Source organism: Schistocerca serialis, chromosome 1 (genome assembly GCF_023864345.2).
Source record: "Schistocerca serialis cubense isolate TAMUIC-IGC-003099 chromosome 1, iqSchSeri2.2, whole genome shotgun sequence".
In the NCBI taxonomy this organism is placed as follows: Eukaryota; Metazoa; Arthropoda; class Insecta; order Orthoptera; family Acrididae; genus Schistocerca; species Schistocerca serialis.
The window spans coordinates 433,362,487-433,843,772 of record NC_064638.1 but is presented as its reverse complement, the minus strand read 5'-3'; the positions used below and the strand labels follow the sequence as shown (position 1 = coordinate 433,843,772).

Sequence of the window (481,286 nt, the reverse complement as noted above, 5' to 3'; positions counted from 1 at the left end):
CCTTGCAGCCCACATAAATACTCAGCGGGCGGAATGACTCCACGAATTCCACCCACGTGACAGGGGATGCAAAGTAAGGAGGCAAAGGTGTCACTCTTTGTTGTACATGCTGGAATTATGCCTTAACCATACGTCGTTTCTCGACTGTGCAGGCAACCCAAATGACACTGCCGTGCTGCGTGGAGGCAGTGTGCCCGTGGGGTACAGCGCCTCTCCCACCGACACCCGCACGCGCACCCGACTTCCCAAGGATCGAGATGGAGTAGCCAGTTCAGTATCGCGAAGATCACCCTCCAAAGGTGCACAGGTGCAATGAGGACCTAATCCACTACCATGTCCTCGTCATTAGTGGCGAGGTCCAGAGCTATAGCAGTTCAAATGGTTCAAATGGCTCTGGGCACTATGGGACTTAACTTCTGAGGTCATCAGTCCCCTAGAACTTAGAACTACTTAAACCTAACTAACCTAAGGGCATCACACACAACCATGCCCGAAGCAGGATTCGAACCTGCGACCGTAGCGGTCACGTGGTTCCAGACTGTAGCGTCTAGAGCCGCACGGCCATTCCGGCTGGCAGCTATAGTAGTATCCAACTCTATATTCTGTAGATATCCACGATCTAATCTACAACTTTTGTTGTCTGAAAAAGAAAACAGGGTAGTATACTTGTTGCAAGAGGCATTTGTTTTCCGTGATTTTAAATGATTCAATTGTGTCTTTTCGCATGTCTAATCTGCAGTTTATATCTCAAACATGGCGTTTTCAAACAACTTGATGGTGACATCCACACTTGTTTTCCCTTTGTAAATATTGAGGTAAACACAATGTCATTTAGCTTAAACATCTGCTTTTGCTCTTTGTATAGTAGTCATCTACATCGACAGGTGTTACAATAGATGGAATTGTTCTCTGAGGTCGACCAGGTAATTTCGAAACTGGGCATTCAGGTTCTTGAGATGTCTTTCAGTACGTAGATAAGAACACAATTAGAAGATCACCGTTATTGTAATTATGGATTTACTTGATTATTTACATCTCGGCGGATCTCATGACTCTTTCAGCCAGACCATTTTATTCGGAGTGCTACAGTGCTGATCTAAAGTGTTTGATGCCATTTTCATTGCAAAGTTTCCCAAATTAATGAGAGGTAGACTGCGTGCTATTCTCTGTAATCAACGTCGTAGGTAACCCTTTGATTTTAAAAATTCTTGATTTTGCTTGAACTGTTTTCAAGGAAGTCGTCAACTGTATCCTTGTGATTTATGGAAACTTATTACATGCACCCACAATAATGAACCACTGAGGACATAAAAGTGGTCTCAGAAAGTCTGATTGTATCCTGCTGCAAGATCTAGTGGATTGTGATCACAGAAAGTACTTTTTAAGGTAGTTTTCCTAGTTAGGGTTGATACAGTGTACAATTTGTAGGGTAGCTCAATATCTTTGTCTAATCCTTTGCAAAAAAAAAAAAAAAAAAAAAAAAAAAAAAAAAAAAAAAAAAAAAAAAAAAAAAAACATGTTCTCGTGTAATCCTTTTAGTGAAAACGATGCCACAGTGACCCTGGTGCAGCAAACTAAGTAATTTTGCATTATTGAACGTTAGGCGTCATGACTGAAGTTTTTCCACTCTCACAACAGCATGAAAGAGCCTTGAGACACGGATATGTCTATAGTTATTTTCTGTGAAGAACCATTACTCATATGGAAAGAGAACATGGTGCTACTTCCGTGTCCATTGTCTTCGAGTGTGTCTGCTTTCGCTGCAGCAGAAGGGGAAACGCACGTTTCCTCCATTGTCCATATCATAGTCACGTTGTTCTACATGTAATATACACCAAAACTTCAATATCGATGAACATGTTTTAAGACAAAAAATGGTTCAAATGGCTCTGAGCACTATGGGACTTAACTTCTGAGGTCATCAGTCCCCTAGAACTTAGAACTACTTAAAACTAACCTAAGGACATCACACACATCCATGCCCGAGGCAGGATTCAAACCCGCGACGTAGCGGTCGCGCGGTTCCAGACTGTAGCGCCAAGAACCGCTCGGTTAGCCCGGCCGTTTTAAGACAAAAAGTAAAGTACCATGCCAATTAATAAGGACACAGGCTTACAAAAGTTCCATTAGAAACAGTGCGATATAAATTTGCAATAGTTCTCCACAGAAGATAAATGTTATTTTATCTTTTTCACATTTTGGTAAAACCCTAAGGTCATTCTTACTTGATGACTGTTCCGACCCAGTAGCAGAATCTTTACAACACGTGAATTACGAAATTCAAAAGAAAAGGGAACACAATATCTTTATACAAATAGCGCAAGCTGTCCTGTAGATTAAGACAAGCAAACAAACTCACTCCTCAAAACAAGGTGAACTTATATTTACGTAACATCAAATATTGTAGTATGTACTTACATTAAACTAATAATAAAGCATCAGGACTTATTAAATACGCGAATGTTATGAGAAAAGTGTGTAGACGTGGCGAGACATGAACCATCGTTTTACCACAAATCTGGTCGTGGATCATTAACGCTAGTCACTACGCTAAAGTGACAACAATTGATTTATGGCCAATTCTAACATGTTACCACATGCTAAATGCTTCAATAGTGGCTATGTTACCAACTGAAATTTAACTATAACAAATTGTACCAAGAACAATGGATTTTTGGTGGATTGTCAGTGTGTTGCTATCTTCAAATGACATACTTTAATAATACCCTAGTTACAATATTTCTTTTGCCACGAATATGACGTTTTTCATTATTTTATTGCAACGAATCACACAGTTAACAACGGGTTTTCGAGTGATTCTCAATTTGCTGGTGCTCAGAAACGCCATATATACGTATAGGCTTGAACTGAATGCCAATATGGCGCCTCACAGCTCTGTGCTGAAGGGAGATGGCGTCTGTGTGACATAGATGGCGTTGTGCCATCTGATTAGTCAACGCTCAGACGCACGCTCAAAATATCCGACATGCTAGATATTCGATCTGAAGTTTTCCCGGCGTATTTCCAATTTGAACAGTTCTCAGGTATCTGACCGGGTAGCGTCGCAATTTCTCCACAATATTTCACAGACGTACACACTGCATTCTTCAGGTGGTTCATGACGAATGCTCTGCTGTTCCTCTCGGCGCCATATACAGTATATACTACTTCTGGTGTCTTCGGTGCGGCCATCGCGGCGGCTACTGGAGGTGGTGGGGGAAGCGGCGCCTGTGTCTGAACTGGGGTCTGCAGTCTCCCTTCTGCCACCGTCGGGGGCGGTCCTCGATCTCTGGGACCGCATCTTTCTTTCCAGGCTGAGTGCAGGGTTCCAAGCCTAAGCTGAAGGCCGCTGTCTTTATTAATTAGATCGTCCTATAGTCGGATTTCGATGGCCTCTTTAATAGCACAGTCCCAGAAGTTGTGGGATTGACAGTTTTTTTTTGTTTTTTCATAGTCCATAGTATGGCCAGTCTTTATACAATGGTCAGTCACGGCTGATTTAGTGGCCTAGCGTAATTCGGTATGGCGCTTGTGTTTGCGGCACCTCTCTTCTACGGTGCGGACTGTCTCCCCAATGTATGATTTTCCACACTGACAGGGAACTTGATAAACGCCTGGTTTTCGAAGGCCTAGGTCATCTTTCACTGAACCCAGTAGAGTCAAGGTTTTCGCAGAGAGTCGGAATAAACATTTCACATAGTGTTTCCCCAGGATCCTACCGATTTTTCTTGAGGTGTTTCCGACAAACGGAATGCACGCCAATGACTTGTGTTCTTCTGTTTCTTCTTCTTGTTCTCTTGGCGCAATCTGTCTGAGTGCGTGTCTAATTTGCTTCTGGTTGTACCCATTTTTCCGAAATGTTGTCTCGAGGTGCTGCAGTTCTGTTGGAAGGCTCTCCTGATCACAGATCGATCGTGCCCTGTGAACAAGTGTGTGCAAAATGCCTTCACGCTGGGAGTTGTGGTGGCAACTGAAGGCATTTAGGTACAAATCGGTGTGTGTAGGTTTTCTGTATACACTGTGTCCCAGCTTGCCGTCAGGTTTCTGTTTCACCAGGACGTCAAGTAACGGTAGGGCACCATCCTGCTCGACCTCCATCGTTAACTGTATGTTGGGGTGCAGCGAGTTGAGGTGTTCGAGAAATTCATTTAAGCTGTCCCGTCCATGTGGCCAAACAACGAACGTGTCATCCACGTAGTGGAAGAAACTAGTTGGTTTTTGTTTGGCTTGTTCTAGTGCCTTCTCCATAAAAAAGTTGGCTACAACCGGTGAAAGCGGGCATCCCAGGGCGACGCCACCTGTCTGTTCATAATAATTTCCGGCTGATTAGTGTCGAGGTCTGGTGTGCCGGCCAGTCTGTGGATGGTTTGTAAGGCAGTTTTCCATCAGCCTTGGCGAATGCGGACTGATTCCCTTTATTCTGTCTCAGTTACATTATGACTGCTATTTCTGCGCAAACACTTTCTCCACGTACGCATACACCATTACCCCATAATTACTTTACCATGCAAACATTGGGGTTACACTCTTCTGGTGTGAGACGTTCCCGGTGAGGGAAGGGGGGGGCGGGGGGGGGGGTGTCCACTGAGGGCCGAACTGCACAATAACCCTGGTTTCGGTGTGGGGCGGTGGTGGGGTGAGTGGACTGCTGTAGCCTGTTGTGGGGTTGTCAACCACTGAGGGCTACGGCGGGGACGACGCCTCCCCGTCGTTTCTAGGTCCCCAGTTCCACACAATAGAGTACAAGCACAACACAGCAACGAACTTTTTTTCCCATGGTGACGATAATATGGGAAACAATTGATATAAATTCAGATCAGTTTTTTGCTGTATATAGTGAAGTAAATGTTGCTAAAAGTACGAAGTGAAACAATTTGTGTCTGCATATGCACTAACAGAAAACAATCACAACAACAAGAAGGAGTTATCCTAAATAAACAGAAGTTGGTATGCCTCCTTTAAGGTTATGTCTGTTTAGATTTCACACCAGTCGCATAAGACTGGCGCTAGTAGCGCCACTATGAGGATGCAAATCAAGTTTGCCTTAATGCCTTAAATACACACTGTAATTGCCTTGAACGCTATTTACCTTTGACAAGCGGTGTGGTGAGTTAATTTTAGTCATGAATGGCTCTAAGGTGACAAAGACGCCTTTATCGAAGCCTCACTGAGTTTGTACGGGTTTGTGTAATAGGTCTACGAGAAGCTGGATGTCCCTTCAGTGATACTGCAGAAAGACTTGGCAGGAATGTAGGCACTGTACATGATTGCTAGCAGCGGTGGTCACGAGAATGAATGTACGGTCACAAGAAGGCTGGGCTCCGGTTGGCCTAAGTGCCGCTACCGAGGTGAAAGACCATCGCATTCGGCATATGGCTCTGGTGCTACATTCTGCATCTGCAGCAGCAATTTGAGCAGCAGTTGGCATCACAGAAACACAAAAAAACTGTCACAAATCGATTACTTCAAAGACTGCTCCAAGCCAGAAGTCATTTAGGGTGCATTCCACTTACCCCAAACCACTGCCATTTGCGACTTCAATAGTGTCAAACGAGAGTTCATTGGAGGGCGAGGTGGAGATCTGTTGTATTTCCTGATGAAAGTTGGTTCTGCATTGGCACCAGTGACGGCCAGTTGAGGGCCTGCAACCTACCTGTCTGCTAGCTAGATATACTGGACCTACGTCTGGGGTTGTGGTCTGCGGTGTGGTTTCATACGATAACAGGAGCACTCTCGTGGTTATCCCGCACACCCTGACTGCAAATCAGTACGTCAGTGTGGTGATTCGACCTGTTATGCTGCCAATCATGAACAGCATTCCAGGGGAATTTTTCAACAGGATAACGCCCGCCCACCCGATATTGTAACCCAATGTGCTCTACAGAGTGTAGGCGTATTGCCTGGGCTTCTCGATCACCAGATCTGTTTCCAATCGGGCACATGTGGGACATCACTGGACAAAAACTCCAGTATGACTCACAAACAGCATTAATCGTTCCTGTATTAACCAACCAGGTGCAACAGGTATGGAACTCCATCCCAGAAACTGATATCTGGCACCTGTGAAACACAACGAATGCACAATTGCTTGCTGACATTCAACATTCTGGCCGCTACACCGGTTATTAATGTACCAGCATTTCACATTTGCAATGGTTTATCTTGTGTTTACATTAGCCTGCAATCTTACAATGTTAACGGCTTAAACATGTTACCTAGGCGAATGTACTCCCAGAATTTAATTACTCTATGTTAATAATATTTTGGTGTTGTGATTTTTTTCCTCAGCGCATTTTTATTAACTGTCATAATAGTGAAAACTGTCCTGCTTTATCAGTCTGTCCAGCCTATGATGTCCAACATCTGTAATGAGGGATGGCTGCCCAGTCCCATGACATGTGGATGTGATTTCACCCTGGTTTCACTACATGTTGAAGATACTCACCATGGCACTCCTCAAATGCTTGAAAAATCATGCAGTTTCTGGCATGCTCACACCAAGACTCTGGGCCATTACAATTTGTACTTGGTTAAACCCAGATAGATTACGTGACTTTCCCATCCTATACACGGACAGCATGCTCACTGATTCTGCATGTACCATGCATGTGTCTGGATTGCAGTCATTCCTTGCCAGGTGACATTGCTATTGCCTTGATGTGTTTATATTGATAGTAGATCACTGGTCATAATGTTCTGGCTGGTCAGTGTAGGAATCAGTTATTGGTGTCTGATATGATAGTAAAATGATATCATTATAATTCCTTTATTTTCGAATACACTAAAGATTTATTTGCTACTGAGACAGCAGGACTGGGATTGAATTTTTGAAACCACCTATACAGTAGTGTAGGATTTCAGTGCCATGTTTAAGACAACACAACCATCTGTCTTGGTGTACCCTTGTTTGTGAAAATGTGACAAAAATGATTTCTCATGAGACAGTAAACTATTAAAAAAATAAATAAAACATGAGTTTACGCACTAGCTCCATAGGACAATTGCTAAGGTTCTAAGCTCATAAGCTAAAGATTGCATATTCAGTACTTACAGAATGATAATTTTTTAAAACCTTCATAAAAATGAGTGTAGTCTTTATTTTTATTCATTTAATTTGGTTTTATATACAGTTCTTTTCTTAAATTTAATTTCTAATACTTAGATGCCTCATTTAAGTCACTGTATTAACTTTATTATTTTGCAAAAATTAATTAAGTGAATCTGTATTATAAAAACTGACTGCAGTAAGGTAGCATATTTATTTTTGCATGGTGCAAAAATAATTTATGTTTTAGATGTTAGTATGATAGTAGCCATCCAAGAAAATATACATTACATTTTAGGACCAATGCATGGCAAATATGGTCTATAAAACTTTTAGTGAGCCTAGCAGCCCTAGTTCCGTTCCGTAGATATAAGAAAAATTACTTACTGCTGGCAGTCTTTGCTTAACTGAAGTGTGGAGTGTTCAATTTAATTTCATGTCATTACCGTAAATAAGTACCACAGATGAATGTGAGTATCTTCCACAGAGATCTTTCACCAATATCTGTAACTTCTGTGTGCCATTTCTACCATAGCAGATGATTGTCACAAGACATATGTTATTACACCAGATGCAATTGCTTTTGCCCTGCAGCACCAATCACCCAATGGAAGTTTATACATTCCTTCATCCCTACCTGCATACCACTCTGGGGAAGGCTTACAAAAATCTATATGGATTGTAAATAGAATGTTTCATCTACTATGTTGAACTGAGAGATCAGTAATTTTTAAAAATGTAAATATTATGATAAGATTCATAAAAGTACCAGATTATAATGACATAAGTAAAGATTCTAAACAAAAAAAAAGAATGACTATGAAGTCTTTTGCGATGGAGTCCTTGCACAAAAAGTTCTCAGTTTACTTGCCGCGTCAAATTTGTATAACATCCCAAGCTTTCGATGACTACCTTCGTCAGGCATAAAACTGACTGTTGTGGACCGGTGAGGCTTCCGTCTTTATAAGCAGTGGACAGCTTCTCATTGGCTGGATGACGTCACGGTGTAAACGGCGCATACTGAGGTGGCGGTCTCTATATCCATAGATTTTGTTTGCACACTTTACCCAACATTGCTTGCAGTGCCATCCATCGCAACAGGTGGAGAACTGCGAGGAATGTAAGAAGTCTCCCTCTGTGCTCTTTCTTTATCAGTTGTGTGTTTCCATGCATTGCTCATTGCATAAATGGAGTCTATGTTGAAATTATTTTCACAGAGTCTAATTTCAACTGCTTCCCTGATGACAGAGTCCCAATAGTTTGAAGCATGAGCAAGTAGTCTTGTTTCATCAAATAAAATCTTATACTTATTTAACAAACTGTGCTCAGCCACCGCTGATTTTTATAGATACCTGTATTTCAGGTGATGCTGATGTTCCACACAGCGATCGGCAACAGTTCTTATAGACTGGCCCACATAATTTTTGCCTCACTCGAGAGGGACGCTGTAAATTCCCGGTACCCTCAGGCCAAGATTATCTTTCATGGGTCGCAACATTTCCTTAATCTTCCTGGGTGACCAGAAGATTGGTCTGATTCCCTGCTGGCTCAGGACTCTGCCGATCTTGCTGGTCATTGCACCATAGAACGGTAGCTGTGCTATGTGTTGGTCCTCTTGACCTGTTCGAACAGCGTCCTTCCTAGGTTTCTTCGCCAGAGTAAATCTGATATCACGATCGGAATATCAATTTTTTCTGAATACCATCATTAGATGGTTAATCTTGGAGCCAAAATGATCCTTGTCCAAAATAGTCCTTTCTCAGTGTACCAAGGTATTCAGCACAGCTCTCTTCTGAGCTGGGTGGTGAAAATTACGCGTGTTTAGATATAAATCTGTATGCGTGGGTTTTCTGTACACAGAATGTCTGAGACGTCCATCTGATTTTCGCTCCACCAGCATGGTGGAGTCCTTGCATAAAAAGTTCTCGGTTTACTTGCCGTGTCAAATTTGATCTATAGATATAGAGGCAGCCACCTCAGTATACGCCGTTTTCACCATGACATCATCCAGCCAATGATAAACCGTCCACTGCCTATAAAAGCCTGCAGTATTCTCACCTTGGGACTGGGAATTGGTAGACATTACCTTGGCTGCACATCAGTGAGCTAATTTAAGCAAGACTACAGCAAAACAGGCTGATAAATTTGTGCGCCTAGAGCGGGGAAAAGGAATTTCTGGATCCAGCGATGCACAACACACTGTTATCAACTTCTCCAATAAGGAAATTGATGATGCCACCATCTAAGTTCTCAGTAAGGAATTGAACTTTTCTCCAGCTCCACAAAAGCTACCAGTGGCTGCGATTATCAGTGGAGTGGAACAAGCGGTTCGGTACCTTCCGAAAGAGGCTGGAGATGAGGTAAGGCTTGCAACTAGTTGGATTTTAGCAACAGCCAAGCCTCCTAAGTCCAATTGAAGCAGATTGGAGAAACTGGCATTGAAATCGTTGGGGAAGGATGAAGAGTTAGTTGTACTACCAGCCGACAAAGGGAATGCCACAGTTATCCTCAATGCTACTGATTATCATAAGAAAGTGGCCCTATTATTAGAAGGTGCCACATACCGGATTCTTAAATGGGGTCCCACAGCAGCACTTAGTAGGAAGACAGGGGAGCTACTGAAGAACTCTGGCCTCCCAGAAGAAGTAGTCAAGAATCTATGACCAAGAGCACCAAGGCCACCCAGGTTATATGGTCTACCCAAAATCCATAAGGATGGGGTCCCATTGAGACCTATTGTTTGTGCTATTGGGTCTCTTACATATCAGTTGGCAAAATACTTAGCCAAATTATTAGCACCTATAGTTGGCCACTGTAGCCATCATATTAATAACTCAAAAATGTTTGTTGACATCATAAAGCAGATGAGGATAGGTCCAAATGACATCATGATCAGCCTAGATGTGGTCTCTTTGTTTACAAAGGTACTGGTGGAAGATATGTTAAAACTGTTGGCTGCTCATTTCTCTCCTGAAATACTGAAGTTATTTCGACACACTTTGATGACCACCTATTTTTTGCATGGTGGAAAATATTAAGAAATGACTGACGGAACAGCCATGGCTTCGCCACTGTCACCAGCCATAGCTAACTTCTTCATGGAGGATTTCGAAGAATGACCATTGAACCATGCTCCCTTACGTCCATCCTGCTTCTTCAGGTATGTTGATGATACATTTTAAATCTGGCCACATGGCAATGAGGCACTGCAGCAGTTTGTTGATCATTTGAATGGTATACATCAGAACATAAGATTTACAGAGGGGGTGGAGAAGGATGGAAAGTTACCCTTCTTAGATGTGCTGGTGGAGCGAAAATCAGATGGACGTCTTGGACGTTCTGTGTACAGAAAACCGACGCATACAGATTTATATCTAAACGCACATAGTTTTCACCACCCAGCTCAGAAGAGAGCTATGCTGAATATCTAGGTAGACAGAGCAAGGACTATTTTGGACAAAGATCATCTCAGCTCTGAGGTTAACCATCTAACGACAGTATTCCGAAAAAATGGATATTCCAATCATGATATCAGGTTTACTCTGGTGAAGAAACCTAGGAAGGACACTGTTCAAACAGGTCAAGAGGACCAACACATCATGCAGCTACCATTCTATGGTGCAATGACCAGCAAGATCGGCAGAGTCCTGAGCCAGCAGGGAATCAGACCAGTCTTCCGGTCACCCAGGAAGATTAAGGAAATGTTGCGACCCATAAAAGATAATCTTGGCCTGAGGGTACCGGGAATTTACAGCATTCCTTGCGAGTGTCGCAAAAATTATGTGGGCCGGTCTATAAGAATTGTTGCCGATCGCTGTGTGGAACATCAGCATCACCTGAAATACAGGTATGTAGAAAAATCAGCGGTGGCTGAGCACAGTTTGTTAAATAAGTATAAGATTTTATTTGATGAAACAAGACTACTTGCTCATGCTTCAAACTATTGGGACTCTGTCATCAGGGAAGCAGTTGAAATTAGACTCTGTGAAAATAATTTCAACATAGACTCCGTTTATGCACTGAGCAATGCATGGAAGTGCACAATTGATAAAGAAAGAGCACAGAGGGAGACTTCTTACATTGCTTGCAGTTCTCCGCCTGTTGCAATGGATGGCGCTGCAAGCAATGCTGGATAAAGCATGCAAACAAAATCTATGGATATAGTGGCCGCCACCTCAATACGCGCCGTTTACACCGTGATGCCATCCAGCCAATGAGAAGCCGTCCACTGCTTATAAAAGCAGAAGCCTCACCAGTCCATGACAGTCAGTTTTACGTCTGACGAAGATGATGGAGGTAGTCATCAAAACCTTGGGATGTTATCCAAATTTGACGCGGCAAGTAAAGCGAGAACTTTTTAAGCAAAAAAAAAAAAAAAAAAAAAAAAGAATAAAAGGCAGAAAAAGTTAGACCAAAATAAACTCCATACAATGATTGAAATGAGGTGGGCAACGATTCAAAATGAAATAAAAAAATAAATATATTTAAAACCAAATTATACAGATAAAAATAAAAACCATAGTCATATACTGTGAAGATTATTAAAAAAGTTAGCACACAACTGGAACTGAAACCATGACCTGCAGTTTATGATCCTACAGCTTTGGTCAAGGTTGTGACATTTGCAACACACACATTGCAGTTCTGGTGGGTCACTTAACTGCCAAAGAGACATTGAAAATAAATGTATGTTTTTATGGACAGTTGTGTAGACCTCTTTGAGATCTACAATGAAGTGTGTAATTTAGTATCTTAGGAGACACAATGAACAAGGTCTTTAGATATAAATATATGAATCCAGAAAATTGTGTGGCCTCTACACTATTTTACAATATGCTGACTAAACCCTATCAGTTACATCAAAATGACACAAAAATGACATAATACTAAAATGTAGTCCTCAAAAATATGTACACAAAATACATGATAACACATGTTTGTCTTACATGGTTCACCCACAAGCATGAGTTTAGTGTTTTGTATTCACTGTGTACAGCAACTACAAATCATGAAAATGGCAACTGAGGGTAAACCATGAAACACAAACAGATGTCATTGCAGTGTTTTACATTCAGTACCTTCTTTGGGTACATGTCATTGCAGAATTCACTCTACTAGAACATTCCAAATATTGAGTTACTATTATTTTCAAGATATGAAGATGGTGTCTGTTCTTTCAGACATGTCCAAAAGAACAGATGCCATTGGTGACCTTGCAGCTCTCTAGAATGAAATTACAATTAAATCAATACCATTAGCTGCTGACGGGCATTTATATACATCAATGGGGACAGTTGAAAACGTATGCCCCAACCAGGACTCAAACCCAGGATCTCCTGCTTACATGGCAGATGCTCTATCCATCTGAGCCACTGAGGGCACAGAGGATAGTGTGACTGCAGGGATTTATCACCGGCCCGCTCCCCATGAGACCCACATTCTCAACTTATAATCCACACACTACATTCATAGTGCCCCTGTCATAATACCCATTACTCACAGCAGATAATCCACCAAGTTCTGTCTTCATATCATTTTAGGCTAATCTTCTTCAGTGTGGATGCACATGATTTGCCTGAACTCTTACGGGACTCAGTGGACTGTCTGTCGCGAGTAATGGGTATAATGGAAGGGGCACTATGAATGTAGTGTGTGGACTATAAGTTGAGAATGTGGGTCTCATGGGGAGCATGCTGGTAATAAATCTCTGCAGTCGCACTATGCTCTGTGCCCTCGGTGGCTCAGATGGATAGAGCGTCTGCCATGTAAGCAGGAGATCCCGGGTTCGAGTCCCGGTCGGGGAACACTTTTCAACTGTCCCTGTTGATGTATATCAAACGCCCATCAGCAGCTAATGGTATTGATTTAATTGTAATTTTATTTTCATGTGTTAATTAAATAAATAAATAAACAAATTTTTAACACTCTGGTGACGAAGACCAAGCCCGGGTGTAGCTCGAGCCATGGCACTGAGCTCAATGGACTACGCCCAAGTGTAGCTCGGGCCACAATGTTCCACATCGTGCAAGCCTCCTGTCACTCAAAAGTGACTTGTTTCATGTGATAACATTGCATAGACATCTGGCTAGCTGTTGCTTGACAGGTGCTGCCCTCTGTTATCAGGTTCTAGAATTACTTCGAATGAAGCAGTAGCGATCTTTAGTGCTGTCGTCGTCCCTGACTGAGCCTTTGTGTGCTTGCATTGTCATCGTATTCGCTAGCGATTTCATTCAGTTTTATCACTGTCTGTGATCCCACTACAAACAAGTCATGTTTATTGAGTGCTCTAGAAATTTTAGAGGCACTGGAAGAAGAATTGATTGATTATGGATTGGAGGGAGAAATACCTGAGTGGGAACAGTCTGAAGAAGATTCAAATTCAGGTAAGCTACAGACTGATATAACATGTCATCTCTAGTACTGTTGCCTCAGTTACTGGGACTGCAATTACAAATAAGTTACATTTTACTTGTCTTCATCTCATCTTTTTTTTTTTTTACAGATGAATCTGATGATGAATATGCTGCTGTGCAAACAACTTCCAAGCGACAAAGTTCTTCTGCTGTAACACAGTCTTCTGCACCATCATGAAAGAGGCAGCAGTCTTCACAAACAAAATCAACACACAATGATTTAAAGGAAGAATGGTATGACAGATTATGCTCAAATAGTAAACAAAAGTGGACAAGATGTAGAGTATATGGAGGAACTCAAGAATATGTGGAAGGAGTATTTTGAAGAACTCCTGAACCTGAATAGGGACCTGGATGAGGAGGAACAAGCTGAGGAGAAAAAAGGGGAGGAACAGTAAATAGAAAAAGACCTTAGGTGGGAAGAAGTGGAAGAGGCATTGGTCAAGATGAAGGGAGGGAAGTCACCAGGTCTGGATGAGCTAAGTGTAGAGATGGTGAGCGCAGCAGGAGAGGTGGGGATACAATGGCTATATCGAGTAATGAAAATTGTGTGGAGACAGAAGATGATCCCAGAAGACTGGAAGAAGGGAATAATTGTCCTGATCTTTAAGAAGGGAAATAGAAAAGAGTGCAAGAACTATCAGGGGATAGCATTGATGAGTCATTGTGCAAAGATTTTTGAGAAAATTTTGGAAACATGAATTCGGGCAAAATTAGAAGGAAGAATGAGGGATTTATTTATTTATTTATTTATTTATTTATTTATATACTTGTTCCATAGATCTGTAGATGTGAGCAAGTCACTCAGATGTGGAACGTGTCAATATACATAATAAAATACATAGAAGAAAGACATTGTTATAGAATTAATAACAGTGCACAAAAGTCATACTTATTAGCTTAAAAACTAGTCAACATAAATGTGAAGATAGCAGTTTCATATTTAGGGCATTATTGCATTTATTTTAACCTTGAACAGTAATCAAAACTTCCCACTTTGGGTTTAAAAGTGACCCAAAAATGGAAATGAGAAAAACAGGAATTTTTACATTAGGGCATTATTACATTAGTTTAACAGTGTCAACAAATTTAAAAACATCTTTCCAATCTGGGTTTTACTTATTTCTCTGAAAGAATTCCTCTAGTGAATAAAGTGAGGTCTAAAGTAAATCATTTTTCAAGCTACGTTTAAATACTGATGTACTACTCCTTATACTTTTGATGCTGTTGGGTAGGGAATTGAAAATTTTCGTTCCAGCGTACTTTACCCCTTTCTGAATAAGTGTCAAGTCCTTTAACTCACAGTGGAAATCCTCTTTTCTTCTGGTGTTATGTTCATGATGCAGGCAATTCGTTTCATACAGAGTGGGGTTATTTATTATGAAGCACATCAGTGAATATATGTACTGAGATGTTGCTGTCAGTATTTCAAGTCGTTTAAAAAGATTTCGACATGAGGTTTGTGGGGGTACACCACAAATGATTCTTATTGCTCTTTTTTGTGCTGTGAGGATTTTCTTTGCGGCAGGCATATTGCTCCAGAAGATAATGCCATAACACATGACTGAATGAAAATAGCCAAAGTAAGCTGACTTTGAGATGGTAATGTCATTGAAGCATGACAAAATTCGTAAAGCAAATGTTGCCGACGTCAGCCGTTTTAGTGTTTGTAGAACGTGATGTTCCCAGTTCAGCCTACTGTCCATGTATACGCCTAGGAATTTTGATAAGTACACTTGCTTTATCATCTGATCATTCTGTGTGATAACTATTTCTTTTGGGTTTTTGTGGGTTGTCTGGAACTGGATAAAATTGGTTTTTTTCAGGTTTATTGAAAGGGAGTTAATACTAAATCAACCCAGAATTTCTTTAAGGATATCATTGACCTTGGATTCTAAGTCAGTAGTTGACACATTATCCACCACAATGCTCGTATCATCAGCGAACATTGTAAATTTACACTGCTTATTGATGGATAAAGGCAGGTCATTAACATATATGAGGAACAGCAAGGGCCCAAGCACTGATCCCTGTGGCACTCCATGCTGCACAATTCGCCTCTCAGAGTCCACTATATATTGTGATACACTATCTGAAACATCTAGAATAATCTTCTGCTTCCTATTTTCGAGGTAAGATTTTAACCAGTTCCCTACAGGTCCCATAATTCCATAATGACAGGCCTTCTTGATGAGTATCTGGTGATCTACACAGTCGAACGCCTTTGATAGGTTGCATAAGACACCAATTGGCAGCCTCTTGCTGTTTATAGACTCTAGAACATCATTTGTGAACAAGAAAATTGCGTTATCTATTGAAACTCCCTTTTGAAAACCAAACTGCTGACTGTTAATGATGTTCAGGTCACCAAGGTGTGCCACTATCCTGTTGTACAGAGCTTTTTCTAGGACTTTTGAAAATGTTGTTAATAGAGAGATAGGGCGATAGTTTGACACATTTGTAGCATCCCCTGCTTTGTACAGGGGCCTGACAACAGAGTATTTCATTCTGTCTGGAAACACTCCTTGTTGCGTGGATGTGTTGCAGATGTGAGACAAAACTTCGGCCACTTCACTACAGCAAGCCTTCAACAGCTTGCTTGAAATATCGTCGATACCAGCAGAATGTTTATTTTTCAAAGACTGTATGATTTTTTTTTATTTCATTGGCAGTAATGGGAAGCAAACTTATTTGACTAAAAGGTTCTGGAAAATTATTTTTCATTATACAGACAGCTTTATCTACAGAACCATGGCAACCTATCTGTGTTGGGACAGTTAAAAATGTTGGTTAAAGATTTCAGCAATTTCCTCACTATTAGTTATCTCTGAGTTATCAACAGTTAAAACAATATTTTTGTCTTTGGTGTAGTTTACAGTCCCTGTTTCTCTCTTTATCACATTCCAGATTGTTTTAATTTTATTTTCAGAATTAGTAATTTCAGATGCTATACACATACTTTTAGAGTTTTTAATTACTTTGGCAAGAATTTTACAGTAGAGTTTATAATGTTTTAGCTGAGCAGGGTTGTTAGAAGTCCTTGATGCTATGTAGAGTTGTATTTTTCTCTGACAGGAAGCTATGATGCCCTTAGTGAGCCATGGTTTTTTTGCAGACCTAGCAGGTTGGACTCTGTGTGACTTTTTTGGAAATACACTTTCAAAGGTACCTGCTATCTCATTTGTGAATAAATTGTATTTTGAATTAGCAGTTTCTGCTAGATAAACAGGTGTCCAGTCAGTATGCTGAAGACATGATCTGAACGTTTGAATAGCTTCCTCACTTATTTTCCTTACTGTTTTCCATCTAAGTGAGGTGTCACTCAGAGGAATTCCCAAGCTGTTGAAAGTAACTTGTTGTCCGTCATGGTCAGACAGACCATTTATAACCATTTCAATATTAATATGGTTGACTTTACTCTGATCAACAAAAATGTTATCAATGAGAGTACTGGAAGAGGTTGTGGTTCTGGTGGGTGAGCTAACCACGGGAACAAGGTTGTACGTGCCCATGAGATTTTCAAACTCCACCTTGCAGGGAGAATTAACCAAGAAATCTATGTTAAAATCCCCAACAACTACCATGCCCCTATTTTTTCTACTTAAGTGCAACAAAAGAGTATCTAATTGTTTAACAAACACTTTAAAATTACCAGATGGTGCCCTGTAAACTGTCACAACTGTTAATCTGGAGACAGTGTCTGGCACCTCTATAGCACATACTTCAAAATGTAGCCCAAAGCAGAATCTTTGTACATCTATTGCCATGAACAAGACATTGTTTTTTACATATACAGCTACTCCTCCTTTGTCCATGTAGTTCCTGCAATAAGACGTTGCCAAAACATAGTTGGTAATAGGGACCACTTCAGTACCAGCAGTGAGGTGGTGTTCTGTTAGACACAGAATGTGGGCACTGTTTATACCTTTTGTGTCTTCTATATTTGCTGTGAACTGATCCAGCTTGCAGTATAGGCCTCTTATGTTCTGATGAAACACTGTTAACTTTTGTTTGTCTTTAATTGTATTGCTGTTTGAGTGAACTTTTATTTGTGTATTAATTACTTGTTGCAGATTTTTGTTACTGGACCAAATCCTGCTAGAGTTGGCCCAGCTCACTAGTTTCCCTCATTAGTTAGGGCTATGACTGGTCTGCTTTCATGATCGTTATTGTTTAGGCCTATTATTTCATGAAAAGCTTTTCCAATGTCTGCTGCTAGTTTATTTTTGACAAACTGATTTAGATGTAATTTTTTCTGTAAGATAACTGCAGGAACAGCATTACGAATATGGAATGTATCTACTAATGACCTTCCTGGACATCGAAAAAGCGTATAATAGTGTACGTAGAAGCAAAGTTTGGAAAGTCCTGGAGAAGAGAGGAGTAGCAAAACAAGTTATTTGGAGGATAAGGGAAATGTACCATGGAAGTGTGAGCAGTGTGAAAGTGGGAGGAGAGAGATCAGCTTGGATTGAACAGAAGAATGGCTCGAGGCAGGGGAGTGCACTTTCACCATTACTCTTCATTGTAGTGATGGATGACATAATGATTACAGTAGCACAAGTAATTGGTGAAAGGAAGATGAAAGCTATGGTGTTTGCAGATGATCTGATGATTTGGGGGGATAAGGAGGAGGAAGTACAAGAGCAGTTGGACATATGGGAAGGAACAGTACAAGAATATGGGATGCAATTTAGTATAAGTAAGAGTGAGACGATTATCACAACAAGAAAGAAGAAGAGAGGAACAACTGGAATAACATTTGGTGAGGAATGAGTGAGGAGAGTGAAGAGTTTCAAGTACCTAGGAAGTCTGATACAAGAAGATGAAAAAAAAAGGTAGAGAAATAACAAGTGGGGGAGAAAAGCAGAAGCATTTCGGAAGAGTGTCAGAAGCCTGATATGGAGCAAGGGTGTACCCCAAATCAGTAAAAAGGTTGTATACTGGTCATGCTATGTCCCAATCCTGACATATGCATCAGAAACCTGGGTTATGAAAGGAAGATAGAAAAGCAAAGTACAACCTAGTGAGATGAAATTCTTGAGAAACAGTATTGGAGTGACAAAGATAGACAGGTTAAGAAATGAGAGGATCAGAGAGTTAATGAAGGTGGAACCATTACAGGAGGAGATAGAGAAATTAAGGCTGAGATGGTATGGACACGTTAAGAGAATGGAGGAGAAGAGGATACCCAGGAGTATACACGAGACAAAGCTGGAAGGAGGAAGACCAAGAGACAGATGGCTGTAAGGAGTAGAGGAATGCTCCAGAAGAAAGGAGAAGACTGGACCAAGGTGAAGATGGAGAGATGGTGGCAAGACAGAAGACTATGGAGAGGCCTATGTTCCACACAGGCCCAACCAGAGACTGGAAACTGTCCAAGATGATGATGATGCCTGATTTAGGTTGGAGATTCGAGGACCTACAGCGTCCTTTATCATAGTTCCCTGACACAACTGGAGTAAAAGGTGCAATTGATGAAAAATGCACACCACTTGACATGTTTTCTATTTTCTTTCCACATTCTATGATGAAACACATAAAATCAGAAATGAACAGGTATGCAAAGTGTGTTTATGATAAACTGATGGCAAGTTCCAAACTAAAGCCACACTGTGTTTGGCATTCATGCGTTGGAGAGAAGCTTCATGAAATGTATTTGATTTTCGCAACAATTATTCATATGTGCCTCATGAAGAAACCAAAATTGGCAGGCTACTGATCTGTCAATAGTTTTATTTCAACCCCTTTCCCAGGATCTATAATGAGCAGAAATAGGTTCAAGGCCATACTTTCAAATTTACATTTGAATGACAATACAACCTACATTGAAAGAGGTCAACTGTAACATTATGCCATACATAAAATCAGACCTTTACTCAATTAACTAGTGAGAACGTAAGAAATCATTTAATCCCTTCAAAAACCTCACCACTGATGAAGGCATGTGTGGATTTTGTGGGTGTGTGGTCTTTCGTGTCTACATAAAAAATAAACCACACAAGTATGGAATAAAAATGTTTAGTGTTTGTGATTCAAAGACTGGTTACGTTCTGGGATTCGAAGTATACACTGGTAAGGGACTGAAAGATGATTCAATAATACCACTCTTTCAGATCTTACTTGCTGATTATCTGGGTAAAGGTCACACTGTTTATATGGACAGATTTTACAGTTCACAAACGGTTTTTGATTTCATACGGCAAAATAAAATGAAAGCTGTAGGCACATGTGTGGCTAAACGAAAGGAACTGCCAAACGAAAATGTTGTTTTGAAGAAACTCAAAAGGAATCAATCAGTGTCAATGAGGAGAAACCACCTGCTTTGTTTGAAGTGGAAGGACATGAGGGATGTATTATGCCTTTCCTCTAAACACAAAATGACAACCTCTAACATTTCTGCTCGTATGAAGAATGATGTCAAGATCAAGTCAAAACTGGATGCAATTCTTGATTATAATAGGAACAAAACAGGGGTTGATAGAAGTGATCAGATGATCTCCTATTATCCTTTCAAGGGGAAACAAATGAAGTGGTGGAAAAAACTATTTTTTCACTTGTTCATAATGACTGCAATGAATGCTTTGGTTCTGTATTGTGAGACTACAAACCCCAATGAGAAGAAAAACTGTCATTTTTCCACCTTTTTGTGCCACACTGGAGAAGGACTCTTCCAGAAAGGCTCAACTGTGGCTCAAGAAACTGTCCCTAGTGCAAACATCAGCAAGAGGCTTGTAGAACGACACTTCCCTGAGAAAATTTCTGTAACTGAGAAGAAGCAACAACCAACAAGGGTGTGCAAGGTTTGTTCGGAGCAGACAAAACAATCAACTGGTAAAGCAAGCAGGAAGAAAACAAGACGGTATTGCCCTAACTGTAACACACCTCTCTGCATGCCAGAATGCTTCAGACTTCACCACACAAAATCCAGTTATGTGTGAATGTGCTGAAATCCACACCTCACACTTTTCTTTTCTGAGTGAAAATTATACTTTCTGTAACCATCATTGCATAGCTTAGAATGTGTCAGAGAACTGCAATAAATGTCAAAATTAAACCTTGAAGCATGGGCTTCTTTATTATGTATTGCCCTATAAGATACATCAAGGACAGATGCGCCAGTAATAATTTAAAGAATGGCATAAACAGCTGGTTTTCTGTGCCCAAAATTTTCCTAAGTGGCTGGACCTCAAGGTGTTAAAAAGATATTCTTTTTAATTTTTAAAAAATTACTGACACTTTTTTCTCACAACTTCAAGTGCTTTGTTCTCCCGTTGAGAAATTTGATATTCGTACTTGGTAGTTGACTGGGCATATTTGCTTTCTTTGCAAGGATTTTGTTCAACAAATGTAATTTTTGGGTAGTTTCACTGCAGTGCCTACATTGTCAGCTCAGACTGAGTAGGTGGAGGTGTCTGTGCACATGTTGCTGTGTTCATATTTGACTGATTATGCCATTTTCGCTCTTCTGCTGGCAGTGCATTCAAATATTGTTCTGTAATAGCACTGCCTGCGTATAGTGAGACTACTGCAGTACCAATGCAATTAACAATATTTTTGAGGATATACTGTACCACAAGAAATAATTTTTTGCAAATTTTTCGCAAACGGTGGTCAACTAGGGTGAACAGCTGAAGATGGTGACAACTGGGATCCATCTTTACACCACCGTATAGGTGGTTTCAAAAAGTCAGTTCCATTCCATCAATCCTCCCCTGTAAGAACTTATTCAGTCTTACACCTGACATATCCAAATGGCACTGGTTTCAATACAATATGGATGTAAATTATAATACCGATGTGAAACACGATCTGATTAAACAGCAAAATTACATTTTATTTCGTAATTTATTTTCATTTCTATGCAAATCAAGGTAGCCATGAGCAGCAGGCCTACTCATATGGCAGACACTAAGCATCTGGAAGCACAATGGATAAAGCAAAAGAGGAAAAGGAAGTAAACAAACTGTTATATCAAAAACACAAAGCTGTCAGAATTTTTTAATTTCCAGCATGATGGTACTGAATCTAAAGAAACTAAAGAAGAAAATATATGGATTGAACCTGATTGTATAAATGATGGCAACAGGCTCACTATAAAATATTTATTAGGGTCTGCAACTATTTCCTACGTAGCTTCATTTTCTACAGATGATACTGTAGTCATAATTTTTGAAAGAGGGACTAGATGAGTGGAAGAATACAAACTGTTGTTAAAAAGTCATGAAGGAAGCACTTCACACAAACAAGCAGCAATTTTGTTGTTAGTTCAAAAAAACAAGAATGTGTGGTTTGATCCTCAACTTGTGAGTCAAACTGAGACTGAACAAAAATATTGCAGAAGCTCTTGGAATGAATTATTGCAGATATAACTTTTTTAGCAGAACAAAGTCTTGCATTTCAGGGTAGTCATGAAATAGTTGGATCACCTCACAATGGAAATTATTTAGGTTTATTAGAATTAATAGCTAAAATTGACATTTTTCTTGGCCAAGATATATATTTTCAAGCAAATATATTAAAGGAAAGGGGCTTATGTCATAGTTGTCCAGGTTGTAAGGTTAAGGTTCTTGAATAGGGAAGGCCATACTACTGAGCAACTCACCCACAGCTTACTAGATTTTTTAAATGAGAATGACATTTATATCAGAGATTTTCATGGGCAAAGCTACAACAATGCCAGCAACAAGAATGGGAAGTACAGTGGCTTAAAGGCAAAAATTAAGTGGACAGATAAACATGCAAAATAGTCCCGGCTTTGCACATTCATTAAATTTGGTTGCCAAAAGTGCTGCAGAAAGCAGTGCAGCAATATCCTATTTCATCAATTAATTTTAAGTTGAAAACCTCTATAGCTACATTTTTTCCAATTTTGCCTAATGATGGGGTTTTATTTTGAAAGAACTCAAAGAAATTAATTCAAAATTTCTGATTTTTAAAAGTGGTTGGCCCAAGCCGATGCTACATGGGCACTTGTATGTGGTTTTACCACCATCAAGTTTGGAATGACATATCTAATAATACAGATCAAAAGACAGACAGTCATAATCAAGCTAATGGACTAGTTTTGAAGATGGATAAAGTGGAAATGGGAATAATGACTTTTGCTTGGATCGAAATCCTAGAATGCTTGAAAGTAACTAGCACTTTGCTGCAGTCATCTCATCAAGACCTTAACAAAGGATACACCCTTTCTAAACTCTTACATGAGTATGTCCAACCAACACAATCCACGGATACAGAAGCAAAAGCGAAACTGTTTAGTGGCAGTGAAGTATGTAAGCGACAGGCTTCAAGGCAATGCTTGTGAAATGTGAAGTATGATCATTTCAGCAGCTCTACTATGCTCAATGAAGTTGCAGAAAATCAAACACCTGGACAAAAACTGTGTGCTAGACCAAGACTCAAACTTGGGACCTTTGCCTTTTGTGGGCAAGTGCTCCACTGTCTGAGCTACACAAGCATGACTCATGACCTGTCCTTGTAGCTTTATTTCTGCCAGAACCTTGTCTCCCATCTTCCAAACTTTACAGAAGTTCTCGTGAAAAACTTGTCGGACTAGCTCTCCTGGAAGAAAGGATATTGTGGAGATATTGAGTATGAGTTATGGTCGGCCCACATTTTTAATCTGCCAGAAAATTTCATATCAGTCCACACTCTGCTGCAGAGTGAAAAATTCATTCTGGAAGCGACTAATGTATTTGGAATGTTTCAGCAATTTAAGTCTTAAACAGCAGAAGAGATCTTGAAAAGAACTCTAGCTGTCATCAATATTTACCCAGATGATTTGGAAGAAAGCCTAGGTGACAAACTGATGCAGTTAGCTGAGCATCTCAGAACAATATGGCTGCTGCTAGTGACAGTAAAAAGAACAAGCCTCTAGAACTGTAGTTTTATGAACTTTTAATGGAAAATTCATTAGAATTACGTTTCCCAAGTTTAGAAATTGTCTTATGCATTTACTTGTCTTTGACGATCACCAGCTGCAGTGGAGAACATTCTTTTCCAACATTAAAGCACATTAAAAATAAGTTAAGGAACACCATGGGACAAGAACATCTAAACAACCTCACCTTCATGAACACAGAATGTGATTTGCTTAAAGACATTGGTTTGACAAGTGTCATCTATAAATTTACCCAAATTAAATAGAGAAAAATTGTTTTGTTAAGTGCTGTTTTGTTTTATATCCTAGACTTTGAGGTCAAACAAACCAAGGTCTTCTTCTTAGCATTTGCTAAGGGCCCCATGCTGGCTTAATCCGGCACTGGTTGCAAGGGTCATTTCACAACACAGAAGAGTTCCTAAACCATACGGTATAGTATCCTTCTATCTGTAATGCTTGGATACATTCTTAGATCCTTATTTGTGTGCATGTTTATTTATTATTGTAATATATGGACTGTCCACAATTAAGGTAGTTCAAGATGATGTGTTGTGTGCCTTACATGGCACTGAAAAAAGACAACACACTCACGCCATTCTACCTGATCTTAATGAACAGTGGAATAATAATAATAATAATAATAATAATAATAAAGATTTTATTGTCTTTAGGCCATTACAGCAATTGACAACGTCAAATGAAGTTACAATTTATAATACAGTGTGATAAGGTATTGACTACTGAAATATTTTAGCTTATATTACAATAAATGTACAGTGGGTCATCTGTTGGATTACTGCATTTTACAGTTGAAGAATTCATTGATATCATAGAATGGGTGGGCAATAAACCATTCATGCAGTCTTTCTTTGAATGTATGTTCAGGAAGATCCTGTATGGCATGTGGCAGATTATTAAATAGCTTGTGCCCTGTGACTTCATAGCTATTTATTGATTTTGATAGTCTGTGGTAAGGCGTGTATATGTGTTTGATGCTTCTTGTGTTGTAACAATGTACATTTTCTCTACGTTTCACATCTTGTAGGTTCTTCTTCGTAAAGATTAAGACATTGTATATATAGAGGTTTATTACAGTCATAATTTTTTGTTTAGTAAATAAGGGTTTGCAGTGAGCCTTATGTGAAGAATTTGTAATTATCCTAATGGCTTTCTTCTGCAATAATAGGATGTCATGTATATGACTACAGTTACCCCACAAGATAATGCCATAGGATATTATACTCTGGAAAAATGCAAAATAAGATGATCTGATGTATGTTTCAGGTACACAATTTCTGAGTTGTCTTAATAAATAAATTACTCTAGATAGTTTACTACTAATATAGTTTACATGTTGGCCCCAGGATAACTTTTCGTCTAAATAAACTCCCAGGAATTTAACAGAACTAGGGTCATCAGATAGTGGCTTGTCTCTTAGAGTGAAGATTATCTGCTGAGTTTTATTGTCATTTAGCAGGAAACTATTTGCTCTGAACCAATATGCTGCATGAGTGAGTGTATTTTCAGCACAGGTTTTAAGATCATTAAGACTGTTACTGCTATGGAGAAAAGTCGTATCATCTGCATACAATACAGTGGTGGATCTAATAAACGAGGGGAGGTCATTGATCATTATCAGAAACAGGAAGGGCCCCAGTACAGATCCCTGAGGCACACCTACTTTAACATTTTCTATGTTTGACATTTCCTTACCAACACAAACTACCTGTTTACAGTTGTTGAGATAAGCTTTTAATAGTCTGAGACTGTTTTCTTTGATGCCGTAGAATTCTAGTTTCTCTAGTAGTGGCATGTGCTCAACACAGTCAAAGGCCTTGCTTAGGTCACAGAATGAGACCTGAGCAAAGCCTTTGTTCTCAAAAACTTTGAGGATGTAACTGACTACCGTGTTGATTGCATCAATGGTTGACAGATTCTTTCTAAACCCGTATTGTGTAGCATTAATTATTCCTAGATTCTCAAAGTGAGATGATAATTGTTGGTACATGATGCATTCTATTACCTTGGAGAATGTGGGTACTATTGAAACAGGCCTGTAGCTAGATGGAGAGTCTTTATCTCCCTTTTTGTATACTGGGACGATCCTAGACAGTTTTAACCTCATCAGGAAAATATCCCTCAAGTAAGCACTTGTTTATGCAATGGGTTAAGGGGTAGAGAATGCAGTCACACACTTTTTTTAGCAGGTTGGATGATATGCCATATATATCTAAGCTATCAGATGATTTCAGTTGTTTTATGACCCCTTGTACATATCTAGGCGATACTTCGGAGAAGGTTACCATGCTTGTATTTAGTGGCTGTCTACCCCAATTTTGGGAGAGTAACTCTGATGGACTAATGTCTGGTTTGATAATTGCGTCTCCTATTTCTTTCACTGAATTAATAAAAAACTCATTGAGTGTTTGTGGTGGGATATTAATTTTGTCTTTTTTAGTATCTCTGGCAGCACTGTTAAGTACTTTCCAAGCGGTTTTGCATTTATTGGTGGAATTATGTATGCTGTTGGCATTGTAGGTTTTTTTGGCTTGCAGGATGGCTTTTTTGTATTCATTCCTGCATTCCACATAGGCTGATTTGGCACAGTCAGACTTCATACTATTGTATATGTTGTACAGTAACAAAACTTGTTTCTTTAGATCTGTCAGCTGTTTAGTGTACCATATATTTTGTCTGTTTTGAGATCTGGATTTGTGGCTGCTGTCCATTATTTTGATTTTCTTTATGGGAATACTATGGTTAAATAGGGTCAAGAATGCATTAAAAAATCTATCAAATATTATTTTGGCTGGCAGATCATTACTTGATGTGTAATGTCCATCGACACTACAATGGCCAAATCAGTCTCTGTCAGCAAGGGAATTACGAAATGTGTTAATTTTATCCTCAGTTATGGGTCTGGTAATCACAACTGTTGGGACAGGTCTGTTTGCATTGCTCCTATTGAGGGGAATTTTACTTGCATAATTTAGAGATACGGAGTCATGGTCAGAGAATGGGAACACTACAACTTTGCATGTGTTTTCAGTGGTCTTGAAGTTTACAAAGATGTTATCTAAACATGCTTTGTTTCTTGTGGGCCTGTTATTAACATGATGTAAATTGTATTGTCTTAGCAAGTTTTCCAGATCTGCAACACTACCCTTACATTTAGTAACATCAAAATCAGCATTCAAATCACCTCCTATTGCAATATCATAATGTAGCCATTTAATATTACTTAATTCACTCAATAGCATGTCCATTTTTTCTAAAAATATGTTAATGCTTCCCTTTGGTGATCTGTACATGGATACTACTATTAGCTTATGACTATTAATGATTATACCTGTAACTTCAAAGTGCTGTTCATCACTCAAGGAATTTAGGTCTAGTTTGGTTATTGTACAATTGAGTGACTGGTTGGAATAAATTGCCACACCACCTCTAATGTGCTTTTTCCTACAGTAGCTATTTACTATACTAAAATTGTCAAATTTGGCAACTGCAAGTTCATTCTCATTAGCCCAGTGTTCACTCAGACAAAAAATATCAAACTGGTTATCAAGTCCAAACTCATTTATGATATGTTCTTTATCTTTCAGTCCTTGAACGTTAAGGTAACATATTTTAAGATCCATGCTCTTATTGCTTACACACTGAACACTATGGTGAATGGTTTTCAAACTTTTTCAGGGCTTATCTTTTGGATTTCTGCCTCTTGTTGCCTTTTACTAAAAAATTGTTCACTTGGAGTGGTAGCACATCTACTGTTGTATACCGCTTCTGAGATCGTACTTGGCCAGCAGGAAGCAAATTATGTTCATATATCCAAGCAAAAAATCTGATTTTATGAATGTAAGATATAGAGTTTCACAAGGTTCTGCACTGGGATCTTTGCTGTTTGTTATATAATGTAAATGACTTGCCTTGTCTTGTGCCACGTAAAGCAGTGATGTATGCAGATGCATGACTTTCATCACAGTTCAAACAGATGAAAAGTTTGTAGCACAAATGAAAGACCTCTTGATGAAAGAGACAACTCAGTTGTTCAACAATAATAAATTAAAGCTACATGATAATAAAACAGAACACATGATTTTCTCCCTCATGATTCTAGATACTGACCTGTACAGCCTCAAGGAAAAAGTCAGTGAGACTGTTAGATATCCATCTAGAAGACAAGTTATGCTGGAAAACCTTGACAGAAAAGTTTGCGATAAGCTACATAGAGTAATGTACCTGATAAGAAAATTAAAATCTTTTGTGAATCAAGACATTCTCCTCATATATTTCCATATACGCTATGGGCTACTACTCTGGGGAAACTCTGCTGGAGCTACAAATGTCACCCTCTGGCAGAAGACAGAAATTAGATGCATTTTTGGTCTACAAAATATACTTCACCCAGCTTGTACACACTAAAAGTTATTGTCTATGCCAAAGATAATTCACACACACACACACACACACACACACACACACACACACACACAAACACACACACACACACACACACACACACACACAGATAATATATACACTAGGCTTATTGTTCATATCTATGAAACCACGAAAAGAAACCCGATAAATGTCCACTGGACTAAGCTATCCAACACTAAAGATGATTTTGCACACATTAGTGTGGTATTTCTGAAGAAGATAGTACCAAGAGTTAAGAAACTGCCACACAATAAATTTAAAATGGTGATGGAATCATGGTTAAAAAGAAAGGCCTTCTATATTGTTGAACAATTCATATGTAATAGAGTAAATTATTTAATTATAATGCAAACTAAATGCTGTACAATATAAGCTGTGTAATATACAAGTTTAAATGGACATTTATGTAAATTAAATATGCAATACTCTGTCCTGTTATAACATTACATTCTGTAAAAAAGTAACTTGTACCAGATGATGTCTCACTCAATAGCAGTGTTTTCTTCAAAGAAATGGATTTGATGTAATGTTTATATACTTTTCTTTTTCTGTAATGGTTTCTAAGTTGTAGATACCTAGAATGAAATTGATAAGTACTGTTTACGTAATACCATAGGATGTAACCACGACAAACTCGTAAAACTGACACTTTCCACATCATATGGTATATTCACAACATGGATACCAGGAACATGAGATAAATAATAAATAAATAAATTTGTTTTGAGTAATCTATGGTATTCTTGAACTTAAATCTAATTAATGCTAACTTTGAGTAAAACAGTTTTCATGTCACATGAAAGAGTAATAAATGCTCTGTATTTACATTCATGTCAAAGGCATTGTTATGTCTCTGGTTCATGTCTTTTAGCAGATTTGTAAAATGATAAAATTTTTGCTTATTAACTTTCCTCCTGAACTCAGAGTTAATATATATTTGTATCTTAATTTACATTAATATTTAAATAATGAACTGCTTGTCAAATGGAAAATGTAACTCTTTCTTAAACAGCACATTCATAATTGTTCTCCCTCAACACAAACAAGGGTAAAAGCAAACAGTAACAAGGATAAGGGATGGACAATGCCAGAGATCAAAATATCTTGTACTAGGAACAGAGAATGCTCTATTTAATTCAGAGGGCAAACTGAAATCAAAGACTGAAACTTCATTACCACTCATATTGTAAAATCCTTCAATCTCATATTAGAGAATTGAAACACATGGACTGTACTAGAAATAAAAAAACTCCAAGAATAAGACAAAAAATATTCTTAACATTATTAAGTTAGAGATAAATAAAGGTAGTGACCTAAGTGAAATGGAGCCTCCATAAAATAGCTCCGGCAGAAGTGGTGACACTTTCAAATTACTGGCCACCAAATCCAATGGTTACTTCCTTACAGTGACAGCAAACATTGCACCCACTAATAAATGACCAAATACAGATGCATTAGACTTACTTGGTACAAACACTGCATGTGCCTGCAACCTCTAAGGAAATTTATAAACTTCATCGCTTTACCAAAAAATATATATGAAGAAATGAACACAGTTTACTCAGATATGACCTTACTATAGTTAGTGACAAGACATTTTGAAACATCAGCTATTGAACTACCAGGTTTAGGAATTTACAAAATAATCATTCTTTGAGTGTTATGATCACATAAAGGTAATATAGAAACCTCTTTTTAAGGTAAATATTCTGATCTGGAAAACGTTTCTGTGCCCAAGAACAAGATAATCCCAGGTACATACATAAACCCGCCCCCATGAACCATTGGACCTTGCCGTTGATGGGGAGGCTTGCGTGCCTCAGCGATACAGATAGCCATACCATAGGTGCAACTACAATGGATGGGTATCTGTTGAGAGGCCAGACAAACGTATGGTTCCTGAAGAGGGGCAGCAGCCTTTTCAGTAGTTGCAGGGGCAACAGTCTGGATGATTGATTGATCTGGCCTTGTAACACTAACCAAAACAGCCTTGCTGTACTGGTACTGCAAACGGCTGAAAGCAAGGGGAAACTACAGCTGTAATTTTTCCCAAGGGCATACAGCTTTACTGTATGGTTAAATAATGATGGCATCCTCTTGGGTAAAATATTTCAGAGGTAAAATAGTCCCCCATTCGGATCTCCGGGTGGGGATTACTCAAGAGGATGTCATTATCAGGACAAATAAAACTGGCATTCTACGGATTGGAGCATGGAATGTCAGATCCCTTAATTGGGCAGTTAGGTTAGAAAATTTAAAAATTGAAATGGATAGGTTAAAATTGGACGTAGTGGGAATTAGTGAAATTCGGTGGCAGGAGGAACAAAACTTTTGGTCAGGTGAATACAGGGATATAAATACAAAATCAAATAGGGGTAATGCAGGAGTAGGTTTAATAATGAGTAAAAAAATAGGAGTGTGGGTAAGCTACTACAAACAGCATAGTGAATGCATTATTGTGGCCAAGATAGATACAAAGCCCACGCCTACCACAGCAGTACAAGTTTGTATGCCAACTAGCTCTGCAGATGACGAAGAAATTGTAGAAATGTATGATGAAATAAAAGAAATTATTCAGATAGTGAAGGGAGACGAAAATTTAATAGTAATGGGTGACTGGAATTCGTCAGTAAGAAAAGGGAGAAAAGGAAACGTAGTAGGTGAATATGGATTTGGGGTAAGAAACGAAAGAGGAAACCGCCTGGTAGAATTTTGCACAGAGCACAACTTAATCATAGCTAACACTAGGTTCAAGAATCAAAAAAGAAGATTGTATACATGGAAGAAGCCTGGAAATACTGACAGGTTTCAGATCGATTATATAATGGTAAGACAGAGATTTAGGAACCAGATTTTAAACTGTAAGACATTTCCAGGGGCAGATGTGGACTCTGACTACAATCTATTGGTTATGAACTGTAGATCAAAAGTGAAGAAACTGCAAAAAGGTGGGAATTTAAGGAGATGGGACCTGGATAAACTGACTAAACCAGAGGATGTACAGAGTTTCAGGGAGAGCATACGGGAACAATTGACAAGAATGGGGGAAAAAATACAGTAGAAGAAGAATGGGTAGCTTTGAGGCATGAAGTAGTGAAGGCAGCAGAGGATCAAGTAGGTAAAAAGACGAGGGCTAGTAGAAATCCTTCGGTAACAGAAGAAATATTGAATTTAATTGATGAAAGGAGAAAATATAAAAATGCAGTAAATGAAGCAGGCAAAAAGGAATACAAACATCTCAAAAATGAGATCGACAGGAAGTGCAAAATGGCTAAGCAGGGATGGCTAGCGGACAAATGTAAGGATGTAGAGGCTTATCTCACTAGGGGTAAGATAGATACTGCCTACAGGAAAATTAAAGAGACCTCTGGAGAAAAGAGAACCACTTGTATGAATATCAAGAGCTCAGATGGAAACCCAGTTTTAAGCAAAGAAGGGAAAGCAGAAAGGTGGAAGGAGTATATAGAGGGTCTATACAAGGGTGATGTACTTGAGGATAATATTATGAAAATGGAACAGGATGTAGATGAAGATGAAATGGGAGATATGATACTGCGTGAAGAGTTTGACAGAGCACTGAAAGACCTGAGTCGAAACAAAGCCCCTGGAGTAGACAACATTCCATTAGAACTACTGACAACCTTGGGAGGGCCAGTCCTGACAAAATTCTACCACCTGGTGAGCAAGATGTATGAGACAGGCGAAATACCCTCAGACTTCAAGAAGAATATAATAATTCCAATCCCAAAGAAATAAGGTGTTGACAGATGTGAAAATTACTGAACTATCAGTTTAATAAGTCACGGCTGCAAAATATTAACATGAATTCTTCACAGATGAATGGAAAAACTAGTAGAAGCCAACATCAGGGAAGATCAGTTTGGATCCCATAGAAATATCGGAACATGTGAGGCAATACTGACCCTACGAACTATCTTAGAAGCTAGATTAAGGAAAGGCAAACCTACGTTTCTAGCATTTGTAGACTTAGAGAAAGCTTTTGACAACGTTGACTGGAATACTCTCTTTCAAATTCTGAAGGTGGCAGGGGTAAAATACAGGGAGCGAATGGCTATTTACAATTTGTACAGAAACCAGATGGCAGTTATAAGAGTCGAGGGACATCAAAGGGAAGCAGTGGTTGGGAAGGGAGTGAGACAGGGTTGTAGCCTCTCCCCGATGTTATTCAATCTCTATATTGAGCAAACAGTCAAGGAAACAAAAGAAAAATTTGAAGTAGGTATTAAAATCCATGGAGAAGAAATAAAAACTTTGAGGTTCGCCGATGACATTGTAATTCTGTCAGAGACAGCAAAGGACTTGGAATAGTAGCTGAATGGAATGGATAGTGTCTTGAAAGGAGGATATAAGATTAACATTAACAAAAGCAAAATGAGGATCATGGAATGTAGTCGAATTAAGTCGGGTGATGCTAAGGGAATTTGATTAGGAAATGAGCCACTTAAAGTGGTAAAGGAGTTTTGCTATTTGGGGAGCAAAATAACTGATGATGGTTGAAGTAGAGAGGATATAAAATGTAGACTGGTAATGGCAAGGAAAGCATTTCTGAAGAAGAGAAATTTGTTAACATCGAGTATAGATTTAACTGTCAGGAAGTCATTTCTGAAAGTATTTGTATGGAGTGTAGCCATGTATGGAAGTGAAACATGGACGATAAATAGTTTGGACAAGAAGAGAATAGAAGCTTTCGAAATGTGGTGCTACAGAAGAATACTCAAGATTAGATGGGTAGATCACATAACTAATGAGGGAGTATTGAATAGAATTGGGGAGAGGAGAAGTTTGTGGCACAACTTGACTAGAAGAAGGGATCGGTTGGTAGGACATGTCCTAAGGCATAAAGGGATCACCAGTTTAGCATTGGAGGGCAGTGTGGAGGGTAAAAATCATAGAGGGAGACCAAGAGATGAATACACTAAGCAGATTCAGAAGGATGTAGGTTGCAGTAGGTACTGGGAGATGAAGAAGCTTGCACAGGATAGAGTAGCATGGAGAGCTGCATCAAACCAGTCTCAGGACTGAAGACAACAACAACAACAACAACATAGAAATAAAAATAAAGACAAACACAGAGTGGTTATAATTAAATTTTTGCTACTTGAGATCATAGGACAATGAAACTTGTGGAAACATTCATAGAGACGTGCAGAAGAGAAATAACAAATAAACCAATGAAAGAAACACATTTTAAACTCCACATGAGAGGGTAACATTTGTTAATTGCATACCATGTTTATGTTGCAGATTACATACATTGCTCAATGTGACAACCATCTACATCCATGAGGGCGTAGAACCATAGAAGAGATTGGTCTATTGCTGTCTGAAACAACAGTGGATCATGGAATGTTCAACTGTCATGACACAGGTTGTGTTCAGCTTGAATATCGCACATTGCATCCAGCATTCTCAGCCATGGCAACTAACTACTTCCATAATTTGTGGTGCAATTGGCCATTGGCTTCTCCCAGGAGGAAGTCCCAAATCACCAATTAATTGAAACTTCTGAATCATGTTCTTCAAACCCAGTAAAGAAGGAGGACCTCTCCATATTCCTTCAATGTATCATCAATACTTGCAAAGAGTAGCAGTACTTTTGCTGTTGTTTTGATAAAACTGCTTTAAGAGTACAGCTCTACTCACTTTGTCCAGATCCATGTTGGCTGTTCACAAATGTAATGCACAATGATGCTTGTGTTTGAACCCTACATCACCATATCAGTGCCAGTGCCTTTTGGCATATCTTGACACTAACACTATTAACAACACAAATCCCACAGTGCACAGTCTGAACATCATTCCTATAAAGTTGAATACCCCTACGGTAAATAGTTTTCCACCTACACTGGCTCAAGTAGTGAAAGTTTAATACATAACCAGCTTGTATAATGGATGAAACCAGTAGCATTCTCATAAATATTCTTCACAGTTCTGAGATGTCACAGCTGGCCAAAGTGCAACAAGGTGAACAAAAATCTCAGCATCAGTTATCAGTCATGTTGGCACAAATATAGACAGGGAAAACTGCATTGTACATGTAGAGACCTTGCACACTTTGATTATTTTTTAAAAGTAATAGCTGTGCTGAGTAAGCCCACTGGACTCAGGTCTACAAAAGACTTATTTAAAATCAGAAATTTTGAGGGTATTGTTAAACCAAAGCCAGAATGAAGTGTATACATAAAGGCATGGAGATGCAAATTTCTCTTAGTTCTGTACAATATTTAACTGAAACCTTGAGCAATCAGTTCCAAAAGCTACCACACCAGTAGCAATGCCCAACAAAAACAAGTGGATAACAGCAGATATAATAGAATTCTCCCAGACTACAAAATATCTCAGTTCCCTATGAAAAACCTACAGTAAATCAGAGTTTCTCAATTATTATCGAAGATTTACAGCAATATGTTGTTTGTCAGAAAAAAGTCAACAGATGATAAAACAGTACTCAATGTTCAAAACAAAAGCAAAGAAGCCTCAAAGGTATGGTGTTACACGCCATTTAGAAAGGAAAATGGCATTTTACACCTTTTAGGGTCTATGAGAAATGGAAAATATCCACATGAAGAATGAGAAAGATTGTAAGTGAAGGGAGAACAATCAGGACCAGTTGACTGCTGCTAGGCTTTCTGTTTGTACAGAGTTCCCCATCTAGTGAAAGTGGACATTCAGCACACATCTATCTCCACCTACTGCAGTGGGCATGCATTATTCCATGTAGATGTGAGTGGAAAATGTCATGAAAAGTGTTCATGGAGAAGAGAAAAAACTTTAATTAACAATTAACAATGTATCTCTGACATATTCTTCAATTGTTCTTGTTGTTTGTCTTGTTATTGATCTTGGTATGGAAGAGTATGTGCAGTGGAGGCAAATATTTGAGTTGAGTTCCACAAGTCTGGACACTTGTATAATTAATTGTATTATTAACTGAAGAAAGAATGTAAGTTTTAAATGCAAAGAGGTGTCAGATGTTTTTGTAGCTAGGTCAAGAATTAAACCCTCTTTCAGGGTATTCCTTAAATCTTCTGAGAAGAGGATCTAGTCATGGCACAAAGAAGAACAGAGGCTGGAAATGAATGGTGGGGCCAGCTCTGGGATCTGTAGCAAATAATACATGCAACCAGAACTTCAACGAAGTTCTGTGATGCAAGTATATGTGGACTTCAAGAAGTAAAGAAATGCCTATAGCCCAATGTGCAAACATAATACACACATATCCAGTCTGTAGACAGGTTAAGACTCAAACTGAGCAAAATCAGTGCAAAGTTTGTAAAATTAGAAACAGAAAAAGAGAAACAGTAATTTACAGAGAAGACAGGGGAGGTCAAAGAACTAGTAGATCTTGTGTATAAAAACTTTCAGGTATAGTAGAGAAAATACAACAAAAATTCCCAAAATCAAATTTCATTCCAGCAAAAAAGAAACAATGTGGCAAGGACAATGATTTTGCTAGTCACCAAAGGGAATGATGTCAAGAAAACAGTACAAAAATTAGCATATAATAAATTAGTAGCCATAGATGAAGTGTTAATATGTGTACTTAAAGGATGCATAGGCAGTGTACATGCCTCTTTAAGTAACATAATAAATGAATCTTTCAGTTCAGAAAACTTTCCAATATGAAACAGACAAGAGTAGTTCCTCTGCTAAAGGGAGATAATGCAGAAGATACACAGAATATAGATTAATTTCACTGTTGTCATCACTCTCAATAATAATAGAATCCATTATAAAAGACAGACTTATGAGTTACTGCAAAGAAAATTCTGGTAGACCATGGGAAGAGTTAGTGAAAACTAAAGACAAGTTTAAAAGAAAGAAACTTAATGTGAACTGTGAGTTCCCAGTAAAGTTACTGGAATACCTTTGTCTGGAACATGGGGCACATTTCAATAATCAATTTCTGAAATTCATACCAGAAGGGGAGGTTCATCCCATGCATTTTTGAGAGTATTTGATAGGTCAATAACTAAACATTGAAATGCCACAAAATTTTGTCATTAGTTACTTACAAGGGAAGGCTGCAGAATGGGCTACAGTAAATTCTGAGGAGTTCACTTCCTGACATGATTTCCAAGACAAGATTAAAAAGTGGTCACCAAGAACTTTGAAAAGTTAGCACTTGGAGTTGTAAGGCCTTCATTGTTATAACAGCAGTTGGGGTAGTTATAATGAACGTATTGAGTAGCATTTCACTATCACAAAATATGTAGATGATCCCACAGGGGAAAGTTATTTAATGAATGTATTAATTCATAAACTACCACACCAAGTGTGAAGGAAATATGGTATCACATGTCAAAAAATGTTAATGAATTACTAACATTTGTAGAGGAACTAGATATATCAAATAGCAATAAAGGAGACTATATCCATGAGGAAATTTCTCAGTTACATCTTAATAATAATGGAAAGCAAGATTTCAATGGAAAAAACACTGTGAAGTTGGGAAGCAAAACAGTAACACTAGAATGAACAACCAACATCATAACAGCAATCAAACATTTAACCTTATCAATGGTAACAATGCATGATCAAATATACTAACAGATAGTCATTTTCCATACCAGTGATTGGAAAACCAACAATGTTCTGGTGTAGGGGCATGCACCAGGATGTCACAATGGAACAATAGGCCCCCATATGTAAAAGGCAATAGGCCTCAGCCAGTAAACATGAGCGCTTACTAGAGAAGAGAGAATAAAATTTGAGAAGCAGCCAGTAAATTCTATTGTAGTTGGTGATATCTTTGGACAAAAATAAACGCTCATTTAATTATTAGCGTGCTTCCAAGTGCTCTAATGAAGTTTTGTTTCCATATTATGCACAATACTTTGATGACTGACTCAGTTTTTCTGTTATGTTTATCCACTGCCTGGACTCCAGCAGCTAGTCTGGTCCAGGCAGCAACAAATCTGCTAGTCTGGTCCAGGCAGCAACAAATCTCGCAGCACCTGAAGAATATGGTTGAGTTGGTCATAAAAATATTGAGCATAATGTGGAAACAACAACATGGCAAAACACCTGGAAGCACATTATAAATCAATCATGCTGAGAAAACATGAGAAATCATGACATTCATTTAAATTCTGGTAGCACAAAATCATTATCATCATAGGAATGTCTGTCAGTAATTTGATAAAGATATTTGTGCCCTATTAAATCAAGTATGCTGTAGTGGACATTAAGACTGAATACTTGTGATGTTAAGGACATTTTTGTGGAAAGATAGTGGCACACTCCTTTAATTACAAAATGGCACACTCTTTTTAATTACAACTGAGTCTTAATTACTATTGTATTGTTAATCATAGTGGAAAACACAATAAAATGAAAAGCCTAGGACTAAGGTAGCCATAAATGGAGAGATTTATCTAAAGAATTATATTAATGCATAGAAATTGTGGCGCCGATGAGGTTGACACCAGTATTGATCTGAGTATCATCTTTGAACTAAGCTAAACATTATCTTTGTGCAGTTCCGCCATCCAGTTCTTTGTAAGCCTTGCTTGTGTAAAGAGGTGAATAAATGAACTCCTGATAATAAGGTTGATGTTTGGTGTAACTGCCCCGAACATCTACGCCAAAAGTATTGCTAGCCTGTAGAAGTTTGACATGTGAAGGAAGCAAAGTAGTCTTATTTACTGTGAGATCATTTGCCTACGTGTTTGACGGGGGGGGGGGGGGGGGGGGGGGGGGGGGGGTTACATGGTGTCACATACCGCATACTACTCTGGAACAGTGACTTGCATCCCTAAGTATTCTTACTGACTAATGATACTCATGAATGAAATACTATACAGGAAGTTACCTTTACTTTACGTCTATTGTCACAAATTTTTTGTCATCAGACTACCAGTTTTGGTCTATAATAACCATCTTCAGATCTGTTTTATAAAAACATTATAGAGTGAAACCGGTAGTCTGATAACAAAAAATTTGTTACCATAGACATAAAGTAAATTTGTGACTATGTTGCAGCTTGTGAAAATAAAGGAAGTTGATATATAAGAGAGCACAATTATTATGTGGATTGACTGTATTTTTTGTATAGAACCATGTCAAGAGATATGATGTGCTTCAATATGGGAGGGAAATTGCAGTAGTGTTGTGAGAGGAAAGACCTGTGCAGGCACGGATATTTGAAGTCCTTGCGTCACTGCCCAACACTGAAGAAGTGTGGTTCCCTTGGACTAAATACATGATTGGACTTGGTTCTGGGGAGCATATGGAACTAACAAACCTGTGTGTGAAAGATGTTCATAAAATTATTCAAGAGACATTGAAGTTGCTGTATTATAGTTCCTTCCACCAAGTAGAGAACATAGAGGAGATAATGTCTATTACTGTTGTACCCAAGGTAATGGTCAAATAAAATAAGAAGGAAAGCAGAAAAATATTAAATTTCTATTGGATCAAGTACATCCAACACAACCAATACACTACAGGCTACAAAGGGTGGATGCAGCACAGGCTTCAAATAAAGCAAAAATTTTTGTCTAACATTTATTAGATTCCAAGTTATTGAAATAGGATTCCCTCAGGGCAGCATCGTAAAACCAATATTGTTTTTGATGTACATCAGTACCTTCCCAGACAACATTAACATGAGGAAAAATTATGCTCTCAAATGACAATAACAATGTAATCACAGATAAAACATGAGAGACAGACAGAGAGAGAGAGAGAGAATTATTGTGCCAGTAGATGTATGCAGTAGAGCCACTACAGGAAAATGAGGAATAAGATAATGCATGGTGGTTTCTATGCATAAGTGTACTACAAGTACAGGAGATAGATGATGAGCAGATACTACTCATCAGGTTAGAAAATTTTTGGATGGTGGGAACTGAACTGCCCATGGCACTGATAGTCACCAATTTGGAATTCTTACAAAGAAGATTTACGTAGAGCAAGCTAGCAGTTCAGTTCATTATGCAGAAAGTAGCGCATTTTGAAGGCATAGAGAGGATGGCGATGGGGCAGTTATCATTGGAGTATGAGGATCTGTTTAATCTTCCTATTGCAAATGGGTCTAACTGACCTAGTTTGTTTACAAAAAATAACATAAAACCACGATTAACACTTGTGTTTATACTTTAACAAGATCTTAGGCAATCCTGAGATATGTAATAATTTATGTTGTCATCAATTTTTATTTCAAAATTTAAATTAATTTGGGAGACACACAGCTTTGACGCGCTAATTGTCAGTGGGTCATATAGACCCAGTCAGAAATTGTCATTTGAATTCTAACAAAATTTTATTTGAAACAAATGTGATTGTAGCCATATGGTCTACAATAGTTCAGAGGCATTTCACATTGTTATAAGAATAGGTACAAGTATGACAACTACTACACTAGCATGATTTTGTGTGTCAATATGGCTAAACGTTTTCTAAGTTATGATCAATTAGAAAAGCTTTTGAATGAGTCAGATGATGAAGTAGTAGACAATCCTGTCAATGATCCTGATTTTCAAGATTTTCTTGATGGCTCAACCTGTGATGACAAAGTATCGGCTGTAAATGAGGAGAATGATGTGAATGAAGGAGATGGGAAGATGGAGTATTGTTGTATAAGGAAACTAAAGTCATTGGAGATGTAAATACATCGCATAATGGTACAGAGTTGTCTACAAATCCTCCAGCAGAGCAAGGTGAGCATAATAAATATATTATACGTACTTGTATTTTATGGGTATACTATTATTATTACTGCACCACATCATAGTCTAGTAACTAGCATGCTGGGTTGTCACTGCTGTGATCCCAGGTTCAAAACTCAGTCCAGCCATAGGTAATTCTCTTGGTTGGGAACATGGCACTGGGATAGACTTTCTCATGGTTATCCCTTTATCACCTCATAGTATCAATTGACCAGAAAGATGAAAATCTCTATCATTCACCACTCCTTGAGGCTTGTATGCAGTATATTTTTACTTTTTACTAATTGTCAGGTTTAGGTTTTATTTTATTCCTTTGTAATTTATTTTATTGCATTCTATTTAATTCTATTTTCGTTTACTCTTCTTTATTTTACATTTTCATTTTAGCACTACAAACTGTATCCGTTCTCTTCCAGGACTTATATCTGTGCTCCCCAATGAATTGAAGAACCACAGTATCATCATTTTCATTGTTCATAACTAACGAGATGTTTCTAGTGATTTTGAATGAAACCAACAGAGAAATGACACAGGTATCACAAGTGAAAGTAGCGATTTCTACTAATATTACAAGTTAGGAACTGAAGGATTATTTAGGACTTTTTATATTAGCTGCTGGGGAATCTCTTGAAGAGCTGTGGGACAACAAGAAGGGTCAGCCAGTTTTTCGTGCAACAATGTCACTTTAGCGTTTCCATACAATCAGCAGATTTCTCAGATTTGACAACAAATAAGATCGGACAGCTAGGCATTGTCATGATAAACTGGGTGCTATCAGGACTCTCTTTGAGGATTGTTGAAAGTACTGAGAAAACTGGGCCAAACATTACCACTGTAATTTCTTTAGGGACTAGACGTAAGCGAAAGAATTTCTCAAGAAAAATCTAACATTAGTAGGAGTTCTCAGAAAGAACAAAGCTGAGATTCCGAAAGAAATACTGCCCAACAATAGCAGACCAATACTTTCAACCATCTTTCTGTTCCAGGGGGACATAGCGTTGGTTCCAAACGTGGGGAAAAAAAAAAAAAAAAAAAAAAAAAAAAAAAAAAAAAAAAAAAAGGGTCTTTTATATTACTCTCTACAAAGCACCATGACTGTAGCCTGTTTTTGGAAGAGCATAAGAAGCCTGAAGTAGATAAACTTGCCAGCACTTATTCCTGCGAAAGGTGTACCAAATGATGGCCTGCTTGTTCTATAACATGCTAGACATTGCTGCAGTTAACACCTATGTGTTGTATCCACACATTAATCCAGAGTACAATCAAAATAAATTGTACAGAAGATGGCTATTTCTAAGACAACTTGGATATGAGCTAACAAAAACAATGCAAGAGGAAAGAATGACCAAAAATCTTTATAACAAGATTGAAGTTAGTCTGGAGAATATTGCAGGAACGAGATCAGGAGCAGAAGAACAGAAGATGGGCTTCTGCAAAGAGTGTGGACCGAAAGATGAACGAAAGAAAAAACAAAAATGTAACAGATGTCAGTCATTCCTCTGCCAAGAGCATGCAAACATTTACTGCAGAAATGCGTAAGTTAATACAATAGGCATATAAATTAAGTTCAATATGGTTCATCAAAGTCAAATTCTGTAATTTAATTTAAATTTTATAGTAATTATTGTCTGGCATAAATGTTGAAATTTAAACTCTAATGTGTGTGTTTCCACAAAAAAGTTTTTTGAAGTACCATGTAAGAATAAATTATTTTCCAATTAAAATTTTGTAAATATTTTTGTATTTTGTAATAATCATTTTCAATAAGTGTTGATACATTGCAGTTTCTGTTTTTCTACATAAAAAACCATCTGAAAAAAATCTGAAGTGCCACCTAAGAACAAAACCATTTTTTTCTTAATAGTAGGTCTAATTGGCCCATTCACAATATGTGTGCATCTGTCTGAAACACAATAGGAAGGTTAAACTTATGGGTCTTTATCAGGAACCCCAGTGACATAGCACAGAATACCAGCTGGGAATGAACTGCCTTTGCACCATAAACTGAACTGTATATCAAATCACCTGCAACTGATGATGGAAGAATTCATCAACCACCAGTTATCAAATGATATCATTGAGGAAAGTATTAGCCCCTTGGGTATGGCAGTGGTAATAATCCTGAAAACAATGACAGATGGGACAAGGGCTTATCCCTTTTGTTGTCACTATCGATACCTTACAAACATATAGTTAAAAATGCATATTCCATCCTGAATATAATAGAACATTAAATAACCTGGTGCAATGCAGTTATTTTTCTACAATGAATTTTCAGAGTGGTTATCAGCGGTCACAGATAGCATCAAAGAATGACCAAAAAGAATAACATTTATGGCCCCATCAAGATATTATACATATCATTCTATGCCATTTTGATTGAAAAATGCACCAGCCACATTTCAGTAACTTTTAAATTGGTTATTGTGGGGGCTTAAAACTTTGAAAATGCATGGCATATTTAGGCACAGTAATTGTCTTTGTGAAGAACACGTAAGAGCATATATTATTGCTAAGGCTGTAGGATTAAACAAACGGTGTCTGTCCTTTTGGACATGTCCTAAAGAAAAGACTCCATATCTATGCATATACATATACATAAATAGGGCTAGAAGGCTCCAATAATTCCTTCTTTACAGATGCACACATACGCTCAAACTCATATGAGAATCAGTGAATGCTATGGGTATACAGGTTTAATGGGCAGGGACACTATGTCAGTAGTGTGAGTATAGTTAGAACTTTGTGTCAGTCAGGGACTGTGTTTGTGTGGTTGAAGTGGTTAAGACAACTGCTCATGAAAGTGGTAAATCTGGGATAGAATCTCAGTCCAGTAGAAATTTTCAGCTTTCTCCATTGATTTATTTCAGTGCCCACTGACAGCCATTGCTGTGTTTTCTTCAATTCATATTCATACTAGGCAAGAGGATTAAACAAAGGTGTCTGTTCTTTTGGACATGTCTGAAAGGACATCATATCTATATACTGTATAGTTGTGGGGGAGTCTGAATGGACCCAGGATAATAAAAGCCATTCCGGATTTTCTGGAACTGTACACAGAGGAAGAGTTGCAGTTCTTCTGCTTTGTGAATTATTACTGACTGTTTGTACCAAAATTTCCATAAATAGCATGACTACTCGCCCTAGATGGAATTTTGTAGCAACAGAAGTTATTTCATATTCTGTCAAAGACCACTGTCTCAAATGATTTTGAACACACTGGGAGGAGTGAAATGAGTTTGTAATTAGTGGTAACAGCTTACCATCAGTTTTATACTCATCTGGACATTAAAATTGTAGTACCATGAAGCATAAAACATTTCTTATTATGGACATGCAGTACACTAGGAAAAATATATGATGAAATCAGTAAGTGATTTGGGGGCATACAACACAGTGCTGCCACCTCTGGCAGCAACAATGGCTCTAACCCATCTGAGTGATGACTCTAACTGAAGCAGATGACAGTTACATCATTTTATGACAGAGGTAATCAATTCTAATGGCTGGTGATTGGTGACAAGCCAATCTGTCCAGTGCTTAATTTCTAAACTTTTAGGTGCCGGAACGCGCCCCCTTGTACCACTTCATATTGGCACAAGTCGGTAGGCTTCATGACTATGACATCATGTTTTCAAATGCCCCAAGCCGCAACGTTTGAACAGTTGCTTTGTAGCTGCTCTATGAAAGTGTGTTCAGTATTAATCAACAAGGCATTTAGATATTCCTACTCCATCTGGGTCCCTTGTAGGAAATGCAGTCAACGCATTTGGCATGGGGAGAGAATTATTAAAAAAATAAACATTCACTTAAATTAAAATCAGCTTCAAAGCGAAGTCAACCATATCAATTAACATCGCACACTTATAACAATCATTGACCTTTGGTGAATATTTTACAAAAATATCAAAGCTTCTTGAGTTCCATTATAACTCTGTTAAAATTACTTTTTATTTCCAATGACATATTGTGTATATAAAACAATGGTCTGTACATTAAACCATTATTTAAACAATTTTACTTCAGTGGTCTGCATGAAGAATTACACTGTTTCAAGCACCAGTTCAGAACTTTAAGAATCCTGCATCTCAGTAGATTTTTGGCTCAATTTGCCATTCAACAATTAAAACACTAATGACCAATAAACTGAATCGATCAGATTGAGTATCGACCTGTTAACTCATTTATGATAAAATTACAAATGATACCAAATCAAGAATATCACATTAATAATAAATAGTATTCAGCGCTAATTTTAAGATAACAATTTTTTAGTCTGAAATTTGAATTTAATTTCCCTTCACTCATAAAACAACAAGTCCTGTCAACATGCAGTATACAGGGTGGTCCATTGGTTGTGACTGGGCCAAATATCTCATGAAATAAGCATAAACCAAAAAAACTACAAAGAACAAAACTTGTCTAGCTTGAAGGGGGAAACCAAATGGTGCTATGGTTGGCGCTGCCATAGGTCAAACAGATGTCAACTGCGTTCTTTTAAATAGGAACCCCCATTTTTTTATTACATATTCATGTAGTACATAAAGAAATATGAAAGTTTTAGTTGGACCACTTTTTTCGCTTTGTGATAGATGACGCTGTAATAGTCACAAACTTATGGCTCATAATTTTAGATGAACAGTTGGTAACAGGTAGGTTTTTTAAATTAAAATACAGAATGTAGGTACGCTTGAACATTTTATTTTGGTTGTTCCAATGTGATACATTTATCGTTGTGAACTTCTCATTTCTGAGAACACATGCTGTTACAGCGTGATTACCTGTAAATACTACATTAATGCAATAAATGCTCAAAATGATGTCTGTCAACCTCAATGCATTTGGCAATACTTGTAATGACATTCCTCTCAACAGCGAGTAGTTCGCCTTCCATAATGTTCGCATATGCATTGACAATGCGCTGACGCATGTTGTCAGGCGTTGTCGGTGGATCACAATAGCAAATTCCTTCAACTTTCCCCACAGAAAGAAATCCGGGGACATCAGATTCGGTGAACGTGCAGGCCATGGTTTGGTGCTTCAACAACCAATCCACCTGTCATGAAATATGCTATTCAATACCACTTCAACTGCATGCGTGCTATATGCCCAACATCCATCATGTTGGAAGTACATCACCATTCTGTCATGCAATGAAACAACTTGTAGTAACATCGGTAGAACATTACATAGGAAATCAGCATACATTGCACTGTTTAGATTGCCATCGATAAAATGGGGGTCAATTATCCTTCCTCCAATACTGCCGCACCATACATTAACCTGCCAAGGTCGCTAATGTTCCACTTGTCACAGCCATCATGGATTTTCCGTTGCCCAATAGTGCATATTACGCCAGTTTACGTTACCGCTGTTGGTGAATGACGCTTCGTCACTAAATAGAACGCGTGTAAAAAATTTGTCATTGTCCCGTAATTTCTCTTGTGCCTAGTTGCAGAACTGTACACAACATTCAAAGTCATCATCATGCAATTCCTGGTGCATAGAAATATGTTACGGGTGCAATCGATGTTGATGTAGCATTGTTAACACCGACGTTTCTGAGATTCCCGATTCTCGTGCAATTTGTCTGCTACTGATGTGCGGATTAGCCGTGACAGCAGCTAAAACACCTACTTGGGCATGATCATTTGTTGCAGGTCACGGTTGACGTTTCACATGTGGCTGAACACTTCCTGTTTCCTTAAGTTATGTAACGAACGGTCCGGACACTTGGATGATGTCATCCAGGATACCGAGCAGCATATATAGCACACTCCCGTTGGGCATTTTGATCACAACAGCCATACATCAACATGATATCAACCTTTTACGCAATTGGTAAATGGTCCATTTTAACACGGGTAATCTATCATGAAGCAAATACCATCTGCACTGGCAGAATGTTACGTGATACCATGTACTTATACGTTTGTGACTATTACAGCACCATCTATCACAAAGCGAAAAAAGTGGTCCAACTAAAACATTCATATTTCTTTATGTACTACACGAATATGTAATAAAAAATTTGAATTCCTATCTAAAAAAATGCAGTTAGTATCCGTTTGACCTATGGCAGCGCCATCTAGCGGGCCAACCATAGCGCCATCTGGTTTCCCCCTTCAAGCTAGATGAGTTTCGTTCTTTGTAGTTTTTTGTTTGATGCTTGTTTCATGAGATATTTAGCCCAGTCACTATCAACGGACCACCCTGTATATCTTTGACCTAAGGGCATACTACTTTGTTTAAATACTTCCCTTTAAATTTTATTACACTTTCAACATAGCATATTAACTTAAAATGACAAACATCTGTTATTCTGACAAGAGTCAGTGGCATATGACCAGCCAATTTATACAGAATATACGTTGTACGTTTATTGTTAAAAAGTATCTTTTTAGGACGTATTGAATTTTAACTGAGCTAATAGTTTTAACTAAGTTCATACTCAGTGGCTCAAACAAAGGAAGAAAAAGTGAGAATTGCGAAATTATTTCAAACACAATTGATCACAAACAGTTTGAGATGGATTAAGAAAAACATTTCCATAATACAATATTGTCTTCATTATACACTTTATCACTTCGTGCTTTCGACTGTGTAGCAAGTGCAGAACGCCAGCCAGCGAAGACTTTACATGATGCCCAGGTTCATATCTAGCTACAGGTGGTCCCAGAAGTCTGATGCGTAATAAACTACAAACAGTGCTGATGTAGAGTGAAGATCTCAGTGGTGTCATAATTAAGTTCATGCAGAAAAGCCACGTAGACACTCCACACTCGACACTGCAATGCTGTTTATTACTGACAAGAATTATTTGAACATTGGTGGCTGTACAAGAATAGTTGGTGTTTCTCCGCTTAGTACTGGTTTCAGACACTGTTTTTACTCCCTGAAGGCCTTTATTATTTCACAAGTGAGATTAATCTTAAATCTTTCACACATGAGAAAAATCTCATTTTCTCCGTAAGTGATTGATATGTTTTTAGGCCAGAATTTGGGGAGAATGACCTTCATGTCATTCATAACAACATCGTAGCTTTCAGACGTATTCACTGTTGATAACAGCCTGGAAGAAAAATTATTTGCCAAGCTGCAATGAAACTGTTAATCAGAAATCTTACAAATATTTGTTCTTTCAGAAAGTTTGATACATTGAAAGTTCATACACTACTGGCCATTAAAATTGCTACACCGAGAAGAAATGCAGATGATAAATGGGTATTCATTGGACAAATATATTATACTAGAACTGACATGTGATTATATTTTCACACAATTTGGGTGCATAGATCCTGAGAAATCAGTACCCAGAACAACCACCTCTGGGCGTAATAACGGCCTTGATACGCCTGGGCCTTGAGTCAAACAGAGCTTGGATGGCATGTACAGGTACAGCTGCCCATGTAGCTTCAACACGATACCACAGTTCATCAAGAGTAGTGACTGGCGTATTGTGATGAGCCAGTTGCTCGGCCACCATTGTCCAGACTTTTTCAATTGGTGAGAGATCTGGAGAATGTGCTGGCCAGGGCAGCAGTCGAACATTTTCTGTGTCCAGAATGGCCCGTACAGGACCTGCAACATGCGGTCGTGCATTATCCTGCTGAAATGTAGGGTTGTGCAGGGATCGAATGAAGGGTAGAGCCACGGGTCGCAACACATCTGAAATGTGACATCCACTGTTCAAAGTGCCATCAATGCGAACAAGAGGTGACCGAGACGTATAACCAATGGCACCCCATACCATCACGCTGGGTGATACACCAGTATGGCGATGACAAATACATGCTTCCAACGTACATTCACCACGATGTCGCCAAACATGGATGCAACCATCATGATGCTGTAAACGGAACCTGGATTCATCCAAAAAAATGACGTTTTGCCATTCGTGCACCCAGGTTCGTCGTTGAGTACACCAACGCAGGTGCTCCTGTCTGTGATGCAGCATCAAAGGTAACCGCAGTCATGGTCTCCAAGCTGATAGTCCATGCTGCTGCAAACATCGTCAAACTGTTCGTGCAGATGGTTGTTGTCTTGCAAACATCCCCATCTGTTGACTCAGTGATTGAGACGTGGCTGCACAATCCGTTACAGCCATGCGGATAAGAAGCCTGTCATCTTGATTGCTAGTGATATGAGGCCGTTGGGATCCAGCACAGTGTTCCGTATTACCCTCCAGAACCCACCAATTCCATATTCTGCTAACAGTCATTGGATCTCGACCAACGCCAGCAGCAATGTCGCGATATGATAAATCGTAATCATGATAGGCTACAATCCAACCTTTATCAGACTCGGAAACATGATGGTACGCATTCCTTCTCCTTACATGAGGCATCACAACAACGTGTCACCAGGCAACACCAGTCAACTGCTGTTTGTGTATGAGAAATCGGTTGGAAACTTTCCTCATGTCAGAACTTTGTAGGTGTCGCCACCGGCGCCAACCTTGCATAAATGCTCTGAAAAGCTAATCATTTGCATATCACAGCATCTTCTTCCTGTCGGTTAAATTTCGCGTCTGTAGCACGCCATCTTCATGGTGTAGCAATTTTAATGGCCAGTAGTGTATTTTCCAGTGCAATGTTAGCTACATTTGCATTTTGTCCCATTGCATCAACCCGACTTTCAAATACTTTTATCAAAAGTGTAATGTCGTTGTAAGTTTGAACAAGGTTTACACTTGGTCTTTGAAGCTGTAGGGATAGATTGACCAACTCTTCTAAGGCATCATACATTACAGCTAGGTTGGAGACAAAAGATGTAGATGACAATGTATTACAAAGCCCTTTGTAAGTGGACCGTTGTTTTGAGTTCCGTTTCGTGTCCCCTGATGCTTCTAAAAAATGATTGTACAGAGCCCTGTAATCTTTCCATACAGCTTTTACTGCCAATAAACTGGAGGCCACCCAATGAGTGTCAAGCACACGACTGATTTTTAAAATTTCTTGCTCCAAACCTTTAGCAACAACTGCCATCATACATTACAGCTAGGTTGGAGACAAAAGATGTAGATGACAATGTATTACAAAGCCCTTTGTAAGTAGACCGTTGTTTTGAGTTCCGTTTCGTGTCCTCTGATGCTTCTAAAAAATGATTGTACAGAGCCCTGTAATCTTTTTATACAGCTTTTACTGCCAATAAACTGGAGGCCACCCAATGAGTGTCAAGCACACGACTGATTTTTAAAATTTCTTGCTCCAAACCTTTAGCAACAACTGCCAGCTCCCTGCTGTTTTTTGGAGAGCAGATGAAGATATTTCTAAATTTATCCATGAATATATTAAAGAGATTAATTCCTGCCACTTCTTCTATCGTGTCATGCACGGTGAGTTCTAAATGATGATTCAAACAATGCCAGATGAATAAGTTTGGATGGCTCCTGCTTTGCAAGGTCAGCCTTTTTTCCTAACATGACAGAAGCACCATCACAAGTCAAAGCAATTAAATGGTCTTACAAAAAGTCATAGCCTAGACCTAGTGATTCTAACTGCTTTGAAAGCTCTTTCAAGATACCAGATGCTGTTGTGTCATTTAGCTCCAAAAGGGTAAAAAAATTGTCATGGGGTTTTCCATCCCTTTTAACAAGGTTCTAAAGCACACAATCAAAGCGTTTTTGTTTGAAAGAGAAGTAGCTTCATCCAAAAGAAGTGAAAATTTGGAGTCACTCTTTATTAAATTATTTATTAGATCTGATGTCATCTCGCCAGAAATATGAAGCACTATATTAGAGCAAGCAACATTTGAATGCAGTATTTGGCCCATATCCAAACCATTTTTAATTTGGAGATCAATTTCTGTCTGAAACTCATAAAACGGTCTATTTAACTTTGCTTGTTTATGAGCTGTGTGAAATACATGCTCAGCAACAACTTGTTGTTCCTTTACCATGGAAGCAACTTAGTTTTGAAAGTGATGTTTTTCTGCGTTAGTCTGGTTTTTGTTCGCTAAACGGTGAGCTTGAGATGTACGGTGATCAAACAGTTTTTTCCTAATAGACATTAGTTGACCTTTTTTATTTGTCCCATATGAGCTTACAGTTCCTAAAACCCATTGCTCACTCAGTTTTAATTAACCCTTTCATTTTTTCAGCACCTAGTGTAGATACACTTCTACAAACTTGGCAACCTAGCTTTTTTAATAATTAACAATGGGTTTTTAATTTTTTAATCTGTACATTGTTCGATAGATCAACAATCTCGCTTTTCATCATTATTACAATGATCATTACTGTCTATAGATTTTTGTCCGTATCCATGTCCACCAACTTCCGGAAATTTTCATTTAGCGACGACGACATAGGAGAAGAATTGTCTGCTTTGTTGTTTGCATCTTCTTCTCCAGAAACAGTTGCATTCATGGATTCTACATCTAAACTGCGGTTTTCATTGCTCTCAAAAACTTTTTGTCTTTAAGGTTTAAAGAAGTCACTAATTTTTGTAGGGGTATACATAACTATTAAACTCTCATGTCCACTCACAGTCACAATGTGTAAATAAACACTAAGAACAAACCGAAACAATGCTATCGATTCTGAGCAGAACAACAACTGAACTGCAAGCGACTGACATACATAGAGTGAGTGAGTAATATTGTTGAATGTGAATTCCAAAAGTACTTGTTGGATTGTTTGTTGGCTTCTCTGTGAGGCAGCGATGACTAACAAGGTAAATTGATTCAAATTGAGAAAGCTATAGACACAACCTGTCTGAATCGTGGACTACAAAGACCGAATTCACAAACAGACATGCAGATAGGCAATTATAACTCAAGAACCACTTATGCGATTTACATGTTTCTTTCTTTAACTCACAGATTTATTCATTTACTGTCTATTAGTATATATTTAGCTACTTTAGGTAGCACAAGAAATAAGCTGTGGCTATAATTGTAAGTCAAGTCACAAGAAAGTGGGCTGCCATCGCGCTCTCTTGCAATATGCTGCTTAAACAATCAGAGCAAAATCATTTGATTTAGTAATGAATTGTAGACCTCAAAAAGAACCAAAAAAAGTTGGCAAGAGCATATGTTTGTCTTTCACAGTTGAGTTACAATCACACTTTTCCTGCTTTGTAGGTGCTGAAACACACGACATCAGAGGACAAAAATCATCATTATCATTCAACTGTTATCTTTTATATAGGTACATCTTTTTGAGCTCTACAACCTGGTACTACATAATGTGATGTAGCTCTTATGGACTATGTAATGTATTTCAAGAGAGCACGCTGGCTGAAAACATTTTTACTTCATATAGCTGATGAAATTTAAATGGCTGATCAGAGCTTCAGAAATATAGCTAAGAACCACCCCGATTAAACCAGCTCTCAAATAAAAAAAACGGCTTTAAAATTGGAACTCTCATTTGAGAACAATGTTGGGGCAGACAGACAGACTTACTGGTCAAACATACACACCTCCGTTCTGCATTGAGAGCTCAAATTTGCCCCCTGTGGGAGCTCCCCACTACTGTATAGCATCAACCATGTTCTAACAAGGGTGCGAGCAGATAAATATTGATAGGTGAAGAGTGCCATGGACAAAAGGACGTGTCAGCTCAAAAGGCTGCCAACTTTTAGTCATGCATGCTCCATACACACATTTGATCAGTAGCTATGGCATAAATTACGACACGGAATAAAATGATTTCGTAAAAGCACATTATACAGACGTTCACATTCAAACACGGCTTACGTTATTTATTTCTCATTCACACACATAACATACACATCGCCTTGCTACTACACACACACACACACATAGTACCTCCTGCCTGTCACATCACATAAAAAAAAGAAAGAAAGAAAAGGGTCTCTGGGAGGTGCCGGAATGCATTCAGGCCTAAATTAGGCCCTGAGTCTGTCTTTAAATAACATGCTGTAGGATTTTACCATATGTATGATAATGGAGTTTCAACTCTTGATTACAGGATGCCCTCTAAATTTAGTTTGCCTTTTCATGGCACACAACACTTAAATTTCAGACACTATCCATCCATCACTTTTGCTTCTGTTCAATTTTACCTGTGTTTGCTTTAGGGTAAAATAAGACTCAGAGATTTATTTAAGGAACAGTTAAAGATTCCATCAATACCATCTACTTTATAAATCTCTCCCCAATGTTTTTTCTCATAATTTCTCTCTAAACAACATGATCAAGTGATTTGTGATTCTGGACTTTACATCCTTGATTAGGGGGAGTTGTAGACTAACAATGATATGTGTAAGTGCCACAACAACTATTTATTATTGATATACAAAACAGAACTCAAATATAATGTCCATGGATGAATGTCCACACTACTAAAGTACAAACAGAAATGTCACTCCTAGACATTGTCTGGAATGTGCCTACATGACAAAGTCGATGAGTCATAGTACGCGACAGATCTGAAGGTGCCGAGGATGATCGATGGTAAGGTCCAACATGGCACTCAGAGTGTGGCCTGCAGTCACCTGCACCAAAACCAGCACATTGGATGAGGGTAGTGATGAAGGGACTGATGGCATTGTAGATGGCTGCCATGGTGGTAGAGTCAGTGGGTGGAAACTTGTCAACATCTATAGTTGGCATCAGGGACAGCAAAGGGATCTCTGCAGTCGCCCAGAGTAACATTACTGCATCAACAAGTGTCAGAGCTCATGCTGACAGATCCTGGGGTGAGAGATGGCACCAAGGATCCTGGAAATGAAACTGACAAAGAGCAGCACAATAGGCTGTGAGCTTGCCCTGAAGATGCACATATGAAACTGAGAAAGGCTTGATCCCAGCATGAAGAGATTGAAGGTTACTCTATGCCAAAGCATCAGACAATAAGAGGAGAAACAATCAACAACAAGAGTCCTCATGGATCAATAGGCTGTGAGCTTGCCCTGAAGATGCACATAAGAAACTGAGAAAGGCTTGATCCCAGAGTGAAGAGATTGAAGGTTACTGTATGCCAAAGCATCAGACAATAAGAGGAGAAACAATCAACAACAAGAGTCCTCATGGATCAAGAGGTCATGAAATGATGTTCCAGCTGGATGAGGAATGCTGGCCATGGCTCCATGACATGACTGAAGGCCCATAATGGTAGGCGACTATGCGGGCATGGCTGGCAAGTGTAGCGGCCAGTTAAGTGGGCCACTGCAAGAGAAACACAGCAATGTGCTTCATTGTCAGTAATAGGAGAAATCACAAAATCAGTACACCAACATTGATGACATCCAATCAACTAACACATTTCCTAAAATCCAGTAAGCACATCATCTGTTTTCCATATAGTGAACAAAAAAGTCTGTAGACAAAATCTGAATGTAATTTTTGTAATCAGTTTTGTCTGCAAACCCACACAAACAGTAAAATGAATTCTACTCAAAGAAACAAGTATCATCAGGCAAGGCAAGGAACAGTCGCAATTCCAGCTGAATATGGTGAACAAAGGTTGGAGATGGGAACAGTACACAGTATGACACTAAACGCACTTTAACACACGTGAGAAACAGACATGTCACTAGTTATGTGTATGTGGCCAAGGGGTGCTATGGACTAACGGTGCATCTGCCTCGACAACTGTTTGTTATCAGTATAAGAAACAGAACTCAAACACAATGTTCATGGATGTGTGTCACACTGTTAAAGTACAAGCAGGAAAGTGACAAGTAGATGTTTCCTGAAATGCACCTATATGACAAAGTCCATGAGTCATTGTAGGTGGCATAGCAAAAGGTGCCAAGGATGATAGATGGTAGGATCCAACCTGGCACTTGCACTGTGCCCTCAAGGAAAACAGGCTTCCAGGACATTGGACATCGTGAAATGTTGAAGGTGAAGGCTTGATGATGACAGCAGCTGGTGGGGTGACAATGTTTCCAGGACATCAAGCGTTGGTGGATGTCAGAGGTGATGGCTCGACAAAGGCGGCAGCTGGTAGGATGCCTCATAGTGAGCCATGGCACCTAAGTGGCAGAGGCAGTCCCATGTAGTATCAACAACCACCACTCACAGCATGGGCTATACATGGGCTGGTAGTACAGCTGGTATGATGGCCAGAGAGATACTGGCCACATCATGGTCTGTCAGTGGTCTAAATACTCTTTCTTGGAGGGATACCAGAATGACACTGAGTGAGCACATGATGTGCAAGAAAGTCATACCTCTTTACCATGGTAGGCATGCTGCCTATCAGTGAGATTGGTACTGCTGGACACCATAAAGGCTGTGTGAAGCTATGAAATGAACAGCCCATGCCATGGGAGGTTAGGCTTGTAAACTGCTCAGTGATGACATGAGCTGTTTATTCACATTCTCCTAAAGAGGTAGTAGCCCACAATTCAACCTGGTATGTGGAGCAATATAGTTCCAGACATATACTATACCGGGATATAGTACATTTCTTCTATTAACTAAACCTAACTGATCTACATATCTTATTATTAATACTGTACCATCATTGTCAGATAAACCATTGATCGTTACTTTTACATCTAAATTGCTGAATAAGTGTCTAGAACAGTTTGCCAAGGACTGTAGTTTAGTCCTCTTAGGGAATAATACAAAACTGGCCATCAACAAGTCCTGGCACCATTGATCAGTACTGACTGCTGCAAAAGATGTTGTCCAGCTTCAGTATTATGTAGATTGAAATAGGTGAACTGCAAAAGGAATGCTCTGAAGAGGATACTACAGTGTTGTGAAATGTCAAGAAAAGGGTCAATGATGTGCTGCAAAAAAAGCTCTTTGATACTAACTTTTAATTCAATATTTATGCCAGTTTATGAAGGTGATTTCCTTCATCTTCATATCTTTATGGTAATATTTTTCAAACCTATGTGTTTCTACAAATGTCAACATTATGATCACTAGAGTCCAGTTTTTAAAGTAATTACAAGCTTTTCCTTCACTCCTATGGACATGAAAACTGTAAATATGTATGAATCATGGTACCAGTGTTGATATATTCCATTTCATCATCACATAGTTTTATATATTTTACTGCAATTATATGTTTTACGTAAACGTGTTTTCTTGTTTTTCTGTAATTTAATTTGACTTATTCTCACTAAAGTAAGATTTTTACCATGAGTGAAAAGTTCCTGATGTGCCATAGAATTGTTAGCTCTGGGGTTTGGTGTGATGGGTGCAGTAGTTTTTTCCATTGGGGTGACTGTAACCGCGTGGGAAATGGAGAAGTGGATCAGACTCATCAGTGGTTCTGCAGGATATTCAGTAGAGATAGGAAAATAGTGAAACCAGAAGGGAAAATTGCTGCCCTTCAGACACAGTTGGAGCAGGCTAGGGAAGATCTGAACAGGTTAAGGAGGGAGAAGGGTAAAGAGAGGTGGGAAGTGGCAACAGGTAACAGGAGTAACAGACCTAGCACTTTGTCAGACTACTTTGTGGTGAATGTGAAAAATAAGTTTAAGCCTCAGACAGAGGTAGGTGTAGAGAGAGCACAACAAACTTTCAGTAGAAAATTGAATAAGAATGTAGGGACGTCAGCAAAGAGAAAGAAAGTTTTGTTGTATATAGTTCACATGCCAGAGGTGTAGGCCAACTTTTGCAGGACCAGTTAGGATCAGAATACCAGGCCACAAATTTTTTTGAACCAAGTGCTGGTCTGGGTCAGGTGACAGAGGATTTAGGTTCACTCTGTAAAGATTTTACCAAGGAAGATGCCATGGTTATTCTGGGTGGGCCGGGCAACAGTATTGACAGAGATCCTGGGTACAATATAGAGTGTGACCTGGCAAAGATTGCATCAGCAACGAGGCATACCAGTGTTGAGTTTGTGTCTGGTCTGAGACGCCGTGAACGACCTCATTTAAACTCTTCTGTCGGGAGAGTTAATTTGGAGTTGGAACGGCTGCTTGGGTCAGGTGCTGGGTCACATATTGGTTTGGTTCCTGTTGATTCTCTCAGTAGGTGGAATTATATTAGACATGGCCTTCACCTCAACAGGAAAGGGAAGGGTAAACTGGCTGGGCTAATATCAGGAAATCTAAGGGGGAGGGGGGGGGGGGGGGGGTGGAGGCACTGCCATGAGTGGTAATATACCAGTGTGGTCATAGGTGTTGGAGCAGCACCTTTTTTTAGGATAGGTAGGACAGAAAAAAGTCAAGTTCTGAGAGAAGTAAAGATTGAAACAAAACCTTCAGTTTCATAAATAAATCAAACAGCATAATCTTGGAACATTGGATCAGCGAACACAGCTGTTGGTTAAAAATTTACAGCAATCAGCAGAAATTTTATATCCACCCGATTTCATCTCGGTAAATACGAAATGCCAACTATCTTTAGTGCATCAAAATATTTGAGGGCTTAGAAGTAAAATTAATGAACCACTTATGTGCATTGATGAATTAGAGTCTTCAAACCCAGTTGATATAATCTGCCTCTATGAACATCATGTGACCACCGGTATAGATATGTTAAATCTTACAGAATTTAAGTTAGACTACTACTTCTGTAGACAAAAGATGGAGAAAGGAGGAGTTACCACATTTGTTAAAAACAGTTTTAAATTTAAGAATATTGACATTAATAAATTTTGCTTAGAGCAGCACTTAGAAGCATGTGCAACAGAGATAGAATTTCATAATAGGTGCTTTATAATAGTAGCCATATACAGAGCACCTTCATGAAATTTCAACCTGTTTATAAACGGTCTTGAAGATTTATTATCTCATCTAAAATTAAAAAACAAAGAACTAGTGGTTGCTGGTGATTTTAATATAGATGACCTGAAAAACACTGTTGGTGAACAGTTACTGAAATCAGTTGTATTTTCATTCAATTTAATTTCTCCTGTAAATTTCCCAACTAGGATATATAAATGTTCTAATACTGCCATTGATAATATATTTATAGACAATTCTAGGCAACTAAACCACATTACAAAACCAGTAGTAAATGGACTATCTGACCATGACATGCAACACCTAACATTAAATTTTAAAAATTGTGAGGGTAAAACATCTATCAGAACTGAGTACAGAAGGCCAATAAAACAGTCAAAAACTGAGAAATTTAGGAGATTGCTCAAAGAAATTAATTGGATGGATGTTTACAGCATCCAAGACACAAACGGAAAATACAAAACATTCATTAATAAAGTTAGCACCTTATTTGAAAATTGTTTTCCCCTGAAGGTAACTCAAATTCAGCAGAAGTCTAATAAGAAACCATGGATCACACAAGGGATAAAGATATCATGTGAGACAAAAAGGAAACTCTATCTGATATGTAGGGACACCTTTGATACTAGCATTATAGCTCATTACAAAAATTACTGCAAAATATTGAAGAAGGTTATCCAGAAATCTAAACACCTGCATTATGAGAAGAAGATAAATACATCCAGCAATAAAATAAAAACAATGTGGAATATAGTTAAATCAGAGACAGGTAGGACTAGAAACAAGGAGGAACAAATAGCTCTAAAAATAAATGAAACCCTGGCAACAAACACATGTTGTGTTGCAAACCATTTAAACAAGTATTTTGTCTCTGTTACTGATAGCATGGGGTTGTTAGGTTCAGTAAGTAATGCAATGGAATATCTGAGACCAGTGCACACAAGCAATCTCAGTAAAATAGAATTGACATTTACTTCACCCAAAGAAATAGAACCCATCATAAAGTCCTTGAAATCAAAGCATTCTAGTGTTTATGATAACATATCAACAAAGTTAATAAAAAAGTATTCATGTGAGCTTAGTCATATTTTAAGTTATTTGTGTAATCAATCACTTGTCACAGGAACATTCCCAGACTGGCTTAAATATGCTGAGGTTATACCCCTCCACAAGGAAGGGGACAAAGATATGCCATCAAATTACCGACCGATCTCACTTTTGTCAGCTTTTTCAAAAATCTTTCAAAAGGTTATGTTCAAGTGTCTACTTAAGCATCTTAGTGAAAATAACATACTGTCAAAGTCACAGTTTGGGTTTCTTAAGGGTTCTGATATTGAGAAAGCTATTTACTCTTACAGTGAAAATGTCTCATTGGACAACAAATTAGAGGCAACTGGCATATTCTGTGACCTGTCAAAGGCATTTGATTGTGTGAATCACAGCATTCTTTTAAGTAAATTAAAATATTATGGCATCACTGGTAGTCATTACGAAGCACTTCAGCAGTAAGCAATCAGACATTATCTGACTGGGAAGAAATTACATGTGGTGTTCCCCAAGGTTCCAAGCTAGATCCACTACTGTCTCTTGTGTATATTAATGACCTGTTACATTACCAGATGCCAAGTTTGTCTTATTTGCAGATGATACAAACATTGCAATAAAAAGTAAATCAAATATAAATTTAGAAAGGGCAGCTAATCAAATTTTTACTGACATTAATAAGCGGTTCATTTCACTGTCACTAAACTTTGAAAAGACCCACTATATGCAGTTCAGAACTTTCAAGAGATTTCCTTCTAGTGTGTGTATAAAATATGATGACATGGAAACAGGAGAAGTTGAGAGTGTAAAATTCTTGGAATTACAACTTGATAATAAATTCAGTTGGAGGCAACATACTAACGAACTGCTAAAGCATATAAACAAATCTGTGTTTGCAATGCGAATGATGTCAGACATAGGAGATATAAATATAAAAAAACTGGCATATTTTGCTTATTTTCACTCCATTATGTCATATGGTATCATATTTTGGGTTACCTCCACAAACAGAGAAAAAATGTTTAGAGTACAGAGTAGTGTAAATCCAAGAACATCATGTCGAAACCTGTTCAAAGAATTGGGCATATTAACCACAGCTGCTCAGAATATTTATTCCTTAATGAAGTTTGTTGTAAATAATACATCACTTTTTCCAACTAACTGCTTAGTACACAGTATCAATACTAGGAATAAGAACAATATACATAAAGATTTAAAATCACTTACTCTTGCCCAGAAAGGAGTCCAGTATTCAGCAACGCATATTTTCAATAAGTTACCAGCAACCATTAATAGTTTAGTTTCAGGCAAGGCACAATTTAAACATAATTTAAAAGAATTTTTGGTGGCCAACTCCTTCTATTCCATCCATGAGTTTCTCAACAAGTGTAGTAGTAATGAAAATTTATTGTACTTTAATTTTTGACAATACTTGGTTGTAACATCCAAGTAACTACCTACTGTGTGAATGATGGGTGTATGGAAAGCAGATGTAAGTCTTAAGTCTGTAAATAGCGTTAGTTTAATTTCAAAACTTGTACATAATCTGACTGTTCTTAACCGAGGATCACTGAAATGAATAATTTACTTTAATTTTTGACAATACTTGGTTGTAATAGCCAAGAAACTAGCGAATGGATTTAATGAATGCAGATGTAGGTATTAAACCTGTAAATATTAGAAGTTTAAATTTTAATTCATGTACATAATTTTATTGTTTATTGACTGAGGATCATTAAAGTTAATGAAATTCAAGTTTCTCTAATTACATTTTTGTAATGTGTTTATCTGACATGTTCCACATCCAGGAGGATTCCCTCTTTTATGGGTCTATGGAATGAAAAATTAATCTAATCTAATTTAACACATTTTAACTTTACAGTACCTAACATTACTTATTATTATTGTCTACTCCTCATATTTCTTTACACCTTCAGTAGGCTGCACCCTCAGAAAAACATCCAAATCCAACTTGCCATAAATGTTTAAGATTGGATGTAAATTATCTATAAAAATCACATTCTACTGTAATAAAACATGGTTAACTGCACTTTGAGATCAGTAATCAAGGTGTTCTGCTCTTTAATTTTTCTGAGAGTCAGAATTTTAATTCCTAAAATCAAGTATAAATTTACTACTTTTATTACTGTAGTAGTCATTATTGTGTTTCATAAATGGCTGTCGAGACTGACAGTCAGGCAAACAAAAAATTAATGGCTCAAAGTTTTCCAGAGTTTTCACTTCCACCAATTCAGAGCTATGGAGTGCAGGCATCAAAAAAAGTTTCCCAAAGAGTTTATTTATGTCTGTGGCCATTCTGTTGAATGACATTGGACACATCATGTCCACAGGCCACAGGCACCAACTCCATGGGGCCTGAGGGAGCCTGAGCCCCCTCAAACATTTGTTTGGAGGGGGGGGGGGGGGCCAAGCCCATCCAATAATTTAAGAAAATTTTTAGTTACATTATGCTTTGTAAAATCACAAAATTATGTGGGAATTTTTTATTTTCCTTGTTTGATGATAGATACCTTTCAAAATACATTCAGTAATGAGTTAAAACAAATAATTATTATGGTAGTAAGCAGGTTAACTGAAAACGAACGGTATGAATCATGATAGTGATGTGGTGGTGCGGGAACACTTAGAATTTGTCCTGGATAAAGTCTGGCACCAGTGGGCCAGCGCTGTGGCTGCGGCAACATCAAAAGGACTGGAGCAGAAGTGCCTGGAACCCTCCACCTCATGTCGCCTAGACGTTTCAAGAGATTACGGCGACGCAGCTATATAAAGCCCATGCAGCTGTCGCATTCATTTAGTGTGGATAGTTTCATTCAGTGCATGCTGCAGATGTGTTTAGTGTTCCGACTTTAGTGGACTATTTTATGTGACTATATTTTATTTGTTTGCTTTAGTTTCTTAGTGTATTGTGAATTAAGTTACAATGGATTAATTTGTTACCAAAAGGGCGCACTTGGAAGTTGATGATACTGCAAGTCAACCTCCAACAATTATTGTGTCATCAATTGCTTTGTACTCTTCAGACGAGAACCATTCAGTCAAAACCTGGACAGTCCAGTATGGAAAGATCATTTCAGAAGTCTTGGTTGATCAAATATACATGGCTAGAATATGAAGCATCTATTGAAAAAGTTTTTTGAAAAACCTGCAAAGAGACAGATGCTAAAAATCTATTACAATTTTCTTAAAAAAAGAAGATTCATTTACTTCTGTAGGGTTTTCTAACTGGAAAAAGGCTTTGGAATAATTCCATCTTCATGGAAATATGTTTACATATAAGGAACATGTTCTGAAACTAAATTCTATCACTAACTAAAGTGTGGCCTCTCAATTGAATGAACAGTTAGATAGTGATATGAAGACAGGCTGTTTAGCTCTTGAGACAGTTTTTACTACCATGCAATTTCTATGATGACAAGGACTAGCACTTTGAAGGCATGAAGATGTAAACTCAATTTTTTTTCAATTGTTGGAACTCTTTAAGAATGACATACTTGAGTTTAAAGATTGGTTAGGGCGTTCAGGGTATAAGTGGACATCCCACGATATTCAAAATGAGATCATTGATCTACTAGGAAAGTCTGTGTTGAGAAAGGTATTGCCTTGAATCAAGAAGACTGAACATTTTTCTATTATGGTTGACAAAACAAGTATTCTTTGATTCATTAACAGGTGTCATTTTGTATTCGTACTGTCAGTGATTCCTTAATCATCAATGAAGCGTTTTTTGGCTTATACAAGACCCCCAACAATGAATGACAAATCTGTTTAAAAGACATGTTTGCTCATCTTGATTTGTCAGTGGATAGCTTAAGAGGACAGTGTTATGAGGGTGCCTCAAGTATGAGAGGTAAGTTCAAAGGACCAAAAAAGTTAGTTTTGGATGTACAACCAAAAGCACGTTATGTACACTGCACTGCTCATAGTTTAAACTTGGCAGTTGTAGACAGTCTCCGCCATCTTACATCTATGAGGGATATTATGGCTTTAGCCAAAGACTTAATAATCACCATAAGGGACCCAACAAAGGGATGGGACTTTTCAGAAGCATGCACTGTGGGAGCACCAATAACTACGCTGGTCTACTCCCCTTTTGCCCGACTCGATGGACTATGCAAGCTTCTATTATCTTGAGAATATTGAAAAACTTTGAAGAACTTCTAGAGTTTTTTGAAACATTTTCTGCAGAGGACAAACAGAGGGAGGTTACAAATGTGCAGGCTACCTTGAGTCAATGTTACAATTCACAACTTATTTCTTTTTACATCTTTATTACCATGCAATGAACCCAGAAGAGGATGTCAATGAAAAAATTCAATGCCCTCATCTAAGTGTTGCTGATCTGGAAAAACATATGAGAGCTTGATTTGTATATTGAATGGAAGGTGTGATAGTTCTGAACACTTTTGGGAATTGTGTTTAAAAGAAAAACCTTCACAAGCTGACATTCCTTCATACCAAAGAAGTATGCAAACAACACAGCCAACTCACCATACACTTTCAAAACCCCAAAGGAATACTACAAAGCTCTTTACATTGAAGTTTGTGAAATGGTGCAATCTTACACTAATGAGCAGTTTGCTTCCATTGGGTTCACACAGGTCATTGCAGTTGAACAAGAGTGCTTGCTTTTAGTAAACAGAGGTGAAACAAATTTGGAGAAATCAACTGAGTTTTTCAAAAATGACATAGACGTAGAGAGACTGTGCTTACACTTGAATATGTCAGCCAACATCGCTAATAAAAAGCAACTAGTCTTAAAAAAACATGTGTGATGAAAGAAAGTGCATTACACAAGAGCCTGCACTTGGAGAAATGTTATGTAAAGTAGTGAAGTGCATTAAGCTTCTCCAAGTAGTTCCAGTTATGACAGCAACAGCAGAATGGTCGTTTCCACCCTTGCACATCTGAAGTCATATCTCCGATCAACAATGGTACAGAAGCAATTGAATAACTTGGCTGTTCTTCATGCCCACTGAGATGTTTTGGATGAATTGTTTATCTGACCAGTCATCAACAACTTCATATTCAGTAATCCAGTCAGATGGTCAACATTTGCACCTTCCTAAAGACATGCTAGCCTTAATAATGACATTTAGAGCAATATTAAAAATCTTTATAAAATAGAGAATTAAATACGTACATAATGTTAAATTTTCAGTTTCAAAATATTAGTACTAGTTTCGTCCTGTATTACTATATTACTATAGTACTGCATTAGTTATTTTCAAATACTTAAATATTTTTAGGGTGCAAGACCCAATTAAAACCCGCTATTTACATACTTTTTGACTAAAAGTATTAGGCATACTGTATTAACTTTATTAACTGTATTAAAGCATTAACTTTGAGATGTTTTTATTTAATGAACCCCGAGTCTTATTCAAAGTAAGCTTAAATTAGCTATTTCACTTATTAATGAATGTGCTGTTACTGTGTGACAGCAAAATTTTATGTTTAATTCTTTTAATGATAGTTTAGGATTTATTTAAATATAATTTCAGTCTTTTCAGAGCTATATATTCACTGCTCTGTAATAGTCTGTAAGCATGATTATTACTGTAAATTAAATAGCTTTTCACTAAAATACCATGCATGTTTACACCTTTTTTCTTTTTTCAATGTCAAACAAATGTGTCAGGCTTGTCGAGTTTCCTGCAGTGTCGAGTTATCGAGAGTCCAGTTTTCGGGGTTCTAATGTTTATCATATGACTCGAAATGATTAAAAAACTTTAAAACTCACTATTTTTCATCTATAATTCAGAAAATTTAATGGGGCAAGACCCCCAGTAAGCCCCCCCCCATATTTTTTATAAGTCGGTGATCTGATCTTGTCTACATGAAGTATGAAAAATTACACAATCATAAGTTTCAGAACTACACAGCCACATGCATACATCATGAAAATGACCAATTTCTTCATAATTAATCCCTAAAATACAAGCATCTAAAAATCACATTGATTTACATACAGAATTACCAAAGATTAAAATCACCTTATGCTTTCTGAAAAACTTCATATATTTGCCTCTTTACGCATGAAACATTACATTAATTTTTAGCTTGAAGGTATTCTTCAACACTGTAGGACAATTCTTAATCAATTGACACTTTAGTTTATTTTGAAAACAGACATGTTTTCTATTACCTTTATATATTTTGGATAACTGTTGTACAGAAGGCACCCAATTTTACAGGCTCTTTGTCAGTTAATTTGAACCATTTTACCTTCAGTATTATAATCATTTTATTTCTTGTGATAAAATAGTGGGTATCTCTGTCTAATGATGCAGTGTGGCTACATTTTACATAAATAATGTTTCTTATATGTACAGTAATTTTCTGTTAGTTGTTTAATTCCCTGAAATTATTCCTGCAGAAACTTCTAGGAGTTAATTTTCTTATGCATCTTACAGCCTTCTTTTGTAGCTTTAGTGGTCTTTGTATGTGCACATTTGCAGAATTTCCCTGGACCAGGATATCATATGAAATTTGTGGATGGACCAGCCCACAGTATATTGTTAGTCCTAGTTATGTGTTTATAATAATAATAATAATAATAATTTTATTGTCTTTAAGCCATTACAGCAATAGACAAAGTCATACATATAATACAGTACAGTACAGTACATGCTGTAGAAGGACAGAATTGTTAAGAACTTTACAGTTTAATATCACAGGTCATGAAATCCTTTACATTGTAGAATGGGTTTACAACTAACCAGTCATAAAGTGTTTGTTTGTATTGTTGCTCTGGTAAATTTTGTATACCTTGTGGAAGTTATATCACAGGTCATGAAATCCTTTACATTGTAGAATGGGTTTACAACTAACCAGTCATAAAGTGTTTGTTTGTATTGTTGCTCTGGTAAATTTTGTATACCTTGTGGAAGTTTGTTAAATAATTTGTGGCCCATAAGTTCATAACTGTTAACTGATTTTGACAGTCTGTGGTAGGGCGTATAGATAGAGCTGTTTGTCCTAGTGCTGTAACAATGTATATTTGCCCTGCGTTTTACTTTAGGTAAGTTCTTTTTTGTGTAGATTAAAACATAATAAATATATAGGTTTATTACTGTCATGATTTTTTTTTGAGTAAACAAAGGTTTACAATGAGCCTTGTATGGTGAGCCTGTAATTATCCTAATAGCTTTCTTTTGCCGCAATAGTATACCATGCACACAAGTGGAGTTTCCCCATAAAATAATACCATAGGATATGATGCTTTGGAAAAATGAGTAGTAAGATACTCTAACATAATTTTTAGGTACACAGTGCATTAATCGCCTTAACAAATAGATTACCCTAGACAATTTACCGCTAATATACTTAATATGTGGATTCCAAGAAAGTTTATCATCCAAATATACCCCCAAAAATTTAACACAACTAGGATCATCTGATGGACACTTGTCTTTTAAACTAAATACCATCTGCTGGGTTTTGCTTTCATTAAGCAAGAACCCATTTGCTTTAAACCAGAGTGAAGCTTCCTCAATTGTCTCTGTAACACATGTTTTAAGGCTATTAAGATCATTACTGCTGTTCAGAAATGTTGTATCATCAGCATAGAGTACTGTTCTGGATTTGATAAATGATGGCAGGTCATTTATCATTATTAGGAAAAGGAAAGGGCCCAGCACGGATCCCTGCGGAACACCTACCTCAACTTGTTCTATACTGGACATTTCTTTCCCAACACAGACGGCTTGCTTACGGTTTTGTAAATATGATCTTAATAGCTTAAGGCTGTTACCTTTAACACCGTAAAAGTCCATTTTTTCGAGTAGTAGTGTATGTTCTACACAGTCAAAGGCTTTGCTTAGGTCACAAAAAGTCACTTGGGCAAAGCATTTATCTGTTTATTGCCCTTGACATTTTTCTCATTAGAAATATACTTGAATTTACTTTGTCACAAATGTTATTTACATGATACCCTGATGTCAATGACCTATCGATTCTCACATACAGGAATTTATGAGTTTCTGTCTCTTTTAGATCAAGTCTCCAAGCTCGACAGTAATATTGTTCAAGCAAAGTGATTTCTTTTCTTGTATTTACAAATAAGTGGTTTTGTTTGCAGTAATAAAAAGATTATTTCTTCAGAAATAACTGTTTCCATTTTCCATATTTAGAGAAGCTTGCTTTTGTAAGTTACCTGTTGATATACTACTTATAACAAATGAAGTGACATCTGCATATATGATTGCATTTCCACCCACTATTTCAGGCATATCAAATATATATATATATATATATATATATATATATATATATATATATATATATATATATATATATATATATATATATATATATATATATATATATATATATATATATATATATATATATATATATAAAAAAGTACTAGATCAAACACTGATCCTTGAGGCAGTCCATATCTAACAAATTCAAAATTTGAATAGACAATTGTAATAGTATTGTCCACATTTTATTTCATTTTTACACACTGTTCTCTATTTTTCAAGAACAATTTTATGATATCGGTTGCTTTCCCCCTATACCATAACACTTAAGCTTTTCTAATAATATGTTGTGGCATACACAGTCAAAGGCTTTTGAAAGCTCAAGAAACATACTACAAGTTTTCTTTTGTTGATCTAGTGCCTTAGTTACACACTGTAAATTTAGCTATTGATAGAACTGGTGGATCTACTCTTCCTAAGCCAATACTGTGCACCATTCAAAGTATTGCATTTTTCTACAAAATTTACCATCCGGTCTTTAATTACACTTTCTATTATTTTAGGTAAGACACGTGTAATAGTTATTAGTCAGTAATATCCCATATCTTCCTTGCTGTCTCCTTTGAAAATAGGGAACATTTTATTCTTTTTTAAACATGAAAGTATTCCTTCTACTATACCTAGGTTTATGAGAAAAGATGCTTGACTACTGACTGCATGCAGCATTTAATTAGTCTAGCAGATATACCATCTAGTCTCTCAGTATTTTTTAATCGGTGTATTATTATTAATAATTCAGGTTTATTTACTGGGAAAAGAAACAAACAATCTGTCTCATGAAGAGTCCTTTGTATGGACTTTGTGTCAGGAGAGTTCTGCTTTATTAATTTGTCCACTACCCCAACATATTATTGGATTGAAATATTACCAACATCTTTAGGGTTCCTGATTCCCTTCACATTTTCCATGGTAGTTATGTTTTTTTATGTCCATACCTTTCCTTTTTTCTTTATGTGAGACATATGGGGATCTTTGTGTTATTAGGAGTGGTAGTTTTTTATATGTAATAATTGGATTTCGTTTCTTTTATCAATTTATTATGAGATCTCTTCTCATTCCAGTAGACATCACTGTTTGCTTGTGTTGGATTTATCGGAGATCGGTCACACATAATTTCTAGTGCTTCCCTCTTTCCTTTTACATCTGTTGTGACCCAGTTTTTGTTGCACTTTTCATTTGAGTTTCTACATATTAATGGACATGCAAGACCTATGTAATAGGATAATGTTTTGGCAAATGTTTCCCATCCCTTATTTATATTTCCTATTAAGTATATATAGCTCCAATCTATTGATTGCATTAATCTTTGTAGTCTCTACAGGTTTGCTTGTTTTGTTTGCCACAGCTCTTTAAAGATTTTTTCTAATACATTATCTTACCTGACATCTCTTATAATATCCCATTGTGGGCATCAATGGCTGTTTTTTGACCTGTCCTTTTTATCTGTATTGTGGTACATTGATAATTACATGAACTATTAATATCTATGTATCTTTACTGCACCTTGTGGGACTGTTCACTACTATATTTAGATCATAAGTGTTGATCAGGTCATTGAAACTCCTTGTATAACAGTTTTCTTTCAGTGTGCTAATATTTAGATCACCTGCCAATATTATGTATGGGGATTACCTAACAGCCTTGTCCAACAGAGCTTCTAGTTACTTTAGAAAACCACTTAGCTGACTATTTGGTGACCTGTACATCCCTAATATCAAATACTTTTTACATTTGAACATTATTTGTATTGCTGCTAATTCAAATAGCATTTCTCTAGTCATCCACTGTCTATGGAATAAAATTCCTCATTTAAGTTGTGTACATATACTGCAACTTCTCCACCTTTACGAAGTGAGGTGGCACAGTGGTTAACACACTGGTCTCACATTCGGAAGGACGATGGTTCAATCCCACATCTGGCCATCCTGATTTAGGTTTTCCGTGATTTCCCTCAATCATTCCAGGCAAATGCCAGGATGGTTCCCTTGAAAAGGCATGGCCGACTTCCTTCCCCATCCTTCTCTAATCTGATGAGACCAATGACCCTGCTGTTTGGTCTCCTCCCCAAACAACCCCCCCCCCCCCCCAGCCTCCCCTCCTCCACTATTTACATTGACAACCACTTTTTTGTAGTCCTGTATGTTGTGAACATCAGTTTCATTTTCTTTTTTTATTTCTTAAGAGTTTATGACTGTTATCATCTTAATTAAGATCTCTGGTAATGCTGCTAGAAAATATGTAGAAGTTCTGGAAAATCTAAAGCAAGTATTCAGGAATCCTCTTGAAAACAAAAACTGTGAATGACAAAGTGCTTACAGCAGGCCTAGGTCTAAAAAACTACAGAACAATTTCGCCATTCTAGATGGTTTAAAAGCAAACAAGGAAGACTTTAATGATACTGATTACCGTCTAACAGACACTGCTGATATACCAAAATATAGAAATAGCATTGCTCCAAAAGGCAGTAATGGCAGAAATACATATCTTAGGAAATCCAAGTTAGTTGTTTACTCAGACAGTCATAGTCGTGATCTCACAAATGTTGATGGACAACACTTTCACTACTGATGGAGAGATTGTTTTGTATTGGGCATGCAGTAAGCAGATTGGGTGCTCTATAAAGTCCCAACCTTCAAAAACATGTACATAATACGCATGTACAAATAGCAAAGAAGTGCAGGTGTCTGACATAGTCCATCTCTACAAAAGTCCTGTGGACAGCAGATTCCTGATGATATATATATATATATATATATATATATTTTTTTTTTTTTTTTTTTTTTTTTTTTTTTTTTTTTTTAAGACTCTTAAAAGTTTGCATCACTATATGTAAGTAACTATCACATATAGCCATCAATGAAACAATGAACATGGGAAAGTTTCATTGACAGTTTCCTTGTTGGCAAACTCAGCAGAGAAGAATCCTTAAAGCCATAATCCCAGCTAGCAGCCATTCTTGCCATAGAGTGGCAAAGTATGCACAGTCTATGCACAGTCTAAACTTGAAATGACTTGTTAGTAAGTTGGGCAGAGAACACATAACATTATCCGGAAACTTTAGAGACATTGTGTGCTCTACTAAACTACATTAAGAATGAAGGTTTACTTTTACCTCAGATACACAGGTGGCTGTAAAAAATGATTCCTGTGGTCAAAAGAGGGTTCAGAAAGAGATTTTTGAAAATGTAAATAAAAATTTTAAAAAACTATGTAAGTGCTAAGGGGGTGCAAACCTTTTTGCTGAGCAGTATGTCTGTGAATGTTACTCTTGTTTTTGCCTATGAAAGTTTATTCAGAACAAATTTCATAAGAGATTAAATATACTCTGATGTGGTAGTTAGTGTGTCCAACTGTTTAAGAGCTTATTCCACAAGATTTCGGGATTGCAGCCGGATCTCATCGACTTCTTTCCACGATATTTCAGCTGACAACCTTACAGCCATCTTCAGCCAGCAGGCATCTGAAGATGGCTGTAAGGCTGTCTGCCAAAATATCGTGGAAAGAAGTCGATGAGATCTGGCTGCAATCCCAAAATCTTGTGGAATTTTCGATACGCCGGGAAAATTTCAAGTGTTTAAGAGCTGTCTACAAGAGGTTCTAGAATGGACATAATATGTGCAATGAACATTTTACTTCACATAATACAATGCCATAAAATATTAACAAATAAAAATAGAAAAAATAAATAAGCTTCCTTACATTTTCATCTTCATTATTCAGAAAGCAAAAGTTGCAAAACTTAAACATTTCTGAAGACCTATAACAAATGACTTCCAGTTCAAATTCTTTTCACTATAAGCACCTGAGAAATTAGAATTATTTAGTCTTCAGTCCAAAGAGAGATTTGCTGACACACACACACACACACACACACACACACACACACACACTCACTGCCCACCATCAAAATGATCATCTGAGTTCTTCACTGTCCATGTCAAAGATTTTCCAAAAATGTAACTGCTATAAACATAGGTTTGCTTTTTTTCAATCTATCTTTTAAGGTAGGTCACAGGTGCATCATGTGCTGCTACATTTCTCCAAAACTGATCCTGTACGATTTTGGCTTCTACAGCATTGGAAATTCTCCTGTAAATAATTTGCACTAGTGTCTTGCAACCCTGACTTATTATTTATTTATTTATATTTTAAAATGTATGGATGTTGTCAGTTGCATACATTCATATATTTATACAGTTTGTTGTTACATGTAGTTAAACATTGTGACATATAAGTTATTTACAATCATTTTTGCTCCTTTCCAAAATATTGTGAAACAAAAGCTATTTACAATCATTTTGAACTAAGGAATTCACTTATAGTGTAAAAGCAGTGTTCCTGCAAAAACAATTTAAGATTTTTCCTAAAGTGGTACATGTTATCTGCTTCTTTTATTTTCCGCGGCAGTTTATTACACAGTTTTACACCTTCATACAAGAAGCTATTTTGAGTCTTATGTTTATTCTTCCTGTCTAGGTGAAGACACTGACTTGTTCTTTTCCTATAGTTATGAAAACTGCTATTTGTGCTATAATTTTCTATATTTTTCTTGATGTACACTATGGTTTCGAATATAAATTCACAAGGAACAGTTAGAATTTCTAACATTTTGAAAAGTTCTCGGCAGTGGGCCCACTTACTGCTTTTTGTTATAATTCTTACTGCTCCCTTTTGCATTTTTCTGAGCACTGTTTCCCCAGAAAATAATACCATAACTGATTACTGAATGAACATAACTAAAGCATACAGTTTGCAAACATTCACTACTGCATACAGATACAAGGACTCTGTGCATAACATGTTGTGGATATCTTTTTCGAGAGTTTCATAGCATGTTCATTCCACTTCATTTGGCTGTCAATGTGCAACCCTAAGAATTTTGTTGTGGGTAGATAATCTATGGAGATGTTATCTAGTTTTAAATTTAAGGGACTCTGTTTTCTGTTAATTCTAAAGCATATTGCATTTGCTTTCTTTACTTTGAGAGTTACTTCGTTTCCCTGAGACCATTTGTGAACATCCCTCAGCACTTCAGTAGAATTTTCCAACATTTGTGCTGGTGTCTTACTGGTGATTACTATGTTGCTGTCATCCGCAAACAATATCCATGGCTGATATGTTGCAGGAAATCATTTATATACACCAGAAATAAACAGGGCCTAGTACACTTTCTTGAGGGACCCCAATATTGACATATTGTGGATCAGATATATGTTTCTCAATGTACTTTGATCCACTGGAGACATGTGTGATCTCTACTGACTGTACTCTGTTTTCTAGATATGAACAAAACCATTTGAGAACCACTCTCCTTACTCCTAGTGCCTCTTATTTATGGGACAGCTTCTGATGGTCAATTGTATCAAATGCCTTAGACAGGACTAGGAAAAGGCCAGTTACATAGCTGTTCCCATCTAGTGTTTCTAAAGCTGTTTTTGTAAATTGTGCTATTGCAGATTCTGTAACTCTACCAGGCCTGAAACCGTGCTGGTCATTGCAGAGGAGGCTGAATTTACTTAGATAGTTCAAAAGCCTGTTTTTCATTATTGTTTCTATCACTTTGGAAAAGCATGACAATAGGGCTAATGGTCTGTAGTTCTCAACGTTTTCTACGTCACCCTTCTTGTGAACTGGTAAAATTTTGGCATGCTTCAGATAGTCAGGGAAGCAACCAGTTTTGAAAGATTCATTTACGATTTCTGTTAGTGGAGCTTTGATACCATTTATGCATTTTTTCAGCACACACATTGGGATTCCATCTAAACCTGCTGAGTTTTTGTTGTTTAATTGCCTTACAACATTGCATACTTCCTCCTCTGTAGTTGTAATCAATACCACAGAGTATGCTATATGCTTCTGTATTGGTTGATTAGCACCTTTTGGAAAAATTTTCTGTAAGTTCGTTGCAATGCTGCTAAGGTAGGTATTCACATAATTTGCTAATTCTTTCGGGTTACTTCCTAAGTTTTCCTTGTTGCTGATTTGTGTGTTTGTACCTCTCTGCTTCACAGTTTCTGTTTCTTGTTTCACTACAGCCCATGTAGCTTTACTTTTATTATTGGCTGAATTTATGAACCTACTGTTGGCTGATTTTTTTGCTGTGTTGAGTACCTTCCTGTAGATCCTTCTGTAGTTTTTGTAGTAGTGCAAAAACACTGGATCACTATTGTCCTTTTTAATGGAGTTTAGGTATTTACAAGTTTGAGCGCTATTTCTAATGCCTTTAGTAATCCATTTATTGTTTGTGGGTGTTCCAATGGGAGTTAATGCTTTGGGGAATGTTTCTTCAAATTTTAATTTAAACTCAGAGATAAAATTGGAGAACTTGCTATTCACTTTAGTTTCTATGTATACTCCTTCCCAACTTTCATGTGCTAACTTTAAGGAAAACTCTTGCAAAGCTGATGGAGAGTAGACTCTTTTATATACATGGAGTTTTGATTCTTTTTTACACGAGCTTTTACTTTTATAATCTGACATAGATGGTCACACAGTCCCAGATTTTTGACAAGTACATCACAGTTTTCTCTGGCTACATCTGTAGCTACATGGTCAATGGTAGATGATGAATGTTGCACAGTTGACTAGTGATGATAGACCAAAACTCTGCAGGATATTCATAAATGTGTTACTGGTGTCATCTGTTTTATTTGTATTTATGTTAAAGTCCCCACACAAAAGGATGTTATGTTTCAGAGTCAACGATAGTTCTACGCTTTGTATAAGTTTTGAAAAGAGTTACCACTGGGAGAACGATATACACATAATATAGTTAGTTTCTTGGGCATTCTTATAGCAACTATCTCTATTGCTGACACTTCAAAGTCTTTGTCTACACTTAGCATGATATAATCATTTCTGACTTTAAATTCAGCGCCGTTCTTAACATAAATACATGATCATCTACCTTTCATTGTGTTTCTGCAATAAGAACATGCTTGGACATATGAGGGTAAATTAATATAGAAGATTTCACTCTCTTTACACAAGTGATGCGTAATACAGATAACAGTGCTAAGATTTGTAATTCGACTTCCAACTGTTGCACTTTGTTTTATACACACTGAATATTTTGGTGGAGTACTGTTAGACATTTAACGTTACTTATCTTGGTGGCTTCTTTTTCATCATATCTGCAATTAAAAAATCCTTCAGATGGGTAGGAGGTGTCCTTTTCCGTCTACTTGCTGCCCCATGGATGGTTGTTTCCATGTTTGCTGCTGCTCCTGCTATTGCTGGGATTTCTGCTGTTGCTGCTGTCTGTGACGCTGCTGTTGATGGTGATGCTGTTGTTGGCATTAATGTTCCGATTATTGTTTGTACTGCTGTACTGCTGCTCCTATTATTGCTGCGATTTCTGTTGTTACTGCTGTATGTGATGCTGCTGTTAATGGTGATGCTGTTTTTGCTTTGATTATTGTTTGTACTGCTGCATTTTGTGTAACTGCTATTGGTTGTTTTTGTACTGCTGGTTCTTTTTTTGTTCCAAAACCTATGAAATTTTTCCCATGAATATTTAAATGCATACCATGATTGGTGAAGTATTTCCTTTCCAAGAATTTCACATCTAGGAAGTTTGTGTTTCTGTATACTTTGCATATTTTGCGAAATTGCCTGTTGGCCTTAATAATTTCCTGGTTGACACATGATGTTTCTATTAGGTCATATCTGTGTGGTATTCCAGTCACTATCACACTTTCAATTTTCACTGTATCTAGGGTTTTCTGGAGGTCACGGATGGCACTTTTTAGTTCATTGCAATAAACATCGTTTGCACCAACAATTATAACTAAAACCCGATTTTCTTGTGCAGTGTTATCACACTGTATGGTCCTTATAACTTCGTTCATAGGGGCCCCAGGTTTTACATAGCTGGTAGCTCTAAGATTGTGTCCGTTATGCAAGATTTTTGTGAGATTGCGACTATGACTGTCTGAGTAAACAACTAACTTGGGTTTCTTAAGATATGTATTTCTGCCATTACTGTCTTTTGGGGCAATGCTATTTCTATATTTTCGTATATCAGCAGCATCTGTTAGATGGTAATCAGTATCATCAAAGTCTTCCTTGTTTGCTTTTACACCGTCTAGAATGGTGAAACTGTTCTGTAGTTTTTTAGACCTAGGCCTGCTGGAAGCACTTTCTCACTCACAGTTTTTGTTTTCAAGAGGATTCCTCAATATTTGCTTTAGATTTTCCAGAACTTCTACATATTTTCTAGCTGCATTTATATCACAATAAAGCTCATGTAACACGCTTAGTACAATTCCGGCACTGCACATTTCCGTTGCTACTTGGAGATCGTTACAGAGCTGACCACATTCGCACGACATTTTATCAGAGTTTAATTTCACAAAACAACTTGAGTGGTATCATTTATGCGTCACTGAGCTGCTCTTATACATTTTTCCACTATAATATCACATTAAAACACTTTACTGATGATAATAACTCAAAATTTATGGAGCAATTTACCACAGATTGTACATACGCTGCCATCTTGCCACTGTAGTCAGTACAGTTTGATGTTTTGGTAACATTCATATCCACACCTTTCAGCACCTGTCTTCCTTGAAATATGGGGGTATTTCAATGGTCTCATAGATCATGCATACCGAATGGAATAGCTTTGTTGTAACTATTTCTCACAAGGGTCTCAGTGATTCTTAGTAAATTTCAGCTGCTTCAAGTACTCTGTCAAATTATTGTTATAGTATCATGTTTTGTTGCAGAAGAGGGCCATCCGAATAATAACTCACAGTCATCCACACACACACACTGCAAACCCATATTCAAAAAGCTTAGAATACTTACCATACCATCATTATACATATACAAATGTGTATTTTATGTCAGGCTCCACTTTGCAGATTATCAGATGAATGCCGACTTTCATAACTACAATACTCGTAATAGCGCAGCACTCCATACTCAGGGAACAAAAAGAACGAACACACAAAGGCATGTGAGTCATATCGGTGCAAAATTGTACAACGCACTGCCAGACAACATCAGGCAGTTAGAAGATGATGATAAAATTAAAACAGAATTTAAAAAATTTCTGGTAGAACAATTTTTTTATTGTGTAAATGACTATGTAGCTCAATAAATTTTTTTCTGATGATGTTTATAAAGGCAGAATGGAAAATACAATATGCACCTAATCATTCATTACCTAATCATTCATTGCATTTACATACTTAACGGACAGCTGTTGTGTGATGTAAATATATACTTAAGCAGTGTTGTGTATATAAGGACTTGCCGTTTAGGAAGGACAAAACTAAAGACTTATGAAAAACAGACTATGCATTTAAAATAACAAGCAGGGATGTATATAGGCTATATTACTTTCATTGTATTATTATTAACCTCATTGTATTATTTTGTTTTGTACTTTTTTTCGTATTTATTGTTTGTGTCCATTTCTTTGAAATGGCTTGACAACATCCATACAATATTTACTATCAACGGATGGATAAATAAAATAAATAAATAGTAAATCTCATCTACCTCCTCCACTTTTTTTCATAATAATGACTTCTAGCTTCATTATTTGTATAGCCCTTCTACATATTCCTTCCATCTTTCAGCCTTCCTTTCTATGCTCTGTCCTGGGTTTCTCTTGATTTTCACACAGCTTCATCTCCTTTTTTGAAAGATTTTCTAAATTTTCATGTATGCCGTATCTTGCCCCAGGCATGTATGCTCCTACAGCTTTGCACTTCTCCTCCAATCATTCCTGTTTTGCCATCTTATCTTCAAGATCTCTGTATCGCCTTCTGTCAACTTCATTTTTATATATTTTCCTTTTTTAGTTAAATTGAGTATTACATAGCAATCTGAGGATTTCAGCTCAACTTTTCCCCCCCGTTTAATCCCCTGTTGTCTTCTCTGTTGAATATCTCAAGTCTACCCATTTGTCTTCTATTTTTTCTCACTAATCAGTCTGTTGTTGACTAATGTTCCCATTGAAACTCTCAACAAACATGGTTCTTTTAACTTATCCAGGTCCCATATCCTTAATTTCCTATTTTTATGCAAAAATATCCAGTACACTTCAAGGGTTCCAGCACATTTCCCTGGGGCACACTCGAAGTTACTTCTACATATAATGACGACTCTCCATCCAAGATAACATGATGTGTCCTCCCTACCAAAAATTCCTCAATCCAGTCACAAATTTTACTTGATACCCCATATGATCACACTGTTGACAATAAGCATAGGTGTGGTACTGAGTCAAATGCTTTTTAGAAATCAAGAAATATTGCATCTACATGGTTGCCTTGATCTAAAGCTTTCAGTACGTCACGTGAGATAAGTACGAGTTGAGTTTCACATGACCAATGTTTTTGGAATTCATGCTCGTTGGCACTGAGGAGGTCATTCTGTTCAAGATACCTCATTACATTTGAGCTCAGAATATGTTCTAAGTTTCTACAACAAATTGATGTCAAGTATATTGGACGGTAGTGTTATGGATCACTTCTATGTACTACCCTTCTTGTAAATGAGTGTGACCTGGGCTATTTTCTAAGAACTGGACATGGATTTTTGTTTGAGGGATTTACAATAAGTTGTAACTTCTATGTACTACCCTTCTTGTAAATGGGTGTGACCTGTGTTATTTTCCAAGAACTGGACATGGTTTTTTGTTTGAGGGATTTACAATAAGTTGTAGTTAGAACAGGGGCTAACTCAGCAGCAAATTCAGTATAGAATCAGACAGGGATTCCATCAGGCCCTGGGACTCTGTTCAATTTTAACAGTTTCAGCTGTCTCTCAATACCACTGACATCAATACTTATTTCTTTCACCTTTTCAGTAGTACGAGGATTAAATTGGGACAATTCTGCACGGTTTTTCTTTGTAAAGGAACATTTGTACAATTTTTCTGTAAGTTCGTTGCAATGCTGCTAAAGTAGGTATTCACATAATTTGCTAATTCTTTCAGGTTACTTCCTAAGTTTTCCTTGTTGCTGATTTGTGTGTTTGCACCTCTCTGCTTCACAGTTTCTGTTTCTTGTTTCACTACAGCCCATGTAGCTTTACTTTTATTATTGGCTAAATTTATGAACCTACTGTTGGCTGATTTTTTTTGCTGTGTTGAGTACCTTCCTGTAGATCCTTCTGTAGTTTTTGTAGCAGTGCAAAAACACTGGATCACTATTGTCCTTTTTAATGGAGTTTAGGTATTTACAAGTTTGAGCGCTATTTCTAATGCCTTTAGTAATCCATTTATTGTTTGTGGGTGTTCCAATGGAAGTTAATGCTTTGGGGAATGTTTCTTCAAATTTTAATTTAAACTCAGAGATAAAATTGGAGAACTTGCTATTCACTTTAGTTTCTATGTATACTCCTTCCCAACTTTCATGTGCTAACTTTAAGGAAAACTCTTGCAAAGCTGATGGAGAGTAGACTCTTTTATATACATGGAGTTTTGATTCTTTTTTTACACGAGCTTTTACTTTTATAATCTGACATAGATGGTCACACAGTCCCAGATTTTTGACAAGTACATCACAGTTTTCTCTGGCTACATCTGTAGCTACATGATCAATGGTAGATGATGAATGTGTGATTATTACTGTTGCACAGTTGACTAGTGATGATAGACCAAAACTCTGCAGGATATTCATAAATGTGTTACTGGTGCCATCTGTTTTATTTGTATTTATGTTAAAGTCCCCACACAAAAGGATGTTATGTTTCAGAGTCAACGATAGTTCTACGCTTTGTATAAGTTTTGAAAAGAGTTACCACTGGGAGAACGATATACACATAATATAGTTAGTTTCTTGGGCATTCTTATAGCAACTATCTCTATTGCTGACACTTCAAAGTCTTTGTCTACACTTAGCATGATATAATCATTTCTGACTTTAAATTCAATGCCATTCTCAACATAAATACATAATCCTCCACCTTTCATTGTGTTTCTGCAATAAGAACATGCTTGGACATATGAGGGTAAATTAATATAGAAGATTTCACTTTCTTTACACCAGTGATCTGTAATACAGATAACAGTGCTGTCTAAGATTTGTAACTCGACTTCCAACTGTTGCACTTTGTTTTTTACACACTGAATATTTTGGTGGAGTACTGTTAGACATTTAATGTTACTTATCTTGGTGGCTTATTTTTCGTCATATCTGCAAATTAAAAAATTCTTCAGATGGGAAGGAGGTGTCCTTTTCCGTCTACTTGCTGCCCCATGGATGGTTGTTTCCATGTCTGCTGCTGCTCCTGCTATTGCTAGGATTTCTGCTGTTGCTGCTGTCTGTGATGCTGCTGTTGATGGTGACGTTGTTGTTGGCATTGATGTTCCGATTATTGTTTGTACTGCTGTACTGCTGCTCCTGTTATTGCTGGTATTTCTGTTGTTACTGCTGTCTGTGATGCTGCTGTTGATGGTGGTGACTCTGTTTTTGCTTTGATTATTGTTTTTACTGTTGCATTTTGTGTAACTGCTATTCGTTGTGTTTGTTCTGCTGTTTTGTTTTTTTTTTTGTTTTTTTTTTTTTTTTTTCCTAGAACCTATGAAATTTTTCCCATGAATAATTAAATGCATACCATGCCTGGTGAAGTATTTCCTTTCCAAGAATTTCACATCTAGGAAGTTTGTGTTTCTGTATACTTTGCATATTTTGCGAAATTGCCTGTTGGCCTTAATAATTCCCTGGTTGACACATGTTGTTTCTATTAGGTCATATCTGTGTGGTATTCCAGTCACTATCACACTTTCAATTTTCACTGTATCTAGGGTTTTCCGGAGGTCATGGACGGCACTTTTTAGTTCATTGCAATAAACATCGTTTGCACCACCAATTATAACTAAAACCCGAATTTTTGTGTAGTGTTATCACACTGTATGTTCCTTATAACTTCGTTCATAGGGGCCCCAGGTTTTACATAGCTGGTAGCTGTAAGATTGTGTTCGTTATGCAAGATTTTTGCGAGATTGTGACTATGACTGTCTGAGTAAACAACTAACTTGTGTATCTTAAGATATGTATTTCTGCCATTACTGTCTTTTGGGGCAATGCTATTTCTATATTTTCGTATATCAGCAGCATCTGTTAGATGGTAATCAGTATCATTAAAGTCTTCCTTGTTTGCTTTTAGACCATCTAGAATGGCGAAATTGTTCCGTAGTTTTTTAGACCTAGGCCTGCTGGAAGCACTTTCTCATTCACAGTTTTTTTTCTTCAAGAGGATTCCTCAATATTTGCTTTAGATTTTCCAGAACTTCTACATATTTTCTAGCTGCATTTATATCACAATAAAGCTCATGTAACACACTTAGTACAATTCTGGCACTGCACATTTCCGTTGCTACTTGGAGATCGTTACAGAGCTGACCACATTTGCACGAGATTTTATCAGAGTTTAATTTCACAAAACAACTTGAGTGGTATCATTTATGTGTCACTGAGCTGCTCTAATACATTTCTCCACTATAATATCACATTAAAACACTTTACTGATGATAATAACTCAAAATTTATGGAGCAATTTACCACAGTTTGTACGTACACCGCCATCTTGTCACTGTAGTCAGTACAGTTTGATGTTTTTGTAACATTCATATCCACACCTTTCAGCACCTGTCTTCCTTGAAATATGGGGGTATTTCACTGGTCTCATAGATCATGCATACCAAATCGAATAGTTTTGTTGTAACTATTTCTCACAAGGGTCTCAGTGATTCTTAGTAAATATCAGCTGCTTCAAGTACTCTGTCAAATTATTGTTATAGTATCATGTTTTGTTGCAGAAGAGGGCCATCCGAATAATAACTCACAGTCATCTACACACACATTGCAAACCCATATTCAAAAAGCTTAGAATACTTACCATACCATCATTATACATATACAAATGTGTATTGTGTGTCAGGCTACACATTGCAGATTTTCAGACGAATGCCGACTTTCATAACTACAATACCCGTAATAGCGCAGCACTCCATACTCAGGGAACAAAAAGAACGAATACACAAAGGCATGTGAGCCATATCGGAGCAAAACTGTACAACGCACTGCCAGTCAACATCAGGCAGTTAGAAGATGATGATAAAATTAAAACAATTTAAAAACTTTCTGGTAGAACAATGTTTTTATTGTGTAAATGACTATGTAGCTCAATAAATTTTTTTCTGATGATGTTTATAAAGGCAAAATGGAAAATACAATATGCACCTAATCATTCATTACCTAATCATTCATTGCATTTACATACTTAACGGACAGCTGTTGTGTGATGTAAATATATACTTAAGCAGTGTAGTGTATATGAGGACTTGCCGTTTAGGGAGGACAAAACTAAAGACTTATCAAAAACAGACTATGCATTTAAAATAACAAGCAGGGATGTATATAGGCTATATTACTTTCATTGTATTATTATTAACCTCATTGTATTATTTTGTTTTGTACTTTTTTTCGTATATATTGTTTGTGTCCATTTCTTTGAAATGGCTTGACAACATCCATACAATATTTATTATCAACGGATGGATAAATAAAATAAATAAATAATAAATCTCATCTACCTCCTCTTCTTTTTTTCATAATAATGACTTCTAGCTTCATTACTTGCATAGCCCTTCTACATATTCCTTCCATCTTTCAGCCTTCCTTTCTATGCTCTGTACTGGGTTTCTCTTGATTTTTACACAGCTTCATCTCCTTTTTTGAAAGATTTTCTAAATTTTCATGTATGCCATATCTTGCCCCAGGCATGTATGCTTCTACAGCTTTGCACTTCTCCTCCAATCATTCCTGTTTTGCCATCTTATCTTTCAGATCTCTGTATCGCCTTCTGTCAGCTTCATTTTTATATATTTTCCTTTTTTAGTTAAATTGAGTATTACATAGCAATCTGAGGATTTCAGCTCAACTTTTCCCCCCCGTTTAATCCCCTGTTGTCTTCTCTGTTGAATATCTCAAGTCTACCCATTTGTCTTCTATTTTTTCTCACTAATCAGTCTGTTGTTGACTAATGTTCCCATTGAAACTCTCAACAAACATGGTTCTTTTAACTTATCCAGGTCCCATATCCTTAATTTCCTATTTTTATGCAAAAATATCCAGTACACTTCAAGGGTTCCAGCACATTTCCCTGGGGCACACTCGAAGTTACTTCTACATATAATGACGACTCTCCATCCAAGATAACATGATGTGTCCTCCCTACCAAAAATTCCTCAATCCAGTCACAAATTTTACTTGATACCCCATATGATCACACTGTTGACAATAAGCATAGGTGTGGTACTGAGTCAAATGCTTTTTAGAAATCAAGAAATATTGCATCTACATGGTTGCCTTGATCGAAAGCTTTCAGTACGTCACGTGAGATAAGTACGAGTTGAGTTTCACATGACCAATGTTTCTGGAATTCATGCTCGTTGGCACTGAGGAGGTCATTCTGTTCAAGATACCTCATTACATTTGAGCTCAGAATATGTTCTAAGTTTCTACAACAAATTGATGTCAAGTATATTGGACGGTAGTGTTATGGATCACTTCTATGTACTACCCTTCTTGTAAATGAGTGTGACCTGGGCTATTTTCTAAGAACTGGACATGGTTTTTTGTTTGAGGGATTTACAATAAGTTGTAACTTCTATGTACTACCCTTCTTGTAAATGGTTGTGACCTGTGTTATTTTCCAAGAACTGGACATGGTTTTTTGTTTGAGGGATTTACAATAAGTTGTAGTTAGAACAGGGGCTAACTCAGCAGCAAATTCAGTATAGAATCAGACAGGGATTCCATCAGGCCCTGAGACTCTGTTCAATTTTAACAGTTTCAGCTGTCTCTCAATACCACTGACATCAATACTTATTTCTTTCACCTTTTCAGTAGTACGAGGATTAAATTGGGACAATTCTGCACGGTTTTTCTTTGTAAAGGAACATTTGTACAATTTTTCTATAAGTTCGTTGCAATGCTGCTAAAGTAGGTATTCACATAATTTGCTAATTCTTTCAGGTTACTTCCTAAGTTTTCCTTGTTGCTGATTTGTGTGTTTGCACCTCTCTGCTTCACAGTTTCTGTTTCTTGTTTCACTACAGCCCATGTAGCTTTACTTTTATTATTGGCTAAATTTATGAACCTACTGTTGGCTGATTTTTTTTGCTGTGCTGTGTACCTTCCTGTAGATCCTTCTGTAGTTTTTGTAGTAGTGCAAAAACACTGGATCACTATTGTCCTTTTTAATGGAGTTTAGGTATTTACAAGTTTGAGCGCTATTTCTAATGCCTTTAGTAATCCATTTATTGTTTGTGGGTGTTCCAATGGGAGTTAATGCTTTGGGGAATGTTTCTTCAAATTTTAATTTAAACTCAGAGATAAAATTGGAGAACTTGCTATTCACTTTAGTTTCTATGTATACTCCTTCCCAACTTTCATGTGCTAACTTTAAGGAAAACTCTTGCAAAGCTGATGGAGAGTAGACTCTTTTATATACATGGAGTTTTGATTCTTTTTTTACACGAGCTTTTACTTTTATAATCTGACATAGATGGTCACACAGTCCCAGATTTTTGACAAGTACATCACAGTTTTCTCTGGCTACATCTGTAGCTACATGGTCAATGGTAGATGATGAATGTTGCACAGTTGACTAGTGATGATAGACCAAAACTCTGCAGGATATTCATAAATGTGTTACTGGTGTCATCTGTTTTATTTGTATTTATGTTAAAGTCCCCACACAAAAGGATGTTATGTTTCAGAGTCAACGATAGTTCTACACTTTGTATAAGTTTTGAAAAGAGTTACCACTGGGAGAACGATATACACATAATATAGTTAGTTTCTTGGGCATTCTTATAGCAACTATCTCTATTGCTGACACTTCAAAGTCTTTGTCTACACTTAGCATGATATAATCATTTCTGACTTTAAATTCAGCGCCGTTCTTAACATAAATACATGATCATCCACCTTTCATTGTGTTTCTGCAATAAGAACATGCTTGGACATATGAGGGTAAATTAATATAGAAGGTTTCACTCTCTTTACACCAGTGATGCGTAATACAGATAACAGTGCTAAGATTTGTAACTCGACTTCCAACTGTTGCACTTTGTTTTTTACACACTGAATATTTTGGTGGAGTACTGTTAGACATTTAACGTTACTTATCTTGGTGGCTTCTTTTTCATCATATCTGCAATTAAAAAATCCTTCAGATGGGTAGGAGGTGTCCTTTTCCGTCTATTTGCTGCCCCATGGATGGTTGTTTCCATGTCTGCTGCTGCTCCTGCTATTGCTGGGATTTCTGCTGTTGCTGCTGTCTGTGACGCTGCTGTTGATGGTGATGCTGTTGTTGGCATTAATGTTCCGATTATTGTTTGTACTGCTGTACTGCTGCTCCTGTTGTTGCTGCGATTTCTGTTGTTACTGCTGTATGTGATGCTGCTGTTAATGGTGATGCTGTTTTTGCTTTGATTATTGTTTGTACTGCTGCATTTTGTGTAACTGCTATTGGTTGTTTTTGTACTGCTGGTTCTTTTTTTGTTCCAAAACCTATGAAATTTTTCCCATGAATAATTAAATGCATACCATGATTGGTGAAGTATTTCCTTTCCAAGAATTTCACATCTAGGAAGTTTGTGTTTCTGTATACTTTGCATATTTTGCGAAATTGCCTGTTGGCCTTAATAATTTCCTGGTTGAAACATGATGTTTCTATTAGGTCATATCTGTGTGGTATTCCAGTCACTATTACACTTTCAATTTTCACTGTATCTAGGGTTTTCTGGAGGTCACGGACGGCACTTTTTAGTTCATTGCAATAAACATCGTTTGCACCAACAATTATAACTAAAACCCGATTTTCTTGTGCAGTGTTATCACACTGTATGGTTCTTATAACTTCGTTCATAGGGGCCTCAGGTTTTACATAGCTGGTAGCTCTAAGATTGTGTTCGTTATGCAAGATTTTTGCGAGATTGCGACTATGACTGTCTGAGTAAACAACTAACTTGGGTTTCTTAAGATATGTATTTCTGCCATTACTGTCTTTTGGGGCAATGCTATTTCTATATTTTCGTATATCAGCAGCATCTGTTAGATGGTAATCAGTATCATTAAAGTCTTCCTTGTTTGCTTTTACACCGTCTAGAATGGTGAAACTGTTCTGTAGTTTTTTAGACCTAGGCCTGCTGGAAGCACTTTCTCATTCACAGTTTTTGTTTTCAAGAGGATTCCTCAATATTTGCTTTAGATTTTCCAGAACTTCTACATATTTTCTAGCTGCATTTATATCACAATAAAGCTCATGTAACACACTTAGTACAATTCCGGCACTGCACATTTCCGTTGCTACTTGGAGATCGTTACAGAGCTGACCACATTCGCACGACATTTTATCAGAGTTTAATTTCACAAAACAACTTGAGTGGTATCATTTACGCGTCACTGAGCTGCTCTTATACATTTTTCCACTATAATATCACATTAAAACACTTTACTGATGATAATAACTCAAAATTTATGGAGCAATTTACCACAGATTGTACATACGCTGCCATCTTGCCACTGTAGTCAGTACAGTTTGATGTTTTGGTAACATTCATATCCACACCTTTCAGCACCTGTCTTCCTTGAAATATGGGGGTATTTCACTGGTCTCATAGATCATGCATACCGAATGGAATAGTTTTGTTGTAACTATTTCTCACAAGGGTCTCAGTGATTCTTAGTAAATTTCAGCTGCTTCAAGTACTCTGTCAAATTATTGTTATAGTATCATGTTTTGTTGCAGAAGAGGGCCATCCGAATAATAACTCACAGTCATCTACACACACACTGCAAACCCATATTCAAAAAGCTTAGAATACTTACCATACCATCATTATACATATACAAATGTGTATTTTATGTCAGGCTCCACTTTGCAGATTATCAGATGAATGCCGACTTTCATAACTACAATACCCGTAATAGCACAGCACTCCATACTCAGGGAACAAAAAGAACGAATACACAAAGGCATGTGAGTCATATCGGTGCAAAACTGTACAACGCACTGCCAGACAACATCAGGCAGTTAGAAGATGATGATAAAATTAAAACAGAATTTAAAAAATTTCTGGTAGAACAATGTTTTTATTGTGTAAATGACTATGTAGCTCAATAAATTTTTTTCTGATGATGTTTCTAAAGGCAAAATGGAAAATACAATATGCACCTAATCACTTATTACCTAATCATTCATTACATTTACATACTTAACGGACAGCTGTTGTGTGATGTAAATATATACTTAAGCAGTGTTGTGTATATAAGGACTTGCCATTTAGGGAGGACAAAACTAAAGACTTATGAAAAACAGACTATGCATTTAAAATAACAAGCAGGGATGTATATAGGCTATATTACTTTCATTGTATTATTATTAACCTCATTGTATTATTTTGTTTTGTACTTTTTTTCGTATTTATTGTTTGTGTCCATTTCTTTGAAATGGCTTGACAACATCCATACAATATTTATTATCAACGGATGGATATATAAAATAAATAAATAATAAATCTCATCTACCTCCTCCACTTTTCTTCATAATAATGACTTCTAGCTTCATTATTTGCATAGCCCTTCTACATATTCCTTCCATCTTTCAGCCTTCCTTTCTATGCTCTGTCCTGGGTTTCTCTTGATTTTCACACAGCTTCATCTCCTTTTTTGAAAGATTTTCTAAATTTTCATGTATGCCGTATCTTGCCCCAGGCATGTATGCTCCTACAGCTTTGCTCTTCTCCTCCAATCATTCCTGTTTTGCCATCTTATCTTCAAGATCTCTGTATCGCCTTCTGTCAACTTCATTTTTATATATTTTCCTTTTTTAGTTAAATTGAGTATTACATAGCAATCTGAGGATTTCAGCTCAACTTTTCCCCCCCGTTTAATCCCCTGTTGTCTTCTCTGTTGAATATCTCAAGTCTACCCATTTGTCTTCTATTTTTTCTCACTAATCAGTCTGTTGTTGACTAATGTTCCCATTGAAACTCTCAACAAACATGGTTCTTTTAACTTATCCAGGTCCCATATCCTTAATTTCCTATTTTTATGCAAAAATATCCAGTACACTTCAAGGGTTCCAGCACATTTCCCTGGGGCACACTCGAAGTTACTTCTACATATAATGACGACTCTCCATCCAAGATAACATGATGTGTCCTCCCTACCAAAAATTCCTCAATCCAGTCACAAATTTTACTTGATACCCCATATGATCACACTGTTGACAATAAGCATAGGTGTGGTACTGAGTCAAATGCTTTTTAGAAATCAAGAAATATTGCATCTACATGGTTGTCTTGATCTAAAGCTTTCAGTACGTCATGTGAGATAAGTACGAGTTGAGTTTCACATGACCAATGTTTCTGGAATTCATGCTCGTTGGCACTGAGGAGGTCATTCTGTTCAAGATACCTCATTACATTTGAGCTCAGAATATGTTCTAAGTTTCTACAACAAATTGATGTCAAGTATATTGGACGGTAGTGTTATGGATCACTTCTATGTACTACCCTTCTTGTAAATGAGTGTGACCTGGGCTATTTTCTAAGAACTGGACATGGTTTTTTGTTTGAGGGATTTACAATAAGTTGTAACTTCTATGTACTACCCTTCTTGTAAATGGGTGTGACCTGTGTTATTTTCCAAGAACTGGTCATAGTTTTTTGTTTGAGGGATTTACAATAAGTTGTAGTTAGAACAGGGGCTAACTCAGCAGCAAATTCAGTATAGAATCAGACAGGGATTCCATCAGGCCCTGGGACTCTGTTCAATTTTAACAGTTTCAGCTGTGTCACAATATCACTGACATCAATACTTATTTCTTTCACCTTTTCAGTAGTGTGAGGATTAAATTGGGACAATTCTGCACGGTTTTTCTTTGTAAAGGAACATTTGTACAATTTTTCTGTAAGTTCGTTGCAATGCTGCTAAAGTAGGTATTCACATAATTTGCTAATTCTTTCAGGTTACTTCCTAAGTTTTCCTTGTTGCTGATTTGTGTGTTTGCACCTCTCTGCTTCACAGTTTCTGTTTCTTGTTTCACTACAGCCCATGTAGCTTTACTTTTATTATTGGCTAAATTTATGAACCTATTGTTGGCTGATTTTTTTTGCTGTGTTGAGTACCTTCCTGTAGATCCTTTTGTAGTTTTTGTAGTAGTGCAAAAACACTGGATCACTATTGTCCTTTTTAATGGAGTTTAGGTATTTACAAGTTTGAGCACTTTTTCTAATGCCTTTAGTAATCCATTTATTGTTTGTGGGTGTTCCAATGGGAGTTAATGCTTTGGGGAATGTTTCTTCAAATTTTAATTTAAACTCATAGATAAAATTGGAGAACTCGCTATTCACTTTAGTTTCTATATATACTCCTTCCCAACTTTCATTTGCTAACTTTAAGGAAAACTCTTGCAAAGCTGATGGAGAGTAGACTCTTTTATATACATGGAGTTTTGATTCTTTTTTTACATGAGCTTTTACTTTTATAATCTGACATAGATGGTCACACAGTCCCAGATTTTTGACAAGTACATCACAGTTTTCTCTGGCTACATCTGTAGCTACATGATCAATGGTAGATGATGAATGTGTGATTATTACTGTTGCACAGTTGACTAGTGATGATAGACCAAAACTCTGCAGGATATTCATAAATGTGTTACTGGTGCCATCTGTTTTATTTGTATTTATGTTAAAGTCCCCACACAAAAGGATGTTATGTTTCAGAGTCAGTGCTAGTTCTAGGCTTTGTATAAGTTTTGAAAAGAATTACCACTGGGAGAACGATATACACATAATATAGTTATTTTCTTGGGCATACTTATAGCAACTATCTCTGTTGCTGACTCTTCAAAGTCTTTGTCTACACTTAGCATGATAATATCATTTCTGACTTTAAATTCAATGCCATTCTTAACATAAATACATAATCCTCCACCTTTCATTGCGTTTCTGCAATAAGAACATGCTTGGGCATATGAGGGTAAATTAATATAAAAGATTTCACTTTCTTTACACCAGTGATCTGTAATACAGATAACAGTGCTGTCTAAGATTTGTAACTCGACTTCCAACTGTTGCACTTTGTTTTTTACACACTGAATATTTTTTTGGAGTACTGTTAGACATTTAATGTTACTTATCTTGGTGGCTTATTTTTCGTCATATCTGCAAATTAAAAAATTCTTCAGATGGGAAGGAGGTGTCCTTTTCCGTCTACTTGCTGCCCCATGGATGGTTGTTTCCATGTCTGCTGCTGCTCCTGCTATTGCTAGGATTTCTGCTGTTGCTGCTGTCTGTGATGCTGCTGTTGATGGTGACGTTGTTGTTGGCATTGATGTTCCGATTATTGTTTGTACTGCTGTACTGCTGCTCCTGTTATTGCTGGGATTTCTGTTGTTACTGCTGTCTGTGATGCTGCTGTTGATGGTGACTCTGTTTTTGCTTTGATTATTGTTTTTACTGTTGCATTTTGTGTAACTGCTATTCGTTGTGTTTGTTCTGCTGTTTTTTTTTGTTTTTGTTTTTTTTTTTTCCTAGAACCTATGAAATTTTTCCCATGAATAATTAAATGCATACCATGCCTGGTGAAGTATTTCCTTTCCAAGAATTTCACATCTAGGAAGTTTGTGTTTCTGTATACTTTGCATATTTTGCGAAATTGCCTGTTGGCCTTAATAATTCCCTGGTTGACACATGATGTTTCTATTAGGTCATATCTGTGTGGTATTCCAGTCACTATCACACTTTCAATTTTCACTGTATCTAGGGTTTTCCGGAGGTCATGGACGGCACTTTTTAGTTCATTGCAATAAACATCGTTTGCAGCACCAATTATAACTAAAACCCGAATTTTTGTGTAGTGTTATCACACTGTATGTTCCTTATAACTTCGTTCATAGGGGCCCCAGGTTTTACATAGCTGGTAGCTCTAAGATTGTGTTCGTTATGCAAGATTTTTGCGAGATTGTGACTATGACTGTCTGAGTAAACAACTAACTTGTGTATCTTAAGATATGTATTTCTGCCATTACTGTCTTTTGGGGCAATGCTATTTCTATATTTTCGTATATCAGCAGCATCTGTTAGATGGTAATCAGTATCATTAAAGTCTTCCTTGTTTGCTTTTAGACCATCTAGAATGGCGAAATTGTTCCGTAGTTTTTTAGACCTAGGCCTGCTGGAAGCACTTTCTCATTCACAGTTTTTTTTCTTCAAGAGGATTCCTCAATATTTGCTTTAGATTTTCCAGAACTTCTACATATTTTCTAGCTGCATTTATATCACAATAAAGCTCATGTAACACACTTAGTACAATTCTGGCACTGCACATTTCCGTTGCTACTTGGAGATCGTTACAGAGCTGACCACATTCGCACGACATTTTATCAGAGTTTAATTTCACAAAACAACTTGAGTGGTATCATTTATGCGTCACTGAGCTGCTCTAATACCTTTTTCCACTATAATATCACATTAAAACACTTTACTGATGATAATAACTCAAAATTTATGGAGCAATTTACCACAGTTTGTACATACGCCGCCATCTTGTCACTGTAGTCAGTACAGTCTGATGTTTTGGTAACATTCATATCCACACCTTTCAGCACCTGTCTTCCTTGAAATATGCATTTATATCACAATAAAGCTCATGTAACACACTTAGTACAATTCTGGCACTGCACATTTCCGTTGCTACTTGGAGATCGTTACAGAGCTGACCACATTCGCACGACATTTTATCAGAGTTTAATTTCACAAAACAACTTGAGTGGTATCATTTATGCGTCACTGAGCTGCTCTAATAACTTTTTCCACTATAATATCACATTAAAACACTTTACTGATGATAATAACTCAAAATTTATGGAGCAATTTACCACAGTTTGTACATACGCCGCCATCTTGTCACTGTAGTCAGTACAGTCTGATGTTTTGGTAACATTCATATCCACACCTTTCAGCACCTGTCTTCCTTGAAATATGGGGGTATTTCTCTGGTCTCATAGATCATGCATACCAAATGGAATAGTTTTGTTGTAACTATTTCTCACAAGGGTCTCAGTGATTCTTAGTAAATTTCAGCTGCTTCAAGTACTCTGTCAAATTATTGTTATAGTATCATGTTTTGTTGCAGAAGAGGGCCATCCGAATAATAACTCACAGTCATCCACACACACACTGCAAACCCATAAAAAAAAGCTTAGAATACTTACCATACCATCATTATACATATAAAAATGTGTATTGTATGTCAGGCTACACATTGCAGATTTTCAGACGAATGCCGACTTTCATAACTACAATACCCGTAATAGCGCAGCACTCCATACTCAGGGAACAAAAAGAACGAATACACAAAGGCATGTGAGCCATATCGGTGCAAAACTGTACAACACACTGCCAGTGAACATCAGGCAGTTAGAAGATGATGATAAAATTAAAACAGAATTTAAAAACTTTCTGGTAGAACAATGTTTTTATTGTGTAAATGACTATGTAGCTCAATAAATTTTTTTCTGATGATGTTTATAAAGGCAAAATGGAAAATACAATATGCACCTAATCATTCATTACATTTACATACTTAACGGACAGCTGTTGTGTGATGTAAATATATACTTAAGCAGTGTTGTGTATATAAGGACTTGCCGTTTAGGGAAGACAAAACTAAAGCCTTATGAAAAACAGACTATGCTTTTAAAATAACAAGCAGGGATGTATATAGGCTATATTACTTTCATTGTATTATTATTAACCTCACTGTATTATTTTGTTGTGTACTTTTTTTCGTGTCCATTTCTTTGAAATGGCTTGACAACATCCATACAATATTTATTGTCAATGGATGGATAAATAAATAATAAATCTCATCTACCTCTTCTTCTTTTTTTCATAATAATGACTTCTAGCTTCATTATTTGCATAGCCCTTCTACATATTCCTTCCATCTTTCAGCCTTCCTTTCTATGCTCTGTACTGGGTTTCTCTTGATTTTCACACAGCTTCATCTCCTTTTTGAAAGATTTTCTAAATTTTCATGTACGCCGTATCTTGCCCACAGTCATGTATGCTTCTACAGCTTTGCACTTCTCCTCCAATCATTCCTGTTTTGCCATCTTATCTTTCAGATCTCTGTATCGCCTTCTGTCAGCTTCATTTTTATATATTTTCCTTTTTTAGTTAAATTCAGTATTACATAGCAATCTGAGGGTTTCAGCTCAACTTTTTTCCCCCATTTAATCCCCTGTTGTCTTCTCTGTTGAATATCTCAAGTCTACCCATTTGTCTTCTATTTTTTCTCACTAATCAGTCTATTGTTGACTAATGTTCCCATTGAAACTCTCAACAAACATGGTTCTTTTAACTTATCCAGGTCCCATATCCTTAATTTCCTATTTTTATGCAAAAGTATCCAGTACACTTCGAGGGTTCCAGCACATTTCCCTGGGCACACTCGAAGTTACTTCTACATACAGGTATAATGACGACTCTCGATCCAAAAATTCGTCAATCCAGTCACAAATTTTACTTGATACCCCATATGATCACACTGTTGACAATATGCATAGGTGTGGTACTGAGTCAAATGCTTTTTAGAAATCAAGAAATATTGCATCTACATGATTGCCTTGATCTAAAGCTTTCAGTACGTCACGTGAGATAAGTACGAGTTGAGTTTCACATGACCAATGTTTCTGGATTTCATGCCGGTTGGCACTGAGGAGGTCATTCTGTTCAAGATACCTCATTACATTTGAGCTCAGAATATGTTATAAGTTTCTACAACAAATTGATGTCAAGTATATTGTACGGTAGTGTTATGGATCACTTCTATGTACTACCCTTCTTGTAAAGGGGTGTGACCGGTGTTATTTTCTAAGAACTGGACATGGTTTTTTGTTTGAGGGATTTACAATAAATTGTAGTTAGAAGAGGGGCTAACTCTGCAGCAAATTCAGTATAGAAACAGACAGGGATTCCATCAGGCCCTGGGACTCTGTTCAATTTTAACAGTTTCACTGTCTCTCAATACCACTGACATCAATACTTATTTGTTTCACCTTTTCAGTAGTATGAGGATTATATTGGGACAATTCTCCTGGGTTTTTCTTTGTAAAGGAACATTTGTACAATGCACAGTGGTCTGAGTGGGTAACTTCAATGATAATTAACTTAGAAACGCCACAACATATCAAATTTTTTTCTTAACAATTATTCCTCGTCACAATCCACACTGCAATACCCCTACAATCTTTACACCCTGCAAAGTGGCAAAATGCATATAAAACAGTTTTAATTACTTAACAACAATATGGAAAGGTTAGATCACACTCATCATACAGATGATGATGATGATTGGTGGTGGGGCACTCAACTGCACGGTTATCAATGGCAGCTCAAAGTCCCAATCTTTACACAGTCCACTCTAGCCACTTTCACGAATAATGATGAAATGATGACAACACAAACATCCAGTCCCTGGTCATCTCATAGAGGTGGCACTGAGTTGCACATAGCACAATGAAAAGACTGCTAACATTTAAGCTTTCAAACAAAAAATGTCCTCCATCCAAAATAGAACTCTCTCTCTCTCTCTCTCTCTCTCTCTCTCTCTCTCTCTCACACACACACACACACACACAAACTGATGGCTATGTCTCCAGCCACTGGGGCGGACAGTGGCTGAAGACAGTAGCCATGTGCATATGAGTTGTGTGTGTGTGTGAGAGAGAGAGAGAGAGAGAGAGAGAGAGAATCTATTTTGGAAGGACTTTTTTGTCTGAAAGCTTAAATGTTTTGCAGTCTTTTCGTTGTGTGTGTCTCAAACTCAATGCCTCTTCTATGTGGTGATTAGGACACACTAGCATTTTCATATTGTTGTTATTCTAACCTCAACTTCCAGCAGTTGTTTAGTTTTGATTATTTGGTGGAGTGTGTGAATAAGATCCTACATACATGAGGTAGCCGTGCAGTTTCAGATGCCTTGTCACAGTTTGTGTGGTTTCCTCCCCATGTGTGCGAGTGTATACCTGTCCTTTTTTCGCCATAAAGTAAGTCTTTCCGCTCCCGGGATTGGAATGACTCCTTACCCTCTCCCTTAAAACCCACTTCCTTTCGTCTTCCCCTCTCCTTCCCTCTTTCCTGATGAGGCAACAGTTTGTTGCGAAAGCTTGAATTTTGTGTGTATGTTTGTGTTTGATTGTGTGTCTATCGACCTGCCAGCGCTTTCGTTCGGTAAGTCACCTCATCTTTGTTTTTATATATAATTTTTCCCACGTGGAATGTTTCCTTCTATCATATATATACAAAAATGATGTGACTTACCAAACGAAAGCGCTGGCAGGTCGATAGACACACAAAGAAACACAAACATACACACAAAATTCGAGCTTTTGCAACCAACGGTTGCTTCATCAGGAAAGAGGGAAGGAGAGGGAAAGACGAAAGGATGTGGGTTTTAAGGGAGAGGGTAAGGAGTCATTCCAATCCCGGGAGCGGAAAGACTTACCTTGGGGGAAAAAAGGACAGGTATACACTCGCACACACACCCATATCCAACCGCACGTATACATATATTTCTGTGTGTGTGTGTGTGTGTGTGTGTGTGTGTGTGTGTGTGTGTGTGTGTGTGAGTTTTGTCCTTAGCGTACAACTTGTGCTGTATAATAAAACTGGACCAATAAAGAATCAAAACAAATCAAAAAATAGATATTAGGAGATGAGACTGTTGAAAATGTAGGATCAGCACTTTACTCAAGTTATTTTAAGTTTCATATAGCAATCAACTGTGAATTTGGACATTTAATTCATGGGCAGCAATGGACTCAAAATCAGACAAATACATTTTGGAGAACAACTTTGCAAATGGCCTATTGTAAAGCAGGCGAAGTACACAATTCTTATTGTGACTTTTATGCAGTGACTATAAGACTTTGCATTCTTTTACGTCAAAGTTGGCAACTTTGTGACTCTTTTAGCACTTTTCATAACATGACCTTAAAAAATGTGTACTACAATGTTTAATTTCCAAATGTATTGAATTTTATAGCTGGCCATTAAAACTTTGATGGTAATAAAGTTTTCATGTGCAATGAGGCATTTGGAGTATGGAATTTATTTGACACAAAGTAACTGCCCAACTCAGACAGCAATATGATACGAAGTCTAAGACAGGGAAAGTAGAGTTAAATTCGTCTGTCAAGAAAGATGGCTGGATGTACTTCCTCTTTATAAGATAAAGTTATAACTTTGCTACAAATTTGCTCAGCTTTTTTCTGTTTTAGTTTCACTTTATCAATACACTGAAATATATTTGTTACAATGTTTGCCAGTTTGGTGAGATTTATTTTTCTAATTTTCTTAAAATCCAAATAACTTTAGGCCTGTTCTCATTGAAACAAAATAAGTATAAAAAACTAAATAGCATTAATAAAGGTAATCAATTAAAGCATTTAAACACATATTTATACATCTGTTCAGTGGAAACATATCATGAGGGAAAAAGGAGGGGGGGGGGGGGGGGGGCACAATCTTACATTTAACACAATAGTCTCTAGGCAAGATAATTAGTTCAAACTGCTAGACATTTACTAAGAAATTTGATCATATGAGCAAAAACAAAGTCATGACATATTTAATACAATATCATGAGAAACTGTATTTCAAATTTAAAAACAAAGTTATAATGTTGGATAAAACTATTTTTTTGCTAAACCATTCATAAATGTGCCTAATTTCCTCAATGAGACTTATTTTCTACAATGTCAATGGTCACAGTTGTTTCTTCAGATACATTTGGGGAAAATTTAAAAGTATATTAGCATAGGCAAAAGGGAAATGAAGGTGGTGTATTTGTCACAGTAGACAAGGAGCTCAAATCCATTGAGATAAAAACTGGAGCTACATGTGAGATTGTTTGGACAAGACTCAGTATCATAGGTGGGAATAAAATGATAATTGCATCCTATATTACTCACCACACCCATCTTCTGACATAACCAAAAACTTTAGGGAAAATCTCAGTTCACTTGTACATAAGTCCCCCAATATACTATAATCACTTGTGGAGACATTAATCAAACAATAGTTAATTGGGAAAATTATAGTTTTGTTACTGGTGGGTGTGATAAGACAACTGGTGAAATTTTACTAAATGACTCCTCTGAAAACTACCTAGAACAGATAGTTACGAGCCCCACTCATGATGGAAATATATTGGATCTAATGGTAACAAATAGATCTGACCTCTTTGAAGACGTCCACATTGAAACTGGTATCAGTGAGCATGATGCACCTGTAGCATCAGTGATTACCAAAGTACAAAGGACAACTAAAACAAGCAGAATGATATATATGTTCAGTAAACGAGGTAAAAGATCAGTAGTTTCATACCTCAATGAAGAACATAAAACTTTCAACGCAGAGCAGTAGCATGTGGAGGAACTCTGGCTCAAGTTTAAAAGAATAGCTGGCCATGCACTGGATATATTTGCACCCCTTGTAACAGTTCAGAATGAGAAGGAACCACAATGGTATACAGTTACTGTCAAGAAACCTCTAAAAAAAACAGAGATTATTGCATAATATGTGAAAAGATAGAAGGATGCTGATGAACACCTTAGACTGTCAAGACTGGCAAGGCAATGGCGTCTTCAATGATTGCTGTAGCAGAATATTGTCTTGTGATCTTTCATAGAACCCAAAGAAATTATGGTCATATGTAAAGGTTGTTAGTGGCACCTAAGGAAGTGTGTCCAGTCGCTAGTGAATGAAACAGGAACTGAAATGGAAAGTAGCAAAGCAAAAGCTGGTCGTCAGCTCCATTTTCAAGTATTCCTTTACAAAGTAAAACCAGGAGAATTGCCCCAACTTAATCCTCTTACCACTGAAAAGATGAATGAAATAAGTTTTAGTGTCAGTAGTGTTGAGAAGCACCTGAAACCACAGGGCACAATGGAATCCCTGTCAGATTCTATCCAGAATTTGATGCTGAGTTATCCCCTATTCTACCTATACTCTATCATAGATCCCTCAAACAAATAACCATGCCCAGTTCATGGAAAAAGGCACGGGTCACACCTGTATCCATGAAGAGTAGTAGAAGTGATCTACAAAACTACCATCCAATATCCTTGACATCAACTTGTAGAATGTTAAAACATATTCTGAGCTCAAATATAATGAGGCATCTTGAATGGAATGACTGGCCTTTGTGATACATTCAACATACTGGGTGAGGGAGTTCTTATGACTGTAGACACATCATCACTGGGTGGCCAGGCTGAATGGGAGTGAGTTTTTGGTGTGGAGGGGATGGCAGCTGTCAAAAGGCAGGTACTGTTGGTGGTTAATGGGCTTGATGTGTGCAGGGAGGAGGAGGTCAACATCAAGGAAAGTGGCACAAGAGGTTGAGAAGGACCATGTGAAGTGGATGGTAGAGAAGGTGTTGAGATTACGAAGGACTAAGGATAGAGTGTCTTGGTCCTGGGTCCAGAACACAATGATATCACTGATGAGCCTAAACCTGACCATGCATTTGGGGTTTTTGGAGGCTAGAAAGACTCCCTCCAGATGGCCCATAAACAGATTGGCATAAGATGGTGCAATGAGGGTGCCCATGGCTGCTTCATAATTCAGGCTATCTGGATCCTCTCCCCTCTGTCACCAGCATTTATGAACTGCATATATGGGGTTATCCTTACAACACATTCTCCACTCCTGAAATTGTCACAGTCTCAACTTATGGCAACCTGCTGTCTCCACACCCTCCACCCAACAGTTTTCACCCCCTCTGTCATATCACCTCTTCCCAAATTATGTCGCTTCATCCTCATTGTCTGCTTCTCTATGCCAACTATAATAAATTAATTTGATGTGTTAAGCCAAAGCTACCATTGTGTGATGTATCAATGTCCATTTAAAATCCTTCACATTTTTGTGTTATTCAATTTAAAAAATAATTGAGGCACGTGTAGTGAATATTATCTTCCTTTTTGTGTCTGCCCTCATGTAAGGACACATCTTCTTGGTACATACACTATTTACAAATAATAATACAAGTATCAAATGCATTTATTTGTTTGTTTTATGATAGCCGAACAGAGATCCTGTTACTAATGATATACCCAGAATTTATCTCTGTGTCAGTTTGAACTACGTATGAAAGTAATTGGCTTGTTGGCCTGTCAATTTGCGTACCATCTGTGGTCCATTATACACAATTTGCATAACAATGGTTCTGAACCTGACTTCTTTGAAATCAGATAAGAGAAGAATTTTATTTTAGTCAACAGCAAGCGAGTAAAATCGAAACTGAATTTCTTATGACATTCACTGAAGAGACAAAGAAACTGGTACATCTATCTAATATGATGCAGCGCCCCCAGGAGCATGCAGAAGTGCCACAATATGATGTGGCATGGATGTCTAAAGTAGTGTTGGAGGGAACTGACACCATGAATCCTGCAGGGCTGTCCATAAATCCATAAGAGTATGAGAGGGGCGGAGAACAGAAAATTGCAAGGCATCCAAGATAAACTCAGCAATTTTCATGTCTGGGGAGTTTGGTGGCCAACGGAAGTTCCTGGAGCCACTCTGAAGCAATTATAGAAATGTGGGGCGTTACATTGCCCTCCTGGAATTGCCCAAGTCCATTGGAATGCACAACGGATGTGTATGGATGCAGGTGATCATACAGGATGCTTACATATGTGTCACCTGTCAGGTCATATCTAGACATATCAGTGTCTCCATATCACTCCACTGTACATGCCCCACACCGTTACAGAGCCTTCACCAGCTTGAACAGTCCCCTGCTGACATGCAGGATCCAGGATTCATGATGCTGTCTCCACACATCCATACATTCAAAACAATTTGAAACACGACTCGTCTGACCAGGCAACAGGTTTCCAGTCATCAACAGTCCAATGTCAGTGTTGACAGGCGCAATCAGGGCGTAATGTTTTGCGTTGTGCAGTTATCAAGAATACCCAAGCAGGCCTTTGGCTCTGAAAGCCCACATCAATGATGTTTTGTTGAATGGTTCACAGGCTGACACTTGCTGATGGCCCAGTACTGAAATCTGCAGCAGTCTGCAGAAGGGTTGCACTTCTGTCATGTTGAATGATTCCCTTAAGTCATCACTGCTCCTGTTGTTGCAGGGTCTTTTTCTGGCTGCTGCGGTGTTGGAGATTTAATGTTTTACTGGATTCCTGATATTCATGGTACACTTGTGAAAAGGTCATATGGGGAAAATCCCCACTTCATTGCTACCTCAGAGATGCTGTGTCCCATCACTCATGCACCGACTATAACACCACATTAAAACTCACTTAAATCTTGATAACCTGCCATTGTAGTAGCAGTAACTGATCTAACAACTGTGACAGACACTTGTTGACTTATATATGCATTGCCGACCGCAGTGCCATATTCTGCCTGTTCACGTATCTCTGTATTTGAATATACATGCCTGTACGAGTTTCTTTGGTGGTTCAGTGTATCTTTCTTTATCGTGCTCCTGCTACAGTCATTGTGATGTATCCCAACTTCAAACAAATTCTTTTTTTGGAGGAACTACGTAGATTCATAAGCTTCCCAGACAGATATTGGTGGTGCTGGGGAAATGAAATACTGAGGGTGGACCAGGTACTACCACAAAACCCTATCATTGTCTGATGTGGTATCTAGCGGCTGGCGGTCAGCATTTGTACACCTGGTTTGTGTGGCTGTTAGCTGCTTGAGCTGTGACTTACAGGTTCTATAAGGGAAAACCTGCAGTCCCTATCGACACAGGACTGAAAAAATTTGGTACAGGTTTTGCAGCTCACAAGTCTATCACAGATTTCGTAACTAACTTTCAGAAAGACTCCCAACACTGTCAATAAAATCAGGAAACAAGGCATGCACACTGATTAATGAGCACATACCAGCAAGTGACTACAGCAGAAAAGACCCAAAAGTTTTAGAAAACTTCTGGGGAACTTCTGGAAGAAATCAAGGACAAAATACCGAAACATCACATCAAGATTCTACTAAGTGATGTCAACGGGCAGTTAAGAAATGAAAAGAAACACGGACTACACTACTCACAACAGGACCAATAAAAATGGTGACCACCTCATACACTTCTGCCAAAATTTCAATCTCAAATCATGTCTATACAATTCAAGAAACCCACACAAAAACTAAAGACCTGGAAATCCCCCAATAAAACACTCAAAGAATTTCAGATTGACCATATTGCTATCTCCAGGAGGAACATCAAATGAGTCCTCAGTACCTAGAACTCAACAAGAAGAATATCATTGAGGAAATCAGTATGGTGGATACCACAAATTGTCTGAACACATGGAGAAAGTGAAGCAAACAATAAAATAAGGTCAACCCACAAGAAGGAGAAGAAATAGGTGGTGGGACATCACATGCAACCATGCTGCCAAATATAGGACTGAAGCATGGAATAATTATCACAAAACAACAGAAAAGTGGCAGATATTTGTAGTGGTACAGGGAAGGGCCTCTAAAACTATTCAACAAGAAAAATTGCAAATACAGTAATAAGAGATTGATTGAAATAGAAGAAGACTTTATCAAGAACAAAACCTGTAATTTTTGCAAGACCTTCAGACAAAATTTAGCTGGCTAACAGCATCCTAGCCTATGCTTCCAATGAACTGATGGATCCTTGGAAATTAATACTAAGGATAATGGCAAAATTCTAAAATATTTCAGTACACTCATCAACTGTAAAGCCCCATCTGAACAACTCCAATTTGTAAAACTAACAAAAAATCCTGATATTGTTGCATCTGAAGATGGAGACATAGTGAAAACAATCAAATCATTAAAAATAACAGAGCACCCTTAGATATGGAATTGTTGCAGAATTATGGAAACCGGACCACAAAAACATAAAACCAAAAATTCACAGAATAATATCAGAAGTCAGAAAAACAGAGAAAATCCCAAAAGAATATAAGAAAGCCTCAATACATCAATCCCACAAGAAAGAAGACAAAACAGATCCAAACAATTATACAGGAATCTCACTTCTTCTAGTAGCTTATAAAATCCTCTCTAAAGCTTTGCTGAACTGATTTGAACTACAAGTGGACTCACAAACTGGTGAGTATAATGCAGGATTTAAGAAAGGACGATCCTGTATTGAACAGATTTCAAAACTCAAAACAATTCTGGAATACTAAGTCACATTTGTGTATTTCAAAAAAGCTTGTGGTTCTCATTGATAGACAAATGCTGGTTAATAGACTGGAAGAATTAGGAGTTAATTGAAAAATCAAAGTGTTCATCTCGGAAAGTTTATGAGAAACTGCCTCAACAGTGAAACTCATGGGAGAGATACCTATGAAGGAGACAGCTTGTTTGACATTTTACTGTAAAAAATCATTAGAGAATTGGAAAAGTGTATCAAATATATACAAATTGGAAAATAGAAAGGAAAAAGAGTCACTGTGGAGTGCCTGCCCTTTGCTGATGACCTGTCTATATTAAAATACAACAGAGATGAAACCAAACTAGCTCTATATAAACTACATGAAATCTCCTGTAAAACCAGACTTCAAATTTCCTATGAAAAATCTTAGCATACAGACAGCAAATCAAGCAGAAAACTTCCACTGAAAACACAGTATGCAAAAATCTCACAGGTTACTCACTTCACATTCAATCCACAGCACTGAACACAATCTCCAACATGGAAACAATATTCAAAATGCAGAAGATATACAAACTGATACACAACTGCTACAACAAAAAAGCAATATCTTGCAATGCAAAACTATGGCACTACAACATTGTTGTTTCACCAGAAGTCTTGTAAAGGCTGAAACCAGAGATATTAGAGAGATTTAAAAAAAATCGTGATATAAAGAAACAAGAACGAAAAATTCTTAGAAAAATCTAGGGCGCTGTTCTCTGAGAGGGAACAGGGGTCAGACGTCTACAAAGGAACTCTACAAATACACAGACAACATCAGTGATAAATGTAGAAAAAAATGCCTACAGTTCTATGAACACCTATGCAGAATGGATAAAAACATGCTCACAAAGAAAATTTTTAAAGTCACTAATGCTGAAAATTAAGACCAACTGAATAAAAGAAACACAAGATGATCTGCAGCAACTGAAAATTTGAGAAGAAGAAATTGAGGACAGAAAACAGTTCATAAGTAATGGAGAAAACAAGAAACTTGAACAAGTCTCACAGAAAGACACAACAGGGAAAAAATGGACAGACAAAAGGAAGGAAAAAAACAATGAATTAATGAAGAGGTATTACGAAGAAGCGAACAGAAGAAACAGAAGTGAAACTGTGACTGACTGGCACAAGTACACGTGCTTTCCTAAAGGGAAATAATATTAAAAATATGACATGCAAGACCTTCTTACTGTCACATTGTTATAACATTCTCTTATTTGTTTCATGAAAATCACATGTAGCAAACACCAAGAGACAAAATCAACTGCAGTGATTAAAAGGGAAAATTGTACAATAAAAAAAGAAATTGGATAATTACATAATTATTGGAAGTTTGTGTTTGCTGTAAAAGAAAAGGTAAGGATTGCATTGTCTATTTTTTCATTCTGTGAACATAGAGTGGTTTCACATGTGACTTGTATCATTCAAAATAGGTTCTACTTGATAGACTCAATTTTGAAACTTTTTACAGTACTGGCAGTAGATAACTTTAACAATACTAAGTATACTAGTTGTGCAAATTGGTTGATTTCATGTCATGGCACGTGTGATGGTACATCAAAGTTTTATTGTTTTATCTCAGTAATGTCATATTCTAGGACATTCTTGCTCAGCAAATCAGCAAATTTAATATGTGTACTGATATTAAATTGGCTTAAGTGATTTCAGGTATGTGATTTTAATCATTTTGTGTGTTATGGTGTGTTATGGGGCAGATCATGAAGTTATCTAAAGTGGAAGCCAAAATTTTAGATGAAATAGAATTAAGTGCTGTGAGAGCGAATATGCTGACATGGCTATACATGATGTAGGCACTGAACTGCATGCCAAAAGCAAGAACAAGAAACAAATATATCTCTGCTTAGCAGCTTAATCAAGATGGTAAAAAGAAAATGTCAATAGCACTGTCTACCAAAAGTGGAATATCAACTTTGCATAACGAATTCCCGACTGAGATACGTAATGACATTTCAACTTAACATGGTAAGTTGCTTAGTGAGATCTCAATTAAACATAATGAATTCAATAATGAAATGTCTGGTAAGAATGATGAATTCCCTAAAGAAATTTCATCACAAGTAACAAGTTTATCCTACATTGTGTCAAATTTAACTTTGCAGCAGAATGCTATGAAAAGTAATATGACAAATGTGTCTTCACTATGCAGCACATTATCAGACAAAATCACTGCATTGAAAAATGCATAAAAAGTCCTACCCAACAGAATAAAACAACTGCCTAATGAACACTTACAGATTAACAAATTAAAATGACACTAGACAAAGACTTCTCAAAGTGGCAGGATACCGGTTCATTACAGATTAGTGACATCCAATGGTTAAAAAAACTGATGTTCAAGTAGTAAATGAAAATGATTTAAATAAAACAGGTATGTCACCCTGCACTGTATGAAATGGGAGCAGCACACCAGTTGTCATATGTCCTGTTGGATGAAATTCTACTGAAACATTGACAATTTCAAGTGTTCACTTGAGATGAGGAAAGTCTCCTCCCTGTTGTTTTCATAAAGTCTATTAAGGGCTTACTACTGAGGTCACAGACTGACCAACAAAGAATTCACTTTATCATGAATTTCATACACGACAAGGCCACCCTTTGGGTGACAGAGACTGTAGAGAATTGTCAAGATTAGAAGTAATTTGAGGAAGCATTTTTAGCTAAGTATTGGTCTCAGTGTATTCAGAAAAGACTCTAAAAGGAGGTCTTTAATCTGGACAATGGTGGACAGGGTAGCCTCTTCTAGTATGATGAAAAATACCTAAATAAAACAAGATACTGGGATGAGCCCATATCTAACTGGGACATTCTTAGGATATTAAAGGCTAATCGTCACTGGATCTTAGAGAGAAATTGGTCCATGCATCTGAAAATGATCTTTAACACTTTGTGCCCATACTGTCTCACTTGACCTCATACATGAGGATGCTACATTGAATAATAATAATAATAATAATAATAATAATAACAGTACAGAACAAACTACTCTCCCATTCAGGCAGTGTTGTAACCATGGAAGAACTAGATAGCACTGAGTAAATTAAGCAAATTATGTCACATAGCTGGGACCACCTACAATGTGCACAGCAGATTGATCACAGTCTAGCAAAAAAGGGGAAACAGAAAGATAACTACTATCATCCAAGATATTATGGCCATGGTAATGGACACTGGCCAAACCATAGTAATCACTATGATAACAATAGGTGGAATTCCTGAAGGAAAAATCACAACCAATCAACCATGCATAATAATAATAACAACACAGTATAATTCAAAAAGAATATCACAACTTTGACAATGTCCATTTAATCAAAGAAACATGATGAAACCTTGGGTAATTAGAAAATGTTAATAGTACTTAACAAAGTTTTTTTCAGTAGAAAACAAGTCCATAAATGTTCGATTGACCCCCTCCAGACACTCAATTGATATCAACCCAATATTCAAACTCACTCCACACACTCTGTAGCATCTCCAGCATAACTGTTTGGATAGCTGCAGTTATTCTTTCTTTTAGTACCTCAATGTTAGCTGGTAGAGGTGATCCAAATGCCATATCTTTAACATACCCCATAGAAAAAATCACAGGGGCTGAGGTCAGGGCTTCTTGGAGGCCAGCAATGAAGTGCTCTCTCACGAGCTGCCTGGTGGCTGATCAGTTACTGTAGGACATTTCATTCAAATAGGCATGGACAGATAAGTGCCAGCGGGGTGGTGCCCCACCCTGCTGGAATAAGAATTGACAAGCTGCTTCTTTGACTTGAGGGAATAACCAATTCTGCAATATTTGCAGAAAGCTTTGCCCAGTTACAGTTGCTCCTTCGAAGAAAAAAGGACCAAACACTTTATTGGCTGAAATGGCACAGAAAACATTCACCTTAGGTTAATCACATTCATTGCCTGCAGATTCTCAGTGCCCCATATAAGGCTGTAGTGCCAATTGACTTTCCCTGTTGTGTGAAATGTTGCTTCATCATTAAACACTAGCTTTGAAATGAACTAGTGATATGTTTCCATTTGCTCAAGGACAAACTTGCATAACTCAATTGTTTTCATCTTACCAGCTTCAGAAAGGGCTTGAACCAATTGCAGATGATAGGGTTTTATTACTAAACTTTTCCTTAAAACTCTACAAATGGTCAGCAGCAGAATTTGCAGCTGTCTGCTAGCTTGGTGGGCTGATTTTCCTGGACAGTGAGCAAATGCTTCCTGAATATGGCCAACATTTTCTTCACTCATGTGCAGCCATCCAGAACTTTTTTCCTTCACACAAACACCCTTTCTTTATGAATTGTTTATACCAATGTACAAAACACCAGCTATACTTTGTTCGAAATTCACTTCTGCCATACTCGATAATACAAAAAGCTTTTTGTTGAGCAGTTACCATCTTTGAACTGATAGCAAAAATGAAGGTTATGTGGCCGACAACACTCCTAGTGACGGAATAAGCAAGCAAATGAAACTTAAGAGATTCCTTCAATTGACAACAGGACGATCATAGTTCTCATTTTCTTCTTTGCACAATTCTCAATTTTCAAAGTTATGGTGTTCTTTTTGAATCACCCTGCAATAATAATAATAATAATAATAATAATAATAATAATAATAATAATGCAGGAGGCTCCTACATAGACCCACATACACAGACCCACACAACTGAAGGTGATGGTAGTCACAGAATCACAAGGTAGATATAATTGAAGTGGCAGGAAGAGTTGCCACCTGCTGACACAGGGTCAACCAACTAAGTGTGGACACATCACACCCTCGAATGTTTGGCTGAGAGATGGGATGAGGGCCAGAAAGACAAAATAGTAAATCTATCACATTATAATGATGAATTTGACATCAGAGAGGATTAACTAAAGATCATTTTAAATGCTATGTTCAGATTGAAGAGACTGTGCAAGCCACAGCACATTCCATAGTGGGAAACATACTGACTACAGTTGTATTAGGCATGGGTGCTATGGTGAGAGTTATATTTTCCACATTGTTCAATAAAATGTATGAGGTCACAAAAGTACCCACATATCTGTACAAAACTGTACAATTATTGGAGCTGTTGGTGTTAAATCACATATTGTCAGCGTGAAAACTCAGGTAAAGGTTAAATAGAAAATGGGGTGAGAAATAGCAATTCCTAATTACAAATGGATTAGTAGTAGAATGCATTTAGCATTGATTTCCTACAAGAGAAAGATGCAAGAACTGACCTTTCATCAAGTAAATATTTTTTAAACATCAGTAGCCAAAATGTTGTGGTAGATTTGATAAAAACAAAATTACAGCATGGTAAATATTGCCAGACTTCAAAGGTAAGTTTTGAGGATACTGAAAATCGGGTGAAAGGTAAGATCATTGAGGTCACTGCAGTTGATGCACTGCAACAAGCAGAATTAAAGGATTTATCACCAAAACATGTATATGTATTGAAAACAAGCTTGGTATTATCAGTATGTACTAGTACGAAATGGATGTTCACTCCCCCCCCCCCCCCCCCCCGTTTCCCCCATGAGATCTATTATAACAACACGTATTCCATTTTTCAATCATTTGGGCCAACAGGGCAGCAGTAACTAATGAGATAAAACAAATGCTTGACTTCCATGCCACATTCCTGCAGCCCACTATTAGCTGCGGCAAACCCTGATGGGAGCTTTCAACTAGTTTTGGATGTGAAATTCATTAATAAGATCATTATTACTGTAAGAATCCAACCAGAAAAGTTGGATGAACTACTACATTTACATCTGCATCTATATCTACATCTACATAGATGCTCTGTAAGACATCATAAGGTGTGTAGCAGAGTGTACCATATACCACTACTAGATATTTCCTTTTGTGTTCTACTCGCAAATACAGTGAGGGAAAAATGACTGCCTATATGCCTCCGTGTGAGCCCTAATCCCTCGTATCTTATCTTCATGGTGCTTACGTGCAGTATATGTTGGCAGCAGTAGAATCATTTGGCAATGAGCTTCAAATGTTGGTTCTCTAAATTTTCTCAATACTGTTTCTTGAAAAGAACATCACCATCCCTCCATGGAGTTCCCAAAGTATCTCTGTAATACTTGCATGTTGTTCGAACCTGCTGGTAACAAATCTAGTAGCCCACTTTTGAATTGCTTTGATCCGTCCTTCAGTCCAATCTGGTATGGATCCCAAAAACTTGAACTGTACCCAAGAATAGCTCACACCTGTGTTCTATATGCAGTCTTTTTTACAGATGAACCACTCTTTCCTAAAATTCTTCCAATAAACCGAAGTTGACCATTCGCCTTCCCTACCACAGTTCTCACAGTCTCATTGCACCTCAAATCGCTTTGCAGCATCATGCTCAGAGATTTAAATGACTTGACTGTGTCACTAGTAATAGTGTATCTGAACATCACAGGTTTGATCTTCCTATTCATCTTCATTAACTTACATTTTTCCACATTTAGGGCTAGCTGCCATTCATCACACCAACTGGAAATTTTGTCTAAGTGTAACATAAATCATGGTATCATCAGCATACAACCACAGATTGCTGCTCATCCTGTCCACCAAATCACTTACGTATACAGAGAACAACAGTAGCCCTGTCACACCTCCCTGGGGCACTCCTGATGATACCCTTGTCTCTGATGAACACTCACTGTCAAGGACAACATACTGGGTTCTATTATTTAAGAAGTCTTCTGTGCAGTTAAAGTCCTTAACAGTATAGATTTAAGTCCTTACTGGCAGGTATGTCTCAAAAAGGAATCTAGAAAGTATACTGCATTAATCATTAGAGGAAGAAGCTGCCAGCTTTTTACACTACCATTTGGTCAAACATGAGCCCAGGTGTGTTCCTGACTGCCATTAGATACTTTATTAGGACCTTAACTACTTGATAGAGTTACATTGAAGGTGTATTAATAGCCACCCACACTTGGGAAGGAAATGTAGATCTGCTAGAAAAGACACCACAGAAATTCTCTGAAGCAGGGGCAACCATGAATCAAAAAAAGTTCCTTTGACATATAATTTCATCCATAGAAATCATACCAGACCCGACAAAATCAGTGCAACTTTCCTTATCCCAGCATGAAGAAACAGCTTAAAGCAGTTTTTGGCTTATGTTAATTTTTCAGATATATGTGCCAAATCAGCTATTGACCACACAAGAGATACTGATGTGATAAAACATGCCTTCGATTAGCTTGGACATTTTATACCATTCATATATGTCGAAAGATTTTTGCCTGGTGACAGATGCATTAGTTTATAGTTTAGGAGCGTGTCTTTTTTAAGTAAATGAAGAAGATGGAAATCAAAATATTCACCTTATTAGTTTTGCAAGTCTGACATTATTGGAGGGTGAATGTGCTTACTCAGCCACAGAATTGGAAACTCTAGCAGTAGTATGAGAATTTAAAAAATAAATACTGGGTGATCAAAAAGTCAGTATAAATTTGAAAACTGAATACATCATGGAATAATGTAGATAGAGAGGTACAAATTGACACACATGCTTGGAATGACATGGGGTTTTATTAGAACCAAAAAAATACAAAAGTTCAGAAAATGTCCGACAGAGGGCGCTTCATCTGATCAGAATAGCAATAATTAGCATAACAAAGTAAGACAAAGTAAAGATGATGTTCTTTACAGGAAATGCTCAATATGTCCACCATCATTCCTCAACAATAGCTGTAGTCAAGCAGTAATGCTGTGGACAGCACTGTAAAGCATGTCTAGAGTTATGGTGAGGCATTGGCGTCAGATGTTGTCTTTCAGCATCCCTAGAGATGTCGGTTGATCACGATACACTTGCGACTTCAGGTAACCCCAAAGCCAATAATCGCGTGGACAAAGGTCTGGAGACCTGGGAGGCCAAGCATGACGAAAGTGGCAGCTGAGCACATGATCATCACCAAACGACACACGCAAGAGACCTTTCACGCATCTAGCAATATTGGGCGGAGCGCCATCCTGCATAAACATCGTACGTTCCAGCAGGTGTTTATTAGCCAGGCTGGGGATGATGCGATTCTGTAACCTATCCGCATACCTCTCACCCGTCACGGTAGCAGTTACAAAACCAGAATCACGCATTTCCTCAAAGAAAAAAGGCCCGATAACGGTAGATGTGGTAAATCCAACACATACCGTGACTTTCTCATCGTGCAATGGAGTTTCCACGTCAGTTCTAGGATTTTCGGTAGTCCAAATCCTGCAGTTGTGGGCGTTGACAGACCTTCGGAGCATGAAATGAGCTTCGTCAGTCCACAACACGTTACTCAACCAATCATCATCTTCTGCCATCTTTTGAAATGCCCACACCACAAATGCCCTACGCTTCACTAAATCACCAGGTAACAGTTCATGATGCTGATGGATTTTGTACAGATAGCATCGGAGGGTATGCCTCAGTGCCAACCAAACAGTAGTGTATGGAATGCCAGTGCGACGTGCGACTGCACGAGCGCTGACTTCCCCATGCATAGATGAACCCGCTACAGTCTCCATTTCTTCCTGAACTGTCTTAGCAGCATTACGCCTTGTGCTTGGTTGGCCACTATGGGGTCTATCATCTAAACAACACATGGCTTCGAACTTCGAAATCATTCTCGCCACAGCTGCATTTGTCAACGGACCTTTACCAATTCGAATCCCCTTCCTATGGCGATAGGATAGTAACGCTAAACTAGCACATTCCCCATTCTGATAATACAGCTTCACTAAAAGCACCTTTTCAGGTAACGTCAACATGCTGCATCTGCTGGCACACCTGATTCTCTCTCTCATTACAGCTCCTTTTATACACGATTGTCATGCGCAGTCACTGACGTTTTGCTATCCAGTGCCATCTGTTGGACATTTTGTCAACCTTTTTTTTTTCCCCCGCTAATAAAACCCCATGTCATTCCAAGCATATGAGTAAATTTTTACCTCTCTATCTACACTATTCCGTGGTTTATTAAGTTTTCAAATTTATACTGGCTTTTTGATCACCCAGTATTATTTTATAGAAAGAAAATTAAGGTTTACTGTGATCATCAGATGTCAAGTTTTTTATTGCCTTGCAAATTATGCACCTGGTTTTAGCATGTTGGTCGTTATTTATACACAAATACAATTCTGAGGTTATTCACATTTCAGGAAAAGTTAGCATTGCGGCAGATGCTCTGTCAAGATACCACATGGCCTACCAAGATACACAGAGCTTATAGATCAATCCAACAATTAGCATGTTTCACTCATAAAGCAATAAATGCCAATATTGTCTTCGTCATGCTGCTGCTGTGGTCACTGCGATGTATGTCGACTCCAAACAGTTCCTTTTTGGAATAGTAAATTAATTACCTTTCAGTTACATTTCTTCCTTTATTTGAATTAGGATACATTACACAATGCAACCACCAGTCTTTTCCCCTTCTCTACTCTTCTCCTTTTCTGCTCCCCACTCACCCCCCCCCCCCCCCCCCCACCCTTTCCCTCAACAGAGTTCCCTACACTATGCCTGGCAGTCTCGTCTTGCCACCATCTAGTTCCTGCAGACTCAGTCAGGCAGTGCTCACTTTTCTCACCCATATCCTACTATCCATCCCCTTTTCCCAACACTCTATGGATTGTTGCTTCAATTTGATATAAATGCATTCCGGCCAGAGTGACCACAGGTAGCGGTCATGTGTGTGTGAGGTGTACTTGCTTGGGTGAACATGTGTGTCTGTTTCCTTTCTGAAGCAGGGTTTGGCTGAGAGCTCAAAAAGTAATCATAATTTTGTTGAGCCTGTCTGCAGCTGGACTTTCCATTGAGTTGATTTTGTCTAAGGGTTTCATTCCATCCCACAACCCTGGAATGTTTTCCTTTGCTACTATTCTCTAAAGCATTTCTCTACTCAGTCTCCATTTCTTCTCTTCTTTCCTGTATTTTTTCATCATCTTTCAAATTGCATATTCTCAGACCTCTGAGCCATGCTGTATCAACAGTCTTGTACGCGCACAACAATTGGCTATATGACTGCATAGTTGTTGGTGCAGCATCTCATGCCCAAATTCTTCCTGCCAATAATTATAATCATCCCTATTGATCACATTCCCTCCCTCATCCTCACATAGTCTTGGGTGTTAAGTTTCCACATGTACCTGTGCCACACAAACTTATGAACCTTTACCTAACAAATCCCATCCCCCTCACCCTCCCTCTCTTCCTATATCCCAATATGAGCGTACTTCCATTTCTCATCTGTTCCATCCTTTTTCCAACATTTTTGTTAGTTTTTTTACATATTTATGCCCATTGTTTCCCATTTTTGCATATTTTTACTCATTTGTAGATATTTTCACATATTTTTGTGTATCTGTGCAGATGTTAACACATGTCTTTCTTTATCTAGCTCCCCTCACAGCCAACTTACACCTTCCTTTGTCCATTTCCTATCTAATTTCCAATTTCCCAAATGTCATCCCTGCTCTGTCTTTCTCCACAAGTTCAGAAAAGTGTCCCTTTTCATGGTTAAAGCTGGGTCCCACCTGGTACTGCAAAAAACGCATCTACATGGGGCAAGCATCCCAGACCCACCACTACTACCTGTGCAATATGCTGCTAATGTACAATTTTACTGCATGCATAACATTTCTGAAATTTGATCCCTTTGCACTCCAGCATTTCAAAGATCCTTCCAGACATCACCTCAGTAAGCTATCCAGCCTGCTGACATCCTACTCCTGCCTATCCAACTGCTATATTACAAACAGTGTTCCCCCTGATCAATGCCTCATGGCACCCAGATCCAAACTAGGTGACCTTTCCACATTGCCACATATCCCAAAAATCTCTACCAGCACTCCACAAAAGCCGGAGACAAAACAATTCCAGAACACTGTTGTTAATCTTTCCACAAAATCCTCAGCCTCGCAGAATTTTCAGTCCTGGTCACCTTCAGCTCTGCACTCAAATTTAACTGTATAGGACTTACCACAGGCCTGCTCACTTTCTCCTAATCCCTGCAATGGAAACACTTCTTTGATACCAATCCCTCTGGCCAAAGACAACCTAGTTCCATCTCTGAAGACCTGACTCTCCCAGTTCTTATCACCATCCAACCATTACTCTCCCCCTTCCAACTTAACCACTGAGTGGTCACATTTCATGAATTCCTTACCCCCAACTTGGTCTCACCATCCTTCCCCAAGTCTCTTCCTAAGGATACCAACCTAACAGCAGAAGAAAGAACAGCTATACACAGCTTCAAAGACATATGCTTACCTAATCATCCAGCTTGAACACAAAGGTCCAACACTGTCATTATGAATCACAGTGACTCTGCCAATCGTCTGGCTCCTCCATCTGTATACTCTCCCATAGTGACCCCATTCCAGAAGACCAACATAACCTCCAATCCCTGCTTAAAGACATAGGCCCTTCCCAGAACCTCTCCCCAAATCCATTACCATCCTCACTGGTATGACACACTGCACACCCACTTTCTACATGTCTTCCAAAATGCACAAATGCAACAAGCCTGGACACCCCATTGCAGCTGATTATTCTGCTCCCACTAAAAGACTTTTGGCCCTCATTGACCGACACCTCCAACAAATTGCCTGAAATCTAGCCTGTCATATTTCAGATGCCAACCATTTCCTTCGCAGACTCTCCACCAGCCCCACCCCTTTACCTCCTGGATCCCTACTCATTACTGTTGATGCCACTTCCCTAAACACCAATATGTCTCATGCTCATTGCCTTGCTGTCATTGAACACCAATCTCCACCTCCATAGCTGAGTGGTCAGTGTGGCAGACTGCCATCCAAGGGGCCCGGGTTTCATTCCTGGCTAGGTTGGAGATTTTCTCCACTTGGGGACTGTGTGTTATGTTGTCTTCATCATCATTTCATTCTCATTGACACACAAGTCGCCAAAGTGGCGTCAACTAAAAAGATTTGCACCAGGCGATCGGCCTACCTGGCAAGACATTTCCTTTCATTGAACACCACCTCTCTCAACATCCTTCAGACTCCAAACTGACAACCTCATTCCTCATACATCCTACTAACTTTATCCTAAAACACAACTACTTCCCCTTTGAATGGAAGCTAAACAAACAAATACATGGCACAACCATGGACACCCACAGGCAACCTCCTATGCCAACTTGTTTGTGGGCCATCTACATGAAACCTTTCTAGACTCACAAAATCCTAAACCCCAGGTTCATTGACAGTATCTTCATGATGTGGACTCAGAATCAAAACACCCTATTCTCATTCCTTCACAAGCTCAACACCTTCTCTCCCATCTATTTTGCTGCTCCTCCTCAGCTCAGTGTGCCACCTTCCTAGACATTGACCTCCTGTTTGATAGCTCGATCCACACCTCTGTCCACATTAAACTCACCATCCACCAACAGTACCTGCATTTCAACAACTTTCATCCTCTCCACATCAAAAAATTCCTTCCATACAGCCTTGCCACTTGGGGATGGCATATATGCAGTAATGAACTCCCTCGTCCAGTATACTGAAGGTGTCACAGTGGCCCACAAAGACAGGTGCTATAACTGCAGGCCTAGTCTGTAAACAGATTTCCATGCCATATGCCTGCACAACCCCAGTCCTCACACCACCCTGAAGAACCAGCTAAAAAGGAGCACCCCCTTTCATTAGCCAATATCACCCTGAATTGGAACAACTGAACCACATCCTTTGTCAGAGCTTTAATTACCTACAATCATACCCTGACATGAGGGACATCCTATCCAAGGTCCTACCATTCCTGCTTCTTCACAACATGGGGCACATGGATAACCTCCTCCACGAACAGTTTTTCTGAAATGCACAGATGGAAATTATCCTTTTAACAAACTATCTACTGTTGAAATCATCTCAGCCTCAACCTATTCTAACCTACTGCCCCCACACACTCCACTCAACAGTTTCCGTCACCTCTGTGTTGCTCTCTGCCAACATATGCACCCATCTTTTCCCATTAGCCAATATCACCCTGAATTGGAACAACTGAACCACATCCTTTGTCAGGGCTTTAATTACCTACAATCATACCCTGACATGAGGGACATCCTATCCAAGGTCCTACCCATTCCTGCTTCTTCACAACATGGGGCACATGGATAACCTCCTCCACCAACAGTTTTTCTGAAATGCACAGATGGAAATTATCCTTTTAACAAACTATCTACTGTTGAAATCATCTCAGCTTCAACCTATTTTAACCTACTGCCCCCACACACTCCACTCAACAGTTTCCGTCACCTCTGTGTTGCTCTCTGCCAACATATGCACCCATCTTTTCCCATTCTCTGCTCCTCTTTTTCCCTGCTCCTTATCTGGCCCGATTCACTCCCTTCCTCACACACAGCCTCCTGCCAGTGCACCTGGTAGCTTTGTATTTCCACCATCTAATCGATGCATGCTCTACCAGGAAGCACACACTTCTCTCCCCCTACCTGTATCCTGCCATGCCTCTCCCTTCTCTTCCCCACTCCTGATTGCTGCTTCCATTCAACACAGTTGCTGCCTTCTGGTCAGAGATAGCAGTTGTGTGTGTGTGTGTGTGTGTGTGTGTGTGTGTGTGTGTGTGTGTGAGTGCCCACACTTACTTTCTGAATACGGCTTTGGCCAAAACTCAATGTGTAAGTCTTTTCATTGTGCCTGTCTACAAATCAACATCATATTTAAGGTGAGTAGCAATCTATTCTTTGTTGTCCTGACAATTGTGTTTTTAAAATGAGTGACACGTTTAAAATTTAATGTATAGACTGACATGTTTAAAATTAAATTTGTTAAAAAGTTTTTATGTCGAGAAACACTTTCATGGATGAATCAGGATGTTAGTTCAGATATGTCTTAATAGTGAATTTGAAAAGAGGTTTTTCAACAAATTTTTGTCAGAATCAGAATAGGCAAGGTTAACGGTGAATTTTTGAATGTATCAAATCAGAGAGGGGGGGAGGAGAGGGGTTTATGAAACAGTTTTGTGAGAAACAGCTTAGGCGATTAATACATTTGGACAGACTTTTTTTTTAGCATGGGTGGGGGCAGGGACTGTAATTAATTTAGAATGGAGATAGAGATATAGGGAGTTACAGGAATTGATATCAGGAAGGTAGAAACAAGACGTTTTACTGGAATGAGAGAAATGAAAATGGGTGTTTTGAAAACAGAGGTAGGACATGGGAGGAAATAATAGAACACAAGATAACAGAAGAATAGGTAAAAGAGGAAACAAACAGGATAGCTGATGGTCATCCCATTGGGAGAAACATGAACTAAAATTGGGATAATTACAGAAAAAACATTTAAGGGGAGCAGAAATTAACAATTTTATAGGAAGACTATGGGGAATTAAATCAAATGAATAGATGACATTTTGATAGGAGATTTTGGAAAGTAATGAATATTAGTGTACCTGAAGACAAAAATTTTAATAATACATGCAATGAAGAGGTATAGCTGAATGATTTTCACAGTCAGCCACAAAACGAAATTTTAAAGGAGAAAGAAATGATGAAATAATAATTATAACAAGTTTGGCACAAATAAATTAATGAGTAATGGGGAAGTAGAGCTGATACGTGATCTTGCTGATCTTGATGTTGTAACTGATGAGTATGATAGCCATGTATTGAGGGATCTAAAGTATTTTACCATTTAATTACAATATGACTGATGATGAGGCTGTTGATGATGATGATGATGATGATGATGATGATGATGATGATAATGCAGAAGGTGAAGTTAATTATGACAAAGAAATCAATGGCTTTATGTTGAAGTTAAAGAAGAAAACAGTGGTTTAGACAATGGTGATAAGAACCGTTGGTTAAGGGATGTCCATAGAATCAGATTTTGCCAGGCAGTATTTAGTCATTGTTGGGGACAAGGAAGAATATGAGAAAAATATAAATCATGACTTTTGATGGTAGTTTCAAATAACTGTAATGACAATAATGGAAATAAGGAATTGAGGGCTAATTGAAAAGTAGTTTGTGAAAAGATGCATCCAGATTGATGGGGATAAATAAATAATGGTTTGGGTAACTGGGGGAGAGGGGGGCCCGAATCTGCACTTAAGAACTATCCTGTCAATGAAAACTGAAAGAGGGGAGGGAAATATGGTATGCCTATCAGGCAATACAAACAGAAAGGGAGGCATTACAGAAAACCATAGGGTAGAAAATATGGAGATGACCTGTTATATGAAGAGGATGACAAAAATGAATGTGAGTTACAGAGAAGTTCTCATATTTTCATTAAAATTGATAACTAGGAGGGTTAAATCCTTGGTAGATGCTGGCAGTATAATCTCTAGTTAAACATAATCCAGAATTGATTGAGATGCCTCGGCAAAGATTACAATAAGGGTCACTTCTGTGAGATGTAGTAAAGTTGTGAAAAAAAAACAAGTGCTACTGTCATTTAATGTTAGGAACATAAATGTTATATGTGGATGTCTTAAAGTAATGGATTTGAGTGAAGATACTGTTTTCAGTATGGATCATACTGTGAATGTTGGAGTAGGATTTTGTTGGTTCAATACAGAACTAATATTTTCTGGCCCTCACATACAAAATTTCTTCAAAGACAAAATTAATTATCCAGAACTGTGTCAACAGCAACAGCCAATTCAGGGGGTAACTTATATTAATGAAATGGAATAGTTTGAGAGTGATGATGATGATTATACTGAAGCTTATGTACAACATAACAGTATTACAGAGGCTAAATTGGAGGAAGCAGAAACGCCAAAATCTGTACAAAAAGAAAAATTAAGGGAACTACGATGGGAATACTGCATTGTTTTTGGTGAAAACCAGGAAATGTCAAAAATTATGAATGCAAATTAAAGTTAAAACCACGTAAACCAGTTTTTATTACGTCACGTGGTGCACCATTTTCTAAAAGAGGGTGTAGAAAAGGAATTACAAAAAATGTTAAGTGAACACAACGACGCTCTTTTTGTTGTTTCACAGTAAATTATTTAGGGGGGGGGTGATATTATTAGTTATTTATTCAAGGCATTTAAACAAGTTTTTGTGTCATGACCACAAATCCAAGGAAAGATTATAAAAAAGTAGCATAAAAGTGTTACAGCAATTAAAGGTGATTATCATGAATATGACTCTATGAGAAAAAATATGGTTGCCTTTAAAGTTGTTAAACAAAAGTTAACTAATGTTCATCCTACTTGTAAAAATATTTTATTAGGGTGTGATTATGTGATATGCTGATAAGTGATTTTTTGCCAAATACTAAGCACTAAAACATTGCCTATGTTAATTTTAGCTGAAAAAGAACAGTGCAATTAATAGTAAGTTTTCAGAAAAGTCCTGTGACATGAAAAAGTATAATGAAAGTACTAATTCCTGTTATGTTTCCACATGTAATTCTACTCATCTGCATTTAATGGATTATTACGTTTATACAACACTGAAGTTTTAGCAATTAAATGATTAATAATTATGATGAGGTAAAATTGAAACATTTCTGTTACTTTCTTTCATGTTAGAAGTTAATATTATTTAGTCTTTTGGTGGTAACTGAAACAAAACACATCAGTTTACATTGAGAGAAAATACCTGGCCAAATCCTAACAAACAATATACCATGATTAATCTGCCTGTAGCAGGAAGTGGAAATGTGACAAGAATGTGTGACTCAATTGCTTCTCTGACCTACCTATCAGTGCTCATCTTTTAAGTCCACCCACACATTCTTCACCTGTTAAACTTATCTGGACTTACCTGCAGTGCAGCTGCTAGTACATTGTGCCCCAACACATGAATACTGATGATGAATTACTGTAAGACAATAATAATCAAGCAGTGGATGGTACATCCACAATCAACATGAGAGTAACTACTTTTGATCAACACAATGCTACTGCCTTGAAAGAAAAAATTACTTGCATATGAATTTAAAATCCTTAAGTTACCACAACTCTGCTGTGCTCTGTGGAATATGATTCACGTTCTCTGCCACATGGGACTTATGACCACAATGCCAGCATGGTTTATGATCTGCTGGCAATTAATAATTCAATATTCTCAAAGACATGAAAATAATCTAAGCCAACCATCATGAACAAGAGGTCGTCAGTGACAATACAATCATAACTCTGAGGCAGTAAAAACTGGGAGAGTCACCACCTCCTACTTATCAATATGATTTGGAGTGATGGTGTGTCACATGACATAAGCCTTGCTCATTATCTACCACCGTCTGTGTCTGCGTAGATTGTCACAAATCAAAATTATCAATTAAATTCACTGTCTCCAAGACTGTACTTGATTAGATGTTGTTAATTCAATATGAGTAAAATTAGTGTTTGTTATTCCATAGAAGTGAAGCTGACATTTGCTGTACATCTGACCTCTTGCAACACCAGCCAGATTCTCTCTGAAAACTGCTGTTCATCCCCCTGCTCCACACTGCAACCCACTCTGGACTGCAGTGACATCAGATGATCCACTATAAGAACATTAATGCTTCTCTTAGTGTAATGCTTAAAATGGTGGAGACACTCTTAGAATGAAACACGACATAATTTCTCCTACCTCCTAACGCTAAAAACCTGTAATTTGATGAGAGACTATTTTTCTTTTCTCCTTCTGCCTCCCCTTGAACTGTTCCACCAGGTCATAGCTGAGGGATGTTTGGGACTACAAAGTATGCCTTTTTTTATGACTGTTAATATTCTTATGCCAGCCTTCCCAACTTCCAGATACCTTAGTCTGAATTCTCATCATGCTGTGTTGCATTTTTTTGTGAGTTCCTGTGCCTTACTGAATGACAATAGCTGCTTGCATCTGCCGCTAGCTACCAAGAATACGAATCCTTTTTGTTCAGCTAAAATTCAAGCATCTTTTGATTCCTAGCTCAGGTCACAATTCAGTTTTCACCAATCTGACCTTAATAAAATTTCACATATGTCTACATACATTTCCATCTGCTTCCTTCTCTCTATAATTATTTTACTCTATCAACTTATTAACTCTGAGATGAGGGTGCACAGTGAGATGGCATACCACTGCCACACCTTACTATGAATTGTAAGAAAGTAAAGTGGATTTCTGTGAAATGAATTGATGATGATGATGTGATAGGGTCACTTGTGAATAATGAGGATAATGATGTTACTGGTGGCGGTGGTGGTGGTGGTGGTGGTGGTGATGATGATAATGATTATGATGATGTATTAGTGGTTATTTGTAAGAAGTAATGATATATTGTGAAAAATAAGTAATAGAGTCATAGTTAGGGCTTTTGCTATCATGAAATGTAGTAGAGTGTGCATAAGATCATAAGGAAATGTTCGTATGTGGATGTAATGGATTTCTGTGTGACAAAGGAGGAGTAACATTTTACATACCCTATAAACTTGATTATGAAGGAAGGTAAGTGGAATAATAATAGCAATTTCATGATTCTGAATGGTACTACACTTTTCAGCTGGTGAATATCCATGGCCAATGTGGTAATCTGCTGACATGAAAGAAGTAGATGTAGCACTTAATGACACTGCAAGACTAATTACTGGATGCCTGAATCCAATTTCTGTTGATAAATTATACTGCATGGCAGGCATTACTTTTTCTGATATACACTGGAAAGTAGCCACAAATGCCTAAAGGAAGAAAGTAAAAAAATAAAAAAAAAAGAGTTACATCCACACTATGGACAAACTCCACCAAGACCTAGGTTGAAGTCTCAGAAAACATTCTCACAGGCAAAATCTGCACTAAATACAAAAGCAAAGAAAGCCAGAGAAAAACTGTGGGCAGCCAAAATAAAACATCTCCAAGCAGAGGTAAAGTCAGCAGAATGCTTACCAACTGGACACAACTCAGACTGGACAACATGGTGATCACTGAACAGGTTACCAATGGTGAGTTGTTGGCAAATTGAAGGACAGTATAAGAAATGGGTATACTTAAAAGGGCCAATACTATGTGAATGTGGAGAAGTACAGACAATGAAACATTTGTGGCAGTGTTTATGTTTCCCTGATTCTTGCAATGAGGACATGGTGCTCAAGGCACAAGAAAATGCTATAGCTGTTGCTTTTTTCTCAGTGAATACTGCTTGATTTCAGTTTGTATATGTACAAATTTCTTGTATTTCCTTACCTGAAATTGTAAATTTATAGAGTCCTATGTGTCCATTACTGACTTGAATAAATAAATAAATAAAAGTTTGGGAACCAAAGTTGAGGTTATTACTCTAAGAATGTAGAGATCCTGTTTAAAAATAAGACTGTGAAAGCATTATAGTAATCACTGCCCATCTAAAACAGTCTTGAAGCTGTCTGTTTAGTTTGAACATAGTAGCACTAAGTCGTTTATTTTTAAGAATAAATTATGAATGACTTAACCAACGAATTTATTCAGTTCTATTACCATGTCAGTGATACTGAAACCCACATGAACTTACTTTATGTTGTAGCTGTTGGTAGGAATTTTGTCATTTAAAATGTTGGTGTATGTAATTATGGTTAACACTAGCTCACATATGCTTCTTTCCAATACCTATGCATCATCATAGTTACATACATGATACTAACTGGGTAACTAGGAATTTAAGATAAATAATATGCTTTTGTTTAAACAACAGTACCCATTGATGTGAAAAATGTTTATTGTTAAGTCTTTACTCAGTAATCATATACTTTTTATATTTATGGCCCTGTCTGTGCTCATGAACACTATTTCATGATTTTTTTTTTCCTTTTTTTGCACTGTTTTTGCCCTGATTATACTAGATTTTGACACAATCATGTAATTTTACAGAAAATTCCAAGTACAGACTGCTGTCCAATAGGGAATTGAATATATGAGACAGGCAGAGTAACCAAGCAAATGGAGTGGAAGCAGAAACACACATGAAACTGAATGTATAAAAATTAAAACATAAAGCAGTTTATTCATTTTTTAAAAATTAAAAAAGTTAATGTAAAATTTCATCATAAATGAAGTAGTAATCATTATCACTAAAGCCTAGTGGAAGTTTCATGTTTGGAAATTGTTCATCAGAAAACAAGAACTTTTTCTACATATTTAACGGTGGAAAATCCAGGATGGAATACTGAGAGTATTATGAAAAGGATAGATTGTTACTCACCATTCGATATTTTCACTATATGGTGAGCAGCAATCTATCCTTCTCATAATATTTTCTATGTATGTTCCTCATGAACAAGAAGAATATTATGTATATTTCTTACACATATCTTCTGTATATATCATGATTCCTAGTGTCCAAATTACGTTTTGTGTAATTAATTTAATAATGCTGCTTCACAGAATAGTAGTTATTTAATTGAGCTAAAGTAATTTTTAGGGGAACAGTTTATTTCTAAATTAATTCCCATTTTGTAGTTTTGTACTAATTATATTTCCTAGTTACTTAAATTCATTGTATATTAAATATCACCTATAACACAGTTTTGATTAATCTTCAGAATAATTCAAACACTAACACTTTTCATGAAAGCTTGTAAGTAATTATGACCCAGGCAGAATGCTGTTAGCCCTGGTTTCGCATTAGCACTAAGTAAGTATTCACTGCCCGATGACTTGTCTGGCGTAGCTATACATTTGTTACGGGTCATTGTGTAGAGTTATGCATAAAATTCTGAGAACAATGTTATGTAATTGGATATCACTGGTTTTATGTAACTGAAATGATATATGCAGTGCATGCCAGGAATCTTCTTATAGGCATGGCTGATATCCATTCCATATATAATTGGCATTTGGAGTGACATCTCATGGCATGATTTAATTAATATACAGGGCGTTTCAAAAAGAAAGAGCAGATTTCAAACATTTATTTCTCAAAAACTACAAATGATAGAAACACAATTCCAACGGTCCTTCACTCAATATGAGTACCAAATGTTACACAACAAATATCAAAACTGTACCTCAATATGAGCACCATTTGTTACACGACAAATATCAAACCGGTATCTCATTTCTTGCCACACACGACGCAACTGGTCTTTAGTTACCGAATTCACGGCCGCAACAATTCGATGTCGTACCTCTTGAAGAGTAGCGGGCATAGGTGGGACATAAACACAGTCCTTTATGTACCCCCACAAATAAAAATCGCAGGGAGTAAGGTCTGGTGACCTGGGAGGCCACAGACGATGACATTGATCTTGTGCTCCTGCTCTTCCAATCCACCGTCCTGGAATGGTGTTATTTAGGTACCGTCGTACAGGTTCAGAGAAGTGTGGTGGGGCGCCATCTTGCATGAAGATGAAGTGATTTGAATCTTCCTGAAGTTGAGGAAATAGCCAGTTTTCTAACATGTCCAGGTAAATGGTTCCTGTGATAGTTTTCTCCATGAAAAAGAAAGGTCCATAAACTTTGTTTACCGAAATTGCACAAAAGACGTTAACCTTTGGTGAGTCTCTTTCATGTTGAATAACGTCCCTCGGAGTTTCACTCGCCCAAATTCGTACGTTATGCCGATTAACTTTACCAGAAATGTGAAACGTTGATTCATCTGAAAAAATTAATCGTTCGGCAAAATTGTCCTCTTCCATGTCCTGTAGAATTGCAGTTGAAAATTCGAACCTTTTGTTGTGGTCGTCAGGACGCAATGCTTGCAATAACTGCAGTTTGTACGGCTTCATGTGCAGACGGTTACTCAGAACGCGCCATACCGTTGTTTTAGACATGTTTAGTTCGTGACTTGCCCGTGCCGTGGATTTTCTAGGGCTCCTTTCGTAAGCTGCACGGACACGCTCGACATTTTCATCCGATGTGCGTGGACGACCCGTGCTTTTTCGCTTGCAGATGCAACCATCTTCTACGAATCTGTGATGCCACTCATAAATTTGCTTATGACGAGGCGGCTGTTTGTTGAATTGACGGCGGAATGCACGTTGCACACCAACAATGGACTCTAACTTTGCAAATTGCAGCACACAAAATGATCGTTCCTGTGGTGTCGTCGCCATTTTCCTACAAACAAACGCCAGCGCCACTGCGGATTTGCATGGAACTTCTGCGCGGACCATTGAAAAACTTTGAACCTTTCTCTGACAAGAAACGTTTGAATTGTGTTTCTATCATTTGTAGTTTTTGAGAAATAAATGTTTGAAATCTGCTCTTTCTTTTTGAAACGCCCTGTATTTACAACCAATGTAGATATTCTATGTGAATCACAGGTGTGTGTATGTGCGATTCACTAATTAAAATTTATAAACAAAAGAATTACTAAAGCACAGAAAGTGAGGTTGAGGATCTCATGTACAGAATACAAGTGTGCTACAAAGGAACCTTTCAATTTTGATCTGAATACTTGGGGTTTAATACTCAATTTTTCCAGTTTTGCTGGAAGTCTATTAAAAAGTAAAACATACTGAATAGTGCACACTTCTCAGTAAAATGCTTTAGGAAGTGTGCAGAGTTATCCCAAAATGTGATACCATACAAGATAATAAAGCGAAAATAGCAGCATTCATTTTCTGCACAAGATCTCAAATGTGATAGTTACAAGAACAATTTCCATCTGCCCTGACTCCTAAGAATTTAAAACGGCCCACTTGACTGACTGACCGACTGACCACTTTTGGTCACTAAAATACCACTTTTAGAAGAGACCCTTGTCAGAAACTATATGCATTATTGTATTTTTTTTGTCAGTTAAGTGTTGATCTGTTTTCTGAAAGCCACATGCTGATGTTGCTGCCTATCCTATCAGCTTCACCCTTTATATTAGTTTACATGTCTCTCACGGTAACACTTCTGTCACCTGCAAAGGGAAAAGTTTTGAGCCATCTGTCATGTTTAGTGGCAGATTACTGGTATATATCAACAAAACGTCTCGACACAGAACAGATCTCTGCAGCACAATCCCCCCCCCCCCCTCCACATTTACTTTACATGATTCCAGCCAGATTCAAAACCCTTCCCTCTTTGTTGACACTGAAGAGTAGTTTTATATCTACATCTACATGTTCATCAACAATGTAGGAAAACATAGACTGCTACTTATCGTAAAGAAAAAACACACACACACACACACACACACACAAAACAAGCAAGCACACCTCATGCACACAACTCCAGCATCTCGCACCAGAATGCAACATCATGTGGGTTGCAAGCAGCAATCTGGAGGCAATGGGAAGGGGAGGTAGTGTACGGGTGGGGAGAGAGACAAATCCTTTTTTGCTAGAGAGTGCAGGGACTAGACTGCCAAGAGGTGCAGCGTCAGGAGGTTGTCGGGCAGGGAGGTGGACAAAAAAGGAACAAAAAAGGAGAGTAGCGGGGCACCATGGGAAGATGCATTGGCAGAGGGTTGCAAATAAACACGGTAGGAGACAAGGATGGGGAGGAGATGATAGAACAGGGGAGGTGGAAACTGTTGGGTGGATGGTGTGGGGCCAGTATGTTACTGTAGGTTCAGGCCGGGATAATTACAGGAGCAGAGAATGTGTTGTAAGGATAACTCCCACATGCACAATTCAGAAAAGCTGGGTGGTGGAGGGAAGGATCCAGATAGGAAAACAGCGGTTGAAATCAAGTGTGTTATGTTCATCCATGTGTTGCACCACAGGTTGGTCTACCTTGCTCTCAGCCACAGTTTGATGGTGGCTGTTCATCCTGGTGGACAGCTGGTTGATGGTCATACCAATATAAAAAGCTGTGCAGTGATTGCAGCAGAGCTGGTAAGTGACATGGCTGCTTTCACAGGTGGCCTGGCCCCTGATAGGGTAGGATAATCCTGTGACAGGAATGGAATTGGAAGTCCTGGGTGGGTGGAATGGGCAGATGGACAAAGATGTTGTGGAGGTTGGGTGGGCACCTAAACACCACTTTAGGAGAGGTGGGAAGTATTTCGGGTAGGATGTCCCTCATATCAGGGCATGATGATAGGTAATCAAAGCCCTGGCGAAGGATATGGTTCAGTAGTTCCAGTTTGGGGTGGTACTGGGTGACGAAGGGGACACTCCTTTGCGGCTGCCTTTTTGGGGTGGTGGGATTAGGGTTGTGAGGGGAAATGGCACAGGAGATCTGTTTGTGGACTAGGTCTGGGGGATAGTGCCTGTCTGTGAATGCCCTGGTGAGACCCTCATCATAATGAGCAAGGGAGTTTTTGTTACTGCAGATACACCATCCCCCAGTAGACAGGCTATATGGGAGGGATTCTTTGGTGTGAGAGGGTGACAGCTGTCAAAATGTAGGTACTGTTGGCAGTTGGTGGGTTTAATGTGAACACAGGTGCAGATGGAGCCATCAGAGATGAGGAGTTCAACATCTAAGAAGGTGGCATGCTGGGCTGAGGAGGACCACATGAATCTGATGGGTGAAAAAGTGTTGAGGTTGTGAAGGAACAAAGATAGGACATCTTTGCCCCGGGGTCTAGATCATGAACATATCATCAATGAACTTGAACCAGACTAGGAGGGGGATTGGTGTTTTGGAAGGCTAGGAAGGTCTCCTGTAGATAGCCCGTAAAAAGGTTGGCATACGAGGTGTCATGCGAATGCCCTGGCTGTGCCACAGATATGTTTGTATACCTTCCCCTCAAATGCGAAGTAGTTATGGGTTAGGGACATCCTACCCAAGATACTTCCCACCTCTCCTAAAATGGTGTTCAGTCACCCACCCAACCTCTGCAACATCTTTGTCCATCCCTATGTCACTACCAATACCAAAACCTTGCCACAAGGGTCATATCCATGTGGAAGACTCACGAGCAAAACTGGCCCAATCAACCGACCCAGCACTTCCTGTTCCAGTTCTGTCACAACTTGATCCTACCCTATCAGGGGCCGGGCCACCTGTGAAAGCAGTGATGTCACTTACCAGCTGTGCTGCAATCACTGCCCAGCTTTTTATATTGGTACGACTATCAACCAGCTGTCCACCAGGATGAACAACCACCATCAAACTGTGGCTGAGAGCAACGTAGACCACCCTGTGGCACAACATGCAGCTGAAAATAACACACTTGATTTCAATGGCTATTTCACTATCTGGATCCTTCCCTCCGCCACCCAGCTTTTCTGAATTGTACAGATGGAAGTTATCCTTACAAAACATTCTCTGCTCCAATAATTATCCAGGCCTCAACCTACAGTAAAATACTGGCCCCACACCGTCCAACCAACAATTTCCACCCCCTCTCTCCAAACATCTCCTCCCCAGTCTCATCTCCCACCCTGTTTATTTGCAGCCCTCTGCCAATGCATCTGCCCGTCTTTCCCCACTCCTTTCCTGTTTTGCCCACCTCCTGTCCCAATACCTCCTGAGACTGTGCCTGTTGGCAGTCTGGTCCCTGCACACTCCACCAGACAGCACCTGTCAATCTCCCCACCCATACACTACTGACCCCTCCGCTTCCCATGCCCCAATCCCTCCAGATTGCTACTTGCATCCCATGTGATGTCGTATTCTGGACTGAGATGCTGGAGCTGGCTGTCATGTGTGTGTTTATGAAACTTTCTGGCACATTAAAACTGTGTACCAGGCAGATTCGAACTCGGGACTTTTGCAGAGGTCCCAAGTTCAAGTCTCAGTCTGGTATGCAGTTTTAATCTGCCAGGAAGTTTCATATCAGCACACACTCCACTACAGAGTGAAAATCTCATTCTGGAAACATCCCCTAGGCTGTGGCTAAGCCATATCTCTGCAGTATCCTTTCTTCCTGGAGTACTAGTTCTGCAAGGTTTGCAGGAGAGCTTATGTTAAGTTTGGAAAGTAGGAGACGAGGTACTGGCAGAAGTAAAGCTATGAGGATGGGGTGTGAGTCGTGCTTGGGTAGCTCAGCTGGTAGAGCACTTGCCCACGAAAGACAAAGGTCCCGAGTTCAGGTCTCAGTCTGGTACACAGTTTTAATTTGTCAGGAAGTTTCATACGAGTGCACACTCTGCTGCAAAGTGAAAATCTCATTCTATCTTTTCCTTCATTGTTGATGTTCCTACCTGAAGTTTTCATTGTTTGTTTTACTTCTACATCTATACTACGCAAATCATCATGTGGTGCATGGCAGAGGATAGGTCCCACTGTACCAGCTGTTAGGGTTTCTTCCTGTTCCATTCACATGTGGAGCATTGGAAGAATAATAGTTTGAATGCCTCTGAGCTTGCAGAAATTATTCTATCTTAAATTTATGATCCCTGTATGAGTGATATGCAGAGAGTTGTAGCACATCCCTAGAGCGATATTTTAAAGTTGGTTGTTGAAACACTGTTAAAAGACTTACTAGGAATAGTTTACGTCTATCTTCAAGAGTCTGGCAGCTCATCTCCTTCAGTATTTTTGTGACATTCTCCCACAGATTAAACAAACCTGTGACTATTCATTCTGGCCTTCTCTGTATACATCCAATATCCCCAGTTAGACCAATTTCGTATGGGCCCCATACACTTGAACAATTTTCTAGAACCAGCTGCACAAAATCTCCTTTGTAGATTGATTGCACTTCCCCAATATTCCACTAACAAATCAAAGTCTACCACCTGCTTTACCCACAACTCAACCTATGTTTTCATTTGATTTCATGTCCCAACAAAGTGTTACACCCAGGTATTTTGTACAAGTTGGCTGATTCCAACAGTGAGCCATTGATATTATAGTCACAGGATACCATATTTTTTTGTTTTGTGAAGAGCAACATTTTACATTTCTAAACATTTACAGGATGTTGCCAATCTCTGTGCCACTTTGAAATCTTATCAAGATCTGACTGAATATTTATGCAGCTTCTTTCCCATAATAATTCATTATAGATAACTTCATCATCTATTACCATAAGTATTAATGTCTGCAAAGTCATTATAACACGAGCAGCAAGGATCCCAACACTCTTCCCTGGGGGCACATCTGAAGTTACTTCTACATCTGATGATGACCCTCCATCCAAAATAACATGTTGTGTCTTCACTATCAAAAAGTTCTCAATCAAGTCAAAAATTTCACTTGATGCTCATACGATGATACTTTTGACTATAATGCAGGTATGGTACTGAGTCAAATTCTTTCCAGAAATCAAGAAATACAGCATCTACCTGATTGCCTTGATCCAAAGCTTTCAGTATGTCGTGTGAGAAAAGTGCAAGTTGGGTTTCACATGATCAATGTTTCCAAAATCCATGCTGATTGGAATTGAGGAGGTCATTCTGTTTAAAATATCTCATTGTGTTTGATCTCAAAATATGTTCCAACATTGCACAACAAATCAATGTCAATGATATTGGACAGAATTTTTGTGGATCTCTTCTACTACCCCACTTGTAGTTGGGTGTGACTTGTACCTTTTTTCAAGAAATTGGCATGGTTTTCTGTTCGAGAGATCTAACATAGGTTATAGTTAGGAGATGGGCTAACTAACCTGCAAATTCAGTATAGAATCTGACAGGGATTCCATCGGGCCCTGAAGCTTTGTTAAATTTTAATGATTTCAGCTGTTTCTCAACACCACTGACACATACTTATTCCATTTGTTGTTTCAGTGGTACACCATTTAAGCTTTTGCTTTGCTATGCTCAATTTCAGTTACTGTCTCATTCACTGGGGACTGGACACTAACTTTGGTGGCACTAACAGCCTTTACATATGACCAGAATTTCTTTGAATTCTGTGAAAGATCACTTGACAATATTCTGCTACAGTAGTCACTGAAGGCAACATGCATTTCTCTCTTGACAGTCAAATGCTTTTCACTCAGCCTCTATCTCTAGGCCTACATGTTGTTTTACACATATTATGCAGTAAGCGTTTCTTTACAGTGACTCCCTCCCATTGTGAACTATTCTACTGGACACATATCTGCCCAGTGCGTGGTCAACTGTTCTTTTAAACTTGAGCCAGAGTGACTCTACATGCTCCAGCCCTGTGCTGAAAGTTTCACGGTCTTCACTGAGATACGGCACTACTGATTTTATATCTAGTTTACTGAACATATATATCTACAAACAAAGATGATGTGACTTACGAAACAAAAGTGCTGGCAGGTTGATAGACACACAAACAAACACAAACACAGACACAAAATTTGAGCTTTCGCAACCTGAGGTTGCTTCATCAGGAAAGAGGGAAGGAGAGGGAAAGACGAAAGGATGTGGGTTTTAAGGGAGAGGGTAAGGAGTCATTCCAATCCCGGGAGTGGAAAGACTTACCTTAGGGGGAAAAAAAGGACAGGTATACACTCGCGCGCACACACACACACACACACACACACACACACACACATATCCATCCGCACATACATAGACACAAGCAGACATATATATCTTTCTGCTTGTTTTAGTTATCCTTTGTACTTTGATAATCTCTGCTGCCACAACCACGTCACGGTCACTGATTTCAGTTTCGATGTGGACATCCTCAAAGAGGTCAGGTCTATTTTTTGCCATTAGACCCAATTTATTTCCATCATGAGTGGGTTCCTTAAGTTCTGTGTGTTCCAGCTAATTTTCAGAGAAGGCATTTAACAAAGTTTCACAGCATGTCTTATCACACACACCATTAACAAAACTGTAAATTTCCCAATTAATTATTGGATGACTAAAGTCTCCACTGATCATTACAGTATGATGAGGAACTTACAAACAAGTGAACTGAGGTTTTCTCTAAAGTTTTCAGTTATAACAGAAAGTAAGTCTGAAGCATGACAGGAGGATCCAGTTCATTTTATGCCATCGCTGATACTGAGTCTTGCACAATCAATCTCACATATAGCTTCAATTTTTACCTCAGTGGATTTGAGTTTCTTGTCTACTGTGACAAATACAACACCTCCATTTCCCATTTGCCTATCCTTTTGATACACACTTAAATTTTCCTCAAAAGTCTCACTGTTATCAACTTCAGCTCTATGTACCTAGTATTACGTGAGCTTCATTGCTTTTCATGAGCTCTTCAAACACTGGCACTTTGTTGCGAATGCATTGGCAGTTTAGCATTAGGATTTTAATACCCTCACCTGTGGGAGGCATTTCTTTTGATCTTACGCTAATACCTCTGTGTTTCCTACAGCTATCATTATCTAGATTGTCAGCTGCCTGAATAGCAGCCTCTGATGTGTAGTGCACACCTGACCCATTTAGGGGGACCCTACAGTTCTCAACCCTTTGGTGCAAGTCCACAAAATCACAGCCTAGCTTGTCACAGAATTTTTGAAGTCTCTGGTTCAGTCCTTCCACTTGACTCAGAACCAAAGGGCCACAATCAGTTCTGTGGATAATGCTGCAAATTGTGAGCTTGATTGAAACTCCATGCGCAAGGCCGGTCTTTTCTCCCTTCTCTCTCAGTTGCTGGAAAGACCCAAGAAAAACTCAAGAGCCCAGACAACAGGCATCATTTGTTCCAACATGCACCACAATCTGCAGTTAGTTACACCCTGTTCCCTGCTGGAATAGCCTCTTCAACATGAAGACTCCAGGCGCACACACAGAATGCACCAGGTATCATTTCCTGTCCTTCATCGCCATTTCCCTAAGGAAATATGTTTGAACTGCCGATAATTAAAAGACCTCTACACTTTCGTGTTTTCCTCATCCTGCTAATTTTCAGATGTAAATTGAACCATTGTTTAGCTTCTTTCTGATACCATATGTTCCGAGTACTGCATGGTCCAACCAATCGAACACTTTCCTTACATCAAAGAAAACACCTACTGTCTTCAACCTATCAGTTACCCCTGATAGTGCCTCACACACAAGATTAACTTGTTTTTCCCCTGGATACACGTTTCTTGAAGCCAAACTGCTGCCAGCAAATTATTCATACTTAGATGTGCCACTCCCTCATAGGAGTTTTCTCAAAAACTTTTGCAAATACTGGTAGAAATGAAATTGGCCAGTAATTGTCAACCATTTTATAAATTGATTTCATTAATGAGTATTTCAGTCTGCCACGATATAGAGCATACCCAAATGATACATTGCATACGTGAGTGAATACAGAACTAATGTATGATGCATTCATCTACATAACCCCACTTGTCTGCAGCTAATGGTCTAGTGGCTAGCATTGCTGCCTCTGGATCACGGGGTCCCAGGTTTGATTCCCGTACAGGTTTGGGATTTTCTCTGCCCGAGACTGGGTATTTGTGTTCTCCTCATCATTTCATCATCATCATCATTCATGACAGTGGTTAGATTGAATTGTGAAAAACCATGGACTGTGTAAAAATTGGGACTTTGTACGGGCACTGATGGCAGCACAGTTGAGCGCCCCACAAACCAAGCATCATCATCATCATCATCATCATCATCATCATCATAAACCTACTTGAAAATTCATTATACCCGTGGAAGTCCTTACTCTTTAATTATGGAATAATTGATTCGGTCTCAGCTTTTCTTGTTTTCTGCAGCTGTGTGTGATTTACCTGTACGAATAAAATTTTGATTCAAATTTCTGACTATTGACAGGCGATAATTACTAAATATTTTGTAAAACTCTGGTTCAACATGAACAGTTTCACTCTCCCACAAGAGAGGTGTAAAATGCTGAGCACCCACATTCTCCTCCGATACACTTTCCAACTGACCATATAGTTTATACTTTGTTCTGAGAGCTTTCTATTCTCTTGATATAATGCATTGTTTTAACCGATCTGATGACATTCCTCAGGACTTTGCAGAATTGTCTGCAGTTAAATTCTGTTATCGGACTCTGCCTGTCATTCATAATATGACGCAGATCCTGTTTCTTTCAACATGATATTCTAATGCCATCAATTATCCAGTTTGGCTGCTTATTAGAACTGCATATCTGCCTATCACAGAAAGTAATATAGGTTTGAAGAAATGTATCATTGCATAAATTGAATTAATCTATCAGGATGAGAGCGCACAATCATGATCTATGGGAGACACAAATAATTACACTAAACTCTCAGTTCTCTTATTTCTGTTATAGAATTCTAATATTCTCCTGGCAATAGATTACCTATACTGCAGAAAGTTTTCTTTCTTATTAACTTTGGAGAAGGCAACATTAAAAATATGTGTCAGTGTACTAAGAAATGCATCACTCTTGTATGTTCTGAGCTTGTAGAGCTTCAGTTCAACATTCATTTCCTTATGTGTCTCCAAAGCCTTTCAGGTTAGTATTCCTGAAAAAAAAAAATCTTTCCAGCCTTTAAGCATAATCATTTTGAATAATTTTCTAAAGCTTCTGACAGTTATCTACACCATTATCATTCAGAGTAAAATTACTGATTTTCAGAGGAAGTATGGTGGTGTTCTCATTGTATAGGCAAGTACAGTGTGTCTCGAACCTTGCAGAGTAGATGCAAAGTGACATGCACAAGGAAGCAAATTTTTTTTTGGGGGCGCAAAACTTCTATGGTCATTAGCGCCCAGCCCGTGACATAGAAAACAGGAAAAAAACGAAATTGAAAATCAGCAGCAATGGGAAGAAAGTCATAAAATTTGAGAAACTAAAGGCAGAAGGAATGCATAAAAATCCACTACAGAAAGGGGTTGGTTGTCCCCCAAAAAAAGGCTTCAAATGACTGACGTCATTTCACTGTCACTAATAAACTGTAGAACACGGTCAGCTGAGCGCGTGTCATCTGCTAAAATCGACGATAGATCAGGCGATAGCTGTAGACGGGAGCGTAACGGATTAAAATAGGGGCATTCAATTAAAAGGTGTCTGACCGTCCACAGCTGAGAGCAGTGGGGACAGAGTGGGGGAGGATCACCGCTTAAAAGATGTCGATGACTAAAAAGACAGTGCCCTATCCGGAGTCTAGCTAAAATTACCTCCTCCCGACGACGCGTTCGGGAGGAAGAGGTCCAAGCGCAAGGAAGGGCTTTCACTTCCCGCAATTTATTGTGGGGAATTGTTGACCAATGCACATGCCATAAATGAGCAACTTGGCGACATAAACCGCTCCGTAGATCGGTAAACGGAAGAGACTGAATAGCTGGCCGAGGAAGAGAGACTGCAGCCTTGGCCGCTATATCGGCCGCCTCATTTCCACAGATACCAGCGTGTCCCGGGAGCCAGAGGAACGTCACTGAGACGCCCCCCAGGTGGAGCAAGCGCAGACAGTCCTGAATCCGGTGGACCAGAGGGTGCACAGGGTAAAGAGCTTGGAGACTTAGGAGAGAGCTGAGAGAATCTGAGCAGATTACGTACTGTATCCGCTGATGGCGGCGGATGTAGTGGACAGCCTGGAGAACAGCGTAAAGCTCCGCAGTATAAACCGAACACTGGTCGGGAAGCCGAAAGTGATTTGGGGTGTCGCCAACAATATAGGCACTCCCTACACCTAACGATGTTTTCGAGCCATCGGTGTAAATAAATGTGGCTTCCGTCATTTGTGCACATAGAGCAGCAAATGCCCGACGGTAAACAAGTGTAGGGGTACCATCCTTGGGAAATTGACATAGGTCTCTGAGCAAGTCGATCCGGGGACGGAGCCAAGGCGGTGCTGTACCCCAAGTTGTCAAGAAGGTTTTAGGAAAGCGGAAGGAAAGAGAATGGAGCAGTTGACGGGAGCGGACTCCCGGGGGTAGTAGGGAGGAGGAGCGGCCTGCATACCCGACATCAAAGGAGGCGTCGAAAAAAAGGTCATGGGCTGGATTAGCAGGCATGGAAGACAGATGGCTAGCATAACGACTCAGAAGGACTGCCCGCCGATTGGACAGCGGAGGTTCAGCAGTCTCAGCATAAAGGCTTTCCACAGGGCTGGTGTAGAAAGCTCCAGACACTAAACGTAATCCACGGTGGTGGATAGAGTCGAGATGCCGAAGAATAGACGGCCGAGCAGAGGAGTAGACTATGCTTCCATAATCCAACTTCGAGCGCACTAAGGCGCGATAGAGGCGGAGAAGGACCACTCGGTCCGCTCCCCAAGAGGTACCATTCAGGACACGGAGGGTGTTAAGGGAACGCAGACAGCGAGCCGAAAGATAGGAAACGTGGGAGGACCAGCACAGTTTTCTGTCAAACATAAGACCCAAGAATTTAGCGACGTCGGAAAACGGAAGGTTGACAGGACCTAGATGTAAGGAGGGCGGAAGAAACTCCTTACGTCGCCAAAAATTAACACAAATGGTCTTACTGGGTGAGAAACGGAAGCCGGTTTCGATGCTCCACGAGTGGAGGCGATCGAGACATCCTTGAAGACGTCTTTCAAGAAGGCTGGTCCGTTGAGAGCTGTAGTAGATCGCAAAATCGTCCACAAAGAGGGAGCCCGAGACATCAGGAAGGAGACAATCCATAATTGGATTAATGGCGATGGCAAACAGTACAACACTCAGCACGGAGCCCTGGGGTACCCCGTTTTCTTGGGAGAAAGTACGGGAGAGAGTAGTGTTCACCCGCACCCTAAATGTGCGCTCTGCCATAAATTCGCGAAGAAAAAGGGGCAGCCAGCCTCTAAAGCCCCAAGAGAACAGTGTGCGGAGGATGCCTGTCCTCCAACAGGTATCGTATGCTCTCTCCAGATCAAAAAATATTGCCACCGTTTGGCGTTTCCGGAGAAAATTGTTCATGATATAAGTGGAGAGAGCAACAAGATGGTCAACGGCAGAACGATGCTTTCGGAATCCGCATTGGGCTGGTGTTAAAAGACTGCGGGACTCCAGCCACCAAGCTAATCGGTAATTCATCATACGCTCCAAAACCTTACAGACACTACTCGTGAGAGAAATGGGGCGATAGCTAGAGGGGAGATGTTTGTCCTTTCCAGGTTTCGGAACGGGAACGACAATAGCTTCCCGCCATCGCCTGGGAAAGGTACTGTCGGTCCAAATTCGATTATAAAGGCGAAGGAGGTAACGCAGGCTATGGGTTGATAAATGCAGCAACATTTGGACATGGATACCATCCGGTCCTGGGGCGGAGGAGCGAGAAGAAGAGAGTGCATGTTGGAGTTCGCGCATGGAGAAAACAGTATTGTAGCTTTCGCGATTTTGAGAGGAGAAAGCAAGATGTCGCACTTCTGCTGCACGTTTCTTCGGGAGAAACGCTGGCGGGTAATTTGAAGAACTCGAAATCGCAGCAAAGTGCTGACCCAATGAGTTAGAAATTGCGACGGGGTCCACTAAGGTATCATGCGCGACAGTGAGCCCAGAGACCGGGGAGAAACTAGGCGCGCCTGAGAACCGTCGAAGCCGACTCCAAACTTCCGAGGAGGGAGTGAAGGTGTTAAATGAGCTAATAAAGAATGTCCAGCTTGCCTTCTTGCTATCGCGGATGACGCGACGGCATCGCGCACGGAGCTGCTTATATCGGATACAGTTGGCCAAAGTTGGATGGTGACGGAAATTGCGAAGAGCACGTCGCCGCTCACGTATTGCGTCACGGCATGCCTCGTTCCACCAAGGAACTGGAGGGCGCCGGGGCAATTCGGAGGTGCGTGGTATTGAACGTTCCGCAGCTGTGAGAATAACGTCGGTAAAATGAGTGACCTCATCGTCGACGCTGGGAAAGCGACGGTCATCGAATGTCGCTAGAGACGAAAAAAGTGTCCAATCGGCTTGGGCAAACTTCCAGCGTCGCGAGCGCATATATGGCAGTTGAGGCTGCAGTCGAAGAACACATGGAAAGTGGTCACTCGAGTGTGTATCATCAAGGGCGAACCATTCGAAGCGCCGAGCTAGCGGAACAGTACCGACCGCAAGGTCCAAATATTGCACGTCGCCGCTCACGTATTGCGTCACGGCATGCCTCGTTCCACCAAGGAACTGGAGGGCGCCGGGGCAATTCGGAGGTGCGTGGTATTGAACGTTCCGCAGCTGTGAGAATAACGTCGGTAAAATGAGTCACCTCATCGTCGACGCTGGGAAAGCGACGGTCATCGAATGTCGCTAGAGACGAAAAAAGTGTCCAATCGGCTTGGGCAAACTTCCAGCGTCGCGAGCGCATATATGGCAGTTGAGGCTGCAGTCGAAGAACACATGGAAAGTGGTCACTCGAGTGTGTATCATCAAGGGCGAACCATTCGAAGCGCCGAGCTAGCGGAACAGTACCGACCGCAAGGTCCAAATGGGAGAAATTTGCCGTGGAGGCAGACAAAAATGTGGGGACCCCAGTGTTGAGGCAGACTAGATCCGCTTGGTGGAAGACGTCTAGCAATAGTGAGCCACGTGGACAAGGATGTGGAGATCCCCAAAGAGGGTGGTGGGCATTGAAGTCCCCAACCAGCAAATAGGGGGGTGGAAGCTGATCAAGAAGATGAAGGAGATCAGCTCGTGCCATTGGTGTAGACGATGGAATGTATACCGTACAAAGAGAGAACGTGTAGCCAGAAAGGGAAAGACGGACGGCGACAGCTTGGAAGGAAGTGTTTAAGGGGATTGGGTGATAATGGAGAGTATCATGGAGCAGAATCATGAGTCCTCCATGGGCTGGAGTGCCTTCAACAGAGGGGAGGTCATATCGGACGGACTGAAAATGAGGGAGAACAAAGCGGTCATGGGGACGCAGCTTTGTTTCCTGAAGACAGAAGATGACCGGCGAGTAGGATCTTAAGAGGATCGACAATTCCTCCCGATTGGCGCGAATGCCGCGGATATTCCAGTGGATAATGGACATAGGGTGAACAGAAAATGGAGGAACGTGACCAAGGGTGCTGTCAACTCAACGACTGCTCAGAGCTTGCGACCGACAGCATGGAATGGCATTCAGTCGAAGGCAGAAGATCCTGATCCATAGGTTGGTCAGGAGCAGCTCCTGCCACCAACGATCGGCCAGTTGACCGGCCACCAGCAGTGCGCCTCGGCGGCACAGAAGATGGCCGAGGGCGATTTCCGCCAGGTGGTGCTGTAGATGGGACACGCCTTGGCGGAGAAGGAGAGGAACTGTGTTTCTTCGTAGCCTTCTTGGAGGTATGATGTTTAGATGAAGGAGGAACCGATGGTTGTGAAGTTGCAGTACGTAAAAACTCTTCTCGAGAATGCTCTTTTTTCGAAGACTTGGCGTCTGACTTTTGGGCTCGAGATTTAGCAGAACCCGACGAAGGGTGAGCCATAGAGTGGGCAGGTGAAAGTGGTGAGGTTGAACGGGCGATCTTTGCGCTGGCCGATCTGACGACCGTGGTACTAAATGTGAGGTCGCAAGTCTGCGTGGCCGCCTCCTTTGTTGGCCGAGGAGAAGCAAGGACAGTGCTGTATTTTCCTTTCTGAGGCACGGTGGGCTGTCGACTGGCGAGTAACTTTCGAGCAGCAAAGGTCGACACCTTTTCCTTCACTCTTATTTCCTGGATCAGCTTTTCGTCCTTAAAAACGGGGCAATCTCGAGAGGAAGCAGCGTGGTCACCCATACAGTTGATGCAGCGAGGGGATGGAGGTGGACAAGCACCCTCATGGGCATCCCTGCCACACGTAACACATTTGGCCGGATTGGAACAGGACTGGCTGGTGTGATTGAACCGCTGACATCGATAGCAACGCGTAGGGTTTGGGACATAAGGGCGAACGGAAATTATCTCATAGCCTGCTTTGATTTTTGATGGGAGTTGAACTTTGTCAAATGTCAAGAAGACAGTGCGGGTTGGAATGATGTTCGAGTCAACCCTTTTCATAACCCGATGAACAGCCGTGACGCCCTGGTCAGACAGATAGTGCTGAATTTCTTCGTCAGACAATCCATCGAGGGAGCGTGTATAAACGACTCCACGCGAGGAATTTAAGGTACGGTGCGGTTCCACCCGGACAGGGAAGGTGTGGAGCAGAGAAGTACGCAGCAATTTTTGAGCCTGGAGGGCACTGTGTGTTTCTAACAACAGGGTGCCATTCCGTAATCTGGAACAAGACTTCACAGGACCCGCAATTGCGTCGACACCTTTCTGAATAATGAAAGGGTTGACCGTGGAAAAGTCGTGACCTTCGTCAGACCGAGAAACAACAAGGAACTGTGGCAACGATGGAAGAACCGTCTGTGGCTGAGACTCAGTGAACTTACGTTTGTGAGCAGACATAGTGGAAGGTGAGGAAACCATTGCGGAAGAATCCCCCATGATTACCGGCGTCTCCGATGGCGCGCTCCTCCCTTGTGGGGGCCCTCACTGAGGGCACACCCGCCTTAGGTGATTGTTGACACCTCAGGTCACACCTCCCGACAAACGGACGGAGGGACCAATCGGCACTTTCGGAAGGTATCAGCTCGGGTAATCACCCCTCCCTGGGCCTGGCCGTTACCAGGGGGTACGTACGTGTCCTACCTGTCTACCCGGGGCGGGGAATTACGCGTTACCCCGTCACCGGCTACGCATGGAAGTGCATGGGTCGGCCTTCAGACACGCACAGGGAGGAAAAAAGAGAAAGGGAAAGGAAAGAAAAGGGGGTCTCAAACGCCGCAGCGGAGAAAAGGGCAAGGAGAAGAGGGAAGGAAAAGAGAAGGACAGAGGAAGGACGAGGACTTGCAAGTGTAAAAGCAAGGAATTTGGAACAGTTTCGAGCGTCCGTCTCCGGACGTAGGCACAAACCATACTCCCAGAGGGGGAGAAAGGGAAGGAAAGAGCCAGAGGTGAGGGGGTGGGGGCGAAGATGGGGGACGGGGAGGGATGCGGAAAGGGAAGGGAAGGTATGCAGCCCGGAAAGGAAGGAGGGCCACATTAGCTCGGGGTCCCGTGCTCGCTACGCACGTGTCCACAAAAGAGTTGTGGACCCCCTGGGGCAGAGGAAGCAAATTTGACAGCTTCTAATGCTTCCCCTCTGTTGTGAGAGTGAATGACATTGGGTGGCACAAGATGCCACTGTTGATGCCATACTTGAATCTGCTACTACCACCTCTCTAAAAAGCACATATTGTATCTCTATGTTTTTGCTCAGTGTATGAAGCCCAACCCCATGTCCTAGTATGCGTGTACCCCTGACCTCAATTAAAATTATTACAGTTCAAGTAACCTTGGCCAATTCTTTTACAATCAAATCCCAATATGGATATGCATGGCCAAACATCCTTGTCTATTTAAAATGTATTCCATGTAGGTCTACAAATGTCAAGAGTGTACAGTGTTTCTGAAAATATAGCAGCACTTACATAGGACAAACAGTTTGCACTATCACTGAGCATTGTGCTGAACACAAATGCCACATCAAGTAAAGGGAGCTGAAAAATATTCAATTTGGATGACCTGTTGCTCTTGCTCTACATGAATATAGTACAATTTTTGTTTCAGTCATATCCACAGTTAGTACTAGGATTTTTATCCGTCATTCATCACTTTTATCACCTCTTGCACTGTTTGTTAATGTGGAAAATGCTTAGTTGTGCCATGATTTGGGGTCCATGTTAAACTGTAGATCATCTTATAACTGGCTGGGTAAGTTAGTTCAAATGTCAAAGAAAGGTAAGGGCATATGGTCTTCAATAAGACTGTGCCTAATAGAGCACTGTGGTGTTGAAACCATTCACTAGGTTGATGAAAGCTTTATTTACTTACATGGTAGAGAATTAGTTATTTAAGCATAAATTAGTTCTATCAGCATAAGATAAAAGCATTGTTGACTAGGGCACACACTCTCTTTGGAAAAGGGGGAAAAATAGATTTTTACTAACTAAACATACATCTTGCCTCACCATGAAGGCTGACAGAACAGTTTGGTATCAGCCTTAACAAACTCAGAACATGCAATGAGTATTGATTAGGAGTAAGTGCATCCAGAGACACTTGGAAATCTTAAAACTACTTTGCGGTTCACTACTATTCTCCTTAAAATTGAAAACACCAGATGGCTTTTACTGATAAAAGCTTCCAGTAATATTAAACATTCAACCCACAATTTTTTTTTTTTTTTTCTGTTACTACCTAATGTCAAAAACTACTAAAAATGTGAATATAGAAAATGTGCACATGTATATGAAAGTTACCTGCCTGGCATTGAAATAACATGCATAAATCACACAGGAACTATACTCTGGTAATGGAAAACCCTTGTAAGAATATATATAATCGAAGGTGTAAGGTGTAAAGGCAACATCTCACCATTTGGCTGAAACACCATATTGTTGATAGCCATATAAACAGGAATGAGAATGTTGCTACTGTCAGAAAAATCTTCTTCAGACCTATAGAACACACACACACACACACACACACACACACACCCACAAGCATGGAGCTATTTGGCTACATTGTCCCAGCTGGCTACATTGTGCAGATACGGCAGCTTGACTTGGGTGAAGGGATACGTCAGGTGCAGTGGGCAATGAGAGAAAGGAATGTTGGGGAAAAGCTGCTGACGGCTTGGATAGGAATGTGACATTGGTGAGCTTGTTCTGGCAGCAGGCAGGAAGAGTCATACACAGTGCATGGTAACATGGAGGAGTGGCTTAAGAGGGGAAGGAGAGGAGGAGGGAGAGAGAGGGGGAGGAAGAGAGAGAGAAGTACTGTTCATAAAAAGGGACGTGTCCAGGATGAGTAAAAGAGGGTCATGGGGCATGGTGAACGTGGGAGTGGAGCAGGTGGTTGTTGGTAAACAAAACAAGGAAGATAAACAAAGAAAGTCATAAATAATTTATTAGGGAAAGCCATTAACTGTCCAAATATACAAACAACAAAGCCAGCAAGCAACAAGTAAAAGTAGACAAATTATAATAATAAATCTTAATCTGTAAAAACTATGCAGGGGCTACTAAATGTTTAGCTTCAGCCATTTTTGCCATAAGAATAAAGGCATAGAAATCACGTGTTAATAGAGTTTGTGCATTTTCAACCACAGGCCCATAGGCATCCTGCAGTACTACATATTTGACACAAATCCTCTCTTAGGCAAAAAGCAGACATTGCACACAAGAAATTACAATTACAATTTCAATTTATTGCTTGTAACATGTAATTTTACATGCACATGCATTTTGAACTAAGTATCAAGTTTTTACAGTTACATTCTTTTTTTAGTTTACATTATTTCTTATTATGTTATAATTCATGGTAAAAATAAGTTATAAAGACATTTTTTGGATAAGTGACTGCTTGACTCACTTTTTAAAAGTATCTCTATCAATACCTTAACTTCAATTGGTAACGAGTTATTAAAAACAGCTCCTTTGAACAGGACCTTTTTGCTGTTAATCTTCTATTAACGATATGAAAGTCTTTTCTATACCTTGTTTCATAGTTGTGAATATCCATGTTTCTTTTTGTGATTTTAGTGTCTTCTTTCACTACTTCTTGGATCTGTTTTATAACTTAAGTCCTGCCCTAGTCTGGTTGGATGTATGCCATGGGATGTTGGAATCTTCTTCCTATGCAGCTTATGTACACAAATGTAACATTTTTGAATTTCATGCATATATTTAGGATCTGTTTATTTGTGTTTGGTACTTGTTTGTTTCCACACTACCAGATTGGCAAGTCATGTCAATGTGGAACAGAGAAGATGATAATGTTTGAGTTTCTCAGCTCGTGTAGCCTTCTTTTGAGTGAGACCATGTGATATGTTCCCATTAAGAACACAAAAAAGTCATTAATTGTGGTTGCTGTTTTATTGTCATGGTTCATAGATGTCACTGTCTGAAATTTTGCACCTGGTTTCACTAAGCTAGTTATTTCGTGATTGCTTCTAGACTGAAATTCGGCTGGTATGTTCTGTACTTGACTATCTGCAAATAGGTTTATTTTACACTTTTTTGCTGGTTGATGATAACTGTTTTTAGGCCTGCCGGTACTTGGTTTGCATGGTGGCACTGTTTGTTTTGCCTTTTTTGTCCATATTAGTCGATAATCCATCTTAAGGAACACTTGATTTTGATTCACTGTTGCAACTACACTTATGGTTGAATTGTTATTTTCCTGTGGTTGAAAGCGACTCCATCTTTCTTTGTTTCTGGTGTCCTTTTTCTTCCCATACGGCTCAACGCAGCTCATTTAAATATCACAGTCTACAATTGAAAGCACTTCAAAACGGTTTTCATGCACAAAGATTTTATCACCAGTTCTGAGGGTCCTCTATGTACACCTTTTAGACAAATGTCTAGGCAGTTTGGAGTATTAACTAAAGCCATATGATCTGTTCCAGCACTGTTAAAATACATTATCAACAAACCAGTCCTGTCTGATGGTAATTGCGATTTCACAAATATAGCACTGGAAGGAAAAACGGTGCACACTATCCTCAGTGAAATTACTTCAATTTCAGAAGGAGTAAAACTAAAAGATTCTGACAGTATAACCAAGAACTGAATTATCTGCCAGACAGTAGCAGTGTTTTAAATGCATTTTGAAATGTTCTCTCTTTTACTGTAACTTGTATGCATGAAATATATTGCCAAATAGAAATGAGCTTCCAATCATTTCAGTTACAATGCCAGAAGTTACTTCCTTGAACATAGTCTTAGGATGTTCTGCAAGGATAGGTGCTTGGCCCACTCTTGGTATTAACCTGCATAAATGATTTACCTGGTACATCTGAAGACTCTCCAACAACTTTTATGTTTGTTACATTGAGAAAAGGGCCAACATACATCCACACTTGACACAGCTAGGAAAATAATGTAAAAGGCTCCTCACTGGGTTCAAAGCAGACAGTTTACCCCTAAACCTTAGAGACTTAAACTGTACAATTCCAAACAAAATAGGTACCTTAGCAGAAGTAGAAATCAATGGACACAGCCAACATTGGATGTTGCTTCGTGTGTGTAGTTCCTAGGGATCCAGATGTATAATAAACTGAGGTGGCAGCAACACATGGATAAGCAGCTCTCACTGCTTTGTCCTTAGAAATCTTTCTCTTTGTATTGACCTGCATACAGGATTGCTAGTAATAGTAGTGTATGGCATAATCTCGTAGGGTAATGCAGCTAATGTCAAAACGTATTTATTCTACAGAAATGTTCAAAAAGAATATTGTGTAAATATTGTGATAAACAAATATCTTCATGCACCATATGATACTTGCATATGTACCAATACATATACTTCCTAATGACATTTGTCCTTAACAACAACAAAATGTAAGATGAATTCTGCAATTCAGATCCCCAATATAATAAGTAAAAGCAATTTCCATATAAAAAGTTAATTTCTATCTAGGATATGGAGTGGAGTTTCATAATCTGGTGCAAAACTCTGTAACGGGTTGCCAGCAGGTATCACCACTTTTATAATTTATCAAAATATTTGGACTTGGAAATGTAAATGCCACTTAACTCTAATTTTTGTATTAAACACATTCTGATTTTTCCAGTACATAGACAGCTGTTGGTATTACATGTAAAGCTACACAAATGCTTTATTTGGAGCATTAGATTAAAACAACAGCTGAATAGTGTAACAATAACAGCAATGATATATATATTTTTGTCCTTCGTGATGGCGTTTACAGAACACACTGTGTGAATGAATTAATGAACGAATAATGGTCCATTTTTTGTGTCGGTGTTTTCAGCTGCTATTAGTACGAATTCATAGAAGTTAGTGGCCAGTGATTTGAATACAACATAATGTCTCACTGCTACTGTCATCAGGGAGTTGAATACCATTTGCCTTATTGAGTTTATTTAATGTTCAAAAGTGCATTTGCTTTAGCCTTTTTGATGTCGTGGTGGTGAATTTTGTCTTACTGCTTGTAAAGCAGCTTTAAGTCTTGTTCAGAGCTAATCCCTTGCATGAAATAAAATTAATATTGATGATTAATGAATACTGCCACAGCTGTATTAATTCACATCTAGTGTATCACGACTGGTTTCATTCATAGACCACTGTCAGGTTGCTGAGTTGGACCAGTACCATGATACAAATCGTCTGGTAGTCATATATAACATTACAGACAAAATCTGGAACATTCTGCCTACCATCTGGCAAAGGCTTGGCGAGCAGACACCATGCTTCTGCCAGGCTGTCACTAATTGTTCATGGTAATTGTTTCCAGATTTTGTCTGTAATGTTACATATGACAAACAGACTATTTAGATAATAATACTGGCCCAACTCAGTAACCTGATTATGTTCTAAGAACAAAATTGCTCATGATACAATAAATGTGTATTAATATACCTGTACTGGTTTGCATTAATCATTAACATTAGTGCCAATCAGATGTAGTGCTGAACATGATCTGAATTATTAAGTAAAACACAGTCTTCCTAGCAAAGAAACACATCAGTTCCAAATGTTAGTCACTCTTTCTCTCAGGTTCCACTGTAATTTTTTCTGAGTTGTCGTAAAGAAAAACTGGATTCAAGCTGTACGAAATTTTTTGGGAAAGAATTGATTTCTCAAGTAGTGTGTGTCCTTGGCGAACTACTACTCATTTTTCATCCAGTAAATTCTCTCCAATTAGTGAAGCTGAGTAAACATTACTGATTCTGTTAAATTGCATGTTTCCCTTCTTAGTTAAACCCGATTGATGGGGGATGCTTTACTGCTGCCATTTGACCTTCAAGGACAAATAAACTATTTATTATGGGGCTTGCACCTATGTTGCTGGGAAAAAAATGCAATACCCTCAATGGCTGTGTTCAGTGAAACCAGGGCATATTATGTGCATACTGAGGAATTTTAGTGTTAGTGATTAATCTGTCACACTCATCAGCAATCAGATGACACTTAGAAGGCTTGTGTATGTGCCTTCGGTTTTCACCCTGCAGACAGTAACTGTGATGAGCTGAGGGGTGAAAAGTGTTTGCAACATTCATTATAGGCTACAATCATTTCCCACCAATGTATATTTACTCCTGTTGAACAACTGCAGACATTTGAATGGGACTGCATTGCGGGCCTGCAGAAAACTGGAAGGACACATTGACAGATTACTGCACATATTGGGCAGTGTTTGCTGCTTTCAGCAGTTGTCAGTGGAACATTCCCACACCTACACACAAGGTTATGGACGTTCCCATAGTGCAGAGACAATCAACATTGACACATTGTTCGAGCAACGGTGGCCAGGGAAGAGATTTGGGCACATGTTGCACCTTCTGTATCATCAAGGTCCATTGGGAACCACATGCTTGCAGCCGGGCTAAGATCAAGTTTGCCTCTGGCCAGGCAGCCAATTACATTACGATACCGCAAAACACAGTTACTCTGGTGTCATGAAAGAGTTGACTGGAGAAGGTCATTGCCTGCTACACTGCACAGGTTGTTAACTCCATGCCACTGCCATTCCTTTGACAGGAAGGTGATGTGCTTCTTCAGTAGGACAATGTACATCAACATATAGCTGCTGCTATGAAACATGCTCTTCGTGGTGTACAACAAATGCCCTGGCCATGAATAGCATCAGATCTCTTGCCAACTGAACAAGTATGGGCCATGGTGAAGTGGGAAGTTACTCATCCTCCAGGGCCTGCAAGAACCATTGCCAAATTGTGACAAACGGTGAAAAACACTTGGGACATTCTATTGCAGGATATCTCTCAGCACCTTTTTGATAATTTGTGTGCAAGAATATGTGTCTGTGTTGCTGCCAAAGCAGGTACACTGTGTACTGATGCAACTGTTTGGGCACCTTTTACTGCGACATGTATTGCTTTTGATCTGAATTTGTTTTCAAATGCTCCTACAATGATAAACAACCTGTCACAACACTTGGTAATAAAAATACCTTTTTCTGGCAGTGTATTTCATGAAAGACAGTTGGATTTAAAAAAATTACTTGAAACATTAAACATTTTCTGTGGTCACCTTGTACGTTTTCAAGTCTATTACTGAAGTGCAATACTCAAGAAGTTGTTCAGTACAGCACTAATTTAGATCAAGCATTTCCCCCTCTTTTTGTGTATATAGTCATTACACATTTCCTTACATTATAACTAAATTAAAGTGTTACTAACTTTTATGACATTTAGATTTATAGACTTGGCCTTCTATTCCACTTTTTGTATATATATCTACACCTGCTTTCTTTACGTAATGCCTAATGTGATACTTCCTTTTGTCCTTCTACGTGCACCTTGTAGCTTCTGTAACTCCTAAATGATGTTCTGTTATTCATAACCTATTTATGAAAATAACTTTAAATTTTTCATCTTTTGGTAGCTCAAACTTCTCATTCAACAGATTACATAAGAATGATAAAAATGGAAAAATATTTTGTAATTGTTGTTCTTTGTGCCGTCCAAGCTGCAATATTTTGTTTCTCAACTGATTGTTGCAATTGCATCTATAGTTATATGGCAATTCGTGTTTCAAAATCCACAAGAGGAAGGGAAACTGAAGAAAGAATAAATGTTTATAAAACATACCTGAATGGCTTGCATTCTGGTGATGACATTATAATGTTTTCCTCTAGTGTTGACAAACTTCAGTAATGAATGGAAGAGTTTAATAGAAGTAGTTTGAAAGTAGATATGAAAATCATTCATAACAACACTACACTGTATAATCAAAAAGAAAATTGTAGACATTAACAGTGAAGTTATAAAACCAATTATGAGTTTTCATATTTAGGGCAGTGGAAGACAATGACTGGATAAAGAGCAAAAATAGCGTGGAAAGTTTTTCATAAATGATGCAGAGTTTTCGCGATATCCATTACAGGGTGCCAATAATAGATACAAAGTTGCCCACAAGTTATACGATTTGGAAGTACTGCTGCAATGAATTTAAGTGGCAATATTATGGGGCTGAATGTAACATTTAGAATGCAGAATTGAGGTGGGGTTTTCTGAGGAAATACAACAGTGATGAATAAGGACTGAACATAAATAACCACAGAAAGTTAAACTTGAAGAGCCACAGCTTGTGAGAAGCACTACAGTGACACATGGAAAGAGTGAAAGACACAAACTGTTTACAACAAGCCAGGAGTGCAACCAGACAGATAGTGTGGTAGCAAGGCATCAACTGTGACAGTAAACATGTGGTAAGAAGTAGGAGGGGCTGCAGAGTGCAAGATATGTGACAGTACATATTATGTTTTAAGTGAGCTTGATGGAGTGTCGTTAACATGATGAAAACATCTGAACAAATACGACTAACAAAACAACGGATCACTATTAGTGATTACTGAATGGTTGCAAACAACTGGTGAAGTGACTCTAGATAAATATTGTAATACCTACCATGCAGCATACCATCAGATTTGGTAATATGATGGATAAGGAAACCCATATTTCATTCTTTGTTCAATAAGTAATTACAGATGCTTGACACTAGACACACCTGCTGAATGGATGGGTCATGTGTTATTTTAAAGTTTATCAGGATGTTCATCAAATAAACCATCTTGTCATCTTGGAATATTTTATTGTTAGGGGACCACAGCAATACTCTGAATATGCCTAGTCACCTAGTGTGGTTCATCTATAAAGGAGACCATACAGAACACCAACGCAACCCATTCTTGACGGCTGCTTGAGTGTTGGGATCTGTACCAGGTCAGGTTAAGGGAAGACATCAAAACAAGTCGGAGATGAACTGCTAGGTTTGTTACTTGTAGGTTCAATCAATAAGTGAATATTATGGACATGCTTCGTGAACTCAGCTGGGAATCCCTGGAGGAAAGATTACATTCTTTTCACAGAACAATATTGCGAAAATTTGAGGAACGGGCATTTGAAACTGACTGCAGAATGCTTCCACTATCACCAATGTACATTTACAAATTAGGGCCCATCCGAAGGCATGTAGAAATTCGTTTATTCCCCTCAGTCTGTTTGTGAGTGAACAGGAAAGGAAATGACCCGTAATGGTGCAAGATGCCTCTGCCGTGCACCATGTGGTGGCATGCGGAGTATATATGTACATGTATTTCCCTATGCAAACTCCCTACCATCTGTGCTGAAATGGCATTTTGGACTGCAAATTATAGATATGAGGCTGGTGGGTGATGATTACATTGTGGCACACCCTTCTCTGTGCCTGATTTTCAAAAATAGAGCATGCTGTGTGTGGAGCAATTGGCAGAAGTGGATAACGTGAACCAGTAGCAATCAAAATCGAGAGAGATCTTTCCCAAAGGGGAGAAAGAAATGAGGGCCCGTAGATGAACAAGCAGCAGACATGTCACTCACAGGTCAAATGAGATAAACGTAACCTCATTTCTGATTGTCTTCATTCTCTTATAGCCTCTATTCTTCTCTTAGTTGAGAGTGTCATATTAGCTTTTATTCAACATCCAATAATGTCTCTGCTCTTTTTCTCAAAGATGAGGTATCTGATTTGTTTCTTTCTTTAATTTTTTTTGTTTTATGGGTTCATGTCAATCTTTCCTCATTCTTTTATGTATTCATGAGCACTACTGCTTTACAGTTTCAGTTTTTCACTATTCGTATTTTCTTTCACACATGACTAAGCTCTTGTACAAGGACTATTCTATGTATAAGTGTAAAAGTGTATGGACACCCTAATGACGGTGGTCTCTGAAAGGTTGCAACTAACCTAACCTAACCATAGCTTTCTTTGAAACAACCAATATGTTTCATACAGACTCTTTCAATTTACATCATTCGCCATTTGAAGTACTTTTCTCTGTGCTTTATTCAGCATCTGTCCTACACAAACCTACATGCCCAATAAATGCAGGACTAGGATATGCACACATCTCTACCACTTTCACTGTCTGTACTGTTTCCTTCACATCAGACTGCATATCTTTTACTCAGGGCCTAGAAATGATAGTGAAAGAAAGAAAGAAGTAAACAGGGTAGATAATATGCTTCCTTTTTATATCTGGACCAATTTTTACCTCTGTCTCCTTATTTTGTACTGAAACTATAATTTGATCATCCACAATTTCTGGATATTGCAGTAACTACTTGGCCTGCAAACAATACAAATCAATGCAATATGTCTGTTTAAGACTGATGATTTCACTGAGATGGTAAACAAATAAATGCCACAGATGTGATAGTGTTTGAGATCTCATGTTCAAATTATTGACTGAGGCAACTGTTAATGTGGAATGAAAAATATACAGATATAAATTACACACATAGCTTCAATGAACTGTGTGTAAGTTTTTCCTAGACTTGGTGTCATTGGATTAGACTTGCCTCTGTGCAGCATCACACTATGGGACACTGATTCTTTTTCTTCCAGCTCAGGTGGCAATGAGTGACAGTATTGGAGATCAGCAAGTGCTCTTCCACACATTAATATCTTACCAAATAAGAGCCACTATTTCTCCTTCAAATAGTTCCCCAGTTCTCCTCTTAAGCCTAAATGGACTCTTTTCCAGTTTTCACACAAAGACAGCATCCCTTGTGGTAACTGTGATGACTCTTTAATGGGCAGTTAGCATCTCACATAGAAAGGTCATTACAGACAATACACAAGTTCACACTGGATAAGGATGCAAAATAAATTTGATTGTATTCTTATTTAAAGAACTGTCTACTGATCTGCCTACAGATATTTGGGGGAAAAGTGGATAACCAATATTGAGATGGTCCGATTAGGATTTGAACACCAAGATCCTCAGTTGTACCCATAAGTCTCAGTGGATCCAGTTCATGATAACTCAAAGAAGGAAATTCCTTGAATAAAAGTCCAATGTCTTAATTGTTGCATCACACTGCCTGTTGATAGAACCCTGGGGCTCAGTACGTGGAAGAGTGGCATGCTGACTGCTCATGCAAGGAGGCAAAATTTGAAATCATGAGGTACTTCATTTTCCTTGGTAACACTTGAATGTGATTAATTAATTGTCATTTCATGAAAATGGTCCAAAGGCCATTTTTATTTATTTTGAGTTATCAGTCTTCTGACTAGTTTGATGCGGCCAACCACGAATTCCAGTCCTGTGCCTTCCTCCATCTCAGAGAAGCACTTGCAACCTACAGCCTCATTTATTTGCTAGATGTATTCCAATTCCTGTCTTCCTCTATAATTTTTATCTTCTGCAGCTGCCTCTATTACTGTAGAAGTTACTCTGTGATGTCTTAAGTGATGTCCTAACATGTTGTCCCTTCTTCAGTGTTTTCCATATATTCCTTTCCTCACCAATTCTGCAGAAAACCTCCTCATTCCTTACCTTTTATCAGTCCACCTAATTTTCAACATTCTTCTGTAGCACCACATCTCAAATGCTACGAGCCTCTTCTTTTCGGGTTTTCCCCACAGTCCATGTTCCACTACCATATAATGCTGTGCTCCAAGTGTACATTCTGAGAAATTTCTTCCTTCCCCAAAGCCTATTTTAGATACTAGTAGACTTCTCTGGGTCAGGAATGCCCTTTTGCCAGTGCTAGTCTACTTTTTATATCTTCCTTGCTCCTCCGTCTTTGAGTATTTTACTGCCTAGGTAGAGTAATTCCTTAACTTAATCTACATCATAATCACCAATCCTGATGTTTAGTTTCTCACTGTTCTCATTTCTGCTACTCGTCATTACTTTTGTCTTTCTTCAATTTACTCTCAATCCATGTTTTGCACTCATTAGACTGTTCATTTCATTCTGCAGATCCTGTAATTCTTATTCATTTTCACTGAGGATAGCAATGCCATCAGTGAATCTTATTACTGATATCCCTTCACTTTGAATTTTAATGCCACTCTTGAATCTTTCTTTTATTTCCATTATTGCTTCTCCAATTTATAGATTGAACATTAGGGACGAAAGGTCACATCCCTGTATTACACCCTTTTTAATCCGAGCGCTTCATACTTGGTCTTCCACTCTTATTGTTTCCTCTTGGTTTTTGTACATATTGTATGTTACCCATCTTTCCCTACAGCTCATCCCCATTTTTCCCTGAATTTCAAACATCTTTCACCATTTGATATTGACGAATGCTTTTTCCAGGTTGATAAATCCTTTGAACATGTCTTGATTTTTCTTCAGCATTGCTTCCATTATCAACTGCAACATCAGAATTGCCTGTCTTGTGCCTTTACCTTTCCTTTATCATCATCTAATACATCCTCACATCACTTTTCCATTCTTCTGTATATTATTCTTGTCTGTAACTTGGATGCACGAGCCGTTAAGCTGATTGTGCGATAATTTAAAATAATTGAAAGCCACAATTGCTTCAATAGTTTATTAGATGACTGGTTTCAGCACTCTGAAGGTGCCATCATCAGATTTGTGAAGGTATAACATAACAGGTTTGAGAGAGGGCTTACATGAGTTAACTATATACATTACAATTTTACAGAACCACATACCTGAAACGTGGATTAACATTTATAAAACCAAATGGACATCATGGCATATGAGGCAGACCATCTGATAAAATCATTGTCATAACCAATAAAAAATTATAAAAAACTGCTCTCATGGTCGTTCTTTCCATAAAATATAAAACTGAAGTCAACAGATAAAACTACCACTGCTCGCCTAACACTGCACTATTCCGTGCAGGCTTACCTGCTGTGATTCTAGCAGTTCACAACCGGCCACCAGATAGCGCTGTCCAAGCAGCGCATACTCAGTCCCACGGTAATTTCTTTGACATATTTGATGTGGTGCTCTAGAGACCCTGTGCAACCTATTCACACATTCTGATGCATGCTGTGTATCTATTATGCTCAGAAACCCACCTTTAGAATACTGCTAATGTTATTTATATGATTTTTAGGAGGGCCTACCTCAGTAAAGTAAATACTTTTTATAAGGCTTGAAGTGTAGTTGGCCAGCTTCGCCAGTAAAACTTTACTCGATGATTACCATTGCCTGCCAAGCGTGTCTTCGTTACATTCTTATTTTATTTATTTTTATATTTTACAGATACATTTGTGTGTGAAGCTAGAACACTTGTGGTTTTGGTATCATAGTAATGTAGTTTGTCATTATTCCCCATTCGGTGAGGCCCATGGACGAAATGAGTGCCATGCCGATGGGAGCGTACTTGGAGTCACGGTGAATCTTGGTGCGCATGTCATCCCCCCCCCCCCCCCCCCCCCCCTGTTCTTGTCCCCTTCGGTTTGCTTCTGACCTGTCATTCCTTAATTGCATGTGCCTACACAGGTTTTCGTAGTTGATTCGTACCCTGCTCATAACGAATGTATAGATGATGAGAGACTTTATAGCAAGTGAATATGTTCTTTTTTAGCACTTACAATACCTAAGACCATAGTGCATAGACAGGTAACGCCCAGCATACAGGTTTTTATTGCTCGTCACATTGTAACTAAGTCATGTTATGAACAGCTTTCTGTGTGCATATTCCTGACGTCCTTATATGAATAAAGGTAAATTATAATATGTAGTTTTGTAAGGCGCTAATGGATTAATGTCTGTGCCTCAGATGCTTTTACTTTGTAATTGACGTACTTTATAGTCATTGTAGTTATGTACAGGAAATGTATGCTCAAATGTGGGCTCTGCATGCGTATGTAACAAGCAGTCATAGTAAAGTTGTGTTTTTGTAGTAATGAGTGGTTATACCATGGGACTGTGTATGCACTGCTTGGACAGCGCTATCTGGTGGCCGGTTGTGAACCGCTAGAATCACAGCAGGTAAGCCTGCATGGAATAGGGCAGTGTTGATGCCAACTGGTGTTACGCGAGCAGTGGTAGTTTTATCTGGTGACTTCAGTTTTATATTTTATGGAAAGAATGACCATGAGAGCATTTTTTTATTATTTTTTATTGGTTGTGACAATGATTTTATCAGATGGTCTGCCTCATATGCCATGATGTCCATATGGTTTTATAAATGTTAATCCACGTTTCAGATATGTGGTTCTGTAATAATTGTGATGTATATAGTTATCTCATGTAAGTCCTCCCTCAAACCTGTTATGTTATACCTTCACAGGTCTGATGATGGCACCTTCAGAGTGCTGAAACCAGTCATCTAATAGACTACTGAAGCAATCGTGGCTTTCAATTATTTTAAAAACAGAGTGATTGCCCCACAACACACCATGTGTTCACTTTGCGATAATTCTTGCACTTGTCGGCTCTTGCAATCTTTGCAATTGTGTGGATGACATTTTTCCGAAAGTCAGATGGTATATCGCCAGACTCATATATCCTAAACACCCATGTGAATAGTCATTTTGTTGCCCTTCCCCCATCCTGATTTTAGAAATTGATCAGCCTTATTTGATTTTAAGTCTTCCAGAGCTGTTCTGAATTCTGATTCCAATACTACATCACTTAAATTCTGATTCTAATTCTGCATCCCCAATCTCTTCAATATCGACTCCTGTTTCTTCTTCTATTATGTCATCAGGCAAGTCCTCCCCTCACATATGCCTGTAATGTATTCTTTCCATCTATCCACTCTCTCCTCTGCATTTAACAGTGGTATTCCCATTTCACTATTAATGTTACTGTCCTTGCCTTTAGTTTCAGAGAAGGTTGTTTTGACTTTCCTATATACTGAGTCAGTCCTTCCACATATCATTTCATTTTTGATTCCTTCACATTGTTTACACAGCCATTTTTCCTTAGCTTCCCTGCACTTCCTATTTATTTCATTCCTTTGTGACTTGTATTTCTGTACTCCTGAATTTCTTTGAACACTTTTGAACTTCTTTCTTACATCAATCAACTGAAGTATTTCTTCTGTTTCCCATGGCCTCTTCACAGTTACCTTCTTTGTATCGACAGTTTTCTTTCCACTTCTGTGATTGCCCATTTTAGAGATGCTCATTTATCTTCAAGTGAACTGCCTACTGAGCTATTCATGATCGCAGTATCTGTAGCCTCCTTGAACTTCAAGTGTCTTCATTCCTTAGTACATCCGTATCCCACTTTTTTGTTCACTGAATCTTCTTAACTAGTCTCTTAAGCTTCAGCCTACTCTACATCCCTGCTAAGTTGTGATCCGAATCTATATCAGCATCTGAATACACCTTACAATCCATTATCTCATTTCAGAATCTCTGCCTGACCATGAGGTACCCAACTGAAATCTTCCCGTATCTCCTGGCCTCTAGATTTTCATCTCCCTTCGTGTATTGAATTACCCATTCAATGTCCTAATATATTTTCTCTCTCTCTTCATCTTCGGACTGCAACATCAGCATATATACCTGAATTATCATTGTCAGTATTGGTTTGCTGTTGATTCTGATGAGAATCACCCTTTCACTGAACTGTTCATGGTAACTCTCTCTCTCTCTCTCTCTCTCTCTGCCCTACCTTCCAATTCATAATGAATCCTACTCCGACTGGACCATTTTCTGCCACTGTTGATATTACACTGCACTCATCTGACCAGAAATCATTGTCTTCTTTTTTAAAAAAAAAAATTGGCTCTGAGCACTGTGGGACTCAACTTCTGAGGTCATCAGTCCCCTAGAACTTAGAACTACTTAAACCTAACTAACCTAAGGACATCACACACATCCACGCCCGAGGCAGGATTCGAACCTGCGACCGGAGCGGTCTCGCGGTTCCAGACTGTAGTGCCTAGAACCGCACGGCTACTCTGGCTGGCTGTCTTCTTTTCATTTCACTTCACTGCAGACCGCTATACACAGAATGAGCCTTAGCATTTTCCTTTTCAGATTTTATAGCTTCGGGTACCACTTTCAAACTTCTGATGTTCCATGCCCTGACTCTTAGAATGTTATACTTTTGTTGGTTATTCAATCTTTCTCTCATGGTCATCCCCCACCCCCGCCCCACCCCTTGGTAGTCCCCTCATACAAATCTGAAAGAGGGACTACGCTGGAATCTTTTGCCAATGGAGAGACCATCATGACACTTTTCAATTACAGGCCACATGTCCTGTGGATACACATTGAGTATCTTTAATGCAGTGGTTTCCATTGCCATCGGATTCCATTGCCATCTGCATCCCCATGCCATTGACCACTGCTGATTCTTCAGCCTTTAGGGGCAGTTTCCCACACCAAGGGCAAGAGAGTGCCCTGAACCTCTGCCTGCTCCTCCACCCTCTTTGACAAGGCTGCTGGCTGAATGAGAGGTGACTTCTTATGCCGTAAGTCTTTGGTTGTCACCATTTATGATTGAGTAAACAATTTATATTGATTATGTACTCATACACAAAAAAGTCTATTAAATGGTATTAACCTGTACCATTGTTGTGGGAAAGCTTAAAACTGATGTCAAAATTATAAATGTTAATCACTTCTTGCAAGATCAATATTGAAATCAGCATTTCATATGCTAGTCTTATCCAAGGGCTAACGTAACTGTCCAATGTTTTCTTTAATCATCTGAAAATGTAACCTTCCAGTGTGCTGTTAATCAATTTTAATTTAAATGATTTTGTATGTAAACCTATGAAAAAATTTCTGTTATCTATTAGTTTGAGTGATATTTTATACACATGGCCACTCCAAAATAAATTTACAAGGCACTGGCCCCAGTTAATTTTGTGACAGACTTTGAACACTATATCCATTGCATCAGCACTGGAAGCATAAATTGATTAAAAAATAATAATTTGATTATGAAGTTTGCTGTAAGAGAAAACCTCAGCCAAGTTTATAAGTTTTCTCAGTTAATTCCTAAATGTTTAAAAAAATGTAATGTCTTTATTTAAACACCAGTTATGAAACAGACAGTTTTATATTGGTGATTTTCTCTGCTAGGTCTCTGTATCATTACAATCTGGAGCTACCGTATGAACACATGTACACACACCACCTAGTAAAGCTGTAAGTTTTGTTCTTCTATCTCATCTTTTCTCACTGAGCTGAATCAGTTCTCCTCGGAGAAGGCTTAATGGTATGGTAACACAGTATATGAAAGATGTGGATGGATATGTGAAAACAGTATTTCAGGTTCGTAGTGATTTAAAAATGTCTCTAATGCAGAAACCATAAAAAATTGAGCAGGTACTTTAAAGACACTTAACAAAGAGTACTGGAACAACAGCAAAACAGCATCTTATTTTTTAATTATATTCAATGTTATTATATCACAGACAATAAGATAGAAATGAACTTCTGTCCAATAACTAAAAAATATCTTCCTTGCATTTCAGCAGATAGTCTCCAGTATGACAAAGTCACCATATGTAAATTCTCCATATTACATATTCCCTGCCATTTAAAAGACATAAAGTTAGCTCAATTTTCATAGCTGTGCATAATAAGAACGAATCAGAACATCAATTGGCTGATCCAGAAACGCACATGAACTGTGAATGAACTAGAATTTGATCATACTTAGCAGAAAAAAAAAAAAAAAAATCCTTTTGTGAAACAGAATTCAGTATGAAAGGGGGGAAAAAAATTGCAGCAGTAAAAGCACTTGACACTGGTGATTTGTATACTCTAGAATCCAGGTGATGAAAATATGCCATGGAATGACGTTTACCCATATAACAGAATATCTGTCTTTTACGATGGATTAGATTAACAGATTTTTGGGATTTGTCCACTATTAATCTTGGCAAATTCCAGTCTGTGTACACTATCTCCTGAGACAAGCGCAGAAATATCTGGTGCAATGAACTGGGAGATTCAAGTTGGGAACATCTAGTGGGTGTTAATCATCAGGTTCACTTCAAATAGCTTGTCATCTTGAAATACTTTTTATTCAGTACCTAATTTCCATGTAATTACAGATTACCAAAACCGACAATGGTCTCCTCCAAGGGCAGATGAGCAGACAGATGACTGCAGTGTCTGATCTGAGTGGGTGCCTGAATCTGGCTTGCCACACTTTCTTCTGCTTGTGTGAAAGAAATCGGAAGCTACCACCCTACTATTTTATTAAACAAACAGATCTTTATATAAAAGAGTCCTGAATTAAAATTTCCCCATTATCAGACCAGATCTCCAGGGAAATGGGGGGGGGGGGTGATATATCAACACTACATACTGCGAGTGAAGAGGTCGGCAGTAAGAAGAAATGGAGTAAAAGGAGGGAAGCATAACTGCTGGAACATGGAATGTTCTGAGATTTCAAATGTGGAGCAAATACGAAAATTTTACAAGTGACATGGGCAAAAACAAACTGGACACACACGAAACGAATGAAGTAAGGTGGGGATGTGGCAGAGAGGTAGACTGTGGAGATTACTGATTCTTCTAGTCAAGGCATGACCGAACTGGTAGTTAAGGGGAGTTGGAACGCCCTATCCTGACAATGTTAAATTTAGTGGCTTGGCTTCCCTGTATTTCAGGAAACACTGTAGCCATTGACATGGAACTTTTACAAGACATTAAACTGTATGTCCCGAGTCTACTGAAATGCAATAATTGTGTTTTAGCAGCTGCTTTTGGAAATACAATTTTTTAATTACACGGCTAAAATTTTGTGTACTTTTTTGTATGTTATCCTAAATAATTTTAATCATACATAACATTATGTTCTTTTAGTTCAGTAGACTCAGGATATGTATGTTATTATTCCCTGAAAATTTGAATACTCTACTCGAAGTGGTTTCTTAGATTTGGGGAAAAATGCGACAGAAAATGTAAATATTCAGGAATGGCTTCTAAAGTTTCAAAAGACTGTAACTCACTTGACATATGCTTAATTTTTTATTTTTAGTCACTCAGAAGAACCATGCACCATACTGTCTATCATCCTCTTCATCTTTTTCCATGTTTTTTCCTCTTTTCTTCTTTCTGGACTCCTTAGTGGCCAAATGTGCTGCATACTCTGCTTTATCAATGCAAACCTTTTCCATCCGTTCAAGTTCTCTGATGCAGTTTGCTCCAGGATTAATTCCCATATGTTGTAGCACTTTCACCCTACCAATGTTGCCACCATTAAAAGCAATAACAGCATCACTGACCCCCCACTTTAGTGTTTTCATTCCAACAAAAACATTTTTTGATAAGCGAGTCCATGTAAGATTATTCAGTGACTCATTGGGATTTTGAGTCTGACCATGCAGACGCTTCTTCAGCAATTCAAGATTTGCCAGGACTCTGTAAATAGGTTTTATGATATCCATGACTGCTGCTGGGATGGAATGTTTATGGCTGTATGAACTGTTTGAGTACTGAGCATTGTGGTAATTGCATCATGAACCAAGTCCAGGAGTGCAAAGGTGGTGTGCTGGTTTTTCATCAGTTGACAGTCTGTGCAAGAAGGCAGCCCATACTAGCTGCTTCATTTTTGACAAATCCTCAGTATTATTTCTAATGGCCATCCCCTAATACTGCTGTTGTTCATCAAAAAACGAAAAATGACAAAGTATGATACTGGGGAGAAAAAAATGAAAAGACTAAAATCATGATAGACAGACAACAACTAAATCAAGTTGCAAAATTCAAGTACTGGGACATATTACAGGGAAATCTGAAACGCGACAACAGAAGGCTAGAGGCACTGAAGTATGGATGCGGAGGACACTAGAGGGTGTGAGTTGCGAAGAAATAGTGGGGAATGAAGAGGTGTTGAGGGAAGTTAGGGAGAGTGGGGGGGGGGGGGGGGGGGGGATATCCACTTCTTACACACAAGAAAGAAAAATTGGATAGACTACATACTGAGACACAAGCACTTACCCCATCAAGGAACTGAAGCGAGAAAAGGACAAGAAAGAAAGGAAGAAGAAGAAGAAGAAGAGATCAACAAATGGACTGTACCAGGGAGAAAAGCGTTAATTAACTAGAGAGGAAAGAACAAGACTGGGAGTTGACACAGTACCATGCCTGCAACTGCAGCAACATACTGATGATGCTGATGATGACGATGATGGAAATGAGCATTTGGCATCGTTGGCCGGGAGACCCCATGATGATAAAATATTAATGCAGACATTTCTTGAAAAGCTCTTCATGCCAGGAATCTTTATGCCATGATTTCCTGGTTTGCCAATCCATTGTTACTGTAGTAGATACTTATGTAGTATAGCTGACAGTGATAGTTTAAGAAAATTTAATCAAATATACATAATTTGTCTAATATTTGATTACAAGACTACATCAGCTGCTACTAAGAATTATTTTCACTTTGTGTAACATGAATTAAATGTGCTTTAATTGTTTTTTCCATCTGGTATTCATAATGAGCTGAGAACTGCTCTCAGAAATAAGCTGATACACATAACATGGGCATGTGGAAATCAATTCATTTATGCATCATGTTCTGTACATTTCATGTTGCAGTAGGATCCTCAAGGATGTGGAATGAATGAAAATATGCATTACCATAAAAATTATTATAGTGAGAATGGTTCTGCAAAGAACTATTTGGAGGAAATGTTTAGAGCAGTTGATGATACAAAAGAAGCAAAGTTGCTGTTTTTGAAAACGCTCAAGCCTTTCAAAACTTAAATGCAGTTACAATAACATTTTTTTTTTTTTAGTCTGAAATGCTACATCATATGTCTTGTGACTGTTTTGTGAAGGGACATCCAAGACTGCTTTCCACAGTCAGCACCATTCTCAGCAGACATTGAAACTGAGTAATAATTTTGGTATTCTGAAAGGTGAATTTATGAGTTTCACAGGCTTGTATGTGGTTCTTACTGTTTAATATACAGAGTAACTTGCCAGAATATTAGATATTTCTTGAACACTGTTGTAAGATAAAACTTGAATTCAACTTATATATAAAACATTCTCAGTATTCTTGCCGCGTCAGTTCTGGATACAATCTCGAGCTTTCGACGATTACCTCCACCGTCATCGTCAAGAGCTGACTGTCTTCACAGCTGCTGTGGTAGCCTCTTTATAGCCCGTGGACGGCTTCTAACTGGTTGGTGATTATGTACTGCTGTCGCAGACGGTGTCACTGTGTGTGCCAGTGGCACCGCCGCTTCCGTTGGAACATAAACCTCGGAAGGAACATCTCTGCTGCTTCTCTGCATCAAGCGCTCGTTTCCATGCACAGCTCAGATGGTATCCGCTATCGCAGTTAAACTGACGCGGCAAGAATACCGAGAATGTTTTATATATATAAGTGCCTTCATGAAAAACAACGTTCCCACTTGAATTCAACTTGTCATTTTAAGACGAAAAATCTTGTGAATAACAAATTCTGCAATAATGCCTCGAAGTATGGGACACACGAGGCTGTTTTATCCATGCAGATGGCAAAGGAAGTGAATATACAGCACCTATACAACTGCTAAATAAAATAAGTTAATTTACTTATTGGAATAGTTTTTTAATTACTGTTAAAAATTGCCACAAAGTAAGAAATAGCTTATAGGTATATTCATAATTTTCTTGCTTAATGTTTGCTATTTGAACTAAGATGGACAGATGAAACAGATAATACTCCATTGTGAGGTAAACCAACATATAGATATATGAATTGTTGGTAGGGGCAGATGGGTGGGCGGAGAGGGTTATTTTGCAATGAATTAAACATGATAATAAAATATTTTTAATTAACAGTCAAAAACATCACATTGGTGATTACTTAATAAGAGGGTGCCAGAAAACAATCAGGGTTGTCACAAGTTTCCCCAAATGAAATTCCCTGATATTTCCCTGCTTTCGAGACAAGTTTTAGCACTTTTCCCTGACAAATCTTGAGATCTCAAGGGTAAGTCAAGACATAAGTTGGAGATCTGTCTTTGCAGCTACAGTACAAGAAACAATAGTGCAGACAAGGAAATATCTAAAAAAACCTTGCTAGAACGTGGTGTTTCCTGAAGTGAGCAAATTTTAAGTACTAACATCAATATCTTTTGTAATGAACTGTTTTTAGATGGAGAAAGCAAGCGAAAGGATATATGTGTTTCATTAAGACCACTGATGTTATTTTATTTCAACAAAACGAAACACATTTGGTAACCAAAATACGCATTTCCTTGGAGTCACAGGGTAGACTTAAAATACCTTCACTGATTTCAGAAATAACCTCAGAAAAGTTGGCCTCTTGAAAGAGGTGTACAAGGCGGGGAAGAGTTGTGAAAACCAACACTGTAGTTGACCGCCAATAAAATGTTGGTTTTACTACGTTTGTTTTTGTCAGTTATTACCCACTGTTATATCTATTATTTTATATCTATTTTGTGATTTTTTTTCTTTCGAAAAATATATGAGTACATAGCGTACACACCACCAGTGACGGACACAATTTTCTTCTTCTTATCACCCACATTTTCTAACATATAAACTACTTTTGAAGTGCCAAAATGTACTTGAACAAATAAAATATCTATAAAACACGACACTGTACAACACACTTGCAGAGAGACAGTCGCAATTCCTGAAATCCACTGCCCATGGCCTCTGGCCTGCTAAGCACTGCAGCCTTGGGCCCATGGATAAACCATAAAAATCTGCTGCATTACACTACACATAAATCAACTGGGCCTGTGGGCAGATCGGTGAGACTAGATTTGACGGGCAGGGAAACTACGTTAGTGGGAACTGAATGACTTCAGATGGGCAGGCCTGATCCATTACAGATACCCACAGAAACAGCCTGCGGTTTCGGTCCGTCATGGAAATCCACTCATGTGGCCAGCCATTCACGAGCCACAAATGATATGTTGATGATATGACACCACAGTGAACAATCCATGCAACAGACAACTTGTTCAAATACTAAGAGAATCAATAATAATGAGGATACATAGAAACTCACTGTAAATATGATTGCTGAGCCACAGACAGGCAGGTAGAAAAGACAATCACACTCTCACAACTAAATTTTCAGCCACAGGTTTTGTCATAAAACGAGAGCATGCACACGTGAGCACGTGAAAAAAAAACAACCACGCTTAGGCACACGACTGCTGCCTCCAGCCACTGCATCTACAGTCTCTGAGAATCAGATAGAAACAAACCACTTCTCATGCTTTCCTGCATCTCATCGCCAGCTGCTAGGCTAATGGCAAGAAGTGGTGGCAGCACTGACTGCAAGCTGAGGGGAATGGTAGGAAGGACATAAGCAGTAGTAATGAGGGAGCAGGGAAGTGGCGCACTTAATCAGCTGCACCCAGCCAGTGACAATGCATGACACCCATTTCATCTACTGAAACAAAGGCTGTATGAAACCTTGGTATTCACTGGTGCTAAAATTTGGATGATAATGTTTGTTTAGTAGCTAATATATTTTTAACTGACAAAGCAAAATGTCCTGTGACAAAGCTCTTGACGTAGCAGACAATGTGTAATGGGGTACTGCTTTACTAGGTGACAAAGGAATGAATTATGCAACAAGTGAGATTACAATGTTGCCTTCAACAACATACAAGATGCAGCAGCTGCTCTTGGGAATATTCACTTTTTGTAACAATTTAGATCAGTTATGACATGTCTGTCATCTCCCTAATGTGACAGTCCACAAAACATGCGGACAGGCAGTGCCAACTAACTTAAATGCAGCTGTGTTATTTAACCACTAGTGTCAATATGGGGAGGGAGGAGTTGAACTTCACTTGCCTTCTGGAATAGGGTTACAGCTTTTTATTCATTAGAGAGTTCACACACATGTCTACACATAAGTGTACTGAATGAAAGACGTAATGCTGCTGAATATGATGGCAAATTTTGTGCCTTTAGCAATCACTACATTACTTGGGATTACGGTTGTCAGGTTGTTCCCAGGAAACGATATCTTGTCTTTGATGTGGTCATGATTTCAACACTGTCTTGCAGTTAACAGAGATATGGAGATATACAGAAGGTGGCCAATATAGAGCCCCCAATCTATTCTCTGTCTTCTCCATGTATAGCCCTTACGAGCTGCACAACGGGAACATTGGAGCATGTTGCCGTATGGGTATGACAAATATTCCCAACACAAAATAAACGTGGCTGCTATATGCGTGCCCAACATATGTCCTCAGTCACCATATGACCCCCCCCCCCCCCTCCCCCAACCACCCTCTTTCCTACTGCACAGCTCAATCACGAATAGTAGGCAGTAGTGTGGCATTCATTTGGATCAATGAAACTCGTCACTTCTTGCTCACACAACATTTAGTTTTGCAACTCCAGATCAATTGTAGTAGACTCTTGAGAACATGGTCTCTTCATCTATTGACCAAAATTTACCAACTGAAAAAAAAAAGAAAAAGATATTATTTTCTCTACTAACAGAGAGAAAAGCTGTGTATAATTTCAGGGTTGAAAAATCTCCACTACTGAAACTGGGATCTTCTCGAACATCATGGGTTGTAGCACTGTGCAACATGCAAACACAGAACTATAAATTTAGTTGTGCAATTGACATGCCTCTACAATAGTGTGTCAAACTGGGGAGACAAGGACTATCTTGGTCCAGTCTTAGGTACTGAAAGAGTCACCTGTACCAGCCAACCTGAGATTATTCTAGGAAGTTTCCCACATTAATCTCCTTGACATATTTTGTATGACTTCAATTTACCAGTCAACATCAGAAGATAGAAGTCATGAGAATAATTCAATAAGTCCATACCTTGATCACATTTGAAGTTCATGTAGACAGACTGTCGTATACTGGGTGACCAGAGGAATGACCAATATTCAGGGATAAGACAGGAACAACAATTTAAAGAAAAAAAAGTCTAGTAAACATGGGATCTATACCTTAAGAGCTAAGAGCACTTTTTTTACCTTTGCTACTGCGAGACACATCTCTTATAAAGAACAAGTGCATGTAGGTCTTAAGGTCTGCATTTTAGAGTCCAAGTTTACTAGACATTTTTGCTTCCAAAGATCATTCCTGTCTTATACCTGAAATCTGACCATTCCACCTGGAACAATCTGTATAGCATATAAGTGGAGTGAGTGTTCTGATGTTTACTTTGATGAGTATTAATCAGAGTACATTTTCTCTAAACTTTTAATATCCTTTTTTTACTTCAGATTTTTAATTTTCAGTGTGAAACTAAAACCATTGGTATATGAATATCACCTGTGATTATTTTTTAGTTTTACTTCCTACTTCAATGGGTATGTTTGCTTTAATTATGTAGGTATGTAAAGTCATCTTGTTTAATCACATAGGTGTACTTTGCATATGCTAATGAAGTGTGCAGGGAACATACATTGCAGAGAACATAGAATGCATACATTGCAGAGAACATAGAATGCATACCCAAGGGCAGTGGGGTCACAAGCTTGTTTTAGTGTTGAGAGATTGTAAAAGAAATGTTGAAAAATTCACACTGTCAGACATTCTAGAAAATACCTTATACATATAAGGACAAAATGCTTAGAAAAATTCAACGACCACCTCTCAGGACAGAATCATTTTCAAATCCCTTGTAACAGAGACTGTGCTGATAAAATGACACAAATGATGGTACACAAAGACATACAAGCAGTCATTCTTCCTATGCTACATGTGTGAACAGAATGGAAAGAAATTACTGTATACAATTTGATCAAAAGTATATGGACGCCTATCAGTGGACACTAAGATGAGGTGTCAACCCTTCACCTGCGTGATGGCTTGAACTATACGGGGGATACTTTTAACAAGGTGCCTGAATGCCTGTGGAAGAATGGGCAGCCCATTCTCCCACAAGAGCCAAAACCAGAGAGGTCTGTTTCAGGCATGTTGTTGCCCACAATCACTAACTCACAGACGCTTCTTTATGACAGGATGCATTCTCATGCTGATACAATCAATCATCATCTCCCAACTCTTTCTCAACTGTATGCAGTACACAGAGCTGTAAAATGTTTTAATATTCTTTCACATTTAGTGTTTTCTTAAGAGCATAACAGGACTTCCCTAATCATACACCGCTATCTCTGTACTTCACTGTTGGCATTACACATGATGACAGGTAACTTTCTCCACGCATTCACCAAACATACGATTGCCACATATTATAGTGAGATTCATCATTCCAATACACTTGCTTCCAGTCATCCTCTAGCCAGTGGCATTGCTCTTTAGAAGTGTCACTTAGCACTGATTACAGAAATGTGCGGTTTGGAGGAGCTGCTCAACAACTGTTCCCAACTTTTTGACTCCCTACACACTGTGCTAGCTGGATCGCTGGAACCACTTTGGAACTCACTAGTGATTCCTTCCACTGATTTCATGGGATTTTTTACAACCACTCTACCCAATGCTTGACTGTTCCCATATGTCAGTGAACGAGATCTACCAGGTGTTGGTTTAGCTTTGGTTGTTCCTTCCTGTTTCCATTTCATAATCACATCACCAATAATCAACTTGGGGAGGTTTAGAAGGGTTGAAATGTCCCTGGAGGATTTGTTACTCATGTGACATTCAGCGAGAGCCCGTTTGAAGTCACTTAGCTCTCCTAACTGATACATTCTGCTGTTACTGCTTCTCTGTTGACAACACAATACTTCCTGCTGCCTTTTTTATACTGGTGGGTCTGCTTTTCATGATACCTAGTGGTCAATTCTGCATTATATAGGGGTGTTATCTTTCATCAGATAGCACATGTGGTGCAATAGAAAACCCCCTCTGCTACACACTTCACAGTCATTCACAGAATAAATGTCTATGCATAGAGGCGACAAGTAGCTAAGGTTTGTCAGCAATAATCACGAATACCAGAAAAAAAAAAAAAAAAATCCAACAAAGTACAGCTACCATTTCATGGAAACTCCCGTTTGTGTAGAAATTTTAATGATCTGGCACACAAAATAAAATTTTCTTTACACACACACACACACACACACACACACACACACACACACACACACACACACACAAAAAGAGCAAAAAAGAAAAGGGAAAAAGGAAGGGAGGGGGAACAGTACGTTATGACCACAAAACTGTGTGTGTTGGATAATCAATTAAATAGCTGATCTTAATCATGGAAAGTATTCTACATGGAGGGAGGACTGTAAAAAAAGAGGGGACCTTCAGAGATGGGGTAATCCGTGACTGGACATATCAAGGTAAGAAACTGTATTTGTCATTTTCAAAGGAACTATCCAACCATTTGCCTTCGGTAATTTAGGGAAATCACAGGAAACCTGAACTGATATGACCGGACAAGGATTTACACCACACTGCTAAATACAATCCCAATATCTTAAGCACCCCAATTGTAAATTGAAGCAGGTGTCTATGTATGTGTCACAAATTCTGGTAGATGGAAAGACACTACATGTGAGGTCTGAACTAGTATGTGTGTTTTTTATCATCTTGTTCTACAAACCACTGTAAAAAATTACAGCTTTGTTGAGTAGATAAACTGAAGGTCATAATCAAAGGACTCATCAGCAGCAAACCTGTTAGATATATAGCAATGATGGTACAGAAAAGCAGCCATGGCTCGTTATAGGAACTAACCTTGGATTATGTGGCATGCAGCTGACAGCGACCCGTTCAACTAAAGAAGTAATGTAACAACAATAACAGAGATTAAACAAGGCAATTCATTTATACTGCTCAATGCACCAGTCCCATTATCCTGTACTAATTAATAGATTTACATAATAATGTATCATCTGCTGTGCACCTGCACTACAACCGTTGTCAATGAATTATGTAATCTAAAACATTTGAATATTTCCTGGCAATAAATTCCACAACAATTTTAGAAATACTGAAAAACAGATTACGAACTGACTTTTCGTATATTCTGAACTGCGTATGTAACTGCCTATCACACATGTCATCACCCTGTCCCTGGGTGCTTTCGTAAATTACTATGACAGCAGGAACCAATCATCATTTACCAAAATTTTTTTCATTAAACACAATCCTGTAGCATTACTATCACAATTTTCCCTTTGTCAACATGCTTAACCAGGTACTTCCTCCTTTCCTATGCACACGACTTGAGCATATGATTCTTTGAATCAACAATTTCTAACATATTGTTCATTACATGTTGTGTATCCTTTAGATAACATTAACTTATAAATCAGTGTTACCCAGAATTCAGTATTAGTGAACAGCAGAACTCCAGAGAGTATTCCATCAGAAACACAACTAGACGTAAAGGTTTTGTATTGTGATTTGGTGGTATTTATGTTTTTAAGGTCAAATGAAATATTCATAAATGATGTGCTGCCTTACACTTCCTTTCTGTATTATTGCAACATTTTACCTGTAACAGTATTCTATTGTAGCGAGGAAGAAACATTACCCGGATAGACTAGCAAAAGATAAAGAAACCATTGTGATGTGAAAGTGTGACAGAATAAAAAAAAAGAAGGAAGGAATTATGTACACAAAACAGTAATTTGATGGATGACTCTCCAATGGGCATTAGAATTGTAAAATATAAACAAGAAGAGACACATTAAAGTGACACAGTCTTCATAATGTAAATTATTTGGAGAATTATAGCTTTTGCTTAAGTGAAAGTGAAAGCACGTACTATATATCACTATCAAGATATAATAAGTAGAAATAATGAAAGATCATAAAAACAAATGCCACAATGCTATCCACTTATCTCATTATTGTGTAACAAACAGCTTCACCAAGGTAAACTCTGCTTTGATTTAATGCAAAGTAAGCATGTTTCTACGGCTAGTGGCAATCTAAATAAAATCTTTTTCTGCATTAGGATCCATTGTAACAGAAAAAAATTACAAAATAAGATTCAATATTTCAACCAACTTACATAGAACTTTCTATTTCAGAGTAACATATTAACAAACAATGAGAAAGATTTTTGTCACAAGTACAATTTTTTACTGTTCATCTTTTAAACTTTTTTTTTTAAATTTCATAAATTTGCAAAGTATTAAAATGGAAACAGAAAATGCGTGCTTGAAGTACTCACTGTGAGTAGTTTAACTGCTATGGTACCAATGGAATGTTCTCGTAATACAGAGCAAAATTTCTTGTGGGAATCAAAGCTGTTAAAATAAGTTTTAAGTATGTAGATTAATATTTATCAAGAGCATTATTTCAAGCATGGAACATTATGTTAATTGTCTACTTCAATATCAACCAAGTACGAAAGACCATAAACAGAAGCATTTATGAGTATAGTTGCTGGAAATAACACATACATGATAAGAATGCAGAATGAAGTCATTACAGGAACATTTATTGCTTCCTGTACTTTGTGTTTTATTTAAGGTCTGGAGTAGTATCAGTTAAAGGTGATCCCTGACAGTAGCAGTGAGCTTGGCCAGGCTACTTTGCACATCTACTACAGCCAATCATGGAAGAAAATTTTTATACATCTCTACATTAACAAAATGTTGTCACAACTCTACAGACAACTGTTTCTGCCTGCAGCCATTTGCACATCACAGCTGAAAGCTGGCAAAAGCACTTCCAGTTGTCAGAGATCTTCTTTTGCTGACTCTACTACAGCAACACAAAAATACTGAATTCAGGAAAAATGAAAGATACAATAAGCTATTTTATTTTGGCAAGAACCAGCGTGCCCATCACCCTCGGAAAGTATGTTAGGAACTCTATATCTAACATTTCTTCTTCCAGTGTGTCACTTCTGTGAACGTTAGGTTTTGTTAACAGTTCTTATGCAGCTGGTGGAGAACCCATCACTCCTCAGAACGCACACCAGGTGTTGCACCTCGCATACAAGGTAGTGCGGCTCAAATATTTCTTGCATCCATACCTCTTTTCTGGCTCATGCAATTTGAAAGTAAGTGCAAGTACTGGCCCACTTGTTTGTGTTTTTGATACATGTTGTAGCCCAGGTTGTCACCATTCCTCATAATAAGCACATCTAGAAAGAGTAGCAATTGATCCTTTTCTACCTTCATAGTAAATTTAATGCTGACATGGAGATCGTTCTAATGCCTGCCGAATATTGTGCAAATATGACAAAGACTATTTACAAAGCTACCAAGAAAGGGTGCATCTTAGCAGCAAAGTGCCCCACTTGAAATGTTGGGAATGTACTACATACTGTGTGAATGTGGAAAAGTCTATGTTGGAATGACTATACGATCCAGCAATCGTTGAATATAAATGGTACTGCAGGCACAGATATGCAGAGAAATTGGCAGAGGATGTGGGACAACCACGTAACAAAATTTGAGTACATGCAATGCAGGTTCCCATGGTGGAGAAGAGCTACATGACCATTTGTTCAAGGAAGCCATAAAAATTCAAAAACATGACAACAGCTTTAACATACACGAAGAAAGCCTCAAGGTAAACAGATCCTGGATTCCAATGCTGGAGAAAACAACAGTTGCAAGTAACAATGGGTGAACCACACCAGTAATAACAAGGAAATAACCTTCAGATAGGTACATATAATTCTGGTTGTGGGCTCTACAGTAGTCTACTATTAACAATGAGGAAGAACATTTGTCAATGCCAGCCACTTGTGCTTGGGAAAGTCAGAAAAAATAATTGAAAAGCATCTGCTGAAGATCGACACAAAAGCCAACAAGCAATATATGACAAGATTGGGTTCAAATAAATGGAATTGAGTTATCAGAAATTTTATTTTTTTCTGGTTCTGAGTGGCACATTAGATGAGATACAAATTCAACAGAATCCTCCTTTATTAAATGTACAATCTATTATATATGAAGACCACTACACTTACTAAATGCAAATTTAACTGATCTATAAATTAGACATTAAATATGACAAAACAAAATTAAAGTAAGAGAAAAAGTTTCATCATTACGAAGTTTTGCACGTACTTTCCAGCACTAACATTACTGTTATACTCAAAGAAAGAACATGAGATTTAATTGTGTGAACTACAAGATTAAACGAACGTAACAAGTGCATTCATGCTGAATTAGTTGATTACAGATCCTCCCAATTTATAAGCCAAAGGCCACTACATTTAAAGGTTGTATGTAAGAAACAGTATAATCTATGTAACAACACTTAACAAATTCAAAAGGTTCTTCCGCAGTGCAATATGGCTGGCAGAGTTCTGTACAGCTCTATCGAAGATTCTTCTCTTCTTTTCTGGCTTTTTGCCTCAGTTTGAAAGCAGCCAATTTTTATGTTTTTACTTTCAAACCATTACAAAATGGTTCTAATAAATTTTATTGACGTATCACATATCATTTACAGAACAGGACCCTTGCCTACTCCCATTCAGCTTCCAGCAGGGCTAAGTTGAACCTGAAAATATCTTTATAATGACCTGAATGATTTTTACCTCCTGTATGATTAGTGTCCATAAATGTACTGATCTCTAAATTATCTGGTGGGTATGTTATAAGTCTTTTAAATCAAGTGCATAAACAACTGGACATCAAAGACTGTATACATTACTCCGTACTGTAAAATGGATAGTCTAATGTGTCGCATATACTCCATCGTGGTTCAAGGTATTATTCTAAAAGGCTTGTAACTAAGTATCACATGTTAATCTTATGGTTCAGTTACGTTCATCAAAAATATCACAATAAAAATTACATCAGTCTTTAACTGAAGTCCTGATCTGAACATTTCAGGCCTTAAATAGTCTTACTACATGACGTAAGCCACCAGATTTCTCTGACTTTATACTTAGTTTCTAGCAGTTAAGAAAGATCCACCAAACTAATGAACACTTATGTTGTGGTCCCTACTGCATGTCAGATAAAACCGCTAAATAAAGTAAAAAAATTAATTATACTATCGATGCATATTACAAACCTCAGGTATTGCCATAATACAAGATCTGAAGCTTAAGGCTATGTGTAAGTGCAATTTGCGTCCATATGGCTTATGTTTTATCCTTCTACCAAATGTGTTTGCAAAAACATATTAATCAAACATTAAATTAATGTCTGTATGATAAAATTCTTTCTTCGTTATTCAAAACTTTAAATGTTGTACGACTCATCTAAATCACAATCATTTTGACAGCATGAATTAAAAGTGGAAGTATTAATCACATATGGAGGGCTTTGTTTTCCAGCAGGGTGGCTACTGAAATAGTATCAACTGAACCTACAGATACCAAATGTCAGCTTTGTCCTATAACACTGTGGTTTGTGTCGATTTCAGTTTTTAAAATGTGGGCAGCCCAAGGCCTAAGTTATGTTGTAAGGTGAGAGTTTGGTTCTGAGATGGTGAAGCCAACAAATGTGAATACTAAAACTCAGATGTGTTGACAGACTTATCTGTAGCACAGTCCAAAATCTAGGTTAGGTTCAAAGGTGAAGTTTGGTTGCGAGTTGGCAAAGTGCTATCCTTGACATACTGTGACATTTCAACAAATATCATATGTACTTTGACATTGCCACTAGGTTGGAAACCAAAGCGCTGTTCATAAGCAATACAAGTTGAGAAAGCCTACTACTAATCATCCTCATCCATCTAGACCAATAGTGTGAACAATGCATGGATTAAAAATACAAATTAAATTACCTAAAATGTAAATGTTATGATTTATTATGTTTAGAAACTGTAGGTTGCAAGCAAGAACAACACTCCAGCTCACTCATTCATTATTCGTTCATTCGAGCAGGTATATAACACAAAGCAAGTAAAGCAACCATTTTTCTTCATTTCACGCTGATGACAAGATTCTTTCAAGTTCCATATATTTCACAAGAAATGTTCTAATGCTCTTAAACGTCAGTTAACAGCAAGAAAATTTCTTGGTACCTCCAATCTGAAGTTGCAAGGAAACATAGAAACACTTGCAAGCAAAACTGGAATACATTATGGCTGCGACAAACATCAAAGATCCCTTCACCTCTTTATTTTGTGTATGAACTCAAGAGGAAAAAAAGGCCTTTTTTTTCCTCTGATGCAGTTGACTGTCCATTTTTATAAGCTATGATGACATGTCATCTATGAAGCAATATTTCAATGTTAATGTCAACATTTCGAATGCAACTTTGTAAGAGCAATATCATGCAGAGTAACCCTTACACACCGTAGCAGAATAAAAAATTAATCTGGATGCTGAAATTCAAGGTTTTTCGTTCTCCAGTATGTTTTGGAAGACAGGGGCAGTGTTTGTTTTGGACATCATCGTACAAAGTTTTAGCACGTCTTCTACATACCTATCTTGGTCTTTATTGTTCAAAAATAATGTTAAAAATCAGTATGGGAAATACTTGTGGTAAATAGTTGAGCACCTTCTCTCTTAGGGTCTCTTTCTGGAGAAGAACACAACTTATTGTAAAATTAAATAGAGATTGTATACAACTGTTACACTAACGGCCTTTCCAAATTCTACATCAGAGGATGTTCCAGAGAGATTAAACGTTTATTACAATATTTCCATTAACTGAATAACTGTACCTATTTTAACACTTTCGCCACTGTGTTTTGCAATAGTTAACTTCAATAAAACTCAAAATTTTCTGAAGAGACATTATCAACCAGGAACACAAATCAATTTTATATTACCTTCTGTCTCACTCTGCAGAATATTCACCATAAAGATCAAAATGAAAGAGGGACAGCTATGTAGTACCTTCTCCAGAGACAGGCCTTTAATAAAAACAGTACAATTTTTTTTTTTATGAACATGGTAATATATTCCCAGAAACAAATGTATTCACATTTCTCTTACACTGTTATTTGTACTGCTTGATACTTCATGGTGCAACCCAATGTAAAATAAACAGTACAATTTAACATAAACTGAAATGATGATCTGACCTTTGGAATATGCATATAACCTGTCATGTAACATAGCAAAAAACAAGAAAAAAAGTAACTTTTAACAAATTTTGCTCTATTCACAAGTTCTGATTAAAACTTTTTAACAAAGTTGTCGCTGAAAACTACACAATGACACCATACACTAGATACACAAAGTGTATTCTTCACTGTTTAAAACTGCAATACTGGCAGTGGCAATAATATACAAAACAGTTTCAAAATTTATGACATGTAATATGCATATTGAAAAAAATTTAAACAAAAATTCCAGAATGGTGCAAACTAGGATAACAGGAGTTTACAGTTACTGAATCTGTTAATATGTACACAATTTTCACCCAGACCCAAATATTTTATTATAACAATCAGTGAATCAAGTTAGCTGCTTGGATTCAAACAACAGCATTACATACTCATGTGACATGTTTAACTTAAAGCTAAGAATACAACACGCTGATCAGTTGTATGGCGTTAACACCAGCAGGACACAGTACAAAATTAAAACTCCAAATCTACACTAAATAAACAATTTGCAGGAAGTCTGATGTGTAAACAATAGTTGTTTCCAATTTACAAATCATCCCATCAACAGTTTTACACACAAATTATGAGCATCTTATGTGGAATGCAATGGCAGCACAGTCTATTCAATGTTACATAATTAAATAGTTCACAAACATATTTAAAAGTAGAAAATTTTTCACTTACAAACAGCATCCTGCCAGTGACATTTGAATCCAGAAAAGAAAAATCTTGGGGGCTCCATGAGAGCATACAAAATGCCGTTGTCATCTAGCAAATCTACAAAATCTTATCACTTTTTACATATCTCTTCAGTAAACATCTTTTATGATTTTTTTACTTTTTAAAACACAACACTATATGCCATGAATGTTGCTACTGAACAGAACATGTCTGCTTTAGTCCTGCAGTGGAGTCATGGCCAATGGTAAGGTGCCTGTCAGATGCAATATTGTTCTCCACTTTTAATAATACACACCATTAGTTTGTTGCAAAAACCAACTATAAACACGAGTTTGCACATACTACGAAATGATCTTGCATTTGTTACTGGAAAAGAAGCAAAACCATGTTCCCATCCCTCTCTTAAGGCAAGAGCTGGTTGAGTAGCATTATGCAGACCTCTGCTTATAAACAAGATACTCTTTTTTTTCTGTGCAGCAGCAGTTTACCAAGTTTATACAAATTCCACATCACTGCGTTGGGAACTGCTGCATTGTGTATGCCACCATGCCAGCTCCAGGCTGTTGCATAGCAGTTCCTTGAGGCATTTGTTGAGGAGGGACTGGTGGCTGAGCTGGAACTCCCTGCCAAGTAGCTGTCGGTAGTTGCACACCCATTCTGCCTGCTGTCATGTAGCCTTGGCTATAGCCAAACTGCCCACCACCATATGGATAACCCGGTTGCATTCCTTGAAGATACTGTCCCTGCATTTGTGCAGCTGCTTGGTAACTCTGTGGATACCAATAACCCATTTGCTGACCATAAGTATATGGATACTGTGCTCCACCTGCTGCTGGCTGGCCCATTCCAGCCTGAGCATGATTTGGATCACCACTTTCCTTTCCCCAGAAACACTTAACTGTCTGACCATTGATTTCTGTATTGTGAATGGCCTCAATGGCATGTGCTGCTGATTCTTTAGTTGAGAATCTGATGAAAGCATATCCCTTGTCCTTGAAAACTCTAATATCTTGTATCGTTCCAAATGGTGAGAAAGTTTTCTGCATGAGTTCTTCTGTTATACCACTACTGAAACCTCCACAGTAGACTGTACAATTAGTTGGACTTGACTGGTTGTACACTTCATCAAATGTGTGCAATTTATTATTCGCATGACGCGGCCTTTCGTTTCTAGGAGGTGGAGGTTTTCTTGTAGACCAATTTGTTCTAATGCTGCGGCTTCCTAACCACTGACCATTCATCGCCGCGATTGCATTTTCTGCTTCTGCTCTTTTCACAAATGAAACAAACGCATAACCTTTAGATTTTAAAGTTTGCGGATCTCTAACAATTCTGCAATTAGAGATTTCTCCAAATGGCGCGAAAGCTTCCCGAAGTGTGTGTGTTTCAATTTCAGGACTCAGATCCCCTACAAAAATGTGATGATGATTACTAGTGTCTTGTTTAGGTTGATTACCTGGAGATGTCGCCCAGTTTACCTTCATTTCCTTGTCCAGAAATAGCCTCTTGTTCATAGCAGCAAGGGCTGTAGCAGCCCCTTGATGATTCGTAAACTCCAGAAATGCGTAAGGGTCATTTCCGGGCTCACGAATGATTTTGCAGCCTTTGACGGGACCGATCTGAGAGAACAAGGCACATAGCAGGTCTTCTGACACGGAAGCGTCCAGATTACCGACGTACAAGGTCCGAGGATGACTTTCGTCACTCATCGGTCTTGACATATTATTCCTCGCACCAGGTAAGTAAATTACTATAAGTACTTCGTTGATTAGTAGCCCGCTGAATCCACATATGCTTGTACAAATGCTAGACGCATTACGATGCTCAAATGTTCGACCACGCTCAGAAGCGTTATTTCAAAGTGACATTTTTCTATCTTGATGTTGCACCATCCTACAAACGTTTCAAACAGTATTTGTTAACGAACAATCACAACAAAAGATATAACTAACAACAACCTAAAAAATACCTACAAAGGCTGTAATATCACACAACAATCCTTCCAACACTCCTCCCCACTACAGTGAGATAAAATGAAGGGCGGACTACTCATGACATATTCTATCTTTGGCAAGATTCAATGTTAGTATCAAAATATATCGACAAAAAATTCATATAAATTTGATATAAAATACTTGTTGATGACGAAAAATATCGTAATAGTTAAATAACTGGTTCAATACTTACATAAAGGTAACATATAATTGTAAGACACACAAACTCACATGGTTTGCACTAATACGTAAATGCAGATATTCCACTATCTTCGAAAGTCAAAGTATCAACAAGCACTGTGCAAGATAAAATCAACATAGCTCTGGCAATTTCAAAAGTGCGGGTTTAACTTGTAGATGATATATTTTATATCCCTTACGCGGAACGATTTTATTTTTCGCTTCGCTTTTCACTGATCCTGATGTGTACATAGAAAAAGTCTTGAAAATAAAATAGAACCAACGACACCTTTGCTTTGTTGAAAATGTAGATCAAGACTCAGCGTCATCAATGTGTGGTACGCGGCTTACGGGTTGTGCTATGTAGTATGGAATCTCCGGAAGAACGCCAAGAAAATGAAATACAAGCATTAAAGGTAAACATAACGCGGAATATGTTTGCTACTGAATGGAATATTGATTGGAAATACATTTTCGTGGAAAACATCATGGTTCAGAGTTTAATATTTTACCTCATACTGCTAAACAAGTAATTGATGTACTGATGATAAATTTAGGATAAAACTTGTGTATTCATAGGAGGTAAATGCACATATTTTTCCTAGGTAGCGACGTGTAAGAAAAATCTTGAGAGACTAATTGGAAGGTGTGACCAAGTTTGATATATATTTTATGAATTAAAAATAACTATCTTTTGTTGAGGAAGAATACTGGAAAGTTTGTTGTATTTAACAGTGTGCTGTTTGATGTTAGGCCAGGTAGGCTTAATCTTTTCGTACTTAGTCGTTCTCCAAAGTTGACAATCTTTTCTGGTAAATATGCAGACGACTGACATTTTTATGGGCTGAGCGTTTTTCTTAAATTTCGCAAAACCGTATAGCAACGAAACTTTTAATACAGGATTATGGGTTTTGTCCAAAAACTGATTACCATGTTGAAAGTTGAGTGAACAATCTCACCATCCAGTATTTCTCTTAGGCCCACACTTGACTTTTCAAATGCGGTGCTTAATGTTTGGCACCAAATACTTTTAACAATAAAAAATTAAATTAACACAGCCTTTCAACCCTTCCTATGCTGCACATGGAGATCGAGTGGCAGATTCTATGAATAACTTAATAACTTTCCGCATTACTGTCAGAGGTAAGAAAATACATTTGGTGTGAAGAGACTGAAATTAAAACCTCGCATTACTTTATTCAGTTACATCCTCAAGACCAAATGCATGAGAAAACAGAGCTCCCTAAGAAAACTTGCAAAATTGGTCTACTGTTCATTATCCGAAGTATAATACTATGTGTTATATATAACCTGTATCACTAAAACACTGCATTTGGTTCCAGATCTGCAAAATTTGTGGATCATTACTAGACATACTATGCCAAGAATCGCGATTTTAAGACAACACTTTTATTCGAGACATTTAGAGAATATTGTAAATTTGCTAAGTGTCAGTAATCAAGGATCCTGCTTTAGTTCTGTCAAAATAATTAATGAGCTGAGCTTAGTGCTTGCTACTATCTTAAACTGTGTGGCACTGAACCATATTGGTGTTGGTTGTGGACAATAGATTATGTACTGAACAATTCCAATACAACCAACAGAAAACTAACATTTTACTCAAATTGTTGTTAATGAAGAGGCATTGATACACTTTCACATGAATGAGGCACTTAGACTTATTGCCTGAAAAAAAATGTGAACACACATAAAAATGAGTTTGTTGTTTCCTGGTTTACAGATGAGACAGTAAATTTCATTTGAAAATAACAAAATTTTTTCAAGCATGGGAAGTGGTCTGAGAATGGGGCGGTAGTTAATACTGCATAAGTATATAAATAAATCATAATCCTGTTACGCATCCAGTGAAAGTTATTAGTGGATTCCGCAACATTTTTCATTGTTTATGTGGACTACATGTTCATAATAAGACACTAAATTCTGAACAGACTTGTATGTTATTGAGTATAAGTTTCTTACCCTCCAACATAACCTACATTACAAATCAGTCTGTCACAATGAAGGTTTTGATGTGTGTGTGTGCGTGTGGGGGGGGGGGGGGGGGGGAGAATTCAAATACCACATTCTAGTCTGATTCTGTTATCAAACTCTTTGTTTTCTGAAGGAAAGAAGATTAATTTTAAATGTCTGATGCCATAACCCCTGCACCCTGGCTATGGCAACTGTGAAATAAACCATTTTTTGTGGTTCACAGCACAGTAGGCTTCTGCTATCTGGTGAAGCAGAATAATAGACATATACTCTCTGACATTAAAATTATCTATGAGTAGTTGTTGTTGTTGTTGTGATCTTCAGTCCTGAGACTGGTTTGATGCAGCTCTCCATGCTACTCTATCCTGTGCAAGCTTTTTCATCTCCCAGTACCTACTGCAACCTACATCCCTCTGAATCTGCTTAGTGTATTCATCTCTTGGTCTCCCTCTACGATTTTTACCCTCCACGCTGCCCTCCAATACTAAATTGGTGATCCCTTGATGCCTCAGAACATGTCCTACCAACCGATCCCTTCTTCTGGTCAAGTTGTGCCACAAACTTCTCTTCTCCCCAATCCTATTCAATACTTCCTCATTAGTTATGTGATCTACCCATCTAATCTTCAGCATTCTTCTGTAGCACCACATTTCGAAAGCTTCTATTCTCTTCTTGTCCAAACTATTTATCGTCCATGTTTCACTTCCATACATGGCTACACTCCATACGAATACTTTCAGAAATGACTTCCTGACACTTAAATCAATACTGGATGTTAACAAATTTCTCTTCTTCAGAAACGCTTTCCTTGCCATTGCCAGCCTACATTTTATATCCTCTCTACTTCGACCATCATCAGTTATTTTGCTCCCCAAATAGCAAAACTCCTTTACTACTTTAAGTGCCTCATTTCCTAATCTAATTCCCTCAGCATCACCCGACTTAATTAGACTACATTCCATTATCCTTGTTTTGCTTTTGTTGATGTTCATCTTATATCCTCCTTTCAAGACACTGTCCATTCCATTCAACTGCTCTTCCAAGTCCTTTGCTGTCTCTGACAGAATTACAATGTCATCGGCGAACCTCAAAGTTTTTATTTCTTCTCCATGAATTTTAATACCTACTCCGAATTTTTCTTTTGTTTCCTTTACTGCTTGCTCAATATACAGATTGAACAACATCGGGGAGAGGCTACAACCCTGTCTTACTCCCTTCCCAACCACTGCTTCCCTTTCATGTCCCTCGACTCTTATAACTGCCATCTGGTTTCTGTACAAATTGTAAATAGCCTTTCGCTCCCTGTATTTTACCCCTGCCACCTTTAGAATTTGAAAGAGAGTATTCCAGTCAACATTGTCAAAAGCTTTCTCTAAGTCTACAAATGCTAGAAATGTAGGTTTGCCTTTCCTTAATCTTTCTTCTAAGATAAGTCGTAAGGTCAGTATTGCCTCACGTGTTCCAGTGTTTCTACGGAATCCAAACTGATCTTCCCCGAGGTTGGCTTCTACTAGTTTTTCCATTCGTCTGTAAAGAATTCGTGTTAGTATTTTGCAGCTGTGACTTATTAAGCTGATAGTTCGGTAATTTTCACATCTGTCAACACCTGCTTTCTTTGGGATTGGAATTATTATATTCTTCTTGAAGTCTGTGGGTATTTCGCCTGTTTCATACATCTTGCTCACCAGATGGTAGAGTTTTGTCAGGACTGGCTCTCCCACGGCCGTCAGTAGTTCCAATGGAATATTGTCTACTCCGGGGGCTTTGTTTCGACTCAGGTCTTTCAGTGCTCTGTCAAACTCTTCACGCAGTATCATATCTCCCATTTCATCTTCATCTACATCCTCTTCTATTTCCATAATATTGTCCTCAAGTACATCGCCCTTGTATAGACCCTCTATATACTCCTTCCACCTTTCTGCTTTCCCTTCTTTGCTTAGAACTGGGTTTCCATCTGAGCTCTTGATATTCATACAAGTCGTTCTCTTATCTCCAAAGGTCTCTTTAATTTTCCTGTAGGCGGTATCTATCTTACCCCTAGTGAGATAGGCCTCTACATCCTTACATTTGTCCTCTAGCCATCCCTGCTTAGCCATTTTGCACTTGCTGTCGATCTCATTTTTGAGATGTTTGTATTCCTTTTTGCCTGCTTCATTTACTGCATTTTTATATTTTCTCCTTTCATCAATTAAATTCAATATTTCTTCTGTTACCCAAGGATTTCTACTAGCCCTCGTCTTTTTACCTACTTGATCCTATGCTGCCTTCACTACTTCATCCCTCAAAGCTACCCATTCTTCTTCTACTGTATTTATTTCCCCCATTCCTGTCAATTGCTCCCTTATGCTCTCCCTGAATCTCTGTACAACCTCTGGTTCTTTTAGTTTATCCAGGTCCCATCTCCTTAAATTCCCACCTTTTTGCAGTTTCTTCAGTTTTAATCTACAGGTCATAACCAATAGATTGTGGTCAGAGTCCACATCTGCCCCTGGAAATGTCTTACAATTTAAAACCTGGTTCCTAAATCTCTGTCTTACCATTATATAATCTATCTGATACCTTTTAGTATCTCCAGGGTTCTTCCATGTATACAACCTTCTTTCATGATTCTTAAACCAAGTGTTAGTTATGATTATGTTGTGCTCTGTGCAAAATTCTACCAGGCGGCTTCCTCTTTCATTTCTGTCCCCCAATCCATATTCACCTACTATGTTCCCTTCTCTCCCTTTTCCTACACTCGAATTCCAGTCACCCATGACTATTAAATTTTCGTCTCCCTTCACTACTATGAGTAGTAGGATCATAAAAATAAAAAGACATTACTCGTTTACAAAATAGCATAAGAAATATGCAGGCATTGTGCCAGTGATGCACTCCATGTAAAGGCTTTAAAACCAAAGGTTTCAATAAATTATGACTCATTTTTTTTCTAAGAATACACTAGACGGTGTTTATGGAAATCTGACAGGACAAAAGAAACTGTCAAAGTAACAGCACCATTACAACAGTAAAGAACTGGCACAATTCAGTTAAAGATGCCATTAGTAAGGATAACATATACCACAAGAAATTAAAAGAGTCCAAAAGAAACACAATCAAAGAAGCTAAGATGAAAAATTATGATAGCTTCAGTGCAGGCTGTCACAAGTTAAGGAAAGAGCCATGGCATCTGGATATGAACACACAAAATGAGCATACTTCTTTACATTCTTGTAATCCTTACAATTTTAAAGATTACTTGTGCAGTATACAAAAAGCAGTAAGTGTTTGCAGGTGAAGTCCCTGTTTTCCTATTCGAAATATAAGAAACTGCATTCTGATGGTATTGTGAAAATTGCTGATCCCAACAAACCTTTAAAAATGCTCATAATAACGTCTTGGAATATAATTAACATGATTTGTTAAATAACTGAACCACAAGATACAAGGAATGGCATGTTTTATTTCTTTCAAATTAAACAGTAGGCAGCATTCCACATAACAATAAGTTTTCAATCTTTGTCAGCTGCAAAATTGTATACAGAGCAGTGAAAAGCAGTGAGGTTATGTGCAGGACTACATATATTCTCCAGTGGATTTTTTTTTTTACACCAAACCTAGTGAGCAGACACAGATGCTCTGGTCAACTGGTCCTACCAATATTGGGTGTCTGCTTTGCCCCAGGATGTAATGATGTTGTAGCATCAGATGTCATACATGCACAAACAGAGAACATAACAGTGGCAAAATTATTTTTGCATCTAGTATATTATTTTTTGTTAAAAATTTTGGTGATAGACTGATCTGTATTGTAACCTGAGGTGTAGTTTATGCTGAAAAGTGATAGTTTAGCTAATTGGTGAATCCAGGAAACGCTAATAGTGTGTCTCAGGTGTGACTGGCTGTTCTGTAGCATAGCCCAAGGCCTAGGTTATATTCTGAAAGTGAAAGTTTGTCATTGGGAAGTGGCTCTGAAAGCTGTAGTTCAACCAGTGCATCACTATCAGTAAAGCTTCTATGGAACGTGCCATTACCATTTAGAAATACTTACAAGAAACTTGGTTTTGGTTCACTCTCACAGCCCAGTCCTGCCAGTATCTCCATTCTATTTTCCAAGGTACATAAGTGCTCTTCCTTATGTCTTTCTCAACTAGCATTTCAGAATTCATTTACCCAATGAATCTGTCTTTTCATGCAGGAGTGTTAGTTTAGTATGATACGCAGGAGAGCTTACGATGAGCTTGGAAAGTGGAATAGAGGTATTGGCAGAATTGAGGCTGTAACGGTGAGATGATGAATGATGCCTGGATATTGTAGGTGGTAGAAGCCTTGTCTGCAAAAATGTGTGGGTATAAATTGAAGTCCTGACTTGGAATATACGTTTTAAACGGTAATGAAGTTTCACAGGAACGCACACAGCTATAGAGTATGATCACATCATTATAGGATTATAGTAAAAGAGAATACTTGTAATAAGTACCAATTAGCGTGCATTTAATTTTAAATTAAACTAAGCAATAATCACTAATACCAATTACAAGTTTGATGTGGTAGTTAATGAATGGGTGTTTCATGTCCCTTGTCAAAATCTTGAAGGTACTACGGACTCGGACAGCTTCAATTTTGTTGAAATTTATATAGATTGCACCTTAGAAGGGTCGACAGAAGCGTCCGATCCCACGCGTCGGCTTTGACCCGTGACGTAAGGGTGTTGTCGTGTGTGACGTCATGATGGCGCGGAGTTTGGTTTGAGTGTGGCTGTCTCCAGTTCTGTTTTATCTTATTTTATTTACTTTTCTGATCTGTTCGTTCTATCTCGTGAGATTTTTTTTTTATTTTATTTTTTTTTAATTTAAAAACACTTATTACTTATTTTAATTATCTGTTTCCTCCAATTTCTGTTTTAGTTTATTATATTTATCTTTCTGATCTGTTCGTTCTATCCCGTGAGATTTTTTTTTTTTTTAAAAGACAAAAAACACTAATCAGCTTCTGAAGCATCTTTATCTTCTCTGGGTTGCAGGGGTTACGACCCCTGGGGAGGTGGGTGGGTATTCATGCATGGCTGTCTTCACTTACACGTTTTAGCTACGCAGGGCGTCTAAATTTGTTTATATTTAGTTTACCCCCCACCCAAAACACCCCATTTCCTGCGCTTGTCCCGTTAGTGTCAATAGGCTTCTTGTGGAAAGTGTGTGTGTTTGTTTTTGTTTCTGCCATATTTGTGACGTCATGGGTCAAAGCAGACGGGCGGGATCGGACGCTTCCGTATTTCCCCTTAGAAATCCACACGAACTTGTGCAAAGTTTTATCTCCATCTGTAACTTGATATAGACACGAAAGCAGTTTTCGTGTGGTCCACTTTCTTATGAACTGGAAATGTGTAAAAAAATTCTCATGTTTGGCAGACTGTTGTACCTAATCTAATAGGGTTAGGACTCTGCATTTTGCCGTCCTGTCACAGTTGTTTGTACAGAATACAGAACTAACGTACATGAAGATTAAGAGATCAGTGTCCATGTCACATTCTAGACATAGTTGAAAAATTTTGTTCTGACATATATTCTACGTGGAATCTATCGGGGTAACTTTGTACCAATTTTTTCCATTTTATGAAAATACTGGACATAAAGTAAGTTACACATCACCATAGGCATTGCAACATTTTATATCTACAGTCACCGCATGTTTAGAAAAGTAAAAATTTACAGTAACTATGCCTCGTTAGAGTAAAATTTCTGTTTTACTACTAGTTTAAGTTAACTGTCCTTGAGGGTAACTTTAGACCAGTCGCAAAAAGCGTTGTGTAAATTTAAAACATGCCAGAAGGAAATCTGATTTTAATAAGAAGTAAAAACAAACTGTTGGTTCAGTATTGGGATCGACCGAAGCGTCCAATCCCACCCGTCTGCTTTGACCCGTGACGTAAGGCTGTGCGGAATTTAGTTTGAGAGTGGCGTGTTTGTAGGCGTCGTTTTGATGTGATCGATGGTGCCCTCTGTGTTAGGTGATGTTTTTGGTTTAGTTTGTGTGTGTGGTGTGTTTACAGGTGGCGTATTGTTGCGGTCGGTGATTCACTCTGGTGGTGTGTGTATGGGTAGCATGTTACATGGCGTATGGGGTTCATTTGCATGATAGCATTGCACATGTGTGGTATCGGGACTGTGCTTTCAGCGGAATATTCTTCAGTGAGTTAAGGATTTTAGTTTTGTTATTTCGATGTTATCGTAGTTTTTTTCTGTTCGTCGTGTGTGAATTTTGGTAAATCGCTTCTTTTTTTTTATATCTTTGGTAGGTATGGATATGACTGACAAGGTCAACAGTTTTCGATTGTCGGCGATAATGGGGGACAGTGTGTTGTCTCTAATAAAATTTCTTCAGCTATTCGGATTTTTTGATTAAGTCGTCAAGTGTTGAGTATATCGTGAAGAAATGAGGCTGGCTTAAAGTTCCAGCGTCTTGGACCAGGGATGGCTGTATGTGGAGATGTCGTAAGGATAACAGGTCAAGGGAAGTGTTTGATTCCAGTTTTGTTGGTTTGTTGTGTTTTTTGAGATAGTGATGATTGTGGATGTGGTTGTAGTTTTGGGTTTTATGATTTGGTATCGGTAGTTGCTCTTGACTTATATAGGTCAAGGGAAGTGTTCGATTCCAATGTGTGGTTGTGGCTGTGGGTTTTCCGGTATCGGGAGTTGCTGTTGAGCTATATAGGTCAAGGGAAGTGTTCAATTCCAATTTGTGGGATCGGGAGCTGCTGTTGAGCTCAAGGGGAGTGTCCGATTACAGAGGATATTGTGTTTAGTGGAATTTGGGGAGTTTTGTGTTGTCAGTTTTTTTCGTCGTTTTGTGTCATTTGAAATGGTGGTGTGTCTCTAAATTTGTTTATATTTATTTTGTCCCCACCCAAAAACTCCCAATTTCCCATGCTTGTCCTGTTAGTTTAATTAGGTTTTTTGTGGAATGTGTGTGTGTTGGTTTTTCTATGTATTTTTGTGTTTGTGGTCATATTTGTGACGTCTTGGGTCAAAGCAGACAGGTGGAATCGGACGTTTCTGTATTTCCCAGTATTGCAGGTTTACTTTGAAATGTCAAAGTATTTTTATGAACCTGGCATTGGTCTACTTAAAACACTGCCACCAGATGCTCAGTTCAATTATAGCATAATAACGAGCCTGAGAGTTTGTAAGAAGGTGGAAAGACAGCTGAAATGCCAACAGGAAACCACAGAGGTAATAAATTTGTTACTTTTAGTATAAAATAATACAAGTATGTGGAGCAGCCTCAATTTGAAACAAAAGTAGTAACTGGTACAAAGATACCCTGACTGGTTAAAAGTTACTCTAATAGACTGTATTTCAGCAGGAATAGGGAGTGAGTAAAAGCCACTCGAAACATACTCATTTTCAGTGACTGTCAGAAAATTAGTACATTGTGAAAAACACAGACTTTTCTGCCTGTACAAATAATGTGGAATAAGTCCTTGATCTTCAAAAAGTTCTATAATATTTTGCCTTGTGTTCTGGAAGGTTTTATCCTGGCTTGCTTTTTAGATTTGGAGTATTACTTTTTCCCTTTATAGCTTGCTTGCTGCTTTCATATTCTCTCTGAAATTTAAAATTCTTTTGAAGTCGTTTTAATGGAGCATCTTTGGGGATTTAAGGTCAAAATGAAATTTTTGTCTTGACAATTGGATATATTGTACTTTTTCTTCATCCCTTTATTTCTTTGATCACCTGCTTGTAATCTGAACAACTATGACATTCTTTTCTTGCTCTAGCTTACTCCGATTCACTAACTTCAACTCTGCCAACTGATGCAATTTTCTTAATTACTGCATCTTTAACTGCCACATCTTTCACTTAGCATAGCTATCTCGTGAATCAATTTGTATAATTTCAGTGGTGATGTTCCAACAGATGATGAGTTTGTACCTGTAAATTCAGAAATATGGACTTATTGTGGTTGGTATGGAATTAACATCTGTGGAGTCTTCTTCGTGGAAAAATCTTTTCTGTGTGATGGGCACAGTTTCGTGCCTGGTTTTATGTCAGACTTCCCTGTACATGTTAGCTGAGCTGCCTTTTACAAATCAATTGTCATCTTGGAAAATTAGGTTTTCTGCTGGTAATCCACATTGAACACGAAATTTTGATTGTGTAATTGGCAATTTTCATCAGGCACTCTGTGTGGCCTGAAAAGGCTAAAAGAGGTGAGGAACAAAAATACATGTTTTTAATAGATGTAAAATGCTCTATTCAGTGACATCACATAAGTAAAGCTGTTAGCAACCTGAAAATTAAGTTCATGTGCTTCCATCACCAGTGTCAATTTGAATGAAAACATTTTAGGTCATGTCAGTACAGTAATTTTTAGTGTTTGATAATGATGTGATGTAATACCCAAAATGTTTTTACTCACACCCAAAGGTTAATTTGAACATCACAGTGCTTCACTATCTTTTAAGACAGGCAAAATTTGTTACATTTGGTGTTTTTAATGTAGTTCATACATCATTAGCTTTCTGATAGGTACTGACAAATGATCGTGTTTCCTCACTACCTGATCCTTATTGAAATATTTGGGGGGGGGGGGGGGTGGTTCATGGGAAAAATTTTTCAGGAAGTTTGAAGAGAAATAGGTGGTGTTCGAAGAGAGATGGCTGTTGCTTCTTTATCTTCATTTGTGTTATTTCTGAAAACAAAAATTTGTCAAGATGGCATGTTTGAGGAACCCATCTATTTAAGGTCAGGAACAGTGTCTTGCATTTTTTCACACATCTCCAGTTCCAAATAAAGTAATCATTGTGAAAATGACTCTGGTACATACACAGAGTTACAGATAGTGCCGAAACTTTGCCAGTTCATGCAGGCCTCTTAGATACATGTCAACAAAATTGGAAATGATGAAGTTGTGACCAAAGGACACTTGATGTGGAATGAGCCAAATATATGACTTCAGAGTGCATGTTTAGGTCTACATTTTATGAAAGTGAACAAGTATTGCAAAATTGCTCATTGTGCAATACTGAGTTGCTTGTGATCTCCAGGGTACTAGCCAAGTTGTGATGATATCATCCCATAGAATTCCTCATCTGCTCTGAGTGCCTAACATGCCATCTAGGCTATCCAGCATATGTACACAACAGAGAAACAATTCCATAGCATCCAAGTCTCTCTCTCTCTCTCTCTCTCTCTCTCTCTCTCTCTCTCTCTCTCTCTCAAGAGCAAGGGAAAACGTAATTCTCCTTTGTACCAGGGCACGTTTGTGGATGCAACAAGACGAGTTAGCAAAGGATGCCTGTGACAGGGCCACTGTGTCACATTGTATTATCCCCTGCATGTCATCGCATTGTTGTGATGGAAGGTATTGTGGCTGGAAAGTGAATATTGTGTGATGTAGTTGCTAAAGCCTACAACCTGGTTATGACGTAGTCTTCCCAGCTGTAGAGATGCAACAAAGTGCTGGTAATTTGCTTCAGATTGTGTGCCAATCTGTGTTGTAGCATTCTTCTGTCAGCAAGAGGACTTAACCTGTGTGCAGTCCTTTTAGTCTACTATTATACATGGGGTCATTCCATGTCAGTTCAACCTGGGGCTCCAGCTCATAGTCTCAGATTTGACTGAAATTCAGTACACTAATTCTACCATGTGTGGAACACTCATGTACAAAGTATTAGTTTCCGCTGCCAATTAGTTCCAGAAGTATGACTTGTGAAAGAAGGTGGCGTGACCTGGAAATTGCAACCCGCATCTGGCAATCTATCTTCAGACCCAACTTCAGATCTTAATAACTTTGGAACTATTCCACACAGTCCAGTGAAATTTTTACAACCCAGTAACATCCATTTAGAGAACACACTCCATGAATCAAAGCACCAACAACATATTTCTGAGGGAAAATAAAAAATTCCAAAATGTAATTAAAAAATGTAATACGTTAAAAGGTACATATTGTAGGTGCCCTCTATGCCAAATATAATTTACTCAAAAAGGGTATAATTTTTTTTGTGTTAAGCTTAATGTGGCCTAAACACACACAGAACTCATCATGCCCATATCAGTCACAAAAACTGAGTTACATGCACACGAAAATACAAAAATTTGAAAAATTACCTGAAAAACATGGATTTTCTAAGTGTGGTAGCACAAAAGGGACTGTGCGGAATAGTTCCAAAGTTATTAAGACCTGAAGTTGGGTCTGAAGATAGATTGCCAGATGCGGGTTGCAATTTCCGGGTCACGTCACCTTTCACAAGCCATTATTCTGGAACTAATTTGCAAGGGAACTCAAAATTTTGTACATGAGTGTTCCACACTTGGTAGCATGGGTGTGCTAAATTTCAGCCAAATCTGAGACTATCAGCTGGAACATTTTCTCAAATTTGTTTCATTGACTTGGAATGACCCCATGACATTTTAGAAAAGTGCCCCTAGTATGACCATTAGAAGTCCATTAATGGTGTCAGGAGACATGTTGTTTATATTTGATGATGGGACATAGTGTCCAATAGTTCTAAATTTTTGTACTTATTCCCATCTCCTACTGTAAGTACTTGGGAGACAAATTAAATTGAAATATCTTACTAGCATTCTGTTCTTGGTATGGTGCACCTGGTTCTTGTCAACCAAAGTCATCTTTCACATTTCATAGTAGTTCTGTTATTTTCAGCGCACAACTGGGGGAGGATGGTCTGCTGCCATTTTCGGATATACTGATCAAAAGGAGAGCTGGGTTATTTGGTCCTAGTGTGTATGGCAAGCCAATGCTCGCTGATTTATTCCTGCAAGCAAGCAGCTGCCATCACCCTTCACAGAAGAGTGAAGTTCGAAAGACATTGGTCCACAGGCGCATGCCTTGTTACACTAAGATAGTCTGATGTCAGAAATAGAGCATCTATGCTCAACCTTCTGCCAAAATAAGTACATTATCAAGCCTTTCAACTAGCCTGCCTGCCATATAATATAGAAGAAGAGCAAGGTGAAGCAGAGACTGTGGCATACCTGCTCTATGGAAAATCTCTTTCTGCCAAGATCAACAGGATTCTCAAGATGCATAATATCAAGTGTGCTTCATGTCCACCTACCACATGGCTAAGACAGGCAACTAAAACAGCCATTGCCAAGGATTGTCTGGAAATTAATCATGGTCTATGAGAGAAAGAAGTATTGTGGTACAGACCACCATATACTGGGACAGTGTTACTAGAACGACAATAGAGAGAAAGGTGGCATAAAACCTCCTAAATCTCAAGACCGGGTACCAACTGCACTGGAGTTGCTTGAAATGGGACGGTCACTGCAGCAGAACTCAACAAAAAGAACAACTTAGAAGTCGGTGGAGCACTTGCCTGCAAAAAGCAAAGGCCCTGAGTTCAAGTCAGTTTTATTCTGCCAGTAAGTTTCAGGGACTAGGAACATGGCCCCCAGAAATGATCCCCAGACACTGCACCATCTGGAGCATACCAAGACAGAATGCCAGGTTGCTGTCAGGTGCACCATATTGAAAACAAAACGGCAGCTTGCAGCAAAGAAACCAGATATAAGATGGAATATATCAGGACATTTCTAGTGTGAACAGACTGCAGACAGTGTATCTACAACCAATCATTGAAGGTGGAGGTAGAGGGTATAAATATTGGATCTGTTCATTCAACTATCAGGCTCGATTACCAGCGAATAAAGATAAGTCACACTGTTGAAATATTGTGCATGGCTGATTGATATCTGGCAGCACCTCTGTTACCCTAAGAAGTCAACCAAAATCAAATTAAATTTTTGCTTCACACTATAAAGATTCTCGTGTACTTAACAGTGACTGTTATTAAGAAATACTACTATTTGTCAAAGTAGAATTTATTGTAGCATCAGCCACTTTTCCTTACTTATTTTGTTTTTTTCTTTGACTATCGAACATTCACACAGAGATACATACTGGATGATTATATGTGGGTTTCACTAAGCTATATAAGTGTGACAAATTCTGCGGAAATTCAGGAGTAAGTGAGAAACGTGTATTATTTTTTTGTTTTTTCAAAAAAAAAAAAAAAAAAAAAAAAATTCTGGCCCGAGATAAAGGCCTCCAAAGGTGACATTGCAAACACCATTTTGAAGATGCGAATTTCGTAAAAAAATTTAACATTCTTTGTCTCTGTAACACTTCTAGATATTTTGTTACAGTTTTTTATTTGAAAGATAATTCTTTGTGATTACAATGGTATACTCCGTTTGGACATACAAGGTGTGATTTGGAAGTTTCAAGACTGATTAATATCTGAGTAGGAGTGATTCACAAGGAGTTTGTTGCTCGTGGACAGAATGTCACAGGTGACTTTTATGCTGGAGTGCTCCGCCGCTTCAGGGATAGAGTTCACCGCGTCCGCCCAGCGATCAAGGGCGATTGGATTCTCCACCACGACAATGCACCCACTCACACATCGCATGCCGTTGCCGAAGTTTTGGTCAAGTTCAACGTGACAACACTGCCGCAGCCACCCTACAGCTCTGACTTCGCTCCAAGTGACTTTTTCCACTTCCCCCAAATCAAGACAGGCCTAAAAGGGAACCGATTCGACGCCATCCAGCAGGCTTCAATGAGGGCCCTTGACAGCATGACGCCCGAGGCCTTCCAGAAGGGCTACGAACAGTGGAAGACGCGCTGTCAGTGCTGTGTTGATATTGAAGGATCATATGTTGAAGAATTTTAGTCCCCTGTACTTAAATGTCCAATAAATTTCTAGTTCTGAGTTAAGTCTTGAAACTTTTGAATCATATCCTGCATCTGTCAAAGATCTTTTACTGTTGCCTTTTGAATTTTTTTAATAATTCACTGATTTTTTTTTTAATTTTTATTTTTATTTATTTATATATTTATTTATTTATTTATTTATTTTTTCGAAAATGCCAACCCAGAAAAGTTGATTTTTTCCCCCCTCGTGATTAATACATTGTAGTACTGTATTCTCTGTAAAGGAGAGCTTCCACTTTTAAGTTAGAGAGGTTTCATTATTTAAAAAATCATGTTTTTTAACTTTCAAGGGTAATGTATGTCTTCGCTGAAGTTGTTTCTTATTAATTTCTTTGTTACAATGTTTATTTCTATTGTCTGTGTTGCAGTTATTTCTTATCACTTTCTTTGTTGCAGTTATTTCTTTACACTTTCGTTGTTGCAGATATTTCTTACACTTCGTTGTAGTTTCTTTGTCGTGTTTGTTCATTGCAGGTTTATGTATTGAATTTGTTCAGTGCTAATCTGTTTACTGAAGCGGCTTCTAAGAACTCTTAAGACCATCCAATTAGTTTTGTGTTTTCGTGAGGAATTTGCCAGTTGACACTGTTGCAGTGTGTTTTGTGAAAAGGACTGTTTAAAATGTGTTCTGACTGGGGCCACAGGAGAGTGAAGTGTGCTGACTATTTGCGTATCCATAAAAGAGTGATATATAATACAAACAAAAAACATACTTTGTTCAGATTGGGAATAAGTGTTAGCATTTGAAGACTTTGTTTCAAAGTGAAGATGTTTCCAGTGATGACTTTTTGTGTTCTAAATGTTTTGACAGGGTAACAACAGTGACAGTATCTGAACAAGGTGAAGCCTCCCATGGTGCAGATTTTGCATCAATAGAGGAAGAATTAAATACCCTGAATCAGTCAGCTACAGAGGTAGGTGTTAGTCCTGTTAAGAAACTCTGCTCAGTGAAGTTGAATTATAAGCTCTATGCATCAAGAAAGCCCAGAGAAATTACTAAAGCTATGGATGAATACACTACAGCAAAACCGACCACACTCTTCAAAGTAGAAATTCCATCTTCAGAAGAAAATGAACCAAAACACTCTTGCACCTCTTTCTAGGAATTTTTCACAAATATCAATTCAGCTCTTGAATATTGTGCATCCTACAATGAAAAGGTGCAAGTTTTAACTATTAGTCCAGAGACATTTTCAAAGAAAACAATTTTGAACCACATTCCATCAGTATCAAAGTACATTGTAGACAAAACAAGAAATGTGGGATCTACAGTATAAAAGAAGTCTTTGGAGACCAGATCCCTCTTACGGTCATCCTGTAGAAGCAGCTCAAGTTAAAATAGTGCAGTCGTTTTATCTGGAAAATAAATGGGACTGCTCTCACCAGAGTGCCAACAAAAAAGACACAGTAACTGTAACAGTTGAAGGTCAAAAAGTTGTGAAAGTGAGGAGGTGCAAAACTCGCAGTATTAAAGAAACTTTTGCAGTTTACAGGAGCAACTAAACTACTTCATATATTTGAAGATCAAAATTTTATACACTACAACCTAAGTGGGTAGTTCCACATCCACCTAGAGCTGTCTGGTTTTGTGTGTACTGCGCAGATTTTGAATTTTGTGTGGTAACTTTGAAGAACTCACTGGAACACATGACATATGACACCCTGGTTGGCGTATGAAGTCATTGGTAGCCTGTGACATAAAGCGAGAGACTTGTTTACTTCAATAATGTGGTGACTGCCCTGGAAAGGGAGGACTGTACTTACAGACACTTGGCCTGGAAGACTTAGCAGATAACTGTGCAGAAATTACATATGCAACATAGGAGGAAAATAAATGAATTAAGAAAATGTTGCCTTTGACAGTTTTTATTGATGAACTTGGTAAATGTGTTGTGTCGGTATCTGGGCCGACACCGTGAAGTTGAGATGGCTGAAAAGGCAAGCTAGACTAACGCAGACGGGCGTGAAGTACTGGAACAGGATACGTAATTAATGTTAGGAAGAAAAGTACGGAGCAGGTTTAATACTTAACTTTACACATTCCTTGTGGTACATCGATCTTGACGATACACAGAAGACTTTAAGTACAATCACTGTATGGCTAATGGCGCCTTGCTAGTTCGTAGCCATTAACTTAGCTGACGGCTATTCTGTCTCTCGGCTAATGAGAGAGAAAGGCTTCGTACATCTGGTCGGTAGCTAGGTTCTCGTACAACTGGGGCAAGTGCTCTCTCGTATCACGAGACCTGCCTTGGTGGTGGCGCTAGGTCTGCGATTACACAGTGGCGACACGCGGGTCCGACATGTACTAAATGGACCGCGGCCGATTTAAGCTACCACCTAGCAAGTGTGGTGTCTGGCGGTGACACCACAAAATGGTCATCAAAAGCAGTAACACAGCAGCATCTGAAGAAATTGCAACAATAACACATTGCAGAAGAGAAAGGATGTGTACAGGCTGAAGAACTATTGTTTAGTGCTTCACTGTGATTTTGCTGAGAACTGGTCTGTAATTCTCCCACAAAAAGTACAAGGGTATCATTGGAGTAATGACCAGGTTTCAATTTTCACAGGAGTGACATATTTTCGAAACAAGATCGTAAGTGTCACAGTTATAAGTGATGACACAGGACATGACTCAGCACATGCTAGCTAGCTATGTGCAAAATTCTTCAAATGTAAACAGGGGCAGAGAAGATAATCATTCTTTCTGGTGGTGCTCCTAGTCATTTTAAAAATTGTTACCAGCTGTTTGAATTAAGTAAGTCACTTGTGCCAACTGATTGGATTACAGTGATACTGGTCACGGGAAGGGGCCTTGTGATAGTGTAGGCGGCCTGCTGAAGCACCATGCTACAAAACGTAATCTTTCCAGACCAAATACAACTGCAATTCAGAATGCTGAGGATTTTACGAGAGTCGTGAAATTCACAGCCCTCATTTGTTTGCCCAAAGAGGAAATCAAAGAATTCCATGAACAGAAAAAAGGAGAATGTTCCAAAAAAACTACTCTTGTGATAGGAAATAAGAAGACACATTTTTGGACTCTCAGTGATGGGTGAACTCATATTGCACGCACCTTACAGAGCGAGAAAGAAAAAATTGCATTTGTTCGGTCAACACCTCAGAAACAGCAGAATAAAATTCAGATTCACAACCTGAGAATGGGGCACTCAACTGCGCAGTCATTAGTGTGGGATGTTTGACTCATGTGTGTATGATTGTGACTGGTGGATTGCAGAGATTATAGACATCACTTATGAGCTAAGCGAAATTGTAGTGAACTTTATGCTACCACATGGACCAGCTGCTGGATATGAGTTTCCAGCTGAAGGAAAGCAGCAAAGCCACCAGCGCTCACTTCATGTTCACAATGTTTCGAAGTGTGTAAGTGCTCCAGTTCCTATTGGTTCAACAGGAAGGCATCACTCTATATCAAAGGAAGATACTGAAGCAGTGGAAAACATTTGTAGCTCATTGGCTGGCCAATTTCAGCAGTGGAAAACATTTGTAGCTCATTGGCTGGCCAATTTCAGTACAAAACAGAGTGGACAGAAGTTGTATAAATTGAAATCTTTAGGTCTTTGGACCATTCACATACATTTGGGAACCATTTAAAATGCTTGAAAAAATGAGTCTCTTACTCATCTTTCAAAACTAAAATTATGTTAAATAAATCTAGGTTTTGATTTTTTTTATGAGCCTGTTATGTGGTAATAAAACAGCTTTTATATATGGCAGAAATTGCAATTGTTTATAAAACCTGTCCAACCTAATAGTGGAAGCTCTCATTTTCAGGGAATGTAGAACTATATGATACTAATCAACAGAAAAAAAATCAAAATTTATGGATTGGCATTTTTGGGGGGGAAAAAAAATTCTATAAAGGAAGTTCAGAACGCTATAGTAAAATTACTTTGACAGATAAGTCCAAATGAAGGATTTTTTTGTAATCATAAAGCAATTACCTTTAAAATAAAAAAAAAAAACAACAAAATATCTAGAATTGTTCCAGAGATACAGCATTTTAAATTTTTTTCCAAAATTCTCATCTTCAAAATGGTATGTGCAGTATCATCTTTGGAGGACTGTATCTCTGAGCAGAAATTTTTTGTAGAGAAAACAAAAAGATACATGTTCCTTACTTAGTCCTTCATTTTAACATATGCTAAAGTCAATAATATTCAAGACTATGAAGGTAAGATTCTTTCCTAGCTTGCCTGAATTGATATGGACTATGCCAACACTGACTTTTATTCTTGTACCAAAATGAAACTATATAATTTTTCCTGTGGTATTGGAAACAGCCTTCAGAGAAGAGATCAATGATGTTACATGTAGAACTTGATCAAATAATAGGTAAGTGCTGCAAATGCCTGTTACTTCATCAGGAGGTAACTTCTGGCCTATTGTACCAAATCTAAGCAGACATACACCTCAGGTATGGTTTGTGTGTTTATAATTGTGACTGTCATATCAAGTGCTCAAAATTATGATCCTGAGTGTTGGTATATGCCATAAAGCAGTTCTGAATAGACAAGAGGCCTACTGTACATTAAATTTCATCTGAACTCACCCATTTTCCAGGTTGCCTTTTTTTTCTTTTTTTCCCCTAGTAGGAGTATTGTTCTAATTTTTCCACAGATAAATATCCAGAGAGAGGTCTAGTGAACTTGCCGATCATTTTGTATTTCCCGAATGACAGAACTGACAATGTACTAATGTTCTGTTTAAAACATCTGTAGTTGTCTGTGGGGAACAGGCAGTACATCCATTGTGTTGGTATCACATGCATTGCTTTATGTCCTGTAATGATACATACAACTCCTTCGGAGTCTGATGTATCCCTATGGTTTTTTTTTTTTTTTTTTGGGGGGGGGGGGGGGGGCTGGGAGGGAGGTTGTCTGAGCTACATTATTTTCATGAAAGTGCTTCACCACAAAAATGGTTTTCTTTCTCTTATGTATTTCTTCTGGTACACTTTCCTCATCATATTCTTCACTTTTAACCACTTTTTATCATCTACGTGGAATGTCTTACAAAGATCAAATTTTTGGTTAACTTCAAGGAATAAACAGTTATCCCTTTAGTTACTTCATCATCTTCGTTCTTATCTGTTTACTTCCATGTATTTCTTCTCATATTCTCTTATTGTTTCTCTCTTAAATTTCCAACGCACTCTGTTTTTTGAATCCTGGCACAGTTACCACTAATGAAATGTAGCTGTTGCTCCAAATGTGGGTTGTTAATTATGTATAACAGTAGTTTGACTGTGTACTTCACATGTTGATCATCTGGACTCCATCACCAAAGCTGATTTACTGCTCTAAGTTAAAAAAAAAAAAAGACGACAACCTCCTCTACAACACATTTCAAGAATAAACATTCTGTGCCAGTTTTCCAGTTTTAGTGTAACATTTTATATGTCTTCATATCCTTTCAATAAGTTGACACCTCATAATAATATAATGTGTTGTTACTTCAGTTCACCCCCCCCCCCCTCCCCCTCCCCTGCAGGTCCGATGATTAGAATAGGCCTGAGGTATTCCTGCCTGTCGTAAGAGGCTACTAAAAGGAATCTCACACATTTCGGCCTTTATGTGATGGTCCCCTGTCAGGTTTAATCTCTATCTTTCTAAATTTTCGCCAAGAGTGAGCCAATTGGGGAAGGGCGCCTTACATAGTGCATCGTGTCCATCGTGCATTGAGATCTTTAGCCCACTTTTTCGTCATCGCCTTTTAGTTCCGCTCATTCTCCATCTCTTGGGCAAGGACACCTTCCTGGGTGCATATTCCACCTTATACTATGCAGAATCACTTTCTGCACCGACGATGACCATGGTCTTCTTAGCACCTCATATCCAGCACGGTAAGCCACTCCGTTGTGGGGCCGCCATGTACCCTGTTGGTTGTAGCCCCCTGACAACACAGGGATCACTCTGCTGATGGCCTGTGCCGTTAACTCACCACATATTTCACGGAGTAGGTGCCCATCTCCCTGAGGCATCGGGACTCGAGGCAAGGGCCACCTGGCAGGATGGCCCTTGCCGAGGCTGGGTGGTGGCCGTGGGGGGGGGCTCCTGGTCAGAGTGGGTGGCATCAGGGCGGATGACATGCCATGAAGCATAGTACGTCATCTCTTGTTGGTGGTCCGCCACCAGCAGTCTCTAAGTGGGCAAAGTCTAACTTCAATGCTAAGAAATATGACCCCAAATCGTTCCCCTCCCTGGCCACACCACGGGGGGAATGCCAGGCTAAGGATGGCAATGAAGCTTATTCGCCCTGGTACCTTGTATGTCCATGAAGCATTAGTTTTTTGTTGAGTATTTGGAGGGCAAATTTGAGGTGGTGGAGGGCTTGTCAAAAATGCACTCTGTGTCAGTCTTGATAAAAACAGCATCCTCTGCCCAGTCATGGGCATTATTCGCTTGTGACAAGTTGAGGGATGTTTTTGTTACCATCACGCCCCATAACAGCTTAAATATGGTCCAGGGTATTATATTCCACAGGGACCTTCTTTTCAGTCTGACGATGGGCAGGTGCATCAATTTATAGCTGCGAGGTGTTCATTTCGTTCAGCGTTTCCACAGAGGTCTGAGGGATAATCAGGTTGCCTTCATCTTGGCCCTCGAGGGTGACATATTGCCCGAGAAGGTTAAGTTGATGGTCTGCCACTGTGACGTCAAGCCATATATCCCTCCCCCCCTGTGGTGCTTTAAGTGCTGGAAGTTTGGCCATATGTTATGCCACTGGACTTCCAGCGTCACATATTGAGATTGTGGACGTCCATCACATCCCAATACTCCATGTGCCTCGCCTCCCATCGGTGTCAACTGCAGAGAGCATGATTCACCTTACTTGCCAGACTGCAGGATTTTACAGAAAGAGAAGAAAATTGTGGAATATAAGTCCCTGGGCCAACTGACCTATACTGAGGCTAAGAGGAAATTTGAGCGCCTACATCCTGTGGCTACAACCTCCTCTTATGCTGCCACTATGAGAACAGTTGTCACCCCATCAGTTCCTTGCATTCCTGTCGCCTCTCAGAACCAGAAGACTACACCTGCCCCCTTGATGGTGGGGGGCACTTTCCTCCCTGTTGCTTCTGCACCACCGCACCACCTACTTCGGGAGCAACACCCTCCCAACCATCGGGGATATCAGTCCCCACTTCTGAGCTGGAGAAGCGTAAGTCTTCTTCGGCTCCTCTCGCTAGGAAGGGATCCCTTGGGTCACACCCTTTCCAAGTTTCTGCTAGTGGGAAAGATGACACTCGCCAGTGGCTGAAGAGCCCAAAAGCAGCTGGTTGTAGGGCTTCACGCTCATCCTCAGTCCCAGAGACTGAATCAGTGAAGTCCTCCCAGCCAGGGAAACCCAAGGAGCAGCGAGAGAAATCCAAAACAAAGGTCCCCCTCTGCATCTGCGGATGAAGTGGAGATTCTGGCATCCGCTGAGGACCTAGATCTGGCTGGATCCTCAGACACAATGGATATAGACTGCTCAGGCAGAAAGTCAGTAGCAGTAGGTGACTCTGAGGCATAAACTGCCTTATCGAATGTTCTGTGCCTTCCCAGTCTCACGATGACGAGACCCTTCAGAGGAATTGCGGCAGTTTTTTCCACCGCCTGGCTCATCTATGGCAACTGTTAAGCTCTACACCTGCTTTTTGCATTGCCGTCCAGGAAACCTGGTTCCCGGCAGTGGGGACCCTTGCCCTCCACCGTCTAAGGTATACTATAGGAACCGTGGTGACTATAATCAAGTGTCAGGTGAGTTTGCGTTTTATGTCCTCAGCTCAGTCTGTAGTGAAACTGTGTCCCTCCAAACCCCTCTTGAAGCTGTGGCTGTCGGAATAGTATGACGCAGGAAATAACTGTCTGCAGTGTAGCAGTGTATATATTCCTCCAGATGGTGCAGTACCCCTGAATGTATTAGCTGCACTGATTGATCAACTCCGTAAACCTTCCCTACTTTTGGGCGATTTTAACGGCCCTAACCCCTTGTGGGGTAGCACTGTGCTTACTGGCCAAGGCAGAGATGTCGAAACTTTACTGTCTCAGTTCAACCTCTGCCTCTTAAATACTGGGACCGCCACACATTTCAGTGTGGCTCATGGTCATTACTCACCCATTGATTTATCAATTTGCAGTCCAGGACTTCTCCCATTTATCCACTGGAGAACACATGACGACCTGTTTGGTAGTGACCACTTCCCCATGTTCCTGTCACTGCCCCATCATCATGCCCATGGACGCCTGTCCGGGTGGGCTTTACACAAGGCAGACTGTGAAACTTTCAACTCTGCTGTCACCGTTGAATCTCCCCCACTTGGTAACATCGATGTGATGGTTGAGCAGGTGACTACAGCAACTGTTTCTGTGGCAGAAAACACAATCCCTTGCTATTTAGGGTGCCCCTGGTGAAAGGCAGTCCCTTGGTGGTCGCCGAAAATCGCTGAAGCAATTACAGAGTGTTGGCGAGCTCTAAAATGGCATAAGCGGCACACTTCCCTGAGCACCTCATAGCCTTTAAAAGGCTCCGTGCTCGTGTTCACCAACTTACCAAATGACAGAAGCAGGAATGTTGGGAGAGATATGTCTCGACCATTGGGTACCATACATCACCTTCCTAAGTCAGGGCAAAGATCAAATGTGTTTTTTGGGTAACAGACCCAACAGGCGTTCCCCGTGTTACATAAATGGCGTGTTATCTACCGACGCAAATGCGATTGCCGAGCACTTTTCTGAGCACTATGCTTGAGCCTCTGTGTCGGAGAATTACCCCCCAGCCTTTTGTACTCTCAAATGGCAGCTGGAAGGGAAAGTCCTCTCGTTCACTACATGCCACAGTGAATCCTATAACGCCCCATTTACAGAGTGGGAGCTCCTCAGTGCTCTTGCGCATTGCCCCGACACAGCTCCTGGGCCAGATCGGATCCACAGTCAGATTATTAAACATCTCTTGTCTGACTACAAGCGACATCTCCTTATCATCTTCAACCAGACCTGGTGCGATGGTGTCTTTCCATCACAATGGCGGGAGAGCACCATTATTCCAGTGATCAAACTCAGTAAAAACATGCTTGATGTGGATAGCTATCGGCCCATCAGCTTCACCAACATTCTTTGTAAGCTGCTGGAATGTATGGTGTGTCGGTGGTTGAGTTGAGTCCTGGAGTCACATGGCCTGCTGGCTCCATGTCAGGACAGCTTCTGCCAGGGCTCCTCTACCACTGATAATCTTGTGTCCCTAGAGTCTGCCATCCGAACAGCCTTTTCCAGACACCAACACCTAGTTGCTGTTTTTTTTTATTTACGAATAGTGTATGACACCAGCTGGTGACATCATATCTTTGCCATATAATATGAGTGGGGTCTCCGAGGCCTGCTGCCAATTTTTATCCAAAATTTTCCTGTCGCTTCTTACTTACCGTGTCCAAGTTGGAGCCTCCCATAGTTCTCCCCATATCCAGGAGAGTGGGGTCCCCCAGGGCTCTGTGTCTCTCTATTTTTAGTGGCCATTAATGGTCTAGCAGCAGCTGTAGGGACATCCGCCTCACCTTCTCTGTATGCAGACAACTTCTGCATTTCGTACTGCTCCACCAGTACTGGTGTTGCTGAGCGGTGCTTACAGGGAGTCATCCACAAGGCACAGCATGGGCTCTAGCCCACAGTTTCCAGTTTTCGGCATGTGTTATTTCACTTCTGCTGGCGTCGTACCATTCATCCAAAACCAGAACGTTACCTTAATGACGATCCACTCACTGTAGTGGAGACCTATCAATTCTTAGGACTGGTTTTTGATGCCCAATTGACTTGGGTTCCTCACCTTCGCAGCTTAAGTGGAAGTGCTGGCAGCACCTCAATGCCCTCTGCTGCCTGAGCAGCACCAACTGGGGTGCAGATCGCTCTACGCTGCTGCAGCTCAACAGAGCCCTTGTTTAATCCCGCCTTGGCTGTGGGAGTCTGGTTTATGGTTCAGCGGCACCCTAAGTGTAGAATTTACTCGAGCCAGTACACCACTGTGGCGTTCACCTAGTGACAGAGGCTTTTTAGGACGAGTCCGGTGACTGGCATCCTCATGGAGGCTGGAGTCCCTCCATTGCAGGTTAGACGTGCACAACTGCTGGCCAGTTACGTTGCACACGTTCATAGTTCTCCTGCGCGTCCGAATCACCATTTCCTTTTCCCACCTATGGTGGTTCATCTCCCGCATTGGCGGCCTAGGTTGAGGCTTCCAGTTGCAGTTCGTGTTTGATCCCTTCTTTCCAAACTAGAGTCCTTGCTTTTACCAATATACTTGAGGTCCATTCACGTACACCTCCATGGTGTACACCTAGGCCATAACTTACCTGGACCTTTCACATGGTCCTAAGGACTCAGTTAACTCTGCGGCTCTCTGCTGCCACTTCCTCTCGATTCTTGACTTGTACCCAGGCCACGAAGTGTTTTACAGCGACTGCTCAATGGCTGATGCTCACGTCAGCTTCGCATACATCCATGGAGGACATATTGAACAGCATTCCTTGCCCGATGGCTACAGTGTTTTGACTGCCGAGCAGGTGGCTATATCTCATGCTCTTGAGCACACCCGTTCATGCCCTGGGGAGTCATTTCATCTGTGTACTGACTCCTTGAGCAGTCTACAAGCTTTTGACCAGTGCTGCCCTCATCATCCTTTGGTAGCAACCATCCAGGAGTCCTTCTATGCCCTGGAACAGTCCAGTCGTTCAGTGGTGTTTGTCTGGACCCCAGGTCACGTCGGAATCCCAGGCAATGAACTTGCCAACAGGCTACACGGAAACTGCTTATGGAGATCAGCTTTTCTGCAGCTGACCTGCATTCAGTACTACGCTGCAAGGTTTTGCGGTTTTGGGAGACGAAATGGCATAATCTCAGCATGCACAGCAAACTGCATGCTATTAAGGAGACCACAAATGTGCGGCAGTCCTCCATGCAGGCCTCTCGCAGGGACTCTGTGGTTCTCTGCCGGCTCCGCATTGGCCATGCTTGGGTGACACATGGCTACCTCCTGCACCGTGATGACCCACCTCAGTGTTGGTGAAGTGCCCAGCTGACAGTGGCCCATACCTTGGTGAGCTGTCCTCCTTTGGCTGCCCTGCAATGGACTCTTCAATTACCGGACTAGTTGTAATTAATTTTAGCTGACAACACCTCACCAGCTAATTCAGTTTTACATTTTATACATGACGATGGGTTTTATGATTCTGTATAAGTTTTAGTCCATGTCCTTTGTCCCTGTGTGTTCTCCACTCTAATGCTTTTAGGGTGGGTGTTTTAATGTGTCACAGAATGCCTGGCTTTTCCTTTTTATTCTCGTGGTCAGCCAGCCACGGCCATCTGCTCTCTTGTTTTTACCCCTTCTATCTGTTTCTTGCTTATCTCTGTGGTTTTCTTTTCCTGTTTTGCCCATAGTAGTGTTCGTTATCCTTCTGTCGTTCTTCTGTTCTTACTTTCTCCTGTTATTGTGCTGTACGTCTCCTTTCTTTTCTTATTTCTCTTGTGAAATTACCTCGCAGTTTGGTCCCTCCCCCACCCCTCCCCCCCTTTAAACCAACCAACCTTCAGTGTACATCACCATACTGCTTCACAGAAGTTTCTCTAGCTTTCTTTACAACTTGCATGTATTTTTATATTTTTGTGGGAAGTCTGTGCATTGCTGGACAGGATGGTGATCTACAGAATACTTATTGCTGTGTCCAGACTGGTATTTCATCTCATTAAATCACTGCAATCACCATCTTATGCTGAAGTCATGTGTAGTCCTTCAGTATGGCTCTGTATGTGGACAATGAAATAAGAGCAACATGCAGTTTGTGACTGTTTATAGTAGGCATATTATTTTATGTTTTTATTTTCTTACTGCGTAATTTTCTTTTGTTGAGAGTGCCATTCATCGGTAAGATGATGTAGGGACATGTCTCACTCCTGTGAATTGCTATGTATCATTACAGGCCAGACTTGTCTACTGAAAACTGCTGCAGCATATATGTTAGGAACTGTAGATACTGGTTGCTATTTTTAGAATCCTATCAGTAAAGCTGGGATTAAGGTTGCAATTCTTGAAAACCCTACACTCCACATTGACAGACCAAAGTAAATTTTTATTTGCTTTTACCAGCAAGTGAGGATTTGGAGCTGATCAGTAGCACATATAGCAAAGATTGATTTACCCATGGTTTGTCAACAACACATAATCCATAGTCTTTCATATGAATCCTACAGCACTTGCAGTTCTCATAGATGCCATTAGAAGAACTGTAACTGATTTTGAAAGTGATTGCCAAGAAACTGTTGATAAAGTGAAATGTGTAAAGAATGAAATGTGTTGGAATGTAGTATTCACAGAACACTCATTTGGTTGACACGACTTGCAGATTCAAGCAGCCTCATAGCGAGATGTGGTTTATATGTTGCCACCGCTAAACCTTGAATTACATTTTTCTTATCAGATGTCATTCATTTTCATTGGCATATTTTCTTTCTCCCACTACCTATTTTTCTAATTTTTTTTGTAATGTTTTCCAAGGTAATTGTGATGGGGTTGGCACCATCAAGTTAGATTGTAGCATACAACCACTGCTCTAACAAAAGCTGCACTTTTTTGACTATAGTATACATTTTGAAAGTCTGAATAGCTTCATGAGTAAGTGGTCAGATAGCTACAACAGAGCACAGACTGATAGACTAGAGGTAAACATGTGAACCTACTTGAGCTATGTGTTTGCTTACATTTGATACAGTAGGACAGAAGTTTGTGGGACCTTATCTCCTGACAATAGGACAGTGGTTTGTGCCATCATTACTATTTGATCCACTCCCACCTGTATTATGTTGTTGAAGTCCTCTCTGTAGACACTTCATAGTGCCACAGAAAAAGTATTAGTTCCATTAAAGGAAGGCAACATTCCTGTCATAATTTGGCAACTGTAAATACTAAAAATTATTTGCACACATCAGAAAATTTGCTACATTGCCATTAGTAACTTAGCAAAAACTACACCCCAATGTATATACTTGCTCTGGATGATTTTGGTTGAGTTGTCTTAGCTGCCTCATCCTGTCTACAAATGTGTATAGACTTGGTTTGAATTGGACAAGTGTTGGGCAGGAAATCAACTGTGGCACATTTAGTGAAACTGCGCCAGTGTTTACTTTAATGACTTAATGAAACAACAGAAGCCCAAGAATGGTTATCTGGACAGGGGTCTGAACCCTACTCCATCCAAATGTGAGTGAAGTCCTTGATAGGTATTTTCATCGTAAGAGAAACAACCATTGATGTCGCACACAACCAGAGACTAAAGACAGCATACATCTTGTACCAGGAACAATTGCATTACTTCAGTATAACATATTTTTGTTCTATTACATTGCTTAACAGAATCTCACAAACTTGTGCTAACACTACTTCACTCATAACATTTCATTACTCTTCTTGTGTCATACTCAACGTGCATGCACTTCTGCAACAAATGGGGGGGGGGTTGACGACACACCTATGGAGCATACTTAATGTAGAGGTGAGTGAGAAAGATCAGTGACAAGTTGTCTACTTTTAAATTTTAATGGCAGTGAAATGGATAGATTGAGGCAGAATCTGCATTTGAGATCACTAACACAGAAGCAGACACTCATTAAAACTATCACTTTGCATGTGCCCCATTGCCATGAAGCAATTTTAATTGATCAAAAGAATGGTGTTTTGAAAGATGTGATTTACGAATTTGGTTATTGTTTAATATAGGGGGCTGTCTGTATGTTTATATATGAATAGTATGTCATTTTTACAGGCTATATTTGTAGAGGAGCTTAAAGATTTACGTCATAATGATGCCTGGAATATTTGGCGCCCATTGGACATAATAATAACACTGACTCCTCAGCAAGGAAGTTCTGGTCGCCATGAAGTTCATGCTCAAGTTGATCTCCATGTTATTTGTTCGGAAAATTATCCCGAAGAGTGAGTATGATTTTGCCATTTATTTCACTGTTGAAGGAATGATTTTTGTGTTCTTGGTGATTTTTTTTTTTTTTAAGCAGTTCTTCAGTGTTTCAGTTTTCACCATTTTGCAACTGTAATGGTACTGTCACTTGCACAAAGGGCAATAGTTTCCTTAATATATGAAATGTGATGCAAGCAAAGGGTGGGACAAAACTGGTTTACCATCTGAATATATGAAACATGATACAAGCAAAGGGTGGGACAGAACTGGTTACCATCCTGCCATTTCTGCATCTGTAGTCCACAAATCTTCATGCAGTGTATGATGGAGTCTACATAGTGTTATGATTGTTCACCTCCAAATGCCATAACTGAGAGGGCTATGAGGGAGACGCATTGTAGCTATGCCTCCATAAAACTTCAAATTTCTATCATCATGAAGATTACACAAGATGTGTAACGGAGGGAGTTACAGCTTTCTAGGTGATGTGTGTTGATATTTTAAGAATAAATATTTATTTGGTAAAACACGTTCTTCATCTAGCATCTGCACTGGTATTGACGATTCACACACCATTTGTAGTCAGGTTTCTGCTGCAGGGTATTTTTGGGAGCTTGTGGGTTGCATTCTGGTTTGTGTGATAATACAAATATTTGTTCGTGTTGTATCATAATTTGTTTGAGGGACTTTATGGGCGATGTGTGGCAGGTGGGGCTTGGCACAGCAAGTATGGCATAGAGCCTTAAACTCTTTAAGGACTGTGTAAGGGCCACCTCAGAACAAGCAACATAGAAAATTGCCAATGAAGAATGTGCAACAATGGAATTATGATCATCTTTTTTATAATATTGTTTTTAGAGAGTGTTCAGAATACTTCCACAATCAAATCATATGTGTACAAGTTTATGTAATAAATGTGTGCGAGTTTGAAGTTAGGAGAGCTCATTCAGTATAAACATTCTTTATTCAACATGACTTTCATTCAAGAAGTTGCTGGCGTCTTGGTAACATGTGTGTTCATCTAGGCAGTGAGCTAGTTTTGTGGCATAACTCCCAGCAGCATGCTTGGCTCTGCAGCAGTGCTTGTGTATGTTAGGATGTTAGGCAGCAGTTTGCTGCTTCAGTGGAATAGTTGCAGCTGCAGGAGTGTTTGTGCCGACACATCAAAGGTGTACCTGTGAGCTGGCAAGCTTACATATCAGGAGCCATGAACGGGTCAGGCATGCGGATGCCATGTGCTGACTGGAGAGCCCTTCGGAGTTGCCTGGAGTGCCACATGAAGTCAACCCATAGGTGGTATTCTCTTGATGACACCAGCTCGAGGCCCAAAACCGTCAAGTGTAGTGGTGACTTGTAGACCAGTGCTGTTATCGGAAGCCCCAGAACCAGTTGCAGCACAGGTGTTGCTCAGGGCTGAGTGGCAACTATTTATGGTTCCTCTGGCCAGGTGTGTTTTGACAGGAACCTACCTCAGCTTGTGTATGTGGCTGAAGAAGTACATTGTGCCAAATGTGGAAACCCAGCCCACTCATACAGCAGACTGCATTATTGTGTTGTGCTGTGTCAGTGAGAGGCTTCTCAGTAGCAAAATCGTAAAACAGTAGTCGTGATGTTGTTTGCTTTCATTTTATTATTCATTGACTATTCTTCAGAATGTACATGCTGCGGGAAAATCCCAGGAATTTTTTCATCCGGGAGAAAACTGGGAAAAAACTCGGGAATTTTTTAGAATTCTGGGAAATTTTCATTGTTTTAGACTTCAGTTAAATTTTTGTAATTTTGACTGGTAAGAACTGATAAACATCAAAATGTGTCAGACACTTTAGGATGAGAACTGTGAAATATTTCGTAACAACAATCTGCTGCTGACAAGACAGTGTGACGTCACACCTGTGTACATAAAGTTCGTTTGAGCAGTTGCTTGTGGGCTCATGCCTGTGTGTAGTTGTGTTGTGTACAGGCAGTATCTTCTCCTGTTTCTGGCGAAGTGTGGCTGTTAGCTGTATCAGTAGTAGCAACAAGCAGCCAGATGCCAGCCGGAAAAATTTTCCTGACGCACCCAAGCTGCCAGATTGCCGCATGCATATAGCAGTCTGGTCTGTAGTAGATGGGGGTTAATATCCATGTAAGCCGTGTTTACGTGTAGTGATTTTACTGTTTCCTCTTCGTTTACACTTCTCATATCAAATGAAAACAAAACGGATTTCTGTGTGGTTTGGGGCAATTAAATGAATTAAAATACATTCACATAATTACAGAAGGCTAACATGTATTATTAGTTTCAGTTTTTTAATTTTATTTCCACATTTTTGGCAGTCAATCGCCTTGCAGAAAAATGAAGTTATTTTTCTCGGTTTGCTAAATAAATGGGGCTTTAATCTTTTCCCCAAAGGCAGTCAATTTATTAGAAACGAAGTGTTTCATTCCGCACTGTTGGCTAGTTTCAACTGTTCACTGAATTTCAAGTGCACCTTTCCATCTTCTGGCACATATGCCATTATGCCATAATAAAGAACCAAACATGAGATGATACAGTACTGGTACTCCAAGAAAATTTGCTTCCAGAAAACCACACTGAAATCTTAATATCAGGTGGGACCTACTTCATTGTGAATCTGGACATATGAATGTGCACTTTAAGCCGAATTATGCATTTTAGTGTGGTGTACAAAATTCCGATACTGTTGGAGTATCCTGTTTCTTTTATGACGTCACGTAAGAACTATTAAGACTATATATGTATGAACATATGGGCTTCCTCTGTCATCGTAGCTGCCCATGTGCAGTAATGCCTGTTTTTTGAAGCTATCTGGCAACTGTTGAAATGAAGCTATTTCTAACAGGTTGCAAGAAAATATTACGAATAGTGCTTTGAAAAGCGTTAGTTTCAATGTAAATTTCCTTTTATGCAAGATGAATTATGACACGTGTTTCGAATGTGCAATGAATTTCTTAAATCGCAGAGCATTTGACTCTCATTTAAAACTTAACTCATTGAGGAGTAACTACTTAGAAGAATTTAAAGACCAGAAGACCAACATAATGTCATTGTTTAAAATTTTACGGACACATTGGTGTGGTGTACCTTAAAGTGTAACACACACAAAAAAGACCACTTTTTATGTGAAAGCTTAGCTTTTCCTGTATCTCATTAATCTTCAAGACGAATATTATATCCTAAAGCTTAACTTTTCCTATTTGTGTGTTCACACTACTAAACAGTTATGTTTCTGTTGGCTGACTATGTGTCACATGTGCTATGCTCTGAATATCTGCTGTCATTGGCTGGCGAGATCACGCGACATAAGCTATGACGGGCTTACAAAAGCACATTTCAATCTCGATTTGAATGCTTCGGAAACTAATGTGCTGTTATCCATACTTTCGTAATATGAATACAAAGATGTGCATCCTATCATAATATGAAAATATGCAGCATAAATATTGCTGTGCATCACAGCTCTTTCCATATCAGGTTCTTCTTTTTCCCACCCTCCCCCTCCCTGAGTCCCTGAGTTTTTTCGTTCTCTGAAGTTCCACACTGGTGTATAAAATCTGTACCATTCAAAGTATTGATATTTTAACAGCTCCAAGGGAAAGCATACTATCAATTAAAATGAAAAAAGTGTATTTTTCACTGTGGAAGAAGTGTATTTTAACGTGGGAAAAAGTGGATCTTTAACTGAGAAATCCAAGAATTTTTTACTTGTCCACGTATACACCCTGTTCTTTTAAAGTTTTGAAATGACTTTCAGCTGTATTATACAAATATGAGCATTATTGCATGAACTTGCTTTCAGTGTGGAAGCATTCTGAATACTCTCTAGAAACGATCTTCTGATATTTTACAAAACTTTTCATAATTCTGTTGTTGGATATTCTTCATTGGCAAGTCTCAACATCACTTATTCTAAGGGCCCCTTACAAGTCCATGAAGAGTTGGAAACTCTGTGCCATGCTTACTGTGACATAAAGACATCTAATGGTGAATTTCAACTACTGCATGCTGTGCAAAGAGTATCTCAAGCAGATGATAATACAACACAAATATTTGTACTGACACATTGTTCATACATTATTTGAAGCATACTTTCTGCTGTAACATTGACAAAGAACTAAGTTTACCCATGACAGGAGTACAAAAATGTCACATCTCTGACTCGTAATGGAAAAAAATTCTACACCCTCAAAAAAAATTCTATACCCTCAAACTAGCACCCATTGGCAGGATATCATAAGTGGCTTGCATGCATGCCCCTTGACAGGTTGTGAAGTTTGGTCCATGGCTGTTGTCGCAGCAGTCCTCCCCCTCTATGGGAATTCGATCCTTTGAATTGAAAACTGCTGCTAAACCCGTGACTCACTTAAAATAACATACCACTATTTTGTTTGTATTCTCCCTTGCTCCTGCAATGCTTCTTTCTTGCATTCTTATTTACATTTTCTACATTGATGGTCCTCCTCCTCTGTTCGTTGTGTCCCACAGTGCAAGGTGGCTAGTACACCTACAATTGTTCAAAACTAATGGTCAACCCACTGGATTGGTAAGTAATGGACTGGAACTTAATATGTTTGTTTCTTTGTGTGTGTGTGTGTGTGTGTGTGTGTGTGTGTGTGTGTGTGTGTGTTTAGGGCCCTTTGCCATTGATGGACATAGGCTATATAAGCAAGGTTAAAATGGCAGTCAGCGATGAAATTCCTACTACAGTCAAACCTCGATATAACAAATTTCATGGGACCATGAAAATTAAATTGTTGTACCAGGGTAGTTGTTGTTATAATGAAGTTTTATCATTGTGACTCAGAGCAAGGACCCATGTTTTCGTGGCTGAGAAGTACATTATTGTTTTAATTTTCTGATGAAAAATTACATTAAAAGACAAATGATGACACAGACTTTGTTCGCTTCATTTATTAATATAGGGTGTATACGACCCAGGACAACTGGGAAATCTGCGAAAAACCCGGAAATGTTTTCATCTGGTAGAAAAGTGGGAAAAACTTGTGAATTTTTTGAAATTTAAGGAATTTTTCATTGTTTCAGTTTTCAATTAGTTTTATGTAATTTTGACTGGTAAGAACTGATAGTCTAGCAAAGAATGTTACCGTATCCTGTTACTGGAGAATAATACTGCAGCGATAAAACATAAATGAGAGAAAAAACCAAAATAAAACTTTCATTACAAAGGAAATGCGCCATTTAGAGAACAAAACAGCGTGCGCGCACAAGTGTCTGCAAACAGCAAAAATATGTCAACGGCCTTAGGGCGAAGACTATGCAATGCTTTGTAACAATTAACTGTTTTCTATGAGCGTGACGTCACAACTGTTTACATTAGGTTCGTTTGAGCAGTTGCCAGCGGGCTCATACACATGCACAGTTGACTCGCGTATGAGCAGTACCTTGTCCCGCTTCTGGCTAATCGAAGTGTGGCTGTTAGCTGTATTGGTAGTAGTCGCAAGCAGCCAGATGCTAATGAGAAAAAATTTTCTGATGCGCCCTAGCTGCCAGATTCATGCATGCGCAAAGTTGTGGTGGGGGGAGGGAGTAGTCTCCATGTGACCCTTGTTTATGTTAAGTGATTTCACTGTTTCCTCTTCGTTTACAGCTCCCATGTCAAATGAAAACAAACGGATTTCTGTGGCTGGGAGCTATTAAATGAATTAAAATACATTCACATAATTATGAAATATATTATTAGTTTCAGTTTTCTGATTTTATTTCATTTCCATGTTTTTGGCAGTCTAGCATTAATCACCTTACAGAACAATGAAGTTATTTTTGTTAGTTTGCTGAAGAACTTTGGCTTTATCAATCTTTTCTGCTGAGGTAATCAATTTATTTGAAATGAAGTGTTTCATTTCACAGTATTGGTTAGTTGCAATTGTTTGCTGAATTTCAGGTGCATGTTTTCATAGTCTGTCATTTATGGCATTATGCCGTAATAAAGAACCGAACATGAGATAGTACAGTACTGGTACACGAAGAAAATTTACATTCCAAAAACCACACTGAAAAGCTTAGTATCAGGTGGGGTCTACTTCATTGTGAATCTGGACAAGCCAATGAGCACATCAATTATGCATTTTATTATGGTTTATGAAATTCTGATGCCCTTAGAGTATCCTCTGATGTCCTGTTTCTTTTATGGCTTAGTGTAAGATCTCTTAATGCATTATACATGTGAACATGTGGGCTTCCTACATCACCGCAGCTGTTCATGTGCAATAATGCCTGTTTTCTGGTGCTTTCTGGCAATTGATAAAACGAGCGTATTTCTGACAATACTTGAGAAAGTACTGCGAATGGTGGTTTGAAAAGCATTACTTTTAAAGTAAATTTCCTTTTATGCAAGATGAATTATGTTACGTGTGAGAATGTGGGATGTGTTTCTTGAATCGCAAAGTGTTTGACTCTCGTTTAAAACTTAAAACTTTGAGGACCAGCCACTTAGAAGAATTTTGAGCCCAGAAGACCAGACATTTATGTCATTATTTTAAATTTACAGACACATTTGTGTGATGTATCTTAAAGTATAACACAAGCAAAATAAATAAATAAATAAAAATAAAAAAAAAATCAATATTACACTTAAAAGCTTAGCTTCTCTTTTAGCTACACTATGTATGTTAATGTAAACCATGAACACTTTCTCTTTGTGTGTTCTGTTCGCGCTACTTAACAGTGATCTTGCAATTAGATGACTACAACACATGTGCTATGCTTTCAATATCTGCTGTCATCAGCTGGCGAGATCACGTGGCCCGAGATATGATTGGCTTACAAAAGGGCATCACAGTCTCGATTTCAATACTTCGGAAACTGACGTGCTATGTTTGGTGGAATTCGAATTTATACTTTTGTAATACAAGGATATGCAGCGTATATGTTGTTGTGCATCAGAGATCTTTTCAGAACTTCTCTCTCTCTCTCTCTCTCTCTCTCTCTCTCTCTCTCTCTCTCTCTTTCTTTCTTTTTCATCAAAAGTCTTTCCTAACCTTTTCTCCCTGTTTTTCCCCTAAAGTGCTGGGAAGTTCTACACCAGTGTATTAAACATTACCCGTTCGAAGGTTTGATAAGTTTTACAGTTCCAAGGAAAAAATCAATGGAAAACCTACTGTCACTTAGCATGGAAAAAGTGTATTTTCGACACCCTGCAGTACTTTATCAGTACAATATCTTACTTTTATGCACAAAAAATACACTTTTTTCCTTTGTTTCTTTTTTCTTAAAGATTCTCCTGCGAGTACTGTCTTTACCTCCACTAACACTGGGGATTGAAGATGCTACTTGCTGAATGGTTTCCAACTGACCTGTTAGCTCCATCAGAGGAGGGGGTTCACATTTATCACATCACTGTCGTGGTCAGAATTATCAACAGGCGAATTACCCTTTAACTCCTCAATGACAGCTTTGTTGGTATATGCTTCAAACACCCAAAGCTTCATCATCCACTGACAAGTATTCAACTACTGAAGCATCTATTGTTTTACCAGTAACTGCTGAATAAATCTCCTGATCACTTTCAACATCATCCTGTGTTATTTCATCCACTACGACATTCTCACCAATATCTTCACTTTCGGAAATTCTTGCATTTTTCCAGCAGTTCACAATCACATTCGGCTGTACACTGTTCCAAGAGCTAGCAATCATGTCACAAGCCTGCTTCACATTGAAACTGTAGGGATTGCTCACTTTTCTGGTAGTGTTCGCAATCACGCGTTGAACTAAACATGAATGTTATTTTGTCTTAAAGTTCTTAATTATCCTCATATCTAGTGGCTGAAGAATCGAAGTACAGTTTGGTGGGAAGTAGCTCAGTTCAACGTTCTTAAACGCTGGCATGTTGTTATGCACATTAAAATTATCCATCAGCAATGCAATTTTCTTATTCTTCATTGACATCTCTTTATCAAGCGAATCAAGTGAAAACAACCACTAACCAAAAGGAGTAGACATCATCCATGCTTTTCGATTTGCCTTGTAATTGACTGCAATAAAAGAAATTACATTTACAATACAACTGTAGTAAAACATTACAGCTGAAGCTATACTTTACTGAATTAACTTATAAATTAAAAGAAGGTAAAATAAAATGTACGCACCCTCTTACCTGGTAAGCTTCTTACATTTTTGAAGCACCATGGGTTAGCTGATCGTCCCATCACCAGTGGTGTCAAATTTGTGTGTCCTTGATGCATTGCTGCAGAGAACAGTTAGTTGTACTTTACACTGCATCCCTCCTTTACACTTTTCTCCTTCATCTGGCATCAGTTGATAAGAAATACCATCTCCTCTGCATTGTACAAGTTTTCAGGACTGAATTTTTCTAACAGTTTATACATTGTGTTTTTCCTCCAAAATTCATCACCTAAAGGTGCTGATTTTTATTCTACTTATCTTTGCAGTCATCTGTTACTTGCCTTAAAATTAGAATCACCAAGCAACTTAGCAAAATTTAAGACTTTTTGACTGGTACATTCTGTGCACACATCTCGTTAAACCGCCACAGTGTAGCACTGTCCACACCGTCAGCAGCAGCTGTCTTCATTCTATTTCATGAAAGGTTAAATTTGTCACCTATGAATCTTTCTTCAGTTTCTTTTCACTTTTTAAGGAGTGCAGCTAACGTTGGTTGTGCAAGTCCACACTTCCTCGACACGTCTACTTGTTTCATTCCATTATCAACGTCTTTGAAAACCTCCATTTTTGTCTCAATTCTTATTTATTTCCAAGTTCCAGCCATTGTCCAAACCTTAGTGAAGTCCAAAGTGTTTACATCAACAAAAAACATTCACAGATTGCAAAAATCATGGAGATAAGCTGCGTATGAGCCCAACAAAACACTTCTGTCTGCTACTGAAGCTCAACTTTGGACTAACTGAACACTCGTTCAAACAAAGGAGCTCTTTGACGTTTGCTGCTCAGCACAGCTCGTTCAAGGCTGTACGCTATTCTCTTTACTGCTAGAATGAATCCAGTACTGTAGTATGTAGCAAAGCCTCTGGAAATAAAGCACAGAAAGTCTAGTAGCTAAATAAACAATACCTACCACTACAGTGAGCTTCTTAGAAATAGGAAATAGTAAATTCCTCAAAATTTTGTCTTCGTTGTAACAGGGTGTTGCTAAATTTACTTCATCGTTGTAATGACAGGTAATTAACATAGTACATATAGGAAATCAGCTGGGGCCATATAAAATTATCCCTGCACCCGGGTTTATCATTGTATTGGTAATAATTATATTGAGGTTTGACTGTATCATGATCATTTTCTGATACTTGGTTTGGTATTGTTCGATGTTTGTGAACATGTGTTCCATACCATTGAGCCCATTCTGTTTGGTTATAGGCTTGTTGAGAAAATTGAGCATGGTGATGGCTAGGGTGTTGGTCAGGTAGGTCTGGAGGAATATTGGGCAAATTCAGCTGGGGATGTGTCAGAATTTGAGTTGTGGTCCCTGTTATCATTGCTAGAAGCCGTCAGAATTTGAGTTGTGGTCCCTGTTATCATTGCTAGAAGCCGAAAAGTCAGTCCCAAGACGTCATAGTGAGTTTGATTCAGTAATATTCAGGTGCTCCGTAATTCTAAGTGTTCTCTTTCCCGTGAGCATACCTTTGTGTAACAAGTGGTGATAATAACAATTGGGCTGTACAGAGTTCATCAAGGGAGGTCCTACTTTCTGAAAATAGGGTTGTGCTGTATGGTTGTCCTGTCAGCATTCTCCCTCGTCTGTCCCCCATAGAAATAGTTCAATAGCTCTATCTCGCATGTCTCCATGATAATTTGAACCATCATGAAAGGAACATGCAAAACTCACTGTACATGAAAACTACCATAATTTCTCTAATGCTACACTACTTGCCAACTGTGATTTACTTTCATTTCCAATGTTCCATATAAATTTACATCCTGAAAATACTCACAACTATACTTCACTTACATCTCGTGCCTTCCAGAGCTCATTACAAAATTATAACCCCCCCCCCCCCCCCACACACACACACACACACACACACACACACACACACACACACACACACACACACACTAACGAAGACCCCAGAATAAATTAAACATAATGTCCCCAAAGTAACTGTTAACATATCACAATATTGAAATTCATCCACACAGTGTAACCTCCAAATTAACATTGTTACCTGTCCCCACACTCCAAAACCTTGGTCCATTCTCAAGCAAAATACATGTAAATATAAACAAAACCCTACATCATTTGTACACAAATAATACTGAGACTCCAACAGATATACTGAAATCTGCAATCACATGGGCATAGAAGTTCACTGTTTGATAGAAACTTTCCTTATTTAACATGTTATAACATGGAAACTAATTACTTTACGAGTACCAAGCTTGGTAGCATTAATGTCCAAGATATGGGGTGCATGATTTCCATGTGTCACAGTGCCACTGTACTGTGATGTCGTGTTGTATTGTAAGGCACCACGTATACTGTTTGTATATGTATACGTGTATGTCATCGTTGTCGTCTCTTCTTTCCCACGTCGATATCAGAGCGTGAGGAATGTTTATTTTTGTGTTTACCTATTTGTTGTTGACAACACACAACTACACAGCCATGGTACCACCTGATTCCAGAACAGCTGGCTTAATATAGTATAAAGGTAGTGGGTTTCAAGGCAGCATTATTTAAGTGTGATTTTGTTCGTCACTTAATCTTTGAGATTCTAAGAACTAGCTACTCTTAATCAGGCCCAAAACTCGGCTTGTAACGAGAGCATTTACGACCAGTCTGTCACAATATTAATAATAGATAAGACTCTACAACACTATAAGAAAATATCATTGTTCATGAAATAACAAAATATATGAATAAACATCTTTATATCTTTCCTTTTATTCAATCAAATGCTTTCAAATGTTTATTTCGCACCAACAAATCATTCACACCTCGATGTAGAGTGTAAATGTGTGCAAAAAATAGTACCTGTTTCTGCTGATAACCACATATGAGCTTTTGGGTTGCTAGGCTACGCCGATCAACAGGATTTATATTTGATTTTGAAATTACGTCCTCCAAAGTGGCTCATCAACAGCGGGATAACTATCAAATATTCCACCCTTTCACGATAATTAAGAATTCACGTAAATTGTATTTTCGCAAGTTTAAAGCAAACCATCGGCGACGTGAAAGCAGTCTTGATACCGTGACACAATCGCGCCGCTTGCTAGCCTGTCACAAAATTGACCTGCATACATCTACAATCAATTACAAAGTCATAATTTGCCCCCCACGATTGTGTGCAATTGAACTTCATCAGATCAATTATTTCTCGAATCGTAATCACTGATCCCGACACTGATCGTTCATAAACGCGTAATTAACACTCTTTTTTTTCTTTTTTTCTAAGAGTAAAAGAATGATGTCACATCATTTACTTAGTTATTAAATTATTATTCCAAATGACCTCAAACATTTATTGTCGTTATATTTTAACGGTAATCAGAAAAAATATGATTTATTATCTGAAAATATAACATAACAGATCGCAAATCGCAAGTAACTAAATGACAGCTTTTCATAGCGTAGGGACTTAATCACGCAAAACTATATAAAGAAATGCCTGAAATCTCAATTTCTCCATACCAGCTGACAGATACAAATAAGATATTCAAGACCTCATAGATGAATCCCGACCTGTAATGTTATACCGCCTTCCGGTTCCAACTATGGCCACCAGGTGCCTTGACCAGTCATCATGATTCATAGTTTCACAGACCTGACCAGTCGCAGTGCACTTGTTGATGTGTCAACATGAGCTTGGACAAAAGGAGCAGACTATTATCGGTGAAGCTCTATTATCAAAATAACAGTAATGCTGCAGCTGCACTTCGAGAATATTGCCAGCTGAAAGGATTACTGAAGGGTCCTCTTTCTCCACTGCTGTGCAGAGCAGTATGAAGTAGTTTGAATCAACTGGAGAACTGGACGTCAGTCTGGGAAAAGGCCGACAACTGGTTGCACCACAGGTGGTCGACGAAATCACTTTTGCTATGGCAGACAGTCCTGTGCATAATTCCCGATCATCAGGCAGTGCGCGTGCTGTGTCACGACAGTTGAACATCCCATGGTCAACTGTACAGAAAGTGCTTTGAACCATTTTCAAATGGTATCCATGCAAGATCCATATCATAAAGCAGCTTGCACCACAGGACGCACAACGACATGTTGACTTCACTCTGCACTTTCGTGCAAGGTTGAAGTTGCCGAAGACTGGCCCTGGACCATCCTATGGACAGACGGAGCTCATTTTTGTATGAACACTCAGAATTGCTGAGTGTTGGGATATTCGCCTCCAGTCACTGTGCATGAAGGTCCATTGCATGGTGTATGTGTCACCGTATGGTGTGGCTTCACGGCTTTGTTCATCTTTGCCCATTCTTTTTTGACAGGTTGGCTCTCAAGGATCAAAGACATACAGTGTGACTGGCTAGTGTTACTGTGATATGCTCTGCCATCATGTCATACCCACCCTAGAGGAGAGAGACGGATCAAACTCAGAAGTTTTCATGCAAAATGGGGCCCCATTTCACATCGCTTGTACAGTTCTCTGCTTCTCCGAAATAAATTTGGAAACGATTGAATTATCAGCCAATCGTTTCCAAATGCTTGGCCATCACAATCACCTGGTCTCACTCCCTGTGATTTCAGGTTGTGGGGCTACCTGAAGGACAGGGTTTACCAGGAAACATTCACACATGTACTGATATGAAGCACAGCATATCAAGAGAGGTAGCCAGCATACCTATGCACATACTTCGTTCTGCTGTGCAGAATGCAGTCCTGTGCCTTGAGATGCTTTTGGACACTGATGGGCGCCATAGTGAGCCCCTTTTGTAGCAGTAATGGTACCTGTACGTAATGGTATGATGTACCGTAGCAGCACATTAAATGTGTTTCAGTTGAGTTTCTTCTGCATTATTTCTCTTCCCTATGTCCTTGACATTAATGCTGCTGAGCTTGGTACTTATACGGTAATTAGTTTCCATGTTATAACATGTTAATAGGCGTGTGGACTATACAGGGGCAGTTTGCTCAACTTTCTGTGTCATCTCCATTCTGCTTCCTTCTCTCTTTTCTGGCACGAACTTTTTCATAATTCCCTTTGGGATGTAGGAGCTGATTAACATTACCCACTTTCGTGGGCAAATGTGCAAATGTAAAAGACAAAGGTTCAGAGTTTGAATCTCAGTGTGGCGCACAGTTTTAATCAGCCATTTCATATCGGGGCACACTGCAGAGTGACAGTCTCATTCTGGAACTTACTACATGATTGAATTACTGGCCTAATGTAAACCAGCCTTTTACTACCTCATACGACAATAGACCCCTACTCTTGTGAACCTTAGGATTATGTGCTGCCTCAAAGGAGGGTAACAATGAATCCCATCATAATGATGTCTGTTGATGTAATGACTTAACTTCTTCAGATGAACTTGCTACCTTCTTGCATTTGCTTGTGAGTGTAATCACTTGTCCTTAATATATGAATATGTAATAACTGCCAAAACTACTTCATTAATGCTATTGTGAAATTGGTGCCCTGGCTTGTAATGAATGTTTCTGTAACCTCAAACTTCAACAACCAATGATTCTTCATGGTCTTGAGCCATTGTGTCTGTTTGATGATTTGGAACAGCCACCATCATGTACTGCAAAAAGTGATCCATACTACATAGCAATTCCCTGCCCATTTTTGCCCAAAAGGACCGCTCCGCCGAACTGTCTTCTGATGACCTCGCCCTCCGTGCCCAGCGGCTAATCATATCAAATGGTTTACCTTTGCAGCAGAATATGCTAATGACTCAAGTCAACACTTTGTTTGTATGGAACACTATTGTTTTTATGCTGCACCACATCCTGCTTGTGTGTTTGCCACCAATATTGTTTGACTATAGGTTGTTCTGTGATTTTTCATCTTCTATGGGCTGCTACCTCCCCCCATGAACCATGGACCTTGCCGTTGGTGGGGAGGCTTGTGTGCCTCAATGATACAGATAGCCATACCGCAGGTGCAACCACAACGGAGGGGTATCTGTTGAGAGGCCAGACAAACGTGTGGTTCCTGATGAGGGGCAGCAGCCTTTTCAGTAGTTGCAGGGGCAACAGTCTGCGTGATTGACTGATCTGGCCTTGTAACACTAACCAAAATGACCTTGCTGTTCTGGTACTGCGAACGGCTGAAAGCAAGGGAAACTACGACCGTAATTTTTCCCGAGGGCATGCAGCTTTACTGTATGACTAAATGATGATGGCGTCCTCTTGGGTAAAATATTCCGGAGGTAAAAGAGTGCCCCATTCGGATCTCCGGGCGGGGACTACTCAAGAGGACGTTGTTATCAGAAGAAAGAAAACTGGCGTTCTACGGATCGGAGCGTGGAATGTCAGATCCATTAATCGGGCAGGTAGGTTAGAAAATTTAAAAAGGGAAACGGATAGGTTAAAGTTAGATATAGTGGGAATTAGTGAAGTTTGGTGGCAGGAGGAACAAGACTTTTGGTCAGGTGAATACAGGGTTATAAATACAAAATCAAATAGGGGTAATGCAGGAGTAGGTTGACTAATGAATAAAAAAATAGGAGTACGGGTAAGCTACTACAAACAGCATAGTGAACGCATTATTGTGGCCAAGATAGACACGAAGCCCACGCCTATTACAGTAGTACAAGTTTATATGCCAACTAGCTCTGCAGATTACGGAGAAATTGATGAAATGTATGATGAGATAAAAGAAATTATTCAGGTAGTGAAGGGACATGAAAATTTAATAGTCGTGGGTGACTGGAATTCAAGAGTAGAAAAAGGGAGAGAAGAAAACATTGTAGGTGAATATGGATTGGGGCTAAGAAATGAAAGAGGATGCCGCCTGGTAGAATTTTGTGCTGAGCATAACTTAATCATAGCTAACACTTGGTTTAAGAATCATGAAAGAAGGTTGTATACATGGAAGAACCCTGGAGATACTAAAAGGTATCAGATTATATAATGGTAAGACAGAGATTTAGGAACCAGGTTTTAAATTGTAAGACATTTCCAGGGGCAGATGTGGACTCTGACCACAATCTATTGGTTATGAACTGTAGATTAAAACTGAAGAAACTGCAAAAAGGTGGCAATTTAAGGAGATGGGACCTGGATAAACTGACTAAACCAGAGGTTGTACAGAGTTTCAGGGAGAGCATAAGGGAACAATTGACAGGAATAAGGGAAAGAAATACAGTAGAAGAAGAATGGGTAGCTTTGAGGGATGAAATAGTGAAGGCAGCACAGGATCAAATAGGTAAAAAGACGAGGGCTAGTAGAAACCCTTGGATAACAGAAGAAATATTGAATTTAATTGATGAAAGGAGAAAATATAAAAATGCAGTAAATGAAGCAGGCAAAAAGGAATACAAACATCTCAAAAATGGGATCAACTGGAAGTGCAAAATGGCTAGGCAGGGATGGCTAGCGGACAAATGTAAGGATGTAGAGGCTTATCTCACTAGGGGTAAGATAGATACTGCCTACAGGAAAATTAGAGAGACCTTTGGAGAAAAGAGAACCACTTGTATGAATATCAAGAGCTCAGATGGAAACCCAGTTCTAACCAAAGAAGGGAAAGCAGAAAGGTGGAAGGAATATATAGAGGGTCTATACAAGAGTGATGTACTTGAGGACAATATTATAGAAATGGAAGAGAATGTATATGAAGATGAAATAGGAGATATGATACTGTATGAAGAGTTTGACAGAGCACTGAAAGACCTGAGTCGAAACAAGGCCCCTGGAGTAGACAACATTCCATTAGAACTACAGACAACCTTGGGAGAGCAAGGCCTAATAAAACTCTACCATCTGGTGAGCAAATTGTGTGAGACAGGCGAAATACCCTCAGACCTCAAGAAGAATATAATAATTCCAATCCCAAAGAAAGCAGGCGTTGACAGATGTGAAAATTACCGAACTATCAGTTTAATAAGTCACAGATGCAAAATACTAACGCAAATTCTTTACTGCTGAATGGAAAAACTGAAAGAAGCCGACCTCGGGGAAGATCAGTTTGGATTCCGTAGAAATGTTGGAACACGTGAGGCAATACTGACCCTACGACTTATCTTAGAAGAAAGATTAAGGAAAGTCAAACCTACATTTCTAGCATTTGTAGACTTAGAGAAAGCTTTTGACAATGTTGATTGGAATACACTCTTTCAAATTCTGAAGGTGGCAGGGGTAAAATACAGGGAGCGAAAGGCTATTTACAATTTGTACAGAAACCAGATGGCAGTTATAAGAGCCGAGGGGTATGAAAGGGAAGCAGTGGTTGGGAAGGGAGTGAGACAGGGTTGTAGCCTCTCCCCGATGTTGTTCAATCTGTATATTGAGCAAGCAGTAAAGGAAACAAAAGAAAAATTCGGAGTAGGTATTAAAATCCATGGAGAAGAAATAAAAACTTTGAGGTTCGCCGATGACATTGTAATTCTCTCAGAGGCAGCAAAGGACTTGGAAGAGCAGTTGAACGGAATGAACAGGGTCTTGAATGGAGTGTATAAGATGAACATCAACAAAAGCAAAACAAGGATAATGGAATGTAGTCGAATTAAGTCGGGTGATGCTGAGGGAATTAGATTAGGAAATGAGACACTTAAAGTAGTAAAGGAGTTTTGCTATTTGGGGAGCAAAATAACTGATTATGGTCGAAGTAGAGAGGGTATAAAATGTAGACTGGCAATATCAAGGAAAGCATTTCTAAAGAAGAAAAATTTGTTAACATCGAGTATAGATTTAAATGTCAGGAAGTCGTTTCTGAAAGTATTTGTATGGAGTGTAGCCATGTGTGGAAGTGAAACATGGATTATAAATAGTTTAGATAAGAAGAGAATAGAAACTTTCGAAATGTGGTGCTACAGAAGAATGCTGAAGATTAGATGGGTAGATCACATAACTAATGAGGAGGTATTGAATAGAATTGGGGAGAAGCGGAGCTTGTGGCACAACTTGACTAGAAGAAGGGATCAGTTTGTAGGACATGTTCTGAGACATCGAGGGATCACCAATTTAGTGTTGGAGGGCGGCGTATAGGGTAAAAATTGTAGAGGGAGACCAAGAGATGAATACACTAAGCAGATTCAGAAGGATGTAGGCTGCAGTAGGTACTGGGAGATGAAGAAGCTTGCACAGGATAGAGTAGCATGGAGAGCTGCATCAAACCAGTCTCATGACTGAAGACCGCAACTACTACAACATGGCCTGCTAACACATGAGCACGCACCTGTCTCAGTACTTTATTCCACAGTGCACCTGGCACAACAGCACAAGGTCTGAGTTTTGTTTGCTTACATTTCCTTCTGTTGCAGAGTAATTTCTTTCACTTTATTCAACTGACATGAGATACAGGCAACTGGATACTCCGTTCCACCCATTTCTTGAATCTGTACATAGCCAAGCACACGACTGCTTGCATTACATGACAATATGAATTCCTTGTCATAATTTGAAAAAACGGACAGTGGTTCAGTTGTCAACAATTCTTTCAATTTTGTGAATGCATCTTCGCACTCTGATGACCAGTGAAACCTCACAACAGTTTTCAGTAGGCAAGTGAGAGGTCATGCTAACTCTGCAAATTTAATTAAAAAGTTTCTGTAACAATTTGCTAGGGGGAGGGGGGGGGGGGGGGGGGAGGAATGTAACTCTTCTCCCATTTGCTCTGTTAGGAAATACCACTTTGGTTTTACTGATCTGGGGTTCTTTCAAACTCCCTCAATGCTAATCAAGTCATAAGTATTGTGTGTGGTGAATAAAATCTTCCATACTGGGTGTTTAAATACCTTTATTAAAAAGTTGCTACCAGTTTCACATCAATAGAGATGCATCTTTAGGTAATAGGTTTTTTTTTAAAAAAAAGTCATGGTGTGATGAAGTGATTGCTTAGTGTCAAGTCACATTGTTTATCGTCAAGATGGAAACAGATAGCATGCTAAAAGCAGTAGTCCATGATTTAACTGATTGGGACTGCGGAGCGCAATGCTGTAGACAACATAGAAGTATGTATGGTGCCAGCATAAACTTTCACCATTGAACTCATCTCTATTGATGCGAACCCAATAGTGACTTTAGTAGAAGTATTTTAACAGCCAGTGTGAAAGATTTTATTTAGCATGTGGAATTTTTGGGGTGTGGTTTCCCGACCTTTAAACTACTGTGTTGTAAATATTTAGTGTGAAGTGATATTTCTCACACTCTGTGTCAGTTCTGCTGCAGTCAACCACTTGAATGCTTTCCTAATTGTAGCACATGTTCTTCCATGACCTATGCAGGGACAATTATGACATCCAAATATGCTACACATTGCCTTGGTTTCAAGCCCCACAAAATTCCGTCTACCAGGTGTTGGAATATGATTGGCACATTCCTTAGTCCAAACGGCATCTGTTGATACTGATAGTGCCCTAAAGAAACCGTAACTTCTCTTTTCGGCTGATTCTCTGGCACGACATCTAGCTGACGATAGCCACTTTGCAGATCAGTGTGGAGAAATATCTTAACTGCCCCAAATTATTCAATGTTTCCATCATATTTGGGATTCAATAAGCATCTGTAAAACAAAACCAATATGCTTTCGTGCTATGTGTACTACTTTTTGGAATGTTCACAACTAGTCCCCTGTAATGACAGGTACATTATCAGTTATACCATCTCATAACTATTGTTGATTAGCTCGATATATAGAGGCAAGTGCATTCCCAGTTGGGGTACTGTGCTTTTTCTGTGGGGTCACTGGCAAAGACACATGAGGGTTAACCAAATCTTCAGTCTCCACCACCAACTGCTCCATTGCTACTTTTCTGTTCCTTGTCACTAAATTGGTGGCTTGCTTAAGGTTAGGGCCCAAATTTACTTTATCCATATTATCTTCCTAAAATTTCCAAACTTGAAGGGAACTGTCAACACTTTAGACAAGTCCACATCCTCAGTCCCAAAGTTATCAATTTGGATGCGTAATACGTGGCAACTGTCCAAGTACTGCACACATATGAGACTCCTGCATACATTATTGCTGTGCGTTATCTATCTCTTCATTTTCTTTTAGTGGCTCAATTTTACACAATCTATATCGTTGTGGGTCCAATCTCCTCTTCCCCATGAAGTCAAACATGTACCCAATAAAAACTTATATTCTCCTCCATCCACTAAACCAGTTAAACAAAATTCCACCTTAGCACATGGTTTAGCTGTGCTAAAATTTACTGAGAGCACTGCTCACACTGCTCAGCAGTGCTGACTCCTTGTTGCCATTTAACAATGGGTTACCATTCCCATTCTGTGTCTCTCTGTCATGGCTCTTTTTGGGATTCTGTCTGCCATCTCATTCTCAATTCTTTACCCCTCCACATTTTATACACTGTGATGAATGACACTCTTGCAATATGCTGCCTGGCTTGACTTCTGCAGAAAAATATTCTCTTTAACCCAGACTTGGTTTACTGCATCTTATTTCCTTCTATGCTCCCCACAAAAATGTGTCCACTGCTCTTTGTACTGCTCTTGCAGCAGGACTTGATTGGTATCATTGTGTTCTGTTAACTCTTGCATAGTGACATTACAATTTCTTGTCCTTTCCCTGAAACTATCAGTACTCTCCCTGTGTTTTTTCAACACATGTTGCTCGTTGTAATATCAGCTATTCTTCTTCCTAGCATGCCCCACAGAATTTCAGACATCTGATCATTCCGCAAGTCCTCGAGATCCAGCATGTACATTTTAGCATCTCCCATTAAACATAACTTGGCCATATGCAACAACTGCTTCTCTGACCCATATGCAACAACTGCTTCTCTGACCAACATTGCAGCTTCGAGGCTGTCAGTAAGTTCTCTACAAACAATGGCATGCCCATAAACGGAGAAGCCAGTGTAATGGTGCTAACATCCAGGATGGGTTGTGACATACTGGACAAGTATCTAAATGTTTTTAATGTGTGTGATTTTATTTGTGTCATCTAATTCCGCAAGACCTGAATCGCCTCCATAGTGGTGATATTCTTCTGCTGATTCTCTAGTAGCAAAACATACACTCCTGGAAATTGAAATAAGAACACCGTGAATTCATTGTCCCAGGAAGAGGAAACTTTATTGACACATTCCTGGGGTCAGATACATCACATGATTACACTGACAGAACCACAGGCACATAGACACAGGCAACAGAGCATGCACAATGTCGGCACTAGTACAGTGTATATCCACCTTTCGCAGCAATGCAGGCTGCTATTCTCCCATGGAGACGATCGTAGAGATGCTGGATGTAGTCCTGTGGAACGGCTTGCCATGCCATTTCCACCTGGCGCCTCAGTTGGACCAGCGTTCGTGCTGGACGTGCAGACCGCGTGAGACGACGCTTCATCCAGTCCCAAACATGCTCAATGGGGGACAGATCCGGAGATCTTGCTGGCCAGGGTAGTTGACTTACACCTTCTAGAGCACGTTGGGTGGCACGGGATACATGCGGACGTGCATTGTCCTGTTGGAACAGCAAGTTCCCTTGCCGGTCTAGGAATGGTAGAACGATGGGTTCGATGACGGTTTGGATGTACCGTGCACTATTCAGTGTCCCCTCGACGATCACCAGTGGTGTACGGCCAGTGTAGGAGATCGCTCCCCACACCATGATGCCGGGTGTTGGCCCTGTGTGCCTCGGTCGTATGCAGTCCTGATTGTGGCGCTCAGCTGCACGGCGCCAAACACGCATACGACCATCATTGGTACCAAGGCAGAAGTGACTCTCATCGCTGAAGACCGCACGTCTCCATTCGTCCCTCCATTCACGCCTGTCGCGACACCACTGGAGGCGGGCTGCACGATGTTGGGGCGTGAGCGGAAGACGGCCTAACGGTGTGCGGGACCGTAGCCCAGCTTCATGGAGACGGTTGCGAATGGTCCTCGCCGATACCCCAGGAGCAACAGTGTCCCTAATTTGCTGGGAAGTGGCGGTGCGGTCCCCTACGGCACTGTGTAGGATCCTACGGTCTTGGCGTGCATCCGTGCGTCGCTGCGGTCTGGTCCCAGGTCGACGGGCACGTGCACCTTCCGCCGACCACTGGCGACAACATCGATGTACTGTAGAGACCTCACGCCCCACGTGTTGAGCAATTCGGCGGTACGTCCACCCAGCCTCCCGCATGCCCACTATACGCCCTCGCTCAAAGTCCGTAAACTGCACATACGGTTCACGTCCACGCTGTCGCGGCATGCTACCAGTGTTAAAGACTGGGATGGAGCTCCGTGTGCCACGGCAAACTGGCTGACACTGACGGCGGTGGTGCACAAATGCTGCGCAGCTAGCGCCATTCGACGGCCAACACCGTGGTTCCTGGTGTGTCCGCTGTGCCGTGCGTGTGATCATTGCTTGTACAGCCCTCTCACAGTGTCCGGAGCAAGTATGGTGGGTCTGACACACCGGTGTCAATTTGTTCTTTTTTCCATTTCCAGGAGTGTATGTATATTGCAAAAGGACAAATACAACAGGAAAACACCAATATTACAGTCACATTCCGTACTATACAACATCCTTATGTCTGAGTGCCAACTATGGGCATTTTGTACGTTCCTTGATGTAATGTCCTGACCTTGTACACACAATACAAATCACTGCAGATTACTGGACTCGTGGAGCACTGTGCCCCCAACAAGTTACACTACCTGCACCTAACTGGCATAAACCGCCATCTGTTTCTATATTATGCCATGTGAAGTCACTTAAATCATTGACTGAGTTACCTTTCAACTGCTGAATCTTCCCTCCAACCCTCCAGTCCTGGCGATTAAACATTGTAAACACAGTCACATAGAAAAAAAGGTAAAAAATAGTCTGTTTCCACTCACCACAGTGAAATGAGGATGACAGTCACTGTCCTATGATGTCACTCTTAGTTATTGGCTTTTCTTCTGACACTAGATGTAGTGGCATTGGCAATACAGACTCGATGATTAGCCAGGAAGGTCACTTTGTCACCAGAATGGCTTGTGCAGGAACTAGGGGTCGCACGCTAGCAGTACTACGGGGAGCACAAAGTCAGGAGAACTTATTCAGTATAAACATTTATTCATGCTGACTTCCATACAGAGTTTGTTGTTAGTATATCAATGGTGTGAGGCCATGCAGACAGCAGGTTTCTACCTTAGCATAACTCACAGTGGCGTGCTTGGCTGCGTGGCAGAGCATATGTTGATAGGCAGCTCGGTGCTGCTTCTGCAGTAGAGCTGCAGCTGCTGAGGTGTCCGCACTGATGCAAGAAAACCATACCCAGCATAAAGTAAGCTTACATCACAGCGATTATGAACAGCAATCAGGCAATGACGTGAGCCGAATCAAGGACCCCTCAGGATCACCTGGAGTACTGTGTGAAGTTACCGTAGAGGTGGTATTCCCGTGTGCTACTGGCTTGAGGCAGGTGTAGTGACGCGTGTATAGCTATACCTGGCTGATGACACTACTAGGTTAGGTGGGACTTTGGACTGATGGCTTGCATGTAGACTGTCTCAGCATTGGCTGTGTTCAGTAGTCTGGAATCGGTCAGAGAACAAATGCAAGTGCTGCTCAGTGCATTTATTTAGTCACCCTGGCCAGCTATGTTGCGACAGGAGTTCGCTTCTAGTCATGTACACGGCTATGGAAGTGCAATGTTGTGCCACAAGACGTGGATACCGAGCCCAGCGCTATGAAAGACAGTGGTAGTGCTCCGTGTTGTGCCAGCAGTATTTTAACACTTGGCAGTAGGATTCTGTAGGTCTGCATGCCGCTAAATGGGTTGAGGAGTTTGGTCTTTGATCGTTCACACGACACATCCCATACTGGAATTTGTTGAATATTTATATGATATAACATCTGTATCTACATGACTGCTTTGCAGTTCACAATAAAGTGCCTGGCAGTGGGTTCAGTGAACCACATTCAAGCTATTTCTCTAGTGTTCCATTCTCGAACAGCATGCGAGAAAAATGGGCGAGCACTGATTTCTCTTATTTTATTACAATGATTGTTTCTTCCTATGTAGGTTGGCACCAAAAAATTTTTTCGCATTCAGAGAAGAAAGTTTATGATTGCAATTTGGTGAAAAGATCCTGCCGCAAAGAAAAAGACTTTGTTTTAATGACTGTCATCCCAACTTGCATATCATATTTGTGACCCTCTCTCCCGTTTCTTGATAGTGCAGAACAAGCTGCCCTTATTTGAGCTTTTTTTACGCCTTCCGTCATTCCCATATGACGCATATCCCACACGATGCAGCAATAGTCAAAAAGAGTATGGACGAACATAGTGTAGGCAGTCTCTTTAGTGGACCTGTTGCATATTCTAAGTGTTCTGTCAATAAAACATAGTCTGTTGTTAGCTTTCCGCACAACATTATCTATGCAAGTTGTTCCAGTGTAAGTTACTCGTCATAGTTATCTCTAAGTATTTAGATGAATTCACAGCCTTTAGATTTGTGTTATTTATTTTGTAACCAAAATTTAAGAGATTCCTTTTATTACTTATGCAGATTGCTTCACACTTTTCATTAATTAGAGTCAGCTGCCACTTTTCGCTTTATACAGATACCTTGTCTAAATCATTGTACAATTTATCTTGATCTTTGATGACTTTACAAGACAATAAATGACAGCATCATTTGCAAACAATCTAAGAGGGCTGCTCAACTCGTTTCATAAATCATTTTTATAGATTAGCAACAGCAGAGGGTTTATGACACGTCCTTGGGAGATGGAGATACCACTTCTGTTTGAATCAGTGACTTTCTCTGTAGGCTTGCAATTTGATTAGAACTTGCTTATGAGGAACAGTGTCAAAAGCCTGAAAATCTAGAAATGTGAATTTGACTTGAGATCCCCCATCAACGACACTCATTACTTCATGTGAATAAAGAGCTGGTTGTGTCTTACTAGAATGACATTTTCTGAATCTGTGCTGACTGTTTGTAAATAGATTGTTTTCTGTGAGGTAAACCACAATGTTTGAACATGTTCCAAAATCATACGGAAAAGCTAAGTTAGCGATATGGATCTGTAATTCAGCTGATAACTCACATTTCCTTTCTTGAATGTTGGTGTGAATTGTACAACTTTCCAGTCTGTAGGTACAGATCTTTTGTCAAGCAAGTGTTTGTGTGTAATTACTAAAGTGTGGAGGTATTTTATTGGCATATTCTGAAAGCAACCTAATTGCTATACAATCTGGAATTTAGACTTGGCTGTATTAAGTGGTGTAAGCTGCTTTGGTACACAGAGGATATCTACTTCTAAGTTACTCTTGCTGACAGCTGTTCTTGATTCCAATTCTGGGACATTTCTTTGTATTCTTTTGTGGAGGAATTTTGGAAAACCATCTTTAGTAACTCCAATTTAGTGGCGGTGTCATTTATAACATTATCACTGCTGTCACACATTTCAGGTATTGATAGTGTTTTGCTACTGGTGTACTTCACATATGAGCAGAATCTCTTTGGAATTTCTGCTAGATTTCGAGACCAAAATTCGTTGTGAAAACTGTTAAATTTTGAGCTTCAGTAAAACATCAGCATCTTTGAGATTTTGTGCTCTTTGAAACTTGGTGTGCGTATTTTGTTGCTTCAGCAATGGTGTTCTGACCTATTTTGCATACCATGTTGGACCAGTACCACCTCTTATTAATTTAATTGGTATGTGTGTCTCAGTTGCCTTCGATACCATTTATTCGACTTTAACCATCTACTGCAGTGATCGCCATTTTGGGATTTGTCTTTCTAATGAGAATTTTGTATTTGTAATTACATTGGTAGCAGTTGTTACTATTTTGCATTGTTGTCTACACCTTTGTCAAGCTTGTGCAATCGTTTTTAGTGTTAAACAAGTGAACTGTACACAATTATTTGTGTGAAGAAAGTAAATTTTCAGGTTTACGAGAGGTGAACATTTTCAAACCAGCAGAAGGTACAGAGTTACGTGAACAATTTCCAGTGCAGGCATACTGGCATGTTCTGTGATGGTTTTAGAAGATTTATCAGTTGTATATTTCTAAGGCTTATTTTATTTTCCCATAAGGGCTCTCTGACTTTCGATCCCCATTGGGGCTTGTGGCAAATTCTGTGTTTTTCTTTCCTCCCCAGATATCATGTGTTTCTATAAATCATAAGGGAAATTGAAGACTTTTTGAATGACCCCAATTTCGTGGCTTGTTCCGATGATGAAGGTGAAGTGAATGTTTGACCATGAGAGAATGTCAAGCTCTCTCCAGATTCAACATTGTGATGGTATCAATGCAAATATATTGGAAGATACTCTTCCAGCTGATGTTCCATGTACCATGGAATTTCATAGTAAGGAAGAAAAGGATGAGGAAAATGCAAGACATCGTGAGAAGAAAATGAGAGGTAAATGTCTCTTCTAATTGAACAACTGAAGATGCAACTTACAGTAAGACCTAACCCATTCTAGCAGAAATTGAATAGCACTAATGCCATTTGGTAGCAGCACTAAGAGGAAAGTATGCAATTGATTGCTTTGTAGAATTTTTTGATGAACAAGTACTGAACGTGATTGCCAGTGAAAGTGTTCAATATGTTCAAAGAAGAATATCTGTACCTTTGATCCAATGAATGCATAAAAAGTCCTTAGGTATGCTGCTATTTACTAGATACCATTCCATTTATATTGGAATGAAGATGAGGACTTTGATATAAGGTGCTTACAACAGTGTATAAGCTGCAACAGATATCTAGAAATCAAGACCCACTTTCACTTCAATGACAACACACATCTGAACAGAATCCCAGTTGACAAAAGGGATAAACTTTTCAAATTCTTCCCGTTATGGACTTGCTGAACAACAGTTTCATAAAATTTCAAGTTACGGTGAGTACCTGAGTGTAGATGAGCAAACCGTCCCACATTAAGGACACCATTATCTAAAACAGTTCATTTGCGAGAAACCAGTGAGATTCAGATTCAGGCAGTGGCTCACATACTATACCCATTATCTACTGCCTCGGGAATGGTGATATTTTGCTACTCCAATTGAGAAGGATGGTGGCAAGGACATACCACACTCAATTGTCCTCTGCAGAGATCAACTGGTACACTGTTCCTCAATTTTGGCATGGGCCCTCAAGGTTTGTCCATTACTGACAAAGTCAGTAGAGATAATACAACACTTCGTCAGAACTCCAACAAACTTTAAGTGACTCACCTGTCTATACAGCAACCACATGTTGACAAGGCAGAATCTAACAAGAGGCCAGTACCATTTCTTGAAGGGGTTCCTGGTTCTATACAGACCTCTCAGTTTGTGGAAAAGATTGACACCTCCCATGCCTTTGTTGTAGAGTTGTACTAAGGTTGGTTGAGGCACGGTTAGCCGGCTGGAGCGGCCGAGCGGTTAAAGGCGCTACAGTCTGGAACCGCACGACCGCTACGGTCGCAGGTTCGAATCCTGCCTCGGGCATGGATGTGTGTGATGTCCTTAGGTTAGTTAAGTTTAAGTAGTTCTAAGTTCTAGGGGACTGATGACCACAGCAGTTAAGTCCCATAGTGCTCAGAGCCATTTTTGAGGCACGGTTACGTGCTTTTGTTTTGCTTTACACCATGCCTTGTAGGTCCCCTTGGTAAGACAATCATTGATTTGCAGATTTGTTGCTAATGTTACTTGGCTTTTGTAAAGCTATTTTAGCAGCTTAAGATGTTCATCTTCAGGAACATGATAAGATCCATGAGATTCCTTCAAGTCTTTCAGTGGTGCTTCTTAGTCCTGTTTCTCTGGATAGTGCCAATGCAGTGAAATTCATACTTGCTTACTGGTTCCAAGAGTGGCAGAGAGTTGAAATAGTTGTCAACAGAGACAACATAATTAGGAAGAAGAAAATCAAACAATGGAAAATCCAGGATGGAATGTAACAATATTATGAGAAGGGAAGTTGCTACTCAGCATGTAGCGTAGATTCTGAGTCATAGATAGGCACAACAAAAAGACACTCACAATTAAAGCTTTCGGCCATTGAGGCCTTCGTCGACAATAGTACACACACACACACACACACACACACACACACACACACACACACAAAAAAAAAACCGCGTGCGTGAGCATACTCATGCAAACACAACTCACACACACGACTGCAGTCTCAGGCAATTGACACTGTGTAGTTTCAGTTGCCTGAGACTACAGTCGGGCGGGTGAGTTGCATTCACGCGCGTGCGCTCGCGCTTTCTTTTTTTTGTGTGTGTGTGTGTGTGTGTGTGTGTGTGTGTGTGTGTGTGTGTGTACTACTACTGTTGACTAAGGCCTTAACGGCCGAAATTTTTAATTGTGAGGGTCTTTTTGTTGTGCCTGTCTGCAACTCAACACCTCCGCTATATGGTGAGTGGCAAGTTTCTTTCTCATAATATTGTTAGGAGGGAGAAAACCTACACAAAATTTTTCTGCAATTGAAGTTCCCAATGTTTTTCCTTCTTCTTTGTCACCAGCACCAAAGTAAGGACTGAACTTTACAAAATCTAAAGAGAACAAACAGCCTAGTTGCTGAACAAGTTGCAGAGACATGATGTTAAGGTGTTTCAAAAGCAGACCAATTTTGCAAGTTTTATTACTTGGATCTGTCGTTGTGTTATCATTGAAATGCAGAAAGGGGTCGATTTTTTCCCCAAACCTGTTTCTACTGAGTGAATTACTTATGAGATAATTGTAAGTATCAGCCATTGTCTCCCAGTAAAGTCTTCTAAAAGGGACTGGATTGTAACCAGAATGAATAAGAATTCCAAAATATTTGTTTAATTCATCAACTGCAATTTGAAATTCTGTATCATTTCTGAGCAGCATATTTCACTATCTCTTATAAATTTACTCCATAAATCCTTCATTGAACACTTCCTTGAATATATCTACAAACGTCTTATGAGGCTGCTTCATTTTAGACACAAGGAAAGGCTCTGATGAGCCTTTGAAATTTCTTTGACTGCCAACATCCAAGGTTTTCAGTTCCTTTGAGAGCCACGTCAGTGGTATCGTTTTATATTTCTTTGACAAGTCTGGTGTGTTCTTATCTCCATTTTGCTTTCTCTCACAGGCTGCACAATAACATTGTTTCTATTCCTTCTGAAGTGGCTTGTACTCCCAGTAGCTGCTAAAGAACTTTACCAATGTCACTGAAACTAGCGAGCCTTTCACTGTCACTAGGAGCATCATCTCAATTGGAATCATTTCCATCACATGGTGAAAGGATGATTAAATCCATCTCATCAGCTCATTTTCTTTCATTACAGATGTGATCTTCATCGCTAAGATTCCAAGTGGTTTTAGTCTATCCTCTGCATCAGAGGGATTGTCAGGATTATAATAGTACTTATTTGACCTGCCAATAAAATATACCACATAAGACTCTAACAAAATTACCTCAGAAAACTACAGGATCTATTATTTTACTCTAAAAGTAAAAACAGGAATGTTTCCTGAACTGCGTTTAAAAGTATTGTTAGTTTCCCATGTATTATGTATCATACGACAAAGTAGTACTCTCTTACATAAACCTAGATAAATATTTTACAACCAGAAACATCATCATGAGTAATTGTTATTCTCATCTAATACTAAAACCATAAGCGAGACATTAATATCAATACAAGCAGTTTCAGTATAGGATGAAATTCTTACCTGTCACCCACTATCTTGCCAGTTCAGACTAGCACTAAGAGGAAATGGCTAACTGTGCAGTAATGGTATATTTGTGTCACTGAGAACTGCCATAGCCGTTGAGCGGCATCCACTTACTGTACACGCAAACAATTGTAAGCAACCTACACCATTCCATCTGGTGGTAACAATACAGAATAGAAACGCATGTGCAATATATGATGTAACATACTGTGGGCATTAGTGGGTTAAACAAAGGAAAATCCAGGATGGAATGCAGGATGCGTAGTTGTTCAAAGTCTGGCCTTGACGCCCAGATACAGTGCTCATGTGTGGTGTTTGGAAGAGGCTGGGTTGGGGAGGGGGAGGGATAGCAGGGTGTGGGTGGGGAATAAGTGCTGCTTGTGAGAGCATACAGAGACAAGGTGGAGAGAGAGAGAGAGAGACAGAGAGAGAGAGAGAGAGAGAGAGAGTAGAGTAGAGTAGCTAGATGCAGTTGAATGGGAACAGTGAAGGAGATAGGTGGGTAAAGAACAATGACAAATGAAGGTTGATCTTCACCAACTTACTCTTGCATGGTTTTGGGGTCAGGCCCAAATTTACTGGAAGTACCTCCTCTCCAACTGTAAAATTCTCCTAATGTGCAATCTCTAATTTCTGGATCACATCTCACATACTGAAACTCTTGACCCTGAGGTACTAGAAGAGCATGCAAAACGCCACCTCAAAAAAACTCTCCAACCTGTTCACTTCCTACTACTGCCTTGGGTTACAACTACCCACCACCTCTACAGCAACCTCCAAACCTCCTGCACATCCTTCGCAGACCTACTATGTGTGCCCCATCTTCAAAAACTCCCTTCCACTGCCATACAGAATCCAGAACCTAGACAGAACCAAAACACAGTCATGAACCTTTCCTCCATTAGCCTTTCTAAAGGCCTCACCTTTCCCCACTCCCATATTCAATCATGCTGGACTTAAAGGTCTTCTCTCCTTCTTCCACTCCATGCAGCGGAAACACTTTTTCACCAGCAACCCTACCAATCAGATTCAACCAAAGACCAATGTTGAACCCTGCCCAATTCAGTTCTCTCCATCCAGTGGTGATCCACCCCCACAGCCCCAAATCACTCCCTTTTAACTTTCCAGAATTTCTTAACCTTGAATCTTGCCTCACTATCATTCACCAAATCCCTCAGTATGCAAGCTAACCTTACATCCACAGAAAGAACTGCAGTCCACCACCTAAAATCTGATCCTGATTTAATAACCTTACTAGATGACAAAGGCTCGACCAGTGTTGCCAATGTTGTTTGAACTGCAAGGATTACCTGGCAGAAGGACTCCGCCAGTTGTCAGATTCACTACCTACAAACACTGCCACAGTGACACCATTCTACACTCCTGGAAATTGAAATAAGAACACCATGAATTCATTGTCCCAGGAAGGGGAAACTTTATTGACACATTCCTGGGGTCAGATACATCACATGATCACACTGACAGAACCACAGGCACATAGACACAGGCAACAGAGCATGCACAATGTCGGCACTAGCACAGTGTATATCCACCTTTTCCAGCAATGCAGGCTGCTATTCTCCCATGGAGACGATCGTAGAGATGCTGGATGTAGTCCTGTGGAACGGCTTGCCATGCCATTTCCACCTGGCGCCTCAGTTGGACCAGCGTTCGTGCTGGACGTGCAGACCGCGTGAGACGACGCTTCATCCAGTCCCAAACATGCTCAATGGGGGACAGATCCGGAGATCTTGCTGGCCAGGGTAGTTGACTTACACCTTCTAGAGCACGTTGGGTGGCACGGGATACATGCGGACATGCATTGTCCTGTTGGAACAGCAAGTTCCCTTGCCGGTCTAGGAATGGTAGAACGATGGGTTCGATGACGGTTTGGATGTACCGTGCACTATTCAGTGTCCCCTCGACGATCACCAGTGGTGTACGGCCAGTGTAGGAGATCGCTCCCCACACCATGATGCCGGGTGTTGGCCCTGTGTGCCTCGGTCGTATGCAGTCCTGATTGTGGCGCTCAGCTGCACGGCGCCAAACACGCATACGACCATCATTGGCACCAAGGCAGAAGCGACTCTCATCGCTGAAGACGACACGTCTCCATTCGTCCCTCCATTCACGCCTGTCGCGACACCACTGGAGGCGGGCTGCATGATGTTGGGGCGTGAGCGGAAGACGGCCTAACGGTGTGCGGGACCGTAGCCCAGCTTCATGGAGACTGTTGCGAATGGTCCTCACCGATACCCCAGAAGCAACAGTGTCCCTAATTTGCTGGGAAGTGGCGGTGCGGTCCCCTACGGCACTGCGTAGGATCCTACGGTCTTGGCGTGCATCCGTGCGTCGCTGCGGTCCGGTCCCAGGTCGACGGGCACATGCCCCTTCCGCCGACCACTGGCGACAACATCGATGTACTGTGGAGACCTCACGCCCCACGTGTTGAGCAATTCGGCGGTACGTCCACCCGGCCTCCCGCATGTCCACTATACGCCCTCGCTCAAAGTCCGTCAACTGCACATACGGTTCACGTCCACGCTGTCGCGGCATGCTACCAGTGTTAAAGACTGCGATGGAGCTCCGTATGCCACGGCAAACTGGCTGACACTGACGGCGGCGGTGCACAAATGCTGCGCAGCTAGCGCCATTCGACGGCGAACACCGTGGTTCCTGGTGTGTCCGCTGTGCCGTGCGTGTGATCATTGCCTGTACAGCCCTCTCGCAGTGTCCGGAGCAAGTATGGTGGGTCTGACACACCGGTGTCAATGTGTTCTTTTTTCCATTTCCAGGAGTGTAGAAATCCAGCAGGATCTCCAGTCTCTCCTCAAATCCTAAGCCCCATCCCAGAACCTCGTATCTCTCTTCTCATTCCTACCACTCCCCACACACCTACCTTCTACGTGCTTCCTAAAGTCCATAAATCCAACCATCCAGGACGCCCCATTGAGGCCCGTTACTGTATCCCCACTGAGAGAATCTGTGCTTTCATAGACCAACACCTTCAGCCTATACTCACAACCTACCCTCCTATAGAAAAGATACCAACCACTTCCTCTACCAACTCTTCATGATTGCTGTTCGTTTACCACTTGGTGCCATGCTCATCACTGTTGATGCCATCTCCCTTGACACTAACATCCCTAATGGCCATTGCCTAGCTGCTACTCAACAGTACCTTTCCCAACATCTGATGGATCCCAAACCTACTACCTTCTCCCTCATCACCTTGACCCACTACATGCTCAACCACAATCACTCCTCCTCTGAAGGCATCACCTACAAACAAATCTGGAATGTGGCATGGGCACCTCTACGTGGCACCTACCTATACCAACCTGCACATGGGCCTTTTGGAGGAATCCTTCCTAACCACCCAGAATCCCCAACCCCTCACTTGGTTCACATTTATTGATGACATCTTCATGCTCTGGATTGAGGGTGAGGACATCCTATCCATATTTCTCCAGAACCTCAACACCTTCTCCCCCATTTGCTTCACCTGATCCTCCTCAACCCAACAAGCCACTTTCCTCCACATCAACAGCTGGCACCCTTTCCATACCAAGTAGTCCTTTCCATACAGCCCAGATACCCATTGGTGTTGCATATGTAGTGCAAACAGTCTCTCTCAAAATGTACCAGTCTCAATGAGGCCATCACAGACGTTAATTACCCTCCCAACCTTATACAGAAACAGATCTTCTATGCCTTATCTCTCCAGTCACCTACCACCTCCTAATGTCCCACTGTTTGGTCAGAGAGGAGTATTCCCCTTGTGACTCACAAGTAACACTACTCAAATGCCACTCACGATTCTGATACACTTCGAATATGTTGTAATCTAGATCAAATATGATACATGTATTTTTTATAGGTACTCATATGGCCATTGAGGTAGTGAAAACCATCCCGAAGAAAACACAGTTGTTATCTCTCTGAGCATATATCGTTGAAACAGCTCGAGATATAACAAAAATGTTGAAACGTAATTTCCATGGTTGGTACTGTACTTTACAACTGTGCAATCACATCTTTAAACGCTTTGATATATTTCAAAATCCTCCTCTCACTTCACAATTTTTGAAATTTTGTGTGTTGTAAATCTAATAGTACATTTAATAACAAATTGAACCATATATGATATGATTACATCCTGAAGTCGCAGTAGTCGGATATAAGTTGAAGTACCACTATATGTGCGCCCCGTCCGCAGTGTGATGTTTGTCATACATGGTGAAAGTGATGTTTGCAATCTCATAGTGCAACCATAACAGCTCCTGAAAGATTTGATTGAAACAATAAAGTCTCACTCTCTGTCGAGTCCAGGAATAATAAGTGTGGAGGTGGCGAGAGGATATTCCCGTTGTTTTGTTGTACTCCCTCCCCTTGTGGACTTTGCTTTATTTTTTTCGTTGTTTGTTTGATTTTGAATATTACATTTCACATCTACTTTGTTATTTTACAGTGTTGCATTATCTTTGATAGTCAGTGCAATAATGAGGGTACATTGTATTATCCATTGCAAAGAGGTGCTGCATACATATACACAATGTGCACCACAAAATCTGATTATTGCACAATTTACAGCATTTATCACAATTTTTAAAACAAAAATTAACAGGCGGTTCACAGTTATCAGATTTTTCTAAGATGTATCTGCTCTTGAACCACGCATACCTAAACATGTTCACAAATCGAAGTGATGAAAACTGATTATGAATCAAAGATTGAATTTTCACGATATTGTTCCTCAGGTGCATATTTACACCAGAGAACTGTTTTAGGAAATTCTTTCACGGTCTGAATATGTAAACATCAAGTGGCTGGATTGTGCCAGTTCCTGCAGGAATCATCATAATTTTTACAACCTTACTACCTTTGTCTGTGTTGTTAAATTTCTTTTCCATTTGTTCTGTTCAGGAACCCAAACACAGATTGTTCACCAACACTAGGTAAGTAAACATCCACGAACCATTTCATTAATCAGGTGTTGAAGCAAATGCACCAATATTATCACTTTTGTACCTAGTTCGTAGAACAATGGATCCAAACTGGCCACCTGTTTCCTGCAGGACTAAGAGCAAAGGGGATTGTAAAACACCAATTGCAGATAGGATTGGTTGAATTGTGTAGCTTAACAAATTCAATGATTGAGCGAAACATTCAATTTTTAGTTTTCCTGCATGTGTCCCCTGTTTAAACACAGATCAGTCCCAATTGTAAACATTGTCCTCTCCTAATGATGCAGTATTTGATGTTATGTTTGCCACAAATGCATTAGTGTGTTCTACTGATTATTCTGTATTGGTTTTTGAATAACAAATATATTAATCTTTTTGGAAATAATTCAATGCCTTACTTTAAAATGGTGAACCCATTTCACAGATGCCATGAATAGGTGGCATGACAGATTAATTTCACATCTCTCCCTCAAAGCCCATTGTTTCAGATCCAAGATATGAATAGGTAGTGATTTATTGCATTCTTTCTGTAATTGTTGCAATAAGTATTTGGAAATCTGTAATAATTTGTCGCTTTGTGTCTCACCTTCAGTGACTTGTTTTTCCTGTCTATATAGTGATTTTGTATTCTTAACCTTTCTGAAATTATGTTGGACTGTTTTTAAACTCTTATTTCCAAGCCAAAACATAACTGTCTCTTTTTTATATTCCAAATCAGTTACCATTTTGCTCTTCGTACTGTCTTCCACAACATCCTCATAATCCTCCTCAAACACCTCTTTCACAGTGACAGCCTCAGGAAATACAGTGTTGTCATCATAGGTCAAAGTACTTTATCTGTCTACAAATACATTGTCGATGGACTCCTTAATCAGATTCACTAAATGTAATGCGAATGATATTTCCTTGTCGGTAATGATAGAGTCAACATCGTATTGCGGATGATCGAAGCTTTTGTGTAATAGGTGTAATACATTCTTTGGATACATCATGCTGTATTCGGATTCACGTGTATACACTCAGTCTGTTACATTCTCTATATGCTATTCAATTTGAATCCAACACTCAGTCCACAAATTCCGGCTACCTGTTTATAGAAACGATGATCACCAAATGACAGTATCAGCACCTGTACACATGCAGTGAAGTTCATGCATACATTATTGCATACCTATCCTACTGTTCAGCCATCTGGCACTTGCTCTTCATCATGTTTCTGTTGAGCAATTTGATGTCCATACCCACCCTGCCACATGACGTGTATTTGTGTAAACCTGAGGCATCCATGGACTTGTGTACGAACGTCTAGACCGAGGGCATCGGGCTCTTGTCACCGCCCTCCCCCCATAGTACACAGTCGCAATGTAGGTCTCAATATACACATGGCCTGAAAAGTCCATATTAATGCCTCGTAAATGCTCATAGTTACTGCAGGCTTTGTAATAATTTATAGACTAGATTGCTCTTTCCCGTAAATAACCTGTTCTGACAATCTTTCGCAAATATATGGAATAAGGAAACAGAGATATACACTGTATGATGCTTTCTGTTGAAACAATGAGCATAATCCAGCCACTTGATGTTAACACAGTCAGACCATGGAAGAATTTTCTAAAACAGTTCTGTGATGTAATTCTACTGTATGGCTGTGATGTAAATTTGCACCTGAGGAATAATATCCTCAAAATTCAATCTTTGTTCCATAATCAGTTTTTATCCCCTCAATTTGACAGGTATTTGTGGTCCAAGAGTGGATACGTCACAAAAAAGCTTTATAAATGTTAACCTCCTTCTAATTATTGCTTTAAACATAGTGATACATGCTGTAAACTGTGCAATAATATTGCAATAATCAGATGTGTGTGGTACACATTGTGTATGTGTGTGCAGCATTTCTTTGCAATGGATAAATACAACGTCCCCTCATTGTTGCACTGACTATCAAAGATAATGCAACCAAACTAAATACTATAAAATAACAAAGTAAATGTCAATCATAATATCCAAAACCAAACAGCCAAAGAAATGAAACAAAAGAAACAACAAGCAAATAAAACAAAAACTATGAAAAAAACAAAATTGGAATGGCACCTTGCCACTTCCACATTGATAATTCCCAGACTTGACAGAGAGCAAGATGTTACTGTTCAATTAAAACCTTCAGGAGCCCATATTTTAGGATTGCAGTGTTAAATTGCAAAAAAGACTATCATAATGTATGATAAGCATCAAACTGTGGACAAAATGCACATATAGTGGTATATATATCTGAGTATTGGGACTTGGGGATGTAACTTTATCATATATCGTTCAATTTGTTGTTAAATGAATTATTAGATTTACTAAACATAAAATTTCAAAAATTGTGAAGTGAGCAGAGGATTTTGAAATATATTAAAATGTTTAAAGATGTGATTGCACCATGGAAATTATGTTTCAACATTTTTGTTATATCTTGAACTGTTCCAACAATATATGCTCAGAAAGATAACAACTGCATTTTCCTCGGGAGGGTTTTGACCTCTTCGGTGATTGTATGGGCATGTATAAAAAAAATCTCTCTCATATTTTGACCTAGACTACAATGTATTAGAAGTGTGTTGGAATCGGTGAGTGGGACTTGGGTAGTGTTACTTGTCAGTTCCGTACAGGACTGGAGCAGTTGAGTCACATTCTTCACCAGGTTTCAACTACCTTTTGTCATGCCTTGAAATGAGGAGTGTCCTAACCTTCCCAATGAACCTACAGTATACCTTCATGCATCCCTACACAAACCCTGCTTCCAAGCCCTTGGCTCATGGCTTATATCCCTCTAACAGACCTAGATGCAAGACTTGTCTCGAACATTCTACTATCACCATTTACTCCAGTCCAGTCATAAACATCACCTATCCCATCATAGGCAGGGCTACCTGTGAAACCGGTCACATGATCTACATGCTAAGCTGCAACCACTGTGCTGCGTTCTACGTGGGCCTGATTACCAAGAAGCTTGCTGTCAGCATGAATGGCCACTGACACACTGTGACCAATAAACAGCTGGACCACACAGTTGCTGAACACACTGCCTAATGCAACATTCTTCACTTCACTTCAATGACTGCTTCACAGCATGTGTCACCTGGATCCTTCCTACCAACACCAGCTTTTCAGAATTGCGCGGCTGGGAATTCGCTCTGCAGTGTATCCTATGTTTCCGTAACCCTTTCTGGCCTCAGCCTTGGTAGTCATTGTCCTTCACCTACCTATCCCCTTCCTTGCTCCCACTCCAGCACTACACAGCCTTCTATTCCACCAGCGGACCTGCAATCTTTTTACTTCCCTCCTTTTTTGCTACCCCGCACACCCCTCCCCACCTGCCTTCCATCTTGTCTCCCGACTGCACCTAGCAGCCCTACCGTCTCTCCCCCTCATCCCTATATGCTCCCACAAGCAGCACTTTCTGTACCCTCCCCATACCCCACTATCCCTCCCTCTCCCTACCCCACCTCCTCCTTACCCCACTACTCAGTTGGCTTCTGCCATCAAGTGCAGTTGCTCGCAATCTGGCCTCAGCAGCCAGAGACAGTTGTGTTTGTGTGAATTTATTTGTGTATGTTGTGTAATTCAGAAGGAGGCCTTCTGGTCAAAATCTTACTTGTTCAGTAGTCTTTTCATTGTGCCTATGTGTGATTCAACATCTTCACTATGTGGTGAGTAGCAATTTATCCTTTTCATAATGTTGTCATTATCCATTCTGGATTTTCCTTTTTTAAATTATAAACAATCACTTAAAGCATATTAGCTTTCTGTTTGTTAAATATTGTGACATATCTATTGTGTTCTCTTAATTACTGAATGGTGGATATACAGATGGTTGTTTAGCTTGTTATCATTGGCCTGCCATATCTTCCTCCTGCTGCCATATTCGAAGAAGCTATGTGGTCTCTTGTTTTTCCTTTAAAATAAAAATAAGAGATTTTCTTATGTTCTGCGACACTTAGAAACAAATTAGAGCTATCAGCAAGAGTAATTGTTGATGTGAAGTAAACTGATCATTGGGGATATGTAATAAAGAAGTACAGTGTGTGTGTTTTCATTATATACCTGAGTTCAAGAAGTTTAAAAGAGGAGAGAGAGAGTGAATGAGCAAAAAGGTTACTAGCTGTCACAGTCCACACAGACAGAGCAATGATACCATCAATATGGCAGAGAGGTACTCCTTGAGAAATGAATGAGTAATTGATGGTGTCACCAACAGCGCAAAAACAAACACAATAAAAACCAGCAAACTAACAGGTACCAGTAGGGATTTTTGGTTGGGTATGGTCTCGTTATTAACGCCTTTAAACGTGTTAAAAACTTTAAAATATCAAACCACATTTAAAAAACAGGTGTTTTTTTTTCAGATGTGTGAATGTAATATGCCTCAGTAGTAAAGTGCCAGATTATAATCCATAAATCCAAATGTGTCTGGTTCAATCCATGGTCAGTCCTAGGATTTTTGTGGGTCACTTATCACTTCTTTTGGCAGTGTTTGTTGTTGCGAAAAATGCCAAGGTGCACTGTGGTTCGGAATCTACCGTAGGTCCTCCTGTAACTGGCTAAGTAAGTCAGTTGAAAGTCGGAGAAAGACTGACATACCATCTCCTACTGGACCATGTCTGTTAAGGGACAGTGGCATTCCAAAAAAATCTTTAATATTTTTCAGACAAGAGCGTTCAAAACAGAATAGAGTACCAAAATTTTTACAGGATTAAACTTCTACTCATCGATAACCATTGTTTTTCAGTTCTCCTCATAAAAGAGATACTGTCTTGGATTGTAGCCATTTTGCATAATATTTCACCTTTGTCCATTATAATTTGAACAGAAAACAGAAGACTCCTTTAGAGAAAGCTTTCAGATTGTGTAAAAATAAGCATCTCATTAAGAACTTTTGTTTTGTTGATAGGTCCGTGATAGCTATTAGCATTAATCAAATAACACACAAGGAAAATGCTGTGCCGTGATTATTTTGTTATCCAAGTTCTGCTATTTGCTTGTTATGTCTGGAAATGAAACTTGGGGTCTTGTAGGCTTATGAAGCTCTCAGACTATTCCACTGTATTATGTTGCATTTCTTTGCAGGAGTCACAAGCAAATTGTACATTAGTGTACTGAACAATAAAGAACAGAAAACATTTTCGATACTAGTAATATTATGTAGTGTGTGCCTGTTTGACATCATTGATCAGCCTTTTTCTTCTTAATGCTTCAGGCCACTGTTTCTGAACTTTCAGTTTGCAAAACTGAGCTTTCTTTCCAAGTGTTTAGTTTATCTCTAATGAACATTGTTAGCTAGTATACACTGCCGCAAATGAATCTATATTTTTTATATTTCCAGTGTTCCTACACTTATTCTGGAAAGAAGTAAAGGCTTATCTGTTGCGGTGCTCCTTCAGTTGAAGACAGAACTGGAAAATTTAGCCCAGAAATTAAAAGGAGAAGTGATGGTGTTCGAGTTGGCACAACATGTCCAGGTTGCATTTAGATACCTTACATATTAATATAGGTTGTATTATAAATCTCCTATTCTCTGTCCTGTGTAACACAAAGCTTTTTTTTTCTGTGCCAGTTTGAAATCTCATTTTCAAAGAAGAAATTTTTAACATTAAGAGAACATCTAAGACATATGTTTTTCAGATAATAACATATTGCAATTGTAATTTGAATGTGTAATGCATTAACCCTTCAGGTGTGAGTGACATGCATGCTCTTTCTGTATGATTCTGCGTGGCATGCTGTTATCATGTCTGATGTAATTGCTAGGCTGTTTGTATGTCAGAAGTTGCTGCTTTCCCAACGAATCTTTCTCTGATGCTCTGGTACATTGAGTGTCATGTTTTACATGTTCTCAAGTTTCATCCACATATCTTCTCATGTCAGCACATTTGTAACCTTTAGCACGTGGTAGTCTATGAACATCTGCTTCGAGGTACACCACACTTAGAAAAATTATAAAGAGGTTTCTCCCGTGTTTATAAATTTGAATGCAATTTTTGCATTTCGCACATTATGTACATAAAAGGTCAGTTAAAAAGCACTTCTAAATTCAGTTCTTGGTTTTCGTATTATATTCTTTGAATACAATTCTTATAACTATTCTAATTTTGAATAAAATTGGTACGCAATTCTCTACAGAGAAAAATTGAAAAATCGCCCTTGGATTTGGGGGGGGGGGGTTAAGAATGTATTTTTGTGTTTTTTCTGTACAGTGTATCTTAAAATGTTGAAGGTTAAGGAATAGCTATTTTAGGCATCTTCATACAGTAGTTACAAGGTATGTGCATCTGTTTGATTACTTATGCATGTACTACAGGAAAAATGCTTGCAAGCTCCTAAAATTCAGACATTAAATTCAGTGATGACTTGCAGTTCCTAAGACATTCAGCATAACTGTAGCATTTTCTTATGTTCCTCTTGGATTCTTCCCTGCCACAACACTTGGCTACATTTAATTCCTGTCATGTGGAAAGTCTAAATTGGAGATGTCTTAAATAATTACAAAGCTCTGCCATAAAAGATCTAGCAACCCATGCACTCATCATCTGCTATGCACAAATATATATCGTTTGGTTTTATCATTTCCCTGTTTACTGTCTTGTTTCATCATTCCTGTTGCACCATCAGAAATCATAAGAGTCTTGCATCAGTCATCTATGAATTTTTTCATCATTCAGCAAAATGTCAACTTTTATTTTATTGTAGCCTTTTCTGTCACTCAGTAATGTGTTTCGTGCATTTAATACACAAATAATTTCTTCATTCATAGTTAAGAATTGAGTCAACTTAGAAATTACTGTGAAGCTATGAGCCATGAATTGTTGCATACATATACTGGATTCGAAGAATCTAACCGTGCTAATTTTATTCTTGTCCCTAGTAATTTCACTGTACATCCTATTTTATTACATGATACAGTATGACAATTATGAACTATATGAAAGGAAAAAGTAAATTAGTTACAGAATGCAGTGCGCACACATTTTATTCAATATGTAAACGTCACTACAGATATTCGGACTTCGGTTATGTCATGTTTGAAATGCCTGCCATCATTGGTGATGATGTGGCGAAGACTAATAGTGAAATTCTGCATGACCTGCTGAAGTGTTGGAACATCAATGCTGTCGACGATCTCCTGAAAGGCTATTTTCAGCCCAGCAATGGTTTGCGTTTATTGCTGTACACCTTGTACTTAATATGACCCCACAAAAAGGAGTCGCATGTGTTCAGATCTGGAGAATATGTGGCCAATTGAGGCCCATGGCAGTGGCCTCTCAGTACCCCAGAGCCAGAATGCGGTCCTCATATAAGTGCTCCTCCAGGACATCAAATACTCTCCTGCTTCGATGGGCTCGAGCTTCATCTTTCATGAACCACATCTTGTCAAAATAAGTCACTTTGGATAATGGCGATGAAATCATCTTCCAAAACCTTCGTGTACCATTCGGTAGTCACTGTGCCATCAAGGAATATCACACTGGACATTCCATGACTGGACATTGCACAACACACAGCCATCCACTGAGGGTGAAGAGACATCTCGATTATAAAATGCAGATTCTCAGTCCCCAAATGCGCATATTCTGCTTATTGACGAACCCATCCAAATGGAAGTAGGCTTTGTCGCTAAACCATACCAATTCACATAAAAGTCCTGTTCATCAATTCTGTGGACAATAATGTTGGCAAAACACAATCGCTTTTCCTTGGCCTTGGGGCTTAATGGCTGGTGGGTTTGAAATTTGTATGGGTGGAGATGCAGGTCTTCAACAACAACTTATTGCAGTGTCTCCCAGTTGATTCCCACCTTTGTGGATTTCATCTGACTGATTCCCTGGGGCTGGTTTTAAACATAGCGCCTGTCTTCATGATGTTTTTAGGTGTTTTCACCCTCTTTGGATGACTGACATGACTTACATTGTCATCGCAAACACTACCCATCCTCTCAAACTTGCAAATCAAGTTCTTGATTGTTAACACACTTGGACCGTCTGTCTTTGGCTTGAACATGGTCACAAAATTCCTTTGAGCCACAGTTGGGCTGTTGTCGCTTGTACAGTAGACCTTCACAAGCGCTATACGCTCAGGCATGCTTTACCGTGACATTTTCATGTGCAAATAGCCGACAGCGACAAGGTGTGTGCGCAGACACATACTAATTCCAATCATGCCCCACAGCCAACCATGCAGTTTGAACGTCCTGACATAAACTGTTCAGAAGTTATGACTATTTAATTGCATATAGTTCAATAATTGTCACCCTGTAGGCACTCACCACTCACATGAATTCATTAGTACCTGACATGTGCATATTGAAGAAATGTTGTTTACTTGATCTTCGAACCCTTCATTCTTCTTAAAATAAGTGTCCAGCAAAGGAACAAGTTGGCTCTGGAGTTGGATACAACACACTGGACCATTTGCAAGTCTGAATGAAATTGTGGAGTAGAGTGATGAGTATGTATTGCCACTTTGTCTGGGATTCACATATTTAGAGAAAACTTTCTGACTCAGTTTAAACAAAATCTGCTCTGCTGGCTCTTGAGGTTAAACCTTAAGAATATGTATGTCAATGTTACAACTTACATTACACTTTATTTGACTTGCGACTATTTCACAGTTGAAAGAGGAATCAAGTTAGGAGAATCCCTCTCAGCAGAGGTAGTTTCCAGATTATGTAATTGCGCGTACCGTCAGTCGTACCTAGCCACCAGCAAGATTGAACCACTTGAAGATGTCAGACAGTGTCTCTGAGTAAATATTGTGTAATTAGCACAATGTGGTCCGGCAGCAAACCCATAAAGACTATTTACATTATTATTCTTGTTTGTCTGTTTTTCATTTCTGTTTTAATTTTCTTATCATTGCAGAAATTTTTGCATTTACATAATAAACCAGCCTTTAAATCGTTTTATGAAGAAATGGTAACTCGTCAGCATGAACAGAGACAAAATCAGCAGCTTGCACTCAAAATGAAAGAAGATCGCCAGGTGAGTGTAACATACATTATCTGCATGGAGTCAGAAATGAAAGTGGTTTAACAAGGTTATAATATTTTATTATCTGATATAGTTCAATTGCTTTTAGCTTTTACTGGAATGCACATATTTTGTACAATGTTTACTTTGTTTACTACTTAAAGTAGACCAGTATTTACAGAGGGTATACCCCAGTTCGAGCAGCTGAAACCGAATAAAAATGTGGAGATATGTGTTCTACCACCCATCAAGCTATTTATCTGGTGAAACTTTACATGTGTACGATTTATGTTTGAAAGATACATTTACAAGTCTGATGACTACAGAAGCATATGTCGATTAAGAAATAATACTGTAAGAGGCAGCTATGATCAGCAATACACAAGAGTTCAAAAGTGAAGCTTTTTTTTTTTGCTAAATTTTCAACACTTGCTTGGAACAATATATATTAACAGAAATGGTATGTACATAGTCATATTTTCTGAAAAGATTGCTGTGTTGTCATAGTTTCTTCCCTTATTGGTCATTGAAGTGCAGTTTGGTGGTTCAAAGAAGTGATGAAAACAAAATGCATTTGGACCATCTTCTGACAAAGATCTGGATAATGTGATCACTAGAGACTGGACTATATGCATCATAAAAACCTTAAAAGATAAATGAAAAATGTTTAAAAAATGCATGAAAAGTGTTTAAATGTGCAAGATCAAATAATAAAAAAAAACATGCTAGTTACCGTGTGCATTATATCTCAAAGACGAACCTGTGCATATCAGTTGTGAGGAAGAGTGCCAGCCACATGAAAAATCCGTACATTTAGAACACTGATATCATTTTTTGAATACTTGCTGGTAGATGTTAGAAATGGGCCCTTTTTGGGATTATTTTCAAAAAATATGCACAAGGGGGACACATACCGTGTTTCATGACTTGTTCCTTCTTTGCTATTGTTGTCTGTAACACTCAAACGCGATGCGAGTGAGTTGCAGTGAAATAAATGATATGTACAGGACCAACTTCGAGATATATTGCACGCAGATGGGCACAACTCTGTAATATTTTATTTAATAAACAACATACAATCATGATTATTTTTTTAACAGCATTAACTTTTAATTAATACTATTGGACAAAAGCATCATTTACCGTTTATTTTACATTTTTCCACTATTGTAAACATAAACAACAAAGCACTGTTCCAAATGTTCACTAGTAAGATTGTGTCTTCGATCACTCAAAACATTTTTAGAAGCAGGAAAGGACCGTCCTACATCAACTGAGGTTACTGGGCAGTATTTGAAGTTGGATACTATGTTGGGCACTTATTGTTTCTTGTAAAAGTTCACCTGTCCCATTAATAAAACTATCAATTTGGCACAAGGGTTCAAAGCTTAGGGTATTTTTTAAAATGTTTTCAAACTTTTCTTTACATTTCCTTGGGAATACCTCTCACAATGAGGAGTTCACTAGAATAATTTTATTGATTAACTGAATAGATTCATTCAACGCCAGGCCACTAAATAGGAAGAGGAAGGCTCTTCTTTTAAAGCACCAACAATTAAATTTGCAATGTAACGGCCACAAGTGTCTACCGTATTTACTCAAATCTAAGCCGCCCTTCTTTTCCAGTTTTTGTAATCCAAAAAACCGCCTGCGGCTTAGAATCGAGTGCAAAGTACGCGGAAGTTCTGGAAAGCGTCGGTAGGTGCCACCACAACTAACTTCTGTGGTCGAATATATGTAGCACTACACAAGCATGCTTTGCAGGCACATAGATAAATACTGGCGCCAAAACCTCTGCGTCAGTAAATAAATTTTAAAAAAAGGTGGAAGACGAGCTTTTTTCCCTCCGCCCCCAGTTTCGACCACTGCATTTTCATACATTATCCATCGATGTAAATACAAATTCCGAATTGTTCATCGTCGAATGTTGCAGCATTTCAATGTACTACGAAAATCCGACTGGCAATTCTGTTAGGGATGTTTATCAATATGGCCAACTCTACGTTCTGAATTTTTTCCTACCTGTGACAAGAGATCGTTGCTAATAAGAATTTTTATGAATTGTGAATCACATGCAGTATTCTCTTCACCATAAGAATAATACGAATATAAACATTTTGCCATGTATTCTTTCGTGTTTACTGCTATCTCATTTAAATCCTGTCCGCCTAATAAACTACGAAACTAGAATGAGACAACAGCAAACGCGGAAGAATATTCATATCATGTCATGTTTATATTCGTATTATTCTTGTGCGTAACAGTGATACAGTCAGAAATGAAGCACGGCAATTGACTAGATTTTTAAATCTAAGATGACTAATTTCTGTGCAGAATGTAATGTACTAAAGAAGCGTCTGCAAAGATTTTCAAATGGAGAAAAATTTTAGCTAAACTCTCGTTCAGAACACCTTCCATCATACACAGTCTATTATTTGGTTCTTGTTGATCATTATCAAAGAAAGCAGCAGTGTAAGTAACAACAAATAGCAGTCTCTTGCCATTGTTTTGCTAATGAGACGTTTCCTCTCTCTCTCTCTCTCTCTCTCTCTCTCTCTCTCTCTCCTTCTCTCTCTTTTTTTTTTTTTTTTTTTTTTTTTTTTTTTTTTTTTTTTTTTTTTTTTTTTTTGTAAACACTCATTATCAGAATGCGACAAACAATGCATGACACAGTACAGTAATGCATCTTCAGCTTAGAGTGACGTAAACACCTATAACAAAGAGAACGGCACTTACCAGATCAAAGAAAATTAAGCAATCAATTCAAACCAGACGAAGCACGTGGAAAAGGAAGGGTACCCGTATAAATACGGGCGGAGCATCTGATACATAGCAGTGGCTACCTGGTAAAGCTTAACTGCTAAGCTTACAACTCGAACCAAACTACTGAAGCTCTATCGTCATTCATTCGACCTAAATTGTCTCTCATATTACAATGGACCAACCTTGTTTCGATTTGGAGGTGCGGCCTAAAACTTTTATCTCCCCTTGAATTTCGAGTCTCAAATTTCAGGTGCGGCTTAGTTTTGGGAAAATTTTTTTCCCTTGATTTCGAGTCTCATTTTTCAGATGCGGCTTAGAATCGAGTGCGGCTTAGATTCGAGTAAATACAGTAGTTTCGTCAAATGATGTCCAGATAATGTTGTCCTTTAGTTTGTTGTGTATTTCTTCTATAACATTTACATAAATTGTTGGTGTGTAATTTTTACGCAATGTTGATTCACCTGGAATATTTCGATTTAAGCAATATTTGCCAGGAAGCCTTTGAGGATAGATTTGTAAGTTTGTGAAGAGGAATATTGCTTGCAATGAATGCTTCACATAGATCCATGCTAAATCGACTTTTTTTTGGTTACCTTTGGACACATCCCTGCTACTGCAACTTTCTGTTGTCAGAAGTTTTTCACGGTCCTCTCTTCTGCATTCCTGCGATATGAAGACTTGTCTTGACATGGTGGTCTATTGGAACCTTCTTTTTTTGCACAAAACTTTTTTCTTGTAAACTCAGCAGTATAAAACAGTTCTGTCATATGTAAGTGTTACAGGATGGTCAGCTATCCACGAAACTGTTTCATGTTTTGGGTGGCTTGGTGCACAACACGTTACACACTACATGTTGCAAACAAGTTCAACTGTGTACAAGTAAACAGAAAGCTAAACTGAAACAATTAACATGCAACTAAAAGCTTGCATAGTTTAATTTAATTGTTGCCGACACCTACGGTATGGCAGTGGACACGATTAACCGGGAGTGTGGGTGCAGGAGCATTGACTCTGTCTGGCTGTTCCTGTGCCTTTTTTGTAATGATTTCACTAGGCAGTGGCCTCTCAGTTAGCAATTGCATGCAGTTATAGGTCATGGTCAATCTGTGAGACATCAAAACTAGATTGAGCTGGAGACCGCCCATCTAGATTTTAAAATATTGTAAACCTGGAGTGAAAATATGAATAATCACTAGTTTTTAGTTAAAACATGCAGTAACTGGTGAGAAGTAGCCAAATGTGCAAATGCATATGCAACATGCAAATGCATATAATCTGGTCTCTAGTGGTCACTGTGTTTTTGATACCGTAATGCTTATATCATCTTATAAATCTATAATATCTATAAATTTATAATATCTTATAAATGATGTTATGTACGCTTATCCTGTCTGATGGCTTGGTGTGAAGGAAAATAATTTTTGTTGAAATCTATTTCATAACTTACTCTTTTTGAAAGAGATTGCGAATTACAGGCTTGAATTACCGCCAAGGTAAATGTGAGCTGAAGCCGTCCCTATTCATAGCCGCTCCAGATAGGAACAGGAATACATTACATGTTATAAATCCTAGCATTGATAATGGCTTATCTTCAAGAGAAAAATTGGTTAAAATACTGATAAGGAATTTCTTTCAGTGAAAAGATCTTTGTAAATAATATACAAAGGCTCAGTTGAAAGTTATGACATTTCTTATTTTAACACAATTTTCATACCTTCAGATTGAACCACAGAGATAAAGAACAAGAACAGAATGGGAATTAAAACTGACCAACATACCCTTTTATTATTTTAATTAACCAGTAAGTAGAATTGAAAGATGGCATAGATTTTGAATTTCGCACATACTGTCATCTCTGCTGTGTGGTCGCTGACATGGATAGTGACCTTAATGAATCGAGGTGTAATGATGGGCCATTATTACATGCTGCAGTGTGGATGCACCACAAATGTTGCATTTTCAGGTGTGCGTACTGTTCAGTTCCTCTGTGTTGTAATTACTTCATTGAAACTCCACATTTGTGCTTATTGGTTATAACTGAATGTTCACTACTTGAGAGGACCCCCATAGAGAACAAGTGATCGTTAGACACTGAAACTTCATGGAGACGTTTGTAAGGAGATGTGGAAGAGGAATAACAAATAAACCATTGAAAGAAACAAATTTTGATTTCCACATGATAGGGTAGCATTTGTTAATTGCATACCGTGTGTTTACATTCCAGGCTCTACAAATGTTGTTCAGTATCATGTGGCAAAAGTTGCTGTCTAACAGGAAGTCTGTATGGATACCATTTCACAATTGTTTACACGACTTTTTGAACGGCGGACTCTGGAATATTTGGTTGTCATGACACAGCTGATGCAGTCCTTGAAGATTGCACGTTGTGTCCAGCTTTCTCAGCCATGACAACAAGAACTTCTTCAACAATTTGTTGTGCAGATGACCATCAGCCTTCCCCAGCAGCAATTCTGAAATTGCAGTTAATTCAAACTTATGAATCATGTTCTTCCACCCCAGTGCAGGTAGAGGATCTCTCTGTATTCTATAATGCGTCATTTTCACAAAGAGCAGTGGCACTGTTGCTTTTGTTTTGATAAAGCAACTTTAAGAGTAAAGCCCCCTTCTTCTCGTTTCCAAATTAATGTTGACTGTTTGCAACTGTAATTCACACTGATGCATGTGTTTCAACCCTACATCGCCATGCCAGTTTCGATGCCAAATGGCAAGTCATGACAGCAAACTACAAGCAATGCAAATCCTGCAGCACACAGTGTAAACATCATTCCTATAAAGTTGGTTACCTTAACGATGAATAGTTTTAAGTCGGAATTGGCGCAAGTAGCTAATGTTTAATTATTACCACTCTGCAATTTGATGACCAGGATGGGAAGAACATTCAACAACATAGGAATTTCTATTTTGTGAAGTATTGGTCTGAAAGTACTGCATACGTATTTTAACATATACTATATCAAAATGAAAGAGGAAGCCGTCTGGTAGAATTTAGCACAGAGCATTACTTAATCATAGTTAACACTTGGTTCAAGAATCAAAAAAGAAGGTTGTATACATGGAAGAATCCTAGAGATACTAGAATGTATCGGATAGATTATATAATGGTAAGACAGAGATTCAGGAACCAGGTTTTAAATTGTAAGACATTTCCAGGGGCAGATGTGGACTCTGACCACAATCTATTGGTTATGAATTGTAGATTAAAAATGAAGAAACTGCAAAAAGGTGGGAATTTAAGAAGATGGGACCTGGATAAACTGACTAAACCAGAGGTTGTACAGAGTTTCAGGGAGAGTATAATGCAAAAATTGACAGGAATGGGGGAAAGAAATACAGTAGAAGAAGAATGGGTAGCTCTGAGGGATGGAGTAGTGAAGGCAGCAGAGGATCAAGTAGGTAAAAAGACGAGGGCTAGTTGAAATCCTTGGGTAACAGAAGAAATATTGAATTTAATTGATGAAAGGAGAAAATATAAAAATGCAATAAATGAAGCAGGCAAAAAGGAATACAAATGTCTCAAAAATGAGATCGACAGGAAGTGCAAAATGACTAAGCAGGGATGGCTAGAGGACAAATCTAAGGATGTAGAGGCTCATCTCACTAGAGGTAAGATAGATACTGCCTACAGGAAAATTAAAGAGGCCTTTGGAGAAAAGAGAACCACTTTTATGAATATCAAGAGCTCAGATGGAAACCCAGTTCTAAGCAAAGAAGAGAAAGCGGAAAGGTGGAAGGAGTATATAGAGGGTCTATACAAGGGTGATGTACTTGAAGACAGTATTATGGAAATGGAAGAGGATGTAGATGAAGATGAAATGGGAGATATGATACTACGTGAAGAGTTTGACAGAGCACTGAAAGACCTGAGTCGAAACAAGGCCCCTGGAGTAGACAACATTCCATTAGAACTACAGACAACCTTGGGAGAGCAAGGCCTAATAAAACTCTACCATCTGGTGAGCAAGATGTGTGAGACAGGCGAAATACCCTCAGACCTCAGGAAGAATATAATAATTCCAATCCCAACGAAAGCAGGTGTTGGCAGATGTGAAAATTACCGAACTATCAGTTTAATAAGCCATGGCTGCAAAATACTAACACGAATTCTTTACAGACAAATGGAAAAACTGGTAGAAGCCGACCTCGGGGAAGATCAGTTTGGAGCCCATACGAATGTTGGAACATGTGAGGCAATACTGACCCTACAACTTATCTTAGAAAATAGATTAACAAAAGGCAAACTTATGTTTCTAACATTTGTAGACTTAGAGAAAGCTTTTGACAATGTTGGCTGGAATACTCTCTTTCAAATTCTGAAGATGGCAGGGGTAAAAAACAGAGAGCGAAAGGCTATTTACAATTTGTACAGAAACCAGATGGCAGTTATAAGAGTCGAGGGACATGAAAGGGAAGCAGTGGTTGGGAAGGGAGTGAGACAGGGTTGTAGCCTCTCCCCGATGTTGTTCAATCTGTATATTGAGCAAGCAGTAAAGGAAACAAAAGAAAAATTCGGAGCAGGTATTAAAATTCATGGAGAAGAAATAAAAACTTTGAGGTTCGCCTATGACATTGTAATTCTCTCAGAGACAGCAAAGGACTTCGAAGAGCAATTGAGTGGATGGACAGTGTCCTGAAAGGAGGATATAAGATGAACATCAACAAAAGCAAAACGAGGATAATGAAATGTAGTCGAATTAAGTCGGGTGATGCTGAGGGAATTAGATTAGGGAATGAGACACTTAAAGTAGTAAAGGAGTTTTGCTATTTGGGGAGCAAAATAACTGATTATGGTCGAAGTAGAGAGGATATAAAATGTAGACTGGCAATGGCAAGGAAAGCCTTTCTGAAGAAGACAAATTTGTTAACATCAAGTATAGATTTAAGTGCCAGAAAGTCGTTTCTGGAAGTATTTGTTTGGAGTGTAGCCATTTATGGAAGTGAAACATGGATGATAAATAGTTTGGACAAGAAGAAAATAGAAGCTTTCGAAATGTGGTGCTACAGAAGAATGGTGAAGATTAGATGGGTAGATCACATATCTAATGAGGAGGTATTGAATAGAATTGGGGAGAAGAGGAGTTTGTGGCACAACTTGACAAGAAGAAGGGACCGGTTGGTAGGACATGTTCTGAGCTATCAAGGGATCACAAGTTTAGCATATGAGGGCAGTGTGGAGGTTAAAAGTCTTAGAGGGAGACCAAGAGATGAATACACTAAGCAGATTCAGAAGGATGTAGGTTGCAGTAAGTACTGGGAGATGAAGAAGCTTGCACAGGATAGAGTAGTATGGAGAGCTGCATCAAACCAGTCTCAGGACTGAAAACCACAACAACAACATATCAAGCAGATGTTTACCTTTACCAAATAATCTCTCATTTACTACTATTGTGAATCTGCCGGTCATGACTGTCTGGTACACCATATTTATTGTTTGTTCAGCAACATATACTTCCGCACTGTTTATATTTTCCAATCTTGAAACATCAATTGTAGTTGTGCACAAATGTAAAATCATACAGCTAAATGACCTTGATAGGTGATAGAACAGACATATCTCTCTATTTTGTTAGATACTGTTTTCCATATATGAAAAGGGGGGGGGGGGGGACACAAGAATAATGCTAACTAAGAAAGTTATGCATTGAACATGGTGAAACTTGTTGAATATGTAAAACACATTACACCATAAATTCAATGCAAAACACAGTTCCAGCCAAAGCATTTGTTTTCAGAGGCAGTGGACTCAAATGTGGAAGGAACAAATGTCATTTCTCCATAATACCATCATGAATTACATTTTCCATTGATTACATAAATCTCTTTAAGCGAATGTTTGGATGGTTTCTCTGATCTAGCCACTGCCAGTTCCTTCCACCCTCTTTTTCCAATGTAGATAATATTGAGTGACGAATAACTTAATTGTATATACTACATTAAAATCGTAACCTTTTTTTCTTCCTTTTTGACCGAGTGAGGTGGCGCAGTGGTTAGCACACTGGACTCAAATTCGGGAGGATGACAATTCAAACCTGTGACTGGCCATCCTGCTGTAAGTTTTCCATGCTTTCCCTAAATTTCTTCAGGCAAATGGGATGGTTCCTTTGAAAGGACACGGCCAACTTCCTCTCCCATCCTTCTCTGATCTGATGGGACTTGTGACCTCGCTGTTTGGTCCTCTCCTCCATCTCAGTCAACCTTCCTTTTTGAATTCGATACATGTCAGTAACAAACAGTAACACATGCATGTATTTTGCATAACACACTTCATCTGTCAGTTATGGGGTCTCCATTGGAAGTGAATACCATCATTCCAGGAAAGTAGCCCATACGTATAGTGCTACCGAGTACATCACTGACTTCTTCTTGTGTGCCCTGGAATAGTACTACCCATCTATTTCATTTCTGAAGTTAAGTCAACTGGTTATTCACTGTTCTGTTGGCTGCAACTGTCATATATTTAGCGACGCTATAAAAAATGTTTTTAGAACACTTTTTGTTAGGTATCAAAGAATACTTGACTGCATTAAATTGTTGTAAAGCCCTATTATATTTTATTTTGGGTTAACTTCATTTTAAATTGTGGATACAAACCAAACTGTAGCAACTCCCACGACCATGTCTGGCTGTATGAGGGCTTACAGTGGCTAGCCCCAGCCAGTTCTCTAGTGGAGCCTCATGGAAGTATTTATTTATAACATGCTTTGCCACACCCGTAGTTTATGGTATCACTTTTAAATTTTATGGACATTAGTTATTTATTTATTTTGTTTATTAATGTAGTGTCATTATATGTGTACTGTTTCTTACTTTTTATAGCATACGTGGTGATGACTAGTCAGTTGGAAGCAGCACAGCCATTTGACTATTTATGTTGGCATTGACTGAAATTAACTTCACTGATTGTTTGATTTCTTTATTAATCCGTGAAACCATTTACAATGTATGGATTTCATCATTTAAAACATTGAAAAATTAACAGCTTAAAATTAATATCTTATACAATTCTTGACAATGAATTTTCTTTCAATCTAATTACATTTGTTTTTAGTACAGTTATTGAAAATGCATTTTCTTTTACTCTAATTACATTTGTTCTTAGTACAGTTATTGACAATGCATTTTCTTTTACTCTAATTACATTTGTTCTACATCTACACTCTGCAAATCACATATAAGTGCCTGGCAGAGGGTTCATCGAACCACCTTCACAGTTCTCTGTTATTCCAATCTTGTATAGCGTGCAGAAAGAATCTTTCTGTATGAGCTCTGATTTCCCTTATTTTATCGTGGTGATAGTTTCTCCCTATGTAGGTCGGTGTCAACAAAATATTTTCCGCAGCAAAAAACGCCTTACTTTTAATGATGTCCAGCCCAAATCCTGTATCATTTCTGTGACACACTCTCCCATGTTTCACGATAATACGACAGTTTACTACTGTTATATCAATGGTTCCTGTATCTACATTCTTCCTGTGTTCAGCCTGCACCCTTTGTGACTGAAGCCCTTCTTGTGTTTTCCTGAGACCCTCTAACCTAAAAACCGCCCAGTCCATGCCACACAGCCCCTACTACCCATGTAGCCACCTCCTGCGTATAGTGGGCACCTGACCTATTCAGCGGAACCCGAAACCCAGCCACCCTTTGGCGCAATTAGAGGAATCTGCAGCCTACACGGTCGCAGAACCGTCTGAGCCTCTGATTCAGACCCTCCTTTCAGCTCTTTACCAGAGGTCCGCAATCGGTCCTGTTGACTATGCTGCAAATGGTCAGCTCTGCTTTCATTTTGCAAGCAAGACAGGCAGCCTTTACCACTTCTGTTAGCAGCTCGAAACCAGAGAGAATCTGTTCTGATCCAAAGTGACACACATCATTGGTACTGACGTGAGCAACCACCTGCAGTTGGCTGCACCCTGTGCTCTTCATGGCATCCGGGAGGACCCTTCACACATCAGGAATGACTCCACCTGGTATACACACGGAGTGCACATCGGATTCCTTACCCTTCTTGTCAGTCAAGTCCCTAAGGGGCCCCATAACACGCCTAACGTTGGAGCTCCCAACTACCAATAATCCCACCTTATGTGATTTCCTGGGTCTTGCAGCTGAGTGGTCTCCTCTGAAACAGGACGGGCGACAGCATATGGCTCAGCGACAGTGTCAGTCACAGACAGCACTTGGAACATGTTTGTAAGACAAACCAGGGAGGCCTTACATGCGGTCACCTGGGAAGTCTTTCGCCGCCTGCTTCACCTCGGGGCGACCTCCCACTCGACCACAGGTGAGGGGTCAGCCTCAGTGTGAGCAGAACATGGGTTGGCCACCGGTGAGGACCGATCGGAGGACTCGGATGTGCTGGACGTCTGTTGGATCCCCACGGCCGGCCCACAACTGTGGTGTCCATCCACTGCAGCCTCAAGCTGTGTAACCAAAGCCATCACAGCCTGAAGCTGAGAGCGAAGTGTCACCAACTTGGCTCACATCCGCACACAACAATCCCAGTCCCTGTCCTTACTAAAGACCCTGTAAAACTAAACTGTGCAGATAAACGGACTATCGGCACATGCTGTGCAACTCTACTGTAGACCCTGACAAAAATGCAGGCATTGTGTCTAATAATACGCAGGTATTCAAAAACCTAACTACCGAAGCACTCAGGTGAAACTAAATAATTTGACCCTGATTAGGAACCTGTAATATGTCACAAAACCAGTTTACATTCAGACACAAACGAAAACGTGAGAACTGTGGCTATTAAATATTAAATTTACACGCATAAACTCAAGAAACTAAACTATTAAAGCACACAGATGATATAATAAAATTCGCTCCTGGTTAGGAACTTGTAAATGTGACAAACGTGGTTACTTCCCTGTTGCTGCGTCTGTCTTGGTCGGCTATTACTGCCTGTTCTTAGTCTTCAATAATTATTTATAATATATATGTATATTATATGTATTTTATTATACAGAACTTCTTAAATTAAGTAACCTGGTTAAATCAGGTTACTTAATTTAAGAAGTTCTGTATTATTATTATTATTATTATTATTATTATTATTAAGCCACATATACCAATTTGATACATGAAATTCTGCATACTGATGTAAGAATTTGGAGGGCACAGCATGCTGTAGGGATTCCCCAAAGCCCTCAACATGCAATCGATCCTTACACAGAAAGAACCGCAATCCACCACTTAAAAACTGACCCCAACATTTTAATGCTTGCCCTGCCACAGTGACCCCAGTCCAGAAATCCAAAAGAATCTCCAGTACCTCATCAAAACCTTCAGCACATTCTGAACCTCTTCCTGTCTCTCAGCTCATACCCGCCACTCCTCGCACTTCCCCTTCTACATGCTTCCTACAGTCCATAAACCCAACCACCTTAACATCCCTAATACCCATGGCCTTGTTACTATTGAACACTACTCTTCCCATCGCCCGTCAGAGTCCAAACTTCCAAACTCATTCCTATTCACTATGACCAACTCAATCCTCATCCACAATTACTTCATCTTTGAAGGCACCACAAGTTTGTGGTGTGGCAATGGACACCCACATGGCACTGTTCTATACCAGCCTATTCATGGGCCGCCTAGAGGAATCCTTCCTAGCCACCCAGACTCCCAAATCTCTCACCTGTCTCAGATTCATTGATGACATCTTTGTAATCTGGATCAAGGGTGAGGACACCCTACCCACATTCCTTCAGAACTTCAACACTTCCTTCCATTTAAACCAACAAGCCACCATACTCAATGTTGACCTCCACATCAGAGATGGATGTATCAGTACCTCTGTCCATATCAAACCTACCAACCACCAGCAATATTGCCACTTCGACAGTTGCGAGCCATTCCATTCCAACAAGTTCTTTCCACACAGCCTAGCCACCCACGGATGTTGCATCTGTATTGATGAACAGTCCCTCTCAAAATACATCAGCAGTCTCATTCAGGCTTGCAGAGACCATAATTACTCTCCCAACCTTGCACAAGAAAATATCTCCCATGCCTTATCTCTCCAGTCACCCACCATCCCCAAAGTCCTACTGTCTGGCCACAGAGGAGACTTTCCCTCATGACTCACTACAATCCAGGTCTGGAGTAAATGAATCATGTTCTCCATCAGTGTTTTGACTATCTCTCATCATGCTATGATACCCACTGCTGCCCACCAAACCTACATAATATCCTCTTCCATCCCTACCCAACCTTTACTCCCAACTGCTTGCCTGATGGCTCGTATCGCTGTGAAAGACCTAGCTGTAAGATCTGTCCCATACATCCTCCCACCACCATATACTCACAGTCCGCTCAGAAGCATCACCTATATCATTGAAGGCAGGGCTACCTGTGAAACCAGTCATGTGATCTACAAACTAAGCTGCAACCACTGTGCTGCATTCTACATGGACATGATAAACAACAAGCTGTCTGTCCGTATGAATAGCAGCTGGCAAACTGTGACCAAGAAACAGCTGGATCACCCAGTTGCTGAGCATGCTACCCAACACAATGCTGTTCACTGTAAGCACTGCTTCACAGCCCTGCCATCTGAATCCTTCCTATCAACATTAGTTTTTCTGAACTGCGCAGGTGGGAACACTCGCTACAATATACCCTACATTTCCATAACCCTCCTGGCATTAACCTTCATTAGTCATTGTCCTTCACACACTTGTCTCTTTCTCTGTTCCCACCCTAGCACTACACAGCCTTCTATTCCATCATGGCACTCACATTCGTTTTACTTGTTTAGCAGTTTTCTTCCTGTCAGTGACTCAACTCTCCAATGTACAGTGAGTAGCAGTCTATCCTTTTCATAATACTGTTATTATTCCATCCTGGATTTTCCATTGTTTGATTCTGTTCCTAAGTATTTTTACATGCTCTTCTCACTTTGACAGTGAACATGCATTCCAAGAAATTTTGTGCTTTCCACACAGTCATAGTTAAAATTTATGTGCTCTTTAACACTCTTTGCCAACAATATAGCAAACATGAATAATTTGTAATGCTTGCCTTGAACTACTAGTTGAAATCTCGGATAAATTAAACTTCCATGCATCCCCTGATGAAGAACAAGAATGTGTAATTCTGTTGGTCATCAGTTGTTCAGTGAGGAAATTGAGCAATGAAATATCTTGACACTCATGTTCACAGAGACAAGAGCTTCAAGGGGAGATAATGCGAAGGCAGGAGGCTCTCCGAGAGGAACTGCGCCGTCATCGACTACAGTCTCGCACTGTCAGTGCTGAAGGCACAAAAGATGTGAAATCTCCACCTGCTGTTCAAGGCACAGCAGTAGAACGAATTAGATCATCTTCATTTGGACGTAATAGCTCTCTGTCTCGTAAGAGGTTTGTGTTGTGCTGAGGATGCACCCACTATTACTTTATCTTAGCTAGTAGGTCAGTATTTGATCACATTATTTCACATGAACATAAATGTGTATGGCTCTTATATATATTAACATAAATAATAGATGCAGCTTTTTGCTTTATCATTTTCAATCAAGATAGTTAACAAGCTACACAGCTTGAGAGTGCTGGTTTACAGCAGGAAGATACCCTCGTGTCATAGGAGCTTGACATGTAGCATTTACCCAGCAATAAAGCAAAGTACTTGAAGATGAATAGTATAGAGTGTTTTATTGTATTGTCTGTTCTATTTGATAGATAGAAAGTCTACTCACCAAGTGGCAGCAGAACACACACACAAAAGAAAGTCATAATCAGGCAAGATTTTGGAACCAGTATCTCCTTCTTGAGGCATAATGGCTGAAGGGGGAGGAAGAGGGATGAAGGAAAAGGACTGGAGAGGTCTAGGAAAAGAGGTAGATTTTGGGAAAATCACCCAGAAGCATGGATCAGGAGAGAATTACCGTCTGATAAGACTCGATGACCCATGCTTCTGGGTGACTTTCCTGAAATCTGCCCCTTTTTTGTAGACCTCTCCAGTTCTTTTCCTTCACCCCTCTTCCTTCTCTTTCAATCCTTCTGCCTGAAGAAGAAGCTACTGGCTCCGAAATCTTGCCTAATTATAACTTTCTGTTGTGTGTGTGTTCTTCCATCGCTTGATTAGTATCTATCCAATCTATTAGTATCTATACAATTAAATTACACTCCTGGAAATGGGAAAAAGAACACATTGACACCGGTGTGTCAGACCCACCATACTTGCTCCGGACACTGCGAGAGGGCTGTACAAGCAATGATCACACGTACGGCACAGCGGACACACCAGGAACCGCGGTGTTGGCCGTCGAATGGCGCTAGCTGCGCAGCATTTGTGCACCGCCGCCGTCAGTGTCAGCCAGTTTGCCGTGGCATACGGAGCTCCATCGCAGTCTTTAACACTGGTAGCATGCCGCGACAGCGTGGACGTGAACCGTATGTGCAGTTGACGGACTTTGAGCGAGGGCATATAGTGGGCATGCGGGAGGCCGGGTGGACGTACCGCCGAATTGCTCAACACTTGGGGCGTGAGGTCTCCACAGTACATCGATGTTGTCGCCAGTGGTCGGCGGAAGGTGCACGTGCCCGTCGACCTGGGACCAGACCGCAGCGACGCACGGATGCACGCCAAGACCGTAGGATCCTACGCAGTGCCGTAGGGGACTGCACCGCCACTTCCCAGCAAATTAGGGACACTGTTGCTCCTGGGGTATCGGCGAGGACCATTCGCAACCGTCTCCATGAAGCTGGGCTACGGTCCCGCACACCGTTAGGCCGTCTTCCGCTCACGCCCCAACATCGTGCAGCCCGCCTCCAGTGGTGTCGCGACAGGCGTGAATGGAGGGACGAATGGAGACGTGTCGTCTTCAGCGATGAGAGTCGCTTCTGCCTTGGTGCCAATGATGGTCGTATGCGTGTTTGGCGCCGTGCAGCTGAGCGCCACAATCAGGACTGCATACGACCGAGGCACACAGGGCCAACACCCGGCATCATGGTGTGGGGAGCGATCTCCTACACTGGCCGTACACCACTGGTGATCGTCGAGGGGACACTGAATAGTGCACGGTACATCCAAACCGTCATCGAACCCATCGTTCTACCATTCCTAGACCGGCAAGGGAACTTGCTGTTCCAACAGGACAATGCACGTCCGCATGTATCCCGTGCCACCCAACGTGCTCTAGAAGGTGTAAGTCAACTACCCTGGCCAGCAAGATCTCCGGATCTGTCCCCCATTGAGCATGTTTGGGACTGGATGAAGCGTCGTCTCACGCGGTCTGCACGTCCAGCACGAACGCTGGTCCAACTGAGGCGCCAGGTGGAAATGGCATGGCAAGCCGTTCCACAGGACTACATCCAGCATCTCTACGATCGTCTCCATGGGAGAATAGCAGCCTGCATTGCTGCGAAAGGTGGATATACACTGTACTAGTGCCGACATTGTGCATGCTCTGTTGCCTGTGTCTATGTGCCTGTGGTTCTGTCAGTGTGATCATGTGATGTATCTGACCCCAGGAATGTGTCAATAAAGTTTCCCCTTCCTGGGACAATGAATTCACGGTGTTCTTATTTCAATTTCCAGGAGTGTATTTTGTCAAATATTGATAGCTTTCATTGTTATGTTAATTGTTTTTCCTGTACTTGAAGAACAACCCATGAGGTATATCCAAAAAGTTTTTATAGTGCTAGCTCCACTTCTTCATGACGATCCCTTGAATACACTTTCTTCAGTTGGGATGTATAATGAATTTGTTTCTTTAAATAACTGTCCTTGTTGTAAAATCATTCTCAGATGTTTAAGTTAAAAAACAGAATTGCTCTCACAAATATTCAATCATTTAGCCATTATTAACCTGCTATTTATTTTCAGTAGACAAAATTTCAATTCTGTAAATGCTTTTAAAAACTTTCTTTGTATTCTAGACATCATGATGTAACTATTTCGTGTAGGTGTAGCAGTACTTCAGAGAGCAGTGATGGCTGCATCTGTGAACATCGGGGTTCAGTACTGATGCAATTCAATAACCGTGGTGAGCGACAAGTACGTCGTGGTCGCTGCCTCGGTAAGTGCATATATAATTTCAGAAGTTCACTTTCTAGTTTTGAACCTTTTTCTTTGCTTAGTATGTTTGTAGCCAAATAAGTTTGCAGTTGATCTTGTGTTATAAAACACACACACACACACACACACACACACACACACACACACACACACACACACACACACACATATCCCAAATGATCTCCATTAGGATCAATACTATTATTTTGTTTTCCTTTTCTCCTTTATAAGCATTGTCACATGCATTCAGTTACTGCTCCATGGCACTGCTAGCAATAGTAGAAGTTTGATGTAAAAGTGATAAAAGAATTGTCGACTCACACTGTGATGGAACTTCATGTTAATTATGAATCTTGACTTAGTTTCTGAGACTTGAGTTCCCTGAAGCGTAGCTTTCAAATATTCCATAACTTTTATTGCTAAATTGACAAGGTCCAATCACATTAAATTACTGCCACCAAAGTTCGATGTCAGCGTGTAGTAACCACCCACAGATAGCAGGTGGCAGCACTAGCAGTGGAAGTTATATAAAGTGGGCCCAGGGAACATGGAAAACTGCAGTCGTTGTTGTAACATGGAAATGCACCAATTTATCTGACATCCAAATGGTTACCAACATTGGCTTTCATGCCATGGGTGGAATCATTTTTAAAACAGCTAAATGTGTAAACAGTTTGTGTGTCACCGTGGTTGAAGTATATTGTGCTTGGCAAAATGGTGCTGTCAAAAACAGTTGCAGAAGGAACTATGGTGAACTACATGCCATAAATGACAGGTGTAAGTGATGGCTGAGGAGACAGGTACAGGCAGACAGACAGACATGCAACTGTCCGCCCACAGGAACCAAGGAGCTACTGACAGTGTCTCCCCAATGACCTTTCAGTGAACATATCTGTGTATGGGCGCCTGCAGCAAGCACTTAATTCAAGCTCCTATGCTGACTGCTGTTCATTGGTATCAGAGGCTGAAAGTTGTATTCCTGTACCACAACTGGACATCCACTGAGTGGTGACAGGTGGCCTTTTCAGATGAATTGTGTTTTATGCTCCATTAATGTGAAAATGTGCTTGCAACACTCTGCAACAATCGTGGGAAGGTTCCAGGCTGGAGGAGGAAGTTTTATTCTCTGAGAAATGTTTTTGTGGCATTCAGTGGATGATTTTGTCATTCTAGAAAGTGCAGTTGATCGACACAAGCAAGTATGCAGTGTGCGTCTACCTTTCAGGACCCTGTCTACCTTTACATGCTGTGTGTTTTGTCCTCGACACGATGGCATCTACCAGCATGACAATGCACCATGTCACACAGCTCTTGTGGTTGAAAGAGCACTGGAATGAGTTAACCATACTCCTGCAGGCACTAAAATCTTCTGAATTTAAACGGAATCTGTAGGACCACCTCGGTTAGGCTCTTCACGTCATGGATCCTCAACAAAGAAAACTAGCTGGCCGCAACATTGGACTCGGCATGGCTCCACATTCCTGTCCTTACCTTTCAGAACTTCATTGACTCCCGTGTTGCACATCTCACTGTGGTCTGTTCTGCAAAAGGTGGTTATTCAGGCTTTTGACAGGTGGTCACATTAATTTGAGTGAATATATATTGTGTAGTTTGCAGAAATTATAGAGTAACACTCCTTTGTTCTTCGCTAATCCTTCCATATTGGAGACATCATCACAATAATGGCCTTTTGTTATCAGGCATTTCTTATGCTCTCTTGTGACAGCAATTTGTTGTTGTTAACCAATGTTGCCCAAGGTATCCCAAATTGTTACTCTCCTATGTTTGGTTAAGAGCACAGTCTTCAAGGGGTGCCTTCATTGTCACCCAGAGTTAGTGAGATAATCTTTTGACCACTTACCTATTGTTGTAAAAAATCTAATAGATCATAAAATTAACCTCAAACACAATCTGAAATCATTTGCTCATATTTTTCATTGAGAAAGTTTACTACGATTGTGAACAATGAACATCTTCCGTGTCGTCGTGAGAAATCACAATTATGATCTAGAGCACATGTAAACAACTAAATAACTACCCTTACGACTAACAATTTGTACAAAACCTCACAGAAGGTGAAATTTTGCACTTAGACATAAAATGAGTCTATAAATACATCCAGTTTGTGATTTAGGACCATCACAGCCTGCATTGTTACTTTTTTGATGAAATGTCCACTTCAGTATTAGTTCCATTTGAGCCTTGCCAAGTTCATTTTCTACCATTTTTCAGGGTTCTGTACATAAGTCAGTTAAAATGGAACCCTCAGAGGATCATTTTGTTTTCCGTCCATCTCTCTGTCCTACTGTTAGAAACTGATTTTCTCATGAACAGATACACATATCAAGTAGAAATTTATGTCACATACTAAGGTCTACGGGTTCTTGGAGATTTAAAATATGAAGCTTTTAAGTCAACACTAACAAAAGATATGACCATTTATGTCTCATGTTTTGATACTCAGTAACTCACTGATCAAAATCTATATGGTACTTCCCGTTGACCTGGCATGAAGCAAGGTTTCACAGTACAAGCAAAGAAAAAACCCAAAATTGTTAATTTGTAAGTACAGTGGAACCTTGCATAGCGAGCATAAGTCATTCCATAATCTTGCCGGCGAAGAGTTCTCGGGCTTCCAGCCGGGTGGCGGTGTCTTCAAACAGCGACGTTTCGACGAGTGACATACTCATCATCTTCTGGCGAAGTGCCGAGACTTTGCGGATGCCGGTCCCTTTATACCTGCGGTGTGCCCCCCACCACCTGGCCGCGGGAGGCTGGGTCCAGAGGAGCCGGCGGGCGAGGTGGAGGGGGAAGCGGGTGCGCCGTTCGTGTCTCCGTCAGAGCATTCTGATTGCGTCTCGTGAGCTGGATGGTTTTTGTTGCGTTCCTGGCGTATTGCGGCTAATGCTGGATTCCAGGCCGCGCTCAGTTGATAGCCTTCGTCCCTGTTCACAAGGTTCTCGTGGACCCGTATTTCTATTGATTCTTTAATGACGCTATCCCAATAGCTCCCGGCTCGGCATAGCACCCTGGTGTTTTCGAAGTCAAAGGTGTGGTTTTCTTTGATGCTATGTTCAGCTATAGCAGATTTCTCTATCTGTCCAAGTCGAACATGCCTGATGTGTTCCTCGCACCTTTTAGAGATGCAGCGCTGCGTTTGACCAATGTACTGCACACCACATTCGCAGGCAATGTTGTATATACCAGGTGTGTTTAGTTTGAGTGGGTCTTTAGCTGTGCCCAGCAGCTCTTTCGTCTTCGGCGGTGGTCGGAAGACGGTATTTATGTTAGATTTTCTTAATAGCCTCCCGATTTTGGCTGATGTGGGCCCCAAATATGGAAGAAAGGTGAGTCTCTTGTTAACTTCCTCTTCCTGAACTTTGTCAGCCTGTCTCCTCTTGAAGGCCCTGCCAATCTGTGTTTCACTGTACCCGTTTTTCCGAAATACCTCTCTTAGGTGGTGTAATTCGTCTGAGAGGCTTTCTTTGTCACAAATGACATGCGCCCTATGCACCAAGGTGGTCAGTACTGACTGGCGTTGCGCCGGATGGTGGCAGCTGGTTGCATGGAGGTACAGGTCTGTGTGTGTCTTTTTTCTATATACTGAATGGCCCAGCGTGCCATCCGCTTTCTTCCTGATCAGTATGTCCAGGAATGGAATACAGCCATTCTCTTCTACTTCCATCGTGAAGGTTATATTCTCATGTATGCCGTTTAGGTGGTCCATAAACTCCTCCAGTGCCTGCTTGCCATGCTGCCAAATCACGAAAGTGTCGTCCACATAGCGGAAGAAGTGCCTGGGTTTACGGTGAGCAGTTTGTAGTGCCACCTCCTCAAAGTGTTCCATATAAAGATTCGCGATCCCTGGAGCAAGGGGAGATCCCATGGCCACTCCATCCACTTGTTCATAATGCTCTCCATTGCACTTGAAGTAGGTGGTCGTAAGTGCATATTCAAAGAGCTTCACTGTTTCAGGCTCGAAGTGCCGATTAAGGAGCGCCAAGGCGTCTTGTAGCGGTACTTTTGTGAACAAGGAGGTGACGTCGAAGCTCACGAGTAGGTCATCACTCTGTATTCGGATGTCCTTCAGTATTCTAACGAAATCCGCGGAGTTTTTCACGTGATGACTGCAGTGTCCCACCAGTGGTTTCAATAGTGTCGCCAGGTATTTGGCCAGTCCATAACTGTGCGAGTTGATAGTGTCCAGAATCGGCCGTAGAGGCACCCCATCTTTGTGAATCTTGGGCAACCCATACAGGCGCGGTGTCGTTGGCGCTCTGGGATACAGCCGTTTCTGCACTGCCTCTGGTAGATCTGAGTCCTTCAGTAGCGCCACGGTTTTCCTGGTCATCGTCGATGTAGGGTCCTTGTTGAGCTTCCTGTAGGCTGGGTCTTGCAGCAGAGAGCAGATTTTCTGTTGGTAGTCGACTGTGCGAATCAGCACCGTCGCATTTCCCTTGTCTGCTGGGAGGACCATGATGTCAGCATCATCCCTCAGTGCGCGGATAGCCTCTCGCTCCTGTGCAGTAATGTTAGCTTTAGGGAGTCGTGACTTGTCGATGATCCTGCAGGTCTCCCTTCGGATCTGCTCAGCTTCCTCCTTGGGTAGGCCCCGGATTGCTTCCTCTACGCTGCTGATGATGTCCCGTTTCGGTATGGTCCTTGGTACAGGTGCAAAGTTCAACCCTTTCGTGAGGACACAAGTTGTGGCTGCATCTAGCACCTTATCTGTCAAATTTACAATAGCTCTGGTGCTATTTGTCACCTTCTGGGTCGACTGAGCTCCAGAGAGTCTGCCGAATTTGTTGATCTGTTTTGCGGCAACATGTCGTTTCTGCACCTCACTGTCGGCGTTAGAGCTGCAGTCAACCCACTCCCAAGTGTGTGCCGGTAATGCTTCTGCCATTTTCAGGTGACATGCGATCAGGATGCGTGCATTCTTGTCCAGTTCTTGCCGTGTGTAGTGAATGCGTTCCCTGACAATGGCCATCCCTGCTCGCCGTAAAATACGTTCGGTTTTCTTCGTTTTCACAGGATGTCTTAATTCCGCAAATCGTGGCAAGATGTTCTTGTCTCGGCAACGTTGGAGGAAAGCCAGTGAGCTGAGCAATTTGGCTTTCCTGTTGCGTTCTTTCTGCAGCAGCTTGAAGCTACAGAGCATCTCCTCCCCGTAGAGGTGTCGTAAATGTGAATGTATGCTTTCCCGGCATATACAGCTGGCGAAGAGTTCTCGGGCTTCCAGCCGGGTGGCGGTGTCTTCACATTCCATAATCTTACTCGTAGTGTAAAACACTCATTAAGCAAAACAATTTATCTCATAAATTAATGTAAAACATGATAATGTGTTCCATGCAGAAAAAGTGCTACAAGTTTTTATCTTATTCATGCCATTTATTCAAAGAAAATTATACATACAGTATTATGTACTTTAATGATAGGAATATAATAGAGGGAAACATTCGACGTGGGAAAAAATATATCTAAAAACAAAGATGTTGTAACTTGCCAAACGAAAGTGTTGGTATGTTGATAGAGACAATAAACACACACACACACACACACACACACACACACACACACACACACACAAATTTCAAGCTTTCGCAACCCAAGGTTGCTTCATCAGGAAAGAGGGAAGGAGAGGGAAAGATGAAAGGATGTGGGTTTTAAAGTAGAGGGTAAGGAGTCATTCCAATCCCGGGAGTGGAAAGACTTACCTTAGGGGGAAAAAAGGACAGGTATACACACACACACACACACACACACACACACACACATACATCCGCACGTATACAGACACATGTGTCTGCCTGTGTCTGTGTATGTGCGGATGGATATATAAAGATGATGAGACTTACCAAACAAAAGGGCTGGCAGGTCGATAGACACACAAACATACACACAAAATTCAAGCTTTCGCAACAAACGGTTGCTTCATCAGGAAAGAGGGAAGGAGAAGGAAAGACGAAAGGATGTGGGTTTTAAGGGAGAAAGTAAGGAGTCATTCCAATCCCGGGAGCGGAAAGACTTACCTTAGGGGGAAAAAAGGACAGGTATACACTCGCGCACACACACAAATATCCATCCGCACATACACAGACACAAGCAGACATTTGTAAAGGCAAAGAGTTTGGGCAGAGATGTCAGTCGAGGCGGATGTAAAGAGGCAAAGATGTTGTTGAAAGACAGGTGAGGTATGAGCGGCGGCAACTTGAAATTAGCGGAGGTTGAGGCCTGGCGGATAACGAGAAGAGAGGATATACTGAAGGGCAAGTTCCCATCTCCGGAGTTCTGACAGGTTGGTGTTAGTGGGAAGTATCCAGATAACCCGGACGGTGTAACACTGTACCAAGATGTGCTGGCCGTGCACCAAGGCATGTTTAGCCACAGGGTGATCCTCATTACCAACAAACACTGTCTGCCTGTCCTTCATGCGAATGGACAGTTTGTTGCTGGTCATTCCCACATAGCTTCACAGTGTAGGCAGGTCAGTTGGTAAATCACGTGGGTGTTTTCACACGTGGCTCTGCCTTTGATCGTGTACACCTTCCGGGTTACAGGACTGGAGTAGGTGGTGGTGGGAGGGTGCATGGGACAGGTTTTACACCGGGGGCGGTTACAAGGGTAGGAGCCAGAGGGTAGGGAAGGTGACTTGGGGATTTCATAGGGATGAAGGAAGAGGTTACGAAGGTTAGGTTGACGGCGGAAAGACACTCTTGGTGGAGTGGGGAGGATTTCATGAAGGATGGATCTCATTTCAGGGCAGGATTTGAGGAAGTCGTATCCCTGCTGGAGAGCCACATTCAGAGTCTGATCCAGTCCCGGAAAGTATCCTGCCACAAGTGGGGCACTTTTGGGGTTCTTCTGTGGGAGGTTCTGGGTTTGAAGGGATGAGGAAGTGGCTCTGGTTATTTGCTTCTGTACCAGGTCGGGAGGGTAGTTGCGGGATGTGAAACCTGTTTTCAGGTTGTTGGTGTAATGGTTCAGGGATTCCGGACTGGAGCAGATTCGCTTGCCACGAAGACCTAGGCTGTAGGGAAGGGACCGTTTGATGTGGAATGGGTGGCAGCTGTCATAATGGAGGTACTGTTGCTTGTTGGTGGGTTTGATGTGGACGGACGTGTGAAGCTGGCCATTGGACAGATGGAGGTCAACGTCAAGGAAAGTGGCATGGGATTTAGAGTAGGACCAGGTGAATCTGATGGAATCAAAGGAGTTGAGGTTGGAGAGGAAATTCTGGAGTTCTTCTTCAGTGTGAGTCCAGATCATGAAGATGTCATCAATAAATCTGTACCAAACTTTCGGTTTGCAGGCCTGGGTAACCAAGAAGGCTTGCTCTAAGCGACCCATGAATAGGTTGGCGTATGAGGGGGCCATCCTGGTACCCATGGCTGTTCCCTTTAATTGTTGGTATGTCTGGCCTTCAAAAGTGAAGAAGTTGTGGGTCAGGATGAAGCTGGCTAAGGTAATGAGGAAAGAGGTTTTAGGTAGGGTGGCAGGTGATCAGCGTGAAAAGAAGTGCTCCATCACAGCGAGGCCCTGGACGTGCGGAATATTTGTGTATAAGGAAGTGGCATCAATGATTACAAGGATGGTTTCCGGGGGTAACAGACTGGGCAAGGATTCTAGGCTTTCGAGAAAGTGGCTGGTGTCTTTGATGAAGGATGGGAGACTGCATGTAATGGGTTCAAGTTGCTGCTGCTCATACCTCACCTCTTTCAACAACGTCTTTGCCTCTTTACTTCTGCCTCGACTGACATCTCTGCCCAAACTCTTTGCCTTTATAAATGTCTGCTTGTGTCTGTGTATGTGTGGATGGATATGTGTGTGTGTGCGCGAGTGTATACTTGTCCTTTTTTCCCCCTAAGGTAAGTCTTTCCGCTCCCGGGATTGGAATGACTCCTTACCTTCTCCCTTAAAACCCACATTCTTTCGTCTTTCCCTCTCCTTCCCTCTTTCCTGATGAGGCAACAGTTTGTTGCGAAAGCTTGAATTTTGTGTGTGTGTTTGTGTTTGTTTGTGTGTCTATCGACGTGCCAGCGCTTTCGTTTGGTAAGTCACATCATCTGCTCTGTGTGTGTGTGTGTGTGTGTGTGTGTGTGTGTGTGTGTGTACGCACGCGCGAGTGTATACCTGTCCTTTTTCCCCCCTAAGGTAAGTCTTTCCGCTCCCGGGATTGGAATGACTCCTTACCCTCTCCCTTAAAACCCACATCCTTTCGTCTTTCCTTCTCCTTCCCTCTTTCCTGATGAAGCAACCTTGGGTTGCGAAAGCTTGAAATTTGTTTGTGTGTTTATTGTCTCTATCAACATACCAACGCTTTCGTTTGGTAAGTTACAGCATCTTTGTTTTTAGTGTTATGTACTTTATTATTCATGATACGTAACTAATTCTTTTTTACTGGGAATATCTATAGTAATTTTGTTTCTGCCAACATTTCAACGCTTGACAAAAATGCGACACATCATTGTCAAATAAATTTGTAGCGTGCGTAGCCACTGCTTTGTTGGGGTGATGCTACCAATTCTCATGCTTTCAGCATTTCTGTTATTGCATAAGAAGGTTGCTGTCTTTGCTGTTACTGCCTCCTCTTTTTGCCTTTTCGATCATCTTGTTGGAAGCAACGATGTTGAAGTGATATTTCCAAAACTCTGTGAGAGTGAGATTGGTAGCTTCAGTCAACTCAAAGCAGTGCTCAAAGAGTGCTTTAATATGGAGCTTCTTAAAATTAGAAATAATCTGCTGGCCCATAGTCTGGAGTAACAGAGTGGTGTTGGAAGGCAGAAGTCAGATCTTGATGAACTGAAATTCTTCAAGGAGGTGGTCTTGTAGGCTTGGAGAATGGGCAGGAGTGTTGTCCATAACAAGCAAGACATGGAGTGGCAGATCAATCTCAAGCAAATAATTTTTCATGGAAGGACTTCACTGATCCAATCACGAAAAAGATCATGTCATTCGAGTCTTGTTGTTGGGTCTCCACATCACATTTAACATGCTCTTCTGGACTTTACACTTCTTGAAGGCTCATGGAGCTTCTGAATGGTAAACAAGCAGCAGGTTGATTTTCAAATCATCGCTTGTTTTTGGCACAGAATAGCAGTGTGAGACGGACTTTCATTGGCTTGTCACCATGCAACGCATTCTCCACTGTGTTACAAAGGTATGCCTCAGCATCTTTTTCCAACATAGACCTATCTTGTCACATTTAAAAACTTGTTGTGGCAGATGACCTTCAGAATCTGTGAGCATCTTGATGTTACTTGTGAAGTTCTCTGGTGCCTTTGTGGTGGAGCTGGCTGCCTTGCTGTGCCTCAAAATGCTATGGATGCCATTTCTTTCGTTAAACTTCTCGAACCACCCTCGGCTTCCCTTAAACACATCTTTGGCTGTTGATGATCCTGGTGTCTTTTTAACGAGGTCAGCAAAAATCATTCTTGCCTTTTCACAAATTATGCTCTCATTAATAGTGTCACCCTGCAATTGCATTTCATTTATTCATATAAGGAGCAACCTTTCAATATAGTTCAGAATATGAAACCATTAAAATAAATAAATAAATGTCGTGTGATGAGGGCCTCCCGTCGGGTAGACCGGTCGCTTAGTGCAAGTCTTTTGATTTGACGCCACTTCGGCGACTTGCGCGTCAATGGTGATGAAATGATGATGATGATTAGGACAACACAAAACCCAGTCCCTGAGCAGAGAAAATCTCCGACCCAGCCAGGAATCGAACCTGGGCCCTTAGGATTGACATTCTGTCGTGCTGACCACTCAGCCACCGGGGGCGGTCATTGTTTTGAGAATAGTGCAAATATTTGATCTAGCCTGATTGTACGTGCATACTAAATCAGTAACGCACATACCACGTTCTCATTTTTCAATGATTTTTTTTTTTAATTTCTAAGGTTATTTTCTTTCTCTTATGGCCATCTTCTTGTGCATGTTTCTATGAAGGTTAATAAAATTTGCGCACAAAAACAAAAAAGCCAACACACACTGCATGGGCAAAAGTTTAGAAAAATGTGTGATCACAAGCTGCACTAAGATGGTAGCAGAAAGATCGTTAGACCCAGCCTGTAGTATGTGCTAAAGACATTGTTAATATGCTGCTGCCGACAATGAAAGATGTTCATATTGTTAAGCGTTTTCCCCACCACATGTGAACAGCTGGTGTCATCACACTAAATCGTCGTCACTCGTTGTGCGAAACATCGATCATTAAGAGAGTCATTTTTTTATAGTTTATTTTGCTCGTTACGTGAATTGCAATATGGGAGGTGCTTGTTACGCAAGATACCACTGTATGATCTTCCAAAGTCTCCAAATTCTCAGGACCTATATCTTATCGATGTCAATAAGTGGAAACTGGATTAATTTACTTAAGAAGTTTTTGAGTCACTCGGACCTTTAACAGTCCGCAGTGGGACACTGGGTCAAATGCTTTATGGAAATCTAGGAATATGGAGTCTGCCTGTTGCCCTTCATCCACGATTCACAGGATGTTGTGCGAGTGAAAGACGAGCAGAGTTTTGCATGAATGTTGTTTACTAAACCCTTGCTGATTTGTAAATAGAATCTTCTCTGTCTCAAGAAAATTTATCCTATTTGAATTGAATAAATGCTGAAGAATTCTGCACCAAACTGTGGCTAAGGATATTGGCAGTAAATCTGCGGGTCCATTCTTTTACCTTTCTCATATACAGGAGCCATCAGCACATTGTTTTCCAATTGCTTGAGACTGTGTACTGGGAGGGAGGTCTACGATAAATGCAAACTAAGTGGCCAGTGCAAAAGAATACTCTCTGTGGAACTGAACTGGAAATACCTCAGAACCCAGTGACTTATTTGCTTTCAACTCTTTACGTTGCTTCTCAACACCAAGTATGCCTGTTTATATGTCCATAAAGGAGTCTGTGTGATGATCAGACAATGGTATCTTCCTGCATTAAACATGTTTTAAATGCAAAATTTATTACTTCAACTGTCCTTTTGCTTTTCTCTATTCTAACACCCGACCGGTTGATGTGAGACTAGTTAGAAATCTGTAACCACCTTAGTGATTTCATATAGTACCAGAATTTTGTTGTATGATTCGTGCATCACTCTTTTTGTAATGCACAAATTTCTGCTAACTTCTGCCTTTCAGCATTTCCACATTCTTTTTTGTACCGAGAATGCATCAGTCTGTTTCCTCAGCATTTTCTTATTAAACCATGGTGAGTCTTTTCCACCTTTAATCCACTTGCTCAGCATGTGCTTCTCCAGAGCCAATTTACAATCAGTTTAAGCCTGCTTATAATTACTTCATGTCCATCATATTGGAACTAAATGGTGTCTATTCATGGTCTAAGCAGGATACCAGCAACTGCTTATCTGTCTAGCATGGGAACTCTCATAGCCTTCTTGATGTATTTATTAACTTGACTGCACATTACCAGTATATCACGATCATTATCCCTTTTCTCTATATTAGTACCATTTATAAGGTCAGGCCTGTTGGTAGCTACAAAATCTACAGTATTTCCATTGTGTGTTGAACTGGCTGCTCAAGACAATGTTTTGAAAATGCATTCAGAACCACTCATAAGACCATTTGTCCATACAATCTGTAGTGAATCCATAGACATCCCAGTCTATATGTGGTAGGTTAAAGTTCTTTACAACTAATATTGCTCGATCAGGGTACTTTCGCAATACTGATCATAGACTTACTTTGAATCATTCTGCAACAGTTGTGGAGGTGCCCGGTAAGAACTTCAGTTGCATCCAGCTAATGTCACAGTCAGATTCAATTTTGACTTCTTGTAGAGACTGTTTTTGTTGATTGTAATGCTGTATAACCTGTCTTTTCGATACATGTTCTATGTCTCATTAAATATTTCAAAGCTTTCAACTTCAGGTTTCATCCAGTTCTTGGTTCAGAGTATAAATTTGCACACGACAGCTTTCATGGGAGGCACTAAATTCAGAAACTTTGTTACAAATTCTTCAGCAATTTGCTGGTAAAATTTTGACATTTGAATGTCTGTGTATGGCCTGATTTCACTCCCTTCATATAGATGGTGAGCGTTTATCAGAGCATCTTTAACAATCGCCTGGCCTATGGGCAGGGTGGAGGGAACCATGTGCACTTCGCAAGTACAATGCTACCTGAGTAGCTGCTTCCTCTGTGTGGTGTGCACCTAATCTATCGAGGAAAGTCTTACCATTCTTCACCCCATAATGCAGATCCAGAAATCTACAGCCCAGACCAACACACAATCAACAGAGCCTCTGGTTGAGACCTTTCATTTGGCTCCAAACCAAGGGACCCTGATCTTCCACTTAATGTGACTGTTAAGAAAAACTGACCATATAAATTGTGTTAAAAATAAAATCATCATACAGCACAGTCAAGAATTTTGTAAATAAATCATATCTGGTAATGGTCCTGAAAGATTACTTGTGTGTCTAGAATTACCCTGATTAGTGATTGAAATGTTCTGCACCCCAGGCTCAATCCCCACCCACTGTTTAAATTTTGAATAAAAACAATCAACAATGACACAGCAGACTCCCAGTATAAGGAGTCACCCCCGTTTTCTGCTAACGGCCATGATGACCTTGTCAGATAGAGGAGAGGAGCAGACAAGAGCCTCAGGTCAACTTCTTGTCCTTGGGATGGGAAACTGCCCCTAAAAGGTGGAAGAATCAGCAGTGATGAGTGGCACGAGAATGCAGAAGGGAACAGAAACCAGTGCATTAAAGACACGTAATGTGTATTCACAGGACATGTGGGCAGTAATTAAAGAAGTGTAATCTTCTTTCCATTGGCACAAGATTCTGAATTAGTCTCCCATTTTGGGAGCATGCTGCCAAGCAGGAGGTAACCATGAGAAAAATTGTGACTAACCAATGAAAGGATGATGTATTACAAATTACTGTGTGGAATGTTAGAAGTTGAAACATGGTAGGGAAGCAAGGAAATTTGAAAACGGAAATGTGAAGGTGCAGCCTAGATGTAGTGTGGGGTAAGTGAAGTGGAATGGAAAGCACCTAAGGCTTTCTGGTCAGACAAACGTAGAGCAGTATCAGCAGCAGCAGCAGAAAATGGTATACTGGCAATGGGATTGTAAAGGAGAAAGTGGGGTACTAGAACAGTTCAATAGTATGGTTGTTCTCATCAGAATTCACAGCAAACCAATGCCAACGACAATAATTCACATATATATGCCAACATAAAAGTCAAAGTATGAAGAGACAGGGAAAATATGTAAAGATTTGAACAGGTAATTCAGCTGCTGCAAGGAGATTATAATGCCTAGTACATGTCCACCGTGGCACTCGGGGCTACAGCACAGTTGCAACACCTGAGGATGGGCTTATGAGAGCCCAAAACCGTCCATGATAATAAAAGAAATTTACAACTGAAGCGGTATTTTCAACCTTTGGGCTAATAATCAGGATTGAACAGGTATTCTGCATGTAAAAGGAGATGATAATCTAATACTCAGTAGTAGGAGAAGGAGTAGAAGAACAACATACAGGAGAGTGAGGACTTGATAGTAGGAATGTGACAGAAGAAAGACTAATTGAGTTGTACAATAAATTTCAGCTAGTAATAGTAAGTACATTGATAAAAAAACTCAAGAGGTCGTGGTATGCTTGGAAAAGGTCTGACATTACGGAAAGAATGGTCAAATACAGATTCAGAAATCAGATGTTGGAGTCTAAGGTATACGCAAGATCAGATATAGAGAGTGATCACATTATAGTAATGATGATGAGTAGGCCAAATTTAAGAGACTCATCCAGAAGAATCATTGTTTAAAGAAGGGGATACTGTAGTATTGAGGAATGATGAGATGCATATGAAGATCTGTGAGGCTACGGATACCATTATATTGAATACTGAAGTGGACAGATTAGTTGAAGAGGAATGATCATCTCAGAAAAGGCAATCACAGAATTTGGTTGGACAAACATACGTAGAAGGAAGATAACTGCGATGAAATCTTGGGTAAAAGAAATACTTCATTTGATCGATGAAAGCAGGAAGTGATATTCAGGGATACAGAATTATGAGACACAGGAAGGAAATGAATAGAAAATACGGGTAAGCCATGGTGAAAGGACTGCAGGTAAAATGTGAATAAATTGGAAATGAAATGTTTGTCAGAAGAACTGTTTCAACATGTGGACAGATGAAAACAATCTGTGGTGAAATTAAAAGTCAGTGTATCAACATTAAGAATGCTTGGGAATTCGACTTTTCAGCACAGAGGAGAGAGTTGATAGTTGAAAAGAGAACATTGGAGATCTCTGAAGGGGGGTGCTTTGATTGAGGAAGAAAAGTGAGTCGATTTGGAAGTCATAGGGGATCATGTAATAGGTCAGAGTTTATGGAGCAGCTGTCAAATAAGACAGAAGATATCCATACAGGTGGTTCTCTTTTCTCCAAAGGTCTCTTTAATTTTCCTTTAGGCAGTATCTATCTTACCCCACTAGTGATATATACCTCTACATCCTTGCATTTGTCCTCTAGCCATCCCTTCTTAGCCGTTTTGCATTTCCTGTCGGTTTCATTTTTGGGACGTTTGTATTCCTTTTCACTTACTTCATTTACAGCATTTTTAGGTTTTCTCCTTTCATCAGTTAAATTCAGTAGCTCTTCTGCTACCCAAAGATTTCTACTAGCCCTCCTCTTTTTACCTACTTATCCTTCACTATTTCATCTCTCAAAGCTATCCGTTCTTCTTTTACTGTGTATCTTTCCCCCTTTCTTGTCAGTCGTTCTCTAATACTTTCTCTGAAACACTCTACAACCCCCTTGTTCTTTCATCTATCCAGGTTTTATCTCCTTGAATTCACACCATTTTGCAGCTTCTTCAGTTTTAATCTACTGTTCATAACCGATAGATAGTGGTCAAGAATCCACATCTGCCCCTGGGTGAAATGTCTTACAAATTAAAACCTGGTTCCTAAATCTGTCTTATCATAATATAATATGTCTGAAACATTCCATTGTCTCCAGGCGTCTTCCACATATACACCATTCTTTTATCATTCTTAAAGCAAGTGTTAGCTATGATTAAGTTATGCTCTATGCAAAACTCTACCAGGTGGCTTCATCTTTCACTCCTTATCCCCATTTCATATTCACCTACTACTTTTCCTTCTCTTTCTTTTCCTACTGTCAAATTCCAGTCCCTCTTGACTATTAAATTTTCGTCTCCCTTCACTATCTGAATAATTTCTTTTATCTCTTCATACATTTCTTCAATCTCTTCATCATCTGCAGAGCTAGTGGGCATATTAACTTGTACTACTGTGGCAGGCATGGGCTTCGTGTCTATCTTGACTACAGTAATGCATTCACTATGCTGTTCGTAGTACCTTACCCTCTCCCCATTTTTGTTTACTCATTATTAAACTTACTCCTGCAATACTCCTATTTGATTTCGTATTCATAACCCTGTATTCACGTGACCAGAAGTCTTGTTCCTCCTGCAATCGAACTTCACTAATTCCCACTACATCTAACTTCAACCTATCCATTTCCCTCTGTAAATTTTCTAACCTACCTGTCCAATTAAGGGATCTGACATTCCGCACTCCGATCCGTAAAACACCACTTTTGTTTCTCCTGATAACGACGTCCTCCTGAGTAGTCCCTGCCCGGAGATCTGAATGGGGGACTATTCTGCCTCCAGCATAAGTTACCCAAGAGGATGCCATCATCATTTAACAATACAGTAAAGCTGCATGCCATTGGGAAAAATTACGGCTGTAGTTTCCCCTTGCTTTCGGCCATCCCCAGTACCAACACAGCAAGGCTGTTTTGGTTAATGTTACAAGGCCAAATCAGTCAATCATCCGGACTGTTGTCCCTGCAACTATTGAAAAGGCTGATGCCCCTCTTCAGGAACCACATGTTTGTCTGGCCTCTCAACAGATACCCCTCCATTGTGGTTGCATCAACGGTACGGTTATCTGTGTCGCTGAGGTGTGCAAGCCTCCCCACCAATGGCAAGGTCCATAGTTTATGGGGGCGAGGGGGAGTGATAAGAATCTGTGTATTACATGATAAGCTCAGGACTATACATTTTGCTTATGTTCATTCAATATTGAAATATGGTGTGTTTTGGAGAAATTGTGAAGCTAGTCAGAAATCATTTAGATTGCAGAAAAAGATTATTAGATTAATGGAAGGGTTGGATCAAAGATCATCGTGCAAGTGACTATTTAGGAAAAATAAAATACTATCACTTCTATTTATTTATATACTTGAAAATGTAATTATTATAAAAGAAAAACTAAACAGCAGCAGTCCGAGCATCACCCATAATGAATCTGTACATAGCTACCACACAAGACAAATAAATGATGTACATGTACAACAGACAAACACAATGTTGTTACAGAAAGACATGCTCCATCCTGGCATCAAATTGTACAATGCACTACCCAAATCCACAAAAATAATAATGGACTTAAACGAGTTCAAATCAACTGTGAAGGATTACTTGGTAGGGTACTGTTTCTATACAGTAAGGATATACCTAGAAATACAAAACTGCATCACCAGTTATGATTGTTTTTATAAAATGTGTAGAGTAAGAAAATAGTGAATAATTTTATCTTTTGTTAGAATGAGGTCTGAGAAAAAGAAAAAAAATCAAGCAATATGTATTGTAATTAATGAATGGTCCAATATCTTTTGTACACTGTTCAGTCCCTATATTCACAGGACCAATAAATAAATAAAAAAACGTCTTGGTAGAACAATTTCATAATTGTAAGGGATAAAGCACAAAATCGTTAAAGTTCTACAGTACTGGAACATACTGCAGAACACCCACAACTTTTTTACTTTTCGTTTATAAGCATCAGTTAACTTGAAAGTTGTCTGTGAGCAGGAAACAGTTTTCTTTCTTTATAAATATGACTTTGGATAACTCTTTTGTTTTTTTCCACAAAGGACACCACAGATCTGTTGCATTTATTCCTTTCTTTGTATTGGAGGATTGTTATAGGTCAATCCTGTTGATCGTGACTGTAGAACATACATTCTTTTATGACAGTGCATTTTAGAAATGTTTCATTTGACGTTTAGAACATTCTGAATGTATGCAGAGTGCACAGTGGAAAATAGGAGTGGATATCCTTCAGATTTAATGTCATTGTTCTTTTTCTCTCAAGTGTAATAATTAGGTGATGTTTGTTTGTAGGTCATGGAACAAGAGGATGTGTGGTATATTCGGGAATGGACATGACTACAGGGGAACTACTGATAATCACTGAGTGGTGCCTGCGCTGCCATCAGAACAAACATACAAGACATGCTTCACCAAGCGATGATTCAGAGCCAAGCGAAATGACCAATTACATGAAGCAGGTACATCCCGTGTATCTTTTGTACATTCTTAGAAAAACTGTTTGTAGCTTATTGAAGAAACTGAGTGCATTCTGTAGTCCGATCTTCATTTGGAAACTGCCTTTTGTAATTATTACTGAGGTTTTATCACCAAGAGAGCTGTAATGTTAATTGCATAAAATTATGTACAACTATATATCCAACGAAAATCTAAGAATTTGGAAATTTCCTTCCGAATCTTAATGACACTGCCCCCCATCCCCCTTCCCCACCCTCCAAAAAGAGTAATAATAATGCAGCTTGTCTGTGCACTCTGTTTTGACACTCTGAGCAGCAGTAACTGTGCTGAGTTTAGAGGTCAGCAATGTTTGCAACATTTATTCTGTTCATCATAAGAATGAACTTATGTAGACAAACACAAATGTGATGATTGGTCAGAAGCCATAGCACACGTTCACTGGTGGTGTTACGCTCTCGGAAGTATGTCTTACTTATATATTAGGTATCTTATTACTAATTTATGTTAAATGGAACATTAAGATATTCTAATGTATTAACAGCCATCAATGTTGTTTTTTTTAATCACACAGAGCATAACTTAATCATAGCTAACATTTGGTTCAAGAATCACAAAAGAAGGTTGTATACATGGAAGAAGCCTGAAGATACTGACAGGTTTCAGATAGATTATATAATGGTAAGACAGAGATTTAGGAATCAGGTTTTAAATTGTAAGACATTTCCAGGGGCAGATGTGGACTCTGACCACAATCTATTGGTTATGAACTGTAGATTAAAACTGAGGAAACTGCAAAAAGCTGGGAATTTAAGGAGATGGGACCTGGATAAACTGACTAAACCAGAGGTTGTACAGAGTTTCAGGGAGAGTATAATGGAAAAATTGACAGGGATGGAGAAAAGAAATACAGTAGAAGAAGAATGGGTGGCGTTGAGGGATGAAGTAGTGAAAGCAGCAGAGGATCAAGTAGGTAAAAAGACGAGGGCTAGTTGAAATCCTTGGGTAACAGAAGAAATATTGAATTTAATTGATGAAAGGAGAAAATATAAAAATGCAATAAATGAAGCAGGCAAAAAGGAATACAAATGTCTCAAAAATGAGATCGACAGGAAGTGCAAAATGGCTAAGCAGGGATGGCTAGAGGACAAATCTAAGGATGTAGAGGCTCATCTCACTAGAGGTAAGATAGATACTGCCTACAGGAAAATTAAAGAGGCCTTTGGAAAAAAGAGAACCACTTTTATGAATATCAAGAGCTCAGATGGAAACCCAGTTCTAAGCAAAGAAGAGAAAGCGGAAAGGTGGAAGGAGTATATAGAGGGTCTATACAAGGGTGATGTACTTGAAGACAGTATTATGGAAATGGAAGAGGATGTAGATGAAGATGAAATGGGAGATATGATACTACGTGAAGAGTTTGACAGAGCACTGAAAGACCTGAGTCGAAACAAAGCCCCTGGAGTAGACAACATTCCATTAGAACTACAGACAACCTTGGGAGAGCAAGGCCTAATAAAACTCTACCATCTGGTGAGCAAGATGTATGAGACTGGCGAAATACCGTCAGACTTCAAGAAGAATATAATAATTTCAGTCCCAAAGAAAGCAGGTGTTGACAGATGTGAAAATTACCGAACTATCAGTTTAATAAGTCACAACTGCAAAATACTAACGCGAATTCTATACAGACGAATGGAAAAACTGGTAGAAGCAGACCTCGGGGAAGATCAGTTTGGATCCCATAGAAATATTGGAACACATGGGCAATACTGACCTTACTCACCTTAGAAGAAAGATTAAGGAAAGGCAAACCTATGTTCGTAGGATTTGTAGACTTAGAAAAAGCTTTTCACAATGTTGACTGGAATACTCTCTTTCAAATTCCAAAGGTGGCAGAGGTGAAATACGGGGAGCGAAAGACTATATACAATTTGTACAGAAACCAGATGGCAGTTTTAAGAGTCGAGGGGCATGAAAGGGAAGCAGTGGTTGGGAAGGGAGTGAGACAGGGTTGTAGCCTCTCCCCGATGTTATTCAATCTGTATATTGAGCAAGCAGTGAAGGAAACAAAAGGAAAAATTCGGAGTACGTATTAAAATCCATGGAGAAGAAATAAAAACTTTGAGGTTCGCCGATGACATTGCAATTCTCTCAGAGACAGCAAAGGACTTCGAAGAGCAGTTGAACGGAATGGACAGGGTCTTGAAAGGATGGTATAAGATGAACATCAATAAAAGCAAAACAAGGATAATGGAATGTAGTCGAATTAAGTCTGGTGATGCTGAGGGAATTAGATTAGGAAATGAGACACTTAAAGTAGTAAAGGAGTTTTGCTATTTGGGGAGCAAAACAACTGATGATGGTCGAAGTAGAGAGGATATAAAATGTAGACTGGCAATGGCAAGGAAAGCGTTTCTGAAGAAGAGGAATTTGTTAACATCGAGTATAGATTGAAGTGTCAGGAAGTTGTTTCTGAAAGTAATTGTATGGAGTGTAGCCATATATGGAAGTGAAACATGGACGATAAATAGTTTGGACAAGAAGAGAATAGAAGCTTTCAAAATGTGGTGCTACAGAAGAATACTGAAGATTAGATGGGTAGATCACATAACTAATGCGGAGGTATTGAATACAATTGGGGAAAAGAGGAGTTTGTGGCACAACTTGACTAGAAGAAGGGATCGGTTGGTAGGACATGTTCTGAGGCATCAAGGGATCACCAATTTAGTATTGGAGGGCAGCGTGGAGGGTAAAAATCATAGAGGGAGATCAAGAGATGAATACACTAAGCAGATTCAGAAGGATGTAGGTTGCAGTAGGTAATCGGAGATGAAGCAGCTTGCACAGGATAGGGTAGCATGGAAAGCTGCATCAAACCAGTCTCGGGACTGATGACCAGAACAACATCACACTTCAGCTCTGTAGTTTCTATTTCAAAAATTATGTACAGTCCCAGTCTCTGTACTGTTGTGCTCTGATTATCATGCTGTTAATTCACTGCTCCGTAGTGAAATAGCTTGTGAAACACAGTTAAAAAGTGCCAAGAAATAGATTGTTCTTAATGTTTTTCATAAATTTACAGGAAAAACCAGCTTTGAAGTTTTTCGAAGGACTGTGTTTGATAGAATTGAGATATAAATACACATTGGATGTAGAATGAAAGTGTTAGCATAGTACATTGATAATCAGGTGCAGCAGTTCATGGATTGCTAGTTCAAATACATCTTGTATGCCCCCTCCACCCCTGTTCAATTTGAAATACCTACACTTTTTTATGAATTATGCATGTCTTCTTGTTTCTAATTGCATATTGCATGCGAAATTCCTGTTTTCATTTCAAATATAAATTCTTATCTATCATATTTTATGAAAGATTGTTAACAAATATTTCTTAAATTAAAAAAAAAAAAAAAGGAAAGAAAGAAACCATGACAATTTAATTTTGTATGACAAAAATGAAAAACCAAATAATCTTTATGTCCATTGTTTTATACCACAGATGTAATCTCAGAGTGATAGGGGTCATAGAAACATGAAAAACAATCAATTTCATAGCATCAAGCACACCACACAAATGCCACATTTTTACATTTGACACTGTACCATTTCAATATGAGCTCAACAGAACTGATCTGGAGCCTAGTTAAGCGATTTGTCGCAAGAAATAACAAGACTGTTAAGCTACCAGTTGTACTGGAACTAATGCACACAGCTTTTTCACGTCATTGTCAAACACTGGTAGGATATAGAATGGCACATCATAAAAGGAGGAGAAAATGTGCCACATGGGTGGCTTCATGGATTCTGTTGTTGATCAAATCTTTATCAACGTAGATGATGACCCAGAAGTGAAATGTATTTCTCGGATTCGGATAAGGAAGAAGCTAAGAGATTACCAGATGACTGACTGTAACTAATACTTTCAGTGGCATCAGAATTCAGCAGTATTGTGAAATACATGCAGTATGCTTTTGCAGCACACACAGCTCACCGAGAAAAATTACCCAGTGTTTAACGAATTGTCACTACTCTTGTTTGTGATTAGAATACTTTGTTAGGTGAGCACGAGAGTATTTTATGCTTTCCATCTGGTTACCTACGAAGCGTGCGGTAGTGCTGGAGTTTTGCCGAATGTTATTTCATTCTCTTTAAAAATTAAAATACATTTGAAGCTGTATTGTTTCCCTGCTTGTCTGTTTTTGCATTTGAACTGCAACTGCTCACATCATTGTAGGTTAGTTGGACCAGCTGGCTGGCCAGTGTTGTCCAAGTTAAATACATCAGTAAAGCTGTCATCCCACATTATCGCTCAATATGTGTGTGTGTAACAGCGTAAAATGTATCCTTATGATCATACTTGACTGTACTGGACACAGCTTGGCTTCCGTTCCATGTGAAACGAAACCCAATAGGATTTGAGCAAATGTGGAAGAATACAAGGTGTAATGTTTGCATCAGGTTATTTATATGGGGAATGCAGTATAGGTTATAGCCGTTTCCCAACGACAGGCACTTACTCCTGTTGAACAACTGCAGCCCTTTGAACAGGTTCGTCTTGTGGGAAGCTGGATGGATGTATAGACCAGGGTGTATATACACCATGAGACAACTGGGAAAAACTCTGGAATTTTATAGAATTACGTGAATTTTTATTGTTTTGGTTTTCTGTTAAATTTTTGTAATTTTGAGTGGTAAGAACCGATACTCCTTAAAGAATATTACTGTATTCCACTACTGCAGCAATAAAACATAAAGGAGGGGAAAAAACAAAAATAAAACTTAAGTTGCAAACACAGTGGTCACACAAGTGTCTGCCAACAGCAAAATGTGTCAAATGCTTTAGGACGAAGACTATGCAATGCTTCATAACAACAAGCTGCTTCTGATGAGTGTGACATCACAACTGTTTACATTAGATTCATTTGAGCAGTTGACAGTGAGCTCATGCACATGCGCAGTTGTCACGTATGAGCAGTACCGCTCCCTCTTCTGGCTACATGAAGTGTGGCTGTTAGCTGTATCGTCAGTAGCAGAAAGCAGCCAGATTCTACCCACAAAATTTTTTTCTGGTGCGCCCAAGTTGCCAGATTTGTGCATGTGCAGAGAAGTTTGAGTTGTAATGAGGAGGGGGGGGGGGGGGGGGGGGGGGTAGTCTCCAAGTGACCCATGTTTATGTTTAGTGATTTTGCTATTTCCTCTTCATTACAGCTCTCATGTCAAATGAAAAAAAAAAAAAAATTAAAAAATGGATTTATGTGGCCAGGAACTATCAAGTGAATTACTGAAGGCTAAAATATGTTGTTAGTTTCAATTTTCAGATTTTATTTTATTTCCATCTTTGTGACAGTCAAGCATGAATCTCCTTGCAGAACAATGAAGTTATTTTTGTCAGTTTGCTAAAGAATTTCGACTTTTATTAGTGTTTTCCGCTGAGGCAGTCTATTATTATTGTTTTCCACTGAGGCAGTCTATTTCTTCCAAACGAAGTGTTTCATTCCACACTATTGGCTAGTTTCAACTGTTCACTGAATTTAAAGTACATGTTTTCATCTTCTGGCAGGAATGGCATTATGCCATAATAAAGAACCAAGCATGAAATAATACAGTGCTGGTACTCACAAGGAAATTTACATCCCAAAAACCGCACTGAAAAGCTAATAATAGGTTGAGTCCTACTTCCTTGTGAATTTGGACAAATGAATGTGCATGTTAAGCTGAATTATGCATTTTAGTATGGTTTACGAAATTCCGGTGCTCTTGGAGTATCCTCTGACTTCGTCTTTCTTTTATAATATAATGTAAGAGTTGTTAATGTTTTACATGCACAAACATACTGGCTTCTTATGTCATCGTAGCTGTGCACAAACAATAACGCTTTTTTCTGACTCTCTCTGGCAACTGCTCAAAGGAACATATTCCTAACAGGTCACTGGAAAATATTTCGAATAGTAGTTTGAAATTGTTACTTTCAAAGTAAATTTCCTTTTATGCAAGATGGATTATGTAATGTGCGAGAATGTGCAATTAATTTTTTAACTCACAGAGCGTTTGGCTCTTGTTTAGAAATTAACACTTTGAGGACATCCCATTTGGAAGAATTTCCCAGATCAGACATTTATGTCATTATTTAATATTTTTATGGCAGAGTTGTGTGTTGTATCTTAAAGTGTAACACACAAAAGGAGACCAAGTATTTATTTACAGCTTGTACAAAATAGATACCTGTTTCAAAGTTTTACTGACCTTCAAAGTAGTCACCAGCATTATGTATAACCCATTGCCAGCGATGTGGAAGTTGTAGGATACTGTCAGCAGTGCCAGTTGTGTTGACAGTTCAGTTTTGGAACACAGCCTATGACCACCTTATAGACAGAAGTGATGACACTTCCTGCAGGAGCTGACCATCATTTTGCAGGACAGTGCTCAAGCACGTACAATGCAAGCAGTTACTGATTTGTTTGACTGATGGGGCTGCTAAGTGCTATACCACCTACTGCACTCCCCTGACTTAAGCCCTTGTAAATTCAACTCAGTTCCTAAACTGAAGGAAATACTTAATGTCGTTTGCTTCAGAACTGCTACTAATTCGTCAGGCAATAGACCACACCGCTCGAACTGTCAACACAACTGGCACTGCTAAGAGTATTGTACGACTTCCACATCACTGCCAATGGGTTATACACAATGCTGGTGACTACTCTGGAGGTCAGTAAAACTTTGAAACATGTATCTATTTTGTACGAGCTATAAATAAATAATTGCCAGTATTAAAGTTCCAACCCTTGTATATCTGAAAGCTTAGCTTCTCTTGCAGCTTATTAATCTTCGCAGCCAATATTATATGTAAAAGCTCTGCTTTTCTTGTAACTATACTCTGTACATTCATTTAGAATATTAACTTTTCCTAACTGTGTGTTTGCGCTACTTATCAGTGATATTGTTATTGGCTGACAACGTGACTTGCTCTATGCTCTAAATATCCGCTGTCAGCAGTTGGCAAGATCACGTGATATGAGCTGGCTAACCAAAGGTCATCACGATCTAGATTTAAACTAACATTCTGTGTAGCCATTCAAAATATTGATAAGTTTTACAGTTCCTATGGAAAGTATACTGTCACTTAACATGGAAAATATGTATTTTTAACTGAGTAAAAGTGTATTTCTTATTGGTAAATTTTGAGAAAATCCGGGAATTTTTCCTTCCCCCCCCCCCCCCCCCCCCCCCACCCCCCCCCCCCCACCCCCCTCCCCCACCCCCTCCTGCATATACACCGTGATAGGCAAATTGATGTACATGTTGAACACAATGTATCGATGGCGTGTGACTGCTTCCAGCAATGTTCAGGGAAACATACCCACAAAATAGACCAAGTTTTGGTCATCTGCTTACTAGGCACCTGTGTAGGGGTTGACCCTATGTGCGAAGAGCAGTGACAGACTGATCATCATCCAGGGAAGAAAACTAGTCACATATTGCACCTGCGGTGTCAAGCAAGGACAAATTGGGATTCATCTGCATGTAGCAGGACCAAAATCATGTGTGCCTCTGGCCAGGCTCCCACGTTAATCCTCGTGTTGTGGGTTGCCATCAGTTACAACTCTTATGGTCACATTTGGTGTTTCTACTGGGTAACATAACCAGTATCCATTACATTACACTGGCATTATCCACATGCTACTGCCATTTCTTCAATAGGAAGGTAACGTGCTTTTGTAGTGGGACAGTGCATGTACACATTAGGCTGCTGCGATGCAGTATTCTCTTTTTGGTGCACAACAGCTGCTCTGAACAGTAAGATCACCAGATCTCTCACTAATTGAAAACATATGTGACACATCGAAGCAGGAACTTACTCGTTCTCCAGAGCTTTCAAGAACCATTGTGAGATTGCAACAAAATGTGCAACATGCTTGAGACAGTCTTACTACATAATGCCATGTGGCACATTTACGATCATTTGCATATAAGAATAAGCACCTGCGTTGCAGCCAGAGGGGAGTACACTGCGTATTGTGACGGTTTGGGCACTTTTTACTGTGACTTGTTTCATTTGGTTTGAATTTTTTTATTGTATGATTCTACAATGATGAACAAGCACCAATAAAATAAAATGAGTGACCTTATCCATGAGGGTGTCACATTTTCTTCTGGCAGTGTATACTTGGGAAATATGCAACATGCTTCCACTCATTATGAAGTGACTTAAGGCTGTCTGATGAAATCTCGACTAGTGGGCAGCTCAATTTGGCAAGTACATGTTAACATATTTGAGTGTATACTGGTCCAGTGTTACAGAACTCTGCACACAGTGCCACTTGAAATTGAACAAATTAACTGTCATTGGCAGCTTCTTGCAGAGGTCAGAAAGTAACCTGGATTTCGTGAAGTTAACTATTTGAATGTAGTGTTTATGCAATCAAACTACAGACACTACAATTTCTAAAGGGATGGGGAAATACTGTTGCCTTTATAATTCCAGTCCAGCACAATACTTGAGAAGTATGAGTGAAGTATTATATGATTTCAAAATTCTTTTGCGATAGTTTAGGATGTAGGCAGTACACATCAACTTTGTTTCTTGTTGTTCCTTAGTTGCTACTAAAAGATTACACCCTATTTCTTGCTGTACAAGAGAGAGAACTTGGAATACTTTTTTGTGCTCTCTTCCTTACCCAGTGGCCTTTGAAGTAAACTGACAAGTTATACTGAAGATAAAGTCAATTGACTCCTATTTGGGAGTGTATAGACTTCAAATCACCATCAGATATCTAAATTTTGATTTTCATATCTAAATTTTGATTTTCTCTGGTTTCCTTAAGTCATTAAGATGAATGCTGGAAATGTCCTTTAAATAGAACATGATTGATTTTCTTTGCTGTCATTGCCGAAATTAGTATATCTTTTTTCACCAGGCTATTCAGTATTTTCTGTTCATTTGACAATGTCATTACTAATGCTCAGCTTCATTTTCACTTTGTGCAGAGATTATTAGCAACTATGTGCTTACAGATTGGTTAATGACTGCAGTTAGTAACTGTTCTATCCATTTGCAAAGTGCCCAAGAAGTAAAGCCAATCACATATAATCCGGACCTTGTTCTTTTTTGTTTGTTGTGAAGGGAAACTATATTCAATATCTGCACACTTTTTGTTTGCCTTTCCCCCCTCCATGCTCCAGAGTCAGCAGAAAAAGATGAGTTTTGTTAAATTGTGTGTTTGACAATTTATACAATCACAGTTCAGTACCTCAATAGCTGTTTAGTATTCTATTTAAATTGTATCTTTCTGTTAGTTTTTTGGGTTTTGGGTATTGGGTATTTTGTGCAAAAACAAAGTATAATTCAGTTCATGGCCCATCAAGATTTTCACCCACAACTCATTGCATGTGCTTTATTTGATATTAATAATCAAAAAATATTTTTTTTCCAGTTTCAACTTTGCACCATAGAACATAAATACCATCTTTTCTTTTTGTCATTACTGCAATAGAAGTGATGACCGTTCTCCTTCCACTTTCTCCCATGCTATCACACATACGTTGAAACCTGGTTCCACTGCAGGCCATGAAAGGTGCAGAAGTTCTTACGATTTCAGTGTTGTTGACAGATCAGCAATTGTATGGCTGCCGACACTTGTATCAGAGCAGCAGAGGATTAAATTGGAAGAACAGTGTGTTCGAAGTCATTCAACTTCCGTTTCATTTAGCATGATTTTCTGTGATTGGGTTTTGGATTGCAGCAGCACATACAATGAAACCCCACTTTTATACTTTTCAAGGGACTCCAAAAAATGGTGTAAAATATGGGAAATAATGTTTTAAGCTGGGAAAGTTACGTATAGGGTACTTGCATTTTTGCGCTTTATGTATGACATACGTACATACCAGGCATCAAAAGGCTTGTCATGGACTTTTTTATTCTTGTCATGGACTTTTTATTACCTGATAGAGGTTTACTATCTAATAAAAACTGCTGATGTAACTGGAATTGATAACTGTCTGGGAAATAGAAACGTTTCACTTAATTTCGGACATAATAATCAATGTTTTTGGAAAGCCTGCAGCTCTCATTCATTATTTAAATAATGAAATACTGCACTAGTCACATATTTTTTTGTACTTAATGATCCATTTCGAGAATTTTTTCTCGTTGTCAAGTGCAAATATATACGTAAGTATTTTGTGTGGTGTTTGAATATGTGTTATTCTGTCTCTCATGCAGTGTAGTCATCTTTTTGAGGTTATCAGTTATGTAGAAAACCCCCACACATGCAAACTATCACTCGCACTGTTTTTATAACATCACAAAAAAATATGCGAAAATATTGCACCTGACAACAAAAATAAATTCTCGAAACACATTTTATTTTGCTCAGCATGGAAAAAATACATAACCGGCATTGTGTTTAAACTAAAAACATTTGAGCAATGCAAAGTGAACGAAGGTGTCAGCTAGTGCTACAAGAGGCCAAATGCTGAAACATGCTAAATATGGTTCGACAAAGGTGTTATAATGATTACAGCAATCGGGAAACTGCATTTGTGCGATAGAGAGTTTGGAAATGGTTGTGAATGGTCATGATATCTTTATTCAAATGAACCCAATTACTCCCATCAGCCATCACGCCAAGTAGTGCTTGGCAGTAGCAGGAGATACGACACAAATTGTTCAAACTTCTACACGTTTAGCGGTTCAAATCCACTAAGTTGAGTGCCCCTGTGTCAAGAAACGTAACCATGTAACATGGACATCCAGCATCATGAAAAAAATACATGAGCGGCATTGTGTTTAAACTAAAAACATTTGAGCAACACATAGTGAATGACAGTGCTAACTAGTGCTGCAAGATAGATATTTTTTCGTAATGCGTAAATTGCAGGAGAATTATAAATATGTTGATGCAAAATCGGGTTCAAATTAACATTGTGGACATAGGAAATTTGACGGAAACAATAAACAGATGTCATAAATGGCAGGAAAACGTTAATTCCAGGAATGTAAAAGCAGGTTTAAACTGTACTTAGGTTTTCGTCAACCTTTCCAGTATCGTAAATGCCTATTATGCACTTTCAAAGACCACAATTCAGCTTAAATTTCTGAAACTTTGTATAACGGTAATGCTTGTGAGATGCCACTTGCTTAAAGAGATTTATGTAAATCACTGAAAACTAAAGATTTCTGTGGATACAACTAAATTTCAAATAGAATCACAAAGATCAGTGCACCATATACAGAGTCTGCCAGAAAAGTTGTTGCTTTTGTTGTTGTTGTTGTTGTTGTTGTTGTGGTCTTCAGTCCTGAGACTGGTTTGATGCAGCTCTCCATGCTACTCTATCCTGTGCAAGCTTCTTCATCTCCCACCTACTGCAGCCTACATCCTTCTGAATCAGCTTAGATACACACGTTAAGGAACAAAAAGTATTAGTTATGTGTATATTTTACAGTTAATAATTGATCACACATGTTGTACAACCTTCAGTTTAGCACTTGGTTAAAATCTTCACCGTTGGCAGCTATACACACACAGCAGAACGACGAGCGATTACCGCAACTATGTTTGTCAGTGTTACAGTGGAGATTGCTGCACTTGTTGCTGTATTCTCCTGCCAAAATTCAACCAGCGTGCGTGTCTTATGTCGATAGACGTTATCTTTGACAGTTCCCCACAAATAAAAGTCTATAGATGTTAGATCGGATGACCATGGAGGGAACTCACTGGGCCCTCTTCATTCAATCCAATGCCCCAGAAAATTGCCATGCAGGAAAGATTGTATGGCTAGGTGGTAGTTGGTGGTGCCCCGCGTGTTAGTAGAAAATGTCTTCATCAAATCCATAAAGCATACCTTTACCTGGAAAAATTGATGTGTGTGACATTTACAGGTACGCTTGTCCAGTGACAGTAACATAAAATAAAAAGGGTCCTACTAAGACCCTAGGTAATAATCCATACCACACATGAACCCTGGTAGACTGCCTACTTTATCCACATAAAGATGCGGACTTTCTGGTGCCCAGTACACACTGTTATGCCAATTCACGGTTCCATTAAGTTTAAATTGTGCCTCGTCACTCCACACTACCTTTGTCACAAATTGTTCGTCATCAGTTACCATTTGCTGATACCATTAACAAAATTGGATTCGGCAATCAGGATTGTTGTCATCAATCAAGTGCAATAATTGTGGAATGTAAACTTTCCACTTTGCAGCTTTCAGAATTCTTCGTACACTTGTACTGCTAACACCACTTCACATGCACATTGTGTAGCAGACTTCGGCAGAGACTTAACAAATGTTTCCAACACGAGAGCCAATGAAGCAGGACTTGTAGCTGCATGCTGTCTTCCTGATCTTCCTTTGTGAATATCACCAATCATTACATTTAATTCAAGCTTGTCAATGGTGCATTTAATTGTTAGGTGGGTTGGCTGTTCTGTTTCAAATTCCCACCTCCACTAACTATGCACTTGAACGGCATTATCAAACTTGAGAAACCACTTCACAATACATTTTCATTGTTCGAATGTCAAGCGTGCTCCAGCCATCTTGTTTTCTCAATACTGGAATGAAAGAACTAATGTCTGTTGAGCCAAAAACCATACTACAAACTCACTCGTAACTTAAATCTAACGACAATATCGATATCTCGATAGAGCCTGACAAAGAGTGTATACATTTTTCTGGTGGATTCTGTATTAGTTCACTATTCCGTCACTTATGTTGTGTGTCTTTGAGGTGTGAAAGGTTGGAAGAAGTAATGTCTACAATTACAAATCAGTTTCTTTGCATCCAGTGTTTTCAAACGTTTTTGAAAAAGCAGTGTATATGAGAGAAATCTCACATCTCATTGCCAGGGACCAAAAAAAGTAGCATCTATTTTTACAAAATTTGCATCTATTTTTGTCTAAAATCATAATTTTTTAATTTTTTTAAAATGATTAGATGCACAAATTTAAAAGGTCAAACTTTATTAGTGAAGAAAAACGAAGTCGTAGTTCTTTGAAAAAAAAAGATTATTTAAAAAAAGTGCTGAGTGGGAATTTGTTGACTGGAATGTTTGCTTTGCAGAAACTTAAACAGGGATTTTTTCCCCCAACATAGCCCTTGATTTTTCTTCCTTTGGCTCTATTTAAGGTTTCAACAAATGATTGTTTTGTTGAAAACCAGCAGCATTTTCCTACTGGTGGAATGAATGTATCTCTAATTTAAGGCGTTTCTCAGTGTTGTTTGTCTTTTCCTGCCCAATTTGAAGAGTATAAAATCTGTAGAATATTAATTACTACCTTTCGCGGGCATTCGTAGCTGTGCAACCCATGCTTGACACTGCTACATATAGTAACAAAGAGATAGAGGGGCTGGCCAGTACTTACCTCAGCTCAGTACAACCGATAGATACACAAAACAGAACAGAAAATTTACATATCCTAGCTCTCGGAACTTTGTTCCTTCGTCAGAGAGGAGAGAGGGGAAAAAAGGGGAAGAAGGGAAAGTGGATTCGGTTACTCACAACCCAGGTTATGAAGCAACAGGGGAAAGGTAAACAGGGAAGGTAGCAAAGATGGAGGCATGGGTGTCAGAGGGAAGCCAAAGATATTCTACTGTAAGTACTGTGCCAGCTTCAAACCAAAGAAGATGCATACAGAAGTAAAGAGGTATATAGTATAAAGATAAACACAATTATGTAGGATGAAAAGGTGCATGAATGGCTAAAGAGGAAAGGGAAAGAGGAGAAGACTGAAGAGTAAATGGGAGTGAGGTTGGTTAACGTAGGTTCAGTCCAGGGGGATGGCGGTATGAAAGGATGTGTTGGAGTGCAAGTTCCCATCTCCGCAGTTCCGAGGGACTGGTGTTGGGTGGGAGAAGCCAAATGGCAGATACAGTGTAGCAGGTTCCTAGGTCCCTAGAATTATGCTGGAGGGCATGCTCTGCTACTGGGTATTGGACATCTCCTAGGCAGACAGTTCGTCTGTGCCCGTTCATGCGCTCAGCCAGTTTAGTTGTCATCATCCCAATGTAAAAGGCTGTGTTTACGAGAAGAGTTTCAGTACATAAAAAAAAAAAAAAAAAAAAAAAAAAAATGCAGAAAGTGCAGACACTATATTGTGGCAGCGAGCCTTGAGGGTAAGCAAATTAGAATTCTGATCATCAGATGGGAGAGAAGCAGTGAAGGGAGTTAAGCTCCACCACCCTCTTGCAAGGCAGCAGCCTACACTCATGTTCCACAAAGCGGAACTGACACATCGTCACAGGAATTGCTGATCCCGTCTGGTGTCGTGAGGGTTGTAATCAAAATCTGTGACAGACTAGGATCAGTCACCTCATTAATTTCAAAATAAGAAAAGAAAGCAATGCACAACACAATGCATTCAGAAATGGCTACCGCGCTATTGCTTGTTGAGGTTGGTTGAGTATTGTTAACGAGGTAGTTCGGACTCAACCTCTAGTGGTATTGGACTCAACCACAGTTTAAAACATCCTCCATATCCTCAACCTAATTTGCCAATTTAAAAGTGGTCCGCATTATCTTATCTTCTGAACTTTATGTAGCAAACAAATGTTTCCATTTCTTTATTATAAAAGCTAGGCCACACACCTGAGTATTAAATTGCATTATGCTATGTGTATATTAAATATATCATTCAACTGTCCATAATTGGTGAGGCACAAGATAATTGAGTGCATTGATACTTCGTCGCATTCATGTACATTTTATTGTGCAGTCAGACTCTAATGCACAGTATCGTTCCAAATTGTTCTTCACCAATAACTGAAAATTGGTTACATTTCCAATATTAATATGCTGAAAATAAAGCTATTTTGAGCTATCTCTGATAAAATAGTTCTTTTGGATAAAATTGACTACGAAATAGTGTGTATCAGGTAATTTTGCATTGTCACAAAATGGTCATTTTTCCTATCTGTACTCATTGCGTGTAATTTGCTGTCAGGCTCGCAGTTTGTCTTTGGGAAAAGAATATCCACAGAAAATGAATTTATTATTTTATATGTAAGGCACTGTCAGGATTAAATGATACATTGAGGGAAGTAGGTATTATCTTTAATTTAACAAAGGCATGTGATTGAACCTTGCAGTACTTGTGCATAAGTTGGAAAATTATTGGATTTCTCACTTTCCATCTAGAAAATAGGAAACAGAAGGTTGTCCTCACCCGACTGGTTCCATGTAAAGTGGGATTCCACAGGATTCTGTTTTGGGTTCATTGCTTTTCTATACTCAAGCTCAGACTGATGACCATAGATGTTAAGTCCCATAGCGCTCAGAGCCATTTATACTCAAGCTCATAAATTAAGGATAATGCTGATACATGCTGGAACAACTCTCTGGTGGGTGGTTTGTGGGTTTAAATCCCCTCGGGGTATGACCATGCGGTGCATTTGACCTGCGGTCATTGCACGGTGGTGCTGGCAACAGTCGACATATGCAGAGGTGTGTTGGTGCATGTCAGAGTATGGCGCAGCAAGTAAGTGTGCAGACATTTTCAGATGTGCTAATGGTGACTATGTGTTGAAAATGACTCAAAGATCACATATTGATGACGTTAGGAGGGGTAGAACACTATGACAACTAGAGGCTGGTCAAACACAGCAGGTTGTTCGATAGGCCCTCCGTGTGCCACACAGTGTGATCTTACGATTATGGCAACGATTCGAGCAGACAGGAAACGTGTTCAGGTGCTACAGTACGAGACATCCACAGTGTACAACACCACAAGAAGACCGATATCTCACCATCAGTGCCGGCAGACGGCCACGGAGACGGAGTACTGCAAGTATTCTTGCTCTGAATCTTACCGCAGCCACTGGAACACTTGTCTCCAGACACACAGTCTACAGACGACTGAACAGACACGGTTTATTCGCCTGGAGACCTGCAAGGTGCATTCCACTGACCCCTGGTCACAGGAGAGACTGTAAAGCCTGTTTTCAAGAACACAGTACATGGTCATTGGGACAGTGGTCCCAGGTTATGTTCACGGACAAGTAGAGGTCTAGTCTGAACAGTGATTCTCGCCGGGTTTTCATCTGACATGAACCAGGAACCAGATACCAACCCCTTAATATCCTTGAAAGGGACCTGTACGGAGGTAGTGGTTTGATGGTGTGTGGTGGGATTATGATTCGTGCATGTACACCTCTGTATGTCTTTGACAGAGGAACTGTAACAGATCAGGTGTATTGGGACGTCATTTTGCACCAGTGTGTCTGCCTTTGCAGGGGTGCAGTGGGTTCCACCTTCTTCCTGATGGATGATAACGCACGGCCCCACCGAGCTGTCGTCGTGGAGGAGTACCTTGAAACAGAAGATATCAGGCGAATGGTGTGGCCTGCCTGTTCTCCAGACCTAAACCCCATCAAGCACGTCTGGGATGCTCTCAGTCAACGTATCACAGCACGTCTTCAAACCCCTACGACACTTCAGGAGCTCTGACAGGCAGCTGCTCAACCACCTGATCTAGAGTATGCCAACCCACTGTACGGTCCGTGTACGTGTGCATGGTGATCATATCCCATATTGATGTCGGGGTACATGAGCAGGAAACAGTGACATTTTGTAGTACGTATGTATCGGGACGGTTTTCTCAACTTATCACCAATACCGTGAACTTACATATCTGTGTAGTGCCTGTTCCCTATGTGCCTGTGCTATTAGTGCCAGTTTTGTGTAGTGCCACATTGTGTGGCACCACATTCTGCAATTATCCTAAATTTATGAGCATGAGTGTAGATATGTATTTATTATGCTTGTCATTCCAAAAAGTTGAGAGACTGGATTAATAAAAATAGAGAAAAGTTGAAATGATGGTTTTAATACTTCGGGTGATCTATATAGCCTCTTCCCGCACGTACGGGACTAGCTCCGTCCCACCGCCAGTTTCCAAGATATCGAGGACCAGGTGCAAAAATTGTTGACCTTGTTTGTCTCAGGAAAAGATACAACAGCTTTCCAACCAATTGGGCCAGAGAGAGTGCAATTACATAAGCATTATTGTGAAAGACATGTAATGTAATATAAATGATACAGCTAATAAGCAGGGACCGAAAATCTAGCATCTATTTTTTGCAAAATTTGCTCCTACTTTTGTTGAAATTTGCAACTCTTTATTTGCATGTAAATGATTAGACACGCAAATTTAAAATCCTGTCATGCTATATGAGTGAAGATAAATGAATCCTAATTCTGTGAAACTGGCTGTTAAAAATGAAAAGTTCTGATTGGGAACTTTTTGACTGGAATGTTTTGCAAAAACTTCATCTTTTTCATCTGAAATGGGGTTTGTTTCCTTCGCTTGGCTATATTTAAGCTTTCAAAAATGATGGTTCTGTTGAAAAGCAGCAGCATTTTCCCATTGGTGAACTGAGCATCTTTGATTTAAAGTGTTTCTGGAATTTCTTTGTCTTTTACCGCCCAATGTGGCGATTCCAAAATCTGCAGACTATAAATTTCGATCTTTGGTGGCATTCATAGCCATGCAACCCATGCTTAACAATGCTACAGATAGAACTGACAAGACACTTGAGCACAGACCTAGATCCAAATGTAGAATGACTCTCTTTCTTTTTTTTTTTCCGTTAGGGGAAGAAGTTCGGCCCAGTCAGAAAATGTTACAGATTTTGTTTTCCAGTTCCTATAGCACAGAATGCGGGCACTATAGGCTGCAGTGGCAGATGGCCACAAGTGTAAACACAATAGGATTTTGCTTACTTCTGAATTAGAAAAGAAACCAACAAGCAACACACAACACAAAGCATTCAGAAACAGCTACTGCGCAATTGTTTGTTGAGGTTAGCAGAGTATTGTTAATGAGATAGTTCAGGCCTAACCTCTAGTGGTATTCAATGAAGCCACAGTTCTAAACATCTGCCACCTAATTTGCCATGTTAAAGGTGTCTGAATTACACCATCTTCTAATCTTTATGTACTCAATTCTTTGTTATAAAATGCTAGGTCCCATGGCTGAGTACTATGTTGCATTACGCAGCATGTATCTTCAACAGACCACTCAACATTCCCCAGTTGGTATAGGACCAGGTCATTGAACACGTTTATATGTCATTGCATTTGTACACTTTTATTTTGCAATCATGTTCTTACATACATTATCTTTTTACATTGGACTTTGCCAGATGCTGTACGATACCATTAACTGAGAATTGTTTAAATTTTCTATATTTGTTTGTAGAAAACAAAGCTATTTCAAACTCTCTCTGATAAATTAGTCCATTTAGACACAGTTCGTTGTGAAATAGTACTACGAGGTAGAATCCAAAATTTTCAGGACTGGTGCTGCCATCTGGAAAGTTCTTTGCACTGCTAGTTGGTGAGGGCTGTGTATTTGAGGAGCCAGTGTGCGGAGTGGCATTCAGCTGGGAGTATGTGTTGCGTGTCCACAGTGGTTTCCGTAATATTCTGTGTTTGGTGTGGGGCGATTTTACGATGGATTTGCGAACAGAACAGTGCGTGTGTATCAAATTCTGTGCAGACCTTGGGAAAAGTGCTACGGAAACCCTTTCAGTGATTCAACAAGTGTTTGGGGGACAGAGCATGAACCGTATGTGTGTGTTTGAGTGGCCTGCTCAGTTCAGGGCTGGCCTTACAGATGTTGAAGATGTTACACTGGAAGGCCCGTTAGCCGCATGACGCCAGACATTGTTGCCATGTTGCCAAACTTCAACAGTTAGTTCGTGCGGATCGACGTTGATCCATTCAAGATCTTGAGGATGAAGTGAGTATTGGTTATGAGACATGTCAATGAATGCTGACTGATGAAGTGGGCATGCATCGTGTCGCCAAAAAAATTGTGCCAAAGATCTTGACTGCCGATCATAAGGCACAGTGGGTTGAAGTGTGCACGGACCTACGTCGGCCCGCATATGATGATCCAACCTTCTTGTCATGGGTTATCACCGGCGATGAGAGCTAGATTTACAGTTATGACCCAGAGACAAAGCAACAATCTTCCCAATGGAAGATCCCGGGTTCTCCAAGACCCAAAAAAGCAAGGCTAGTGAAGAGCAATGTGAAGAGCATGATCATCATTTTCTTTGCTGTTTTTGTTGTGATTTTCAGTCTAGAGGGTGGTTTGATGCAGCTCTCCATGTTACCCTATCCTGTGCAAGCTTTTTCATCTCCCAGTACCTACTGCAACCTACATCCTTCTGAATCTGCTTAGTGTATTCATCTTTTGGTCTCCCTCTACGATTTTTACCCTCCACACTGCCCTTCAATACTAAATTGCTGACTAAATTGGTGATCCCTTGGTGCCTCAGAACATTTCCTACCAACGGATCCCTTCTTCTAGTCAAGTTGTGTCACAAACTCCTCTTTTCCCCAATTCTATTCAATACCTCCTCATTAGTTATGTGATCTACCCATCTAATCTTCAGGATTATTCTGTAGCACCACATTTCAAAAGCTTCTATTCTCTGCTTGTCTAAACTATTTATTGTCCACGTTTCACTTCCATACAGTGGTACACTCCATACAAATACTTTCAGAAACAACTTCCTGACACTGAAATCTATACTCTATGTTAACAAATTCCTCTTCTTCAGAAATGCTTTCCTTGACATTGCCAGTCTACATTTTATATCCTATATACTTCGACCGTTGTCAGTTATTTTGCTCCCCAAATAGCAAAACTCCTTTACTTCTTTAAGTGTCTCATTTCCTAATCTAATTCCCTCAGCATCACCCGACTTAATTCGACTACATTCCATTATCCTCGTTTTGTTTTTGTTGTTGTTCATCTTATATCCTCCTTTCCAGACACTGTCCATTCCATTCAATTGCTCTTCCAAGTCCTTTGCTGTCTGACAGAATTACAATGTCATCGGCGAACCTCAAAGGTTTTATTTCTTCCCCATGGATTTTGATACCTACTCCAAACTTTTCTTTTGTTTCCTTTACTGCTTGCTCGTTATACAGATTGAATAACATTGGGGATAGGGTACAACCCTGTCTCACTCCCTTCCCAACCACTGCTTCCCTTTCATGCCTCTTGACCCTTATAAATGCCATCTGGTTTCTGTACAAATTGTAAATAGCCTTTCGCTCCCTGTTTTTTACCCCTGCCACCTTCAGAATTTGAAAGAGAGTATTCCAGTCAACATTGTCAAAAGCTTTCTCTAAGTCTACAAATGTTAGAAACATAGGTTTGCCTTTTGTTAATCTATTTTCTAAGATATGTTGTAGGGTCAGTATTGCCTCACGTGTTCCAACATTCGTATGGGCTCCAAACTGATCTTCCCCGAGGTCTGCTTCTACCAGTTTTTCCATTTGTCTGCAAAGAATTCTTGTTAGTATTTTGCAGCCATGGCTTATTAAACTGATAGTTCGGTAATTTTCACATCTGTCAACACCTGCTTTCGTTGGGATTGGAATTATTATATTCTTCTTGAGGACAGAGGGTATTTCGCCTGTCTCATACATCTTGCTCACCAGATGGTAGAGTTTTGTTAGGCCTTGTTCTCCCAAGGCTGTCAGTAGTTCTAATGTAATGTTGTCTACTCCGGGGGCCTTGTTTCGACTTAGGTATATCAGGGCTCTGTCAAACTCTTCATGCAGTATCATATCTCCTATTTCATCTTCACGTACATTCTCTTCCATTTCTATAATATTGTCCTCAAGTACATCACCCTTGTATAGACCCTCTATATACTTCTTCCACCTTTCTGCTTTCCCTTCTTTGGTTAGAACTGGGTTTCCATCTGAGCTCTTTATATTCATACAAGTGATTCTCTTTTATCCAAAGGTCTCTTTAATTTTCCTATAGGCAGTATCTATCTTACCCCTAGTGATATGTGCCTTTACATCCTTACATTTGTCCTCTAGCTATCCCTGCTTAGCCATTTTGCACTTGCTGTCGATCTCATTTTTGAGACATTTGTTTTCCTTTTCCCTGCTTCATTAACTTCATCCTCTCCTTTCATCAGTTAAATTCAATATCTCTTCTGTTACTCAAGGATTTCTATTAGCCCTCGTCTTTTTACCTACTTGATCCTCTGCTACCTTCACTATTTTGTCTCTCAAAGCTACCCATTCTTCTTCTATTGTATTTCTTTCCCCCATTCTTGTCAATTGTTCCCTAATGCTCTCCCTGAAGCTCTCTACAACCTCTGGTTCTTTCAATCTATCCGGGTCCCATCTCATCGAATTCCCACCTTTTTGCAGTTTCTTCAGTTTAAATCTTCACTTCATAACCAAAAGATTGTGGTCAGAGTCCACATCTGCCCCTGGAAATGTCTTACAATTTAAAACGTGGTTCCTGAATCTTTGTCTTACCATTATATAATCTATCTGACACCTTCTAGTATTTCCAGGCTTCTTCCATGTATACAACCTTCTTGAATCAAGTGTTAGCTATGATTAAGTTATGCTCTGTGCAAAATTCTACCTGACTGCTTCCTCTTTCATGTCTTCCCCCCCAGTCCATATTCACCTTCTGTATTTCCTTCTCTCCCTTTTTCTGCTATTGAATTCCAGTCACCCGTGACTTAAATTTTCACCTCCCTTCACTATCTGAATAATTTCTTTTATCTCATCATATATTTCATCAATCGCATCATATATTTCATCAATCTCTTTGTCATCTGTGGAGCTAGTTGGCATATAAACTTGTAATACTGTGGTAGGCAATGGCTTCGTATCTATCTGGGCCACAGTAATGCGTTCACTATACTGTTTGTATTAGCTTATCCACATTCCTATTTTCCTATTCGTTATTAAACCTACTCCTGTATTACCCCGATTTGATTTTGTATTTATAACCCTGTATTCACCTGACCAGAAGTCTTGTTCCTCATGCCACCGAACTTCACTAATTCCCACTATATCTAACTTTAACCTATTCATTTCCTGTTTAAAATTTTCTAGCCTACCTGCCCTGTTAAGGGATCTGACATTCCATGCTCCGATCCGTAGAACACCAGTTTTCTTTCTCCTGATAACAACGTCCTCCTGAGTAGTCTCCGCCCAGAGATCCAAATGAAGGACTATTTTGGCTCCGGAATATTTTACCCAAGAGGACGCCATCATCATTTAACCATACAGTAAAGCTGCATGCCCTCGGGAAAAATTACGGCTGTAGTTTCCCCTTGCTTTCAGCCGTTTGCAGTACCAGCACAGCAAGGCCACTTTGGTTAGTGTTACAAGGCCAGATCAGTCAATCGTCCAGACTGTTGCCCCTGCAACTACTGAAAAGGCTGCTACCCATCCGTTGTGGTTGCACCTACGGTACGGCTATCTGTATCGCTGAGGCACGCTATCCTCCCCACCAACAGCAAGGTCCATGGTTCATGGGGTGGGGGGGTCGTTTTCTTTGATAACAAGAGAATTGTGCATGAAGGATTTGTCCCACCCAACCAAACAGTGAATTCAATGGACTGCTGTGATTTTTTACGCTGGCTCGGTGAAAATGTACGGCGATGATGGCCTGAACTTTGGCGTCAAGGGAACTGGCTGCTGCATCACGACAATGCGCCCTGTCACACGTCCTTGCTCATCAGGACTTTTTTGGCAAAAAACAACATGGCAGTTGTACCCCACCCACCGTACCCACCATATTTGGCACCTTGCGACTTCGTGCTATTCCCAAAACTGAAACTCAATTTGAAAGGCCGTTGGTTCGACATCTAGAGAGGATTCAAGAATCATCGCTGGCGTTGATAAACACCCTCAAAGAACAGGACTTCCAGAAAACATTTGACCTGTGGCAAAGTCCTGGGACCAGTGTGTACGTGCGGATGGGAACTACTTCGAGGGTGATGGTGAACATTAGCCCAAAGGTAAGGTTTTCAACAGATGGCAACACCAGCCCCAAAAATTTTGGATAGCACCTCATATTAAGTAATTTCCATTTTATGGCAGAATCCGCATTTATTTCATGTTTATCACAGAATGCGAATTTTTCCAGTCCCTGCTAACAAGGTAGTCAGAAAATCAATTTCAGAGAAAAGATTAACACTTAACTCACAAAACTCTATGCGTAGAGTTTCTGATATAGAACTATTGTAAAAGCAAAAATTTATTGCCTCAGATTTGTCAAACACTCAGTTAAGTTGATTGTTTTAAATTCTTTGGATTGAGGGTAGACGGAGAGATTTCTTGAGACTATCACATTTAAAATCTTGTACAGGAAAGAATGCTGCCATCTTCATTATAAAAATAATCTCCAATGCCTCTGACACTGAAACATGAAGTCTCATTTATTTTGCTCATTTTCACAATGTAATCTTACGTGGTGTTAATTTTGTGTAACTTCGTGCACTCATCAAGAATATCCTTAGCCCAAAAAAAGGCTGTCAGACTGAGCTACAGTGTCAGTTTGCGAACTTTCTGCAGGCTGTTGCTCGAGTATCTTAAAATTCTAATTCTGCCAGCCCAGTATATATATATTCCATTATGGGATCTGTTGTTAACAGTGTTGACTCATTCAGAAGGAATTGCAACATCCACCCAGTGAACACGAGACAGTAACACTTTCTTCACCATTACACAGAAAGTTTTGCACTACTAGCCAGATACTGTTTTCAGTAGGATTCCAGCAGAGCTGAAAAAAATTTAGTGACAAACCCCAAGCACTCAAATCAAAGTTGAAAGGTTTTCCATGTGGCACAATCTTATTCTTTGTAGGTATTCCTCACAGTAGTTCAGAACATTTTTCTGTAATGTGTTAAGTACACATATATTCTCTCTCAGTTCAATATGAGATATACCATCGGCTCTGGATGTTGAGTTGAAGCAGTTGTTAGTGGACAGTGTCTGGTGCACCTCGCTCCTACTGCATCTGTTTTTACTTGATTCACTCATTAAGTCCCTAGTTGCTTGGCTGGAATAGTTTCTAATATGTAAAATGACATGATGTCTTTGGCATCATATGTTGTAGTGTGCCATTTAGCTACTAATAATTTTCTCAAAGGTAAAATTTAGCTATCCCCATGCCGTAATCCTATTCCATTCACCTGAAACACGGTGTGTGAAAATTTTCTGCTCAATCTGATAACTGCTAAACAATCCCCAAATGCCTGAATTTGGAAAAAAAGTATATGCATTGATTAATTCTATGCAAAAGAGGTACATTTTCCTCCAACCCCCACCCCGCCATTTCCATTTTTATTCTAAGTAAAAGTTGTGGAGAAATGTCAAGTCCATTGCACCAGTTGTTAAAATACATAATGAATCAAATTTTGTTAAAGATATTTTCAAAGTTTCCTGAAAAATGGGAAAACTTTAAAAACATTTGTGCGTTTGTTAGTGTGCACGCAATGCATATTAATGTACAACTTTCTTTGAACTAGCCATTTGAGCAAATAGACATTAAACAGTATTTTTAATTATTATTATTATTATTATTATTATTATTATTATTAAAGAAAGGATTGGACCAGTAAGATATATTTTACATTTCCAGCAATGACCTGTGAAAGAGCGTGTTTTTCAGTTTCTTCGTTGAGCAAGTACTAAGAGGTAGAAAAGACGATAACTAAATGTTTGTAAAGGAAGAAGAATCACTTTTGCACCGATTTTTAACCCTTTAGTGCTTCTTGGCTATTTTTTCACCTTTTTTTACCTTTGTCAGCATGCAGCATAACTTGCACTGTTTGTCTTAATCACGGTTGTTTCATCATCATTATTTAAAGACAGAATCGTAGTGTTAGAAAATAAGTACCAGGGGTGGTAGAAATTTATGACATGTCAACCTTGCTAATGTTCAGGTCAGTATTCTGAATCAACCTTGCTAATGTTCAGATCAGTATTCTGAAAATTTATCATTGACCCGTCAATAGGAAATACATTAGAAGATGCTTTAATTGCTTCTGATGAGACAGGAAAGAGAGGAAGTAAGTCTATAGGGTCGAGAGTGATGCCAGAAAGAATGAAAAAGGAAAATACATCTTGGATATTCCATGGTCATCAGTCCACATACTCACAAGCATGAGCTCCTGGAGGTTACGAAATTAACAGCAGGGAAACTGTTTATCACTTCGGATTGTGATACAAGAGAAGGAATTTGTAATGGTGTCTTGAACAGTTGCCTGATCATTAAAGCCTACTTTTTGATTAGTTGAAGGCTCTTATTGTGCTTACAGCTGTTCCTGCGGTTCAATATTCACAGGAACAAGAGTTGCGGTAGGCTCTACCAGAGCTTTTAGAGTCTCCTTTGATTGCTTGTGCAGCTCCCTCATTTGAGAGCAAATCATAGGCATCTTAAGATAAGTTCAATAACAGTAATATTAAGAAAAATATAGACACCGTAAAGGTGACACATTGAGTCACAGACAGGCACAACGAAAAGACTTTTACCCATTATAGCTTTTGGCCAAAGCCTTTTACAGCAAAGAAAACACACACACACACACACACACACACACACACACACACACACACAACCAAGCACGCTTCATGCACACATGACCACTGCCACCATCATCAGCTCTGACCAGAATTCAACACCACTAGGCATTTTCCCTCCGACGTTGCACCTGAAATTATAAGAGATAATCAAATGAAAACGAGACAAGTAGAAAAAAACTAAACAAACTGTTTATTATTCCAAAAGTAATCACCATAATAGTTAATACGTTTATCCCATTGAGAGACAAGACACTCAGTGCCTTCACGAAAAAATGTTTGAGGTTGCTGAAGGAACTATGATTATACCCAGGTGTGCACCTCTTTATCTAAACCAAATTGCAAACCACAAATCTAATTCTTCAGTGCTGCTAAAATAAGAAAATCACGTGGGGAACATTGGGACTGTATGGAGGATGTGTAACAGCTTCCTAGAGTGGCTTCTGCCCACCTGTTGACAATGCTGTTTCAACTACACTGCAGCAGCTTCTCTGTGAAGCCCTTATTCATCCTCCATCTTCTCCCAATCTCTCCTCATGCAATTTCCATATTTTTAGGATCCTGAAGAACGACATTTGTGGCCATCGATTTGTTTCAGATGAAGAGGTGTACCACTGGCTACAATCATGGTTCTGTAGGCAACCAAAATTATTTTTCCATGAAGGCACTGACCAGCTTGTCTCATAGTGAGATAACTGTATTAATAGTTATGGTGATAACCTTTGAAATAATAAACAGTTTATATACATTTTTTATCTGTCTCATTTTCGTTTGACTGCCCCCTTAGACATCAGCGTACAATTATTGCTCTCTTCACTGATTGCTGTTGCCTACTTGGCATCTTCTGCTGGGTAGGTAGGCAGCTGTAAACAGTGCTTTCGTGACACTTGAGACAGTCATCTCGACGTCAAGGAGGTAGAGACACGATGAGGCAATTATTATTCATATGACTTGGCAAGAACACCATGATGGCAGCTAGCTGGACAACTTGTGTCTCATGATGGATAGATATCTGCACCGACAGCCCATTGTTGAGTGTCAAGTCCTGGCAGCTGTGTAGCGAGTGAAACAGTGTGACTGCCCTACCTATTCTCTTACTGCCCAGCTAGCATCAGATGTTTTAGACATGGCAGATCTTATCATGAAATTATGGCTTTCCTTACAGAGTGAAACTTGGGCTGTTGCATTTCTGACACCAGTTTGTACAAGTGCAAAAGGGAGCGTGTCATCATAGTCATTGTGTGAGTATTGTTTAGGGATCTTTGAATTATAAAGTGTAGATTTTCATGAACAAATAGGAAGTTTATTCCTTCTTCAGAATATGAATGGTCTCACTCACATTGGTTTGTGAAATCTTAGCTAGATACACAGTGGTCATAAGAAAACGTAAATTTCAGTGTTGGAACAAAATCTGAGAAAAAAGGAATGATAAAGGAATTATAATATTGCTAGCTGAAAGGAGGGATCAGAGTGAGTATGCAGCTTGAAAACAATGCTCAGTTGATGGCCATCAGTTAACAAGAGATTTATTGCCCACACTTCCTGTTGGCTATCAAGAATGTCCACATATGAGCATGTTGTCAGCAGATCCCATTCCACAGGAACAAACAACCTTTGCCGTAGCAACAGTCCTACTGAGAACATTGGGCACAGTAAATTATACTTGAACATTACAGAGGAATATCAAAATGAAAAATAAAATAAATAAATTTAAATACTTATCAAACTGACTTAGTGATCCTTGTTCCTTATGTTTTAGTTTTTTACCCATCCCAACCGTGAAGGTGTCTTTCCTCCCCCTCCCCCCTTTCTCTTTTTGTCCACATTTCTTGGCAGTTGTTTCTGTGATGATTTCCATTCATCATAAAGTTTTGAATAACATATCAGCACCCTAGTCAGTTCTTCTAGTAGCACTCTGTGCATTTTGCCAAGAACTGCAAGCTTTTGGAATCAATAATGCTGTGATTTCCTTTCTTGTAAGCTTTACAGCTCTATGATTATACAGTAAAACTTCATTAACATGAATCTGAAGGGACCAAAAAATCAGGAGTTCGTTTTAAAAAAATTCGTGTTAAGTGAAAAACACAGATTTTAATAAGTATACATGTACAGCAGTACACTAATGTGTAATACACTACACTATCAGTCATGTTATTGTAGACTTATAACACTATAAAGTGATTGTAAAATCCAAGTACTAACAAATTATGTATGTTACTTTCTTGGAAAAAATTTGGTCATGGTTGGCTAACGTTCATGGGAACAATAATATTTTTTAATTTCACAACCAATTGTAATGATAGCGTCCGTAAACCCAGCAGTGTCGTTCGATGTTGAAGTGAACCGTTGTAAACAGTCCAAGGTTGTAAACATCTCGTGACGGGTACGTGGAATGGTATCTGTATTCTCTTCCTCTTCACTTTCTTCTGATGGTCCTTCTTGCACCTCGTTCACAGCTTTTGGCACATTCGATTCCACAGAAGCACATACGGTAACATCATCGTCTACACTAATGAATTCTTCGAAACTAATCCCAGGGTTCGCAACGTCTGGAGAACTGTCCATTCATCAGGTGAAGAGGCATCTTCTAACTCTTGGACATCTTCAGTGTTGCTATGTCTCCAAGCTCTGTTAAAACAGTTCCCTATATGATGTGGCGATACTGAGTTCCAGGCTGCTGTGATGACTTTTATTGCGTCAAGCATATTCCAATTTGGGGTTGCACTTTTGTTTTCAGCAGCACGAATTGCAGCTCTTACAAGTCGCTTATGATACGCTCTCTTTATGAGAGAGATTATGCATTGGTCCAAAGGCTGAAGGCGGCTTGTGGCGTTGGGTGGAAAAAACTGAAACTTTATGTTTGATACGTTCAGATCATGAACGTTATGGGCAGTACATATGTCCAATGTAAGAAGAACATGTCTATTTTGAGCAACCATTCGACTGTTGAAATGAAGAAACCACTTGCGAAATGATGTGCCATCGATCCACGTTTTCCTGTGGTGATAGTAGATGCAAGGTAAAGTGTCCATATTTATGTTTTTAAAACAACGTGGGTTTCTCGAATTTACCGATAACCCAGGGACGAAACTTCTCACTGCCGTCAGCTTTACAGCACAGTACAACAGTCACACGTTGTTGGCTTCGTACTCCACCGTGACATTTATCACCTTTTATTCCCAGGGTGTGATTTGGAAAAACATTGTAGAAAAATCCAGTTTCGTCCATGTTAAACACATCACACGATGCTTACTTTTCCCTCGCTTGGTTGAATTCATGCAACCAACCAGCTGTTCGCACTTTCTTCATCAACTTTATTTGCTTCACCACAAATTTGTACAGATGAAATTGAATGGCTCTTTTGGAACCGATACTACCAACCAGCAGAACAACGGAAGTCTTCGATGCCCATATCTTTAGCAATATCATTTGCTTTTGACTAAATCACAGGGCCAGTTAAAGGTATGTTAGATGCACGCATATGATCGAACCATTCTAGCATTAACGTCTCGATGTCTTCATACTTGGCGGTATGAAGTCGTTTAGATTTGTCTCCAGAACATGATGCTGCAGCATTAATAATTTTTTCTCGATTTTTAATAATCGTAGATAAAGTAGATTTAGGTATTCCAAACTGCTCTGCAGTTGCTGTTTTCTTGGTACCACAGTCCAGTTCATCTAGAATCTTAAGCTTTAACTGTACATTTAGAGCTGTCTTGTGTCCTCTTTGCCATTTTCGTGTGCTATGGTCCCGGTTGTAACTGTAGTTTTTATTCAGTATTCCAGTCCAGTTCATCTAGAATCTTAAGCTTTAACTGTACATTTAGAGCTGTCTGTGTCCTCTTTGCCATTTTCGTGTGCTATGGTCCCGGTTGTAACTGTAGTTTTTATTCAGTATTCCAACTCGATATGGCTATGACTAACAGAACACCTGTCAAATCTGGCACTGAGTACATTCCTAAATGCTGCTGCACACATTATTGAATGTCTTACGATGTACAACATACTCTGATTGTTGAGGTGATAATCGCGGCTACCGACCTACAATATGTTACAAATGAGTCAGCAATAAGTATAAGTAGCTTTGTAGCTACATTTCCTATATTCATTTCATAAAAAAAATTATGCTTTAGAATACTCTTAAGATCGGAAGTTTGTGTTACAGTGAAATTTAATTAGGCTAGGAACTGAAACAGAGTTTGTAATTCGCCTTAACCAAAGTTCGTGTTAACCGATAAAAGATACCATAAGAACTAATGTATTGCTGGCAGGACCAATATTTTTTTCGCGTTAACCATGTGTTCGTCTTATGCGAGTTCGCGCTAACGAGGTTATACTGTAGATGCAAATGCTTATGACTTGCTGGTTTGGGTTTGATGTAGTTTGAAACAATAAATGAAAAATCATTCACAAAGGATGCTTCATAAGTGGTTACAAAATAAGGAAACCAAACACTTAACTTAAAAATACTGATGTTACAAAATAATATTGTGTTAGAGGAATCTTTTGCACATACCATTATAACATGGTATTGAATAAAAGCTAATTGTGATGTGATTAATTTTCTAGCAGTCTTTACAGCTGAAAGTGGCATAAACAACTAGACCGTGGGTGGTACCTGAAAGCTGTGGAAACAAATGGACTTGTGGGTGGGATAACATCATTCACTACCAACAAATTTGTGAAAATTTCAGAAACTTCTTTGCCATTGGGTGTCACTTTGAAGTAGTTTGAGAAGCTAAAATTTTTCACAGATTGGTCTTTTGTTGATTGGAACCAGATAAGGGCATGGGAGTTGAGCTTCTAAAAAGTCGACAAACCAGGGCCATCCTAAAGTACAGCTTGTCAGCAGTTATGTCCACTTATAAGAAGAGCCTTTGATAGTCAACAGAGAGCATCCCCTGAGAAACATACTCTTCATAGTAACAGAGCACTAAATATTTTCAATATTGTTTTTCTAATTGTAAGAATCCAGTAGGACTCACTTCAAAATTTTTACTCCTTCTTCTTCTTCGCTAAAATATTTCTGCTTATACAGGTCATTCACAAAACCTTTTCCAAACTTCTCTTTTCTCCTACAGTCTGTAGTACAGCATTTCCTTCCATTGCAGACCTAATCGGTACTCATCATCCTTCATCTGGACACTAACTTTTTCTTGGTCTTCCAGTTGGTCTTCTCCCAGGTTTTGTCCATTTTAGAGCTCATCTTGGAAGTCTTTCTTGTCCGATTCTTTTAAGGTGGCCAAGCCATTTAAGCACATTTCTCTTTGTAGTTTCTTTTAGAGGATTGATCTGAAGGTTGTTTTGTATTGTTTCATTCGTTATACTGTCCTTTCTTGTCTTTCCTAGGATCCCTTGTTGAAAGTGCATCTCTGTTGCTTTTATTTTCCTCAGATTATCCATTCTACCTACAAATAGGCATCCAGCGTATAGCACTTTCGAAGTATGTAATGCCTCTAAGAATAGGACTCTGTTATGAAAAACGGCTACGTCTCATCACGCAGTGAAATCCAGAGAGCAACCAAATAGCCACTGAAATTACCATCCCTCATCTCTAGCAAGGCTGGTGAGTGTTAGGTCTCTTCAATAGACATCCCAAGCTTTAGAAAACAGTTAAATTTACATTGACAAATAATACTCCAATTTTTCCCAAATACATAATGACTAGTTACATTGTACTTAAAATGGGTCCTTATATCTCAAACCTTTGCTTCAAATGTCAGCACTATAAACAAATTTTGCATTTTTAGTCTTGCACACTTATCAGTAAAATATTGTTCGTGGGCATTGCTACTTGGTATTAGTTAAGTTACACTGTAAACTTGTAGTTGATGTGTGCACGTTTAAATGCAAGAGAAAGTAATTAAAAAAGGTATGGCTTTATTTATAATAGAGATAAAAACTGGTAACACATTTGTTCACTATACAGTTTACACTCATATTGATTGCATTTTCAGATGAAGGTGTCATCTAGTATGTTACCAAGAAGTAGTGTGTGGAAATCTCTGTTGACCATGGTGGAATACATGTTTAATACATTCTTGGCTATTATGACAAGAAGTTCTTTCGTTGGTTGCATTGAGAAACTAGTATTCTCCAGTTAGTGGCCAGGCAGCTATAAGGTGACTTTTGTTACTGAGCCATAGGTGATAATTTACTAAGTATGATACACAAATTAAGTAATAAGCAACAAAGTTACATTTCTTTAATATGGTAATGGGAAGAACAGGATGAAATTCAAACATTGATATCTCTAAAAGAACAGTTTATTGCATAATGGAAGTGTTGAACAGTAGACTTCTGCGTAAACAAGAAGATGAATGTAGCAGCACAGATTCCAGACTTACTAAGCATACTGGCACAGTAACTATGGGAATGTATGTGTGCACGTTTGTTTGTGTGTGTGTGTGTGTGTGTGTGTGTGTGTGTGTGTGTGTGTGTGTGTGTGTGTTGGGAGAGGATGTGTGTTGGGAGAGGATCTGGTGAAAATTGTGTTATAGTATTCAATGTCTTGAAAGTGCTGAGTTATTGCCAATTATCCAGGCAATATAGATATTAGCTGTCCAAGCTCTGAACAGTAATTATCTACTGTTTGTTGTACTAGTGGGGTATTGAGTAAACCAGTTCATCACAACTAATAATATTTTTTGACAGAAGATGTGTGCTTATCAGCCAAGAAGACAGAAACAGTTGCAAGTCACCTGAAATACAGATTAATTCCAACAACAGTCTGCAGTGAAACCAAAGTGTTCAACAGTAAGATTTGGTAACTGACCAAATGTTATAATGTTGAATATTGGTCTGTTTCCTTTCTTCTTCTTCTTCTTCTCCTTCTTCAGTCAAACTAAATAGTAGTGGATATGTATCTAAAATAATGGTGATGCATTGTATTTTTCACTGTTTTGTCAGTAAACGTTTTGTTCTTCCTTTCGTTTCAGGTTTCAAGCATAGAACAGGAGTTAAATTACCTCCACAAATTGAGGCACCCCAATTTAATTCACTATCTCAACATGAAGTATTCCCAGGAGAAAGACTGCCTCATTATTTATGTGTTACAGGTAGGTTGAGAAGCGAACAATAGATTCTGTAGGTACTTCACTTAAATTAAAAGTATGGGTGTTATAATACAATAAACACCATGTTGTACATGCGACAGTTGCTGTGAAATGATCCAATATATTTCCAAGCTTATGAAGAAATAGATTCCAATCGTTAACTGAATAGTAGGTGAAGCATGTCACATACGAAATTACTAATGATAAAGCAGAGACACACCATTGTAACCTCTCCTCTTTTCTTATCTTCTCAGAGGATCTCAGTGCTAATTGAAGAATTAGTAATTATCTTGCTGTGGCTTACTGCTGGTGTGTCAATATTTTGCTGTTTCCTCTGTGAGGAACAGACAGATTTTATGATAACTAGTTGCAAAAATCTGAAGTATTGTGTGTGTATATATCCTGCTTTTGAAGAAATCTTCTCAGTTTATTATCCAAGTAAACATTCTCCTTTGGCAGTGTTTCAAATCCCTCATCATCATCTTCGTCATCATCATCTGGCAAAGGACATCTAAACTTTTTATAATGTTTCATATATTACATGGTTGGTAACCCAAGGAGATTTCTTCTGTGGATTTTCCCAGAAAAGTCTGCTTTCTTGTATAATCCCTCTGCATGCTGTAAAACCTTACAGATCATATATTTCCCCATATGTAAATTAGTTTCTTCTCCCTGACTGTGCTGCAGCACATATGTCAGTTTTCATTAAACAATCTAGGGGAAAATTATGGGTACCAGATCATACACATTTCCCTTATTCCAGATTTAACACCAGTGGACTTACGCCATTCACTTCATCATGAAGGAGCCATGTTATTAAGCATTTCTCCAGAGAAAGATATTAACAGGTTAACAAGATATTTGTTCAGTAAGGAACAAGGTCACCTCTGTGGTGATTGAAGCAACAACATAATATTCCATTCTATTGAAATTTCATGCTAAAGGTGCATTGTCCAAGGTGCACCTCTTGCCTGCAACTGCATCTGAGCCTGACCGCCATTTGTCGCTCAGGTATACGATGATGTACCCACCACTCAGCCACAGTCACCCCCATTTACCAAGGAGAGGCTCCAGCCACAGCTACATTGAGCAGTCGGCAGCAGGATGGAGAGAAGCATGCCTCAATTGGATTTGACTTTGAACTACTTAGCTATTTTACTACAAATAGGAAAAGGTGAAATGTTAATGCTATTGTGGCTCCTCAACAGAAGGAAGAGGAGGAGGAAGAAGAAGAAGATTAAGGATGTTTTGCACCACATTACTCTGGAGGTTCTTATAACATTTTGATTAAGAAGCATTTTGTAAATGATGACAAAAAATTCAAATATCATTTTAGATTTAATGTCAGTCAGTTTTGCAAGTTACAGAGAGCGATATACAGAAGAAATATGTGCATCTAGTTCAAGAAACCCATCAGTGCAACAAAAAAACTTGCAGTGGCACTAATTTTCTTCTTAGGTCCACAGATTTTTATCTACAATTATTTAAAATAAGATATTTCTCTTTGTTACAGTTGTTATGGTGTATCAAACTCATAACTTTTTACACATGGTGGAATGTGAAGTAATTCCAGTTTCTTATTAAAAGTGAATGTTCCCAGATGGTGATTCAGTCCCTTCCTGTTATTTGCTGTCACATTTATTGTTGGAGGTGAAGACAGTGAAAAGGTTTGGGAGAAAGCTGTTTATTAACAATCTTGCATATTATTTAGATAATAACTTATGCATAGCACTGAATCACTATGACGAAAGTCGTTATTTATTTTTACTACCACAAACAGATTTACAGCAACAAAGAGAGAGAGAATTCAATGTAAACCATGTTTGTTGAAAGTCAAGTTGCTTTTAAGAAACTTACATGATGTAGTAAAAATTAAATCACACTTGCATTTTCTTTTATCATCCTTTTAAGATTGGTAGTCTCAAATAATTTCAGTCTGTTCTCGCATACTCTTATTAAACTTCTCATTTTTGAGTTGTAAATCCGTCACTAAATTCTGCACGTCATGCCCTGATCCCACATCTTCTACCTCTTATGAACTCTGCACGTCATGCCCCGATCACTCATCTTCTACCTCTTATGTGAATGTGAATTGATGTCACTGGGATTATGACCTTCATTTACGTTCATGGGAGGTGTGCATTCATCTGAAACAGTTCAAACTTGAACAGATTAAGTGATTCAACTTCGGTATTGTCTCAGAATTAGTTGTTAAGTTTGAAACAATACTGTTGTTGTTTTCTTCTGTCTGAGATACCCAAATATTGGAGACAGATCTGCAGCAAAATATTTCTTGCTGCGGTTCATTAACCTTCCCTCTGCAACATACTTGTCAAAATGACCTGAGAGTGACAAAAACATGCATGCATTAGTGGCAGGTGGTGGGAGAGGCTTGTGGCCTTGAGTAGCCAGTCTGTCTGCAGCTGTGGACATGGTGGGACCCTTGTCAGAGGTGGGTGAACATTTATTATTCACAAATAGTGAAAAAAAATGTGAGCCAGGTCAATATGATGCCACATCCTCGGTAGAAGATGAAGAAGTCACAGGGAATAATTGGTGGCACTGCATAGCAGATCCACTAGATCAAGAAATTTCAAGTAAAGTGATAGCTATTAAGGTGAAAAATTATCGTGGACAGCATCAGAGTGACAGATCATGTGGATGGTAACAAGTCTTCTTTGCTCAGTCCAGCTATAGAACAGTGATGTTACATTCCTGACAACACTATGTGGAAGGCCTTTGTCACATAACTTCCATTGCAGTACTGTTGGGCTTCCCATGCAGAAATAGCTTACTGGATCTGTGGAACCTGCTTGAGGACCGTGGGTCCTCATACAAAATGGAAGACGTGATCAGATTCCAATATTTCTCACACTACACTGCCTGGCATTTGAGTGGTGCAGCACATCTGCATCAGTGTTTGCTTGTTGAGTTGTCCAGTGTGAATTCAAACCCTGCTGCAGCCACGATATGGAACATGATAAGTCATTCCTACAGTCAGTTGTAACATTTGATGCACCATTTATGATTCACTGTGTTATAATGTGAATTAAGAATGAATGACACATAGAATTCCCATGTGTGGAGGCCAGATTCCTATATTATAATTAGACAGTTCCTCTGGAGACTCGCAGATGCAGTGCAGATTGGTGCAGGTTGGTGCGGTGGAATTTGCGGTCAGTTAATGCATCTTTACAAATGTTGTGAACCTGTCAAAAATGTCCTGAGAGTGCTTTCTTTCTCAATAATATGTTTTGAGAATTGAAGTGAAATAATAGTGGATTCTTGTGGTAGACCTGCTTCAGACAGCTTCATTTACTATCTGTCACCCTGATGCTGTTCATAATAAATCTTACCTTATTCAACCATAACGGTCACCTCATCGTAGAGTCTTGATGCAGTAGACTCAGTTCCATTATTTCTAATTATGAAACTTCATTTCCATTTGCTTTAAAGAGTGCACAACTACTCCAACTTGCTGCAAACTATCATAACCATTCTTAGCAAACTTTTCTGTAGTCTGCTTCTTTCGTAAGCACATACAGTTGAGGGTATACAGATCGCTATGCTACTACTCTCATATAGCTAAGCTTGTAACAGTAGCTCTCCTTCAGTCATTTAATAACAGAATAGTCAGTAGATTACAGATTATCTCTTCTTCTGTTTCTGGACATCTCTGCCTCTGTTTCTGGACATGGCCATTGTCACCAGCACCACTTTTCTCCTTGAGTTCCAAGGCACCGCTAAGCTGGAGCTTCAAAGCATAAGTGGGCCTTCACAGCAGGTGGACATGTGCAGTTGCTGCCCCGCCTTGCTGGTGTTTGGAGGATCCTCTTTCCTCATCTGCATATACACCACAAAGAGTGTGTATAGTTGAATACTCAAATATCTTTCATCAGTTTATGAGATAATAGAAGAACTTGTTACTCTGAAGAATCTCATGTTGCACTAGAGTGTGCATCCTGTGGCATACCTATATCCTTACATGTTAAACGGATAATTGCCCCCAGCCTCTATAAAATTAAATGTTATGTGACAAGCTGAACATTTGCGTTACTGCTTCCAAAAAATGTACTCCTCTTCCCTTTCAAATGTGTGTGAACTACTGGTAATTTGCTCCAGTATAATTAGTGGTAGACTGATGCAACATGGGGCTGGAAACACAAATCTCTCTCTCTCTCTCTCTCTCTCTCTCTCTCTCTCTCTCTCTCTCTCTCTCTCTCTCTGTTGTGTGGTCTTGTTTATGCAATGGGAAATGAAATGGTCATGTGGCATTTTTGGCCAGAAGTTGTTCAACTGTGTAGTGCAAGTCTTTTTATTTGATGCAACCTCAGTGACTTGCACATCGATGATGAGGAAATGACGGTGAGGACAACACAACATTGTCTCCCACTTGGCATAACTTTTGTTTTACGATATATGTGATATGGGAAAGTGCATTATTGTGAAGCAGCACCACCCCAATGGTGGTTTTTGGCAGATATGCTGCCCCAACCACATTTTTCATTCTCCATTATCCTTCGGCAACAAAGAAACAGATAACAGCATGTTGATCCTGTTTGGACACAAGTGGTAATATCGCTATAGTTCATGTTTCGACATTTATCACGTGCACTTCAGAGGGACACAAATGTCGCACTAATCCCTTGCCTGCATGTCAGTGCTTACATACCTGCATCAGAGTCGCACTATGTTGCACATGTAACAGCACCCTCAAATGGAAACTTCTTTATCACCCCTTATAGTGAAGCATTACGTCAGTCTCCTCCCCCCCCCCCCATGCCATCAATCCCCCTCTCCTCTCCCTCCATTTATTTTCTTCGCCACTCTAATATTTAGATGGCTACTCTACAAGAAGTCAACACCCACCACATTAGTCCAAGTTTATATGCCAACAAGCCTTCAGGTGTAGAAGAGATTGAAAGAATGTATCACAAAATAAAGAAACTTATTCAGATAGAGGAGATGAAAATTTAATTTGGTGCGTGACTGTAATTCGAGAATATGAAAAGGAAGAGAAGGAAAAATAGTGGGAGAACATTAACTGGGAAAAAGGAAAGAAAGAGGAAGCCACCTGGTAGAATTTTGCACAGAGCATAATTTGATCATTGCTAACAATTGGTTTGAGAGTAATGAAAGAAGATTGTATATGTGGAAGGGACCTGCAGATGCTGCAGGTTTTCAGATTGATTATGTGAAACTAAGAGATTTCAAAAGAAGATTTTAATATGTAAGACACTTCCAATGGCAAAAGTGAACTCCAACCTTAATTTATTGGTTTTAAACTGCAGACTAAACCTGAAGAAATGCCAAAAAAATGAAAATTAAGGAGAAGCAGCCTGAACGAATTGAAGGAACCAGATGATGTTCAAAGCTTCAGATGGAACATTAGGAAACATTTGAGTGAAACAGAGGGAAGGACTACAGTACATGATGAGCGAGTCGCTTAAAGATGGATAGGGAAGGTAGCAGTGAATCACATAGATGAAAATACAAGACCTTAAGAAATTCCTGGATAACTCAGGAGATATTGAACTTAATTGATGAGAGGAGAAAATACAAAAATGTTGCAGATGATGTAGGCAAAAGGGTGGTGTACAGACATTGGAAAAAAGATTGACAGAGAGTGCAAAATGGCTCTGCAGGAATGGCTATTAAAAAATATGCAAGGCTGTAGAAGCAAGAACTGCAAGACAGACAGACATTGCCTATAGGAAAATTAGAGACAACTTCAGAGAGAAGAGAAACAATAATATCAAGAACTGAGATGACAAGCCACTGCCAAGTCAGGTATGTCCAACAGAACAAACATCAGACACATTTAGTATATCTGTAAGCATGACTGCTACGGTGTCCTCAATGCAGATGCACAATAGGGTCCGAACCTCTTGCAGGAATATGGGAAATGCTGCAAGCGAATGAGGCAAATGAACTGGGACTCTACTTAGTAGAGCATGTCACAAGTTGAGACTTTGGGCCAGTTGTGAAGCATGCTCAGATAGCTGAAGCAGTTGAGACAACCACTTGGGTAAAGAGGGAAATGTGGTGTCTAGTCCCAGTCTGGCACAACTTTTCAAATTTCACCATTGAACTATTTCAGTGCCCAATTTAATTTGGTGGGTGACTGTACTTTGAGAATGTGAAAAGGAAGAGAAGGAAAAATAGTGGCATCAGTACTTCTCTCGAAAAACCAATAGTATATATTAATCAGCAAAATGAACTTCTTATCCAGGCGTAGAAAGAACTAACATGGTCACGTGACCAACTCACAGTCACATTCCAATTCAGATTTGTGCATTTTCTTACCTTGTACTGTGACACGATAAAAGATCACAAAAAGAAACTTGCTGTTAACGTAAGTTAATTTTATTGACAATAAGAACAAGAAAAGTCTGATAGTACAGACAGAGAGGGTGATAGGATGTGCAAGTAATTGTTGACATGTGAAAGTTAAGTGAGTAAATAATGTGCAAATTGCGGATGTAGCAACATGATACTCAGTGGAGAAGGAGTGAGGAAAATGCTGCAACTCATAAAAAGTAAAACACGTACAATAAATATTTTGTTTATGATATTGCTAGAAGTGTTATAAGGCAGCAATTTCTGTGATATTATGAATAATACAAGGAAATCCATCTCCATTGCACAGAACTGGACTTCCAGACTAGCCTAAACACTTTGAGAAAAACTGTTCCATTTATGGGAGTTGATTGGAAAAAGTAACATAATGAAAATGTCATAATGAGCAGATGAGAGATATTTGCTAAAAGAACAAACTCTATTAGATCTTTAATTAAAAATGAAGCACAGGAATTAAAGTGGCCAGGGTTTATTTAGACAGCTGTTGATTCATAAGCACTACACTGTGAATTCTTGTGAATACAAAGTTTTGTTTTGTGTGCACTTCATTTTTGCAACAACACTAGAGCAACTTCAGAACGTGAAGTGGAAACTAACAAAATTAGAAGTGCTTACTAACAAAATTAGAAGTGCTTAGAGACAAGGAAAGCCAAACTTTTATGTTAGCATAAATTAAGGGCTACCATCCATCTTCTCATTATTACATTGAGGAAAGTTTACAAGACAATTGTTCCCTTCATACTTCCTCCAAACCATCTACACCTAAATCCTATAGAATTGGTGTGGACTCTTGCAAAGAATGGCATCTGTAGTCATAATATGTCAAGCGTATCACTCTCTCACATAAAAAATACAGTTGATGCTTTTGCTGCTAATAACTAAATTTTGTGTTACTTATCCTATTCAACGTAACGCTACCTCGGTGACCTGTGTGTCCATTCTGCTGGTTTTATAATCAAACATCTTTTCAGCTGTCAGCACAGGGCTGAATGGACCTCCTTACACACCATTCCAGCAGAGAAACATTTGAAATGGTCACTAGAAATCAAACCTGGAACCTCGACATTACTATCCAAATAAGTTAACCACTTGATCACACAGTCATTTTGCTTTTGTTGCTGTGACACGAGCTTTTACTGTTGCGAAAATAAAAGACTAGAGGAGAGATATATTGACGAAAAAGGAATTTGCCATAAATTCTAACAAAGAGTCGACATTATCACTCGTATTGAAATAATGGGACAAATCAAAAACACAGCTGGGGAAAGTAATGACATCACCAGCAATGGTAGTTATATCGATATTGCCAGTGAGGCATCATGAGCAGCCAAAGTGAGATGGACTGTATGCCATGTTTTATTCTTGTTCTAAATGGAAACTTCATTCTGTTCCACTTGCAGATATGTAATGTGTGACATCACTCCACTTGTGAGAGTCCTGGAGTGTGAACCATTACTACCTCCCCTCTCTGCTTCTTGAGTGTAAATGCTATGGTGTTGCCTTGCTGAACAGGTAATCAGTTCACTTTTGCTGGGTAATGTATCATCATCATAATCAACAACAACAATAACAACAACAACACAACACAACACAGTTATTACCCCCCCCACCATACCACGACCACCACCTTGATTTTATAGCAGCAGCAGCAGCAACGATGACAACAAGAAGTAGTACTACTACAAAAATTATGTACAGGGTGGAGAAAAATTATGTCATGAAATTTTAACCCTGGGTAGCTGATGCCAGTAGGAACCAAAATTACTAATGTTGTGTAGGTCGACAATGCACCATTTTTAAACTATGGAAACTTGGCACCACACACTCTGATTGGCCGTGGGATTGCCCTATTTTCGTTCATTGGTTGACGGGTAGTGCATTGGTTGTCTGTTCACACATACAAACATCCCTCGCCCCTTCACTGCCCCAACATGATACGCACACATGTCAGATAGGTCTTGCTGTTTGTCTCCACCTCACATCAGAGGCATCCGGCAACCCACGGCCAGTCGGAACGCGTGGGGCCAAGTTACCGTAGTTTAAAAATTGTGCATTTTCGACTTAACACAACAGTAGTAATTTTGATTCCCACTGACATCAGCTATCCAGGGTTAAAATTTTGTGACATAATTTTTCTCCACCCTGTGTATATGGTGTCTGTTCTACGAAAATTATGTTCCAAATATGATACTACATGCTGCTAGGGTTACTTTGGACAAAATGTCGATCCCTGACCTCAGAGCACAGTTAAGTAGTATATCGTCGTCATGTTTCTACATTTAATTTCTCTTCACTTACAATTATTGGATTGCACCTAGTGTCTGTGTTATCTCTGTGTAATAGACTGAACATACTGTTGGATTCAACAGTGTCATTCTCACTCCAGACTGCAAGGCAACTAATCACAGCACATCACGTATCTTTCACTGTGAACCATTGATTTATCTCATTTATAAATGTGCCTAATTCCCTTCACTGTTATGATACCGGGCCAAGCGATCACGCATTTACTGGACCTTAATTATGTTGTAAACTTATTTTAACTTTTGAAGCAGGCTTTGCTATATTTTCAGCTTGGGCTCATTCCTGTAGGAGATGACCATGCATGCCGATTTCATCACAATCACATGTGGTGATTGCTGTCCTGCCAGTTCTGTTCACATATGTAGGACATAGACTGTATCTGGAGAGATAGTGGACCACTGCTAGCTGAAGCTATAAGTTTATATCAGTAAGAAACTGAAACATTCTGCTTCCTGTGTCTGATGAATCCCACCTCTATTGCCATTCCGTAAATATTACATTATTTTTTATCAATAAATTAGTTGTTCCTTACACAGTAATTTTTTGAATTTTTTGTTCCATTTTTTTCTTCTTCCAATAGATTGCTGCCCTTTTTCTTATTTGGGTGTCCAGGAATATAGATTCAAGGATAGGATTTAGATGTCATCTGTGTACTTTTATCACCACAGCAGCTGGTTTGAAAGGACATAACGTGTAGGACCACAAGGGCATCCTTTGGTAGTACATGTGTTAACTATTGATACAGGACTTGACAGTGTCACGTATTGGTCTCTAAATTTATCCAGCAGACAGTAGTGTAACATTCTTGAGCAGCCCACTTCCCTTCTCGTTCTAAAGGATAAAAGATACTGCAAGCTAATGAAACAGCATTATATCTATCATTGTACCTATTACATCCCCATAGCCTCAACTCATCAGCTTCCAGTTCCTTTGTCCTGTCACTGCCTCCTATTTCATGTCTCCACATCACCTTCAGCATGTGCCACTCCCCACTGACTCCAATAACTGTGCATCACACTCCTAGCTTGTGCATCTGCTACCCCTCCCTCCCGCATTCTGACCTGGCAAACTGGCTGCCTCCCTCTGTACCACTAGCCACCCAACTGCAGCCCCTCTCCCTACTTCCCATCCCTTTCTCCCCCTACCCACTCCACACAACACAACCTCCAATTGTTTATTGGGTTGCCCGTACATTTCCTCTTTCTGAATCAGTATTGGGTGTTACTTAATCATATGAGAATCCCGTGGCACTTTAATCTGTTGATTACTCCTGCTACTCCTTTCTCTCTCCTGCATTCTGAGCTGGCAAATTGGCTGCCTCCCTCTGAGCTACTATGCACCCAACCCCTCTATCTCCCACCTCTCCCCCCCTCTACCCACCCACACGACACAACCTCCACCCCAACCTAGTCCACTTGCTGAAATTCAACAAAATACTCAAAATATTTACATTCTATGAGAACTTTCCTACAAAATTAATCTATTGATTAGTATTTTTTTCAAAACTGTACCCATAACATTTATTAGGCAGATAGATCGGCATGATTTTGGTACTATGGGATCTCTTTTTAAATATATAGAATGCCTACTTTTTGCTGCTTCCCATCATATTGGAAAACATCATGCATTCATTGATTAATCAGCTCATGTGTGAAACTACGTAGGGACTTGCTGAGTGTACCACTTCTTGTGGCATGCCTTCTGGAGATGGAGCTCTGTTCTTTTTCATTTGCATGTGATTTCAGCCATCTCTCCGTCTCTGTGCATGATTAAGGGCAGCTGTAATTTACTAAGTATCCTTCAGCTTGTCTCTTAGTGTTCCGTGAAAATCAGTGCCATCTTTTTTGTTGTCATTTGGAAGAAAAACTTGAAAGAGAATGCCAGCAGCAGCATCCTGACATTTGTCGTCTTTCAGCCTTCTGTCTGGATTCTGAGTAGAATAGGAAGGGGTCTTATTTTCTCAGTAATAATTTTGTAGTGTATACCCCAGTGATCTACTATCTGACAGACCTTATCACAGATTTGTACTGCTCTTACAGTTGCCTGGATTGCATCAGTCTAAGATTGTCATCACACAAAGTGCTTTGTATATTCTTCTCGCTTTCTTAATGTGTTTTCTAAGTTCTGAGCTGCAAAGTATCAACTTGTTTCATCAGTGGAAAAAGCCTTAATATTCAACAATTTGAAGTATTTTTCATCAACATTATTTCCCACTTGTGTAAGGACTGGGGAAACACATTCAGTGTATAAACTCACTGTTTGCTTTTATGAAGTTTCTTAAGATTTTTTTGTAAACCCTCATTGCCACTTTTGTAAAGGCCTTTCACTACTTCTGTGGAAGCCAAGTTGCCATTGTTGTTACGGTAGGCTGAGTCTGTGAGTTTGTGAAACGGCTTCTGGTGCAGTACACCACTAAGACAATTTCTCTGTGCCTCTATTACACAGCTATGCCCCAGTGTCAGATAACAGGGTAGGAGATCGAAGGTTCTATAACACTCCAACAGATTAGTAACAAAGTCACACAATGAGTTAAAAGGTTTACTTATCTTTGTGACATGTTGAATAATGAATACTGCATGAAACATAACACAAAAAGGCCCTCAATGGCTAATTGAAAATAATCATAGGTAGACTTCACAGTACATAGCAAATGCAGTTTACAACAGCTGACTGTCTGCTTCTAAGAGTTTAGTGAACAATCTCCCCTGTCTAAGTCTGCCCTGGACAATGATCTGTAACCAAGTGGGTGAAAGCTGCTCTTCTATCTTCCAAGTAGGCTTCTGTCCATTGTTGTCCAGTCATTGGCGGATTGTACTCTGTTGGGAATTGGCTGAGGCGAGGTCGATATCATCATCCTCAGTGCCATCCATGATGCTGGTGGAACTCAAGCCATATTTATGTTTTTATGACAGCTTCTGTAATTCTTGCACTGTCACACAGAGCAGTGCATTCAACTGTGCTATTTGTACCAACTGTGTGATAGGTGTGGAAGTGACAGTGGGGCTGTGGTCTCATTACTCACACTTTTTGTAAAGTTGTTCTAAATCTATTCTACTTCTCTGCTTTTGCACACTTTTTAAATTAATCCTGTAAGCTTATCTGTGCAAGTTGAAAGGTACACCCCCTTTTAGCTGAATTCTGTCACTCAATTCTGGAACTAGATAGGTAATTTTGCTAAATTGATTAAATAGGACTGGAAAGTGACGTCTCAAGATTTGAATAGGCTGAAGTTCTGTCTGTGTGCAAAGTTTTGTCCCACATGTGTCTCTCGGCCAACAATGAGAATCAACTGCTTTGTTGGCCAAGAGTGCTTAGTGTATACAGGCAGCAAATTGGAGCCAATGAAGTGGTTGACCTTCGTTGCATTTCTGATTGCTGGCAGTAACTTCAAATCATTGGTGGTGGGTTGGGACCCCTCTCCTAGTATGGACATTGCGTCGAATGTTCATTAGTTCAGTAGCAATTCGCTGTGTCTGTTGAACAGGTGTCTTTTATTGTGTTTAAAAATACTGGAGTATGGAGTGGAATACAGATGCAACGTTAAAGCTGACAGTTTTATCACTAACAGAAATGTTTATGGGACTCTACAAACTGTGATTATAAAAACAAATTGAAAGGGTGAGATGCATGGAGGGAAATAAATGAGTTGTTAGAAAGTAATGTGCTCGATTTGAAAAAGAGAACTGAGACCATTATTGACATTTTTTGCCATGAGTGCCAAAGGCAGACTAATAAAACTGGGTGTGTTGCTGGTACCCAGTAGTTAAATATCTCAGAGTGACCATTAATCTTTCAATTGCAGGTACAGCTCTCCTAATAAATGTGACATCTTTGGCTATTTTAGTGCCTTTGCAATTTAATAACAATTCAAAATCTGTAGGGTCTTTTTTTCTGGAAAAAATATGAATCAGCTCCCACTCCAGTTCATCTTTAAGGTCAGACATAAGTTTTTCTTATGAATTTGAACATGCTCTGCACTTTTCAAAAGAGATGTCAGAGGTCATCTGCCAGTGTTATTTCATCATCTTCTTCTTCTTCTTCTTCTTCTTCTGAAGGTGGTGGTGGTGGTGGTGGTGGTGAGCTTCTTGCAGTAAAATAAATGTTGCACATGCAGCGATTCTAAATCATCTTCTTCCTTCATATTGCCCAATGAAATTGTAAATCCTGTGGACACGTTAGTTCAGCCCTCCTCTGGTAAGTTCTCAATGTTGCTGCCTTGCTTATGTGAGATGGACATCTTGTCTATACCAGAAGTCAGAAGTATTAACTCCTGAGGATGATGATGATGATGATGATGATGATGTATGCTGTGAAAGGTTAGAGAATCTTATCTCAGCTGACATGGATTTCAAACTGAGAACATTTTATCCAAAGACAGATGTAGCATGATATTCTGTGTTTTCTTGTCACTTCAAGTTGACTTCAACATAATGATTTCAGTGACATCTACTTATTGGGTTTCTGTCATTCAAGAGCCCCAGTTATAACAAGGATAGTAGAAGCAAGATTTTAGTGCTGAATGATTCAGAAAAATGTCAAATTGTTTGTCAGGAAAGTCTTTGGTATCTCATGAATATTTACTCTTTATCATATTCAAGGATTAAAAATGAGGTAGGTTGTCCAAATATGGTCTGATTACTGGTCAATGAAGGAGACACAGTAACAGTTACGACAAAATCCTCGATAATGTGTTGTACATGTAGTCACCTAAAGTTGTCTGTGGTGCAAATGGTAGTAAATACTTTTGGAATAAATGAACAAATGGTGTACTACTTTGGTTATAGCTCGGTACGTCACAGTAGCAGCCCTTTTAAGATATGCGCATGACACAGATATTTGCTTTTAATTTGTTATTATGTAAATCCTCATTTGACAATTTACTGCACTTTTTGATGTACCATACAAAATAATTTTTCTTATATTTAGTTCATAAAAATTGAGAGCAACATTGATGAATCAATCTTGCTCAGTGGTAGGATTAAATGTAATCAGTTTTCCCTGTCACTAAATTAAATGTTACTTTTGTTCACAGGAGTTTGTGTATGGGTGGAACTTATCATTATACCTAACTGAGAATCTTCCAGTTGAAGGTGACTTGTTGAGGCATTTGTCCAAAGGTGTACTTGAAGCTCTTGCCTTTTTGCATCAGAACAATGTTGTTCACAAAGACCTCAGAGACACAAGTGTATTCATTGACAGGACAGGTATGAGAAGAATATGTTAAATTATTTTGTTTTATATTTTTTGTCGGATTTCTTACTGGCAGTATTGTGATACAGATGAGAAAGAATTGCTGAAACCATTAATAAGCTAAGAAATGAATGTGTGTGGATAAAAATGTATTGAGGGCATATGTGGACTTTCCTATGGGAACCATAGATACAGAAATTATTTTCATTCTGTTTACAGAGGTAGATCCTTTATGGTGTCTACCATTGGATGAACTTTGGCCCGAGTGACCTGCCCTTCTTTTTTAACGTTCCACTGTCTCTCCTTCTCTCCTGCTGCAGAAGGATCTGTTAACCCAAAAATAAGTCCTGATATAAACATTCTTGCCAGTATATGTATACTCTTACTTTTGTCATGAACTCCAGTAACTATCGACGCTGACGATCTGTGACAGGTTTCTATCCCTTTTTCTTACAAACTTTATTATTAAGATTCTGATCTAGAAGTTCAGCACTATCTACATCAACTTCTCAAAGCACTTGGTTTGAACCAAAAATCATCACAGGGGTAACATACAGGAAGCGAAAGGCTATTTACAATTTGTATAGAAACCAGATGGCAGTTATAAGAGTCGAGGGGCATGAAAGGGAAGCAGTGGTTGGGAAGGGAGTGAGTCGGGGTTGAAGCCTATCCCTGATGTTATTCAATCTGTATATTGAGCAGGCAGTAAAGGAAACAAAAGAAAAATTTGGAGTAGGAATTAAAGTCCAGGGAGAAGAAACAAAAATTTTAAGGTTTGCTGATGACATTGTAATTCTGTCAGAGACAGCAAAGGACTTGGAAGAGCAGTTGAATGGACTGGACAGTGTCTTGAAAGGAGGATGTTAGATGAAAGTCAACAAAAGCTAAACAAGGATAATGGAATGTAGTTGAATTAAGTCTGCTAATGCTGAGGAATTAGATTAGGAAATGAGATACTTAAAGTAGTAGATGAGTTTTGCTATTTGGGAAGCAAAATTTTTTAAGTGTTGGGAAGACCTTTCTGAAAGTATTTTATGGAGTGTAGCCATGTATGGAAGTGAAACATGGACAATAAACAGTTTAGACAAGAAGAGAGTAGAAGCTTTTGAGATTTGGTGCCACAGAAGAATGTTGAAGATTAGATGGGTAGGTCACGTAACTAATGAGGAGGTACTGAGGACAAGTGGAGGAAAAAGAAATTTGTGGTACAACTTGAATAGAAGAAGGGATTGGTTGATACACATTCTGACATCAAGGGATTGCCAATTTAGTACTGGAGGGAAGTGTTGGGGGGGGGGTTAAAAATTGTCGACGGAGACCAAGAGATGAATGCAGTAAGCAGATTCAGAAGGATGTATGTTGCAGTAGTTACTTGGAGACGAAGATGTTTGCACGAGATAGAGTAGCATGGAGAGCTGCACCAAACCATTCTTTGGATTGAAGACCACAACAACTACAACAACAAGGAAAAACAAAAGGAAATTTACATTAATTTGCAGACTTTTCTTTTCTACATCTTTCATTTAATGACCCTTTCATCTGTGGTATCATGCCCAGTGTTTTTACTTCTCTCCTTTTCTGCTAGAAGTTACCCTACTATCCCTCCCCCTCCCTGCCCCAGCCTCCTCCTTAGCCCCACCCAGTCGCCACTCGCATCACACACTGGTGCTGCTGCTCACAGTGTGGTTTCAGTTGCCTGAGACTGCAGTGGTGTGTGTCAGATACATTTGTGTGTGTGTGTGTGTGTGTGTGTGTGTGTGTGTGTGTAGACGAAGGCCTTACTGGCCGAAAGCTTTATTCGTGACAGTGTGTTTGTTGTGCCTATCTGAAACTCAGCATCTCCACTGTATGGTGATAGCAACTTTCCTTTCATAATATTGTTACATTCCATCCTGGATTTTCCATTGTATCACTATTTCTAATCATCATCATCATCCTCATAGGAGAGCTGTGAAATTTATATCTTCATTGTCACAAATATTTGGCCGTTTCTTCGAAGCATGTTATAATTTCTGAGATTGTGGTTATGGGATCCGAGAACCCAGCTCTTTCTATCTGAATATTTATCAGATTTTGCTTATATACTGATGTGAGAATGTTACAATGTCTCTTGCTTCCAAACATACCGTTTGCCTGCCCCTCTCTCATTGGGTGCATAGAACCTGCAGCTGACACCTGCCTTTTGTTCCCCATCATACATCACAATGACTGCCGACAACATTGCAGCACAAAACATATAAGTATGCCGCTAGCCTCCATCTAGGCTTTTACAGTCTCCTGCAGAAATGAATATTCTTGTTGAGTATTTGTCCAGTTTCAAAGTCAGTTCAATTCTGACTGTAAATAGATTCATGTGAACTGCAGTTTAAATGTGGTAGATGTTCCTAAAAAGCCAAAGTACGCGGTATAGATTCCCATGCAGCAAGAGAAAACAAAACACGTAACAACTCTCCATAACAGACGACACAATGTGATGTATAAACATACACTTGTGCTATGCAGCTGTAACATGTGATAGCTGGTCTAAAACATTGTTTCCTATTATCTGTACGGACACTGCTACAGATAGATGTTTCCATGTTTCGAAAGATGTTTCAAAATGGCGTCCACATCAAGTAGACAGCAACATGTTTCAAAAATATATTTCATGCTTAGTGTGTACGAAGTTTGAAGTTTACTTGACCCAGTTAAACTTCTGTTGGCTGTAGAAGGAAAATACACACACCCACACGTTATATTCCGACGCTTTTCACCGTACTTCAGTTTTTGGCTTAATTCACCATGTTCCTCAGTTATTGCTTTTTTCTGGGTCAATACAAAGGAAAGATGTCTCAAAAACACGTGTATTGACATGTAATTTGTGGTCGTAGTGTGTAGGAAAATAGCTTGATTACTTTGTACCCAGATACCAATTTCAATTTTTTGACGAGGTTTTACTTGCTGTTACACATCTGTGATTTTTTAATGTTGGAGAGAGCAGTTTCAATGTTTATATTTGTGATTCACATAAAATATCTTCATAGAAAAAAGGCTTTACTGCTGTTGTTGTTCTGTACTCAGTTGTCTTCAGTTATTTTTTCAATTTAATAAAACCAACTAATAATACATTTTTTAGGTGTTACTTAAAGGCGAGAAACTGAAAATTTATCATTTAAGAACTGATGAAATTCATTACCACAAATTGTTGTAAAAACATTGTATTGTACATTTAATTTCCTTCACTTATACAGATTTTCTACAATTGGTGAGGATTACAATTTTAATCATATATGTCAATTAAATCAAACAATGGAAAATACAAGATGGAATGTAACAATACTATGAGAAGGAAAGTTACTACTCACCCTATAGCAGAGGTGCTGAGTCACAGATAGGCACAACAAAAAGACAGTCACAATTAAAGCGTTTGGCCATTAAGGTCTTTGTTAGCAACACACACACACACACACACACACACACACACACACACGACTGCAGTTGACAAAAGCCTTAATAGCCGATAGATTTAATTGTGAGAGTCTTTTCGTTGTGCCTATCTGCGACTCACCATCTCCGTTATATGCCAATTACATTTTGCTCGTATTTTGTGGGTTTTAACATTTTCTTTGATTCTACATTTTTCTCTGTTTTATGGTATTTAAGTCTCTAATTCAATCTACAACTATAAGACACCCCTGTATTTTTTGAATGACGAATTGGGAAAAAACCTTAAATCTGGTAATCGGTTAAATATGGTACTTGTGCCATTCTGCTTCCAATCCCACAACCCATGAACTATTTACCATGCAACCATCCTGCATATTACAGTGTATGTAGTTACAGCATTTTTATCTCATCAAATGAATGACCAGGTGTGGAAGCCATCATCTGTCAGCTATGCAGCCAATACTATGCAGAATTCTTTGTGCATACGATAACTAAGCAGTTGTCTACCCTTATAAATGGCCGCTACCAACATTTTTTCGTCGTCGTTGTCACCACCACCACCACCACCACCACCACCTTCTTCTTCTTCTACTACTACTGCTACTACTACTACTACTACTACTACCACCACTACCACCACCACCCCACCACCACCACCACCACCACCACCACCACCACCAATACTGCTACCACAGTTTCTAGCCCAGCTCTAGGCTTGGTCTGTTGGAACATACACCTTTCCATCTTTTCCTGTCCTATCTCCACACTTCTCTTTCTACTCTGTCCCAGTCTCCTCCTCACTTAGTCACACATTCCGTCACTCCAACGATGCATCTTTCTAGGTATTCCAATAGTTCTCTTGCCTCCTCTTGTTATTTCATATGCCTGGCTTGGTACCATGTCATCTTCCAGTTTTTTTTTAACATGCCCATATCACTTTAGTCTAGTCTTTTATATGATATCTTGCTTGGGCTTCTCTTTCACTAATTCATTCAACATCTCATTCCTTACTCTACCCATTCTAGTAAGTCCTATCCTGTTTCCTTGAAATTTCATCTCACAAGTCTGTGTCCTATTCACCTGCCTATTCTTCATTATCCATGTTATGGATGATACATTCTTGCTCTGTAGCAGACTTCTTGTAGTCTGCGGAAATGATAGGCTTACCTTCCCATTCCACTGACATCCTTAATCATTCCTCACACTGTCTTCTTTTTGCTTCTCAGGTACTTGAAACTTTCCACTTTCTGTAGTATTTACCAAATATGTGATTGACTTAAAACTCTACAACCTGGATGCTGAATGTACTTCGTCCCATAACTCCACTAATTCCAAAATGAACTGAGCAAGTTTGGAGCGTCTCTGCAGCACATCCTGCATTAAATTTTATTGCCACCTACATTGCTTACATTTGTAAAATTGTGATGGATTTAAGTTTCATCAAATCATCTTCAGATCACAGTACGTCAATGACAAGAGCAACCTATCAGTGTCTGTACATAGAGTTATATGCTACGTCATTGTAGATTTGTGTATAGTAAATTTGTGTTTCGAAACTGATGAATTACTCCTGTAGCCAACCTACTCGGTTCCGAAGGGTGTTTGATGAAACCAAAACCAGTCACCAAATTAACAAATGTAAGGAATCTAGGTGGAGAATAAAATTTGTTCTAGAGTGTGGACAAAATAACATGCCACGTACCTGCACAGATGACACAGTGGGGAAGGGACAATGATAATGGTAGAGATTCTGCTGTGAGCTGCCACCACACAGTAGTGGAGGTACAGTTCAATGGTTGAGGCCTGTTCACAAGTGGAACTTCAGAGCTACAACTGGTGAGTCAGCAAATGATCGTATTAACAGGTTGCATCAGTACTCAATAATTCAACAAGTGAGTAGTGTCTGACTACAGTGCCATATAAGAAAATTAATGCATGAATAACTTAAGATGGCTGTTTCCAATGGATAAAGTGCATAGTTCAGCAAGTGACAGCAAACTGAGGCAGTTGGCTTTCTGAACAAAGCAGTATACTTCCCCAGTGGCCAGTGCTGAGAATGAGAATACATTTCTGTGCATGGACCGATTTATTTTGAGTGAGCTCTACCACCATTGATTGCAGATTATCTTCAAAAGACAGTAAGTCAGTTTTGCTAACATCCTCTATTACTATGTGTCTGCAGGCTAGTTCTTCACTACTACACTTTGTGGAACAATCCCCTCTCATTTATTTAATTCTCTCTAACTCCCTTGCACTTACTACCATTTCCTCTATTATCATTTTCCTCTTCTATTCCATAGTTTGCATGGGTTGGTAGTGATGTAAACGTGGTTGGTGGACCTGATCCCCTTATGCAATTGTAGTTCAAAACACCATCCACCTAAAACTGTCACCTTGAAGTGTGCGCATAATGTTCTTTCAGATACCTGAATCCTTTCCTTTGCCGCCACACAGTCGTCTGCCAAATTGCTGCTTACAAATAACCATTTATTATAATGAATAAAGGCTATTCTTTTACTATTTAGTTTCCAGTTAGCTGTGTTATTTGTTTTTGTTTTTTGTTATACTAAACAGTATATTAGTTATCTTTATTCTTGATAGTAAAAAATTTGACAAATGACATTCCCAGTGGCAGCAACAAGATTAGAAGTAAGCAGCATTTCACAGAGATGTTCATGTGCCTGTGCGCACTCAAAACACACTTGCAGATGATGATTATCTTCCATTTTTGATACGTTTCCTTCCACCTAGGAATTTTCATTATTGATTGTTCCAATGTTTACATTACCCTTCAGGAAGTTATTGCATATGTTTGCTTGATGCAGAACTTTGATTTTTGTGCTCCCTGTGTTATCATGCACTAATCATCTCTTGCTCACAGAGCCCACATGTTTAGTTGCTAACATGAGCAGCCTTTCGGACAAAGAAATGCACATCAATGTTATAATGTTTAGCATACAATGTCATTCTATATTTATTTCTTAGTGTAACATAATTAGAAACACATTTACTCTATACTGAATTTTTTTATAGGTGACAGTACTTTCTGTGCCAGCACAGCTTCACTTTTGAACTGTTCTGGTTACTGATCCCCTCTTTGTCTATATGGTATTTCACACTACAAAATGCTTTTCAAATTCTAAAAATAAAAGAAAGGTAATAGGAGGAGATGCAATTAATAACTTCTTAGTGACCATTGCAATATCTGCTGCCTAAACTAGCAATAAAATAAGAAAGTATACACTGTTTGCTTTACCAGGGCTTCTGTAACATAATGGCTATTATATACAGATACCTAGTTTTAGAATGCCAAGTAATTTTCCTGTCTTGTAATGACATAGCTCGAACAAAGGTGTGAAAGTAAGGTGTCACAAGAAGCGAATCCGTCTCATCCTGTGGTGTGAGTGATCTGCTCTTCTTTTTTAGTCTTCCCAGTCTTTCCCTCTCTTGTCGCTGCAGTAGGAACTATTAGTCCAAAAGTTAGGATACTGCATGTACTCTTAATTGTATCTGCCGTACTGACACTGCCCCTGAAGTTAAGTACGCCCACCAGTTCTGTCTCATAAATTTTATAGTTTTCTCAAGAAAATTTCCCTTTTGATAAAATTGTCTACAGAATTATTTTTACTGAGTAAAAATGTGAACAATGTATCACAGTGCTAAGGCACAGGACTCATATTCAGAAGATTGAAATCATTGTGGGACTGTCCTGGTTCTCCTTGGTTCACTTTAATCACATCAGGCTTATACTAGGGAGGCTTCATTCAATTATATCATTGTTTCATTCCAGATTTCCATCTCCATCCCTGTCCACCTGAGCTAATGTTTCATCTCTAATTAACTTGATTCTAATGGTATACTAAACTCTTAACCAGTTCCTTTCATAGACTTAAAATAATAGTAGTACCTGACATCATGTGAATGAAAATAACAGCAACAAAATTTGATAGTAAATTAGTCCTCGGTAAGCTAAGATCATTAATATGACAAGTGTTATCTGCATAAAATTAACATTTTAAGAGTTTAACTTTGATTCCTCTCTCTCTCGATAATCTAAATCATTTCCAAAAATAACTTCAAAAGTAAAATTTGAAGAGTAATTTGCCTCCTTCTCTGACAGCTTTCAGTATTCTGATCTTGTTTGTAACATAACATTCATACAGGCTAGATCGTTCTAATACAACTCACTGCTTTTCATTGCTGCCTTTACTGTGAAGGCATCACCATTTAAGCAGGCCAACAGTGATGTGATATTTAACTTTATCAAAAACCTCTTTGTAATCAGTAAAGCATGTAGTTTCCGAAGCCTTGGTTCATATAAGAAGCAGTCAGATGAAAATGAGACACACAGAAATATATAAGTAAATTTTTTATTATTTCAAAAGTAATACCCATAACTGTTAATCCATTTAGTCTACTGTGAGACAGCATTTAGTCCACTGTGAGACAAGACTGTCAATGCTGTCATGGAAAAATGTTTTGTGGTTGCCTACAGTACTATGACTGTACCCAGGCGAGCGTCTCTTCGTCAGAAGTGAACCGGTAGCTTTGAATAAATTTATTTGGGGCTCCAAAAATATGGATGTAGCTTGGGGAGAAGTTGGGTCTGTATGGAGGATGTGTAAGGGCTCAGCACCACTTCTCCAGTGTAGTTGAAACAACAGACATGCCAGCTTTTGGAAAGTCATGATGACTTTTTTTGTACGATTGCAAGGGCCCTCTGTTCATCAATTTTCTCAAACATGGCACCACAACTAACATGCAAGGTATGTGAACATTTTGAAAAAAAGTGTGCAGGCAATTCCAAATGCCTGTGGATGGGACCATCCTGTTGCAGAATAATGTCCATCCAATAGTTGTCAAGGTTTTTCGATTACACTGCAGACGTTTCACTGGGATGCCTACATACAGTCCCGATCTCTCCCCATGTGGTTTCAAAATTTTTGAAACCCTGAAGAAAGACTTTCATGGCTGTAGATTTGCTTTGGACGAAGAGGTGCATGGTTGGGTACAGTCATGGTTCTGTAGGCAACCGTAAACATTTTTCCATGGCAGCATTGGCGTTGTGTCTCGTAGTGGTATAAATGTATTAAGAGTTATGGTGATTACTTTTGAAATAATAAACGGTTCACTTAATTTTCATATGACTGTTTCTTATAATAAGAGTAAAGCAGGTTAACTGGTTGGAGTCAGGCCTCTAATGTTAGTAATTTACATGATAGTCTGCAAGCTTCTTGTACAATGTATTTATAATAGTTGTTGTTGCTGGTGCTACTACGGCCTTTGTAACTCTTTTACTTTGCAGCAAAGTGTGCACTGTTTTTAAACTTGTTATTGTTGTTCCATTTTTCTTCAGGTTTGGTGCGTGTTGGTGACTATAGTCTGGATAAACGATTATCAGAAATCTATCAATCTTCAGTAACTGAAAGAACTGAAAATACCTTTCCCCCATCATTGGGACGTGGTGGCAAAAAATCAGATATCTATCGATTTGGAATTCTTATTTTGTCACTACTTCGTGGGTGTATAGTGACAGATATGCTACCAGAAATACCTACATGTACTCCATCAGATCTAAGAGACTTTCTAGAGAAGTAAGTGTATATGATTAACAAAAGAAAGTTGGGTTTAGTATAGACAACACACAAAATCATGTAGACAATGCTTAAAAACAAGCTATTTACAAAAATAGTTTATGTGGATTACTGTTGTTTGTTTGATTATTTTAATGTAGATGACAGTAATACTCATCACACAGTATACATAATTTTGTATGATTTGCTTCTAATACAACAGCTACTTGAAAAAATGCTGCCTGATAGATAGTAAACATGGTACATGGTTAGGAGAGGATGAAAAATAACCTATTGCTTAATAATATTAATTCATAGGCTCCTTGTAAAAAAGCTTTAAGCTTTTTTCCGTGACTAAAAAGTCAGATTTGTGTAACCTCTGCATTTAATGCTTAGTAAAGTCAAACATTCATTCAAAAAATATGCTAATTTCATATCTAAGAGTGGAAAGTCCAGGATGGAATAACATCAGTTTTACAATAAGAATAAATCTCTACCCACCATAAAGAGGAGATACTGAGTTGCAGACAGGCACAATGAACAGACTGTTAAACATTTAAGCTTTCGAGTAAAAGGCTTTCCTGCAAAGTAGGAAATTCACCCACATTCATATAAGCAGAACTCCCACATACGACCACTGTCTCAGGCTGCTGTGGCAGTATCACCCCTCTTTCATTCTCAATAAAATTCATAATACCAGCTGATCAAAAATTCAGTATAAATTTGAAAAATGAATAAATAACGGAATAATGTAGAGAGAGAGGTACAAATTGACACACATGCTTGGAATGACATGGGGTTTTATTAGAACCAAAAAAATACAAAAGTTCAAAAAATGTTCAACCGATGGTGCTTCATCTGATCAGAATATCAATAATTAGCATAACAAAGTAAGACAAAGCAAAGATGATGTTCTTTAGAGGAAATGCTCAATATGTCCACCATCATTCCTCAACAATAGCTGTAGTTGAGGAATAATGTTGTGAACAGCATTGTAAAGCATGTCCGGAGTTATGGTGAGGCATTGGCGTCGAATGTTGTCTTTCAGCATCCCTAGAGATGTCGGTCGATCATGATACACTTGCGACTTCAGGTAACCCCAAAGCCAATAATTGTACGGACTGAGGTATGGGGACCTGGGAGGCCAAGCATGACGAAAGTGGCAGCTGAGCACACGATCATCACCAAACGACGCGCGCAAGAGATCTTTCACACGTCTAGCAATATGGGGTGGAGCGCCATCCTGCATAAACATCGTACGTTCCAGCAGGTGTTTTACAGCCAGGCTGGGGATGATGTGATTCTGTAACATATCGGCGTACCTCTCAACTGTCACGCATTTCCTCAAGAAACAAGGCCCGCTAACGGTGGATGTGGTAAATCCAACCCATACCATGACTTTCTCGTCGTGCAGTGGAGTTTCCACAACAGTTCTAGGATTTGCGGTAGCCCAAATTCTGCAGTTGTGGGCGTTGACAGACCCTCAGAGCGTGAAATGGGCTTCATCGGTCCACAACACGTTACTCAACCAATCGTCAACTTCCGCCATCTTTTGAAACGCCCACACCGCAAATGCCCTCCGCTTCACTAAATCGTCAAGTAACAGTTCATGGTGCTGATGGATTTTGTACGGATAGCATCGGAGGGTACACCTCAGTGCCAACCAAACAGTAGTGTATGGAATGCCAGTGTGATGTGCGACTGCACGAGTGCTGACTTCCCCGTGCATAGACGAGCCCGCTACAGTCTCCATTTCTTCCTGAACTGCCTCAGTAGCATTACGCCTTGTGCTCAGTTGGCCACTACGGGGTCTATCGTCTAAACAACTCGTGGCTTCGAACTTCGAAATCGTTCTCGCCACAGCTGCATTTGTCAATGGACCTTTACCCGTCCGAATCCCTTTCCTATGATGATAGGATCGTAACGCTGAACTAGCACATTCCCCTTCTGATAATACAGCTTCACTAAAAGTGCCTTTTCAGGTAACGTCAACATGCTGCGACTGCTGGCACAATTGATTCTCTCTCTCATTACAGCTCCTTTTATACACAATTGTCATGCGCAGTCACAGACGTTTTGCTGTCCAGCACCATCTGTCGGACATTTTGTGAACTCACCCCCCCCCCCCCCCTCCGTCCAATAAAACCCCATGTCATTGCAAGCATGTGTGTCAATTTTTACCTCTCTATCTACATTATTCCATGGTTTATTAAGTTTTCAAATTTATACTGACTTTTTGATCACGCGGTATTGACAGCAAGTTGCCATGGTTTCCAGCGAAGGATTTTTCATGGTCTGTTTCCACTCTCACCCTGCGAAACAACACAGCCTGCTATTTTGAGATTAAACATTACTGTACTTAGTCAGATGACCAATTTACTTCCCGCTAAGACTGAGTGACCAAACCTCCTGTCCAAGTAATTAAGTAAACTAGATGATGAGAAAATTCTTGATATATTACACAGTTATAAAAGTTTCATGTAGAAATTACAATCACTTTATAAATTAAAATATTGGAAACATGCTATCTGATTTAAGGAATAAGGTTGCTTTAAATGTAATATCAGTACCTGTCCAAAAACACACTTTTTAATTGTTGGAAAATTTCCATTTCCTTTAAAGAAATTTAGCTTATTTATATGTTTGTCGCGACTAGCACTAATGGTGATATCAAAATGTTAAATCTTCTGAAAAATTTTGATAATTTTCACGCCAGAACTGCCTCATGTACTAATTTGGTGATATCATAGCCAGCTGCATAGACATCCAGATCCAGTTTTGCACTTATTTTAAGATAATGAAGTGTTATTACAGTTGTCTTCAAATTTCAGTAGAACAACATGCTTTAAGTTACATTTTTCTACAAAATTTGTGGTTTCAGCATTGAATCTGATTTCTCTATGTAACTTGAACAGTGCTCAAGGCACTGTTATATATGAAACATACATGTGAAACTAAGCTTAACACTTCCGATACTGTGGATGTGAATACACGTCCTGCTATGCCACTCCCTAGATGCTGTGGACATGTATACACGTGCCGCTTGAGTTTTCCTACAGTGCTGTGGACATCTGTATCCCTCCTGAGTTGCTGACCTCTAACTGCTGTGGACGAGTTACTTCCCTATCTTGGTGAATAAAAAAGATTTGGCTGTTCCTCATACAACATGTGTGCCTCATTGCATGCTATCATTTAAAGAAAAGAAAAGGGGGAAAACAACAACAACAACTCGTTTCCACATCTTGAATTGCTTAAGAGATATGACAGTTGTTATAACCATATGATCACTTTGTGCAAGTACGTGAAGGGGTGACCATCCACTGCACATAAAACCCAGTTACTCAATGACAACATGAAATACCATTCTGCTCTCAATTTCAATTAAAATATCAATATCTTACATACATTTCATTCACTGCAATGTATGGGCTAAAATCAGCCATACACAAAGTTTACAAAATGCGTTTTGACCTCTGGAAAATCTATAAAATTTTGCACAAAGTGGTACTTAATTTGATGCAGCACAGTAACAATGGCATATAAAGAAATGAAACTCAGTCCTTTATCAAGCAAAGATATCAGACTGCAAGACATGCAAAAATCAAATTTTTCATCTAATAGTTTTCTTAAAATTAGGTAATTAGTGTTTCATAACAACTGCATCACAACTTGTATCTCGAACACTTGAAAACTTCTGTTCAAACAATCTATGAACTGTACAAGAGGACACTGTACACACATATGAATCATAAATAAACAATAATTCGCTCTTGCCATTATTGCATTCGCAAACTTCACTGTTACACTTAGGATGCCTGTTTCACTGCTCGAATGACACTGGCCAACAAGACACATTTGTCTGTATGGTCTTCAGGGTAAAACCCACAAAAGGGAGAGGGGGGAGGGGGTCAAAGTGGGGCCCTGTGGGATCCATTCAACTAGAAAGTGCAGAGTCCGTAGCTGGCCTGCAATACCCCGGGCAAGCGATCATCAATTAAATGGAATACACTGTATTTTGTCAATCACTCAAAAGTGTGTTTAAGGATACTACAAATTATTTTCCATTTTTAATGATTCAGTAGTTGTTATTGCTGAATGGAAAGATTGTCGTTTACATGCTTAAGGGTAATGAAAAAATTAAGAAGATAAATTACTGTATAAAAGGGTAATATAATGAAGTTCAGTGGATTGAGTCTTTAATATACTGGTGGAACAAGCCTCACCAAAAAAAAAAAAAAAAAAAAAAAAAAAAAAAAAAAAAAAAAAAAAAAAAAAATATATATATATATATCATTTCTCTATTGCATGTTAAGGTACAGCAAAAATGTTGTCATCTTTGAAATTGCTCTGTAGGGGAAAAATAATTATATTCTGCAGTCAGATGTACTTGCATAGCGAAACAGGTAGTGGTCTAAAAAAACTAGCCTGCACAGGTCCAAAAAAACTCTTGAGATGAATGTTCCAGCATGCCATATAAACCAGTATAGTGCAGCGAGAATCACACAGTGCAAACATCCATGGTTAAGGACTTATTTAAAAGCATGACATTTGTCATCGGTGGTCCAAGCATTGCTTCATCCTGGATTATGTTTGTTCCAAGATAAGTCAAATTTATATCCTCATGAGAATGGATAGGTACAAAAATGGAGTACAGCACTTAGCCTGGCTCCTCAGTTCCCTGGTCCTACCATAACTTTACGCTTCTGCAATAGTTTGGAGGCTAAGGGGCTTTTTCTAACTTATTATTTCTGTTTAGACTTCGCAAGGTAGGCACATAAGGGTTCATTGTTTTCATGATATTGTACAACACATATATTTCTCATTTTGAGACTGGTCACAAGCTGAAAGTTTTGACCCAAAATAGAAAACCACTTACTGATAGTAAAATGTTTACATATAACTTTCTATAGGTGATAGAATAACCACTTATGTTAATGATGAAATAAATGTGAGTTTCCTGTGCCTGATTTTAAAGGATGCTCAGGAGTCTGTTGTTCATATGAAATGACTACAAACACACTGCAGTTAACACTTGAATCAAAGGTACTGTTAGTCATACTACCTCCACTTTGTATGCTTATTCCTTTACTCTTAAGATGAATGTAAGTTACCGTTTCTTTGGAAGATGAAGTAACATTTGGACAATTCTTGTGCAAATAACACGATTGTATGTACTGACTATTCTTCTGGTGAATGAAATGGTCGTGAAGTCACTTTATCACGAGTGTAAAATATTGCATTTGATGGTTTAGTATTTTTCTTAAACTTTCAGATGTTTTGCAAAGGATGAACATATGCGTTGGAGTGCAGCACAGCTCCTGGAACACCAGTTTGTACGGATTCCCATTGAACGTCTTCCCAGTCCTTGTAAAAGTGCCGATGACGCACAGGTAATAGAGTCTCTAAACTATTTGATAGAATGACATATTAAAAAGAATTTCTTTGCTTATTATAAATGAAACAAAATTTCAGATAGTTTTGAAATAATGGAAACCATTGGTTCCAGAAGACAGGGAATATAGTCTGTGATTTGATTGATTATTCATATGGTGTGACTGTCATTTATTATTGTAGTAAAATAGTGTGTCATATATTCATCTGTAAAATAAATCAGGTACAGAAGAGCAAAAGTGTAAGTGCTACTGACTTTCAGTGAAGGCATGGTCTTATGGTGCAACTAACTGAAGTTTATGTATCACAATTAACCAATGTGATGGGCTCATTGAGAATACAAATGACTTTGGTAGTAATGGCACAGAGGATTCAGGACAAGAAGTTATCAGTGAGAAATAATTGGAGTCAATAGGTAACGTACTGCAGGCCTGACCTCCGTGTTGTCCTCAGTCCTCTGTGTTGTCCTCAGACAGTGGTGTCATTGAATGCGGTATGAAGGGGCATGTGATGAGCACATTGTTCTCCAGGCCATTGTTGAGTTTCTTGACCTTGCAGCTGCTATTACTCTGTAAAGTATCTCCTCGAGTGGCCTCATGTAGCTAAGTGCATCCTATTCCAGTCCTTCACCAAGGAAAAGTCATTTGAGTACCGAGAGTCAAACCCAGGTCCCCCACCTGGCAGTCAGTCGTGCTGACCACTCAGCGACAGGTGTGGACAGTAGTAGTCAGTCACCAGTCCTAAATGACTGAGAAAGTCAAACATTGAAAAAGTATTTCCACAATACACATTTTTAAATACTTTGACAACAGTAAGTGTCCGAAACACCTTGTTTGTGCAGTCACAGTCTGATAAGAATTGTAATGTGAGAACATCTAGGTTGGATGACTGCCTTCAAAGCTTGTAAATAATTATGGACTAGAGATAACTCACTGAATAATAGAGGCCTTGAGTCATTGATACGTATATAAACCAGACTGAAAATGTACTTGTTCCTTTATGAATGTTTTTACAATTTAAAGTACCCATACGGATATGTGTGTGCGCACTTCACCACTTACACACTTGTATGGCTGCATTAGGTTGGCTGAATTAACAATATTGGGTTTGCAGTTCTGCAGCATGATTGGGGAGAGGATTTGTGTGAGGTGCAGTTGGGGAGTGGAGAAAGGAGGCAGGGAGGGGTGATGAATGGGGCTGACAGCTCAGAGTGATGCAGCAGATGCATGAGAAGGAAATGCGTCAGTGACACTGCATCAATGAATTTCTGCAGTGCGCTGTGAGGATGACATGGAAGAGAGGATTGGAAAGGAGCGACAGAACAGAGGAAGTGGAAATTCTAGGGAAGAATGTGTGGGTGTAGGATAAGTTAAGTTAGGCTTTGTTCACAATGGCACCAACATCAGGACTTACCACTGACAACCATCACCCAAAGTCGGCCTATATTTTCAAATCAGTACACCATTACATGCATGGTATCAGTGCATCCGATGTACAGACTTTGGACAATGGTCAGTGGAATTTAAATCAGTTTGTTTTATTTGGTTGAGTCGATCAACACTCCCAAACTGAAGCATAGATTCTGATAAACATTTAAGTTTAGTGCAAGAAAGGACTAGTTTGTGATGTCCTGAGGATGAGAAATGTAATAAAAAGTATAAGTCTCTGAATCCGTGGTCTGAAATTGCTACTTTCTGAGAAACCACAAGTTTTGAGCAACTTAAAACTTTAATAATAATTAATTGAACATTACCTAGTGTTGTATTACGCATGTTCTGTGGCTGTTATTTCAGCTTCTTTTCTGTACTTAAAATCCAGCGTGTGATGCAGGCGAAATCTGTATTGGAAATTTTAGGCACAGATTATAACTTCAAAAAAATTGTGTTAAAATGAGAGAAGAGACATATATCAGTTATGATGCTTAAAGTTACTGTAGTGGATTTATTGTTATTATTATTATTATTATTATTATTATTATTATTATTATTGTGATATCTGGGCATTAGCTTTCTATGTATTATTATTACTGCTTAGTGCTGTTTTTATGCTAGTAGGTTGATGATTCTGTAATTTGAGGTGGCTCACAAATGTGATCTATGTGTTTCCATTTTCCAGTGCTTTAGGCATTCAGAGTATCTTATTCTAAAATTTATATCTGTATTTTGCACACATGTTGAATGACAGCCATTGAATGTTAATTGACGTATGTAAGTTTGCTGATTTTATATGAAGCTGTGCAGAGTGTTTGTAATCTTGTTTTTCGGTATCACCAGCAGCATCTCAAATGTGTAATAGAATGTTTCTTTCTTTATCTCATATTCAGAAAACTTTTCTGGCAAGGGTGATTATGGGAGTGAAGTAGAATGGGTTACAATGACAGACCACATTTATGTAGTTCAGAAAGGCTTGCTTGAGGGGGAGGGGATCAAGATGGCACAAGTTGTGAAGCAGCTGTTGAAGTCAAATATGTTGTGCTCAACAGTGTGTTCCACTATTGGGTGCCGTCTTAGCTCTTCACCTCAATTTGTTAGTGGCCATTCGTTCAGATGGACAGCTGTTTGTGGTTATGCTCGCATAAAATACTGTGCAGAAGTTGCAGCAGAGCTATTACATGACATGCCTGCTTTTACAAAAGGCCTTGCGACTAATGTGACAGGATCAACCTGTGGTGGGTGGGAAGTAGGGGATGCTGGATGGGTGTATCCGACAGATCTTGCACTGAGTCTTGCACAGGGTTATGACTCATGTCGCAAGAGGTTGGGAATGGGTGTGGCATGGGGATGGAGCAGGATATCATATCATGTAGATTGGGTGGCCAGTGGAACGCTACTTTGGGAGAGGTGGGAAGGGTTGTGAGTAAAATGTTCCTCATATCTGGGAACAGTGGAAAATAGTAGAAGTTCTGGTGAAGGATATAGTTCATTTGTTTCAGTCCAGGATGATAAAAGGTAATGAAGGGAATTCTCCTTTGCAGCTGATTCTAAGAGGCGGTGAGAGGATTAGAGGTGTGTTGATCTATCTGTGAAATAGGTTTGGGGATAGTGCCTGTCTGTGAAGGTCTTAGTGGGACTTTCAACTTAATGGGCAAGGGAATTCTCATCACTGCAGATGCTCTATTCACGGGTGGCCAGACTATGTGGGAGTGAATTTTTGGAGTGGAAGGGTGACAAGTATCAATATGCAGGTATTGTTGATAGTGGGCTTTATATGGACAGTAGTGTGAATGGAATCTGCACTTCAAAGTCTGGTCAGCCCCAAGAGACTAGAAGCAAGTGGTATTATGACAAGACACTATGGATCAATAAATATTAGATGAGTGTGATGATGCCAAATGAGCTACATTGCAGATGTCTAAGGGAGCTGCCTACCCACTAGTGTTAAACATGAAGATGACTCTGTAAATATTTGAGTGGCTGCTTTGTGTAGAAATTGCTGCTTTGTGGTGTTACCTCAGTCCCATTAGTAGTTTCTTATGGCTAAGGATTATGTAGACGTGACAGACACATGATCTTATGCACCTTACTCTTTTAGATCTTCTATCCTACAGAGAGAAAAATAATAATTCTGGTCCGAAATGGTATGACCATGAAGATTATCTCCTGAAACCTGTGCAGGAGTGGTAAGACAGAAGAAGAAAGGGGGGAGGTTAATGGTGTCGCTAGAGATGGCTGCGAGTGGGAACAAGCAAAGATTCAAGCCTTGAGGTGTTGCAGGGACTCGGGATGTGCACACTTTAGAAAAGCTGCTGCAAGATGTGGAAAGGAAAAGATGCAAGAAGCAACCATAGCTGAACATTATTAACAGTTTGTGGTAGCAAACAATATTTAATGTGATTTTTGAATCTAAACTGCACTAGCTGAAAGTCAAACATGAGCTCATGACAAACCACTGCTGTTTAAACTACCTGCTAATTTTAAAAAATCTCTAATATAGTAGCACATAAAGTTTGCAGTTTAACTCAATTAAATGTAGAGCTACACCATGCCACCAAGCCCCTGGGACTAATTGTTAAACTGGATTTCATCTTCTGATTAACATATTAAGCTGCATGGCTGTGTGAGATAATTTTGGAAACCTCATAAAGCTTATACAAAAACAGTCTTCAAAACAAGTTCAAATCAAAAAGAGTTAAACAAGTTTTGCCTGTATGCTTCCCTAATACCACTAACTATATTTGCTTCCATTGCACAACTTGCTACTTCATTGGCAACACAAATCACAGAAATAAGACTCCCAAAACAGACACTGAAACAAGTCTAAGAGTAATTGGATGCCCATACACTAATTTGTATTACTGCATCTGTGATCTCCCTCACCCCCCCTCTCCCTCCCCCTTCCCCCTCTCCCTCCCGCCCTCTCTCTCCCTCCCCCTCCTCCCTCCCTCCTCTCCCTCCCCCTCTCTCTCCCTCCCCCTCCTCCCTCCCTCCTCTCCCTCCCCCCCCTCTCTCTCCCCTCCAGCTCTCTCTCTCTCTGTGTGTGTGTGTGTGTGTGTGTGTGTGTGTGTGTGTGTGTGTGTGGCAAGATCAATATTTTATCTGTTGGGCAGCATTACTTTATTTTGTTTGCAGAACAATATGAACTAATGCCATGCAAATAGAATTAGTATTAAAGAAGTAATGAATTAAAATGTCATGCCTGGTGTAGTAAGTTTATCGCTTACTATGTTTTTGATTTTCATGCCGTTAAACTGTCCCATCAGACATGACATTTTAATTTATTATTTCTTTAATACTAACTCTATTTGCAACACATTTTGCAGACAGTATTCACACATATCACTGAACGTGCCTGCGAAATTGTGTCATCTTACTACACACAATTCAGGAGATATGATGTCATAAACACTTGGATGCTTAGAAACAATTGCACCATTAATAACTTTTCAATTTATAACCTCTTTACTACTAACTCTGTTCGCAACATGTTCCACAATCATTATCTACAAAAGCCACTGAATGTACCTTCAGAATTATATTAGTGTATGACCACACAGTTCTGAGGGACATAATAAATACTGAGTTGTGTGAAAGTGAAATTGCAGGGTGAAATTTGCTAGAGATTTAGGTGAAATATGTGTACAAATATGTGGTATGTGCATACGTGGGTGAAGCCACAGCCAGAAAGCTCTTTCTAACCCATGAAATGATCTCAGTCAAACTTGGTACGCATGTCACGTACTATCAGGAGAGAAATACTGTGGGCTTAAGGACCACTAACCTCCTATTGGGTGGGAGTGATGGGACAGAGAAGACAGGCAAGTAGAAGATTGGAGTAAATGCGTACCCGGGCAACACTGGGTACTCAGCTAGTGTAAGCATAAAACAACCGCCACAATTCAGCAAAATTTTTAATCTTAACATGTACATTGTTAAACAGTAAGCTGATAAAAAGGTAAAAATTTCTCCCTTTTTTTCACAACTTCAGTTTTCAGCTCTTTGAGCACAGCACAGCAATTCAGTAAGTCCCCAACAATCGTTTAAGTCCTTCATTACTTCAGTAAATTTTCTTGCTCATAAAACTTTTTAGATCCATCCTACATGACAAGATTATGAGCAGTACAGTGCACAAACATTGTTAAGATTCTTCTTTGCATATTCATGACTTAAATCCTTAGAATTAGCCAGAAACATTTGATGCCCCATTGTAATACTGGCCTTTGAGTTTTGAGGGTGCAGGATTAAAATACCGTTTATGAGATTAAACAAGATATCTGCTGAAGTACTATCTGCAGAAATAACTTTGAGACAAACAGAGACTTGCTCAGTTTGGAACATGACATAAGTTTCATTCAATAAAACCAAAAAAATTCTGCAATGCTAACCTGACTTGGGTCAAGACATGCTTTCTTATAAGCTCACACTTAGATCAGAGCTGAAACTGGACGTTTGTTCATCTGTATTTTGGTACCCAATCAGCTGCATAGAGGAGTGAAATGATGACAGGGTCAAGGCGAGATAGATTTTCCAGGTCTCTTTTGTTGGAGACAGTAGAGAAAGACTCAGATGTTAGACTGAGCAGGTAGATATGGAGATGATAGGAGAAATGAGCTTTTGCTGCTTTTTTTTATTGCTGCTTCACATGTTAACAGTGAACATACAGAAGAGCACAGACATTGAATTATAAAAACATAGATGAGGCTTGCTAGATTCTCCAATCAGAAACCTGAACAAATGGCCAAACCGGCCTATAACTTTATTCAAAGATTCAGATATATTCAGTAATCTATGGAACTAAAGAGCATGAACCATGGAAATTCCACATTCTATTGTTATAATGCTACCCTTATGTTCAAGTGCTTGTCACAGTGTAAGTGACATACAGACAGACATAGTTACACGTAGACAAAAGTATGATGGAAACTAGTAACCCTAGCTAAGAGGTACTTATATGCAAGCTTTGCAAGTCCTTAGTGCACAAAGTTAATAGAGTTTGACTGCTCGCTTAGCATCTGCTGTAGGTTCGTCCTTCCAAGACAGCTGTCCCATTATCTCTTCTACTCGCTGGAACTCTCGAACTCTGCCGTGACTGGCATTTGAGGACTTCTAAATATGATGCTGAGGCAGTTTGCTTACGGACGATATATAACTGCATTGCTTTTTACCCCCCATTCTTAGTCAGTGCGCGTGAAATCAGTGGTTTCTCAATGCATGTGACTTCTCAATGGATTGACGAAAGCGGCTTACACTCTGCACCTCTACCTAAGTTACAGGGCTTACAGCTAATATGCATTCTTAGATGATTTTTCTCTTTTTTCTGGCAACCTATCGCACTTTTTGTAACCCAGATTTTAATTCTGCCACATCACGTAAAACATCAGAAGTTTGAATTTTCATTGTCATTTTGGATTCTCGTATCAGAAGACCATGTCTCACCAGTGTCTTTAACGTGCTGAATATTTCCAGTAACCCTTTTTGATTATCCACCATTTGTTTCAATTGAAATGACAATATCAGTTGAATGGCTTTAGTAGTTTCAACATTTTGGAATGCTTCAGTGTAATTAATAGTAAAAGAACTTGTTGCATGAATCTTTATCCTCTGTGCTTCATGTTTCCTGTTTGAAAATCCATTGTCAAGCCAAACATTCCTCGATTTTATGGCCTGTTGGTCAGAACTGGCTATTAACTTTCACTCGCACACTTTGGTAAAGATTTGAAAAATTCCATTTATTCGTTTGTCAAAGACAGCAAACTGTTATTAAAATCACTATAGTGCTTTTTGTAAACAACAGGAATTTAAACTACATGCATTGTAGTGTAAAAATATAAAAGCACATATTTGGATTTACAGTGTAGGTCTTAATTTTGTGTAAATAAAAATAATATTTACACTTCAAAATTATTGGAATTTCTTTTAAAAACAGAAAAGGCTCTGTGATTTTAAAGTACACTCAGGATTTTCACAGTTGGCTACATCAACATGTTCATCACTAAATAAACAATAGTCCTAGATTCTCTTCCCTATTCTGCTGCCTAACTGCTTCAAGTATGCTCTCCTCAGTTTTTCACTTGTTTGTCACCGCAAATCTGTCCATGTCTGTTGTGAATGCTTTTACAATGAAAGGGAAACTTGAGATATAGCATTGTTCAGCCTTTTGTAGACACTCTCTTCCAGAATGAATGTTCTCTCTGCAGTGGAGTGTGCGCTGGTCTGACACTTCCTGGGAAATTAAAACTATGTGCCGGTCTGGGACTTCAGCCTCGGGCATTTGCCTTCTGCAGGCAAGTACTCTACCAACTGAGCTACCCTAGCATAACTTACAACCTGTCCTCACAGTTTTTCTTATGCCAGTACCTCATCTTGTACCTTCCAGTTTTCACATAAGTTTTCCTATAAATCCTGCTTGACTAGTACTTATGGAAGAAATACTATTGAGGAGATACTGCTTAGCCACAGCCTGGGGGACTGTTTCCTGAACAGGCTGTTGCCAAGCCATATATCCACAATATTGTTTCTTCTAGCAGTTCTAACTGGGCAAGATTCACAGGAGAATTTCTGTGAAGTTTGGAAGGTAGGAGGTGAGGTGCTGACAGAAGTAAAGCTGGGGGGGAGGGGTCGTCATGAGCCATTCTTGGGTAACTCAGTCAGTAGAACACTTCTGAGTCTTGATCTCTTGATCTGATACACAGTTTTAATCTGCCTGGAAGTTCCAGTTACTTACTTTCTTATATTATTCTTCACTCACTTGGGTGCATTTCACTTGGTGATAAAGTAAGAATATCTCAGATAGACAAATGTTTACTGATGTTCTTATGCTAAAAGTGCACTGAAAATCGACTAGCCATGGCTACAGAAAAAACAGTGTCTGATGAAAAATTATTTTGCTAATTTTATTTATATTATAAAATTGGTAGGCAATGTGTCTTTAATAAACGTGTAATAATATGAAAAGCTACTTTTACTGCTAGCGTGTTTGCTGTTTGTCACCAGTAGATGCTCAGTTAAAACCTCAATCATATACTGTCTGACAAAAAAAGTTAAGCATGTAGAATGGGAGAATAAAAGGAAATGAAACCTGATGGGTGATAGGGTATGTGATATTATTTCAATGATTACAAAATTGATTCAAATTTACAAAGAACTTCACAGTAGGAGCCCACTGACCACTACGGCATTTACCCCACTGGCCTGCATGCACGCACTGACCCGGTTCGAAAGGGTGTCATAAAACCATTGTATCCTCGTCTGAGACAAGTTGGCCTGCAATTATTGTAACTGTTCCGTGACATCCTGGATACTGGCACTCTGAAGGAGTTGACATCTGATCTGAGTATCTTGTTGGCTATGGGAGTTCCTCAGTATTACACAGACATGTATTTCCTGCTGAAAAATGACATGATGACAGTGTCACACAAGAGGTAACACATTGAGGACTCAGGATGTTCGTGATGTCCTGCGTGCCTTTAGATTTCCCTCAATCTCTGTTAGTCATGATCTAAAATCATACTTGATGGTTCCCCACACCACAACTCCAGGAGCTACACCACTGTGCATCTCCAAAACATTGGAAGAAAGTTCCCCAGGTCGTCTCCATACTGAGAGTGTCATCATTGGTAAATCAGAACCATGATTAATTGCTAAACGTGATGCGACACCTTACATCAGTAATCCATGCCTCCTGATCACAGCACCATTCCAAATGCAGCCATTGTTCTTATAGTCTCAACTTTCACATCCTTCATAAGCTGTACAAGGTCTCGTAACAACACTAAACATGAACAACACACTTGCACTCTGGTGGTCATTCTAAAAGTTGCAGAAAATTGCAACTTTTATCATTTACATTCACGCTGTTGGAGTGAATGTGCACCCCGACTATATCTTCTGGCTGTTTCACCTTTTTGTCTGGCTGTGTCTATTTTCATAAATGCTTGTTTTCATACACTGGGAGAACTGTGGTGGAGCTGGCGTCTTTATCAGAACAGCTGCTATACCTCATGATGATTAGCAGCCATCTCATCACTTGAGTAAGCTACTCTTTAATTTGGACTGTAGCATTCCCAAATGTGGGGTACCAGCTAAACCAGTATGTTAGGTTAGTAAAGTCACGACACATTTGTGATGCTGCTGCCCCACTTTGGAATGGCAGCTCTCCCAAAGAGGAAACTACTATTGTCCAACATGTTGGAGTGAATGGGTTTCTGCTTGTATCTGGAAGAGCAGCTTTTTTAAAAGTAGGAGAGAAGTCACTCTAAAACATAAGTATGCCATTGTAAATACAATTAGCATATCTGCTCCACAAACATTCTCTCAGTATATATTATGTTTACTCAAATCCATAGTAGGTAGTTTACCCACTCTAAATTTTTTGAGTGGGTGCAAGAACCTACTACATCCATACCAGCCATCGTATCTGCACATATTATTAATTATTCAGAAATATTTTCTTGGTATGTCTTAGCAACCTGAGGATGAAACGTTTGAAGAGGAACCTGATACTGATATTCACATGATATTGCCAACCAATCTCAAGGGGCAGTCCAGAATCCAAAATGAGTTTGAAGTGCTCAAGTGGCTGGGGAAAGGAGCATTTGGTGATGTACTGAAGGTAATAAAAATCATTGAACATAAGCAAGAAGAATAAGAAAGTGCATAAATCATTTTCCCATTGTTTAGTTCAGGCACATTGTTCTTATAGGACTTTTTTGTTTCCTGCCTTGATGTTAATGTAAAGATTTAACATATATTCACATGAAGTCTACCTCTCTTGCAACTTGCCCTTTTTTGGTGTCATTATACTTCACCTTCCACAAGTTCCTAGGTTATGAAAGTTTTTAAAATGTTCATTTTGTCTGTCAGTGTTGGATGTTACAGTCATGAGACTTTCTTCTTTGACATCCATTTACAATGAATTACTGTAGTAAATATCAGTAGACTGAATACCATGCTTATATTTATTGTGCCCCTGTGAGGGGGAGGTGGGGGGGAGGTGAATTTGTAAGTTTCTGGCTTCACAGAGAAAGAATGAAGTCAAAGGTTGAACATCCTTGTGCATCCACCCTCCATCTTCTCCCTCTGGCTAGTACACTTTTTACATTGTTATTGTAGCTTTTCTAGGCTATTAAAAAAAGAAATTGTGTCATAAATGGTCAGACCAGCTCTCAGTAGCATTTTTGATATCCTCATTGTTCTTGAAATGAGAACTCTTGAGGTGTTTCTTCTGGTTAAGAATCAAGAGGTTGTCCAAAGAAGTCACATCATTAGTTGATGGCAACATAGGATGTTTGATTTGGCAGCCATGGTGTGGGGCATGTGCAAGTGTGCTTTGTCTCACAATGAGAGGTTCCCTCTGGTCAGCTTTCCATGTATTTTGTCTTAAATTCCTGCCTCACCTGGTCAAGGAAGTTGGGATAATACTCTCAGGTTATACGTCAGCCAGAGGTAGGCAGACCACCTTCAGGAAACAGGTACCATGACTGTTTTGTCAGATGTCAAGGTGCAGAGTTTCTTTGGATGTGGAGACCCACTGTGGTGCAATTCTTGTGATTGTTCCCTAGTTTTGGGATCAGGTTTCATCTTCAGTTAGTAACTCAGCCAAAAAGACATTTTTACCCCAGAGTGGACCCAAAACGCTCTATCTTCACTTGTGTCTTCATTATTAAAACATTTCAGCATCCACTTCACTTCCTCCTGTTTAGGTTATTGTTAATAAAGAAGCTAACACAGCCCTAGAATATGTCCAGTATCTCAGCTGTATTATTCATGTTTATTTACTGATCCTTATCAATTGGCTTGTGGATAGTATTACTTGTCGCTGGTCTGATGATGTGGGCTGCCCATGTTGATCGGTGGTGAAAAGCCCAATCTTGAAATAAGACTCTTATGGTGTTAACAGTGTTGTAGGAAGAACATGTCTCCCTTGGGATGTGTGACATCTCAGTGTGGAAGTCCTTGGCAGATTTTTCTTGGATTAACAAAAACTGTATGTTGATCTGTAACTCCACAACAAAAACTTTGTGATCCCTTACAACTCCATCAATCTTAAATTGCCCTCTCAGACTCCATTTGAAATTAAAAATAGCTATAATAATTTAAACAAATGTTATGTTTACATAATGAGGTATCAACTGTTAATAAGGTACAAAATTCATTTTTTCAATTCAAACTGCTAGGAAGTTTTTCAGCCCCCCTCCTCCCCCACACTTGTACAATGCCATTAAATGAAGTCAGTATTTTCCTCTTTGTTGGCGCCATATTAACATAATGAACTTTGCTGCAACATACCTGCAGTTTTAAGATTTTCCTGTAAAATATCTAGGCTTGTGGTGTGTTTCAATTGTATTACTTTGCCTAATTATTGTACAGTTATTCTCTGTTTGTGCTTGTTGGTTGTGTTATGTTGGAGACAAAGGTATTTCAATTTTTACTTTCAATAATTACTCACATTCTTGAATGTGCATGCTTCTCATTAGTCGAATGACTATTGTCTGTCAAGTCAAAAAGGGATACTAGCACAGCTCACAGAACAACAACTGTTTTACTGACTCATATTGCTACATCAATTAAACAAGTCTCTGATACAGATTCGAAGGGAAGTGATCAAAATATTAGTGCATGTACCCTTCTCAGTTCAGGATCATAAATTTGTCAAGCATGCTTTTATTATTATTATTATTATTATTCTCTCATAACTACAAAATGGGTCTGTGGATTGGAATATCTGTTTAATGGTAGATGTATTACTGTGTTTGGAAAATTACAGACAATTGAGGCTTTGACAAAGTTACTTTTGTAAACCATAGTCCACATTATCATAATCGTATTTTGCTATATGTCTCTTTAATTTCTACACATTCTGCTTAGAAAAATTCCCTGTTTTCCAGGTTCGGAACAAATTGGATGGTGGTGTGTATGCTATCAAACGTATTGAATTGAATCCCAAAAATCGTCAGTTAAACCGTAAAATCACTCGAGAAGTGAAGCTGCTGTCCAGATTGAACCATGAAAATGTTGTGCGCTACTTTAATTCCTGGATTGAAAGTGCAACTATTGAACAGCCAGCAACAACAGTTAGCAGTCGGACACCTTCACCTGCTGGAACCCAATCGAGTCAGAGTAAAATGAAGGTCAGAAACTTACCTTCATAGCCAACTATAGAAATCTAATTTATTTACCAGTGAATAAGTTCTATCGGTTGTGTTTCTGCTTGCCACTAGCAGAAACAATTATTGCACATTGAAGTAGTTTCAAAAATAAAAATAGTTTTACAAAGAGAGAAAAAATTTGATGGGTTCACCCCTACTTTCAAAAATTGTAGAGTGTGGGATATTTCAAAAACTAAATCGTAGCCAGCCGCGGTGGCCGAGTGGTTCTAGGTGTTCAGTCCGGAACCGCGCGACTGCTACGGTCGCAGGTTCGAATCCTGCCTCGGGCATGGATGTAGTGATGTCCTTAGGTTGGTTAGGTTTAAGTAGTTCTAAGTTCTGGGGGACTGATGACCACAGATGTTAAGTCCCATAGTGCTCAGAACCATTTGAACTAAATTGTAGAAAATCTCACTTCTTTTATGATTGTATAGTAGTATTGTACCATTGTAACAGACACAGAGCAAATACCATTGTAACAGACACAGAGCAAATGAGACACCTGATGACATTTTATTACTTACTAAAAATGAACAACTTCAACACTGCACCAAGGAAAAACTTTGTCATCTTCCTAGGAAAATCCAATAAGAAAACAAATTCAGTATGGCAAGTTTGTTTTGTGTTTGGTTAGATAAGGATTTAGATTTGATTAATAGTCAGTCACAGATTTAGTATGTTCAGTTGCTTAAGAATCAGTCTACTTCCAAAGCAAAAGAACAGAGGCATAATATGAATCAGAATTTTTTTTTTCCTGTCTGTTTCTTATGTCTATTTCTTACCATCAGTAGTAGCCTGTCAACTATAACTGTAAATGAACAAGACATGTCTAATAGGAAAAATGGGGCGCAATGAGCCTTGTCAACACAGTAATTTTGGAACTACATTGCATTTTGACTAAAAAGATCTTGTAAACCTTAAAAGAGCAATTGCATGTATGACATAATAGTCACATTGGCAGATTTTCAATTATGAAAGTTTGTTAAAATTAATAAATACTTTTTTCTGTAACCACTAATAGTCATAGTTTGATAGTTAATGGAAAAATTATCAGCACCCTAATCATGATTTAGTGTGATAACACAAATGAGACACAATTTGCCAACAAAAGGGTACAACTTAACCAAAGTGAAAGATGAATAATGAGAGGTTCCAATCTGCTCACAGAAATGTTATTAGGAGAGAATCAGTAGACAGAAAATGAAGATTGGATTGTTGAAATCTTTCCTGAAATTAAAATGTCATGAGAGAGAAAAAGTCACGGAAAGCGAAAAAAAACTACACCAATTTTTCCATGTGGAACCGGCATTGTGAAAAGGGGGCAGGAGGGAGGGGGGTGGGGACTGAGAGGAATGGTAAACCTTTATATGTCTACTGGTCTACTGCAGAGTTATGAACACTTATAATACACAGTTAGTCTTACTTTTTTGTTGTTAACAAAACATTGTAGCTATACATAGAGTACAAAGGCTTGTTTTCAGAAAATACAAGAAATAATATATTTCATAATATGAATTATTACACCTCAATCATTTGTTCTTTTACAGACCTTATTGATTCCTGACTTTGAACCACCACCTCTGAAAGAACTCAGTGTGGAGTGGAGCGTATCATATGAAAGTCATGCGAGTGGTATCCTTGATGGAAATGTCAGTTCTGAAGAAAGCTCAGAAGATGAAGAATGGATCAGTTTTTTGTAAGTGGAAAAATACCTGCAGTTGGCTATTGCAAATACATGAATGCTTGCAGCTTCAAGATAATAGTTGGAAAAGGGGACTTAGAAGATTATGTCAAGTCAGTCAACACTCTTTTGCATTCTACATTGTGTAAGCAGCAAGCAAGTGAAAAGGATGATGATATCACATCTCCTACCAGTGGTGAGGGATGGTCTGTTATTTGCTATTGTTGCTGTTATTTGCTGATTTGCAATCAGTGCCCTGGCATTCATCGTCGATTGTTTTGTATGAATAAGGATGTGGTTATGAGTGATGATGGTGTGCAGGAGCAGTGTAGAAAATTCAAGGCTGCTCGCATAGATGTGCATGTTGAGAGTGGTCAAGACTTTCAGATGCAACTGATTAACTTGTGCAACATATTGACTCAATTGTGCATGTAAGTTATCTGTTCAAAATTTCCAAACTCTCTGAAGAAGTACCTCAGATTTCACAGACAATCCACTTTAACATTGTCAAAGAGATTTTATGCTACCACAAGTTTTGTGCACTGGAGGTACCAAAATGTCTTGCTAAAAACTGAAAGAGTGAGTTCAGCCTTGACTTTCCTCTAGCACTGATACAAAGAGGGGAAGGAATTCATGGACAGAATTGTGGCTGGAGATGAGACATAAGTGCAGATATGTGAACTTGGAAACTAAGGAACAATCCATACAGTAGAAGCATACTAATTGCCCAAAGAATCCCAAAAAATTCAAGAAGACATGGTCGAACTGCAAAATGATGGTTACTGTTTTTTTGTGATTGCAAAGGAATTTTGACAACCGATTTCATTAGAGTAATACCTGAAAATACTGTTAATGAACCTCCAAAGATATATCTAAAACAAATGGCATGGGATGATTACCGAAGGAATCATGACTGCCTGTCCATATGAACAAAGGAAAACTCAGACTTCTTGGCTGAGATTATTTTACAACTCCTCCATATAGTCCTGATTTTGCACAGTAATTTTCATCTCTTCCCCAAAATGGATGAGGCCTGGCTGGCTACTGACAACTTCACAACTGAATGAGATTTTCACTCTGCAGTGGAGTGTGTGCTGATATGAAACTTCCTGGCAGATTAAAACTGTGTACCCGACCGAGACTCGAACTCGGGACTTTTGCCTTTCGCGGGCAAGTGCTCTACCATCTGAGCTACCGAAGCACGACTCACGCCTGGTACTCACAGCTTTACTTCTGCCAGTATCTCGTCTCCTACCTTCCAAACTTCACAGAAGCTCTCCTGCGAACCTTGCAGAACTAGCACTCCTGAAAGAAAGGATACAGTGGAGACATGGCTTAGCCACAGCCTGTCTTCGCAGGAGAGCTTCTGTAAAGTTTGGAAGGTAGGAGACGAGATACTGGCAGAAGTAAAGTTGTGAGTACTGGGCGTGAGTCGTGCTTCGGTAGCTCAGTTGGTAGAGCACTTGCCCGCGAAAGGCAAAGGTCCCGAGTTCGAGTCTCGGTCAGGCACACAGTTTTAATCTGCCAGGAAGTTTCAACTTCACAACTGACGATGAGCTCAAGGATGCTGTCAGAAACTGGCTGAAGCATCCGGTAGTACCATTTTTTAATGAAACAAGAAAGAAACTAGAGTCATGGTACAACAAATGTTTGTTTTTGGTGGTGATTCTGTAAACAAGTAATGTCAACATGTAATTACAGATTATATACACCAAATTTACCTGATTATAAGATGAGCTTCTTTCCCAGGTTCAGTGTTAGAAAAACATGGTTGTCTTACATTCATAGCTGAAACCATTGCAGTTGAGGCCAAGATTTTTATGTTGTTTAATAGTTTAGTATGGGGGTCTTCTTACATTTATAGATGAAGCTTTGGCTGTTGAGGTGACATGCAGATTTATTTTGAAGAATTCGGCAAAGATTACTCGTATTCAAACAGGCTCAAGATTTCCTGATATCAAAGTGCTCAATACAGTGTACACACTGTGGGACAACCAGGAAATATGGGAAAACTTGGGAATTTTTTCATCCAGAAGAAAACTGGGAAGAACCCAGGAACATTACTGAGTTCTGGCAATTTTTCATTGTTTTAATTTTGAGTTAAATTTTTGTAATTTTCACTGCTACTCTAACAAAGAACTTCACTTTAGCCCGCTACTGCAGATTAGTACTGCAGTCATAAAACATAAACAAGAGAAAAACACCTTTATAAAATATAGATTGCAAAGAAAATACACCATTTGCAGCAATGAAACAGTGCGCACTAGGGTTGCCACTTTCTTCACAAAAAAAGGAAGATTTTTCATGGACATTTTTTAGTGGCTAGTGCATTCATATTTTTATTAAATGCCATTTTCAATCAAAAATAACTCACATTTACATCTTCAGCCCTATTCCTTCATATCACTATGGTATTTTGAAACTGATTTAGCTGTATGTAGGAATGTACTGTCATTCTTTAGCTGGTTAAAAAAATCTTTGCAGGACATGTCAAAATTTATTACTATTTGAAGCTCTGATTTTATAAGTTCTGGTGAACACCTACTCCTAACATCAGTCTACTTGTTCCTCATCATCGAAAACACTCGTTCCACAAATGCATTTGAACCTGGTATGCTTAGTATAAAACACATGAGCTGAGAGATATTTGTCACTTTTCGTTGAGGCACTAGTATGAAGAATTTTACCCACTTAGACGCAACATCACCATCCTTAGTGATACAGTTAGTAAAGTTATCTTTCACTTCACAAAATTCTTCATATAGCTGATCCAGGTTGATCCTATCTTGTAGAGTAAGTTTTTCCACTGCGAGTTCAAAATCACAATATTGTAATTCCCCATTCAAAGAAAGAGGTTCCAACCTTTCATACTTATTACTAGCTGAGAAGTCATAATGTTTTTCAAGATATTTCAACAATGTGTCATAGAAAGAATCAAATTCACATGAAATCTTATTAAGAGATGTTGATGAAATCTCTCCCATTAATTTCTTGGTTTCACTCCCATAGAATTTATCCTTCTTTCTTTGTGTAATCTTTTTATACATCATGCACATACTGTTATGTGATTCAATTATGCTTAGCTCCCTTTTCTCCAGGTATTTGGATACTGTTTGCATTTGACCTCCTATATTTGACACAAAATGCAAGTAAATTTCAGAAATAATTCCTTTCACTGGGTCTTCAGCTAAAAATACTGTTGCAAGTTGCTTTGGACAGGCATCAATGCTCCTGAAATAACTCTTTATAGCTGGCCAGCACTCAGTCAATCTGTTAATGGCAGGAGTTAAGGACAGTAATCTTGTGGGCACATGCCTTAATATCTCAGACCACTCAAAATCCATGAATTCAAAAAATGATTTCAGTTCCTCACACCCTCTAGCTGATACCGAGAAATGATCATAGATCTTCAAAACAAGATTCTCTACATCCATTTCCAGCTCTTCCATGGCATGCTTCATCGCATTATGAACCATGTGGTTTGAACAACTGGCTTTCTGCAGGTTGGAGTTTATGGAAAGCAGTAATTGATAAACAGATTGTTTCCTGCCAAAATTCACATTAGTGTTGTCAGCACTATATGCAGTTAAATTATTAATATTTAGTGAATGGCTCTCCAGACTATCAACAATTAACTTTGCCACTGCATTTGAATGTCAACAGTTTGTTCTGTACACCTACTAAAAGTTCAAAGTATCTTATACAAATTGGGAACATCTTTCTGTTGCCTCTATTCGAAGCGTCTGTTGCTACTGAGAAAAACTTACTATTTTCAGGAGTTTTTAGAATATTAACAACATCACTGACACTTTTAGGTGCTAATACATTTTTCACGAACATTTCTGCCTTCGTCTTGTCACAGGAAAGTTTTACAGTGGTTTCTGAATCTGAGAATATACATGACGTCAATTTATTGTTACAATCCAAACTTGAATAACTTAGGTTGTGTTTGACTGCGTGATACAAAAGTCCTAACTCACAAGCTATGACAACATTGGCTTCAGATTTCTTAGAGTTCACAAAATATTTGGAAACTTTCGTGGTTTGACTACTTGCTTTCTCCTTTAACTGAAATCCTTTGTACTGAGCGTGTTGCTTGAGATCAAACTGTCCACCATGAGAAATGTTGAATTCCTTCCTGCAAAAGGTACAAAAAGCATGTTTATCAGAAGTTAAACCATGCCTAACCCACGCAAAAGTATCTTCCCATTTCTTTAAGTACACTTGACTGTACTGCTGTTGCTTGCCGTGTTTCTTCTTCGCTGGTGAACTCATCACAATTCTTGAACAAAAGTAAATTAAGAAAACTAGACTTTCCACTGTATAGATTCAAGAAATTATCACTGCAACGAAGTTTATTAGTTTACAAACATCTGTAGTTGTACACATCAGAATTGGAAATAAGTATATCAACAACATTATTGATTATGCGATTGAGTGATCATCAGAAGTACCAATTTAAACGTAGACTAGTCTAAAATCTATATCTGAATGGTAATAATTTTTGTTATATGTATATTGAGGGGAAGAATTGTGTTGGGTTCTGCGATAGTTTAGCGCCAAATATTAAAAAACGGAAGAAAGTGCTGTACGGGGAAATAAAAAACGTAAGGCGAAATTAACAGTAAAAAAATGTAAGAATACGGGAAAAACATACAACCTGGCAACCCTAGTGCGCACACAAGCGTCCGTCGACAGCAAAATGTGTCACAGGTTTTAGGATGAAGACTATGCAATAATTCGTAAAAACAAACTGCTTTCAATGAGTGTGGCATGATAACTGTTTCAATTATGTTCATTTGAACAGTTGCATGCGCAGAGCTGAAGCCTCGTATGAGGAGTGCTTTATACTGCTTCTCACTATTTGTATTGTGTCCATTAGGTGTGTAAGCAGTAGCAGCAGCCAGCCAGATGATAACCGGAAAAAATTTTCTGGCGTGTCCAAGCTGCCAGATTCACGCATGTGCAGAACAGTCAGAGGTATAGTGGGGAGTAGTCCTGACATGATCTGCATTTATGTTTCGTGATTTTGATGTTGTCTCTTCATTTACAGCTCTCACGTCAAATGAAAACAAAATGGATTTCTGCGGCTAGAAGCTATCAAATCAATTAAAATTCATCCACGCAATTACTGAAGACTAAAATATGTTATTAGTTTCAGTTTTCTGATTTGATTTTATTTCCACATTATTGGCAATCAAGCATGAATGCTTTGCTGGAGATATTTGGCTTTTATTAATCTTTTCCACAGAGACAGTCAATTTATTTGAAATGAAGTGCTTCATTCCACACTATTACAGGGTGTATACGACCCGGGACAACTGGGAGATCCAGGAAAAACCTGGGAATTTTTTTATCTGGGAGAAAACCGGGAAATACCCGGGAATTGTTTAGAATTCCGGGATTTTTTCATTGTTTTAGTTTTCAGTTAAATTTTTGTGATTTTGACTGGTAAGATACAATACTCTAACAAAGGATGTTACTGTATCCCGCTGCTGCAGAATAATACTGCAGCAACAAAACATGAACGAGAGAAAAAAAGAAAAACGAAAATAAAACTTAAGTTGCGAAGGAAATGTGCCATATACAACATCAAAATAGTGCTCATACAAGCGTCTGCCAACAGCAAAGTGTGTCAAAGACTTTAGGAAGACTGCAATGCTTCATAACATGCGCAGTTGAGTCGCGTATGAGTAGTATCTTCTCCCGCTTTTGGTTACAAAAGTGTGGCTGGACGCCACTACTTAATATAGCCCCTGTTCGGAAATATCGTAGATCGGGGCTGATGCACAGAGCAGTCTCGGTTGTGGTGGGGAGGTGGGTCTCCACGTGACCTGTGTTTACGTTCAGTGATTTTGTTGTTTCCTCTTCGCTCATTGCTCTCACGTTAAATGAGAACAAAATGGATTTTTGTGTATTTTGTTAAAATACGTTTGCATAGTTACGGATGGCCAAAATATGTTATTAGTTTCAGATATTATTTCCACCTTTCTGACAGTCAAGCATTAATCGCCTTTCAGAACAATGAAGTTATTTTTGCCAGTTTGCTAAAGAGATATGGCTTTCATTAATCTTTTCTGCTGAGGCAGTCAATTTATTTGGATCGAAGTATTTAATTTCACACTATTAGCTAGTTTCAACTGTTCGCTGCATTTCAAGTGCACATATGGCATTATGCCATAATAAAGAACCAAACATGAGATAATACGGTACTGGTACTCCCAAGAAAATTTACATACGAGTGTGCATTTTAAGCCGAATTATGCATTTTAGTATGGTTCACGAAATTCCGACGCTTTTTAAGTATCCTCTGATGTCTTGTTTCTTTTATGACATAATGTAAGATCTTGTAATGTTTTACACCTACGAACATATATATGGGCTTCCTGCGTCATCGTAGCTGCGCAAGCGCAGTGGCGCCTGTTATCTGGCGCTTTCCTGCAACTGCTGAAACGAACATGTTTCTAACAGGTCGCGGGAAAGTATTGCAAATGGTGGTTTGAAAAGCGTTACATTCAAAGCAAATTTCCTTTTGCGCAAAATGAACTATGTGTGAGAATGTACGATGAATTTCTTAAATCACAAAGCGTTTGACTCTGATTTAAAAATCAGCTCTTAGAGGACGACCATTTAGAAGAATTTCGAGCCCAGAAGATGAGACATTTGCGTCGTTATTAAAAATTTTACTTGTACATTTGTGTGATGTATCTTAAAGTGAAACACGCGCAAAAAAGATCAACATTATATGTGGAAGCTTAACTCTTCTTCCAGCTTATTAATATTCGAGACCAATATTATCTGTGAATGCTACGTATATTAATTTAAACCATTAACTTTTCTTATTTGTGTGTTCGCACTACTTAAGAGTGATCTTGCTATTGTCTGACTATATCACATGTCCTATGCTGTCATCAGCTGGAGAGATCACGTGACATGAGCTACGACTGGCTTACAAAAGCCCATCATAATCTCGATTTCAACGCATCAGAAAGTGACATGAGTTGTTTGGCGGAACTGAAATTTATACCTTCGTAATTCGAAAAGATGCAGCGTACATCTTGCTGTACGTCAAAGGTCTTTCTAAACGTTCCCCCCTTCCCCCTATTCTCGTTTTCTAGAGTGCCGGCAACTATGTCGGTATATAAAATCGTAAACATTCAAAGGACTGATGAATTTTGCAGTGCCGAGGAAGAGTATACGGTCGCGTAACACGGAAAAAGTGTATTTTCACCCGGGAGAAAGTGTATTTTCAACCGGGAAATCCGGGAATTTTTTTCCTTGTCCACATATGCACCCTGTATTAGTAAGTTCCAACTGTTCGCTGAATTTCAAATGCATGTTTCCATCTTATGGCATTATGCCATAATGAAGAACCAAGTGTAAGATAATACAGTAATGATGCTACAAGAAAATGGTTTTTCTGAAAACAACACTCAAAAAAGCTTTAGCTGGATTGTACATACCTACCTTCTGTGAACCACAATGTTTTTCAATCACGAGATGTGTTTCAACACTTGTCTGGTGCCTCCTGTAGGCTTGACATTGTTTCCTAATTTGTGTTGTCTGTCTTAAATTTTCAGGACCCCAAACTTCAGTAAATTATAGGTGGGAAGCAAACCATGTTTTGTCATTGTAAATTCCAATAAGGCTTGATATTTACTCACGAAGTATAATATAAACTGCCAATTATGCAGTTTCTTGGGTTCACAAGTAACCATGTTAATTTTTATACAGTTTGAAAAAGTTGTGAAAACCTTATTGTTCTTAGTTCTGGTATAAAATTTTTCCCCCAAGTCAAGAAATTTGTGATCCTTCTTAATAGCATTTTGCAGTGCTGCATGGATGCAAACTTGTTTTGAAATGCTACACAACAGCACTACAGAATACAAGTGTGGAGGGGGAGCAACTCTGTTAAAGTCTCCACATAGCAAAATATTAGGAAACTTTGTGTTGTAGTGTTGAAACGAATATTGTGCCAAGGACTGCTTTCTAATTTTGCATATCTTATCTGAATATAATATGATAAAACAGTTGCCCTAAGTGTAAATAACTCTGTACATCCCCTCCAAACAACATGCTGCACATGGTCACATGATCCCCACTAGGCACGGAATTTCAAACAGAAATGCAGTGAAAGTTGTATGAGCAGAGTAGACACCAAACACGGGCTTCCTGTGTCGTCATAGCTCCGCATGCACAGTAACGCCCATATTCTGGTGCTCTCTGGCAACTGCCCAAATGAGCATATTTCTAACAGGTCGTGGCAAAATATCGCAAATGTTGGTTTGAGAAGCGTTACTTCAAAGTAAATTGAATGAATTATGTTATGTGTGAGAATGTGCACTGAATTTTGCAAATCACGAAGTGTTTACCTCTCATTGAAAACTTAACACTTTGAGGGCCAGCCACTTAGAAAAATTTCAGCCTCAGAAGACCAGACATTTAAGTCATCATTTAAAATTTTACTGGCATATTTGTGTTTGATGTATCTTAGAGGTAACACCGCAGAAAAGACAAATATTATATATGAAAGCTTAGCTTTTCTTGTAACTATACTGTGTGTATATGTATTTAAACCATGTCCTTTTCCTATTTGTGTGGTTGCGCTACTTAACAGGGTTGGCTGACTATCACATGTCCTTTGCTCTGACTATCTGCTGTTATTTGCTGATGAGATAATTTGATGTTAGCTGTGATTGGCTGACAAAAGCGCATCTCAATCTCGATTTCAGACTTTTAGTACTTCAGAAATTAGCATTAACTACTTTCGTAACACGAAAATATGCAGCGCACATGTTGCTGCGCGTCAAAGATCTTTACCAAATCTGTTGTTTTTCTGCTGGGTTTCTTTTCCTAAAGTGCCTCGAAGTTCTATGCCATTGTGTTAAGCCTTTTCCATTCAAATGATTGATAAGTTTTACAGTTCAGAGCAAACACATACTGTCACTTAACATGGAGAAAGTGTATTTTCACCTGCCAAAATGTGTATTGTCACCTGGAGAAAAAGTGTTTTTAACTGGGACATCCGGGGAAAATCTGTTATTTTTTTCCTTGTGCATGAATACATCCTGAGTATTGACCTTGCTCAAACAATCACGTCATTTGACTAGCGAAGAAACTATGAATTGTGCGTTGTAACAGTCTATTGATCTTCTTAAAATGTGACTATTTTGTGAAACGTGGGAGAAAATAGCATCAAATTCTGTCATATTACAAACACTTGTATTTGAACAGGTTTGCAATAAAAGTTCTCGCATATAAATAAGGATACCATATTCAAACACATTGCCACTCTATTATGAAAAGGATAGTTGCTCCCACTGTATAGCAGAGATGGTGAGTGGGTGGGGGGGAAACACCAATCATAATTAGACAACATACACACACTCATGCAAATGCAACTCTCACATTTCTTTCCTGTGGATCTCAAACTTTATCAGTACTTAAGAATAGGTCACATGAGCGTGCTATGTGCAGTCTCCTTTACAGGTGAACCACTCTTTCCTAAAATTTTCGCAGTAAACTGAATTCGACCATCACCTTCCCTACCACAGCCCTGACATGCTCATTTCATTTCATATTGCTTTGCAGCATTGCACCCAGATATTCAAACGACTTGACTGTGTCAAGCAGGACACTAGTAATACTATATCCAAACTTTAGAGGTTTGGTCTTCCTACTAGTTCATATTAACTGGCATTTCTCTATGTTTAGAACTAGCTGTCGTTCACCACACCAAGTCATCTCGTATCTTCCTATAGTAATTCAACTTTGATGCCTTACCGTGCACCACAGAATTATCAGCAAACAATCACAGATTCCTGCCCACCCTGTCTGCCAAATTATTTATGTACATAGAGAATGACAGTGGTCCTATCACACTTCCATGGGGCACTCCTGACGATACCCTTGTCTCTGATGAACACTTGCCGACAAGGACAACATACTGTATTCTAGTATTTAAGAAGTCTTTGAGCCACTTGCATATCTGTGAAATTTTCCGTATGCTTGTACCTTCATTAACAGCCTGCAATGGGGCACTGTGCAAAATGCTTTCTGGGAATCTAGAAATATGGAATCTGCCTGTTGCCTTTCATCCATAGTTCTCAGTATATTACGTGAGGTAAGGGAAAGCTGAGTTTCGCATGAGCGATACATTCTAAAACCATGCTGATTTGTGAACATAAGCTTCTCAGTCTCAAGAAAGTTTATTATATTCAAACTGAGAATATTTTAAAGGATTCTGCAGCAAACCGAAGTTAGGTGAAATTGGTCTGTAATGTTGTGATCCGTTCTTTTACCCTTCTTATATACTGGAGTCACCTACACTTTTTACGGTCACTTGAGACTTTTTTCTGGGTGAGACATTAAAGGTAATTGCAGTCCAATGCCATAGAGTACTCTTTATAAAACCGAATTGAGATTCCATCCAGACCAGGTGATTTATTTGCTCTCAAATCTTTGTTGTTTCTCTACGCATCTCTGATGAAGGCCTGTTTGGGTGAAAGTTGTGTTTGACAGTCTTTTTGTTGTGACTCAGCATCTCCACTATATGGAGAGTAATGACTATCCTTTTCCTAATATTGTCATTATTCCATCCTGTATTATCCATTGTTTTATTTTACTTCTGCTACTTTTTAAGTCAAGATAACATTCAAAGGCAAAATGTTGTCATTCAGAAACACAAGTTGGTATTTTATTTGGTTATGAGAGACTGTAATGATGTACCAAATGGGTTGCAAATGAGTTGTCAGCTCATTGTTCACGTATGCTGAGTAAGAATATCGCCAGCTTTTTATCGGCTTTAGAACATTATGATGACATTCAGATTAAACAAGAAAGAAAATTAATTCAGAATTCAATGTCTAACAAACAAAATAAATCGTAGTAAATTGGTTGTAATTGTTATCATGAGAATAGCAGTGGCAAGACTCATCACTGAGATACATAACTACAATAGACATAACTACATTATGAGATGAATGAAAGTTCGAGAGTGGACTGAATTGTGATTGGAATTTTTTACTTGTATCCTAGTTGCTGTTGTTACGTATGACCTGCACCTTAGAAGATATTGCAGTCTGTCTTCCACAGTTGCTCAAGCACTGTACTACAGAAGGATTGGATGGAGAACTGTGACACCAATTTGGCTGAGATCGAGGATGAATGCAAGGATGGGTCTGGCGAGTGGGCAGCAAATTTCGTTCCATCAACCATGTGGATCTATACCTCCTGCTTTGGCTTTTTATGAACATCTACCACATTTAAACTACAGTTTACCTGTAAAACTGTTTGTAGTCAGAGTTGAATTGACTTGAAAATTGGATAAATACTCAATAATGAGTGTTTCTGCAGGATATGGCAAGCATCTAGATAGAGACCAATGGCAGACTTAATGTGTTTGGTGCAGCAATGTTGTTGACGTTCACCATAAGGTATGATGGAAATGAAAGGAGTTATGTCAGCTGCTGGTTTTATGTAATGAATGAGAAAGTGACAAGCAGATGAAATGTTTGGAAGCAAGAGACATTGGAACATTCTTAGTTCAGTATAGAAGCGAATTCCATTATGTATTCAGAACAGCAACAGCTGTGTTCTCAGGTCCCATATAACCACAGCCAAATTTATGTGACAATGAAGATACAGAATATCCCACTGTGCTGTTGCAATGATGATTAAAAATGATGACACCACAGATGACGGGCTTAGTTAGCAGAAAGTATTGTAGAGTTAAAAATGAATGTACCCGTAAACCATTTATTTTTGTTTATTTTATTTCTGCTTGTATTATGAAAATGTAGACAACGAATAAATAGCATAACTTTAGAATAACATATAATGTTAACTTTTTGGGCCAATACTTTGTCAGTAAAACAGTTTGTAAATTTGATTAGTCATATTATGTTAAAAATCAGTATCAGTTTAGTATATATTTGCGCACTCTATAGCGTATTTGTTATTTGTATCAAAGGGTAAGTGACCACTGATTACAGTAGTAAGTCAACAACCTCCATTGGTGAAGCAACAGGAGAGTTGCAAGTCACATCTTTAACTTCCATTGTTTGTTTCTCATACTTTAATTCATAAGTTAATAGTAGTAGGTTAGGTAGGGTGCATGCATGCTGTGCACTTACACAGGATGAGCCTTGGCACAGTTCGTGAGCAGCTGAAGATGTTAATGTCCGCATTCAGCCATCTGCAGGCTGCTGCCTTGGGATGGGGCATCACATGGGATACATCAGATGTCACTTGTTTCACCAATGGGCTCTGTCAACGAGACACCTTGTAGCATACCCGTTGCAAAATGGGTGGTCACTTGTAATGCGTTCAAGTAACTCGAGGTGGAGAATAAATGTGGGGGCTGGCCATCTGGCCTTGCCCGTTCAACCTGTTAGTGGACAGGTGGCTACTCCTTAAGCAGAGTTGGAACAGACACCTCCTCATAGCTTGCATTTATCGCCAATCTCTTGTCCAACGCAAAATCTCTAGTAACTGGAAAAAAGGTGCAGGTGACTCCTGTATAGAAGGAGGGTAAGAGAAAGGACCCTCATAATTACAGACCAGTATCCTTAACTATAGTTTGCTGCAGAATTCTTGAATGTATTCACAGTTCAAACATAACAAATTTCCTTGAGACAAAAAAGCTTCTGTCCATGCGTCAGCTCAGTTTCAGAAACCATCACTCGTGCAAAACTCAGCTTGCCCTTTACGCGCAAAGACATCCTGCAAACCATGGGATGAAGCACAACAGGCAGATCCTACATTCTGTTCCTAGGTTTGTGGAAAGTACTTGGCATGCTGCCCCATTCCAGACTGCCAACAAAGATATGAACATATGGAATAGGTTCCCAGATAGGAGAATGGCTTGAAGACTTCTTAAATAATAGAACCCAGAGCTTTGTACTCAATAGCGAGTGTTCGTCAGAGACAAGGGTATCGTCAGGAGTGCCCCAGGGAAGTGTGATAGGACCACTCCTGTACTCTATACACACAAATTATATGAGAGACAGGGTGAGCAGCAATCTGTGGCTGTTTAGTTATGATACTGTGGTGTGTCGGAAGGTGTCATTGAGTGACTGTAGGAGGATACTTACACAAAATTTCTAGTTGGTGTGATGAGTAGCAGCCTGCGCTAAATGTAGAAAAATGTAAGTTTATGCTGATGAGTTGGAAAAACAATCCTCTATTGTTGGAGTACAACATTAATAATCTGCTGCTTGACATAGTTGCATCAATTAAATATCTAAGCTTAACATGGCAGAGTGATGTGAAAGTAAACAAGCATATACGGACAGAAGAAGGGAAGGCAAATGTTCAACTTCAATTTATTGGGATAGCTTTTTGAAAATGTAACTCATCTATAAAGGAGACAGCATATAACACTAGTGCGGCCCATTCTTGAGTACTGCTTCAGTACGTGGGATCCCTACCAGGTTGGATTAAAGGAAGACATAAAATCAATTCAAATGCATGCTACTAGATTTTTTACTGATAGGTTCGATAAGCACGCAAGTATTAGGAAATGCTTCATGAACTCAAATGGGAATTCCTGGAAGGGAGATGACACTATTTTCATGAGGTACGGTTGAGAGAACTGACGTTTCAGGCTGACTGCAGAATTTTTCTACTGCCATCGAAGGACGGTTTGGTTAAGGACTATGAAAGTAAGAGATATTAGGAGTCATACAGATGCATATAGACAATCGTTTTTCCCTTACTTGATTTGTGAGTAGAACACGAAAGGAAACAGCTAGTAGTAGTACAAGATACCCTCCTCCGTGCACTGTACAGTGGCTTGTGGAGAATGGATGTAGATGTAATAACCAGTTGGAGGTGAATTTATGAATAGTTCTCCTATAAAAATTGGGGGTCATAGTAATACAGGGTGTTTATAAATGAATATCAGGGTTTTAACGCTTTATAATTTATTACATTAAACTTACAGTTATAAATTACATTTCAAATTGAATAGCAACTCAAACAGTTGTACCAAGAACCTTATAAATGTTCAATGTCACACAGCACACCTCAAGTCTATAGTCGAGTTCTTCCCAAACGTTGATAAGTGTGTCTTCAGTGATTGTAGCAACAGCTGCTTCAATCCGGTTTCTTAATTCGGGGAGGCTTGCTGGTAGCGGAGGCACATACACACAATCCTTGATGAAGCCTCAAAGGAAAAATTCACATGGCATTAGGTCGGGTGAACGTGGAGACCATGCAAAGCAAGTCCTGTCATTGGGCGTGGGAAGAACTCTGCTATAGACACTATGTGTGCCGTATGACAAATGGTGCTCACCTTGAACATTTATAAGATTCTTGGTAAAACTGTTTGAGTTGCTCTTTAATTTGACATATTATTTATAACTGTAAGTTTAATATAATAAATATTATAAAGGTTAAAACCCCGATATTCATTTATAAACACCCTGTACTATTGTCAAACAGTTTCTAATCACTGTTTAGAGATCAGAAGCATACTTTGAGCAAAACTGAAAATTCAAAGTATATATATAACTGAAAATTCAAAGTATATATGTAACTGAAAATTATATATAATATATATACAGGGTTATTACAAATGATTGAAGCAATTTCACAGCTCTACAATGACTTTATTATTTGAGATATTTTCACAATGCTTTGCACACACATACAAAAACTCAAAAAGTTTTTTTAGACATCCACAAATGAGTGATTCGGCAGACATCAAGCCGATAATCAAGTTCCTCCCACACTCGGCGCAGCATGTCCCCATCAGTGTGTTCGAAAGCATCGTTGATGCGAGCTCGCAGTTTTGGCACGTTTCTTGGTAGAGGAGGTTTAAACACTGAATCTTTCACATAACCCCACAGAAAGAAATCGCGTGGGGTTAAGTCGGGAGAGCGTGGAGGCCATGACATGAATTGTTGATCATGATCTCCACCACGACCGATTCATCGGTTTTCCAATCTCCTGTTAAAGAAATGCTTCTGCTTTAGCCTTTTCCGTAAGATTTTCCAAACTGTCGGCTGTGGTACGTTTAGCTCCCTGCTTGCTTTATTCGTCGACTTCTGCGGCTACTCGTGAAACTTGCCCGTATGCGTTCAACCGTTTCTTTGCTCACTGCAGGCCGACCTGTTGATTTCCCCTTACAGAGCCATTCAGAAGCTTTAAACTGCGCATACCATTGCCGAATGGAGTTAGCAGTTGGTAGATCTTTGTTGAACTTCGTCCTGAAGTGTCGTTGCACTGTTATGACTGACTGATGTGAGTGCATTTCAAGCACAACATACGCTTTCTCGGCTCCTGTCGCCATTTTGTCTCACTGCGCTCTCGAGCGCTCTGGCGGCAGAAACCTGAAGTGCGGCTTCAGCCGAACAAAACTTTATGAGTTTTTCTACGTATCTGTAGTGTTGTGACCATATGTCAATGAATGAGCTACAGTGAATTTATGAAATCGCTTCAATCATTTGTAATAGCCCTGTATATCTTAAAATTCAAAGTATATATTCCATTCACTACATAAATATAACAGACAGAGAAAGACAGCTTGATTGGTAGCAAACTACTTTGTTTGCAGAATATTTTTATGAGAGTTCTGACACCCTGTTTTCTACTCTAGGAAAATAAACAATTAAGATTACAAAAATCAGTGGCATTTATTGTGTAGTGCTTCATCATCTAGTAGTTGAGTAATAAGTATTTTTATTTAATATTATTGTTCAGTTGGGAGAGAAGGAAAATCTGTTACATTTTTGTAGACCAGATTGCGACTCATCTGATGGAGTGGAATTTGAAAGAGACACATCTGTTGTTGAGCAGCAGTATTCATCTACAGCACCTTCTACAGATCGCGAGGAATCTGCCCCCGAGGATCGCCTCCAATCAGAACTTCGAGAGATACAGTTCATGTACATACAGATGGAGTTCTGTGAAAAAAGCACTCTCAGGTGATTATGAAAACCTGGTTTCGATTGTACTATAGTCCAAATAAAATCTGTCTGTTAATAACATCAGATAATATTAAATGAAATTTTTACATTAAGAAGATGAAGCCTGTGGCAGGCAAATTGTAGGCATGTCTGGAAAGTAAGTACCATTTCATTCTGCTGCTAACGCACCACTAGTCACAGTTCTGCACTTTCACTCTTGTGTCTCTGGTTCATTGTCTTTTCACTGATGGTATTGCCGGTGGAATATGTTGTGTTTACATGTGTCGGTGATCGTTCAAAATGTTTAAGACAAGCTTGGAGTCTGCAGACTGTGAAGTGTCTTCTGTAATATGGTTTTTGAAAGCAAAGAACGTTAAGCCAGCTGAAATTCATCAACTTGTAGAAACTTACAGTGAAAATGAAATGACCGATGTAATGGTGAGAAGTGGGGGAGACAATTCATTGATGACAAACCAATGTTCATGATGTAGCACATGGTGGGTGGACTTCTGTTGTCAATAATAGTTTGCTTGAGTAAATGAATGAGAAAATTTGGTTCACAATAAGAATGTTTTATAAGAAATTTCAGATACTGTTTTGCATGAGATTGTCACAAATTGCTTAAATTTTCACAAATTGTCTTCCTATTGTGTTCCGAAAATATTAAAGCATGTCCACAAAATGAAACAACTTGACAGTGCTCTGACATTCCTTACCCAATAGACTGACGAGAGAGATGAATTCTTAAACGGAATTGTGCCTGGTGTTGAAACTTAGATTGTCATATCAGTCCACAGTCAGAGCAACAGTTGAAACAATGGAAACACTCAAGATTACCCCCCCCCCCCAAAAAAAAAAAAAAAAAAAAAAAAAAAAAAAAAAAAAAAAAAAAACGCAACATTGTCAGCACAAAGCTTCATGCACACTGAATTCTGAGATTCTGAGACAGACAGATCATTCTGCTTGTTCCCTTCTGAGTGGTAAACCAACAATGCACTACAATACTGTGAAACATTGAGAAAACATCAATGAACAATCCAAAACAAAATGCTCAGGCAAGGTATCCTGTTGGCATCACTCAAAACATTGTTCACCAGTTCCTTTGTGAGCAGTTAGATCACCTGCCTCACTGCCCTGATCTCGCTCTTTCAGACTACCACTTGGTCTTGAATGGAAGTGTGATTTTGGAGGAAGATGCATCACACCGATGACGACATGAAAAGCAGTGTTTAGCAATGACTGTCTTCACTTTCTGTGAAGAGGGCATAGAAGAGTAGGTTTCCCACTATTACAAATTGTAGTGATACATCCCATTCCTTGAGTGAGAAGTAACAAATCCTTAATTACTTATGATGCAGAAAGGATGTTTGTGATTGATAGTAGTTGATAATTAGTAACCACCCCACTATTGGGAGGTGTTTTAAATCGTAGGTGCTGATAGCAGAGCTAATGATCCACTGACTGTACGGTAATGTATAGCAGTCAGATGACCCTACCTGCGGAGGTGGAGATAAGAGTTCCATGGAGCGGGTGGTGCAGAAGAAAGAGCTCCTTGAAATCTAAGAATGTGAAATGTCAGAGAAAATAAATGTATCATAATTGTTAATTATCAAGTTGAATATAAAATCTGTTGTGTATTTAATTCAGAGAGGCAGTACACGAGTTGGTAGCTGTCCTTATCTATCACTTCTTATTGATGGAGTGAATGAGAACTATAAGTTAATTTTTAGCAGCTTTATCTGCAGCCTGCGAATAGGTGAAGTCTGAGCCAAGTTAGAGGAAGAAGGCACAGATAGTTGGGCCCTGATTAATAATACTGAATGGCGACCGATTGCTTGGTAAGCAACATTCATTGAATATAAAAGGAATGTTCAGGTGGCAACTTATTTAAGTGTTTGGTGCATGAAGTGAAGTATAACAAACCACCACACAGCCCTAGTCAGAATGTCTGGACAATGGTGGCAACTTTGTAGAAAGATAGTTTAAGAAATGCTGTTTAATGTAAAAATAAATTTTGGTTCGAAAAATGTTTTTATGAGTTTTTTTTGCAAAATGGTACTTACTTTCCGGACATGCCTCATAAAAAATTGCACCTTGGCAAGTTGTCAGCTGTTATAATTACCGTTTCCAAGATAGCCATTTTCCCTGCCATCACAAAACACAACTTAAGCTCCCTTTTACTGATTAATACGAGGCAAATATATATTTTTATTTTGCAGAAGTTTGGGCTGTACTGATCCAGATTTTTCACAGTTTTCTGTTCTCATTTCAGAGTAACGATGTAATGGCTCCTTAGAAAGCATGTAGTCATTTTCCTAACCTATCCTTGTCCATTTCAACTAGTACTGCCTCATAGATCATGGTGTCAAGTGGACAATAGCTTCTCAACGTCTCTGACTTCAAAAAATAAAAATGGCTTTTTCTCCTCTCATATGTACTTCTTGCAGTGGAATACATGTAATATTTAAGAAAGTAAATGGTGAGCTTCTGCTTTGAGGATTTTATCATCAGAGTAGTCTGATAAAGAGCCACAGGTGCTTGGATTCAAAAAGTAACAGCTCAGGTGACTAGCACCATCCCTCATGGTCCTGGGACTACACGAAGGATGTGCTGCATAAAATACTTTCTGACAGATTGTAGTATAAATACTCTAATTATATGTACCACACATACTAGGTGTAATTTGACTTACTGTCAACTACTAAATGTTGCCACCAAGAGGAAACAAAAACCTAGAATAAATGCAAAAATGCAAATGTCCCATGTACTTTACAGCCTACTATTGTGAAAGAAGCAAACAGTAGCAGCAAGCAATGCTGAAGGTTGAAACTGAGTGCTTCATTCAACCTACTGTGTAACATTGCTACCAGCTTTAATGAATTTCTTTGACTCATAAATTAAGAAACCAACTTTTAAGTTAGCACAGTGAAGAATCTCCTCCTATATCCTTGTAATCAGGTTTTATTTCGAGCCAGGCTTCCAAATGAACCATGAGTTATGTTATTTTATTTATTTTCCACTTTTTTCCTTCATACTAGAATCCAAACTCTATCATTGCACATTACTGTATAAAAAAAATTCCCCCCCCTCCCCCCCCCCCCCCCTCTCTCTCTCTCTCTCTCTCTCTCTCTCTCTCTCTCTCTCTCTCTCTCTCTCTCTCTCACACACACACACACACACACACACACACACACACACACAGAGAGAGAGAGAGAGAGAAAGAGAGAGAGAGAGAGAGTGAGAATATTCTGTGTGTGTGTGTGTGTGTGTGTGTGTGTGTGTGTGTGTTTTAGAGAGAGGGAGAGACTCTGACAAACAACTTTTCTGATAACTAAGATGTTTTCCTCCTGTTCTACTGACAAATCTGCTGCTCACCACATTCACCTCATCTTCTGATGATTTGTCTTCATTGAAAATTTGAATGGTGTGCATTTTCCTATTATTGCAAAATAATTCATTCTTTTGATGTAGTCATTCTTTTGATTTTTGTCACAGGACTGCCATAGACAGTGGATTATATGAAGATCAAGATCGAATTTGGAGACTTTTTCGAGAGATGGTTGATGGCTTGGCACACATCCACCAGCAGGGTATGATTCATAGAGACCTCAAGCCTGTAAATATTTTTCTTGACTGCAATGACCATGTCAAGATTGGTGACTTCGGGCTTGCTACAACCAACATCTTGACAAGGTCCTTAAATGAATGAAATTTATTAAGCTTTTAAATATTTAATTTATTAAAAACTTTATAGTTCATTTGAATGATGTTTGTAGCAGCTATGTCTCAGGTTTATTTTTCTGTACCTTATGTCCAATGTAAGTGGCATGCAACTGGAAAATTAGGCAAAACATAATCACATAGGCACAGTATGAGAAGAGATAGAATGTAGAGGGAGTGAGCTTTCTGCTCTTCCAAGCCTTGCTGCTTATGTTCCAGTCTTTGCAGGATCTCTACAGAGCAATGAGTATAGTGACAAATGTTGAACTTTTTTTTTAAAGGGCAAAATGCCCATCATTGAAGAGTCTTCCTCTGAACTGCCTCCTACACCAACAAATCAAAATGGTATTGTTGCAGTTCATGAGTACTATGCAGATACCTGTCTGAAGGGTTACTGAAAAGTCAGTTCCAATAGAGCAATATAAACAAAAATGATGTAACTTACCAAACGAAAGACCGAATATGTCTGCTTGTGTCTGTATATGTGTGGATGGATATGTGTGTGTGTGTGAGTGTATACCCGTCCTTTTTTCCCCCTAAGGTAAGTCTTTCCGCTCCCGGGATTGGAATGACTCCTTACCCTCTCCCTTAAAACCCACATCCTTTTGTCTTTCCCTCTCCTTCCCTCTTTCCTGATGAGGCAACAGTTTGTTGCGAAAGCTTGAATTTTGTGTGTATGTTTGTGTTTGTTTGTGTGTCTGTCGACCTGCCAGCACTTTCATTTGGTAAGTCACATCATCTTTGTTTTTATATATATATATATATATATATCTCCATCCGCACATTTACAGACACAAGCAGACTGTATATGGGTGGATGGATATATCTGTGTGTGTGTGTGTGTGTGTGTGTGTGTGTGTGTGTGTGTGCGTGCGTGCGTGCGCGCGCGCGCACCCCTGTCCTTTTTTCCCCCCTAAGGTAAGTCTTTCAGCTCCCGGGATTGGAATGACTCCTTACCCTCTCCCTTAAAACCCACATCCTTTCGTCTTTCCCTCTTTCCTGACAAAGCAACCGTTGGTTGCGAAAGCTTGAATTTTGTGTGTGTGTTTGTGTTTGTTTGTGTGTCTGTCAACATGCCAACGCTTTCGTTTGGTAAGTTACATCATCTTTGTTTTTAGATACATTTTTCCCATGTGGAATGTTTCCCTATATATATATATATATATATATATATATAATAGAAGGAAATATTCCACGTGGGAAAAATTATATATAAAAACAAAGATGAGGTGACTTACCGAACAAAAGCGCTGGCAGGTCGATAGACACACAAACAAACACAAACATTCACACAAAATTCAAGCTTTCGCAACAAACTGTTGCCTCATCAGGAAAGAGGGAAGGAGAGGGGAAGACGAAAGGAAGTGGGTTTTAAGGGAGAGGGTAAGGAGTCATTCCAATCCCGGGAGCGGAAAGACTTACCTTAGGGAGAAAAAAGGACGGGTATACACTCGCACACACATACATATCCATCCACACACACACACACACACACACACACACATATATATATATATATATATATATATATATATATATATATATAACTTACGAAACGAAAGCGCTGGCATGTCGATAGGCACACAAACATACACACAAAATTCTAGCTTTCGCAACCAATGGTTGCTTCGTCAGGAGAGAGGGAAGGAGAGGGAAAGACGAAAGGATGTGGGTTTTAAGGGAGAGGGTAAGGAGTCATTCCAATCCCAGGAACGGAAAGACTAACCTTAGGGGGAAAAAAGGACGGGTATACACTCGCACACACACACATATCCATCCACACATATATATAGAATTTTGTGTGTATGTTTGTGTTTGTTTGTGTGTCTATCGATGTGCCAGCGCTTTCGTTTGGTAAGTCACATCATCTTTGTTCCAATTTATCTTGACCATCCTAAATAACTGTTTGTCCAAATGCAAATTACAGAATGATTCAAGCAAATGTTCTTTAGCTGTCAGGGGGACATCAGTCAGTGTGATTGCCTTCATTGTAGCTTTGTTTTTTACAAAAATATGAACAGCGGTATGACTTTTTTAAATGACACCCTGAATTTTTTATTCGGTAATTCATTTCCTCTCCTAAAGACTTATTCAAAAATGTACCACAGTGCACCATTCACTGAAACACAACATTATTAATTACATAACACAACATTGACGTTGATCCTCCCGGCACTTAGGTACTCGGGGCAATGGAACACATCCACATGCTGACATTGACAGAGGACAAATGTAAACATAAGTAGAATGTACACCAATGAAGAGAAGGTGGAAATGCTACTCATGTATGGGGAATGTAAGTTAGCAGAACAGTAATTGCAATACTGTTTTCTTATGTACAGTAGTTTAGTGCTTTTAAATACTTTAAATACTGTTGTATAGAGTAGGCATACAGTAAAGGCTGTCCATCCTACAAACTGCATTGACATAACGTTTCTTTTATTATTGTTGTTGTTGAAGGTAGGCGAAATGCTACACAGGCAGCGGAACTGCATAGAGAGCGATATGCTGACAAGAACCCACCTTCTCGACGTATGTTTTCTTGTCTTGTTGCGACGTTGCAGGAAACAGGAAGCTTCAACCCACGACAACGCAGTTGTCGTACCTCTCGCGGGGACGAAGCTGTCGAAGTGCCTATTCTCACTTCCGTTGCTATGAATCCATATGTGAGCACACGACAGCTTGAACACGAGATTGGCGTTCCTAAAACCAGTGTGCATTGTATTCTTACACGTCACCGGTTTCATCCTTACCATGTACACCTACATCGAGAATTGCATGGGGATGATTTCCAGAATTGTTTACAGTTCTGTCAGTGGGCACAGCAGCAGATCCTTGCCAACCCGAACTACTTCTCCAATTTTCTATTTACCGATGAATGTTCTTTCTCAAACAAAGGACAGGTAAATACAAGGAACATGCATTATTGGTCCAAAGACAACCCGCGATGGCTTAGACAGGTGGAACATCAGCGTCAGTGGAGAGTTAATGTCTGGTGTGGGATGCTTGGTACTGTAATTATTTGCCCTTATTTCATCAATGGTAGTCTAAACTGCAGAGCCTATGCTAACTTCCTCAGACGAATTCTTCCTCCTCTTCTGGATGAAGTGCCACTAAGAACCAGAATGCTTATGTGGTATCAACAAGATGGATGTCCAGCATATAATGCCCTATGTGCACATCATGTTCTGAACCGAAAGTATCCTGGCAGATGGATTGGTTGAGGAGGAACAGTTACTTGGCTTGCTAGGTCTCCTGATTTAAATCCTCTGGACTTTTTTTGGGGGATGCATTAAAGACGTTGTCTATCGTGATATTCCAATAACTCCAGAGGATGTGCAGGAACGTATTGTGCTTGCTTGTAATTCTCTTCAGCAGGCAATCCTGGAAGCAGTAAATAATTCTTTCATTCAACGAGTGCACCAATGTATCGGTGTCCAGGCTCACCACTTTGAGTACCTTTAAATGTTCTACTCCTAGGCAATGGTACAGGAGAGTCAAAATCAATTTTGTGTTATGTTTTCACTTGGTTTTAATTTGTTTTCTGACAACTCCAGCAAATGGTTGAGTTTGTGTTCCCAGGCTCAAAGTCAGTGTTGCTCTTACTTTTCATCCTATTCTTCTTCTTCCACTCTGAATCTTTCTGCATTTGAATTTAATTATTTTTATTTATCTCTAATAACGTTTAAACATTTGAAAATGCTGATCTATTGGTTAGAAAACAAAAGATGAAATAATCTATTTATATTGACTGTGCAATGGGGTCAACAATGTAGTTTTTTGTTATGAGGTGTTTTGGATGGCAGTTGTTCTTATTGTACTATGGACAAAATAACATGGATGATGATTTGAACAAAAGCAGGGATTATAAGTAAAACAAAATTCAAGCAAAATAGGAAATAGAAATAATGAATGCAATAACATGGACAAAAACGTAATATGATAAAATGGAAGCAATTAAATCGAAGTTAACGCATAACAACAATGAAAATCACATGAAGTGGAATTCGATGTGGAAAAAGACTGATAGGAAGAAAAATGAGAGCAAGTATGATGTGATAAATGAATAGAAAAAAATAATATGTAAACCAATTAACTGAATAAAAATAATGATCAGAATCATTTCAATAAAGATTTAAAAATAAAAATAAAAAAAACAAAGCACCTGACAACATTCAAACCCACTTCCTTTTGCATATGAAGTCAGTATCTTAACCATTACAGTATTCGACCAGTGTGTAAATTGTTACCATTTTTAAAGCTATGTCACATATTTTGATACTCGGATACTCATTAATCAAAATCTACATGATAATTCCCATTGACCTAGAGTCCTGAAATTTGTTAGGCAGCAACCTTTCATGATATAAATAAAGGGGAAAAAAATCAGAAAATTGTTAATTTGTGATTATGTCACACAGAAAAAATATTTCTTGTGTCATTTGTTATCCAACTTCAAAATTAAAATTATCGAAAGTCTTGGAATTCCCAGGACCGATATTGTGCCAGGAGCAATGTCGATAACAGGCAAAAATCGTCAGGATTCTCAATATCTGTGACAGGTGGACTGTCTACATGTATAAGTTTGTACCCAGGATTCTCAGTGTGGGGAAGCTACATACACCTGGCTGCCCCCCCCCCCTCTCCCCCCCCCCCCCCCCTCCCCACCGCCCGGTTATTAATTGTTGGGTGTTCATTGAATGTCTCAAACGGTGAAATGCATTGTCTAACCAACGCAAGTCACCATTTCACCTTATTTATGTATTTATTTATTTATTTTTTTTTTTTTTCATCACTCTTTTTATTGTTTTCAGTTGCTTATCTTTCCACATTTTCATTAGCTTCTCTCATCATCTTTGAATGCTTTTATCAATAGTTTTGTTTAATTCAGTGTATTTTGTTATGTCTGTTTCGTCATTTGCTTGAAATTCTTGCTTTCTGTTTTATTTTTCATACCTTTAACATCTTTCATGGTTATATTATTTCATTTGTTAACTAACTGCTCATTTTATCTACAGCATGTAGCTGTGACTTCTTACGATGGGGAACTTGTTGCTGATTTTCATGTGGAATGCCTCCCATTCTTACTCAATTTCTCATAATCTACGTATCTGGCCTTCTGCCTGATGTTGTTTTTTTCTAGCTTTGTATCAGTTTTTACTCTGTTTCTTGCAAGTTTATGATCACTTGTGAATCAAGTGTTGTTGAGGACCTTTTCAGTCTTCGAAATTTCTATATTATAAATTGCAGTCAGTTTCATTTTAAATTCATTAGGTCCTTGCCAAATCCGATTTTTATTTGTTTTCATCTGGAAGAATGTGTTAGACAAATTTGGTATTCTTCTTGGCAGATTGTACGAACGTGTGACCTCCCATCATTTTTTTCCATCACACCCGAATTTGCAATTGAAGAATCATTTGTCAGTTTTCTCAAGTTTTACTGTTAAACTTACATTGTTTTTAATTTGCTTGTTTACAATAGAGGCTACTCCTCAACTTCGTTCCTTCTCTGTTCCTCTGTAGGTCATGACCTACCTTATATTTAATTCTCCCCCCCTCCTCCCCCCCTCCCCCCCCCTCCCATCCCCTTTTTTTTATACACTTCTGACAACCCGACAAAATTCCAGTCAACTATATTTCATGACCCTTTCACACCCACTGACCTATGTTTTGATCCTGAAGTACTGCAATTTATTTTCCCAAAATAAAAAACAATAGACTTGGTAAAGCAGTTAACAGGCTTAAACATAGCTGGGTTCTCCCTGTTATCTAAAGCCATTACTCAAGCTTCATCAGTCCTCTAATCACAATATTCTTTCACCTGAGCCAGAATATTGGCATCCAATGAACTTGCATGTGATGGTAGGGTTTCAACTTGCATGTGATGGTAGGATTTCAACTTGCATGTGTTGGTAGGGTTTCAACTTGCATGTGTTGGTAGGGTTTCTGACAAACCTGCTCACAAGCCTATGATAGCTGTAAGAGTTTTGTGAGATGCATGATAAATGCAAGACCTTGGCAGAGCTATGCTCACTGAAGTTTCTTCCCAGACCTAAGAGCTTGTGTTTCTCAGAGCCTGTGATCAACACGACCAATTTACATGCAGGTAATCTGCCAGCATAACACTGAAGTCGTAGTCTTTGGCAGTGGGTTACCTGTAGTTCATTTAGGCATGAGGAGAGCAGATTGCGACACATCATACTGTTTGCAACACGAATTGATGAGCTGGTCACCCAAGTTTGTTTCCCATAAAGTGATCCATCAAGATTGTTAACATATTAGTACTAACAGTTGGATGATGTGAATGCCTGGATGGACAGTGAAATTTGCCCTGGTTGTTGTCTCAGTTGTCGTTAAGGTAGGCACCTTATGGATTGCCCATCTTTGATTTTCTTCATATTTATAGAATTTGAAGGTCAGTACCCAGACTCCAGTTTCCTAAAGCAGTATTATGCACGTCTCAGAATACAAAAATATCAGCAGCTTTGAAGATTCGAAAATTTCCAAACATTATTAATCACAAAAAATTTGTAGCATTTTAACAGAGCCACCGGTAGCTGAAAGTCGTAATGTGCAAGCCGGAAAAAGTAGCATCTATTTTCGGCGAAATTTGCTTGTATTTTTAGGGAAATTAGCTTTTTTTGTGTAAATGATGTAGATGAAAAGATTGCTATGCTACATGAGTGAAGATGGACAGAGCCGTAGTTCTATGAAATTTATAGTTCTATGAAGTTTACTGTTAGAAGAAGTGGTGATTACAAACTTTTTGACTGTATTGTTTGCTTTTGCAAAAAGTTCAACACCTTTTTGTTCTGAAATGGCCTTTGTTTTCTTCGTTTGCCACTATTTAAGCTTTCAAGAATGATCATAGCATGATCAGTCACTTCACTTATTTCAAAATAAGAAAACAAAGAGCAATGCACAACACAAGCCATTCGGGGACAGCTAGCGTGCAGTTGCTTTTTGGGATTAGCAGAGAATTGTTAATGACGTAGTTCAGGACCGACCTCTAGTGGTATTCAATGTGACCACAGTTCAAAACATCTGCCACCTAATTTGCTATGTTAAAATTGTCCACATTATACAATCTTTTGAGCTTGAGCTAACAAACAAATGTAAGCATCTCTTTGTTGTAAAATGCTAGATCCCACGGCTGAGTTCTAATATGTTGCATTACATGATGCATATCCTGAATAGACCATTCAACCATCGACAATTGGCATGGCATCAGATCTTTGAGTGCATTGATATATCGAAGCGTTCATACACATTTTATTTTGCAAACACGTTCTTACACACATTACCTTCTGAAACTGGACTTTGCTAGATGGTGTACAATACCAGTAACTGAAAACTATTTACATTTTTTATATTTATATGCAGAAAAAAAGCTATTTCAAACTATCTCTGATAAAATAGTTCATCTGGATACAATTCACTGTGAAGTAGCATCTTAATTTTGAGGCAGAATTCACATTTATCGCAAAATATGAATTTCTTCAGTCTCTATATAAGAGTCTTGTAATCACAAAGTTGCTGTTTCCATTCTTACCAGTAATAATTTTTTACTTTATTACCATATTTATTATCAAATGGAGAGGTCATATAACAAATATTGAATCATGATCTTTAATAAAAATACCACCTTTTTAATTTTTAGTTACTATTTGCATGAAAATTTGAAGAGTCACAGCAAATTAAAATTTGGTACAAAAATGTGAAACATCAAATAGAAAATAAGGCGTTTCACATGTCATTTTCATAAGATTAATAACTAACCCTTTAACTCAAGCTACCTCATTTTGACAGAAACTTAAAATCCCAGGTATACTCAGGCAACTTAAGGAGAGATCTTCAGAAAAATAAAAAACTTGCTTATATCCATCTGATAATTAAGTGTCTGGCTGCTGGAGAGCATCTGGTACTACATTTGTATCCTGGCTGTCACTTTTTGGTTGAGATGGTTACCACTAGACATCATCTTTATTGTGTGCACCTTTGGATATATGACAGCAAAATCGGGCTGTCCAGGCTCTCTCTCTCTCTCTCCTATATTGTTGTTTAGGCAGTGCTTTCAAATAAGGATGGCTATAGTGATCCTGAGTTTGACATTAAATTTAGCAGCTCAGAAAGAGAAGAAGACTGTGATTGTACTTCATTAGAGACTGAAAGTGATGACAGTTGATCAGCTGAGTGACCAGTGCTTGCCAGTGGTACGAGATAAATACCTCCACTGTGCTTCAAGTTTTAGGATATTTTCATCAAAGCCCAGCAGGATTTTATTATTGGTGATCTTCAGAACTTTGTAACTCATTATTTTGAGCTTTAAAAGCTGTCTTTATTTGTCTGTATGTGTTTTCATTCATTATAGAATTTTTTCATTAATTAAAAAAACATTATTTTTTTAAGCATAATTTGGAAACAAAAAGTTACGGGGTTAAAAATGAAAAGATGTTTTTTTGTTAAGAAATTATGACTCAGTATTTTGTTAATTAACATTTACATTTGATTATTAATATAGAATTCATATAAAAACTGCAAAAAAAGCTTGCTGTTAGTGTGAATCAAAGTGACAATTTTGAAAATACAAGACTTATAAGCTACACATTCCCTGCCAGCGCTCTTAGAATGTTCAAAACTTCTTGTACTTAACAGCATTCAGAAACCCTCAAAGGTTTTTTTTTTTTTTTTTTTTTTTTTTTTTTTTTTTTTTTTTTTTTTGCAAGTGCATTGCATTTCTTTAGGAAATTGATGTCTGAGTACAGATGTTCAAATCCAAAAAGTATGAAGCAACTACTATTTATAAATGCATTATATAACAGCACTGTTGCACGTAGGCATTTTTGTTATAAGACATCAAAAAATATGCTGTAGAACATTTGTTCAATCTTTTTACAGTAGCAAATAGGACAGGAATTGGTCTGGGTCTTTACAATATGCTACGAAATTGACCTTGGAAAAGCTGTTCATATTGTAACAGTAAGTCAGTCAATCCACAGTTGATATATATTACTAGGAAATTAATTCCCTAAATCCATTTAGTATGCTGAACAACTTCATACTGTTTCTGACAAGCAATGCGCTCAGTTCCAACCATGTTAAGTGTTGTGGTGCAGTCAAAACGTGTTGTTGCTTGAAGTCTCCAGACACACCATTGAATATGTCCATGTGACATTATAACAAAGTAAAACCATCCAAGAAAAATGAAAATCTACATCTGTTATCTCTAATAAGACACTAACTGAGTCACACAGTTGAACGCAAATGCATGCTGTACAGACACTCAGGCATTCTTATCAGATATTGTGGAGGTCTTCTGTTGTTAATCAGATCAAGAACAGTGAAGAAATGTTCCATTGAGAGATAATATGATTATCTTTTCGTTCTGCACTGCTATGTAAAGCCCCTGATCACGTGACTGCATGATATTTACTTAAGAGTGGTGTAGGCATAACAGAACCCCACCAGACATCTTTGAGATGTGTTAGATCAGTTTGTTGAAAAATGTTGTAACAACTCTTTACCCTGCTGGTGAGAAAATGTCACCTTAGAATGTGACAACAAATCATCACATAATATAGTTTTGATGTAAACTGTTGCCAGTGGTTGATGGTCTCGCATTTCACTCTCTCACCACATAATCCAACACAGAACTTTCTAGAGTATCTCTTGTATCTTATTTTGAGAAGCTTGGAAAATATGTTTACACTTTTTACATGAAATAATCATGATGGTAATACTACAGAGTGTGTGTGTGTGTGTGTGTGTGTGTGTGTGTGTATACACGCTCAACTTAGGCATTTTTGGATGCACACATACTTATTTCTTTCTATCTGATTGTGGTAGTAGAAACTGTTGACATGTGTTTTGTGAGTGGGACTGAAATTTCACACACAATCTTGCCATATCATTGACACCAGTCTCTCAAAGATGTTGGAAGCCTTTGAGCTCTACAAGGAACCTCTGTTTTTTCCACAGCATTCTCTTTTTTGTGACTGCAGACACTATTTGTATGTTTTGTGTGGAAGCAGACATCACTGTGCCTATAGCACACTTCTTGGTAGGTGCTGAGATACTTTTTATATCTATTATATGTCCTGTTAGTTACATTACATGTTTTTAATAGCTTGTGTTTTTTTTTTAGAAGCTTGATATATAAATTGTGTGAAGTCTTACAAAATTATTACATAATATTATTCTTTTTAATAGACCTGGAGCACTTGCACACCTGGAGCCCAACAACATAGTATCTGACCAAATGTCATTTTCAAATGATCTTGGAGATGGATCAATGACTGGTCAGGTTGGCACCGCACTATACGTTTCCCCAGAATTAGGGAGTGCAGGTGGCAAAGTAGTTTACAATCAGGTATGTGTGATGGTGCAGATTAAATTGTTATGCTACAAGAATTTAGGTAAAAGTTTATTAGTAGCTGACCACACACTTTTCAAGAAAAGGTATTCAGGTAGCACTACCAGTCTAAAAAATTTGTTGACAATATAAATTATTTAATTAGCAACATATTTCAAGGATAGATCTCATCGTCACACTAGAATGGCAGTAGAAACATCTAACACAAGTTTCTTTGTGTAGTCTTGTCATGTGGTGTGGTCACCCTGTGTAGAAAGAGAAAGATAACTTAATAACAAATGATGACATTTTGTATGTTAGTCTTCTGTTCACATGAAAAGTTTTTAAGTAATCCTCACTTTGTTTTGTGGCATGTGTGATTTGTTGATGTACCTAAATTTCTGTGGCTCTTTTGATCTTGATAGCTGTTGTTCACAAACTACTAAATGTAACTCAAAACACAGTGTCACAAGACAAATCGTCAGTGCAGGAATTTGAAATGGCGGTCAAAACAAAAGGAAATGGAATTACTCATCCATGGCCAAAAGTGGAAAAATGAGGTCCTAAATGAAATGATGGAGTTTAAGAATTCGCATTTCTTCAACAGTTTCAACTATGTACCCTTAAAGTAGGAAATATTAGAAAATATGTAACTTTAAGATTGTATTTGGAGTCAAGGTCCCACCTTTGTAATTCTTAAAATAAATTTTTTGTACTCTCATGTGTAGTAGAAAATTGTCACAGTCACTTATTTTTTTAACATGTTTTGTTGACTAACATCAGCAGTATGACAGCAGAGCACTCGGAAGACATTGCAAGTGACTGACAACAACAGGATCGACATATCAGTAGTCAAATCGAAATAAGCTTTGTTTTGACAGCCATCCAGTTTTCTGGACTTTGTGATTAAACGTACACTCTGGGTAGTTATGTGTGAGCATGTAACATTTGCATTGGATCTGTCATTCAAATTCAGCATTACATTTTTCTAACTCATGTAGATAATTACAGTTGCTGTTGTAAAAGTTCTCAGGGTCCATCTATCCTGTACCACAGTCATGTACGAACTTGATTTCATCAGACTACTACTTCCTGCAGGTTGGTGCTGAAAGACAATTCTTAACTACTCTGAATAATGACAATCATATAACCCAACAAACATTGAAGCATTTCAAGCAACCTATACCTTCAGATGATGCAAGTTCAAAGGCAGTCTTTCTGTCAGTGTTCCTCTTCCTCTATGGAGTTCACTGCACCTTCCACATGTACTGTGAAAGCACCACTCGTCATCCACAGCCAACAACCCTTTTTATTTCATTGTTGGTTTTGGCCACTGCATGCCCATATATTGACCACACCATCTGGATATACAGATACGAAGGTATACACAGTTAGCATAGTTAACATAGAACACTACCACCTGTGGCTATTGTAAGAAACCACAGTGGAACATGATCGAATGAACATACATTATACGACAACTTGTGGTTTATCTTGCGACATTGTGTTTCTAACAAAATTAAGGAAATTTTTCATCCGGGAAAAACACGGAAAATTTTTAGAATTCTTGGAATTTTTCATTGTCTTTGTTTTCTGTTAAATTTTTGTGGTTTCAACTGGTAAGAACTGATACTTTAGCAAAGAATTTTTCTTTATCCCACTACTGCAGAATAATACTGCAGCAATAAAACATAAAGAAGGGGAATAAACCAAAATAAAACTTAAGTTGCAAAGGAAATGTGCCGTTTACAAAAAGAAAACAGTCACACACTATCATCTACTAACAGCAAAATGTGTCAAAGGCTTTAGGACAAAGACTATGCAATATTTCATAACAACAAAGTGCTTCCGATGAGCATGACATCACAATGGTTTACATTAAGTTCGTTTGAGCAGTTGCCAATGGGCTCATGCGCACGCAAAGTTGAGTCCCTTATGAACAGCACATTTTCCTGCTTCTGGCTACTTGAAGTGGGGCTGTTAACTGTATCAGCATTAGCAATAAGCAGCAGGCTTTACCCGGAACAAAATTTTCTGGTGCGCCCAAGCTGCAAGATTCGAGCCTGCACAGAGCAGTCTGAGTTACAGTGGGGGATACAGGTAGTCTCCACATAACCCTTGTTTAAATTTAGTGGTTTTGCTGTTTCCTCTTTGTTTACAGCTTTTATGTCAAAAGACAACAAAATGGATTTCTGTGGCTTGAAGCTATCAAGTGAATTAAAATACATTCACACAATTACGAAAGGCTGAAATATGTTATTAGTTTCAGTTTTCTGATTTTATTTTATTTCTAGGTTTTTGGCAGTCAGGCATTAATTGCCTTGCAGACCAATGAAGTTATTTTCGCCAATTTTCTAAAGAAATTTAGCTTTTATTAATCTTTTCCACATTCACAGTCAATTTATTTGAAACACTGTTGGCTGGTGTCAACTGTTTCAAGTGCACGTTTTTATCTTCTGGCATGTATAGCATTATGCCATAATAAAGAACCAAACATGAGATAACAGGGTACTGGTGCTCCAAGAAAATTTGCATCCCCAAAACCACACTAAAAAGCTTAACATCAGGTTGTGCCCTACTCCTTTGTGAATCTGGGCATATGAATGTGCACTTTAAGCTGAATTACGCATTTTGGTATTGTTTACAAAATTCCTATGCTTTTGGAGTGTCTTCTGATGTCCTGTTTCATTTATAACGTAATATAAGAGATTTTAAGGCTGTATACATACAAACATGCATTTTCTGGCACTCTTTGACAACTGCCGAAATGGATTCTAACAGGTAACAAGAAAATGTAGTGAATAGTGGCTTGAAAATCATTACTTTCAAAGTAAATTTCATTTTATGCAACATGAATTACGTTACTTGCACATAATTGCTTTGAATTTCATAAATCACTGAGAGTTTGATTTTTATTTAAAGCTTAACACTTTGAGGGCAAGCCACTTAGAAGAATTTAGAGTCAAAAGACCAGACATGTATGGAATTACTTAAAATTTTACAAGCACATTTGTCTTATGTATCATAAAGTAGAAAACACACAAAAAAGACCAGTATTATATATGAAAGCTTAGCTTTTCTTTTAGCTACACTATGCATATTAATCTGAACCATGAACTTTTCCTATTTGTGTGTTCACACTACTTAACAGTGACGTTGCAATTGACTGATTACATCACGTGTCCTATGCTCTGTCTGATATCATTGGCTGGTAAAATCACGAGCCATGAGCAATGCTTGGCTTACAAAAGTGCATCATAATCTCAATTCCTGTACTTCAGAAACTAATGTGCTGTGTTTGGTGGAATTCGAATATGTTGTTTTTACGGTCTTCAGTCCAGAAACTGGTTTGATGCAACTCTCTGTGCTACTCTATCCTGTGCAAACTTCGTCATCTCTGAGTAACTACTGCAACCTACATCCTTCTGAATCTGATTAATGTATTCATCTTTTGGTCTACCTCTTCGATTTTTACCCTCCACAATTGCCTCAAATACTAAATTGGTGATCCATTGATGCCTCAGAACGTGTTCTACCAACAGGTCCCTTCTTTTAGTGAAGTTGTGCCACAATTTCCTCTTCTCCCCAATTCTATCCAGTACCATCTCATTGGTTACCCATCTAATCTTCAGCATTCTTCTGTAGCACCACATTTTGAAAGCTTCTATTCTCTTCTTGTCTAAACTATTTATTGTCCATGTTTCACTTTCCCACATGGCTACACTCCATACTACAAATACTTTCAGAAAAGACTTCCTGACACTTAAATCTATATTCGATGTTACCAATTCCTCTTCTTTAGAATCGCTTTCCTTGCCATAGCCAGTCTACATTTTATACCCTCTACTTCCTAGCCATAGACAGTCTACATTTTATATCCTCTCTGCTTCAATCTACTTCAACCATCATCAGTTATTTTGCTCCTCGAATAGCAAAACTCATCTACTACTTTAAGTGTCTCATTTCCTAATCTAATACCCTCAGCATCACCTGACCTCATTTGACTACATGCCATTATCCTCGTTTTGCTTTTGTTGATGTTCATCTTATATCCTCCTATCAAGACACTGTCCATTCCGTCCATCTGCCTTTCCAGGTCCTTTGCTGTCTCTGACAGAATTACTATGTCATCGCCAAACCACAAAGTTTTTATTTCTTCTCCGTGGACTTTAATTTCTACTCCAAAATTTTCTTTTGTTTCTTTTACTGCTTGCTCAATATACAGATTGAATAACATCAGGGATAGGTTACAAACCTGTCTCACTCCCTTCTTGACCACTGCTTCCCTTTCGTGTCCCTCGACTCTTATAATTGTCATCTGGTTTCTGTACAAATTGTAAATAGCTTTTGCTCTCTATATTTTACCCCTGCCACCTTCAGAATTTTAAAGAGAGTATTCCAGTATTGTCAAGAGCTTTCTCCAAGTCTATAAATGCTAGAAACGGTTTGCCTTTCCTTACTCTGTTTTCTAAGATAAATCATAGAGTCAGTATTGCTTCGCGTGTTACAACACTTCCACAGAATCCAAACTGATCTTCCCAGATTTTGGCTTCTACCAGTTTTTCCAGTCATCTGTAAAGAATTTGTGTTAGTATTTTGCAGCCGTGACTTATTAAACTGATAGTTTGGTAATTTTCACACCTGTCGACACCTGCTTTCTTTAAGATTCGAATTATTATATTCTAAGTCTGAGGGTATTTCACCTGTCTCATACATCTTGCTCACCAGATGGTAGTTTTGTCATGGCTGGCTCTCCCGCAGCTATTAGTAGCTCTAATGGAATGTTGTCTATTCCCGGGGCCTTTTTTTGACTTCAAATATATACTTTCATAATACGAATATATGCAATGTATCGTAATATGAAAATATGCAGCATATGTGTTGCTTTAAATCAAAGATCTTTGTAAAATGCTTTTCTTTTCTGGGGTTCGTTTTCTAAAGTACGAGGAAGTTCTATGCCAGTGTCTAAGATCTTAACCTTCAAAGGATTGATAAGTTTTACAGTTTTGAGGGAAACTGTACTGTCACTTAACTCAAAAAATTGCATTTTCACCTGGAAAGAGGTGTATTTTTAACCAGGAAATCTGGGAAAACCCGGGAATTTGTTTTCCTTGTACATGTATACACCCGGATTTAGAAGTTTGTGAACAATGACTAAAAAGTGCAAAAGGGCCATAGAAATGTAGGTACCTCCGAACATCATAGAGAGACTGCCATGTCACAAGAACAAAGTGAGTGATGATTTTATGTGAACAGTAGGCAAACATACAAAGTGACATTGCCTCTTCTTAGTTTATATGTCTCTTTCTCCACAGGATGACCACATCACATGTTAAGACTGTACAAGGAAACTAATATCTATGTGCACTTGTGTTAAATTTTCTGTATTGCTGCTGTAGTCTGCCTTCAAATAATGAAAAAACCAGGATGGAATAGTCTCCTTCTCCCCCCCCCCCCCCCCTCCCCATACCCCTTCCCTCCCCCCCCTCTTCTCTCTCTCTCTCTCTCTCTCTCTCTCTCTCTCTCTCTCACCACACACACACACACACACACACACACAGTGTTGAAAATAAGCTGGTTGTTTGAAAAATTTTCATTCAACCCATTCTTTAGTACTGTTATTCTGTTTTGGGACCTTTACTGACTAGCATACATATAAGAGCTAAAGAAGAGTCTCATTGTGGATAGTTTAGTCATAACAAGAATACAGTAAACTTCAATGAAGGCACCAAAGGAATGACATGCAGCACAAAATGCATTTCTCTAATAGCTGCAAGGACTTTTGAAGATGGTGGACAAATCAGAGTACAGTTGTAAATATTTACACTACTTGTCACACACATGCTAAACGTAAGATCTTGATATCATACTCCCAGTTCAGTACTGTGCAAGATCAACTGTTTCATATTAGTTTTGAATCACGACATAAGGGAGTGATTGTGAGATATTATAGTGCTGAATAAAAAGCCTCATATCAATTGTTTGAGTGACAAAATCAAACTGGTTAGTACACGGGTATTGAGAAAGATTAACTGAATTCCAAGAGAGAGGTAGTGAAAAAACTCATTTGTCACTTACTTTCTGAAAACCTCAAGTGTGATTATAGAGCTCTTCCAAAAAATGAGAATAATTCTATTTGTCTTCAGTTCTTGTTATTAGTAGCACTAGTAAATTTTTGGAATTGGAAATTCACAAGCAGTACATACTTCCTATTACTAATTCTCTTACGTGACTTTCTGTTTCCATTTGTTACAGAAGGTGGACATCTATAGCTTGGGCATCATTCTTTTTGAAATGTGTTATCATCCACTAAAAACAGGGATGGAGAGAGTGAAAGTGTTGGTAAATTTGCGCAGCAAAGATATAATTCTTCCATCTGATTTCAATGAAGAAAAAATGCCCAGACAGGCGTATATAATACGGTGAGAATAATTATGTATATAGCTTCCCTCTAAATTTGAGCCAATTTATGTTGTACATCATTTTGTGGTTGTTGTTGTTGGTGTTGCAGTAAGATGGCATACATTTAACGTATTTCAATGCATACTTTGTCAGAAATAGATGCAATATTATAGGTTGTCACAGGTGGTTGCTCAACCATGACCCTAGTCTTCGACCTACTTCCTTGGAATTACTGCAGTCAGACTTCTTACCACCACCACAACTTGAAGAGGCAGAATTGCAAGAAATGGTGCGTCACACATTATCAAACCCACAGAGCAAGGCTTATAAGTATCTAGTGGCGTCATGCTTCTCACAGGTAAATATTTCAGCATCACCCTTGTAAATTACAGGAAATACAGTAAATAAGATCACTGAAAATTTCTAACAATATTTATCTACCAGATTGATATATTGTACTTATTATGAATGTCTTGAGATATGATTGCACATTGCATTGTGATTTTTTTATAGTTGAGTTTCTGTGGATTGGAGACAGCAGCCAATAATCAGATTTTTACTTAAAATTTGTTGAAAGCCAGAGACTAAAGTCATTTTAGTAAAACATGTATTGTTCTTTTTAGAAAAATATGGTATAGGTTCAGAATCTGTTATCTGAACAACAATCCAAAAACTGTTATTTCTGTATTACGCATATACCTAGTGGCTTCAAGGTTTCTTCACAAGCAAAAATTCATTTGTAGTGCATTCAACATCATTTTGGAAGTTTGGATAAAAAGTAAAGAATAATGAAAATAGTTTCTGGTACTTGCAAAAAATTTGCTAAGGCTTTTACAGGTATGAAAGTATCTTATCAAATAAGTTGTATGCACATTTCATATAATATGTCCTGTGACATATCGAAAAGCTGCAGCCTTTTAGGTAATTTAAAATAGTGGATATGTTTTACAAACAAGTTTATTTCGCTACTAAATTTGTGTTGTAGATGCCACTGTACTTTATTTGATGGAGGAGGATGCATCTTTTTTATACTATCACAGCAATTTCTTTTAAATTTGCAAATGTTATAGCAGAAGAATGACTACCTGAATATTTCTGTATTCATCACAGTTCTTTAATTTTATATATGGATGGTAACTTGTTATTTGATTCACTTTGGAAGGCAGAGCATTGTAGAATTTTCGATTGGTGTTTGTTACACATCTTAATAATACACTCAAAGTAAACTGGAGTTAAATAACTCTTTATTTTGGCTCTCCCTCTCTCCCTCTCCCTCTGCATCCAACCCCCACCCCCTCTCCCTCTCCATCCACCCCACCCCCCCTTATCATTCTCCCTTTTCTTACCTTTGTTTCCCTCCCTCCCTGTGTCTATCCTAATTTCTTTATGATATCGGGTGGGACAACAGTTTTCAGTAGCAAAGCAGACAATCATTTTGTAAGCGACTTGTGTTACTGATATTTTATGTACTTCAAGAATCCTTCTGAAGAATCATTGAGTGATATTTGATTTCTCAAATACTACATTTATCAGAATATTCAATTTTAAATTACTGTAAATGAAAAGTATAAGATGATGATATTCTGACTGACTTGAGGTCTTTTATATCATACTGAAATACTATCTGATCTTCTTGTCTAATTATGCACATTGTATCGTACACACATCAAAAAAAGTTTTGCATCACCCTAGTTCCAAGAACTCCTGAAGATAGATGTTGACTGTGGATATTGTATCACAGACACAGTCCCTTTGACTGTTCAGAGATGTCACTAAACCCACACAAAGATGTAAACAACCATGCATGAGCAGCGCCTATTAGATGGAGGGAGTCCGACAGCCAATCAGTTCCAGTCATTCCACCAGGAAGGAGGTACGTAGCTCGTGTTCTCTGCAGTTCAATCACGCTTAGATGGTCAATACCGCAGTTTGATCACGTCCGCATTGTTACTTTGTGCCAGGAAGGGCTCTCGACAAGGGAAGTGTCCAGGCATCTCAGAGTGAACCAAAGCAATATTGTTCGGACATGTAGGAGATACAGAGAGACAGGAACTGTTTATGACATGCCTCACTTAGGCCGCTCAAGGGCTACTACTGCAGTGGATGACCGCTACCTACGGATTATGGCTCAGAGAACCCCTGACAGCGATGCCACCATGTCAAATAATGCTTTTTATGCAGCCACAGGACGTCGTGTTACAACTCAAACTGTGCGCAATAGGCTGCATGGTGCGCAACTTCGCTCTCGACGTCCATGGTGAGATCCATCTTTGCAATCACGACACCATGCAGCGTGGTACAGATGGGCCCAACAACATGCCCAATGGACCACTCAGGATTGGCGTCACGTTCTCTTCACCAATGAGTGCCGCATATGCCTTCAACCAGACAATCATCGGAGATGTGTTTGGAGGCAACCCAGTCAGGCATTATGTGGGGCCGACGTACACCACTGGTGATCATGGAAGGCGCTGTAACAGCTGTACGATACATGAATGCCATCCTCCGACCGATATTGCAACCATATCGGCAGCACATTGGGGAGGAATTTGTCCTCATGGACAACAATTCGTGTCACCATTATGCACATCTTGTGAATGTTATGCACATCTTGTGAATAACTTCCTTCAGCATAATGTCTTAGCTCAACTAGAGTGGCCAGCATGTTGTCCAGACATGAACCCTATCAAACATGCCTGGGATAGATTGAAAAGAGCTGTTTATGGACAGCATGACCCACCAAATGCTCTGAGGGATCTACACCAAACCGCCGTTTAGGAGTGGGCCAATCTGGACCAACAGTGCCTTGATGAATTTGTGGATAGTATGCCACGATGAATACAGGCATGCATCAATGCGAGAGGAAATACTACTGGGTATTAGAGGTACCAGTGTGTACAGCAATCTGGGCCACCACCTCTGAAGGTCTCGCCGTGTGGTGTGACAACATGCAATACGTGGTTTTCATGAGCAATAAAAAGGGCGGAAATGATGCTTATGTTGATCTCTATCCCAGGTTTCTGTACTAGTTCTGGAACTATTGGAACCGAGGTGAAGCAAAACTTTTTTTTGTGTGGATTTGGTAGCATTGGGAGCCAACAACCAGTCTAAGCATAAATTTTATCATGTTGTGACCACTTTGAATACTAATGTAAAAAAAAACGTTTGATGGATATCAGAATTAACTAATATGTCATTTATACAATTTGTAAAAACTGATTGCCCTGTTAAGAAACCGTATCATTAGCCTGCTTACCATGAAATTCAGCATCATAAACCTTGGGAATAAGTAAGGTGATTCTGATAACTATAAGTAACCAAACACTTCAACTATAGTACTTCATTATCACAGTGCACTCACTTATTTATAGTTTCAGCATAGTCATATATGCGACGTCTGTTTCCATTCTTACCCATAAAGTGAGCCGAGGTTCATGTGACTAGCATGTTGTACAAAATTCATATCATTTCCCATAAAATTACTGTTAGCCTGTGTGGATACACATTCAACCAACTGGCATAATCTGACAGTTTTCCTGTTGTCCAGAGACCCATCTTAAAAATGGTTATGGCACCTGAATCTAGCAACATTCAATAACTGCCTCTTTAATTAAAATGAGTATGTTACTCAGTTATCGTGGAATATTATAGGTACTCTTTCAAATCGAATATCCTTACAACTCCAAATTGATAGTGCTTTTCACCGAACCGGCACATTTGTGTTCATCTTTTTTGAAGCAAACATGGGAATTGGACTCAAACTGTGTACATTTTATGAGGTGAAATGAAGACTCCTAAAAACACTGTATGACTGCCTGCTAAATTGGTGTGTTGGTCCACCTTTAGAATGCATACAGCAGTGATTCTTTGTGGCATAGTTCTGACAATTAGGTGTACACACATCACACAGATCCCATAAATTACGGTCCAGGAGATTGTAAATGTGGAGCTTACACCTTATAGCATTGTAGAAGTGTTATATCAGCTTCAGACCAGCCAAATTTGGGAACCAAGACATCATCGTAAGTTCACTGTCATGCTTCACAAACCAGTGAAGCAGGATTCTGGCCTCATGATGTGGACAGTCATTGTATTGGAAGATGCGATTACAATAGGGGCAGACATCAGACATAAAGGAATGGAAATGGCCTGTAAAAATGTTCACATAGTCCACAGTTATTATGGTGCTGTCCGTTACTATTAAAGGTCCCATACAGGCCGAGATCACTGCCCCCCCCCCCATAGCATGATACTGCCCCACCCACAGCACCACAGCACGCTGTATATTTTGAGCAGCCACTCACCAGGACACAACCATTGACCTCGTATATCAAGAAATGTGATTCATCTGGCAACAAAATTTCATTGATTATTCATGCTCTAGACTCAATAATCCCTTACCCACTGAAAACATATCCAACATAGTCATTGAGTCAACAAGGAAACACATGGGGGTCATCTGCTGTGGAAGTCCATCTTTAACTATGTGTGTTAAACTACCTGCTCGAAAATGCTTGTCTGCACCAGCAGTGTACTCTGATCTCGGATCTGTCATATATCACTTCCTGTCATGCTTTGTCAAAGTCACTTGTGTCAGTGGATTTCCCCGGTGTATGTAAAAACCACTCCAGCCAAAAATTTGTACTCTTTCTTACATTATTCTGTGCATTTCCAATTCTCACTGTATGCATTTCCAGTTCTTAGCCAGTCTCCAAGTATTAACAGTTAACGTAAATTATTTCTTTAACCCTTGAGTTAGTGTGTTTCATGAATTAGTGCTGTTGTATCATGAGATTGTTTTCAGTTGTAATCAGTGATACGGTAATGTGCGCACAGTTTTGCAAGTGAATAGAGCATTTCCTCCTGTTTCCTGAGAATTAGATTTTTGTTAATGTATTTTGACATTCACTGACTTAAGTAAGTGAAAACATCTTTGTGTATTTTGATAAATAGCATGATAATGTTTTATTTTTAAAGTCTGTGATTGATTACTTGATGTTTCACATGCTCATTTTTATTTTCTATATATTTGTCATTGAAGCTAAACTTACAAACCTGCATTGATTTTTCTAGTAATTTTTCGTTGTTAATCTTTCCCGTCACTTGATAGCTTGCATAATACGTATTTATCTAGTATATGTTGTATAACAGCTTAAATGAATACAGTGAAACCTCTGTTTTACATTTTTGTGGGGTCCAGACTTAAAAACTGCAAAATTGAGGACACTGCTGAATTGAGGAAAACATTAAAATCCCAAAATACAAGCAAAAACACATATAATTGGCATATATGATTAAAAATTGTACTCCTCTCTTATACATTTTATAAAATCTGTATAAATGAAGGAAATTAAATGTACTATACAATGTCCATACAATAATTTGTGGTAATGAATGTCATCAGTTCTTAAAAAATCACAGATGTGTAACAGCAAGTAAAAGCTCATCAAAAAATTAAAATTGGCATCTGTGTACAAAGTAATTGAGCTATTTTCCTATGGGCTACGACCACAAATTATATGTCTAAATACACATTTTTTGAGACATCTTTCCTTTGTGTTCACCCAGAAAACAGAAAAATTGATGAACATAATGAATGAAACGGAAAACTGGAGTGCAGTAAAAGACGTCAGAATATATGGAGGAAGGTGTGTGTGTGTATGTGTGTGTGTGTGTGTGTGTGTGTTCCTTCAGTAGCTAATGGCAGTTTACTTAGGTTGAGTGGACTTCAAGCCATGTACATACTAAGCTTGAAACATGTCTTCAAAACATGTTTCTGGCTATTTGATGTGGACACAATTTGGAAATATCTTTCGAAACAGGGAAACATCTATCCATAGCAGTGTCCGTTCAGATCAAAGGAAACAATGTTTCAGGCCAGCTACTGCTTGTCACCATTGTGTGGCACAAGTGTATGTTTATATGTCTCATTGTGTCATCTGTTGTATAGAGTTGTTAGATGTTTTGTTTTCTCTTGCTGCATTAAGGGTGTTTTTTTTTGTGTGGGGGGGGGGGGGGGGGCAGGTTGGGGGTGACAGATGCTTGTGGAATGTGGGAAGCAAGCCGCACAAGAACAACGATGAAACAAGACGCTCTGCAGAAAATTGGTGCTACATTTGGTTAAATACTAAGAATTACTGTGTAGAAAAGAAAATAAGGTTGGTTGTCAATTGCTTGCTTTGAAATGTGAAATAAATACTCAAGGCTCTGGAATGAATCTCCTGTTGACAAAAAACTAAGACTAATAGAATGTCTGGTTGTAATTGCTTTCCCGGGGGGGGGGGGGGGGGGGGAACAAACAAACAGTGACACCATATTTGCCAGAAATTCAAGTGAAATTACGAAAGCTATAGCTGTCTTCCATATTCAGTTCCCATACATAGCAAGTTTATCCCGCCAGGTGTTCTCTAGAATTTTCTTGCTCACTACGGATGACAGCTATATGCAAACCAATAAATCAACTTCTTACGAATACTAATCACATTTTATCAACTGTTACCAACTACAATACCAACTCCCCATCAGAATAACATCAAAGTTTTAAAACCAATTATGAAATTCTTTGACATATGCGACCTTACTCTATAAAACTACGAAACACTCTGAGATGCTTATGGCCTTCAGGACACAAGTCATGATAAATAAATAAAATGTTTGCTGCCAGTGTGGACGGAAACAGAGATAAGAAATAAAGTCAGAAACAGATGTGATACACTGTAGGAAATAATGTTTCCAACCGAAACATGTTTCCAGGGACAGTGTGGACGCCACTTCCCACTACTTTTTGCAGTGGTGATGTCGCTAGTGGGCTTTCGACTGTTAACTTCTACTAGCTGTTGTGAACAACCATTGTGAACTGTGTGCACTTTGATTATTCATTTCCTTTGTAGTGTGTGATGTAAGAGCACAGTACGCTGTTTCAAAGCAATGGTGCATTGAAAGTACTGTATCATAAATACGTCACACTTATCATGACATGTCAATTAATAAAGAATCAGTGATGTAAGGCATCAAGAGATCTTATGATAACTAATGCACAACACAAAATTCAGATGAGTAAGCCATAGCATAATGGATAACATCGTGGTTAGCTGAATTAGAGGGTATAGTTTAGCAATTTGCTGCTTACCAATATTTTTTTCAACTTAGCATTGTTATCACATTTGTTATGATCGTTCTGCAATATTCAATGTTGTTAAACATTTCTGGCTGGTTAGAGAAGGAAGAATTAAATAAATACTTGCCTGTTTATTTCCAAATGTGTTGATACGCGGAAACTTAAAGAGGATAGCTTACATTAATGCAAGTGAAATGAGCAGCAGTAAAATTCATATTGCTCCTTGTCACAAATACTTCACTGTTTATTTCTGAATATGTGGTGATTTCTGAGTGTGTTGTTAATCAGGAACCTAAGAGGACAGCTTAAATTACTGTAAGTGAATTGGTGAGCAATAACGTGCATATTCTTCCTTGTCACAAATATTTCACACATTGTGCAACAACAAACTTATTCCTCAAAGAGTTCTTGCTACAGCGGAGAGTCTCCTGTCACTAACACGTCCAAAAACATCAACTTGACACTACAGCAATCAACAAATCAGTAGCCTCGTTCCTGGTCACCTTCACAGTGCCATCCCTGTACTATTACACTGGTTCTTGCAAACAGTAATGTGGAATGTACTCGACCCATCATCATTGTGCAGTGAGGCTAAACGTTGCAAGATGTGTTGGCAACACTGATGGTGGATTATGTCAGCATTTCCTGTCTCCCATCTCCCCTCTCCACAATGACCTGAAATATTCCCTAAACTCTGCCATGACTCACAGTGCGAACCATTTGTCTTTTGTGCCACTTGTAACTCATTGAGTCATATCAAATGTCAACAGGAAGAAAACAGGACAAAGTCAAGCGAGACGTCGAGTGAAAAGATAGAATTGACATGAACTTTTAGTATGATCTTAAGAGTTTTTCACAGGGGCTATGAATTTATGGTGTAGAATCGTGAAAAATGTAAAATCGGTGAAAAGAAACGACTATATGTCATATAACGCATATGTCCGCCCTCCCCCAAATTCGCGTACGTCTACATCCATGCGCTACAAACCATAGTGAACTACGTGACATAGGTTATATTATTGGGGCTGCTCCTCCTTCCATTCACATAGTGGTATATGGGAAGAATTACTGCTTAAGCACTTTTATACAGGTGGTAATTGTAATTTGTATAACCTTGTTCTCATGATGCCTACAGGAGTGATAATTAGCAGTTGTAGTATGTTTCTAGAGTCATATCTTAAGATTGGTTGTTCAAACTTTGTAAGCAGGTTTTCTCAGCATGCTTTTTGTCTATTTTCAAGTATCTGCTATTTCAGTTTTGCCAGCTTCACCATGAACCTCTTCCATGGGTCATAAAAACCTCCAACCATTTGTGGTGCCTTATATATATATATGTATCTACAGGTCCCATACTTTTGAACAATATTCTGGGGTGGGTCACACAAATGTTTTGCAAGCAATGTCCCCTGTAGACTGATCGCCTTTCTGTTGTCTTCTACCAATGAACCAAAGCCTGCTGCCTGCTTCACCTGTGACTGAGCTGATGTGATCATTCCATTTCACATCCCTTGACCAATCAGAGTTATGACAAATTGATATTGTAGTAATAGAATACTTTGTTTCTAAAACACACAATTCTACATTTCTGGACATTTACCGTATTTACTCGAATCTAAGCCGCACCTGAAAAATGAGACTTGAAATCAAGGAAAAACAATTTTCCCGAATCTAAGCCGCACCTGAAATTTGGGACTTGAAATTCAAGGGGAGAGAAAAGTTTTTGGCCGCCCCTCCAAATCGAAACAAAGTTGGTCTATTGTAATATGAGACACAATTTAGGTAGAATAAATGACGATACAGCTACAGTAGTTTGGTTCGAGTCGTAAGCTTAGCAGTTAAGCTTTACCAGGTAGCCATTGCTATGCGTCAGGCGTGCTTCTTCTGATTTGAATCAGTTGCTTATTTTTCTTTGATCTGATAAGTGCCATTCTCTTTGTTATTGCCATTTACGTCACTCTAGGCTGAAAATGCATTATTGTACTGTGTCATGCATTGTTTGTCGCATTTTGATAATATGTGTTTACGACCTGTCGCCGCTCGCGGCATGGCTTGCTTTTGTGCGCGCTACTGCCGCTTACAATAAATAAAATAAAAAAGAGAGAGAGAGAGAGAGAGAGGAATTGTCTCATTAGCGAAACAATGGCAAGAGACTGCTATTTGTTGTTACCTACACTGCTGCTTTCTTTGATAATGATCAACAAGAACCAAATAATAGACTGCCTATGATAGATGTTCTGAACAAGAGTTTAGCTAAAAAAAATTCCGTTTGAAAATCTTTGCGGGCGCCTCTTTTGTACATTACATTCTGCACAGAAATTAAGAGTCATCTTAGATTTAAAAATCTAGTCAATTGCCGTGCTTCATTTCTGATGGTATCGCTATTAGGCATAAGAATAATACGAATATAAACATGACATGATATGTATATTCTTCCGCATTTGCTGCTGTCTCACACTAGTTTCGTAGGTTATTAGGCAGACAGGATTTAAATGAGATAGCAGCAAACACGAAAGAATACATGGCAAAATGTTTATATTCGTATTATTCTTATGTTGAAGGGAATACTGCATGTGATTCGCAATTCATAAAAGTTCCTATTAGCAACCATCTCTTCTCACAGGTAGGAAAAAATTCATAATGTAGAGTTGGCCATATTGACAAACATCCCAAATAGTTACCAGTCGGATTTTCGTAGTACATTGAAATGCTGCTACATTCAAAGATGAACAACACGGAATTTGTATTTACTTCCTTGGATAATGTATGAAAATGCAGTGGTCGAAACTCATTTTTTTTTTTTTTTATACTGACGCAGAGGTTTTGGTGCCAGTATTTATCTTTGTGCCTGCAAAGCATGCCTGTGTAGCGCTACATATATTTGACGGCAGAAGTTAGTTGTGGCGGCACCTACTAACATTTTTCAGAACTTCCGCTTACTTTGCACTTGATTCTAAGCCGCAGGCGGTTTTTTGGATTACAAAAACCGGAAAAAAAGTGCGGCTTAGATTCGAGTAAATACGGTACATCTATGTCTATACTCCAGTGTAATTGGATAGATGAAAAATCGACTCACCAAGTGGCAACAGGAGAACATGCATACAAAAAAATCCAACTAATGCAAGCTTCTGGAGCCAGCATCTCCTTCTTCCAGCAGAATAGTTGCAGGGGAAGGAAGAGGGGTGAAGGAAAAGGACTGATGAGGTTTAGGAAAAGGGGTACAGTTCGGAAAAGTCATCCAGAACTCCGGGTCAGAGGAGACTTAGTGTATGGGATGAGAAAGAAAGACGGACTGTTGGGGACTGCACTGGTTAAGACTTGAAAACCTGAGAGCTTAAAGGTGGAAGACGGGGTAATATGCAAGGCAGAGACTACTACTAAAACATAGCGCATGAGGAAAGAAGAGTGAAAAGCTAAGTGCATTCAGTGTAACAGAGATGGGAAGTGGACAGCGAAAAATAGACAGGTCCAAAAATGAGAGGTGTAGAAAGCTAAAATGGAGTGAAGACTGGAGTTGTTACTGTGAAGAAATACTGAGATGGAAAGAATTAACGTAAACTAAGGCCAGGTGGGTGACGAGAACTGAGGACATGTTGTAGCGCTAGTTACCACCTGCTGAGTTCTGAGAAACTGGTGTGTTGGGGAAGAATCCAGATGCTGCTTGTGGTGAAACAGGCACTGATGTTACGACTGTCATGTTGTCGAGCATGCCCTGCAACAGCATATTGTGTGTTGCTTGTATACATTCTTTGCCTATGGCCATTCATCCTGATTGATAATGGGTGGTAGTCATGCCAATATAAAAAACTCCAAACAGTGTTTAATAACAGTTTATATATGACATATCATTTCATAAGTGGTTCCACCTTTGACAGTATGTTTTTCCAGTTACAGGGCTGGTATAGGTGGTGGTAGGAGGGTGCATAGGGCAAGTCCTGCAGCAGGGATGGTCACAAAGATAGGGGCCATAGGATAGGGAGATGGGTGCAGAAGGAACGTAGGGCCTCACAAGGATATTGTGGAAATTGGGAAGCCGACAAAAAGCTATTGTAGGTGTAGCAAACAAAATCTCAGACAGGATGGATCTCATTTCAGGACATAGTTCTGATTAATACATTCAAGGCCAGGATAATACTGAGTATACAAGTGACATGCTCCAAAGTTGTTGTTTTTTTGGAGGGATCAGCAGTACTAGGATTGGATGTGATGGTCTGGAAAATCCGCATTTGAACTGGGCTGGCATTGTAATTACATCTAGTGAAGGCTGAGGTGAGAATAGTGGTGTATTGCTTTAAAGATTCTGCATCCGAACAAATACATTTGCTTCGAATGTCAAGGCTGTATGGGAGGGAACGTTTGACAGATAAGATCAACATCAAGGAAAGTGGCATGGGATTCGGTATAGGACTGTGTGGAATTAAATTAGGTTAAATTTCACATGGTCCTATTACGAATCCCATGCCACTTTCCGTGATGTTTACTAACAAACAATCATACTTACATTCTGACAGTTGCCATCCTTTCCATGTCAAATGTTCCCTCCCTTACAGGTTGGCATCCTAGGCAAATATATTTGTTCGGGTGCAGACTCTTTACAGCAGTACTCCACCATTTTTACCTCAGCCTTCACTGGATGTAATTACAATGCCAGCCTAGTCCAAAGGCAGATTTCCCAGGTCATCACATCCAGTCCCTCCAAAACACAACTTTGGAGCTCACTACTTGTCACTCAGTATTATCCTAGTCTTAAATGTGTTAATCAGCTACTTCGACAAGACCATGACCTCCTAAAATGATGCCCTGAAATGAGATCCATTCTGTCTGAGATTTTGCCCTCCACACTTGGAATAGCTTATTGTCGCCCTCAAAAGCTCCGCAATATCCTTGTGAGACTCTATACTCTGCTGCACCCATCTCCCTACCCTATGGCTCCTGCACTTGTGACGGGCCCCCCTGTAAGACTTGCCCTATGCACCCTCGTACCTATACCAGCACTGTAACGGGCAAAACATTTACTATCAAAGGGAAATCTACCTGTGAAATGACATGTCGTATATCAGTCAAGATGAATGGCCGTAGGCAGAGGGTGTATACCAACAATACACAATATCCTGTTGGAGAGCGTGCTCTACAAAAATGATAGTCATGCCCCCGCAGCCTATATCACCACAAGTGACATCTGGATTCTTCCCCAAGACGTCCGCCCCCGGTAGCTGAGTGGTCAGCGCGACAGACTGTCAATCCTAAGGGTCCGGGTTCGATTCCCGGCTGGGTCAGGGATTTTCTCCGCCCAGGAGCTGGGTGTTGTGTTGTCATCATCATCATCATTTCATCCCCATCGATGCGCAAGTCACCAAAGTGGCGTCAAATCGAAAGACTTGCACCAGGTGAGCGGTCTACCCGACCGGAGGCCATCGTCACACATCATTCGCCCCTCCCCCCCCCCCCCCCCCACCACCACCACCACCACCACCACCCCACCACCAAGACACCATGACGCCATTTTCTCAGAACTCCACAGAACTAGTGCTGCAACATGTCCGTGGTCTTGCCACCCACTTGTCCTTAATCAATGTTAGTTCTTTCCATCTCAGTATTTCTTCACAGTAACTACTCCTTTCTTCACTCCACTTTAGTTTTCTACATCTTTAACTTTCTGACCTGTCTATTTTTCGCTGTCCACTTCCCATCTCTGTTACATTGAATGCACTTAGCTTTTCACTCTTTTCTCATGCACAATGTTTTAGTAGTAGTATCTTCGTTGCATATTACCCTGTCTTCCACTTTTAAGCTCTCAGGTTTTCAAATCTTATCCAGTGCAGTCCCCAACAGTCCATCTTTCTTTCTCATTGCATACACGAAGTCTCCACTGACCCGGAGTTCTGGATGACTTTTCCGAACTGTACCCCTTTCCCAAAACCTCTTCAGTCCTTTTCCTTCACCCCTCTCCCTTCCCCTGCAACTCTTCTGCTGGAAGGAGGAGCCATTGTCTCCAAAAGCTTGCTTAAGTTAAACCTTTTTGTGTGTACATTTTAACGACCTCCTTTGTTACACTCAATTGGATGAATCTTAATTGTAATATATGTTCAGTAAAAATATTGGCTGACTCTAGTGGTAGCTTTAAAGAAATAATACTCATCTTGTTTTTTTAAAGATCTCCTTCCATCCGTTGCTTGAATTTCTTCTGTCTAGAAACCAGATTCTCTGGTAGATCTGGAAATCCTATAGGTTGATGTGTTTCTTGATGTAACATAGAACATTAAATCGAAAATAATGTATAGAAAATGACCTTCACTCAACAGCACAATATAACAATTATGATAATATATATTCATATAACGAAAAATTTATCTTTTTGTAGTACAGTAATTTTATGATTTTTTTTAAATCACAGGGGATAATTGTGTTAGCACGACATATACACTAGATTTCGCTAATCCGGCCCTCAGTAGTCCGGCCTCTCAGTCATCCGGCACACATCCAAAAAACACGTGCACAATGAATTATCGTGCACAACATTGCGTAGTTAAACAATGCTTTATGTACTGTATTTGAAATTGTAACTTTCTTTACAGTTACAATGATGTCTTCTAAAAGGAAACACATTATGCTAGACCTCAAGCAGAAACTAGAAATTTTAGATAAGTTAAATCGAGATTCTTCGCAGAAAGCCATTGCTGCTGAGTTCAATGTTGGATGAGCAACTGCACACATCAAAAAAGGTTTTGCTTCACCTCGGTTCCAATAGTTCCAGAACTAGTACAGAAAATTGGAATAGAGATCAACATAAGCATCATTTCCGCCCTTTTTATTGCTCATGAAAACCACACATTGCATGTTGTACCACCATACAGCGAGACCTTCAGAGGTGGTAGTCCAGATCGCTGTACACGCCGGTACCTCTAACACCCAGTAGTACTTCCTCTCACATTGATGCATGCCTGTATTTGCCAAGATATACTATCCACAAGTTTATCAGGGCACTGTTGGTCTAGATTGTCCCACTCCTCAACGGCAATTCGGCGTAGATCCCTCAGAGTGGTTGGTGGGTCACATCATCCATAAACAGCCTTTTCAATCTATCCCAGCCATGTTTGATAGGGTTCATGTTTGGCCAACATGCTGGCCACTCTAGTCCAGCGATGTCAGTATCCTGAAGGAAGTCATTCATAAGATGTGCACAATGGGGGTGCGATGATGATTCATCCATGAAGACGAATACCTCCCAATATGCTGCTGATATGGTTGCACTGTCGGTCGGAGGATGGCATTCATGTATCGTACAGTGGTTATGTCGCCTTCCTTGACCCCAGCGGTGTACATCGGTCACACATGATGCCACCCCAAAACAGCAGGGAACCTCCACCTTGCTGCACTCGCTGGACAGTGTGTCTAAGGCGTTCAGCCTGACTGGGTTGCCGCCAATCATGTCTCCAATGATTGTCTGGTTGTGGGCATATGAGTCACTCATTGGTGAAAAGAATGTGATGCCAATCCTGAGCGGTCCATTGGGCATGTTGGGTTGGGCCCGCTGCAATGTGTCGTAGGTGCAAAGATGGACCTCGCCATGGACATCAAGAGTGAAGTTGCACGGCATGCAGCCTATTGTGCAGAGTTTGAACTGTAACACGTTGTCTTGTGGCTGCATGGGAAGCATTATTCAACATAGTGGCATTGCTGTCAGTGTCCCTCTGAGCCATCCACTGCAGTAGTAGCCCTCGGACGACCTGAGTGAGGCATGTCATCGACAGTTCCTGTCTCTCTGTATCTCCTCCATGTCCAAACAACATCGCTTTGTTTCACTCCGAGATGCCTGGACACTTCCCTTGTTGAGAGCCCCTCCGGGTACAAAGTAACAATGCAGATGTGATCGAACCACGATATTGACCGTCTAGGCATTGTTGAACTACAGGCAACAAGAGCTGTGTACCTCTTTCCTGATAGAATGACTGGAACTGATCAGCTGTCGGACCCTCTGCATCTAATAAGCGCTGCTAATGCTTTGTTGTTTACATCTTTGGACTGGTTTAGTGACATCTCTGAACAGTCTGTGATATCCATAGTCAGCGTCTATCTGTTCTGGGAACCAGGGTAATGCAAAACTTTTTTTGATGTGTGTATTTATGACATCAAAAGATAGAAGATGTTATTCGACAGTATTCAACACAAATGGATAGTGAGTTGGGAAAATGGAACGTTATGCAAACGAGTGAGAATGAAGAACTGGACGTAGCTGTTTTTAGATGGTTCATACGATGATGCAATAAAGGAATTCCAGTCAGTGGCCCGATTATAAAAGGAAAAAGCAGCTGCATTTAACAAACAACTTAGGAGTAGTAACTTGTTTCCCGGGAGCGAAGCCACATGGGGTAGCTGCGCGGTCTGAGGTGGTGTTTTGTCACGGTTCGCATGCCCCCCCCCCCCCCCCCCCCCCCCTGTCGGAGGTTTGAGTCCTCCCTCGGACATGGGTGTGTGTCTGTCTTCTTTACTGTTAGTTTAAGTTAAATTAAGTAGTGTGTAAGCTTAGGGACTCATGACCTAGTAGTTTGGTCCCATAAGACCTTACCACAAATTACAAAATTTTCCAGCGAGCGAAGGTTGGCTGTCAAATTGGAAAAAACAACATGGCATTCGGCAGCTGACAGTTACCGGGGAAAGTCGCTCAGCTAATGATAAGGATGCTGATGAGTTTGTAAGCAAGATATGGAAGATAATAGAGGAAGAAGATTTAACTGCTGATGCCTTGTATAATGCTGATGAAACGGGACTTTTTTATAAGATGCTTCCATCAAAAACATTTGCTGCCAAGTGCGAGAAGGAAGCTCATGGTTACAAGCAACAGAAACAGCATGTAACATTAATGGCATATTGTACTGCAAATGGGAGTCATAAACTACCGCTTATGGTGATTGGAAAATTCCAACATCCACGTTGTTTTCAATACAGACATAAATGCTCTACCAGTGCAGTATTGTGCTCAGAAGAAAGCGTGGATGGACAGACAAATATTCTCTTGGTGGTTCGATGAAACGTTTGTACCAGCAGTGAGAAAAGAGGTAAAGTAGAAAAAGCTTCCACTGAAAGCTATCCTTATAATTGACAGTCATCCTTCAGATGTTTCTCTAAAGTCCGATGATATACAAGCACTCTTTCTCCCACCCAATGTGACAGCCCTGATTCAGCCCATGGACCAGGGAATTTTGGAATCAATTAAACGTCAATATCGACATTCACGTCTCGTCACCTTGCTCAATGAAAGTTAAAACAACTATCGAGACTATGCTGAAGGTGTGGAAAGCAATTAACATACATGATGTTGTTTTCAAAGCAGCCGAAGCATGGAATAAAGTGGAGAGCTCTACCATAATGAAGAGCTGGAGAAAATTGTGGCCATCCATTGATGCCAAGTTGGATCCAGTAGTGAGTGACAGCGATGAGCCAGTCAATTTGGAATTATCAATTGCTTTGTACACTGACATGTTCCATAGCCTCCCAGGAGGAGAAGAAATTGATGATGAAGATGTTACTAAGTGGCTGAATGAGGAAAACTTTGATATGGACCAAACTTTAACGGATGAAGAAATAATCAAAAGCATGCTAGAAAGTAATGATGAAAGTGATGAGGAAGAGGACACAGGAGGAGAGAGCATGAAGATTTCTCACACTGCTGGTGCTGAAGCTGCCGAGGTCTTCCTGGAGTACATTATGCAACAATCATATACATGCAGTATCAATGTAATGCTTTCAAAGCGGTTGTGTGATAAATAGTGCCAGGGTCGCTTATCTTCATTATGACAATTACAAATTAGGGACATGTTTCTTAGTGAGTGATACGACTGTGTAATTATGTACAGTATACACTCAAGGACTAAATTTTCTTTGGAAATTAATGTAGTTTTAGATTTAATAAAGTATATCCCGTATGTTTAATGAAGTACAGTACACTGTATCTACTATGTATTCAAAATAAATGAATAAAATAAATTTCAGATACTCAATAATGTGGCACTTCTGCTAATCTGGCACCCATATGTGCCAGGAATGACCGAATTAGCGAGAGTCTAGTGTATTACTATACGGTCGGAGTTTAAGACATTTCAAATAAGATCGAAAAAAGGATGAGATCATAAATTTGAGAATACACATGGTCCAAACAGCTTATTGCATGTTACAGTGTTCTGCTGCTACTTGTTGAGTAGATTTTTTATCTGTCCAATTGCATTATATTGTCAAAAATTGATTATTTTGAATGTTATACATCTATACTCTGCAAGCCAACTATGGTGCGTGGCAGAATGTACCCTCTACTACTACTACTACTACTACTACTACTACTACTAGTCATTTCCTGCAAATAGAGCGAGGGAAAAACGACTGCCTATATGCCTCTGTATGAGCCCTAATTTGTCGCATCTTATCTTCGTGGCCCTTACACAAAATGTATGTTGATAGCAATAGAATCATTCGGCAGTCAGCTTCAAATGCTGGTCATCAAATTGTTCAAAACTATCGGTAACAAATCTAGCTGCCCACCTGTTATTGCTTTGATGTCGTCCTTCAATTCAAGCCGGTACAGATTCCAAACACTCGAGCAGTACTTAAGATTAGGTTGCACTAATGTCCTGTATGCTGTCTCCTCAACAGATGAATGACACTTTCCCAAAATTCTCCCAATAAACCGAAGTTTTCCATTCACCTTACCTATCACAATACTCACCTTCTCTTTCCATTTCATATCACTTTGCATCATTACGGCCAGATATATAAACACCATGACTGTGTCAAGCAGCGCACTACTAATGCCATATCCGAACATTACAGGGTTGTTTTTACTATTCATCTGCATTAACTTAAACATTTTTCTATATTCAGAGTTAGCTGACATTCACCAAACCAACTGGAAATTTTATCTAAGTCATCTCGTATCCTCCTACACTCATTCAGCTTTGACACTTTCCCTTACAACACAGCATTTTCAGCAAACAACTGCAGGTTGCTGCCCACCCTGTCTGCCAGATCATTTATGTGTATATAAGATAGCAATGGCCCTATCACACTTTTCTGTGGCAATACCCTTATCTCTGATGAACACTCGCTGTCAAGGACAACACACAGGATTCTATTATTTAAGAAGACTTTGAGCCACTCACATGTCTCGGAATTTGTTCCGTATGCTCGTACCTTCATTAACAGTCTGCTGTGGGGTGCTGTGTCATCTGCTTTGCAGAAATACAGAAGTATGGAATCTGCCTGTTGGCCTTCATCCAAAATGCACAGTATATGGTGAAAAAAGGGCAAGCTGAGTTTAGCATGAGTGATGCTCTCTAAATCTAAAACAATGCTGATTTGTGGATATAAGCTTCTCAGTTTCAGGGAAAATTTATTATATTCAAACTGAGAATATGTTCAAGAGTTCTACAGCAAACAGATTTTAGAGACCATTGGTCTGTAATTTTGTGGGCCCACAGTTGTAAGTTGCCAATCTTTGCACCACTTTGAAACCATATCAAGACCCTACTGAATATTTGTGCAGTTTTTTTTCTTCAGTCAGCACTTCATTATAAATAACCACATTATGTGTGAAAAGTCTGAGAATGACTCAGATATAAACAGTAATTTTTTTTCACAAGTTTATTTAAGGTTCAGAAAAATTCATACACACAAACTTATTTTTCTATGTAGTCACCTGAATGGGAAACACTCGGGCAGTTTCTCGATCTTGTTTTCGTAAAATGTACGTGACTGTGACAGCAGCCAGTTGCACATGAATGCTTCAACAGTGCGATCGTCATCAAGTCTTTGTACTCCGACTGTTCCCTTAGTGGTTCAAATTCATGAAAATGGCAGGGCGATAAGTCTGAACTGAACTGTAGGGAATATGTTGTGGTGTGGTCCAGAACAATTCCCGAATTTTTTTTCTTGAGTCCTGGCAGCTGTATGGGGTCAAACATTGTCACGAAGCATAGTCACATCCCAGATTGGAGAAGGGCTCCTTTTCTAAAGATGTAAACATTTTATTCAGTCCAAATGTTTGCGGTAGTATGCAGCATTCATGGTACAACATTCGTAGATAAAACTGATGAGAACAACTTTAAAATTAAAAAAAAAAAAAAACTCTTGGAACCTTCTGCATGCAGAAATGCTTTTTGGCTTTGACAGGTGCAGATTCGCACTTTTTGTGCCATTCCATGCTGTTGTTTTTCTATTCTGGGGTGAAATGGTGCATCCATGCATCACAGGCCACAATGTGGTCCAAAAAGTGTTCCTCTTCAGTTCGGTAGCGTATCAGTAGCCATTTGCTTACCTCAAGATGATGAAATTTGTGCTCTGCAGTAAGGCACCCACCTTGCAGATACTTTCCAAAATCCCAAGTTGTCAGTAATGATGGCCTGCGCGCTACCATAGCTTAAGCCAGCCTCAGTTGCAATTTCAGCAAATGTTGTTCAGTGATTGTCTTCAAGAAGGCTAACAGTGCAACTATTCTCCTCAGTCATGCTGTCCCTCAGGCGATGTCAGTGAGCTGAGTTCTCAACTTTCCTCATCGTTGTACAAATTGTGTGTGCCATGCATACTCTTGTGTTTTTCAGGGTGTTGTCCACAATCTGTGCTGCAAGAATTTTCAAAATTTTAAGCCCTCTGTTGTGAGAAACTTGAACACAAGGTGGAATCCAAAATTTTCGGGACTGGTGCTGCCATCTGGAAATTAGTAGTAGTAGTTTTTTTCACCGCTAGGTGGTGAGTCAGTGTGCAGAGTGGCATTCAGCTGGGAGGACATTTTGCATGTCCACAGTGATTTCCGTAATACTCTGTGTTTGATTTGTGGCGATTTTATGATGGATTTGTGAACAGAACAGTGTGTGTGTATCACACACACTGTTTGCATCTTGGGAAAAGTGCTACGGAAACCCTTTCAGTGATTCAACATGTGTTTGGGGAACAGAGCATGAGCCGTATGCTTGTGTTTCCGTGGCATGCTTTCAGGGCCGGCCGTACAGACGTTGAAGATGTTGCTCACACTGGAAGGCCCATTAGCCGCATGACACCAGACATTGTTGCCAAACTTCAACAGTTTGATCATGCGGATCGACGTGTAACCATTCAAGACCTTGTGAATGAAGTGAGTATTGGTTATGGGACATATCAACGAATGTTGACTGATGAATTGGGCATGCATTGTGTCGCCAAAAAATTTGTGTCAGGGATCTTGACTGCTGATCAGAAGGCGCAGCGTGTTGAAGTGTGCATGGACCTTCGTCAGGCCGCATCTGATGATCCAACCTTCTTGTCATGGGTTATCACCGGCGACAAGAGCTAGATTTACAGTTATGACCCAGAGACAAAACAACGATCTTCCCAGTGGAAGAGACCGGCCTCTCCCAAGTCCCAAAAAAGCGAGACAGGTGAAGAGCATGATCATCGTTTTCTTTGATAACAAGGGAATTGTGTACAAAGAATTCATCCCACCCAACCAAACAGTGAATGCCGTGTACTTCTGTGACATTGTGTGACGGCTCCGTGAAAACGTGCAGGGGGGGGGACCCTTACAGGGTTTCTCTTCAAAATGACATGGTTATGGTATCTGTACAATGTTTGGTTCTTATGAAATAAATAAATGAAAGTGTTCCCGGACTTTATGTATATCCTGTATTTACCTAGCTGGATCAGGATACCATGTGGGAAAAGTGTGTTTTTGGTTTCACATGATCAGTGATTTCGAAATCCATGCTCGTTGGCATGGAGCCGTTAATTCTGTTTGAGATATCTCATTAGACTTGAGCCCAGAATACATTCTAGTATTCTACAATGAAACGATATCAAGGATATCATTTGGTGGATTTGTGGATCCCTTCTGCTACCCTTCTTGTATCTGGGTGTAAAGTGTTCGTTCTTCCAAATACTGGACACAGCTTTTTCAGGGGTGTACTATATATTTATCTGCAACAAGAAATGCCTGTCTAAAAACAGAAAACTAGAAACACTGTACCTCAATGTGCACCACCGGAATGTTTGTATCCACGTGAATGTTTAATGATGAACTATAAGCAGGACAGAGTAGACAGATTTTTAGAAAAATAGTGGATGCAGTACAATCTGTGTGTGGTTGAAAAATGAGAAGCAACACAGAGATCTATGAAAATATACAGAAAATATCAGAAGTAATGGCAAAGCGAAAGTTAATCATCTTTGGACACCTCTTCTGAAAGATCAAGAACAGTATAATGATACTAATATTCCTTTGTTTCTGGGAAAAGAAATCAACAGCATCATGACTTACAGATATAAAACAAAAATTTAATTTTGAATAGATCATGTAATTATCGACTGAATTAAAAAAATTAATGCCATAATCCACTCAGTAAGAGGTATAATCTTATGTTAAAAGCTTAACACAATAAGATGAGTATTAGAATTACGAGGGCTGTTCAGAAAGTAACCTCCGGTTGATTTAAAAAAATACACCAAGTTAAATAAAAATATTTTAATATATACATCTTACATTTTTGCACTATTTTTCTTCATAGTCTCCTTAGCGATTGAGGCACTTATCGTATCTCTTCACAAGCTTTGAAATTCCTTCTGCATAAAAATCACCCGCTTGTGCCTGGAGCCAGCCTGTGACCGCATCTTTGAGCTCTTCGTCGTCATCAAACCGCTGTGACCCGAGCCATTTCTTCAAATGCATGAAGAGGTGATAATCACTTGGTGCCAGGTCTGGGCTGTAAGGTGGATGGTTGATAACGTCCCACTTGAAGGGCCGTTGTTCTGCGAGCAGAGTGAGGACGGGCGTTATCGTGCAAAAAAACGATACCGGAAGTCAGCATACCACGGCGTTTGTTCTGCATAGCCCGTCGTAACTTTTTTATTGTTTCACAGTACACGTCTTGATTAATGGTCGTACCACATTCCATGAATTCAACCAACAACACCCCTTTGGCATCCCAAAACACCGTTGCCATCAGTTTTCTGGCAGAAAAATCTTGCGAGGCTTTTCTTGGTTTGGTAGGCGAATTTGAATGTGCCCACATCTTTGATTGTTCTTTTGTCTCAGGGTTCACGTACTTAATCCAGGTTTCGTCACCGGTCACAATTCTGTTTAACAATGGTTCTCCTTCGTCCTCATAACGTGACAGAAAGTCTAATGCAGAGGCCATTCTTTGAGTTTTGTGGTGGTCGGTAAGAATTTTGAGCACCCATCGTGCACAGAACTTACGGTAACCCAATCTTGCTGTCACTATCTCGTACAAGAGAGTCTTAGAAATCAGTGGAAAACCAGTAGACAACTCCGACATTGAGAAACGTCGATTTTCACGAACTTTTGCATCAATTGTCTAAACGAGTTCGTCAGTCACCAATGATGGTCTACCACTCCTCTCTTCATCATGAACGTTTTCTCGTCCACTTTTAAATAAACGTACCCATTCACGGACAACTCCTTCACTCATAACTCTTGGTCCGTACACGGCACAAAATTCACGATGAATAGCTGCTGCAGAATATCCTTTGGCTGTAAAAAACCTTATGACAGCACGCACTTCACATTTGGCGGGGTTTTCTATTGCAGCGCACATTTCAAACTGCCACAAAAACTAAACTAGCGCAGGTACGACGTTCACTCGACCACGGCTTGATGCCGACTGACCTGTTGAGTGCGTGAACGCACAGATGGCATCGCTACTCCCCCCACAACCCGCACTGTGACCAATCGGAGGTTACTTTCTGAACCGCCCTCATACATACTGTATGTTTGTCTTGAGGCAGTGTTAACTGATGGTAAGCAAATACTCAGACTTCACTCATTCGGTATTTGTTGAGAATGAGAGCATTTAGTGATTCCCAACAAACTTTACACATAATTTTGAACGTTTTCAAAACTTTTTCTTATTGACATCCCCCCAAAAATCATGAGAGGACAAAGTTTCACCTACTACTTTTTCGCTTTGTAGAATAAAACAGCAGCACCAGACATGATGTTTTAATTTATGACTTCTTTATTACTAGCTAAATTTGCAACACAATTTGCAGACAGTATTCACATATACCACTGAACGAACCTGCAAAATTATATCATTGTACAAGAGACAGTTCAGGAGATACGACATCATAAACATCGAGATGCACTTAAAACTGTGTTTGCTTAAAATGGTCCACAAATTACGCAGACTCTGTTCAACCAGTATTTGATAATAAGAGCATTTAGCAACTTCTAACAAATTTCAAGCATAATGTTAAACCTTTCCTAAGCTATTTTCACTTGCATGCTTTAAGTCAAGTATCTAACACATCAACACATTTGTATAAGTAATCGGACGATTGAAGCTGTTTTATATACGAGATTTGATTTTGGGATTTACTTGCACATTCACTTTGTGTGTGTGTGTGTGTGTGTGTGTGTGTGTGTGTGTGTGTGTGTGTGTGCGCGCGCGCGCGCGTGCGTGCGTGTGTTTGTGCAACACATTTTCTTGCCATTATGAATTGCCACATTACAACCCCCACTCCCCCCCCCCCCTCCCCGCCGCCCCCTCCACCCTCCAGTGTGTCTCAGTGATCCCTTTCACTATTGGCATGGGGGTACAAAGGGATTTGCACATTCTACAAAAATAGCCAAATTGCCAGTCTAAAATTAGAAACTATATAAAATGTGTTGACTTTTCAGTAAGCATTACACAACTATATAAATTATTTCTTTCTATCTTTAGGAAGTGACACCAGCTGAAGACCTCACTTATGACATGAATTTACCGAAGCCATCTCCTGCACTGCAAGAGTTTGCCAAGGAGACAGTGACTCGTGTATTTCGTCGCCATGGAGCTGTCTGTGTACCGACTCCTCTTCTTATGCCACGTGATAACTCTTTGCTTCCAGCAGACACAGGTGTACAGCTTATGACACATTCAGGAGGTGTTGTGTCTTTGCCTCACAATCTCAGAGTTCCGTTTGCTCGTTATGTTGCATGGAATGGAATATCAACCCTCAAGCGATATGCTATTGACAGAGTATATCGAGAGAAGAAAGTTTTTGGCTTTCATCCTAGAGAGCTTTACGAATGTGCAGTGGATATTGTTACACCAAACCCAGGTTGGTTTCCAGTGAATATGCGAGGCATGTATGATGGTTTTGGTATAAATAGAAGTTTAATACCTTAATATAACACATATACAGATGTTGGGAAACTTTCTATAGAGGCACATAACATAATGTTAAATTTCACCGCTACGAATATGAGAAGGAATTGTTGGTGAATGATAGTTAATGCACGATTGCTGCTACATTCTAAAGCCCTTCCTCTACATACATTTGATGAATAGAAGTATTTGGTGCCCACTTTAGAAGATAACTTGTGTCCTTAACTGGTACTTTCCATGGATGGAAACTGCTCACACAGCTTTTTATTGTGAGTTAGCTTTGGAGTGCTGACTTTTCGAATCTTTGTCGTTATTGGACAGTCTTTGGCAATGGAAGAGTTGACGTGGAGGATGGACACATTGGGTTTGTGAACTGGAATTGAAAGAAGGGGTCTACCAGACATTGGTCATTACTTTGGAATTAAATCCAGGCAAGTGACCTTCTAAGCTAATTTACAAGGAACTATGCTTTGTTTATAAGTAATTCTGCAAAAAGAAACCACCATTCTGAGCTGATTATCACCATCTACACAACAAGGGTCTATGCTTCGTTTATAAGTAATTCTGCAAAAAGAAACCACCATTTTGAGCTGATTATCACCATCTACTTTTGATGAAGAGTACATATTTGAGGGACACAGCATCATTAACGATTGTAACTCTTATCTGTGAGCTACCGCAAATGTCTATGAGATAGTTGAACTGTCACATCAGCAACAGTTCAACATCAGTGATTCAGCACGTTTTATCAGAGACAAGTGTAATATCTACAGAACACTCTGTCTTGTGTTTGAGGATGTGCCGTTGATAATAAATGTTCTATTCTAGACTCACCATCTATTTCCAGACAAGTTGATAGGAGCATTTCTGTTGTTTGTGTAAGAAATGAACTCCCGAAGTTGTCTAAATTACTTTCCTGTATCCTATCAGAAAATGGAACATGGGCTTCTAAAATCTAGAAGTATTGTTATCTGTGTTTATGTGTTGGTGTTTACTGTACTAACAGTTGTGCCTTATGGAGAAAAGTACTGGGCACTTCATCTGTCTCTTTATTAAAGAGAGTAAATTGTAGAATATTTTGCTCACATCTCTTGTCCTGCTTGCTATTTGCTCAGTTATCACTCATGAAATGTTATAATTCTCCTGTAAAATTGTAGGATGTTCCATATAATTTCCACTAAGTCCCATTTAATTTCGTTATGCGAGTCATAGATCATAATAACTAGAAACATCAGTATCAGTTGATGTGGCAAACTGAGTCAATTTTCCAAAACATTGCTGTATGCTGTGCACATTAATATGACTTGAGATGTGAAGTTTTGCGTATTTATCAATCTTGAAAGATTTCTTACAGTTACAAAGCTTAGGCACACTTGCTGAGTTACGAGTTATAAAAATTTCCCATTTGGTATAGCAGGCACTTAGACCTCATGAGTAAATACTTTGGAGTATCTCAGCAATTGGATGTTGGTCACCTCCAGGGCCAGACTGTTTGTGTGTAATCATTCATCCTGCCAGTTTACTGGTAGCCTGTGTGTGCACTAACATAACATTTTTTCAGGTACCAACACAGCCGAGGCTGAATTGCTTGCAATTGTATGGGAGGTGGTGACAGAGTTCCCTAATTTACGGGATAAGAATTGCTCATTTCGTCTCAGTCATACACTACTTCTGAAAGCAATTCTTTTACATTGTGGAATTGAAGAAGAAAAGCATGCAGATGTTAGCAGTATCTTGAGTGAAGCCAAGGTAGGTGTCATATGTTTGTCAGTATCTAAATCAAACAATTCAGTTCTTCATCCCAGATTAATTTTCCTTCTTGATAGCTTTTACATGGCTTAGAAAAAAAGAAAAATAACAACAAATGTACATAAAGAACTAATACTTCATACTCGTCTGCACATTATGTAACATTGGTGTTCTGTTTAGGGGCTACATCTGAAAGAGGGAGCAATTAGACAAAAACTATAATAAAAAAGGGTAGAATGGTGGAGATTTGTGGGTAGAATAGCTGAAAGTAATGTGCAAGCATTGCCTGTGTTATTGCATGTAAAAATACCCTGTTTCAACGTGACTATCCCCCCCCCTCCTCCGATCTGATAACTGTGCTTAAAAGCAACATACTCTGAAACTCAAAGAAAAAAAGAGGAAGAAGGAGGGGAGAGAAGAAAGAAATCAACAACAGAGCTTGTAGAAGCTTGCAGCAGTATTTTAATGCACTGTAGTGCATTTAAACTTTGAAAGTGAATGATGGGAAAGAAAGTGGCAGTGATGCACCAGTACCAGCAGCCTACAAAGTCGCTCACAGTATAGTGATGAGTGTCAGTTCATTTTCTGTGGCGGCTCTTGTGAAATCAAGTACAGTAATAGTTGCAAAATGTTTAATTCCAAGGAAGTTGCAGGCAATTTGCAGGAGTTTGTCTTCCAAAGCAAACACTGTGTTGTTAAACCCTGGACAAGGCAGCAGATGTAGAGTGGCACCTCAGGAAGAAATGCATCAGAGCTTCATTGTTTATTTGCTCACATTTGATGAAAGCGTAGACATACATGATTCTGCTCGGCATTGAATATTTGGATGCTTTAGTAAAATAAGTGGGCCCTGTTTATATTCTGACATTGAAGAAAAATGCACTTGTGTGTGGGGTTTTTTTTTCTGGGATATTGAGGGAAACTGGACTACATTATACATTTTCTTTACTATTTTTTGGGCAAGTACTTTAAATTGACGTCATAGCCAAACAATAATGTAACCAACTTTGTTACCATTGCTGGAGCAACTGTTCATTCAGATTCATCTTCTTACATTGGATTCAGGTAGAATACATGATACCCAGAGGATTTATAAGAAACAATTTTGGATACATCATCGTAGGTTCTGGCACATTTGAGATCAGAGTGCAACCAAGCTTCCTTCTAGCTGAGTTACATTCTATGCAGAGCCTCTTAATTTGTAACCATTTTACTTGTTGTATATTGGTAGCCTGCTTTCTGTAAATGGGAACCTCTTTAATCCACCGGGTAAGTGACACAAAGTCATTTATCTGCATTCTCTGCACCTCAAATCACTTACGGCACCATTTTCATACATTGTTCTGACACTTGAATGTCATACATTGTTCCGACACTTGAATGTCGTGTTTGTACCATGCTTTCTCAGTGACAGTGAAAGCCAAGGAATTTACAAGAGCATGTCATTTGTGTGAAACAATGTGGATTTTGCTAACTAGATAACATACTGCCATAGCTGTTTCATAATTTCTGTTTTGTCTCCAACAATTATCAGAATATGTTATAATATCCTTCATTCCATTATTGAGGTTTGCACATCAGCATCAGATTATGCATGTCCCCAGTTTCAACTTATCCGTTTCATTCCACAAAAGAGTCTTGCTTTCCTGCTCCCAATGTTATTAATTCCAAGATTAAACCATGTAATTTGCTTGCAGTAGTAGGCTAAGACATTATCTCCAGAGAAGCTTCATTCTTTGAATTCTGAGATTCACACTTGCTGCCTGTGCCTTCTGCAGATGCAGCTCATGATAATTTTTCATTGTTTCCGTTTGTCCTCCCTTTCCAGTCTGGTTATCAATTTTAAATTTACTTGAAAATCAGGTTATTTCTACAGACTGATGCCTTGAACCATAGCGTAAATCCTGCTCAGTGTTCTGCCTCTACTGTGTTTGGAACAGCTTCGCTGCTTGATTCCATGGTTTGTTAAGTTGAAAACATTGTCCATGTCAGTTTCTTTTGTAGCCAGATTTTTATGGCCTCTTTGTATACAGTTCCAGAAGGGATAGATACTTTCCAAAATTTTTGTGTATTGATACCTTGTTTTATGATTGCTTTTTGACAATTTTCAGTATTGTCGTAATGTAAAGTATATTTGGACAAACCATTCACATGGCTGAAGAAAGATGCACTGAATATAAACAGTGCCCTGACCACCAGCAAAATGAAATTAGGAATTGCTGAATATTTTATAAAGACAAACTATAAAAATTAGGTGTGAATACAAAAAAAATTATGAAAGCCACATCTCTCTCTTAGGACTATGCATATAACAGGGCATCAAAATCTAGCTGCAAAAGAATGATTTTAGACTTATCGCATATTTGCATATCAAAATTTTCATTGAAACATTGTATGTAGGTCCATTCCTTAATGGGCTGCAAGTCTTATTGCCAGCAAAAGTCTTAAGACAAATCATTTCAATATGATGTGTTATTTTATAGCGGAGATGCTGAGTCGCGATAGGCACAAGAAAAAGATTCACACAATTATAGTCCTGAAACCACACTGTGAGCAGCAGCACCAGTGCATGATGGGAGTGGCGACTGGGTGGGGGTAAGGCGGAGGCTGGGGTAGGGAGGGGGAGGGATAGTATAGTGGGAGTGGCGGACAGTGAAGTGTTGCAGTTTAGACAGAGGGTAGGAGAGAAGGCGCAGAGGGGGGAGGGGGTAAATAATGGAAAGGAGAGAAATTAAAAGACTGGGTGTGGCGGTGAAATGACGGCTGTGTAGTTCTGGAATGGGAACAGGGAGGCGACTGGATGGGTGAGGATAGTGACTAACGAAGTTTGAGGCCAGGAGGGTGACGGGAACATAGGATGTATTGCAGGGAAAGTCCCCATTTGCACAATTCAGAAAAGCTGGTGTTGGTGGGAAGGATCCAAATGGCACAGGCTGTGAAGCAGTCATTGAGATGAGGGATATCATGTTTGGCAGCACGTTCAGCAACAAGGTGGTTCACTTGTTTTTCGGCCACAGTTTGTCAGTGGCCGTTCATGTGGACAGACAGCTTGTTGGTTGTCATGCTTACGTAGAATGCAGCACATTGGTTGCAGCTTAGCTTGTAAATCACATGACTGGTTTCACAGGTAGCCCTGCCTTTGATGGGATAGGTGATGTTAGTGACCAGACTGGAGTAGGTGGTGGTAGGGAGATGTATGGGACAGGTCTTGCATCTAGGTCTATTACAGGGGTATGAGCCATGAGGTAAGGGATTGGGAACAGGGGTTGTGTAAGGATGGACGAGTATATGGTGTAGGTGCAGTGAACGGCGGAATACCACAGTAGGAGGGGTGGGAACGATAGTGGGCACGACATTTCTCATTTCAGGACATGACGAGAGGTAATCAAAACCCTGACAGAGAATGTAATTCAGTTGCTCCAGTCCCAGATGGCACTGAGTTATGAGGGGAATGCTCCTCTGTGGCCGGACTGTGGGACTTTGGGAGGTGGTGGGAGACTGGAAAGATAAGGCATGGGAGATTTGTTTTTGCACAAGGATGGGAGGATAATTACGGTCAGTGAAGGCTTCAGTGAGACCCTCGGTATATTTTGAGAGGGACTGCTCGTCACTGCAGACGCAATGACCACGGGTGGCTAGGCTGTACGGAAGGGACTTCTTGGTATGGAATGGGTGGCAGCTGTCAAAGTGGAGGTATTGCTGGTGGTTAGTAAGTTTGATATGGGCGGAGGTACTGATATAGACATCTCTGAGGTGAAGGTCAACATCTAGGAAGGTGGCTTGTTGGGTTGAGTAGGACCAGGTGAAGCAAATGGGGGAGAAGTTAGTGAGGTTCTGGAGGAATGTGAATAATCCAGATAGCAAAGATGTCATAAATGAATCTGAACCAAGTGAGGGGTTTAGGATTATGTGTTTTTAGGAAGGATTCCTCAGATGGCCCATGAATAGCTTAGCATAGGATGGTGCCATGCGGGTGCCCATAGCCGTACCGCGGATTTGTTTGTAGGTAATGTCTTCAAAGGAGAAGTAATTGTTGGTGAGGATATAGTTGGTCATGGAGTCTAGGAAGGAGGTTGTTGGTTTGGAATCCACAGGGCATCTGAAGAGGTAATGTTCAATAGCAGTAAGGTCATGGGCATGAGGAATGTTAGTGTACAGGGAGGTGGCATCAATAGTGGATATTCCATTGTTTGATGTGTTATTTTGTATTCCACTTAAGTAAATTTCAGAAAAAAAAGTTTTATTTTGTTTTCCACTCTACTCATAATTTCGCTTAATACATGGATTATCCAATAATATAATGCATTGTGGTGTTTACTTATTTTTATTATTTCCAGAACCACTGCAAATATGAAACTCCTGATCACAGTCCGCCATATTCAACACTCGTTGGACATTCCCCATTATATTATTAAACAGTGAGTTATTATTTTTTTTAAATACCCAAAGTTGTTAACAAATGGTGAGGGAAATACACATTCCAGGATGTGGCCCACTGTTTTCACTGACAAGAAACAGTGGCTGATTGGACACTGTTCAGTTTTTTATTCAAGCAACCATTTATGCATGGTGTTGATAAGAGCTGGAAGTAGCAGAAGAGCTTCCTGATTTCTTGATTATGCCACCAATGCTGGATATTAATGACGCTGTTTGTGAATTAGTGAACAGTGTGAATTTGCTGTGGGAGACAATCCGTTCTGTAGCTGCAGATAATACACAATAAGTGGTCATACATCACCAAATCCTTGTTCATTTATGAAATTAACTGAAAAGTGTATTCAGGACAGATGGTTTGACTGGTCATGTGTTTATTTATGAAGAGGCATTGTGTACTGAAACAGTGTAACTCTGTCAAGCAATGAAAGCTGTGATGAAGTGTGTAAATTTTGTGTGATGTCATTGAGTAAATAACCATCAGTTTAAAGGATTCGTAAAAGCTATGGAACCAGGGTGCATGGACATAACTCACCACAGCACAATTTATTGGATTAGACAGAGAAAAGTTCTTGTTGTTTTCTTTGGTATGTGTGAGGAAATATATCTTATTTCCTCAGTATGAAATAGCTGAAAGGTTTAGAATGGATATTAGACCTAGTGTTCACAGCAACATAACTGTGCACCTGGACAACTTTACTTAGTTGCCACAGGGTAAAGAGAAGCTAACAATTGACATGCACAAAACCAATCTCAAATATGTGGGTGTTTTAAAGGCAAATGAGAATGGCAATTTCATTTTCTTCCATCACCTGGCTGCTTTATAATTACTTGAAAATGCTAGTTTCAGTGATAACAAAGCAAAGATGAACCAGTTCATCTCAAGATTCCAAGAGATGACTGGTTCAGAAATGGAAACGAAATTATTCACTATGTCTGTCCTTGTTTCACCTGATAGTTTAGTGCCAACAACCCAGTTAGAAGTGATATATTTGCAGAATTTAACTTTTCTCAAAAACAAATACTACAATATACTGAATTTGTCATGGTGATAGTATCATTCATTATTAAAAAAATAAGTTTTTCCCAAGCTATTCGAAATTGCAACTCAGACTATGTGCAAGTTTTATTCTAAATACTTTTGTGGGCTGTTTTAGTTTGCCACAAAAAGAATAAAAACCAAATGGAGGTATTTTCTTCAAACCAGTATAATGATGATCATCCTCCCCAGTAACACCATAAACCCCTTGACACCTGATTTTTCCACTCTTGGTCTGAAAAAATGTCTCAGAATACCGTGAAACATATAACATGTTTCTTAACAGACCTGTTTATAATGGATTATCTCTACTTCTTATTTCTTTGACATAGCATAACACTACAAGTATGTTGTTGATTATGTAAGGCAGTTGCCAGATTGCAAGGAAGGCAAAGATGTGTGGGAGCTCATTCCTCAGCATGAGCATCAGTGCCTGCAGCTCATACGTGTGTGTGGGTGGGTGGGTGCGCAAGCAATTCGCATTCTAAGTAATAAGCAAAGAAATCTTATAGAGGTGGTCAATTTTTCAAATTCTCTATTATTAATTTGGCTGACAGCACCCGTAAAAAGAAAATCCAAGATTTTCACAATCTGTTCTTGTTGCTTCAGAATCTACATCCACATCTATACATAGCAAACATCCATGAGCTGCATGGCAGAGGGCATGTCCAATTGTACTAGTTATCAGGGTTTCTTGCTGTTCAGTAAATGTATGGAATGAAAGAAGAATGATTGTTGAAGGCCTCTGTGCATGCAGTAATTATTATACTCTTACCCTCATGATTCCTATCTGAGCGATAATAGGGGGTTGTAATATATTCCCAGAGTAATCGTTTAAAGCCGGTTCTAGAAACTGTTAATTGACTTTCTCGAGATAGTTTACGTCTGTCTTCAAGAGTCTTTCAATTCAGTACTGTCAATATCTTTGTGACTTTCTCCCATGTCCCATGGATTAAACAAACCTGTGACCATTTGTGCTGCTCTTCTCTGTATACTTTCAATATCCCCTGTTAGTTCTATCTGGTATGGGTTCAACAAATTTCAGAAATTTTCTACAACAATCACACAAATGATTTGTAAGCAATCTCCTTTATAGATTAATCGGGCTTCCCCAGAATTCTCATCAATAAACTGAAGTCTACCACCTACTTTACCTGCAACTGAATGTATGTGATCATTCCGTTTCATACCCCTACAAGGTGTTACAACCAGGTATTTGTATGAGTTGGCCAGTTCCAAAAGTGCCTCATTGATATTATAGTCATAGGATACTAACTTTTTGTTTTGTTTTGTGAAGTGCAAAATTTTATATTTCAAACATTTAAAACAAGTTGCCAATCTCTGCACCACTGTGAAATATTATCAAGGTTTGATTGAATATTTATGCAGCTCCTTTCAGATAGTAGTTCATCATAATAGATAACTGCATCATCTGCAAAAAGCCTGATTTTACTATTAATATTTTCTGCAAGGTCATTAATATACAACATGAACAGCAAGGGTCCCAACACACTTCTCTGGGGTGCACCAAAAATTACTTCTACATCTGATGATGACTCTTCATCCGAGGTAACAGGCTGTGTCCTCCCTACCAAAAAGTCCTCAATCTAGTCACAAATTTCACTTGATACTCCATATGACCATATTTTTGACAGTAAGTGTAGGTGTGGCTCTGAGTGAAATGCTTTTCAGAAATAAAGAAATACAGCATCTACTTGATTGCCTTAATCCAGAGATTCCAGTATGTAGTGAGAAAAGTGCAACTTGGGTTTCACATGATCAAAGTTTTCAAAATCCATGCGTTCTGTACAAGATATCGCATTATGTTTGAGCTCAGAATATGTTCTAAGATTTTACAACAAATTGATATCAAAGTTACTAGATGGTAATTTTGTGAAGCATTCTACTACCCTTTCTTGTACATGGGTGTGACCTATGCCTTTTTCCAAGAACTGAGCATGGTTTTCTTTTCGTGGGATCCGCAATATTTTTTCTTTTCGTGGGATCCGCAATAGATTATTGTTAGAAGAGGAGCTAACTCAACTGCAAATTCAGTGTAGAATCTGACTGGGATTCCATCAAGTCCTGGAGCTTTCATCAATTTTAACAATTTCAGCTGTTTCTCAACACCATTGACACTAATACTAATTTCATTCATCTTTTCAGTGATATGAGGATTGAATTGGGGCAATTCTCCTGGGTTTTTCTCTGTAAAGGAACATTTGAAAATGGAATTAAGCATTTCAGTTTTTGGATTGTTACCTTCAATTTTATCCTGACTCATTCACTAAGGACTGGACACTAACTCTGGTGCCCGGACAGCCTTTACGATGACCAGAATTTCTTTGGAATCTGTGAAAGATCACTTGACAATCTTCTGCTACGGTAGTCATTGAAGTCATCACACATTGGCAATCTCTGTTTCTTTAGAAGTTTTTCCAGTGATTCCCTCTTGTTATTAACTGATCTACTGGGTACATATCTGCCCAGTGTATGGTCAATTATTCTTTTAAACTTGAGCCAGAGTACCTCTACATGCGTCTGCCCTGTGCTGAAAGTTTCAAGTTCCTCATTGAGATACAACACTTCTGATTTTATATCTAGTCTACTGAACATTTATATCTTTCTGCTTGTTTCAGTTATCCTTTGTACTTTGGTAATCATTGCTGCCACAACCACATCATGATCACTGATAACCAGTTTCAGTGTGGGCATCCTCAAAGCCATCGGGTCTATTTGTTGCCATTAGATTCAATATATTTCCATCATGAGTAGGGTTCCTATATGTTCTAGGTGGTTTTCAGAGAAGGTATTTAGTAAAGTTTCACAGGATCTCTTAATCACACCCACCACTAACAAAACTGTAAGTTTCCCAATCAATTGTTGGATGATCAAAGTCTCCACTGATAATTACAGTATGATGAGGAACTTACATACAAGTGGACTGATGTTCTCTTTTAAGTATTTGGTTACGTCAGCAGATGAATTTGGTGTATGATAGAAGGATCCAATTATCATTGCATTCCCATCACTGCTACTGAGTCTTGCCCGAACAGTCTCACACTCAACTTCAATTTCTACCTCAATGGATTTGAGTTTCTTGTCTAATATGACAAATACACCATCTCCATTTACCATTTGTCTGTCCTTTTGACATACACGTAAATTTTCCCCAGAAATATCACTGCTTTCAATGTTAGGTTTCAGCCAGCTTTCTGTGTGTAGTATTATGTGAGTTCACTGCTTTCCATGAGTGCTTCAAACTCTGGCACTTTATAGTGAATGCTTTGGCAATTTACCATTAGGATTTTAATACTCTTGCGTGTGAGAGGCATTTCTTTTGACCTTACATGTTACTTCTAGGTTTCCTACAGCTATTGCTACCTGGATTGGATGGATGGTCATCTAAATGAAAAAACCCTTGTGCCCACAACATTCAGCTTTCTATTACAGTCTTTAATAAATGCATCTAGCGTATCTGTTCAGAATGCATTTCTTGGTCCACACACATATACACACATTATTTTGAAGTTCTACTAATTTACATACCATACATTACTTTAAATTTACTATAAGTTTCTAGTTTCTTTTGAATGCTTCATTCATTCTCATTTGAACATTTTATTCCACATTGATTTATTTGTAGACGTAAGCAAATGATTATACTTTCTATGTGGTAAATAGGTACATGATGTTTTCAAATTTTACTTACAATTTCTTCTGTTCAGGATGAGAAGTATTCCAGATTTCAGCTGCAGACTCGACTGATCAGCCTGTGCCTTACCGACCAAGCTATTGATTCATTGTTTGCATTCATTGAATCAGAATGCTCTATTGAAAAACTGGCAGTGAATTTCCGTAGCATTACCCGAAGGAAAGGCGAAGCTGCTACCCTTGCAAAGCAAGCCATTAGAGAACTTGAGATGATTGTTAGCCACACTGAAGCTCTTGGTGTAAAGGTGAGTTTATGCTACACCTGTAAATAAGTATGTTGTACTGTAAACTGTGTAGTTATTGTTTGGAAGAGGGTGATTAATTTTTTTTTAATAATAACGCAAAATGGCTTTCTCAGTACTTCACAAATGAAAACATTGTCCATTTTAGGTCGTATGCTAACGTGCTTTATTTAATGTGTGCAATTCACTGATTTTGACATTGCGTCATTTTCAAGCACATTTTAATCACAGAAATTCAGTATGTATGACCACCTGAATAATGGTAGTTAAAGTAGACCTATATTCTGAGCGCAATTCAGTAGCATGTACTGGCTCCCATAGTGATGAGGAAAATGTGGGTTGTGTAAGTTTTTCAGCCTTTCAATATGCCTCAGATGTCATTTGAAGCTTACATTACATACATTGTGTCACTTTGTGGTGAGAAGTGTTGTCAGAAAGGGAAGTTAAATGCTGAATTGATGTACCCCAAGACTACTGTCTTTTGAACATTCAGGCTCTTCTGTGAGACACAAAACATTGAATATCTGTCCCATAGTGGTCACCCATAGTTAACATCATCAACTGATGATCACTACATTTAAGTTATGGCTCATAGACTTGCCAAGGAGAATGTGACAGAAATGGGAGGTGAGGAGGACCTGGAATGGAACTTAAAATCAGTGGCATCAGGTTTTCTTCTCTGGCAAATGCTGGATTTGTCCAGTGCCTGATAATCGTTGTAAATGAGTGTGGAAGTGGCCAGTTACTAATACACATTTCAGGTGTGCATTCCGACAGTCTCAGCAGGGAAATGAGTTTGTCATGTTTTGGGCATGTATCATTTGCGTACAGGTATATATGTCCAACGCCTCTCATCACTATGGATGTTACCTTGAGGGTTCTCCAATTTTTTGTCTAGTTCTAAAACCAAAATTTCAGTGACAGGGTTTATCCTTCAAGGCAGTAATGCACAGGCTTACCACCCTCATCTTGTGAACTCTTTCAGTCGAGCTAATGAAATGGCCTGCAGTACCTACTGAATCCATCTGAGAATGCTTGGGGCCAGTTGAAACTTATAATACACTGTCACAGGAACCATCACACAGTGTGAACTCAGGAGGGCCGCTAACAAAGATTGGGACATGCTTCATCAACCATATTGACAAAATTCCAATAAGGCACAGGGTGGAATAGGGAGGTAATAATGAGTGTGTTACCTGGTAGCAGATTTTGATTTCATAGCTGTGCAAAGATTTAAACTGCAGACTGTCCTTATTTTAGGTATTGTTTTGTTTGTAATCCCCCCCCCCCCCACACACACACACACACACACACACACACACACACACACACACACACACACACACATTGGATCTAAGCCCACACTAATTTGAGATATGCAGGAGATGCAATACTTCATTTGACCTGGATATTTCTCCATTTTATTTTGTATTTAGTTCTCACATTCCATTTATTACACAGAATGAAATGCACTTTCCCCATTATTTTTTATTCACTTATGGATGTTATATAGATTAAAACTGAAGAAACTGCAAAAAGGTGGGAAATTTAATGAGATGGGACCTGGATAAACTGACTAAACCAAAGGTTGTACAGAGTTTCAGGGAGAGCGTAAGGGAACAAATGGCAGGAATGGGGGAAAGAAATACAGTAGAAGTAGTATGGGTAGCTCTGAGGGATGAAGTAGTGAAGTCAGCAGAGGATCATGTAGGTAAAAAGACGAGGGCTAGTAGAAATCCTTGGGTAACAGAAGAAATATTGAATTTAATTGATGAAAGGAGAAAATATAAAAATGCAGTAAATGAAGCAGGCAAAAAGGAATACAAACGTCTCAAAAATGAGATCGACAGGAAGTGCAAAATGGCTAAGCAGGGATGGCTAGAGGATAAATGTAAGGATGTAGAGGCTTATCTCAATAGGGGTAAGATAGATACTGCCTACAGGAAAATTAAAGAGACTTTGGAGAAAAGAGAACCACTTGTATGAATATCAAGAGCTCAGATGGAAACCCAGTTCTAAGCAAAGAAGGGAAAGCAGAAAGGTGGAAGGAGTATATAGAGGGTTTATACAAGGGTAATGTACTTGAAGACAATATTATGGAAATGGAAGAGGATGTAGATGAAGATGAAATGGTAGATATGATACTGCGTGAAGAGTTTGACAGAGCACTGGAAGACCTGAGTTGAAACAAGGCCCCGGGAGTAGACAACATTCCATTAGAACTACTGACGGCCTTGGGAGAACCAGTCCTGACAAAACTCTACCATCTGGTGAGCAAGATGTATGAGACAGGCGAAATACCCACAGACTTCAAGAAGAACATAATAATTCCATCCCAAAGAAAGCAGGTGTTGACAGATGTGAAAATTACCGGACTATCAGTTTAATAAGTCACGGCTGCAAAATACTAATGCTAATTCTTTACAGACGAATGGAAAAACTAGTAGAAGCCGACCTTGGGGAAGATCAGTTTGGATTCCGTAGCGTGGACTGTTGTGTTTTTAAGAAGGCAGATTTGAGCGAGTTACAAGCAAACGAAATGAAGTTTCTGCAATCAGCACACTAGAAGAGAGAAAATTAGGAATTAAGATGTCAGAGGAGAGATGCAAGTAGATCAGTGAAAGACTGAGAGATTGAATACTGCACAATACATGTGGTTCAGCTATATGAAGAGGATGAAGGATAACCACCTGTTAATATAATACTTGGATAGAAAAGTGCAGGGGAAAAGACCAACAGGATGACCCAGAATCAGCGTAAGGAAGACCTGAAGACTAGGGGAGAAAACTCGGAAACAGTATCAAAACAAGAAGAATATTGAGATAGCAAAATGGTGGCAAACTCTTCAGAACACCTTAACCGGCTTGCTGGAAGAACATGAAGATGATGAAGCATGGTACGGAATCTCAGAATTGTACAGTGTATTCCCTTTTCTAAAATTTTAGTCCAGAAGTGGAAGAACTAAAAGTACTTGAAATTGTTTTAATTATTACTTCAAATAATGTGCTGTTCAAACCATCCTTCGGGTTGATGACAGCTTGGTGTTCTGCTCTAGCTTCGTTTCTAACTTCCCCTTTGATGCATTTCTGATTTTATCCACATATAGTAATTTTAAAAAATCAGCTAACAGTTATATATCTCCCCTATAGCAGATAGTTTTTTATTGCTGATAGAGGCTGAGATACTTGTAACTTCTGTCTGCATCTACATCACTACTCTGCATCCAGGTGCTAGACAGAAGATTCACAGAACCATTTTCAGACAATTTCGTGATCATTCACTGTCAGATAGTATGTGGGAAAAACGAACATTCATGCAAGCTCTGATTTCTCTTATATTATTATGACGGTCATTTCTTCCTTATAGCTGATAATCAATGAATTATGTTTGCATTTGGAAGAGAAAATTGGTGATTGAAATTTTGTGAAAAGATCTTACCACAACACAGAAGTCTGTTTTTATTGATTGCCGCCCCAGCTTTTGTATCATATCTGTGATACTCTCTCCCCTATTTTGTGATAATACAAAATTAGCTGCTCTTTGCACTTTTTCAGTATCCTCTGTCAATCTTATCTGGTAACAATCCCACACCCCACAGCAATAATCTAGCAGAAAACAGACAAGTGTAGTATCGACAACCTATTTACATTCCCTCCGCATACATGCCTTCGCCCTAGCCAGATTACGCTCCCATATTCTATTTTCTCAGGCTTGTCTGACATTTGGCATTACCCCCAAAGGCCTCACACTTAAAGTTCCCATCTCTGGCTGCAACCCTTCTTTCCTTCAGTCCCTATACCAGTTCCAAACTGAACAATCCATTGCCCTCACCCACCTAATCCTTCACCTACACATCAACTCAGCCAATGAACACACCCGTCAACTCCTATCCTTAATAAAAGTCCTTAATCTTTCCTCTCCCACATCCACACGGGCTGTTCAGAGCATCCTCCTACAGGCCAACCGTAAATTAGAACAGCATGCCACCCTCCACCTCAAAAAACTATCCAATCTCCTGATTTCCCACCTCCGAAAAGGCAACTCACTCACCCTTCACAACCTTTCCAGCAAACCTCAACCTCCTCTCATTGCACACAAACCCAGTCTCTCCCATCTACTCAATCTCCCACTTCCAGCTCCACTCCCTCCAAAACCTCAAAATTCCAATCAACACAATCTGGAACCACAACACCCTAATTCAGTAGTTAACCTTTCCTCCAAACCTCTCTCCCAATCCGAAACCTCTGTCCTATCCAAAGGCATCACCTTCAGCCCCACTCCCAGATTCAACCAAACAGCCCTCGTCAAAGATTTACTGTCCTACACTCGTACACTCTGCTGGAAATATCACTTTGCCACGAAGAAAAATGATCCTAATCCTACTCCTAATGATCCAACTCCCCAAGACACCATCCAAATTGAACCCTGCCTGGAACAGTTCCATCCTCCGTCGCAGCGGGACCCACCTCCTCTTCCTCAAAATCACCCTCTCCAAACCTTCCAGGAATTTCTGACTTCCAGCCTTGCATCTCAGTCCTTCTTAAAAAACCTTAATCCTACTCCCAACATCACCACTGCTGAAGCCCAGGCTATCCGTGATCTGAAGGCTGACTGATCCATCGTCATTCTTCCGGCGGACAAGGGTTCCACGACCGTGGTACTTGATCGTCGGGAGTATGTGGCTGAGGGACTGCGTCAGCTTTCAGACAACACCACATAGAAAGTTTGCCAAGGTAACCAACCCCATTCCCGATGTCCAGGCGGAGCTTCAAGGAATCCTCAGAATCTTAGGCCCCCTGCAAAACCTTTCACCTGACTCCATCAACCTCCTGACCCCACCGACACCCCGCACCCCTACCTTCTACCTTCTTCCTAAAATCCACAAACCCAATCATCCCGGCCGCCCCATTGTAGCTGGTTACCAAGCCCCCACAGAATGTATCTCTGCCTACGTAGATCAACACCTTCAACCCATTACATGCAGTCTCCCATCCTTCATCAAAGACACCAACCACTTTCTCGAACGCCTGGAATCCTTGCCCAATGTGTTACCCCCGGAAACCATCCTTGTAACCGTTGATGCCACTTCCTTATACACAAATATTCCGCACGTCCAGGGCCTCGCTGCGATGGAGCATTTCCTTTCACGCCGATCACCTGCCACCCTACCTAAAACCTCTTTCCTCATCACCTTAGCCAGCTTCATCCTGACCCACAACTTCTTCACTTTTGAAGGCCAGACATACCAACAAGTAAAGGGAACAGCCATGGGTACCGGGATGGCCCCCTCGTACGCCAACCTATTCATGGGTCGCTTAGAGGAAGCCTTCTTGGTTACCCAGGCCTGCCAACCCAAAGTTTGGTACAGATTTATTGATGACATCTTCATGATCTGGACTCACAGTGAAGAAGAACTCCAGAATTTCCTCTCCAACCTCAACTCCTTTGGTTCCATCAGATTCACCTGGTCCTACTCCAAATCCCATGCCATTTTCCTTGACGTTGACCTCCATCTGTCCAATGGCCAGCTTCACACGTCCGTCCACATCAAACCCACCAACTAGCAACAGTACCTCCATTATGACAGCTGCCACCCATTCCACATCAAACGGTCCCTTCCCTACAGCCTAGGTCTTTGTGGCAAACGAATCTGCTCCAGTCCGGAATCCCTGAACCATTACACCAACAACCTGACAACAGCTTTCGCATCCCGCAACTACCCTCCCGACCTGGTACAGAAGCAAATAACCAGAGCCACTTCCTCATCCCCTCAAACCCAGAATCCCCCACAGAAGAACCACAAAAGTGCCCCACTTGTGACAGGATACTTTCCGGGGCTGGACCAGACTCTGAATGTGGCTCTCCAGCAGGGATACGACTTCCTCAAATCCTGCCCTGAAATGAGATCCATCCTTCATGAAATCCTCCCCACTCCACCAAGAGTGTCTTTCCGCCGTTCACCTAACCTTCGTAACCTGTTAGTTCATCCCTATGAAATCCCCAAACCACCTTCCCTACCCTCTGGCTCCTATCCTTGTAACTGCCCCCGGTGTAAAACCTGTCCCATGCACCCTCCCACCACCACCTACTCCAGTCCTGTAACCCGGAAGGTGTACACGATCAAAGGCAGAGCCACATGTGCAAGCACCCACGTGATTTACCAACTGACCTGCCTACATTGTGATGCATTCTATGTGGGAATGACCAGCAACAAACATGAATGGACACAGGTAGACAGTGTTTGTTGGTAATGAGGATCACCCTGTGGCTAAACATGCCTTGGTGCACGGTCAGCACATCTTGGCACAGTGTTACACCGTCCGGGTTATCTGGATACTTCCCACCAACACCAACCTATCCGAACTCCGGAGATGGGAACTTGCTCTTCAATATATCCTCTCTTCCCGTTACCCACCAGGCCTCAATCTCGGCTAATTTCAAGTCGCCACCACTCATACCTCACCTGTCATTCAACATCATCTTTGCCTCTGCACTTCCGCCTCGACTGACATCTCTGCCCAAACTCTTTGTCTTTAAATATGTCTGCTTGTGTCTGTATATGTGTTGTGGATGGATATGTGTGTGTGTGCGAGTGTATACCCGTTCTTTTTTCCCCCTAAGGTAAGTCTTTCCGCTCCCGGGATTGGAATGACTCCTTACCCTCTCCCTTAAAACCCACTTCCTTTCGTCTTTCCCTCTCCTTCCCTCTTTCCTGATGAGGCAACAGTTTGTTGCGAAAGCTTGAATTTTGTGTGTATGTATGTGTCTGTTTGTGTTTCTATCGACCTGCCAGCGCTTTCGTATGGTAAGTCACATCATCTTTGTTTTTTATATATATATATATATATATATATATATATATATATATATATATAATGTTGTTGTTGTTGTTGTTTCAGTAGTTCAACCATGAAGTTTAATTAAATAATTCCTATTAGTAATTTAGTGTCATATTAAAACTTAGAATTTGTGCCAAAAGCAATTAAAAATATGATAATGTAACTTTCATTAAATGTGTACTAGATTGTTTCTTACATTACAGTGTCCAATTGTGGTAGCACCAGGCCTTGTTTTTACTGTGCCCCAGTACTCGGGAATGACATGTCAATTTGTTTGTGAACTCAAGAAAAAACGTAGGAAAACTGGACTTGATGTTATTGCAGCTGGTGGGCGGTATGATGGCATGCTTGCCAAGTTCAGGTAAGAACTGTAGTACTTTTTATGTTGGGAAGAAAATAGTGTGTATTTGTTGGTGTGAAATATGACAGACTGAGAATAGAAAAGTGGAAGTTTTGAGCTATGTCTGGTATCCCAGCCTGGTGATTTCCAAAGCCTGCTTGATGGGATGGAACTCGACTTCAGTTGCTAGGCAGCACTGCTACATTTGCAAGTGAAAATACTGCCACTTCAACATTGGCCACGCTGTGCTGCAAGGCCATGTTCATCTTGTCAACCAAGTAGTGCTCGTGGATGTACTGTAAAGTTAGCCATACCATGGCTCTGCCTTGTGTTGTTCTTTGTCTTTGGCTTCGCTATGTCGTGGTCTCTCTGTTTGGATTACTCAGTGGACTTGTTTGTTTCTTGTGCGGACTCCACATGTTTGCTTTTCATTGTTGTCAGCCTCTGTGGGTTCTTTGCTTCATTCCAGTCTTGTCAGATTCTTATTACAACAGTTGGTGATAAGCTAAAATGTTGTTATCATCCAGTGGACACAAAACTCATGCAGCTCTTGGATCTGCAGCAGCACCTGCAACAGCAGTTTCTACAACAGCAACATGCCAACAGCACCGGATTGATTTGCTCCATCAAGAATCTCAGCTCCTAAGATTCAACTACAAAGTCAGGATACCCACCAGGTCAGCCAGTAGTGATTTCCCAGACAGAGTGTCACCCACCCATGCTTCCGCCCTTTAACAGTGCCAAAGAGAATTGAGACATATTTATAGTGACTGAAACAGCACTTCACAGCCTCTCGGGTCTCTGATAATGATTTCCAACTGGTGCTCTCTGTTTCTTGGGCTTCCCTGTTTCCCCCCCCCCCCCCCCCCCCTTATTCAAGAATTTAAAACCCCACATGCACACTCTTTAGTTCAACATAGAATGGTCCAATTGGCTCCCATTCCAGAAGTACACACTGCAGCGCTCAGGCGTAGCTCGATCGCAAGTAGCTGTGGTCTAGAAACCACATCGCACCCTTAGTGGGGGAAAGGAGAAAGGGAATACTTGTAAAACGTTTCTCAGATGAAGATGACGACAGTATGATTCGTCAATTTCGTGTGTCGATGGTCTCTGAGCAGCCAGTCACTCCCCTTGGACATGGACAGTGGGGTCCTCCTTGACATCCAGATTGCTTCGTAGAAAATACACGTGTGGATTGTCTGGATTGCTTGGCACACAGCACCTGTTGTGGAAAAGATGGGCATTTCTGAACCCATACCACAGATGTATCAAAAGACGGTTCAGGAATTTCAGGCAGTTGTTCCCCAGAGCCATCTTTTCACTACCAAATCATTTATTGACTTTATAATCGTGAACAAAGACGTCTGTTTGCAGGTGGACACAGGAGCAACCATTTCCTTTGTGATCATTCAAACAAAAGCTCATCAAGGTTCCCCAGAATTGGCCGTGCCGTCCCAAATGTTTGTCGGGTATGGTGACAGTTCCATTCCCCTTTGGGATCAATTCACTGCTGCCTACAAAGAGATCACACATCTGATAATGCTCTTTGGTAATGATAGTCACACAGCTGGAAACATTTTTGATTGGATACCAATTTGTTGTTCTGATTCTCAATTAATGATCAGGTTCAAATCATCTATACCACAATTATCTTCCCTTTACGACATTTGTGCCACTTTCGCATGTATATTTGGACCTGGGTTGGGGTGCTCTATGGATCCCGAGTTCATATTTCCTTGCTTCCAGACAGAGTGCCCAGTTTCTGCTGGACATGCCCCATTCTCGTCTCATAGCAGACAGCCATTCTGCACAAATTAGAATGACTCCACGAGGCTAGAGCGACTAAAACTGTGCTTGGGCCACACTCGTGGCGTAGTGAAGAAAGCAAATTGCTCCCTCTGGCTGTGCAAAGACTTTAAATCAACAATCAGTGCCCAGGCAAAATACAGCCTGGCCATCTGGGAAAGGCGTATCTACAGCAACAAGAACTCCTTTGCCCAGTATGCTGAGGGTCTCACTAGTGCCTTCACAGACAGGCACTATCCCCCAGACCTAGTCTGCAGACAGATCTCTCCTGTCATTTTTCATCACACCCTCAATGCTCTCACCACCCCCAAGAACCAGCCACAAAGTAGTACCCCCTTCGTCCCTCATACCCACCCCAGACTGGAACAACTGAATCACATCCTTCACCAGGGCTTTGATTACCCATCATCATGCCCTGAAAAGAGGGACATACTACCCAAGATACTTCCCATCTCTTCTTATGTGGTGTTCTGTCACCCATCCAACCTCAACAACATCTATTCCATCCCTATGCCAATCCCAATTCCTTGCCACAAGGGTCATATCCCTCTGGAAGACCCAGGTGCAAAAACTATCCAATCCATCCACCCAGCACTTCCTATTCCAGTCCTAACACAGGTTCATTCTAGCCTGTCAGGGACCGAGCCACTTGTGAAGGCAGCCATGTCATTACCAGCTCTGCTGCTATCATTGCACAGCTTTTTATGTTGGTATGACTGCCAGTGAGCTGTCCACAAGATGAACAGCTACCACACAAACTGTGGTCAAGAGCAAAGTAGACCAGCTTGTCACACAACATGCAGCTGAATGTAACGTTCTTGATTTCAATGGCTGCGTCACTACCTGAACCACCTGGATCTTTCCCTCCGCCACCAACTTTTCTGAACTGCGCAGATGAGAGTTACGCTGACAACTCCCATAATTATCCCTGCCTCAGTCTACAGTAATGTACTGTCCCCACACTCTCCACCCAACAGCTTCCACCCCCTCTGTCATATCAGCTCCTCCCCATTCTTGTCTCCCACCCGTTTTTACTTGGCACCCTCTGGCAACACACCTGTCCATCTTTCCCTGCTCCTCTCCCTTTTCACTCATTTTTCCCCATCTCCCTGCCCACACCTTCCTGACACTCCGCCTGTTGGCAGTCTAGTCCCTGCGCTATTTGCCAGACAGCACTCCCCCCCCCCCCCCCCCCCCCCCTTCCCCTCACCCATACACTGCTATCCCTTCCTCTTCCCCGTCCCCTCCAGATTACTGTTTACTTTCCTCATGACAGTTGCATTCTATTCTGAGCTACTGGAGCTGGTGGTCATGTCTGCATGAGGTGTGCTTGCTTGTGTGAATGAATACTGTGTGTTTCTCTTTCTTTTTCTGACGAAGGCTGTGGCCGAAGGCTAATGTGTAAGTGTCTTTTAATAGTGTCTGTCTGCAATTTAATGTGTCATCTTTACAGTTTGTAGCAATTTGTCTTTTCCTACATTGTTGTAGTTATCAGAGAAGAATATTTTTCTATGATAGACAGTGCTGATGCATTTTTGCAATATCCAGCTGAACAAGGAATCACAACGCATGATCGTTCTAAACACTCCTTTTGACTTGCACAAATACAAACATTTGCCTTTTGAGGTCATTCCTGCTCCAGCAAGCTTCGAGAGTTACAGGGAACAGTTAACCACGTTCATCCCTGTTTACACTAATTATCTCAGTGAAGCAGTTGTCAGGGGCACTACACATCGGAATTATCTGTGGAACCTTTTCACCTCATTTACTGTGTTACCTGACATAGGGTTAAAGTGCCACTTAGACAAATGCCTAACTTGGACACCTGCTAAATAAAGAAGGAATCCAACACATTCGCTGCAATGTCACACCTATTGACTCTCTCCTCTGTCTCCAAAACATTCAGGAACTGCTAGCTTTTTTTGGGAAAGCTGAATTATTATTATTTCTTTCCTCTGCATCTATTATCAGTTGCTCTTTACATCCACGTGCTCCTTTGCAACAGCCTTTTTGTTCTTCATTTATAATTTTGTTCTGTGTTGTATCTGTCATTAATTTCTGTGTAATGACTGAAGTTAATATTTTGTATATTGTTGGTAGGCATGTTATGGGGCAATATTTTGCTGGGTTTGCTGTGTCTGCTTTATCTTTAGGTTTCAAATAAGTTATTCCATGTGTAAGTGTATCAGGGAATGTGTATGGGTCTGCAATGTAACTGTTAAATAATTAAGTTAGATGTGAATGTGTTGAGGTGAACTTCTTTAGCCAGAAATTTGCTATTTTATCTTTTCCAGGGGCTTTCCAATTGTCCGTAGAATTAATTGCTCGGGTGACTTCATGTTGCAAAATTATCACTTCGGGCATTTGTGGTATCATCTTGTATGTGTCTGTTTCTGCTTGTATCCATCGTGCATGCCTGTTATGTTGTACCGGATTTGACCATATGTTGCTCCAGAAGTGTTCCATGTCTGTTATGTTTGGTGGGTTGTCTGTTTTAATGTGTGTGTTATCTATTGTCTGATAAAATTTCTTTTGGTTTGTGTTGAATGTTTGGTTTTGTTTCCTTCTATTTTCACTTCTTTGTATCTTCTAAGTCGTTTGGCCAATGCTTGTAATTTCTGCTTCTTTTCATCTAATTGCTCTATCGCTTCTTGTTGTGAGGTTTTACCTAACCTTTTTCGTTTTTTGTCTGATATTTCATTTCTTATAAATTGTGCTAGCTGTCCGATGTCTTCTCTCAGTTTTTCTATTCTGATCTGTAGCCTGTGTTGCCATGCTGGTTTTATGGGTTTCTTCTGTGTGTTGGTTTGTTCTGATCTCTGCCTAGTGTGTATATTTAGTGTAGCGAGTGCTCCTATATAAACCAGTAGTTGTAACTCTTCCATAGTTGTATTTTCATTTATTTTGTTGTGTATGATTGTGTTGATAGTTGTTATTGTTGTTTCGTCTTGTGGGTTATTTGGTGGTCTATTGCAAGAATGGTCTAATGTCTGTATTTGTGTCTTTGTATTCTATATATGTTAGCTGAAATTTTTCTTCTATATCTAACAAGTGTGTCACTTCATGTTCTATTTTTGCTTGTTCTGGTAGCCGTCTTAAGATGTTGTTTTCCTCTGATTGTTTAATTGATGCGTGGTGTTCTTTGTTTGTTTGCTCTGGGATGTTTGAGTCCATTACTGTATTTTCTTCTTCTTCTGATTGCACATTATTTTGTTCCAGTATTTGTTGTACTTGTTGTTTGATGTTTTCTAATTCTGACTGGGGTTCCTGTTATTTTTGATTATTACACGGATCTGATCAGCTAGTCGTTGTTCTGTTAAAAATTTTAATTCTGGGTATCTGGTAATAAATTCAAGCGTCGTCCCCGACCATTACCGTGCTTGTCCGAGGCTTCATTGGTTCTGTCCTGAACCAACTAATCACTTCTTATTATTATTATATTATTATTCTAAATTCATTTCACAAGCGACCTGTATCATGTACCAGCCAAACCAGTTGTAGAACAAAAGCATGCAGTACAGGTGAAGTGCCTGTGAGCACATTTTCATGCAGCTGAAGGGTATGCTCAACTTTGTGCATTGCCTTGCATACTTTTTGCCAACGACTTTGTCACAGTGGTAACACTGGTTCCCGTCAGATCACTGAAGTTAAGTACTGTTGGACTTGGCTCGCACTTGGATTGGTCACCGTCCAGGTCTGCCCACTGCTGGTGGCAAGTGGGCTCACTTAGCCCTTGTGAGGCTAATTGAGGAGCTACTTGACTGACAAGTAGTGAAAACTGATAACGGCTGGGAGAGCAGTGTGCTGACCACACACCCCTCTGTATCTGTATCCTCATCTGGTGACTCCCAAGGGCTGAGGATGACACAGTGGCTGGTCGGTACTGCAAAGCCTTCCAGGCCTGTTCAGATGATGTTTGTTTTTCCCTTTCAAGTCCACTAGCTTTGGCTGTTGTTGCCTCTCTGTACAGCACTGGTGCAGTGCTGGCACATAGGAATGATGAAGTTATTGAACAACCAATGGCCTTTGTGTCAAAGATGCTGACACCCACTCAAATGAACTGCTCACAGGTAGTAAAAGAGTCCATAGCAATTGTTTTTGCCATTAAGAAGTTCCGTGTCTACCTATTTGGGATCAACTTACTTTTATTATGGGCCACAATCTGCTGGTATCTCTCTGGAGGTGCACTCCAGTCTTTACAGCACCTGCAGGCTTGGGCACTTCGGCTTCTACAATTTTATCATTAAATATGAGCCCACAGCACAACACACACACGGATGCTACCCATAGCATCAGACCTAGACTTTAACCAGCAGGAAACCTAATGTTTCCACAGTGACAAACATTGAATGGTTTTCCTATTACGGCTGCTCGAATTGCAGCAGATACGCACCTGACACTATCTTACAGCAAGTCATGCACTGTTTTCCATGGTTGGCCTATATATTGGGTTAGTGCATAAGTTCATAGCATTTTCTGTAAGTTTAATAAACGCAAAAGAGAGACGTAGCAGAGTTTAGTCATCAATAATATATCCTTCTTCACTATTTACAACAGCCTGCTAATGCAGTGGTAACTTTTTGATTCTGCTACTGCAGAAATAACTTTGGTTTTGAGGCAAAGAACTCATAAAGCCATTTTTGGAGCGCATTTTCATCTGGAAAAGAAGTTCCTTTCAGATTGTTCAATAGAGAGTGGAAAAGGTGAAAATCAGAGGGTGCAAGATCCGGTGAATAATTTACATGTGGAATGATTTCCCACGCCAACTCGTGCATAGCATTTTTTTGTTCAGTCTAGCAGAATGCGGGCAGCTGTTATCATGGAGTAGCATCACTTCGCGTGGCCTTCCTAGTCACTTTTCTTGACTTGCATCTGCAGGGTGTCTCAGTTATTGACAATAAATGTCAGCAGTGACGGAAGCAATTCATGGTACGCCATGCCATTGCTGTTCAACAAGATGTGTAACATTATATTTTGTTGATGTGCGCAGGTCTTTGTATGGTGAGTTGCCACTTTATTTGGGCTCAGTCATTCCTTTCTTTTCCTTATGTTAGCATAAAGATACCATTTCTTGTCACCAGTGTTGACATGGGATAGGAACAATCAGTGTTGTCCCAAGTCAGTTGATGGCAAGCAAGCAGAGATGCATGTATTGCCACCTGCTGATTTTTATGATTGTGGCGTAGAGCATGCAGTACCCACACCTGATTTTTGAATCTTCTCCAGTGCAAGCAAATGTCACATGATGGTGAAATGATCACAGTTCAGCACATTGCCAGTTCTTGACTACACTGATGTGGTTCATTGTGGATTAATATATTTAAATGATCTGTGTCAAAGCCCAGAGGTCTTCCTAAATGTGTAGAGTCACTAAAGTCAAAATGACTCTCCTCAAAATGAGAAAACCATTTTCCTTCCGTGCTCTTGTCCAGTGTCATTATCCCCGTACACAATGTTTCTGGCTGCCTCCACTGCTTTCACCCCTCCATGAACTCGAACAGAAGAATATGTCAGAGATGTTCTGGTTCCTCTATTGGTACTCCATTTTCTAGTGTGCAGAGCTCCACTATTTCCAGATGACAAAATGACAATATGTGAACTCAGATAGCAACATTGTCAGCATGTCATCCACCACAGTAGATACCACAATTAACATGCTCATCCATCTTGTTGGACTATCGGTCCCAACTCACAGTGTAAGCTTTCAAACAAATGTGCCCCTCAAACATGATCACAGATATATTTAGTCTGCTGTTTCCCCCCTCCCCCAATGGTAAAGCAGACCGAATGGTGCGAACATTCAATTAGCAAATATTAAAGGCAGTGGGAACCATTACCACTGCAGCAATGCTCACAACGTTCCTGAGCATGTTCAGGACCACTCCCATTCATGACCTTAGCGCAGTGGACTCCTTCTGTAGGAAACAACTGCAAACTCTCCTCCACCTCCAAGCCCCACAGCCTCCGGGAACCCTGCACGTGGCATGCGAGGCGATATCTGCCATACACAACAGAGTGGGCATGCTCATATGGGCAAAAGACGTGTGGATGCTGGCTGCAGTGGTTAACACCCATGGGTGGCGCCTTATGAGAGCAGACACTCCAAGGTCATTTGGAGCACTGCCATATATAACCATCTCTGTCCATGTCTTTTGACTGCATGTTTGCCAATGGTCCATCCAGACCTGGAAAGCCCTCATTTGGAAGTGCCACAACTGCATGGATATAACGTGCACTCCAGAACCCTAGCAGCAATTTTTGTGGACACAGGCAAGACAATGAGAACATAATTTTTAAAATATTTGCTGTTTTGAAAAATGATTGCTTTCTCACCTAATTACTATGACAGTGAAATATTACGTATTGTTTGGGGCCTGTGAACAGTGGTGGTTACATCATTGTGTCATGCACATAGTGTCAGTCAAAGCAGTTCAAATAAGAGAAACAGACTATATTCTTGGCTGCTGATGATGTCTCCTCTAGATGAAACAAAATGCTAGGTTGAAGATGTTTTAAAAGTTTCACAGATAGTCTCAGTGAAGTGCTTCTCAGTAGAAGTCAACAAGAAGTAATGGAGAATGACATACTGCAGAGAAAGTAACACGTTATCATAGACCAAGCACACTGTGGCATCATAAAGAAGAAAGACAAGAGACAGCAGCAGGGAGGCAGTGTCACTGAAGAAGAGGAAGCAAGAGACATATGGACATGTATCAAGAAAGCTCATGTAGAGGGAAGAGACACAGTGTAAATACATAAAATAATATTAGAGATTATACTATTTGAGAATCTAATCATATAATGAGAAGGATTTAGATTCTAGTCGAGATGATACATACTGAAAAGGCCTATGAGAAACTTAAATAACAGACACCATCAAGTGTGTGTGTCCTGTTGTAGTGCAAACAGCCGAATTTGGAGTATTATGACAGCCAAAGAGTGTATTTTGACATAGCTGTGGAGCAGCTATGATTGTCTGGATGAGCTTTTGGTCATGATCAGTACGTGGCGCCATTATTGATGTGCAACGATTGCCTATGCTCAAAGTATGAGAAATCCTGACTGCAGGTCACCTAGCTGGAGATGCGTGCCATATGGTGAGTTAAACCTGACCATTTGAGTTGACCAGACAAGGTAGCCACCATGGCTGAACCAGCTGAATGAAGAAATATGAAATACGAGAAACTCTAAATAAAAACTGAATCGAAACATTGTCAGAGAAACCAGTCACATGGTTTTAAAGACAAAAATTAGACAAGTGCATGAGTGAAGATGCGCAGCCGCTATGGGATCCAGTTTATGATTTATTAAATGTTTTGGATATACAATCTTCTAAAATTGGTAACTTACTCAGACAAATGTACTGTCAATGGGTAGGGCTCGGTGAACCCTATCGATGTTTTCTAAGAGATTTTCTGTGAATATTAGTGTGGTGTGCGTACTGTAAGACCTTCGGTACACACACCATCAGATTATTTGACTTGTCGCTCTAACAAAGTAGGTGAATGTCAGCTATATGTCTCGTGGTCTTATCATGGCGTGTTTATCTTCTGCCGTTAGGTCAGATGATAGAAATGCCACTTGCACGCTTAGAGTAGCAGATTGACGGTGACCAACTTGAAGCAGAACTTGATTAATTTTCACATACATTTATTAAAATAATAAGAAGCATAGACATTACGTAACTTGATTCTGGATGCTGTTTACACTTGACAATCTGAAGTTCCTTTGGTCTTGGTACGTTAATCTTATTTTCACATATCTCTGATACTTGACAGTGTCTATACATTTCTCTTCATGGCTATGTACAGGAATATGATAATCTTACTAGGTGCAGACTGAAACTTGACTATAGACTGGTACAGACTAATGCGGACAAATGCAGACTGAGTAATCGGAGGTCTGTAAACTCGTTATAACACCTCGCGCGTTAATGTATCACTGCGCGAGTATGATCCGCGAGGAGAAAAGGTTCTACGTTAGCAGCAGTCTCATTGGCTGCGTTACATATTAATACGCGGATCGGCGGAAGCAGAATTTGGTGCGTCTCTAAGGCAGCGCCATCTCGTAGTGCGCTGTTGTGCTTAGCGGGGCGTGCTCTAGTGGGAAAGTTGTGTACGCACTGACTACGTGGAACTATGTACCCAACAATTAGAATTTCAGATTATGGGCCGGAATGCATATTCGGTGTATGAAAAAGTGAATTTTCTAGTAAATCAAACACAAAACAGTGAGAGTAGTGGCAACATTAGTAAACAGAAGCCATTAGAGCTGTAGGCCTGTAATTAGTCCAATTCTTTCATATCTATTAGTGATGTAATGATGCAAAATAGCGTCCATATGAGCAAAAACTCTTTGTAAGAGAACAATTAGACCACCATTAAAAAGCTAATAAGATTTGCTCAAATTCCTGCGTAATATGTGTATATAGCATTAAATGGAAAATCCATGATGGAATAATGAATGACAGTATTATGAAAAGAATAGATTGCTATTCACCATATAGTAGAAATGGTGAATCACAGTTAGGCACAACAATAATTGCTAAACAAGTAAGCTTTTGGTCAAAAAGCCTTCTTCTGAATTAGACAAAACATACACATACTCAAGCAAATGCAAGACGCACCCACATGCCTACTATCTCCAATTGCTGAAACCTAGTTGCAAGCAACTGTGAGTGATGGGAGAAGCAATGCGGTAAGGAGGAGCCCATGCGAATAGTAAACGGTTGTGAAAACACACTTGACCTCTTAGCAACAAATAATCCTGCGTTAATAATGAGCATCCAAACCAATTCAGGGATTAGTGAACACAGGGCTGTCATAGCAAGATTGAATATTGTAATCCTCCAATCCTCGAAAAATAAGCGAAAAATATACCTATTCAAAAAAGCAGATAAAAATTCACTTGACATCTTCCTGAGAGACAATCTCCACTCATTCCAAATTAATAATATAAGTGTAGACCAGCTGTGGCTTAAATTCAAAGAAATAGTATCGGCAGCGATTGAGAGATTTATACCAAATAAATTAACAAACGACGGAGCTGATCCTCTTTGGTACACAAAACGGGTTAGAACACTGTTGCAGAAACAATGAAACAAACATGCCAAGTTCAAACAGATGCAAAATCCCCAAGATTGGCGATCTTTTACAGAAGCTCGAAATTTAGCACGGACTTCAATGCGAGATGCTTATAACAGTTTCCACAACAAAACTTTGTCTCGAAACCTGGCAGAAAATCCAAAGCGATTCTGGTCGTATGTGAAGTATGTTAGCGGCAAGAAACAATCACTGCCTTCTCTGTGCGATGGCAATGGAGATACTATCGAAGACAGTGGTGCCAAAGCAGAGTTACTAAACACAGCCTTCCGAAATGCCTTCGCAGGAGACGACGAAGTAAATATTCCAGAATTCGATTTGTGAACAGCTGCCAACATGAGTAACGTAGAAGCAAATATCCTTGCAGTAGTGAAGCAACTTAAATCACTTAATAAAAGCAAGTCTTCTGGTACAGACTGTATACCAATTAGGTTCCTTTCGGAGCATGCTGATGCATTATCTCCATACTTAACAATCATATACAACCGTTCACTCAATGAAAGATCCATACCCAAAGACTGGAAAGTTGCACAGGTCACACCCATATTCAAGAAAGGTAGTAGGAATATTCCACTAAATTACAGGCCCATATCGTTAACATTGATATGCAGCAGGATTTTATAACATATATTGTGTTCGAATGTAATGAATTACCTTGGAGAAAACGGTCTATTGACACACAGTCAACATGGGTTTAGAAAACATCGTTCTTGTGAAACACGACTAGCTCTTTATTCACATGAAGTGCTTAGTGCTATTGACAAGGGATTTCAGATCGATTCCATATTTCTGGATTTCCAGAAGGCTTTGATCGACTAATAAAGTCATCAGAAGATCAAACAAACTGCAAAACGATTTAGAAGAAATATCGGAATGGTGCAAAAAGTGGCAGTTGACCTTAAATGACGAAAAGTGTGAGGTGATCCACATGACTGCTAAAAAGAACGCGTTAAACTTTGGTTACACCATAAATCAATCTAATCTAAAAGACGTAAATTCAAATAAATACCTAGGTATTACAATTACAAACAATTTATTTAAATTGGAAGGAACACACAGAAAATGTTATGGGGAAGGCTAACCAAACACTGCGTTTCATTGGCAGGACACTCAGAAAATGTACCAGACCTACTAAGGAGACTGCCTACTCTACGCTTGTCTGTCCTCTTTTAGAATACTGCTGCGCGGTGTGAGATCCTTACCAGATAGGACTGACTGAGTTCATTGAAAAAGTTCAAAGAAAGGCAGCAAATTTTGATTTTATCGCGAAATATGGGGGAGAGTGTCAGAGAAATGATACAGGATTTGGGGTGGACATCATTAAAAGAAAGACGTTTTTCATTGTGACGGAATCTTCTCATGAAATTCCAGTCACCAACTTTCTCCTCCGAATGCAAAAATAGGGAGCAACAATCACAAAGATAAAATAAGGGAAATCAGAGCTCATACAGAAAGATATAGGCGTTCATTCTTTCTGTGTGCTATATGAGATTGGAATAATAGAGAATTGTAAAGGTGGTGCGATGAACCCTCTCCCAGGCACTTAAATCTGATTTGCAGAGTATCCATGTAGACGTAGATGTAGATTTGGGTTAATGTGATAGATGTGTAGGTTGGGTTGCCTGGCCCCTGGACAGTGACGTAGCCAATATTTTAAAATCTAACTATACTTTAGGCGGCCCTATGAACAGTGTTTCTCGCCAATTATTCAATTTGGGACTCACACTTCAATGGGGGACTCACAAGTCAACCTTCGGTGAAAACAACAGTGGTTATCTTCACCATTAGTCATTTATTTGTCTGATAACAAGCAGCGAGAAGACCAGTGAGGCCATTACATTTAAACAAACATTTTTCCCTCCCAAATATTACCACAGTTGTGTCACATAATGAAATATACTAAATTTATAAAGTGAAATGAGAACAACTGGGAAAATAAAAATAGATACAAAGATGTAAATGAAAACAGGATATCGACGCCATATCAAGGTTTTTGCTCATCACAAAGTTATTTGTGTGTTAGTCACTAGTGCAGGCGCCAACTCCGTGGGACCTGAAGTGGCCCGAGCCCCCTCAAAAATTTGTTTGGGGGGCTGATCCCTCCCAATAATTTAAGAAAATTATTAGTTGCATTATTATTTGTAAAATCACAAAATTATGTTAGAATTTTTTATTTTCCTTGTTTGATGATGGTTACATTTTAAAATACATTCAGTAATGAATTAAAACAAATGATTATTACAGTAGTAAGCAGATTAACTGAAAACGAGTGGCGTGAATTATGATAGTGTTACGGTGCTGCGGGCACACTTAGAATTTGTCCCAGCGTGCGAACCTGTAGGTAAAGTCTGGCACCAGCAGGCCAGTGGACTATTTTATATGACTGTATTTTATTCGTTTACTTTAGTCTCTTAGTGTATTGTGAATTAAGTTTGCAATTGATAAATTTGTTACCAAAAAGGCGCACTTGGAAGTTGATGATACTGCAAGTCATCAGTTGCTTCGTCGTCTTCAGGCGAGAACCATTCACAGCTGAAACCTGGACAATCCAGTAAGGGAAGATCATTTCAGAAGTCTTGGTTGATCAAATATACATGGCTAGAATATGAAGCATCTACTGAAAAAGTTTTTTGCTACCGTGCAATTTCTATGCTGGCAAGGACTAGCAATTAGAGGGCACGAAGATGTAAACTCAATTTTTTTTCAATTGTTGGAACTCCTAAAGAATGACATACCTGAGTTTCAAGATTGGTTAGGGCGTTGGGGGTATAAGTGGAGCCCCCCACGATATTCAAAACGAGATCATTAATCTACTAGGTAAATCTGTGTTGAGAATGATATTGGCTTCAGTCAGGAAAACTGAACATATTTCTATTATGGCGGATGAAACAAGTGATTCTTTGATTCATGAACAAGTGTTATTTTGTATTTGTACTATCGATGATTCCTTAATCATCAACGAAGACTTTATTGGCTTATACAAGACCCCCAACACTGAATCACAAATTCTGTTTAGTATTTTAAAAGACGTTTTTGCTCGTCTTGATTTGTCAATAGATAACTTAAGAGGACAGTGCTATGGTGGTGCCTCGAATGTGAGAGGTAAGTTCAGAGGACTAAAAAAGTTAGTTTAGGATATATAACCAAAAGCATGTTATGTTACTTAACTGCTCACAGTTTAGACTTGGCAGTTGTAGACAGTCTCTGCCATATTACGTCTATGAGAGATATTATGGCTGTAGCCAAGGACTTAATAAACATTGTAAGGTAATCCAACAAAAGGATGGGACTTTTCAGAAGCATACACTGTAAGAGTGCCAACAACCTAGCTGGTCTACAACACGTTTGCCCGACTCAATGGACTTATAGCTTATAGTATCTTGAGAATATTGAAAAACTTTGAAGAACTTCTAGAGTTTTTGAAACATTTTCTGCAGAGAACAAAACAGAGGCAGGCTACAAATGTGCAGGCTACCTTGAGTCAATGTTACACTTCAAGACTTATTTCTTTTTACGTCTTTATTGCCATGCAATGAACCCAGTAGAGGATGTCAATGAAAAAATTCAATGCCCTCACCTAAGTGTTGCTGATCTGGAAAAAATATATAAGGGCTTGATTTGTGTATTGAATGGAAGGTGTGATAGTTTTGAACACTTTTGGGAATTGTGTTTAAAAGAAAAACCTTCACAAGTTGTCGATCCTTCACTTCCTCGTAATTGAAATATACCAAAGAAGTATGAAAACAACGAAGCCAGCTCACCACACATTTTCAAAACCCCAAAGGAGTACTACAAAGCTATTTACATTGAAGTTTGTGAAACGGTGCAATCTTGCATTACTGGGCGGTTTGCTTCAACTGGACTCATATAGGTCATTGCTGTGGAACAACAGTGCTTGCTTTTAGTAAACAGAGGCGAAACAAATTTGGAAAAATCAACTGAGTTTTTCAAAAATGACATAGACATTGAGAGACTGTGCTTACACTTGAATATGTCAGCCAACATCGCTAATAAAAAGCAACTAGTTTTAAAAAACATGTGTGATGTAAGAAAGTACATTTCAGAAGAGCCTGCAGTTGGAGAAATGGTATGTGAAGTAGTGAAGTGCATTAAGCTTGTCAAAGTAGTTCAAATCATGACAGCAGCAACAGAATGGTCATTTCCACCCTTAGATGTCTGAAGTCATATCTCCGATCACCAATGGTGCAGAAGCAATTGAATAACTTGGCTGTTCTTCATGCCCACCAAAATGTTTTGGATGAATTGGGTATCTGACCAGTCATAAACAACTTCATATTCAGTAATCCAGTCAGATGGTTGACATTTGGACCTTTGAAAGAAACTCTAGTCCTAAAAATGGCATTTAGAGTAGTATTAAAAGTCTTTATAAAATAGAGGATTAAATACATACACAATGTTAAATTTTCAGTTTTGAAATATTAGTAGTGGTTTAGTACTGTATTAGTTATTTTGAAGTACTTAAATATTTTTAGGGTGTAAGACCCAGTTAAAACCTGCTATTTACTTACTTTTTGACTGAAAGTATTAGGCATACTGTATTAACATTATAATCCTCCCCCCCCCCCCCCCCCCCCCCCCCCCCCCCCCCCCCCCCCCCCCCCCCATGAACCATGGACCTTGCCGTTGGTGGGGAGGCTTGCGTGCCTCAGCGATACAGATAGCCGTACCGTAGGTGCAACCACAACGGAGGGGTATCTGTTGAGAGGCCAGACAAACGTGTGGTTCCTGAAGGGGGGCAGCAGCCTTTTCAGTAGTTGCGAGGGCAACAGTCTGGATGATTGACTGATCTGGCCTTGTAACAATAACCAAAACGGCCTTGCTGTGCTGGTACTGCGAATGGCTGAAAGCAAGGGGAAACTACAGCCGTAATTTTTCCCGAGGGCATGCAGCTTTACTGTATGATTACATGATGATGGCGTCCTCTTGGGTAAAATATTCCGGAGGTAAAATAGTCCCCCATTCGGATCTCCGGGCGGGGACTACTCAAGAGGATGTCGTTATCAGGAGAAAGAAAACTGGCGTTCTACGGATCGGAGCGTGGAATGTCAGATCCCTTAATCGGGCAGGTAGGTTAGAAAATTTAAAAAGGGAAATGGATAGGTTGAAGTTAGATATAGTGGGAATTAGTGAAGTTCGGTGGCAGGAGGAACAAGACTTCTGGTCAGGTGACTACAGGGTTATAAACACAAAATCAAATAGGGGTAATGCAGGAGTAGGTTTAATAATGAATAGGAAAATAGGAATGCGGGTAAGCTACTACAAACAGCATAGTGAACGCATTATTGTGGCCAAGATAGATACGAAGCCCACACGTACTACAGTAGTACAAGTTTATATGCCACCTAGCTCTGCAGATGACGAAGAAATTGAAGAAATGTATGATGAAATAAAAGAAATTATTCAGATTGTGAAGGGAGACGAAAATTTAATAGTCATGGGTGACTGGAATTCGAGTGTAGGAAAAGGGAGAGAAGGAAACATAGTAGGTGAATATGGATTGGGGGACAGAAATGAAAGAGGAAGCCGCCTGGTAGAATTTTGCACAGAGCACAACATAATCATAACTAACACTTGGTTTAAGAATCATGAAAGAAGGTTGTATACATGGAAGAACCCTGGAGATACTAAAAGGTATCAGATAGATTATATAATGGTAAGACAGAGATTTAGGAACCAGGTTTTAAATTGTAAGACATTTCCAGGGGCAGATGTGGACTCTGACCACAATCTATTGGTTATGACCTGTAGATTAAAACTGAAGAAACTGCAAAAAGGTGGGAATTTAAGGAGATGGGACCTGGATAAACTAAAAGAACCAGAGGTTGTACAGAGATTCAGGGAGAGCATAAGGGAGCAATTGACAGGAATGGGGGAAATAAATACAGTAGAAGAAGAATGGGTAGCTTTGAGGGATGAAGTAGTGAAGGCAGCAGAGGATCAAGTAGGTAAAAAGACGAGGGCTAGTAGAAATCCTTGGGTAACAGAAGAAATATTGAATTTAATTGATGAAAGGAGAAAATATAAAAATGCAGTAAGTGAAACAGGCAAAAAGGAATACAAACGTCTCAAAAATGAGATCGACAGGAAGTGCAAAATGGCTAAGCAGGGATGGCTAGAGGACAAATGTAAGGATGTAGAGGCCTATCTCACTAGGGGTAAGATAGATACCGCCTACAGGAAAATTAAAGAGACCTTTGGAGATAAGAGAACGACTTGTATGAATATCAAGAACTCAGATGGAAACCCAGTTCTAAGCAAAGAAGGGAAAGCAGAAAGGTGGAACGAGTATATAGAGGGTCTATACAAGGGCGATGTACTTGAGGACAATATTATGGAAATGGAAGAGGATGTAGATGAAGATGAAATGGGAGATAAGATACTGCATGAAGAGTTTGACAGAGCACTGAGAGACCTGAGTCGAAACAAGGCCCCCGGAGTAGACAATATTCCATTGGAACTACTGACGGCCGTGGGAGAGCCAGTCCTGACAAAACTCTACCATCTGGTGAGCAAGATGTATGAAACAGGCGAAATACCCTCAGACTTCAAGAAGAATATAATAATTCCAATCCCAAAGAAAGCAGGTGTTGACAGATGTGAAAATTACCGAACTATCAGCTTAATAAGTCACAGCTGCAAAATACTAACACGAATTCTTTACAGACGAATGGAAAAACTAGTAGAAGCCAACCTCGGGGAAGATCAGTTTGGATTCCGTAGAAACACTGGAACACGTGAGGCAATACTGACCTTACGACTTATCTTAGAAGATTAAGGAAAGGCAAACCTACGTTTCTAGCATTTGTAGACTTAGAGAAAGCTTTTGACAATGTTGACTGGAATACTCTCTTTCAAATTCTAAAGGTGGCAGGGGTAAAATACAGGGAGCGAAAGGCTATTTACAATTTGTACAGAAACCAGATGGCAGTTATAAGAGTCGAGGGACATGAAAGGGAAGCAGTGGTTGGGAAGGGAGTAATACAGGGTTGTAGCCTCTCCCCGATGTTGTTCAATCTGTATATTGAGCAAGCAGTAAAGGAAACAAAAGAAAAATTCGGAGTAGGTATTAAAATTCATGGAGAAGAAATAAAAACTTTGAGGTTCGCCGATGACATTGTAATTCTGTCAGAGACAGCAAAGGACTTGGAAGAGCAGTTGAATGGAATGGACAGTGTCTTGAAAGGAGGATATAAGATGAACATCAACAAAAGCAAAACAAGGATAATGGAATGTAGTCTAATTAAGTCGGGTGATGCTGAGGGAATTAGATTAGGAAATGAGGCATTTAAAGTAGTAAAGGAGTTTTGCTATTTAGGGAGCAAAATAACTGATGATGGTCGAAGTAGAGAGGATATAAAATGTAGGCTGGCAATGGCAAGGAAAGCGTTTCTGAAGAAGAGAAATTTGTTAACATCCAGTATTGATTTAAGTGTCAGGAAGTCATTTCTGAAAGTATTCGTATGGAGTGTAGCCATGTATGGAAGTGAAACATGGACGATAAATAGTTTGGACAAGAAGAGAATAGAAGCTTTTGAAATGTGGTGCTACAGAAGAATGCTGAAGATTAGATGGGTAGATCACATAACTAATGAGGAAGTATTGAATAGGATTGGGGAGAAGAGAAGTTTATGGCACAACTTGACCAGAAGAAGGGATCGGTTGGTAGGACATGTTCTGAGGCATCAAGGGATCACCAATTTAGTATTGGAGGGCAGCGTGGAGGGTAAAAATCGTAGAGGGAAACCAAGAGATGAATACACTAAGCAGATTCAGAAGGATGTAGGTTGCAGTAGGTACTGGGAGATGAAAAAGCTTGCACAGGATAGAGTAGCATGGAGAGCTGCATCAAACCAGTCTCAGGACTGAAGACCACAACAACAACAACATTAACATTATTAACTGTATTAAAGCATTGACTTTGAGATATTGTTTTTACTTAATGAACCCTGAGCCTCATTCAGAGTAAGCTTAAATTAACTATTTCACTTAGTAATCAAGGAGCTTTTACTGTGTGACAGCAATATTTTTTGTTTTATTTTTTTAATGATAGTTTAGGATTTATTTAAATATAATTTGTCTTTTCAGAGCTATAAATTTACTGCTGTGTAATAGTTTATAAGCATGATTATTACTGTAAATTAAATTAGCTTTTTACGAAAATATAGTGCGTGTTTATGTTTTGTTTCTTTTTTCAAAGCCAAAAAATGCGTCAGGCTTGTCACGTTTCCCAGAGTGTGGAGTTATCAAGAGTCCAGTTTACAGGTTTCTAATGTTGATCATATGACCCAAAAATTCTTAAAAAAAGTTTAAAACTCACTATTTTTCATCTAAAATCTAGAAAATTTCTAGGGGCAGGATCCCCAGTATGCCAGGATCCCCAGTATGCCCCCCCCCCCCCCCCCCCCCCCGATCCCCCGATATCTTTTATAAGTCGGTCCCCCTGGTCATTAGTTTTGTTTATTTGTTCCTGCCTGTTATCTTATAATTTAATAAAGGAATTCTTAAATGTGGCTACTGGGCAAGAATAGACAAAATTATGGTTTAAAGAAACAATCTACAACACAGCTTGTCAAGAACGTTCACATCAGTGAACATTCCAGTGTAGAATGAAATTTCATTTAAATTTTGTGGTTTATTTTCTTACTTTTGAATTAGCAAATGTTCTGCTAAAGATATACTTTTGAGAGTGTTTTCTTCTTTAGTTTGATTATTTGTTGATAAAGCTAATGTAAAGTTTTCAGTATATGATCAGAACATTACATTTAAGGCACACTCTACATTTACAATGTGTGTTTCTTTCTTGGCTGTAGGCATACACTTGAGCTGACAGGATTGGCAACACGCGGAATGACTCAATCAGCTGCTGGTGTAAGCATCTCACTGGATAAAATAGTGTTAGCCTTGCAAGAGGCTCGAGCTGTCCTGTCTGGAGCAGCTAGTACAGTAGATGTAGTTGTTTGCTCCCTAGGACAACGCTTCCTCTTCAAGCAGAAAGCTAGTATTGCCAAAGAACTCTGGGCTCATGGTGTGCAAACATTGCTTCTTGATAGCATGCAGGTAATATATTAGTTTCTTAAAATATCAAAAATTTCTCCCCAAAAATTATAATCATACTGAATAATCACTGTAAGAAACATTTAAACTATTATGTAATTAGTTTCAGGTACATGTTAGGACTTGCACATAATATTGAAACCATTTTAGCCACCCATTCAACACTGTTGCCTCAAACATTTTTTCCTAAATTCTAACCCACTATGATTCTTTCTTTCGGTACCAGCACAGAGATGGAAATGGATCATTGATTGCGAAATCAAGCAGCAACCACAGTTACTTGTTAGAGGGAAGCTCAGGTTACCTATTTGAGTATCTTTAATCATCTGTATTATGAGAGAACATTGGCTCTTCTTATATCTGCAGTACATCATAGATTTTTGAATCAGTAGAACATTCCAAGTGATAAAGAAGTAGCTCATTCCAGTTTTTAAGAAAAGGACAGATGCATAGAATTACAGGCCTGTATCATCAAATTCAATGAGTTCTTCTCCTACATGATGATTATTTTGGAGAGCAATCCTGTATTTTCAAGATTTCTGAAAGTACTAATAATGTGAAATTCAGCTCACACTTTTCATTCACAGTATCTGGGAGGCAGTAAATAGTGGAGCCAAAGTTTTTCTTTCCCTTCAAAGAGCCTTCAATAAGTTTCTTAATGTTAATAAGCAGAATATGTGCCTTCAGAGCTGAGTAAACTTTGCACTCCATTTATCATTTCCATTAATGAGTATAGATACATGTAACTTGCTGATTAATGTAGGTAGCTCTCTGAAACTATTCAATGGTGACTTGGCTGCATCGTTGTTGAATGTACAAAAAATCTTGTAGTTTGTCAGTGCTTTGTGCAAAGACTGGTGACTAACTTTTTACAGAAAGAAATCTAATGTATTGTGCTCAAATGAGCCAAAAATATCCTGATGTTGTTTGATGGCCGGCCGAAGTGGCCGTGCGGTTAAAGGCGCTGCAGTCTGGAACCGCAAGACCGCTACAGTCGCAGGTTCGAATCCTGCCTCGGGCATGGATGTTTGTGATGTCCTTAGGTTAGTTAGGTTTAACTAGTTCTAAGTTCTAGGGGACTAATGACCTCAGCAGTTGAGTCCCATAGTGCTCAGAGCCATTTGTTGTTTGATGACATTGCCATTAGAATCAGGCAAAATTATTTCAAATATCTAGAGATATTCATTTGTAACAATGTAAGGTGAGAGCACTGTATAAATTTAGTTGTGGGCAAGATAATGACAGGCTGATTCGTTGGATGAAGCCTAAGGAAATGTAATTCACCTGCAAGAAGAATGACTTCCTCAAGCCTCTGGTTGTTGAGCATTTTTTTCTTCAGTCTGAGACTGCCAAGTTGAACTTAAATAATAATAATAATAATAATAATAATAATTTTGTTGTCGTTCAGCTGATTACAGCAATAGACAAAGTCAAGAGCATATATTTCTACATAAACTACTATATCGATGTAAATTAGTTTACATAAAATAGATACACGTTAGAATACAGTATTTTCATCTTCAAAGAATTCATCAATGGTGTAAAACTGATTGTTCACTAGTAGCTTGTATAATTTAGCTTTAAAGATATTTACAGGCAGTTCTTTAAAGTCAGCACTTAGTCTATTAAACATCCTTAGTCCAAGAACTAGGTAAGAGTTATGCGATTTTGATAATCTATGATATGGTACGTCTACAGGTGTTCTGTTTCTAGTATTATGGCTATGAATGTCACTTCTCAACACAAAATTAGACACATTGTTTCTAATGTACATTAAAACATTGTAGATGAAAAGTAAGCAGGGATTATTCAAAGAATAACTGCACAATTTGTTTTGGACTTGTCTGGTCTGTGCTAGTTAGTCACAGAAATACAGAAATACTCACCAAAGTAAGTGGAAGAAAGGGATGGAAATAATCATGATATTGCAATAGCTGCCACAAGAAACTTAGAAAGAATGATTTGTGGGTAGCTTTGATGGCAGGTAATTGGAAAAAGTTAAATAAAAATAATTTATTTAAAAAAAGGTTGTTTGTAATCCCATTTGTTTCTTCTTTATTTCTTTTTGCTTTTTCTTATTGGATAAAAACTAAAACATACAGATTTATGTCTTGCTCATTTGTTCTGCAGACCCTGGAAGAGGTTCAAGATTACTGCCGAGAGATGTCTGTGCCCCACTTTATAATGCTAAAAGACTGTGAAGTGGAATCAGTCAGAGTCCGAAGCTGGGAAAAAGACAGGTGAGAACATCATTTCATGCATATGAAGCTAGTATCTGTACAGATACTATTGGTGATCTTGCAGCTCTTTAAGAATGAAGTTATAATGAAATCTAGAGCTTTTGATGCTTACAGGCATTGATAAATCTTCATATAGATAAGGCTTACCGGCTAATGGTCGTCTTCAGTGCAGATGCACTCACATTGCCTGAACTCTTACGGGAATTGGTAGAGTGACTGCTGCAAGTAATGAGTATGGTGGGCAAGGGCACTGCAAATTTAGTGTGTGGACATAAAGTTGGAAAGTGTGGGGAGCGTGCCAGAGATAAGTCCCTGCAGTCACACTATCATCTGTGTCCTCGGTGACTCAATTGGATAGAGCATCTGCCATGTAAGCTGGAGGTCCCGGGTTCGAGTCCCAGTCAGGGCACACATTTTTCAACTGTACCTGTTGATATTTATCAACACCTGTAAGCAGCAAAAGGTCTAGATTTCATTATAACTTCATTTCAAGCAGTTGAATTAGTGCAAATTTGTAACTTAATCTATTAATATAAGATACACATGTTTGAAAGTGAAACTCTATCCATTTGTTTAATGTGCCTGCTCCCAATTTTTATTCAAAATTTTGTGTCGCTTCATTCCTTTCGCATGCAGGTTGGTCCCTCCCATAGTTCCTCCCGAGTCCAGGAGAATGGGGTCCCACAAGGCTCTGTCTTGAGTGCTTGCCTCTTTTTAGTTGCTATCAATGGGCTAGCTGCAGCTGTGGGAACGTCCGTATCGACTTCTTTGTATGCTGATGACTCCTGCATGTACTACAGCTCCACTGGCATTGCGGTTGCTGAATGGCAACTACAGGGCGCTATCCGCAGGGTGCAGTCTTGGGCCATCATGCACGGCGTCCAGTTCTCGGCCACCGAGACTTGCATCATACATTTCTGCCAGCGTTGCACTGTTCACCCTGAGCAATGGCTTTATCTTGATGGCGAACATCTTGCCGTGTTGGAGGCACATCAGTTTTTGGGCTTGCTTTTTAATGCCCGATTGACTTGGCTCTCTCATATTCAGTAGCTTGAAAAACGTGCTGGCGCCATCTTAACGCTCTTCATTGCTTGAGTCACACCAGCTAGGGTGTCGATCAGTCTACCCTTCTCCAACTGTACCACTCATTGATTCAGTCCCATCTCGATTATGGGAGCTTGGCTTATGGTTCGGCATCACCTTCCACATTGCGGTTGCTTGATCCCATCCTTCACTTTCGGATCCGACTCACCACTGGAGCTTTCTGCACGAGCCCTGTCGCCAACCTACTTGTGGAGGCTGGTGTCCCTCCATTGCGGATCCGGTGCCAGTGACTGCTGACTGCTTATGCTGCGCATGTTTTTAGCTTGCCTAGGCATCCCAATTACCGTCTCCTGTTCCCCAACTCGATCGTCCATCTTCTGGAACAGTGACCCTGGTCAGGGTGTCTGATAGTGATTCGCGTCCGGTCTCTTCTCTCAGGGCTTGAGTTTTTCCCTCTCCAGCCTCCTTTTCAGGCCTATGTCTGTATACCCCCGTGGTGTGTGCCCCGTCCAAGCCTTCGGCTGGATTTGGCACAAAGTTCGAAAGACTCAGTCTCTCCTGAGGCCCTCCGCCGCCACTTTGTTTCCATCCCTGCCGCATTTGTCGGGTCCGCCGTAGTCTATACCGATGGTTTGATGGTTGCTGGCCGAGTTGGTTATGCTTTTACTCTTTGGGATCACTCTGAACAACGCTCGTTATTGGATGGCGGCAGTGTTTTCAGTGCGGAGCTGGTAGCCATCTCTCGCTCCCTCAAGTATGTCCGCTCCTGCCCAGGTGAGTCTTTCGTCATCTGTAGTGACTCCCTGAGCGGTTTACGAGCTATCGACCAGTGTTTTTCTCACTCTCGTCTGGTGATGACTATCCAGGAGTCCCTCCATACTCTTGCCTGTCACGGCCACTGTGTGGTTTTTGTGTGGACCTGGGTCATGTCGACATACCGGGTAATGATCAGGTTGACAGGCTGTTGGTGCACCGGCCCTGGAGATTGGCCTTTCGGATTGTGATCTCTAGTCAGTTTTGCAGCAGAAGGTCCTTGGTACCTGGGATGCTGAATGGCGCACGCTGCCTTCACCCAACAAACTTCAGGTCGTGTCGTGTATGTGGCGCTCCTCCTTGCGGGCCTCTCACAAGGACTCCATTCTACTCTGCCAGCTATGCATTGGCCACACCTGACTGACACACAGTTATTTATTGTGCCGCGAGGACCCACCTCTCTGCCGCTGTGGTTCAGCATTGACAGGGGCCCACATTTTGTTGAACTGTCCACTTTTAACTTCACGCTGCCTGATACACTCCCCGCACTTTTAACCGAGGATACTGTGATGGCACGCTTAGTATTGGGTTTTATTCGTGCAGGGGGCTTTTATCACTCAATCTGAGGGTTTGTGTCTTTTTTTGTGTAGAGCCTGGCCTTTGGCCTATGGTTTTAAATTGGGAATTTTAGTGTGTCTCTTAGTGGTTGGCATTTCCTTTTTTTTTTCCCCCATGGTCAGTCAACCACTGTAACACACTGTGTGTTTTTAGTTCCTCTTTTCTGGTCTTTGTCTGTGTCTTGTTTGTTCTGTGCAGTTCCTTGTCATCTCCGTTGCTGGTTTTTCTTCCTTATGGGTGTTTCATGTTCATGGAAAAAGGGGCCAATGACCTTTGTAGTCTGGTCCCTTCAACCCCCACAAACCAACCAGAGCGAGGGAAAAACAACGGTCTGCACGCCTCAGTATGAGCCCTAATTCCTCATATCTTACCTTCTTGGTTGTTACGCACAGTGTACATTGGCTACAATGGAATCATTCAGCAGTCAGCTTCAAATCTTGGTTCTGTTAATTTTCTCAATAGCGTTTCTAGAAAAGAACGTCAACTTCCTCCCAGAGATTCCCATTTGAGTTCGTGAAGCATCTCTATAACACTTACGTGTTGTTCGAACCTACCAGTAACAAATCTAGCTGCCCACCTCTTTGCTTCGATGTCTTCCTTCAATCCAACCTGGTGTGGATTGCTAACACTCTAACGGTACTCAAGAATAGGTCACACTTGCATCCTATATGCAGTCTCCTTTAAAGATGAACCAGTTTCCCAAAATTCTCCCAATGAACCAAAGTCAACCATTTTCCTTCCCTACCACTATCTTCATGTTCTTGTTCCAGTCCATATCACTTTGCAGTGTTGCATTCAGATATTTAAATTATGTGACTGTGTCAAGTATGACCCTACCATTGCTGTATCTGAAAATTATAGCTTTGTTTTTCCTACATGTCTGCATTAACTTACGTTCTTCTACATTTAGAGTTAGCTGCCATTCATCACAACAACTAGAAGTTTTGTCTAAATAGTCTTGTATCTTCCTACTGTCATTCAACTTCAACACCTTACTGTGGACCACAGCATCCTCAGCAAACAACCAGGGATTACTGCCTATCCTGTCTGCCAAATCATTTATGTACATACAGAACAACAGTGGCCGTATCACACTTCACTGGGGCACTCCTGACGATACCCCTGTCTCCGATGGACACTCGGCTTTGAGGACAACATACTGGGTTCTATTACTTAAGACTTCTACAAGCCACTCATATATCTGTGAACTTATTCCATATTCTTGTACCTTTGTTAACAGCCTGCAACGGGGCACCTTGTCAAATGCTTTCTGGAAATCTAAAAATACAAAATCTGCCTGTTGCCCTTCATGTTTCTCAGTATACCATGTGAAAAAAGGGCAAGTTGAGTTTTTGATGAGCGATGAATTCTAAAACCATGCTGGTGGAAATAAGCTACTCAGTCTCAATAAAGTTTATTGTATTCAAAGTGAGAATATGTTCAAGGATTCTGCAGGAAATAGAAGTTAGGGATATAGGTGTTAATTTTGCAGGTTCTTTTACCTTTCTTATATACTGGAGTCACCTGCACTTTTTTCTAGTCTCTTGGTACTTTGTGCTAGACGAGAGATTCACGATAAATGCAAGCTCTAAAGATGGTATGTTTGCATGATTCTCCTGTGTTAACAATTTCTTGAATGTGAAATTTAAAACTTCAGCTATTGACTTGCTGTCTGCAACTGCCACACTAGACTGGTCAACAAGGGGCTGAATGGAAGCCTTAGACCTGCTTAGTGACTGTACATGTGACCAGAATTTACGGGGTGCTCTGCCAGATCTTTTGCTAAGGCATGACAGTGGTAGTTGTATGCGTCAGGCATAGATCTTTTCGTGAAGACACACGAACCTCTATTAACCTTCGCTTGTTGTCGTTTGTGTATTCCCTTTTGAACTGAGAGCACAAGAGCCTCTGCTTCCTCAGCATTCTGTGAATTTAAGGTGTAAATTAATAAATAATGTCAAGCCTCCAAATTTATGGCTTATGAAATTCTGATGCTCTTGGACTATTCTCTGATGTCCTGTTTTGTTTATGTCGTACTGTAAGATCTGATAATGCTGTATATGTATGAACGTATGTAAATGTTCACTTGAAGATGACTAAGCAAGCAAATTTGATTAGTAGTACTGAATAAAATGTTTTGTTTCATATATATTGACAGCTTTATTTTACAAATTTGCCTTCCGTGAAACTCGGATGCTTGTTGTTTACACCTTAAATGTACAGAACGCCATTCTTTGGTAAATTATAGGCTGACAGACTGCCGTATTTTTTCTCTCTCATGAAATTTGTATTCTTTCTTACTAGCATTTTTGCTGCAAAGGTGTAAACCTGATTGGAAGCTCTACATAACATTATTTTAGAGCACGAATTAAAAATCTGTCACTGCATTTGAAAATGTATTTCAAATTGTAGAGCCAAGTTTTGAAATGAATATTATGCCAAGGACTGCTTTCTTATTTTGCATTCATTATCTGGATGGGATATGATAAAACAGTTTCCGTAAGTGCAGTAACTTCATGTGTCCCTACCAAACAATGTGCCGCAGTGCTGCGCACCATCATGTGATGCCTCAGTATGCACTAAATTCCAAACAGAAGTTTGACGAAAGGTAAATTCCAAACAGAAATTTGATGAAAGGTAAATTCCAAATAGAAATAAGATGAAAGGTGTTACGACAGAGTACTTCATCGTAGCTGTGCATGCGCAGTAACACCTGTTTTCTTGTGCTCTCTTGCATCTGCTAAAATGAACCTATTTCCAACAGGTTGCAGGGAAAATATTGTGAATGGTGATTTGAGAAGCTTTACGTTCAAAGTAAATTTTCTTTTACGCAAGAGCATTTCACTCTCATTCAAAGCCTAGCACTTAGAGGACCAGCAACTTAGAAAAATAACGGGTCCTTCCCCTGTAGCTATACTACATGTACATTAATTTAAACCATGAACTTTTCTGTTTTGGTGTTCGTACTACGTAACAGAGATGTTGCTACTGGCTGACTACATCAAAAGTTGGTGAGATCGCGTGACATGAAATATGAATTGCTGACGAAAGCGCATTGCAAGTATGTAAAACCTTTACCATTCAAATGATTGAAAAATTTTATAACTCCGGGGGAAATGTATGTCACTTAATGTGGAAAAATTGTACTTTCACCCAGGAAAAAGTGTATTTTCACTTGGGGAAAGAAAAGTATTTTCACCCTGTAACACATGTACTTTTAACTGGGAAAAATCTAGGGGTTTTTTTTCCTTACCACCATATATATCCTGCCCTTTTTGCCTTTGTCCCTCCCCCACTGCCTCCTGCCCTCCCCCTTCTCCCTCCTGCCTTCCCCCATCTCCCTCCTGCCCTCCCCCTGCTCCCTCCTCCTCTCCCCTTTCACCCTTCCCTGCCCCCCTCCCCCTTTCTCCTCTTTACCTTGCCTGCCCCTTCTCCCCCTCTCACCCTTCCCTGCCCCTCTCCCATCTCAAGGTTCTCTCTCCTAAACATCTCTCCTCCTCCTCATCCCCCAGCTGCACTGCTACACTTGTGTGTGTGTGTGTGTGTGTGTGTGTGTGTGTGTGTGTGTGTGTGTGTGTGTGTGGGCGCGCGCGCGCGCGCTGGGGGTGTGAAAGAGGAAGAGAGGGATCTGTAACTTAATCATGACTGAATTTTATTTGATTAATTTATTTATTTTTTCTTTCTTTTTTAGGTTCCAGGAACGTAAAGTGCAATTAAATGAATTGGTAGACCTGATGCTAAGGTTAACTGGTAAGGAACCTAGCACACCAAATTCACGAGTTGAAGCGAAAAATGAATTTTTTACTCAAACAAATCCAGGACCTCCAAGCAGTGGCCCTCTAGTTAATTGCAATTTTAACCTCACACTTGATAAGTTAAATGTCAGTCAACGGCGACGCCATGAAGGGCTGGTAAGCTCCAATGTTTTGTCAGTGTATTTCACTTTCATTTATATGAGTACATGAATGTAGAGGTAGGCTTACAATGACTCTGAAATCATGATAATTTGAACAAACTAACTTCTATACAAGCTCCTCTAGATAGAGAATTGAATAATAAGTTTCAGTACCATTCATTTTCCTCTTCTTCCTATGGTCTTTCTTGCTTGTATTCTTTTATCTACTGATCAGTTATCTTTCTTTCATTTGACACTTGCACACTCCTTAATAGCTATTTCTCTGCTTTTCTTCTCATGTGGCACACCTCCCTTTTGTGATCATCTTATTTTTACTACTTTTCCTCTTCAGATGTTATCCACTTTTTTCCACACTTTGTTTAGTTTGCAATACATATTTCTGAAGAGTTACATTTAAGATAATTGTACTTGATGATTTCCTCCACTTATGTTTCATTCATTGATTTAATGTTATTGTAAATAAAGAAGAAATGTTAAAGTAAACAGTAAACACATTTTTATCACTTGACTTATCAATTACTTCTCAGATATATCTTCGAAACTGTTTCTGGTTAGCTGTGCAACAGGGAAAAATAAATCTGTATTTTAATCCAAACATTGACAACCAGTGTGGTAAATTGTTGAGATTTTATATAGCTCTTGATAAAAGATAGCAATACTGCTAATTATACCAACCTTGCCAATAATTGATAAGTGATTTCCTTTCTGGGTGGGTTTGAGGTGTGACCCAAAAGTAACATGAATTTCTAATTTCACATATTTTATATATCCAGTTTAAAAATAAAATAAAAAAATGCTATTTATCTTTTATGTCCCTGATGTATGTTTGCATTGGCAGCTGTTTTGAATATTTAGTTTATTGTTGACAGTCAAAAAGGTTAAAGATGTTTTCGAGTGCTTGGTGAATTTTTACTTTCGAAAAAGATGGATCAAAGAGTTTCCACTAAATTTTGCTTGAAAAATGGAATAAAGTTGACTGTGGCTTTTGGCGAATACAATCTGAGTAAGACAAGAGTTTATGAGTGGTATAAATGTTTGAAAGTGGATCAAGAAGACATTGAAGATGACTGCCTGGATGCCCTAGCACGTCAGTCACTGATAACAATGTGGAAGAAGTAAAGAAAATGGTTGAAAATTGCCAAATCTCCATTAGAAACGTTTTTGATGATGTTGGCATATCCTTTTGGTCCTACCAAGCAATTTTTATCAGATTTTTTGGGCTTGAAACATGTAGCAGCAACGTTTGTTGTGAAATTGTTGTATTTCGACCTAAAAGAATGTTGCATACACATTACTCAGCAATTGTTGAATGAAGCCTGCAATGATCCAGAACTTGTAAAGACAGTCATCCTAATGGAAACTGCCCAAACGCCCAAGACCGAAAAAAAAATTCGAGAAGTGTGATCACATGTGAAAGTTCTTCTCATTGTTTTCTTTGAGTACAATGGGATAGTGCATCCTGAGTTTGTTCCTTGTGGTCGTACGGCCAATAAGAAATATTATCTGCAAGTTGTGCACCTTTTGCTTGAAGCAATCTGAAGAAAACTACCAGAATTGTGGCAAAACCATCACGTGAAAATGGCATTGCAGTATGCTCCCACTCACATGTCAATGTTTGTTCATATTGTTTTTGGCAAGAAACAACTGTGTTCACTAGGCACAGCCCCCCTGCAATTTCTTTCTATTCTCTAGGTTGAAGAGATCTTTGAAATGGTTTCGGTGTTGGACCATTGAGGAGATAAAAACAGAATCACAAAGGAGATGAATACCAAAACACAAAGTGAGTTCCTGAAGTGCTTCCAAGATTGGAAATAGCGCTGGCACAAGTGTATTATATCTGAGAGTGATTACTTTAAAGGGGACAAATTTGATGTTGATGAATAACGATTCTGTAAGAAAAAGAAAACTTTGTTACTTTTTGATCACACCTTGTACAGTTCTCTATCTCTATCTCTCTCTCTCTCTCTTTCTCTCTCTCTCTCTCTCTCTCTCTCTCTCTCTCCAGATTATATTTTGGAGTAGTTACAGATACATCTGAAATCGTGCCATAATTTCCTTACTTTGTCTCATTTCAAACAACTACAGGGAATTCATTAATCTGTTCCAGATGAAAGCAGCTCTGTCTCCTTTATTAGCTCGTTTGTCACCTAAAGTTCGTGTTGAGGTCTTGGCACTTAACCTCGATGCCAGTGTTATTAGGACCTTGTCAGCATATGTGGATGCTGAATTTGACTTCCAGCAATCAGTGACAGCAGTAATTGAAAAGTAAGAAATACCAGTTACTCAAATTTTTTTATGAATATTATCTGAAGTATTCTTGGATTTTCCTTTTTTTATATTAATTATTGTGTGTATAATGTAAACCAAAAACTTTATTGAAATTAGAGGGAAGATGATCAGCATCTACATCACTACCCATCTTCAAGCTATTTATTCACCCTTCCATTCTCGAACAGTGTGCAGGAAAATGAAAACACTTAAATCTTCCAGTGCACACTCTGATTTCTCTTATTTGATTGCAGTGATTGTTTCTCCCTAACTCATGCGTACCAACAAAATGATAAATTGCTTTGTTGATTGTTATGTAATGGAAGGGTATATTTTGAATTATTCGAACTGGCTACACAAACTGTAACAGAATTTTGTTTTTGTAGGGCAAAATGTGTAAAACAGTAGAAAAAGGACTTTGATTTACAGAGGATCACTGTATGCCAACGATTCAAGGAAAATATGAGTCTCCTTGTGGACATGTCACAACCACTGTTCTGCCCATGTTTAGAATTGTCCATTTATGCACTGTAGCCAAAAATAGGAGTTATTCGTATTATTTTTGTTCAACGGAGAGCACAAAATATATTACAGGGGGAGATAGAACAGTTGTAGAGCAGTGGTAATTTTTGTCAAGGGCTTGACAGTAGAGTAAAACTAAAAGAAATTATCTCCATCTCTCAGAGAACACTCTCCACATTGCTCCATCATATTCAGATGGTTTGGAAGAGTGACGTTCGTGGCGTTTCCTTCTCAGGTCAACATACCCTGAAGGGAATGTTCCTGCAGTCTAGAAACTATAACTCCAGATATTCGATGAATAGTCATAAGACTTTTAATCATCTCCTCGAAAAAACAAAGTTACATCTTTAATTCTTTGTTTGTTTTGCAGCTACACAACTGCAGTATACATCGAAATCCTCACACCACACTACCGTAGTACACCACCAGAGGAGCAAAAACAAAACTGTGGAGCACACGATAAAATGAATTATTATGCAGTAATTTGTTTTCGGTGGCAGTGGAAATGCTGGACCTGCTGGAAAGGAATTACTGAGCTTTTGTCAACAGGCTGTGCTGTTTTGTTTTGGCTCACCTAGTGGTGTGCTGCAGTACTGTGGAGCAAGGATTTCAAAGTGTGCGAGGATTACAGACAAGTACCTGCAAGCAAACAAAAAATTAATTATGTAACTTTATTTTTTCGAGTTGATACTGACTATGCTTGCAGGAATCCTTGGTCCAGACTGCGCCTGCAGTGTACGCTGTTGTGCAAGGCTACATCAAATGAAATATACAGAAAATGAGGATAAGTAACCACCCTCTTACAAATAAAATTTCAGTAGCGAACAGCTCCATAGCATGATTTGTAAAAAATCTTTAGAGACAAATTTGCAGACAATCTTTCACTAATGTTTGTGTGAGACACACATGTGAGTGCAGAGGTTTGAGTGGATATAAAGAGCAGCAATGTGTCTGATGATAGGCATTTTTTCATCACTGAAAATGTAGCACTGATATTGAAAAATCTCTGCTGGCAAATAATTCTATGAATATGTGGAATATATCACAATTTTATCTACTTGAAAAATGGCTGTATCCAATCATAGGATGGTGTGTCTGGCTACCTTCTCCCACCCAAAGTATGGTAGAGCTGAAATAGCAGTCATTATTTTCCACTTTTCATCCTTGAATGGAACAGCAAGAATCAATAGAAAATGTCTTCTACTGTTCACCTCAATACATTAGCAACCATTGTTAAATTTCTCAAATTTACTTTTATATTTTTGTGCTTATTTTTATTTATAAAGTATCAGTTAAATTATAGTGCCAATATGTCTTTTTATGAGGCAGTTTTTTATTAATGAAAATATTCTTTTATCAGCTCCTTGTGTTATCTCAGCCTTTACCACTACAACATGCAAAGCAGGTCTTATTTTGCTTTTTGCAGCAGTATACAAACAAGATATTGATTACCCTTCGCACTTTCTTTCATTCTCCATTAGCTGCAGGGTAGAGTAAGTAATGCTTAATGTTGCAGATTCAATTTCACTTAAAATACTTCCATACTCATTTTGCCACACAAATTGCTGGTTTATTTGTAATTATGGTGCCTATTTTTGAAATGTAGCTCCTATAAAGTCTACCACAGTTAAAACTGTAAAATGAATTATTCTTTGCCACCTTGTTGCACCAGTTGTTCTTCTAACTTATAAATCTACTTTACTGGCATATATTGTTTCATCATTGTTTCTTTTCTGTACGTGAGAATATAAATGTGATTTTACACAAACAGTGATCTTCACTGAAACAAAATTTGTGCTTTATGGAAAAAATAAGATGAAAAGTTGATAAAGATGAAACAATTTGGAAACAGTTAAATACTAAATCTTCTTTGTCGAGGGATATTTTCCAAGGATTGTAAAATTTTTCAAGAAGTCGTAAATGAAAATAAAAGTGTTATCTACACTAATAATAAAACTATTGAACCATCTGTTTGTCTGTCTGAACACACTAATCTCCAAACAACTTTTTATGGGGTTTTCACATGGAATTTGAACATAGCTTGTGCCAATGTATAGACATTATGTCGTCAAAATCAAGGCACCAGAAAAGGTACAGTGAAACCCCAATTTTATGTTTCCTTCCTCCAGACTGAAGAAATGCAAAATTGAGGGAAATGCAGAATCAAGGAAAACATTAAAATCTACAAAATACAAACAAAAACGTATGTAATTGGCATATATGATTAAAAATTGTAATCCTCTTCAATACAATGTTTATACAATAATTTATGTTAATGAATTTCATCAGTTCTTAAAAAAGTCACACGTGTGTGCAAGTAAAAACTCATCGAAAAATTGAAATTGGTATCTGGGTACAAGGTAATCAAGCTATTTTTTGACATGCTGAAACCACAAATTATACCTCAAAACACACATGTTTGAGAGTTCTTTCCTTTGTGCCTGCCCAGAAAAAATTGAAAATTGGTGAACATGGTGAAGTAAACAGACAACTGCAGAGTATGGTGAAAGGAATCAGAATCTAACATGTGGAGTGCGTGATTTCCTTCTTTAATAAGAGAAACAGTGATGTGAAAAAATAAGTTTATTACCCCAGTTGACATAAAAACCATATTAGAAATTAGCTCAGTGAATTTCTGTGCACTGTGTAAAATGTAAATTTAAAAGAAAGCTGAGGTGCTACAGTTTCGCTTCATGCCTTCTATCGTTGCTGCCAATCTGTATGATCTAGAGTGTTTGGTGCAAAGTATATACATGAGTAGTGTATGTAGTCGTTGCAACTGTAAGCGTCAGATTTGGCCTTGAAAGTCTTTAAAATACACTATCATAAAATACAGCACATGATCAGGTTTTTCAGACTTCACAGAATGCTTTCACCCCTACCTGCATTGCTGTCATTGATGAAGGGCCACTCCCCTTGTGCACACATCCAGCAGCCAAGCTCATTTTACATGTGTTAGTTCAGTGTGGTGACTGCGCTGGCAGTTGGGTGACATAAACAGTTGCCAGCCAATAAGAGCTCACTAGCTGGAAATGACCAATGTTTCTTTGATTCTGACCGAGCATATTCTTTGAGACTCTGTGTTTGAATTTAAAAAGTTTACAGTTGATATTGTTGCTTGATACAGTACATCAGAAATACATGCAGGATTATGAGACTGAGTTGTAAGTGACAGAAGGAAAGGTAGTGGCTAGGCCCCTTCTTCACATATTGGCTTGGACAGGAACATTTCACGTCGACTGTCCTGTTTCCATTGCTGCCACAACCTAGCAGTTGTTGTATCATAATTGCATGGTGAAGCTAAATGTTGCTAGTTGTGTTGGCAATGCCAATTGTGGATTACGTCAGCATTTCCTATCTCATGTCTCCCCTCTCCACAATGGCATAAAATATTCCCCATCTCCACCACCACTTGTGGTGTGAACCATCTGTCTTTTGTGTTACATATAACTCATTCTGTCACATCAAATGTCAGTAGGAAGAAAACAGGACAAAGTCAGGTGAGAAATTGATTAAGAATGTAGAATCGAGGTAAACCTTACTAGGAAGAAATGTAAACTCTAGGAATTTTTAGCATTGATCTTATAGATTTCTGACAGGTGCTACAAATTTATGGCATAGAATCATGAAAAACATAAAATCGGAGAACGTGAAATTGATGTTCCACTGTATCATGATCTAAATTTTTATCCAAAACTGTCACATTTGTCTGTTTGAACATGCTAATTTCCAAAACTACTAGACAAATTTTCATAGGATTTTCATCGGTTACTTGACCATAGCTTGGTGCATCGTACAGGCTTGATTTAATTAAAATTGGATCACAGGAAAAAAAAAAAAGATTTCGCAGTTTAATGTTTTATATATGCAAAAGCACTTTTGTCTGTTATCTTGTCATGACGAAACGGATGAACCGATTTTGATGAAATTAGGTATGTAGATAGTTTGAAACCTGAGGAAGAAAATAAAACAATAGAAACTTCAGCTTGGAATATCAACAGTATAAGGAGAAAGATAGATTACTACTCCTCGCAAAGTTGACACGAGTTGCAGACAGGCAGGTGATAAGACTTTTGCACATTTAGCTTTCAGCCAAAGCACTCTTCAGAAATGGAAAAAATCACATACACACAAAGTCATTCATTCATGCAAGCAAGCACGCCTTCCGCACACATGACCTCCATCTTTTTCTGAAGAGTGCTTTGGCTGAAAGCTAAATACATAACAGTTCTTTTATTGTGTCTATCTGCAACTCAGTTTGTGTCCTCTCAACGGTGAGTAGCAGTCTTATCTTTTTCCTTATAATGAGGAAGATAAGAAGCATCTTTAGAAAGTAAAAAAGGAAAAGTCGGCACGTAGAATTGTGAAATATTGGGTGGAACATTTTTTTTTTTTTTTTTTTTTTTTTTCGGTGATCATAAACCATGTAAAAAAAATATTAAATTTGGTGTATAATGTATAGCTGCTTACATAGTGTGATGCATAAATGTGCAAGCATCAGCTCATGTCTGTCTGCATGTGCCCAGCCATAGCAATGGGTAACAGCTTGTTTAAATTGTAGTTATGCATGCAGAGAGCCGAAAGTTACCACTAATACCTTTATTATTTTGGAATGGAAACACTGCCCTTTAAAACAGTTTATTGTTTTATGTTGCAAGTACAGGTTCTTGTTAACGGGAAAGAAGTGTCCATACAGAAGTGAAAAATGTATGCAGAAAGCTTCCATAATTTGAGGATAATGTCCATTGAGTTTATGTTCACTGTCATTAGCTTGCGTACATTCGGCATGTATTTATGTAGTTTCCATTAGAAATAGTACATTTTATACAGTTTGTTTCATGAAAAATGCAATTATTTTACTTTAGCATTATTAATTGCATAATTATCTTAAATTAAATGACGAAGCAAGAATGAGACTTTTGAATTAACTTCAGTATAAACAGTTTCATACCTTATTGTGGCACATATATTCATCCCTGCAAATTAAGAACCATTCTGTAAAACTTTATAGCCAAGGGTGCCGGCTTTTGAAAATCAATGTGGATGCTGTAAATCACAGTTCACAAATGTTTTGAAAACAAGTCCTTCTAAAAATCCAGTTGAGGTATTTTTAAATGAGCACCACTTGATAAAGGTAAACAAACTTGTTTATTAGGTTCATTTTTTCCATACTAGTTAATTGATACAAAAAAATAATCCACAATATACACAGATTTGTTTTATTTTTTCAAATCCTTCTGTAATTTCTGATTATCACTCACAAAGAATGTGTTCTTATGAACAGCAGATTGTTTAATGAAAATGTTCACCACAGTGTCATGGTTCAAGTTTTTTGCTTTTTTTCTTATGGACATGCATGATAGTGGTGTTCAGTTTCTCGTGCGTTGTGCTGTTGCACAAGTGAATTTTTGATCTTCTAAGGGTGTAAAAAAAAATGTTCTGCTGTGCATTTAGAATCTTGCATACTTAAGGTAATCTTTATCAGTTTCATGACATCTGGAACCAATTCACCAATGTGCATGTCTGAGGAAAAGAAGCTCACTAAGTCGTCCATATTTCCTATGGGATAATTTTTGGAGTCACACCTCCAACATCACATTTCTGTGCAAAGTTAATCTTTCTGCATCAGAGTCATCCATATAAAATTCTATTACATGGCTCCAGTCTTTAACTTTTGAAAAAATAAAGGTTTATATTTATTTGAAGTGAGTCAAGAATTTGGTCCTTGAAACACTGAATCACAATATCTAAAATCTCAAAATAAATCCTGCAGTAATAATCATGGGGTCTGGCAAAAGTGTAGGGTAGAGCACCCATCATCTAGTTTTCAAGAAATCTTTTGAACTATTGGAAGTTTGAGGTCTTCAACATCAGAATTTTTTATCAGTTCCTCACGGAAACTTTCATTAGTTCGAGATAACCTCACAACATCTTGGACAGAATTATTGTCCATGGCCTTTTGGAGCTGTAGAGGGGAATTTGGTAGAAATGGAGTCCAAATTTCAGCTGGCTCTAAAATTTTAATAAGAAGTGTAATGACAGAAAATTTAAGAAACCTTCATTGTTAGCACCAGCATAGGATTTTTTGAGCTAAAATTCCTTGAAGAGCAAAATTAACTGTTCATAATTCTGGAAAATAGTTTTCAGTGAACTTATTCTACATTGCCACGTAACAGGGTAAAAAGTCCAAAGAGCTACAGGATGAACAAAACTAGTACATTGGGCAGCTTGCAGTCACTTTTAGTTGCTTGGGAGGACCCACATTCAAATTTGGCCATTTCTTTCACTTTTGAAAGACAATCTCTCACTACGGTATCATTTTACTTTGCCTTTGAGTCACAAGATTCTAAGAACAGGCCATACAGTGAACAAGCAAAAATTGTCAATTTCTCTGATTTTTGCTTGCCACCCAAAAAAGGTGGCACATGTATTGCCCACTCTGTTAGTAGCAATACCTCTGCGTGACTTGATATCTTGAGAAAAATGAGTGAGAACATCAATTAAAATAGTCCACAATACTTCAGCAGTAGTAAGATTCACTAGTATAGAAACCAAAAAATAAAGGAAATCAAAACTTTCTTGTGTTGACAGACGTCGTTTGTTTAAATGATACCATGTTAAAAAAAAAATGCTAGAACTTACTGCTCCACAAAGAACAGTACCGAGTGAACGATTACCTATCAACACAAAGTAGACATTTTAAATCTCTGCCAGCCATGTCCATTGGATGGAACATTCAAAAACTTGCATGAGATTTCTGCAAGAGAGTAGCACTGAACACTTGTCAGTCGTTTCTGGAGGACTAAGAAGCACTAGGCTATGCTTTCATCTTGTATGGGCCAGTGTGAGGGCACAACATCAAAACTGAAATAAGTGAAACTTTTCTCCATTTTTAAATATTCTATTCTATTTTCCTTCCTGATTTTGTGTGGGTATTGAGTGCTCCAAAAAATTTCAGGTAGGGTGCATGAGCACTGGAGCACCCATGGAGTGGGGCACCCCTGTATATAGCCTTCAGTAGTTGGGTGAAACATTATCTTGGATAATGTCAAGGGAAGCAGAAGGAAAAAACTAATTGTAGTGTGTAACCATGTTACATTATGAGTATCATTTGAATTTCTTTTTCTTTCTAGGCATCCCCGTCATAAGAAGTACATCATAAGAATCTGTGAAGAGATAATGGACTTGAGGAGTGGAAAGAATAGTCCAGTCATTGTTTTATACAGTGTCGAAGAAAATGTCATTAGAATGTTGATGTAAGGTGAAATATGTTATGAAATGAAACTGCCAGCGATGGTAAAAAAGTAAATATTTTGCTAAATTAATTTTCTTTACGTGGCATTTTAGTTATTGTGTTTACAGTTAACATATATGTTAAATGTTAGTGTTCATGAATGTTATTTTTGCCTTCACAAATTGAAAAGTTTCTGTTTGAGAGGATACAAGACAAAAGCAATTGTTTTGAGTTAAAAAGGTCTGTAATGACCTTGCTGTACAAAGGCAGTGTTAAACACTTGTCACTGTTTTGTGATACAGGATATACATGAACAGCCACCAATCATTGTTTTTCAGTTATTCCTGTATATCCTGTACAACCTTTCATAGTCTACTTATTATTTCTGTTTGAAAATGTGAGCTACTTTTTGTTATAATTACTTCAGAATTTTACACTGCCTTACTTAATTATTGTGTAATAGTATACTGAATGCTTGCACAATGTGAACTGTAGAAAATTCAACTAAGCTATGTTAGTTGAATAGTTTGATCATAATCAATTTGCTCTCACTTCTTATTTGATAAGTAAGTTTGTGTTGTATAAAAGCAGAACATTATGTGACAAATGTTTGTGTGTACATTCTTCCAAGGCAATATTGAAATACTGTTTTGCCCCCCTTTTGCAGTAAACTTTTAATTATTGATGGAAGCAGAATACATTAATATAAGACTGGCCAAAGCCAGTGATTCTTCAGACAGAACATCAGGAATTTTATTGCAGAAGTCCACTAGTTTACTCCTTTTCATAAGTGAATATTGTGTAATTTCATTATAGTCCCACTGGTCCTTCCCCTTTTCCTAAAAACAGTCTTGTATTTAATCAGGCCTGTTTTGTTCTGTTGTTGAATCAAGATCTCTTGCTTTCAGTATACAATGGTAACAATTTTCTATCTCTGTTTCATATTTGGCAGTTTAGTTTTTTGTATATGTAGTGATCTGAAGTCCTATGATAATGGCTATTATATTGTTATTTTCTCTGATGAAGGCTATTTGAAGATTTTTCACGTGCTTCATTAAAAAAAATTGGGTGGGGGCAGCACCATAATACGTGTCATCTGGTGTTTTATTTTATTTTTTTTAAAAAAAGATGTGGAGCCCCTCCATGCCCACACTGGCATGATGGCCACTTTGAAAGGTCTACTGCCATCTCTGCGTAAGGGTTAGTATTCACTAAAGTGAGGTGTCGCAGGATGTGGGTACTGCGATATTTGTGTACGTCTGGTTAAGATTAACCATTTACATGCGCTCATCTGGAGATAGACTAGGTCGAAAGTCAAACAAAGGGCAGCAGTTTGAAGGGCAGAGGGAAAACAGTGCGAAGGCAAGCGCCAAGGGAAGAAAACCTCAGCAATAGTTAGGTCAGGTAGTAAGAGCAGTAGCGGATGTCTTACTGACTGCAATAGGTCATGGAAGTTAAGTTAGAGGCGGGTATCATGCAAGCGGATACCGTGTCAAGCCATATGTTCATCGTAAGAGATCAGTCTGTGACAATGCTGCAGCACGGTGCGCTGCAGTTTAGGCTTTGAGAGCTCCCTGCCGCACTGCATCAGTGGTGGGTGAGCATCGAAGCCAAGCGCTTGGAGATGTGCTTGGCTATGATATCACACATCACTGCCCACGACCCTAATACTGCACCAAATGTACAGAGGAGGGTGGGACAGGTGTATGACATTTGTCGCACATCTGTTCTGCATTCCTGGTGGGTTGCAGTGTCAAAGGCTTCTTCCCTGTATCTGCCTTCTTCTTCTGCCCATTCTGTGATGCAAAGACACAACAATTTTGCTGTGTCATAATAACGACGCACGACAATTTGCTTAGCATCGCAGCACAGTCCAAGCACAGCTTCACAGCTCTTCTTCTGGCCAAGCACAGGTAACTCACTTCACCAGTGACGTACGCCCTCTGCTGCTCAAGTGCAACTTGTGTCATCTGGTAAACACTGACTAACTTGCATCCTTACCAATTTTATGCATTACATACCTGTTTTGGACGAAAAAAGATGATCTCATTGAAACAAAATTTTGAAGAGAGAGAGAGAGAGAGAGAGAGAGAGAGAGAGAGAGAGAGAGAGAGAGAGAGAGAGAGTGTGTATGTACACTAAAACCGGGTGGACTCCATATGGCACTACACTGAAAATAAGTGTAATGACTGTTTTTATTATCGGTCCATCTTATTTAAGGTGAAACAGGGCAAGTGAGACCATAAATTGCTGCACTGGTTGGACTTAAACAATAACAAATCTTTTACTTTTGTCAATTATATTATCAGTTTACAGAAGAAAGAATTTTTTTTCTTAGCTTACTTAAAAAGACATCAAAACTACTGGGCTCATGATATTCCTTTCCAAGTTCCATGTTAATGCTAAGTATATGCATTTATGGGCAACAGGGGTGAAGTGCAAGGGCCACTCTTTTTTAATACCGTGGTTCTGGAATCTGTCCAATATCATTATTAGGTATTTATTAAGAATATTTTGTTAAAAGAGTGATAAATGAAATTGAATTGTTAATGGAAAATTGTCACTCATTATCTAAAAGTACAACATTGCAAGAATTAATTTTATTGCAGACAGTCAGTTTATGTGCATTAATACATTGTTAACTCAGTATTGTAACTAATGAATGATGTGAAAAGATAATTGAAAGGTTTGCTACAAGAAAAGGAGATAGCTCCAGTTTTTCAAATTTTCGATGTATTGAAAGAAATGTTTCTAAAAATCAGAATTCTTATTGTGTGAAAAATATTCTTTCAGATAAAGTTCTATAATGCTTCTAACCTGTTATGACAGCCTATTCACTGTAAAATATATTTCTCAGATCATGTGATGTATCTCATCGTTGGATGAGATTTCTTGTCACAAAATAGATCTTCAGTCTACTTTTAGGAAATAGATTTCATAATAAGTAAATTTTATATGCCATGGCACTACGCAAATGCCGTTTTACAAATTTGTTCCTTTTTATCTCCAAGGGGAACAGAATGCCCATTTTCACTCTTCTTTGTTAAAACTCACTTGATTCTTATGAGTCCTCATAATTAGCATCTTGTGCTCACTTTTTACGTATCTTATTAAAAGAATCTAGTAGGCACACTTTTCCATGAGTAGTAGGTTTACTGAAACACACAATCATAGTCAGTAACTCAATGTAATTTATTTTTTCTGCATACATGTTTGTATGCCCACACAATCATAGCCAGCAGTTTGAAGTAATTTATCTCCTCTACATACATTTTTGTATGTCTTGCATTCAGTCATCCATCATTTCCTTACATTTCATATCCATTCAAAAAGTTCCAAAAAATTCACCTTTTTCTAAACAGGAATACAATTAGTATTTACACTAGCTTTGTTAGAAGTGATTTCTTCTTCATTAGCAGGTTCGTATAAATTATTACAACAAGAAATACACACTCATCTCTTGGGAATTACTCATTATTCTTACAATAATATGCAGTATTTAATTTATTAGAACTACTACTGTGAGACACAACTGAAAAACATGTGAAAACACCATTTCTGTAAACAGATCACATTTGTTGTCTAATGCAACAAAGAAAACAAGCCAGCAAGACTGGCAGTCATCCCTCCCCTCTCTCTCCCCCGTCTTGATGAATAGGGAACAAAGGGCTGGAGCTACACCCTTCTTGGATACAACGAAAGGCCTTTTCTATCTCTCTCCCTTCACCCCCCTCCCCCAAAGTTTTTGCAAGTAACTCCAAACTCAATCAGGATTAAGGGTTAAGCTATCTACATTTTGTAGCAAACCCTTCAATATATGCATGGCTTCAAATTTCTGGAAAAGGTAAACACATTTACCCATCTTCCCATTCCATATAACAAATATCATTGTCCTCTGATCATGTATAGATGAAGGAGAACAAGTTTGAATTTTTCTTGCAGATTTCATTGTTTCAGTATTCCTCTTTACTTCAGCCAAAATTCTGTCCACTAAGAAATTTTTTTGTCTTTTTAGATGAAAATCTATCAGTGTCCTCTATACAGAATTCAGCATCTGAAAGTGCTTATTGTAATAACTTGTAATAATTCCTTGAAATATGCTCTTCCTTTTCTTTACTTTTACTGTGTTATAAATGGACCATAGTTGTAGTTCGTTTTCCAAAGACAGAATAGGGCCAGGATAAGTGTGCATTATGGTATGCTTTTCCCCCAGAACACACAGGATGCACTACCCCAGTAAGAAATAATCATGGGGTAAGTGTTTGCCATGAAACTAATGAGACTAAATCATACAAAAGAATAATCATTTGGCTCTTTCAGATTAGGAATGATGATGAATAATATTGCAAACAATATAATCATAATATGATAGCAGATTCCTTCATAATCAGAGTTCAAAAACATACTGTACTCTCTAAATTAAAGCTTTCACAGTTCTGTCATAGATAATGAAATATCTGCTAAGATGAATGTAGAGATAGCTTCAATCTAATGGTGGACAGAAGTACTGAGTAATATTTCACTTTTCACAACAGTGAGCTGCAGTGTACGGTTGACAGCCAAAGAATATCATGTCGAGTACACTTACACTTGCACCACTTCACTCAATTGAAAGCCAAGGTGTATAGTGATAGACTGGAACAAAACCTTGTTCCAGGGTGTTCAGCTCGGTTCATTCTATGAGTTACTGCCTTCGGTGAAAACCCAATACCACTGTCACAGTTTCTAATTTTTCCTCTACAGCTGATTGCCTCAGCTTATGTTGTCTAAATGATCATGTATCATCAAGTGAAATAGTAGTTGTATTTTACTATTACAGTACTGCATAAATCATAGGAAAACATCTGACAACTCACTTAAACAGACACACCAAATTGTCATAAAACTCTTCTTTCATACAAATGTTCGAAGGGTTAATGACAGATTTCATTTAAAAAATTACAATAAAATATGTCTGAGTAATCCTTTTATAGAAAATTGATTTTATCTCAACAGTATCTCAGTTTCATTTGGAAAGTGATGCAAGCGAAGAATATCGAAGACGCTTGCATTTATATATTAGTCAGTACATCTCACTCACATTGCCTTTACACTGTCAGGTAGTATAAAAGCCTGATCTCTCACATTTTTTGTTGTTAAGGTATTGGTAGGAAATATCTCCTGCAATTTTTATTCTCTACCACAGATCTTGTTTGCTATGCCCAAACCACCTCTGCTTGTCTTTTTTTCTTACCTCCAACTAAACATTGAATTTGTAGTATATCTCTGTTTCTTTTAACGTGTCTAGACAAACATATTTCTTTATATTATTTCATCATACCAGCCTTTTCTTTCATGCCAGTCAACGTCATTTCACACTCCTCTGTTTTACTGTCTTTTTCACAAGCCTATACCAGTACTGTATGTTGCACTATATGTTGTGCTGTGATGTAATTCTTAGATATGTATTACCTTTTTGTAATATTTTCATGCTTTACAGGAATCTTCCAATATTCTGCTACAATCATTGAAATATTTGTTATCTTGTAGTAAAGTGCTAACAAATTATTTGAGATTTCCCCAGTTTGTTGAGGTGGTGTACCTAATATAAAACCTGCTCCTTCAGCTCTCCTTTTCACAGTCAGTACATATCTTTGTACTTTTCCTGGTCAGTACATATCTTTGTCTATGCACTAGTTTAATGAATAGAATTGTGAGGAAGGAAAGATCAGTATTGAACTGAGTGATTGATTGTCCCATACTCTTTTTTCGTAAGTGTGTAATATGGTAGGTGTATGGTAATGACATCAGAATACTGGGTACTGTACTGCAAACAATAATTAGAACACCAGTATCTTTTACAAATACAATTACTGTCAACAATACTTATATAATTGGCCAACACTCAATTAACAGTGGAGTACAGTGTGCCTTTATCATCACTTTTATATTTTTGCAGGTCTTCCTATTCGAAGGAGTATAAGTGCTACTTAACTAATATTGTGCATTATGTGAAAAAAGAAAGAGATGTAATTTTGTTAAAAGTATTGTAGTTTTTAATTGATGAACTTTGTAAACTGTAAAATTTTCTACTACAGTTTTCAATTATGATCTTTCATGAAATGTTCAAATACATATATTGCCTGTAAAGGTACTATGATGTCTTTACAAATTTTTCTACATTGTTGTAACAGTGCCAGCAATTGAATTAATTTCAAATGTCAATCATAATTTATGTACTTCTCCAGTATTTCATGCATCACGCAAACTGGATCTAATTGCTGTAATCTTACATAAAAGCTGTAATTTCTTGTAAGTTTCATGTATGTGTTGTATCTGCTCATAAAGCATTTATTTATCTTTGTTACACAAGTTTTGTCTAAAAATAAATTGTACCTGAACCTTAACAAATAAAATGGAAGATGATTTCCTTCAGCTTGTGTGTCAATATCCCAACAACTTTAACATAATTGTTTGCGACTTTCACTTTTTTTATTAAGTTTCATGTTCTAAAATCATGCAAGTCAAGAGATTAAATATATGTACGAACTATTGCCATATACAAAAATGTAAATATCAAGTTGTGTTTAAACGTGAAGATAATTTTTCAGAAATATCTTTAAGAATTATTGTGCATGAAATGCAACATGCGGCTATAACCAATTTGTGTATTTTTTTTTTAAATAATGAACTGTTGTAGAAACTTCAACTTCTTTAAATTCTGAAGTGAGAAAATCAGACCACTAAGCCACCTTCATTTACATTTCTTAGTAGTAGAGCAGTAATGGTGGTATGCATCCATGGATCTTTCTTAGGCCACATCCTCCAGGAGTGACAGAAGGGACTGACAGTGTGCAACACCTGCATGCATTACAATCCTACTACAAAGAGCAGTATAGGGGCTATATCCCTTGGATGTCACGCATGTTGAGCAAAAAACTCTCTCTACAAGATGGCTCCTAGAACAGACCAGCTGTTCTAACAAATTGTGCCTATAAACCATTCAATGTTGTAGATCGAGAATAAGGCAACGTAATTAGCTTTACTTAAGAAAATAAGGCGAAAAAAGAGTGGTAGGTAGGAAATTTACAAAGGGAGGAATCTTCACAGAGAATTTCATCATTTGTATCATCAACTACAATGAGCACAGATATGAGTGACTACCTCATCAATGAATTAAAGACAAAGTTTTGCTATTTGGGCACAAACTTTCGGCAGCCGATAACCAAGGGAGAATGACTGACTATCGCAAGTACAGAAGAGTGATGGGGGTCTAGTACTGAGGTGTCTGTGGTTCTTTGACCAATAATCTGAATTGTGATGGATCCTGACTCCACTACAATCCTACCATTTATTGTGTGTACTAAGTTTTATATATACTACTAACTCTGCATCTTGAAGAATGTTTTTTAGGGCTTACCCTACTTTAAGTGTGTACTCACCTATCCTAAGGTACCACACACGTGTTAAATTCCTAACAAAACACATTGAAAAACCTGGAAATTTTACTGTTATTTGATTGTTGGGAACATAATTCAACTGCAGTCAATGTTAATTACAAGTTTTCACTAAATCTATTTAATATCCATAAATAAAGCATAATTTCTTAATATAAAAAAGAGATCAAAATTTATGTGAAATGATTTGTTTGAATTAAGAAATAAAATAATCGTGATTTTGAGCATTATTCAAAGACATGTCAAATGTTTCTATAATCTGTTTCATTTATTACCTTTAGACAAAAGGTTGACTCAGTTTTTTTTTAAATTCAGAAACCATCGTCTTATTGATATGTGACTTGCCTTCCTAGTATCTTCTGTTCTCAAAATGACCTGAATTTCATATTCGAAGGAAGCCGTTTTGACAGTTAAGTATCACATCAATGTACCTCTTTATGCATGAAGTAGCTGGATCTTGAGGAGGTGAACTTTTTGACACTCCTTTTACATAGCTAGCAGCAGCTGTTCGTGAAATATTTCAGTTTTCTCTCAATTAATTAAATTTTTCTTAATAACCCTGATTACATTCAAGTAATTTTTTTTTCTTTTAAACTAGATTGCATGCTGGTCAGTTTGATACCCCATTTGTCCATTTCCCACTCTTCGTTTAGCTTTGAAAACTGGGCAAAAACGATCGTGTAATTTATAGGAAGTCTTTTTTTCTGCTTTGCTCAAAAATTTGACCAAAATGTTTTCAGTCTCAGTCATATATCAAAATACTTTAGTGTCTTGAACCATGTATAAAATATGACTGTTTTTATGACTACATAATTGCTGATGCGCAGGGATGGAATTGGAGGTGCCGTGTGCAACCTGTCCACTACATATACGAGGTGTGTTGAAAAAGAAACCAAACTTCTGCTGTATCAGCTTTATTACTTATTGTACAACATTTCAAGCACTGTCCCCTTCAAAATAGTTCCATCTACTGGCAATATACCGTTCCCCTCATTTCTTCCAGTTTTGGATTGCCTCCAAGAACACATTTTGTGCGATGACGCACAGCTTTCTTGTTGTACTGCCCTGTATCTCCTTTGTGGTTTGGAAATGATGTCCTTTCAATGTGTTTTTCAGTTTGGGAAACAGGAAAAAGTCTGCTGAGGCTAGGTCCGAAGAATAACATGGACAGGGCACAACAGGAATGTGGTGTTTTGCTAGATAGCTGGAGACAAGGAGTGGTGCATGGATTGGTACATTGTTATGATGCAGCATCCAACTTTGGTTTTCTCACAATTCAGACCTCTTCCTGCCCACAGCATTTCTCATGTGCACTAGGTTTCCCTGGTAGACCTCCTTGTTTACCATCTGACCATGTGGCACAAATTCATGAAGCATAATGCCTTTTTAGTACAAAAAATACAACCATTACCACTTTGATCTTTGACTGATCTTTTTTTGGTGAGATGACCCTTTGCACACCCACTGTGATGACTGCATCTTCATTTCAGCGTCATAGCTGTAAACCCAAGTCTCATTGCCTGTTATGATGTTCTTAAGAAAGTTTTTATTGTCATTAACAGTGGCAAGCAGTTCCTCACATATTTCAACATGGGTCTGTTTTTGGTCTTAGTCAACAAACGCAGTACGAATTCTGCACTGACACAACACATCTCAAGTTTTTCACTCAAAATTTGATGGCATGATCGTATGTTGATGCCCATCTCCTCAGCAACTTCCCGAACAGTTAAACGATGATTTCCATGACCATCATCTGTTGATGTGGAAGGATGCCCAGACAGAGAATTGTCACAGACCGACATTCTGCCCAGTTGAGAATGTTAACCCACCTGTAGCACTGCATGCGATTCATACAGTCCTCCCCGAATGCTTGGCTAAGCATTTGAAATGTTTCTGTGAAAGTTTTGTCAACTTTGTAGCAGAATCACACACACACACACACACACTGTTGTTCAAGTTTCTTCATTGCACTAATCCGACGAGCGGGATGTACGTGTGATTACTTCAGTGCCTGAGGTTCGCTTGCTAATTGTCCAAGCAACATGAGGCAAATGGCAGTTTGTTGTCTAAACCTGCCACTAGGTGTACTTGGCA

General features: G+C 39.2%; 2 protein-coding genes and 1 non-coding gene across 4 annotated transcripts; 2 read left to right on the top strand and 1 right to left on the bottom strand.

Annotated features, from left to right (window-relative positions):
- The first annotated feature begins 12,775 nt into the window (after positions 1-12,775).
- Positions 12,776-12,849, top strand: Trnat-ugu (transfer RNA threonine (anticodon UGU)). The gene has a single exon. It is a non-coding gene; the product is annotated as a tRNA-Thr (tRNA).
- A 157,576-nt stretch (positions 12,850-170,425) lies between these two features.
- LOC126472639 (nucleolysin TIAR) lies at positions 170,426-173,811 on the bottom strand. Of its 2 annotated transcripts, none has more exons than XM_050099948.1 (2): positions 173,738-173,811; positions 170,426-173,443 (listed from the first exon to the last, which is right to left on the bottom strand). In XM_050099948.1, the coding sequence occupies exon 2, from the start codon at positions 173,269-173,271 to the stop codon at positions 172,060-172,062; it is 1,212 nt and encodes a 403-aa protein (XP_049955905.1). In that variant the 5' UTR covers positions 173,272-173,443; positions 173,738-173,811; the 3' UTR covers positions 170,426-172,059. The 2 variants fall into 2 exon arrangements, with proteins under 2 accessions (XP_049955905.1, XP_049955904.1); XM_050099947.1 differs by lacking the exon at positions 173,738-173,811 and adding an exon at positions 173,524-173,613.
- Positions 173,812-173,860: 49 nt separating this feature from the next.
- LOC126472623 (eIF-2-alpha kinase GCN2) lies at positions 173,861-478,170 on the top strand. The gene is made up of 28 exons (XM_050099946.1): positions 173,861-174,140; positions 202,253-202,422; positions 241,450-241,585; positions 244,982-245,101; positions 259,037-259,233; positions 261,781-261,893; positions 279,103-279,269; positions 311,578-311,697; positions 325,391-325,562; positions 334,331-334,568; positions 339,820-339,937; positions 349,839-349,985; positions 352,261-352,503; positions 354,069-354,217; positions 369,943-370,131; positions 373,609-373,806; positions 384,042-384,201; positions 390,439-390,605; positions 390,769-390,943; positions 414,397-414,775; positions 416,384-416,571; positions 425,773-426,003; positions 433,043-433,200; positions 452,918-453,164; positions 455,292-455,401; positions 461,508-461,727; positions 463,840-463,997; positions 471,656-478,170. The coding sequence occupies exons 1-28, from the start codon at positions 174,093-174,095 to the stop codon at positions 471,780-471,782; spliced, it is 4,845 nt and encodes a 1,614-aa protein (XP_049955903.1). The 5' UTR covers positions 173,861-174,092; the 3' UTR covers positions 471,783-478,170.
- The last annotated feature ends 3,116 nt before the right edge of the window (positions 478,171-481,286 follow it).

Bases quoted from the DNA above. Each gene is read 5' to 3' on its own strand.
- LOC126472639 (XM_050099948.1), bottom strand. From the start codon at position 173,271: ATGTCAAGACCGATGAGTGACGAAAGTCATCCTCGGACCTTGTACGTC.
- LOC126472623 (XM_050099946.1), top strand. From the start codon at position 174,093: ATGGAATCTCCGGAAGAACGCCAAGAAAATGAAATACAAGCATTAAAG. The intron at 259,234-261,780 runs GTTTGTGTTGTG...TATTTCGTGTAG, and splicing joins AGCTCTCTGTCTCGTAAGAG to GTGTAGCAGTACTTCAGAGA. The intron at 384,202-390,438 runs GTATGTGTGATG...CATTTGTTACAG, and splicing joins GCAAAGTAGTTTACAATCAG to AAGGTGGACATCTATAGCTT.